Genomic DNA, 576,716 nt, shown 5'->3' on the forward strand with positions numbered 1-576,716 from the left:
TCTGTGCCAACCTGCGCCACTCCCATCAAGCATCAGTGCGGCCACATACTGGCCACTCCCTCAATGTCAACCAAACTAGGTGAACAAAACCTCATGGATCTAAATTGAATACTCTGTTGATCTGTTGACTAAGCATGTACTTGGATATGGATTCATGGAATATCAAACAATTAGTCCGTCCATTTTTACGACTTTGCCAACCTTAATAGTTGGATGGTTAGCCTCCCCAGAAACCTTCTCCAGGCCTTCTGGGTGGATACCTTGGTTCCTCGTCACACTTGGTTAGGCCCAAGAAATCTTACCAGGGCATATGATTCTGATGGTTGAACCATCTTAGCTAACCACTTCTCATCTAATGGGTTACGTAGTGAATGGAGAATGTATTGTGTTTGAGAATGTGTTTAGAATGTGTTTGAGGAAGAGAATATGACATGAAAATGAGAAGGAACTGGAGAAAAGGTTGTGATGGTTGATCGGGTCATTCAGGGGATTCGCAAAGTAGAAATGGTGCTCTGTACAGGATGGATAAGTTTCTTCAGATAACATCCCTGATAAAGTCAAGAGATATTAAGAGAGAACATATTGATGAGTGGAGTAGAATCAAGTAGGCATCAAGTTGCATGTCATGAAAGAGTGAGGAAGAGCTGTAAAGATATAAAAAAATAGAAGTTATAGGAAACTGTACTGACATTAGGAAAATACTGGGGCAGTGAGACGGGACTGAGGTTTGCTGCAGAAGTGACAGATGTATTCAAGGTGAGTTTAGTATTGGATCAAGGAGCTCTCAGTCCCTTCCCCTTTACCATGGTGAGAGACAGTCGCACAGGTGAGGTTCGGGAACAGTCTCCATGGACTATGGTGTACGTTGATTACTAGCAGTGGAGGACAAGTTGAAGAGGGCAGGATAGAAGCTGGGGTGAAGAGGAATGAAAGGCAGGACAGAATGCATGGGGTGAATGACAGGGAGACAGCAGATGCAGTTAAATATGCAGGCAATAGAGGTTGTCAAAAACACATAACAGCTAGAGACGAATGACAGAGAACCAGTGAAAGAAGAACTAGGACTAGGTTAGAGCGTGGAGATGTGACTCGAGTTTTATGAATGAGGAGATGGTTTGAAGATGTGCATTTTGCCGACGACGTCCATGACGCTGAGTGACAGAGAGGGGTTGAAGGAGAGAGTGAGATGGTAAGATTGTGAAAAGTCTTTGTGTAAATATGTATCATAAAAGTGCAAATGTAAAAGTGAAAATGTAATAAATATGATGCAATCAAATGTCCTTCTTTGGTGGTGCATGTGCTAGTAAACCAGACAAAAGATCCAAATAAAACAAGCAAATTCTTCACTCAGCTACTTGGTCAAATATTTCCTTTGTGTATAAAAAACTAAAGTATCAGCTAAGAAGCCTTTTTTCCATAAAAAAAAAAATCCAATATAGTTATTATTGATGAACAAGTGATGATGAAGCACTGAAGGGCACTCCATTGTGAGAGCAGAAATGGTGTGGTGTCTGACAAAAGAAACAAACCGCAGTTCAATGTCACAGATGAAGATGCAGATGTTTTTATTTTAACAGTGACTTCAGAATGCTCAGTGGGATTAAGGAGGATGAGATTAGCTTTATGTAGTGAGAGAAACAGAATGAAATGTGATACTCAACATCAATAATATTCTGGTTTTGTAATTTTAGTAAGATGTGCATGAAGCTATATAACAAGCAAGCCATTTCATTGGTCCAGTCACAATGTGTGTCAGCTTTGAGATAGTCTACAGATTAATTGTTGAATATAGCATCACACATTCCTGCCATGGATTTAAGACAAAGGAAGCAAGCCACACATGGGGACATCTATCAAGCCTCCTACAGTTACGGGGAGCAATCGGAGCCAGCGGGGCAGAGTAAAGATGGACCATTTACTGACTGACTATAATACATACAGAAATGGGCGGTGAAATTAGGCGTTTACCTCAGTGGGAGGGGACCACTGAGAATATGAGCAATGTTTCCAACACATGCTTGAATTTACAAATACACATCTCTACATCGTTATGCTGCTTCCCATGTGTCCACGCAGTGTCTTCGCTGATATGCGTTCAGCATACACACACGCACACACACACACACACACACCATCCAGCAGTCTGTTTGCATGCACGCCCTTAGCTGAGAGTTGGGGGTTAAGTTGATGCCGAGGCTCCTGTAATGAGTAAGCATTGGGTGGCCGGGGCTAAGATAAATGGTGGGGCCCCGCCACGACTGCAGCAGTCAGCAGGATGCTCCACGGCTGCAGGCCTGTTTGTGCCAAATGGAGCTCGCAAAATATCAAAGGCCAGCCATCCAGAAGACACAAGCGTCTGACAAATTTTAAATTAGCCAGAAAGAGAGGAGGTGGGGAGGTTACCGGGTGAGAGAGTGGGGGATGGGGAGGGGTGCTGGGGCCATACAATGTGGGAAAGGAGGCAGAGAAATGGACGACTGAGGTGAAGGAGAGAATAAGCAATCTCTCCCATTCAAGGATATTCACACTGATTCCAGGTTCTCTTGTGCTGCAGTAATCGCTGGCACCATTATCTTCATCAGATGGCCGGACGCCTGCAGCAGCCACATTGTGAGATGACTCACATGTCAAACACAAACAGGACACAGTTGTTCATCGTTTGGCAGAGACCTTCCAGCAATCCTGTTGAAGTCCGAATTGCACATGTGAAGAGTCTCTTGTTTGAGTCTAAAATTGTGGCCGCCATGCTGCTCAGCTTTGTCAGTGTTGTGACTTTTAGTCTTATATCACAAGTTACTATGATTATTATTATTATAATTATAGCAAATTGATAAACACATGAAAGAAACAAGAAATTAGACGCTGAGAGTTGGCCTTGTCCCTCAAATAAACCAATTCGAAAATGACTGTTCAAACTAAGGGATGCCTATGGGATGAATGAGAGACTTAATGAGCAATAAATCTTTATCTGAAGCTTTATCTGGACTGCAGTTGCCTGGACTGATCAACATAAACACTGGTGAAAGACAAGAAGGACAAATCACCAGGAGATGAACAGTAGCACAATCTGAAAACCGTCATGAAGGTTGACGTTCTGGTGCCAGCAGAACAGATTTGGTTGACAACAGGACCTACCTGTCTGAGTAGGAAGAGTCACGACAAAATGAAAGCTGTAAGCAGATCATGACAAAATAGACACGATGACAGATAGATAGATAGATACATAGATACATAGATAGATAGATAGATAGATAGATAGATAGATAGACATTTCTTTGGATTCAGAATAAATGTTTTGTTCAAGTACCTTAAACCGCAGAGTCAACTAAAAAATACACATTTCATCGCAATATTGATTCATGAAGACATGTTGTAGGAAAGTGTCTTTCATGAAGTGTTTGAGCTGCTCTGAAATCACACCGTGCAAGACCAGCTGCTTTAATGCTTCTCTGATTATTCATAGAACGTGTGGACCAGCACACCAGCCGTGGAAGAAGCAGGTGGGAGTAGATATCCAGAGGGAAGTAATGGGACTGAGGTGGAGGTGTTTATGCGTTGGGAGGGTGAGGTGGGACTGTGCTATAAACAAACGCACAAATAAATATATAATCAACATTCACACATCCCTCAGTGAACACACTACCAGGAACCAATTGGCACCTTGGACCAGCGCTCTTGAAATTGTGTGTAATGAGTAGGAAAAGATTAGAGAGTGCCCTTGCTCAGCTGTAAATTGACTTTTGTGGGGAAAAACAGTTTCACTGAGCTGTCCTTCACTCTCATTAAGACAAAAACGAAGTACCGAAGAGAGAAAGGCTGGTTCTGAAATTTTAATTAAACATTGAGCCATCAGAACATGAAACACAACACACATAAGTTGATGGACACAATTCTTCAAGGTCAAGTTTGTGGAAGTCTCAAATTCTTCACTAAATTGTGCTTTTCGGGTTTCATTGGTATTCAATTCTCATGCACAGCAGTCACGGAGCGACTTTGCGAGAGAAAAAAGAAAGTTTGTATTTTCAAGGTTATACGTCATTACAGACCTGATCAAAATCTGAAGACCTGTTGACAAATAGAGAGAATTCACCTTTCGCACATTTGGATCTTAATGAGGTTTTAAGCAGAGCTACAGCGTGCAAAAGAAAGCAGGGTGTGAAGTGTGACAAAAAGCACTTTGAAAAAGTAATTTATTGAAAGCAACAAGTAAACTGAAATCTGCTGTTTATCTGCTTATCAAAAGTTAAAGACCATAGCTCAAAAAAATGACAAAAAAACTCTCCAAACCAAAACAAAAAATGGACTCAGTTATGACTCAGTAATAAGTAGATCCAACGTTCTTGTTAATCACTTCAAAAATTCACTTGGGCATGCTTGATGTGAGTGTTTCCAGGAGGCTATTGGGAACATTATTCCAAGTGGTGAAGAGGGCTTCGTGAAGGCCATCAACTGTCTGGAACTGATGGCCATTTTTATTTACTTCCCTTGCCATCCATCACCAAATGTTCTCTATGGGATTTAAATCAGGGGAACTTGCAGGATGGTCCAAAAGAGCAATGTTATTCTCCCTGGACAAGTCCTTGGTCAAGCAAACATTGTGAACTGCATCGTTGTCCTGTTGAAAAACCAGCTGTTACCACACAGACAAAGGCGCTCAGTCATGAGGGATGCCCGCTGCAACATCTGCACATAACCGGCCGTCGTTTGATAACCACTCACCACCTGAAGCTCCAGTGTTCCACTGAATGAAAAAGCACCCCAGATCATGATGGACCTCCCTCCACTGTGCCGGCTAGAAAACATCTCAGGTGGGATCCCCTTGTCATGCTAGTAACATTGGAAGCCATCCTGACCGTCAAGGTTACATTTTTTTTCTCATCAGTGAATGAAACTTTTTTCCACCTTTCAATGTTCCATGTTCAATGCTCCCTGGCAAACTGGCAGTTTTGTGGCATTGAAAGAGACAAGGTCTTTGAATCTGTTTTTGTTTTTTGAAACCCTTTTCCCGCAGATGCCATCTGATGGTTATTGCGCTGCAGTCTGCACCAGTAAGTGCTTTAATTTGGGTCAAGGACCACCCAGTGTCGCGACGGACAGCCGATCAGATCCTTTTTTTTTTTTTTGGGGTCTACCTCTTAACTTTGTTCCATAATGTTTCGGATCTTTAAAAAAAATTAAATGACAGTCTTGCTGCGTCCAACCTCAGCAGCAATGGCAAGCTCCAAGAGGTCTTGTTCGATAGTCCGAACATGTTGAAGAAGAGAAAGCTTCTTAGCTTTAGCCATCAGGAGGGCATGACCGTGTGAGTGCCAGACAGAAAATGACAATATTTAATATATTTAGCCTGTGGGCTTAAACTTTTGATCAGGTGATAAACAATCTAGATTATTGATTTTTAAGTTTCAAATGTTTTTTTGTCTCACTCCCCCTTCTTGCTTTAGCATATTGTAGTTCTACTTAAAACTTTATTAAAGTCCAAATGAGGAAAATGCATATTCTACCTAAATGTAACTTGCATAATGTCCAACTCACTTGAAACACACAAAATTTTACATTGAAAGCGGCACAACAATTCCAAAAATGGCTCATGCTCCGGGTATGTGACTATGTTCCGGTTTCACCTGATGAAAAAATTCACTCACAGAGGCATTTATAGCATCTTAGATAAGCCTGTTGTAGCTTTTCACGTTGCTTCCAGGAAAGTGTGACGTTGCGGTTGCAACTATATCCGTAATTTTAACCAATTCCCACATCCAATCTCCAGGTCTTTCACGCAAACCTGATCAATCACTTTGGTCTTCCTTCTCCCACCCCTCTACATGAGTTTATTAATATATTCAGTGTGGGTGGCACAGAGGTACAATGGTTAACACTCCCGCCTCTTAGCAAGAAGGTTCCGGGTTCTAATCCAGCATTGGACCTTTCTGGGTAGAGTTTGCATGTACTCCCTGTACCTGCATGGGTTTTCTCTGGGAACTCCCACCTTTCCTCCCACAGCCCAAAGACATGTTAATTGGACCCTCTAAAATTGAGTGTGTGAATGGTGTGTGTGTGCCCTGCGATGGACTGCCGACCTGTCCAGGGTGTATTCCTGCCTCTTGCCAAATAACCGCTGGGATAGGCTCCAGCACTCCTGAACAGGACTAAGCACTGGTTACCGGAAGATGGGTGTATGTATGTATTTGTATGTGTTCTTTGCACTTGCTCAATGCTCATTGTTTTTAATAATATGCAAATATGCATTTATTTTTTTTTTATCTTTGAAGCCTGGAGCTTTTTTTCCAGGCTAAACACTAACTCTACTTTTTTTACATGCTAGTTTACAAAGGTCAGTATGTCCCATCATGCTGTTCAAGAAACAATAAATTATTGCACTTTCACAGCATTTTTTTTAAGTTGGCACCACCTGGCAAAACATCATTGTTTCTTACACTGTGTCACATTACTAAAATTCATGATCTTATGGTGTGCGCAGCGAGCCGTCAATGAATAGTAAATATAACTTGAAATTATTTTGTCAACATAAGAAAACATGACTAAATGAAAAGGATTAGAAGGAGACAGTCTTTTCTCATCTCAGGATAAATTGCCCTCACAATACAAAAACTGCATCTGTGGTTACAGAAATGTTGCACTTCACTCCCCTGGGTATAATTTGTACATTATTGAGGAAGAAAAGGTGGCTAAACGAACTTCATAACAATACTAATTTTGACAAAATTTGTGAAACAACTGCAAATCTGTGATTATTATGAAATGCTGATTTCAACAGATTAAGATTTTATTATTAAATCAAGCGGTGAACAGCGAGCGCCCTCGGTCTTAGGAGTATTGGGACAAACTACACATGAACGCACAAAATCAAGTGTTAGCGTCAAAAACGAGTGAAACGGGACACAGGCTTGCTTTCATGGGATTTCCAGCATGGATGTGTGACACTCTCATTCTTGTAATTTCCGATTTACTCAACTGACATACCACTCTTTGTATGTCCTGTATCCAAACAGCCGCGCTCTGGCTGCAGATTTGCATCATCACAGCATCCAGTTTCAACCATGTTGTTTGAGTGGTAGAAACTTTTGGGCTGTTTTCAGCAACCGAATATTTGGTGCATTCCTCCTTAATATGATAACTGGTCTGATCCCTGCCTGGTAGCGTGCGAGAGGTACCCTGTGGTCCGTGTCTATAATTGCACGAGACAAATGAAATTAATTAAAGTGCCATCAACTCTGACATGGGACTGTCACCTGGTGCGGAGGTAGAAACTCCTCAGGAATCGATGGAAAACACACTGTGGAGAATTGCCTCATCATGTATGCATCCATATAATTGTATATGTTTAATGAAAATAGACAGACAATATGGGCGGGTTGCTGCAGATTCCCAAAGACTGCATGTTTTTAAATACCGCCCGTCTGTTAAACTGAGAATAAAGTCATAATTAAATCTGATCATGCACTGGGATGAGGTCCGGAGCGTGCACACACACACACACACACGCTGCGTGCTGCTCCCATGGTACAATATGATCACCGTCAGTGCTTCATTGCTCACTTAATCTACTCTTCATTACCCTCAGCGAAGTCTTTGTCACTCTTGCGGAACTAATATTATACCATATCTCTGGTCTCAATCACGTTTCTACCATCATCTCAGCGTCACCACTGTTGCCAAACATCCACAATGGAGCAGGAACTGACGGGAAGATGGAGGGACAGTTGAAGCAAGACGACAAGCTGACTTGGTATCAGTGATGAGATTACTTCTGCCAAGGTGCAAGGAGTTGTGGGTAATTGCCGTGTTTTTCATTAGCAGTTAGATGACGGACTGAGGATGAGGCAGGAAATAGCCTTATCATCAATGCTTCGGCTGTGTGCACGTGCGTGCCTGCGTCCGTGTGTCTGACTGTCATTTGCAGATCATGCTGTTGATCACAACTGTGTGCTCACAGCAAAGATGACAAATTGTTCCCTGCTCTTGCAGACCCACAATCCTCCACCATTACCTTCGAACATGGAAGGAAACAAGACACCGTAAATGAGGAGGCTAAAGACTGCGGGAGGAGAAAATCGAAATAGATGAGGTAGTTGGTTAGTGGTAAGTTTGTCAGGCTGAAAATAGGGCTGGAGATGAGAAATGAAAAGGAAAGTCCAGTTTTGTTTTTGCTTGGTTGGATTTGTTGAATTACAAAGGGCATTAAAAATAAATGCCATATTGAACAGTATAGTGATCTTGAAGTCAGAACCATGCTTACATGCACAGAATGACCCAATAACCTCAGTTAGCAATTTGCATGCATAAAGAGGTAGGTTTAGAATTTGGTCACCACGTATACATAACAATCTTCTGAAGAATGACGGTGAGCATGGAGCAGTCCAAGTCAAAGGAGCAGTGAGGCACACACATCACAAAAAAGCAACAAAAAAAAAACAACAACAGAAAAACTGACAGATGATGATCTTCAGTCTTCTGACTGGAAACTGATGATGCAGATGCACCCATCCATGTTTCATGATATGCCAATGTGGTGAAACCATCACCAGTCCAACCACACCACAAATTTTGGAGGAGATTTGTAGATTTGGGAAACAAAATGCTATTTGTCCTGAGAAAGGAAATGGAAAAAGGCCATTGTAATGCTTATCGATTGATACAAGTGGAGCAATATGAGATATGATAAAACTTGTGATTTGGACAATTGTCAGAATTGTATGTGATCAGAAACAGACAGATGCTAATGCTTCTAAATCAGTGACCTGTTTGTTGTCATTCTTAATCTGCCGCTTTGAGTGGACCTCAGACTATTTACAAATGTTTATTTTGTTTCTTATATTTTGTCTTTTTTCATTTTAATTTTCCCGGGTCCTCAGCACTTAACCTCCAACTCTGATGGATCTGTCAAATGTTTGATGCACAACTGTGGACGCTGTTCTGGGGTCTTTGTATTTGATCACATTTTTGCTTCATTTGTTTGTGTTTGTGCCACTGATTTTCTCAATGAATTAACTTTGCAAATATAGGATTAATACACTTAATTTCCATTCAGAAGTGTTATTTTTGTGTTCCCTTTAATTAATTCATTAATTTATTTATTTGAGCAGCGTATATTGCAACTCAAGGATGGAACATTTTTGCCATTACGTCTATACCGGGTAGTAATAGCAACACTGCCCCCATGGTTTCCATTGGTATTGCTCCGTTCGACCCTTATCCGTAAGCTTTGTGGAAACATATGGCAATATGGTCAAAATGAGCGCAGAGCACAGACCGAAGGCTCTGTCTCTATCCAGTTCCATTTCCATGGTAATTTTGAGGTTATTTTATATCTAAGATTAAAAACTGTTTACCCAGCCATGTTAGGGGCCAAGACAAAGAACAGAAGATGAACAACAAATCTGAGAATGAAATGTAAAGAGAGTCACAAATTTGTACCTTTTTAGCAGTTAGAATGCAAATAAAGTCTGATCATTTCAGAAACATACACACATTTACAAAAAGTGAGGTGAGATATATATATATATATATATATATATATATATATATATATATATCTCACCTCAGTTTTTGTAAATGTGTGTGTGTGTATATATATATATATATATATATATATCACTTATATATATTACATATTATATATTTATATATGTGCGTGTATATTTGTGTGTGTGTGTGTGTTTTATGGAAAAATGCAGGAAGTGTTTTGGAAGTGTTGTTTTAAAGTCTTAAAACATGTCTGAACTTTCAACGCATCCGTGGACCCTGTAGGGTTAATACAGTCAATTGTAGCAGACACCAATTCAAAGCAGTGGCTGTACATTTTTAGAAATGCATGTCTCTCTCTACTCAGTCCATTGTTGTTTACACCTAGTCACTGGCTGCCTGCCACGTGAACTGTGCACATGCTGAAAATATGATGGACGTGTCCCACACATGACCTCATGCATCAAGACGCAGAGCACAAAACCAAATATAAATATCTTGCTTCCAGAAAATACAATAAAGTAACACAGTGACTTGGATGAGTAACTTGAAAGTGCTTACTGGTTTTGAAATAGTAAGGCATCAGATTACTGGTTACTAAAAAAAGTGGTTGTATAAGAGTAACGTTTTCACTGCCTTCAACATCACCATGCAGCATTTCCATGAGTGTGGTGGTGCTTTTCCCAAACTGCCAATGCCAATAGATCAGGAAATATCTACATGGTAAAAAGCAATAACCACTTCACCATTTCAAGATGTACTTCACAGGCATGTATATAGGGGCAATACATACACTATTATGAGTGATACCACTTTTGTGTGTTACGCATGTGAAACAGTGTAAGAGCTTGGTGGATATGGCAGCCAACAGCTGAACACAAAAGGCCTTATCAGCACTCCTCTCTTTTTCCTCACCCCTCTCCCCCTTCATCTCCATGTCTCTGTGCAGTGCTTGCACAACAGCTCCAGAGGTTACCACTCAATTAAGCCTGACTGTACATTTACCGCAGTGACCAAGACCAGAGGCTTCCTTCATTCGCTCTCCCTCCTCTTCAACCAAACTTGTAATTACAGTGTTGAACAGAGTGATCCACACTGACCCACGGTAAAATATTACCATCAATTTGGCCTTTATCCCTTCATCAGCGTACCTCCAGATCCAATAGGGCCGCTTGGCGCATTTCACCCCCAGCACTATATCCGCCGCAGCAGGCCACTTCACCCTCCCCTTTTCTTCACCTTTAGCAGACGTGACGGCCGAAAGCGTCAAGATGAGAAATATCATCAAGCACTATCTCATGTAATGAATTACTTTCACTTTTAACCCGGGACAGATATCCACTTGAACCTACCACAGCAAATCATCTCTTTTTTATTCTTTCCCAGCCCCCACACCCACTGACCATCACACTTTAAACCACATCTACTAAATTAAAATATGAAGTCAGTCCATTTAGAAGTTGCTGCTGCAAGCATTTGTGAGACGGCTGATGACTAGGGAGTGGACGAGGTGTGTGTGTGTGTGTGTGTTTGTGCATTTGTGATGCCTTAAGCAGCAGTCACTTATATAATGATGCTGACCACGAAACTTGTCATATTTCAATTCAACTCTCAGACTGTACTCGTTCTTCACGCACTGTATTTAGCAGATGCGTGTCTGGCAGTAGCTATAGAACAACCTCAGCAAAAGAAGCGAAACCCAATCATGTTTATACAATCACGTTTTTATGGTCCATTATTTGTCTGCATTTGATGTAAACTTCATATTGACCGTTCACACTGCCATTCAAAATGGCGACTTCATCAAGGACCTTGTACATACAACAATTCATTGTGATCCTTCCCACAGCAGACGGGAGGAAGATATGCATTTATTGCCGGGGAATTCATGTGGTGTTAGAGCGTTCACCTGCCAGATGACTATTAATAAATTACATAATTTCAACATAGAAAATTAGAAGATTTGGGATTTTTTTTAATTAAATAATGCATTTTTACATTCCTTTGCTGTTTTGAAGGTCACCTCTTCACATGCTCCTAGTGATTTAGCAATGCATTGGCATCCTGACAAATTATGTAATGTGTCGGTGAAATGTGAACCTAGTGTCAATAATGTTTTGAAATTATTTAATAGTCAAGTAGACTGCAGTTAATATTCTTCTGTTTATAGACCAACTTTACAGAATAAAAGATGGGACTCACTACAACACAACAAGTCATTACACCTGGAACTAACTGCTTTTGTTTGTCATTCAAATCTCTGCAATAATACAAATGAACAATACACATACAGGAAGTCATGTCACTGACAGGAATAACTGTTAACAATTTAAATCAATTTAAATCAATTTAAATCAGTTCAAGAAGGTTAGCTATTCTGGGCAAGGCCTCTGGCCACATGAAGTAGATTTCAGTTTTTTCCTGAGCACTGTGTTTCTAACCAATGTGTTGTATCTGCTTGCACGTGTACAATACATGAGGTGCCAAACCCAGGACACACCTGGCTGGCAATCTTGCGAAGCAGCTGTGAGAACCCTCTGTGTTCAGAACTTAAAGTACTCTGAACTCTTCAGATTTTTAGGAGACTACCCAAGTAAAGGCAGAGTTGGGAGGGTGTGAGACACAGCATGTGCCTGGTCAAGTGCAGATTCTTTATGGTTGGCTAATCAATCACCACGGACTCCTGTGTTGCAGTGGTCATCCAAGCTCCACAGGGCACAGTGGACCATCCGGGGTACCGGGCCAATATTCCCCGTCTCAGCTAATCAGAGGTCAGAGCACGAAGGAACAAAAGGTAAGAGTGACTTTGAAGCAGAGCGGATTCAGGGGCGCAGTCGAGCAGGGGTATAATACATCAGCTATATAAAAGTGCATTCAAACTCCTCAGATACAATATGCGTTGATAAACAATCCCCTCAGCATTATCCTTCTTATATGAATATATTTAATGTATAGCCCTGCCCATGTTCAGGGGTGTTAGTTTTTCGTCATGCAAGGTGCTGTGGTTCAGCAGAAAGACAAATATGCCTTAAAATGCATTTTCTGGATGAGAAATTATAGACAAAATACTGTTCGATTATAAATAACAAAACACTGCTGGACATGGATGTTTGTGGGCATTTGCATTGGTTGTCTGTGCGCAATGACAGCCATGATTCTGTTCACATGGATGATTATCCAGCTGCCACTCCTCCCAACATTCTCTCCATTTGGCCTGTGAGGTGAAATAGCCCTGCTAATCTGCCAATAATAGCAACAGGACTGTGGACAGGTCACCAGAGACCACAGCAATCCCCCTCAGTCCCCCCAAATCAATACCTTATGCTCCTTAGGGGACCCAGCTACCCAAAGGGATGTCAATACTGTCGATTGGGTATTAAAGAACATTTCATCACTGTGTGTGACAGCAAAAGAGAGAGGATGAGAGAGGCGGTGTACTAAGGGTCATGGAGGGCACTGGTGGATGTTCATGGAGGTGTGTGTATGTATCGAATCCCGCAGGGATGTTCTAAATTGTTGTGCTGTGCCCCCGACTATCGACAGCAACGTGACAAACTAAGTAACTCTCACTGCAGTGTTGTGATTGCTTTTGCACCAGTAGAGTGTAGAAACAAGTAAGTCTGTTCACTGATACAGAAGAGCTATCCATAGGTTTCTATATACTTTGAATTATATATATATATATATACACAACCATACATGCATGCATTCCAACCACCGTGTGTGCATTTTCATAAGATTTACCTCTATTTTGTCTCTAATGAGTGCGTCAACCATAACCTGTGTTGTAACAATGCCTTTCTTGTTGAATTTTATTTCCCTCCCAATTAAAGGCAGCAACAGTGAAGTAGTGAAGTAAGCACTTTTATTGTGACAGAAATAGTGCCGGTTGTAGTTGTAGTAAATAAGAACAAGGAGAAGAATAAAAAGAAGATAATGAAGAAGAAGAAAAGAAAGGGGGGAAAAGAATAGCAAAACTTCGCCATCAGGATTTTTCTCTTTCCAGCCAAGGCTGTGGTTCAAACAGTGAACAATGCCCTCCCTCACTGTTGCCACCATCTGTTCCCTGGCACATATTCCAGGTGGGGCAGATCCTCATTGCTGACACCTCACACCACACTGTGTATGTGCTTGACGGTGTGTGCGTGTGAACAGAAAACACTGTTTAATGCACCCAACTCTTGAAATGTTTGGACTAGCATCACGATGTGATGCCTTCACATATAAATAATTGTGTGTGTATCAAATTACATATAGTCATTTACAAAATAATAATAACAAGTAAATAAATAAAAATGAAAAGAGGAAAACACCACACCATTGCAGGTGTAGTCAAACCTAGAGCCTAGACCTCTCTACTTCTGCACTCTAATCCACCAAAAGACTAGTGTTAGAAGCTACAGTATGCTCAAGGGGTAGCTGAGCAAGAGCCAGTTCCAAATTACCACAGCTGTACAGTCAGTTAGCTGTCAGTGAACATACACATTAAACAAAAAGTCTTCATTTAAATTAGATTTCAAATTGAGAAGGTATGTCGACTAAGTGTATCACTGACAATAAATAGATAAAATGTTTTCTCTGCTGGGCCTCCTGTCACAGGACTGTAGTCCTCATTTGGTCCCCGAAACTAAAAGTGTTTGAATATACTGCAACTCTGTATATTTAGAAATATGTAAACTAATCTAATCTAAAAATTCAACATAAGCCTGGCCCATCATAAACACATTGTTTCCTGCGCAGTTCAACCTTGTTCCCCCTAGGCACCAGAACTCTGCTGTGACTGGAGACACACATAATCAACGTCGGATCAAGAGCGAGGGAGGGGACAGCAGGGTTCATGTTCTCTGCATCCCTGAAATCTGTCTCCAAACTAGATTAAAATTGCCATCAATACTGAGACATTGCTGTGGCTGGCTCTTTAGTGCAGGTCTGTGAAATCACCTCATCTGTTAGCAGAAATTTCCATTTCACCTGCGTAAGACACTATGGACACAACACGTTTATGGAGATCATAATGTGAAATACTGAACTAACTCAGCAGTCTAGTGCGAGGTAGATAAATACTTGATCATCAAAACTAAGAATTAAAGGCAAAGCATGCAGCATTGTTTGGTGTTCATCAAACTTGGGTTTACTCAAGCTGTGGTTTTATGAGTACAACGTACACAGGAACAGGAGCAGCGATGTGCTCAGCTGGGGGTTGTGTAGAACGCAAGTCAGGCTCTGCTGTCGTGCGGCATGACAGTTGGAATCAAGTGGACCAGCAGCACACAACAGGAGATAGATGTGAAAAGCAGAGGAAATATTCCCAGATGTTTGCTTTGAGCAAATGACTGCGGCTGGAATGTGACTCTGAATCCAAATCAGGAATGCTGGAATGGCCATCTTCAGATGAGGGGAATACAAAAAGACGTGAAAAAGGTTGTTGAATATGAAATAAGAGGGATTTGTCTACACGGTAGACATGAGAGTCACGGTGCGGGTCTGAAGGCGAAAGTCGTTCCATGAGGGACAACATCTCCGGAGATGAACTCATTTTCCCCCGCTTTAACCTTTTACCTTTGACCTGCAGGATCAGAGTCCTCCCCTCCATCAAGCCCACCACCTCCCACCTCTCATCTTTTGTTTTAACCTCTTAAGCCATCCATTCTATCAAGGAGGCCAGGCGGACGGTGTGTCGCTGGTTTATGGGCCTGGTGGGAGGAGGAGGTGGGACCACAAATCTCTGACTCGCACCTAAACCTGTCAGTGGTGCCCTGGGGGACTTCGGGCCTCAGCCAACACGGTCACCTTGGATTGGTGCAAGTATGAGACACACAAAACACACGTGCTCACACGTGCAGATGCCGCCATGAGATGACAAAGAGGGACACACACACACACATCGACAGGTGAGCAAATACTCAATACACTCAACAGGCACTCTCGGATTCTCGGAGAGGTGGGAGTGTGCTGTATGTTTAAGCTTATTATTGCACACTTCCATGTCTGCTTCTGCCGGCCGTGTTGAAGGGGTTTCTCTCTCTCACTCCCCCTCCCTGGACTGATACCCATGCCACTTACTGCTGTCATGCTCTTTTCAATGACAGACGTGTCTTCACATTTTCTCGTCCTCACAGGTGTCAAGCTGACCTCCCTATGTTTCACTCCGGCACCACCACTACCATCAACGCCATCATCATCACGCAACAGCAAAATGTCCTGTTGAGGTGACGGTCAAGAGGGCGGGCTGGGTGACTTGTGTGGGTGGAATGATGTGTGGCAGTGAGGGGGGCGCACGATGACCTTCACCGTCTGGGGTCACCCAGCGCCTCCACTCGGTGGCAGCTGTGTAGAGAACGCTGGTTCACAACTCAACGGGAGGTCATTTTGTATGTGTTTGCATGTGTGTGTGTCAAGTACACACACCTCATACATGGTGCCCGATACGTGAACACAAACAAGAAAAAAATACTTAGGGAACAAAATGTAAAGTCTAAATCAGTTTGAATATTGTCTTTTGGTATTGACAAAACCTTAGCACAGTAAGCTGATCTTTCAGAAGGGACAGAGGTCAGGTGACATTTTTGAACACCCTGAGACCCTTTCCTCATCTCACGAAGATGTAACAAGTCTGTCTGACTGCCTGCATCTACATGCTCAGAAAGGCTAGACTATAGCATTGGCCCCAATTCATACAGTATAGAGCACAGACATTTGTCCAAATCTATATAAAGTGTAACATAAAGTGTAAACTTTATGTTTTCAAAAGAGGGTGAACAGTTATTTCAGTCAACCCTGGGTCAAACAATGTAAAAAGCCAATGGCTCATAGACATGTTTGAACATTGCAACACCTGAAACAATGCTCCTCCAACTTCTCCACACTGGAGATGGAAGCATTAATGACTGTATATATTGAAAGTAAACTCAGTCAGAAGATTGCTGACCGAGTCAATATGCAAATTGTAATTACAGAGAGAGAAAAAAAAGTTTCATCAGAAGTGTTGAATGCCCCCAACCTAAAAATCTTTCTTTCTATAACTAAAGACAGACAACAGAATAACTGAATGACCAATATGTAAACTGCATCAACAAACAAAAAACGGAAACAAAAGTCATGAATCTAAAGTGAGAAGGTGATCAACCAATGAGCCTATTCTTGATCCTGCCTCCATTTCCCTTTATGCAATGTAAGTGAAATGCACATGAGGTGGTAGGTCACAGATTGTCTCAGGTTTCAGACTGGGGCACCAGCAGTCCTTCCATTTGCACCAAGCAGTCCAGGTAGGTTCACCATTGCATTGACTTTTGCCTTGGCTATGCCACATATTAGACCGTGATATAATTTCAATAGTAGTATGATGTGACAGCACACAACGGGAAAACTTTATCTTAAGACCATGAGGAGTGGACAGATAGGAGTTGATATTAGTATTATTATTAAAATAATGAAGCATGTGCTGTTTGAACCAGAAGCAAAAGTAAGATTCTATATGCACAGAGCCCACAAATGAAAGGGATTAGCATAAAAATAATGTCATAAAAGTGATATACTACAAAAGTGCACCACCTACTCCAGCCACGTTTAGTTCCATGTACTCAATCCCGTGTGCAAAAGCAGCAATGGGCTTAGCCTTGCAAAACAGTACACATTTGAATAAATTAAATGTTTAAGTTTTCCACAGGGACAGAGATACTGGGGGACGGACAGAAGGGCAGATAAACCATGATATTGTAATAGCGTCGCAGAGACTACTGCAATGCTCAGGTGTTTATTAATGTTACAGTGTGTCATATGTATAAATTTCCTCTTGCTCCTCACATGTTGTTGAATAATGTCGAACCTGTGTATTATAGTTTCAGTAAATCTATTGAGGAAAGCACACCTTACTCGCACTAAATTGGAAATGAGTTATAAAAGTACCGCTACACTGAATTACATGGTTTCATAGAACAGTGTGCTTTGGTTTTGTAATAACTGGAAAAGTCAGACTGCTGTATAAACTCTTCTTCCAGGTGATCATGGTTTTTGTTTTGCCATAATGTGTGTGAATACTGGCAGTTTCTCTTGTAGTTATTCAGCAAGGCCATGAGGAGAGCATAGAAACTAAACTAAAGTGACGCAAAAATGTGTTCTATTTTTATGTGCACTGCAGTCTGACGTGCTGCCATCCATCGAGAGTGTCTTCTGTGCTTTTCTGCAATGTTTGACAATACGCCAGGACCGCTGACGTTCTTTTGCAGCACGCTGCTGCAATACTGATGTGTCATCTCATTTTCAAATCGAACTTATGCTCCAGACAGAGCGAGAGAGACGGAGAGAGGGACAGCGACAGGCAAGATTACAGGACAGTATAAAAAGGTACGTAGGAAGAATGAAAATTGGGGCGAGGTGGGGAGGAATAAAGGGATTGTGAAGGGGAAGAAAATCTCTGTCTCAGCAAAAGTTTTCATTACAATTTTTTGAGACAAATGATCTCTGTGTCCTTCTCCTGACGCTGCCTGGGGCCTCATGCTATTTCTATGCAAATAACAACCTCACGCCTTTGCTCCTATTATTTCTACTAGAGCTGCTGCAACATGACCCAAGAGAGGGGGGAGGGTGGATGACGGGAGGCGGGTGTAGCGGGAAAGGCTGATATGAAGTGAGAAAGAGAAATAAGAAGGAAAATGTGGTGGAGAAAAAGAAGAGGGACCAACAGGGAGGAGGAAGGTGGCGAACAGAGGAAACAGTCCAACACACAGGTGTGTGCGTATGTGTGTGTATGTTCACTGAGGTGTGAAAATACTGTATATAACACAGGAGGGAGGGAGAGATGGAGATGGAGGGCGAAGAACAACACAAAGACAGAGCCATAATTTGTTTGGAGCTGACTTTCTGGTAAAATACGACAACCTCAGCATGGGTGCGTCTCCTGCCAGCAATGTTGTTTAACTGTGTAGCACTTACCACACTATCAGGACCGGTCTGTCTCTTTGCAAACATACCACAGGATTTACCTACTGAGCCACCAGGCCGCAAGAGCACGCAAGAAATATAACAGAAAGTGTGAAATGGGAAAAGGCAAATACATGAATACATCACCCTGTAACCTGTGCTGTGCAGGAACTTTGCTTATTTATACAGCTGTCATCAACCCACATGACTTTTATAATGCATGCCATCCATGGGAACAGTCTGGTTTTTTTTTCAGAAAGCAATCAAATATGTTTTCAAGAACAGCTACTCCCAAAAAAAAAATGTCAATAGTGTGTTGAAAAATCTTATGTATTGCACATAAGCATCAAATCATTAATTAAGCTGTGTTATTGTTACGATTTGTCATCCATTATGAAGTGACTTGCTCATTTGGTTACACTCCATATGTTTCTTTTTTTTTTTTTTTATGCCAATGTCGCCGAGCGAGTATTTTAGAGCTGCAAATCACCATCACTTTCCTCTGTGTGTATGTTGTTGAACATGATCCTATAGACGTGAAACACCTTGTCTGTGGTGTGGGTGAATCTGCATGTACATGCCACGAGCAGTGGCATATGGTTCAGTTCTTGCCTTCTCTCCTAGTTTGTCCTCCATTCTTTGGCTCCTTTTTTCTTTTCCTTTTATTGTGTATGAATATATTTTACTTTGAATTTTGTCTTTCAAGTCACTCACACTTGACCACTGCTCTCACATAGACCTTGACAGACGCGTTGGTACTGGTCTCTAAATGTCAATAATTTCGTCAATGTCAGTGAACGAAAACCAGCAGATGTACGTTTGGAAAGAAATGCAGTATATGCAGTTGCAAAAGGATTACTGGATTATTCTTGGCAAAATCCGATTTTTCCACATAGCTCTTTGTTCTAAATATATATTACAGAGTTATAAAAAAAGAGACCATGAATGATTGACACAATTATGAGACACACACACGCTCAAACGTGCACACGCATTACAGGAGGGCTAAATGTGCTGGATGTATTTTTAAATGGTGGAAATTGTTTTAAACTGGTGTGAGTGTGTGTGTTACTGACTGGCACAGGTGCCCCCTGCAAAGTGCCTCACCTGCTGCCCTGTGGGGGGGAGCAGCTAGTGCGGCAGCTAACCCACTCAGTTAGTGAACTGTGAAACAACTGCAGTCAAAACATTGAGCCAATTAGATGCTAATTACATCTGGTGCCATATGGCGCTAACTAACCTGTGGACAACCAAAACATCACACCGTGTGCTTGTTGGTAGGAAAGACACACTCGTGCTGCCTCTACACTTCAGTGCTGGGTTATTAGTTGAAACAAATTGAATCCATTATATTGAACCTTTCTGCAGTCGTAGTCAAATGCACGCAGTGGGCATACACACATGCTGCTTTCTGTCAACGCAGCACGCGAATCATAACAAATGAACATCCATTAATGATAGGGTTGCCAGCTTCCACACAGAAATAACCCCTTGCCATGGTGGCCCCTCCAATTAGGCAAACTAAGCATCTGCTTGGGGATCACGATACCACACATTCGTGAGACCAGTTGCAGTGAAGCTTGTGATCAGTCATAATTCAACGTGTGATGGGACTGTGTGAGATGGAAGCAGATCTGAATGTATATATGTTTGTTTTCTGATGTTTCTGAGTGTTTCTGCAATTACAAAAAAACACTTATCATAAATAAAAATAGTATAGAAGCATGGGACAACCATGAGGTTGACGGATTTACTAAATCAGAACGTGAGGAAAACATGCGTGATGAGGGAGGGTGAGAAGGAAACATGGATGTGGCAACCCTGCAATGGGAAACATAAGGCAAAACAGGATACATAATGCCACTATTTTAAGAAAACATAACTTTGGCATTGATTTTTCATTGGGCCAAAAAGGTCAGCTCAGAGCGACGCTACAGTTAAATGAGTGCTGTTTGGAAGTTCTTGTTTCCTTTTAATAGTAATTCTATCGGCCTGTCCCCAGAACAGCTAGTGGAGCCAAACAAAGTCCTCAGCGCTTAGGACGACAAAAATGATGCTTCGATCAAAGACCCACAGCAGGCTCGCATTGGCTGCAGTATATACGAAGTCACTGATATGAGTCACGAAATGTGCACTACTTGTGAAACATGAAACTGCGAGAGCACTCTAGAGAAGAGATTTCAAAGATTAAAAGTGTCTCAACACACAAAAGATGATAACAACATATCCTTAACAGGCTCATCAGCTTTGGCAGGTAAGTCTCTTTTGTTTTTGAACTTGTCCATTGGCTTCCCTGGATGAGCTTTGCGTGAGAGACTGCGGTATGAATAATTGCTTGGCCACTGACATCTGGATTGTTTCCCATTTTCATTTCCCAGCATGCACAATGATCCATTGCTGTGTGGTAAAGCACATAACATTGTTCAGTGGTTGATTTTTTCGCCTTGCTTCCCAAAGTCTTCACATTCCTCTCACCACTACCATTCCTCCCCAAGGTTCCCAAGGTGCGCGGTAACTTACACAATTGTCAGTTTTACACAGTCCGAATATGGTCACTGGAAATGGTTCCCTACCGTGCGTTGATGTTCTTCTCTGAAGTGCTCTTCATCAAGTCAGACAAATCTGATCAGGTTAATGATGCACAGTGGCTCTTCTCTGCCGTACCTCACCAGTTCTCTCAGCATGTCGGTGTTGCAGTATATTGAAGCACTGGGCTTCCATGTGGGCTGACCGGATTCGATTCCTGTGTCTCCCACTGTTCCCTGCGTTTGTGCCTACAGTAAACTAACCTGCAATTTCTGAGATTTCTTGCGGTACAAATAGTGAATAAACATTCAAGACTAGCACGTACCATTTAATTGAGAAGTCTCCCAGAGTCTCTAACACATGCTTTTGAAAACAGCAAACGTGAAAACACCTTGTTCTTATTTACGTTTGGTCATAGCACTCTATCACATTCAGGTTAGAGTTACTCTACATGAGTGGATGGAGTATGCATGCGAACACCTTGCTTCATGCCAAAAAAGAGCAACACAGATGCTGTGTTTGCTTTGAGGATGTTCATGGAGAAGTGCAGAGAAGGTCAGAAGGAAACATTGGCACTGAGGAAAAGACAGGAAGTAGAACTGGAGGTAGCAGAGATGAAGATGCTGAGGTTCTCTCTGGGAGTGAGCAGGATGGATAGGATCAGGAAGCAGTATATCAGAGGGACAGCACATGTCAGGTGTTTAGGAGACAAAGTCAGAGAGACTAGATTGAGACGGTTTGGATATGTACAGAGGAGAGATAGCCAGTACTTTGGTTGGAAGATGTTGAGGTTGGAACTGCCAGGCAGAAGGTGAAGAGGAAGGCCAAAGAGGAGATTTATGGAGGTGGTGAAGGAGGACATGAGGTTTGTAGGATTTGAGAAAAGAAGAAGCAAAGGACAGGGTGAGATGGAGGAGGATGATCCGCTGTGGCGACCCCTGAAGGGAGAAGCCGAAAAAAAAGAAGAAGTTACAGAAGAACCAGAACTCCTGTTGAAGATCAGGTTCTGGCTCTGGCTCTGGTTCTTGTTCTTATATAAGCTAACTGCCTCTTGTGTTATCTAGTGATGGATCTGTCACGACTGAAACCGTTTCTGAAGCTCTTTAAAATGAACAAAACCGACCCTCGATCCCCTGAGACGTAATTCACTTGCATGGTTAGGTGTGCTTTGCACACACTGAGTCACAGGGCAGGTGTATACCACACACTCACGGGTTGAACTGGGCAGCCACCCAGAGCAGCGTTTTGTCATGTCACCAGCTGAGAGGCTCTGCGGCGGAAGTCTGGAGGACTTTTGTTGATATTATTATTTCTATTCGTATTTCTAAAGCATAACACGCTCAGTAATTATATTATATTAGTATGTTAGTGGTGACAGAGGATAGAGTAGTGTTGGAATTATCCGTTGTCAGACTTTTAGGTCATCATTAGATCAACAATCAACAAAATTTAAAGTCTGTTCATTCAGTGTTTCACATTGTCATGACCGAAACCAGTGATTCTATGGGCCCCGCAAACTTTTCAGAGACTGGACAGTGACTCTGGTTCACCAGCATCACCTGCTGCTGCGCACCTTAGTCTTCTGAGAAGTAGTTTTTGAATGATGTTGACCACCCAGACAGTGATCAGAAACATTTGCTGCTCTGCATTTATCATGTTTGTGTGGAGTCGCACTGTACACCTAGTTTCTGGTATCTAGCTCAGCCCTTGCGGAGAGCTTCCCAGGACAGCGTGAAGCTCTCCAGGTAGGATCAAGTCTGCTGCCAAAACCTGGTTAGCTTGACTTCACGTTGGACTTTGTGAGTCAGAGTCTGGAAATATGAATTGAGCCTGGATCTACTGATGTTTGGTGTTTAAGTGTAGATTAAATATGGTTATTGAATACAAATGAAATCAAGAGTAACATTATGAATTCAGTTGTATTACTTTTATGGGCTCTGGGCCAATCTGTACAACAAAATGGTTGATGCACCTAAACTCAAGTTATCTCATTGATCACAGGAAAGTCATTGTCGCCTCGTCTCCCACAGATACTGACACTCTCAGATATTAATTCCAGTGGCTAGTTAACTCTTTCTTCTGTTCCTGCCACAGAGGTTATACCACAGCGAAGCCCCCTCAGAGGCTTCGGCCACTTGAGAATTATGTTAGGTTACGTAATCTTACATTCCATCTTCCTTTATTGCTGCTGTCACTCCACCGAACATGGTTTAACCACGTACTGAAACACCTTTTGAATATGAATGAATAAAAGTGAGAAGTGGGAGACATAGGAGGACAAACATATGAACTGAGGTAGGAAAAGAACATCACACATAAACAGTGACAGCACTCCTCAAATCACTATCTCACTCAGGGCTGTGACATTATGTGGTTTCATAATTGTTTGTTGGCGACAGGAGTCACAGCCATGGCTATAATTATTGTCACTCTTTCAAAGTTATACGGAGCATTTAGCGTGAGGGAGTCATTTTTGTTAAATATATCTGTGTAAAAGCACCTCATGATATTTTCATTTCCAAGATCAAAAACATGTCTCATGCATACAACCTCCTCTGCAGTAGTTATTCGTATCAAGTTTGTGTGATGAATCCATCTATTCACACGGCTCTGATACACACCTTCAGTGACCACATTGTTATTGGAGATTAATATCGTCATGATATTTTGTTGAAATTTGGGTTAAAAATGTAGAGAAAGATCTCCCTCTATCACTCTCTTTGAATGCATGCTGGAAGTGTGGCGTGTGAGAGAGCCAAGCTCAGGATAGGATCTTTTGTTTCATAACACATATTGCTTGACAACAGGTTACATTTCGCAGATCACATTTTATTGTTTTATTTGGTGTTCTTCTTAGTGGAGTTTCATCTGTTGATTGTTATTGCTGCGTTTTCCTGGCCTTGACGCCCACATCATGGCTGAAGTAAATTTCAGATGTTTCACCTGCAAATACCTTATTGCAAATATCCAGATTTTCTGCAAATATGTGGATTAAAATCACAGCCACTCTCACCTGCAACATTGGAGGGACTGTCGTCCGCTTGTATTAATACTGTATGTTGTTTTTAAAAGTACTTCTGAAACTTAAGAGACGATATCACAGGCTTGACCTCAAAACACTTGAGAGACTATGAGAATACAGGAAGAGTTTGTGTGATAAAAACACCCAATCAAGCTTCAAACCGTCTCCATGCCTCAAAGCAACAGCCAATCCACAAAAAGTAAATGCAGGACTGAAAAAGAATACACACGTTCACATATTGCATTTCTTCTTCTTCCTTCTCTTTCCATCTGCTCCACGTTTGCATTTCATAGCCGCCAGCATTTTTTTGAAGTGGCAATACTTTGATGCAGACTGAGGCATACATTATCATTATTTCAATTTCCATGCTAAGGTGTTTTGTGTGTATGCATGTGTGAAAGAGAGACTCAGATAGGAAGACACAGGGAGTATGGACTGTGCTGACGCTACCCTGTGAAATAAGACTTTCAGGAGAGATGGGGGAGGAAGAAGAGAAGAGGCTGAGCGATAGAGAGGAGCACTAGAATGCAGATGGAAGGGAGGCAGAGAGAGCAGGAGAGAACAGAGATAGGAGAGGAATTGGCATGAGAGTGATAAAGGCAACACAGAGCGTGTTGCATTTTGACATGGTCTTCTCGGGCATAAGCCTCTCCTGCAGCACCATTCTTTGTGCCAAGCTTCTTGAACTTCTATCTTCTTTTTAACTACTTCCCCTTACTTCTATTGAAACCATTTTATGTTTGACACTGACTTCATATATGGACTTCTTCGTTAATTCAAGGTTGTGGTGCTTGCCCAGTACATCTTCAATGTTTGGGTTGCTTTGATCTGACTGTGGACATCAACATGTGGATATAGAAGTGTCACTTCCTTAGGAAGAGCACACATACACAGTGAGAGCATTGGACAAGAAAAAAAAAGGGACATGGATGCTGTGGCAAACCTGTGTGTGTGTGTGTGTGTGTGTGTGTGTGTGTGTGTGTGTGTGTGTGTGTGTGTGTGTGTGTGTGTGTGTGTGTGCGCGTGTATGTGTGTTTGCGTGCATTTGCTGTGTAACTACAGAGGTAGTTAAACTGACAGATGATAAATGATTTAGCACAAGTAGGGAATACAGCAATGGCTTATTCAGTGCAGCACAAATAACTCAGCACCTCCTTTGATGATCGTTCTTGAAATTTGATATGACGGAAAACAAAGGACATCAGTTTCAGCAGTTGCTTAACCTGAATCAGTTCAGAAAAGGCCTCATCTATTTGATCCGGAGGCCTTTCACAGCTGTGCACTGTTTTGACTGATCAAGGATGATGATGGCATTAAATCATCACTCTGATGCTTTATTCTAGATCGACTGATCTAAACAAATCTTTCATCGAACACCATTCAGCACTTTCGTTAAGTCCCAAGAGAAATAGATGTCCCTGAAGTCTGTCTGTCTCTCATCACTGATACTTTATTCGTGCTCTGTGCTTCTTCCTGCTTTACCCAGAGGCCTTGTTCCCTGCCTGGACATGAGATTTCTCCAACACAAAGAACGCCAAGAAGAAATCACATTTTGATGGAAGGGTTTCTGAAACGAACTAGCAGTAATCCAAGAACAATTTACCCACCGTCATAATCAGACCCCCACATTTGTCCCACATTTTTTTTGTTGTTGATCAATCAAATAATGATTGATTTTGAAAGAAAGGTAAACCTTGTCTTGGTCAGCAAAAACCTATGCAAATAGAATACTGGCCTGCTGTTGGCCGGCTTGCAGTCATGGATTTTACCGCGTTGTTCCACACTCAGGGCTGCAGTTAAATGAAGGATGATCATTTTCTATCATTCTATGGAGTCTGGTTCGATAAATCTTGGTTGGGTGCATACTCTTTCATCTAGTCTACTGCTTGGAATTTGTCCTTTATGAAAATCATATTTTATTTAGTTCAGTGAATACATCTCACGTCAAAATTAAGTTTTTACCGATAATCATTAAGCATCATTATTTCAGGTTACGATCGCAGCTGGCAAGGCATTACTGTCATTGTCATGATACATTTAGAATTTGTTTTATACTTAATATTTCGGTCTTGTTTTCAGACATGGGTTACATAAATTGCTTTGTATCAATCTCACTCAATGAGATGTTGTTGTGTATAATATGCATGTTATATATCATCATATATATAATCAGTCATATTGTGTCAAGAGTTTCAGCCACATTTGAGTTTTGCATGCAAATTAAATATTGTAATATTGTAATATTGTCAGACTGTTATGCAGAATGGTTAGTCTACATTTCTAAACATACGTTCATTCAATCGTTTTTTGTTGTTGTTGTTTTTCCATGCTGGACCGGATTGTCTTGCAGCAAGTTGGAGCGAGAAGCATGCAACATAAAGCACACACAACACAGATAACCAACCTCCAATCAGAAGTTAACCGACAGTCAGGAGTTTCAGATTCAAATCCTGAGTGCCAAGAGAAAGGGAGACTATACAAACTCCCTGCAGAAAGGATGCATGTTCACACCCAACTAAGTGTTGCCTCAAGAACAAAAAAATCATCCTTTTTGCCTTGAGGCCGCAGGACAAACAGCTATGCTGGCTTGATCATAAACAGGGAGAAGAGTCAGTCAGGGAAAATTTGTTTGCTTCCGTGGTGAACAATCACATTCATATTGCAAGCAAATCACACACACGTTCATTTGAATTGTGTCCTTCACTTGTGTACAGTAATAGACACAACCACAAATGCTGACAGTCATGCACAACTCTTCAGACCACCACATAATTAACTGAACTTTGACCAAATAATGTCTTTCATGCACCCTCACATCATATTTCATTGTATTTCAGCAATTCCTTTATGCCATTAGGTTGGACTTATTCCTTTTTTAAGATTTTAAAAATGTTTATTTAAGATCGAAAGGTACACGTTTGACTGACCTCACAGTTGCGACACCTAAATGAATGAAATCGTAATGTCATGGCGTATTGATGTACCCTTAATGTGACAATTTGTAACTCTCACACACACACATATGTATAAATACACTCAACAATGCGTAGGTAGCAGACAACAGGTATCGAGGTTTCCCTAAATGACTTCTGTAGACTTCTGTAGAAGAAGAGAGACATCTATAGGTGGTGTTTCAGTACTACAGATGATAGAAGTAGATGGGATCAGCGCCTCAGCCCAAAATTTCACTCAAGGAGAAACAACAAATGCCACCTGGAACTTAGGGTAGTTTTAAATGCACTTTATATATATGTATATATATATATATATATATATATATATATATATATATATATATATATATATATATATATAGGTGTGAGTGTGTATGCGTGTGTGTATGTATCAGTTTAAGGTTATTGTTTGCATGTGAATAGCAATGCAACATTATTTGCATCAGGCATGGTGAGTTTATCTCGGGCTCCACTGTCTTTTCTTGTTTGTACAACAATTCTAAATCTGTTTCCGTGCACGCTGTGAGTAAAACAGATATGTGCCAGAGAGCAGATTTACAGATTTGATTCCCGCCTAACTGATTGTTATTAACTCTGTTTTGTGGGGAAAAAATCGGCCATGGCAGCAGCTTAGATTAGCTCTCTTAGCTGGGCGATCGGTGACCCTTCAGAGACAGAGAATACGAACCATCCAAGTCCTGTCCAAAGTGGTTTGATGGCTTACAAAGATGTCATCTTGCTTCCCTTTCTGTGCATGATATCCTGGAGCAAAATCAGGGGAATTGAGAGAAGAAAATGAACCACCTTTTGGAGCGTTGTGGAACTGTGTTGATCTGACAGTTGAAGGTGGATGTGACCCAGGGATATGCTGCCATATTTCATATACACATATATATACCCAACCAAAAACCTGACATTTAAATATTGCTGGTGAACAAAGTTTGTGGATGCAATTTCCTGAGAATAAGCCATTAAATAACGTCAGTCATAAAATGAAGATTAAACACTGCAGTCAGTGAAACAGGATCACAAAATCATGTGTCGTAAACACAACATTTGAGTAACATTGAATAAGTAACCACTAGCTTGCTCACTCACTTAATTTGAGCGATTGTCGTGGATCAGTTGTTCTAGTATGGTGTACTAAAAATGACAGGATTCCTACTGGCAAATATGAATCATAAAGATCATTAAATGCAAAAAGTTTAATGGGAAATTACGTTATCAACAATCGATTCAGATGCGAGATGTGAAGGTGTCCAAGCTGTTTTTTTTGTCCTTCCGTTGTTTTCGCAACAGTATACTTATGACAAACAAGTAAAGTTAATTGTTAAGCATTTTGGTGTGATTTTCCTAGAGGGAGAACGACTGGAGGGGAGAAGTGGCTGTGGCCAGGGAGAGAGTGCGCTGCAGTGATATGGCCTGCTCCTTTCTGGACTCCATCCGCATGCAAGTCCTTAATAGAGGGCAGGATTGTGTAGATCTTTGAAATCCTGACAGTCCATTTTTCTTGGTGGTCAAGCTACACCCGACAAGGACAGGGGTACAGAGACCAGACTGGATGATGGACATATAGAATTGAACAAGCAGCTTTGACAGCAGATTGCATTATCTCAACACCCATTCTCTGCTGGCCTCTAAAAAAAAAAAAAAAAAAAAAAAAAAAAAAAAACGGAATCTATCATCAACACATCAGCTTTCTTAAAAAAATCGTATGTGTGCATCCTAATTTTCTATTTTCTTTTAAACCAATGTGATAATGTAAAAATATCATAATACTTCATTACCAAATACATACTTCTGGAGATACACAGAACACATTTCAATTATACAACTATACGTTTCATAGCTGTTGTTTCATTATTACTAGACTTCAGCCACTGTAATGGTTCATATTTCAATCCTTGGTTTCTCATTGCCATGCTTTCCTCAGCCTCACACCCTAAACCTAACCATCCAATACAAATGACTAACCTTAACTGGGACATAAACCAAATTTAAATTCCATTATAATAACCCAGTTATGTTGAAGTTTCAGTCCACCTTGTAAGGACCAGCAAAAGGTCCCCATAAGGTGTGTTTCCAAGAATTGGTCCCCACAGGTATATGAAATAAGTTCGCACATACGCACGTTTTCATTTATTTGCACTACAAGAAGTGTATGGACAACATTGCCAGTGAGAACGATGGTCCTTTTGTGCGTGTTTACTGGTTTATTTCAGAATGAATCAAATGTGGCTGTACAGAGAGGACAAAGGAGCTGCCTGTCCATATGTTCCTGCATGATAGCAAACAATGTAGTTCTTTGTCAAGCACACGCGCACTCACACATGCTCACATCAGAGGTGAATTCTTTGTCCAGTGCCGTGCAGCGCACAGTTCTGACTTGCCCAATTCCTGACTGCATTCTAAGTGTTAATTAATCCTGGCCAAACACAATACATCCACAAATGGCTGCTTGGTGTAAATACTCTGCCAAGTGGATGCAGGATAAAATTCTCCTCTTGCATCTTCATTTGCTGCAGCGGATGAGTAAGTCAGCGGGAATGTGAAACCATTTTATAGAGATGGTGGAGGTGCGCGTTGTTGATTTGCTACAGTTTTAGTGCCCACATTTCAAGTTCGTCAGGATGCCATGCTGACTACAATCCACTGCTGCTGGTGTGTGGAAAGTCTTCTCTGGTTAAAGCAAAATGGTACAAGAGTTTTGAGTCTTTTGTTAGCAAGAACCTGCCATCTTGGTCCACTGAGCACCTTTATACAGCGTGGAAAATATATGAAAAATTCCACTACTTGAGTATTTGAATCAAAAGTAAAAAGAAGAGCATTGTATAGTAAATAACTTGACTTACTAAATATAGTAAGTCAAGGACATACAGCAAATACATAAGAGGAGGTGACTATTCACCTTTCCATGTAGACAACAAAGAGTGCTATCATATGACAGATATTGTCAATTCAATGTCGATGTCAAACCCACCCTCAATGCCAGAAATCATTTCTGAGTGGGACAACTATTACCTCATTTGAAGGACTCCAAAGTTCAATGCCCATAACAATGCTGAAATCTAGTAATAGACAGAGGGCTGCAAGTAATAACAGATTTGTATTACAGCCACAGATCAAACCAATGGACACAATCATCCTGCTCATCATCGAAATCATATAAAATACAGATTCTTCAATTTTTTTTAAACTGACTTCGTTGTGCATCCAAAGCACACACAATATTTAGAGTGCCATCTTTTACACTTTTAAACAGTTTTACTGTGTCGTTGCATAAAAATAAACGGTGACAGAGTGAATGTGGCTAAACAAATGAACAAACTAAAATAAATAATATTGAAATATGTCATGTACATCAGATATGTGTATGTGTGTGGGGTGAGGGTGTGTTGGAGTCCTGGTTAAGGTTATGCATTTGTTTTGGATGGTTAAGTTAAGAGTGAGAGGCTTGGCAAAGCACTATGTCAATGAGAGAACCTCTCAAAAACAAGAAAACAAGCATGCGTGTGTGTGTGTGTGTGTGTGTGTGTGTGTGTGTGTGTGTGTGTGTGTGTGTGTGTGTGTGTGTGTGTGTGTGTGTGTGTGTGTGCATGTGTATGTGTGCTTCTACAAACCTGTAGCGAATGCGGATGACACGCTTGTTATGCTCCTAATCAACATGTCATTTGTAAAATTGTAAAATCTTGGCAGATTTTTTGAAGAATCCCTACAATTTCTACAGACCTGTGGCAAGAAAGACGACCAAAACTTCCCACCTTTGAGACAAGATAAGGCCAGAATCGATGTTGATTGACTTTGTGCTAGTTTCTTAAAATTGCTTAATTGATGTTTTTTGTTTTGTTACCCAAACTCACTGTTCAAAATCAAATGATCTCAACTATCGCTGTGATGCAGCCTGTGCTCTGGAAATTCCTGAATCAGCTATATTACTATTATCGTTTTAATTCTGAATGTGATTAGAATCTATCATCATAACGTGTCAGGCACGTTGGAGGACAGTGTTGTGCAGCTGATCTAATGCTCCATAATCAGGTGCAAACAAGGCGGCTCATGTTCCTTTCATCTTTCATTTGATGTGACAATAGATAAATTGCACAATCAATTAAAATGACTATTAAAAGGAAAATTGCCAGCCTTGTTATTATTTTAACAGCAGGGAGGCTAATTGCTGTATGATGAAATGGTTACAGACGGATGACTTTGGATTGTTGCGCTGGCTTTTCATCTACAGTCATATTAATATGAGGCTGGTGAGGAGAATGTCTCATGCTAACATTTGAATTTATCCAGACAATGTTGTGCTAGAACTGGTGTAGTAGCAACCACAATGAGCAGTGTGGGTCGCAGCCTCACTGGATGGTGTTTAAATGTGGACTCAGTCAAGCGCAGCAGAACAAAAGGCATGCAATACAATGATCAAACAAACAAGACAAAACACACGTTATCTTTATGACCACGTGCCAAGTGTGTTTGTGAAATTGAAGATTTTATGAATATTACAAACTGTGGGATTCAATCCAAGAAATCGTCAGTATAAAATGTAAACAATAAAGTAAGGCAAAGCTTTTCACAGTTTTTAACTATACTGTAGTCCGCATCAGCAATTCCCTGCCAACGTAGGCGGGAATGCCATCACCAGGGACAGTCCCACCATTCTTGGCCTGATAGATCCCTTCACAGTTATCAAAAAAGTATGTGCACTCATTTTTGATGCGCATAGGTCCATCTCCACAGAGGTGTAAGTAAATCTCTGTTCGTAAAACAAGTTTTCAAATATGTGTCATTGTTGTGTGGTCATTGTAAGAATCGGAATTTGAACCAGGGACTCTGTACTCAATACTATGTATTTGCCCTCTCACACAGCTGACAGCTGACAGACAACTGTACTACACGACACTTCCTTTGCCACCATGCGTATGCACCCATTCATCATATGTCAACACTGCTGACATAGCGAGGCACAGGGAAGACGCTCGGCAGCTCTCTTCACTGTAAGACACAGGATGTCAGTTGCTATATATAACCCCTTATATGGCTGTCCTCCCTCCTGATGCTGACTGTGGAAGTCACCAGTCATTGTTACCATGACTAAAACACACAGCTGTTTGAGGGGCTTTAAACAGCAATTGACACATGTAAAGGAGCGCCATTGCTTTGCTTGCCAAACCCCAAACTTTACATGATTTGATGCACACTTAGTCAGGATATACCGCCAAAGGTGAAACAAGTGTTTCAATTGAAAGCCTATTGTGTCAACATCTAAGTATCAGTACAGGATGTAGAAATCTGCTTTCCGATGTTAATGTATTATAACGTGTGAATGTGTTGGCGGGCCAAACATTAAAATAGGATTGTGAAACTGGATTCCAAAAGGGCCATTTGGGTGCAGGCTTTTGTTCCGACCCTGCAAGCACATATAGGTTAAGCAATCAGGTGTCAGCTGAAACAAACAGCACCAGACTGACAATGAACTGATGACAGCCTTCAGACACCATATTGTTTGCTTATGGGATGTGGTTTTGTTAAAGAGGGGGTCCTGAATTGGGCTGGATGCCCAGTCTCATTTCTGCTGAGAAGGAAGCATTTATAGGAGACTGTGAAGGGTATGATTGCATCCTTCACACTGCCGATTACCAGCAGGATGATAAGAGATAGTGCGAGACTTGGAAACACATTTCAGTCCACAGATGTAGCGAGAACCCTGAAAACCCATGCCTTGGTCTAAGGCCTGCTCTCTGGCTTTGTCAGACCACTCACTTAAGAGTGGGAGGCTGCTGACTCTCTGTGGTGACGGCGACAGTGTATTATGTATAGGGGGGCCTTTACCTTTTCCAGACGATTTTTGGAGGACTCCGGCAAAATGAAATCAATTGGCAAGATTTCATTTGGCCACACCTGAACATTTGGCTACCTGGCAACAATTAATATTTGCCACCAACTGTTAGACATGGTTGGCCACCCATAGCACACCAGTTCACCGGTGCGTTGGTCTCTCATCAGGTCCTCTCATAGCCGCACCAGAACTTGAGGTTGGCACAAGCCCCATCAAGATCTGAAAAGGAAGAGTAGGCACAACAGACTGGGGGATCCTACACCCAACAACAGGGCACAGAGCATGCTGAATGGTAGCGCCAGATTAATGTTGAGACTCAAGAGACTCAAAATCATGAAGAAAACTTTCTGGAGAGTGCATCAGCATTTTTATTGCTCTGAGCTCAACACAGAAGATGATGAATCACAGAAGGCCTTTAATGTGAGCAGCGCCATATGACATTGAAGGTCAAAGGTCAAACAAAATCCCAAACAAATTTCCTGTTGACAGGTAGTTCAACTATTGCAGACTGGACTTGGCCGGGCCAAGGTTGGAGCCTTTCTTCCTGACCAGGATCCGTATAATGTCGATATATACGGCACTGTACAGGTTGGGTGCACGTACAGACTGCTCACATTTTTTTTCTTGCAACTGATGTTTTTTTTTGTCTGAATTTAATACTTAAAATGTTATGGAGCTTTTATTCCATTGTTCCATGGTTTCCACTGCACTTGAACCGACAATGCCAGAGCAGTCGGTAATGCCAGTCAACTATTGTTTCAGAAATGTTGTCAGCAGAACAAAGAAAGAATGAGCTTATTACTGGTTAGTGCCCTGTGTTAGGTAAATGATATAAAAGCCAAACTCAGCTTTTAAATGGCCTCCCTCCTTCTTGGAATGGGTGGAAGTAATTATACATGTAATTACTGAGATGAAATAGTCAGCACTACAAAGCCTGCCATCAATAATGTGGTGCAGAGCCAGAAACAGCTGTTGATCATGTCATTGGACCTGGGACATACTTTTGATAATGTCCTCTCAATGATATTTGATGATGAACCAGTAATGGAACGTTTTCATATATTTCAACCAAATTATTTCAGTTAGAGGACAATAGAGAATATGATCTTTGTGAGAACATTATACAGGCATTGATGAAAGAAAAACGTTCATTTTGGACTTTTCCCAAAATTTCAATTTACAGTTCTCTTGCCTGTTCTTTTCTTTGTTTCCATCCTCATCAGCGCCATGTCTATATGTGTCTAGAAATGAGGTGCCTGTATGGTGTTGCCTATTTCAGCTTAAACCTCCTTGGTTGTAGTGTGTGTGAACAAAAATCTGCACCACCTTGGCTCTTAGAGGAAAGGATTGTCCAGGTCTGGTCAAGAACAATTCATGTTGAATGACTTTCACTTGTCTTCACAGAAGTTCATTGTGTTCTGTTGAGTACCACACTGCCTTTTTTTTTTTTTTTTTTTTTTGTAAGTCTATGGCATACAGAAGCGCCACCTATTTGTGGCGATCTTGCCTGGTGCCTTGTGGTTTTCCCATCAGTAAAACAGTACCAATGCGCAAGACCCAATAGAGAGCGCATTTCATCTGCTGGAGGAGTTGCTCGCACAGTTCTACACATCCATCTTCGCTATGTGGTTTAACTTGGAAATGAAGCTGGGCAATACCAGACTGCATTCATGCATGGAAAGTATCATATTAAGTGCAGGCAGCATCACCGCAGAGCAATCTAACCAGGCACACCGTCTCCCTTATCCCCTCTGGTCAGTACCACTAAGCACCAAAATCTATAGCTGCAATAAATTATTATTAGCAGCATCATACCAAGGGCTCTACCGATCGCATACACAACTGCTATAAATGCCCATGTACTTTGTCTCTTCATCTTGTGTGGCCACTTTACATTTACATTGTATTTTTTTTTTTTTTGTATAAAGTTGTTTAGCAATTAATTCATTTTGATAGTTAATATAACGTTTGGAAGACTAAAATCCAGAAGGGCTCCAGCAAATTCATTTACAAAAGTACGTTGGCTGCAACACAACAGAGAAGCATCTTAACTTTTAGAAGTTGGTTGTTTTCCTACTTTGCCGGTTCTTTAAGGACAGCATCTTCTTGGTAAAAGATAACAAGTTTACAATAAACACTCAGATGCATCATTACCCTTCAATCTCATTACATCTAATGAACTCAATTCAGACTTTAAACCACATTTGCTCAGGCTGAGGCTGGAAAACTCATCTCATCTGGATAAATGAAATAGTTAATACAGGTCTAATATAAAGAGCTTAATTCAGTGGCAAACGAACACTGAGGCACATCGGAATTAACAAAATAAGTTCCGTAACTGGAGGTGTAACTTGCAACACTAAAAGTTGTTGCCTCAGGGACTGATTACACAAGTTTTCAAGCAATTTTGAATACCTTCTACCTCTGTGAGAGACTGACTGAGATGGTTTTCCTCCTGAGAACAGAGTGACGTTTCTGTGTCCCAGCAAGGAGGTAATCATCCCTACGGCCTTTGCTTAGGTTATAAACCATTAGTGAAGAGGGGGCCACTTGTTTGAAATAGAAATAGCAGTTACCTGGATGTAACTTTATGAGTAGATGTGGCGCCCTCTAACTGTTTGTCCAGCCGGATCTTCTCTCCGTCACAACATTTTTTTATCGGGGCCTGACCCTTTCACTCAGTTGGGCCGCGATTTTATGAATTCTTTTCAGCTGCGGAAATGATGCCTCAAAGGGATAAACCATCAGTGAAACCTCTGTGAGGACTCGGCATGTACTCATCTAAGTATTCTGCTCACAACTGACATACTCTGAGAACATAATGTAATAAAGTCTACACAGAAGAAAAGCCACATCTTCATCTTAGTTCCTGTTCTATGTTGAATGTTGAATTTAACTTCTGTCAATAAATCAGAATCAGAATGAGAAAAACTTTATTAATCCCAAGGGATATTAAACACATTTACCTCTATTGCACAGTTGTTGATGATATATAAATTGTTGATATTAAATTATAAGAACTGTTCTTCCCGCTGCTCCTTTTCTATCTATGAAAAGTGTACGAATAAATAGTGATCCTGTGTTCTCTTGTGTGTCTTCTGATTCTTATTTGCTCTCCCAGATTTATTCATCGGTTCTGTTTGTGTTTGCTCCTGGGTTGGTGATGCCCTCGGTTCTTTCATCTTTCTATTTCATTGTGTTTTTGGGTGTTTTAATAAATTGATATATCTTATTCTCATGGTCATGTCTCTGTGCTGAAGGTCAACACTTGCACTTGGGTTCCGTGCACACGCGGTCCCTGACAAAATAGATGGCCTTTATTACTCCTACAGTGGGGAAATGACGACTAAGACACAGTCCTCCTGTCGTCAACCTCCTCCACCAAGTCTAGAGAGCCCAGTATTGAGCTCGGCCTCTTCACCAGCCTGTCCAGCCTCTTTCTGTCTCTGTCCTTAATGCTGCCCACCTGGCAGATGACTCCATCCGTCCTTAATGAGACAGACGATCGCAGAGTCATCAGAGAACTTCTGTAGGTGGGATGGGGTGTTGTGGACTAAGTAAGCGGTGAAGAGGAAAGGAGCGCCACAAAGCTGTGTCTGACTCATATGCCCCAGTCCTCACATACTGGGGTCTATTGGACAGGTAGTCCAGTGTCCAGCTTGTGAGGTGGAGGTCCACACCAGCATGACTCAGCTTGTCCCCCAGCAAAGTGGGCTGGTTGGTGTTGAAAGCACTGGAGAAATCAAAGAACATAGTCCTCACAGTGTTAACAGTCATCACCAGGTGAGAGAGGGATGTATGTAGGAGGGACACACACCGATGCCAGGCTGGTAGGCAAACTGCAGCGGGTTGATCGAGGAGCACACCAGTGGGCACAGGTGGGCGAGGATGAGTCTCTCCGGAGTCTGCATCAGATGAGAAGTCCACCGCCTGTAGTGGTTTAGCTCCTTTGGGTGTGGGATCTTTGGCACTGGAACCAAGCAGGATGTCTTCCACAGCTGCAGGACAATGCCCAGTCTCAAGCTCAGGTTGAACATGTACTGGACAATTCCACACAGCCTTGATCTTGAACATCAAGATGGCACAGATGATAGCTGGCCTGGAATGATCGTGCGTGTTATTTGCTTATTTTGATGTTTTGATGGTGCATCCGCATGTTCTTACACGTGGGGTGAGTTGATAAATAGTGCTACCACTCCGTCTGACTTATTACTTGTATTTTTGGTGTCAGTTTCGCAGTTAGTCCATCTATTGGCAGGGCGGAAGAGACTTAGGAGGAGAGGGAAACGTGCCGGTGCGCTCGGTCACCTGCGCCAAAGAGGATCGCGCACTCCGCTTCCCAGGATAATCCTCTCCAACGCCCGCTCGCTCAGCAATAAGATGGATGAACTGGTGCTGATGTTGAGCAGGAACAGGGACTTTCTCACCCTGGACACTGCGCTTCATCTAGGGGGATTCCAGCTTCACCATGCGGACCGGTTTCCAGACCTCATCGGCAAAAGCAAAGGTGGAGGACTATGTTTCTACATCAATGATTGCTGGTATACGGACGTGCCGGTGATTTCTATGACGTCTATGTGACGTCTATGAGGCTCAGTGTGTGCTCATATGTGGAGCGAACTTTTCCGGACTGCCCTGTTATTGTGCTCGGTGACCTCAATAAGGCAAATCTGACCGAGGAGCTTCCCAGGTACAAGCAGGTGGTAAAATGCCCCACCAGAGAGCAGAGCATGCTGGGTCACTGCTACACATCGCTGCACTACGCTTATAACGCCCTCCTTCAAGCAACACTGGGATTCTCTTACCACTTTGTTCATCTTGCTCCCACATACAAGCAGAAGCTGAAGCTGGCAAAGCCTGATGTGAGGAGCATGAAGACGAGTGATGCTGCAGACTTGTATAGAGACCTCAGACTGGGAGGTGTTTAGGGCTGCTACCAATAATCTGGATGAGTATACAGACACTGTGACTTCATGGATCAGCTACTGTGACGAGTGCATTGTTCCAACGCGCACCAAGGTGAGTTAATGCAAATGACAAACCTTGGTTCACAGCTAAACAAAGCAGTTACAAAGTTACAAACAGCTGAAGTATCAGTTTCAGTGGGAGCTGAAGAAAGCTAAGGCCATATACTCAAACTTATACAGCAGTTCTCAGCCAAGTGGAGAGGGCTCAAGGTGGTCAGAAACTACTACTGCCCTCTCATATTTTATTTTATTTTATTTTATTGTTCATGATAGCAGGTCATTCCTAAGCGCTTTCCTAGTTGGTGGGATGCCCACTGACCATGGCAATAAAGGTGATTCTGACTCTGATTCTGATCTTCCTGAGCTCCCTCCAGGATGAGAGTCAGGAGCACGCTGGAACAGGGGGAAGCAATGTTGGACGGTGCAGCATGGTGGGGTTGGTCAGTTAAAGAAGAGGTTCAAGTCATTTGCCTCGCATCCCCCCCAATCTGAGTCTTGGTCTGAATAAAGTCTGAGATGGTCGTCAGGCCCTCCAGACTCCTCTGGCGTCATTCTGCTGCTGGTCCATCTTCTCTCTGTACACTTTCTTCCCCTCACGAATCTTCCCCCTCAGCTGTCTCTGCACCTCCTTCAGCTCCTCTCGGTCTCTAGAAATCAAAATCCTCTTCTTCTCCTTCAGGAGAGCTTTCATCTCCGCTGTAATCCAGGGTTTGTTGCAAAACACAGGGCGGTCCTTGTGGGTACAGTGTTCTCCACACAGAAATTGATAGAATCTGTAATGGCATCAGTGAGAATGTCAATATTCTCTCCTTGAGCATCACTGAAGACCCACACAGTAGAGTCAAAAGAGTCCTGTAGAGCTTCCTCAGCCTTTGCAGACCATCTCTTCATTGTGAGGGTCACAGCTGGCTGCCTCTTTACCAATGTTACACTGGCTTGAGGAGGACCAAGCTGTGATCCGATTTGCTCAGTGGAGGGAGAGGAGATGATAAATATGCCTCCAGGTCCAGGGTTTTATTGTCACTGGATTTGCAGGTAACATACTTGGTGAATGAAGGCAGAACCGATGAGGGTGCAGCATGGTAAAAGTCTCTAAAGACAAGAAGAAGGGCATCAGGGTGTTGTGTCTGGAGCCTGCTCACAGCTGACAGCAGAACCTCATGAGCTGCTTCACCATGAGCAGGGGGAGGGATGTAAACAACCACTGCGACAACATGAGAAAACTCCCTCTGGATGTAATATGGCCTCCTTTCTCCAAAGCTGTTCCTTGACAGTGATGTGCCCTCCTCTTACCGCTCTTCACCGTCCTGTCCGCAAGCAGGAGTTAAAATCCGTCCAACACGACTGCTGTGTCGGGTGCTAGCAATGTTAGCCGCTTCACCATGATGTGCAGCATGCCACACTGCTGGTACTCCCTCTGATGCCAGGTTAAAACGCTGCTAGTTCATCCACAGTTTTCGAAAGCGACCGGACATTTCCCATGACAATGGACAGTACAGTGGGTCTGTGACTAATCGTGCGACGCTAAGCACCGCTGCAACATTCTTGTGTTCTTCTGCTTAGCTCCAATGGAACATCAGGTCGGTTCACCAGTACTAAGTTTGCACAGAATGCTAACAGCTCATCCCGCGTGGACACAATGATACCACAGCAGTGAACAGGGTCTCCTGACTCGAACGTCTTGTGGTCCATAGTTAGGTCTGGTATGAAAAAAAACAAACAAATAAAAAGAGAATACGAGCAAAAGAAAACAATAGAGCACAGAAAACTCAAAGAAACATGGTGCCACACATTACATTTATATAAATGTTGTATAACTTGTCATATTTGTTATGATCAATAGCAAATTATAATAATATAACTTTTAATTTTTATTTTGGCTGTTTCAAGATTGGTTGCTAAGGGTGTTGAATCACAATCAATGTGTTTGTAAAAACTGCAAAAGTCAAATTAGTTTACAGAAATTGTTTGGAGACCAGGGAGCCCACTGACAGTCCTCACTTCCTGCCACTGGCAATTTAAGCATTTCTGAAGAAAACAACCATTTTGGAAATCCATTTCCTTTGTTTTTGCAATTCACCTGGTAGGACGCAAGCCAATTTCCTCTCACACCTAAATTACATATACTTAGTTAACTTGACAGTCTGAGTCATGATTGAAATCCAAATGTGTTTTGTTTTTGTTTTTTCTCACTATTGTCTTGTCGCACAAGGACCAGCAGGAAAAGGGTTTGTTGTTTGTGACATATTCATTATTTCAAAGGTCTTTTTCCACTTCAAGTATCCACTTCCATTAACAGAGATCATACCTTTATGCAACTCTTAATTTATTGTATTTAATGAAAATAAAAATGCATTTAAAGAATTAGCTGAATATGCTGAAAAAAAATGCCAGAAATTCAAATCATCACACGGTGCAACAGCAGTATAAATTTTGGTGGTATTGATATTTCATCAAAAACAAGGAGGTTATGTTGTGCTCTCAACAGCCAGCGATGCAACTTTATACACTGCAACTTGAAGACCCTATCCTTTCTCAGTGCCCTGTATTGCCGAATACATAGAGCAAGAATGTATAGCAGCAGTTTACCATTGCCAAAGAAAATAATACAGCTGTGATTCCAATCCTACAAGTATGATTTCCTACAGGGCCCTGCTTTTTGGGGGGCATTTTTGGCGCATTGGAAGAGTTCAGGCACAGAATTTCATGGGAACCAAGCCAGAATGTTTACATGAAACACCTTCTGAGTACGAGAGCTGTGATGCCGAAATTATTGAGATCAGTTATAAGAATGTTGCAGCTTTGATCTAACAAAGGACTCAATGCATGTGAATAATATCATTGTCATGGTTCATAATATAAACCGTGGCAAAATTGCAATATTACAGTTGGTGAATGTAGAAGACATGTTTATGTGCATGTTCTTGGTTATGCAGACTTCACCTTAAAGCTTAGTGTTTGACAAGAAGGCATGCTTTTATCAACTTAAGAAGGTAGCCGTAGAACTGCCAGACAGTTAGCATGAGGGTGAGACTGCAGCAGTCTCGTAGTTTAGTACACACAGCCGCTGTCGAACACACACACACGGCCTTGGGAAATGGTAGGGTTCCAAACTGTAAGAGGATTAGTGACTTGAAAAAAGGTAGCCGTCATTTAATTGAAGGCTTACCAGCAGCCAGAAAAAAAGCCAGCAGTCAAAGTGAAGGTATAACCCGGCCCAGAACATCCTGTTGAGAGCACATTTGCCAAAGACCATGTTTCCCTCCGCCTCCCTTGCCCGCCTTCTTCTCAACCTCAGAGGCACGCGTCACGTTTTATCACCGAGCCTCAGCGTCTTAAGGACGTTTACATGTTCTGCAATTTTTTATAATCTCTTTGGCTCACCAAGAAAGGTGCCTTCAACTCATATTATTCAAATGCTGTGATCTTTGGAACTGCCACAGCCCAAAATCGCTCTTTTTTTTTCCCAGGGAGAATCCGTGGGCCATGTTGAGAGTTATGATACATAAGAAGCTGTATCTGTCTGTGTTACTCTTTTTTCTGGATTGTCATTATTCAAACACAAAAGTACACAGCTTCTTAAATCGGTTGTCATTCAGTGCTCATTCATTCAAAATGAATCTGGGTTGGATCATCAACTTTTACCATGCTTGATTTAGGCAGACGGATCACCACTACAGGGGCATAGGAATGGGTTCTGCATTGGGCCAAACACATCGGCAAACAGCCATCAATACATGCACTATTAATGAAAAATAAACTGTATACTGTAACAATAAAATGAAAAAATGAGTTTATACTGTGAAAAAAATGGCTGCTCGGTGTCCAAAACTTTACGTGTCGTAAAGTAGATTCTTTTATTATGATATTATTATGATGCAGGATCCCAGGATATGTTTTGTGTGGCCTTTAAAAAAGTTTCAATTGTGTAAGTTTACCATTCCTGCTTTGCTTTCGCTACCATACCTTCCAGCTTGACTGCAGCATCACAGTATTTAGCAAAACCCTAACTTTGCCATCTCTCCAGTAATGAAAATGACAGTGTAGCTGTCACATCTGTGGTTCTACTGCGTAACGACACACTTGGGATTCAGCTTGTGGAATCGGAAGAGCTTGTTGAATGCAAGCTGGCTCTGTCTCCTAACCTGTGATTATGATCATGAAACCAGAGTTGTTTGCCATCTGTATTGATCACTTGCACGTGATTACTCTGTTGGCGAAGATGTGAGCAATAGAAATGAATGCGGGCCTCTGAACTTTAACATCACAATGTGACCTTCCATTACTCATTTCTTGGACAAGTAGCTGATGTTTTATTCATTCCCAGTTTGTGCGGAATGATTGAGCCGAGCAGAAAAAAAGAGGTGTCATTTGCTGCCATTAACTCTTAAACACAGACAATCTTGTGGGAGTTTGTAGAGGGTCGTGTTTACAGGCAAGAAGATGACATAATTGCAGAAAGATGTCATGTGAAAATCAGCCTGTGCCGCATGCTTTGGGTTCAAATGACTTATAAAAAAGAGGAATATCACATCATTCCCTGCAGCATCATAGAAATATAGTGCGCCCGTGTGTTGCCATTATACAGTAGCCTCCGAACATGAACGTAAATGATTTTGATCGTCTTATCAGTTGACTTCCCTGCACATTACATTTCCACATTATATTTGTGTTCATCAACCTACAAAAGAGGTTGCTCTAGTTTTAGAACTAATAAAGCCTTTGTTTATTTATGTAGGATTTAGGCATCAAGAGGTATTCGAAAAATTTGAAATATTGTTCCTAAATACTATGGGTATATGTAAACATTGACAAAGTAGTGTCTTTTATTTTAAAGCAAAATACAGAGTGTAGTTTATTTTGTGGTAAATTCTGAATGAGCTACTTTGCAGTATATTCTTGTACTAGTGAATACATTCATGCTAAAGTAGGAGTCGAGGATGTGGTGTCATTGGTCAATGGAGTCCTATATGATATGTGCTCCCTGAAGGTTTTTTGTTTATTTATTTATTTTGGAAAGACAAATAGGAAGGAACTGTAGTTGTCAAGTTGAGATGGTACAGTAAGAACTATGGAGCCGATATGGCACTAGGTCATTAGTGAGTGAAGGATGGCAAGGATAACTCCAGACCGCGAACGAGAAGTTGCTGAGGTCAGTCGTACTCTGGTAGCCACACCCAGGGTTTGTGGGTGAGGGTGCTCTCTACAGAACATCTGATCTTCCTCTGTGACTAAAAAACTGTGCTAACTGGTGTAACTGTGAAATAACTACTTGGATACTAGTATAGCGCATGAAAAGTTTCCTATGTTATTGTTGTTTTTTTTATAAATATAAATGGATTGTGGATACAAACAAGTCAACAATTAATGGAAAATGTGCTCACATTTTATTTGGAAAAAAAAAAGTGCAACCATCACCTGAGATTGAATTGACTGCAAGTTAATACTTACAATATTCTGATACGGAAAAAAAAAGTCTAACCACAGTGAATGTACACAAATTCAAAATGAAGAAATGATTGAACCTTTGTAATTTAGCCATACTGTTATATGTCTAGATTGAACAACAAAAACTGAAGTACAGCCTTTAGCCTCTTCTTCAGTTTTTGGTTTTCCACAGTACAGATACAATGCAAGTAAAAATAAAATGTAACATTTTTTCATGCTATCTGAGCAGTGATACTATTCTCATTTTAGTGATCAGATGATGGAGTTCTCATATTTGGATGGTGGCTCACAGTGCTGGAGGTGCCCTGATGGTCATGACCAATTTAGAACATCACAAGGCCAAAATGCTTCCAAACACTGCACCACAATGATGGCTTTATAATTTCTTGTCATGACATTGTGACAATGTTACTGGCACAGAACCTCCATCGTGTGAGGATTTAAACTCTTATCATTATAAAAGTGCAAACTGATAGATTATATTTTAAGATGATTCCAGCACGATATATGTTGTTCAGAAGTGGAACCAGCGGGGCACAGATCAATCTAGTTGGATTGTAGGGATATTAATTGATAGATTAGTCTACTAGATGAATTGCGAAAAACCTAGAAATTGGTGATGGAACTCCCGGGAAAATGAGAATGCATTCAGGAAGTTGCAGTCATTGACCTTCTCTGCAGTGCCTGCTCTGTAAAGAGGTAGAAAGAATAGCAGGCGCCCCAAGTACAGAGTGCTGGGTACTCCAGTAGTGACTGGACATGGGTGACTTGAACGGAAAATAAATACATAAAAAATAGTCACTGAGGGGACCTACAGGGATTCTAAGGTAGGGTTTATTGTCTTTAAAAACAGTTTTTGCTTTATTTGGTTGATTTGCATGAATTGATAGTATAATAATGGAAATCCTACTCTTCAGGGAGTAATAAATACTGTTAGCATTGTTGTGAAAAATTCTACAGTTCTTCTCGTCCAACCGTTGAATCTGACTCGGTGCTACAATAGCAAATTAGCTGTGGAGGGTTGTGAGCTCCCTTAAGTACTCTTCAAAGGAGATAAAGTGAGTATAAAGCAAGTGATTAGCTGGAGCCTTGGTGTCATTGCCTGCTAATATAACAGTCAGCAGGGGGCTCATCAGACTAATTCCAGTGTATTATCACAATTGTTTTCGCTACACTGATCAGATAGTAGTTCAGGAAGAGACAGAATAGAACTTTCAGGAGTTTTTGTTTTGCTTGTTTCACAAAGAAACTAACAAAGTAAACCCCAGTCCTGCAGATTGCAGTCAGTGAGAGAAGACAGAAATGTGACTTGGTAATAACATCATTTGTCCAGGAGATATCTTCCACGCTGACCTATGGAAGTTGAGCTAACATTCAGTAATCCAATGTCTTTACGCAGTCGCACTTGGTCGATAGACACGAAGGTTCTTACTCCCAGTTACAAGCTGACATTGGCTGGTGAGAATAATAGCAAACTTCCGGCTGGTTTACCCATTCTTATTGTAGACTCCTTCTGCTTCCTAGGAACCACCATCACTGAGGACCTCAAATGCGAGCCAACCATCAGGTCCCTCATCAGGAAGGCCCAGCAGAGAATGTTCTTCCTGAGGCAGCTACGAAAACTACGACGAAGTTGCTGGTGGAGTTCTACACAGCCATCATCCAGTCCATCCTCACCTCCTCTATCACTGTCTGGTACAACAGCGCCACCTCCAGGGACAAGAGCAGACTGCAGCGCATCGTACGTTCTGCTGAGAAGGTAATCGGTTGCAACCTACCACCTCTTCAGGACCTGTTTGCCTCCAGGACCCAGAGATGTGCAGGTCGGATCAGAGCCGACCCTTCTCATCCTGGACATGGACTGTTTGTTCCTCTTCCCTCTGGCAGGAGGCTACGGTCCATCCAGACCAGAACCTCCGGTCACAGGGACAGCTTCTTCCCCTCGGCCGCCAGACTGTTGAATTTGTGAACACCCTTGTTGTTATTCTATTTATTTATTAATTTATTTTTATTTTATTTATTTATTTTTTGGCAGCACTTTATTACAAAACACTTTCCTAGTTGGTGGGCTCCCCACTGACCATGGCAATACATTGAATTCTGATTCTGATTCTGAAATTGAATTCTGATTCTGATTCTAATTCATTTATCTTTTAGACAATTTAGAAGAAGTTGGGCTGGCAACTGATGCAACAGAAAGTGAGGCAGAGAGAGACAACACTTCAGAATTACATGTTGGTCAGATGTCAGAGATGTTTAGGGATGGGCACCACTGGTGACAGTGTTCTTGTTTGAATTGTATGTGAATTGTGTTTTTTCTCTATATGCAATGTGTTTCACCCTCACTGTGTGTTGGGTGATCTCAAGAGAGGTGCTTGAATCAGATGGCAGCAGACCTGATTCATACTCGCAACAAATAGGTTCCGTCTTCTCCTAGTCCCATGTGATGCACATGGGTGCAGAAACCACTTGTGAGGCAAAGCAGAGAAATGTACGCAGACATACAAAACTGTGACACCAGAGAAATCAAATGATGCAGGTGACACTATTTTTTTTGTATCGTTCATAGTCTCTGTCACTGTCAAGCCTTTTTGTTTCACAATTTGTAATTCAGCAGTTAAGGATATGTTTATTTTGTCATTGTACATGTGCAATAATAGTTTATGTTAATGTATTTTGTTATTATTATTATTATTATTATTACATGTGGTACAGCGATGGAGCTCAACTCTGAAGTGTCTTAGTACCTTATTAAAAACATAGATCTCATTCCGATGTACAGACAACTATAGAGAGAGGTTTTGTTAAATGAAGGAAATGCAGCACAACAGTAATGAAGCATTGTGTAACATGTCCATCTGTCTGTCAGAGACAGCAGTATGCCTAAAACAAAAGTGCGCTAAAACTACGTGCTTGGGTAATATTAGGTAATTGTTATTATTTACATGAAGCTTCTCAGGCACCTGCACATTTTGGGGGTTTTGTACTAAAGCTAGAAAAAAGCTAGCTAAAAAGATGCATTTGAATTCAATTTTATTTTAATATTTTTGTTGTTGGGTGGGTTCATATGAATCTCCAAACATTCAAAGATTTGACTTTATACTGCACATTATACAGCACAAAATAGACCCATGTCAGTGAAATAATCAACTTTCTCATGTGTCTACTCTGACAAAAATATGTTGTCCATATCTATTTCGCATTACTTGTTCTCCAAGCTAATGGACCATTGCGTAGCAAGACTACATCTAAATACATGTAGACATATGAGGCCTCAAACTGTATCGACAATGTTTATTTATTTTTTTACTTTGATGTTGCAAAATCTCCATTAATCGTCCTTAACTGAGGAGGGGACCTTGAGCACAATCTTTGTGTTCTGTATAATTCACCCCACACATCTCCTTTTGCTCGCAGCGTTGCTTTGTACGAGCTGCCCTCAGATCTTCTTTGCTGTCTTTCTGCTGTCTCCTTCACAGTGCTGCTTTGCATGCTCGGCGACATTCGATCAATAACACACCCTCTGTGTCTGGTGAGGCAGCCGCCAGAGCTGAAATAACAACCCCGTGGCCTGTTTGTATAGACCAGTCTCTCAATATGTCCAAGGTACTCAGGAAACTCAATGCAAAACAATCATTTACAACAACCCTGCTGCCAGAGAGCACCAAGGTGCCGGCACCGATCCCTGCAAGAAAGCAGACAAGAGGCTTCTGAAGAACAAAACTGGCTCAGATATGGGCTGAAAAATTGCTCTTTAACCTTAAATGTCACATCTGCTATTCAAAACCTACATGTACAACACAATACACTATTTAACACATTTGGAATTATAAATGCGATGAGATCCGACATCATTGACCTCAATTAAATTTTCTAAACAAATGCGAATGTTACATTTAATTTAAGCATTTCTACATTTCTTACATTTAGTAACACTATAGTATCGAGTCAGGGGAGGAATAGTCAGAAAAAAATGGACAGCATGGTGAATAAGAAAACAAACTGCAACTGTAATAGGAAAATTGTATATTTACCAGGAAAAGTGAAAAAAAAGCAATCCTCAAATATTTTGAGATTTTTTTGTGACAATATTAAATATTAATAATTTTGCCCAGAATGGATTGTTTTACCTGACATAATGGCAGCGGCAAGATGCAACCTCATATCCATTGCCTGGTGAACAGCCGAGCTCAAGCACATCTCCTGCTCAACAAAGCAGCCAGTTTAACACATGTGGCAGACTTTCATTTTCCTACTATTTTCATATGTATACCAAAGACTCGTTGCTGGATTCAGCCAACTGTCACCCCACATTGACTGCATTCATAATACATATACATATTAAGTCACTTGGCTAGAAAGTCAGGAGAAATGGGTAGAGGGGAATGACAAATCCTCTTTTGTAACAGTTTTACGCTGGTTTCAAGATTGGTGGCAACCCTAACATGCTAGTGCTGTCTGCTAACTGCTGCTCAGTATAGCTCTGGAGGATTGTAGATACTGGAATAACACCATCTATGCGATGGATGGTCGTCTTGGGCTGTAAAACTGTGGGGAAAGTAGTTGGATATTGGTTATTTATCCAGCTCCCACGGAGTCTATATGCTGCTGCATCTGCACTTTGGTCTATGATGAATGAAACAATTTAGCCCCCAAAATATTACAGTCAGAACTGCTTTTTGTGTTTATAAAAAATTAATAATACTAATATAAAGACACAAATACAACCACTACTTTTAAAAAATGTCTGTGTGAAAATGTGATGTTCGTTTCTATTGCGATTTATTTTTAAATTAACAAATCACAATCACTTATCAAATCAAATAAATAAATGTGACAAGGAATCGCAATATAAACCAGAATCAGAACACAAATTGAATCCAAGTATCAGGAAAATATCCCATTGTGCCAAATGGGTATCATCCCAGCCCTAATATTTACCATCTGTATCTCCACATATTGAAGATAGCATTTGTGCATCATGGATCAGCGAGGGTGAGTTTGAAATACATACATACAAACATCTTCAGTTGTCCAGTGTTTAGTCCTGTTCAAGGTTGCTTGAGCAGTATCCCAGTGGTCAATGGGCGGGAGGCGGAATACACCCTGGACAGGCTGCCAGTTCATCAAAGGGCACACACACATGCACACCCACGGGCAATTGAAGAGTGTCAAGTTAACCTAGTGAGCATGTCTTTGGACTGTGGGAGGAAACTCCATGCAGAAATGTCACTAGTCCAAACCAGGAATGGAACCTGCAACATCCTTGCTGCAAGGCCAGAGTGCTAACCAGTAGGCCGCCGTGTGGCCTGAGTTTGAAATGTTAAGTATAATGACCACAAAAGAAAAAAAACATTACTTAAAGGAAGATATCGGGTGGAATTAAACTCCAGTGGGACACCTTCAGTTTTCCAGTACTTCATGACAGCATTCCTCTGATAAGGCACCCCAGATGAGCTCAAACGCAGGTGCTTAGCATGCGAGTGATAATTGCTGTTAATTGGTGTAGCGACACATGAAAGCAGTCAAGGTCCGTGTGTGTTGTGGTGAGAACACAGAGAATTGCAGAGTGTTTCACTGTGTGATTGTCCTCCAGCTTCTCTTTTCCGTGAGAAAAGACAAAGTAACTTCGGGTTTGAGCCTTCCTCAGTTAATCTATGGCACACAATACCTGCGTGGTCTTTGATATCTGATCCCAGTGCTGTACTGATGACTGATGTGTGTCATCAAAACATTAGGTCATCTCTTCTCCTGGCAAGAGACTTGAGCAATATGAGTTGCATAGTTGGTCAAGTGCAAGAGTCAGCATATGTGCCCAAAAGTGATGGAGGCTGCGATGAGATCTATGAACAGAGAGGAGCTATCCACTCCTGGAAGTGATCAGATGAGTGTTTTGAGATTAGAAGTCACAACTCAGAAGAACCGTGGGCATGAAATTTGCCACAGCACTATGGATCCCTGCCGTAAATGGAGTGGTCATAATCTTAAAAATTTTGTGCATAGGTTCTGTTCTACATTCTCAGTTCTGCAATTGTTCACGAGAATCACCATTATAGAAACACTCCCAATGATTCTAGGTCTAGTCTCAGAGCGCGAGTCTGGACCTTCTCGAGCACACACTGCTTTCAAGATGTTGGACAAGGCAATGAATAAGAGAAGCGAGGGGGGAAGATGTGGAGGAGGAGGGTGGCGGAGATGAAAGAAACAGCTGTACACAAATGATCACCTCCACCAGCCGCCATCCTCCGACTACTCCCCCTCCTCACTACCTAATGGTGATGTTGGCCGGTGCGGTCACCGAGCGGCTTCAAAGCGACATGGAGGCATAGCAAATGGCAGAATCCTCAAAGCGTCCACGTCCTCCCTTGCTTTCACCTCAGTCTGTGACGTGATGAAGAAAAGACAAAATTAACCATCGAAAACAAACCTATTAAAACAGTTATGAAATGTGAGTGTGACGTTGAGAGAGAAAAAAAGACCACTTGTCTTTTGGTTGAATATCTCGCTTGAAGCACAAATAAAAGGAAGTCTAGTGATGCAATAGATATGACTTTACAGGGATCAAAAGTAAGTAAAGTAAATTGGGGAAAATATTCAGAAGATGTTGTTCATCACTGCATATTTTTGTGATGATGTCACGCAATAAAAACATTTAAAGCATCTACATGTTGTATGCACACAAATGATGTAGCTACACTGTAATATAAGACGCTTGGACATATAAAAGCTTTTACATGGTTTGACTTAATCTCAAATAAAATCTGACAGAACACATTATTCACAAGCTACAAGCTCAAGTCAATCCATTTGACAACAGCTTGCTCATTTCAACTGTGCAGACAGATATTTCACAAAATGGACTTTTGGGATTCAATTTGTCAAAACACAGATGTGATTCCCCAGATGCTGAAAATACTTTAAGTAATGATCATTTTGTATTTTGCTGTCTTGCGATTTGAGTTAAAGCAAAAACCAGCCAGGAGATTGTTCGCACCTGGAAAAGTTCAGAAGACCACGATGTGCTATGTCCTGTACTTTTGGTTACTATCAAGAGACAGTGAGCTGGAAACAACCATGCACTTAAACGTTACATTGAGTTACAGTACCTATTAGTTCATAAATTACCCATCAATAGCAACACAAATGCAACAAATAGATATTGGACATGACAAAATGGCTGATATGGTTAGCTAACTCACTAGTTTGAAACAATGAATTCAGTGAATGTGTTGAGATAAAAACAATCATTTGAACACAAGATCAGCTACTGGCCGCCCTCCTCAATTAGTCATGGCAAAAAAACAGTAACGTACAGTACTAGCAATTTAGAAACTAGTTGCACACAGTGGAATTTTGCAATTAGTAGAATGTCTGCCTTCAACTTTTTAATGAACCGTTGTGGCTCACTTTCAAACTTCATCTACCTGTACACGAATGGAGTCGACAGTGCCAGCCTCTCCCTTTGTGTATGACAGACAGAGACTGATGGAGAACAAATGTCAATTTGTCTGTGAAGCAGCCCAATCTGAGCCTCTCCTCCCGCTCCTGATCAGAAATGACAGTGTTTGGGTTCTGGTCAAGGCGGACGCAGCCAAGACACACGATGACAGGCAGACATGACTCTTCTGAAAGACTGGCTGGGGAATCAATGAAAGTGTGCTGGTGTTTTTTCCTCCATTTATCCTCATGCTTTGTGTTGAGATGCCATGGCTTCAGATTTTTTTGCACATGATCCTCCTCCGTAAGGATGATAAAGGGCTGGGCGATGTCATCATCAGAGTCCACCACCAGCGAATACCGCAGACCTGTATGCACACAGCTACTGTATGTACATATCTGGGCAAGCAGCAGCACCTCTCTTAGATCGGTGCGACCATTTATTGGCCCGGGCTGGTAAATAACGCTGGGAGTGTGAGAATCTCATTACGGCAAAACAAAGCAGAATTTCCTCTGAGGATTGTTGGTGTTTGAGTGAGAAGGAGGAAAAGTGGAGTATGCAAAAGTATGTGTGTGTGTGCGTGCGCGTGCGTGCGTGCATGTGTGTGTGTTAGGGAAGCTCAATCAGCAGCAGGCTGATGGAGTGGGAGAGTGAGGCAGCTGGGGCCTCATGCCCAGGTCTTCAATTTCCCTCCCAGTCCAGCCACTGGAGTGTGTAATTACTAAGGGGCCAGCCTGGGGGCTGGCATGGATGTGCAAACACCCCTCCCACCCACACACACACACACACACACACACGCACGCCTGCACACACGCACAAATACGGACAGTCTCACATACACAGTCGCTGGACATCCTCTCAACTCACACCACTAACACCACCCGAGTCACACACTTCCCATTAATAGCTCCACACACCATGATCTCCATGCACACACACACACACCTACAGACACAGTTAAGAAACAGGTCAGCATCCTTCCTCTAGTCTGTAGTTCATCCTGATGGCCCATGTTGCCCGAGGTTGCTGAGCATCTATGATCCGCGACGGGGAGCACACTATGAAATCCCTCTCAGCTCTTGGTTCCCACACATGCTGGAGAGTACATTCACATTCAACACAACTCAGTATAAATTTCATATTTATCAGCTCCAAATGTTCTCCTCCTTGTGGTTCTGATGGTTGTCTTTAGCAGATCTGAAAATGACACGCTTTTATATAGCATAATAAAAATTTAAAAAAATTTAAAAGTGAAACTACTTAAGAAATATTTTTATTAGTTTATGTAAAAGACTCTTTTATTGTTGAATGAGTTGGAAAGTAACACATCATAAATGCTCATGGTAAAAGCAGTAGAGTAGCTTTGACACTGCAACGGCTCAACGGATGCCTTACTGTATGTGAGGTGGACTATCTGACCCATGAAAAAGTAACTGCCCCATAAAGTGCATCCCAGACTTTTTAAGTACAAGTATGCCTATATTCTGTCCAACTTCCTGATGGTTTGTGTATCTTCCCTGACAGCTACCACTTTTCACATCTGTTTGTACCTACACGGATAACTAAATGAATTCCAATACACCGGAAACACCAAGCTTGTCATTTTGTAATGTTCCACTCAATATTGTTGCCTTACATGTATTTCAGTCACATAGAATTTGTGTCAGAATGGTCGCTCACTGCAATGAGTTAAATCAGACAGCAGTTGGCAGTAGCGTTACAGAGCTCCTACTGCACACACAGTTTCTTCCACAGTAATGAGTATGAAAACCTTCAAAACATTCGAAGAACAGAAAATCAGATCACTTCTAAGTTAGCCCATTTCTAACCAGTCTCTGTTCAATATCAGAAACAACAAAACCATAATCTATGCCGGTCACTTTGATTCAATGCATAGCAATTCAAAGGATAGTGAGATTCTCAACATTGACAAACCAATCATAACACATGTTCTGTAATCATACAAACAGGACATGCATTAATTTCACTTTTCAAAACCTTTTTTCTGGTGACAGTGAACATTTAGAGGCAGTGCATGTCAGTGTCATGATCAGTGCCATGAAAGGACCAATATGCATCAGTGGCAAATGTCTCTTGCTGTTTAATATTGTTTAATGTTCAATATTTAATGGTGTTTAGATGATTGTATCTTAATTGTTTTATTCAAGGTCAACCATTTTTAAATTACAAATGCAATATTTAACAAAACCAAACCTACAAAGTATATTTATAGCAATGTGTGGGTAATCTACTATTGCTAAAATGTCAGAATGGGGGACAGTCATTGCAGAACACAAATATCCCTTACATTTACCAAGACAGATAGACAGATGTGTGTGTGTGTGTGTGTGTGTGTGTGTGTGTGTGTGTGTGTGTGTGTGTGTGTGTGTGTGTGTGTGTGTGTGTGTGTGTGTGTGTGTGTGTGTGTGTGTGTGTTTATTTTATTTATTTATTTATTTTTCATTTCTTGGTCTGTTCATATGTGGACCAGCTGAGAAGTGTGTTAGATGGATTGATGAACACACAGACAGATAAATAAATCTATAGATATTATAGATATATAAATAGATATTCCATCTATTATGTCCTGTTGCAAGTTGTTGTTGATGCTTCAGTTGTAATGTTGCATTATGGATGTAGTTTCTTGGAATCTCACTTTGCTGCAGAGTCCAACTTTTGTGAAGAATTAAATGACTTGATTTGCAAAAGGCTGACCAGTGAGAGAAGGCGATTTCAAGTAGCACCCTGTTGAAACAGGAATGTTTCTTGAATAAAGAGCCTCCCACAAATTAATTCACATACATAAAATAAGCTTGCAAATTCAAGAGCTCAAACGTTCACTTTTATGTGCATTTTTATTTACCGGTACCCTACTGATATATTATAATTGAATATGAGAGCGTTTGGTTTTACATTTCAGAGTGAAATGACATTGTGAATGTCTTGTGATGGCCATAGCCATCTGTTTCAGGGATTGACATGTTGTGCATTCCGAGACCGTGTTCTTGGCTGTAATGAGTGGTTATTTGAGTTACTGTTGCCTTCTATCATCTCAAGCCACCCATTCTCCAAGGCAAGGCAAAAATGCCCACACTACTCCCTGGAAATGTCCTACGACCGTAAATGCTCAACATGGCTGATGGCTGGATCAGTGGTGTGCCACATCTCCAACAGATGTAAATGCACAAATGTAGTGACCCAAGCAATTAGACTAGCTTCCCAGATCAAAGTTATCGACTGTAGGCATCATAAAATATGTAGAGAGGACCTTTTTTTAACTAAACAACACAAAGGACATACACCTGAATTATACTTTTGTGCGCCTAAGTCCTCATGGTCCGACTTCTTAATAATCTCTATCCCGCTGTCTTGATGCATGAAGTGTGAGTCTGTCCCTCAGAGCATGTCAGTTGGAGGTGTTGCTGTTCTCGCTTCTCCTGCTACCTCCAGCAGCAGATCTACCGCCCCCCGCAGGCCAGCTGAGGTTACCCCATGCTGACCTGTTTAATTGTCTGCCTGTCCCGGGGCCCACCAGTGTCGGTTGCTGCTGCTTGCAGGACGACCAGCAAATCCATGTGGCTGCACAGACACACAGGAGTTGTGGGAGCGTCTAAGTATGAACAAAACTGAGCACAGTCAGATGCTGTCAGGTGGCCGAACGTAAGTGTGTGTCCGATTAACATGTGTTCACAACAAGAAGGGAGGCTGGAGCGGCATGTTGTTTTGGACAGGAGCCCATCTTCCCCAACTGTGCATCAGAACACTAAAGATAGAATAATCATTCTCAGTACTGTACTTTGCTGCAACGTTTTATTTTGATTGTGACAAGACAGTTAATATACATGGAAGGCTAATATGAGCTTGAGAGCAAGGGATTTGAAAATATGAGCGTCAAAGAGATGAGCATCAGCAAGAAACATGCACGGAAGACAGAAAGGTGCTCTCTGGGTTATTTGGCATTTGCGTTGAGCATAATGGAAAAGGGAAAGAAAGTTAAAATGCCTTTCATATTATCTTTTAAAAAAAACACTGATCTTGTTTCTTTTATTTTAATTCGCCTCTTGGTCTGTCTACATTAACAGCAACAGAGAAGTCGGTCATGTTCAGTCAATACAAGTAGCTGTTGACGTTTCAGTTATGTTGGATCATGGATGTAGTTTCATGAAATTTCACTTTGCAGCAGATTCCAATCTTTTGTGTATCATTAAATGACCTCAATCAATGGGTATCAATGGTACGATCTTGTTCATTGACTTGACATTTGCCACCAACACAGTGATCTCACTACTTCTTATATATATATATATATATATATATATATATATATATATATATATATATATATATATATATATATATATATATATATATATATATATATATATATATATATATATATATATATATATATGGTGTGTTTGTGCAAGTTTTTGTTCTCTTAACATATTGACTGAGTTTAACTCGACATTGAATTCTGTGTTTCATATTTTGTACACTGCAAGGATGCTCAAACAATTAAAATGAAAACAGGTGCTTTATGATGCTGAAAAAAGCTACAGCATCGTGATTGAAGCCTCTCTGTGTTTTTCTGCTAACTGATTGCCTCGGCAATGCTATTCTTGTTTGGAATTGCAGCTGAGGTGGAATTACCTCAATTTTCTACAAAATAGTCAATTAAATTAACTGTGAAAGGCTATTTATTTTAACCCGCAGATACATTTTTTTCCTCAATTTTTCCCCTCCTCTTATAGTTGTTTGGTGGAAAAACAGAGAAGAGAGGAGGAGGAGAAGGAATTGGCAGCAGAACAAAGAGAGCCAACAGACAGTTCCCGGTGAGCTGGAGTCACACTGCCATCAGCTGGACATTAAGAGACATTGCTTTCAAGGCCTTTCGCGTGCTTGAACCCAAAGCTTTGCTGACGGTAAGACAATTTATGATTGTTTGTCCCAGGGAGGGACCGAGATATAACTGAATGTATTAAAATAACTTTTTTTTTCCAGTTAAAAAGTGGTTAATACAACCCTCGAAAACGTTGTACCTCCCAAAGAGATTAAAAACGGGCAGTAGTTCAAACAGCAGACAAACGCATCTTTAAAACCGAAAAAAAACAACCCTCTCATATTGCTTCAAATGTAAACACTTCACGACATAGGGACATAACACGATTGAACATTATTAGCTGTATTGCAATGAACATTTAAGCCTGCACTTATTTTTGACTTGTTCAACAAGACAAATACATTATTCAATATCATAAAATAGTGTGTCGCAGGCAAGAACAAGATAAACACACTGTGCAACTGTTTCCACCTTGGAGATATTGAATGCAGCATCAAAAGTAAACCAAATTGTCTGTATTTTCTCACCCCTGCATACAAATGTAAACCACAATATCACACTTGTTCATTGGGGGGCCTCCATCACGCAACTCTTTTTGAGCATGTTCTTTAGCTTATGTTTCAATACAGAGCTTAAGACAATCATCTCCTGCATGTTCAAAAAATGCTTTTTGTTGATCAGTCACCTGACTTCCCCATTATTGGAAGCTTTTCTTCAAATGAACTAATTTTCCCTGACTTTGTTCACAAGGACACACAAAGCCATTGTTTTCTTAATCTAGATTTTCCCACACTTTTTAGGGGCCTCAAAACGTTTCCAAAGCAGACTGGCGATGCCAGCAGTACCCAGATTCCCTGGAAGAGTAATGAGCTCCTCACATCTTTCTTATCTGCAATTAAACTCACCCAAGTACAATACCATAATCTACATTAACTTCTCACCTTTAGGAGTGAAACTGAATCACTTTGCTTCAAGCACTCCCTCTATGTGTTGTGTTGTTAAGTCTCATCAGAATGAGCACAAAGAAATGGTAAACACCACAAAAGGCAAAGGGAAAACAAAGCTTCATGAAGCTTTATTATATAATATTTATGAGCCATTTAATTACATATATATATATATATATATATATATATATATATACATATATATATATATAGTATACATATATACTGCTAGACATCTCAGCTCAAATGGAGGACTTTTTTTTCTCACAGATGCCAACACCAGCCGACATCCAAATGAAAACAAATGATGAAAACATAGTGTGAAGTCCTGCAAATGTGAGGGATGGTGTACAAACGGACGCACCCGGCACAGCTCCGGTTAAATGAGCCATGTGATACACTGTAGTGGGATGTGAATGACAGTAAGACAGAGGGAATAATTGTGAGAGTGAGACAGAGCAAATGATGTGCTGGAGGGAAGTAAACAGTGCCAGTTCCCGTGATCGACACCATAGCACTTTCCATCTCATTGACTGTGAATAATTCTGCACATCAGAAGAGAAGTAATTACATCACAACAACTCATGTTGAATGGTTTTCTCACAACAATTCTGTGTGTGTGTGTGTGTGTGTGTGCGTGCGTGCATGCATGCAGGCGTGTGTGTGGTCCATGTACAGCTACTTTTGGGGACACATTCATGGAAACACACCTACCTATGGGACACCTATTTGTGGGGAACTTTTGCCGATCCCCACAAATGTCAGCCTTAATTTGAGGATTAAACTTCCAAATAACTTTTGTTTGTCATTTATTTCAGGTCATTCATTCAATGAAATGTCGCCGCAAAAAAGACTGTGTGTTTGCGTATTAATAATCTTGTATGTCTTGTATGTGGTTTAGAGTCCTGGTTAGGGTTAGTCATTTGTTTTGGATGGTTAAGGGTGAGAGACTGGGGCAAACAGTATGGCAATGAGAGATCCTCACAAAGATATCAATGTGTGTGCATGTGGAATGGTTTATCTATTCTTGTCAGGACTAATTCTAGGGAAAACACACCTGCTTGTGAGGACATTTGGCTTATTAGTTATGCCCGTCTTGCCAGTCCTAAACTCAATTTGTGGATGAATACTTCACAAAAACAAAGTTGTTGCAATTGGGTTTAAGTTTGGTTAAGAGTCCTGGTTAGTCGTTTTAGGTTTAGGGTGACTGACTGGGTAAAGTTCTTCAGCAATGAGTAACCTCCAAAAGTCCTAACAAGGATAGAAATATGAACTTCTACCTGGATGTGAGTCATGGTATCTTTGCATGTTGCACTGGTACCACCTAGTGGGAAACACAAAATGAGGAATCAGTTCCCATTAGAATTTGCTGCTGTGGTAGTTCTGTTGTTGTCAAGAGAAGATGAAGCATGACCATCAAACTGATCCTCAAATGAGCTACAGTGGGTGCAGGCACCCAGGTAGGGATCCCACCAACTAGGAAAGTGCTTTGGATTAAAGTGCTGTCATGAATAAATTAAAATAAAATCAACAGAAACGATTAACAAATAAATAAATAACCCACAAACAACAAGAAGCCCCATTGGTGTTTGGGTATCCTCCTGATTAGTTAGGAAGAAAAATATGCTCCCAATGTGTTTTTTTGTGGATCAGTTTGAGATCCCAGATAGATATCAAAGAAACCACACATCATATCTGAAGAAAAAGCCAGAATGCATCTTTTTCCGATTATGACAGTTGTCTCTGTTGGTCTCGACTGGTCTTGCATAGAAATGCTGAGTCCGCCCAGTCCGAGGCCGAGACAAGAGTGAGAGTAAAAATGAGCAAAAAGAGTAAAAATGACCAAGACGAGACTGAGAGCTTAAAAAAGAGGTCTTGAGACCAATCTCGAGACCAAGACCAATTTCGAGCCAACACTATGTGATACCAAAATATTCAACAGTCATAAAACACTGTGTTAAAAAAAAACATGAAGACAATCAGAAGCACAATTGTTGTTGTTTTTTATCAATAATGGTCCTTTTTTGTGTGGAAAGCAATAGTGGAACTGAGGCATCATTCTCTGCAACCAGAAAATCGGATTGGTTTTTCACCGGGATGGACACAGCCAGTACCTCAGTGGTCTGCATCAGCATCAACACTGAACATACAAGACATTACTACATGGAGGGTTAGATGTGCTCATTACAATAGTGATGCGTTTGACACACATCCTTAAACAATATTCTTCTGTACTCTGCCTTGAACATCATGAACATATATACCTGTATATACAATATACTATACGTTATATTTCATATGTTATATTTCAATTCCATCACTGCCGTCCAAAACACATTATAAGTCAGCAGAAATGTTTTCCAGATGTGGCACGACAGCTCCATGCAGTGGACAAGAATACTCTCCACTTGCTGGTGAAGATCCCGGCACAGAGGATTATTGGAGCAGTCTCCCTACTACTGACATCTACAGAAGGACGACCAAGAGGATCACACTTCAATTACTTCGAATGCATCACTTTCAGATGGAAGATTGCCTTTCACAACTCAGGGCATCCCCATACCCCATAAACATTGTGCCACTTCACCACAATATCCATAACTTTGTATCACTGTTTGTGTATGAACGTTAAACCTATTTCACTTCTTTTGAAAAGCCATGTTTCCAGTAGTAAAACAGTAATCTTATTCACCCTCACCAATTAATTAATATAGTTTTTTAAATACTGAAGATACAAATCACAATTTTGGTCAGTACAATGAAATATTGGTTTCTTATGAATTAAGTGTATTTTAATCTGCTCTTTAAGTTTTTTATTGACTTGATTTATTTGACTTACATGGCAGCAAACCCCGAACCCGGTGGTGGACACCGAAAGTAAGGGATGCCGTCAGGCTGAAGAAGGAGTCCGAACGGGTCTTGTTGGCATGTGGGACTCCTGAGGAATCTGACGTGTACCGGCAGGCCAAGCGTGCCGCTTCCCGTGCAGTCGTGGAGGCAAAAACTCGAGTCTGGGAGGAGTACGGAGAGGCCATGGAGGAAGACTATTGGTCAGCCTCGTAGAAATTCTGGCAAACCGTCTGTCGCCTCAGAAGGGGGAAGTAGTGCTTCACCAGCACTGTTTACAGTGCAGGGGGGAGACTCCTGACCTCGCCTGATGATGTTGTGGGATGGTGGAAGGAATACTTTGAGGGTCTCCTCAATCCCGCCGTCACGTCTTCCATTGAGGAAGCGGGGGCTGAGGACTCGGACGACTCTTTCATCACCTGGGCTGAAGTTGTTCGCAAGCTCCTCGGTGGTAAGGCCCCGGGGGTGGATGAGATCCATCCGAAGTATCTGAAATCCCTGGATGTTGTAGGGCTGTCGTGGCTGACACATTTCTGCAACATAGCGTGGCAGTCGGGGACAGTGCCTCTGGATTTGCAGACCGGGGTGGTGGTCCCCCTGTTTAAGAAGGGGGACCGGAGGGTGTGTTCCAACTACAGGCGGATCACACTTCTCAGCCTCCCAGGAAAGGTCTATTCCAGGGTACTAGAGAGGAGACTTCGGCCAATAGTCAAACCTCAGGAGGAACAGTGTGGTTTTCGGCCCGGTCGTGGAACCAGCTCTATACCCTCCATCGGGTGCTTGAGGGTTCATGGGAGTTCGCCCAACCAGTCCACATGTGCTTTGTGGATTTGGAGAAGGCATTCGACCGTGTCCCTTGTGGTGTCCTGTGGGGGCTGCTCCGGGAATATGGGGTACGGGGCCCTCTGCTCGGGGCTGTCCGGTCCCTATATGACCAGAGCAGGAGCATGGTTCGCATTGCCGGCAGTAAATCAGACCTGTTTCCGGTGCATGTTGGCCTCCGCCAGGGCTGCCCTTTGTCACCGGTTCTGTTCATTACTTTTATGGACAGAATTTCTAGGCGCAGCCAGGTGTCGGAAGGGATCCAGTTCAGGAAACACATCTCTGCTACTTGCGGACAATGTTGTTCTGCTGGCCTCATCGGACCGGGACCTTCAGCATGCACAGGGGCCCCTCCAAGTCTGAGGCCAGGGTTCTCGACCAGAATAAGGTGGTTTGCTCTACGTTCCCACCCTGACCTATGGTCATGAGCTTTGGGTAATGACCGAAAGGATGAGATCACGGATACAAGCAGCTGAGATGAGTTTCCTCCACAGGGTGGTTGAGCGCACTCTTAGAGATAGGGTGAGGACTTCGGTCATCGGGGAGGAGTTCAGGGTGGAGCTGTTGCTCCTCCACATCGAGAGGAACCAGCTGAGGTGGCTCGGGCATCTGATTCGGATGCCCCCTGGACACCTCCCTGGGGAGGTGTTCCGGGCATTTCCTACCGGGAGGAGACCCCGGGGAAGACCCAGGACTCGCTGGAGAGATTATGTCTCCGGTCTGGCCTGGGAACGCCTCGGGATCCCCCGGGATGAGCTGGAGGAGGTTTGTGCAGATCGGGAAGTTTGGGCTTCCTTGCTCCGAATGCTGCCTCCGTGACCCGACCCCGGATAAGCGGAAGAAGAAGGTGAAGGTGAAGGTGATCAAGCTCTGAAATAGTAATCAGAAATAAGTACATTAGGCAGCCCAAAAGGCTTTACAAGCCAGTCTTCTAGTCACCCTCCATCGCGAATTTGGACCAGATGGTATGCCTCAAGGTCGAGTCGGATAATGACGACCACTGATGATAACGTTGCATTATATGACAAGTGGCAATGTAAATGATGGTGAAGGATGTGACGAATAGTGATATTTTATTCTATATTTATATCTTTTTAAGATCATGTACGTACATATATACTGTCACATATACAAATCCTAAATTGACGTCATCTCCAGTGGTTGTCCCCAAGACTGTCTGACAGCCATATGGATGTGGTAACAGCTAATACATGAAACATGAGAATGAAATATTTCAATACCTGTCAAATCATTGTCATACAGTATAACCTCATCTGGACCTTTAATTTGCAGCGCTGCTTCCAGTTGGCTGCAATCTCTCTTCTGTCTGATTGGATACCGCATTCTGCTCTTCCCCGCCATCATCCTCCAACATGTGGAAGCAATTGATGACCATAATCCAAGTTAGATCTCATTAACAGAAATGCCCGTCATAATAATGCTACTTTGTTGACGCATACAAAAAACGACTGATCAATAATCCAAACTACATTTTCATTTTCTTCTTCTTGACTGCTACTGCACCAGCCAAGATGTCCTCACTTTGCAAAAATGTCCTCACTCTGTTGCCTAAAAAGTTATACAGGTTCTCACAAAGATAGAAGTACAAGAACACACACATGCACACAGACACACACAAAAGGAAGAAAATCCAGAGAAAGCTAAATGTGAGTAAACAAACACTTAGATCACAACAGATCAGAAGAACAAACTAAGAAAGCAGCAGAAAACTTAACATGCACAGGTATTATTATGCTTACAATAAACTAGATATTTGCATTGCCATCAACTTAACATGAGTGACACACTTTTTGCTGTTTTATTAGTGTAGGTATTAGTGATCAGCACCCACAGAACCAAGCAATTTTTGCCTTTATTTAACTTTATAAAACACAAGTTTAGTTTAGATCATGGCAGTGTGGAAGGCTGAACTAACAAAATTGAAACTGGTGTTGGGTAGATGTAGGCTGTGTCCCATTTCTCACCCTAACACTTGTCTTTTGCCGTAACACTCAATTTTGTGTTCGTTCACGTGTAAGTGTAGTGTGCCCCAATACTCCTAAGACTGAGTGCACTCGGCGTTCACCACTTGAAATGATCCCTTCAAACCGAGGGAGCTCCAGAGCTGACTTGAAACGAAGTGGGAATATGAAGTGTGGATAGATTTCCAGGATACCATAGTACTTTATTTTTAAAACAATGTTGGACAGGATGACAGGGACATTTCAGTAAGGAGGATTATTCTTCCGTTTGTTTACTTTCTCTCGTATCACACGTTAGCCACCCAAATGGTCTACCATGTCCGACAACATGAACAACACAACATGTATGTACAACAGTATGCTTTAATTTCTTCTGAACAAACAACAGCCGGCTAGCATGCAGGCTAACCTTAACATTGTCATACATCTAACAGATCTATCACCGCAACATAGTGGCAAAGCCGGCTTCAGCTCAGACCATTTCCTCTCCATTGGTTCACCAAACCAAGTGAGATTATCACTAGCAAGACCTTGCAAAAATGTTGGAGCTAATATTTCCAAAATGTCTCCTACACTCAATATACAGGAAACAAAACACAGCACGGCAGGAAATGATGCATTGTCTTTACGCGTGACATCATCAAGTGTTGTCCCAATTCTTTGGGACGACAATCACTTTTTTTGTCGTCGGAGGGCACTTCATATTGGAGGTGAAGTGTTAGTGTTAAGCCGCGGTTCATTCACATGCTATGACGCCGTACTGCTGCAATTTACTTGAGCTTCTCCGACCCCTGTTACAACATTACAGCCACACAAGTCACTAATTTCACCAGTTTGTCATGAGCTGCTTTTATTTTGTCCCTTGATTCCCGTTTTGTTTCTCCCTCCTTCCTTCCTGTTTTGTGGCACACGGCTGGAGCCAACCAACCCCTGATCACCTGTGTATATGAGCACCTGGATTCCAGCAACGTGTGCCAGATGGACTCCTCTAGTTCCTGTGGTATATTGGCTCTCCTTGTTTGTTCTTTCTTTGTGTGCTTGTTGTCTTTTTTGATTTGATTTCTCTTTCTGAAACCCTGGTGCCTAAGTTAGTGTTTTGTTCCTTCCTCTTTTTCCATGTGTTTCCTGGTTTGTTTTGTGATTTACTGTTTCTGTTCATGCTGTTTACAGATTTAAGTTCATTTGATTCTCCTGGTTCAGTGTGAGAACGCCCTTGCGTGTTATAACAGAAGGCGGTTTTGCTCAGTCAAACTGCTTTCCAAACAAGTCATCCATTTGCTTGGGAGTAGATGCATGGTTTAGTAAATATTACACAGTACTCTTTTATCATGGACAATGCAAACCCACCACTACACATAACTGTGTAAAACAGGCATTAACCAAGACCCTGTTAAATGTCCAATGTGGATAATTCTTCCCTCTTGTGTCGTCTGGGGCCTCTCCTTTGCCCATTTGTTGGTGATCATCAGGTTTCTTACAAGCTTTGTTGAATTTTTTTCATTTCTGATGGTGTAGACATCTGTTGCTTTCCATTTCTTTACATAAAGCCACCCTCTTTTTGTGGTAGAAACCAAGGTGGCTACGTGTGAGGTCCAACAGCAGACAGGTGGCTTCATGTGTGAACTCTGTAACATTAATATTCTTCAGAATTACAGAGTGTCTATAACTCTGATTCAAACAGTAGCTCTACCTTTCTGTTGCTCCAACTCCAGCTTCATTGCAGAATTCTGCTTTGATGAGGTGGTAGTGGAGGGGACCTGGGTGAGGTCAAGAGGACATTTTGGCTCCATGCCACTGGGACCAGCACTACGGAGAAGGTGCATTTTGTCATCCGAAGCACACTATACACTCACATTGTCCACAATTGAAGGTACTTTACCTAAATGGTGACCTGCAGCTGTGATTTGTGCCAAAACTCCTGAGTTCTCCATCCTTGCTTTATGAGAGATTCTAAATCTTTGTAACGATTGTATATTCTCTGGAATGCACGTCAACCATTTTATGACCAAATGTAACGTATGTTACATGTGTGGAATTACGTGTTGCACATTTATGCACCTCCACACAGTAAATGTGCAACATCCTGTTCCATAGTAAACTTCCATGCTTTACTCTCCCATCTTCATTCTTTCAGCTCTCTCCCTGCTGACCTGCATTTGGACAGCTACCTTGGAATTGCTTAAGAAAATAGTGACATCCTCCATCATGTGCATTCAAAATAACCCAGCTTTGGTGAGTTATAGCAGTTCAATAGAAAGCTGCACACTTGCCTTGTGTAAAACTAACGTGCTATGGAAAACCTCAAACAAATGACGCTCAGTATAGTAATTGTTTTTCTAACCAATGGTTCTAATTGCTGATTCCTATGATACAATTATCCAAACAAACAACATCTTCAGGCTGCAGTGCAACTCGAAATGTCACACATCTTTTGTATGTTTCGAAGCAAATGGCGGTGGTCAAAGTAATTGTCCAAACATTGCATGCTTCTCCTTAGCCTTGACAGTCACCATGAATTATGTATTGCAACAATAATAAAAATAAATTGTAATATAAACACAGTGGGTGGTATTTTATGATGTTTTTGTCTATATATTGAAGTGCTCCAGTATAACTGGTGAGCTTACGAACTAATGTTTTTGAATATTGCGTTTTTGATAGCATACGTTTATATGATATGAAAAGTAGTGCTCACAACTTCAAATTATCATTTTATTGTTAAGCTAGAACTCAATCTTAGATTTCACTTACATTTTGCAATTGCTTTCCAATGCTCTGATTACAATGATCATATTTGCCATCATATCTGTTTTTGTATCGTATTTGTTTATATTCAATAACTTTGACTGAAGGTAAGGTAAGGTAAGGTAACTTTATTGTCAAATATGCTACAGTACGAGACATATAGCCTGGATGAAATATCTGTTCTCACAGACCTGGACACAACATACAATCACAGACGAACATAAAGATCACAGACAGCAGGATACATGCAACAAAATCGTCACATCAGTCCATCAACCACCGGGAGGAGCACCTAGCTCATGGCAGCATGGCAACATCCTCTGCCCCTGTGGATGGAGCTGAAGAACATGAAACATCAGATTGTTGTCCACTCCATCCCAGCATGCCCTGGGAGCCAGGCGGAAGTGGTGATGACATTGGAGCCGAACAGATTCTGGACACCCCAACTTCCCACAATGCCTTGCGCACGGATCATCTCACTGTCCATGACAGGCTCGAATCAAATATGCCCTTAAAAGTCTCCAAAGTCCTACTTGTGGGCGAAACTCATCATCCTTGCATATAGAAGTTGAAAACGTAAACGTAAATCAACAGAGTAAATACGGTGACATCACAAATTATGTGACCCAAGGAGACCTAGCGTGCATCAGTTATAGAAAGGTGCTTCAACTAGACCATGTATAAATATAAACACACAATAACGCACATATATGTTAGTCTTTCTATCTTAGTGAGGACATAACACTTTCCCCAGCCTCCAATCCTTTACTTAACCATCCAAAACAAATGTTAATCTTAATCTTGATAAAATCATATTATAATAACCTAGTTCTTTTAAAGTTATTTCCCTTCCAAATGAGGGTTGAAGAAGTGAGGACCGGCCTTAACAAAAAAAAACGTAAATGCAAAGTTCGACAATCATACTGGAGCAATAAAATAATTTCTATTAACATCAGGGCCGCACATCTTACCTGTCCAGAAGTAGGTCCACTGGTCTGTGCTTGGAGCACAGTAGTCGATGACGAAGCCTGTTTAAAAATGAGTTGACTGTGCATGCTTTCGTGGTTTCAATGACTTACATACATACGTCTTCAGTTAACCACCGCTTAGTCCAGTTCAGGGTTGCGGGGAGTCCAAGAGCCTATTCCAGCGGTCATAGTTGCTTAAATCCAAATATTGGGTAATCGAGGAGATTTTCTTCTGGTCTCTGAAAATCAGGAAAATCAATACTGTGTCCTGAAACCTCATCTACCCATCATTACTTGCAACACTGGCAGTCAGAACTCATGAGCGGATAAGTACTGCAAAAAACCCAAGCAACAGAAAACGGAACAAAAGGGAACAGAACACAGGTGACTTGTGAAATGCCTTTTGTTATGTTCTCCTTATTTCACAAGAAGTCTGAAATGGTGATATACCTTTTTGATAGCTCTGCTGCTAGTCCAGGTCATCACAAACAGGACGTTGTCATGGACCTCTGATTTCACCTGCACAAATGCACTTGCCTCAGCTGATGCATTCTGGCTGACCTTGCCTTATTAGAGTCATCACAATGTTTCACTCTATGTATACCAACTAGTTTCTCCAATTTGGAGCATTCTTATCGCCCACTTGGTTGCGCATGACTCCATGTCCTCACAAAACACCCCCCCTCTCTTGCAGGTCTGTGGGAGGCGGCAACACATTTCCTGGATTAAATTGAATGCTGTAGTTGTCAATCAAGTGTCAATCAAGACGTTTCTGTTCTTGAGCTTTCTCTTAGTTTAGTTTTATAACGACTCAATTCCTGGTTTGGAGTGCCCCAAAACCAGGTTTTCCCTAATGAAGCCCTCAATACTCGCCAGTCCTTGAAGAGTCTCTATCATCTTTCTCTGAAAGATCTCTTAGGTGCTTGTTTTTCCAAAGAATAGCAGTTTAAAATGGTAGCGAAGTAGTGAGTTTTCAGCTTTCTGGGTGGAGTGAAATCTGCAGCATGTAGTAATGAAATGACAGTAGCTATGCTAAAACTTGCTAAACTTGGCTGTGGTCTTGTCCATTGTGGGCAGCATGCATGTCTCTCCATTCGCCATGTAATTCAGCCTCTTCTACGCACATACTGTACAGTATATGTGCTTTTCCTGAAGCTATCTTTAGCACAGCAACCACCAGTCAGTCGGGTGTGTCACCGTCTCTATTATTGGTTTTGCTGGAATTTGCGACTGTTCATCCTGGCTTGGGCTTTGTGCAACCAATACACTAGAAGGACTAAGGAGGGATCATTTGAACCCTATACCTTTGGTGACTACTGTTACTGCAGTAGCCAGCCGAGGTTTCTTTTTCAGGGAAGGGGGAACATCGTCCTTTGCAAATTGAACAAATTTATATAGCTAGCAAAGAGATATGTACCAATGTAGACATGAGTCTAATTATATCATAATTCTTTCCATTGTTCTGTTTGTCTTTATTCTAAACTCTGTCAGTATTGTGGTCCTCGGTTCAGAAGATCACATTTTTCTGGATGCTTCTTTAAAAACATTGTCGACCTCTAATCTAGACATTTTCTAAAAAAAAGAAAATTGAGTTGAGTGACTTGAGTTTTTTTGCAGCCCCCAGATAAAACACACAATTACTTCATATTTCATTAAAAAAAATCTTGAAGTGAAAAAGTTATTCCCAAAAAGAAAAACATAATTTAAATTAAATATGAAGTATTCTAAAGCGGAAATGTGTTGTTTGAGAAACCTTACCTGAAGACTGCTCTGAGTCTGATCCTGTCTGAAGGGCTAGGTCTTCTCCATCTGAGTCAAAAGGGTTTGACTCAGCCAGAAGAACTTGTAGAGCCTGCTCAGTGGTGAATCTTCTCTGCATCTTTGGAGAGTTCTTGAAGCAAATGATGATCTGGTAGGTTGTCCACTTGAATTTTATACTGCTCAGCTACTGAATCTCATCAAGTACTTACAATCCCATCCCTATGCAACCATTATGAGTCAGTAATTTGAGATCATTCAAGTGGATCAACCATGATGAGTCTCACTTACATTACACACTGTACCCAGCGAGTGGCTGTCTGCCATTAGTGGCACATTAGAATAACAACAGGGACTGCTCAGCCACCGCATTCCAGGGCAGGGGATCAAATGATCCCACTTCAGTTCTTAAAGGAGTACCCAAAAACTCCAGTCTTGCTAGTGTTAAGCCTGAATGCTCATGTTTTGGATTTGTGGAACCCAGCCCAGTCATCCTGGATCCTGGATGTCTCAACCCTACCTTCATGACAAACTCCTCTGGTCTGGAGCAGGCAGGCTTGATAGTAAATGTTATGTCTTACCATGGTGATTTACGATCCTGCAATCAGATCACAGGTAAGTTGAGCCAAGATAACGAAAACATCACATTATTATTATTGCTATTATTACAATTATTTGCTTTATTACTCATTCTTGGAACACATTTACAATATTTGAAACAAATTAACAAACATCTGTGGCAAACCTTTTTCCCCATGAGTTTGTAAAAATGTTTCAGAATTTGAAAATTTGTTTCCGGCACTATTTTAATTTCTCAGGACTTGATAATGCCATTATCAAGCAAGCAGTCTGTGATTTCATCAGGTGCACAGCTGTCAACTTGATCAGAAAAAAATATAAATATGTCATTCGGCTTGTACATGCATCCTGCTCATTGAACATGTGTCCTATGGAAGGTTTATCAGCACATTATTCTACTATTGATTTTCTAGTGAGACACCCAATTTAACAAGAACAAAGGAAGGCTCTTTAAGGTAACACAACGCCTTGATATCAGTGTATGAAATCACACAGGTTTATAAATGAAGTCACAAATCATGAATGCGCTGTGATTCGCTCCTTTGTGTCACGCATAAGCTTGTTTAACTGCAGTCGGCACGTGGTTCGAAGCCCGGACGATGATGCGACGTGATTGGCTTGACGTCATCACGCCGAGTTCGTGATTGGCCAGCACTTGCACAACACAGTTCCGCACATATCGTCTGTTTGTGTTTTCGTGGTGAGCTCTCCACATCAACAAACGGTCTGACAACATTCAGCATTGTGGTTTGTAATTCTAAAATCCCTTAAGCGATACTAGATAAGGGCACCTTTTTCTGTGTGTGTGTCATGTTTATATTGTCGTCGCTGTTATCACAGCACTGGAGTTTTATCAGCTTGTGCTAGCTAGCTGTCTTAGCTTGTCGTGTTTTGGAAATCTATACATCAATATTATGTGCTCTTCAATCTTTCTTAGTGTCTGTATGAGCTTGACCTGAAGTGTTGTTATCCGGCTGCTTGTTATGTTGGCAGTTTAGGTCAAAGTTATGGTTTTCCCGTTTATATTGATGTGTTTTTGCACTTCAATCTTTTACCCATGTATATATATGTGTGTGTGGGGGGCTTGTTTATACTGCCTCATGGGGACCACTTCTTGACATAACACTATGCTCGTGGGGACCTTATGTCTTCGTGCGGACTTTTTGCCGGTCCCCACAGGTCCAAACCTCAATTTGAGGAAGAGGTCTTCAAAAATAGCGAGGTTATTATAATTGGGGTTCACTTTGGTTCAGAGTCCTGGTTAAGTTAATAGTGAGAGTGTCCCCATTGGCATAACAATACAATGTGTGAGTGCGTCTATGTGTTACACGGCAATAAGACAGATGAACTTATTGCAGAAAATAGTCAAGCTTTCGATTGCTGTAGCCTGGTGCCAAAATTAAATAGTATGCTGAAGCTGTCTCTTTCAATGTTGATTTTAAGATGTATTGCTATATTATATTATAACAATCGTTTCATATTGCAACTTGCCATACAAACTGTGTTTGATGTTTTACAGAATAAAGTGTTTGACAGAATAAAGAAGTACCTGGAGACAAAAATGGCATCAGACTCTCCACGCAGACCAAGCCGCTGTGCTGGAGGGGTGTTGGTGCGAGCCCAAGCTGCCACGTAAGGACATCGTACTGCTATGTGTGTGCGATAAGAAAAAAAATCTTCTGTCATGATATGCACTTTTTTATATCACAATAATCAGATACCGCAATGTAGTTTTTTGTTGAATAACTTGAGAATGTGCTATACAGACTAGACAAGATTTTTTTTTTTTAATAGCTGGGGTAGAGATATGAGATGCGATGCGTCTCTTGTAGAACGCTGTTGCGTTCATCACGTCTGACTGGTCTACGAGTTTTATTTTTGGTTAATATTGTGGCTATGTGAGACGATATTGTGTTATTGTGATATTGTCTTGCAATATCCAGTAAGATTAACTTTGTTGCTGTTGTTGTGATGCGACATGGCAGAATGTAATCAAGACGAGGAGCACTTTTTGCAGAAGGTGCAGCGCTGCTTGCCCCCTAGCATATGTTGTTTCCTGATATTATGGACGGCTAGATCTAACACAACCAGCCCTTACTCAGAGTCTCTGGATCTACAAGCGTCATTATTGAGTGTTTCCTGTCCATGTACAGTTGTGAAACTCTTGAAGACTGTAGTTGGCAGTCACAGTGCCACTATGGACTCATCCTGTCCTGGTACCATTGACATTGTTCAATCGGACATATGATATATATCATCATAGCACCCATCACTAGATCCTGTTTTTGTTCATTTAGTTATCACTGCGTGACAGGAGAGTACTTGGGCCTCATCTATCAACTGTGCCACTATTTGATTCAAAACAGATTTTTCCAATTTTATTTAGATTTTATTCATAATGATTTGTCATCATAATCCGTCTATATTTCTTGTTTTGGTATAATTAAACAAAAAAAAGTTGTCAGAATAAATTCAATATACGGAAGAAATAGTCACACCTGTTGTTATTGCAAGTGCACATGTAGTGAGTATGAAATATGTAGGAATCTAGTTGATATAGATAGATACAAGTAACATCCGACTTACGACCGGTTTCTACCAACCGTTTGTAAGTCAGATTGAATGTAAGTCAAATGCCATTTAAAATAGCCGATAGATGCTAGGATAGTGTGCTGCCGTAACTGTTGTACGCGATGCCGGTTGGCTGCCATAATTCTCGTACGCGTTGCCGATGTGCTACATGCTGCAGTGCCAGACATTGAATTAAAAAAAGCATCTGAAGAACAATTATTAAGAATGATGTAGAACTTTTTTTCCCAATTTTCCCATAAATTGTGAAATAAATTTAGTTTTGTTTCTGCGTTATGATGTGTCTATAATGCACACCGTCTTATCTTTTGGGACACACTCATGTCAGGTCCAGTCAATAAAAAAAACTGTTCTTGGGTGATTAAGTATGAATCATTTTGACCTTGATTTCGTAAGACATTCATGAATTAAATCTTACAGGGAGCAGTCATACATGGAGAGTGTGGTGACCTTCCTCCAGGATGTTGTGCCTCAGGTAAGTGACCCAGGTTTTCTTCCTGTAACAATTGCCATAATATAGTGTCAGTAAATCACACATTTTCTGCCATTTCACATTCATGTTCCTCACATACAGTATGTGCAGTTTATAAAGGGAATCAAATGGCAAGCAGTGGTATGAAGTGATACAGCCCAGGGTCGGGCTATGTTCTATGCTCTTGCACGTTCGACCATGTTCCAATAGCTGGATGACCGCGGTATCATTCACTTACTGAAATTAACCCCAAACTTTACTTACAAAAGCAGTGGTTAGTTTTAAATTTTGACTCAATAACACATTATTGTTGAAATCACCCACACACTTTTGGGACCTATACCCACGTTTTGCACAATTCAAAGTAAAATATTTGACACCACAATGAGTCATGTTCACGTATTCGTCAATCCTTATGTATCATATGCTGATAAGTCGACTAGTTGTTAGGATAGCCGGTGTATAGAGGCAGCATGTTGCTGTGAGCAGGCTGCTATGTGTTAAAGACTGTGCACTCATCATTTCCTTATTTCTGTTTTATAGGCATACACTGGGGCGCAACTAACTGAAGAGAAGGAAAAAGTCATTTGGGTTCGATTTGAGAAAGCTGATATCAATGGTAAACATGAATTTAATTTTGTTTAATTTACCAACCATTTATCATTCTGATATTATTATGTTTGTCTTTATTCATCTAAAACTTATTTGAAATATTATATATGATGTCATGTGCTGTATGAATATGGAAATGCTCAACATTGCATTTCATTGTTTTTTCGAGTGAAGTGATGAAGTATTACAAAGCGCCCTTTTGATTTTTCTTCTGGTGAATACAGTTGGGGCAGACTGTACTTGTGCCTCATTTTGCAGGGTCGATGGCATTGAGATGGATTCTACTTTTTTGGAACAACTGTGTTTTATCTCATGTTGACGATGAAATAGAGCAGAATAAGCTGCATATTTGATCTTTAAAATTTTTTTTTTTTGCTTTATGTGCTTCGGATAATACCAGGTTGAATCTAAATATCAGATCGTAGGTGAAGTAAAAATGTTTATTTGTAATTCAATATTTTCCTTTACTTCCCATCAAAAAGAAACAGCAGAGTGGTACTCAAATAATGCCAGCTTGCCCTATATTCTGTATAAATACACACTCCAGCTATTGTTTTGGATAATATTGGGTCATTGTATTGCGTAGATGTGACTATCTTTGTGGAATTTGGTGATAGATAATATAACTAGGCTTCAGCTGACCAGTTGGTAATCTCCCTTTTTCAATTTCTACTGCTACGACCACCATCTTGCCATTTTATCAGATTGATTTGTTTGGCTTGCATGCGGAGGTGCAGTCTATATGAAATGCTGATATATGCTGTATGCCCTCTAGGAAAGGTCAATGACTTCCATACACTGTCTTTAACCAAGATATCTCAACTCTGTGTTAACACTGTGCGGGAGACTAGATTTAGTGAAGATAATGCTTTATTCGTCCCATTATTCAAGTAATTTCAAAAGCTAAAGAGTGACTTCTTTGCTAAAGAAATGATTGTTGAACTTGAAGAAAGAGTAGATCCTAAACTAGTTTTACAGATTTTTGTTTCAGTTATTTTTGAAGGAGATTAAAGTGTTGTTAATGTGGTGTATCATAGAGAAAAAAGATGTGCTGTTTGTTGCCTCACCTCAATAAATGTGATTTCTATTTTTTTTTGTTGTAGAACATCTCATTGAACTTCTAGTAGAAGTTCTAGATGGATAATGAGTACATGGTCAAAGTTGAACAACAGTAAAGTTTTTTGTTGCTTATACTGTTACTTATAACCCACATCAGTCTTGATTATTTCATTTTTCATATTGGTGTCACCAAAATGTTTTTTTTTGCTTTTCATGCTGTTGGCTGTCTTGCTTGTAATAATAATAATGTTGATAACTTGTTGATAACACAACGCCATTATTTACCAATGCCATCAAGATGGATTCCTAAGTGTGATGGTGCTCATGAGGTGTTTCTCTCAACACTGGGATCTGCGAAAACAAGTATGGCAGTGTCCCACTACGAGACACGGGGCTACACCATGTGTCCCCCTAATTTATATCAGTGTCTTAAGTACAACTACACTTTATTTATGCTTTCATGGCAAGTGACTGAAGTTTAAATTAGCGTGTTCACTTGCTGTTCTGGGTTGGTAAGACTGAGTTTGAACCTTTTTTGGGAGTTCAACCGGTGGAGCTGTGGCTTGGTCTAGTGTATGAGGCTCATTTTGTGCTAACATCTCTACATCACTGATGGCATATTCTGTTGGCCTTGATAACTTGTTCTTCATGTGTTTTTAAATTTTGGTCAAAGCTCATTTGTTTTCTTTGCTTGTTACCTCAGACACGGCTCGTAATCCTGAGTTTATGGAGATGCACAGCAGCACTACTGAGCCTCCTCTCTGCCTCATGATCGGATACACTGATGGGATGCAGATCTGGAATGTTTCTGTGAGTGTGAGAATGTTTCCTTTGAGGTTGTTTTGATACTACAGATACAATTTTTTGTAAGTACAAATACATGCCTTTTTTTTTACCCATATTTAACTATTCTCTGAGAAATACGCTGCTCAAAAATAAAGGGAACACTAAAGTAACACGTAGGTTAGAATGAATTAAATAGTTTTTATTAAATACTTTTTTCTTTCCTTGGTTGAATGTGCTGACAACAAAATCACACAAAAATTATCAGTTAAAATCAAATTTACACACATTTAGTTGAGTAACTTTAATATCACTCTCTTCAGAATCTGAGTCAGTGCTCTCATGAACTCTGTAACGCTCCATGACCTCCCTCATTTCCACGACCAGAGAATGATTTTTAAACTCTAATGTTTGAATAGAGTCGCCCACGTGTTGATCAGATTTAAATTTCAGATGTCCTCCATCTGCTATGGTAAAGTGCTAACTACAACCAGCTTCATATTTTCACCTGGGGTGGTGGTTTGAATGCCGCTCCGTTGTCTGTAATGGTCTGTAAAGGCAAAGGTGCTGGTAGAATGCATCCCCTGCCAATTCTGTCCTAATGTCTGTTGACATTTTTTTTCAAACATGTCTGATCATCCTGTAGTTGCTGATGTTTTGCTGCCAAAATTATACCCTCACCTATTTCTGTCCAGATGCCGTTAGTCATGTCTTTTGTCATTTGTCTTTCTGGCATCTAGTAATGCATTTTGCTTTTAAAGTTTCTGTGTATTTTCTCTGCATGACTAGGTACTTATACTCAACTGTTAAATATTTGCAATTTTCATCCGTTTATGTTATAAGCCAGTGATTCTTGGTTGGGCTGCGAGCGCCACCTAGAGGGCCGCTAAAAGTTTTACACCTTCAGGGCAGCAAGACACTCATTTTTAATGCATTAGCCACGTATGGTGGCTGTTGTGTGTCACTGAATTTACTTGACAGCTGCAAATTTGTGACAGTTAACAACTATGGAACAGTAAAAACTGTTCATGTAAGCACCTATTGAAGCAGTTAAGAAAATTTGATGGCGATATTGTCATTTACACTTTACTTCTTTATCTTCTTTGGAGTTTAAATAAGATATTTAGACACGGTTTTATGATATTTATATGAGTTGCACCTGGTTCTGCTGCTGGTTGGACTTTTCTCTGACCGATATATTTGCAATGATCACATGGTTTCATGTCATTTCACAAGGTTTTGGTTTGTTTACACGTATGGTTATTGAACACAAATGAAATCAGTAATTCAGAAATCAGTAATCACAGTATTGAATCAGTTCTTTTCCTTGATTGGGCCCTGGACCCATTTATACTGGAAGAGGTGGGCCCCGAGATCAGAAAGGTTAAGAACCCCTGTTTTAAGCAACCCATTTGCTACAACAATAACACTAACAGCGAGTCAGTCCCACTTCTCCTGCAGTCCTCATTGTGTAGGGAGATGGCTTTGACACAGGTGGGTGAAAGTGCAAATTATAGGTCAAATCATGTGCACAATTTTGACAGCAACTTGCCACATTTTTGACATTTATGTCTATTTGATGTTCACGTTCTGTTTGTTTATTATATTTTTTCGTATGCTGATGCCACTTGCTGCTCATTTGAATTTGTCCAGTGAGGATACTAATTTACAGCCAAAAACAATCTGCATGACAAGAGTATTTCAGAAATTTCGATACACATCCGTGTGCCTCGTAATCGCAGCATTGAACTTGCATTTTACTCCCCCAATTCCGATTCATGGATGGCTCAGACAGTGATGGAACACCCTTTACGTTGCGATGCTATTTTTAACCACTAGATGTCAGTGTTGACCACACTATCGCCTGTTCGCTCAACTGCACCCCCCACCCGCCTCCCCACCAAAAAGCGCACTTGGGTTGTTTCCATTTGAAATATACTGAACTGAGATCGAAACAGGTCAGAGTCAGGTCAGATGATTACCAATTAAATAATGACCTCTTTGTCAAGTGCATCTTTATTGAATGTGAAAATCCCTGATTATTATTGCTTAAATATGAGTGCTGGAATTCTTGTTTGCAAAGCACTTGAATCCTATATCCCAAAGTTTTATGCTTTGATTATTCAAAGTACAAACAGAATATTTGTTTGTTGCAAATGCATTTCATAATATTACATGGTATTCTCACTACGTGAAATTCTTCAGACGCTCCGCCAGGAAACCTTCTGTTTCAAGAAGGCTGAATTGTAGTCAGAGCATATCTCGTCATGAAGAGAACCAGTGTTAAAATTGACATCCAAGTGCACTTTCATAACTAAATCTACCATTTGAAATTAAACGAACCATTCCTTGTCTCAAACACCTAAATGAACTCTAGATGAAGGCAATATTTTGCCTCGTCTGTGGAGACTATCCTCCAGTGGTGCCTTTATGGCTGCGTTCAGCATGCTGGATGCGTGTACATTTTTCTATTTTCTGACTGTTTATTATCCACTTCTGCCTGTTGTTGCCTCTTGCTTTCTTAGCTTTCCTGACTTTTTTTCACATAACTTCTCAGGAGGTTACTAAGCAGTAGTGCAGTCTACATCGCAGAAAGGGCAGTGATTTTCATTTACCAGTTTAAAAGTGAGGCTATTTGATGTCACTTCTGACAAGTTCCGAAAACGGGGTCCAGCATTGAGACTGGTGATGTGAACAAAATCTGGCTATATAATGACGCTCGTCACGTGAGACCAATGCAATTATATGTGTTTTTTGTTGGCATTTCAGTGCACAAATGCCCTGTTTTCTCCACAGTCAATTCTCCACTCAGACTGGAGCTTCCCCTGCAGCTGAGCCAATCTGTGGCTGATCTTGTAATGTGATCGCTTTTGAATGCATTCCTTTGGAATGGACATGGCCAAAGTGTGGCCCTTTGCCTATATTTGTGTGGCCCTCCAAAGGTGTGAGCAACAAACAGTATGAAAATATATTTTAAAACACCATGTATATTGTAAAATATCTTGTAATTAGTTGCTTTTATGTCATATTCATAAAATGTGCTTCCAGTGTATTGGGGTGAGGAAATTTCATGACTTTGCCCAAAAATATATATATTACACATTTGTTGCACAGTTAGCATCCTATGACAGTTCCACGCTGGAATTCACTGAGCTCCTGACAGTAGCCCATTCTTTCACAAATGTTTGTCAACACAGTCTGCGGGCCTAGGCGCTGGGTTTTATACAGCTGTGCCCAGGCCAAGTGATCAGGACACTTGATTCTGATCATTTGGATGGGTGAACAAATGCTTTTGGTAATATAGTTTATTGGGGGGAAGATGTGAGGTCTCTTGGAAACCACATGATCTAACTTTTTAGTTCTGGCTAACTCCCAACTAATCTTTTAATCTTGTCGACAGAACTATTGTGAATGAGAACATATGGTCATATATGTTTACATATTACTTACAAAGAAATGTCCCTACCCCCGGACATTGAACTAGTGATGGCAATCGTTCCGTGTTGTGTGCAGAGTTGCAAAGTTCTCTTTGATCCTAGTGGTGTTTACATCTCCCCTGCTGGTGCGGTGGCTTGTGACGTCATTAAAGCAATTCTTGAACTATAAAAAGAGTATCTTCTGGTCTGGAGAGCATCCTGAATGATGCCTGGGAGTTGTGCAGCATATGCAAGGGCAATCTTTGTTGGTGGAAGATGGACGCACAGCCCGGGACCTGAAATATGGGCCACAACTTTTCTGCCCAAAAAGCACTGTCTCTGTTGTGGTGGTCAATGGTGTTGGAGCCCTTCAGGGGGATTGTGTGATAACCTTACCTATTCAATCTTGTACACTACCGTTTGCAGAGGAACACATAGTCTTGCTGCTTGCACAAAGAGGACTATGAATCACATCTGTAAAAATACATCATAGAGAAGAAGAAAAAGTCACATTTTCTGGAGACTTTGTGTTACCGTTGCATGAAGCAGTACCACCATTGCTGCCAACTTGAACTGTGACGTGGGACAGAACGTCGCCAAGAAGTGAGCTGAATTTTGGACATTTACTGCATCAATGACAGTACACATAATAATGTGTTTAATTATGAGATGTAAATAAATATTATTCATCTGCATGCGCTGTCTCCGTGTGAGTGCCCATGCTGAACTAATGCTCAACACCTGAAGGGTTCTGCGAGCCGCAGTAGCATTTCAGTCATTTTGTTATCGTGATGTTTCTCACTGGATTTTTCATTTAAAGTGACAGACAGCCATCTTAATTGTGTCCTCTTCTATGATATGTATTATGTTGTGATACTACTAGTCACATATGATTTCTTGCATGGACTGGGCCAGAATCATGCTTATGAGGACACATCACGGATATGCTGTATTGTTTACTCATTGGTCACGTCGATCGGTGTGAAATAACATTTAAGCACATGCGAAATTATATATTTTAATACAAAAAAGTCACACTTACGTATACAACATGGGACTGGTCAAGCATGGAAAAAGCTGTAACTTCTAGACTGGAAAATACGGTCAGGTGAGGGAAATGACTGAACTGAACCTTGACATGAATTCAACAAAAATGACTGCATCAGTGATTGTCTTACAAAAGAAGACAGAAAGAAGAAGGGACCTTCACAGTCAGTATTGAGGTGGAAAACTATAAATATTGATCGTTGACAAGCTTGACGGGGTATCTTGTACAGAGGGTGTGTCCAGATGTAAGGGGGCTCTACATCTTGAGGAAGCTCAAATTCATCTGTCTTTGCAATACAATTCTGACCAGTCTGTTGTTTTAACTCTCATTTTCTTTGTTGAGTTCCTTGTTTAAGAAAACTACCACTGTGGTGGATGAGTTGCTGGAGGCATTTAAGTCAGTTTTTTTATTCCGAAGAATATTATAACGTTTATAAAGTAAGGCTAATCTGTGATTCAAAGGAAATCACCCCATCTTGCATTTGTCTACACCCCTCCATTTTCATATACTGGAATTAACCAGTAGATTCGGGAAACATTTACTTCTACAAGTGACCTTGAGAGGCATATGCATTACACTGCATCAACACAGATTTTAGCCCACATTACCAGATACTCCTGACACCTGATTGACAAAACTTTACTTAATACAGATGAATGATCGTTAATTCTTGTTATCATTTTCTAATGATGAATTTGTTTGCATTTAATGCATTTTTTTATTGTAGCTGGTGGTTAAGTGTATACATTAAAGTGTATGTAATATAATTAAGGTTAACGTATGTAAGGTTAATCTGCCACACATAAAATACAAATTGATTTTATTTTAATTATATCTTATTTATTATTTTTATGTATGTTTTTATTGATACAAATGAAAAAGCAGAACACATCACACCACATTGCAATGGCAGTAGTTTCTTTTTTTCAATTATGTGGCAGGAGTAAGACATCCAGATGATTACTGGTGCATTTCTTGGAAATTGTTTGGAAATCCATATATGTCTGTATGGGAACACCAGTAAGTTCCAGTAATAACGTCCAAAAAGAAATAATAGAAAACAATATGTGAGACCAATCTGATGGAGCGGTGTGAGATTAAGATACATTTTTTTAATAATGGACCCTGGAATTTAAAGTGTTTGAGCAACAACCGTTCACAGGTAGGACTGGTATGGATTGTTTTAAGAGCCACTCAGCAGCCATTGTCTTCAACGTCATAGAAAGTTTTCTCTCCCTGGGTGCTTTGGCATTGACCTCTGGAAATTAATTATTTTTTATTTGGTTTGTACATCAACAATTCTTCCCACATCTACTCAGGTGGTGAATGGTAGAAATAATATTTTAGTACCATTCCTTATTCAAAATTATCAAAAGAGATGAGAGAAATATTCAGAAGTCTTTGTATTATTACAACTTACGATTATTACAACTTACGATAAATCTTTGAAATGTTCATTGCCTTTTTCATGCTGCTATAAGAAAGATGTACTGTGGTTCTACACATGATACATGGAAAATCATTATTGCATAGAGAATGACATTTGTCAGGAAACACTACAAGCATTACCAGGACTCATAAGGGGGACCTTCACTTATTCATGATTGTGATGATATTTACAAACCTCACTTACATCCTGTGAGAGCTATACACAGGTTTGGCATTCCCTTTCTTTATATACATCCACTGCTGAATGTGACTGGAGGACACCTAGCCTTATACTCGGGCGAATGCTCACACTGATGTCATAGAGACATACGCTGCTGAATGAGGCTCCTCAACCTTCCATGTGAGCGTAAGTGCAACAGATCTGATGGTATTTATTATTGTTCTTCATCTTCAGTTTTTTTTCCATTTTGAAAAGTTACAAGATGTTCCCGTCTGCTTTTTGTGCTGTTTAAGTAAGCACTGGTGGTGCCTAGCTTTTTGACTCTCCTGGGCTTGTGTAGTGTTTGTGACAGTCACTAATCCAACACCCTTGCTAATGGTCCAAAAGAGCTTGGGTGCTCGCTTGTACACACGTTTTCACACACTCATGGGCTTGTACCACTGAGTGACTGTGTGGCTGCTGACAGGTGGCATGGATTACTGTCGCTTCTCTGGGAAGGTGTTAACCAGTGTCGCCTGATAAGAGGCAGATGGTCACGCACTAATTGTCTGGCAACTCAAGTGTTAAAATGAATGTCCGTGATAACGAGACACAGAGTTGAAGCTACAGTGCAGGAATTTTCCGAATATACAATGCATTTTCTTTCCAGGTTCTAGAACACAGTGCTTTTGTTGTTGTTCCAACTTGCTAAGTCAGATGTTTATACCTCTCACTCTTATCTGAGCTTGGTCTGTGGGACGACAGTCTAGGCTAGCAGACCTAGAATTCCCGATGATTTTAAGCTATTGTAGAAAAAAAGGATGACGGATGAGAATTTCTCCAAGTCAAGAACTCCAGAGGGCAATGCTGTTTTTTTTCAGCCACTTTGTCAGCTATTTAAAACTCGTACTTCCATGAGAACTCAGATGAGATTTTTTTTTTAATTGTGTCCTAAAGTGTATTTAATATGGTCATACAGTTGTTTTGGGAACAGGCTTAATATCTTGGCTGAGGATGTATTGGAAACAAGAGGGTAATAGATGCCTGTTGAGAGCAGCAACTTACCACAGAAATATTTCATTCATGATATTATTTGATTGGTCAACTCTGACCTTTTGAAGATGAAATCTCAAATCAATCAATCATACAAATTGTTAATTTACTCCACTGAATTGCAATCCATCGAATCTTCACAATTATCTTATAAGTTATATTTTTGAAAGGTGGAATGAAAATAGTACAATCTTTAATATTCAAATGGCTCAGCTCCAGTGAGAAAAAGATTAAAAATTGTCGGGGCTTCCTTTTCACCCATCCATTACCTCCCTCATTGCACGTGATACTTATGATTCACTGCTTTTCTGCGAAAAAATAGAAAGCATGAAAATACTCTCACAGTGGAAATAATGAATATCTCTATTTGTGGGGAAAACTGCTCTCAAAAGCAATTTGGCATATTGTGTTCTGTGGGCTGCTAATGTAATGGTGGGAAACGTTGTTGGCAGTGGATGTCACTCTGAGCCATGTAAGGCGAGGATGAGCGGCAGGGTAATGCACAATAACCCACAGCATTAACCTTCCGCCCTCCCCTATTCTCTTTTTAATCCACCAAATTCCATTATTCCTCACCACTAGTCCATTTGTCTGTGTTGGAATCCCACCATGCTGCCAACTTCCTCTTATGCCCACCATCAGAATTAATCCAACCTGCTTGTGTCCGGTGTTAATCTACCACCGATGCAGCACAAGCACTTTGAATAAAACATGGCTCTAAATCCGCCACTTTGCAATGGCTACTAATTGCACAAAAGAGCGATCATCCCCTCAGATGGGTTTAAAGACTTAAAACAAACAGATTAAAGCTCTTGTAAAGTGATAAGGCAGGTTTCACTGTAATTTAATGCATAAAAGAATAACAAAAGTGGGGCATTCTGCACTTAACAACTGGCTATTCCACACGACAGACACTGACAATAGCCACACAAGCCAGTGACCTAATAGTGCTGTTACATATGCACACATGAAGCCTGAAGCGTCTGCCCTCGCAGACACTCGACATGGTCGTAGGTGTTTTTTCATCATGGGTGTATTTCTTCTTCCGCACGTGGTACACACCAAATCCCTTGTGCCTAACCCTTTGTGCGAATCTCAAAATGTGTAATAAAGCTTGTCTGCAAATGTGATGCTCTTATGATGAGCCATTGTGTGAGTGCGTGCATGTGTAATGGGGATGTAGTAAAAGTAGTGAATACTGCTTACTCCCGTCAGAACACTTGCCATGGCTAACATCACCTGGTGAATACAAGACAGCACTGATTAGAATGCTGATGTTTTCATTCATATCAGTTGGTCGCCAAGCTTTTTTAACCAGGGATCTACTTTTCATGTGTCTATTGTGTAGATATCGACCAGTTCAACTTTTTATCCAATGTGCTTGCAAAATGACTTTCAATGATGTATAGTATATGTAACACACACACACACGAAAGTGATACAGCCACGTGTAATTAAAATAGTATATTATTTAGTTAGATGCTGAAATATGACGACTAATGTGTTTGTTGCATTGGTTCAGTCAAGTTTATATATATATATATATATATATATATATATATATATATATATATATATATATATATATATATATATATACACGTTTTAGGAAGTTTCTTCATCAAAGCTCAACATTCAGATTTTTATCTGGACATAAGACCCTGTAATAAAATCTTTGTTAATTTTCATTTTAGGAGCGCATTTATTTGAAACAGCAATTTGTTTAATGCCAACTATCAAACAATGAGGTGCACGTTGATACGGTATGATTGTAAATCTAACATCATGTTAGCTCAGCAAGGCAGATATTCATTGAGGCGCGGTTTGAACAAGCAGCTGTGAAGAGGAAAGCGTGTAGCCAAGTTAGAGGAGTCTCAGCCTTCATAACTCTCGGTTTATTTATTTTGTTAATTTGTGGTCTTTTCTCTTGAAGAATATCTAATTAATCCAACAGAGGGGATTTTAGAGAAGAAACAAACTATTGCTGCGTTTCTTGTATAGGAACCATTTACTTCTTAGAACTTTCCTTCCCACAAATATTCACACGGACGAGACAGGGAGGCTTGTGATGTCACAGCTGCATCGCAGGCTCGACACCCAAGCTGTAACAGTGAACGATGGCAGTAGTCAATAAAGAATGACTGTGAGTTTAAATACTTGCAAAGAAACCTTGTGATTGGCTGCCACAATTATTTTCTTTGTCAACTGGTCACTGATCAATATTTATGATTAGTCCACTAATATGTTCACACGTAAATCGCAGGTTATTGCACCTGGATGCAGTTGCTCTTATGAGCCATAATAAGCTTCCACCTTGAAAGCTTGATGTAAAGGTTATGTGCTGAATAAAAAACTAACACAATAAAGACAATGATTTGCTTGTAGCAGCATTTAAAACAAACGACAAAAGAAACAAAAAACTAAACTGTGCACTATGTATCGTAGCACTATGAATACTATACATTACTAAAATTACAAACTATCAATAAAAAGAAAATGTAGTTTAAATCAGCCTGATTTATTTCTAGTCTGTCCAGCCTTGTCACCCACAACTGTGCCTCATTCAGGATTTTTTTTTCCATTGTGAGGTGTCAGTAAAATAAGTAAAACACAATGCTGACAAACGTTAAAATGGCAGCAGAAACATTGGCACAAAACACAGATACTGCTGAATGATCTTAGCTGTACAAGCTTTTAGCCTCTAGAAGTTAAGTGAGCTGATCCTGGGCTTTCTTGCATGTAAACGAAAGGTTGTGCTCAGAATAAATCAATATTTCAAAACAAGTTTCCACAGTTCAACAGAGGCTCACGTTTGTTTTTTTTATGTTCATCCTCAGGTTCATTGTGGTTTAATAATTTCCCAATACCAATGCCAGCACTGATACTTGGCATATTATACTGGCCTATTTTCCTGTGGGCTTACTCGTCTCACAGCACCCAATACCTACTACAGTGTTCTCTTGCTGTATTGCGTTGTTTCAGTGTGTTGCGGGTTTTTACAGAGCTGTCAAGTCTCAAGCAAATGAGGGTGGTCATAGGTATGTATAGCAGGCTAGTAGGTACTATTTTTTATAGAGCTCCCTGTCACCAAGAATTATTCAGACAGGAAATCAACCCGTGAAAACTGACTTGAAGCTCCCATCTCTCCGTCCTAAATTGGCGAAACAAGACTGTGTTGGGACTTTGTTTGGGTTGTCTTGTCAAAAATGAACACCAGCCTTTGTGCTCGTGTGTCCTATTTTGCTGCCATGCCACAGAATGATTTAAGGTCAACTCTACTGGGATGATGCAAATAGACAACAATGCGACATCAGTATGTTGCGGAAGTCTGACATGACCCAATGTCAGTGCTTGTGACAGAAAAATGTCTATAACTCAGTGACACATACCAATTCACCCTCAATCCAGCATAACATTGCCAATAAATAGCAAAAGTTGTTTTGCCAGTCGAAAGATCAGACTAAACAGATAAATATCAGTTGTGAAATAAATGACAGTCGTTTCTCCTTCTTTAACAGACACACTCGTCTGTTATGTCACTCAATCTGTCAATGACTGAATCTGTCTCATAGTTTAGGAAGTTTTGTCAATATTGAATTGAATATGATGAAGTAAAGAAAGATGTTTTGTCTTAATACGTTCATTCCGGAAGTTTCAAAAGTCCCCCTAGTCTCACTTCACAAGTTTGTATTGTAATGTCTTGTTTCTTTTGTTATGGTGACTTACATGTGTACAGAAGGTGGAAGACAGAAATTATTTGAACGTTGTTATTTGAAATGTTCAAATCTAATGAGTCATCAGTGGATCCAATTCTATCATAAAATAGTTACATTAAAGGATGCACTGAATTGAAAATTTGTGGCCGAAGCCAAATATAATTTAAAAGGCTTCGCTGAATACAGAATAATACCATATGCTGAATATCTAATGGTTATGTTTTTTACACTTTTTTTAAAAATATTGAATAAATTATTGAGAACACTTTTACACTTTGGCTAAAGCATTGCCATGACGATGGTCACAATCATCCACGCTTAATACTGGACAGCAAAGAAAGGATCAAATGAAGAGGAAATGTGATGCGTAGGTCAGAAAGTCAATGTCATTTCCACTTCTGTTGAACCGTTCCTGTTCGGTCACCAGCCGACCAAAGGAGTAAGCCGGGGAGTCGGTGCTGTCACCACTGAAAGTGGAGGATTGTGTTGCCAGATTTTTAGGCACACCGACAATGTTGGAGTGAGTTGCCAGAATTTTGTCAGCGGTCTTGCAGAGCTCGTTCCACCTCTGCAGCACATTTTTTGTATTGAAAAAACACATTCTATTACATTGTGTTGTTGATTTGAAGTGAAACTCATTTACCAGGCTGCTCTGTATGGTGTACGGTGAACGCATGACACGCCAGTATTCGGTTTTGGTGACTCTTCTCCAGCCAAACTATTCAGCTGAATACTGTATATTCGGCCACCGAATGTTCGGAGCATCCCTAGTTAAATTGAATAATTCTGGTTGACACCAGTTAACACCATGTGACATTTATGAAGTTTGTGTTTGTTGACTACTGTAGGTCAGAAAAACCTACAGTACTCAACAAACAAGTTTTCCATGATATGGAATTTTTCACATATTTTAATACTGTGTCGTGTGTACTTTCAGTTGGCAGGAGAAGCCCAGGAGCTTTTTTCTGTACGTCACGGACCAGTGAGGGCTGCCAGAATTCTGCCTGCACCTCATATAAGTGAGTATCATCAATTTATTCAAATTTATTTGTGAAATGTATAGTATGTAGTGTCAGTTTGAAAACGCATTTGTTACTCCACAAAGGATTGGGAATAGTGTAGCCTAACACTTTTGAGCAAGTGGAGAATGGCAATGTTCCATCTACAGAATATTTGACTCACATATTTCCACCCCACATGTACAACATTAGGATCTTTTTCATTCAGTAATTTGTTGTTTTGATCATTTTCTTCATGTGAGGTCCTGGGGCTGCAGGTACCATGTTTGTCACCAATGTGATGGTATGATTATTATTTTGTTGCAACTTTTTGGGTGGTGAATGTGACAGCATCATTATTGGTTTGTGGTGATTTGATGAGGTCATGTAATTCCATCTTAAGTGCAATGATCTAGAGTCTCAGCACAAGTTTAGTCAGTCAACATGTGTAATCAATTGTGTGGGTGGATCAGGCCTCTAATTCATGTACATAAATACATTCTTTGTGGTGGCTATTTAGCTGTCAATTCACCAACAAGAAACTTCAGCCTCTATTTTGTGGCCACATAAGACAATGTAATCCTATATGTTTCCATATGACTGAAATGTATATTTTTGTTTTCTTTTATTTTTTTGTTTGTTTTATTAGATCAAGTTGTACATTTGTCCAAAGGGGATATCAGATGTGCCTCAATGACAAACTGGTAATTGAAAGTATACAAGCATTGGTTGTTTGATGTATCCACCCCCATGTCTCTCACCCTCCACCAGTCATTGTCAGATTGTCACTGAAGTAGATTTTTATGCAGCTTTCTGAATTACGTTCTGTGATAGTTGATCGTTGGAGATGTTTATGAATTAAATGATTGAAAAGTGGAACATAGTGAAATAGTAATATGTTCTAAAGGTGCTTGACTTAGATAATCAGGTTCAATAACCACACATTGTAGTGTGAACTTTTCTGTGCAATGTAATTTGCATTTTCCATTTCATTTTTCAAAAAAAGTTATTGATTGTTTTGGTGCACTTCAATCCTGTTAAAATGACATGTTGCTGAAAGCAGTATAGTATTGTCTTCACTGATATTGAGTGACATGTTGTTCGATGGAAAGAGTGATCTTGAGTGTTTGCCTTATGTTATATTTAGGTTCTTTGCAAAAATCTTTCTCCTGGATTGTTTTTTTCCCCCCCTTTATGACCTTTTCACGTACAGAAATGGTTTGATTGCACTGAGCAGAAACTGGCAAATTATTCTCAAAACTACACGTAAAATCCAAATAAAATTTAAATTATAATTTCATGACACGTTTTTTCTTTTTCCAAATAAGCGATTTAAGCCTGTTACACAGGGTTATATGCTGATGAAATCCAGACGTCTGCACTCCGATCACTGACACTCATGATCAGGGGCTCCTTGTCACGGTTCAGGACACGAGGAGGGACCCAAATGCAGTGATGAAAGTCACAGGGGGCTGGATTGAGTCACATACAACTCACAACAATATAACCAAAACATACAGCGTCACCGAACCGGGAGAAAACCGAGCAAAGCTAGAATGTTCGAAATCAAATCATCAAACTGGGAGATGTCCGTAAACGAGAATAAGAGTCCAACAGAACCGGGAGAATCAAACGAACTTAAATCTTTTAAGCAGAGACAAAAAAAAAGAGAGTCAATCACAGAGCAAACGAGGAAACAGAGGAAGGAAACTGAACACTAACTCAGGCACCAGGGTTTCAGAAAAGTAATCACAATAAGATAACAAGCGCACAGAAAGAGAACGAGGAGAGCCAATTTACCACTGGAACAAAGGAGTCGATCTGGAACATGTTGCTGGAGTCCTGGTGTTCTTATACATATAGGTGATTGGCTCCAGCCGTGTGCCACAGGAACAGGAAGGAAGCAGAGAGAAAGCAAAACGGGACTCAAGGGACCAAAATATAAGCGGAATCATGACACACCTGACAATGTGAGCTGTGATTTCACAAAAAGTCTCTCCTTTGGTTATAAGATGTCAGCAGTCGTTCTGCAGCCTCCTGGAGGCAAATTTGCAAATCCCAGGACTGTAAAGGAAGGTAAGGCCCTCCTCCCTCTCTATTTGGCAAAAATGGGTTTCCTCTGATTGGCTCTTGATTTCGTTTGACCACGAAAACGTCATCTCACTTTCAGAGCAGGCCAAACATCCGAGGTAAATAGCTCAGCCCTCATCTCACCTGGAGCTGGACAAATTAGTTACCTTCCTCTACCATCCTGTGAGTGCCAAACATGCTCCCCGCAGCTTGGAGCAGGTGTTGCAACACACATGGAGTGCTTCAAACATCCAGCACCTTGAAATATTGAGTGTATTCTTGTGTACTTATTCACTGTCAAATAAATATTGTTTTTTTCTGCTGTTGTGACTCGGAACTCTGTATGAGCCTCTGTTCCTGAAGACTCCTGATGCTGAAAACTGCAGTTGGTGATGGCCGCGGCGGGACTTAGGGGTGGATAATGAAAGCCACCACCTCATGTAAACAGAGCTCTCTTGCATACAAGAGAGCTGCTCACAGCCGCTTCACGCTATGCTTACATTTTTAAATGTGTAGCGGCCTTATTGTGCCTTCCAGAGTGACTTCCCTTTGCAATGTTCCAGAAACACGTCTCTCTTATTGGCCACATCATGGCAAAGTGTATGTGTGTGTACGCACAACTTGGGACATTTTGTCAGATGTGTGTCCCCAATTAGTTAAGCTGTTATTATGTGTGTTTGACTATAAAAACACTGCGAACTCAACAAAGCATTTAATTTCTCTACATAACATGGTGATACATCCCCTAGTACCTCATGATCATGATCATTTACCCACCCTCAGGTATGAAAATATTGTAGAAACATGGACTTGGTCCGGTAAAAACAGCAGAATTTTGTGTTGTTGTGTGTTAGCGACAATGTCATAAATAAACCAAACGTAAAAGCAAATGTGTGATGAAAATGCCCTTTTGTCAGGTGAAATGTGTTTTAGTGAAATGTGTTTCCTCCAATGAATATATCCATCATATATCACACATAGTCAAGCAACATCTAGATGTTTTAAGTTGTTTACTCAGTTACAAAATAAGTTGTAATTTATCTTAATTGCTTCCATGGCAACGGTACTAATGTAATCAGCACATTTCCTGCCACTGTAATGACCTGTCTGTTGAACGGGGACAGCAGAACCAGAGAGCTCACATGTTTGTACAGAGAATGTCCCTCTTTCTAGGACTGAACGTGATTCTGTTTCTCATGTGACTCATTCTCTCCATCCGTCCCCATCTCCTCTATAGCTCCTCTGAAGACTGACACATTTTCTGACAAGAGGCCGCTGCTGGGGGTTTGCAAAAGCACAGGTTCATCAGGGTAAGTTCTGCATCAGATCTGTGGTCATTCCCTCTTGATCTTTCTGTGCCATGGCTTAACCACAAACTAGCCTGTAGTCATTCAGGCATTCCTTTTATCCTGACAAAATGACACTGATACCATAGACAATAACTCCATAAAATGAGGACTTTGTGGTGTCCATGTGTATGTTACATTATATAGAATATAAGATAAAAAAAATAAAGAATGTTCATCTGCGTATTAAGGATGCGTGATGACAAAAAAAAAAACTGATCATTTCAGCGATAACTATAATTATCACGATAAGTGCATTTTCATTCTATTCCATGTGTTGTACACACGACAGTCTCTCAGTCTCAACTGTTTTATGATGAAACTTGGACTTTGTCTCCAACGTTATAATGGTTAACTAAGTGTAGAGATGAGAAATTCACTGTTTCACGTCTCTCGTAGAACCTGGTCATGTCTGACAGACTGCTCTGTCAATTCTATTTGGGGATTAAATTGAGCTGTCTGTCTGCTGTATCTCATGTCTCTTAGCAGTTTACTTAAACTATGGACTTGTCTGGACACATTTACTGGATGCTATTGAAGAAATGATAGAAATAATGTGAATAAATCAGCATTTAGTCATATCCTATTCTCTAAATCCTTGTACAAACTGCCAGTCCTTTGTTTAGTGTGATGAAAAGCCTTCTCACGATTCTCTCTCCAATAATGGTTGTTTTTCATTGCCTTATTGTAGATTTCATTAATACTTTGACGGTTTTAGAATTTGTTGATGGTCCCCAAACCGATAGCAGGTTGTATCATTAGTGCTGCCTGTGTGAGTGTGTCCGCAATCAGGAATGCTGATGTCGCTAGTGTCAATACCAGCATGGATGTCCGTCGAATAAAACTATTTTCACCACGGTGTTTTGCTAAGCCGCCAAATATGTGGAAGACCTGCATTTGTTGATATGAACCAACGCATAGCCTGCGTCAGGAAACCTATGAGGACCAATTCAGGGACTCAGAGTCGACCAATGTCAATATCAAAAGTTTCCTGTAATAAAAAGGACATTAGAACTATGATCGTGAACCAAAGTCCATCAAACTCTCCACAACTGTCACGCACCGCAGAGCTGGAGAGTGCGTCGCGCAGTCGCGGTCTCTTTGTATTCATGTATGCAGGTCCAATGCATCGAGTGTGCTGCTGCTTAGAGGAAGCCTGTGAGTTTGCTTCGTAGTGCCGCAAAGGGCTTGAGGTACAATAGCAACAATAGTGGACCCACAGTTGAAATGAAACATTACATAGATTGTCTTTGAACAATGTTGTGAGGTTTGAATAAAAATGAATAAAAAAATGGTATTCCTGTAACTTCCGTATAATCAGGTTTCTCCTGAAAAGGGACCCATGGGCTAGATTTTGAGCCACTACACTGTGACGATCCTAGCATTTTCTGCAGTTTTTGTTAACATTGAGTGGATTGTGACTCTCTATGTCAGTGATTCCTCTCCATTATTGGATATCGACCCGATCTAGCCTCTTAAAGTGGGATCGGGCATTGGTGAAAAATTACAGATTTGGCAGCTCTTGGTGACGTCACATGTGGCGCCCATTATAATGATAACATGGCAGCAGCTAACTGTAGATACAGTGTCCCTGCAGCAGAGATTTCAATTTCCAACTGAAAGTGGAGCAGTCGGAGCAGCAGTTCTCAACTTCAGTCACGCGAGCACGGCTAGACTGCGAGATACTTGATGCATTTATAGAGCCCAGTAATCGGGGATGAGATTGCTCAGCAATCAGAGATCAGGTAACCCACATATATTTGGGCTCACAATTCAATCGTGGTTTGCTATTTGTCACAGACTTGAATGAATGAATGGATGTCAGCAGCAGCTGTGAGCGCACATGTTGAGGGAAGTGATTTGCCGAGCGATGGATTACCAATAACAAAAAAACACACGGCCCAAGATTTACTGTTTGTTTGTTCCTCTCCATTCCAACTTGAAGTGGTGCCGCCCTTAGCTCTACTAGAAATAGAATCCTTGCAGATTTGAAGCGGTTCAGTAGCGTGCAGTAGTGCAGGCAATATTTGGTAAATGCTCAGTTTAAATAATAAGAGGTTTGTAATTCCATATGAAGTAATTTTTCCCTTATACTCAAGGCAAGACCAGTGTTATCCCACTGCATGGATTGAAGGTTTGTTACTTAGTAAACTTTTAACAACGATAACAAATCGGTAGCGCTATCGGTCGATAACCAAAGCCCAGGTATCGGTATCAGGGCCATCAAACTTAAATCTGTACATGCCTAAAAACAAGTGCATTTTTATATTATGTTACTTTATTCAAACTGTTATATATAATAAAGATGGCCCTCACCTATGTGTTCCATGCATTAGAACGTATTAGTTTCTCTCTGTGGAATACACTATATTTGTTTTTTGATAAAAAACACCCACGAGTCAAAATACTTATAACAATGTTATAATTAAACAACGTGAAAGAAGGGTCTATAATTAAATACATCTATTAAATACAGCTTAATATCTATTAAATACAGCTAGATGGCATTGATGAACCTGTTAATATTTTTGATGCTATCATTTATTTTATTATTATTTATTTTCCAAATTTACATCATAGATATCATCATAATGCGCTTTCCACATTCTTTAACATGTGCATCAAACAAGACCTACCTAAAATCAATCATAATAAGGAAATCAATCCTGACCGTCATCTTTTGACTTCCAAAGCTTGCCACTTTTTCTGTGTCACTGACATGGAGACAAGCAGCATTTAATGGTTTGGCAGTACACTGAGGTATTGCTCCACACTAATGATGAAAACATGCACTGTGTTGAAAAGCTGAAATGCTTACCTCTGGCTAAATGGCAACATTCTGGTTCTTCCCCTACTGAAACGCTTAGTAAATAACAATCTGGTCAAAGACAAGAAGGAAAAAGGCTTCCGGGTATGGCACTGTTCTTTCCATTGGGTTTGTTCATAAGCTCACTAAGGTCCTCACACAATTTTTAGCATATAATCTTTTTGAAATAACAGCTTTTGTTAACCACCAAAAAGGATGCCGTCTTGACACTTAAATGGAAAACAGATTGAAGCCTTGGCCACTACAGCAGTGCTGGTTTAGAAGTTGGTTCAGTCAGCTCCAGGCTTAGATTACAAGATTTGCAAATTAAAGGCAAACCAAAGAAGGGAAAAGCATGTGTGCAGAAGCCCTTTACTTGTGGATTTCTAGTCAGGCACACTCAACATTAGTTTATCAATGGAAGAGATTACATGTGAAGTCCAAACAATGTGGAGATACAATGACTGCCGCGCTGGCCAGACTGGTGTATGTATGAGATTTGTAAATTTGGAAAGAATGTTGTTGCCATAGCAGACTTTGATACGTCTACTTCTCGCCCTCAAAGGGATTTGTATTTTTGGTCTTTGATCTCTTGAAGAATGCACATTATATGTGTACGATATTTACAGTTAAATGTTGGTGGGGGTTTGAGCACACACTTACTGAGTTCAGTGCTTTATTATGGAGGGTTCAAGAATTGTCAGTGACTTTTCCTCCACCTCACTTCATCTCCAGATGCTCCGAGGATGTGGTTCTTTTTTTTTCTCTCTTCTGACCATAGCATTGCCTTTACAAAGTGTAGACTCTATTTTGAGTGTCTGGCTAATACACATACATATTATATGTAGATATGCTGTGGTCATGGATACGCTCATATAAAATGACTGTCTCTGCTGTTGCTATTGGCATTTTTTTATTTGACAGAGATGAAGCCTTTATAGTTTAAAAATAAAAAGGGCACGAGCTGCGGTCTGAATATAATTCATTCTTGTCTAAAGCAGGGGTGGGAATATTTAAGTACCTCACAATTCGATTCAATTAGATTATCTTTTTTTTTTCCTTGTGATTTCTGATCTGATTTCTGATCATGATCTACTCGCATCTCCTTTGCAAGACAATGACAATTGTACACAATATAGTTTGTCTTGTGCATTTATTATGTTTTAAACATGTATCCATGCTTGGATGAAATTGTTGCAGCTGTTAAGCTAAAACCAATATCGCATACTGCTTGAGTAAGCCTTCTTTTTTATTCAAAATTAATTCTGAAGAAAGGGCCTTTAGTGGCCAACGGCCTTTTTGCCTCTTGGTAAAGCTGTGGCACATCTATCTCAATGAAGAACTTATGGGCTCCATAGTCTGCTGCTGACTGCTCTGTATCTGTGGTTATGGTAATGCCCTGCTTGTGTGCGTTCTTGTGTTCGAATTCTATTCCTTTTGTGTATTTTCAAAGTTATTCAGTGTGGCGGTGCAAATGACCACTTCCTCCTAACTCAGCTATTCAGCATCCGGTTGAATTCCCCAGACAAGTTTTCATTTGTGGATGGAATACATCTGCCGGCTAAAGTATATTGAATGGAAATTATCAGCCATTTGTGTAAACGCCGCCACCAGATTAAAGGGCTTTTGAGAAGTGATGCTTTTTATCCAACATGAGGTTATGGTGGTCGTCACTGTCACAATCTGACCACCCATGAGAACACAGACAAACACTCCTGTTTTAAGATAAACTGTTTCTGCCGGATGAACCGTAGATACATGGAATGAAGGAGATTAGAATCTGTTTGTGCAGCAGATTGCTTCAGTCCCTTTTCTATAGTCATTGTCATTATCAGTATTAAGAAAGTTGTTTTGTAGTGATTCCCAGGGGAAACGATTCAGAGCTCTTCCACCACTGCTGCGACAAATTAGGGATTCTCATCTCAGGATCATTATGTTTTCTATTTTGTCCAAAATGTTTGTTCTTTTTCTGCTAAATTTATTTGAAGGAATACAAGAGACTGAATGTTTATTCAAACTTGTCTGTTCAGGGAGATACCTTCATACTTGTGCTGTGTCCCATTTCTAACACTAGCAGTTGGTTTTGAGTGCCCACTCATGAATACATGAAATCCACTGAAATGCAAGAGACTCATTGAGGGTCTTTCAATGGAATGTGTTTTCAGTGAAATAAGAAACAATCAGCCAACATTTTTTGCACATTTTTTATAAGGTATTTCATAATTACGCATAACACCCACACAATGCGCCTTACCTTTGACATCCTCTGATGTCACGGTTGGGGGACAGAGATGTCTATGTCCGCACAGCCCAGCTAGACTACTTACACCTTAGGTTTTAGGTAACATCCAAACGTCGCCACACATTTTCCTGCGTGATCATGCTTGCTTCAAAAAAGTGTTGGCCTCTCAAATCCACCAAAATTGATTGAAAACTTGCTAGTTCTGTAGAGGCACTGTAATGTTCTAACAACAAATTAAGGAGATGCAACGACTGTGTGCTATATTACTGTAATGTTACCATATGAATGTAATACATTGATAAAAATAAAAATGACTCACATTTAGGTTGCATTCCAGTTGTCCTTGTAACCGGGAAATTCCCACCGCTGCCCCCCAATAACGTCACTGATGTTGGATTTCCCAAAACCCCCAAAAATAGTAATAATAATTAAACAAAATGCCCTTTCCATATATTTCTTTTTATTAAAACTGTTAAGGATTACAGATGCAGACATATAGAAAACTGAATGGAGGACAGTGAGCTTGTGATTGACCATGTTTTTTATTATCCCACATTAATCATTATCCCCACCAATTCAGAAACACATAGAGGAGTTGTAGGTTTGTATTTATAATAACACATATGAGTGACTGGGTAATCCGAAGTGTCATTTTGCACTATATGGAGGATCCCCATCCGTCTCCTTCCTTCTATCTCCCCCAATTATGTCACCCCATGCAGCTGCCCGTTTCCCCTGTACCTAAAACCGTTATTATATATATATATATATATATATATATATATATATATATATATATATATAGCTATATATATATATATATATATATATATAGCTATAGCAAGAAACAGCCTTGCAGAGTAGTAAGTTTAAATGTTAAGTACTAAATGGTAAAACCCTAAGTCCAGTATATTTCACATTCAGCTTCTGATTGGGCATTATTTCCATTAAACAATAATCAATAGTATGTTGAAATTATCATTCTCATGAGGAGTATGCTCAGTTAAACTTAGCTACTGCTTCAATTGCATGCATATTTAATATTAAAACATGACCACTAATGAGGAGGCATATTACTTAGATGTTGAGTGGTCTCAACGTTGCATTTCAGTGAGTAGCTAAAGTCTTCAGGCTTATGTTTGTTTAGTGTTTTCATGGCGTGTAATTGGCGTTTCTTATAAGCAGCTTGTAAAACCTTGGCTTAGTCAGAAATGTGGTGCTGTCCCTCTTCTTGTGAATGAATTATTTTCCCTTCTCCGGCCTCCATTGATGATTTCCACAGCCACTTGAGATCCTGTGGTTTTATCCCCTCCTTCAGTTGTGAAGATGTGAGCAGAGTTTCTTTGCCAGAATGAAAGCACTCATGGAATAAGCTCAGTATTGAAGTGAAAATTTTAATAACAGATGTTGGCGTGTTTCGCTGGGGAGGAAGTAAGCTGACTAGATTGATGGTAATTGTGCAATAATGAGGAACACTTCCAGTATAAGAAACCCTTCATGGCCTTTTGTCAGTAGCGTCATGTCTTAAATTAAAGCCTGGTTGTGAAAGTGTTATTTTTAGTGTTGTTAAAAAGTACTTCCAAGTCTGTACGAAGCTATGAACTAGGACGGCAACTGAACGAAAACACCAGAGTATACTACAGGCCAGGGCAAAGCAAAAATGATTCAACAGGTGCCTGCAACAACTCTGATGAACACATTTTACCTTTTTTGAAAACTTTGGACCAAGCCAATCCGTCTAATACACTCAATTTTCAGGAGTGTATAATCAAGCTTCTAATTTTAAGCAGGGATAGATTGATGCTACATCCAATAATATGAAAATAGAGAGCTTCATGCAAATGCCTGAACAATCCCACACCCTTGTCTCCCGAATTCCCTGCCAGTCCAATTTATTTTGACAATGACTAAAAAAGTTCATGAAATAATTACCACAATTACAAAGATGCTTACGATTTGTATACTTGTTTAGTTGGGTGGGTTGATATGGGTAGCTCACAATTTTAATACTGTGGCGGTGTTTTGGCCTCGATAACAATAATATCTCAATATCTGCTATAGCTGATTTATTGAAAAAAAATTATGAACAATATGTCACATTGTATGTGACTGAAACAGAAAAAAATACCCTTATAAATGAAAACATCATGTAAAAATGCATTTATTCAATGTATAATGTACAAAACAAAATTGAGCTCAAAGGAAGCATTTGCCTTGCACCTCACTGTCTCCACTCTTGTAAATATAAGCATTGTACAGCAGGACAAGTTAAAGTGCATGAACATTAATAACATGACAAAAGTGAGTAGCAGTGGTTCTCCCATTTAGTGTTGAGTGCATATTGCAATTAAGTCTTGTGTGCCATGCACTTCAAAGACCGTATAACTACTATGATAGTCTTCACATTTCCAGAAGCCAAGATGCCATCTGCGTAATTTTACCCAGATAGCAAATAGGCCAACTGCAAGATCTGTTGACAGCACTGCTCTTTTCATTGTCCTTCATGTTTCCTTCTCAAACTTGCCGGCGGGTCTGGTGTAGCAACGATAGCCATTAGCAGTGCTGGTGACAGCAGAAAGTGTGAAAGGTGGAGCAGTTTCATGTCCCTCACCGGGCAATGTATTTCAAGATGGAGCGACGAGCGATGGAGTGACTATGAAGCATCTATTTGTATTTGTTTAAAAATGTCTCCAGACAGAGGTGGGAAATTTAACAAAAAAATAGGATTTATTATTTTATCTCTTTTAAATAACTTTTGATTTCATCACAATCTGTTGTGGTGATTTTATTGTAGTTTGTGGAATTTCCAGACAAAACTAAATTTTGACATGTTTAAACATTCATTCATTCAAACAAAATATCAAGGCCTGCTTCTTGATTAAATAAATAGAACCATGTGAATTTTGATCCCTGTTTAACTATTTTGCATGTATTTGGCAAGCGCAGTGTGCCATGCAGCGAACTGCACCTCTCCCCAGCACAGCTTGCTGCATGGCACTAAGGAACGGGAGGAGTGGGGGTAGCATGCTCCGTGCCAAAAGAAATGCCAAAATACTCCTCCGATTAAAAAGCTATGTGTTAGTTTGGTAAACGATTGTTTAAAGTTTGGAACTTCTGCGGTTTCCTCCCATCGGCAGCGTCACACAACCTATCCCACAGCGCTTCCATGCCGCTAGTGAGGCGACTCGCGAGATGTGGATAACTGCGAGATTCTACCGGTAAACAAATATGGCGGTCAAGCTACGGCTGCAAAACGGTTGAGAAACTGAGAATTTAGATCATTTTTTTGCGAAATTACCGGCCAGAAACACCTTTTTATGGATACCATTGTGATGACACTACGAGCAGGGCATTATACAGGCACTGACAATCGGACATTCAGGGCGCCCTGCTGAGAAAAAGTAGGCATTCATTTTTCATGTTTTGCAGTTCTCAGGATGCCCAGATGCCCTCATAGCTAAATACCTGTTATATATGCCTTTTTACTATTTTTTTTATACATTTAACTTACTAATTTATAAAACATAAAAAAACAAACTTGAATTCACTCAGAAATGAATAGAAAACAAAAGAAACGCAGAAAAATATCTGTTGTCTTGTGTTGTCCCATACCCAAGGGCCAGTTTGAGTAATAGTAATTGACACATTGATCTAATAGGGCCGTCATAATAGGGCTGTTACTGAGCTGGGGTATGGTGCGTTGTGTCACCTTAACATGTGCAGCGATTGACGTCCTGCCTTGATCCTTAATGATAATTGTGATTTAGCCTTGCTTTCAACCTACACCCAATGTCCTCGGCATTAGAAAATCTTATTAGGCCTGACCTCTTGTTGGCTCCATTAGAACTGGGTCATTTGTTAAAATACTGCAAAAGCAAACCAATTGAACCATGTGCCATTTTGATACTATGACAGCAGGTTATCATTGTCCTCTTGAATCAATTGCAGAGGCCCATTATTCTAGGTGGAGCTTAGAATTCAATTGAACATAGTCTGATAATGCTGAAATCGATCATGCAGCCGCCTGAAAGTAAATTATTGTCCTGGGACAGAAATTTTCCATTCATCTTGATGTCTGTGCTCTTCATTGTAAATGTAGAGGGGTTCCCTAGTCTGTCCCATGCTGTGCGGTCAAACACTTGACTTGTCTTTTAAGGTTACTCATATGTGTTTGCCCTGTGGTCTATGTTTTTTTTTTGTTTTTTTTTTACCACATTGATGAAAAATGCCACATTTTCTCTTAATCACATGTATAAACCTTGAGTGACAGCACTAACTATGTGCTATTAATACAAATAAAACTCTCCTTCAGATAAGGGCAATAGCAATAGTCTGCCTACTAGCTATTACTGTAGTTGACATTCACCTTAACCTACTCACAGTGTATACTTTCCGCCATTGGTGGCGTGGCTGGTCAGTGTTTCTATCTTACTGTCTGTCTGTCTAGGACAGGTCAGTTTTTGTTACGATTGTAGTTTCCTATGATAATGAAAACATGATCATCGACACCGCACCACAGCCCACATGAATTTGGGGAAAGTGGTACTGAGGGAAGCTACTCTGGAACGCATTGTGACTGTGCAGTCCTGAGTAATAAAGCTCAATCCAGATTTATACGTTGTTGGTGACACTAATATCAGTTGAGTGTCAATGTGGTCAACACACATCTTCAGAACCTTGCAAGATTAAATGCTCATGCGGTGTTCTGAGTCACAAAACAGTCAGTGATCAATGATAGCTATTCTGTTCTTTGTGATGTTCTGAAAACCAACGATGATTTGCAAATGAATAAGTGCATAACGGTATTTAATCCAAGTACTCCTCCTGTGATTGAATGGAATAACAGCAGAAAGGCCGCTGAAATATACAGGTTTTATAATCAAAGCAGTGACTTCTCAGGAAAAATGACTTAAAAGTGTTCGAAAATGTGAAATTGCACATTGTTTGAATAATTGTGATTATGATATGAACAAATGTCTTCCACAGATTGATTGTTGTGGCACGAAGTCTGAATCTTAGGGTTTATTTGTAGTTATCAATCACCCCTCATATGTTTCAATGTTATTATTATTATTTTTTTCAAATTTTATGCTGATGAAATAAAAATATTGCACTATCAAGCTTTTCTGTGTGTTGATCAAGCAAATTGAATCAGCAAGTATTATTTGTTTTCAGTTTAAATGGAATGGCCCCAAAATAAATTGTCTAAAGGCAGTTTTTTTATGGTTCCCCTCAACCTCATTTGCCACCTTACCATCCAAAAAAAATAAGTTACACTAATGTTCATGCCTTGTTTTCCTGTCTTTTCAGGGCCAGTCCTCCTTATTCATGTGCCGATCTCTACTCTCTACGGACTGGGGAAATGGTCAAATCCATACAGTTCAAGACACCGATTTATGATCTCCACTGCAACAAGCAGTATGCTATTCTGTTCGACCTAGAAAATGCTTAAAACACTGCAGAATTGGATCCAAATTTATTTTTGTTTGTTGCAGTATTCTTGCTGTCAGTTTTCAAGAAAAGATTGCAGCGTTCGACAGCTACACTTTCACAAAGAAATTCTTCGTCACAAGTAAGTGAGCAAATTTGTCATTTACCTTCCTGCAGTCTTTGGGTCACTTTGACCCGGGTCCATCGTAAATGGCAGGACCTCAAAAGAGTTAACTAATTTTACATTCAGAATGTTGTACTGCAGAGCCAAGATACATGTACTTGCCTTGCCTTGCCTTGCCTTGCCTTGCCGTGCGTGTGTGTGTGTGTGTGTGTGTGTGTGTGTGTGTGTGTGTGTGTGTGTGTGTGTGTGTGTGTGTGTGTGTGTGTGTGTGTGTGTGTGTGTGTGTGTGTGTGTGTGTGTGTGTGTGTGTGTGTGTGTGTGTGTGTGTGTGTGTGTGTGTGTGTGTGTGTCAAACACTATTTATTTACAATTATTTTCTGTGTAGAAAATGTATTTCAACACAATTACATTAATGTGTTCAGTTTCATGTGAGTGCCTTCCCAAATATTGCTGTCAGATATCTCTTGTTAAGTTCTTGAGCAAAGAAAAACCAAGAGGTCTCACTCAGGCGGTCATTGTTAAAACAAAATGTCTGAACAGCATTTAACACTGCACAATTTGAGTTCTTCCATTTGAGAATGTTATGACACAAGTTTGCGTCTTCATTGCTGTACCTGTCATGTTTATGCAGGAAGACTGTCCATGAAGTCCAGACTGCACATTGAGGCTGTCACTCTCTACTTAAGCCATTTGCTGAAGTAAACTGACCTTACTAGCTTCTTTAATGTGCCTCCTTGTTGTCTGTTGGCCTTCTCTATCAGTGTCTGGCTCACAGGAAACCAAACATGTTCAATGGTTATTAATTGTCTCTTTATGGGTCCCCCCCCCTCAGAACCCTGTGTTTTCCTATGAGGAGGGAAACGGTGAACAAATGGTTCTGTAATCTGTGGTGGACTGCTTTCGATGACCAGTGTGTCATATGTTCAGTGTACAGTTGAGAAAATCGTTTACCATGAGTCTGTTTCTGGTCACACTGTGATTTACCCAAGAGACCACAGTCTTTTCAGATATTGCACTCTTCACTTGCATGGGCAAAATAACATTCTGGCCGCTGCATTTTCTTTTTCTTACATCGAGAAATGTCACTGTCTTATGTATATTGAGCAGCATTAAATGAAACATTAAATAGAGAAGAGGAGTAGAAAGTGTTGCTTGCCTTATACTGTATGGAAGCATGTGCACTGTGTGCTTAAGCATTGCACCTTTTCCTACAGTGCTTATTTGGCAAAATTTGCAAGGCGAAGGCACCATTGTTGCAAGACTCACCTCAGAGTCGGGTGATGTTGTGATCACTATGTCGGTCGTTGAGTGGCAGTGTGTTTTTAAGGGACTCAGGGACAAAAAAAAACAAAACAAAACAGCCCATTGTACATATGTCGACAACGCCAGTGTCCTCGAATAAACAATGCATGTGGACAGGACGATCGTTTGGTCTGACGAGCAAAATCTCTCACTTTTACTGTGAGAGATTTTGTTTTTCTAGTGTGTTGTCACAAGGACCTTAACTGTGCAGTGACAAGTTCCAGCTCTGGCTCTGTCACTGTCATCTACTGACTCTCTGACTCTCTTGTTATTCTACTGAAAGACATGGTTTTAAATGTTTTATGAAACCTGAGAACGAATGAAATAGAGCCCTCTAGCAAAGGTGGAGTATCAACACCCTGTTTTACAGTTCTTTGTTCAGAGCTTTATCAATTATTGCTCAAGAATATGCTGCGCAACCACAGAAGGCTCACTGCCTAGTTGATTGAGCGTTTCCAGTGGCACGTTCACATGGTGACAAATTTGGTGTCGTTGACGAAAGTTTCCACCGTGAACAGGGTTTTCAAAAGTAGTCGGATTCATAAGGAAACGACACCGTCGCTGTGTCAATGAGCACTGAATCTGCCACCAAATGGTGACGGATTCAATCGTTTCTATCTCTGTGCAAACGGCACCAAAATTAAATCAGTGTCGTGTCAGCAGCATTCGTCTCTTGTGTCGCATGTGTGCACACACTCATACACGTGCACTAAAGCCGGAGAGATTAGAGACAAGCGGTGGTGACCTTTCCACGGCGTTTGTACACTGACTTAAACTCAAAATCCATCTTTCTGTATCCGCTGGAGACAGAAAGAAAAGAAACTTCCGTTCTGCTAACTCATGAAAACCTATGGCCACATATCCATTAGGTCACTGAAGAGCTTTGTGTAGGTCTGAATTTAAAGCCATGTGTTAGATGTTAGATCGAACTTCAATCCAAGACTCCATGTGTTCTTATTGTGTTTTTTATCTTTTAAGTTGTCAAGTTTTGCCTGTGCCTTTTTTCTGGACGAAGTTGGGCATCTTGTGGCTAGCCTCCGAATGTTGCTACCTTTAAAACTTGGACAGCACATTAAATTACTATTTTCATCCACCTCATCTGCTCCCGAATCACTAAACTATGAGACGTTTTAAAGATGCTTTCCCATGTATTTTGCTGGATTTATTGTGTGATCATTTGTGATATTGACACAATCCCTAAATGTGTTTAGAACAGAAGGAGAACCCATCGAAAATAACTGTTACATTTTTGACTTGTGCGTAAATGTAGAATGTAAGGATGCACCAAAAAAATCCCCTGTAGAACATTTTGAGCCATCAATGGCTCAAAAGTCCAAAGGACTTCAGGCACTGAAACAATAATAAATGGACAGCTGTAGCTTCAGTGTGCTGTGAGACAGAAAGCGTTGATGCTTCTGCACATAGTGACAGCCCGTCCATCCGCGGTAATGGTCTACAATGGTGTGTTGGAGGAACAAAACACTGCTTATTGGGAATGTGAAAAGTCCAGCTGTAAAAAACAGTGATGATGCCTAGCCATCATCATTGTTGCTTAAGCAATCAGGAAGAGTCACAAGCTACTTGCAAAAGTTACGTTTTTCACCACGCTGCCCCGATGTGACATCTTAATATGCAAAATCGAAAGTGAATTAACCTCATGCCAAATTTGTTCTCATTTATCGTTGAACCATGTTCATGCTACAGCCTTGGCAATATTGATATCAAACCTAAATATTTAATTGAAAAAAACTCGCCTAAAGGCTTGAAAGAGATCATTCCCCATCTTCTTGCCTCCTTCTTACTCAAGAGACAAGCTCCTCTGATGCATCTGTAGCAATGTGTTTCCATTAATTGCTGCACTGTCAACATGTTTTCTCTGAAAATTGTTGTCTGCAATTCATTGTGATTTGACCCGCCTTATAATGCTGGTATCACAAGTGTTGTTATTTGCATGTTTTAGTAAAGCTGACCGCATCGATGGAAGAAATGGTGACCCGAATGTAGCTTAATTTCTTTGAACAAGTCTCAAGCACTTTGATGAGTGCTTATTTTCATTTTGTCATTGATTTATGCTTTGGACCATGAATACAACTTAATTTAATTACAATGCCTTGATTGTTGTGAGGCAAACACACAGTCGTTGTCATAAATTCCCAATGGAACTAATAATTTGTATAATAGTGCTTTCTGTGTTTTGGTTTTTGGCGAATTATTTCTATTTCATTGCATCCTTAGTTTTTGCAATTATTCAACAAAAGATAATTTTATTCAGGTCAGATGCCATTTTTACTTTCACATGAATGTTATCTGTGGTTTATTTAGCATAAACGTAACAGATTATAACCAGATTATAATGTTCAGGCTATTTATGAGATATGCCAGTGAAGAGTGTGTTTCTTCTCATTACATGACTGTGCTTCTTCCAAGTCATATATGTGTTTGGTTTCAGGCTGCTTCCCATGTCCTGGCCCCAACCTCAATCCCATAGCTCTGGGAAGCCGCTGGCTGGCGTACGCTGAAAACAAGGTATGTGCACACATTTACACACATATTTATGTTACAGAAACGCGTCATGTATTGCAGAAGTGCATTATCCGACCATTGACTTACTTACAATCCTTTCAAAAAAGGGTGTTTTATCAGTTTCCCCCTGCTTTAATCTGCCTGGATAAACAACCCATTCCAAGATGAGTCCACTTGAGATGATAACATTTTAGATAAAAGGGTGATGTTTGGAAGTTTTCTTATTTAGTTCTACTTACGGGATTGATGAGTATTTACAAAATGTAACGCACAATAATACACTTAATGAAAAAGAATGTTTGCTACAAGCCCACTCAAGTAATTGACCTGGCGCATTTGGGCAACAGTCTCATGGTTTCCAAAAAAGACGTTTAAGTGAAATCTGGATGCAGACCACCAGTTTAAGCTTATTGAAATGAAACCTGTGTAAATTGTTAGTCCCTAAAAATAAAGTTGTCTTTATACTCCACTAGTCAAACCTCCTTTTAAGTTAATTTCCTGGGCATTAATTATAGAAGTACTGATTATAGAATTCAAGTTTACAATCTCTCTGGGAAGAGAGAGTACTGTGAAAAGGGTCTGCAATGACACAATTGTATCTTCATTCTTCATTGATTCAATCATAAAACACAAAAATAATTTTATTTGCACAGCACTTCTGGTTACTAATCTATAAGTGATGTCGTTTTCGTTTTTTTTTTTTTTAATCTTGGTTTCTTCTTTTAGTTGATCCGATGTCACCAGTCTCATGGAGGAGCTTGTGGAGACAATTCTCAGTCGTACACTGCAACTGTGATCAATGCCGCCAAAGTAGGTGCCGAAGCTCATCATATAATGTTACTGTTGATGCACTCGCTCCTTTTGTTTTGTTTGACAAATTCTGGTATTGCAGTGCTGGATTGTGTTATTAAAAGATTTTGGTATGACATTTTAACATTTTATAATATAATATAATATAACATTTTAAAAGAAATGTTATACCTGTGACATCAGTGAAAAGATTCCTCTGGGGTAAATCAGTGATTGTTTCATTTACATATATTTCAGGTTATGGAAGGCTGGGATAGAATTATGGTTCAGTATTTATGCACATATTATGAAGTAGTTTCAATGTCTTAGAGGTAATGAGAGTTAAATCATTGCTGAGCTAATGTCTTGCTGTGTGTGTGCACGTGTGAGTTTGTGTCAGGGCTAAACAACTTGGGAAAATAATTTATTTTGAGATTCAATTTGACAGTATTGCGATTTAGCAGGCGTCTTTGTTCTCTAAATACAAGCAATAAATTATTCTATTGTACAAACAGCTGGTGATCTGATAAAATCAACATGAAAACAATTCTTCCTCGTAAGAAAGGCCCATGTTGTTATGAAATTATGTACATTGATACAATGGTACATTGATGTGGATGACATGTCTTTGTTTAGCGATTCAAGTTGGAAAATCACTGCAGAATGTTGACTTCATGCCTTGTAATCATGTAGTTCTGTTTATCATTTACTTAAATAAAATCAAACAAAACCACAAAGGACTGAAGCACATAAAAATATATATACAGGATTTATAAACCCAACCCTGTAGTCTTCTGCACCCTCTCCCCCAAAACTCCAACCCATGGGGTTTCTATGTCTCAGCGTGTTAGACCGGGTTCTGTGTTAATCTATAATACAATAGATCGTGGTGACAGGGAGTCATTTGATAGAAAGCAAAGTAGATATGGTAAATTTTCGTTCAACACTGTATACAAACATTGAATCACACCTCACACTGGAAAATGGATGAGGAAATAAAGAGCCATCATACATGTATGAGACACAGGTTGAACAGTTCAAATTATCTTTGGCTGGTATTGAACCGCTCCTCTTTCGTCATCACCAGTCTGCGCGGTGAACCTGGGAGACGGCACTGTCGCTACTGTAGTCACAGTGTGGCTATTGTGTTTTGTTTTGTTTTTTTTTCATAAAAATAATCATTTATCCCTTATGCAGTTATGATGCCTCGATTTTAGTGAGGCAAGCACACAGTCATTGCTATAAATGCAGTGGAACTAATATCTGGTATTTAAGTGCTTTTAGTGTTTTCATTTTCTGTTTTGAAGAATTTTCATTTCGTTGCACCCTTATTTTTTGTAATTATTATTATTCGACCTTTTCATTCTGGTCCTCTGGGACATCACTAGGTCAAGAATATATGAAATACTACATTTCATTAATACATGCACACTCATACACACGTCTCCACACTCTTAGTTGCACTTTGTTTGCACTGTCATTGTTAATGCAACCCTTGTGTTTTTTTTGTTGTTCGTGTTGTTTTTGTTATTTATGTTGTATTTTATACATAGTTCAGTGGCCTATACAGTATGTCACTCCACGGGCTGCTGAGTAATGATATTTGAATCCTCTATATGCAATGCATATGGCAGAATTGGCAATAAAATCCACTATGCCATACCTTACTGTGACTAGTCTTGATATACAGGTATGCACAAAAAAGACAAATTGAAAATATTGAATCTCTAATTTTTTATTCATCTATTTATTTGTTTATTGAGCAGTAATCAGGAACAGACTTTACAATGTCTGGCTCGTAGTGTGGACAGTGGGTGTTGGAACAGCAGAGTGTTCTGTGCACTGGTGGGCTCGTGTGGTAATGGCCTCACCATGGTTAAGGGGGTTATTGATATGCAGACAGGCAGTCTGCTCCCTGGCCCTTCCTCATTTAGGTCCATATATCTCAATATGGATGACACGGTATCTCCTGGCTTGTGGCGCGACAGACTGGCTCTTAGTGCTGTTGTCCTCAGACGGAAAAGACCATTGGGTGGTGGTGGTGGTGTGGTGCCTGGGGGGGATGGACATTAAAGTGTCATGACAATTCTTGTGTCGATGCTCATAATGAGTAACCTTTTAGTACAAAAATAAGACCTCCCTAACAATTGATGCTAACATTTGATTTTAGTTTATTTATTTTGTCTGCTGTGAGATGTTGGTCGGTCAGTAGCTGCTGTTTGTATTATCCATTAAAACCTCCACAACTACAGTGATTAGAAAACACATTAGTGTTGATCAATTAGGAGGCAAACGCCTCGCTTAATATTTAATGTTTCTTCTGGCAATTTACACACTCGACAGCACATTCACAACATCTCTCTCCCTCTCTCACTCACTCTCCCTCGCCAGACACCGTTACTGAGGTTGACCAATTGGCAACAAGAGACAGTGGTTGATCTTCAGACCCAACAATTGTGAGGCGCCACACTGTATTGACAGGGCTGCCTAGTCTGAATGCCTGATTACACTCTCAGGGGCCCCTTTGCCTTTTACATACACAAAGACACACCAGTCACACACATTGGACTCCATTAGGTGAAAACACTGTAGTAGGCGGAATAGACTCCACTTAAGCAGTGCTATCCATTTCCCTTAATCGAGCCACAGAGGTGTGTTTGAGCCAGACACCCTGGCTAGTCCTTAAACGGCCACAGAGGAGCCTCACACACATGCACGTGTACACACAGTGTTGCAACTTGTCACTGTTATAAATTATCAATGGACATGGAATCAACATATGCATCCTGGTACGTACTTAGTACGTATCACTTAGACGTTGTCGCTGTTGTTGCTGCCGAAACCACAGAAGCACGCTCTGTATGCACGCTATTGTGTTGCCAAATATAGTATTCATCTCTCTTTTGTTTCATCCCACAGACATTAAAGACTGGCCTCACCATGGTTGGAAAAGTGGTTACTCAGTTAGCAGGTAATCTGCCAGCAGCCACCCCAGATGAGGATGGGGCTCCGCATAGCACCAGCCGTCGGAACCCCAACAACCCTGGCATCGTCACCATCATCGACACTCACAGTGTTGGAGAAGGACAGGTAAGTGTTGACTGTTGCAACGTTGTAAAAAAACCAAAAAGCTCTTGCCTAAAACATGACCAAAATATCCCCCAACAATATATAGTAGGAGGTAAGGGGTGCTCTCCTACTTCATGTGATTGAACCAGTATATGGCCAAGTGAATTGGTGAGTGACACGGTTTGGGGATGATACCTGCTGCTATATTGCCTACAGTCAGCAGTTCCCGTCCCAACAGAAAAACATGCGATTGAATTTACTAGTGTTTTCCCTACTTTCCCAGTTGTGGGAAGAATAAAGGCAGTCTTAAGTTCAAGCTTGCTGAAGATGCTCATCAACACAATCACTGTCTGGTGGATTAGTTTTTATCTGCTACTGATTGATTAAACTCTTGATAGTAATTTCAATATCTTCCTTTAGCGCGTCTGCACGCTCTCTTACTCCCTGCCCTCCCTGATTCCTTTTTCCTTCCCCTTCTACAGGGTTGCTGCCCCTGTGTGTTGTTTTACAAGCTAGACTAAGCCCTCAGAAGCTGCCTGCACTCTGTCACCAGAAGACATGTTGTAACTGAACACTAGCTATAAACGCTAGGCAGGGAGTCAGGATAAGGGGATTTTTTTTTATGCGAATGGGCAGAGGACTGGAATATGAGAGAGGCGAGTTCCTCTGTGGCTTATTCCCATCTTTTTAACATTCCTTATTTGGAACGTCAGGCTCATATCACCCAGGCATCCTCCCCAGTATGCCAGGCCTGGTTTTCTGGAGGGCACTCTAGTTTCAAAGAGCTCCAGCAGGATTCCCTCACACATCAACATTGTCTGTGTGCAATGTCATAAATGTGATCTGCTTCCTGTCATGACGCCTCTTCCCGTTCAACCTCTTCTGACTTTTATTTCCCCTACATTCGATCTTCCAAGTCATAAGAAACACTTTAATTTCTTACTCACTTTTGCTATCGCACACTTGGGAATCTTCTCCTGCTTCTGGTCTGATATAGCTGCCCTCCAGGATTTTGAAACGACTATTGAAACCGATTTCACACTACCTGCATTGTGATCTGTAATTGGGCATTTATATTGACATATTTTGTGTGCTTGCTCTAGGTTCTGGTGAGCGACGACTCCGATGGTGATGGAGTTGTGGCCCACTTTCCTGCTCATGATAAACCCATTTCCTGCATGCAATTCAATCACAGTGGTAAGTCCCACTTTTTCTGTTTAAAGTAGCTATCATACATTGATTTAAAGTTTTTCTTTAGTTTTCGTTTTTATGTAGTTATCACTTTCAAATTCAGTCAGTTTTATTAGTTTATTCAGTTGGTTGGCTGGTTTTAATTAGTTTCAGTTTTTGTAAAATGCTTAGTTTTATTAGATTTGGTGTTAGTTTTCGTTACTTGTTTTTTGTTTTTCGTGTAATATGGGATATTGCAACAAGATTTGTGATTGACATAGGTCACAAAAATAGTGGGTAATAAAAAGTCAACCAACGACACCATGTAACAAAAATGTCTTAAGTTTGGAAGGATGAAGCTTTAACCCAACTACCACCATTGCACTTGTCTTCAGCGTGGTCAGGTCGTCAACACAGGTGACATCACGGACTTGACATCTAGCACCTGGCCAACAGCTGTTGTAAAACCAGCCAAGCCAAAAGAAATACATTCCAAATCATCTCAAATTGCTTCTTCATGCAATAAAGACAAAAGTGATGGACCATTTCGCTATAATTTTAGTTCATTTTGATTAGTTTTGTAAACAGACAAATTGTTTTCATTTTATGAATCATTATTTTTATTTCAGTGTATGAAAATGGTTTACAATTCTAGTTTTCATTTTTTTCCGTTAGTTACTTAATTTTCATCAACTATAATAACTTTGCTCTGAATTTATCAAAACAGAGAAGTGTATTTGTCTGGAAATGAACATGGTGTCTCACCGACTAGTGCATTTTATGCATTTCCACTTTTGCCCCACTTCTGTTGTGCTGGCCAGTTCATTTCTTTTTTCTTTTTTTAGTCAACTTCTCGGCTGAAGCGTGTTATTGGTCACTTAATAAAGGGAGCTGTTGACAGATAACTTTCACCTTGTGACCTTGCTGCCAAAATAATCCGTCACTTCCCCTCAATTAAGTTCTCTGAAGTTTTGTCTGAGGAAATAGTTTTTGATACAGTTTGTGATTGCACACTGCAGACAGCACTTTCTATAGTGTGTCTTTATCTTGTGATCTATTTTTAACTACTTTTCCTTTCCCACATAATTAATCCGAATTTGATCTGATCAGTGATCAAATATTCATCTAATTATTCCTCAGTGTATCATCGACAAGTGAATATTTTCAAGTTTTTGGGTCAGTTATAAAAATCAGTTACCAACCACAAAGTACAATAAATACTGTACAGTTAGTACCATGTTGTGGTTTACAGTAAATATCAGGTGATGAAGATACAATACCATGAGTGGAAGAACACACTATGTCGCCTCCTCTCTAGTATTCCACTGTTTTAATCATTAACCTCTTTTTTTTTCGAACTGTTCTGCAAAATTCGGCCTTATTTTATATAGCTCCCAATCCTACAATTCAGTTTTATTGATGGCTCTGTGGACTCAGAGGTGTTTGGGGTAGTGGCTGCTCTCTGCTATTTTTTAGGCCAACTTGTAGATGCCTTTCAATGAACGAGCTTGACACAGTCAAAGCGCAAATTACAGGATCTTCATAGAACAATGAGCATGCACGGCCAGAACCGCTCATAGGTTTTGGCAGGGCAGACTTATGTAAGTAACCCCTGTGGCTTGTGTATGTTGGAAGCAGTGCAGAGGAAGGACTGGTGGCTGCCGGCTCTTCGTCTGTCGGGCTGGCACTTTTGTGGTCCTTCACTGGATCCATGGATCTATTTCTAGAAGTGTAATTAGAGGGACGCAGATAAAGTGCAGTAGCAAAACGCTCTCTTTAACAGCTGTGATGTGTGTGTGCTTGTTTTCTTTCACGTCTCGTCCTCCTCAGTCATCTTTAACAATCCTTGACTTGATTATTAGGTATCATGCCAAGGTCAAAATACACTTGTTTTTTATTGCAGGGATGCTGCCCAACAACTTGTGCATGTCTTTGACAGTGACTAGCGCTAGATGGAGTGATTCAGCATATGTTGATGCACCCACTTTTGTCTACATTACTGGATTCACAGGAAAGTGAATTCACTGCATAGTTAACTACTAGTTAGTTAGTTACTACAGGTAAGAGAACAGCGGAGCTTATCTCCACATTTCACAACATTCATTGTTAATATTAATCCATACAATACACAGAGTCAGTGAAATCCTTACGGTACTTGCTGTCAGCTTGAAAACTAAGGTAGGACCTCAACGAGGACCATAAAGGATGTACAATGCTCCCTCAGTTCAGAGACTCCCCCTTTGCTGAGAAGAATCCAGAATCCAGGAGTGGTTAAAAAATTACCAAAACAGATCACTGTGAGAGCGGTCAAAACGTGTGAGCTGTACAATCCAGTTTAAGAACCGATCACATGGTACGACCATTTGCAAGGCTTCAAATGTCAACAGCAACGTCACCAGAGCATGCCTCGGTGCGTGCTTCACAATATCTTGAAGTCCTCACTGGGATCTTCCAGTTTGAGTCGTGTGGGAACACATATTTGGTTTTGCATGAACTCAGATTGGTCTTCATACTAGTACCATTACACCCCTCAATTTGTGCCTTTTGTGCTCTGTTTTCTTCCCTAAACAGAATTGTTAGGTTCTCATTTGAAGGACATCATGCTTAGGATAAATATGTTATAGAGTAAATGTGTCCAGAATTATACTCCCTGTTCTGAAACGGTCTAATAAACAATTTTGGTGGTCAGGAAGCAGCAGGCACCATGAATAGCTGGGCCTGGTGAGCCTGACCAGTGGAGCAGCTGTGCCGTCAAAGCAGCTCTTTGTGGTGTAATAACTTTCCTCATCTAACTGATGTGCAAAGGAAAACCAGACCAATGGAGAAAAACCATGGACCCACACGCATATGTTTTACATAGGGGGATTCCCGCACCCCTGGTTGACCACAAAATCACCAAGACACCAGTTCAGCAGGAATTGAGTCATATGCTCACACCAAGATAGTAATTTGCACTCACGCCTCAACTCTATTCAACCTTGCGCTGCAGACTGCTTTCCTAAATAGCTACCTTTCTTTTATTGCGTTTGCTCCCTGGAGTTGACCTCCATTCACAAGAAGGGTGGTGATGATATGACCCTCAAAGTAATATTTCACATGCAAGCAATAATGGTTACTAATATTATAAATATGTTAATGCCTGTTGAATTTAAAAAATGTGCTCATAAAGATGGAGCCATTTCTGCCATCCACACAGATAAGCTGATTCGATCTCAGCCGTCCCTTGTCGATCAAATAATACAACATTGGTGCTACATCTTTCATAACATCGATCAGTGTTTGTCGTCCTTCAATGTGCCGTTGAAGTTCTCTCAGAGCAGCAAGCGTTGTCACGCCACAGATACGACAACATTCGTTTCAGTGTGGACGGGTTCTAAAACACGTGCCATCTGTTAAATTCATCCTTGCTAATGAGTTTGGGCTGTCATTCGCCCATCTGATTCTCTAATTTATTTAATGTCAATAGTTATTTACATCAACATGTCACAGTGATTCAACACAAATAGAGAATTCAAAATTTCAAAAGGGCCCCAGTTTTGCAATTTGTTTGGTCGTGCATTAAACTGGAATAACTAAACAAGAACTTTGTTTTTGGCTGTGAAACAGGTAAACATGTACATTTGCTTCTCATGTTGATGGTCTTAACCCAGCCACGAAGAATCTATGTTTTTTTGTTTGTGAAGGCGGCACAGCTGGAGACCCCATATGAAGCACAGCGGTCTATGATGCAAACTTTTCACTTTTCACAGTTTGAATGACATGACTCGCTACATACATTACTGGTTTTTGGAGAAATCACTCATCCTCGAGTCAAGGAGCCCTTTCAAAGACTCATACTGGATCTGAAAGTTGATGTCTTACAGACTATGAGAGTTCTTCATTGGAGCTTGTGTCTTCAGTGAATTCACTGTTTTTCGCACTCCGAAAAACTCCTTTGGAATGGATAAAATTGTGAACTTAAAGTTGAAGAATATCAAGCATATGGACTGTGGGAGGAAGATAAAATCTCTTCACGTAAACAGTGACATACGCTCTTCACATCAACATTTGGGGAGTTTTATATGATGTCATGTAGTTTCGTTGTTCCACTAACTGACATTTTGAAATACAGTAATTGATTTTGTTTTGTCTGTTTTGTTTTTAATCAACAAACATGTTCTGTTTAAGCAGCTTGCAATGCTTCTGCGACACATATTTTGAGTCATTGGCATGGTGTAATGCCCATATTTAGACTTTCTAGACACATTCACTGTAAATGGCAGCCATTCAGTAAACTTTAAAAATACAAACCTTCATATTTTTATTTTGACATGTTGATTCTAGTTCATGTTGGATTAGTGAAGAACGAACAGCACCTGTAAAGAACTTGACTAAAAGAACTTGACAATCTACTATGTCATACGTGTCAATATTTTTTATATTGTGAATCAATACTTTGGAACAGAAGGCTGAATATTAGTAGCGATTGAAGGTTACAGATACTAGGTTCAACTCTTGAGGTCAAAATTGAGTGGTACTTTGATTTGGTATCTCAGTTCGGAAAAGCGTTGTTTGATATTGTTGCAGTATTGAATGTAAATATTAGTCATAGCATACAAGCTAATTGAGTGCCATCACCGTTAGCTCATTCAGTTATCCTGTTCAAATGTGTTTTGTAGTTTCTTTGTGATGATGAGAATATAATTTCCTAGCGGGAATAAGCCACTTCTTTATATCTCGTTCCAACTTTCCAGAGCGCATGACTCATCCAGCTTTTGACACTTTCTTCCCTCATTACACGCCCAACAGTTCTCCGATTTGTTCTGTTCTTCAAAGCCGTGAGACATGTGCTGAGGTTGAAGTGTTTTGGGAAAAGATTTTATTATCCAGTGTGAATTGAAATTCAAAATGGGGCTTGTCAGTGTCTGCATGCAAAGAATGAGGATTATAGGTCAACAAGCTTTTGACTTTGTGCGGAAGACATCATATCAAGACACAATGCATTTGCCTTTCTAAAGGTTCTATGTGAACTATGCAGATTATATGGGGGAAATAAGTTTGTGTGTTTTTGAAGATAAGTAATAGCTGTTTTTCATTAAAGAATAATTGTTGCTCATGTGTAACTGTGAAAACTAATGGTTTAGCAAAAAAAAGCCACATTCGGTGGAAGGAGTAAAAAGCAAGGCCGAATATTGTGTGATGCAATGACTGATAATTATTTATATTCAAATGACTGAAATGCACCATGTAGCTTGCTTATTTATGTATTTTCTTTCTTTCTTTATTTTTTTGAGGCTGCAGTAGAAAATCTGGCAACCCGCTCCACAATTCATGGAGGCCCCATCTTAGAAGACCTGGCAACCCACTTCAGCTGTCACTGACCAAGCAGTAGCAGTGCAACACCAGTCAGATGATTTGGGCTGTCCGACCAATGCCTCATATTTTTGCTCTTTATTTGATCACTTTCCTTTTTGTCCTTGCTGTGAAGTATCAAGTGCGGCCGGTGCCGAAGTCTGTACCGTACTTATAGAAATAGATTGGATCACATTTCCTGTTGTCCATACTGTAGAATGATTTACTGCTTGTGTTCAGATAATGCAGAAAACAAATTAGTTGGACTGCAATCGCAATGATAACAGAACCTTTGGGTTGAGTCTTGTATACATAAAATTATCACTTATATGTTTTAAGAGCTCACATCAGACTCGCCGATAGGAATAGCCCCAGCTATTTTTTTTTTCACTTTGAAATATACGACTTGTATTATGTTAGATTATAAAACACATATTTACACTATTAGAGCATATAGCATGAATATTGACTGCTTCGTGCTGGCATTTTGAGTTGAGGGGCCACATCGTTCAAGATATTTAGATTTATCTATACCACAGCTACACTATGGCTGCTTTTCATCGACAGTGCATACCTTCATCAAAAAGCATATTTCAAATTGCTTTACAAAGAGTAGTTTTTGAGCACACAGTACCCCTGAGGTTATTCTAAAGAATATTCTTCAGGTATCTATTGTGTTGGGTTGTTGTAAATAAGCATGTTTGCACGAGGAAAGCCCTACTGGCCACTCTTGTGTTGATCCCCAGTTAAGTTACATTTACAACAGATACAAAGAGTGTGTTATTGTTTTGGAAGATGTAGGTGAGATGTTAAAACACCTTTTGGTATGTAGAATACAAAAAAATTTAAAACAATTGCATCATATCCCTCGTGGTCTGTGTGTAATTGCTGATATTGCAAATTAGGGGTCATCCCTTCCATTTAAGTTCATGTTTTATCGTGTCTGCCAGCATCAAATTTTACACTGTAACCATTGGAATATTGCGTTATAACTAGGACGTGTCAGACCCAACCCTAGACTGCCTTTCGTTTCTTCAAAAACCTTTTCTTTCCACTCGCCGAGCGGCTCGGCTGCTTTTTAATTTGGCCTTCCCGCGGGTTAACCAACTGACGCCTCTGGGCAAAGGCCCCTGTATTTCAACAAGGCCACAAGAGCTCCAGTCTTGTGGCTATCGCGCTCCAGAAGTGCCCCAGTCGTTCAGAGTTGTTACTTTCTCAAGCCAAGACTGAACATATGAGAATGTTGCCTCCAGAGATCAAGTCCAACTGCCAAGTTTGATTTGACAGAAACCTAGTGCCCAGACATTTCAGCCACTCAGTGAGAAGGACCTGGTGAAAACACAAATAAGACGGAAGAAAGACTGAAAGATATCAGGGAGCAAGGGGGGAAAGAGCATTCATGAGTGAGAGGAAGCTCTTAGATAAACAGACCGCAGTGCCTCAACTCTAATCACCCTGTGTTTCCGCTTCCAGACTCTATAATTAGAAGGGCCCTATCCCTTTTTTCCCTTCTATTCCCAGTTCAAGCAAATGCTTCTTGTGGCTTGGCACCTTGTTTGGGGCGTGGGTTTCAAGAGTTTACAGGCCCAGGGTCAGACATGGCTGACTTGCTTGTGGCTCAGGTCCGTGTGGATAGAAATCCACTGTACCATGATGCTGTGTGTGTCTTCTACACCTCAGATTAATACTAATCATAATGTGTTTCCATCAATAGCTTTTTCAAACAACTTTCAATTTTGGGTCAAAAATAAATAATAATAAATTTACAAAAAAAGTACTTTTGTGTGGTTCAGCTAGTGTTGGCGACAGTCAACTTAACAGGTTATATAAGTACACTTTCCATGAAATTAAGTTTTCTTCGGAAAACTTCACAAATTGTATATTGTTTTTTTCTCTCAAAGAGGGTATTCCTCTGCATCAATTCCAATCAATGAAGAAATAGCACAAAAGGAAGAGCGCAAAGAATAAAGAATCCTTTCAATAATTCCTCGATCCAGTCTGTGATCCGGATCAATCCCAAAAGTGAATAATTTTTTCTTTGTCCCAATTCACATATTTCCTGAACATTTCAACCAAATCCATCCATAACTTTTCAAGTTATTTCGACAATTTCACAGTTGAAAACAAGCTCCTTGCTAGAGGTAATAAAAAAATGAAGGTCCTGATTGCCATCTCAAACAATGGACAGCATGTGGGATTATTGTAGGTGTGGCAAGCATTGTTCGAGGTGTCCAAGGCATGGGGATAGTAACATGCAAAAGGAGGACTAGAAAGAGAAGACTGTTTACTACTGACCTGGTACAGCCTGGACTGGGAAGGTGTCATGGCTGTCACGTCTCAAGCTGACAAGTAGTGACGTCCTGGAAGGTAGTCGAGAGCTTGACTGTTTGGCCAATGGAGGCAGGGAAATGTGACTTTGTCATTATGTTCTCATGAATACACAAACATTTATTGCCCTCTGTTACCTCTGTCAAATGCGTTAACTGAACTGTTTTAAGGAGCACGCTGTGTTATTTTTCTCTCTTTGTAGAATCAATATATTTTTCTGCATTAGAGTTGTTAGCAACATTTTTGTAATGGCCTTTAAACTAGTTTTAGTTTAATTTACTAGAATATCTCCTTACATCAGAACACTCCTAGAGGAAAGGGACCGCTCCATTCAAGTTCTTCTTCATTTTGGTCTTTATTGGGGATTTCTGCTTCATGACTGAGGCCATAGGAGATTTTTAAGACAAGATAGCTTAAGCAGGTACCTGACTAAAAGGCGTCATGGTGTTATCTTTGTGTTTTTACTCGCAGGTATGCTTTTGGTGACTGCTGACACTCTGGGTCACGACTTCCACGTCTTCCAGATCCTCACACATCCATGGACCTCGTCCCAGTGCGCTGTCCACCATCTGTACACACTGCACCGTGGGGAGACTGAGGCCAAGGTAGAAGAAACTTTAATTGTTGAGATGTAGGTCTTTTCACATGGCCGAATACTCATCGAATGTAAGGCTGCTTTTTGACATGACATACTTGTCTTTTGACATTACGGTTATTTGTTAGTTCATATATTGCACACATGATCACGTCAGCAATGTCAGGGGAGAGCGACACAGGCTGAGAGTTGAGCCGTTTGGGGGTGATGTGAAAAACTATAGATAAGTACACACGCACACACATGCACACACACACACACACACACACACACACACACGTTTGTCCCCCTATCTTAGTGAGGACTGCCATTGACATACATTGACATAACCCTTTCCCAGCATCTCACCCTAAACCTAACCTTCTAAAACAGATGGCTAAACTTAACCTTCACTCTTAACCAAACTAAAACCCAATTATAATAATCCAGCTATTTTGTAGTTTTAACCCTCAAACTGAGGCTTGACAAAGTGAAGACTGGCCAAAATGTCCTCACTCTGTTGATTAAAAACTCATACAGGTTCTCACAAAGATAGAAGTACACACACACACACACACACACACACACACACACACACACACACACACACACACACACACACACACACACACAATACAAATCAGACGCCCAGCAGTATGCTCTTGTAGATGTTTAACCAAACGGCAGGTCCGCTGACCGTCTGCACACAGAGACTACTTTGATCGTGTTGGTTGTAAACACAGAGCGTCAGCCTCGTCTGTTGCCTGTGCCAGGGGTTATCACCTCACACTGACACGCATACTCAGACACACTAAAAAGTGATAAGGTCTCCAGTTAGCTGGGTGGTGAGATGTCTTATCTGTGTCCAAACATGCAGCTAGCTGTCAGTGACCTAGAGCCAGGTAAACAGACTCACTGGTGATAAGAGTTGCATGGGCTGGTCCAAAGGGCAAGAATGCAGAAGAACATGGACCCTTCGGGCACATCGGAGAACTCTCGTCACGCTGCTGTCCAATCAGCCGTGATTTCAGCACTGAGATGGCGGTCCTATCTGTGTTTGCCTACACTTACGCAACCTGTCAGCTTTCTACAGTTACAGAAATTCTTTTTGCGAGATCTTAGATTCAGTTTCAATGAGTTTCACTTCCTGTCAAAATGAGAAGTTCACATCTGGAAGTTAAGGTTTTGTATTTATGCTATGGATGTCTTTAAAAAAAATGGTATGCATTGAATATTTCAAACTTTAAATCATTAGACAATTATTGAATTCACATAAATCGTAATACAATTGAGTTGGCAGAAAATAAAAGTAATAAAAATAATATTAAATACACTTGCAAGATGCAAAAACAAAGTGAGGCTCATGACTGACCTACTATTTACTCAGAGCTGCTTATTGTGGGATTGTGCTGCAGTTATTGTTATGTGTGTATCTGTGTGTACCTGCCATATTGATCAACATCAATATTCATACTCACTTGTCGTGGTTGCTCATTTGAATGTTCTTTAATTCTGGCACCCAGAATATTATCTGATAAATATTTTTCCGTTTGACATCCTTTTGTTATGCTGTTGCTTGAGACTGATGGGTGAGCAGAGTTGGAGAGGTAAAGTTGGGGAGCGTTTGTGCGTCTGTGACCAGATTTGTTAAGCGGCTCATTCGTACAGCAAATTCAAACTGTAAGTGATGATATGTTCCGAAGGGCTGGGATGTAGAATGTCAAAAATAGAGAGAGATTCTCGGTCAGCCATGTTTTTGCAGTGCATCCAACTCGTACTACGATAACTCCTTCACGTATTTCTACCAGTAACATTGAAATATACATTTGACACATGGCTATTATGAATAATAGTCATCTCAACTCATCAGCCCCTGCAGGGGCCAAGCCTTCGCTTTCATTCATCAAGGACACTCACTGTCTGGTATGTCTTGGATACACGAATACCTGTCATTGCTGCCGACAATTACCTTATTTCACCTGGCAAGAGATTAGAAAATCTTGCTGGCTCACAGCTGACGTGTTTTGACACAAGATGAGGACATTGTTCTCATTCGCTTTCCCCTTCTCGGGACCATGCACTTCCAAGTTCCACAACTTGTTACTTTTAGAATAAGGAAAGAAGCCTCTATAACCTCGCCTCCACCACCCAATCAGCCCCCTAGCTATCCCTTTTGTCTGTTGTCTTTTGTGCTTGCATTGTGTCTCACAGCTAATCTGTTTGGTTTCCTGCATGTCTGACATGCTCACAGAGATCCTATCTCCCCAAGTGGCTGCTTTCCAAGTCTGCAAGTGTTTCAGGAGGAGAAGTAACAAAATCCTCCATCAACCGCTTTGTTTTTTTTTTTCCCAGTCACCTATTTTTACCTTTCAACTTATTATCTCATCATCACCTTTGACAATCATTTTATCAGCTTCACACGTGAGTTTGTTGTCAAGCAACATCACTTACATTCCATGGTTTTATTTATAGAAACATTTGCATCCATGTTTTTCAGTTTTCACAACGTACTGCCACATATGCTGTTGGCAGTGCATTAAAGTGATTAAAATTTGATATAAAATCACATTTAATTGTTGTGTTTACATTTCCAGTAATTGTATGCATTAAAGGAGGAATAAAATTCCAACAAATAATTAAGTTAAATCACATTGTGGCAGCTCTATATACATATGACTGTACTGTAACTGGTAACTTCTATCTGTCTTTAACAATACATTATTTTGATTGCTGTTTTTTTGATTGTCTGTTTCCTGTCTTCCCCATCTCCTTAGGTCCAGGACATGTGTTTCAGTCAGGACAGTCGCTGGGTAGCTATCAGCACCCTCCGTGGCACCACACATGTATTCCCCATCAACTCGTATGGAGGTGCACCCTGTGCTCGGACACACATGTCCCCCCGTGTTGTCAATCGGATGTCCCGATTCCAAAAAAGTGCTGGCCTGGAAGAGATCGAACAAGAGCTGAACAGGGCTGCCGCTTTTGGAGGGCCAACTGCTGTGGGTGGAGGTGTGGTCGGGGGAAGTAGCTGTATCCTTGGCAGCGGAGGAGCCCTCGGAGGACGCAGCAGCCCTATTGCGGGTCTTTCAAGTAGCCCGTCTGGGTCGCCCCTACATGGTGAGGAGCTGGGAGGGTGACTTAAGGTCTTGTGATTTATAAATTTTCTCACGATGTAGTGTGAATTTGTGTTTCATTAAATGGTTCTCTCGCAAGTGGCATCTTTGAGGTCTGCTGCAGTCGGGATTGGGCACGAGTTAAGAGTGAAGACCTTTGTGGTCTGAGCCCCAGATTCTCAAACTGGCTCTTGGGCATGCATCATCAACTCTGTGAGCCGCAAAGAATGTGAGTTGTTATGAGGCCTAGTATCATAGTATTAGTAGGAACAAGTATTATTGGACTCGCCTCAATGCAAAGTTCAGGGTGTTGTACCGACATCTTCCAATTACATTGGCTGAGAGGCAACAAGCCTGAGACGTAGAAGATGTTTCAGAGTTTGAGGGCTGGGGAGAGAAGTCCTGCTCAACAGACAGGTGCACTGACAATGTGAGTCACACTTTGCTTAATATTGATAAATGCAGCTGAAAAGGCTGGGATTCTACCTGTTGAAGGGGCTTAACTGTAGACCTTTTAATGCCTGAAAGATGGAGCATGTGACCGACAGAGAGATCCATGTAACGTCCTCAGGATATGGACTTCTTATTGATTTGTCATTTGGTGGCACTATTTTCCTTTAGAATCCATTAGTCAAATTTTCTCTCTTACTCTTTCCTACCACGTAATACAGTCTCCCTCATCTCCTCGACCAATGGGTGGTTCTCAAACTATGCCCTCCAACATTGCGATAGAAACACAGCAACACATTTCAGGTGTTATCTGTGTCTGCCATCTGCATGTGTTCAGTAGTTACCACATCAGGCTTCATATTTGCAGATGGACTTGTTTAAATGTTAGTTAATGTTAAAGGTCAGGAGTGAATTCATCCTGATAATTGGTAATGATAATTGTCCTAGAGCCCAGTGCTGCCAACTTGAGTGGAAAGTAGATAATCGAGAGTGATCCGACAGAGAAACCAGGAAGCAAAGGGATGAGTTGTGATATTTATTGAATTACTCTGTTCAGCAGCTGAAAGCCAATGTGTGTACATGTGTGTCTGTGTTTGTGAGCTTGTTGATCCTACTTTGTGGGGACCAATTCTTGAGAAAACACTATCCTTGTGAGGACCATATGACTTTATGGGGGCATTTTGCTGGACCCCACGAGGTTAAACTTCAAGTTGAGGATGACGACTTCAAAATAATTGGGTCTTTATAATGGGGTTAAGATTAAGGTTAGCCATTTGTTTTGGATGGTTAGGTTTAGGTTGACAGGCTGGAGAAAGCATTGTGGCAATGAGAAGCCTCACAATGTCCTCACAAGGATAGAAATACAAACATTGTGTGTGTGTGTGTGTGTGTGTGTGTGTGTGTGTGTGTGTGTGTGTGTGTGTGTGTGTGTGTGTGTGTGCGTGTGCGTGTGTGTGTGTGTGAGAGTCTGAGTGTGTTTCCAGAATTTGGTTATGCAGTAGTGTCTTTCTTGGGAGTCTGCTCTTTGGGCTACTGCCTTGTCTCCCTTGTTTGTCAAATACAAGCGCCGCTGCTTGCACTTTCTCCTGCTTGCACTTTCTCCCCCTTTGCACATTGATATACACCTTGTTCGACAAAACACTGCATGACCGCTCGTATGTTGCGGGGTTACTATCCTTTGTAGAAAAGAGAGGTTTGTGGAATATTTTCATTTTTCTTTCTTTTGTTCATTTGTTTAACTTAAGATAATAATAATAGTTCACTCTTATTTTAAAAGCTACAAGAACCTTCTCGTGTACAATGCCTTTCAGATTCACACATTTGTGAACCTTCACTCTTGTTTTTTAACCTCTGTACCTTTCTCTTTTACCTAGCACATAAAGTAAAACCTGGACGTGTTTAGTCAAATAATTAAAAATAACAAAAAAGTCAATTTATTCTGGGCCATTTTCCGCTGCAAGTCAATTACTGGTAACAGCATACAGTGATGATGAAAAACTTGTCTTGTGAGCGATATCTTACAGTTCTTTCTTATTTACTTGAATTGCTGCTGATCAGTGAGAGCTAGGTTCTTCTATAGCAGGACCCTCACCGAGACTGGAGAAATAACCAAAAGCAAAATGACGTATAGTATATTAAAAGAAATATCTTGTCCTGGGAAGAGGACGCTGAGGTTGAATGTTCTCTACCACTCAACCCTGTCGAAGTATGGTACAGTAAATGGACAGTGCACACTATTCACAGTGGAAGCTGTTCAACAAGTATATGTCATTTCGGCAATGTAAATGAATTGATCCAAGTCTCAATGACTTATTACTATTATTATTATTGCAAATACTACTACTACTACTACTACAACTGCTACTACTATTATTAGTAATAATAATAATTAGTGTTGAGTAGCATGATAGCGTGATTTTCTTGCCTCTTTTGCAGCCAGTGTTCTGTGTGACATTGGATGAATCCCCTACAAATGGTTTTGGAAACTATTGTTGTTGGTTGTAAACCGGCTAATTTAGAAGTAATTGATTCTTGTGATCTTCTACAGGTTTTTTTTTAATTATTACTAGCGTTCAATAATTCACACATTTCATTGACTTCCAATGATTTGACCAGATCTTATAAAAAAAAACAAAACAATGTGTAATGTACTGCCCGTCTGACGTTGGAATACTTGCTGAACTGTCTGATGTGTGTCATGTTGAGCAGAAATGAGAAATGATAGCTATTATTATTATTATTATTACAATGATGAATGCTGTCATTGATTCTTCACAGTTATTCGATGATGCTGCAGTTAGTCAAATAATGTTATTATTTCTTGGCTAACTATTAAAAGCTAACTAAACTATTTTGTAATGCGAATACCCATTGACTGGTTGTAGACAAAGTTCTGTTGTGCTGTACGATCTGGGCTCTCACACACATTCCTGAGTCTGACCTAAGAATGTGGGGGAAAATGACCCATCAAACATTAAAAGCAGGTTTGAGTGAGGAGATCCATTGCTACCACAGTGATGAGAGACAGACAGAGAAAAACTTGAAAGTGGGCCGCTAGGTGAAAGTGAGCAAAGATAATGAGGTGCAATTGAAGAAAAAAGAGGGAGTGGTCAAAAACTGTGTATCATAGACAGGTAAGAGACAGAGTCATAGAGCCAGTCGTAGTGTTGAAAGCTGCATCTCCAAGTAGACTGTTAATCCACTGAGGGGCATTAGGTCAACCACAGTCTTCTGGTGATTTAGCATTTTTGATGCAGCTAACATGCTTCTAAATGACACTACCAAGAGTTGTTTATTTATATATTTATTTTTTCCCCAAATTGCATCAAACGCTGCGAGCTCACGGACAGCTGCTCACCCTTGCTCAAACGTTGTGCTGCAGTGAAGTCTGAAGTTCTATGTCATATGTATAATTGTTATATTGCGCTATCTTGAGAAGAGAAAATAACTTCCATTTCCACTAGTGCTGGGCGATGTAACAATGTAATCATAATACCGATATTTAGGACCTACAGGCATATGAACCGATGGAATATCATCCTATGGCTATAGGTTTGTGTTGAACCACCACAATTTTGCTCTCTGTTTTAAATGAAAGGCAACAAGTCAGCTCATCACACAAATCAAAATGAGTGAGAAAAGAGGGCGGACACGACATACAACAGTGAGCCTGTTCAGGAGAAAACAACAACAATGGATCTCTTTGCTGGCGATTTTTCAAATTTACATTTAAATATTCGAAACTACACATAACGTGCAATAACTTCTGTCAATCACGAGCACGGCAAGTTGTCCCGAATTTCTACTGTGGCACCGCTCTGCTGAAAATCCCTGGAATGAACTATAGTGAAAGAATTGCTGCCGGCAGTTACCATGTTAATAATGTACTGTACTTGATATATATGTGTGTGTGTGTGTGTGTGTGTGTGTGTGTGTGTGTGTGTGTGTGTGTGTGTGTGTGTGTGTGTGTGTGTGTGTGTGTGTGTGTGTGTGTGTGTGTGTGTGTGTGTGTGTGTGTGTGTGTGTGTGTGTGTGTAGACATTTAATTGAAAGCACTTTTTACATTGTTGCAGCAGGGTTCAATATTTATATGCCAGAAAGCATTTGTCAATAACTGCAAGATTTGTACCTTGACTTCCAATCAGCATTGTCACTTGAGATCCTCTGTTAAAGTACTCAGTCCCCTATCTAAAGTGTTTTTTTTTCCCCCTGAAAGATTGACTGAGTACATGTTTTAAGTAATAAGTACAATAAAACCACACGAAGCTGTTGTCTCTAATCAGATCCATGGTGAGAACTCTGCCCAGTAGGGTCATAGAGAGTTCCATGTGATGACGACTGGGAAGATAAATTGGCTGTGTGATATCGTCTGAGGCTAAAGATAGAAACCACCACGGTTGCTGCCACCGGCGTTGATACGAACTATCATTTCTGACATCTTCAGTTGCCACAAACACATTGTTTCTGATTTCCGGCTGTTTTTGCTCGCAGTGAGAATATAGAGCAGTGAAGGAGACTGTCTTTGGCTGGCGGCGAGGCCAGTCGGAATGGGCCACGTAGCCACAACAGCTGCATTCTGATTGTCGTCGGCCCAGGACAGCGTTGATTTTTGGGAAGGAACTGTTAAAAAAAGAGACGTGCACATCCTTATTCACAGCTCTCTCAGCCCAGGCTTCCACCACCAGCTAATTTTAGCAATGTGGTCTTGTCACTGTAGAAATCGGGAAGATCTATGAGTGTGTACAGCACAGTTTTGTTCTGCCTTCCTCTGTTTGATCAATGTATTGTTGCATGAGGTGAGCGGCTGTGAAGCGGTTTGTCTGCGGCCCAGAATACACAAGTCAAGATTAGTATGTGCAGTACCCAAGCACAGGCCAGAGGTTACTAAAGCTATAAGTGGCATGTTGCAATGACTGTACAGTTTTATAGAGCCACCAATGTTAACGTGCAGAACATCGAAGCACTGCTCCCTGTAAACGTAGTGAATATGCCAGGAGCGACTGTGGGCTAATTTAGGATTATAATTTTGGATTTGTTTATGCACTGAACGTGTTCTTTTTCATCCCCAGCAAATCTGCAAGTGATAACAGGTTCTTTAAAGACACAAATCCACTTCTGCAGTTATAGCTGAAGACCAGTGCTGGACTGGGACAAAAAAAACACAGTGGCATTTTAAGGCTTTGGCATCCCACCATGATTTTGACGTGACTGCAGGCCAGACATGTGCAGATTGTTATTATTATTGATCTCTGTTTAAATGGCTTTTAGATGTAGCCTATATTAACAAATATTGCCACTGAGCAGGATGAGGACAGTACAGACAGCTACAGCCTGCACTCCCTTGTCAGTTTCAACCTCTTCAACCTTCAAGAGTCTGAAAGGGGAGAGACATGTGGTGTTTCCACTCAAAGCTATTAAAGTTAGAATTAATGGTTTTGAAAAATGAAATACATGACTCGCTACTGGCGTGTGGGGGCCTGTCATTTATTGATTTAAGTTTTTATTTATCAAGGTTGCCTGCATTGATTTAACATGTTGAAGATAGCAGGTCTAACAGCTGACCCCACAGCTTTCCATCCCACCTCAAGACAGTTTGAACATCAGTTGTAGGATTCAAACATGTTTCATTCACAATCGCTGTGTCTGACTTCCAGCTGCATACACAAGTTCCAAGTTGAAAATGAGGCAATGTGATTGATGCCTCTTCCTCAGTCTGACCCTTTGCCTCTTATTAGGGATGCACCCGATCCACATTTTTGATCCAATCCTGATACTTGAATTTGGATATCTGCCGATTCCGATATTCCCCCGATCCAATACCAGAGCTCAGTTTGCTGTTTTTTCACCATTATTGGTGGCTGTGCATTAATTAGAGAAGGCAAGCAGAGGTCAATGTTAGACCACAGAGGGAAGTCAGGAAAGCATGAAATGGTGACAACAGTAAAAACCGTATCCTGAAAACAAATTTGCTACTCTGAAGGTTTCACATAGGCATTTGATATTTATTAAATCCAAGACAGACATACGTAGAAATGGAAGGGATACAAGACGCTGCTTCATTTGATCAGCAAAGGGTCATACACTACCTCTTGTAGGATAAATAAATCGATTTTCCGACTGGTAAATGGCGTAGGACAGACATCTGTAGTCCAACATCTCAGATATTTGACTTATTTAAGGACACACACTGTGTTTGCAAATAGTAAACCTCCGACATGATGCTTCACTACGCTGTTCGTTCACATGCTGCAAAGCTTCGCTGAACTGTTTCCTGGTCTCACGCTCATGTTGTATTTTGTCTGTGACCACGGCCACTTTATATATGTGATAGGGAACTTGTGGAAACTGCATGGTCTCACCTATGGGAAGCTACTGTATGTGTGTGTGTCCTTCTCCGCTATGTGCTATTAGATTGCTTTGGACCTGCATGATGTCAATCAAACATCAATGAGGGCTGCTTGAATGAACTAATGAATTGGACTCCATTGGCCCCAAATATCTGACGGCCCATCAGGCATTGCCCAGTATGCCCAGTTACCTGCCCTGTCCTGCTGAAAACACATTTATCTGTTCTAAATGAGCTCCTGCTTAAGCACTGCTGTCTCTTGTTGAACAGTGTTTGTCTCAGTTTGAGTGAACGTTTGTGGGTTTGTCTTCTTTGACAGCCTGTACTTGGCCACTTCAGGGCCTGTTAGTCTTTTTACTTGAGCAATAGAAATACTTGAGTTTGAGATTTACCAATCGATTCTAGTCATGGAAAATGCACCAAAAATATGCCAAATAATTGATAACAATAAGTTTGAAAAACAAACAATTGAAGAGTGGCAATAACATTTTGTTATTAGAGGCTGATGAGGTTTGGACTTTTGTTTCATTTCACCTCCTGCTTCCACTCTGCCTCCTCCACCCCCTTGTCAGTCGCCATGCTGTGGTGAAGGAAAAACACACACTCCTCAGAGGAAACATTACCTCATAACTGCTGTTGTGCTACACGCATGTACATGGCCTCCAAGTGACCCCCATTTTCACTGTGAGCTTGCTGTGAATGACGAAGTTCAGACACACTTGAGTTTTGATGCGTGAGAACAGGTTTATCCACACTTTCCTGGCTTGCAAGCTACTTTAAAAACAATTGTGCTACACTGATCTAGCCGCTCTTTAAAATAGTGATGGAACATGCCTTTTTAATCAGTGGAGTTCTTCTGATTCTAGGAGCCTGTGTGGATGTGTGTGCGCGTGTGTCTCACACACACACTTCAATCTCAGTGTGGGTGTTATGAAGGGACATGAATCCATTTGCTGTTGCTATTGTAGTCCATAGCAATACAGTAGTAGCAGCACTGTCTGTTGGTTTATCTATCGAATATCATGTGAAATCCTTTTCTGCATATGTTGCATCCTGCTGCCACGCTTTCACGTACAGTAATTCCCCTGAATGTCACTTTGCTCTGCTCTGCTGAGAACTGTCCACTTTGTATCAGATCTGTGAAGTGATCAGCTCTGATGTCATTCTAATCCCTCGCACAATAGCAATATCTGGATTAGAGTGTACTGTGGCTTATCTCCACACCGTCCTTCCATGTTCTGGGGCAGATTTATTTCCCCCTTGTTTTTGAATATGGATGTCTTAAATACACACTGTACTTACTGTCCAAATGATACACATAGTCTAGAAGTACTAGCACTTGTCTTTTTTATGGCAGCATATCTTATATTTTCCCTACATGAATTAGGAAACAAAAAAATAAAAAATTCAGACTTCTTAAATAAATGTTTGTAAAAATGTAAAAACAATATAGATATGGATAATTGGAAAATGAATTAAACAAAATTAATACATTAACAAATCTGTTGGTTATTTTCTTTTTTTTTTTTTGTTTTTACGAAAATAACCAGACATTGATTTTTAAAAAGTGTTTGTCAGAGGATGATCAACAAATACAAATACCATCAAATCAGCTCAGTACGAGCAGTATTTTATTTAAATAAATACTGCCGGTTTCCCTGAAGTTCTTTCAGTGGTATGCAGGCACATACAATTTCAATATTTGTGTAAGTGATATTTAAGACTGCTTATATAGTAAAACTTAAAAGCGACTGAATTTCATGAACATTCATTTCATTGACAGAAAAGAAGAGGGCGGGCAGGGGTTGAACTAAATGGAGTTCATTTTACGCGTCTCTAATTTCAGTTCCGGTGTTGGCCTCTGTGTGGCGCTCCGTGGTCAGACTTTCAAGGCAGTGAGCGTGCGGCGGAGGTGTGCACCCTGTGACTTCTCGCGTGCACCGAGCCTCATAGAGAGTTTTGCTTGGATACAAATCTTGACTAGTAAGAAAGGGATGCCTCACTTCCTCCCAGTTCCGATTTGACTTTGTTTGAGCAGCACCTCTTTGCTTTTTATTACTGTATTGACACCATTCAGAACTTTGCTGCCCTCTTCGGTTCTTCTGAATCCACCAGATCTCCACAAGGTTCTCATTTTTTGACAGAAATGTCAAAGGGAGGTGGACTTCTATTTTTTATGACTGTTTACTTAATTTAGTTTGCAGGTAAAGATGATCCATTCAGATTTCAAAAACACACTGTTTTTAAACTCAAATATGTGGGAATTTAAAGAGTAAAAGGTTTAAATGGGCAATTTTTTATGTTCTATGTGTGGGTTTTGTTTTTTTTTTTTCAATTTCACTTTTCTTCAAAACTATGCTTAAAGTGGAGCTCATTCTTTATCATTTGTTTAGTCTCTTGTTGATTACAAGCAAAACCACACATTTTCATGACATACAATGATTTAGAATTGTTGTTCTTATTATTATTCACCATTAACACATGACTTTGTCCGTATGGATATAGATCTTGCTGATGCTTATGGGTGTGTTTCTCTGGTTTGCTCAGAGAAGAGGATTACGCCTGTGCGTTCTTGCTCACTCTATTTGATTTACCCATTAAATGTAGGCTTGCATTAGCAGTGTTTGCTTGCCCCATCCTACCACCAAAACAAATGCTGCTTGTTTCCTCGGTGTTTACCCTGAAAATAAGGCTCTCCTCTAGTTTTAGAGCTTTCAACTGCAGCATAGTGCAGTATACGCACATGCACTGTAGCTCTGCCAGGTCTCGCTGTCATTTTTACATGTACCTCAATAGCTCAATCTGCACAACCACTAAACCCTCTTATCACCGGATGGCTGCTGCGGCAGTCGTCATTATTCTTAACTGAAACATTTGTAGGATGACCGAAAGAAACAAAGAACGTTCCGCTGTCATGCAGCCACACGTGTGGCTTTCAACACTCTCAGTGTTAGGAAAATGCATGAGCTCCAACTGCTGGAGGTTGATCAACCCACCCTTTTTCAAAGAAATGATGTTTTGGTTTTCAATCACATAATCATGGCCATATTTAAGACCAAATGTTTTTTTTTTAATTAAAATTTCGGACATCATATGAAAGGAAAGCAGTTTATTTATTTATTTTGTTGAAATGCAATTTCTTATTACTATCATCTTATATTTTAACATAAGTAGTGACAAATATATTTTGCCTATGGTGGTACTTTTCAGTAGACTATGAATGACTTCATCTCCCATCGAGACAACAAACAGAATCAGAGTCAGACAAACTTTATTAATCCAGAGGGAAATTATGTTCGCAACAAGTACAACACATAATATAAAAATGCAAAATAAACACCAAAGTATTGTTTTAAAAGACAGTCTAGGAGAGTAAGGGGAGCTGGAAAAATACAATGTGCAAAAATAAAGCATCTTTCAAAACGATTAAGTGCAAAAAGAAAGCCAAAAATCAGTGCAAAAATAGGACACGCCAATGGAGTTGCTGGGCAACGGAAATGACGAGAGTCACGAAAACATGAAAAGCACGACCAAACCTCCACCCGCGTCTTAGGAGAGGCCACATGACATGCAAGTAAAGTCCAGAAAAATAGAGGGAAAAGCTGTTGTTTCCATAGTTCTGGGGCTGCATGGACTATCATGTAATAAAATAGATTTTAGATTTTTATAGATTCTATTATAGAATTGTCTTGAGACTAACATTGTTGTATTTTGTAAAAAATAAAATAAGTAAAAACAAAATTGATATATTTGTTTAATTTATCAATGCATCATTATTATTTGAAGGTGGTTTATCAAATTATCAGAAAAAAGGATAACATTAGATGCATAAAGTAGTCTGTGGAAATGAAAGTGCCCTTGGGTTAAGCTTTGTCATTTTGTATTTTGCTACAACTAAAAAATAATACATTCAACTATAGTAGTGTAATTAATGCTTGGTTAATGTTTTGTTTTACCATCTATATGTATCCATGATATATTCAACACATTATAAAATAGATATATAAATATCAGCTAATTGTCAAATGCATTTTTTTTCTTTTCCAAAAAATAAATAAAAAATGAAATAAAATAAAATCAACAATACAATAATAAATAAACAATTTTGGTCTTGTTTTCTAAATATCTAGTCTATTGTAATGGCTGAGAGAGTAGAAGATGAGTCTTTTTTTTTTTTTTTTTTTTTTCAACTTGAATGTCAATTTCATGTCAGGGGAAAGTATCTCGCTTCCTGACTTTTCTACTTTTTTCGTTGTGTCTGGTGTTGTGTCTAAGTGTTTTTGGCACCACATTTATTTATCGTCAGGCGCTGTCAAACCTCTGCCAGACTGATGTGGATCAATGTGGGTGTTACCAGCCAGCCACACAATTGTGATGTCCATCCATCACTGCTGGAGCTGGTTTTATGTTCGTGTCTGTGTGAATGTGTGCGTGTTATCCTAATGGCTTATTTCTTGTTTTTATTATTTTTATTTGCTTTTACTGATGAAGCTGTCATGACAATGAAAAATTTGTTTTATATATCAGTGGACCAGGAACACCTTTACTTACAAAGGTTCTGTGTTGTCTGGAGAGCAAACTGGTCAGTTAAATTAAATTATATAAAAATGATTAAATGTGATTAAAATTAATAGTACCACCACTAATACACACACACACACACACACACACACACACAGATACATATATATGTGCACATGCATATATACACATATATATGTGCCATGTAAGCCAGATCACTCGTCCGTACAGTTTCTTGCTTCTGTGCACTTCAGTTGCCCCCTCTTCATATCCCAAAATCCATTTTTACACTGTGGCGCATACTTTTTTGAGTTATGTTTGGGTCTCACTTCTTGACCTAAATAATACACTAATACTCATACTCACTCACTAAAAGTTGTTAGAGTGTGTGTGTGTGTGTGTGTGTGTGTGTGTGTGTGTGTGTGTGTGTGTGTGTGTGTGTGTGTGTGTGTGTGTGTGTGTGTGTGTGTGTGTGTGTGTGTGTGTGTGTCTGTGTGTGTGTGTGTGTGTGTGTCTGTGTGTGTGTGTGTGTGTGTCTGTGTGTGTGTGTGTCATCTGATCCAGTGAAGTTGTCTGACCCCCTCCCTGCACATCTCTTTTTTCCCCGCTTGCTCTGCTCCAAAGATGAATTCTCTTGTAAATGCAAACATGCTGTGAACCTAGAGTCTGCATGTCTGTCTGCGATGAGTGTGTGTTTGTGCGTGTTACTGTATACTGTTAACTGTGTTTGTGCCTGTTGACTTAGCTCAGTATTTTTGCATGTGGACTCCCGTTTTGTGTGCGTGGACATGATCGCACTTGTTTGTCCTGCGAAATGCGTTTGTCAGTATGCTTCAGTACGAGTCTGCTGGCTAATGTGTGCATGCGTGTGTCTTCAGCTATTGTCTTAAATTCAGGAGGGAAAAAAGTGAGTTGATAGAATGCTCTGACATCTCTGTACAGTTTACCTGAAAAGCAGGATGTAGAGGGGAGCAGCCTCGTGGGTGAGCCATGCATGTTTGTTTCTTTGCAGCATCTGTGTTTTATAAAGGGTCTTTTAATTTGTTTTTACTCCATCCAGTAGGGTATCCTTCCTCCTCCCATTATTTCCACCGTCTATTTGAGCCCTCTGTCTCTCCCATGCCCCACCTCTCTCTCTCTCTCTCTGTCTCTCTCTCCACAATTTTAGAGTGAGTTATTTTTTTCTTTTTTCCCCCTTTTATTTTGTTTGTGATGATCAAATGACATCAGTGTGGCAGAGCATACATCCTAGTTCAATGCAAATTTCACTTCTCTTTTCCTGGTTGTAAGTCTGAAATTATAACTGTAAACCTTTTCAGTATGTTGCCCTGGTTTTCTGTGGCTGATCTGTTGCTACTGCCAGTTTTTCACTGTTTTGTTGTAGTAGAACAATTCAAATAAGACCTGTGCGTGTGTGTGTGTGGATAGTCTAGGAGCTTGTACTTTCCTGCTCTGCTCCTCACAGAAAGCTGCCTGCTTGTATTGGATGCAAATATTTGATATTAAATGCGAGGAGAGAAACATGCGATAGCGTGACACGGGCCATCTGAGCCCAGAGTCGGCGCCAAGGAACATGAGAGTGGCTCCATGCAAATGCTGTTGGGGCACGGATTGATGGATGGATGGATCAAGAGTGAGAATAGGACTGGGGATCCAGGTGATTTTTTTTTTTTTTTCTCGCCTGTTTTTGGCAGCACAAGGGTGTTTCTAAGAATGATGTTGACGTAGCTGGATTTGCATTGATAGATCTTCTTTCATGTCTCTTGCTGGTAACTCCCCCCTCATTAATCAAATCATGACCTCTGTCTGGCTCTATCTGTCCAGCTTCTTGTCAGGCTGTGGAACCAATGTGCTCGATAGGGGTTGGACTCTCTTTCCCAGGGTGAAAGCTGATGACCTGGTGTGGGCTTGCGCATCGGCCATGTCTGCCTTATAGTCACAGACAACGCGGCATGATACCATCACTCTCTTTTGCATGCACAAGCGTTGCACCTCCAAAACATCCAGTGTATGGAAACATTGAGGATATACACATCAAACATTTAATTATTACATACATTTAATAATTTAGATTGATGCATGATTTGGAAACATTCCTGTCCTAGAATGGCATGGATGCATGCATGAACATTTGAAGCAGATTCCTACGGTCCTCGGTGAGATATCGAGTAAACTATTATTCTAACTAAAGTTCACCAGCTAAACTCATGTCACTCAACCATTGACTTCCAGGAGTCTTCAAAAGATTCTGGACTCTGGCCAAAACTGTGAACAGTCGAGAGAGTAACTAGAGAAAATTGATGGATGGAAGGGATGCTTTGTGTTTCCCCTCCTCAATTCCACAGGCAGGCTCAGCTATCAGCAGGGCTTTGAGTGCTGTGGGCCAGTGAAAAAAAAAAAATGTTTTGAGTCACCTCGATTGTTGCAGGCCTGTCATTCTTTTGCAACATTGTTTGTCTCTCCTCAACAATAGCAGAGACGCATTTTGAGATGAGAGCTGCAAGGACAGTTAAAAGGCCCAATTTGCTCTCGAGGCCCAGAGATGTTAGAAAGTTACAACAGATCGATATTTATTTCATGCAGAAGCTATAGTACTTATTGTAATAAGTTGGACCTATGAGTTATTGTCACAGCAAATGGGCCCGTCTGAGCTCCACTGCCTATGGAAAAACAGCAAAGTAAACAATAACAAATCCAACCAACCAAGGTAATTTGCTCTCTTTGTTTTCTGATGCCGTTCTCTGACAAATCAGAGTCTGATAATCCTGTTTTAGTAGATCAGATTTAATCTTGAAAATGCAGCACTTGACCATGATATGAATTTAAGTTCAGGAAATCACTGACAGAAGAGAACATAGTGACTTTGTCACCAATAGCAGAAGTTAATAATTATTTTTTTGTATAATCGCTTTGTCAGCATGGGAAATTACTTAATGTGGCCTGGATGAAAGTGAGATCTTGGATAATGTGTGTGTGATTTGTGCGACCCGTTTCACAACAACTCCTCTGTACTTGACCCATCCTGTCTTAAATCCACTGAAACGTTTATGGGGGTATGTTAGTTAATAGTTTATTTCATTAGCCCCACCTCCTGTTCTCCACCGGCCTCTAAGATGAGGAAACACTCTGGCTGCTGATTTTATGTGTTTCTTTTTTCTCCTCCGCTCCACATCATCTCGACACAAAAGGTGGTGCTCGGGTTCTCGGGGTCCAGCACTTCTGAAATATGAAGGAGCTTTCAGACCTGCAGACCTGTGTTAGTTCAAATCACTGCACAAGTGGGGCCAAATGAAGGACAGGTTTGTTGGCCCCCCTTCTGCTGAAGGTCACATTGCATTGTTGGCTCTATAAGAGAGACCTTTCGAGAACCACAAAGCAGAGGTTTGGCAGGACTAATGAAACTCAGAGCTACTCGTTAATGATCTAAAAGACTGGGGCAAAACACTCAGCCTTCCCTTTCCGCTAGTATTCAGCTGCCTCTTGATCGCTCCTTCCAAATAATGACAAGGCACTCTGTCCGTCCACCTTTCTTCTAACCTTTGATGTCTCTTTGTCCCACTGTCCCCCTTCCCGCTTTTCATTGCTTTATGTTTCGCAGCTGTCACTCATCTATTAAGGCAACAAATGGAACCAGGCAAACAGTGAGGAGGGGGTGGTGGGGGTTATTGTGGTGTAGCCACAGTTTTGCTCTTTATTTCTGTTGAAAGCTCTTGAAGTTGGAATTTTCTTTGGGCTGCCTATTCAGTCAGCAGGATACACTTTTTTCTCCTTCTCGGCCAGCTATTGTCACTGGATTAAAAACAAATATTGGTTTAGGAATCCGCATCCTCATCCCCATGGAAGCTTTCCATTGCAGATTTCAGTCGCAACCGTTTCCATGTACATGCTGTCCAAATGACCAGCCACTTCCAGACGGGGCATTATTATTATTATTATTAGTAGTAGTAGTAGTAGTAGTATTACTAGTATTATTAGTATTATATTAGTATTATTTATTTGTTTATTATTTGGTTAATTCCAATGGAATTGTCAGTTAAAGATTACGATTTCACACTATGGAATAGCATTTTGCATTCACAGGTATGGAAGGAGCCAAACAGAAGTGAAACATAGAGAAGAGCTGCTGATCCAAGACAGCCATCTGACATGACTTGATTATGTTTGGCTGGAGCTGCTTGGATAAGTGAGATGATTTCCTCCAGATCATCTAGCTACAATTGTGTGAGCGTAATCACCGTGTGGTTCACGGTGATGGGTCTTGATGAACAGACCTGCTGGCCCTGGGAGCGAGGCTGCAATCTTTGTTGCTCAGTATGTTGAACTTCATTCCGTGAGATGAGTGTGTGTTTTGGGGAATCATAGTCACTATGGTCATGCATGCACACCTTGTATTCCCTCCCAGAAATGTGGAGGGCTAAACCTGGTCGACTCGTCCGCCCACCTGCTGTTAATTTGATGTGAAGTACAGAAGATGCAGTACCATCAAGAATTAGCATCATTTAAGATCTCTGAGCTGCAAAATTGAATCAGTGAACATTGAAAATGAATCACGCATCAGAGATTGTACCAGTGGTCTCAATGTTTTTTTCATCTGATGTTTACTCTAACAAGGAACTGAAAACCTCCTTTTTTGTTCACTTTTCTTTTGTGTGACTTATATGTCGACAAGCGCATAGTCAAGTAAATAATCCTCGACATACTACTGGGCATCATAGAACAAATCTAATTATTGACCCTATTGCAATTTAAATGGCCTTTAAAGCTATGTAAGGATGTCAGGGTGGATGGTAGCACAAAGCTTTAGACAACTCTGGGTTTGGGACCCGAGTTGTTTCCTTTCTGTCCCTGTGCGTGACAGGGTTTCCATATTGCACCTATGTTCAAAAACATATTTTTGATAAGCATATGTGTATATGGTTGTCTATTTATACATATGGGCATTGCAATGGACTACTTCTCACCCCATGTAGCCGGAGAAAGGCTTCAGAGAAAGAAACTTATCTAAATGATTTGTGGCATATTCAAGAAATATACTGCACTGGCTGTATATTTTAATATGTTTTTCTCCTATGTTTTTTTCCAGCCAAGCTCAGCAATCAGGATTCCTACAACAACTTTGGCAACAACACCATGGGAAACCCCCGTCTGTCTCCTCTGCCCAGTCTGACAATAGTATTGCCACTGGCTCAAATCAAGCAGCCCATGACGCTGGGAACCATCACCAAACGTACTGGGTAAGTTCCACAGAGCACTAATCCGTGTTGTCTGTATTTCATTTTTGCCTTATTGCCAATCAAGAGAAATACTTACAGTATGTTTCATGAGAACCCTTCATTCCGATTATATTTCTCACTTTAAGAGATTTGGCTCTACAGCATACATCACAGCACCATACTGAGACAACAAATTCAGTGTGTTTTAGTGTGTCGATACTTAAGATCGTTGTTCGGTTTTAGGGCTTGTATCAAAACTCTCCATTTGCCCTGAGATACACTTGAATTCCTTTGGTACACAGCCCTTCATTGAAATCATGTAGTTTTAAGACATTGGTATCTACTCAGCCATTTCCATACTGAACAGGTGGCTCCACAAATAAGTGGAGTGGATTTTAATATTTAAATCCAAATGTCATTTTCATGCTCAGTTTGAAAGGGAAATGCTTGAACGATTCACAGATGCGCAGGCTCGGATTTATCGTGATATTTGATAAGTTAACTTTGAGACGGAACACCAAGTTGATCCTGAAAACAACATCATGACTTTTGTCACATCAATTAATGATTTGCACTGTTCATTTGCTTTGTAAAGCAGATCCAGCAGCACAAGGGTCTTGCATTCTCAGGGCTCATGTCACACTTAACAGCCAAAGTGCTCTGCACTTCATTTTCTCCGAGTGCTCCACAGGTACATGTTGGTGTTAAGGCAGCAGGGTTTAGATATATAAATATATATATATATATATATATATATATATATATATATATATATATATATATATATATATACACAACCCGTCGTAAGTCAGATTGGATGTAAGTTGAATGCCATTCATAATAGCCGACACCTTGGTTATAGGTACTACTGTAGTGGTAGATCGCTGTGTGAGAGTGTCATGCTGGGATACTGTGCTGCTGTAAGTGTGGTACGCGATGCTGGGCTGCTATGTGCTGCGGTCCAGACATTGAATAAAAAAAAAAAAGCATCTGCTGGCCGTGGTCGTAAGTACGGGTGCAGCAGCTTGGATGTTACTTGTATTAACGTTCTTGCCATACTGTGGGATAACAATGATCATGCTTTGAGTAAAAGGCAAAAATAATAATAATAATAATAATAATAATAATAATAATAATAATAATAATAATAATAATAATATGGAATTCATAACTTGATATTTATTTAAACGGAGTGCAGCAGAAAATCACAGCATGGGCTGCAGCTCCACGCTGTACGAAATCAAAGAATGTTCGAGTGTGGATGACTGTAGTTTATGATCATGGTTTTAATTGTACTTCTGACACAGGAGACTCTCATCAGTTGAGACTGCAGACATGCAAGACTGCAGACATGGCCATCTGAGTAGCTGATTTATGACCAGCTCCATCTCTGCTGCGAGAGAAACACAGACCCAGACAAGGCAGCATCAGGAGATTTTAAGATTATGATTGTCGAACGTGTAATTTAAGAAAATGTTTAACAATGACGTCCGTTGAGAGATACAGAGTCGATGATGACTTTATTTCATGATCCGCAGATCTAAGTTGGATAGTGCATTGACACGTGATCGAAGTTCATTGGTTCAACATTTCACATGATTATATTACTATATGCTATATAACTTGTGTTGCGCATTTTCTAACATTCAAATCGATCGCTCAACGAAGCGCTTCCCTCAACACGCATGCAGCTGCTGCAGACATCCATCCATTCATTCATTCAAGGCCGTGACAAGTAGTGATCCAGTTGTATGGTGAGCCCAAATGTATGTGGGTTAACTGACCTCTGATTGCTGAGCGATCTCATCCTCCATTACTGGTCTCATTAAATGCATCAAGTATGCTATGATGCATCCTTAATCCTGAGCTGGTTTGACCATGAAGGTGAAGGTGCCTGGTAGCTTCTCTGGTGGAGAAGTGCTTTGTATAAAGTTTGTATGTGAATCCCTCACTTGACCTTTTGGGCTTCTTAAACACCCCTATCCACCCATGGTTTGTAGCCCCCAAAGGTTAATGCATCAGGACGTACAGCTGTGCAGCCTGATCCTCCATCGCTGCTGCAATACCAAACACATACACACACATTTGTAAAGGTAGCAGGTTTATCCCCCAGAGTTTGGGGTGATATCATATGTTTTCACGCTATTCCTTCAGTGTTGTACCAAAGCACCATCTGTCGGTCTCTGTGTTCTTTTTTTTTCCCTTTTGTGTCTGTGCGCGTACATGCGTGTATGCATATGTGTGTGCATGCATGCGTGATATTGTGTGTGGATGTGTGTGCGTACGTGGGTGTGTGTCTGTGCATGCATGTGTGTGAAAAAGACAAAGAGAGAGTGCAACGTCCAGCAGCTGTATTTACACCTGTATGAGCAGATCCCTGTTGGCAGGGCGGCTGTGGAACACACCAGCTGCTTAACCTACATTCACCACCAGCCTCCGTTTGTGTGAATCGTGCCATCACACACACAAGCATGCCTGTAATCACCTCATCTCATCCAGAATTTGGGTGTTTACCCCAGGTCTGAGCAGGGAGGTATGTGGCTGTGTGATAACATCCTGGCCAGGCCACATCACGGAGCAGTGAATCGCAGCCAAGCCACTGCTCGTCCTCTAAATCTCTCTGGAGTCCTGAAGAGGCAGAGGAGTGTCAACTCTGACCTATCTCCTTGTTTTCTGTCAGCAAACTTTGCAGGAATCAAAGCCGGATGAAATAACCCCAAAGTATGTAAAATCAGTAAAAGGTAAATCCAAAGGGGCTGTCTTGATGGACAAAACTGACCAGACGTAATCTTTGACAAACATTATGAGAAATGACGGCCAGCTCCCGGGACAGTTGACTTGTTCCTGTTGCGGCCAAGGTTCAATGAGGACAGCTTTAACATGTCAAAATGCCTGTCAGTGTCAAATTGGGGATTTAGCTAGCAGACAAGCATTTGTGCACTTATCCCATCTACACACTGGGTGACTTTAACACAGACAAATGGGAATCCGAATGCAAAGACTTGTCGCACACAAACACAACACCAGCACAGAATAAATTCCACTGATGACATTTCGGGGCAGATGCAGGGAGAGTGTAGGGGATGCAATGAGAGACTACGGAGAGAGGATGAATAAGACCCTGTGACCTAACACAGATGTGGCCTCAGATTACTGTAATACGTATGTAAGAGGGAAAGCCATTGTCTTACAGAGCGAGGCTTGGAAAGGGGCTTTAAGGATGCCTATGTCACATGGAAAAAAAAAAACAAAAAACTTTTGCACAAATAGCCTCGCTTTTTCTGAGGTCAACGACTCAGTTAGAACTGCAATAAAGGCCATTGGGCTAAGTGATGAATGTGTGAATGATTGTTCACCATGACCAGGGTCATCACCTTTACCGATTGATGTGTGTTCGCTCTCTTCTTCTCCCTGCTCCCTGTTTGTTCAAGTCATTCTTGTGGCCAATCTGGCACTCGCTCAAAACACAAGTTCAAACTCATTTTCATTCTAGGAGACTTACCTCAATATATCTGATTATGTCCCATATATAAATAGCCGGAAATGCAAACAAGTAACGTGATATGGGATGCTGGGTGGGACAACTTGCGGTGGCATGAGCAACTTGATAAAGTCAGAAGTTGGTTAGAAGGTTAGATGGTTACCTTAGTGCATGCTGCCTTTGACATCTCCCCCACTTGTTTTATATAATTTCACCAGTGTTGGGCTTAGTATTCTATAACTCTCTGAAAGCCAACAGCTTTTAAAGAGCCAATCCAGCATCTTGAAAAATCAGAATGATTTTAGTTCTTGTAAACATCTGTTGTGTTGTTTTGCACCTTTTCCCAAGTTTGCTCCCGATTCTCTCTCGCATACCAGAGTTCCAATCAATAAACTGGTGTCACATTGTTAATGTTTTAGCAACTCACAAAGAGAGTTCACCCCAGTGGCCCATCACCCACCGCTGGTGACCATCCATTTACACAGCTGGGGGTGCACTGGGGGCCTCTAGAGGTTCAGTTGGCGCAGCAGGTCCCCTGTGACGTTCTAATGAGTGGGGTTCAGTGTTTTTTTTTGTTTTGTTTTTTTTTTCCCCTTTCCTCTCACCATAGCACTGACCACAAAGATAATTTGTCAACTTGTGTTCCACAAGTATGATGTCCATGGGCCAATTGTAGCTCCCCATCTCCTGGTGGAGCATTTCTGCACGCAGCCATGTACCGAGACTAATTGAAGACAACATGCTGTCATTGGGAGAGCTCAGGCGGATGCAGGGAAAACGATAGAGGGAATAAGTGCTTTCCTTGGCCAGTGATTGTGTTTTCCCTATCTAGGAGGGTTACTGGGCCAGAGTACATTCTCATTGGACCTTTATTGTTGGAAGAAAATGCCTTATTTATTGTGAGCTGTTTATGGAGCTGTGTCTGGACATGCAGAGTAAACACAGGAACACTCCCTCTTATAAACACCCGAAACAATTGGAAACTGTAGTTTGAACCACACCATGAGACCCACACGATATCAGTGTTGCTGTAACCTGAGAGACTCAACATCATTATTGAACGTATTTTGTGTGTATTACAATTCAGTTGAATAGAAAACAGGACTTATTTAAAGATTTTTGTCATTTTTTTATTCAAGAATATTATATCAAATTACTTAAAAGCCTTTGTTCAACAAACTCCTGTGTTTTTTTTTTTTTGTTTTTTTTTTTATCCATCTGTCCCTTCAAAAAATGGAGTGACATGACAAATGTCTACAAGGCGAGAAAAGAATGTTAGGACCCGCTGCGTCTGCCAAATATATGAAGTCACACTTTGCTTAGCAGCTTGAACTGATGAATCAAGGAGCCGTCCAGCAGGTTTTCTAATCCATCTCAGCGCAGACATTCTGTTTCCTGCAGAATGTGTGTTGTACACTGAAGCAGACACATCAAAAAGCATGTAATGTGCCGTGTGTTTGCTGAAGTGTGTTACTTCAATAATGTTTTTTCCGTCTATCTCTGTACCTCCCCCCTCCTCTAACTGTCATGCCGACTGCCCTTCCTCATGAAGACCTTACATCTTTGGGGCGGGATGTTTTGCCATTAAAACTCCATGGTGAGTTTTCTTCTCCCGGCAGCATGCAATTGTGTCGTCCCCCACCCCACCCCACCCCTCTGTCTCATGCTTGCTGAACAAAGTGTGTCTCTTAATGCCAATGCGTACAGGATTATTCCTATTTGCTCACTAATTCTGTCCTTTTTTTCACTTCTGATGTGACAATCTGCTTGTCAACGGTGTCCTGTGAAATTAGATGCTCACTGGCAGACTAATTATAGCATCGCCGATCATGACAATATTGAGCAAGTGACTAAAGTGAACGTTCCCTTTCTGTTCTCTGACCTCCCCAATCCACTCCGTTCACAAATGAATCTCATGTGGAGCCTTCCCTAGGTCTCCTGTTTCCTCTTTTTTTCTGGCCAGTCACTCATAGTTTTTAATTGAATCTCCACTCTGTCTGCATTCATCCTAGCCTTTCAAAACGTATGCCTTTCAAAGATGCATGTCATTAGCATTAGACTGCCTCACAGTAACTACCTTCTGCTCCAATTTGACATAGTTAAAGCCATATATATTTTTTTTCTGTCAGGACCAAATCTGTGAGCCGTAGTGGCCCATTTCCGCCGAGAAGAAGCAGCTCAACCATTTGTGTAGTGGGCTAGCACTAATCCAGAAGACCCCGTTTTTATGTGTTTGCTTTTGAACTTTATTGTCTTTGGCAGTATAAACTTGTTTTATCACACCATCATATCCATTTTTCAAAGATGTAGGATGGTTAATTAATTATTATGAATATTGGATGTGCAGTATTTTTTTAAATAGTTATAAACATATGTTTCGCGTCAATAAAATGGAAGTATATGCAACAGGTCATGAAAATATATTGCATTTTTTTTTGTCCTTTGTGCAACACAAATATTGCTTCTCAGTGGTCGTAATAGAAAGTGTGATACCGAAGGATTTGCTCTCCCTATTCACATTACTTTCCATTGTTACTCTATAAATGCTAAATCCCTCTGATCTTAAATGAAGAAGAGAAAGAATAATCTTGCTGACTGGCGGGACCCTGAAGACTAAATGGATAAGCAGCTGGACTTCCACCCCTCCACCCCTTCAGAGGACGCCTCACGTTAGCTTTGGATGCAGTAATGCAAGGGGACTTTGATGGTTGATGTCGCAGATTGAATTATGCCCTTGAGGAAAAGCTATTAGCTATGTCAGAAGTCTTCATTTGGTAAATTAAAAGTGGAAATGACATGTCAGTCGTCTATTTAAGGAATTAAAGTTTTAAACAAAACGCATTCCTCTCCCTGTTCCAAGGGAAGTGGGCCTTGGTTGAACATGACTCGAGTGCCTTTTCCTTTCTCTACCATGGGCCATTGTTGGCAGGTGCTGGCTCCTGGAGTCCAGGTGGCCAAACCTTTGTGGCCAAATTTGTGTGCTTGCATATGTGCGTCCACAGACTGGTGGCATGTGTGAGATGGTGTTCAAATAAAAGGCTACTCTCAGCATATCCTTAGAAGAAAAACTCTTGAGTTATTCACTTAATGTATTCTGACATTTACATGATTTTGAAGTCCTGTTTCACTCTTTGGTTCAGCATGGATGGCATATATAGAGTTTTGGGTGTCTTCTATTATATATATATATATTAGAATTGCTATTTAGTGCAAGGTCATACGATTCTGTGGTCAAGTCTGGGTTAAGTGACCCTCTGGGAGAATGTGACACGATGTGGCTCAGAGCCGTCCTCTTTCCTGAGCTGCCATGAACACTACATAATGTCCAGGTTGGTTGCAAGTTTGGACATAAATCCTAGATATAGCTACTTTTCTCTGATCAGTTCCATATGCTACGGTTTTGCTGCAGCTGTTTCTTTGTCCATATCCTCTCGAATACAACTGACGTGCTGGATAATACAGTAATTCTATCCTTAATAACTCCTTTTGTGTGACAGAATCAACCAACAGTGATCATGTCGCTTATGCTGACCAATTTAAAGCTACATAGGAGATACGATCAAAACACATAGTTCACTAGTTTTTTGATAATCACATTCACTGACATGTTTTGCATTTGCAGTCATCTACCAAAATTTGGGGGTAGAATAGTTATTGAGTGACATAATTAATTACCGGTTATCAAATATATTTTTTCCAACTTAACAAATACAATTGAAAGCTACATATTTTTCTCTTCTTTTGTTTTTTAGCAAAACGAAGCCCCCTCCTCAGATTTCCCCAAGTAAGTCAAGCGGAGGAGAGTTCTGTGTTGCGGCCATCTTTGCAGTGTCTCGCTCCTGGTTCATCACAAACCCCAACTTGAAAAGAGACAAAGGTGAGTGTGAAAACAGGCACATTATTGACTTCCACACATCTCTAGCAATTAAACAAAATGCTAGCAATTTCTGTAATTTCCGATGGTGGTGAAAAATAATCCATGATCGATTAGTCGTGATTATGTTATGGACAAGTATGGGTCTATTATTGCATGTAATGAAATCTATATATTTGTAATGCTGTGTCTGCATAGACCTAAGTGAGTGACCGGGTGTATGTATACACTCTCATAGCTGGACTGTGACACATCAGCAACATTGCATTTAAAACTCTGCTCATAGCTGCAATAGGAGCAATTTGAGAGCTCACTTTGCCATTGCCATTCAGAAGACACAATGCAGTTAAACTGCATCATAGTTCTCTCCACAAGGTGAGAAGACTATCATAGGGCTCGGAGGTGCAGCCCAAGTACAAGTGCTGCTGGAGCAAGAGAGGTTACTTTACAAATGCTGACAATTAAATTCTTCAGTAAAGATCATCACAATATTACAGACGTTTCAAGTTACTTTGTAGTCAAAGAACTGGATTCTATCTCAAAAACAAGATGTTGAGTTTTTTTTCAAACATAACAACAGTGATCAACTTATAAAGCATTATGAAAAGTGTTAAAGTATAGAGCAAACCACTACCACTGCGCTGCTGCCAGAAGATCTCAGTGGTGGACTTTTTAAAGCCTCCCAAAACTCAAGGCTATTGGGCAACAAGTGGACAGTGAGACTAACACTGACATTCACATCTATGATTATTAATTTAGTTATAATCAACCTCAGTATGTGTTTAGACTGCAGTAATGAACTTTAATGTAATGGATTGTTTTCCCAAATTCAGTAGTATGTGCCTCTGCCTGTCTAGTCATTTTTGGTAGCGATTATATTTAGCTGGTAGTTTTGAATGAAGGAATTTTTTTTTAGGATTGAGGCTGCAGTCTGGCATCTCTGACGATGCTATCAAGGGGTTTCCAAATGTTTAGTTTGGTCACGTTTTTAACTAACAATTTATTGACTGTTAATTTTGTAAATATTTCAATAGTACCATAATTGCTGATCGACTAATCCGGTTTTCCATTTATGAGCACATTTCCTCCAACAAGCTACTGTACTTGTGGGTTTTATTCCCAGGCAACTAGTTCTCTGCTAAAACATGTCCTTTCTCAAAACTGAGATTGTTTTTGCGCCTCAATTCTTCTGTTCTATGTTGTATATATTACACATGGTGTCTGGAATTTTGTGTTTATTTATTTGTTGTGCGGTGACTGAGTGACTCTACTATTTACCATGGATCCATTCAAACCTTTATAACCACATTTTCTCTGACCTTGTAGATCAGTCCAGACACACAGTGGTGGACTCCCTCTACATCCTAAGCTGTTATGGTAACTTGGTAGAGCATGTTCTGGAGCCTCGACCCCTGAGCACAGCTCAAAAAATCAGTGATGACACACCATTGGAGCTCAGCACCTCTCCACGGGCCTGCTGGATGCTGGCTAGGTAATATTGAATCATCATACTCACTGCTGTCATCCAGAAAAAAAAAAAATGGGCATTGTTTTTTTTTTTATCATAGAACTCCTCAGTGGAATGAGCTGCAGCCACCCTTCAATTCCAATCACCCCTTGATCCAGGCCTCGGACCTGGTGCAGTACTGTCAGTGTCTCCAAGCAGGTAGGCGTAACTCATCAACATCTCGTGAGGGATAACCAGCTCCTACTGTTGTTTGGTTTGTGCATATACAGTGGAAGAAAAAAGGTTTTGGATGCCCCATTGTACTCAGTGCTCATGGCAGAACTACTAGAGTAAATATTAATTTGATGATGTGATGGCTTATTTATTTTTGGTTCTGTAATTTGTTGACTTTGATACTGACAGTGTTGAAACTATCATGTATTTAGTTTTGTTGTTTTGTTTTGTTGTTTTATTTTTTTTTTCCACAAATATTTCATGATATCATTTAAGATTGTGTCAGGCTGTCTGAATTTTCTTTTTTTTTCCCAACACTGTATAGTCATCATTGTCGACTTTAAAATGTGGCTTTAAGGATCATTGTGGATAAAGTCAGACCTGGACATTATAATAGTGACTCCATGGCATTCTGACGTGGATAGTTATTTTTGACTGGTGTTTCCCAAAAGACTTTCAGCAATGCAAGTACAATTGTAATTTGTGCATCTCACTGATAACCATCAATACATTTTTGAGTTAGATACACATTTATGAAAGATCCCCATGGAGAAGTTAATTTGTTGAGATTTCATCACACAATGAAACATTTAAATAGTGGCACCAAACTACCCCCAATTTCATTGTGAAATCATCATGATCAGCTCAACATGAAGGAAAAAATCCATTTTAAAGTTTATTTTCCAACGCTCAATGTAACAAATGCATTAGTGTCATCTTCATGTGCGGCCACTCGTACATTTAAATATTAAAGCTTTGTCTGATTTGGGACTCGTAGCCGACCCAGGATGAATGTCAGCCTCACATACCTACCTACAATTCTGCATGTGTATATTCGGCTTGACAAGCACATGTATGTAGTGTATGCATCATTTGTCACAGGGTTAAGCCTTATTCCCTGATGATTTTGTTCAAAGCTGCTCTGTGGCCTCTTATTAGTGCCACATGCAGCGACTGTTCCAGTCAAGGCAGCAACAAGATCTGTCTGTTGTCTCTCCCACATCCCGCTCGGTTCTAAACAAAGTGTGGTCTTTCCCTTCCGTGTTTTTGTCAGCCCTGTGCTGTTAGTGCCAAACTAAGATTCCATACTGTGGCCAATTAGCCTACACCCTTAAGTATCTCTGATTTAATAACTACAGAGCACTGAGTAATTTAGGTTTCATCTAAAAGGCCAATTCAGAACTGTAGAGTGCACATGGATGGCCACACGCCGAATCTATCCACCCCCTGGAACAGTCTCTTTAATTATAAACACAGAAAATCTGTAATTAGCTGGAGCAGGTGCTGCAGGGCAAGTCGTAGCTGTGTTTACCCTGATCTTTTTACTTGTCTTCAATGACTTCTGCAGTGCTCCAGGTCTAACTGGTAGGATATTTTCTCAAATTAGTGCTAATGGTCTCTCAAGTGTCAGAACAATGAGGACGCGTTGGAGTGACGGGCACAGGCGTCAGCTTCCTCTGTGATTCTCTCTGCCAGAGTTGGCAGTGGAACTGGCTGCATAATGAGAGATTCATTGCATTAACATTTACATCCAATTAGCGATAACCAGATAATACACCCATGACTCTTTATCCTCCGATCCAACCAAGTGTGAAGCAAGACAAGGTCAAAACACAATAATCATAATTGTTGAGCTCTCAAATCAACTTTCTCCACTCCACCCCTGCGGCTGCTGTCCCGTGCACCACCCTTGCTCACTGAGTTGCCCTCAGAGTGCCACCTTCCATGTCTGCGCCTCTCTGCCTAAGTGCAAGCTCCCAACATGCAGTTTCTCAGCATGCGTCTTCTTGCCAGCCCACTCCTCCATTAGGACCCGCAGGGCTTGGCAGTTCAACAGAAAAATGATCCAGGAGAAAGAGTCGATTTGACCTTAGGATGAATTACAGCACAGCCATATGCCCAGTGTCCAGCCCCCATGTGCTGTGCATAAAGATTAGCCCACTGCAAAGCAAACTGAAACTGAAGTGACACAGTTTCACATGCAAAACATTCCACATGGTGCCTTGTTGATTTGCAGTTCACTGTTACAAGAGTGATCAGATAAAGTGGAGACCAGACTTCAGGTGAACAATGGTGAGATTCAAAATGAAAATTGTGAACGCTTAAAATTTAAGTTCAGCAAAGCGAAGCAACTTCCTATTCAATGTGTGTGTGCAGTATGTATGTGTTGGACAGATTTTAAGTGTTTAGTTTAGCGATTTAAGAGATTACTATGTGAACATTTATTTTGATGTTGCGTCAGTTGGTACCCAAAATGCAGCGGCATACTCGTCTGTTTGTGTGTCAGGTTGTGATCCTGACACACAACACACAACATCTTTATAGTAATTTAACAACCATCCTTTTTGTTTTAACAACAGCCAGGGAGGGTGTTGTGCTCTGCTGCGTGGGGAATCTCATGACCACATAAGTATCCATAATCAATATGGTCCCTCATCTCGATGTTAATACATGTGGTCATGCTGTTGTATTTCAATCACAAAGCACATTTTAAAGCCACATGCAAAAGATTTGTCATGTCCTCTTGTCTCCACCCTGTTGTGATGCTGCACTCTTCTTTTTCTGCAGCAGGCTTCCAGATCACATGAAAATAGGTCACTAGTACATGCAACCTTTATCCAGTCAAGGCTACCTTAATGTGTGTGTTCTCTTGCACTGCTTTTACTCACGTATTTAACATGTGCTTACAGGTATGTATCTAAAAGGAAATGAACATATCCAAGTGACCTAGGTTAAATGAATTTATAATGCAGTGATGAGTTGTAACTCAATATTTAAGCTTTCCTACCAACCAAACTGTGTCCGTCTGAGTTTGGGCCGATGCAAGGAGTTGGCAGCTCTTGACTGACAGGCCATGCTCTCCGATCTCATGGCTCTATATTGGGTGACCCAGTCTGATTAAATATGCAAAGAATGGAATAGTGAAGGCCAGGGTCAGGCCAGACCGGAGCCTCGAGGAGAGGATGATAAAAGGTAGTGGTGGCGCCACTTCATGGTCGCTATCTCCACCTGTCCATCTTTGGCAGCTGCTGGCAGAGCTCAGGTCGACAGAGAGCCACTGAGTTGTGAGATAAGGGAATAGAGACCTGGTTCATTGTGTCCCGCTCAGAGCCACTAAGCACTGTGCTGTTTCAGAAATACTGAGGGAGGCAGAAGTGTTGGGGGAATCCTGAGCATCTTTACTGTATGTGTTTTTCTTACAGGTTGATAATGACTACCAGTGTTACTGTAATATTGGTTTCAAAATCCATCCATCACTGGACTAAACAAATAAGTCTCATCTGTGTTCTGCAGTGGAGCCACCCTTAAAGCATGCCAACTGTCAAGGAGGATTTATATATAATGTGAGGTTGGTGTCTACCTAGGTCTTACAACGATGTCTGTGGATTGCTGACAGAATGTCACTATGGAGTCATGGTGACAGGACTACAAGAGGGGAACAGGTCACTCCAATATGTTAATCAGATTTAACTTCCTCTTCTGTGCAAATCATGGTAATTATATGTGCTATGAAATCAAGGCACTCTCCTGAAAGTTTCTGAAAGCAGGAACTTGTACAGTGTAATTTTGTGGGCAATGGTGCATACTGTTCATGAGGACACTTCTACTGCTGTCCTTGCTTTAAAGACTAGAGAGCCTATCTGATGTTATATAGCTTGATGCTTATGCTTAACATGAAACCCCAATAAGTCCAACTATGGGTGTTTAGCTAAAAAAAAAAAGAAACATCAATGGTCTCAAATCCCTTCTCTGTGAGACTGACTGGTGAGTAGACTCAGTTTGTTGAGAATATTGAAATGTTGTCTTGAACAGGTGTTGTGTTTTTGATGATTGTTGATGACCTGACAACGTGGGGATTAAAACCATAACAACCAAATGAGTATCATTGCTCCTGTATTGAAATTAATTGGTGACACCTGTTTTACATTTTTCAAGCTGTCCCTCTCCCTTGCCATAAAGATGCTGAAAAGCAAACAAGCCAGTATTTTCCGCTAGGATTTTGTGTCTTTTAGGTCACATTATTTTTCCAGGAACAGCGGTTGTTTTTTTGTCTATGTTCCTTCCTTGCTACCTGTCATATAATGTTATAATAAAAACTGTGGAGACTGACTGACTGACTGACTGGCTGGCTCGGCATCTCTTTCAGGAATTTGAGGCCCATGACAAACCAGCCACAGTTGCTTTGTCAATAGATCTAATTGCTTTGAGAGAGGGGCCGCGTTATAGGCTTGTGAGCATCAGGCGTTGGTAAAGAGAAACCATGGCGCCATGACTGGGTCACTAATCAAAGGGAGGCAGAGAATGGAATGGGGGTAAGTGTAGCATTGGCTCAGTGAAGGAACTGCCAGTCAAATTCCGCATGAAGGATATCATGACTTAAGTTATCACAAGCTGTCAGGTTGCCAGCACCTATCTGCCAAAGATGAGAATGCGAAGAAGAAGAGAAAGTGAAAAGCGGGAGCGGAGGTATCCTAAGTCAGATGTCAGGTCTTCGAAAAGGCACAAGAAAGTAATAAAGCTGAACATAGCTGACGGCTGAGACAAGATGGCTGTCTTCTGTTCAACGAGCAGCCAGCCAGACCTTCAGATCTTTGAGATAGTTCTTCCCTTATCTACCCCTGAGATCGGCCCTGTCCGGCTGCTGGCCCCAGGAGGTCGGCCTGCATCAATACCTAGGCAGCCTTTGTTCTGGTTCTGACTCCCTGCCTCACTGCCCAGCTTAATAGGTTGCTGGCTACCCTCATCAGCGAAGCAATGTTGCTGTTCAGAGGAGACGGTAACAACGAACACACTGAGGAAAGCCACATCTTATCTTATTTCGCTTCCTACTCCATTGTGATTTCTACATCACTGGGATGGTGTGTATCAGATGCAAATAAATACTGACTGCTCTGTTTGTCTCCAGTGCTCTCATTTCATTGTTTTAACAAAGTCCTCCTTGCTATTGGTCCAGTCCTTTTTGTTTTTAACTTCTTTCTGTAACCATGACCCCACTTTACATCAGTCAATAGCACATCACTGCCGGTGTGTATGTTGCCAAAGAGGCGCACTCTTTTCTTAAGTGTGTTGCAATAAGTTAGCACTTAGAAATGATCTTGTCGTCTGTAAACATTGATGTTCTATCTCCTAAGAGCCCGTAATGAGCATTTTAAAAGCAGGAAGGTGAGTGGGCGGCTAGCCGACACTCAGATGAGCTGATATGAGTGAGGTCAGTCTGGCTCCTGACGCACACACTGACACCCACTCACACTGTGCGACTTTTTCCCTTGTCTGACCCACACGGGCGACCACTAGTCTCCCACTCTGGAGCCTAACTCAAGCCACTGAAAGTTCCCCACCTCCCCTCACCCTTGAACATACAGAGGAAATCCGATCAAGCCGGTCCAGCAACTGCTTCAGAACATCCATAATTAATTAGGGACCAGCTATTGGCCCCAAGGGTCAAAGAGCATGGATTGAGGGAAAGAGACACACTGGCAAGAGGAGTGTGGAATAAAGACAGAGAGAGGGTGTGTAGGTAGTCGTGAAGTAGCACCACACAGGCTTTGTTGCCACACTTGTTAAGCACTCTCTCACCATCGGAGCTGTGTCCCCCTCAACAGCTGCACTTCAGCTAGTTAAAGTGGTAGATCTAATAATTTCACTTGTTTCATCTTAATTTCACTTCATCTGTCTTGAACTGAACAGGGCCATCTTCTTATAAACAGTCAAATCACTCTCAAAATCAAATTGAAGTGGGGAGAAAAACATGTTAAGTTGTACTTTATTCATTAATGTTTGAAATTATTGGTGGTTACAACTTGTGTAATGTAGATTTATTTTTTGTTCTGTAAAAAATATTTGATAATTCATTTTCTACTGTCTTTTTATTGAGTTAATTTCCATCATTTATACATTTTAAATGTTTCATTACTTCTTAAATAAACCTAAATAAAGCATACATATCCAGATTGGAAAACCTTATAATGAGTCATTCAGTTGTTATTAAATGATTGATACAAACATGATTCTCTACACACGATGTAATGCAAGTGAAGCCTCATGACTGACACTGACACTGGCAGATCTCACATGCCACTGCCTGCTGATTTATGTCTATACTTAATGCCCAGTGAGTCATCTTGAAGTGACTGATTTGTTCACCATTACAAGGAAACAATGGTGATAGTGTGGTTGATGTTCTTTTGTCTGTCTCTTCATTTATGTTTTAACAGTGTATTTGTGTGTCCCAGGAATGCCCCCAGGAAGCCCAAGCCAAATCACACGTCACGAGTCGTTAGACAGCCTGGCGTCTGATCACAGTGGACAAGAGGACCAGGAGTGGCTCTCACAGGTCAGCACCTTATCCTACATCGCAGTTGTATTGTGTTGAAGTAGCTTACCTACCGACTAGCTGGGCCCCGCTCCTCCTTGCTTAGTCACTGCCTGTTATGTGTCTCATTTACACAGCACTGCACAAAAATCGAATCATGGATTTTGTTGTTGGAGATCTTATAGTAGAGTGTTCTAGAGACGAAACAACCACTGCTTTCTGTTCTCTCTGTAAGCTGCTGAGCAGATGGAGACCTAGGAGAGACGAGGTGGACCACTGAGGGATTGATCTCATGATGGGGATGGTTATAGATAGCCATACACTGAAACTATGGAACGGAAAGAAATATCAAGGAGTGTTAGTCATTCAGAGTAGTTCCTTTGAACAATGAAAGAGATGGGAGCCGTATCGTGGGGCACTTCAAAAAGTGGTCATTAAACCAGAGTTGGCTCGTACTTCAACAGGTATCGAATGAGATGAGACATGCCAACTCTGAAGACCGTGGCTGGCATGACCACACTACAGAGACACACCCTTTGGGTGTGAGGAAGACTAAAGGGAAATTTAGATTTGGAAACCAGCTTCTTCTTGTGATGCCATCTTTGTACTCATCCCTCATAGATAACTAATACTAATACTCTTGTTTCCCCCGAGACACTCTGGCTAATATATAGAACCCAAGGGGACATTTTGATGTTGATAAGTTCACTTGATGAAGAACTAGGCGTCAGTGGGGTGGAGGAGGAAGTATTTCTCACAAGGAGACCAAACCGAGGCCGGAATCCGAGGAGCAGGGGTCTTAAGAGGGGTGTTTTTGTTGCAACTAATCAAGGCCACAAAAGTCAGCTGAAACAGGCTGCCCCAGACTGGCTATCAACTGATGAGGATTCTGACTCTGGTTTGACTTTGTGCACTTGATTTGTAGGAGAAAAAGAAAAAAAAAAAAACACCATTCCAGCCCTTCGAGGATCGGGTTGAATGGCCCTACATCAGAGTGAGGCTGCTGGTCAACAAAAAGACTAAGCAGTCACTGCATGGCCCAATTTCATTTTTGTAAAATTCAGGAGAGGGACGAGTTGGAGTGTGGTTTGAAGGTGGGAGTATGCTCAGATAGTTGGTCTCAGGAAGGAGCTGGTGTCTGAAGAGAATTGGGCTGATGAGGACAAGTGATGACTTGCTGCACTGCTGCGGCTTCTCCAAATTGGAGATTGTGGTTCCTGTATTCTTTCCCCTGTAGTGGGGCTTTTTTGGCCAGAATGCAGCTTGACGACCAGAGCAGATAGATAGCCAGGAGACAGAAGTTTAAGGATTTACAGATGACCCCAGAAGACAAGAAAGAAAACGTGTTGGAGAAAAATGTGGATTACAGAAACCAAGTCCATGAAGTATTCCTACTGAACAAGTGGGGCCTTGGTAGGGTCTACTTTTAATGGGAATTGAGAACCGTTTGTTTAAAATATTGTTTTCTATTAAGTTATTATAGTTCATGATCCAATTTTATTCACAATTTCTGCATGCTTTTTATTTTTCCACAAATTAAAGCATTTCCTCGATATTTTTTTCTTTTTCTCTTTGAAACCGAAAATCTTTTCAAAGCTACACTTTGCAGGTCCTTGCAGTCCTTCATGTGGCTTTTGAGATTTTATACTATATTCCTGCCAAAGGATGAATCAAAAACTCAACAAAAATACAGAAAATAAATATCATGTTTGCACGTAGAAATTCACTTATCTCAGCAATTCTAGTAGCGTGTCCAGTCTCAAGAATTGAGCTCCAGCTACTTTAGCTTCCCTTTGTAGGTCTTCAAGTGATACTCATACAACAGCTTGGTATTTGCTGGCTTTGGTACACTAGGTTTTGAAGGGTTCCAAAATCTTGCAAGGGTTTCGTAGTTGTGCAATACACAAGTCATGATGTTTTAAGGCTGGTTAACCCCCACAGCACTCATCTCTGATGTTGGCAGGTAAGCCACGACATTTTTACCATCAATAATTCTACGGCATCCATAATTGATCGGCTTAAATGCACACCACTTAGCCTGCTGGATCTGTGGCTTAGATGTACTGTGATAGCTTTGCCAAGAGCAAATCCTTCCTTGGCGTTGATTTTATGATTTTTGTTTCATTATTTTTACTCTTCATGTCCAGTAATTGAAGGTGTTTTAAAGGTCATTTTGGTTTCTGATTGCATTCTGATTTCTGATTTTGGCAGTCTGAAGAGACAAATACTCAAACATAAATCAATTATGGCAAACTTGTATAAGTTAGCTTTGAGATAATAGGTAATCTTGGATTCTAGTAGCCGGGACTTTCCTTTGCCAAAGGGCCTTCAGGTGGATTTCTACTTGTTTTTCTCTCCTAGACGAGGAGAAACAGGAATTCTTGAGGTGCCATGAAAGAGTGGTTTATTTGAGGCCATCATTTCAGCCCTGTATTCAATTCAAGCAATCTTACAGTATAGCAAATATACATCCTGGTACCTTCATCCATCTTCTATTCCGCATTCTCATCTAGAGCAGTGATCCTTAATCATATGGCAGAGGACCATAGTTGGGCCGCGAGCGCCCCCTAGAGGGCTGCTAGAAGTTTTTTGTTTTACACCTTTGGGCCGTGAGACGCTCGGTTTGAAAACACTTGCCACATATGGTGGCAGTATTGTCATTGACTTGACTTGACAGCTGCAAATTTCTGATAGTTACCAACTATGAAGAAGTTCTTCAAAATGATAAAGTGATGGCGCCCCAACAGGAGAAACTGTTCACCTGTTGGAGCATCTTTTAAAATTAATTAGAATATTTTATGGCGAAACTTTTATTTACTCTTTACTCATCTTCTTATCTTATTTATGTATGAAAGAGAATTTTTTTATGCTACTTAGACATTGTTTAATTATATTTATTTTTTCAGAATTTTATTCATGATGTATATTTTTCCAATTTCCTCAACAGAAAATGACTTGCACCTGGTTCTGCCGCTTGTTTGACTTTTCAAAGACAAATATCTTTGCGCTGATCACATGGTTTCATGTCATTGCACAAGGCTTTGGTTTGTTCACATGTATGGTTATTGAACACAGTAATGTATGGTGTTTTCTAATATCAGAAATCTGTAATCACAGTAATGAGTCAGTTCTATTCCTTGAACTATTCCTTGAATGGGTCCATTTGTTCTGGAAGACGAGATCAACAAGGTTAGGAACCGCTGATGGAAGGTCTTTGGGAGCTTTGCCAATCTCAGCATGAACAGGCAATAGGCGGGGAACACCCTGGACAAGTCGCGTGGAGTCTGTTTGGCCAATACAGCTCACTTTTATTTGAAGCTGGAAATGATTCAACTTCAATGTTGGCTGGTAGGGTTTGTGTAGTATGTTGCTCTGGCTTTGCTACTGAAATGGAGCATTGGGTTTTTGTGGCATTTGGTCCTCCTTGTGCCAACAGTGATAAAACTGTGAAACACTGGGAGATGAGTAAAATAATGCAGTAAACTGGAAAGTCAGTGTTGGTGTGGGGGAGCAGAAATCAGTGGAGGTCCAGGGCAGAGTCAGAAATCAAGCAAGTGTGGAAGTAGTAATAGCTCCATGTTTATGAGTCACAAAATCCAGAGTTGGGCCGTGTCTTCCTTTCAGCCAGCATTAGTGCCACTTTGCTCATGCACTGACAGAGTTCCTGCCACACCAGTGACAGCTTCTTCTCCCTTCAGGCCTCACATCAAGCACGCCGCCATGTCGCGGTTGGTGTCACACTTTTATTAACCCTGCAGGAAGTCTTTACATCAGCCTGCCAGGACTCCGAACTCGCATTACTCTGACAGGTTCTGACATTAGGCTTTGAGTGTTGCAGTCGTGCCGTGAAGCTTTAAGTGCAGTGTATTAGCACATGCATAGATGCAAAAGAACCGATGTGGAGTCTCTTCAGACGCTTTAGACAAATGAAGTAGTTTATTTTATCTTGCCAGTGGAGTGAGAAAGTCAATCCAAACTTTCTTTCTCAGTGTCAGAGTTTTTGCTGCCTCGGCCTCATCATCTTTGTCCACTAGAAAAATGTCAAAACCATTATCAGTACGTGGTACAAATTGTTTTTATTTTTTATTTGTATTTATTTTTTTAAATGTGCTGCACCGTTCTATTTAGTGTCCAAGATACTGTTTGTGGTGCACATTAGTTTGTTCTTCTTGCACAACTATCCCATCTCTTTACTTACGTTATTAGTAGGTATTTACTGAGTACTGACAGTTGAGTACTCGCCAATATCAATCACCAACACCAGAACAGGACCATAAGAACCTCCTTCACTATTGGTTAATCCACCTTGAGGCACTGGCCTTGAAGGCTGTTAAAGGGCTATGCACTTATTCATAGAATTGTTGTTACATTAGGTAACCAGTATTTATTGCAGGTTTGCACAGATGATCAGTTGAAATCAGAGTCTCTGTAACTATTATCATTATGGAGTTGGATGGAAACTTAACTAATTGAGTGTTTTCACCTATCCGAGACGTCTCTCCTACAGTGGAGATGGAGCAGGTCATAAATCAACTGATCGAAGTCTGCAGTCTTATTGGGGCAGACGCACGGTGGATCTCTTTGACAGTAAAATGGGAATAGCATCCTACTGACATCACTTTTCACTGGCTGATTTCTTGTCTGAAGGACTGTTGGTCGCACTGTGCGCAGTACAAGATAGAACCGTCTCGATCTGCCACTGTGCCACGCATCAGGGAGTATATTTGTAAAATGAGAAAGGAAGTGTGTGGCACATCGACAAAATTGACTGTGAAAATGTTTTCTGTCAGGTTTGGTGAGAATGATTTCATTCATGATTTTTTTATACATCATAAATCCAGTTTATAATGAGAAAGGCAATAGCATATTGAGTTAATGCATGCTAGACTTGCGCCTGTTCAAATGTATTGTGGGTAGGTAAATGGGTGGGTAAATGTATCTAGGTTGTGTTTGCTAGTTTCCCATGCATTCGCGTACGATGTATGTGAGCCATTGGGGCCAATGCTGTGCTCTACCAAGTTCGACTAGTTTGGAAGCTCCAGACATATGACACATGTACACCTATCTGCCTGCCCGAGTTAACACAAATTGTTTTCACAACCTGCCGCACACCAATGCTCAACCATTGGGCCACCACAAGAAAGCATAGTCTTCAGATGACCTGGATGACAATTGTTTTTTATTTGACTTGATTTGAAAGAGACTGCCTGGGCAACACTCTCTCTATTAACACTTTTCTTCCTCAGGTTGAAATTGTTACCTATACTGGACCACATCGCCGTCTGTGGATGGGACCCCAGTTTCAGTTTAAGACCATTCACCCCTCTGGTCAAACAACAGTTATCTCCTCATCATCTTCAGTGCTCCAGTCTCAAGGGCCATCTGATGTCCAGCAGCCCCTCTTGGACTTTGACACAGATGACCTAGACTTGCACAGCCTTGGGTAAGAATTTGGATCATCAGTAACATTTTCATTAGTGACCAGTTATGGCTTTATATGAGAAATGAAAAAGAGGAAAGGTTCTGAAAAGTTTCACATTGGAGTTGAGATTTGATCAACTCAATTTAGTTGAATATATATATATATATATATATATATATATATATATATATATATATATATATATATATATATATATATATATATATATGTATATGTATATGTATAAACACACACACAACAAGTCTTTCAACCCACCATTTATTTTACTGCAAAAGTGTATCTGACAATGTTGCTACTTCAACTAGTTTGATGTTGCCAAGAGATTCTTCAAGTGCCGAAACCAGACTAATGACAAATTATTTGTGTAGGATCCAACCGATGCGTTCTGAACCAGTCAGCATGCCTGGGTCCTCACGGCTGGTGGCAGAGCAACGAGGACATTCAAATTTAATGGATGCAGGATCAGGTAGGAACTGCTGTAGTTTTTTGACCTTTTTTCACTATCCATTCGTCCCATCTTAAACCATCCTTATTCCAAGCAGTTTCCACCCATTGTGCTGTCTTAAGTTTTCATTTGTTCCACTCTTGTTGGACTGATGCTTTGTTGTGATTTGGACACTCAAGCTCTGGAGAAAATGTTAAAGGGGAAGTGATAGCGAGAAATATCTGAGGACTAAAGCTCCTGTTGCATGACTTAAATATTAGTTTTCTGCTATCTGATAAAAATCCAGCTATTTACTATGCTATAGTAAATGTACTTATCTGGGAATTGACTTTTGAATGCATGTCGCCTGTGTTTACAGATATATTTTAATTGATATCCAAACCAATCTTGCACATTCATTTGGTAACTGAGTGTAAAGGGAGTCAAAAGTGTTTCAGGCAGAATCCTCAGCCTGCCACAGATCAGACATACTGTACAGTACTTGATGGTATCGCTTTCACAGTTTTGATGACTGAAGAAACCAGTGTCACAATATGATGATGAGTCCAGAGGGTTCAGACGTTTTTATCTAGCTATTCAGGCTTCGCTTTCACTTGAATTAATTAATGGCTGGCTTCTGAGTCACTAAAAGTTGTGGTTTTGAACCACTTCTGACTGGTTTCCTGCGATCAGAAACACCCCTTTGAGTATGTTGCATATTCCATCAACTATGTTGATAGGCTAGAGATCAGAGAAAAATATATAAAGTGGAGGAAACATAAATATTAAGACCAAAATATTGTAAAAATGAAGGAACACTCATTGGTCATGAGGCATTTTCATTTTAATGTAGCTTTTTTTAATGATTCCACTTCCTTAAAGCACAACTACATGTCCCTATTTGTACTCCTCTTGAACTATCATGCTGTCGTGTGTGTGTGTGTCCGTGCGCGTGTGTCTGTTTGTGTTCCCGTGTGTCGTCTAAATGGTGCCAGAGCGTGTGAGAGAATCTTCACTTATTGCGTGACATTGTATCTTGTTGTCTGTGGCGATAAACGCGATAGAGAAGTGACGGTGGCGTCTCTGGTATTATCTGCTGTGTCTTGTGACAGAGAAGTCACTCATCTGATGTGGCCTGTGTCTGCCACTTTGCCACTCCCATCCCCTTTCTGCTGGTGTCAAAAGATATCTGCAGCCTGTGTCGCAAATAGTCATTGCTGATTGTTAAGTGATTTTTGTTTTTTTTTTGTGCCCAACACCAGTTCTTTTTAAATGAACACCTTTGTTCTCTCTTACCTATCAAGGTTAATTGTAACAAAATGTGGGACTGGGAGTCATCCTTTTAGAATGAACACAATTATATAAGGTATTATACCATTTCATTCCATCTTCAATAGGCAGCTGTTATCGCCCAATAACTGGAAATCTCACAGGAGAATAATAGAATCTGAAGTACACCATTCTCTTTTACTTTATTTTCTCCTTTAATGTTAAACTTTTCATGACTGAAATATAGGATTTCCAAATTGTATTTTTCAAAACCCCACTATGTGTCTTTTGTATTCTGTACACAAGGGTGTAATAGTCAATTGGCTGATGATCCATGTTGTATTATTATCCTGGCTGTTGTCCTCAATTTCAGCAGAGGGAATAGATTAATGACTCAAAATCAAATCTTAATCATTCCTTCTGAGACATTACTCCTGTCATCAATTTCAGTGGAAATGTTTTCAACCATCTCCATTGTTGACTGCAATCATTGCACTTTTTTATTGGTATTATCCAAGCACTGTAACTGGCAGCCTTGTACGCTGCAAAAAATAAATAAATAAATAAAGGGAACAGTGAAGTAACACGTTGTAGATCTGAATGTTGAATGTGGTGACAATAAAATCACAATGAGTGAGACATGATGTCCCAGATGTGCTCAGTTGGATTCAGGTCTGGGGAATGGGCAGGCCAGTCCATAACATCAATGCTTTCATGTTGCAGGAACTGCTGGAGACAGGCCAGAACTGATGTACTGGCCTGTCTCCTGGTAGTGCCTCCATGCTCTGGACACTACGCTGACAGACACAGTAAACCTTCTTGCCACAGCTCGCATTGTTGTGCCCTGCTGGATGAGCTGCACTACTGGATGAGCCACTTGTGTGGGTTGTAGACTCTGTCTCATGCTACCACTAGAGTGAAAGCACCACCAGCATTCAAAATTGCCCGCATTGCCTATAATTTCCACCAGTTGTCTATTCCATTTGCCAACGGCGTATGAAATTTGTCATTTGTCAGTCAATGTTGCTTCCTGAGTGGACAGTTCGATTTCACAGAAGTGTGGTTGACTTGGAGCTAGAATGTGTTGTTTAAGTGTTCCCTTTATTTTTTCTGAGCAGTGTATATTTAAATTTTATGTATTTATTTATTTTTTGTGATCAGGATGGCCTCTTCAACCTTCAACAAAAGACAGTGGAAATTGTTTCACCCTCTTTGTGTCTTTTGCTGAGTACATTTTTTGTTAGTGTTTTTCCTGTGTTGTCTACGTCTTTACTATGAGCAAATCCAGAGCTCAGGGATGTACATGATGCTTATCAGTCTCCAGTGTTTTGTCCCACTGCTGCATGGCGCCGCCTCTTATCACGCCAGCATCACTTCTGTGGCACTCGTAAGATCATAACCACGTGTTGTACAGCAAGCTGATACCAAAAGTGCAATAAAAAGTCAGAACGTGTCAGATGTGCCACCGGGGGATTGAATGGAACCCAAGGATAATCTGCGATAAGATAATGTTTGATAAAGTTGTAGCCAGTCACAACTCTCTTTCAGAAAGACCTGAACTGAATGAGCCAGTGGAGTTCTATCCTGTTGCTCATGAGCTTTCTCATTGCTTTTAGATCTGTTAAGAGTTTGTAAACAGTGATGACGTATGAATAAGTGTGTGCACATTCTGTCAATGGAGGGATGGTGGAGTACAGTTGTTTGTCAAGCTTCGTGCGTGTGCTACCTACACAGAATTGCAGGTTTTACCCGCAAAAACTCATACTGACGGATGAAAAACGACACACCAGATCCATACAACATCAGTGAGTGTTCTACCAAAACCACTTCTGACTGATCTTGCAACAACCACACACATTTTGCGGGGAAAACCTTTGTTTTGTTGAGGACAGTATGTAGTCATACTGTACAATTCAACTGAAATTTGCTCGTTCTGGTAACAAACATTAAAATGTCCTGATACTGATACCAGTATCAGAAAGTGGCCTATTTTGCTGTTCTTGTACTTGTCAAATACTCGCTCATGACAGCACCCAACATCCACTACTGTAGTTCCCTGGCTATATTCTGCAGATTTTAGTGCATGGAGGGTTTTTAAGGGGCTGTCAACTCTCACACAAATGAGGGTGGTCGCTGGCTCTCATGCCACACTTGAAATATGTGGCAGTGATGTCATGTTTGTTCAGGGAACATGTGCTGAAAATAGCATCATTTATAATGGTTGTTATGGTATTATTAAGTACTCGTACAAATTCGTGCCAAAAAGTGGTGTTTCTGACATCCCTAATTATATTATATACTATTAGAATTAATTAGATCATTTTTAGATGGAGTCCCACCGTTACGTACATGTCTACATGTCTAGGTAGATGCAGCAAGGAGCTGCTTCTGTTGCCAAAATTTTCAGCCATATTTATTTCATGTCCGCTGTAAATGGGTTTATACTGTATATTATTAATCTTAAATCCTTATGAAGTCAAACCAGTCAGTGGTCACTCACACCATTTTTTTTTATTTAAAAAGCACAGGTAAGAAAAGTAGTATAATTCAACTACAGTCCATGAACAGTATGGGACAGAATAAATTAGTCCTCAGATGATTAGCACACAGCTCTGAAGTTCTGCCTCATCAGGGTGCGTCGCCGTAGGATCATACATCCTGTCCCATCATTCTGTATGTAGTACCTTCGTGTGCGTTTCTTCTACTCCCGTCCAGTGCAAAACTGAAAAATGCTTAAAATGCTTCTTTGAATGTTTGCAGACATTTTGCTTAGCATACAAGTCCATGTCTAACAAGATTATTAGAAGGAGAGTGTTTTCCTGCAGAGTCCTGAGGCTCAGAGAGGCCATAAAGTTTCTCCCCACTCTGACTCATTTACAGTCAGTCAGTCTCCCCTGTGTCTGCTCCCATCTTATCTCAGCACATACTCTCTCCTTATCTCTGTCTTCCCTGAGGTGATGGGGCGCCATCTGCAGTCACACACACAAACACACACACACACTCGTGCACACACACAGTTGTATGTGGTACAGTGTTTCCAGTTGTGCCAACTTGACTCAGCATATCTGTCCATGGAAGAGACAGAGACCATCGCTGCCGACCGTCTCACTTTCAATCAGCTGTAATATACACAATCAATGTGCTATTATCAGTGTCCCTATCTACACCCAAGAGGACATGCGCACATGAGTGCGTCCTGCTACAGTCCTCGGTCAGCTATTCAAGACTCTCGGTGTCCCACGAGGTCACATTAAGTAAGAAGTTGAACGAGATAAACCATTGACCGATAAGACTCTGGACTGGTTGGTGTTTTTGACTATTGGCTTGACGGCGCAAACACGCATTGTAGCCTCAGCCATTGTGTTGTTTTCCGTCATCTCTTGCCTTTGTCCCTACATCTTCGACTCAGCTCAATGTACGTCCTCACTTATGCTTGAACTGCGCGTGCAGGCAGACATGAGCGTATACTTCCCTGTATATACTTTCAACTAGAGCTGTCGGACGATTAAAATAATTGTGTGATTAATTAAATATGGTGTATTCAATTAATCTCATTAATCTCACATTTAATCTCATATAGGAAGTGCTGAGAAAAGTTATGGTATTTTCACTTGAATTCATTTTACTATTGTGGCAGATTGGTCGGAGGTCTTTCTGAACTGCAGAAGTTTAGACACAGTAAAGCAGTAATAACACATTTCTTAGCAAAGACAATACGGAACTCTGTTACTGAACCTCTTGCTTGTTGTTTCAGATAATTAAATTTAATTGATCCATCAATCTATTGCAGGTCTTCATTGACCACATTGATCTGAGATGTGGCTAGTCAGGTTTTTTCGCACGAGCAGAGCTCAACTTGCCCTGCTCTGTCGACAGCTTCAGTTTTGATAATCAAACGTACAGATCCTGCAGTTCAGTCATCTCCTGTGTTCTATGACAGAACTAAAGTATTTCATTCATTCATTTTTCTTTTCAAAATCATATTTTGTATGTGTTTTGGTGTCCTGCTGCGGTTATTTTATTTTTTTTTTTATTTTTAGTTTATATATATTATTGGTATCAATTTGCAATATGTGGGGACTGTTTGGGACAACAGGCATGATGGTCAATGATAATGGTCAATACTAATAGGAAACTAGATGCATGGTTGTTGCTTAGTTGCTGACTCAGGACACACCGAATCAAGTAAAAATACTGCCCACTCAAAATCTATTGCAGGGTGTGACCTGTAGAAGCAGACTCTTAAAAAGCTAGTCATTCTTTTTATTGTCATGCAACTTACCTGTCTTCAACAGACAATTTGGATTTCACCTAGGCTGCATCCACTGTGTTCTGCTTACTGCAGGATCTCTACAGTACCAGTTTAACAGGTTTCATCTGTTTGCCAACTATCCTCAGAGGTATGATGAACATGTTGGTTGCTTCATCAGGGGCTGGCGGTTGTCTTGGCGGATCACGTAATGGATCTCATCATTGAGAGTGAACTGTGAACGGCGGACATGAACAACCTTGGTCAACACCTCACTCTAAGCACCATTAAATAGCATGACTGAGGGCAGGTGTTCACTTGTGGCTGCAGACTGACACAGAGGTCCATTGTCCACCACTGGCCAGTATCACCATGGGGCGAGAAGGTCCTTTTCCAGTGGTTATTGTCCAGACTGGGGATTAGGTTGGCTTGTGCTCTTTTCCCGACATACTTCATCTGCCACATCCTCTTCTTTAACAAAACAGGCACCTGTGCTGTGCTATTCTGTCTCCTGCCCAGTAATCTATACCCCTAAATTACCCCCTATCCTCATAAAGGGTCCTTCTGTTTTTTAATACCATAGTTGTAAAACTCATGAGTGACAGAGTAGGCCAAAAAAATGCCTTGCCACCCGATCTCTTCCTTTAAGAGAAATGCTCTCATTTCCTGCGACTACCCTTCAAATGCATTCTCCGAACATTCTATTTTCATCAATAGGCACCTTTGTCACCTCGCTGCCACTCGTCCCCTCTACCTCCTATCGCCCCCGCCCAGTGCCTCAAGCTTTGTGACCTGTTTGGTGACAAAGCTAAATCCGTCCATATCTATGGTCATCACTCCTTCCGTCTTTGTCATCACCAGCAATCTATTAAGCAAGCTATTAAGCGTCAGGAAGTGGAATTTGATCCCTAAAATGGATCCTCAGACACAGTTTGATTTTAACAAAAGATTTCTTAAGCCAAGACTGTTGCTGGGGAGCTCGGTTATTCTGTATTCACATATGAACAGTAAAAATAAAAAGAAAATATCTATATAAATGCATATATTCTTTTCCCATTTTCCCATTGTGGGATTAATGAAGCTCATTCTTCCGTGTCTTGTAAAAAAAAGAGAAAATGCTCAATTCAATCATTCACATTCATTTTTCTTCACATTCGAAAGGAGTACTAATATTATCTTAATGGGAGCTGGCCACAGACAACTCCACTTAAATATTTGCCTGACATATCCTGTCCATGTGGAAATGAATTCTATCAAGGAAAAGTTGAGGACGTGCTCTTTTTCTCACTTACTAGTCTGTGGAATTATGCTCAGGCTTTGGGGACATCATGACAGCAATGGTTTAGCCACATGTGTGGATTTATGGCGAGTACATTCATGACGGCAACAGCAACGCATCAGAACACAGGGATGAATACTGTATGGCCCAGTTCTTGCTGGGATTTTTTGGTGCAGGTTTTTTATCTGTTTCTGTTTTTGTATTTATGTTATCTATAAGAGATGCACCACATAGTTACTATTATTTTAAGTGTCTGCGTACGTGTGTGTGTCTGTGTCTGCGTGTTGCTGGGGGGCAAAGAAGGCAGAGCAGCTGCTCTTTATAGTGACTGAACAGACACCACAGTGTCAGGCATCTGCCATGCGTTCACCCCATCACCTACTCAATGAAGTGTATGTGTATAAGTCTCTGTGTGTAGTGATATGGCTGTTTTTCTTGTCGGCCTTAAATGCAAGAAATATGATTTACAATTTTAATGTGTTTCTGTGGCATACTACGTTTTGTCTGCATGTAAGAGTCCAGACCCATGTGTACCAGCTGCTGGAACACTGTTGTATTTCTTGTGTGAAGATACATCCCGTACATACACACAGTCCAGTGTGCAGAGTGTATCAGAGCAGCGTGTTGTGCCCTACCCAAACGATTGAGTTGGATGTCTTCATAGGCATGGTGAGGGAAAAAGGGGAGGAGCGGTAATATTTGTGCCACCCATCCATTCTCATGACCTCAATCTGAGGCGGGCATCCTGCCAGGCTAGCCAGGCCTCCGTCTGTCAGTACCGTCACTCCTTCCTGGATGTGAAGGGGGACGTATTGAAGCAACACTGACTCATACACCCTCCTGCTCTCAAGTTGGGTGTTTAGACCATTTTCTGGGAGCATAAGTCACCTTGTCTCAACATAAATAAAGGTGAATCAATTTTTAACATACAATGATGCAGTGTCAATGCTGGCTAGTGGCCCATCTAAATCCTCCAACATCTCACTAATGTTCTCATAATTCATGTACAAAGTGCATCTAAAGCATAGAAGCTCATTAAGATATTCAGGGTTTTGTAGTGCCCTCAACAAAGCAAATGGTGGCTTCTCTTGTAAAATATGAAACATGTTTAGTGTTATTTCACTTTCTCTTCTTTGCTTCAGAATTCCATATATCCTGCTTCATATATTTGATGTTTTCAGTATGTGTCGACGTTGCAGAAAGTAGTGAAAATGAAGACAAAACACTGAATCAGAAGCCGTGTGCTGTGATGGCTCACCTCATACGTACTGTAAACCTTGCGATTCTATAGAAGCTGTCACCACAGTTGGATCCTTTTTGTGGGCGCACAGAACTCCAAGGAGGAATCCCCTGCATGCACAGCACTAAACCCATGACACGGGTTGATTCGGCATGCCTGGTGAAGTGACAGCTTCAGTGTCATGACATATATCTTATACAGTATATATCACTTTTTTCAAATACATCTTGGCTTCCAGAACATGGAAGAACATGAATGCCTCGCCTCCATCAGAACCTGGATTTTGGTGACCTTGTGTATTTCCCAGTACTACTCTGCCCATCATAAGTTGTAATCAAGTCTAACTAAAAACACATGTGTGACTGAGCCAGACCTTAACGGCGAGCAGGAAATGCAACAAATGATTGGTGTGGAACTCCAAAAGCTCCACTCGTCCATTTCTCCCTGCAAACAGTTGAACTGCTGCTTCATCTGGACTTCTACTTATCTTTTTTTCTTTTTTTCCCCTCTGCTCATACAATCACTTGGGACAGGCACACATTGTCATCAGGAGTGACACATTTTTTTTTTTATCTTGTCATCCTACTTGTTTTAACTCTCTCCATCTGTTCCATGTTCTCTTTTCTTTTTTCCGTTCTCTCCCTCTACATTCTTCCTCACTCTGACATTAACCATCTCTGACAGTGTCTCCATACCGTCGCACACTAATCCACCTCTGAGAGGTGTTAAAGCGTTTCCACCCCCCACCACCACTACACACACACACACACACACACACACTGCTCGAATCCTTTAAAGAATCGATCTGCAATCCTTCTCGCCCTAATGGGATTTTTCACACCCAAACCCTGTTTTCTTCACATGATTGGGACACATAGACAAACCAAAAACACTAACAGATAACTGCAGAACAAGATGGAGCTTTGCTTGCAAATGTAAGAAACAAAAACCGTGCAGGAGAGGGAATTGCGCTCGATAGCATATGCATCTGCTCCCAGCCTCTGACTCATATCACAGATGTTCACACCCATGCACACATGTGTACTGACACACACACACACACACACACACACACACACACACACACACACACTAATGCATTTTGACAATATTCAAAATCAACTATGTTCTGCATCTCTCAACTCAACACTCTTTTCGTCCCACCACTCATGACTTATCTCTTAAACACCATGAGATGGACTAGTTACTACGGACCGGACAAAAGTGCTCTACTTAGAAAACCATCCAGCAAAATGAAATTGTCAATAAGACAAAGACACTCCTGTTACTAGTGATTGCTTTTGGTGGCGTGAACTGATAGGACACCAATAGAAATGCTGGTCGAAAATGACTGAACAGGGAGAAGAGGAACGTTTAGGAGAGAAGAATGCTGGATGCAGAAACCATGACAGAAAAAGGTCAAGAGGTAGCTAATGTAAACCCAAGTGGGAGAGAATTCAGACCAAAATGATTTCAAGCTCTTTAACCGTAGTATAGACAAGTGGAGAAATGGTGTCTGAATCTTTTTGAAGGAGAGAGAGGCAAACTATAAAGTGTGTAGTAGAAGTGAAGACAGAACCAGATAGGATCATGTACTTAGATGCTATAGATGTCGATGTCCTCAGTGACGATAGGAAGTCATCAGGAGGGGAAAGGGGAACTAGATGAGGTAGCACAGGGCATTCCCCACTGGTGAGGTGTGCAGGAGGTTGAAAGACCTGTATCAAGAAAGAGGAGATGGGGGATTCCCAGTAGTCATTTCCATGCTGCTTCTGTGACAATCCTGTGGGTATTGTTCAGAGTGAAACACTCCCAATATTCTCACAGAAGAAAACGTTTCAATTTGAACAAATGACAAAGCAGACTTTCCACACATGCTTTTCATGACCGCTGCCTCTTTGCTACAGTTTGTCTTTCCTTCATGACCTCAGGGTTGGACCAGTCTGAGACTCATTTCCTACCCAGGTGTGTGTTTTGTGTCTCTCGTAATTGTTGTGTGGAAGGCAGTGTGTGTGAGAGGAGTCATTCAGCAAGATCAGCTCACCTGCTCTCAACTCATAGTAGGCACCATTGTTTATTGATGCCTGCTAAAGTCTGACTCCTCCAGGTGAGAACAGGTGCTAGTGTCCGTGCATCAGTGCTTGAGTGTTGAGTGGAGGGATAATAACAACTGGGATATTGTTTGGGCCTGGTCCCAAAGGAGAAAAGGTTGGGGTTGGGGGGGAAAGGGGAAAAGGTTGCAGTCTTTCTGTCCTCACCTTGAAATCATGTCTCTCGCCATTTTGCCCGAGTGTGTTTCCAATCACTGCAGGAACGTGAGAAATGTACTCTTTGAATTCCTGTTCAGCTATCTTTCATACTGTCGGGGTGTGAGCACTTATGGCAGCACATGGATATAATGCTAGAGAGTTGAGCGTATTGTTTATCAATAATCATTCATCAATTCATGTTTAATTGTGAAACATTACTTTGATTACGGGTGACCATTCAATCTGCAGTAGTGGAAGGTGTGGGGCGATCACATGACATTTAACAGACATCAGCCAGTCATTCATCTTCACTAACCAACTTCGTACGTCTCTTTTGATGCTACTTTTAAAACAAACAAAGCTATAGTAAGCCATACCTTATAGAACTGTTGAACTTGGAGCAACTGCTAACAGCAACAGCTGCCATTAGCAAATGGACCGTCGGTGTAAAAGAACATTCAAGACCAATCTCTGTAATTCACTTCTGCAGTATCTGTGACATGTAGTGACAATGAACAAAGAAGGAATTTTGGGCTTGAGTGATGCAGTTATACTTCATGTATGAACAGCAAAAACAGTTGTGGTGTGGAAATCTTTGCAAGGTCTGTAAATCCAAACAAAGCTCCTGATCACCATCAAAATCAATTCACTTCCACTGTACATTTCCTACAAACACAGCGTTTCATTATTAAAACATTATCAAAATTATTCTGTTTACAAATCTAAAATGTACTTATTTATTTATTAATAATAAGAAATGGGCATCTAATATACTCCCGAATTGCTAAAGGGAAAAGCGAGGGGGTGGGGGCTGGGGAGTCATTGGGAGCTGGAAATATATATAATATTTTTAATATAATGCTTTGTTCCTCTGCAGAACTGCACCGCTACTCAGCGGAGTTCTCTGCACAGCAATGGGGACCATATGGAGCAGGCTTCATGCAAAAAAAATAAAAAACGCTGATCATATCTGGGCGGAATCACCATGGGTAAATTATATTTTGCCAAGATGGGGTGTGACCAGCTAAGTTTTTTGGACATCTGTGTTCTATAGGGGTCAGTGTTGGATCTGCAATTCTGCATCATTTTTACATTAATTTCTCGTAGGATGTAAAACATCACTGGGTTCCATATAGTGTAACAATGACACAAACGTGTTAGGCGCGGGTGAGAATGTTTGGACAATATCAATATGGATTTCATCACTATAAAGCACTGCTATTCCAAAGATAAACCACCAAAACAGAACAAGACAAAACTCATGATATTCAGCAGTTGTTAGACAAATCATATAACATGGTGGTATTGTAAAGAGAGATCTGAATGAAAATTGATTGGAGTCACAGTGCAACCAACAATAAAGAAGTTGTTCATTTATCATACTGTGAAAAAATACCCCAAAGCAACCTAGCCACTTTCCAAAGATCGCTACCCACACTGTACTCTTCACTGTCCTCTGGTTATTGCATCGGGCTGTAGGGCACTATATTTTAATGTGCTTCTGTCATCCCATTTCCCTCTGCATTTGTTGTTGAAATGTTTTCTTTGAATCACTTAGTGAAGATGTAGGAGAAAAGAAAAATGCAGACATGGGAAAGGGACCTCCGAAAAAGAAGAGCATGTCAAGCAAAACAAAAGTACATCTGCAGAGTGTGCTGAGACAGAGATCGTGATATGCACCGATTGGAACACACACCTCTGTCTGTCTAACAAACAGGAACATGGAAACTACGGGTCACTGATGTCTAGCAATGGTGGCATCAACTGGCCCACGTTAGCATCTTTGTGCTGCAGAACCTTGCATCTTTTCACTTTTAAAATGAGATGAAGTGGCAGCTTCTAAAGATGGAGCTGTCCTTTCATTGTCGCCACTTTGTCATGTCTGCCTCATTTGTCTGCTCTGCAAAATTGTTTCTGACACATTCCACACATTCATTCTTTCTTTCTGTCTGAAGTGGATCTGCTTGATAATAAAATTGTTGATCATCGTATATTACAGCCGCGTGACTGGCCGATAATAACAAACTTTCGAGAAACCAGGGTAAGAAAATGTCAAGAATGATTTCCAATAACTCCTTTGTCAGAGTAGCAGCATCATATTGATGAACTGGAGGTATTTTCTGTGTCACAAACTGCTCCATGCAGCTCAGCCTGTATGGAGAAGACTATTTACAAAAATTTTCAAAACAATGTCAAATCTACATTGTGACGTCATAGTCAGATGAAAGTTGATTTATTTCGTTGGTTAGGTGATCCTTTACATTCATAAATCTAAACTAACCTACCGTACTAAACAAAATGAAATCGCCTCTGTTAGACCTTCTCCAACTATCCCTGTTATTATATTCACAAACAAACTAATAAACACAAGAACAGAACCCTAATGCGTTACCTCTGCCGCTCCATGATTGGCACAACATTCTCATAGTTTATCTCCTTCTCTGGTTGCACCTGGATGCACATCACCACACAAGTGAGCGCCGACTCCGAAGGTTCTTGAGCTGACCCCATACCCTCCTGCATACTCTGCCCTTCTAAGTCTCGCCAATGCTGTTGTCTGCCACACAGGAAGCTGTTGCTTCAATTTTGCTACAATTTAAATTCATCTGATGACAGGGAGAAGATGTCCAGATGTGAGCGTCCATCTGTCCTTATCCTCTGGTGTTAGCTTCTTTTGAAATTTATTTTGTTTTCATTAGGGTTCTTTACACTGTCTAGCACCATAGTTTGAACCAATTTCTGGCACCAGTGTAGGTCTGTTATTAAAGATAGGATCTGGCCCTGTCTTCTTGATTGATTCTGTTGCTGCTGTGGTGTTATGGTTTCCGTGCAACGTGCATCCACTGGGCTAAAATGCTTTTATGGTGATTAGTGTGAAATTTGCAGTGGAGCATGATGGAACACTGTGCCTATTGTGCGCACACATACTCACTGGTCCCTTCTTCAACCATGGCAGCCCATATCTGCAATTTTCTGCAGTACAACTTGACTTTGTGTCTTTGTGAACACATTTCTCTCCATGTGTCTGCAATGTCTTGTTGTTTTGTTTGTTTGAAGGCACAAATGTAGGAGGAGCACATGACATATATGCCTCCACTTGTATATGCGAATGCATTGGTCAGCCACACAGCACAGTCCGTGCATGTGCATGCCAATGTTAGTGTGATCCCCTTGATCTACTTGGATACCCCACTATCAGAAATATCAGTAGGCAGGTTGTGATTCATGAATCATTAATGGAAAACAACAAAAAATGTTAAGTAATAAAGACTTCTAGATTTCCAGTCTATTGTTGCATGAATCTTATTTTATTGTTCAATAATCTTATAGTATCAGATGAAGACTGACTTTTTTATTCCTTCTTTTCCTCTCTGAACATTTATTTTCTCTTTTTTCCATTTCACTGGATACGGTCATGCTCGTTTCACAGTTCACATAATATCCACTGGAGCCGGTGTAAGTACCAAATGTTTCTGCCTCTGGAATGTGTACACGCTTCCCCCTAAAATGTTGATGTCACATCCTGCGATTGCCATCGTAATTTTAAAAACTTTCGTGAGTGATTGAAATGTCAAACATTTTCCACCACGCAAGGAACATTTATATCAACACTCTGTTGTGGTCTATTCATAGGTGCCCTCAGATGCCCTTAGACCAGGAAGTGGAATGAACAGAAGCCTTGATGCTGATGACTGACAAAAATGATAATTGTCATCAATATGCGGCAGCACAGACATGTTCCCCTAACAGACACATGTTGTACCCACACCAGTAAGGTCTGTTCTGCGGTGTAATGTCATTAAATCAGCAAGAGAAATAGTGGATCGTGGTCCATTCCAGTCTGTACTATAGAGCAGGGATTCTTAACTTTTTTGATCTCGGGCCCATTCAAGTATTACAACTGATTCATTACTCTCGATTTAATTTGTGCTCAATAACCATATTTAATGTACTTACACGTAAACGAACCAAAACCTTGTGAAATGACATGAAACCATGTGATCATTGCAAAGATTTATTTGTCATCGAAACAACCAGCAGCAGAACCAGGTGCAAGTCATATTGACCAGATTTACTGAAGAAAAAAAGAAAAACAAAATACGCTTGATTACTATTGGACTATTGAGAAAATTGATAAAACAGTACCTCATGAATACAATTCTGAATAAAATAAATATTTTAAAAAATGTCAAAATATCATGAAATAAAATTCCATTTTCAAAATAAACTCTAAAGAAGATATAAGTAAAGTGTAAATGGAAGTATGATGATCAAATTTTCAAATAAATTTTAAGTTGCTTTCATGAACACTTTTTACTGTTGTGGGGATGACATCATTTTCTTTCTAATTTTTTTTTTTCAAGAACTTCTCCATAGTTGGTAACTAACACAAATTTGGACCTCGACCCTATCGTTGAGAATCACTGCTATAGAGGACACATCAGCGAGTATAGTGGGTAGAATCAGAATCAGAATCAGAATCAGAATCAAATTTATTGCCATGGTCAGTGGGGAGCCCACTGACTAGGAAAGTGCCTTGGAATAAAGTGCAACAAAAAACAAATAAAATAAAATAAAATAAATAACATAACATAACAACAAGGCTGTTCACGAATTTAACAGTCTGACGGCCGAGGGGAATAGATCATGTTGGTTGCTTCAGGTCTTGAGTATTCCTGGCTAAAGCATTGTTTGTGTCATTGTTCACTCATTCGGGTCTAGAAGACAGTGCTTGAAGAGTGTCCCCCCTTCTTAGGCCGTCACTACTGTGCCACGTGACCTTGGTGATCACACTTGAGCTGGCCCCTGATGTGTGAGGTCTTAATACGTAGATTCTGCAATTCCAGTCTTTGGTGTGTGTTTCTACTGTCAGGTATTTTAATGGTGGTTTCTCTGGCTCTATGAGATTCTATGCAAAGTTTCTGACCCTCTAACCAAAGTCAGCAGCTAACATCAAGCACTGAAGTTGACATGTGCAAAAGGATATAGATTCAGACTCATCGTCCTTTCATGTTCTGGATTGACTGTTTACCTCAAGGTTTGGTCCAGATTTGCTACATGCATGGGATCAGATCTGATCCATGTCCTCCCAAGTGAAGTTGCTGGTGGGTTAATATGTGTGTTTGTGTGTCTGCATGAACTAGCTGGTGGCCTCAAACACACACTTAGTACAATTAGGCTTGAGAGGAGACGTGCAGGGGAAATGATCAGCACCTCTGATGGTTTGAGGTCTGGTGTCTCTGTGTCACAGGGGTGACGGCTGTGGCATTTCCATGCCCAGCTCCCACTGAAGCCTCCTCCAATGCCTCCCCCGATGCCTGTCTTGCCTCCCCACCTAATTGGGACTTTCCCTGATAATTAGTTCAGCCCTCGTCCCTTCCACGAGTAGCCTCCTAGCATGGCACCTCAACCATGGTAACAAGGCCAGTTTTTACCCCCACAGCACCACCACTTACCCTCAAGGAGCAATGTGACCGAGCTTAGCTTTAGCATGGCAGCTAACTAGGCAGTGGAGCCTCAGAGCAGACCCTGGCGCCAGCCAGCTTTATCCCCACTGGTCAGTCTTGCACTAATCCAATAAATGAGCTGTGCGGGAGGGCAAGTGTCACACACTCTACACAAATATACACACACATACGCAGTGTCTCCATACATACACAATTAGAGGACCAAAGTTGTGACAAGCTGCTGCTAATTGTGTTGTGTCTGTCTGTGTCTCCTCCTCCTGAAGGTCTGGAGAAATTCCGAAACCGGTGGGTCAAATCAAAACAAGTGTGTTTGTGCATGACGCACTCTATTGTCCCAACATTTATTGCTTTAATGAATGAACAAAATAAATGATGATTATGAAATGCAATGTCCTTGTAGATAGTTTTCCTAAAATTTCCCTTTTTCATCTGAATGGAAAATGCGACTATCAAATGTGAAACGTGTCACATTGTCTTTCACAATTTGTCTTTCATTATGAATCGCTTTCCTTTCAAAATAAATTTGTCAGGGTCATTTGAAATTTGGCGTGATTGTTTTAAGAGTGGATTTTACGCATGGAAATTGAAAGGTTGCATCCTTCAAAATGAACAGTAAGTGCATCTCACGGGATATATGATCATGCATTTACTTATTTTAGCAGTGCAATGATAATTGCAGTTCAGCCTGTCTTCACGATGGTGCAGTAGCTCAAAATTGTATTCAAATTCAGACTGAACTTCCATGACCCACTGACACGGTGTACATACAAACATTATCAATTTCCAGGTCTGCAGGTTGCAATTAAACGTCATAAAACGGTTTAGTTGTTTGCCATTACTCTCAGACCCTAGATATGTTGCAGCAGCTGTTTTCGTCCACTTTATTTTTTTCTCTCGTTCTTTTGCTACTCCGCAAATATGATCTAATGAAGCAGGGAGCAGTTCACAGATTTCTCTTCAAATCAGGAACACGTGCGACACAAACATACACACAAGCAGACGCCATTCCCTGGCCTCTTACTGGAGTGTGCTGCCGCAGCTGAGTGGGCGAACCAGCGCCTGCGGTCCTGGAAGCTTCACACTCTTCCGTCATGCTTGTTTTCTCTGTTATTAGTATATAAGTTCCTGTGTCTTATCTAACAGCGAGCCATTTCTAATTTGGGCCATTCTTCGATATCGTATCGTCAACGTCAGCCTCACTGCTGCCATGCTCAGAACACGCTCCCACCCATAGCTGCCTACCCACATAAGACATGACTGAATCTCACCACAGGAAAAGCCGTGGGCCAGAACAGGCAGGAAAACTCTGGAAAACCAGGATACAATTTGGCACTTATGAAGCCTAAACAATTTCCTCATGGGCGTTGGGCTCTGTCCTAGTGGGAAAAGCCAAAAAGACCGGCTGAGAAAATTACATCCGGGAAAATGTTTATGTAGCACACTCGACTCATTCACTGTTTGCCCTCTTAAATGAGTGATTATTTGTCTTCTCTCAAAGCCCTCTCGAATAGAGGATGTGGAGAGGGCACAGTTCGCCTGCCACAATGTCAGCTTCCTATTGGCAGGGTGAACAGTATTTTAAGTAGCTATTGACAAAATGTTGGACCATTGGCTTTACACCAGGCTTCCTTTCACCCTGTCAAGTAGTTCAGTGCTTTGCCCTTCAAGTTCAACATACTTTTGGACGCTCAAATTGTGGCCCTACCAGAGCGGCTCCCTGACCATTTTTATGATCATGAAATAATTCCTATATGATCCTATACTGTATGTGATGGTAGGGTGCTGAAAACTGGTTCATCTCACTGGTGTTTATAGTGTTAAATCCAAATGTACTGGAATGTCATGAATACTAATCAACTGATGTGTGTGCCTAAAACTGAGTAGCAATCCTTTCCGGTAAACCAGTGCGGTAATGTTGTAGTGCTATGTTCCCTAAGTGTTGGTGTGTGTATAGCCTCCTACAAAAAGTGTTATGTCCTCCAGATTCTGTACCTGTGTTTTACAAATAATGCGCTTAAAATTTTCAGTCAGACAACACTGGGAACGCCGCAGACCACATTTGATCATCACTGTTTAGATGCAGTGGATTCATATTTCTCTTTGCTTGTCCCTCAAAGTCATTGGTGCTGGGTCACAGAAGATGGCAGGTGTAATGTCAATGATGGATGACACACGGAAGGACGTAGGCAAGAAAGGTTGGGTGTGAGCCGTGGGAACTGGCAGAAGTGAAGCTGCTTTTGTTTTCTTTAACAGCTCGTTCGCACATCAAGTCTTTAAACGTAGGCAGAGGCAATTTGTTCTCTCTCTCTTCCCTCCACTGTCCTCCCCTTGGATCATTCTCCAGCTGGGCTCAGTTTCGCTCATGTTGTGTGACGGTGTCTGCTTGCATGGTTATGTCTATCTCTGGTGTATAAACACGGAGACAACACGCACCCTCCAGCCGCAGGACCATGACCAAGTAGAAAGCGCGGCGTCTCTCCCCGTCAGGACATCTGGAAGCCGGCATTCTGGAGTCGGCCAGTGCATCACTTTAACATGATTAAAACAGCGGGCTGATGTGCGTGTGATGATTTGTTGTGTGTGCAACAAACAGAAATCACAGCTGTTGAGTCACGTACAATTGGTAAAGGGACATTTCCAGTATCTGATATTAGAAGTTATCTGCCCTGTACACTTCACATACACAGGGATGTGAAGGAATAATGACAGACTGCATGGTCATCGCATGGTTTATTGAAATAAGACATGAGATTTACAAGACATAATTCATTTTTATTTTTTATTTGGATCATTCGGCCTCAAGTTGTGTGAGGTAGAGTGAGACGTTGAAGCAGAGTTAATGAATAATTACCATAGTAATTACAGCAATTACCTGTGGATATTAGTAATAAAATATAGTGCACTTTAATGCATTGAACTGGGTGAAGTGAAGACATTTATTTAACAAGTTGTCTCTCAATAAATATTGTTTTGCTAGTTTGTTCAGAATCAGATCATCAAGACAAGTGTCAATCCCATTGTGACATTTTGCGTCAGATGAAACCGTAGTGGAGTTATGGGCATTTCTGTAGTCTCTGTCACTCTTTCAATGTAAAACAGGTTTTGATGGAGGCGGCTGCCTGGTAAACTTTAAGATAAAACACAAAATTTAAACATACAAACATTTATGTATATATATATATATATATATATATATATATATATATATATATATATATATATATATATATATATATATATATATATATGGTGGGTGTGTGTGTGTGTGTGTATATATTGATGCAAAAGTACTCTATATATATGTGAGTTTTCCTGAATAAAGAAAATTGTGCCCCCTTCAATTGGACATGTACACAGGACTATAATTATACAACCAATGAATGTGGAAGTGATTAATGCACTCAAGATGTGTGCGTCTACGTGCGTGCGTGAGTGCATGCGTGTGTGTGTGTAAAGGTCAAGTGGTGATTGCTGATATTGTCTGCTTAAAACACATGCTCAGCCAGGGCCCACGCAAACGTTTGGCAACCATTAGGCGACTTCCTCACTGTCTTCCGGAGTCAAATCCGCTCACTGTTTGTGTGTGTGTGTGTGTAAAGGATCAGCAGGTGTGCAACCAAATAACTGTGTTAATATATATATATATAAATATATATATATATATATATATATATATATATATATATATATATATATATATATATATATATATATATATATATATATATATATATATATATATATATATATATATATATATCCACATACAGTTGGTTGGTTGCACACCTGCTTTTTTTTTCCCCCGGTGAGGCTTAATATCCCAACATCTTTCTCAGAGCTTTATTTTGCTTGGGGATCAACACAACTGTCAACTTAGCATTCAGCCAGAGAACTTTGAGCGGCATAAACACACACTTGTACCCCCGCACAGACACCTCGGGGTCTCGGCTGGTCATCAGGAAATGAAAGGATCATTTAGCTTAGAGGAAGATGAGAGGATTGACGAAGGGAGGAGATGAAATAGAAGGAGGGGTGTCTGATATATTACTTCGCAGCAACATTGGGATAAAATGTATGTATGCGCTGTATTTGTTTCATTACCTTCTTGGAAGCGGGAAGGTAGTTGTTTGACTTAAGCCTTTGCCTGTCCCTCCTAACAAAAATGATCGTATCGTCCTTGGTCTTATCAGAAAATGCTTGTTGTTTTTAGTGTATAGGTGACTTGGTATAGATAGATTGGTGTAGAAAGATAGAAGTGGCTGTCCCACAACTTTGCAGAAAATAAAGTGATGATCACTACTGTAGATTAATTGTTCTATTGACCTCTTATTTGGTATTTTTCCAACTATCTTTCTAAATAATAACAGTTCACTAAATTATACATTTCATGTACAGGAAATCGATACACTAAACATTGTGTAGTCCCACACCTTTCTTTGTACACATTAATTACACATTAATGTTGCTTTGTTTACTGGTTTTCCCTGTGTCTTCACGGACAACATGTTCGATCCTCCAGTTATTTCGGTGAACACTTGGCTTTCTTATTCTGTAATGGTCAAGGATCTCTTCAAAACCTGGCAAAAATGGCATTCATTATGCACCTTGTCCATCTCGCCATGACAGACACACATACACTAATATGGGTGAAGACGTATTTTACCAGTCCAGTGATGGACTGTGGTCTGTGGCTACTACAATTTTATGATGATGTCAGAGTTCATCTGGGACTAAAATTTGATGGTTTGAATGAAGTATGTCCATGTACCACTTTTTTGCTGAAAAGTACGAGTACTGACAATTGACTACTTGCCGATACAGAGTTCTGATTTGAGTTCTTGATAATACCATGACTAACATTTAAATTTTTTTTTTTTTTTTTTTTTTCAGCACATGTTCACTGAACAAACATGACCGGACTTCCACAGGTTTCACATTGAACATTTAGCCTTGGCAATCTAGATAAATGATGATATGTAGTATTTAAGATCCTGGTTCTGCATGTTTGTTTACATATACATTAGCGTAGTAGTTACATTCCAGGACCACACACATTAGTTGTAGCACCATGATGGAAGGAAGTAGCAGCACCATTATGTAACCCTGGGTTAGCTCGGGGTAGTGCAGATCATCAGATAAAATCTGAATCTCTGGAACTTCTAATCTAGTCATCTACTCATCAGATGCAAACCTAGATTATTGAGCGTTTTCTTGAATTGAATTAATTGTTCACATATCTGAGTCCTTTGAAATCAGCTGATCAAAGGTCAAAGTCTGCAGTCTGATTGGGGCAGACGCTGGAGTGGGTATCTTACACAGTAAAATGCGAATAACATCTGATTCAGGTCACTTTTCACAGGCTGTCAGCCTGTCAGAAGGACACTCGGTGACGTGCAATGCTCTGTAAAAAAAAAATAGAATCGCTTATTAGAAGCAGAGCAAGGTCCTAAACCAGGTGCTGTCATGAGCGAGTATCTGATGAGTACGAGTACAGCCAAATAGGCCAGTATCAGAGTGAGTACTGACACTGGTATAAGTGTCGGTATCAGGACATTTGTCATTTGAATAGTTTGAAGACATCTGCAAGTGAAGGATCGCAAATTGGCTTTTGATCTCACAATTAGACCGATGATAATATACCTAATAAAATTAAGATTAAAAAGCAGCCTCGATGGACGCACACTGAGTGTGAACGCATGTGTCAGGTCACAGTAGTGTGATTTGGCAAAGGGCAAAGAGAGGACATGGACGGATCCCACCGGGCGTCAGAGCCACATGTGTCTCTGCAAACACTGGCCTTACACACCTGGTGTCGTGTGTGTGCGCGCGTGCATGTGCATGTGCATGCATTTTTCTTCATGCCCTATTTAGCTAATTTCTGTGTGAAACAGCGCCAAGTGTTGGCAAGTCCATTTGTCCCACTAGCAGTGGTCTGGTATGAAATAAAGGAAATGTGTGTATGTGTTGTCCATTTAGTTTGACTCCTGCGAACGAGCTTACATGTTTGTCTCCACACATAGGTCAGACCTTCTGTGCCACTTCAGCCTTTCTCTTGTTTGTGTGTTCGCACTTGCGGTCTGAGTGACATGTTTGATTCACTACTGTAGTGTATGTGTGTTTGCAATTCAGTGGATGTGTGAAAAGTGTGTGTTTGTGTGCATGGCTGAGCCCTAGGTGTGTCAGTCTAGCAGCTCCACATTAGCTCTATAACCAAGCTAGTTTGACACCTTCACATCCAGACTAGATATCAGCTGCTGGCTCTGGTGCATCCAGAACCAGCTAGTGCCTGTGTTAACGCTCTGTTGCTTCCATTCATGCTCACTTAGGTGTGTGTCACAGAGTAGGTGTTGTGTCTTTGTGTGTGCACGTTTCAAAGCCTTTTCCGTGCAATTTATTTGATTCCTGTTGTCTTTGTTCACCCCCACCCTCTCTTTAAAGAAAGAGGATGTGTTTGTGTGTGTTGACTATCACTCGTGCTTCACCTTTGTGCGCATCAACTGGGAAATATACTAGATGTTATTTTGCATGCAAGCAAAGCTTCAGACACACATGTATGATTGTGTGTGTCACCTCCAATCCTGGGTGCTGCAAACAGTGTTGGCAGGTCGATGTGATGCTGTGTCACCTCCGCAGACACTAACTGAGCTGGGCCGGCTAATCTGCCACTACAGCGTTGTGTATACTGTATGTGTTTGTGGCACAAGTGTCACTATCAAGACTCTATGTGCTTGTGTGTGTGTGTGTGTATATGTTTGTGTCTGTCTCGTGGCCTATATTTGCCATCGGAACATTTGATGTTAAACATGAGTCGGACCCGCACTGAACACACACTCACAAATGTATGACCCAACTGTGGCCCTGCGCTTCCATTTGATTAAACGTCCTTTGTCAAGACACACAAACACACACACACACTGCTGGCAATCATTAGAGTATATAGAGTGCCTGCAGGCCGTGAGGGCCTTTTAGTTGAAACCATCTCTCTCTTTCTGTTGCTGTCTTGGGGGCTTGGACTGAGGTGCCACTTAGCCTGCACTGTCACATACTGTAGAGAGGCTTGGTCACTTCCTGATTTAGAGAAGATCAGAATCAGAAAATGTTTATGTGTCAGAAATATGTTTCGCAGATCCAGCAATGAGTTTTATGTGTCTGTATGTGAAGGATTGCTTGTGCTTTTTTGCCAGAAATCAGCTGTTTATGACTCATTTGCTGACAAAAGAAGTTTGTGAAAGCTGCCTCAAAGTTTTAGAATCACTGGATTAGTAGTCACTAGAATGCCTGACAATATTACAGTTCATCGATGCAAAAACAATAATACAATTAATGTTTTCTTTTTCATTTATAGTGGACATCAACAAATCACACAAAGTTCCAAAATTAAAATCAAATCCTCCAATAGAAAAAAAACAGACAGACAACAAAGCTGCACACCGGTGTTTACAATAGGCATTTACATAACTAAATCCTACCACCAAAATGCTTTTGGTCATCTTTTCATCATCGACTCGTTTTGAGGTGGAAAAATCCAAAATATATATACAATACAATACAAATACAAGATGCCTTAATAATTAGTTGTGCCTTCATTACCAACAACGGTGAGCACGTTCGCCTTGTAGAAATTCATTGGAGAGGTACTGTATGATTTAAAAGTGAAGTACTGTTCCCAAAGTTTATCTGTAGAATAAGGCAGGTTCTGCCTTTCGGAGTCAGAGAAAGTAGCTCAGAGCTCCTGAACTGCTGTTGTAGGCACCAAAGAAAACAAGTTCGAGCTAGAAAAGGCTAAGCTGAAACAGCAGACAACCTACAACAGATCAGGATGCTGTAAGAGAATTATGGTCAGAATAATAATTAGCCACTGCCAAAAGACCTTTATAGAAACTATGAATATATTTTGAAAAATTTGTAGTTTAATTATTTGGAAAAAATGTCATTTAAAGAGTGTGATTGTGTTAATACATTACCTTAGTGAAAAATAATAATAATAATAAGGCAATCTACAATAGTGACATTTATCAGCAATAAGTTGGGGGACAATTGATCAGGTGACAGCCTTATGTTGATTAAATGACTGATGTAAAAATATGGGATTCAGGTTGTTTCATTATGTTGTTGTTCGCACCTCAACAATCACTATGATCTTAGGTCACTGTAGACCGAGCACACAACATTGCAGGAGACACAAGTCTAGGTATCGAAGCCCCGCCTCCAAAGTAACATTTGGCTCAGTGTGTCCTGATGGTGTTTTGGACGAATTGAGCAGCTCTCTATGGTCAAGCTCTCACAAAGCAGCCTGACCTCTTTAGGGTTCAACCATATTGTTCATCTGACAGTCTCTTGTGTGAATAGACACTCTATTAGCCATGTCTGACTTTCGCAACCCACCACCCTCTCTTCTATTCTTATGTGAGCGTGTCAGTCATATTTTATCGGCATAAAGAGCCAGTTGCTGAGGTCAGTCGGTCGCTGCACCTCACACCCCACTCGAGACATTGAGTCTGACACATCATGCTCAGATAGACGTCACTCTTTCACAATCTCTCCCTAAGAGGCATATGGAGCATGACTAATGGCTTCATAAAGACGCACATACACACACTGTACATACATTATTTCGCAGGGCAGCCACCATTGTGTTTATGGTGTTTGTGCTCAAAAGATACTTTGTTCCTGCAGATGTGCCTCCAGATCCGCATGTGACCCAAATGTCAGACACAGAAATGCAGACTAACTGGTCGTTGCACTTGTGATATGATTTTCTTGTGAATACCAAACGATAAAATTTGGTTTGAAATACTTCCCTTTGGGACAGTTCAACTCTTCCTGAAAATGTTTTTAAAAAAACAGTGACACCTAGGTTGCCATTGGCAGTAATGAACAGCTTGACTTTTTCTTGTTACTACTAAGTTTTATATTCCTTGACTTCCTTGTACAGATCTCACGTATAAGAGCTTCAGAGAGAGGGAAAAAAAAAAACATAATTTGGGAAGTTTAAAAAATGAAGATACACTTCTGTGGCAATGAAATGATCTATGTCGTGCAACTAGTCATGCCCAAGTTGGATTTTTCATCTTCATTTTTATTGTCACTCTGCATTATCAGCATCACCTTTGTTCCATTGCCCCTAATTTCTCATTTGGTTTCTCATTTTAGTTTTCCACCTGATGCCACCACTTCTAACTCTGCCCATCCCCTGTCTTGTAACAAATACTCTCAGATAAATATCCGCGGCTCTTTGGTTCCTGCAACAATTCCACTGGCTTTATTGGAGATGTGAAGATGGAGTCGTCGCTGATTAGTCTGCTGAATTCTTGTCTGGTTCTGTCAGAAGCCTGTGACTTCATAAACAGATTTGCTTGAATCCTGCTTGAATCGTGTGCATCCTGGGATAAGTATCTCTGAGTGAGACAGCACTTGATTTAGTGCCCCCTGTATCTTCTGGTGAACCCTGACACTGGTCTTGACAGTTGCCTGGACTTCTTCAGTAGTTTAGCTGATGAATGGTTTTGATCTGTGTTGCCTATATGTCTGACTCTCTTCTCTAAGAGAATTTTTTTTTTTTCATATTTCCCAGAAGCAAGATTTAAAACAGTCCCTCACAGAACAAAGTAACTTCTAGGTCTAGGCTTTCACCTACAGGTATGTGACTTAATCCAACCGATGTAGCACTAGTTGATTGTTGACAGAATCATACTGAGCGTATCAACTGTTGAAAGAGCTCAACTCAGTATGTTAAAAGCACTCAGAAAGACACTGTGACATATAGGCACTCACCATACTCTCTCTACAAAGGAAAAAAGTTAATTCATGTTTCCTAATTGTCCTTAATTGACATTGTAACACACAAGCTGCTTAACCATTCAGAAGGTGCTGTTCTTTGATCTGGGAGTAAGAAAGTTGAGTTAGTCTTTTCCTGTTTCCTGTTATGGACACGTTGTATAGCTAAGTATTAAAAACTGAGGTTTCATGTGCCAGTGTTTTGTGGAATGGACCATCAGTGTTTTATTTGTATCTCATCCATACATGACTGAATCTATTGGTCGCCGACCCCTGGTTCGATGTTGGCTTGTTTTCATTGTTATACATGCTGTGATTCATGTGGACATCACACAATGGAAGACACGTCCGCAGGTCTTGTGTCTGTTTGTCCAAGTGTGCGCATGGCGCCACCAGGCCAATGGGGGAACCAGTTCAGGAGCCTGGCGTCCAGTCTCTTGTCATCCCACATCACTGTCAGAGAGCTGTTAATTAGGGGCACATTTGCTGCTACATTAGGGGAAATGTCATTAGACAGACACACAAATATACAGAAATGCATACACAAAGTAGTGCTTGCGTAAGTTGTTGTCATGTGTTTCAATACTGAGAAGACCTTTTGTTCACCCATTGAATCTGTGGACATTGTAGCATGTGCATAGATGAACATTTATGCTTCTGTGTTTGCAATAAGTGGAAGAATTGGCTGGAAGGACAGAAGGACAGTGTCAATGTGAAGATGTCACTTTGAATGGCAAGCTTCCTGAGTTTCCGTTTGTCTTTTTGAGTATTTTGAAGTTGAAGTACACCAAAATGTTGTGAGTGTTGCCTTAGTGCGTCATCACGTCACTCTAGGCATCTCAGGATCTGTGTGTGTCTGTCTGTGTGCATGCATGTGTTACTCATTGACTGGTCAGAGCCTACGGTATTTTGCCCTGACATTTGTCTCTTCCTCGCTTTTTGCAAGATTTGCATATCTTCATAGTAGCTCCACTGTTTGTCTCATGTCCTGGGAAACATTCTGAAACCCAATCCAGGAAGAATCGAACCATCATTTGTCGTTTTTTTTTTTTTTTTTTGCTTGCTTGTCGGGATGGAGGGATTTCATGAAGTCATGAGACAATTTTGGTCAGTGAACTCTTTCGATTTCATTTGGTGTATTTCTACGAGCAGTCTCCTCCCACCTGTAGTTTCTTTGCATAGCTCACTGGACTGCTTTGCTCACCCTCATTTAATAAATCATAGGTTTGTCACTCTCCTGTTAATATGACAGTTTACATTTGATAACACAGTGACTACTAAGTAACAGTGTGTCTCTCTCTTCTGGCTTGAGTAAAGTTAACTATTGCTGTTAGATACTGAGAAACTGTACAGTGTCTATTTTGTTGCCCATTTTTAGCCTCATCCATTATTTTAGCCATTAATATTTGGAGTATTTATAATGACATTCTTTAGTCACTCGCACTCTCAATTTTCATTTATTTCTGCCGCTCACACTCAACTGTTCATAAAGTATCCAAACTTTTCTAAAGCTATGTTGCCACAAGTAATGCAAGTAGTCTCCACTTCTTGTTGGAGAGGTCATTCCCTCGCTTGCTGACAGCCACTGTGGCCGACGTTGTAGAAATAACCAAGTTGGCCTGCTTCTTCCGCAAAGAAATTGTTGCAATGAGTATTTTCCAAGGTGAGGATAAAACAATAATTGCATTTTGGCCTTTTCTGAAACCTGTCAACACAGGTGCTTGATTAACTGAGGCAACTCTACAATAATCACAGCTGAATGCATTTTGACTGTTGAGTCCTGGTTTCTCTTGTGTGGAGATGCATGGTGATGTGGGAAAACTCCATAGTTGGAGAGAACTAGCTCAGTGGGTGAGCTGTATGTCCTCGTACAAGACTTGTAACCCTTACTGACAGGGGTTGCTACTCCTCCTTCCATCTAGAGGATAGTGTCTAATTAGAAGCAGATGGAGTAGGAACACGGGTAGTCAACTTGTTATTTTAGTCCACTGCGCAGCCACTTTAAGGCTCTGTTATTCTCCTCCCAGGCCTTTCTTCCTCATTCACTCGCTTCTTTTTCACCTTTATTCAACATGACAGCCGTAATATTAGAAAATGTCCTGGCGATTGCAACAAGTAAAGATAACTGTCCTTTTCACAACACACTACAGGGAACATTATTGGCACCAGGATGTTTTGATGTTATGACGTCATAGAAACTAAGCATATCATTGAAACACATATTTATTATATGTATGTGTTTCTATTTATGTACTCAGCACATACATGGGGGGACACTCAGAAATGTTCTTGGTTAGAAACTTTGCTTCAGTTGTAGTTGCACTCATGACTGGAGTGGGAAACTCTTATGATGAATCATTATTTATTCTGGTGTTTGTTTGTTTGTTACCCACTCTGGTTTGCTGCAGTTTGCGACCAATTAGGTGAATTGCAGATGCACTGTATGTGACTATTGAATTTGTGAACAGCCCTTGTTGTTTTGGTTTATTATTGTACCAATTGTTGTCCCAAAGCACTTTGGTAGGATCCTCACTGACCTTGACAGTAAAGCTGATTCTGATTCAGATTATGTCCCCTCTGTCTTTTTTGACTTTATTCAGTTAAGTGAATTCAAAAAACTTACACTGATTTCAGCTTTTTGTTCTTAAAGTACTGTTTTGAAATGAGCTTAAATAAAAACAAAAGACCCTCCTGAGGTCATAACAGGATAGCACATGTCGTGCTTCTTGCTAGAGGCATAGTGTAGCACAGTCCGGTCCTGTTCTGAGGAACAGATCATCAAGTATGGTGATAGTCAGGCTACAAGAAAAATGATGCAGTTCAATCTGCTCCCATTACTTGTGCATATGTGTGTGTATACATCTCCACCCTCAGTACTTCCAGATCATCTCCTTTTACAAAGAGAGGCCATTATATAATTACCTACCGTCATTGAGATGACATCCTGCGCAGCACTGCCGGCTGAGGCCATGTTAATTAATAATCAGTCCCCTGAGCTTTCTCTTCTTTCTCTGTAGTGAAGAATCACAGAGAATGCAATTCTGGCCTCCTGTGAGATGAACAGAAGAAAGGCTTGGGAGAAGAAAGGAAAAGCATTGCATTAGACCAGTTCTTCATCAAACTCCTGCCTTTTGGAAACAATGTTTATAACTGTTAAGATCCACATTTTACATTTTACGAGAAGTGATTTACTCCCTTTTTTCCTTGCTGATGTCTAACCCCACTTTGTCTGGCTTGCAAATTAATTCAAATCCTTAATAACAATACATGAAACTAATCAAAATGCTTAAGAGGTGTGCAACTATTCTTTGTAGATGATTGCTTATTGTGTTACGTTCATGTTCTTGTAGCAGCAGAGCCAAGCTCGCTCGGTCAGATCAGCAGAGGATTCTTTTTTTGTGTTTCAGTGTGGCAGCTCTGTCCTCCTTCAGACAGAGAGTCCAGCTGCTTATTGAGCGGGGTTAAAAATTGTCTGTCAATTTCACCTTATTTTTAGAGTTTTCTGTTTAGTTCTTCGAGGGGAAGTCAACACTTGATCAGTATTATGCTGACCTCACCTTGTGTCATGGATGTGCACACAGTGCTACATGTACTTCTGATCGATTTTCCCCCGGTGCGTGTTGTCATAATGTTTGAGAGCAATGATCAAAGCAGGTAGGCCACCCTCGCACATGCACAGGGTTGACAAACATTCCTCCAAACGATGGTTACATGCCAGAGTCAAATTATGCTTTGGCATTTTTAAGTGGCGCAAAAGGTTCAAATTAGAGGCAGGACTTTGAAGCTTCAGAGAGTGCGGTCATAGTGTGGAGCCTCTCCTGATTTCAACCTTCATATCACTGCCTCCCTGCAGAACATGTTCACATCAAAGTTAAACAGGGACCTCTGGACTGTTTCCTGTCACCAGCATAGTCCTGATTTCCAAACGGCTCGAATTGCTGCAGAATGGTTTGTGGTCCAAGTTGTGGAATGCAATTATGTTGTGTAACCTGTGGGTCCTAAAGTGACACTAAACTTCATGCTGACCAAGTTTAAAGCTTCATTGACATCATTTACATTTGGGATTGTGTCAACAGAGTATGATTAATACAAGGTATACTGATAAACGTATTTGAAATCAGAATCAACACTATTTTTGGTTCAACACCAACCTCTTAAGATGTACGTTAGATCATTTGAATTGCTTTTATTTATCTGTTTATTATATTGAAAATCCGATGTTTTCTGTGGTATGGTGCATAATAATGTGCTGTCCATTCCATATTAATAAATTCAGGAAATTCAGCTCTCAGCATGAAATGATCGCATGGCAGGTGAAATGCATCTCCCATCCATATTGTGTTTTACAATTGATGTTAACACAAATAAGAGCAATTTAACTAAAAGTAGTAATAATAATTCATAATAATAATAAAATCAATGAAAAACAATTATGCTGCATATATTAAAACACACACACACTAAATCACAAAATGGGTATTAATGTCATTGGCACAGACGCACTGCTCCACATCTTGGCCTGACATCTCCGTAACCTATTCCACTGGTGTGTGCTTGAGTTTGGTTTCTGTGTTTGTGAGATGGTGTTATCTTCATCTTCACCTTTCTTGACACTTGTTTCGGTCATCACTGACTATATGAAGTGACAGGCCACATCCTGAGGCAGCTGGCTGGAGCCGGCACACTCTAAAAGAGCAGCACAACTCTATGAAAACACAGACAAATGTGTGCGCACACACACACTTACACGCGCACACCCCGGGCCATTCCTCCGTCTTAAATCCTAAACGTATTTGCTCCAGTTCCTGCTGGAGTGCTGCAGGGAAGACTGTTGGGTCTAGAGGAGGGGCGCGACGCATGGAGGACTAACTGTTCACACACTGTTACCCCTGAGACACACTCACATACTCTGGGTATACTGGCTTAAGAGCTGGAGCTAAAACAGACTGGTCTGCCCGCTGCAGTTAAGTTTAATGGAGGTGTGAGCCCCACATTCGTGAAGACTCCATTATTGCGTCACAAAGCCCCAAAACACGATGCGCAGTTGAGGCGGGCGAAGAAGTTAAATATAGTTCCGCCATTATTTGACGAGATGGTCCTTTATTCACTCTATTTTGATTCATTACATATGTTTCATATTGTATATTATTGTTATACTGCAGCACTCAGGGAAGGCATACAAGTCCATCCGATTACCAGTTGAGCCAATTCAGCGTGTTCATTGTTCTGTCATCTGATGGGCCAGTTTTGTCATCATGTTTGTGATGCTAGTGGTGCCTTCTGAGGGCAATTTGGCATAGTTGTTAATACTCTGAAATAGTTTGCAATTGGAAAAGAGTAATCCATAGTCCCCAAGTGAATGAAATGGATGACAAAATGGAGTATCAGACTTTGTTGATAGAACTGTGGGATTCTCTCTTGCTTGCTCACCAGATGTTTCAGATGTTGCAGCTTCAGACTGGGGCACTGGACCAATTTGCCATCAGGTGATGATTGATAAAAGCAGCTCAAAGCCATCGATGTGTGTGAAACACATATGGAACTCACTAGACGCTGAAGAGGTGCACAACGTTTTATGCCTCCTCTGACGCAAATAGTGACCATATTTTCTCACATGATTGCATTTCACACTTGTAAGTGCTTATAACTTAATTGAACCTTCTAGATTAGTCCTCAAATGTCACACTGAATTTGCAGAAAGGTGCTACTTCTCTGCTGATGCCCTAAGCTTGGCCTTGTGGGAATCCAAAAGGAATGGATGGTCCGGCGTCTGAAGATGAAAGTGTGCAGGGATCACAGCAAAATCAAAAACAAATCTCACAGAGCGTCAGGGTTAACCCCTTCACTCGGCCAGGGCTTTGAAGTGCCCAGTGATACAGTTAATTGTCAGACTTTCCATTAGAGAAACGTGGTAACAATTTAACCCGGAGTGCTGTGGCTTAGGCGACTATCGTGTGTTTGCAGATGTTGTGTGTGAGTAATTCCTGGACATGTGAAGACTCTCAACTAAGCCCTAATGCTTTGTTTGCTCAAGCCCCCGACTGAATGGAATTGGTTAAAAAAGGGAACAGAAGCAAGCCATTTGAACAGCTGGGAAACTCGCGTTTATTTTGATAGTTCTGCCTCAAATACCTCCCTTTACTTTATCTGAATGAGAAGGAAACGAAAGATTGAAGAGGTTCAAGCAGTCTTATGTCAAGAGAAATGGATCTGATTCAGAATGTACACTCTAAGGTTCTTGCAGCATTGAAACACTTGTGACAGCCCTGAATGCAAAATTATAAACGTGGACGTTTGCAGGTTCATGAGCATTTCATTTGAATTTCTCATCCATCTTTTTAATAATCACGTAACTGGTACAACATGCTGAAGCATCATTATTTATCATTGTTACATTTATTTCTATTTAACATTCATTGTGGTTAATCTTAATTGCTCTGAATGATTTTCATCACACGGATGCTGGAATTTTTGCCTTTAGTAAAAATGATTTACCTCAAATGTGAACTTGTAGATTGCATTGTATGTACAGTTTATAATAATATAACATGACAGTACTGGAATTAAGTGGTGAATTTAGACCAGCTAAAGGCCCAGGAACAAAGTGCAGGCCTGTCGCTAGTGTTATCCCCTCACAAGTGTCAGGCTCATACAGTGATTTTCTGCTCTTTCTCTGCTGCTGATTCGTCTTTCAGCTGTCACCTCAGCTTCACATCACTTTACTTCAGGTGCTGCATTTCTTCCATGAGCTGAGCCTGCATTTCCAGACCTCAACACAACTGTACATCTTCTCTGTGTCCCACCTGTCTGTTGATGCAGTTTTGCTGCTGGTTTTGTCTCTGGACTGTGTGATGATTATTTAAAGTCACTTTCACCTTAATGTTCTACCTTTCTCTGGTTAAAGTAAAATTCCATAGTGCCACGTCATGTTATTTTGTCACCTCATTGTTCACCTGGCATCTACATCTTCACCATGCTCCTGCCCACGTCATCCCCTCCTTGCCTTCTCCAAAACCTGTTCCTCTGGAACACTCATTTCTAATATTGTCCTTCTGAGTCTCTTCTAAACCTGCTGCTGTGGTTCCCATTTATTCTTCCGGTTATATCAGTAACAAGAATTAGTCTTCTAGCTCCATGAAATCTTTTCTCTGGATGTGAAACCAGTAATCCTGAGCTAAAAACTAGAAAACAAAACGTGTCACTTTTCCACTGACATGAGAGATCAATTCACAGCTGCTGAAGGGAACCTCAATAAATATATCACTATCTTGGCCAGTCAATTCACCCTTTGGCACCATTCACAAAAGAAGCAGGTTTTATGAAAGGGAAATTGAAAAAAAAAAAGCCCCCCCTGCAGAGAATCAGTGGGACGCAGTAAGAGCTTGCAGGACAGAAAGCACATATTTGACCCCAGATAGCTATTCCAATTTGACCTCCTGGAGAACTCTATTGGGAAAAATGAGAAAGTTTTCGACCTGTTGACAAATGATCAGTACTGAGAGACGATGAGCCACTGAGAAAAAGGTTCAGGAGGAGCCTTCAGCTAATGTAAACCAGACAGAGACAGAGCAATGACGGAGGCGCGGCGAGAGGAAGGAAGAGCCAGAGCAGCTGCTGAAGGCCTAGAAGTGAAGACGATGCCGAGCTGCTGAGGAAGCATTCAGGGAGCTGGGTGACGAGAAACACTGTTCGTTTGTGGCCACAGATAATACTTTCCATTCTGGCTCGATCTATGTGGGGGTCGAGTGTGTGTGTGTGTGTGTACATTAGGTGTGTGTGTGCGCGTCCGTGTGTATTGCCGGCTCTGTTCGAGCTGCTGATTCCCCTGATTGCATGCTGGCGCCCTGCTGGCGAGCCCCCGCACTCTGAAATTAAATCCATTCTTCTCCGTTATAAATTATAATGCTTTACAAACATCACCCCACCAGGGGACCCTGGAGGAGGAGAGCAAGAGAGAGTAAGAAAATAAGATGAGAAAGGGATGAGATTGAACGAAACAGAAAAGTGTAGATCAGAACACAAGTGTGCAATAGTGGGACAAAGCTACTACTACAAAGATACAGCCGTCTTACTAAACGCTGGTTATTGGCGGTGAGGACTGACTGTGAAGACTGACAGTCCTTATTCCAGTGTTAAGATCAAACTGAGTTCCTCTTTGCTTGTTCTGTTCTTCACTTTCATTTTCCCGTACTACGCCACAGCAGGAAATGCTGTATGTGAACTAGAACTTGCCCAGAATTCTGGTTGCTGGCACTACTGGTGACAAGGACTCCTTGGAGTGGCTCGGTTGCTCTCACACTACTACACGTTTGTGATCTTCACATTTGCAATTTATAATGACTGTAATACACTTATGTGGCAATGCTACTGAGCACGCAGTTACCCCCCGTCACGCGGCACCAGTGAAGACAGCTGACAGCCGTGCAATACTATCTTGCATGTCATCAATGAGCAGAGGAATCATATACATTGCAAGATGCTGAGATGCTTATTTTCATCTAGAATAATCCACCTCTTGCACATTGATACAAGGATAAAACAAAGCCCACAAATTCAGCATCAGTCTCTTTAAGATGGCCGTGTTCATTTTTTTTTTCTTTTTCAAATGAAGCTGTCGTTTTCTGTGGCTTTTCATATATTTTGGGGATTTTAACAAAGATATCCTCAAGTAAGTCCCTGCAAGTTGCACCAAAGTGGAGATTGAAATCTAGGGGCCCGGGAGACCCGGAATTCAACAAGCTCCTTGTTTATTGATGTCCATGGGTATACACTGGGTTCTTCACATGTTATTATTTTATTTTATTATTATTGTTATGATCACGAGCAGTAGTATTGTTTGCAACAGTGGTATTCATTGATTTATTTAACATTAACTTCTCTCACGCATCTTGTGGGGCATGACAGTTCGAGTTGGTAATGTGTTAATTCCATGAGGAGGTACAATATGTGATGTGGGCTTTTCACTTAACAGACAGACAGCCCAGCAGGGGGCCGGGTCACATGCAGACATCAGCATTGTCTGCAAATCAGACCTGAGACTTGGATGCCTTATTAACAAAAGTCCCGTCAACGCCTATAACACTTGTTTATTTCTTTATTTAAGGCACAGCTGTCTTAACCACCAAGTCACACACGTATGCAGGCTTTTAGCTAGGAGGGCGTCTAGGCGTCGGCGAAGCCCTGAACTGCACAACACGAAAAAATGGTCACCACCCTGTAACCACAGCAGGACACCCTAAATGTCCGATTACTAGTGCCTGTATGATGCCCTACTCTTCGTGTCATTACGCTAGCTTCCATGAAAATAATGATTGGCAGTTTTGCCAAACATGATTGAAATTTGCAGTTTTTCTACACTTTTGCAGTCGTAGCTTAGCCATTCGCGGCATGGAAGCTGCACGGCACACACTGTTTGCCGTATGCGAAAATAGCTAAGCAGGGATAAAAATTCATGTTGTTCTATTTATTGAAGCAACAAGCTTTTATATCTTTTTTGTTTGAATGAATGAATGTTTAAATGTGTGATGTTTAGAAAGCAGTTTTTATTAATCAGGGTCAGCTGAGTAAAACAGCTATCCAGGAGACTCCTGCATATTGAGTTCATCTCTGTTTCTTATTTGACTCCGATGCTTGTTTTTATAAAAAGTTATTTTTGTTCAAATAGATGTTTACAGCTTGTTTTTTTACAAAGCAAGATGTAAAGTCCGTCGTTGACATGACGTGTCTGGAGGGAATGGGCTGGGTGCCGGGCTTTGGACGGCCGGTCTCAAAATCCTAGCTAAAAGCCTGCATGTACGCACACAGACACACATGTTAAGAATACAAGTGGGACTATAATTCTACAGTAAGTGCAGGTTTGTGTTAGCAGGACATCTGAGAGGGGAATATTCTACCATGTTTGGAAAGTGACCAGTAATTTGACCATTATATTAGTGCAGCACATGTGTTTGTTTGTAAAGCATAGTGTAATGAAGCAATAGCAAGAATGTCAGAAAATAATGTTAACAGTAACTGTGTAACTCGTGTTAGCACACGTACTAGTCAGGTTTTAATTAGAGACAAAAAGTGAATGTTGTGTTACACATACATTTCATGCATTATAAGTAGCAAATCTCACTTCAACACATATTTGTTTTGACAAAGGTTGTGGTGAGCACACTACTATTATATTTTACCACATATATGGATGATGAGCACTTTTGCACAATTGTACAATATCCTTCAAACCTTTGCGGCGCTGGACAGATTCTGACTTTCTGGTAGAAAAAGACTTTTTCTCCCGATGGACATAAACCCAATAACCTTATTTGCCTCGCAAGCGGTGTGTGTGTGTGTCTGAGACATTATTGCCTATAGAGTAGTAGTTGTTCCATTTAAGTGTTACCGAGCCCCTTTAGGTTTCAACCTCCATTGCCAGATCTGTATTGCAACTGTTCATGAACTTGGAACTGTCACTCATTTTGGCTTCTATCTCTACTGCTAAGAGCACATGCAGAGACAGAATCCTATAAATCTGCTGTGAATAAAATTCATTCCTCACTTTTGGAAGAATCTCATGGGCAGTGGCAATTGATTGGAGCTTACATGTGATGCAGCTGAAAGATCAAACACAATCTTGATGAATATGTGTGCGTTTGTGTACAACAAGGTTGGTGGCGTCAGACTAAGATCAAGGTTGTGGAGGTTTCACTTCATTAAACAGAAAAACATCTTCTGACTCACTCATAGTTGCATTCTTTTGGGCACGTTGCTGAGAACTCCAGCCAGCACAACTTCAACAAGAACATGCTGGTATTAACAGTTTGTTTCAGGTTTTGTTTTCCCCACTTTGGAATTTTCACTTTGATGGCTTGTGTTGCTTACGGGGCCTCACACCTTTACCTGTTGTTGCACATTGTTTTATATCAACATCACACTCAAATATCAGTAGTCGGCCAACAGTCATGATCATTAAAAGGTGTGTGATGCCGATCCCACACGAGCGTGACGGTCAGAACACTCTGCTTTACCCCAAAACAACAATTATTTAGATGGGCAGCCTTTCTCTCTGAGGAAGGCAGAGGCTTGCACCATGTAACATGCATCAAATAATCAACTTTAATGTGTCCATATCTATCAACAATATTTGGTGACAACGTGGAGGTGCTGCCATGACATTGTGCCGCTTCATTCACTGTTTAAATGCTGATTTGTGAATAATTTTTACAACCTAGAACAGTATGATGTAGTATGAGACAGAATGACTCCAGAACAATGGAAAACTGCCTTGTGCTCTGATCATGTAAATGTGTGCAAAACAAGTCACCAATGAAGGAGACATATGTTTGACTGACTTAGTGACATTGATGCTGTGTTTGAGGAGCTGAAACTTGCCGCTGTGATGTCTGCCTTACTCTCTTTTCTCTGTCTTGCCTGTGTCAGTACCTCAACACTCCTTAAACACTCCCCATTCATGCATTTTGGTGTCCAGCAGACTCACAAGACACCAGAAGTTTTTATTTTATAACAGATGTATAATATTTCTTTGAGAGTTGTCTGTCCGCATTAAGCTCCTGGCATGCACACACGCACACACACACGCACACACACACACTCCACTGCTGGATCTAAAGTTACTGAGGTCAAGCATGGCTGAGCTCATGAAATAAACTCTTCAATATAATGTCCGTTGGGTACAAAGAACACTTGCAGTTCTTCCAGATTTTCATTTTTCCCCATCAGTGAGTTTGCTCATTTTAGTTACCAACTTTGGATGCTGAGATTTTTCTCACTCATTCCCATCCATTCAGTGGAGTGGGGGTATGTCACCAGCAGCGGTGCCCTTTTTGATTACCGTAAAATGTTGCTGGTGGTGTTGGTGTTCCCGAACCATACCAAACCGCACCTATCATTGGAAACTGGTATTTAATCTTGCAGATTCACATTTTGCATTTTTTTTTCAGCAAAATTTTAATAAAAATAAATAAATAAATTCAAAATATCAAACTAAGTCAGATGGCCACTTATGTTTTCTGACAACCTAATAATATATTGGACGATACAAAAATATAATAAAACGTATCACACACGGTGTTCACATGTCTGATGCTGATGTTGCGGGCTGGAAGAAGCAGGTCCCATTATCACAAGAACTTATAAATAAAGGCCCTGTCACACATGATAATACACTTGGACTGGATTAATGTGATGCAAACTCTGAAGCATGAGGACTCGGATTTGTATAGACTACACCTGTTGTAAATTGTCCCCACATCCTTCATGCGGCACCACAATCTGTAGTTCGCCACCCGTGCTTTATACTGCACATGCACTAGATTCCTCAGTTTTCTTCATTTGACACAGAGGTGAAGTGTATCATCTCAGGTCTGCTACATTGTGGTTCCATTCTCTTTCTGAAGTACTTGGGCCTTATATTTTTAGATAACAAGATATGTATTGCTGTAAAAACAGCCTCGTGAAATGCTCATTAAGTCAGCATTGATTTATGTTTCCTGCCATCACAACATCAAAGTGCATTGCAAATATTGAAACATATTGCTGACACTAGTTTGCAATGCCAGTGTGTCAATGTAACTCTTGAGTCTTGATGGAAGAGCATCCCTCTAGTAATGGTCGTATCATCCTGCTTCATTTTACCCTGTTCCCACTTCCCCTCTGCCATTGTTGACAATGCTGATACCACAGGCCCTGCCTTTCTTTGCCATTGACAGCTCGATGCTATTTCTAAAAAACTTGACCCACTTTTTCCTGAGTGTGCAATGAGTGCACTGTCAACAGATACTGGAGGCTGATGCACTTTTAGCATCCAGGACAGTGAGTCAATGCTTTTGCCGAGTGTAAGATGGATGCTGAATTTGCTAAAATGCCTTTCACAGGCTTTTCTGTCCCCTACAAATCCACTTCACACATGCGGTGGTGTGTTGATTTTGGATGAAGTAAAAAAGGATGCTCGATCCTCTAGGTACCAAATCATCAGCCCTTGTTGATGTTAAAGTCAATAGGCATAACAACAGATTCCAACCTGTTTCCTATTGTGTTGTTCTCACACATTCCGGTGCAATTTTATGAAAAGATTGTGAGCAGGAGGCCAGAATCGGTTCAACAAGAATGTATTTCTGTGCCATTCTCCATGAGCACCAGCAATTTAAATGGCCCTCTGTGACTGATTGAACCCTTTGTGTGTGTTTATTCCTGTTCACCTTTTTTTTGGTGCACCCACACACACACATACACAGCCACACATGCACACACGGACACGAGTTCGCCTCTGTTTGCAGTCTGTTTCACCATAATTGCTAACACCCCACTGCCCTCTGTTCACTTCACACATGACGTGGCCCACCTTTTCATCCATCTGTCGGAGCTATTGTGTGTGTGTGAGCTGTCATGTGAGGCTGGAGCCGTGTTGATCAGTGTGCCAGGCAGATGGAATATGCCCATGTCCCGAGGTCCTCTGGCATGTAGGAATACAGATAGCAAACGTAGCGGACCAGGGCTTGAGCACATGGCCTTATGAGTCCTGACATGCCAACGTTGCATATGCAACTCACCAAGAAGGTTCAGGAGCACAAATTTGTCTCATTATTGTCCTCGATGGTGCCCACACGCTGTCATCACCAGCGCCAACACCACTTCTGTGACTTCACTGTAGTGCGCATGCAGTTCCATGCAAAATACATGACAGCCTGCAGACATAAACTACCAAAAATATAAATCGTCAAGCAAACTGCTCACGCTTGGTTTCTATTTTTTTGTGTTTATTATGTCCACCTCAGGAATTTTTGTGTTAATTACTTAAGCAAACTAAACATGGTGGAGGTGTGCGTAATATGTAAGGTATTAAAAGGAAATAAATCTAAAGCTTTTGAAAGAAAAGAAAATTAAAATACATAGAATGACTCACTGCTATTGGTATTTTAATGTAGACGCTTGGCTCAGTTAAACTGGATGTGTGTCGGCTGTTATATACTCCATCATTTTTGTACAGCATTTATTCAAACTATTTAAATGAAAAGAAAAAAAATAGAAATGATGGGCCTCAAAAAAACATTTTGAAGACATTACAACAAAACAAGCATTTGGCTTTTTGACGCAGAACCACACTCTGCTTGGCATCTGTTTGATCTACTCCCTGACAATTATTCATTTTATTTGTGAAACGATTATTTGAAATGATAGAGATGTACAGAATGGAGTTTGCGAGACAAAAACAGTAGGATCTATAAATAACATGAACAGGGATTGCATTGTGATGCAGCTTCCTTCTATAACTGTTGTCGCCTCAGAATAGGACGGACACACGCTCAGAGCCATTGTTTTGCACGCGGCAAGACAAAGAGTCGATTGCCAGTTGTAGAACATTATCGGCTGGTGTGTGTGGATGTGTGTCTGCAGACATGCTCTCAGCTGAAGAAGCTGGTTCACAGGCCGGTCAGAACCTCCTTATTCCCTTTTAATTGACTTAAGATGGGCACACGGTACCCATTACAGTCGCACATAAGGAACACGCAACAATGAAACTCACACTAATGAAGCAAAAATACACACACGCACACACACTGTGTGCTCCTGCGTGTTTTAGATACTTTACAGTTCTATCAGACTAAATGAGGGGCTTTTGTTTGGCCTGCCTGCAGCTCTGCCAGAACACATTGACGATTAGTCATGTTAGAAGCACCTTGCTGCACCTTGGTGTTGTCACGTGTGCAGCACAGTGTATGATCTGACTGCTTTAGTTACTGCATGCTAAGAAAGCTCCCTTTCACACATGCAGGAGGGAGGGGGGGACAACTTCAACCCTGTTCACACAGAGTAGGTTTCAACATTTTTACTTGAAGATTTTTACCCTTTTTTTCTTCAATTTATGAGCACAAAAAAAAACATGGCACAGGCCAGGACAGAATCATAGCAAATGTCCTTGTATTTTGACTGGTCATCGACTGTTGCATCAACCAGCCCTTTGCTCCATCCTTTTGTCTGATATTTGGGCCATGTTACAATGAAAATGTTTTACTGTTATCATTATAATCTTGTTGAATTTCTGGTGACTCACATGTCAACATAACTGTGTAAAATTACATGTGTGTGCATCTGTATGTGTTTCCCTAGATTAGCTATACTGGTGAGGACCAATTCTTGGAAACACACCTACGTGTGAGGACATTTGTCCTGCAAGCCCTGCGAGGTGTGTGCTCAACCCTTTGCCCCTCACCTTTAACTTCAACCTACAGCAACAACCACATCAGAATTGTGGACCACACTCTCCCTCTGACCACAGACGGTGGTGCTTTTGAAAAAGTGAGCAGCACCAATTTTCTGGGGGTGTACATCATGTTTTATACACCTCTTAGAGGAGAAAAACATACAGAAACCTTGCTGAATGCAGCAACTATTCTGTAAATAGGACAACTGAAAAACTACGCAGTTTGGCAAAGTTCTGGCTGAATTGGCTATGTCCGTGAAATATTTACACACTGGCCGCTTGTAGCTGGACTCTGAGACAGGGAGAGAGAGAAAGTTAGAGTGAGCGCTCGCACTCCATCACTGCATTTATGAAAGTTCCCACTCTAAACGTTTTCAAGTTTCAGATTCTGGTGGCAAACGAAAGCATCATCTGAAACAAAAGGGCAGCAGTTTCGGTCAGTTTCGTTGCTGCGTAAACACCTGAGAAAGGCCGATCATCTAGTTTGGTGAAATTAAGAATTCTTTTTTTGGGCAATTTGCTTAGCGTTCCGAACGTCACGCTTGGACAGGCGGGTGTAGCTAAGCGCTAGGCGCGGTAATAGCCTGCTGCTGAGGATCCAGCGGTGTCACTTTCATGTTCTGCCACGAGACCTGAAAACTCTCCATGCTCTGTCAAGTGCTGGTGCTTTAAATTACGTATTTGTGGCGTTAAAGCCTTTTAACATGCTTCCAGGCTGAGCATTTCCCATGCATGTGCTGCAGGATACAAACTTAACATGACAGACTGAAAAACCTCCACAGCAGAATCGGCTGCTGCTGAGTGAGCAGCGAGTAGGGAGGGAGGGCAGCACGGACACATCACAACCTACAGGCCCTCACCAGAGTTCCGGCTGTCTAAAATGAATGTTAATGGCTTGATTTAGCCTGCATGCAATGCTTCAGCCTGGTTATGATCAGGACGGGTGATCTGCACCTGCGTGAAATGGTAGATCTGATTGTAGTTAAAATAGTTGATCAGCACAATCACTGTGTACGCCAATAACCCAGAGGGTTAACATACTTAGAATCATATTATATATTGGAAATATGGGAGGAGTGATTGCTGAAGTTTGCAGCATGAGGAGTGGGAGGGGCCATGGTGCAGGCTTGTGAGCTCTGCAGTGCTGGTCAAGCATTCACCCTCAGACAAGGTCAAATAAATGCCCCGCCAGATATCAAAATACATTCGGGCAGAACTGATGGCGAAGGAACTATTTTCTCAAGAATTGGAGAGTGAAGAGAAATGGGGGGAACTGTGCTCTGGCATTCTGGTGCTCTAGAGGTCCCTTTGTTTGAGTCTGGTGGCCCTGATGACCATCTCCTCCCTTGGCCCGGGTTTCACTCGGAGTGATCAATGTAAGCTCAGACGCCATCATCTCAGTCCAAAGTGCTTCAGCCATTGTGTTTTTGTTTTTTCATGTGACTCACTCATCTTTTATTTCATGCATGTGCATGCCAGAGCTCAGGCATGATGCTTACAACAGTGGCAAATTGAAACCCAAATTTATTATCTTCCATATCTCCTGTTTGTCTCCTACAGGTTATTCCCTAAAGTGACGCTCGACACATGTCCAATTCCCATTTCTTTCCTTATGTTATTTCCTGTGATTATTTCACTCACAAGCGTGCTTCAATTTAAACATCACCCCTCCTCCTCCATCCACCCTTCTTTTCGTCCTCCCCTTCCTCTCTCCCTCCCTCCATCCTTCACTACCCCAATCATTGTTTTTCTCACGTTGTGAAAGAGAGAGAGAGAAGAGGACAGGAGAAGAGGAAGATGCCCCCTTTTCTGCTTTTTGTTGTTTGTGTGTATGATGAGCTTCTGGCAGGAGTCAGTTTGTAAGCAAAGGTGTTTCAGAGAGACTTTTTTCCACCGTGGAGTCCTCTGTGGTTCACACTCCAGGTCACTGCGCTCAGAGCCCTGCCCTCAGGAGTTGTACTCACACGTATTAGCATTTTATTCTTCTTTTTATTATGGTTATACTCCACCCTTAACTCATGTTTTACATTGCTCAATGTCACAACTTTATTGAATATGATTACTTATTTGTTGATGTAAATGCAAAGGTTGCAATTTAAAAAATAAACTAAATAACTATAATATGTATTGGTGTTTCTAACACTGAACATATACTGGAATTACTGTTTCACTTGTAGTGGATAGTCATCATGGATTTAACTGAGTTCATGTGATCATGTGTCTCTCGTCACAGGGGGGTTTGTGACACGTGAGGAAGCTGCTGAAAACCTGTGCATATTCCATCCCACCAAATCAAATCCTTTAGTCATTTTCACTGATGTGTGCAGTTGAGTTTCATTAAAATAGGTGTGAACGCTGGCATTTTTTTATGTTAATCACCTTGTATGACATGGAACTGAGCTTCTGTGTGTCCTGAGTGGAGAAGCGTGTGAATGCTGTGTGTCAGATTCCTTGGACTTAATGCAACTGTGTGCGCAGTCAGCGCTGTGGTCATGTCTGAAATACTTACAGAATGTTCATTTTATTATTATCATCACACGTGGTGTATAGGGCAGACGGGGGAAAACATAGCCCGGGGTCCCCATGCAGCCCGTTCACTGTATTTAGAGAGTAGAGTCACAATGGACAGATGTGAATTGTTTTGTGACAGTTTCTCTTTTCATATTAAACAGTCTTCCTGTTGATTATTTCTCATGTGCTGTTGTTATTTTTATTGTTTTGTTGTTCCCTTGTATTTATTGATTTATGATGGAAATGAATGTGTATCTTCTTCATAATATTGTTCTTCCACCTGATGCAGCTGTAACCCAGAGGCTTCCACCACTGTGTAGGCACGTCTATGTTCTGTCTTCCAGTCGGACTAAAGTTTACTGCTTAACCTGGAAAAGTCACGTGTATTTTAAAGCAAAGGGAAATGGTTCTTGTTGCTTTTTAATGCATTTTAAAGACAGTACTTTCTATGTCAATTTCTGACCCACAAGAAAGTTGCAAAAAGACTGTCAGATTTTATTTTTCTGCCATTTTTCAGCCACAAAAATGATTTTGATGATCATATGTAACCCGAACAGTAAACGTAGAAAAGATCAATTTGGTAGATTTTTGTTCCGTGTGCTTCACTAGTCATACTTTGAGTAAAAAGCAAAAATGTCTTCATGTGGAATTACAAACTTGGTATATATTTAAATGTTGACCAAATGTTGTCTGCGCTACTGCCTCGCTGCTGCACCATTTCAAATGAAATCCATTCACTCACCCAGGTTCGTGACAAACAATGAACCATGATTGTAAGGTGGGCCCAAATATATGCGGGTTATGTGATCTCTGACTTACTGAGCAATGTCATCCTCGATTACTCAATCTGATCTGTTCTGATGCATCAACATGCCATCAGATATCAACAGTATTTTTTTCTCTTTTCTCTATTTGTTTGAAACCAAAACCACTCATGGTTTCAGAAGTGATGTGCCATTATTAGTTTTCCCTCATATGTATTGACTTATTTGGCCATATTTGAATAAACAATTTAACATATAAATGTTTCTTATTTTCACACCGTCACAAAACCTCATACTGTTATATTTATTTATTTATTTTTGACGCAGGATAAAATAAAGCCTAACAGGAAGTTAGGCCTCAGTCAGAGCAGACCATGTGTAAGAAACAGTGCAAATTATGTGTGAATTTACAGCGTCAATAAATATGCCTCTTCAGAAATTTTGACCCTTAAGCCATGGTCTTTCCAGACAAACACAGCTGTCTTCTTTTTTTGTTGGAAAAATGACTGCTCTTTCTCTGCATGTCACAAATGATCTTGTCAGGGACTCTTTTATCTCTGTACATCTATATTCTTGTACGAGTGAAATCTGGTCTTGCCCAGAAAATAATTCCATTTCAATTCTTAGGATAATTGTCTATGTGAGTTTGTGCATCCCACCTCAAGGACCAAACATGCTGGGCGTTTTATAGGCCGTCCATGTGCTGCAGGAGCAGACTGAAGTAGCTATTTCTCAACTCACTATACCTTATAAATCCATGTGGAATGGACTGAATTTTATCAGACTGGATCATTCTCCATTGTTCTAGAGCCACCATTGGGCTCCCAAAGGTCACCGTCTATTTAAATGCTCTACCCTGCAAACACTCTGTCCCTAACTTCACATCTTGCTGTGTACTTGTTGGCATCACACCCGTCTCCCAATTTGAACCATTATGCTCCACTTTGTAATCAACTCCAACAATTATAACCTTGCAATGTGCCTGTGATTATTGTCCGTGAGTATTTTGGCCTGGTCTGGAAAGGATATTGGTCCCAGCAGAATTTCTGGGTCGCGCACATTTACAGTAAGCCTCAGTGTGAGTGTGTGTATGCGTGTGTGTGAGTGCATGCTTGTGTGTGAGTGTGTGGGTTGCTGTTCGTTTGAAGTACTCATTGGCCCCAAATTACAGTGCTGCCATAATGAAGTATTACCATGTGATTCAGAGTCAGACCAAAGACTCCGCATCTGCCTCTGTGTGAGACTGTGTGTTTGCTAAACACTTGAGGTGAAAGTTCAAGCATGGCTGAGTAGAGAGCGTCTTCCCAGCCAATCGTGTGTCGGCTTCTCTGTGCGCTCGCATGCACAAGTTGAAATTCTGAGCTTGTGTTTGGTGCCTGCCCACTGTGCAGAGGCGACTGTTTGTCTGTGCAGCAATGATTAAGAGTGAGGTGATTTGCGTGAGCGGTTTCCCTGAGTGTGGTTCCAAACGTGTGGAGCCTTCTACCAGCTGTGACGGCGCTCACACACTCACACACACTTTTAGGTGCAGCGGTCTTCGGGCTTCGGGTCTTACCTCCGGCCTCCCTGGTCGCCGCATACATTGTAGATGAGCGTCGACATGCCATCAGATATCAACATACAGAACTGGCTCCTGAGCTGGCTTCACTAGCGAGCAGATGATCTATTTTTCATTAGCACATGCAGTGGGAGCAGTGTTTGAGGACAGAGAGTTGGTGGGCAGAACATTTATGCGCTTGTCTTTCTGGAGCATTCGAAGGCAGGTGATTTTTTTAAATTTTTAATAAATGGTAATGAGGATGTGATGATTTTCACAATTCAAATAAATATTAACATAAATTATTTTCAAATTATTATTTTGTTTATTTTTTATTTATTTCTTTTACTTAATTTAGAGAGATTAAGTATTCTTCTCTATGCTTTAAGTGGGGCACACACCCGTGTCAATATATGCTAATATGCTAAAGAACAAACCATTATGGACATTATTTATTGACATATGGACAAGACAAAATATAGAAGGTTTTCTGAGTAGTAGTGACGATGCATAGACTTTTTTTTTTTTTTTTTTTTTTGGATAACTTCTTTTCCCTCCATGAGTTGAACGAAAGTGTGAATGCAGCACAGTGTTGACAGGAAGAAGAGGAGCAGCACATAAAAGTTTTGCTGGGCAGAAGTGACACAGTGTAGGTTATGAGATGAAGAACGGCTTGGGATGAGGCAGAAGCCAAACAAATGAGGGCAATAAAACTGCGTTATTGCAGTGCATTCTATTGCATCGTGTTGATTTTAGCGGAGGAACGTTTAGAATGACAGGCAAAAATAATGAACCGATGCAACAGATTGATCATGTATTGAATATGTGACTCAGGGAACATTCTTGGCTGCATTAGATTTAAGTCAATAAAACAGGATAGGAGTCCAAAAAAAATGTTTGCTCAGTTGCGAGGTGCATATTTATGTCATTGATCTATTTCAGAACCACACACACAGTACTGTAGAACAAGACTGTGCACAGGTGACTTTTGTTTATTTATTTATTTTTTCTTTTTTGGTGGGACTTTTGGGGGTTCAAGCACATGATGCATTTGTTGCTGTGTCTGCAACCAGCTGTGTGTTTCTGCTTCTTTGAACATCGGGCTCCTCAGTCCTCTGCTGTCTTCCGGCAGAGAATACTCACAAAATAAGGCTTTTTATTTTGTGTGGACAGGAGCTCAGGGTCAAACAGCTCGTCCAGGATATGGCAATTGTTTAAAGAGGAGAAAAAAAAAACACGTTCCCTGACTCCCCAAAAACACACTCTTGGGGGAGAACTTGCGCCCTCTACACACTAACAGCTGGGAAGGGTTGGATGTAGCCTGAAGGCTGGCAACACTCCTCTCCACTCCCACCATCAGCTCAAGTCCAGATGGGGGAGGTTAGACTGAGGATAGCCCCCTCTCTGTCTCCCCTCTGCTTTCCAAACTTCCCCTTCCCATTAAGAAGAAGCTGAAGATTGTCGAGGAAAGGAAAGGAGGAAGAAAAGCAAAAGAGCATGACCGTTCCATGTTCCATCCCCTCCTTCACCCCCGCCCCCGTCCTCGGCCTAATCAAATAAAGCAGGAAGCTTCCGAGACGGAAGACTGATGTTTATTGATATTTGCGTGAGCTCCTTCACCCCCTGTCCTGTCTCTGCTGTTTGTTTTCAGGCCACCTCTTCCCAAATGTTATTGTCAGCGTGTTCATGTAGAGCAACAGAAGAGCCAGCATGTTGAGCTGTGTCTCATACGATCAACAATGTCTGTGCAAACATGACATTCAGTTTCTGATGGTAAGAGTGTGTCACAACACGATGTAGTGAGATAATGTACTCTAATGATCTCCAACTCTAAACTTTGGAATCATGATTGATCATCATTGAATGTGGAGTGATATTCAAGCCTGGCTTTATTCAGTGGTGTTAAAAAATCAAATTCATCTGTGCTGTTGTGGTAATACCTTTTAATAAATTACCTGTGGCCATGGCTAGTATTTGGTCATGTAAAATCTCCAACACATTTCACAATGTAGCAATTCAGAAGTTAGACAACCGACAACAGAGCATCTTGCAAAAATCATTTCATATCGGAATTAAATACATAGTGAAGGTAGATGTCCAGGTCATGGCTTGCTTGAATGTTAGCACCTTAGCACTGAAGTGGAGTTAAAAAAAGAAAAATTCCATGGGAACACAAATGAAGACCATCACTTGCTGCTTGAGTAGCTTGGTCATCTCCCAGTCTACCTCAAAAAAATAACATGGGTGCAGTTGGCCATACTTTCTGTTCTCTGTGAGTCCATGATCCAGGATTGGAGTACGACCATCCTGATGTGTTTGTAAAGATCTAATTTCCATCTGGGTTTGTACATATGTTTTCAGCAACAGATATTTCAACTAATTACTGAGGAATAGTTACATTTAATGAACCATTTTTCCATATTGCCCCCTAAAAATTCTCACCCCTCTGGCATTTTATGATTTACACTCATCATAAGCAATTGAATTAGACTACCATTTGACTTGTGTTCCACATTGTGTTCCTGCATGTGAAGTTATTACTGTCATCCTTCGGTGCCTTTACTCTGAAATGGAAATGTTTTTAGTGAAACTCAACTCATCACAAAGACACAGTTGTTGCCCCAGGAGTTAGACATCTAATCTTGATGAACAATTGAAATTCCGAGACAAGGCCGCTGACTAATTCCCCTAATAATCTGTTCGTCACTGTTGTGATAGGATGTGCTGAAAGAAGATTGGGTGTTAGTTTTCAGATGGTCAGCTCTTTGTCAAAGCTGAGAAGCTGCTGAGAGTAACAAAGAGACATTTTTTGTTGAGCGGTCACTCTGAGAGCCTGTCTTGTTATTTTCAATGCTTCTTTTGTGAGAGGCCACTGAGAGGCGACAGCTTGATTCGCCCTAAAGCCGTCAGTCTGTGTGTGTCAGTAGACAGTAATCCAAGCTTCTCTGCGACCCCTTGGGCTCACTGCAGATGCCTGGCTTTGAGGTTGTGACCTGGGCAGTCCGTAGTTGATCAGCAGCCATTTGGTCCTGATGTAGTTTTTTTTTTTTTTTTTTTGCTACCAGACAAGTGCAAGTGTCACTCTCCTGGAACCCCAAAGTGATTACATGGTTAGGTCTGATAACTTGGGTTATCTCAAAACCAGGATTGTTAATTTGTCACTTGCTCAGAAAAGCATGCAGCACTATGGAAGGCTTTTTATTATTATTATTATTATTATTATTATTATTATTATTATTATTATTATTATTATTATTATTATTAAACAGTAGTAATGAAGATGAGAGGAAGGAAAAGTTGAAGTAATAGAGATGTAACAAGGCAGTAACCCCATCATTTCTCGTCCCCCACTTGTTCAGAGTTCTAGCTTGGCTCTAAATCAACTCCCTCTTAAAACCATTTATTAGCTGTAATTGCAGGGTAATGGAGGTTTGGTCTGAGTGGGGTGAAAGGTCAAAGATCAGGATCATGTTGTTTGCGAGGTCTCAGTGTGGATCATGTCGTTTGCCAGGTCTCAGTGTCAAAATACACACACACACACAACACACAACACATTAGTACAGCCTGACTTTTACCTCAACTCTCACCGTGCTTTAACCTCAAACCAAGTCTCCATTCTAATTCACAGTTATCTCTTTCACGAGAACACACACACACGCAATTGAGTCTTCTGGTGTGTCTGAGTTCTGGACAGTGACAATGTCTCCGCTTCGACTGGCTTGATACAAAACTGGTCTTCAACTTTCTCTCACAGATGCTCATGTCAAGTTGACTCTATGGAGACCCTTTTTTCTTATTTTAGCATATGATGAAACATACATTGATGTAAACATGTGACCTACCGTCAAATTTTTGTGGTCTTTCCATCACTCTTGAAATGGCTTCTATAACGCTGGGTTTTGGGCTCATAACTGTGTTATTTTGGATGTTATTGTTAATAGAAAGGGACTAGCGTTCTGTAGCTAGAGACCCCTCAACACCCCTCCTCACAGCTGGTCAGAGGTAGGACTGGCTTACAATGGGATTGGTCACTTTTGAAAGTCATTCCCAAGAAATACAGACTACCATTTACCAGACTACACACAATACCTGCCAGCCTACATAACTTGAACGACATTTTTTTTTTTAAATATGAGCTGGAGCTTTCACATCAGGCATGCTGGCTCAGACTTCAGTTGGACTTCCAGTACTGGTGTGTACTGAGGTTAGACGTTGTGAATCATTCTCACAGTGAGGCAGATTCACATAGCTCTTGCACGGAACAAATCATTAAGGATCAACGGTAATTGAGTCTGGAATCATGAGTTTAGAGAATGACTTGAACCGTACAGGACATTCATAGTTGGTGTTGATTTTCACTTGGTATCTTGTCCACATCCTCTCGGAAATGCTATTAAAAATGAGGTAAAAAAAAAACAGCACAGTCAGAGAGTGTCTTTCATGTGAATGCGAGTCACCCCTCCTAACTTTGTTACTCACTAGTTTAAACAGCATTAGGATGTCGAGCTGTCTTTAATGTGTCTACCTACTGGACGCCGCAGGATGAGTTGGAGTACACTCTTTTTTGTGTTGGAGCGTTTTTATTGCTATTTTTTTGTTTTTTATTTTACATCTTTTTCTTAATATGCATTTAACATGTTGCTCATGCAACAAATATGGCATCTTTCTAATGTTTTATTTCTTTTTTTCTTACTTTTTTTGTCTGAGGAAACAAAAGTATTTTCTAGTTATACGCATGACACTGTTGTAGAGCAGTTCTGATTCATGTGAAAAATCAATTAAAGTTCAGATGGACCTGTTTATGGTTGGATGAACTGCATTATTCAACCTTGTGAGTGTTTGATTGTTAACTGTCTCCCTTGTTCCTTGTTGTTGAAGTACTCAATGTTCTTGGTAATACCAAGTTTATTTTCATCATACCCATGGTCATTTACTTTGTAAGTAAATTGATTCTATGGTGGGATTGTGAAGGAGTCTTTTTTTTCTAATGAAGCATTTCTAATTCATATCCTGAATACACCACAGGGTTGAGGTCCAATTTTCAAGGTCCAACACATTGTTAATGTTGTTAATGTTGAGTTCCACATATCTAACGTCAACATGGAATCTGTGTAACACTGGTGTGAACCATTCTGGTCGGCTCAATGTGTTCACCAAAATTAACAGTTCAAATTTCATGGAATTTTAATTCTACTTCCTTCCATTTTTTATTTTAATTTCAAACTTCTATTCGACTTCAGGACTTGGATTTTGGCTGACACTCTCGATGTCTGGCTCTGTACATGATTTCATCAGGTGGTTGGCAGGACGCCTGGATGGGACCAACAGGTCTTTTGTGTGTGCACTATACTCACTTTATGTATTACAGCCGTTTTCTGTAGAAGCAACTTTGTGTCCTCAGATAAGTTATTACTGTACTTGTACACCATGGAGCTCTACAGTAATATGAGTGTGCGAGAGTGCTTTTGGTGCCCTTTCATTTTATTTCTATATCCCTCACCATGATTATTTGTTTGCATTCCATTGTGTGTTTTGAATGAGTTTTTCGTTGTGATGGCTGGGACCGTCTTGTTGGATGTCAAAATCAGTGGTTCAGAAAAAAAAAAAATTAAAGACAAGACAGCAACAGTATGAGTCAGGGCTGCTCTGAGTGTGTTTAACTTCTGTCACTGTCACTTGGTGACACCAAATAGTGACCATATGTTATACACTTGATCACAAAAATAAAACTATAATTGATGTAATAGAGTGTGTTTAGTCCACACTTAGCAATAAAGTTGTGTTAAATCACTATTCAGAAAATGTGACAGGCAGAATACTGAAATGGAAACACTTTGTACAATAGATTCACCTCTCAATCTTAACGTCTCCAGAAGGGCAGACTGAGTTGACAACGCTGTTTGGACGATTCTCAAGTGTTTTCCTGGTCCAACATCCAGCCAGACTCCATGGTGTCTTTCAAGGGTGAAACAAAAACATCAGTAAGTGTTCTGCTCACAGCGAGAACACATCTCTTCTTTGTTATCACGTACAGTCTGGGCCCGGTTTATATTCTCCTGGACTTGTCCACTGGCCTTCTCATCCGGATGTGTGTCCTCTGCGCCCCCTCCTGAGTCACATCCATGGAGCAGTACAACCTGCTGAGTTTTTGTCTTTGAAAAATAAACAGAGCAAATTGTTGATGTTGAGAGATGGGGGGTGGGATGTCACCGGAGCAGCAGTAAACATGGCAGCGTCTGTCTCCTGTGTGAGAGGCCTGGCTGTACGAGTGGCTTGTCAAGTATGTGTTTGTGTGAAAGAGTTTGTTGGTACGGAGCTGCACAGTCCATTTGTGTTTGAGCTGTTGTGTGTGGGTCATTGCTTCTTCTCTCTTCCTGAGCTGTGCTTGAGCCAAGTGCCCAGCTGCTCATAGGTGTCTGTTTACAAGCTGATTACACACACTCACACACGCCACATTTTGTTTGCCTTAACTTGCAAACTAACTGCATTTGCTTGCTGGCGTCCGCTGCCGCAGCATAATTACTGGATAATTCTATCACCTGAAACAATTACCTCCCTGACGGACTAAACGGCTGTGACTTCCCTGTGTTTCCGCAGAACATGTGCTTCTGACTCTCTCCATGCTCGGTTGTTTCACATAATCTCACAAAATATGTCATTGTTTCTTATTTACAAACAGCAATTCTACAATTCCACCAGTCTCAAATGTTTGTCAAAGATTCAACATTTGAGTTATGTCACTTTCCAATTCAATTTCTAACTTAAAGCCCTACTTTGCTGTTCCCATGAGCACTGTAGCTAATGTAGACCATACTAGGCGAGTAATTTTCCCTGCAACGCAACAATAAAGCTGTGTCTTATATGGTATTTATAAACTGGCTTGTTGTCGGCACATCGCCTGTTTCTTTTTGAGGGTTTCGGTATTGGTCCTACTCCAGTCTGATTGAACTCTGAGAGTTATTTGTAATTAACTAGCTCTCTAGACAGAATTTCTTTCGGTAGTGTCTATTCATACATCTTTAAATTCCTTTATGCTGTTCTTTTTGGGTGAACCTCACTTCTTGCCACAAACATTTGAACTAAAAGTTTGGTCGCTAGTGCGTGATGATGCCTCATTTCCCTGCTCTCTCTCTCTCTGTCCTTGACACCCCAGATAGCTCCTCCTTGTCCTGTGCGGTGCACCCTCTCAACACTCAAGACATTTTCATTTCAAACATTTTTGGCTTTTATTTTGTTGAATGCCAAGAGTGGAGATCACAAAGAGGCCACATTTGCTCTGTGGCATCTCTATGAACCTTGCAACACACGCTCCCTCCCCTCCCTTTTCTTTTGTGTGAATCAGCACTCTCATAGTGTTGGGTCGGTGAAGGGAGGAGGGGTACTGAGGCGGTATGTCGCTCCAGGCCCAGGCTGAACTTCCTGCGAAGGTGTAAGGGATAAACAATGAGAGGGATGCTCGGAAAGGGCGAGGCCATGTGAGGAGATGAGAGTCTGAGCCCGGCTTAGGCATCCTTCTTTCAGAGGCTCCTGACATCCCTACTGGCTATAATATTCTTCATGGCCTTAGCACACAATTCTCCCTCTCACATAGACATACTATTTCCTTGCTCTTTTATTTCCCATGTCCCCTAACCCTGACCTCTGAGCACTACTTTTACACAAGGCAGAAACACTTAGTTCTGTCAGTGCATTTGTGAAAGCTTCCATCCCTTTCACTGTAGTGAGTCAAAAGCAAACACTAAATAACATCACTGCGGGGCCTCTGAGTTTGGTAGTTTGCAGCATTGTGTTTGAGCATGCTGTCTGAGAAGACTTTGGGACATGATGTTGACAGAGACTGATCTTATGAGATTGCTAACTGCACAAACATTCTTTCAATAGTGTCCACACATGGCAGCACAACAACAACGTCTGCCATTCAGGCTGTGAAAGCAGCAAGGTTACACTAACGAAAGACAAGTTGCAGGGTACAATATTGCCACTGGGGCAATATGGTCAACAGGGGCAACATCAGAGTGAGCTCTTTAAGTGTCACTCTATTGCATCTGTTCAAACCAGTTTAGCCGTTTCTCCATGTGTCAGACTGTCAGAGTTAAGAAGAATTGTCAGAATGTTAAGATGAATAATAATGCATGGGATTGGTGCTGTGAGTAGTGATGAGGATGAAATTCAAGATAAAGCTCTGCATTTACTCACCCACTCCTTTGGTCACTAGCTGGGGTTATGTGACTAGAAACAGAACCAGAATGGTACAGTAGGCATTTCCTTTACTCTGCTTGGTTTGCGGGTTCTCCCTGTCATGTAAAAACTCATTCATCCAAGAGGAGCTCAGAGTAGAACTGCCAGCAAGGGTAGGTTCCCTCCGGACCCCTCTGTAGTGGTGTGTTCATGGCCATCGAAGTTCCTGGAATAAGGAGTGTTTGCCCCCTGCAGGGTGGATGAAAATGAAATGTGTTCGAGACGCTCACGTGTAAATGTCTGGTTTCCTATGCTGTAAACTATGCATGATTTGTTAGTCAACACTTGCTTTGAACACTGACTAGTCGGAGAGGCGAAAACATGGAGGAAACGTCTCCTTATGGCAGCAACATAACAAGCCTTTTACAGATGAATTAATAATGACTCAGAGTGTTTAGTGGTTCACTTTCAATCCTCGACTGTCACACTGAAAATGTATCATTTTCATGAAGTCATATGTTTGACTTTTTTTTCTCCCATTTTTCCATGTGCTGCTGGTCGTTCTTCTGTGGCGAAACAGGTGAGTCCTGAGTTCTTCTCGCTTCATTGGCACCAAACACACACTCCTTTTTTTCTCTCTACTCAGCTTGCACACACTCCAGCCCCTCCTCAGTTTCGGTGTCAGGCCCTCAACACTCCCACGCCATGCACCCTGTCATTATTTTAATCAAATGCAATTACGACCCCTCTGACAACAATTGAGTTTTGTGTGCTGGCCTTTTCTGTTACCCTTTACCCCACCATGGCCTGCCGTCCCCCCTTCACTGTCCACCACAACACATACATGAAGTCATGGCAGGGTGTGGGTGGCAGATAGTGGGTGGGCAAGCAACACAAAATGTACTGTTGTTGAATCAGCAGCCTCATCGTGAGCTTCATGAGTCTGTAAAGTCTGTGTGTTAGGTCGGAGTCCAGTTAGGAATTAAAATCTGATCTTTGTCAAACATGCAGGTGACTCCAGATTCAGACTTGAAAAACCATTGGGTAGTAAGTTACTAGCCTATGACCAAAAGAAAATGCGTCAGGAGGGAGTTTCCAAAATATCTTCTCAATTTCCTGGTGTGAGATTAGGACCACGCTGTCATGTTGCAGGAATTTTTAATATGTTCAGAAATCTGGAAAAAACTAGTCTCCCAAATAAGACACGGAGCTGAGGGTGTCTGGAGCCTCCTGAAGTGTGAGACAGTTGCAGCAGTTTGGCGACCAACAGAACATGGTTACGACCGGAGATGAATGGACAGTGTGACATTTGGGAAATGATGAATAACCACAAAGCTAATGTGTACGTCTCATTTTCTGTCTTTTCTGCGCTCTTTCAGTCATCTGGTGTTTGTTTCTTTCTTCCCACCTCTGTATTATGGAGAAGTGTACGTGCTCTTGCTAGCACACTGCTCATAACAACGGACATCAATCTGAAAAAGTTTTCGCTCAAATGTCTAAATAGTAGGAAGTGCAGCCAGAAATGCTAAATAGATGAAGAGCACACTGACATTGAACCAGTGTGTCTCATGGAGGGGAAAAGATTTCTGTTTCTGAAGATCTTACAGGTGTAAGCTGTGTGGCATCTGTGACACATTTTAAAGACCAACGAAAGTAATACACCTCTTTGCTTTTACTTTTTATACTTCAAAATGCAGGTAGTCTTAAGCCGCTATGTAGTTAAGGAGCGCAGACAAACGGAAACCCAAATCCAGATACAGTATGATGAGTAACTTGGATTTTCATTTTGGACTGCAGGACAAAAATGGAAGTCCATCTTGTGAACACCCAATGCAGACCTTAGTAAAATTGCAATACAAACCAGAAAAACAAAGCAATTGTCTTCCTCGAGGTTTTCTTGTTGTCCTCCTGTTTTATGTCCGGACAAAGATCTCAGATGATCATTGACGAGCAGAGCTAATACGATGAGCAACTTCAATGTGTGTGCGTGATTGTGTGTGTGGACGTGGAGGTAAAGGGGGGGTCAATTACTGAATAAGCCTCCTGTCTGGTAATCAGCAGGCTGAGACCCCCAGGACGGGGGAAGAACAGCAGGATAAAGACTGTAAGTGTTCTGAAGACGTAACCGCCACACCACTGCTTCTTTTGCCTTGTGGGCACAGGAGAAGAATCCACAGATCTGTCATCTGCCAGACATTACCCCGACACCCCCGGTCCAGAGCTTCTTCCTTTCCCTTCTTCTTCACATGCACACATTTTTCCCCCAGCCATCTATTTTGTATTCCTTCCTGTAACTTTCATTGACCCTCACCTCGGACCAGACACGCAATAATCTGGTGGATCCCTCAGAGGCCCCCGTCTGGTGTGAGAGGTCCTCGTCGGCATGTCAGGAGCTCACCACTTGCTCTCAGCTTTACAGAGGCTGGTGTCAGGGAAGATGCTCAGGAGTTGTCTTCATAAGAATAGCTGCTAGCCAAACATCAAACAATCTGATCAAGTTGCTCTGGTTTGTTGTGATTCATGTGAACCGTTCAAGCAACATCATTACAGTTAGGCAAGCGACAGTCATGTAGTTTCAAGTTGTAAATGCTGAGAAGCTGGCTATCTCTGAACACATGAGTTGCTGTGTGAGGGAGGGAAAATAAGCAGTGAGCAGGAAAGCATCCTCGGGAACTGAAACTGAACCTCACTGAGTATTCAGACCTTTTAAGCTTTATCAGACTATAAATTGCTTGCAATCTATTAATATTTGAGAAAACTTTCTGAAGTTTGCCTGCAATGAGAATGATGAAAACTTTGATCACACATCTCATCTGTCTATCCGGCGGTCGAGGTAAAACAAATATATTTCACCACACACACTAGAATCCACTTTGTTCAAGGTGTTGTCTTTGTTAATGAATCTTCTTGTTTACTTTCAATAATAATTGGCACTTTTGAGAAGTCAAACTCAGCCTGGTGTGATTGGAACTTCCAAGAGGGCTGCCTCCATTTCACATTCCCCTCCGTTCGAATCTGTGTTACAAAGTGTGTCTGTTGACTCAAAATATTGAGCATTAACATTTCACCAGCACCTTCCTCTCTGCCAGAGTCTTGTTCTTCTTCTTTTGACGTGGCGTTGGAGTTCCCCAGAGCTGTAAGCACACTCACTGCGTGGAGTGCGGGAGGGGAGGACGTGTGGGGGGGAGTAGATGGAGCAAACTGAGTCGAGGAGAGAGTGTCTGAGGGATGGAGAATGTGCAGCCTCCATTTGGGAGAAAGGCCTCGGGCAGCCGGCTTTAAGCTCAAGCACTCACCTCTGTGACAGATTTTGAGCATACTCTTTCTTCACGCTCAGTCCCCCCTTTTCACACATCTCTTTTACTGATCCCTACTCTACCATGAGAAGTGCATCACATCAAAATGGACGTTACCTCAAATGAACTTGTAGCAGTTTAATGAGATCACAAAAACATGTTTTTAAATGTGTTGATGACTTCAGACATCCAAAGGCTCATGTCTAGATGTTAAAAATGGTTCCACCAGTCAACGAGGGAACGTTATTTATCACTTAGTTGATACACACACTGGGGTCAATTGAGTTTTGTACACAGATGTTCACTCTGGCGTGTGCTGTGGGCTTCTCACCCCTGGCTAGAGTCCAAAAGTGGTCGTCGTTATATGGAGCCATTTGAGTTTTGTATATGTCTCTAGATCACTGAGATCCTGTCAAGAGGAATCCTGTGATGACATGATTTTTTTTTTTTTTGTATTTATATAACAATTTATGTGGCATTTGAGTTGCCTGAGTCACGCTTCCCTTTTTGTTGTGAATTATCTTTGTCTAATGCTTGTGTAGGTGTTCAAGCTTACAAGATTAATTGTCTGATTTTATTTAATTTTTTAAACTTTTTTTTAATTTAATTTTTTCTTTTTCCTTAACTTCTGCTGCTGCGTTATAAGAGAAAGAGAGAACCACTGGCAGCACCGCTGAATGTTGTTATAACCAGAAATCATCGGGTTCAGTTTGCCGGTGTTACTCTTGTTGTATTTCACTGGGTTACCTTTTATAAGATTTGAGTTATTTTAAGATAGAAATAGGGAACACTCGACCCAACCCTGACCATTGGCTCTGTTTACTCTGAGCATGACATTAACACCCAGCATACATATGTTAAGAGCCCTCTCAGTAAGTACAGCGTGCGGTCGAAGTGAGGGATTTGTTCAAATTAGGCTCTTAAAGATCGTGTAACATAAGTGGAAACAAATGTGGATCCTTCCACTGTGTTATTCTTCCGACGCTCAGCCAAAGTTCCAGGCTTCAGGACAGCTCATGTCTCCGCTAGTGAAAGAAATGAAAGGTTCGAAAATAGACAAAACTTTGGCTTTATTTTTTCAAGCTCGGTGTCACACACTAAGTTCCTTTTATGAGACATCTCGGAGTGTTTGCGGAAGCCTGACCCTCTATAATACACCCTCTGAGACCATGTAGGAGGCCCAGTTATGCCGAATGTGCAATGACCATTGAGTTGTCTGTTATAAATGGTAATGAATGGCGGTCCGAGAAACAGTGTCCTGTATCAAAGAGGTGAACAAACATGCCGTTCTCACGGAGTTGGAGAAGTGGCCCTTTGTCACGGCGGACGCCTGCTATCAACTCCCAGCATCTCACAAAATATGCCCTATTGTCAGGGAAGGCCAACTCCGTCTACAACTGTAAGCTGAAGGCATTCCTGAAGTCAGCGACACCAGCTGCCCCTCCTCTGTATCCCATAGATGACAACATTGCCTTTTTTTCCACCCGGCACTGTTACCCAGTGAAGTAAACATGGATCTAAATTTTGGTCTTCCTCTGAACTAAATATCCCTTTTGTCAGGACAGATTTTGTGAAGGCAAATTTGCATGAGCTAATGCTTAGTGATTATTTCATTTTCAGGACAAGATCAAAAACAGCTTGTAAAAATGTTATGGATTCAATGCATTGCTAAAAATATTTCAAAAAATAACATTGTTAATGAAAAACAATCAAAAAAAGTGGCAAATTCCATTTGAATCGTAAGTATTGCAGTCAGAGACGTGTGCAATAACACAAGATTTCTGTGCTGCATAAATAACTGTTTGACTCAATGAAAAAATTATATATGCAGATCTGAGACTGACTATCCTTTGTGTGACATGAAGTCATTTTTTGTCCTTATGTCTGTAATTTATTTCAAACAAAAATAGTTTTTTATCCATATTTCTATCCTTTTCTGTTCAGTTTTTAAGCCTTCCATTGTCAGTTAAAAAACAAGGCAAGGACATGTGCAACAATTTGTGCTCAAAGAGTTAACTTGTGTCCATCTGCAACTGAGCACACCAAACCCTTTGAGAGTGCCGAGGACTGTCTCTATGAAAAAGCAGTGAAAATGGTGTTTGGGGAAGACAGGCGCTTGAGTTCATTTTAAAAGCCCATACTGCTGGCACCACACTTGCTGTCTGCTCCCTTCTCACTTTGCCGGTTGAAGATAGTGAGGTGGAGAAGTAAAACACAGGAAAGCATTTATTTATAGTTATTTGAGAGCTGCCTGGCCCTGAAACTTTGAAATTGCAAAAAGCTCAGTATAGCTTTTTCCCTTGCTCTCTCTCTCTCGCTCTGTTTCTCTCCCTTGTGGCGTAGCGCCCAATTGTAGACCATCAAATGCATGTTTCTACCTCAGCCTTCACCAACATTTAGTCCAAACACTGTGTTCTCAAAAGCTTTTCAGGTAACCTACTGTATGACAGGTTACACAGAGTAAACCCACAGCCGTCTGACAAATGTCAGGACAGAACAGGTTTCTACCGCAAACATCGACTGCTTTTACGGCTGCATAGGAAAATACCCCCGATCTGTGTAGTGACTACACTGGAGTGCAGAAACTGCTTGTCCCGGGTCAGAGTCTGTCACAGAATATCATCCGAATAGGATCACTGCGGCTGGCGCTAACAACTCAGATGATGAAGTCAGCACCTCTCAACATCTCGCCCCTTAATGGAGTCTTCACTGCCTTTGTCCTTAACCATCCATTTCCATTAATTATTCAGGAGAAGAAAGGAAAACCGTTTGAGTGGGTAACACTGATCCAGTGTACTCAACCAATCTATGCAGTGTAAGTAATAAAATACCACACACTCAGACGACACAATAAAAGAGATGGAGACAGAGGAGACGCTTGTTAAAAAATGTAAGTAGACGGAAGAGAGGGAGGAGGAGGAGGCAGTGGATCGGGAATCAGAAGACACAGTAACGACATCTTAGTGTCTGGGTTAATCAACGAAACAGGCTCGTAGCAGTTGGTGCTTCACTGTACCCACCCGGTCCATAGAGGGTGCCTGTCTGAGTGGAGACTGAGTGGATGTGACGCCTCCTCTCTGCAGCCGAGTGATGCTAATTGGAATTAGCGCCCATTGCGCTAAAGAGACACAAGCATTCCAGGACCTGCTTTTTGAGACTTCCGGTCGGCGCCGTATGCTTTCGACTTGGCCCCCAAGGCAGGACGAGCAGGGGTACCAAAAAAGTAACTTGTGATTAAGGAGAAAGTGTTGGGATCATGGTAGCTGCAAGAGATTGGAAGAAGGTCATGATGCACTTTTGAACTTCCACTTTCAGTAAGAATAGCTCTGGTGGAAATCCATAAGATACCCCGCAAAGACTTATCCCTGTGACCCAGCAGGAAACTCAGCTTTGCTTGACATGAGGGACTCACTGCGCCGTCGCTCAGCTGGCTGGTGTGAAGCGAAGAGGCTGGAGTGATGATCTTTTCTTCTTTAGATTTTGGAGGAGTGACTTTTCTGAGATATTAGATCCATGAACTGGGAGTGCTGTATTGAATATTTTATTGACTGTCTGCTTGCCCCGTGCTGACCTGCCTGACATGCTAAGTTCCCGGCTCGCTGGAGACGCCACGTCGCTTTGCATCAGCCCAGCCACCCGTGAGGCTCCCCTGCATTTCCTGTGAATAAACTTGCACACAGTGGGGGAGGAAGAGAGGCCGGGGCACAGGGGCACTGGGGCTGAGATGAGGAGAGCGCGCACACACACACACACACACACACACACACACACTCTCTCAGTCCTGTGAAAAACACTGCACAACCTTGGCTACAGTATGAACTCCCATGGTCAAAGCCGATGAATCCTCTGAAAGGAGCCAGTGAATTGAATCGACCTAAAACCTCAATTTTAATTACAGCTCCACTGTCCATGACGATTGTACGCCCAGCAGGGCGATCCCACTCGTCCCTAACAAGATCTTGATAGCTAATCCAACGAGTCATTATATCTTATTCGGAGCTGGACACCGCACTGTACAGAGGCCGCATTCCGCCGTTTGATGACTGAAACATAATTGCATCTTCAAACTGTTTTTCTCACTATTGGATCGTGGAGAAACACCATCTAGTACTTCAGACTGTCCTTTCCCTTTGCACTCCAGCAAACCCACTGTTTTACTGAGCCAGATGAGAGATGCACTCTCCCCACCTGGTCCCATCACTGTCTAACAGAAATGTTCAGAACAGAAAACAGGCCGAGTGAGTTAGTGCCTCATCGTGACATGATTTGGAAAGTGACACAGTTTTGGAGACTCCCGTGCTCTGATGATGTAAGCGCACTCACACACCCCCTCCCTCACCCGCTGTCTCATTACTGGCATTGGGGGTTCCTAATGTGTTAAAACTCAGTGGGGCGGAAACGTCAGCCAACGGACTTTGGTTCCCCAACAGTTTTTACTTATTCATGCCAACGCTGGCCTCTCCCCAGGACAGGCTAGCACTGACCCAGGAGGACAGGACAGGGCCCAGGAAAAAAGGGTCACTCAGCATTTTGGGCCAATGAGTCAATCTCATCGCTCAAGCACTGCTCAATGCTGCTGATGACGTGGCACACCTTGGCTGGCCGTTTTCTCTCTCAACCTCTTTCTCCTTTGATCATCTGTTTCTCCCAATATTGAATAGTAAAAGAGGACAGCTTCACAGGGGCCGGCGCCTTGACTAAAGTTCTTGTTCTGTGACTTCTAATGTTTTCATCACTGAATGATTGATCCACTGCACAGCTCAAACATTAACATTGTCACTCACAAGTGTTTCTCGCAGATGAGAGCAGATATGGAAGCTTTTCCACTTGAACTACAGATGCAAAAAATGGATCCCAGTGCAGAATCTTTTTGCTTGCATCGACGGTTTCTCCTTGTGAAACACAGAGGTAGAATCATGTTGATCAGCAATTTACATCCTTATTAGTGCTGGCCATATTTGCTAACGTTTGCTGAGGACCTGAAATCAAATTGTGCTGAATCTGCAATTTCCTCATATCTGCCTTCATCAATAACCTAAACTAACGGATGAAATATCAACAACTTCCCAATCGGTGAATAGAAACGTACGACAGAGAGAATGATAGTATATCATTCATTACTATTTCTTGACTATAAGTTTTCCTCCATGGTCCCACACATTTTCACTTGAATGCCATTGTACAAGTACTTGAGTTGCTAGGTCCATACTAATAACTAATAACTCTGCTAATAACTAACTAGTAATAACTGTGATCAGTGATTTCATCTATCGAAAAACTTAAGGCTGCTGTTCATGAAGTTGTTTCGTACACCATTGTATATGGAATCGCTGACCACTTCCCAGCCCCAGCGCAGTACTTCTGAGGTATATCCACCTCCATCTGGCCTTCCATTCTTTTCAGCTCAGCTTTCCCAGCCTACATAGACACATACCTTTTCCACTGCTTTCTTACAGTCACACTTCTTCACTGTCACCACGGTATCCCCGCCCCTCTGCATGTCCTTCACAACCACATTGTCTTGATGGTTCACCAGCTATACCCTCCACTCATAACCAAGATGCAGTTGGCTGTCAAGGTTTTCCCACACATTCAGAACCACAGAGAATGTGAATCAGTGCGCAGGGTGTTGTTCCTCTTGCAGACGGCTGTTTCAGACAGTGTTGTGGCAAGCATGCTGATTTATGTTGGGGGAAGTCGGGGGAAGCTTGTAGGGTTGACTCAAACACTTGTTTGACAAGAGAATTCATGAATGAACGACCTCACTGATTTGGAGTCAACAAAGTGACCTCCAACAGCTTTTTCCACCATTCGCCATTTGTGTTGCTGCCGGTGTCCTCAGATTACTGTAGAAGTGTTCGACTGCTAAGTTTAGATTTGAAAGATGGATGCATGGGAGTTTCAAATTTTCACCACTTCTACTGGTCTGCTAATATTCACTGTCGATCCTTTTGGGCCCAGTATTCCATGTGTCTAGATGGTCCTAACTGGGTTTCTCCTGAAGTGAATATTTCCCTTCCAGCCCTTCTAGGGTCATCACTGAAAGATTCTCCGACTAGACCTACTGGCAACCAGGTTGTATGTCACACACTCTAAATATGGATTTTTTCATTCTCAGGAAATGTCCATCTTATTGAAGTCCTATAGCTCACTAACCTTTTTGTTTTAATTTGTCTTTCAAGATTGGAATAAGACGGGAATTAAACAATTGCGAGATTTGTTCTGGGACGAGTTGTTCATATTATATTTATCTGAGAGTTACACTATATTGTACATCCAAATGATCAGAATCAGGTGTCCTAATGACTTGGCCTTGCCACATGTATATAAAATCCAGCACATAGTTCTGCAGACTGTTTTGACAAACATTTGTGAAAGAATGAGACGCTCTCAGGAGCTCAGTGAATTCCAGCGTGAAACTGTCATAGGATGCTGCCACAGTGTGCCACAGTCAACTGTGAGCTTTTTTTCTATAAGAAAATGGAAGAGTTTGGGAACAACAGCAACTCAGCCACAAAGTGGTCGGCCATGTAAACTGACAGAGAGGGGTCAGCAGATGCTGAGGCGCATAGTGCAAAGAGGTCGCCGACTTTCTGCACAGTCAATTGCTCCAGAGCTCCAAACATGTGACCATCAGATTAGCCCAAGTAAAGTACGCAGAGAGCTTCATGGAATGGGTTTCCATGGCCGAGCAGCTGCATCCGAGCCATACATCGCCGAGTGCAATGCAAAGCACCGGATGCAGTGGTGTAAAGCAGGCCGCCACTGGACTATAGAGCAGAGGAGATGCCTGCTCTGGAGTGATGAATCACACTTTTCCATCTGGCAATCTGATGGACCAGTCTGGAATTGGAGGTTGTCTGGAGAACGGTACATTTGGGACCGCACTGTGCCAAGTGTGAAATTTGGTGGAGGAGGAATTATGGTGTGGGGTCGTTCAGGATACCGTAACTTTTTTGGACAATTCCATGCTCCCAACCATGATGGAAGAGTTTGGAGTGGTGCCCTCCTCTTCCAACGTGACTGTGCACCAGTGCACAGAGCAAGGTCCATAAAGAAATGGATGACATAATCTGGTGTGGATGAGCATAACTGGCCTTACCTGAACCCAATAGAACACCTTCGGGATGAATGAGAGCGGAGACTGAGAGCCAGGCCTTCTCCACCAACATCAGTGACCTCACCAATGCGCTATTGGAAGAATGATGAAAAATGGAGCGACATCATGTTGAAGACTATGGGTTAGGAATGGATGGCACTTGAGTTCATATGTGAGTCAAGGCAGGTGAGCAAATACTTTAGGTAATGTAGTGTATGTCTTCCCGAAAAACAATTTTTTTTATATCTACAAACCATGCATATGAACCTGACACAAACCCGAGAGATGCTATTCTTTAATGTAAACCACCTGACAAAGGTTTACTTACAATATTGTGCCAAAACTTTGCAGTTAAGCTCTCACTTAATATAGTTAAACTTGCTAGTTTTTCCGAAGACTAGTGGAGCTCCTTTTTAGCTTCAATTCACATATCCTCAATGTGTGCCTCATTTTATTTTGCAATTCAAAATAATTCACTGTAGGAGAAAGATCGAGACTTCATATTGTCAGAAATGTAAAAGGAGACGGGACTCTAAAGCACTCTGACTGATCATGCCCCAGTCTACGATGATTTTGGTCTGATTGCTTAAAAAAACAAAGACACTTCTCACTCTCAAACGTTTAACAAAATGTATTGACCGTGGACAGTGGTAGACATTTTGCGGCCCTCTGATTTTCTATGTTGCTGCATTGTCAACTGTAAAATTCTCTGTTCAGACTGCAACTACATTCTGACTCTTCTATTGTGTGGCTCTGTCGGTCCTAAAATGTATATACTTCTATACTTGGCCTTTAGCACCCTGTGACAGTTGCGAGTAGCGGGGGCCATTTCCTGCTCATTGCGAAGGCTTTTAAAGTGATATTGAACTCCTGTGGAGACTCATTAGCTCCTTTTCAATAAATTACGCTTTACAATTGGCACGACCTGCTCTCTGCTTAAACAGTGGCTTACATGAACTTCATCAATAAACTGACCATAAACCATCAGCTGGCTGCTTTTCTGGAGGCTGCAGCAGATCAGTAGAAGTAGGTTTGCCTGGTAGTAGGTTTGCCTGCTTTATTCAAAAACAGAATTGGAAAGCTTTGTTGCTGTGCTGCCCCAGTGCAATGATCTTTACCAATTTTCTGTTATGTATTCTTCATTATCACACAGTAAATGGCAACTCTTTCAATACCATCCCAGTCAGACAGCTGTGAAGCACTATTGTGCAGTCGGTGTTTCTTCTGAAGAAGCAGAAGAAGAAGGCGTCCAGTATTACGCTGTTTATTGTCAGAATACACAGCCCTCTCAGTGTACCCAGACTCTCCAATACTCTCTTGTCAAACACAAAATTGAGCTCTGGAATAATACAATCTGAATCATCATAACGTCATTTGGAGCATCTTAAATGTTTCAAGTCAGGAAAGTTGGACATCCACACATTATATGTGAAATGTCTAAAGGCTGACCACATCTGGAGTCAAACAGCTGAAACACTAACTCCATGAAGCGCTGACAAAAAAAAAGGATATCTGTCACATTCTGTTTGTCAGAACTGCCAAAGTGTCAGATGACAAAACCATCATGAGGCAGCAGGCTGGTATGAATAGTGGATGAGGGCCACTGGCACTGACTGACAGTGGAATCTGATGAACCGTAGCAACAATGGAATAGGCTTGCAGGTGTTTTATGTGAACATAAATAATAGATTCACCTACTTAACCTCAGCTCTTTTTTTCTGTGTATTATCACTTTTCAGCATGTTAGTGGTGTATGGGTGCGGTGAGATTAATGTTCCTCATTGGTTATTTAAGTTACTGTATTTTTGATGCTGCATTTTAAGGAGATTGGGTGATGGCTGGCTTTGTTAATAGATGGGTGAAAGGAAAGACCGTCAGATCGCAGTCCATTTAAGGTTACTTTTTTGTTGTGCTGTGCAGAGTTGAGCACGGAAAAACTGCCTTTCCATGACCACTTTTCTCAGTTGCAGAAGCATTTTTTCCATGCACCAAAGTTGTTTTAAAAGCAGTGACAAATCAGATTAATGTCCTTGAATGACTACAATTTCTGAACAAACCGTCATTATCTCTGCTTCATAGTGACATTATAACCAGTGATGAGCTTGAGCCAACTGGCAGCATTATGACCATCACGATAAGATCTTAGCTTGCACGCATGACCACAACACTTTTCTCTACACTCAAGCAGCCCAGCAACATGGTTCCACAAACACCACTCGCCACTTAGGAAGTGTACCCTCCGAGCCGATGCAGTACCATCAGCATCCCAGTGTGTCAGAAAGCCATTAAAAGCAAGGCTCTTAAAAATGGTTTCTCAGCTCACCCATGTTGCTTCTTCTCTTAGGCTATATTTAATAAATAAAGCTGGCGGCACTCTGTTCGCCTGGGCGAGAGATCCGCTGAAAAGTGTGAGGGACAGTGCGAGTGTGAGAGGGTCACTATTATTTCCCGCTAAAAGGCTCCAAATGTAATTCAGCCACAGGTCATGACTCAAAAAGGGCTGCCCTGCTACGTGTGTGTTTGCTCCTACTGTTTGTGTGCAAGAGTGTGTAAAAAGTAGTCGGTTTTTAAAGGGTTTTAAAAGGCTCGGAGGAGTGAAGGTCAGGTGATGGGGAAAGCGTTAACAGAAAACCTCTCTCCTCTCTTGCCACTTCCCTCCGCCGGCTCTTCCCCTCCGCTGCCCATGAAAGTTTGATGCTGGAATTAGGTTGTTGACTCATCTCGCACCTCTGTGCTCATAGTATTGACAGGCTGCCAGCAGACTGCCGGGCGGTCTAGGATCGCCACTGAGCTGTACACCGTCTCTCGCGCTCACTCACTGTCTCACTTCCCCTCTCTTTTTCCAGCTTTTGCATCAGCTTGAGAAGTGTTTTAACAGAGCTTTAATGGCCTCGGCCGCAAACCTCACCTCCAGCGTTTGCACACGTGCACATACATGTGCGCACACATACACAGTGGGTTAGAAATAGCTTTCTAGTGCTGGTAGGAAAGTGTTGAACAGGAAAAAGAAAGTCTGCGATTGTGCTGATGGAGGATGACATGCTCTTCTTCTCTCACCCCACCCCAGTTTGCACCTTCCATTCTTTCCACTGGCAGAATAGCCTCTTAGATTCATCACTTCTAGGTTTTGTGTCATCTGTTCCATCGATGCCTACGCCGATTGGTTGTTGCTCTAAATGTTTGAAGAGTAACATTAATTTTTTGACTGATTAAAACATGGTTGGTGTGTGTCGGTGCAGAATCTGTGTAACTTGAATTCTCAAGTCTCAGATATTGTCCACCTTCTATGAGGCTTAACTGCTGCATCTGGTGTCAGAAGAATAGTGGGTCTCCGCCTGGTGACTGACCTCTTTCCCCTGACTATAGGTGTGGTGTTTGCGTTTCATCCGTCCGTTCAGCTCATGGTCATAAACATAGTTTCCAAAATTGAAGAGAAACCTGACATAGTACTGTTAGCTGTTACTGTTTACTAAATATTGACCGTGCCAAATGTTTGTGCCTTGATGAAACAAGTGAAGATAAGATGCTTTTGTTCCACCATTTTTAAATGTGTCTGGATTATGCTTTGGAATTGGATTTTTCTCGCTCCAACTGCAACTGATGTGCTGTGAACACTGTCAAGTTTTTTTCATGAAGAACTGCAAACATGCCCCCTGTGCTTTGTTTTGATTGAAGTGTAATGTCATTAGTGGACAGTGAAGTCTGTGGCTGTATGTCAAACAAAAAATACCACCAAACGTGGATCGTGACACACATTCAGGCAATTGTCAGCTCATTAGTAAAAACAGTGAATGGAATTTTTGCCCTTAATATAGTGATATTTCCCCCCTCTCCCCACTCCACTCAGTTTTTGGCTTAAGTGTGTGTGTGTGTGTGTGTGTTTTGTGTGAGTGAAGGCTCAGCCAGAGGCAACGCTCATTAGCAGAGTTTAGCCACACAGGCACTGAATGGGACAGCTTGTTGACACACACAATGGGATCACCCCCCACACTCACACCATGCACACAGACACACGCACAACCAAGTCGTGGCTCCAGCTTGACGCGTCATGCCCCCCTCTCCTAGCCTCTTAAGCTTGTGTGTTTGTGTGCTTGTGCAAAAATGTCTGTCACACCAACTTCTGTGAACTGTTGTGCTCGCGCTTTTTACACAAACTGAAAGAATATCAACGCTTTTGGAAACTGCACATTGACACAGTTAGCCGAACAACAATACATCTTTTGTCTGGCCACAGCAGCAACTACAGATTTTTGGAGTGAAGCTGTCTGCAGAGGGTTTCATCATCCCCGGACACCCACCTACACATTTACATGCACACGTGTTTGATAATGGAATCAGCAGCAGTAATGCACAGTAAACTAAGTAGTTAGCACAAATAAGTTGTTTCACTCTGGCCTGATTTGGTGGTCACATGGCAGAAGCACAAGGCCCTGTCTTATAGCCCCATCCAGACTGCCGGATGGGACATATCAGCTCCAATTTGGCCCTTCTCTGCCTTTAAGAAAATTCATCAGGCCCTTGTTAGGAATGAAAGCCGTCTGTGTGCTAGCAGCAGGGGCAGATGGGACATTAGTTCAGGCTCCCACGGACAGTGAGCATTGATGGAGAGGAACTGTGATAGTGTCATTTGAACAGAGAGGGAGCATAAGGACACATGGAATCTGTGTGCTTTTAAAGTTACGAAATGGGAGATACTTGTCTTACATGTCTCTTTATCTAGCGCAGGTCAGGTCTGACTAGAATGGTTGAGGATTATTTTTGTCACAATGTTCCTCCACATGCATAAGTAGCGTCCTTGAGCTACACTCTCGCACTGTCCCTCAGTATCTACCATGCCAGAACTCCATTCTGCTTTTCAGTTGTCTGTTGGGAAGTGTTGAAATTGCTTCGTGTGACCTCTTGTGTAAGAAACCACAGATTTGCACAGAAAAGCTGAAATGTCATTCCTAAAAAGGTGGAAAAATAAGATTGTGGGTCAAAACCTTATGTACACTTGGCACTTGGAAATGATGATACATAATTCATAATATGTGCATGATAGATAATACGCGATGAATGTCATTGTTTGAAACCTCACATTTAAAATTGATCTGTTCTGATCTTTGAATGGTATTTTTATATCATAAAAAGTTACTAGTCAACAAGAAGTATGTATGTATATATATATATATATATATATATATATATATATATATAGTGAGGAATTTGTTAAAGTTCTCTAGGAGAAGGTGACTGATATTTCCGCTTTGTCTTAAAACTTAAACCTATGGTAATATAAAGGCAACTTCATATCCAGTATTTCAGATGAAACATTAACTTGGTTTTTGGTTTGGTTTGATCATATTTTAGACACCCGAAATTAAATATCAAGAAATAAATTCCAAATAAACTCATGACTGCTGCTCAAAATATTGTCACATCAATTTGATAGAAATGTGACATGTTTCTCTCATGGTGCTGACGTCAGAAATTCAATACCAAGCCAGAGCAGAAATGGCCAATGTGCCAGCCAAAAGTTCAGCGTACCAGACTGCAGTGTAATCAGGCGCTTTTCTTTTTTTTTCAGACCACAGTTATTTTTTTTTTCCTCAGTGTTTTTGATCAAGTGGGTGTCTGATTTCCTTTGAGTTGGTCAGCCTTGTTAACAGAAGTGCATTCTCATGTGAGACAGATATGGTCTTCTCAGATGTTAAGCCTTCAACCCAAAGTATAATGTTGTTTCACATATGATATTTTTGGAAAATATGTGGTCAAACAGTCGGATTGCTCTGGAGTGCATACATATTCCTGGATCAGGTTTGGTTAGATCATTTACTTGAACAACTTATCAGGGTTGGACATCACCCATGTCCCTCTGGCCAATCCGAATCAGAAACACCGTGATTGGCTGATATGCACGCAGGGGAACTGCATCATCGTATGAGGAAACAAAACCGAAAGAAATTTCCTCATCTCACGCGGTAGCTGTGAGTGAGTCCGCTTCACTCACTCACATCACTCACTGGACCCATCTCCAGGCATGTTTGGAACACGGAGAAATGGACAGAGTGAACCCTCCTGTCTGTCATCTCAGAGTCATCTTAGCAACCAAAGCACATTTTGGACTCCACAAGTTCGCAGACTTGTGTGGAGTGACACAACATAGCATTGTAGAAACACAGGAAGGGAAAAAGAGATGATCACAAAGCCAAATGCCTGTGCAATGAATTAATGTTTTTTGTTTGTTTTAGTTATTTTTTATTTATTTATTTTAATTTACATTGGTTAAAAAATACTAATAAGAAGAATAACTATAGGTACAGTAGTTAATTTGGTTTCAACTTAATTTTACAATAATATCGGCAATAATTTGTGAGACAATTTATCAACTAGCAAAATGTGCTATTGTGACAGACCTAGAAGGAGCTTGGAGGAAACACATAACCAAATACCATTGTGATTTCCTCTCACTGTCTCACGGAATGAGTACATTGCAGCAGCGCTACCTGTTTTGTCCATTTTTGACACTTGACAAATCCCAAAATTTAATTTAGCGACGTAACATCGACAGCTCACATGTCAGAACGTGTCAGAAGTCAGATGAATACAATGTGGTTGCTGTTTCCCATGATTCAGTCCCACAATGAGGATGTCAAAGAGAATTCTAGAACCGCAATAAAATGGGAAAATGTCTCTCACTTCGCAAACAGAACCAGTGCTTAAGTGTTCGAACCACGTGAGCAGAATCCTGGGAATTAAATAATTATTATTTATTTGAATGATTTATTGATCAGTACTTTCGATTCTGATTACTTTCGCGTGGCCCTCTCCTTATCCACATCTCCTCAAAGTCATTGGTAATCCTCAAACCCTCTTTTCTGTCTGCTTGAACCACAACTTCCACTTATCAAATAAGTTGTTTCTCTCACATTCAGAGTAGTTGTAGTTAGATGCTTTCCTGGATAAAAATAACCAATCATGAAATCTGCCACTCTGCAGTGTATTGTGATGCACTGCTATTGGTACAAACACCAAGCAGGTTGTCTAGTTGAGTGTGACTCTCTCTGTCTCCTTATCTCTGCTCCGTCTATCACATTCCTGGCTTTGATCAATGCTCCTGGCATGTGTAGACTGAGCCAGCCTGTTCGGGAGCGTGCAACTGAGATTATGAACATTATCATGTGTGCTCAGTGTAAGTGCGCCAGCCGTGCATGTGTTTGTGTGCGCCCAGTAGATTGTCCAAGCTTTGATCATCCATGCAGTGTCTTTGAACTGAAGAGCGGACTGTGATGCAGAGTGAAGTAGTAACAGCCTTCACTGATAACACATCCGTCCCTTCCGGCAGTACAGTCGACTGTGGTCGGTTCGCTGACCCAAACAGACAGACTGACAACTCGTGCTGGCCGTCATGGTCTGTAAATAAACCAATTTTATTTTATTTTATTTTTCAGAAAAAAAATACGAGAACAATAAATACAAATGAGACATAACTCAGAATATGTCTTGCTTTTATTTGAATTTAATTAAAAACCAAACAAATGTAAATGGGAGTTATCCCATTTCCCTCAGGGAATTTAAGTACAAGCTCTTTCCATCTCATGTTATGAAGAGCTCTCTCTCCTCCAGCTCACTGCTGATTATCTCACGAATCCTGCCGTACAAATGGGACAAGACAACTTCAAATACTTGAGGCTCAACTAGCACATACCTGGGATCCACAGCTTATAATAAGTGGATAAACCCAGTCTTCTCCTCTGTGTAAATGCGTACAATATTTCAGAAAGTGCAAAGCGACCGCTTCTCATCGTGCTTTTTGGCAGGAGTGTTTTTTTTTTCCCTGCTTAAGGAGTGACATTTCTCCCACCAAGCTGGGTGACTCTGTTTAAGCTGCTGGAGTAAGGTAGTGGCACTATTACCTGTCGTCGTTACGGGCTACAAACAAACCTTGCAGCGTGCAATCACTTGCTCCACATCTATCACTGCAAAACCAAACCAGTTCCAGATTACAGAGGAGACTGCACTTTTCTTAGGAACAAACTTGTCACCCACTAGTTGGCGCTAGCCGTATTTGTCACTGGGGGTGTTCAAACACCGCCTGCATGATTGGCGAGAGCTTGCAAGACCAGACGGACAATATGCGGGGCGGTGCCGAGGTGATACAGATGCAGGCAGACGCTCTTGAAGCACTCGCGCGGTGCTTCTCTGGAGGGTCTATTTGATGTTAATAAAACAGAGAGATTTTAGAGTCGCGTGAGACTGACAATAAGAAACGATGATTCTGACGCTAACAGAAACAAGTTTAATAGATACCAGACCTCAACCACTTTGACTGTCAATTCTAATTATATGGTGTTTCCCCCCAAACATGAGTCTTGATGATCATTGTAATCGTAGTTACAAACACTGGCTGATAATGGCTGTTATGAAAACTACAAAACTACACATATATCACATATTACTTTTTGTCTCCTAAATCTTTTCTATATTGACTAACAAAGCTGTTGACCAACTTCAGAGCCACTTGGGTCTCTGTGCCAGCTCACCCTGGCAGCCAGGTTGGGAAAGTGGGTTAGAAGCAAATGCATGCGCCTGGCTCCTGCTCTCTGGGCTTTCTTGAGATTTTCTGGACTCCCCGACTTACCACAATGCATTGCTCACTGATCGGTGCCAGTCAGATTGGCTCCCGCCTGGGTAACCTTGAACGCACCCAATATCATTTTTGTGAAGTTGTTGTTACTCAGACAGGTGTTTTTTTTTTTACAAACAGGTTAAGACTCTTTCTTTTCATACATTGAGGTGATCAAGGGCAAAAGGTGTCAATCATCGTGGATTACATTGACAGTCAAACGTGTCCATGTAGATCTGCTATTAATCTAATATTCAAAACTGCATTTACAGTGAGTCAAAGCTGAGAGCTGGTATATATGTGTGTTGACTGCCCCATCCCCATCCAGCTGCCCCAACCTGCAGCTTGTATATGGTCATTTCTGCTGGTAGCTAATGGACTTAGCAACAACATTAGCAGGGAGTGGAGCCAATGTGAAAGAGAGGAGGAAGTGACCTTGATAAATCCCTTCACTAGCTTTTGAAACTTCCATCAAATCTTTTCATCAATATTAAGCTGTCTGTTCCGCTGTTCAATATCAGAGAATTGAGGTCCCGTCTATTTGGACTTGATGTAAGTGATAACATTCTCTTAGCCTTGAATGTTAGTCTGGTGTTGGTTGCCTTAGTCAGGTCCCTGGAATCCCAGAGTGCTACTTCATGTCTGTGGGTAGAGAAGTGACACACATGCACTTAGCTCAATGTGATGTCTGCCTTCTTCCCTCTCACCCATTACCCATGTGGCGAAGCACTGGAGCAGGAGGTGTGATCACAGTCTCTGCAGGGATGCTGGACCTCTCGATGACCGTATACCGCAGATCTCGCCATGATTGGCCCTTGTAAGGTCAATTTTACTTCTCATGCAGTTCCTGAAATCCCAGTTTCCATGTCATACCACCGTACACAAATTGTAGCAGGTACAGTAAGTGTTAAAGATGAGATGAGAGACCACTTTCTTGATCGTCTTGCTAGGAAAGACAGTTTGACTACTTTGCATAAATGACAGTAAAAATGATCAGCATTCAAAGATACATTCCGAAAGGTATTGCACATATAAAGTTTACATACTTACCCAATAAGCAAAATTTGTGAGTCATAAAAAAAAACGTGTGCGCACCTTCATGGTAGCTTTGACCCTGCCTTACCCTCAACATCTGGTGAAATGGGAAACAGCACCCTCAACAGCAGGAGGATGAAATAAAAATAAAAACGTCAAAGTGATACATGCGAGGTGAGTAATAAAATCTGTACTGATACTGTTAAGGGGACATGGTTGTGTGAAATTCCTTCATGTACAGCAGACACTTCGTGTTCCAAAAATTTGATGTGCTGCACAATGTGGCCCGAACGGGATGCTTACCCCCAATGTCTGACTTTGGTGACGTAACTGACGTCGATCGCATCCACTCATGTTGCTCCAAATGTTGCTGCTGTGTGCCGTGTTCACCAAACTCTTGCATGACTTGAACTCGCATATTAACAACTTTACATCACATGACTTCCTCTTTTTTGGCTCTCTGTCTTGCTCCAACCCGGCTGTATATTTGAATGTTCATTGAGGTTGCTCTCCTGAGCATATGGAGGGATCTTGTCGGCAGGCCACGAGCAACAACAGTGGGATTGATAGTGATTTATAAATGGAAAGAGCGGTGAATGCAGGACAAAGTTTTTTTTTTCTCTGCATACTCTTCCTGTGTTTCCTGAGTGCATGATTCTAGTGAATGTTCCTATGCACAGTTTTAAGTATACTAAGTAATAAGTGTGCATCACCCCTATTGGTGGGTGGTGGGACTCTCACGGAAAGTGACACCTTAGCTATCATAGAAATATGTTGACATGCTCTTGTCCTCTGCCATGCTTTCAGCCGATTTGTAAACAGTGATGGGCAGAAGGTGTTAGAAGGAGTTGATCTCGTTGTGACCATCATCTGGGTAGATGATCGTCCATTTTCCTCCATGTGCCACTATGGGACCATAGTCATTGTTGTTGAGCACTGGTGTGGTTGTTCTTGCCAAAGATACATCTGCCTCCATCAAGACTTGATGTGTACTCAAACTGTATTTACAAGACAAAAGTACAGCTACGATAGCAGATCTTGAGTTCACAGATTTTTATCATGCACTTCTGTGATCTTGAAAACAGTCAAAGTCTACTGTTACAACTTGGATGAGTTAAGTCAGGGTCACTCTAAATAGTATGGCGACCATCACCCTACAGGTTAACTGGAAAGCAGCGACTGTAAAAGCTTGCATGTTAAACAGTGTATGGTACAGTTGTGGAGTGATTTTGTTCAACAGTTTGAGATAATGGCTTTCACAGAAGGACTCACTCTGGTAGCATGTTTTCTCCATTAAGCCCAGCCTGATGTGCTCGTGGCAAAGACTGCATCTTTTCTTTCCCTTCTGCTGATTTCACACCTCTTCAGACACCCAAGCGTGACTCCATCGGTCTGGTCGAATCATTTATTTTGAAGAACCAAGTTCACAAAGAAGCATTGTGTAAGTTGCTTCATTTTTTCCAGGGTTTGCTGTTTCTGCCTGTGATCTCTGATCATGCTTTCTCCTGCTATATGCCGCAATGGTTTGAATTCAGATCCAGTGGTCATTGTCTTCCAATCCGTTGGTCTCTCTATGTGAAGGTTCATCGGTTGCATATTCACTGCATCGCTTGGAATGAATCTTAGTACGAAGCCTCTGGAATGAGTATCACAAACATGATTGAATACAGGTACAAGTCTCTAGTGGAGCTGTCTGGTCCCATGTATTGTGGTGGTGAGCAGTAGGACGCACTGATCATGATCTTTAAACAGAACGTTTGCTTAATTTCTTTGTGAGGAGTGTAGTTGTTTTGACAGAGTGGTGGGAGAACACATTTATGGATATCAGGGAATAGAAAAAAATCTCCTGAGTTGGACTGGTATCGAGCAGCCAACCATTAATGTAAAGCAATTTTTGTTTTATTTACTTTTTTTGTTTCTGTATGATGGAAAGCGAAGCCATTTTTGAATGTTTACTTCATGTAACTACAAAGAGCTATTTTCAGACCTTCAGGTCTTCACTTGAGTGTCTGCTCCTCACAGTGAAAACACGTCATGGCCTCTTAGTTGTTCCAAAAAGTTCTCTCCGCTGGGAAACACTCGAGTACACTCGCCTCCTTGATGTAACATTTGGTCATGTGTCAAGATATGTGTTTCTGTGTGTACAAACCCTCGCAATAGACCCTCCTAAGAAGCACCGCACGAGAGGTGCTGGGACTCCAGTACAGAAGTGTGGTCATGGTTAAGGTATGACTGCAGGAAATTAATGTCGGTCAATTAAATGTCATCTGAAGTGATGGAAACAGGGCAGTGTGTGTCTGCGTGTGTATGTAAGGCTCTGCGTATCCATATATAAGGAGGCTGATGGGCAAGACAGCTTTGATCCTAAGGCCTTGTCATGTTTATAGGGGTGTTGAGAAGGGTAAGCCAGGCCGAAGAAACAGGTCACAGGCAGTTTATCCATGTTCAGTTAATGATTCTGAGCTTGCGTGTGTACACTCACCCTGTCTGGCTTTATTATTATGTGTGGGTGTGCATTTGATTTTCACCAATGTTTTCACAAAAATCATGGAAAAATATCAGTGTACAGTTGTTGCAGCTTGATGACTGGGGTTGTGTCCAACAAGTTTGAGGGGAATAGAAAAAATTGAAAAAAAAAAAAAAAGATTACATTTATATTTTGCTCCGCAGGCAAAACGGAGGAGTAGTCTTTCATCTCCATGTCCAGGAAAAACGTTGCACCACGTCTGCAGTTAAAGAATAGTAGACACATTGATCTAAGCATGTTATATGTTATATGTTGTTGTCATTCTAATTTAATGTTTGTTGATAACATTTTATACCCAAATGTGATTACTTTTGTGTGTCAAAGAGGAAGAATTTTCTGAAAACAATACAGATTTTTGCTGCAAATTACTTAAGATATATCAGATTTTCTCTGAATAATAGCTCTTAACAATTCAAGAAAGAGTGATATGGCGTGATAAGGTTTGAGGTGTATTTATTTATTCCACTGTATGGGAAGTGTTTTGTTCAGCCTCTTGAGTTGTGTTTAATGTTTAGTACATGTTTGCAAATCTGACATTGCAAGACTTGCAAGTTCCCACCTCGGTAAAAGTGCCTCCACTTCACCTTGGCTCAAGTCGCTGGTCTTGCCTTAGTTTGACTTCGTTTGCCCTTTAGACACAGCACTTGCTCAGTGAAACCTCCTGTCTCCGCTTTGGCCACGTACTCGATATGACACCTTCGGTGAGGGAGTCTTGGAGCAGAAAGCAGCAGTGCAGAGTTTTGCCTGTGTCCAGAGGAGATAATGAGCTTCAGGTCCAAAGCTCAAGCAAAAAGCAATTATGCCGCTTCCTGACTGAAAGCAAGAAATGCTGGATAGAGGCAGTCTGAGGCAGGAGGTGTCCAGATAAGTTGTGATGTCATTGTGGAATCCCATGTCATAAGTTATTGTTATGTATTGATTTATGTTTAAGTCCTTCTCACTGTCTTCACGTGTACACATTCCTGGTGCAGATGCTTATAGGAGACCCCCTTCTCATGTGTGCGTGTTTGTGCACACTGTGAGTGGAGTGACTAAAGTTGCCCTCTCGCCCTGGGCAGTCTCTCTTCTTATTGTCACTCTTGAGTGGCCACTCTATGAGGCTTGATCCTCTCAGGAGCAGCGGCAAAGACAAAAGCTTGAGCGCTCACACAGTTGTCTGTTGTCACAGTTGTCTAAATAAATCACCGAAAAAATGCTGAGACAAGTGCGTGTTGTATTTACAGAAGCAAGAGTAGGATCATACACTGCAATCCTCAGCCACACCAAAAACACATTAATAATTCACTTATAGTGTGAGTGTCCATCATGAATTCTGACTTCGGATGGAGTTTCTTCATTTGTATGGATTATTATTATTATAAGTAAATAATTATAGGCATATTTGACCGATTGCATGGTCCAAATCAATTCATGAAGAGGAATGGGTTTATCAAGTATACCCTGCCCAGAGGGATACACCTGGAGCCAGGCCCATGGCCGTGCGCCAAACGTTTTGTGGGCAACTTCTCTGCTGTGCGGCAAAGCACAGATGATGTTCCTTTGTGGCTTAAAGGATCACAGTGGTCACATTGATTCAATCAATCACCAATACATAGTTAGGAAGAATAAATGCTGTGTTTTCCTTCTGTGTACACAAAAGAAATCTATAGAACTTTATTTACATGTAAGGCCATATTAATTACTTTGTGATTCTGGTACGACGGAATCACATCAAAGTGGGTCAACCGCCGCATCTGACCTAACAGCATGTACCGAATGTAAACCAGCTGCAATGATGCTGAGACGGTAATATCAGCAAAGATTTGAGCGATTTGTCTTAGGTTTTTAAAAAGGAAAAGCATGTCCTCTCTGCTGTTTTGATAGGTTGGTATCATCGCTCCCTGTTTGTGTACGTTCCAAAACTGTGAGCGTTTACTGTCTGTTTCAAAAAACTTCCAGGCCTTTACATCCCTGCAGACCAACAAAATGGCCAACTTACGATGCTCATGGTTTCTTTAAATTCGCTTCACCTATTTCTTATGACACCCTTTTGGTTAGAATCAGTTGCTTGTTATGAAAAAAAAAATCTTTTTGGATTGTTAATTTAACAGAACTGTGAGGCGTGTCAGTTACTCTGAAAGTTTTGTGTTGGAAAATCTAATCCTAGTTAATATAAATCAATTTTGATCTAACAAATACTCTCTTTTAACTCTAGTGTCTGTCTCTTCGGGGAGCTGCTGTCATGTGATGACATCATATCAACAGACCAGAGGGTCTAATGTCCAGCCTGTCTCCATCTGCTCAACACACATTCACACACACACGCACACACATCTTTGTCGGTCAACTTTGCTAACGTGTGAATATTTTTGACAGAATCAGTCTGCTCTGCGGAGCCACATGACACAAACCTGCATGCACAAATGAACTTATAAATCTGGACATGCAGAGTAACTTTGTCCACAGATATCCATCCTAGAACTATTGGAGACTGTGTAATAAAAACATTATCAATAGTTTCTGAGTACCGGATGGTTCAGAGGAAGATGAGTGTCCCACTATCTGTGTTGGCTTTTCATTGGCTGATGAGCTTCTAAACGAAATGTGATCCAAAGAGTGAAACATCAAACAGCGAGCAGCTGCGTGGCTGTTAGGTCACCGTCCGGTCAGAGGATGGTCCACTGTCTCTTGTCTGTCTTGGTTTGTGTGGCATTGCAAATAGCAGCAAAACATGTGTTTGTCTTTAGTCAATGGATCTTCACCAGCAATATTTCTACATTTGAATGTTATTGCAACCCTGACCAGCAGTATAGCCTACATGTGCGCAAAGGCCAGAGGCAGTGAAATGTAGTTTAGCAAGTGGAGGAAAGGAGGGTGGGGGTCTGGCCTGGGTATCATGGGGGCATTTGTCTTGTTTTTTGGCATGTGGAATGAGTCAGACAAGCTGAGTGGCTGTCGTGGCGCGACCAAAGCAGATGGTAAACCGGGTCACCAGGGGGTCACCCTTGCGTTATCCGTGCCACATGTATGTGACGTTTTGACAGCCAAGACAAATCTAAAGGTGTTCATCTTCTCAAGGCAGCAGCAAGAACAAGTCTTTATTTTCATCTGTGGAAAACTAGCCGTCTTAAATTCTTTTACAGGTCAGACCCGAATGTGCAAGCGAGGTCATCAAGTGCACCGATTGCGTGGTTGCTTTGATCTATAATTGAAGGCAGCCATTCAAAACCTTTCTTTCATTAATTAAGCCAAAACTATTGAACATACTGGAAAGACACTACCTTGATACATTTCTAAAGAAAGAGCTCAGTCCATTAAAAATTAAATGACCGACAAGCAGAACACAGGTTGCCGTTTATATAACAGCGACCCAGCTGAAGGAAAGAGGGCCGGACTTCTCACTGCTCAGAAACCTCCTAACTTCCTTCTTTGGGTGAAAACCAGGGCATTTCCACTACTCATGTCTCCAATCGGTCGGGGGTTGCACAAGACGTCTTCTCTAGAATTCAGATGACAGTGCTCCTCACCTGGTCTCAGAAGGAGAATACAGCTATCGTCCTGAAAAGTAAAAATGAGGAATCTAGACTGCTTTGATCAATGAATTTGGGGTGAATTCCAATTCTGTCGTTCCTTCAATTGTCAATCTCAGTCCTCAACCTTAAAAAATTTGCACTTCTGCAAAGTTAAATTGAGGATTGAAGATTGAAAAAAAATAGCTTCTTCAATGTGGAGATGAGCTGGCTCCTACTTTAGGATTGACAAATACCCAGAGTATCCAGTAGGGATGCAATGGATATTTAGTGGCCGAATATATTCTGCCAAAGTGCTTCGGTGGCAAAGAGTGATGTGAGAGAATGTGAAACAACTTGCCTGAACAATGATTTTCACTTTGAATCAACAACACAATGTAATGGCATGTGTTTTTTTCTAAAAAAAAAAATGTGCTTGAAACAAGCTCTGCACTACAGGATACTTGAAATCCTCCAACTCTGAAAGGATCTCGTACTACTTTGACATGGCATTCCTTCCACATACTCTCCAAAAAGGCCACCAAACGCCCTCTACACACTCACTATGCCCTGATATTCTGTCCATGAAAATAGACAACAAAGTGCAACTCTCACTGAAAATGAATACGACTCACTACCTTCTGACCTGAGGGGGACCTGTGATAACATAACCATTAACTTTCCCATAAAGAGCATGTTAAGTGTGAAGGGCAGGCCCTCTGCTCTATTACCAAGGTGAAAACCATGCAGTTACTCCTGAATCTGAAGCTCAACAATCAGAAGGATCTTCCTTGGCTCTATCTCTGGTTAGGCCTTCCCTCACCTGTTACACCCCAGTCTGCCAGGCCTGAGGCACCTCCCCAGATTTCTCCTTGATGTTGTAAGCATTGCCCGCCATGATAATCCCACAACATTCTGAGCTTTTAGGTTGTTATTTTGAACACAGACAACCAGACAAACCAGTGCCATTGAGGAGGTAGATCCAATTCATTTTTTGTCTTGGCAGGCATTTATCAAATCAACATTGGGATGTAGGAGATTCATGAATTGTGCAGGATGCAATTTGAAAAACAAAAGTTTGCCACAAATCTGAAGCAAACTTTGTGACTGGCAACTGGCGACTCCACCAGAAACCTGGCAACCTGCTCCTCCAGTCACAAAGGCGCCACACCGTGACTTCAGTGGTGACAGCACTGCCTGATGACCAAGCAGGAGTGGTTCACCAGCAGTCAAACATTATCTGGGCTGCCCGACCCATGTCACACTGAACACTATCACCATTGTCTGGGGTGTCAAATATGAAGCGTGGCCCGCACGTTCGTCATGGAAGCAGAAAAAATAGAAGCCCCTTAACACTTTGACCAGTTCTTTTTTTTTTTCATGTTCACCATTGCTTTCTCTGTTTCTCTATTTTTATTTCATTTAATGATAATTGTACTGCATGCTTACAGGGCTCGAAGTCAATATTCAACAGGTTTTTCTTTTTAGTTCTTCATAATATGCAGGCCTGGATTACAGGGGAAATGTCTTTATATTATTATAGATTTTGTGTTTGCCGAGCTATAAAATGATTAATTCCTTGTTTTTAGTGAACAATGTATAAAACCAATTATGAACTTTCACAAAAACAGCAGTGGCAGTGATTCAGTAGCAACCTCTCAAATCAGAATTTAAGTCCTTGCGTCCACTCACTGATGTTGTGTTTCACTTCATTTTTGGTGGTGGGTAATCTGTTGGCCCGGGGTAATAATCTGCCTCACAGTCGCAGATGAAACAATCATATAGGAGCAAGTGAAATGAGGCCGAAACTGATTATGAAAACATCTGGGCCCTCAGCCGTATGTCAACCTTGGAAAGTGGGTCTGTGAAAAGCATTACCAAAACCCTGGGAGACACCGGGCTGATACATAAAGGACACTGTCTGCTCATCTTCTCTCCTCCTCAGCCTCCTTCCTTCCTCCACAATCCTTTTCTTCAGACTTTTAATTTTCCTCTTGAGGATCGCCACTTCCTCTTTTCGTGTCTGCTGTCTGTTTCTTCGTTCACCCTTTTTGTTTTCCCTACTTTTTTAGCTGTTCCCTTTAAGTTGAGCCAGTGTAGTTATATCAGTGAAAACTGCGGTGTTGACGCTGACAGCTGAATTTCCCATCCCATCATTTTAGAGCAGGTGAATGTCATCCATGGAAGCTAGACATGTTGTTTTGTTAATGTCAAGAGTGTTACAATGCATAAAATGTTTATTGTCGGCATCCGAGCCTGGAAGTGTCATTAAAGATCCTTCCCACTGGAGGACAAGGAAGGTGAAGGACAGATGATGCTGACGAAATTGATCGGCAATACAGTTCAAATATTTCACCAGCGGCCATCAGGAGGCCGACAAAGTCAGCTTGCAGCAAGTGGCACCTGTTGCAAGCTGGAGACACTGGGCTGTTAATCTGTGAGAGTTCAACCGTCTGTAAATTAAGGCAAACACAAAGCTAATTCTAGATTAGACTTTTAGAAGGATTTCAGGAAATTCATCCTCATTGCTTTCAAGGCATGTGATTCAGAACTAAATAAATCTTGGTTAAAAACAGTCAAACCTCTCAACCAATCCAGTAAAAATTGTGTTTGGGATTGGAGTTTGTTTAATGGGTGATTTGGGATATTCTTGATGTTGCTTTACATTCTTCTGTATCCTTGTGACATTAAGTTGTGTGCAACTTTCACTGGTGCTTTAGTCCAAAGCAACTTTCATAAGCGTACAACTTTAAGGACTTTGCCCAAGGAGATTTTGAGATCAGCATCCACAAATCCTCTTCCTCGCCGCAGTCATCGTCACGACCGCGTGAGCTGAACATTCATTCCCATGAAATGCCTAAATAGATCAAATCAAATCAATTTCTGTAAAAACAAATGCTATGTTTATTTCAAATAGTGTTTAGTGCTGAGCTAATACTGAATTTGTTTGCTGTAGAATATGTGTGGCTGAATCGTTATTGTCAACTACACTGAGATACAGGACTACCGTCTTCATAGTGTTGCAGAAAAAAAGAAAAAACGCCCCACCAGATTGATTGGGAAATGAAACAGGCTATTGAGGATTTGCTCAGATATGCAGCTTCATCTCATCCAGACACTTTTTTTTATTTAAAACATGTCTCAATGGTGGGCATCCAACTTTGAAGTCAACAGCATTCCTTTCTCAGATGAGTCCTCAGTCGTTCACAGCCTCCTTTAGACACTTGCCCCCTTAGACAAACTTTAATTAACTCATGTGTGCAAGTCTGAATCTCCCAGCTTAACCTTTGACTTGCTGTTTTACCTGAACACCGCCTCTACAAGTGGCCCCCACTCCTGGACAAAGGCTGCTGAAAGACAAGATTAGCGGCTTGCCATTGTCTTCTGCTTGTCCCATAAAAGGGAGGCCGCAGAACGCCATTCATTCGGCCCGAATCAAGCACTTCAGCTCTCGGGACTGAGGCCAACAGCCAGCTGGTAGTTAGCAGTGACACACAGATTTTGGACCTAACCTTGTAAAAGCTTTCATGGTGAATAGAAGTGGAATTATCCTGAACAAATCCCTCAGTTTGAGTTGAGTGTTGCCCGGGTGTCTGCGTAAGTGTGAGTGTGTCTGAGGGTGTGTATTTGTGTGTGTCTGGCTCCACCGTGGCTGCCTGAAAGAGGTTTGGACACTTGGATAATTGCTTGGACCCGATGCCTGACCATACAACCGTCTCCTCCTTACAAAACCATATCCGCTACATCAGCTTTGTGTGAGACGTGTGTGTGTGTAAATGTGTGTGTGTGAGCGTGTGAGTTTATTGTCGGGGAAAACTAAAGAGGAGACTCGTAAACCCTTGAAAGAAAGTCTCTTTGTGCGTGTCTTTCCAAACTTCTTCTGACCTCGCTGCGGATCCGCTTAGCTGACCGCATTTGGAGTGTGTGTGTGCGTGTTCGTGAATGTGTGTGTGTGTGTCTGACAGAGTGGGTGGAAGTGGCTTGAGGGAAGCAGCTTTACAACTGACACTGACAAGTCGTTTGGCATTTCAAACCTTCCAGTCTCACCACCATCCTTGAAACTGTATCAACACGACAGGATATGTGTCTGTCTGTGTGTCCATTTGCTTTGCATTATCCTTGATATCTCATCTTCCGTCTGCGTCTCGCTGATTTTTCTCGCGATATGGTCTGAAGTTATTGTCCATCAACTAAAAGCAAAACGTAACCCAGTTGGCATTTCTCACAAGTGAGCTTTGAGAGGCATTACCAGTGTCCATGCCATAGCCAACAGGCTTCCGCCTACATTCTGGCCCAACATCTTTGCCTGGCTCCTGGCCTGAACACAACTTCTGCTGAAGTTTTGCTCCTGCTGCCACACTTCAGTTCAGTCAGGATAACTGAGGCATCAGATATTAACTATGTGCTCATGGTCCAAACTAATTGTCTGACATATAGAAATACACACAAGGCACGTAATTACTGTCAAATTCTGCTTTTGTTTAATTTTGCAGTGGGTCACTCCTCCTGCAGTTTTAGGGAAAAGCAAGAAGGCTGCATATCCTGTTTAGCTTCATTTGTCTTTGTCACCAAAAAGCCGTGTTGGAAAATCATCTGTCTTGATTGTTTATTTCAATGGATGCTGCCACTTTGATCCACCTAGCCTTTGGTGAATTCTGAGAACGACTGAATTGTCAAACAATATTTGTAATGTGGCTTTTTTTTTTTGGAAGAAATGATTCTTTCCTTGAGAGGTTTTCCCCTTTGTCATGACTCGCATCCATGTTGTCTGCAGGCAGACAGTGAATAGGTATTAACCATGTTACATTTCCCATAACACATTTAAATGTCTGTCACACTGTGATGTTTTATAAGAGGAAGGGGGTGAGGCTTTTCAAGGTCCGTTTTTTTTTTTAACGAAATCATTTTATGTACATCATCCATTCGTCACATACGTTCTACTGTATATGGGGAAGTGGTGACAGTCTGCACAATATTTCGTTAATGCTCAATCGCAGTGAAATAGTTTGCAAAAAGTTTCTCACAAAAATATTGGTATTTACTTAAATAGCATGCAACCCCTTCAGTCTCAGTTTTATCTTGTCAAAGATTTGTTGAGATTTTACTTTTATCTTCTTTCTTTTGATCAGTTAGATGACTCGAAGTGAGGTCAGCATGACTCGGACTTTACATGTAAATCAATGTAGGTCTTTTGAAGTGTTGGAGACGACTGTGTGTGGGGCTGCGCACGTGTGTGGGTGTTTGCCTCTGTGTGCATGTGGAAGAGAGATACTAACTCTATAAAACCCGACCGCTCTTTTCCAGGCACTTATAGATAATACCCACAATTAGCCAGGAAGGCGGAGCAGCACTTTGATCACAGCCGGCCAATGTGGCTCTCGTCAAAGATGTCCTCCTCCTCCGTTACTATTTATCTCTTCCATGAGTTCCACTTTAACACGCCGATACTCCACTACTGCTTCGAACATCATCTGTTTTTTCTCTGTGTGTTTTTGTGTAGCAGGAAGGAAACGTGGCTCTTTTCGGTGTCAAGCAGTTTGGGGTTTGTGATTACAGCATGTTAGCGAGTTTGTTTATGGCTTGAGTTACTGTTGAGAGGCGACGCTGGGCCACACAGATATTTGGGCGGGCTCAGAGGAAGGAAATGGTTTGGGGATGAAAGAAATGGAGAAGAATGAAGTCAGTGCTACTAAGTAAATCAAAAAAAAAATGTGGAACGTCATATTTAAACAAATCATTTGTAGTGTTGAGTTGATAAATGATCCGATGCCTATGATGTCCTCCTTATATTTACTGCCCCACTTCCACTTAGTTTATCATACTGAAGAAAGAGAGGAGATCGAACGTAAGGGGAATATGAATGGCCTCCTCTTGAAGACAAATATAAATTATGACAACAAGGAACGACTCGATGAATTCATTCCATACACCCACATTCACACCACAATGATGCAGACATGAAGCCAGTCTTATAATTTAGTGATGACCCGACAACATCTCTTTCCTCTCTTACACTCGACCCGTCTTTTTCTCAGCCCTCCTCACTGGCCGTTCACATAACCCTCCAGGACTCCTGAGGGGAAGCGAACCAGTGGATTTGAATAGAGGGGAGGGATGAGAAATTGCAAACAGTGGGTGTGATAGGGCAAATTTTGTGTATGTGTTAGTGCAGAAATAGCTCTGGGTAAACACAAGCTAGCATGGGAACCTCGCCATGTTCGCACTTTGCCCCAGCATCCCGACTGTACACTATCATGCTTATCTCTATGATAGTGATGGTAGGGCTCCATTAGGAGAAGTCACTATATGGTGTCCGAATTTCTTGTTTTTGCAGCAAAGTTTCAGAACTTGGATCTGATCCCGACATCTGATCCAGCGTGGCCTACGCCACTTAGTGTAGTAATCATGTGACTTTGTTTTGGTGCTTCTGAAATGTGTCTTCTTTCAGTTTCCTGTGGCAAGTCATTGCTTTGTTTTAGTAAAACACCCTTTTGCCTATTTCCCTTTATTGGTTCCCAACTTTTGCCGCATCGTGAACATGAAATCCAGATTTGTTCACAGTCACACTTTGAGGGCCCAAGCTCCTCACTGTTGCCCCTTTGACCGACTGCTTTACCAAAGTGGGGCGAATATAACACTTAGACAAGTAACACATGAAATTCTGAAGCTGTTTCCATAACTTAGGAAGCCATGGAGTCCACCACCTTTCAGTGTCACATGCAGAGTTTGTCCACACAATGACAGCATCGTCACCACCCAAGTCCAGCTAGTCATGAAAACAGGGCCTCGAGTGGTAACTTAGCTGATGTAGGCAACCTTGAGTCACTCATCGCAATTTCAATTTCTCTAGATTCTTTTGATGAGTATCATTTTGGGGAGGACAGTGTCCCCTTTACAGATTGCTTTATTTATTTACTGCTATTTGAGTGATGGTACTCTTCATGAGACCATTAAAAAATGTGGTAAGGCTTTGTGGGTCTTGACAACACAGCTCAGATGTATTGTTGTGGTATAATTGTGCACTAGTGAACTAAATGGCTTGACAGTCATCGATAATAGTTATTTAAATGCCAGTTTAGTTTTGATGAGACTAAGAAAATGCATGCTTTACTGTTTTCTTTCGATCCTTTGTCACAGTTTTGCTTAGTTATCGGTTCTCCTGTGCTGTGGAGTTGAATGTGAAAAGTTTCAGGTGAAAATGTTGCCACAGCTCGATGCCTCATTGGCCAATCCAGTCCTCCTTTGTATGTGTTTTATTTAAGATTAAGATCAAATTTGGTTGCTTATTCCACATGTAGCTTCATGTGTTTTTGGTATTTGATATGTATCCCATCTCAAGCTTAAAATGATCATGTGTGATTACGTCTACTAAATTCAGAAAATTAATTCACATAATAATTAACAGTCCAGCTTGAAAGTGAAATAGTGAGTTAAAGCTGCTTTAGACATACTTGGATATTTGTGCTAAGCATGCACGTAAATATGTAAGTGCACTTAGCAGCTTTCTATGTGGCTCATGTCAGTGAGAGAGGTCATCATCATGTTGATCTTTTGGAGGAGCTGGACATCCGACGACACAGAGGGTGACAGACGGATACGGAGGACATGGATAGAGTACCAAAGCCCTGGGAAAGGACAGATAGTGGAAGCAAGTTTGTGAACCCCGGGTCATTTGGCAGAGAGCACGGGAGAGAGCGAACTGGGCATAGCCTTGAGAAAAAAGTGGAAATCCCCTGGAGGAAGGCAGAGATGACCTGGTGGGGAGAAGACTTCTTGAGTCCAAGCAGGAGTGCTGGTGGGAACTAAGCACCCAATGTCCTAATAGGTGCTGCTTTCTCCCTCAAACCCCCCTCTGGGTTCACTTGTTCACACACTTCAGCATTTGCCCTGCTTCAGGTTCCAGACTTCCGGGAACCTTCCCACTCACAAGTTCTCTCGTGCTCCGAGCAAAAGGGTGGGAGTGAGAGATGCGGAGCCATGGAGGTTATAATTAGACAGTGGCTGAATTTTGGCTGACACTCTTTGTCCCCCATCTTTTGGACTTTCCATCCATCTATCCTAATTGTCATGTGAAGTTTGGGAATTGGAAGGAAATGTTTCAGTCTTAACAACAATTAAATTGCAGACTGTAACACCAGTTTAGCAGGTACATGACTCATTCATATTGCCCTGTTATTTTATTCCCTGCTGCATTTCATGTGTGACTTGGTCAGACTATGGACCCAAGTGGTAGATGGGGCATCCGAAAGACAGTCGATCAGATGCTAATCTGCCTGTTGCATCTGTCTCATACCGGTCACATTGTCCGGGTCTCAGAATGTTTCCCGGTCATCAGAATCACATTTTCGTTGTACTGGTTAATGCAATGAATTTGATGTTATATACCCATGCCCTGTGGGCAGGTCGCCACATTCTCTCAACTAAGGTTGCAAGACTGAACACTCTATTATATAAACAGTGCAGTAAAGCAACTGCAGGACCGCCCCTGCTGCGCCGATTCACCGACCAATCATCAACTCCCTTACCCCCCCCCACTTGTGAACAAGACCCCAACAGACTTAAACTTCTTCACTTGAGGTAGGAACTCATTAGTCACTAGGAGAGAGCAATCCTAAGCCTTAGAGGTGCTGGTCCTCATCAGAGTCGCATCACACTCATGCAAACCAATTCAGCAAGGTCGCACTGTGATGTAGCCATGAGAACCAAATCATCTGCAAATAGCAGTGACTGGATCCTCAGGACACCAAACTGCAAACCCTCCCTACAGGTTGTCTTGCATTGATCGGGTATTTTTGTACGAGTCTACATTGATACTGTCTTCCATTTACAAGTAGAAATAAAATATTATAAAATAATTATTATTATTTAAATTATTATGATAAAATTATCCACTGCAATGGACTTGTGGTACCGGAACAGACTCTTGTGCTGCTCTCTATTGGCTCCAGGACGTCAGACTACCCCTGTGACCAGTTTGACTCAAGTGCACTTGGCTGGGAATACATACTCTTGATTCCCTGGGAAGGGAGCTCTATAAAGCTAAGGCACTCATAGAGAGAGAACATGAGGATCCTCACCATATACCCTGTACCAACTGACTTAATATATTGACCTAACTTGGTCTTCTTACCTGCCTTAAGTACACACCTGGACATTCTGACCCTAGATACAGTAGTTTCTGCATCTGGCATTGAAGTTCGAGTAGCTAGCTAAAATATTCCAGAAATCTGAACTAGACTTTCTCACATCTCATGCACTTTCCCATTGCTGTGTCCCATTCCATGTGTTTACTGCCATTGAGCTTGAACTGTGGATAAACCTCCTGTTTTCATGGTGTCACCTGTTTTCATTAAAATACAGCTCCCCCCTCATCTGATTTCAAAATTAAAAGCAAGTGGTAGACTGGTGGTACCAGCTCTTGTACTGGACCAGACAGTGACCTGCCTGGGGGTTACCACAATGTTGACTCAACCACCAGCGTACCACTTGGGGAGACGCTCAAACTATATATCCTATTTTCAAAGGCTGGTGGGAATTCTTTCTTAATGAATTGTACGTGGGACAGAGTGGCCTTTGAGTACAAAGGATTCAGATTATGAAAAGGTCATGATTTTTAATTGAATGTTGCTGCCTCTGCTTTTGGCTTTTGCAATAACTTTAATTGTGAGTTTGCAAAACAAAACTGAAATAATAGTTCTGTATAACCTATCAGATACTTTAAAAAATGAGTTTGGAAAATGTACTTTATAAATCCTCATTTTTAATGTGACTTTTTTCCTGTAGATGAAGGATTATTTCTCTGCAGTACTGAAGATGAAAACTTAGGCAGTATATATATATATATATATATATATATATATATATATATGTATATTTTTTTTCTTTCCTGTCATGAGGACAGTGTGATTCAAATTTAAGATTTTTGTCCAGAACTTCATGTATGTTCCAAGTGACATCAAAGAAATACATTACTAAAAGAAATGTTTTAGTTGAGTCTGCCATGTTTTGGTGTTGGATTACTACAAAAGCCCCTTTACACCCCGAAAAGGTCCATTATGTGCTTGCGCTGTGGCCTTGAGTAAAGTGTTTTGCCTTTCGCATGTGCGACTTCCTGTCTCTGGGTGTGTATGTTTAGGCCGCTCTGAGTAGATAATGGCTCCAAAGGACTGAGCACTGCTGGAGTAATGGAGACAGATAACCCAGCCTCACTGTAAACACTTGTCCATAGAGCTTGATTCATAATGTAGACATGTAGATGATGACACAAGAGTCTGCTCTGCTTTTGAGCCTAGTGTCTGACTCACACTCCTCCGCACTCCGTGTGTAAATGACATACATGGTTATACTGCTACATAGGAGCCAGGCCCTAAGCTTGGTCTTCTTTATGTATCCATTAAACCACCATGCGAGAGAAAGGATAAAGGATAAATACCCATCCAATTTTTTGTTTCACTATTTATTTATTACAAAAAATGATGACAAAAATATTTCCTACTTGATCAATTTCTATTTATGCACAAGATGAATTTTCGTCTAATGAGTTCAAAATAGTGGAGGGCGATTATGGCAAAAATATCAGAAAAACTTTATTAATCCCAAGGGAAATTGTGTTTGTAACATGCTCTGTATACAACATATCACAATAAATTAAAAAGAAATAATATTATAAAGTGCAAAAAAAAAAGTGGTACAAAAGATCTTAGAAAATAGTGTGCAACAAAGTAAATGTGCCAAAAAACCTTTCATTGTATTTTTTTCAGGCACGAATTGTATGTTTTTATTGCCACTGGGAGAAAGGACCTCCTGTGGCGCTCGGTCTTTGAGTTGGGTAGTGCTTTTGTCTTGGACCAGGAGCTGATGGAGGGGGTGGGTGATGTTGTCCATCACAACATCTCTCTATAACCGTCTACAAGGAGTCCACAATTATCATGATCGTTATTATCGTATCACAATTATTATTTTTTATTATTATTATTAGATCTTGATATTGAAATGTGTCCTCATTTTACATATATATTTGAAAACATTTCTGAATGTGAAACATTCCCAGAAGGAAAATCAGACAATTTCAGCCAAAGAGCAGATTTTTGCCTGCAAAAGTCAACAGGAAGGTAAACAACACTCTGATAAAGAGCACTCTTGCAACATAAAGAGTTGCCTGAAATGAACATGAAACTTAACTTTAATTTGTAGCAGTGAAGATATGACTGTTTTCTCTCTGCAACACTGACATTTTAGCAACATTTAAGTGCTCCAAGGCACTACATGGCCTTTTTTGAAAAGGGTTAAATAAACGTGCAAGCAATTTTGAAGAAAAAAGATCAACCTGCACAGTTTGCTTATTACAACTGATTGTTAAAAACCAGGCAGCGTTTGACCATACAGTATTTCTATTCAGACATCTTCTTAGAGTTGTCATCTCTTCAGATTCCTATCACAGATTGTTAGCCCAGAAAACCGTTTTGTCAAATTTTTGTTCCTAATTTACCATTTTTATTTTAGTTTAAGCAAGTTTCCCAACAAGTTATGACCTCAGATAGCTTCACAAATGTAATTATTCTTTTTGTGTTTACATTTTAGAGCACATTTATTTGGTCCTGCGTTTAGTTGAAGCTGTTTGCTCAGTTAGCCTTGTGGTGCAGACAGTCTGAGGCGTCAAGTCAGACTAGACTCGCACTCCGTCATTCTGTCATGAAGGTTTGTGGTCAAGTCAAAGGTGCATCAGGTTAAAAAAATGACTTGAACTTGTGCTTTTGACCAGCTTGTTCATTCAGACTGTGAGTGTGTGTGGGGCGACTTGCAGTGAGACTTCAAGTGAGAGTCCGTCCGTCAGCATAGAACTATAGTGTGTAGATAGTACAAACCATCTTGGTTTGTACTATCTACTCACCGTGGCAGATTGTCAACACATTCCAGTTGTTCCACCAGGATTTTTTACCCCCCGAAAAAAACAGAACAGAACGGAACGCAGCCAATCAAGAAGCGATAGAAGAACAGAAGGGGATGTTTTGTCATTTACTGAATTGGTGACAGGCAATTCTAGTTTTCAGTCATCAGAAGTAGTTCTGATCCCAATCCAAGCCGTCCTCACAAAGTCCGTCTTTTCATATGTCGGGTCGGAATGTGCGTCTTGAGTCTGTGAACAACAGACTTCAGTCATTGTTTTATTGTGTCATTGTGTCTTTAGGAATTTTTCCGTGAGTAGCACGGCGAAAACCCTCTTGTTCATGTCCACCTCCATGATGTGTTTTGTGTTATCAGTTTGTTACAAAGTTTCCGTTTCGCCTAAATATGTCTGATCACATGAGATTTCATCATTAAAAAGAGAGCACTTTTTCTGATGGTGTGGCGGCTCTCATTTAAGCGGTGGCGGTGTTTCATCATCATATCACTCACCACTAGCTCAAAGAGATCCAATTTTCTTCAGTCGTAAAAGGTTATGGGTTACATTAATCAGAATCAGGTTTGTCCTAGCATGAACATGTGTACATGGAATTCTGTGCTGGCAGATGTTGTCTCTAGTCAATATACTATAAGAATATAAGGCATGTAGAGAGAAACATTTATTGGTACTGAGCAAAGTGTTACTGACAATGGAGGTCTACTTCTGAAAGTTGCAGGTATTTTAGGTCTGGATGTGTATCGTAGGATTTCAGATCTAACAAGTAGATTTTTTTTTAGTCTGACACATCATTCATCATTGATTTCATTATTCATATATAAAACCATTTGTCATAATACTAACCAGTTTCACTGCCGCAAGTTTTTCCATATAAGTATCTCAGCCTTTGATCCGTGACTGGATCTTTTAATGAATCCATTTTTCATCATTGACATTCGGCATGATTATTTATGTTTTTTTGTTTTGTTTTCTATGTTCTGTGGGAAGCTCAAATGACCCATCCACGTAATCCGCCTCCAGAACCTTCCTGTGCAAAATAACGGCTTCAGTGTTTTTCTTTCCTATTTTTGGGCAAGAAAATCCAGTAGCCATTCATGTTCTCCCTCGTCTGTTTCACCATAGTTCAGTATTTAATTGTGTTTTCCATGGTTTGCCCAATTATAGACTCTGGCCGGGCGAGTAATGACAGTTGTTAATGGAGTGAAAAATGGATGTGCATCTCTGACTGAAACCATAAGTCAGTCCTTTCAAAGGACCTGTGGTGGCCAAGGAAAGCACGGTCAGGCATGGCCTCACTTCTAAAGACCCTTATATTTAGACAACGTTGCTCCCAGCATCTCTTTCTGGACACTAGCTATTGCGCCAGGCAGTGGTAAATCATCACCTTTTGCGGTCATGCCGATAACTGCGGGAGTTTCTTCACCCGCAGGCACATTTAGAACTATCTGACACATTTCCTCAGCAGCCACCTTTCTTTGGCTTCAAATTTTGTTGAATTCCCCTCAAAGTGATCCAGCGAAAATGAATGCTCTTTTACTTGAGGTGAGGTGTGTGTAAATGGCAGAAACCATGGCAAAAGGGGAGTTGATCCAGTGGGTGTTTGAAGAGATGTGCCACCAGTGGCTGAAAGACGTGGGAAGACTAACTTCGGTTCGCTATAGCACGTCCTATTATTATCCCCAGGACTGTGCGACACTGCTGACCAGAAGGGACCCTAAACACACACCCGCACTCACACAGAGTTCTCCCCTCTCTCATACACACAGGCCAGGCCTTTCCCAAGTTTTATTTCTCCTAGACATTATGGGAACACTTAAATTTAGCCCTGGCAGGCAGTGGAGGCATAATAATCAAAACTCTTGTCATCATGCTCCCAGTGCTAGGTGGTCTGGCAGCAAACAAGAGGAACTCACACAGTTTCTCCCTGGTATTCGACTCTAGTTTTCACTGACATTTTTAAAACATTTTATGTGCAGATCTGAAGTCCCTCACTCTCCCTTGTAGTCGGATCTGTTATCAGTGGCAGGAGAAAATACAATGGAATAAAATCTGTCAAAAAAAAAAAATCAAAACTTGACTCAATTTAGCAAAACAGTTGTAGTTCCAATCCAGAACAATACTCTCAGTGTTGTATCTGAATTTGACTAGGCTTGTATCACTGCTGCCCAATCTGTGTATTGCTTGAAATTAGATGTTTACTATTTACTTAAAGTCACTCATTTTTTGTAGTTTGTTAGAATGGAGGCCCCACTGTGGGAGACACCCAATTGTATGATTTATGCCTGTCCCTGTGCAGGAGTGCTTGCATCTTTGCTTTTTCAACACAGAAGCTCAGGGTCCGTTGACACACATCAAACCTGCAACATGTGTCAATGCAACCTCATAGTGCCTCACAGTGGGAAAGCTAAGGAGGTCAAAAGTGACAAGGTGCTAAAGAGGCCATAGTCACTTGACAAACACACAGTGGCTGGTCCAACACCCTACTGCGTCCCACTGTCACCACTCAAAGGGAAGACTAATTATCTGAAGATTTGTGTTCAGCTCAGCCTGTGCCTCTTTGATTCACTGAACTAAACTATGCTGGCGTTCCTCTAACCACAATTTTTCTTTTTGTGTCTTACATGTCAATCATCCGGTCACCGACGCCACAGGTCAGTGTTCACTTTACTTCATCTCCCATGACTCTGAGAAAAGCCTGCTTATAGCTTACGAGTGTTTCCTCAACAGCAGATGAATCATTGCACCAACAAATAAAAAGAATCTGCTCTTGTGCTTTAAAACATCACAGTTTAGTACATAACATGTGGTGTCGTTCTTTTCAGTAGTGGTAGTGTGGAGTTGCGAGTACTGTGGAGTTGAGAGAAGCTAGATATTATGTGGGAGAGATTGCTATCTATTTTCGAACTATAATGAGTGGTGGCTAGAAATCCATTTGTGTCTTTAGAGAAATATAATGGTAGCCAACCTCTTCTCCCCAAGCATCCTTTTTTGTTAGGGTACTGTACTGCAGTGAAGAATCTTCTTTGGATGCATGTATCTTGAGTCAGGAATAGCACATGTAGGAACAACTTTTTTGGAACCTAAAAATAATACAGATGGGCAAGCTGCACTCTACATAACGGCATATGTCCTTTCTCTTTAGACTGCAGGGTTTTTTTTCAGAGTAATGATACACCATTAACTTCTACTTAACATTCGTGTTTAAGTATTTGAGTTTTATGCTCCTGTGTATCACACTGGTGAGAAAGTTAAACTAGTGAAAAGACCCTGCACTGGAAGCGGGAGTGAGGGGCTTTTCACACTGCGCACTCTGTTTCGGGACAAAGTGAGTTTGGCTCAAAAGTCCACACAAAAGTGAACACAAGCGAACCAGGCCGCGGACTTGATACCGCCTGGAGAGCTCCACTTTGTCTGGGGAAGCTCTCCGCAGGGGGTGAGCTTCTCGCCTTAGACGACTCTGTGCTAGATGCTGAAAACTAAGTGTACAGCACGACTCCCCACTAACATGATAAATGCTGGGCAGTAAAGGGTCTGATCGGTGCCTGGGTGGACATTGTCGTTCAAAAACAAGTTTGCAAACTCCCTAAACACTGAGGTGTGCAGCCGTAGCTGCAGGAGACTGGTGCTGGGGAACAGGAGTCACTGAACAGCGCAGCAGTCCAGGTGTTTGATAATGTGTTTTCGCCTTTATTAGACTGATAAACATCTGATTTTATTGACAGACAAATTTACTTAAATTGAATAATGTTAGGATCTAACTGTTGCTGTGTTGTTGCAGTGAGGAGGAAACTTTTTCTGAAGTTGCTGAAGATTACCAGACTATTAAAAATTTTGTCAGTAATCTCTCTTACTTTGCTCAACTTGTGCGAGTGCTGTGGATAACTCAAGACGGTCCTTATTACGCAACTTGTTTGCGCTATTTTTTGCAAAATAAACATGACACTCTTTCATGTTTACTTTTGGATGTGAACCGCCACATTCTGTTACAGCCGTGGCGGAGGTCTTCAGTAAATACCTGAGTTGACAATGACTGTAGTCTTAAGACGTGACTGAGAAGTAAGGTGGTCGAGCTGATGCTGATATATAGGTTTGGGCTTGCGACCCTAGTGCCAAGCGACTGATGACAACTTCCTTAAGAGGAGCTTCGTTGTGGGTCACAAACCAGTTATTTTGCGCAGAGCGCCACCAGCTGAGAAGTAAAAGGACGTTGCCTGTGGCACCGAGGTGCGAGGCTACACATCAGGGGGCGAGTCAGACTGAGGCCACCCCACACAAAATCCGCAGCGTGAATAGCCTCTAACACAGTTCCTGAAACCATTGGCAAATACATACTGGAAGCACACAGAACTGGAAAGGTTGATACAGTGTGAATGCAGCTCATGTCGAGTGTGTGAGAGATCGTTGATGTAGCGTGATTGTTGTGCCTGTGGGAGCGTTGGTTGTGATTCAGCGGGCAATTTTGTTTGTCTCATACAAATCTTCAATAAGTTAATCTGGCATCACTCATGTCAGGTAGACCAGGTGTAACATTTTAAGTCCTTGTCTTGATAAAAAGTAAAAAATCTAATTCAAGCGTATGTTTTAATAATCAAATTCTCTAGAACAAAACTGCCTGGAGTAAGTGAATGTGGGGTCACGATTATTATTCAAATGAACAAACTTACAATGCCTCTTACGTAATTGTTTGTGTGTGAGAACCTCGCTCTCCCGTACACCTTGAAATACTTGAAGCTTAATAGACGCTGGGTCCTGTGGGTTTTAGTCTCCCTGGTAGCACACTCACCTCCTGCAAGAGTTCATGTCTAGGTCACAGCCAAATCTGCTGGTAAAACAGCAGCAGTAGAAAGGTTGTAATAAAATTAAGTAGGGGTTTCAGCTTTGACATGCACAAAGCAATCACGCATTGAATGATAGTCATCGCGTTTCTGAAAACGTATCTGTGGTTTTGTTCATGCGACAGTCAGTGGGATTCTGTTGAATACATCGTTTTATAATCGATTGTTTTATGAGTGATGATGCTCGAAGGAAGCAGTGACACTGGACTGGTGAGGGGCCGTGCCATATCTTCAAGCATGTTTTGTTGTTGTTGAAACAAGATAATAATTCATGACCTTGACACTGGTACCGGTTAGCAACTTGTCACTTCAGATGCAGTGGAGCGGAGTGTCTATCAAAATTTGTTGTTAAGTTACTCTGTAATGCTGAGCGACTGACAGACTTGGTGCACCTGAATATAGTCACTATGTGAGTCCTTGAAGTGAGAATGGGTTGTCTTGTTTGGGAAAGTTCTCCAATCCTGAAGGGAAGAAAACATAGGGGGATCACATTAATCTGTTGATCTTCCCATGCTGCACAATAAAGCGCCTTTTTAATGAAAAATGTGAAGAGGCCATTAAGTATAGCAGAGATTAGTCTTCTAAACGCAGCGACAAGACTTTTTAACTGACTGAAAATTCTGACTGTTTATGTGATTAGTATGTCAGTGTTTTTTGCTTGGCTTTTCTTCAGTTCTTTCTTCTGTACCTCTTCCTTCTTTGCTGTCAATTGTGTGTATAAAAGCAATGGATTCTCCAGCACATGCACCAGAAAAGTTGCTCCCTAAAAGTCCTTGAAAAGGAGCTGCAGTAAAAGTTATTGCTCTCCAAAAAAGAGATCACTTAGCTGTCTGTCTGATCTTCCTCATGAAATATGCTGTCCGGCAGCGTTTCGTGGAATTCTGCGCTTAGCGTGGCTGACGGTGGACGTTATGACAGCAGTAAATAACAAAATGGCCAGCTTGCACTGAGAAGGGGGAATAGTGAAGGGAAGGTTGACAAAAAAAAAACCACTTTGGTAACCCAGCATTATTCCAGTCCAAGTCCCTGTGGGATCACACTAGAGGAAGGATTTGGGGGAGTAATGACTACAAGTGGTGAACACTCAGGGGTGGCATGACTCAAATGTGTGTTTGTAGTCTCTGAGGAATCATCACCGCTTCGCTCAGCTTTAAATAATGGAAAATTGTTGACCTTGATTGTTGATGTGGTGATGCTCACACTGCAACTGAATAAGTACATTACACAACAGACTACATCTTTAAGGATATTAAGAAAGATAAATGTTCCAGAGAACCGGTTTTGTCTCAAGATGAATTTTAACCATATTAACAAGTCTAGTTTGCTGCTGATTTGAAACCTGTTTATGACAGTTACAGTGGTCAGAACAGAAGAAGACTGTATGATCAGTTGTGTTACCTGTCTCTATTAAATGATGTACCCATTTTAGAGGTCTCTGCTGTGGCAACACTTACTGTAAGGTCGTGTCAAAATCTGTCTACTCAAACTCTTTATCGAGTGTTCTGTAGATTTTCAACCCAAAGAGTTACTTTATTTGAGACAGAGACAGTGTGACAAATCCCCTTAACAACTGTCCTGAGAGGGTGAGAAGTGATAATGGAAAAAATATAGATTGCAAACATGAAAGTCAAGATACAAGATACATGAAAGACAAGATACATTTTGATGTAGAATAATCAGTCTGACTTTTTGAAATGATTATCATTTTATATCAGATAACATGAAGAGAGTTTTGGCACATCATGGTGGCCGTCACTTCACACACAGTAGTACAGGTAGCATTCATGTCCGTTCACAAGTCTCACCAACATGTGCTGTGTGTGTTTTACTTGTTTCTTTTGCTAACCTGCCTGCATGTCTCTGGTTTGATGTTTCACATGCTGAGAGAGAAGAAGCAGAGCTGGTGTCTGCTTTCCATCACTGCCAAGGTCCTGAAAACACTCCACCTCTCTCTCTTTCTCTCTCTCTCCCTCTATTGACGGAGGTCTGTGCTCTCTGAGTGTTTTCTTTTTCTGATGTTATAATAATTCTTTTCCTATCTCTTCAACATTGTTGTAGTCTTACGCAATGGCACTGGTGTCTCAATTTCTGAGAAGAACTGCACAATCCAAACTAAGAAGTAAAAAAAGGAAAAAAAAAATCATTAAACATGATCTGAGCGACATACACTCCGAAACAGTTAAGTTTTTATTTACTTCATAACCCGTTCCATCCCTAAAAGCCATGTACGACTATCACGTCAATGACAGCAACAGGGCAGTTCCTGCAGTTTGTGCAATTTGACTGATGTCAGAATAGTGTTGGAGTTGTGCTAGCTCTGTCGGAACGACATGATACACATCTCCATCATGACTGCCTGCTCATAAATCAGAGGGGCGGTTGTATCAGGCCCTAACCACCCCAGGCCGATTAGCATGTGCAGTCTCTCATTTGCAAACCCTGATCGCATAATGAGCAGTTTCCCAGGCCACATGTGTGAGCATCACACACGCTCAGTTCAAAGACGCGCTCGGATCGATGCAATTGTGGTTGCCGTCTAGTTGTTTGCTCATCCGACTCCTAGTTATAGAGTGAATTAAAACCAGCTTGTACTCATGGCCACTGCAATCAGTGACCTCAATGGGGATTCTTACTTTGCTGGGCCAATTTTTTTTTCCTGGGACATCGCCATGTCGGGAAAACATGAGAGTGAGACACTGAACGCTGAGGAGATTTGAATATCAGTATGAATGTGTTTACACTGGTTTGCAGACGATTGCGATAAATCGCCGGACTCTTCACCTTTATGTGCCATAAATCCCATTAATAGCTCACTGATCCACACAAGCTGTTCAGCCCTCATGTAGCCAGACATCAGAATTGTTACAAGCATCTAGTGCCCATGTTGTCTGAGGCATTTTGGAGTACCCACTTATCATTACATTATTCTATTTATCGATTTGGTGGTTGTACAAAATAAGTATAAGATGTGAAGAATGAGGGAAGGAAAGATTTTTTTTATTGACATTTTCAGAGCTGCAAGCCAAAATACTGTGCTTATGTGCTGCAGGTTCTGGTGGAAAATAAATGCAGTTCATAAGCCATTAGAAGACCATGTTAAGTAAATGGATAGAGGAAAGGCATCCTACTAGTGAACTCCAGAATATGCCCCCATGATAATACAATAATCCAGTGGAGGGTGATGGTCACACATTGCCAAATAATGTGAGCAACAACAACCAGATGTGCTGGTTTTACATATGTAGCTCCATGAGTGACCAGGACAAGTCTGCTCCCCATGCTCTAACCAAGTGATCAGGACAGCTCGCCTGAAAAGCTGTGCTGAAGCAGGAAGCTGAGGGTCCCAGAGGAGGGCCGTGCAGTGCTCATCTGCCCAGCTTAGGGGGGCAGGGATTGGGTTTATGCGACAGGTGCCAGAGGGACACCACAGTCCCTTTGCAACGACACAGAAATGCATACACACTGAGTATGGCCGAGCCTTAATCCCCAAGCCAGCTGTTGCAGTTGCTAGTCCAATCAGTCTAAAGTGTCGAGAGCCACTGAAGCTTGTCACCGAGTGTGTTTGTGTGCGTTAGTGTGGAAGGAGAAGAAGCCTATCTGGGGTCAGGTAGCTTCTGTACGTGGCGATTGGCCTTGCCCTCCAGACGTCTCTTGGAACTCCACTCCTGTTCTGTCCGATGATGACCCCTGCTCGCTCCATGATGAATTCATAACACATGTTTCTTTGACATACTGCACACACACACACACACACACACACACACACACACACACACAGCACCCTCATGCATTACCGACCCGCTGACTCTGATAGGCTCAATCCTATCACAGTTCACCCCAAATGCCAGCAGAGGTGAAATGAGGCCAGGCACTCCCCTGTCTTTTCATCCCATATTTGCCTTTGAGCTGGACCCTCACTCACTGACCCTGCAGACCTGGGCTAATCCATCAGGGGCAACGGCCAGGGATGTTTTGGTGTAGGGTTATCGATGCTGTTGCGTCTGGTGGCGTGGGTATCTCTGCCGCTATGTGACTAATGCCTACGAATGGATTTCTCTCACGTGCATTTCTTTAATGTGTTAAATATGAGGTGTTAGGTTTCCTTAAAGGGGACAAAGGACTGAAAGGTCCCTCACTATGCTCATTTTTATTCAGTTAATATTAGAGGCCAGTGAAGCCCCACAGCAGACCACCTCTGGAAACAAGGAAATAATGGCATACTGGTGACATTTAAAGTACTTTTGTAGGAGTGACATTGAAAACATGGTTGCCATTCATCGTTTCCCAAAGGCAAAGCTTCTGCAATGAACAATTTGAAAATTGTAAATCCTCAAGCTTCTTTCTTTCACTTTTCCATGAAATGAAATCTTTGTGCCAAAGCTGTTACTCTGTGGCACTTCATAATCACAAGCTATTCCTCTGAAGCAAAGCAAATGTGTTTGTAATCTAATTTATCATTTATTGCCTATTGTATGAGGGTCAGTTGACAAAAAACAAATGCTGAAATGAAATAAAAAGACTAAACAAAGATGAAATTAAAGTACTTCGGAAAGACGACTTATCAAGTCTCCATTATTTCATTACTGCATGGTGAGGTGGAGGCCAGGCAAGTCAGCAGTGACTCGGCTCCACAACAAACTAAGTGTGATGTGAGTTGTTCTGGGATATTTTTCGACAACAGTCAGCGTCAGCGTCAATCTGTGCGGGTGTCACTGAAAAGCAAATGCAAGTCTTATGAAAATGATTCCAATAACACGATAACTCCATTAGAGCATTATTCTATTAGCTGATCACAAGACTCAGCGATGAGCTTCATAGGCTTTCATATGAAGCTCTTCCACACATCACGGTGCAAATGAATATGATATCACTGCGAAGCCACATCAATAAAATGTCTTAATATGATCCAGTCCGCAGTCACAAGTCTATGCATTAACCCGACTCTTTGTGTTTCCTCATCAATAACAGCCAGTGATTCTCCCCTGATGCTGTTTGCTGTGAAAGAACTTGTCAATATTAGGAGAATATTGTTCAAAGAAGCTTGAATCAACTTGTTCAAATTTCACATTGACTTTGTTGCTGATGCTGCCAGGGGAGCTACTGACCTGGTGGAGCAAGTAGATCCAGTGTCAGAGCTTTTAGTCCATATGCCGTGATTTGGCTGAATCAATGCCGTTTGGCAGTAGCAGGTAATTAGCGCTGGAATATTTAGAACCATGCGGATAGTATTTATTTCTTTTGCAGTAGGAATTACACAAATAAGAAAACTACAGTCTGAGGTGTTTGCAACGTACTTATCTACCACCGTGTTTGACAGTGGAGGGAGTGTTCACATCATTGTGGCCCAAAAGTTTTCATCCTTTCTTCTGGCGATATCATAGAAGACCGGAAGTTTCTTGTCAAGATGAGCATTTGCAAAGGCCAAGCATGCACGTCCGTGCTTATCAGCTGAAGTGGCGTCCTCTGTGACCTGTGTCTGTGTAGTGTCCGTTGAGCTAGTTTGAGGCTATTGCCCCGGCAGATTCACCTGGATGTCTTGGTGGTGATCGTTGGAGTATCTTTCACCCTTCTGTCCTCATGGCCAGTGGTGTCACTTCAGTGACTGTTGACATCCTCTAAGATTTTTTGCGAAGCATTGATTTGTGTTATATAGTTATTTATTTTTGCATAAATCAAGCTGCATAGGAAACTGAATAGCAAACCAGGAGGGAAAGAAAAGAGAGCAAGCAGGCAAGGATCCTGGCTATGGTGATCATGAACGAGAAGTATACTTTGTTATGTGAAGAAAATTGTGTGTGTGGTTCATCCATAGTTCAGGAGATTAGCTAGGTAGAAGTTAAAGCAGCTTCATAGAAGATGAAGGTGAATAAAGAGGAAGTGGTAGTCTTTTCCACCAGACTGATTCAATATTGAAGCTGTTGAAGTTGTTGAAACTAGACAAGGAAGCGCAGTCAACATCAGTGAGCTGCAGTTTCATTTGGAGAAAGAGCAGGGACATTGATAGTGAAGTACTGAGGTCAAAGGTAGCTGGATCTTGTCTGTGTTGATTTAGAGAAAGCCTATGGCAGACTTCTTGGAGAGGACATGAGGTGCCACATGAGGAAGTCAGGGGCAAGATCAGAAATGAGGTTATCATGGGAAAAGCTCAAGTGGAGAAGGTGGGCGACAGGATTAGGGAGACCAGAGGGCATGTTGGTGAAGAGGATAAGTGTGACTATGGAGGATGTGTATAATAGGTTGTGGTGGAGGAGACTGACTTGCTGTGGCAAAGCCTTTCAGGAAATGCAGAAATAAGGCAACGTAATAGTCAGCAAAGCACTTCTGGGTTTCCCACTGTGGGATTCAGGCTTGTAGTGTTGGCTCAAGTGTCAAGATCATTTGAGAAAATTCTACAGTGTATGTTGAATTATTCATAATTAGTCATTCATCATGGCCACCAGTGGCAAAACAGACAAGATGCACACATCTTCCTAGACAGACAGACAGTCAGACAGATAGGTAAGAAAAAACTATTGTTTCCCTACGTTTTCCTCATACGTCACTGACTGTGGTTACGTGACAACATGCAATGACTGTGGTTCACTCTGATGTTTAATCTGCAGTTATTGGAATGTACAGACTTACCGTGTGTATATATGACGCCGTGTGTATGTGTGTATGACTGGAGAGCCCCTGAGTGCTCTTTGTGCTAATAAAACACAAGCTCTATGGGACACTGGACACCCCAGATCAAACTCCATCACATTACTGAAATATTACACCTCCCCAAGCAAACAGCCAGCACTCCGCCAACATGTATTTGTTTCATGTACTCGTGTGTGTGTGTGTGTGTGTATGTGTGTGTGTGTGTGTGTGTGTGTGTGTGTGTGTACATGTACATGTACATGCACATGCACATGCACATGCACATGCACATGCACATGCACATGCACATGCACATGCACATGCACATAGACAGACGGGCAGACAGAATGGCTACCCATCCATCTATCCATTCAATCCAAAACCTTCATTTCTCTCTTCAAGTGCTCCATTTCTTAACCAACAACACTGGTCTACTGTGTTGTGTGGAACACTTTACTAATGACCGCTTCTAGCAGGTTTGTGTGAGGATCACAGAGGCCTGACGTTTATGGGAAGTGTGATGATTTAGAGGTCGGCAGGCGGCACACTCTCTCAAGGTCAGGACCCCACTCTTTCATCTCTCATTAGGGGACACGGAAAATACAAGTCACACGCAGGAGTCTCTATTACCAATATGAAGTGAGAGCGCCGACTGTCTGAAACTCAAGTGTGGTGAGAGCAGAAACAAAGAAGGATCTTGAGCCACATAGGAACCACTCCTGTTGAAGGTTCTAAAACTATGTAGCAGTCTAAAGTTTTTTCCCTCTCCTCACCCCTCTTCCTTTGAAGTCTCCTCACTGCTCTTGAAAGTTTTGAAGTGGTATGACATGAACATAGGTTGATCACCCTACTGCTAAGTTGCCAATCAGAGTTCTCTGTGAAGAAAAAGGAAAAGACTTTTGTGCCCAAATCTCTAGAACAAATTATAACTGATTAAAAAAAAGGAAAAAAAAAACCAACAATCATATCACCATTAGCAACAGTCACAGGACGGTTGTATGTTTCTTGTGAATGCAATGAGGTTTGTGGAGGAGGAGAAATTCCATCATGTTAGCCCAAAACCACTCAATGATGTTGAGATCAGATCTCTGTGGAAGCCATGACACCCACTTCCAGGACAGCTGTGCTCACTCCTGTCATGTAATTGTCATCCAAAACTTCACTTTGCTCACAGAGTTTGGCTGCTCCTTGCCCAGTTTTTAGCCTCTTGCAGAGCTGTTTGTGCTTTAGTTAATCTCTGCTTCACCCTTCGTGTGACATTGATGATCAGATAGCACCTGTTGGGTATTATCGGTTGGCCTACTGTCCTATAATAATTGATGGTTTGAAGGCAATGGGTAGTGACACCAAATACTGATGTGATTGAGAATATTTTGCCATCATGTTAATATGGAAAGTGGACTCAAGAGGATACAATTTGTAGGAAGTCAAGTTAACCAATGCATCAACCGCCATTTTCATGTAAACAAAAAACAGAAAAACAACCTCAGATATCTGCCACTTCATTCCGAACAAATATTGGTCTCTGCCTCTGTTTGCTAAGCCTCTATCCATCCATGTGGGCAGGGAGCAAAAAACAGCATCAGTTTCAAGCCAGAAATAAAGATTATCACTCCTTAGCAGAGGGGCGAGGACAGCCAGCAGTTGTTGGGAATCAATAATGATCCAGATTTGTATCTTAATCCCACCCAGGACTGATGAGTCCACCACCACAACACATGGGACACAAGCAGCGCTACAGAAAATTACACTTATCCTGTGACAGGTACTTAGCATAAGATGGGATTAGACGAAACTTTAATGAATCTCACAGTGAAATCAGTGCAGCCAAATAGGATTCCAGGGCCACAGAAATTCAAGCAACATATTTGAATAATAAACAAAACAAGTGTTTTCTTTGTTTTGTTTTTGAGTAGTGGAATGGGCTCCTCCTGGCTATTTACAGTCGATTAATCATATTAAACTCTGACAAAAAAGTTTTTGTTTGTTTTCACCTGCAATACAATCAACAATGACGGTGCATACATTGGCCTTTCATAGTGGCTGTTCTGAGACGCGCCTGCAATAATCATTCTTCATTTTTTCAAGTCCTGCACTGCCATGCTAACAGTAATGACCCCCAGCTCGCCCTTCAGCATGACACACATTTTGATGTAGGCCACATGCCTAATATCAGGCCACGTTCATGTCTGAAGAGATGCTAATAAATGATCTCCACCTTGGAGATCCAATCATATATTATACCGTGAGTTTATGTATCATGTTGTTTGGACAATGCTGTGGTGTATTTCCTTGTGAATGTTTACAGTCATCTACATATTTAAATAAAGAGGTCAATGTCAACTAATGACATTTCATGGCACTTTCAATTTCAACTATTTATGAAGTCAGTTGAGTCCACCAATATAGAAATGTAACATGTCAGAGTTCCAGTTGAGTGTACATACTGTTTTCTCAAGAGGTGAGTAGGATTGCCAAAAAAAAATAAGTATACGTTCAATCATCAAATATAGGAACCAGTTCAAATAACTCTGTTTCTCATAAAGACAGTACTCTGACTTGAGGACATCTCATTGTTGACTGCTGACATGCAGGATGACTGAAGCACAGCTGCTGCTTAAGTAAAAAAGAAGTATGAAAGTGACCAACTGACCCAACTATGTGGTACCAGAGTGAACTACACTAATTGACTAGTGAACTCCTCATCTCACAGTGAAAAAAACATGCTCTTTGTGAAACGTGTTGGTGGTCTCTCTAATCTAGCTGCACCAGTTATGAAGCACAGTAAGCATTATAATCCTCAAACTACTAACTTCATTTGTGTTCATTGCAGAGCATTATTAGCTGTGTCAGAAACCACAGCACAGCAGGTGTTGGAGACTCGTGAGACAAGTCGAAATGTGATCGATTATGTGTTGCATATATGTGTGGGTGTTGTTGCGTCACCATTCAGGGACATTTTGGATGGCCGGTGGCGCCAAGAGAGGTTAGCCGGGTTAAGAATCTTAGCGAGCCTGCTAAACCCTTTTGGAGCTGGTCCTTATTAATCTCTCCCACACCCCCACCAAGATATTAGTACCAGGTTTAGGCCGATTTACCTCGCCTGATAACACCCCAGCGAGATCTGTCAAATCAAACACAAGCATCCAACAAACACACACACCCTCCTAAAAAAAAAAAAAATCATCTTTTCATCTGAAAACAGATACTAGGGGGCCTGGGTTATCAACAGCTGCTTTCAATTTCTCAGTTTTATTCTGTGGTCTATGACATTACCATCAGCTCTCTACATGTTTTTCCTTTTCAAAAGGGCACAGAGAAAGCTTTGTGTCTTTTGAAGATGTGTACACGCCAGGACATTTGCTGCCATGAATATGCAATCTGGGGTGTTTACATTCAATATGGAGTAATGTGGGAGAAAAAGTAAAAAATGTAATTACCCTCTGCTTTCACAGTGTAAAACATGTGAGCAATCTAGCATGTGCCATTCTTTAGCCTCTGTCAAATACAGGTGCAACCAGCATGTTTGAAGAAGAAGTCGCCCAGATTTATGGGTTCATTGAACTTATATGTTAAAATTGATTTGTGTGTTCTTAATACGCCTATTAATCATTACCTGTATGTGTCATAGGGATCTTAATTCCATGTCTGGAGACGCATTTGAGTTCCCTCAACTTGGGAGTCATTCCGTCTTTCTCAGAAACTGCACTCTAGATCACCATAACTAATGTATATCGTGGGTGCAAATGATGATGATTCAGTCATGTTTGCCGTGGGTCATAATGTCCAGTACTGTCATCGTACAGTGACACCTTATGGGCCGGGCTGAGTTCAGACCCGTCAGCTATGCCTTCAGTCCCATAAGAGTCGTAACCATTGGTCGAGCGCTGCAGGACAATCACCTGTATCCTTATCAAGACACACACATATGAAGTGAAGTGATGCACAGAAAATTCTGATATCCAAAATGAATATTTCTGTTGCCGCTAATAACCGATATTTACCTGTGCCGTTTTTTGCTTTGTTTTGTTTTGTTTTGTTTTTTAATGTGTCCTGGAACCAGTGAGGCTGATGATGCTGAAAGTCTGATTGACACAGATAATAAAACTCTGTTTATAAAGTACCATCAAAGCGCAATTTGTTTTACTGACAAAAGATAATGTAAACATATAATAATGACCAAGCCAAAGGTGAAGCTTCTCTTCTGTCTAAACTTTCCAACATCATGAACCCAGTGTTTTTATATCAGGAGCCCACAAACAGCCGTCAGAGTGGTCAGCAAAATGTCTACACTTGAATTGTATTTTTAGCTGACATTGGAGACAGACTTCAGAGCAAGAAACTCGTCTTCTTCAAGAAGTAACAGAACGACTGCCAGGTATGATGATATGGTCTTGACGCTGGTCGGTTCTGTGGTCCTGCATGACGCTGCAGTGAGACAGCTGTGATAGAATGTGTTACACTTGTGCAAATCAACCCTGTGTTCACAAAAGTCCCAGCTCTTGGTCAGTCGCTTCTCTTGGATCGAACACACTAACCTGTCCACACCTTTGTGTAATTGTCACAAGCCTTAACAAATACAGTGTGGCTCCCGACGCAAATAGAGATGCAGTTTCCAGATTGAGATTGATTAAGACAGGACTCAGTCTTGGCAGCATGAAGCTAGTTTGCCTGTCAATATCCATATTTGGCAGTCAACAACTGAGATTGGTTGACTAAGCTGGACAACATCATGGGAAGCCACCTTTTATTGTTGAGAGTAGTGTGTATGCTACTGCTCTCTCGTATGATCATATGCTGGTGCAGTGAAACTGGCAGGTGACTATGACTTGGTTCAATCCAAATAAATGATAAATGCTGACTTCCCATTAGATCAGCCAAGTTCACGATGAATACATTTTATTCTTGATGAACATGATATTTTTCCAGTTTGTTTCCATGTTTGAGGTCAATGGGGCCATTCTTTTGTCATTGTTTTCCAAAGCATATGTGGACCAAAGTGAAACATTTCTTGTGCTGCTGCTGTAGATAAATGAGAGAGGTTGATGTCTGCTTGGTCCTGGTCAAAATCATGTTTATTGGCTTAGAGAAGCTGGAAACCTGTCTGGAGGATGAAGCAATGTTGGGCACAATAACAAGAGCAATTCAAAGATATGTTTCACCAAAGGATAAACTTGCTGAAAGAGAAACAGCTGAGACAATAGGAGCAATCAGGAGTGAGAGAACGTGTCTGTGAGAACAAGAGGCTACTGTCTGGCTTTGACCTTGAAGACAAGTGAGTACATCACACAAACGTTTGATCTTGAAAGGTCCACGCGAGCTTCTGGAGCAACAAGTTAAGAGGTGATACTATGCAGATTGTTGCTGACATCAATGGCTTTGTTGTTTCCCCACTTTCAATGCAGAAGCTATCAATGATCTCCGGGTTCATGCCATCAAAATTCAGCAGAAAGGGTTGAGAAATATAGCTTGTCATCTGCGCTGAAAAGAACTGGACCTCTGGTTGAGCTGTCCTGCACCCTGTATTGAGCATACTGAGTCACGCGTTAAATGATCATCTAATGTAACATTTGTATTTTGAAAAAAAACTCTAAAATGTGAGTGCCAATTGCAGTTTCAATCGCAGCGTTGTTTGTTCATTTTGTGACCCTTGTGAACACAGCCCCTTTGCTGTGACTGAAACGTACCTCCCTCTAAACTGAAAGATGTTCGGTGACTGATCAGATTATGATTGTGCAAACAAGTTTTGTGTTTTATGGGCATGACCACGCGGGGCGTTTATCCCTCCTCACAATTCCAGCGGTTTAACTTCTGGCTCTGCTTCTGGGTCATGCAACATGGCTTTTTATTGTTTGTGATGTTATTCTGATGAGCGGAGAAATGGGAATTAATTTCCCGCTGTCTCCGTGGGAAGTTGTTCATCTTCATTTGGAAAATACAGTCAGCAAAGTCACTTGGGAGTGTTGATTATTCGAGGTCCTACTGTGCTTTTACTTTGCGTAACTCTCCCTCTGGTGGATTTGTGGCGTGTGTGTGTGCGTGTTTGGGTTGACACAGGACTGATGAGAGAGGCGGGGTAGGTGCTGCGTTTGGATGGTGCTCTATTGAAGCTGCTGCTATAAAGCTCTATGGCCGTGAAATGCAGTTTATTGTTGCTTAATCCTCAGACTGTGGCAAAGCTTTATTTGTGTGTGTGCGTGTGTGTGTGTGCCTGTGTGTGTCGACTTTGCTCGCAGCTCACACTCCCTGGGGGCCGTGTCTAATTGGACAAATTTGCACAGCAGGGGTAAAGGCACAGGCTGGATTGGAGACTTTATTTATGGGCACGGATGATGGTCTCTAGAATAGATGACAAATGGACATATGCCTGTCTTCAAGAATTGCAGTTTCACTAAAGAAATAGTGGCCACAGAGGCCCAGGTTCTTTTTATTGCCAGAGAATTACCAACTCAACAGCGCTAAAATGAGTGGTTATGGAACGGTTAAGGAGTTTCTGTTGTATTTTTTACACAACAAAAGTGAAGGGGAGCTTCCAAAATGAAATCACAGTGTAGACATCCACATAGAAATCCACACAGACACACCTGATTGTAAGGAGCATGGTGGAGGAAGCACTGTCATGAAACAGCTCATGCTGACTCATAGAGCCATCTGTCGAGGGTCAAGAGCCCCGACATCGGGGTACCAAAAGTGCACAGGTTGCTGTTAAACACTCGGCCAAACTCGTGCAGCACAGCGAGGGGCCTACATCCACTTGGCCTGGTTCAGAACGGCTCTATGAAAAACAATTGTTAAATCTGCTTTGGAGTTACCAGTGACATACAGTAGCATAGCATTTTAATGCTGCTTAAGATCAAGTGAACCAACAAGTACTATTTACGACACGTAATGCAGTGTTTTGGCATCTTTTTGATTGTTTAAATTCAAAGAAACAAAGACATTAAAAATGCCAGAAGATGTCAACGTTTATTAAAACACTACATTGTATTGACATAAAGGTTTGTATTTGTTAAAAGTAGTGCAAGTTGATTACGATTCATCAATTACAACAATATTACAATTAATTAATTGCAACAAAAATATTTTAATTTAATTTAACTGAACAGTTTTCTCTCCAGACAACACAGAACCTTTGTAAGTGCAGGGCTTCCTGGTCCACTGATCACACTGATGCACAAGACACGTGGCAGCTAGGATGATAACAACAACAACAGCAAACACGGAGGAATCCCTGAACCAAAGCAAACACAAGCATCTGTTTGCTTTTGTTCAGGGAGGTTTTTCACTATACATGGCCAGGGTTTCCACTACTCTGAATATATTTGAAATTCTTATAAAATTGAAATTCTTATACACATATTTTTTGAAGACATTGAAAGAGCTTTAGTTTAAATAATGTGATATAAAAACTTGAATGACGCCACCATCGTGATTTATTGTGCTATTGTCAAACTGATGCAAAATAAACAATAGTTTGTTGTTTAAATGTATGTATGGCTCCATCATTTGATTCAGTAATGTACCACATTCATTCAATTTGAAAAATGTGGCTTCTTGTGGCAAATATTCTTATAAAAAACTGCAATTAAATGAGATTCATTAATCACAAATTCTCTAATTAACCACATTATTTTTTTAATCGATTCCCACCCCGACTTAAAAGTCACTGTTCACCATCTTCTTCTTCAAAGTATTAGATTTTGCATGATATGTACAGTATGAACACAGGTGAATATCATGATGGTGCTTTCAGTGTTACACATTTAGTTTCATATCTTCAAAGCATTTGTGGACTCTTTTTCTTTATAATTTCATTTTTCAATATTTTTCATCACTTTACAGGAAGAAATGGCCTCTAACTAGTTTACAATGCAGCTTTTCAAGTTTAGAGCAGCACATAGTTTACTTTCTCATGGCTACATCTTCCCAGAGAAACTGCCCTTGGCAAGGTAATTTATGAGAGTAAAACTCAATTTACTGACACCAAACACTGACCGTGCACAGAAATCAGCTGTTTCTGATTATCATTTTTGATCCCCAGCGACTCATGAGTGCTGTTTATCTATTGAGTATCAACTTGTAAGATAGTTTTCTGTTGGTTTCACAACAGAATCCTTGCACCATTACTGGGAAGTTTTGGGTGACGTGTTTTATTCTTGTAAATATGACTCAGCTCATGAGGGAGTCCCTGGTGAATTGAAGCGTGGGCTTGAGAATACTTGAAGTGTAAATTTGTTCTCCATAGTGGGAACTACAGTCATTCGCAATTCGCATATGAAATGACCACAAGCTGGCGCTTCAGTTGGGTCGTAGATACCTATGTTTAACATCAACTCTCTCTCCCCAGTTTGCTGCTTCGTTTGGCAAATCTGGATTTCTTTATAAGCAGCTGCCAACCACAACTGTAAAATAAAAGAATCAGTCAAAAAAAACAAGCAACAGAGCGCTGTCATGGCTCGTAATGTGCAAGGAAGATGCTGCATATTAACACTATGAAAGGACATGGCAAACGTTGTGAAGTGAAGCTTTGGCGTTTGTCTCACCTCTCATTCTGCTGGTAGCACCCTGGACTTTATTAGTCCACAAAAACAAATAGCCTAATTTCCACGTTACAAGATTCTCATGTAGAGATAAACCACAAACTCAGAGGACCCCCGGGGCTGCGAACCGCGCTGACGTTTCTTCTTTTGATTCTGGACTGGTGTGAGCACCGTTGTTGACTGGTTTTTCTCCGCTCTCTCATTACTCTGCTTTGATGCTTCTCCTGACACTCTGGTCAGAGTTTCCAACAACAGCGGCATGTTGTTTAAGGACAAAAGCAGCGCCAAAGTGTTTGTCTTCATCAACCGCCAGCATCTGGGCTCAATCTGTACAGTCCTGGTGTCACGGTGAACACAGACTCTTGAAAATCAGTGCTACATTTAGCTTGGCTGCGTTCCATCCCTGCTCTCTCATTGACTATATGAGTTGTTGTGTCGATGTGCATGTGCATACGTGTAGCTGTACTTGTGAGTGGGTGTTTGACATTGTGTCTGTTGTGTTGTTGGATGTTTGTGAGTGTCACTGAAGAGTGAGTCAGGAAATCGTGTGTGTGTGTGTGTGTGTGTGTGTGTGTGTCTGTGTGTGTGTGTTTAAAAAAGAGACTGTTGTTTGTCTCCTTAAACCACTGTGGTGTTGGAACAAAGCTGGCCACACACACACTTTGATGTGTGAGTGTTGCGTGCGTGAGATTGGCTTGATGTTGCGGCCACAGTGGATGACAAGATGCCCTGCTCTTTCTCAGCTGGATCTTTCCTGCAGCTGCCTTTACTCTCACACACACACACACACACACAGAGTCCTGTTACACATGCTTAGCGTGTCCCTTTGGCCATTTTGGTCTCATCTTGTCTCACTATTATAAAAATATTTAGTGAACTGTAAGAAGGCACTGGGACAGTGCATTCCTCCACCAAGCCAGTCACTTTGATGTTATTGCCCCAAATGTGTTATATTAAAAAATATATGTGTTCCACATTTTTCAATCTCGTACACACATTTTGCCATTAATTAGAATTAAGAAATTAACACGTTTGTTTTAAACTTAAAGGAAGGTTTTATCAACACCCGAGTAGCCAATACTGCTATCCTCATGCCGACATTTGCTTACTGCAACCCAACATTGTCAAGAACATTCTTTAAAAAAACACTTGTTGATACCGTCTTCCTTTAAGTTACATTTGGAATAGATGCAAAATGTGTTAGTAATTTGCCATTAATCAGGAGTCAGCTCAGCTTTGTTATGATTGAGATTACAAATTTTAATCTACATACAGCACGACATTTCACAAATATTAGCCTCTTGCATGGACAATGACACAAGTAAATTATTTCTGCTAGTCAGCGTGTTGTTCCTGCAGGTTTCTTTTTTATATTGGGGTGAATAGATGTTTTTGAAGAGAACTTTTATCAGGGATGTGATTCAAGCAATCCCAGCGATTCATTACAAGTCTTCAATCTTTGCTATTTTCCATACGTTTCATGAGCATCCACGCTTGGTGATGGGAGAGCCACTTGTCAAACAAAGCATGCATCACGGCAGGTCTCATGAAATCCCAGTAAATCCCTTGTGCCGACAGTCTCCTGCCACCTTCTCCTCCCATTCCACCCTGCCTGCACTCTCTTGGTGTGGTCTGGTCCAGTGTTTTTTTTATGGCTGCTTTCATCAATGAACATGGTGACTGTGATATTTTTGGTCTCTCAAGCAACTTTCTCGATCTACCCCTCACAGATATCATTTGTGTAACAGTGTGGCGTGTCTTGTTGGCTCTTTATAGATCAATTAACTTTAGAAGTACACCATCCCAATCTCACTGAAGTGGGCTGCACTTACAAATTTGTTTTCTGTTTTTCTCTGTTAAATCGCCATCAACACACTTCTAACTAGAAAAATACTCAGAGAGTGCAATGGTTAAGAGTCATGAAAATACATTTCTGGATCCAGACAGCGATCCAGATCTCTCCCAAAATTGAATCATTTCTTCCTTTTCCCATTTCACACATTTCCTGAAACTTCCATCCAAATCCGAAACGATTTTAACACAGACAGACAGACAAACCAATGCTGTCAAAAATATAGCCTCCTTGGCTGTTCTCACAAACGATCATCAAAACACACGTGAGTCCGTCTCTAGCTGATGCATGGTGGCTGAAGCCAGGCAAAATGAAGGGGTGTGATGGCTGAATCTCTCTCACCCTCAGTGACCCAGACGCACAATCAAGTTTAGAATGAGGGGAAAGTTCAGGTCAAACTCTGGCGAAGTGTCCGAGAACATTTATTTATTTATTTATTTTAGAGAATGAGCCTTTTGATGTAGGCTGATACCCCGCTAGTAAATACTTCCTGGAATGCATTTATTGTCCACCTCTTTTTACAAACTGCATGTGTTTTTCTTTTTCCTCCCCGCTGGTTCTTTTACCAGGTCTGTGGCTACTCGACCTCATACTCATCAGAGAAGCACTGAATGTTCCTGTACCTTGTTATCAGGAACAGAATGTTATTTAATTCTTTTTTTGAAATGCTTTTATAGCTCCAGTGCCGCTCTTCTCTCTCTCTCTCTCTCTCTCTCACTCTCTCACTCTCACTCATTCTCTCTCTCTCCATGCATTGTGCCTCAGTCGCACATAACAATTCATTCTTTTTCCTAAAGTTGATCATTTGTTATGAGGTGAATAGGAATATGAGAAAGTCAATGCAAGACAGTGTCAAGACAAGTCAGTGGTCAAAAATTTGATTCCATAAAATGGAATTCAGCAGAATGAGAGTGTTACAAATCAAACTAAACCAATTGTTCTACTGGGCCTGGGTCAGTAAATCAGATCATGATGAAGACTTATTCCACCTGTCCTTGTTCAGTCAGTGGGTTGTATTCTGTGTTTCCTTTTTCCTTTTGACCAGCTTCAAAAACTTACAACATTATACTCAGTGGGAGTACAATCTTAGTTATCAAAATAGCTTGATCAGTGCTTGGGGCCACCCAAACTCTTCTATTGACCTGGCTACAATATGACAAAGAAATAATCCAGATAAATGATACAGTGTGTGTGTCTGTGTGTGCGCGCAATGCTTCGGCACAGCTCATTGCTTTTCTCAATGGAGGCTGTCTCCTGCACTTGGCAGTTGTGTGTTGCATAGCTGTGTGTGTGTGCATGTGTGCGCGCTATGAAAACAACCTGTTGGTGGGTCACATTATACCTTGCCTTTCAACTCACTGCAGTTTCTTATCAACTCAATCTATCTGCTTTCCAGATCGAAACACACACACATGAGCAAACATACTCTTACCTGGGGGAGCGGATGTTTTAGTGTGTAACCCTGTCAGGAGAGATTTTGGCGTCATCTGCTCGTCGAAATAAATGGGTGACGTGTCAGCCTTGCCTTCTCTTCCATTGTCAGGTGGTCAGCCTTTTCCATTTGTGCTCTTTTTCTGTCGTCATGTCCAGGAAGAGCTAACTTTGGAAATGCGTCATTGGAAGGCAAGTTGTATTTTAACATTCACTGACCAGCTTTGATCGCCACGTGTCATAAACCACCATTTGTAAGGCGATACGACGCACTCAGACAAACCAGTAGCTGGGCCCTCTTAACTTAACCCTCTATTTTGGTATAACACTATTTCAACGTTAAATAATGTCCTTCCCTTTGTGTCTGGGATTGTTTGTGTTGGCCGTGGCCAGAGGAGATCGATGGTCTGTAAAGTGGATTTCTTATTGGCCTGCTTGTTTTGGCAACTTATGAAAGAAGCCCACTGATTACTCTCCCAGATGTGTTGCATTCACACGAGCACACGCACGCACCCTCACTCTCTCTCACACGCATGGACACACTGTGCATGTTTAAAAGACCGGGGCAGATAAAATGCTTCCCACTCGGTAACCTTTTGGTTTTTCACTCGTTGCACAGACATGTGTGATGCTAGTGGTTGGCTGTGAGGTCACACTTTCTCAGCAAATGTTCAGCAAATTTTGATAGACGGACAGTTGTCATGTGATAGAAAAGGCATGTCAATAATGCTTTTACTCTTTCAGTGTTATTGCAGAAGTTACACCATTAAATCTCCCCACTGTGGGCGAGACCCAGATGTACAGGAACTCTTCCCTTGGAGCAGCAACTCAAGCCTAACTGAAAGTGGGAATTCCAAACAATTTAGCATGAAAAATGATCTCTAACTCGAAAAAGCTGGTTAACACTAGTTCAAGATTGCTGCTGTTCTTCATTGTGAAAAATTGACCTCAACTTTGCTGTCTCTCTGAAGCTACCTTTACTCATGTACTCATACAACTCATACTTTATTTAAACTTGTTGCCAAACATTATATATTTGAGGAATGAGAAAGGTGTTATTCAATAGTGTGTTATTTATCAGTGTTGGCAATTGTACCATTGATCCTAAAATCAATAGCAATATTAGTAAATAGTAAGTAAATACAGAACAATATTTAAGTGAAATGATTCATCGACATTAGCACCCTTGTGGTGGATGATTTATGAATCTGTCTTAGGATGTGAAAAAAAAAATGTAACTCCCTGATTTTGTTTTCTTCTTCCTTTTCTATATGAGCCTCTTTATGGACTGGACTCATTGCTTCTTGTTTTTGTCATGACTGAATTTGGATTGAATGGGTGACACTCTAGGAGTAAATGTAATGTTAGTGGTTCTGACTGAACTGACCACTTGGTAAAATGACACAGAATTAAATATAATAGTTCAAGTCTGCCAGGTTTCATGTATCCATTAGTGAGTCATTAGCCATGCGGCTGTGTATTCAGTGGCCTCTTAGCGAGGAGGTTGTCTTTGCATACATCTGTGTGTGGCCTAATAAAAGCTGAGCTCCTGACATTTTTACGGCAGGTGAGTAGATGCTGGATTTACAGTGCTTGTGTAGAGACCTGAGGAGGTTTATGGGCAAGTCGAACACAAATGAACTAATTCACACATGGTTTTAAAAGTCCGTGCTGACTTTTCCAGCTACAGTAAATTCACCGTCATGGCTTTGGACAAATTAATAAACCCAAATAACGCACATGTCTGACATATGCATGAAATGCACATGCTGCTTTTTGGCAGTCAGTTTGAACCATTTCTTTACCGTGCAGCCATAATAATAATAAAAAAGAAGAAGAAGAAGAAGGTCACATGAACAACCTCTGGTTGAGGTTGACCTATTCAGATATGCATATGTAGAGGTGATGTTCTATCATGATCACTCTTGGAAGAGCATCGTCTGGCCATTTTAAGCAGAAACAAAACATTAGATCAAGGTTGCCGTCACCTTGGTTGTAGACTGAAAACACCACTGGGGTGATCTTTGGGTGAGGAAACATTGTCAAACCAGCCAAGATGACTTGTTGAGATGAGACAGAGTTTGCCAGCCTTGTGGTCAGAATCATCGTTAAAGTGTGAGTGTACATTAGTTAGTTCCGCCTCTCACATTGATCTGATCTAGATCCATCTTGTGTTTTCTGAAAAAGACTAATTGATCTCATTTGGAGGAATGAATCGAGATGGATGGATGGAGCGACAGGCGAATAGCAAGTGGATGCTGAACAGATTGTATGAGTCAACAGTGAACTTTATGGTGGCTGTTCAATGATCCACCGCTCCAGATGTTTTGTCATTGGAAGTGATTTATATAATTAGAATGGTCACCGTTTAATTAAATTAGGAATGGATGCCTGTGTATGTCTGGCAGTAAAACAGACATGCGTTGTAAAACGCCAGCACTGGTGATACAGCATTTGGAATGGCGGAATTAAATGGGTGCTGAATTGACTTCCTAATCTAAACACAAACGTGCCAGGGATGAGCTGTGCAGACGAACGGCTTTCACGAGGAATGACAGAAGATGATAGGCAAGAGCAGATGAGGTCATTCCCAGGTGGCTGCTTGGCTTCCAATACAATTTCTCCCCAAACTTCACGAGGAAATGAAATGGGCTCCCCCTCCCCTTCTTCCAAACGATTAATTCCCGCTTAGACGCCGGCTTTCAGACCCCAGAGAGAGCAGCGAAGAGACAATAATGAAGGATTTATTCGCTCATAATGAAGATGCTCATGGCTGGTTCATCAAGCTGTTCTGTTCACCTGATTTTGCTCTTTGTTTTCTCTCCCTTACTGTAACTGCTTCCCTCTTTCCCTCCCTTCTCGTCATCTGCGGTCTTTTAGCAGCATCAAGTGTGATATATGAGCTCATGGTGTGAGCGGTCTCAGTAGAAGTCTACTCCAACCTGATAGCAAGTGTACATCTTTGCATCAATCCCCTCTGGTGCTCTCTGTGGTGTGATAAGGCCAGCTTAGGGACACATTAGGCGCTGTAGGGCGTTAAGATCAAATGAGATTGTGGCGGATTTCCGGGAATACGTGAGTGTGGCTTTGGTGCTGGGAATCCTCTCCATTTTACCCCCGGAGAGGAAGCCTGGCACGGTACAAGATTCATCCTCAGTGTGCAGCACGCTACGTCTTTTCTGTTCAGAGAGCAACTCGGTTTCTCTCTTTTACTTTTGTGTACACACCCACACGAACGCTCACACACACACCCTGTTGCGAACAATCTAATGATGATTTAAACACACAAAAAAGAAGGTTGTGCAATAAGAGAGTGGTTCATCCAAAGTTTTTTTTTCTTTTTCTTTTTTATAACTGATACATATCAGTGCTACTAATGCTTATAGTTAGCAACTAGGTTCAGGCAACAGATCAGAATGAACTCTTATATTAATGGAAATGTGGATTTAATGAAGAAAAACACTTTTATTATGTAACCTAATTTGTGACAGTGATTCCACCCTTGTAATTGGTCAGTGACTGTCTCAGTCCATTAACCCCACATGGTGGTGTTTTGTACTGTTGCAATTCCAATAGGAATCTATCTCCATCGTTCCGCAAATTTACAGTTTTTCTTCATAATGTAATTTGTTTTTGGTGTGTAGCAGTTCCAGTAAACACCGGAAAGCAGCAGTTTAGATGATGTCTCCAGGAGAGACGCATCGTAGGAGGAGGAGTGGGGATTAAATCAAATGGGACACATGGGGTGTGAGGGGAAGTGGGCAAATTTCAGCAAGATTAATAAAGGGTCTTGACACACACAGGCGAGGAAGCAACACCTAAACTGGTTCTCACACACGAACAGGAAAACACTGAAGCTCTGTAATTGAATATGGTGCGGAAAGCAAACATACTCCTGTAAACATATCATCTGTCACCTCACGAGTTTTATGCACATTCTTTTATGCCAAACAGAGCTCGCACACAGACACACACAGACACACTCCTGCAGGCTGTCAAACAAACGAATGAGGCCGAGACCCTGTGAGAGTCATCACCATGACCACTGCAGCTTCATCATCGTGTACGCCTGCTCCATTACACAGCAACACGATCCAGCCTGAAATCAATTAGCAAACCCTGCTAGTAAAGTGCAGTGTTTACTCTCTGTTCTTTGCTTTGGTTTTGTCGGGAAACCAAGTCGCTTGCTTGGACAACAAGAATCCCTTCGTCTCTCAGCCGAAAGAAGCTTGTTAGTCACTTGTGTGTGAGTTGTATTCTTTAAATCTAGCAAAGTCAGTATCAAGCAAAAGTGATGACACCACTCAACTTATAACATTTCCTTCAATCACACGATGAAGGTATGATGCTTTGATGCAATCTAAACGTCTGGGAAATTCATGAAGTGTGTGTATGTGTTTCAAAGTTGATTCTTATGCCTTTATGCCTCTCTAATATCTAGTGGTTGGTGATGTGCCATTAGATTACATTCAAATACGTATTTGTCATTTTCTCCAGCCAGGCCTGCTGGTTTGGCAACTCAGAAGTTTCCAGATCAGTGAGCAACTCATGATTTATAGTTAGTTGGCTTAGCCTGCTTCCATAACTGGGGTTCAAACCACCATGGCCTTTGACTGTCACTCAATTCCCCTCTTAGCCCATCGAACCCTTACATCCACCTAAGAACATTCATGTCATTCATTCTATGAAATCATATGCTCCATTTGGGTCCAGTCAGGCCCCACTGTTGGCAGAGGTAAACACATCTTCAGTCAGCTGTTGTCGTAAAGGGAGAGCTGAGCCTGAATGCAAGGCTCATGATTTACCTGTCTCTCTATGCTCCAACCCTCGGCTATGGTCACTAGCTTTGTGCAATGTCAGAAAGGACAGAAGCGCGGATGCAAGCAGCTGGAATGAGCTTCCTCTGCATGGTGTCTAGGCTCAAGCATGTGTTTTAGTCAGAAGCGCAGACAAAGTTGAACCGCTGATCCTCCGTACTGGGTGGAGCCAGATGTGATGGTTTGGGCATATGGTAAAGATGCCTCCCGGACATCTCACTGAAGGGGTGTTTTGGGCATTTGGGACAAACCCAGGACATCCTGGAGAGATTATATCTCTTACCTGGCCTGGGACTGCCTCGGAATCCTTCCACAGGAGCTGAAGTTGCCGGGAAGCGGAGTGTCATCATTTCGGATGGCTGGATTAGTCTGTAATCTGACCTAAATAAAACCTGCATCATATGCTGTACACCAATCAACACTTTTAAATCATGTAGTTCACTAGACCATGAGGCATGGTCGGACTGTACCTAACCTAGGGGAATAAACCTGTTCAAAAGATATCTGAAGATGAACACAATTCAAAAAAGAAATGTATGATAGTGCCTTCAGGTTCTATAATTCAAAACCAGAATCAGAAATTGAAAATATAGTCCTCTTAAGAGAAAAAAAAAGACCAAACTGGATATTTCATTCTTTTATTGATGCCGATTTTTGGTATTGAGTTTGGTTTTAAAAAGAAAATCATATCCCCCACCGTAGAATGTCTCCACTGTATAACATACTTTTGAAATGTTCTAAAATGCTGGCCTTTTTCCCCCAAATAAAACTGACTTGACTTGTTCAGTGGCCAATGTAGTTCTGGCTTGAACCTGAGGTCATTGTGCCGACACACACACACATCACAAAGGTTTGCCGTGCACCACACTTGGGCAAATATAGTTCAGAATGCCCTGCTTGTCAGAGTTTCTGTTCATTTGTCAGCCAACACCATTTGTGGCGTCTGTTTCGCGTTAAATATACGAGCGCCATCTAATCAGTGTCCCCTCTCGCTGGTTATTAATGCCCTCTGGAAACCAACAACAGGGAGAGTTCTTTTCCAGTTCCAGATTTTTTATTCTCGCGCCCTCCTTTCCCGTGCCTTTCATTAGTTTCTGCCGAAAGCATGGGAGGCTCGCAGTGAAATGTTTCACCTGAAGCAGTGTGACAGCAGGCGCACTTATCCGGGGCGTAAACTCACTTCACTACTGGAAGTAGAATTCAAGCATGTATGACACAGGTAAACCAAAGCTAGGACGGCGACACAATTTAGCTGCATACGATATGGTCAACCTGATGAAGAGGGAATGCATTGGTTGTTTTTCAACATTTCTCCTTGCTACTGTATTTCAGAGCACAGTGATTTCACTTGTATAATGGTCCAATTTCACTGAGGCTCCACTCCTCTGGAAGAGGAGTCACACTCAAATGTTCTGCCTGAATATGCTTTTATTTTTCTGCTCTTGCATAAAACGACTTTAAACAGACAAAGACAGGACACCGCCTCCTGGCCCGGTTCTAAAGCTCGCTTCACTGGCTGGTGCTGTTTTTGTTTGAGAGGATATTACTGCCAGATTGTCAAATGTTTGTTTTAAATTCTCTCCTCAGCAAGTGTTAACTTTATATTTGACATTTCAACAGGTTGGTGTCCTGGACGGGTTTTAGAAGATGTGGGTGTTGGGTTGAACAAGTGGTTGTGAACGATGTCTCAGTTGGCTGTGGTAGGAGTGATCAGGTGGAAGATCTATTCAATGATGAAAATGTATGATTGACTCCTGGACATAACTGAATAAGAAATGCAGCACTTGTAATAGTGGTCCTGATCTGGGTCTATTTGTGCCTCTGAATCAGGATTTTAGCTTGGAGGGCGTCTGGGCATCCTGAGAATGCACTAAACTGCAAAACATGAAAACATGGACGCCCTCCTGCATCCACAGCAGGACGCCCTAAATGTCAGATTATCAGTGCCTGTGTAATGCCCTACTCAAAGTGTCATCACACTGGTTTCCATGAAAAGTGTTTCCACCCATTAATTTCGCTGAATATGACAGAAATTCGCAGATTCTCGATTCTCTTTTGCTGCCAAAACTTGGCCATCGTGGTCACCACATTTGTTTACGCCGTAACCTTGCGGTTATCGGCATGGAAGCGTGCAGTGATGTATCGGATGACGCTGGTGACAGGTGGAAACCACCGATAAGTTCCAAACTTGAAGCAGTCGTTCACAAGACTAACTTAATCTGAGGACTTTTTTGGTGTTTGGGTTGGCGCGATGCCCGCTGCCCCCGCTGCTTCCGATCCCCACTGCCGTGCCGCAAACTTCACTGGCAAGTGAATGATCTCACAGCGCTTGTCAAATGTGAGCAAAATAGCTTCACAGCTATCAAAATTCACGTCTTTATATTTGTTTAATCATGCGGCAAGCCTTCATATATATATTTAGATACTGTTTGAGTGAATGAATGTATAAAAGGTGTGAAAGTTTTAGAAAGCCCTCACAGACACAAAGCTAATACAACTGTGTGCTTACCTTGCATAAATATATAAAAGAAATGAACAAAACTGAAGACATTTTGCTTGTAGTAAGGGAAAAAAGCATGATAAAAATGTTTTTTTATGAATCAGGGTCAGTCTGGTAAAACAACTGTCCAGAAGACGCCTGCATCTGAAAGTGTTATTGTGGCACCAGCTGCTGAGTTCATCTCAGTTAACGATTATTCACGATTATTTGACACAGATGTTTGTTTTTATAAAAAGTTATTTCTTTTCAAATAGGTGTTTACAGTTTTTTGTCAGTCAATGACCTGGCTGGGGGCGGGGTTATGGGCTGGAGCCAGGGCTTTGGGCGCCCTGTTTCAAAATCCTGTCCTCACTGTCGAGTTTTCTAAACAAATCATTTTTCTGAGCCTTTTCTGTTGCTGACATTATTGATTATGTACTACTGACGTACTCAGCCCTTGAATTCCATATGTGACTGATGTACATGCAGAAATAAAAATGTGTATTGCAAGCTGTCGATCACACACCACAATTCACGTTGACAGGTGTCATCTGAAGTTACGACTCGCTGAAAGGTATATGCTTTCACATTCAGTAAAATGTCCTATGTATTCTGGTACTGTGTTTCACGACCATGTATATGTGGCTAACTTCTGGAGCGCTTCATCACAGTGCATATCATGTTGATTTCAAAAGTTTTGTGGATTCAACGGCTGCATGCTGACTGTAAAGACATCCATGGAAACCTCATCTTGCTCTATGGCTCCCTTGACGCATGGCTTTGAAATACATTTTGTAACATCTGATTCACTAAACCATGTGTATTCATGTCCAGCTGTAACTTGTCTCGACTGACCACTGTGAAATTCGATATGTGTCCCATCCTTCTGTGTCTGGCTCCTGATGATGCAGAAAGAATGTTTGTGTGTTTAGAATAAATGTAGAGCTGCTGCAGAGAGATCATCTCTGACTCTCACCCTCATATCAGACGGGTAGGTGTGTGAAAATATTGGGGTCATTTGTGAACTGGCGCACAATAACACTAGTCACCAGTGAGTGTGTGTGCATCAGTGTGCGCTCATGCTTTCCTAAGGAACAGTGAAGAATCGACAGCGGGGTTGGCTGTGAGTTGTGAAGCGGTGAGTGGAAGGAGTGTTTACATCTAATATACATGGATTCCGTTGCCACTGCATTGTTTTAAGGCCAACTTTTAACCGGTTGCTCTGTAGTTCTGGGACCACTTCATGGAATAGGTGGGTAGGTTAATCAAGTTAACAAAGGGCTGGATTTCATTATTGTTTCATGAAATAATGAGATCATCTGGACCACAAGTCAGGACAGTTGAAATCTCTATGTATGTTTTTTGGACAGTGAATGTGTGCTGATGTTGTTAAACACCAGGTGGATTTTAAGGGGAGCGCTCCTTTAAATTATTGACCTTAGACTGTTCACCAGCTCATATCTGGGTGTCTGGACTCATTTACATTTGACTGTTATCAGGCTAATGCATCTTCATATCTGCTAAGAGTTTTGGTGTCTTGATGAGTGTGCACGCATGTGTGGGAGCGTGTGTGTGTGTGAGTGGTGAGTAAAGTGCCTTGAGGCAGACCCGGGTATTGATGGGGATTACTAACACTTAGCCAACACCACGGAGACTGCAAAGGGACTAAATGATTTAGACCCATCGGCCTTAATGTAATGAAAGAAAGACAGAGGTGCGCGCGCATACAGACACACACACACACCTACCACTGGGTGCTAATCCTCTGAGCTTACATCTCCATTAACACTAGCCCGGCACCACAAACCAGTGTGCTAGCTAGCACTGTTAGTGCTTCCCCGCGGATATCAGAGACACTCTCCCTGTCTCTGGCTGACACACTCAAGCAGACGCACAGAGCCTGGAGGGACATCAAAATGGGTTCACAGCGCAGTCATGTGAACATCTATTAAAAGTGTGTTTTTGTCAAGTTACCTATACAACATGTGAATAGTACCGTCGTACTTGAAGATGACTTAATGGATGTACCCTGACATTAACACCTTTGTGGCAAGTGCATTTGACCGGCGATGTGACACTGACCTTTCAATGTCAGCATCCTGATATCATGAGGCCACTTCTGTGCCACACAGCTGAAGAATGTCAGCGAAAGGCACATTTCGAGGGAGGATAGAGTAGATTCATACAGTTGTTACCGCTGCCAAAACATTATGACCATTTGCCTCAAATTATTTTGTTCCCCTTTCTTAGCCCAAAGTGACATATGTCTTATGGTAGAGGTGTTGAAGTAAGCAGTGGACATCCAGACAGAAAGGTCTTGGTCCAATTGGAGAACATATGCCCTCACTTGAGCCCAGATACAAAATGTTGCATGTGATGCTCTGTGTGTTGTTCGATACAATCGCTTCAAGCTTAATATGGGCTATTTGGCAGGATGAGTATCCATTTTAACATATTAATGTGATCACTGACCAATAGCTTGTATGTTAGAATATTAGATTGTAATAATGCAGTTCTTTGTGTTACAAAGTGGATTATAAAAAGAACAACATCACGAGTGTCAGAGACATGAGGGTGGCGTGGTTTATCTAATGTATTGAAGACTCCACACCAACTCATTCTGACTTATAATAAAACAATAAAGCCCCATTTGTTTCTCAGCACTAAAGCCTAAATTGAATTTAACTAATCAAGCACAGGCAGTAAAACATACAGGTAACCAGGGAACTGAGGAATTGGGTCACGGAAATTTACTGCCAAGGGTTTTTTTCTGTTAACATTTGTGCAATTGGAAAGTAAAGAGTGACTTGGATTTGGAGAAGAAACATACCAGAGTTGCAAATCGCATGCCTTATTTTCCTCATAATACTGTTGTAGGTTACACGGTAACCAGTCAGTTTTTTCCCCAAACAGGCCTCAGTTAGGAACTTGGATGTAAACACCTGTCATTTGTTAGCCTGACTACCAAAACTTGAGGGTTAATCCTTTAAAAAGTAGTCTTCAGTGAGTCACTCTTGAACCCATACTGGTTTGAATGGTTGACAGTAGCAAACTTAACCGCTCGTGCTGCAGGAAGGAGCCACTTTTTCACTGTTTCCTGCCCAGTACTGTCAGGTTGTACAACAGTGAAGAGGGATGGGGTGATTGCTGATCACTGTTTTTTTAAGGATTGTTTTATTTAATGTATTATTTATGTAATTTATTACCAATGTCCTTATACTACCTAGTATCTTGTTAGTTTCTTGAAGAAATGGACGCCTCCAGTTTCATAGCTCTCAAAGCAAAGTGATTTTAGTGTGTAGAATTCAGTGCTGCTGAGCCCAGAACTTCCATCAGCCTCATTTGGTCATGTGGCATTGTGAGACAGTTTTTATTACCTTGAGAGTTGGTTATAGTTCATTTCATTATGCTGTCAAATTCACCCCATAGAAACTTAAAACTGGCTCAACACAGCTAATGCTCCATAATGAAGCACAGAGCCAAGTTAATTTCATTACGGTTACTTCATTCTAGACTTTTAATTGTGTTAGACTCGATGGAAATGGATCCTTCCTGTTGGTGCGTTTCTGTGCAGACAAGGACAAGGGAGATTTTTCCTTCCACTACCACCTGCTGTTGCATTTCTGAGCTTTGCATTTCTAAGCTCTTCTACACCATCGTTTCAAATGATTTCTACTTTTAATTTCACTGGCAAATGTAAAGTTCATTTTGTCACTGGCAATCATGTGTCTATTTATCCTTAGCATTCACTTTAAAACCATTTGAACCCCACAGTGTATATCTATATATCTATATATCTATATATATATATATATATATATATATATATATATATATATATATAGATAGATAGATAGATAGATAGATAGATAGATAGATAGATAGATAGATAGATGTATAGATAGATATAGATATTGATATTGACCTGCAGCTGGGAGTCATTATAAGCTAAATAATATTTATTCTTCAATGCAGCAATATGACAAGTTAATTTGGGTCTGTGTGTGCTGGTATGTCTTTTAAGGAAAGTAGCACTGGCTCTGTGGATAAGTAGGGTCAGTATGCAGGGGCTAACAGCTGGGAAGTGGCTTTTAATCCCACTGGGTTTTAAACTGATGGAGGGACAAACAACAATCCAGGGCATGTGATTGGAATCCTTTTCCTCCTCCTGCTGTTGCCGCCAACAACACATTCTCACTTCACCAAAGAGTCAAACTTGGGAATGACAGGACAACTTCACACACTGACACGGGCACTTCATTGTACTGTATGGATCACTCTGTTTCAGTTTAAAAATGTCCTTAAAAATTACTCTCTTTACCATTTTTCTGTCAGGCAACTATCAAAACCTTGACTCACAGACAGATTTCTAGATGTGCCGTGTTGATGTGAATGTGTTTTAGAAAATATGATGTGTATGACTGCACTTTTGTTCCACTTTCACTTCACAAAACAGAGTCATTCGATGGTCACCATCTCATTTGACTGGTCAGCACCGGTTGTGCCTCCAGCACAAGTTGCAGTGTTTATTCAAGAGGCGCACATGGACGAAATGAAATAAATATTTATCTATTTTAAATGTGTTGAGTGTCAATAAAGTCCCAATACATGTGCGCAAAGTCAGAGTCAGTGTTAGCTGCCTATTCTCTCCGGCCTGATAACCAACCTGCTCTTCCGAAACTTCTGCCAAGTTCTTATCAGTAAGAGAAGTCACCGCAGCCCGACCGTTTGATGTGTCTGTCTCTCTGGTTATCAGAGAACAGACTACTGTGCGTTTCTGTGTTTGTGCTCGTGTGTGCCGACGTTCGCCTGGAAAATCTCAGTCCTGCTGCAGGCCAGTGACAGGTGCTAATGCCAAAGCGAGAGGCTGCACGGGCCTCCATTCTCCCGAGTCTGATAACGCTGACCGACCTCCAAATCCACACAAACACAATTTGCCCCTAACACACGCGTTTGCTGAGCTTACTGATAACTTGGTTGCACTTCAGAGGAAGAAAGCCTATGTTTGTGGCCATGTTATCTCTCTGAGCTCAGGGACTTTCGTTCGGGGACAAAAGTCATCATCGTGTGTTTAGGTTTAGGTAAGGTTAAGGTGCATAAACATCAATGCAAAATAAAGAAAATGTGTGTGTGTGGGTGTGTGCATGTGTGTTTGTGTGTCGGGGAGTACAGTATGTGTGTGTATGAGCGCGTTCATGTGTATTTGTAATGCCTGAATTAAATTTTGAAGCTGCAAAGGCCCATCTGGACGGGACAGCTTAGTGTGTAGTTGTGGAGTGGCTTGTCGCCTACGATAAAAATGGTACATCCCACTAAAACCTCCAGCTGACCATTTGGCAGAGGTTTAACATGGTCACATATTTTACAATGCCATTAAATCAACCTTTCTAAGCTCCTGGTATAATTCTCAGCCCGTTCGCACACTTGGATTGTCAGATTTAGGATTTATTGCAATAAAAAAAAAGTCATTTATTTTGGTAACAAAATGACACATGACTTTTGCTGAAATTCAGCTGGAGATATTAACACATTCATATTGTCACATGACTCGTCTGAGGTGGCGGAATCAGCTCCGTCGCTGAGTCTGGTCAGAAGATTCACTTAATGACGCTCTATCCTGCAGTTCCAGCTTTGATGTTTAAAATGTTGACCTCCTATTCAACATGATGTGCAAGTTCCATGTCAAGCTATCACTCTTATCATGGATCTGAGGCCCCAAACTGTTGGGAATGTGATTTAGGAGTTTACAAGTATGCTTTCCAGTAATCCTGCTCAGGTGTGAGTAGCAGCTTTGATCACATGTATGGATTCATATGTAGAGTGCTTGATCAGATTTAGAAATCCATTGCACTTATAACATGCAGATTGATGATGGACAACAACACTATACATACCATTTCAACATGCATACAGACTGACAGCCAGACATTTGCACTTTGTACCAAAGGTCACCAACACTGTGCCCATGTGCATCAGGTAGCCAGCAGAGACCATGTTATTATGTTTGACTTATCTTTTTACACCATTGGTAACTATTGAGATGAATCAATGATGTGATATTGCATTAGAGGAATATCATTTATCATCCATATTACCATGTATGTGACCCCGGATTTATACATTGCTTTAATCACTGCAGCCTTTTTCAATATACTTGCTTTTGTTAACAAAAAGGAGCATAAGACATGCATATATGGTTTAAAAATAAGCAGTGACATTACTTTACATGTCGTCCAACGATCTTCACAGACATGCTGACTGTGGCATGTTCTTGTGGTCCTGCCTAGAAAAAAGGGAGGTCTCTGTTGTCATCTTTATGGTTTTTCTTTTATGTCATCCTGTCTTCTCTGATAGCTCCAGAGGGGCATTCTTTCACTTGTCTGACAGACAAAGAAAAACAAAGTCTGGTAGAAAGGAAGAATCTCAAAGAAGACTACTATTACATCCCTTATACCACACAAATCAAAATGTACCATTTGCATTCCCTTCTTACCTAAATTGATCCATCCAGAATGAAAGAGTACTAGTAGGTGAAGAACCTCATTTATCATTTATGTTTGTTTGAATGAAACAGAGGTCATAGGTTTAGAAGGAAGTCCAATGGGAGGGCATGTGCTTCTTTTTTGCCCTCCCCACTACTAGAGACCCCCTAAATGATGCCTAGTCAAGATTTTGAGGGGTGAGACCAAGTCAGGACCGAGGCCAAACTGAACACAGACGACAGAAGAATTTGTCTGTTTTCCATCATGAAAAATAAATCTCAGCGATAATAAAATTGCACCATGTTTTAAATGACGAATGGATAGTGAAGCACTTGCACTCTTGGAATCTTGGAAAAATTGAGAGCTGAATTGTTGTTAGTAAGTGTGATAAAATGTTCACGAACAGGCACGCTCATGTTATGTTTTTATGTTTTGTGGGGACATTGATTTCCCCAGCCTGTCACCCTAAACCTAACCATCCAAAACAAATGTCTGTCCTTAACCATGAGTCTGAACCATATTTAAATTGAATTATAATGTCCCTGTTATTTTGAAGTTTTAATCTTCCAATTGAGGCTTAACTTCATCGGCAAAAGGTCCCCGCAAGAAAGTGTGTTTCCAAGAATTGGTCCACACACACACACACCCAGAAATGACGATCACAGACAGAAACCTCCTTTTCCCCTCTTATCTAGGACATAAATAAGATGTAAGGGTGAGCAGGCTGTATAAATGGGGAATGTAGGTCACAATCAGGGTGGCAGTTTTTCTCAATAAAAGACTTGATTGGTTCAATTTAGGCCCAGTCTTGACAAAAACACATCCTGAGTCCGGCTTGACCGAGACAAGACTGTGCATAAATGCTATCGAGTTCCGAGACCTGCCCAAGCCCTGGTAAATGGTTGTACGTTTGTCCAGCCTGGAATAATTCAATGCCGCTGAGCTCCTAAGCTGTGAGGTGCCGATTAACTTTGCTTGCTATTTCCTCGTGCTATGTAAGTTGGCAGTTGTTGGAATGCATGCCCAGCTTTAAGCGACTGAAGCTGCTGTCCCATGGTGGAGCAACACTCAGTACGACGGTGTCTAACAATTGTCAAAGCCCAGGCCTAATGGACATTGACTGCAGCCTATTCAAAGGGTACGGCATCTTGTTTAATCTTCACCACTGACCGGAGCGAGTGTTGGTCGTGTCTGACACTGGATCTATGTACTCTGTATGAATGGCTGATGCAGGAATCTGCACACTTGTTGCATCGTTCACAGGCAGCAGACACAGGAGCTGCCATCTTGGCTGAATCAGCCCTTATCACTTCTCTGTGCTGACAAGAATCATGGCCTAGTCAAATGAACACACTAACAGAATAAACCAGTTGTTTGAGTGTGCAGTGAATGGAGCCTCCTTGGGATCTCACGCACACACACACACACATTGAGAAGCAGGTTGCAGACTCTCTGGCTCCAAAGCACAAGATCTCTCTGATTGCAGAAATTACAGCAGACAGAAGGCGAAAAGATTACGTCCGAGTGTCGCTCTGGGTGAATTTGATTTGACAGGCATGCAGATTGGGTTCTGCCTATGTACTTGAGACTAGAAGGAAGCTAGTGGATGCAGCAGTTACCCTCTGAGCATTTGTGAACTTGCCTTGAGTACGTTTAGCAGCTATATGTTTACTTCTGGTCACAACTTTAAGGTGGTACAATATTCATTGGGATAAGGTTTAAGCAAATCATCTGGCTTCAAATGTGTGTCTTAATACTATGTATACATGTCTATCAATAGTGTTTCAGCCAATGCTTTTTGCCAAAGCCCTAGAACTTGAATCATCCAGTTACTCTGATGCAAGGCCCAGTGGAACCTTTCATTCTAAACCTCTCTACATTGTTGATGCATGACAACTGACATTTCACCTTTGGTCATTCCCAAAGGTCTGCATTATTTCCTCAAAATAGAGTTTGGTTTGTAACCATTCGTCTCCATCTTGTTTGTCAGGAACATACGACGCTCGTGGTGTCACCATGCTGGAGGTCTGTGGTAGCTGGCCAGAGAGTTTTGGGGTGCCAAAACATATCGTTGGATCAGCAGACATCACAGATGAAGGACTGCGGGAGAGACTGGCGGACGCCATGTCTGAGTCGCCATCCAGAGACATCGTGGGTTCAGCCACTGGTAAGTGTCAGCCACTGTGCCTGATGGGCTTTTAAGCGAACATTGTAGGGATTTTAATGACATGCCAATATAAGTCACAATGATATTGAAGCTATGGTCACCACCCTGTTTGTTTTGATTTAAATAGGCGCCAGTTGAGGTGAGCATATATCGCGTGATCTTGCTTTGTGAAGGCCTTTCAACTCTTGATACCTTGCAAGTTCATGCTAAAATAGTCGCCTTTTCAACCAGTGTGCCAGCGTCCCACGAGTCCCATCATCACCCCTCTGTGTCAGAGTAGGGGAGTCAGCATGAAATATCCTGGCACAGCACAATGTTTTCATCAATGATGCGTCTCTTTTGCTCATTTTCCTCTCTGGTAGAGTTGTGGACTGACAGAGAGTTTCCAGGTAACGTCCGTGAAGGCCACTTGTTTTATGCTTCGAATGTTGGCTTTAATTTCTCATTTGTTTAATCTGAGATTTGATCCGTGGTGGGCGACCACATACTAATATCCCATCAATGTACGAGTCTATTGAGCAAGAGGAATATTGCCCTTTTGAAGTGTCTTCTCTTGCTTGACACAATTTGGAAGGATGGCTGTTTCTGTGTGTACAATGACTGGCTCTACCCTTTCTGTACTTAAACAGTTTGTCTGTACGAATGACAATACTAAATTGGTGATGTGGCATATCTACTCACACACCATGGTGTACTCGGTTTGTGAACGTGGTCGTGTGTGTTTCCGTGCGTCACACACATGCCGTTGGCCCTGACATCCAAATGGTTAACTCGTTTAGGAAGCAGCAGTGCACTCTCTTTCTCTTCACCCCCTCCTTAAGTGAACAAGAGTTCCTTTGATGTGGGTGCATGGAGCAGGGGGTCACAAGGCCCTAATGGGTTTAGCATCGACTATCACCCCCCTCAACTATCCGCATCCATATACAGTCCCTTCCGCCTTCTCTCTCCCTGTACCAGGACTTAACCTCATTTATAGCAGCTCTATTCCTTTCGCTTTGTTCTTCCTCATCATTCTTTTTTACTGCCCCCACCATTACTCTCCCCCTTAACTCTTTCTGTCTCTTTTTCTGTGTCCCTTCATTAGATTAGCAGTCAGACACTCCCGGACTCAAGTAGTCAGTCTCCTCTTGTTCTTCTGCTCCCTCCATTGCATTGCGTCGTGACCCCCTCCGCCCCTTAAATGCAACACAAAATTCATTACTGATCACATTACGCCTAAATCCTGCTTCACACACACCCTCTGCCATTTCTGCTGCGTCCTCTGAAGACATCATCCTGAGGGAATGTGATGGACTTGTTGGTTGCTTCATCCATCCGCACAGACAGAGAGACTTCAGCCTCTGCAGGGTAATCTAATAGCAAAGAAATAAATAAAAATGTCCCTGCAGAAGAGCGGTCAGCAGAGTAGACCTGCCTGCGTGTGTGTATGTGTGTGCGCTTGGGTGTCTGTGGGTGTGACTGTGTTGTACCTTGTATAGCTATACGTGTGGGGACCCATTTTTGGAAACACACCTACTCCTGAGGAGATTTTGCTTTGTGGGGATCGCCGTCAATTTGAGGATTAAAACTTCAGAATAACTAGGTCATTATAATAGTAGTTAAAGCAAGAGTCCTGGTGAAGGATAACCTTTAGTTTGGGATGGGTAGGTTTCGGGTTGGAGCCTAGGGAAAGCGACATGTCAATGAGCGGTCCCACAAAAAGGAAGACAAGTGTGCATAGATAGACAGATAGATAGCTCTGACTATCTGACTCTGTTCTCTTTTATAAGATTTTACAGTCAATTGTTTTCATCATGTTATCATATGACATTACATTTGTAGAGGTTAGCCGGCAGCAAGTGATCCCTCATACTTAAGCACACACTTGGAGGACCCAGAACTTGGGATGCCTGCTGAAGAAACAAATCCCAGTTTATATGACATCTTCTCTCAGCGCAAACACACAAACAAACACTCAGACACACTCTTCTCCAGCAGACTCGCAGGGAAAACAAAGCCTCCAGTCTTGTGTAATGGAACTCTCACGCTAATGCTGAGACCCAGTGTCGCCAGCATGGAGGGCAGGTGACACTCACATTGCGAGATGGACGTGAGGCTGGGTGAACAGCTCTTGAGAATATGGGATGAAGAAAAGGGGGGGGGGGAGGTGGGTGGGGCTTTGTGACGACTGAAACACACTGGGGCAGAAATTGGATTTGGCTGCAATGATATAATGTTGCTAACTAGATTTGGCTTATTGGTGCCTGTCTAACACAAATTCCATTGAAGCCATATGGAGAGTGCAGTACTCCAGAGGCCCTAGCAACAATGACACTGTTTGTTTTTCTGTTCTATGCACTTATATGCTCTGTGCTCTGACAGCCTTTTTTTCTCTGCCCTAATTCAGTGCTGAGGGTTAGTTATTAGTTTTCTCTTTCCCAGAGTAATATTTCTATTAAACCGTGCAGCAGTTCAAAAAGGAGCCTCTTTTTTCCTAACTATTTCACATGTTGTACTCTTACTATATGAAAGACATTTTAAAGGCTTTTACCCTCGCATTTGTGTTCTTATTGTGTTCTATGAATTAGTTTGAATGATAAATTAGCCCAGTGATACGTATCTCACTGGGTTTTCAAGGATGCATTCTGTCAACTAAAAGTACGGAGAAACAAAATAAAAGATGTTGTGTTACTTCATGTTTGAGTCAGTTTTTAGTTTTGCTGATTAGAGATGAAAGGGTTCCTGGAAGTGGGCGACCACCCACCTGTTCCTGGGGCCCTGTGTTAGTTGGAGTCCAGCTGAAAGGGTCCTCTAATATTAATGGTAATAGAGGTAATCGTAAGAGTGAAAAGCATTGAAGTCTCTCAGCACGAACTCGACACAAGCCTTATCAGCTCCAAAAGGCTGAGAGCATTTCCTGCCCTGTGTGCGTCTGCTCCTGCTGTTACAGTTCATTCCAGCAATTTGGGTTGATATACAAGCACATGTGTGTGTTTGTGTCATTTATATTCACACACGCTGGCAGCGGTGCATGTTTTGAAACTCATGTCTCTCTTATGAACTCAGTTGTCAGCACTTGTGGATGGATTTTGTCAACCTCTAATTTAGACATCTATGAAATGCGCGTTTTGTATATCTTGTCCTACACCATGCATGCCAGCAGTCAAACAGCCCCAGCATCTATTCCATATGAATGCATTTATTGTGTCTGATTATAAACAGAGCCTTTTATACCTCTGGGAAATGTAGCATACACAAGGTATGGGGTGTGGTTGAGAGGCCTCTCAGTATGTCACATGTGCCGTCCTGTCTTCAACTACTACCGACCACTTGCAATCCATGTAACAAGAAGAAGCTATTCCAGCATTGGCTACAACAGTGCGTACGGCAAAGCAGCCAAAGCAGAAGATCATTGAAGAATAGAAATTATTTAATCAGCAACAATACATAACATGAACAATAAACTTCAACATTTTAACTACAAAGCCAATCAAACTAAATATATATCATGATTTAAAAACAATCTTGATGAAGCCGGAACTGACGTCATGCCGCGTTGGTGCCAGTCAGCTTGGCGGCGAATGCAATAAACAGCCTCAATGATCCTCAGCAAAAGTTTCCTACAGAACCAACTAGCAACTGGTCCTATAGATTAGTTGAATGAATGCACTCAATTTGAGTATCAGCCATTCAATGACAGATCACTCGAACACGGCAACCTCGCGTGGTCAAGTAGGAGAGGTGCATCCAAGTAGCCTGTGAGACTGTGTGTAATGGAGAAACGGTGATGGCCAATAATGAAATTCATCCAGAAAATTTCCATGGTTATTAATTGAGGTTATCAACCCTAGTTAATTGGTTTCAGTTTTTTGTCATCATGGAGCAGTAATTCCATAATATTCTCTAATTATGCAGTACATCACTTGAGCTCACAAAAATAGACCTCTGCTTTCGAGCTTCAAAAAATCTCAACTTTGGAGACTGACCAATCACGTGCCTGCTCCGAGGCTGGCAGAACATGCAGGGTACTTTCATTGAGAGAGAACCTCTTTTCCAGTCTTACTTACCAGCTGCACCTTGTGTGCCTCACCTGCTGCTAGCTCCGAATGGAAAGTCAATAGTAAGAGTGACACAGTGACCTCATGCAAGCACTGTGGCTTGTACAGAGTGAACCCTGCAGAAGCAGGATTGATACTAGATACACAGTCAGCCTCAGTTGTAAGGGTTGTATAAAAAGACACAAAACAAGTGTCAGATTGCAGCTTCTGTTTCACTGCAGTTTCTGTGTACGGTCTGAACCCTAGAGGCGCACATGTATATTATTTTTAAAGATAAATGAGAGCCCCTTTATGACATGCTATTACATAAATCATTGGACATATCAATTGCACAATTAAGAGATTAAGGAAACAGCTCTGACAGCTGAGTAACAGAGACTCCACTCTTGATTTTGTGTTTAAATTGGCGAGCATCTTCATTCGCACTGAGCCAGACCATTACACCACAAATGTCGTTGTACGCTCAGTTTCCAAGATCAACTTGCTGATTCTCGTCTGAGGAACAAGGGTTGAACCCTTTCAACCGTTCCACACAAGTTCTGGTGGCCTGGATATTTGGCCAAGTAGAAGGCTAGCAGTAACTTTATACTTCTAAATTAAAGTTGTGCGGTCTCTAGTTAATGGTCAGAAGTGTTAAAGTGCTTCTATTTATATAGACAAAGGGCCTTCTTCTTAACCTCCCATACCAGGAGTGTTACAGAACAGGTTATTGTTACTGTTTATTCAGGACAAGAACCAAACAAGTAAAGACCACATTTTTTCATTCTTTTCAAAATGTTTTCTGCCATGATCACCATTAATATAGCATTGAAATACTGTTGTCCTGCTGTGCTCTGTCAAGGAAAATGTGCTGCTCTGATTTAGCCCGCATCATTCTGTGGTGGCAACATCTCGTGCCAAAATTCCAATATCAAATCAGAAACACTTGTTTTCCTATCATGGTCAGTACTATAAGATTATGTAGATTACTGTGGCATGTGGAGTGAGATTGCTTTTTGTTTGTCAAAAAAAAACACCCCAGGGCCCCAGAGAACAAATAACACAACAGCTTATTTAGCAATCACAATGGTGTAATAGCTATGTATGTGCGGTATATTCATACATATATGTATAGTTAGAGTTTTTTTTGTCTTTTTTTCCCATAATAATCCTGCTAAGCCAGTGGTGCAGAGTTTTGTGTTAAGCCGACGCCAGTTAATATTGTCCAAGTGGAGGGACAGACTGGAGCTCGACACATTCAATGAGTTGCTGTGTTTTATCAGCATAATCCCTCTGTTGTGCGAGAGTCACCTAACCTTGTAAATTCATGGTCCTTGGGCCATGAGAAGGGAAACTGGACTGCCCAGAGGAATCCACGCCGACTTGTGTGGCAATATTATTGATAATCATTTGCATTAACTTAAAAAACAAGTCAATGATTACAGGTGCTCTTTCATGTGAAATAGCCAGTGTAATTGGCGTAAACATTAACCAGCAACTTTCTCGCTCTCGACTATAGTAAGTAATACAAATGTGACTATGATCTCCATAGCTCAACAGAGTCCTCATCCATTGGACATACACAGGTCTGCAAAAGTACACACACACACACACACCACTTGACTAACTTAAAACTATTAGTTAATCATTTTGTGACATGCCCACAGGGCCGCGTTGTCCCCTTGCTTTAACCAGAGAGCGGGAAGAAAGCGAGAGAGAGGGAGCAAATGAGTGCACTCTCTCCCTGAAAGCTACTCAACGCTGTCGTGACGGACAGAATGAACAAAAACACAGAGAGGAGGAAGAGAGGGAGGCCAAGGGGGGAGGCGACTGGGACGGAGTAGAAGAACAGAGAGGGGATGTGAGAGTCAGTCGAGGCTGGAGAGTATGGTGCTAGAGAAGATTCGGCGAGTGTGAAAGCAGAGTGTGGTCATTAGAACAGTCCTTCTGCAGCCCTCTCCACCCCCACCCCTTTTCTCACTTGCTCTCCCCCTGTCTCTGCCATGCAAGAGTTTGACCCTAATGTGGTGCGACATAGTGAGACAATGAAGAATAATTCTTGTATTCAGAGCTGGCACCGCTCACCCCACCCCCTCCCGCTCTTCATCCTCCTTATCCTCTCCCTCAACTTTACGGACGAGTCGGGCCTGGATATCATTGTATCGTTTCTCCAAGCTTCCCTTCTGCCACTCTTCCCCATTTTGCCAGAGGGGAGTGTGAAAAGTGTGCATGAGTGTGTCTACATGCGTAAAGGCGCCGTTGTGTTTGTGTACTGAGTGAGGAATGTAACTGTGTGTATTTGTGTCTTCATGTGTTAGTATCACTCTGCGCTGTGTCTATGTATGTGTCTTGAGATAACTGCAAATGGGTTTTCGTGGAGGTTTTTGGAGACCGCACTTTGTGGCTCGCTCAAGGGAGACGCTTACAAACACATAGAGCTGGAGGCTTCGCAGGAAAGGAGGGCAGGCAGGAGAAGAGTGGGAGGAATTAGGGTGAGATGGAGAAATGGAGAGGTGGAAGCCACTCTTGGGTCTTTCACATGACATTTGGGTTTGAGGTGCTCTGTGTTGGACATCAAAATGGATACGTGGTGGTGGGTGTTTTTTCCACATGCTTCCCTTCATTTAAAACTTTTTTAAAAATCTTCAAACTTTTTCCATTTCAATGGGGTGCTGTAGAATTTGTCACAGTAGTTTTTATGTTTTTGTCAAAACGGAGAAATGAAGTGGTAATAAGTATGGAATTAGTAAAGAGAACGTTTGCATGTTCGTAAACATCACAGCTAATGTGTTTGCCGGGCTAGATCGATACTATGCTTTAGTCAATGCAATAAAGTGACTAGCGGACATAGATGTGTTTACAAAAATACCTTCCTCACCTTTGATAATGCAGCAAAGAGCAGCACTGCTGACTGGCATATACTATGCAATTTAATAGGAAACCATTCATCATAGCAAAAAATCCATCTGATTTTTAAGATGCAGAAACAACTTATTTAGTACTGTAATGAAAATGTCAGTGTTTTTCATTCTCTCCCAACTGATCTCATTTGTGATATCCTTCTTCCTGGTCAGGTAGAAGTTTCTACTCGAGTAATGGGCTGCTATGTTCTTGCCATTCTCTCATCAGAGAGGACATTGATTGTAGGCTTGGTGCACACAAACACAAATCAGCATTGGCACCTTCTCAACTCACACATTCCCAGAGAATGGAAAAGCTGCCACGTCGTTGTACATCATCACATCTATCACATCCCAAATGGATTGTGCTTCCTGTAACATGTATGCTAATAGATTGTACTCAAGTAACACGCCCTCCCTCTTCTGAGTGTTTGCATTCGCACGGGCCACTCAGTCACACTTGAGACAGACGAGGTGTTTCTTCGAGTGTATACACACATTCTGCTCGCACCCTGCCTCCCAGAGTCTCATGTATACACATATATAACACACACAGCATCTCTCCTAACATGACCCTGCTTATGTGTGTGGTGTATATCAATAAAACATGGTGACATGAATTAGTGATAGGATACATAATGGAGAGGCAGCTGAGCTGAGCCAATCCAGCTTTCTCAACACAGGAACATCCTGTCAACAGCCTCTGCTTGTGTGTGGGAGTGTGTTTCATTGCATCTTGAAGAGTGCACGTCATCCTGTAAGACAAACCAAAAGTCAGTTCCGCAAAAATGTGGAGAGCAGATATAAGTTAATTTGCCACGGCCTAGACGCCTTTGGAGCTGAAGAAGACGGAGGTCAATTCATGTGAGACAAAAAGGGTCGTAGGTTCAAGGACTGGTGTATCACAAAACATGGTGTGTCCTTTTATTCACTCTTGTCTGTGTGCTTCTGGCTAATAGGTGACTTTAGGGAGCAGCCTGGATGTTCCATGATGTTTTCTGATGACATAGTGATTTCATAGTGAAGGTGGACAGGTGGAGTCATGAGCTGAACAGAGGAGGAAGAAAAGTCAATTGAAGCAAGACAGAATGCATGTGTGTGAATGAGATGGAGGAAGGAGGGCCGCTGTAAACAGATGAGCTCAAGTATTTGGGGTCAAGCTATAAACCAAGCTGTATAGGACAGTAGTGACACCTGCCATGAAGTACTGTATGGTCTAGAGGCGGTAGCTCTGACCCAAAGACGAGACGTAGGTTTTTCTTTTTTTGTTGAGCATCTCAGCCTAGTATTTTAATTTAAAAAACTCTTGGTGCTCTTGAATAGCGTACAGAAGTACAGATAAGAGCATACACATTTTTGTTTGTCTCACCATGTTTGACTAGTAATCAGACAAGACTCCAGATGATGTTCACAGCAAAGGTAGAGTTATGGTGAGGAGGTTTGGTATAAATGGACGTATTGCCTTTTTGTCTGTCACACCACAGCTTGTCCCATTGAGTTTCTGTGAGATTAATATGGTTTCCATAAATATGACGTGATCGCGGTGATATTCGCAGCCTGTACAGTTGGACACTGCTGAGCGGCTCTTTTCCAAAGGGACTGCCCACCATTGACTTACATTGTAGTGTAATATCTGAACAACTGAACATCTACCACACACACTTTTGCTTGTGTTTCTGACTAGCTAAACATAAAAGGGGCCTTAACTTAAAATGCTGACCCGCTGCCCTCTTGTACCACATGTGACCTCTTTGAAGAAAGTGCAGCTCGACACAAAGGACATTATATGGTTCAAATTCATGTTTCTTACTCACAGCATACTTCCTCTCTATTTACGTCCACAACTGGTAGATAAAGATAAAGAAAAAAAAAACTCTTCTTAATGTATGGCAGAAATATATTGCCTCTGCCGCCACTGCAAAAGGAAGATGTTCCTTCATGGATGCAACTTGAACCTTTGCCTTTTTGACCTTTGCTCTTCACTTTGTTGATGCCTTATGCATGGATGTGTGCACATATATTACCTCTATCTTTCTTTCTGAGATGCCGCTCAAGCAGACACTCATAGATCATAGATGTGTGCTGCAATTCATAGAAGGGTTGTCCTCACACTCATTGAGAAGTGCATTGGATGGAAGTGTGTAGTAGAAACTGTTTTGTACCAGACAGCATCACCACAAACAGTTGGACCTCGTCTATGCAACCAATAAAGTAAACATAAAATTTTCAACATTTTTCAACATTATATTTTTTTATGAATATTTTTTGGAGGGACTGTGGGAAGGACTGAGGTATAAGGAGAGGCAAGAGTGCCTCCAAAAAAGCAAAGAACAAGGCCATATCACCATGAAGGATTAAATGTTTCCCCCTACCTCATGGGAAATATTTATAGGTAATTTGCCACACCTCCTGTCCCCTGAATTTAAATGACCACAGTCATCTAAATTATGTATTCAAAGTTATGCCGTCTTTTGCATTTGGAGTATTATCAAGGGGTCGTAATCATGCTATTTATCAATGCTATTAAAACTGCCACGCAGTAACAGTGTGAAGTACAGCCAACAAACTATATTCCAATGCTGTAATACGTTCTCTCAGTATCTGACTGTGGCAGGAGTTTCATTAACCCGTGCGACAAGCATGATTGTAATAATGTAGGATGTTATTATTGTCTTGGTTCAGTTCAGCACAGTGAAGAAACGTCATATGGGTGCAAGTGAGCAGCTGCAGGTTGACTTGCCTTACCTTGGCATAGTTGCCTGCTTGTTCTCCAGCTTGACGTGATGGTGGACGACAGCCTCCTGACACTGTGCTGTCCATCACTTTCCCCAGAGAGGTAACAACACCAGCAACCTCTTTCAGCTTAGACCAGCCCTGCTGTCCAAACCCATTGACAAGACTCTCCCAATGTGTCTGTCAAAGAACATCAGACCCAAATGCATGTTTGTTCATCATTGTATGCATTTTGGGACTTCACTCGTACATATTTTTATTTGTTTATAAGGCTAACCACCTCTGTTAACCACAGCGGACAGTTGGCTGTGGTGAACTGCTTACACTGGAAGGATTTGAATGTGCTTACTTTTTTTTTATAATGCTGTCTTCGGGAAACACTCAACTGTGCCTTCAGCAATATTTGACACTGGCTGTGATAAATCAAAGTTTTTAGATTTAATTCCTAAGCAATAATGCTTTGCCACTCAAAAAAACAAGTGACTCAAAAGAAAAAAAAATGTGGTCAGACCAGCCAGCAGCCTGATAATTTCTCATTTTACTGAGAACAAATGTGTGGATTTAATTCTAGAATTCATCTGGAGTTAAACAGTAGGAACATCATTTCCATGATCTTATTTTAATGCAAGAGTGATGTGTTGTATTTCCTTTGCTAAGCAGGGAACAAAATGAGATTTTATTGGTTAAATAACATTACTTAACCACGGGAAGTGTTTTATGACATGACTCAAGTCGTGTTCAACGCAATAACTCGGAAATTCTAACATAAAGTCAGTTGTGCATTTTCCAAGCATGTGTCAAGAGTGTGACACCCTCAGCCACATTGATGGTCAATCATTGCTGTGGTAGTGGGGAACCTCTCCATTCCTCCATGTTAGAAAAGAAATTTCCCACACAGCCCAGGAAGAAAAGCAACAGGTCCATACGGCACTCTCAGTTCCAGGCTCTTTGGACCAGCTGTTTGGAATTGTCCAGCACATGTTCAACCTGCGCTTGAGGCTGGACATCCTCACACCCGAAGGAACTAAATTACTACAGGCCAGTGGCACTGACATTTCATCTGATGAAGACTTTGGAGAGACTCACCCTCGTCCACTGTGGAGCTCCTCAATGGACCCGCTGCAGTTTGCCTACCAGCCTGGCAGCGGTGTGGAAGACACCATCATCTACCTCATCCACTCATCCCTCTCCACCTCATCTGTCTTAAATGGCTTCCTCTCTCGCTGCTGTGATATATACAATCTAATCTAAGCAAAACACCAAACTTCAATAAAGTGTATATGTACCATACTTTAATTTGTTGTTATGCCTGTATAGATGTTAAGAATAAAGACCAAATGCCATCAGCTGTGTTTTCTACAAATGTGAAATGACATACTTCGATAAGCAGGATTCCAGTTATGTTTCCTTCAACCTTCGGAGCAGCAGACGCCTAGTGTCAGGAGTGTCGCCAGCAGTTGTTGCTACCCTTTATAACCCCCTCTAATGAGCTGCCACTGGGGAAAGTTGTGGTCAGCTTTGTATATGCAGCAAGTGAAACTTCGAATATACAGACGCAGAGAATTCTCCTTCAGGAGACTTTCACCAGGCAGCATGATGGCCATGAATCACTTTTTCATTTGTTCCTTAATCACCTAACTTGTTGAGTGTCCTGATTGATGGCTGTAGCTGCACCCCCTGGTTAACCCTGTGAAGTTCAGCCATGAGGCTGCCTCCCGTTCCACCAGTTTGGGGCCTTTTCAGTGTTTGCGTGGAGGTTGTAGGCTGGAATTAATGAAGTGAGAGTTCTGAGGAGTGAAGGGCTTTTTTTTCCCAGGTGTCAAGATTGGATCAAGATTGGGTCTTGAGCGGTGCACCCACTTCATTACTGACCTTTACTGATCTTTTTTTTTACAAGTGCTTCCCTCTATAACTGTATCAAGATCAAGACCATGCACATTATCTATAGTGGTGTTCGCAGTTGTCAGTGTTCAAGGGTCCTCCTTTAAAAGGATAACTTGAGTATTGTGACTGGCCAGAACCAATGAATATGTCCTCCTATCAGTTCAGGTGTTCAGGGTTGACTGTTAATGTGCAAAGAAACATAGCACTTGGTCGTAAAACAAACTAAAAAATGAGGGAAGGGAAAAAAGATGCCAAGTGGATGAAAGTTTGGTTGGAGAGGAGGACCAGGCTGTGATGGTTACGAACTATAAAATTCTGGCTCTGCCTTGAACAATGGAGCAGCAGCTTTGCTGCCTACACAACTGAGGCAGGAAATTGGGAAAACAAATATGTACAGACAGCTTTTTGTGATTGGCTTAGTCCATTTTCATTTAGGCTTTCCATATTCTTATTTCTCAACTTCAACTTCCAAGATGTGGGACCGTTGTCTCCCCAACTGGATGATTTCATCTTTTAAACTGTGAAGACCAGGAACACCTGCCAAAAAATCCAATTGTGCGCCATCCTCAATTGAAGCCCAAACCACAGCTACTGTCCATTTTCTGGGAGTTGCTTCCATCAGAACTCCCAATCCTATTTGAAGGTCACCTAGAACTTCCAATCCAAAAGGTCATACATACTGAAAAGTTAGATTTAATCTAGTTTCTCACCTGTTAATATGTCACTCCTGATCCGACCATCCCCCTGAGCCTGCACATGACCGTCCTCTGATTTTAAAGCGAAAAGCACAGTTGTTGGGTGTACAATAAATGTGGCGGTTTTTCAGGATTGAAATGCCCCAGTGCTTAAACAGAAGAACAGCAGATGCATTTCAAAGTAATTCAAAATAAATTTCATTTTTTTGGAAAACTCATTTCTCATTGCTCAGATTCAGCTCAGATTCAGTCAAAGATTTTGCATTGTAGCTCTTTCATATCCACAATGTTCCTGCTTTCTGTGGTTGTCATGAGCGTGAATATGGATCTATTCATGCATACGTTTATTGGTCTGCACTTTGACCATCCTTCGTCTCCATCCTCGGTTAAGGTTTAGGGGCTTCTCCGTTGTACACTGCGCGTGTGTGCCCTGCGCTGATGTGTCTTTCACAGGAGGGTGTGTTAAGCCTGGCTTTTCACAGTCTATCAGGATCATCTGTGGTAGATTTTAATGAGCTTTCCTACTAATGTGAGCTCAGTCGTCCAATTGGACAGCTTTCTAAGGATTTTGATGGGCGGGGGTCAGCCGTGGCTGCTTCCAATATGATTAACCTCAGTGCTTTTATTTTTCCTCTATTTCACTTATCTGCATGTGATGAGCACGGAATAGTAAAGTTCATGGAACGATAGTTCACTGTACTTGACCCTTATCAACTGTACCACTTACCAGCGCATGGATGAATCTGCTGGACCTTTTGAGGCACCATGAATGGTCAGTGCTCCTGAATGAGACCCACAGAAATCCAGGTCATCAATACCTTGATCAGTAGTGGCTGTTGGAAACTTACTTACTCACATCTCTTTTATTTCCTTCCAATTCTACGTGTTATTCGACAGATTGTATTGAGAAATAACATCTGTCTATGAGTCACCCTTGGTAGAGGAATACGTTCAGAGTCCAAATGTCCGTCCTGATGTTGCTGTTGTTCCTTCCGCAGCATTAATCATTAGTTCCTGTTGAGGTGGGCACTCATCGGGACAATATGTCTTTGCTTTTTACATCTGGTTGAATAAACAACCATTGGGTGTAGTTTTGTGCGTGTGATTGCGCAAGTGTCACACTGACATGGACACCAAATGATTTCCACACTTTGATTTAAGTCCAGTAAATGTGCCTTGAACCAAAACCAGAATGCCAGGATCAACTGTTTATGCCTTTTGAGAACTCAATTTATAAATACTTAGCTGAGAAGTCAAGACTGGTTCTTTACATCAAGTCCAGGTGGATGCTGCTGTTTCCTCTGTGTTTTTGGGGTGTGAATAAGGTCCCCTGTGCCAGTGCAGCCAAGTCCCTCACTTTATTTGGATATTTCCCTTGAAATTATACAACGCAAGCATTTTTACTTGACATTATTATTATTGTTTTGTTTTGTACATTTGTCAATATCTGTCATAATGTTTTACTCTTTGCCTCTAACCGGCCCCTAGAAAACATATAATCTAATTGTGAGTTTAATTATTTAATATTGTGCCAACTCTGAATACATTACACCGTAATGATTCCCCTGTTCATTCATTCACCATGTCATTTCATTATTACAATTTCATTTTCGCTTTCTCTCTCTTCTCATAAACCGTATTTTGTGGTGAATAAATCAGGTGACATCACTGGGAAAGATATTGGTGTCACAAACAAGGTATTTTACTCACAATTGTTGGATAAAGTAGTTAACAAAATGAACAAGAATCCAAGGGAATTCACTTTTTTCCTCTAAGTGGATTGCCATTTGGAGACATTTTCCTTTTTCTCATGTACATATCACTAACTCATATCAGATGACTAGTTACCATCCTCACCATTTCCATCTTTGGCGACAGGAGGAGCCAGTCAGCTGCTGTGGTGGTGCAAAATCTGGAATTTAAAAATATTTCTGTCTTATGTGTTGAGGGAGAACTATCAGAGGGAAGTCAAACAAAATCCTGCTGTGATCTGCGATATTCCCTCTGTGAATATTATTGCATTTTGTCCTAAGAATAATTCTAGATTTTAACGGCGATCCTTCGTCACATTTGCCTTTCATCTGACAAAAGTCTTCGCTCACTCATCCGGTTTTCAAAATTGTGCTTGTTAAACTCTGGAAGTGAGTCATTTTTCACACAGGCATGTTTGCGTGTGTATGTTGTGTGTGCGTTGCCTGGAGAGCGTGTGAAAGCGTCGGGATTGGTGTGTGACGTGAGAGCAATAATCAGAGGCAGCTGGACCTGATGGTGAGAATTAAGTTAAAACACAAAACAATCAGCTGGGATAAGTATACGATGCTGCGGTCGGTGCCCCCGTCTCACCCTCGGCGAGGAAAGGTGGGGCTGAAAGGGGGACAGAGATGGATTGAAGGATTGTAACTCGACTCGGCCCGGCTGGCACAGACGTCTGATTAAGAGCTCTTTTGTGTTCCTTTTGATCCGTTTGTCTCTCCACCAGGGTGGTGTGGTTGTTTCTCACCACAGCATCAACATGACATACTGTGTCCCAGCAGCCAGAGGAAGTGCTCGACATGTGTAGCTGTGTGTTTGAGTTTTGTTCACTTCCTTCATGACTGTACGCGTGTGTGTGCGTGTGTGTGTGTGTGTGTGCGATCAAGAGGGGTTCTGGTCGTGGAAACCTTCCCGAAACATTTGTGATGGATCTTTTCTTTCAGCTCCTGGCTTAAATATCGGTCAGTGATGTAACTCCACAGAAGATTTAGAATCCCCAAAGCCACAGGCTCTGAATTAGGATGCACAGTAGTGAGAGTGATGACCCACTAGTCCATGTTAGGACACATGGATTGAGTTTTTAGAGAAGAAAGCACAAATCTGCTTCCACACATGGAGGGAGACTAAAAGGAAAAAGAGAGAGAGAGAGAGAGAGACAGGAAGGAAGGAGGCAGACAGACAGACTGAGTTTTGGAAATGTTTTCACAGTATAGCAGCTTCAGTGGGACATGAAAGGACATTGTTGTGTGGCTGTTCAAAAATACTGTAAATCTTGTGTCTTGTGACAGATGAAGAATACATTTTTTGCATGAAGATGTTCTCAGCTGTGGTTTCCCCCAAAATGGCGTTTCTTAATCCGATTGTCTTCAGAAGAATTCAAACAGCTGACAGCAGTGTTAGGAAGGCCTGTGTTGCTACAATAAAACTTAAGTCATAGCCAGACCACAAATACAAAAGTCTGAAATTTAATTTACAAAAGCATTTGTTCTTCTCGAGAGATTTATCCCGTGAAATTGTGGATGCTGGATTTTCTTTGTGTTTATTCGAGAATGTAAGAGGATTATGGCCTATTCACAGCCGACTCTGCAGTCTGGACCTTTTCTGCGCTTTTCTTTCCATCCAATTGGCTGATGAGGTCTTAACTTGCTGCTGTGGTCAGATGTGTGCTGTGTCCATTTGGTGTTGTCATCAAACAAACCGTATTTTGCTCTTGGTCATGCTCTGCCAAGTCTCCACTCTGCTCACGTCCGGTGTGGAAACAGTTCTCACTTTATCTGCTCTGGCCGTTTTGCTGATAGCTTTTTCAACCCGCTATCTTGTGCTCACTTGCACTTTCTTTTGAAGTCTGACTGCTGGTGTCGTCCAGAACACAGCTCTGATCCTAACGGCTGTGCAGTCAACAGCAGCCGCAAAGATAAGACTTCACATGCGCTTAGATACGGAGACAAAGATTCTTTAGTGGAGAGCATATGGAAGGACCCTGAGTCACATGTCAGAGCCAGAGCTTGGGGCTCAATTGAAGCAGCCCATGGAGTAAGTCCTGTCATGTAAATGTACAAGTTTATCTTTTGTGTTTTTATTCATCACGTGAGGGACAATCCACTAATTTTCTGAGTGGTGTTCATATATGGAGTTGTCTGAGCTCAGTCTTGATCTTAAATTGTTCTGGAGACTTCCATAATTCAGCCTTTTCCTGCACAGTCTTTTTTGTTCAGATAATGTGCATAGACATTTGCTGACTTATTCGTTCATTCATATAGTACCGCTTGTTCCCTTATAGTGATGTGGGGGAGTGGAGGGAGGGGATGCCCTGAACTGGTCGCCAGCCTTTCACAGGGCATAAAGAGACAAACAACCATTCACACGACAATTCATACCTATGGACAATTTAGAATGCTCACTCACTCGCTATAGAATAAGTGTATCAATTGAAACACTGGTGGATCTATTTGTGCATCAATGGTTGCACGGATGGGTCATTGGATTGGCACATAGATGGATAGATTCTTTAGCTAATAACACAAGTAAGGATCATTGTGCTGCCTGAGAAGCTTTGCCAGAAAGGATCTTAGATGTCACTTCTTATTTCTAACTTTTGGTGTGTAATTATTGTTTTATGACGCACTTTTGTTGGACTGTTTATTGGCTTGATGTGGTTGGTTGATCTGTCCGAACTCACCATGTTCCAAACCATGAAATCAAATGTCTGTTCCAAGCAGACGTGTCTCCAGTCCCTTCGCACCTTTAAACCCTCAATTTGCCTGTTGTTCTTGAATAACAGTCAATGACTACCACTAAATCTAAATGCTAGATCTTTGTGGATTCCTGGTGAACCAATAAAGTCTGTTAGTATTCAAGTGGATTTGGGTTTCTTATTAGGCCACTTCTCACATTGTTATTGTCAACTTGTCACTTTGCACAAAAGCAGCAAGTAAATGAACATATTGGTTTAGTGAGCAACATCCTCCTCAGAGGAAAAGATTATCAACAATAGAGACGCGTGGGGGGGTTTTGTTGAGGGTGTGAGGTTAAGACTTGTTGAATTGCTTGTAGGCGTCACACAATGATGTGGATTAAGCCTTGCCACAGAAAGGCCTCTGGGGCTTCACCGGGGTGTTCAGCCTCTCATGGTGACTCCACTGACAGAGGTGCTGGTGATCCAGTCCGAGCTGGCAAGTAGCTAAAAGGCTAACGGTGATCCTAAATGACAGTTTGTGAAGAGCGGATAGTCATAGTGGTGGCAGTTTGGCAACTGCCACTGTCTGCTGTTTCGAGACCCATTCAGCACCATCACATACACTGTTCCGCAATCTGAATGCATGCATTCTGATCAGAGGTTAAATCTCCCCTGTTTACGTCTGGAGAATATAGAGGTCTGTGCTCATGCGGCAAGCTTTTAATCTGCACCGAACTACTCAGACATGCACAGTACTGTAGAACCAAGCAATTTCCCCTGAAGACTAGAAGAAGAGACTCTTCCGCTGCACTACTTCCACTGGAACTGACCGCCATCGGTTAAACAGCGAAATGCCGCGACACGCAGCGTCATGTTCCACCAAACAACATTGCATGGTTCCATGTGTCACCAAGACAGACAGCAGCTGAGGTCTCACGTTTGTTAGGAATTTGTTTACTGGTCATGTTACATGCGTGACACAAAAATCAGCCCAGACAGATGAGAGGCTTGGGTGTGCACACAGATGCTGACCCCTGCTGCAATCGACACAGACCACCCCCTGGATCCAGACAATATTATTGGATCCAAATTGTGCCATTTGATTCATAAATATGTGTTTGTATGAAGGATTTTATGTAGATCAGGTCCATGCAAACAGCTAATATCTTGTTTTTCCACTAGAAAATTATGGTTGATATCAGGAGCATGGAGCCCTTTGAAAGTGCACGCTGCTGAAGGTTTTGACTTTTTTTATATATGCATTTTTTGGTATGCATTATACTGTGTTCTACTGGTAGGACAACTCAATATTCATTTGAAGATGTGATGGCTTTTTTTATGTTTTTTTTTTTATGTTTGGAACCCATTCTCTGCTATTTGTTGACTTTCAGACCTTCAATGTTGAGAACTGACATATTGAAGCTGTCAAGAATGTATTTTTCCTGTAAAAAAAAAAAGAAAACTTCTGCTTGAGAACCTCTTAGGTAGCCATCCTTGGTTTCCTGCTCTGCTGCTGTCAGTATTCACATAAGCTGTCATTTAGTGAAAGTTAGCTGTGGCTCCAGTCCAGAAATTCAATGTTTTGTTTTGGTTTAAACACAAAAGGGTGTTAGTACTAAGACATAACAAATGTGCCTATAGCATATGTGAGACTGAAATCTATAACAATGACAAAGAAATTAAAAATAATAACCAATATTCAATATAAATTTGGTTGGCTGCTCCTTCTGGAAAAGTTAAAAACATACGTTTAAATTGTAATGACGGGAATGATGACACAAATGATGAAGCAATATATTCACTTATCAGTATCTTCCAGTTTACCTGAAGTACCACCTTCGTAAGTCCTCACGAGACAACTAGAGATGGGCTTGCACAAGTGCACACTCGTCCTCCACACAGTTGAGAACTCGGAGTCCAACTGAAACAAGTTGTCCTCTGTGGTGATGTCAGCTGACATATTCCTCCTGACTCCTGTCTGGCTACACATTCTGCAATCGACTCTGACAACACAAGACGGCAGATAACTGAAAGTTTTGCTTTTCCAGACATTGCACTGCAAACTCTAATTATGTTTGCAGGTCAAAAATATTGGCTCGTAAAGACCAGCCTGTCTTATTCACTCACTTCACTTCTATTCTGCTCAGTTTTAACAGCAGCAGATTGGAGATTTCCATGAGCCGCAAGTGATTCGCTATACTTTTTGTGCACGCTGTTGAACTTTAACTTTTTCATGGTCAACCATCCCCTTCAGCCAGTGGGGTTAATATATATTGCAGTCATGCTGTTTGGGCCTGGGCCTTCACGTATGTCCAACCTGACTATATACAGTACATATACATCACTTTTATGCAGAGTAGACCAACAACACTGAATATGAATAAATTGAATGAGTTTTGGTAAAGACAACACCAGCGACTTGTATTTCAATCGAAACCCGGCCATAAAAGCAAATAGAAAGACAGATGTATTTATTTATATGTTGCCCTACATAAGAGTTGGCCAAGACAAGTTAGTAGTTGTCATTTCTAGTTTTGTGATTTCTGAAAGATCACAGTCTCACCCTGTGAATTATGAGTCTTGACCAGGACTTGAACTCACCTCACTGCTGTGGTGTGTATTTTCGGGAATGTACCCAGAGGAGGCATAACACATTGCATGTTTGCCGGTGCAATAAACAGTGTGGTTCGTATTATTTTTCCCGGTCAACGCTTGGAAGCGCTGTGGTTTTATGTTGGCACTCTGAGTATGAAGACACTTCAGCTAATAAGCCACATATTAGTGTGTGCTGAGAGCTGAAGCAAGTCAGGTCAGCGGGAGCTGGTCATGTTTAATAGTTTTCTGCTCTGCTTCAGGCTTTGAAGCTTCAGAATACAAGTTAATGACAGTCATTTTCAACTTCTCTCTTGGAGAGAGCAGGACTGTTATTAAAGTGCATGTGTTAATATATTGTATGAAATGTGAAGCACTTCTGAAATAAGATTTCAAGACAAGATTCTCTTCTGAAGCTAAATCATGGACGTCAGAATGTGCTTTTTGAATGATGGTGTGGAATTATGGTGAAAGGATGAGGCCTCAAAGTTGAGCGAGTTCAGGCAGACAGGTAGACATTTCCTTTCTTTTTATATGGGAAGTGTTGGGGTGTTGCTTTGCCATGGTAGCACTAATGTCCAACAAAATTGCCCTCCACACACACTCTAGATGCGCGTTTGATGTATGAGTGTGTACCTAAATGTTCTGCGCCATCATGTCTCCAAATATGAGATACATTTTTTTAATCGTTTGACACACAATGTCACACAATGTGAGTTCATCAGTTGTGCACCTTATTGTTTCCCTCAACAGAGTAAGTTGGCTTTAAAATAAAATCCTAAAACCAATATGTATCTGGGCTTGTGTCTGGCGCACACACACACACACACACACACACACACACACACACACACACACACACACACAAACACACTGGCAGGGTGGGGTCCACTGGTTCCTGATGGATGTCTCACTCCACTCTATGCTTCACATTGTTAAAACTAAGCTACTCCCAGCACACACGCCATGCTGTCCACAAGTGGCTGCATCTGGTTTGCCGTATGTAATAATGTTAATATGTTCCTGATGGCCGTGTCTTGTAAGAGGCGGGACATGTCAGAGAAACACTCAGTCACGCTGACCCTGACATCCTCTGATGATCACATCAATACAGACTTCCTGGCGTTCGACCTGAGGTGGTCTGTAGAATCATTTGTGGTCATGGAAATCATAAATGTAGCTTTTGCTTTACAAGAATCCCGGAGTGTGAACCAGAGTTTTTAACAAGCTCAAACAAAGAGAACACTGACCCTGAAACATACTCAGAGAGTGCAGACCTCTGCCTCTCAGTGCTGCTCTCACTACGCAGAGCGTGATGAAGCCTTTGAAAGATTTGTGGATCCAGATGGTATTCCAGAACACTACCGTCTATTCGCCTGTTCTTGAAATAATAACCATGATATTCCATCCCTCCCTGTTGAGATGAAGTTACGTACGAAACCAAACGTTCACATTTGTCCAGAAATATTGCTGCCAAGGGTTGTGATTCAGAGTCAAATCATAAATGTCCCACGCCCGGTTATTTAAATGTATATTAGATGGAACTAAAACGCAGAACTCACTAGTGCAGCACGCCATCACCCAAACCCTATATGTGTGTAAACAAACATGGCTGACACTCTACATCCTGAACCTGTGTGACCAGTTACTGTTTTTGTTTGTTGTATTAATGAGCCGCTGAACAGCTCCGGTCACACACACTCAGACTTTCCCCATCTTTTTAAACAAAATCAAACATTTATTTTGTGTGTATGCACTTGAAATATTGACTGCTCTTTGCAAATATAGCATATATTGTTAAAATCATTGCAGACAAGGACAGGATTCCACATTGCATGTTGACACATGGGTGATTCAGTGGAGTAAAATGTTTTATTTATTTATTTATTTATTATATATTAATGTATAAGTCCATACTTGTCTGTCCTCCTTATTGCTTGTCAGATTGCCATGTCCGAAACGCACGGCTGTTTCATTTAAATAGCAATTGACACGTTGTCACGGAAGGATTGCCATCCCATGACGTACCTACCCCTAACCTCTGTCTTTACGTGATGCGCTGCCGCAGCATTAAGATATACGGTGCCAGACGGAACCTGTGCTTCATTTGAAACCTAATGTGTCAACATGCAACACGGAAGGTGGACTATCAGCATAGGATGCAAAAGTTGTTTTGTTTTTGTTTGTTGTTTGTTTTAATAACCCAAAATCAGGCATTTTTGGTCGAAACAATCAAAAAAAAGTCTGGCAAAATCCTGGAGGGAAAGTCATCAGTTCTCTGCTGGGATTTTTATTGTTTATTTTCAACTGTTTGGAAACGTACTGTTGTAGATATTTATGAAAGCTTTTTTTTTTTACTGAAAGAATCTTGAGAAACTTTGTATGAATATTTATTCACTCCAAATATAGTAGTGTGACCTCTTATTGCATCAACCTATGTCCATGTGGTTCACTTACTCCAGCAGACCAAAATGTGATTGCTTTCTCCCCAAACAAAAAGCTTTCGCTGTTATTGAAAGAGTAGCCGATGATACAGCGTCGTGTTCTGTGTGTGTTGTTGGCTGTACGTGCTTGTCGTCTGCCCTGATGTTTTGAACAACTTCCTTGTGTGCAGAGCTGCAGAGGGAGGGTAGCATCGAGACCCTCAGCAACAGCTCTGGCTCCACCAGTGGCAGCATCCCACGAAACTTTGAGGGCTACCGCTCGCCACTGCCTACCAACGACAGCCAGCCACTCAGCCTGTTCCCCACCAACTTCTCCTGAAGCCTCTCCCTGCTCTTTGTCTTCTACGTCAGGACCTGCGCGTAGACGAGCGAGAACAGTGTTATTCAAAGCAAACTTCATTGTTCTACATATTCTTTTAGTGACCAAATCGTTCTCGAAAATACAGTCATTTAATACATTCAATGCAACTGCAATCCTGTCAGAGACAAAATATGAAGATGCATGTGTGTGTGTGTGTGCGTGTGTGTGTGTGTGTGTGTGTGTGTGTGTGTGTGTGTGTGTGTGTGTGTGTTCTTGTACTTCTATCTTTGTGAGGACCTGTATGAGTTTTTAATGGACAGAGTGAGGACATATTTTGGAGGGTTAAAAAGTACAAAATGTCTGGGTTATCATACTTGGGTTTTAGTTTGGTTAAGAGTAAAGGTTAAGTTTACCCATTTGTTTTAGATGGTTGGATCATGTCAATGACGCTCCTCACTAAGATAGGAAGACAAACGTTTGTGTGTGTGTGCGCGTCTTTAATTACAGTCAGTTCAATGTAGCAGCCTTTTTTGGTGTGTGTGAGAGAGTTCATCATATCGTGTTTTTAATCTGTTCAGGCCAGGAATTTTCATGACAATTCAGCAATCATGGGAAGGCATGTTCTCTCAACACCTGTAGCTCGCTGCGCAGTGATCAATTGTTGGCCTGTGTTTTGCAATGTTGAGCCGAGCTTTCATGATGTTGATGGATGGAAAGAAAGGCCTGTGTGATCTTTCAGATTCATTGGGATCTCTGAAATGTGTGTGGCTGTGTATGCCCGGATCCTGTGATCCTGTACAAGCTGTGCGGGGTGTGCACTGCTCCAGTGGCCCTGGACTTGCAAGACCTGCTGAAAGTTATTTCAGTGATGAATTCATAACTCTATTTATTTGTTATCGTTGTACGAATGCACGGTTCCTAAATCATTAAGTCAATATGATTTTGTCTGCCCGTTACGTGATGTTACCGAACTGTTCACGTGCTCAGCTCCAAAATAAACAGCTTTTTGTTACTCAGAGTCAATTTATGAAATTTAATGTATATTTTTGTGAAGACATTCTGTACAAACTTGACCAAAATTGTACTGATTTTAAGAACAGAGGTGATTGTAAGATAACTATCAAAGTCATTCAACTCGACTGAATTTAAGTCAGATTTTATCAGTGTGTTCACTCAAGTTAAGTTAAAAGTCCAAACAAAAAAATGTGGCATTGCCTTGTTGTTAATCATCTCTTACCATGTGTCTTAGCTCCTCTGGCATTCCTCTTGGTTTCTTCATTTTTTTAATTCACTTGCCCGACGCCCTTTCTTTCTCACCTCTCTCTGCATGCTTCAGGGTTTTTCATTCGATCCCTTGACAAGCAACGGACGGTGTGTGAGGGTGACTGAAAGGACAACGTTGAAAATCAGATTTTTGTTTTGTTCAACATGAACTGTTGAATCAGAACGCACTATTCTTATGAAGCAGGAGACAGCCTCGCAATAAAACAAAGCAAAATTGTGTCACATTACAAATGCTTGTGATTTAGGCAGAGATTTGATGTGTTAAATTCTGTTTTGTTCATTAAAATAAAAACATAATGAACTGCCGTCTTCCAAAGTGTCCTATCATTTTTCCAATTCCCTGAACAGTTTTTTTTATATACTTGTATATTTCCATACTCATTTTAAATGACTAATGATGATAATAAATTTCACATTCCATGTTCTCACACTTATCTGGAAAAGAAAGACGCGAAAGCTGCTGTGTGAAAACAGTGGAGAAAAAAGATTTTGGATTTAGGCCGTTGTTTCTCAGGTTGTACATGGACTCAGTATTGAAGCAGCTCTCCAGTAAACCGACCAATGTGGACTAATTAATTATTCATTTTATTTATTTTAAAATCGCACACAGAACAACACTGTAACCAATCATGGTAACAAACCATTGTAATGAGGACGGTCCTTTTAAACTCATAGACCAGGCAATGGTGACCCAAGAAACAAGGGGATCTCGCTGGAGGACTCAGAGAAGCTTGTTTCATTGACCAATATTACCATCTTCAGAGTCAGGCTGGGGACGGACAGGGAGCCCTGTCACACCTTGAAGAGCGTTGGTATATCAAGGAGGATGTGTGCAAAATGGATGCATTGTTGTAAAATGAATAATGTCACCTTGGATAAGGCCTCTAAGACTGTAACATTTGAATGTTCACACCTTCCCGCTATTCTATGTTGGATCATGACACAAAAAGATTTGCTGTTAAAGACTGCCACAAAAAAAAAGACTTATATCAAGACTAAATAAAGAAGTTCTCTGATCCGCAGTCCTATGCTGTGAATGTTGTACGCTGTAAACACAAGTGCTGTTTGATTTCTCTTTATCTCCATCATTAGAATTTATGTCCAGTTATTTTAGAATATATGTTCCAACTGACTGAATTATTTCCATTTTTGCAACACTAGCTCCAAAATTAAACAGTAATACATGCATGTAAAACGTCATCTTGAAACTCGGTTTAAGGAGGTGCTACATGTTGGACGTTTCCAGCTTCTTTTTCAAGGAAGTGAAGCGCTCTCTTTTCACATCAGCCTATCAGAGTTTCACCTGCAGTCACATGGCGCGCACTCGTCAACTGCCATGAATGAAGCCGTCGGTTGCGTCTCCTTAACGAAGGTCTTTACAGTTTCTATTTCTTAGATGTTACATTTCTTTGCTCTGTTGATGCTCTGTTTATTTCAAATAAAGAGCGAGAGAGAAAAGGTGAGTGAGGGGGGCGGGTCCCTAAATCCACATTTGCGTTACTCATCCGGAGGATAAGATTTTAAAGTTACCTAACCTAGCTGAAAAAAATATATATATAAAGTAAGTAATTGTTAATAAACTTTTTTTCCCTCTTCTGTCGTTGCTTGTTTGTGTCTTCAGTCAACAAACAGCTCACTGAATTATGGTTGGTCATTCTCCTAACCTCGACAAAACCTCCACGCAACACCCGCGTTGATAACTTTTGATTTTTTTTTTCTTCATTTTGCACCAGTTAAGACTAACGTAATTAGAATCGTGAGTTAAACGAGAGCCCATAACTCGCGGAGGAGCGTCTGCCTGCATCAGAGAGGATGGGACCGTCACCGTTTCCTTGGTGTTGGAGAGCGCCTCCGTCTGGCCTTGCCGCGTCCTGCACGCAAGAACGGACAGACAGTGAGAGACAAGGGAGGGGAGGGTGGACACGGGGGAGAAACAGAGATCAAGAGGAAACATTTCGCTTCACCAACAAGTGAGGAGTGATATTTTTCATTAGCCTGAGCGGAGAGGAAAGTAAGAGGAGAGGAGAAGGAGTGGGGAGAGGGGAGTGGAGGTTGAGGAGGCGAGGAGTAGGAGGACTGGAGCAGGAGGGAGAGGAGGAGGAGGAGGAGGAGGAGAGGGCCGCTGGTCGCCGGGTCTCCATGTGACAGGGGGAAATATGAGGGACTTTGACAGGTCTTAAACGGTCTGGCGCCATGGCCTCCGTCTAGCCGCTAAATATAGTCGAGATGATGCAGGAGATGGGAGGAGAAGATGTGGAGATGAAAGGAAGAGGGGAACAATGTGGAGGAGAGGGAATCGCGATCCGGTGCATTGTGGCGCTAAAACTCTCCCTTTCTGTCGCAATTAGAGCAAACGTAGCTGCGCACAAGGGCACCGATTATTTATCAGGCCCTGAGGGTCGAGACAAGGTCGCCGAGATTGTGTGCGCAGATGCTGATGGCAAGTGCTTAACACGCTCTGGTCCTCAAAGTGGCGGGTTTTACTTTTAAAAATTCAACTCAAGGTAGAAATAACCAACCTTAGTTTGAGTGACCTTCATTTAGTGCTCATTCCGACGGGTATTATTATTATTATTATTATTATTATTATTACTATTATTATTATTATTATTATTATTATTATAAATAATAATAATAATAACTGTAGTTATTATTTTTATGTTCTTGGTGCGCAGTAGCCCCTTGAGAATAATATCGTTCATAGCTTTCCTAAAGCCCCATCTGTGGACGATGAAAACCTTATTACCTTATAGGTAGATCATGGCATTTAATAAAAATAACTTAATTAATGTTGGTCACATTGCTCACATGTAAGCAGTTATGTTTGAATTTAATACACGAGACCTTTACTGTACTCGTTTATTAACTTTCTTTGCGTTTTAAAAAGGTGTTTAAAATGACCGTTTCTCTTGCAGATTAGTGATATTATTATTGATGTTTAGTCGTTTTAAACAGGGTACATTTCTTTGCGTTCTGTTTTCATGTCTGGTGTCACTGCGAGGGTGTGATTATTGTGCTCTTCAACTGTTTAGTAAAATAGTTATTAGAATAATATCAGGTAGAAATGTATTCAGAGCACTGATCAAACCGGAGTGTAAATCAATTTAAGACGGGATTCAATTCATTTCTGAAGAAAAAACAAAAAACAATAGAGCATCAGTTATACCTGAACATCTGTTTATCACCACCGCACATCTGACGCAAGTAGCGGCAGAAGAGATAGTGAGGGGAGGGGGGTCTCACATATGTACGACCCCAGGCTAAATGTGACTAGACAAGGGATTGTTCATGCTGCGGCGCCCAGAGGTTCGTTAACTAACCCGGTCCAGGTTACTATTAAGCGCTTGTGAAGGGGCGGAGAGCCGGTGGGCCTGGGGGAGTAACGTTGACTCCAGGATGCACACATCGTCGTTGTCTGGACACAAACGTGACCTGTGAACCCGGGACGACCAACATCCCCTCGTCACAGTTGGGAACTCTGGAATTCCTATCCTGTGGAGGGAACGTGAACGCAACATTAAGATGATATATCGCATCAAAAGGGGTATAAAGTTGACTTGGTGTGTTGTTGAAAACTCACCGAGTCCCCCTTCATGACTTTTTCTCTGAGCGAAATGAGAAAAATCACTCGCCGGATTTCCTCCGAGCGGCGGCGGGGGCTCTGACCGAGTCTGGCTGCCGGCGAGCTTCGGCGCGCGGGCAGGGAGCCGCGGCTCTCCCCGCCCCGGCTGAGCACTCACCGGAGCACAGCTCCATGAGATTCCGCTGTCAGAAGACAACAGACTGACATGGAATAATCAGTGGTAACAGGGATCTGAAAATAAATCTGTGTCGGCTCCACTGGTGTTTACTCCGTGCAAATGTGAACACTGACTGGGTGAGTTTGCGGAGAGATGACTTGCGAGTTTCAAAACAAACGCAACAGAACGAGGTGATGTCTCCACCGGCCAAGAAGTGAGCGCTGACCCGGTCTTTGGCTTGGAAATGGGGGTGGGATTTAGCGATCTTTCCTGTCATTGGTTAATATTTTATTCTGTTGACATGTTTTCTTACTGCTAATGCTTCCGACACCTTCTTGTCCCCCCTCCTCTCGCCGCGTCTGGCCGGAGCTGTCAGAACCACGCCTATAGGGGGCCACAATTGGTCCAGAAAGCGTAAAATCAGCAATCAAAGGGGCTTGGTTCATTAGTGTCGGGGATGGAGGCAGGAAGGACATGTGAGATAGTCACTGATCTGCACTCAGAGTGGGATGACTGAAGCAGAGGAGCTGCTCTTTTCTCTCACAGGAACACGGAGCAGTCCGGCTCGGCGTGCTCTTAGTACCTTCCACTGAAGCTCCTCGACACGGACCAGGAGCAGAAACACTGAAGCGAGCGGCTTCGGCTTGTCTTTTGTCACCCCGGGAACGCGTCAAGTCTTGAACGGGGCACCGCGCAGCTCGGCGCCGCTTCACCACTAACTCCGTCCCGAAGCACGGACTTACTCGATCGAGGGGGAATATCACTACCAAATCCATTTTTTCCTTTTCGCATTCTGTGGATGCACCGATGAGAGATCCAGTTTTCACAGGGACTGCAATGGCTTACCACCCTTTCCACGCTCACCGGCCGACCGACTTCCCCATGTCCGCTTTTCTCGCGGCCGCTCAGCCCTCCTTCTTCCCGGCTCTCAGCCTCCCGCCTGGTGCGCTCACCAAGCCCATCCCGGAGCACGGCCTGGCCGGGGCGTCGGAGGCTGGACTGCACCCGGCCCTCACCCACCATCAGGCGGCTCACATGCGGAGTATGAAGAGCCTTGAGCCGGAGGAGGAGGTGGACGACGACCCCAAAGTTACACTGGAAGCCAAGGATCTTTGGGACCAGTTTCATAAACTCGGCACGGAGATGGTTATCACCAAGTCCGGAAGGTAAACAACACCATCCTGCGCTGCACAAATCGTCGTCTATTTTTAATGAATATTACTAATATTATAATATCACAGAGTGGCACGTGACGCGCCTAATTTCAACAACTTATATCGAAAGTCTATGTTATCATAAGTATAAAAACCAGTGCCTATAACCTTTAACGAAATGGATGACTTCCTAATATCCTAGGTTGAAATTACACGAGTAAACACAGAATATTATTGGAGGGTTTCGGTTGCACTAGTTAAGAGCAGTTTTCCTAAATGAGCACACTGAATATTTGGAATATTTTTGGAATGAATTATGACCCGATTTTATCTCTCACTGCATTCAACGGAGTCGTAGACACTTCTGGATTTTATAAACGGACTGTCACTTCAAAAAAAAAAAAAAAAAAAGAGAGAGAGAGCGAGATGAAGTGATGTGTCGTAAATATTCTACTCAGCTTTGTAGTGTTGTGTTTGGACGTCAGGAACACACAAGAATATATACACGTCGTCGTATCGTTAGGTACGAGGATGTGGAGCTCTCCTCACAGCGTGTGTTTGTTTTCGCAGGAGAATGTTCCCTCCGTTCAAAGTTCGAATAAATGGCCTGGATAAGAAAGCCAAGTACATCCTGCTGATGGATATCGTGGCGGCGGACGACTGCCGGTACAAGTTCCATAACTCGCGGTGGATGGTGGCGGGCAAGGCCGACCCGGAGATGCCAAAGAGGATGTACATTCACCCCGACAGTCCGGCCACCGGCGAGCAGTGGATGGCCAAGCCTGTTGCTTTCCATAAACTCAAGCTGACCAACAACATCTCCGACAAGCACGGATTTGTGAGTACTGCATGTTTCTGTGTTAATATCGGCGCGAGAGCTGGTTCACAGGGGACGTGAATGGTGCGGGCCTGCAGTTATTAGCGGCAGTCGTGTTGACACTTTGACTCCCCGCTGATGCGCAGCCAGGCTCGGCTGCCTTTCCTCACCACCCCGCTCACCTCATCCGAGAGCTCACGCATCCTCCTCCTCAGACCAGGCTAGAAACCCATATTTGAGACACCACAGACATGACTTGTGTTTGGGATTTAGATTGAGTATTTGTATTTAGGAAAGCATTTCATATAATTAATAAGGTAAGATACTAACAAATCTTGGGGATTTATTTGGGTGAGTCTTATACTAAATGTTATGGTTTTTAAACGACACATCACACATTCAATTCTCTTTACTTATTTGTGAAGCGATACATTCATATAAAAAACGTACAGAAAACATTTATTTTGGTTACACCGGTCCCTAACTGAAAAGATACGTGCCACCACGTCCCAAAATACCAAGTTTATAATCGATTCGAGTAAAGCGAAACTGACTCACTTAAACGTGTTTCACTCTTTCTGTAATATATTTGTTTGTTCGTTAAAAATCACCTCATGGCAAACGCATCTTTTTGTTTTGTTTTCTTCGTTTTTAGTAATAATATGTATATTATTTATAATATTTAGTGATAATATTTATTATCTGCTTGTGATAAAAAGGTGAAACTATGTTAATGATATTGTATCACTATTCCGTCTGTTTTATTGAATTCAATGAAACATTTTTTTCAGATTGTTTTTCAAAGCAATGATATAACAGTATATATATATATATATATATATATATATATATATATATATATATATATATATATATATATATATATATATATATATATATATATATATATATAATTTTTATTTATTTCAACTTCAAATATATTGATTTGTCTGTGGTGCGAATACTTGCAGTGAGCATTCACATGTGCAGTATTTACTGACGTGGCCGCGCCTGTAATCGTATTGGCCGATTAAAACAATATTAAGGAAAAAATGAGAGGATAATAAATGAGTCGAAATGGCGCACTGCGTGTCTGACATCCTAAATGATTAATTGTCCTTCAGTCTGGAACAAATTCAGCGTTTACACGTCAGTCTGGAGGGTATCCTCATGCGTGTGTGCGTTTGTGATCAAAATGTTGATGTTTTAAAGCGAATTTTTGTGTTCGTTGAAATTCGTCCCTCGTTTTCAAAAGTTCTCTCAGTGAGCGAGAAATCCTGCCTTGCAGTGGAAATGGGATTAGATTGACGATCGTTCCGTGCGTGCGCGTGTGTGTATTCATTTTGTTGTGACTGATGTGTCATGTATACAAAGATATTTACGTCCAAGCTGTGTGTTTGTGCGTATTGGTGCAGACCATCCTGAACTCCATGCACAAGTACCAGCCCAGGTTCCACATCGTCCGGGCCAACGACATCCTCAAACTGCCCTACAGCACCTTCCGAACCTACGTCTTCCCGGAGACCGAGTTTGTGGCTGTGACTGCTTATCAGAACGACAAGGTTGGTGAGCTGTTGATGCTGTTGCTGTTTTGACCGCACCGTCATTGCTGTGATACGTGAATTTACATCGAATGACGTTTGCGCCAGCTTTCACGCGGTCCCCTCCCCTGAGTTAATGGGTCCCCATGTCCAAGGAGGTCGAGGGGTTAAGAGGAGTCTTGTAAAAGTTTATGGCAAAGAGTCAACGTGGATTAGAGCTCAATTTAAAGGCCGGTCACCCCGCAGACCCTGTGAACAGATGCTGGTGCAGAGTGCCCAGAGGGGTGCGCTCAGGGCCACTGAGGCCTCCAGGACCGCACCGCCGGGAGGCCCCTCTGACCAGACCTGTTTTGGAATTATTGAATCTTTTCAGGAGTCCCTGGCTGAATATTCCATGGCAGATAATGTCTCTAGGGGCCAATGAGAATAATGATTTTATTAATAATGCAAGTGCAGTTTCTGTCGAACCGTGTGTGTCATAATCCAAACTCATAGTGGGATTTTTTTTAATCATCACAGATTACGCAGTTGAAGATCGACAATAATCCGTTTGCAAAAGGCTTTAGAGACACCGGGAACGGACGAAGAGAGAAAAGGTAATAGTCAGCGCTTCATGTTTCATGTTCAATGTTGTTAAGGCTCAGTGAAGTGATCATTGTCATTCTAACTGTCAGAAAACAGTTGACCATGCCATCATTGCGGATGTACGAGGACCAGTGCAAGGCAGACCGAGACGGCGCGGACTCTGACGCCTCCTCCAGCGAACCTCCCACGGTCAGAGATTCGGTCCACTCGCCCCTTGGCGCTGGAACCAGTCCGCTTCGGTTTAGCAGGCCCAGTCGAGGTAAGCAACGCCCCCTTTGACAAAGCATTATTACATTGAGCATTGTCCTCTATTAATGCACGATGAGTCGAGTTAAAATGCAGTTAGTTAAAAGGAAAAGTATTTCATTCTTAACAAAATAATTATACTGAAATAACTTGGTATAATTTGTATATTCTCCTGTGTAATAACGCGGCTGACAAATGAACGCATCCAAAACTGGTGATGGTCAATTACTAACATGGCAAATTAAAGTCATAACTCACCTTAGGTATCGTTCCCACATGTTTGAGAATGCATAAATTAGTTGTATAATAAATCCCCATTACCTACAGGATGTGGAGAAAATAACATAAACAGTTTTCATTTTTTACTCACTGGGGAAAAATGTATTTAAACCCTTTTTGGGGATTTTTAAGATGCTAATAATAGTCATTGATGCCTGCTCGTGGCAATAATGGACACTGTACGCTTGTTATATTTCCCTCGAAAATCGAGTTTTTCAATCGTCTGAATGGCCAGAGCTATAAGGTCCTGTTTGTCCATCTTTGCGGGCACAGTTTCTCAGAAAGTTGTCTCTTTTGCTTCTTTCAGATGAAAAAACCTGCACCGACAGCGAGCAGGAGTTGGACCACCACGAAGAGCGCTGCACCAGCTCCAACAGCCCTGGACCTGAACCTGTATCCCCCTACAGCTCCAGGTGTGAGGAGCGCGCCAGGGACAGGCTTGGTGCTGAGAAGAAAGATGACTCCATATTCAGTATAAGGAATCTTGAAAAGGACAAAGCGGACAGCCGGCACAGGAAGGACACAGCAGACGTGTTGACAAAAGACTCTGAGAGTGGGGGCATCAGTGCCAGTAAAGAAGCCTTCTCCCCCCTAATGGTTCAGACTGAAAGTCCCTCACACTTCAGTCCAGGCCACTTACAAAGCCTGGCTCTGTCTGGCCTGCACAGTCAGCAGTTTTTTAACCCTCTGAACACCGGATCGCCGCTGTTGTTTCACCCCGGGCAGTTTGCCATGGCCCCTGGAGCCTTTTCTGCAATGGGCATGGGGCATTTGTTGGCTTCCGTATCTGGAGCAAGCGGCTTGGAAAATGGAAGCCTCTCTACTCAGGGCGCAGGAGGTACCCCCAGCCCTTTCCCCTTCCATCTGTCCCAGCACATGCTCGCATCACAGGTCAGACCAACAACCTGTTGTTTTACTTCTTATCCCAAGTAAAAACATAATAATTTCTGCATGAAGATATATCCTTGTGCCTCAGTCTGTGGGACTTGTACAATCATAAAAGTAAACCTCGTAATTGTCAGTCTTTATTTGGTCTGTGTGTTTAGACTTAAATGTGGTTGTAATTTTTTTTTGCCTTTTTCATTCCAGGGAATTCCCATGCCTCCATTTGGCGGCCTTTTCCCCTACCCATACACCTACATGGCTGCGGCGGCAGCTGCAGCTTCGGCGTCCGCTCTGCCAGCCACCAGCACCTCCAGTCCCCTCTCCAGGAACCCCTTCCTGGCCTCGTCCCGGCCCCGGTTGCGTTTCAACCCCTACCAACTTCCCGTGTCTCTGCCCCAGAGCTCCAACTTGCTCACAACCAGCCTGTCGGGCAGCCTGAACGCCGCCTCCGAGTCATCCAAACCTGGCAGCAGGGAAACCAGCCCAGCACCAGAGCACCTCAGCAATCACAAGACTGCAACCTCTGTTCCGAGGGACGGGTCACCGAAAAGCTCCATAAAAGACTCTGTGAACGAACTGCAGAGTATTCAGAGACTGGTGAGCGGCCTGGAGGGTCAAAGGGCACCGTCCCCTTCTGCAGACTCGCCTAAGTGACAATATGTAGTCAGCTAGGGAAGGAGATTTGGCTTTAATTGAGCACACTCAAGAGACTGGGATGGAGGTAAGACTAGCTCTGCCATTTTAGAAAAACTGCAGACTAGCCGAGCATCTCCTCCAGTCTAAGATGAGTTGCTACCTATAAAAGAATCAAGTTACATAAAAATTTGAACAAACTTAATAAATAAATTATGCAGATATTAGCATACATATGGACATTTAGACTGAGGTCATTTTCAAAATAGTATTCACAGTGACCACTAAAGGACTAAAGCAAATCCACTACAGAAGTCAGACTTGATCCACGTGCGCGCACAAGGCCAGTTCTGGTCCATATTCCAGACAGATCCATCAACAGGATGCTTCATCCAGCGACAGTCAGGCATCAAAGCTGTGTCCAAAAACTTTTATTCTCCTGGCTTGATCCTTTTCTGGATGTTGGTCTGCAACGGAGAAAGAAGACTACCATTTCACCATTTTTGTTTCTGAACTATTTATGTGATTGAAGATAAATGAAAAAAAAAAAACAACAACAACAAATCTGTAAATAATGCTAAAATCCAAGAATATGCAATTGGTATTAATTTATTCCATGCTGTATATTTGCGTGTATATATATATATATATTTTAGATTTTTTTGTGGGGCTTTTTTTGTCTTTTCATCTGCCACCATTTTACATAAAGTGTACATTATGAAAAAGCTATTTAGCGCTTGTTGGTTTGGAAAAGAAAACTGTATGAAGTATTGCTGACTTTAATTTTATTTGAGAAGATGTGTGTGTGCCATGTTTTCGTCTGCGTTCACCAACAAATAGAGAGGAAACAGAAAACACCTCAGGTTCTTTCACTCCAGTCAGGAGACGCTTACACAGTCCTTCTTCATATCTGTTCATAAATATATTTAAAAAAGGAAGTATCTCGTTTATGCTGGTTGTCCGGGTATTTCTTTTTCTTTTCTTTTTCTCTTTCTTTTGATTGTCTCACAATTTCAACAATTTCAATAAAAAATGTTGTGCTGAAGGTTCGCCATAATTGTCTATTATTCTTTTATTATTATTAATATTCTTTTATTATTAATATTCTACATTAAGAATAGGCCTTACATACTAATTATCATTGCAATAATAGTTATTATTATGTAATTACACTACGGTGTTATTATGGTCATGTTATACTGAAGCATATTGAAGTGTGTTCCCTTTCATTTTATTTCTTATTGTTTTCATCAAGCTCTTATTGTGGAGTGAAATGATCCGCTGTGCTAAAATAGTGTGTTTATTGATTATTGCTACTGTGACGAAGCATAAAGTAATCAGTTCGTTGCTGTTTATTGTAGTAGAGCAGAACTGAAAGCAGAGGAAAGAATGAGATTTTTGCTGATGATAATGGTCACAGACCCATTATGAATACCCACACTACTTGGAGAATAGTTGGCAATAATCGAACGACTGTCAATAATTTATAGCAAAGGTGATAAACTATCAAATCATGACACAGAAACAAAGGTAGTGGTACAGATTGTCTCAGAACAATAATCGAAAGGTGGCTGTGGAGCAGCAGTGGGTGTCACTTCACACCCGAAACTCAGTTGGATCTCTTGTACAAATGGTTGCGTGGGAGGGCAGGACAGTCAGTAGGAGCTGAATAATCCACGCACAGAAGTGTATCGTAGGCACTGCACAATAGATCAACGACGAAGGGCAGGGTTTTGTTTTAATTACTAGTTTTACAAAGGCAGCAGTAGTTTGTTATTGAACAATGGTGTCGGAGCAGTAGTCGAGTTTTGTGCAGAACAAATGTGATCAGCTGTTTTTGTTTAATTTGACCAGTACGGGTAGAATTGAGGTTTGTCTGTGACTGGTATCCAGGGAAATGGCAGCAGAGAGTAGCTCATATTAGGACTCAGTAGCTTTAGGGCGCTGCTGTGTCATTTTTACTGGCTGAAGAGCGCGCGCGCACACCAGCCGTGGACTGACTAACGCGGACGTGTAACAGGAGTGCCCTCTGCTGGTCACGTGTGGCGGATGGTTTGTCATCTTGGCCTGTTTGGCTCCAGTGTTTCCTCACCAAACGCGCTTAACTAAAGCTATTTGAAGAGGCGATGAGGCCGAAGATTGTAGAAAGTTTCCAGTTACTGATCAGGTGTCGCTGTGCGATATGTCTGATGCTGTATTATTTTCAGTGACAGGGCATTTGTGTTTGCGATTTAAACAGACTGTGTGTGTGTGTGTGTGTGTGTGTGTGTGTGTGTGTGTGTGTGTGTGTGTGTGTGTGTGTGTGTGTGTGTGTGTGTGTGTGTGTGTGAAATGAGGGGAGCATGGGCGGTAGACAGCCTTTTGTCCGGGACCCGGCGCCTGTCGCCTGCCTGCCGGCCACAGCCGTCCTCCGCCCCGCTTCCTCATTAGAGAGCCTCTTCCCCTCCTCTCCTCTCCTCTCCTCTCCTCTCCATCGGCCCCTTCCTCCCTTCTTCGTGTTCTTTCTGCAGCGATAATCACTGAGAGCAACTCCCTTTCTATTCCAGGCTTGTTGCTCCTCTGTTGCCTTCAATTAGCAGCAAGTGAGCGAGAGAGTCACAAGTCTGAGTCTGGACCAACCATTCACTGATCAATAGAGGCCCCCGGGGGCCCCGCGGAGACCCCGCGGATCAGCACTAATCGCAGCTGACGGCGCGGGCTCTAAAGGGGACAAGAGTATTCACAACTTCGCGCTATGAATATCAGCGCTTTTGGTGCCACCAGCGCGGCTCATGCGTCACGCGCTTCTACCAGGTGACGTCATTCAGAGTGATGGCATCTTCGTACATCATGAAACAACTCTGACTGACTTCAAATTATTCTTTTCTTTTTTGAATCTTAGCATTCGCGTTATTATTATATAAACTATCAGCTTCAACAAACCATCAAACACAGACTTAAAGGAAGGATTCTTGAGTTTTCATTGTCGGTTCTAAATTAATGTACCAATATAAGCATTTAAAATAGATTTAAAAACGTCAGAAGGCCAGAAACTATAAATATATGGTGTGAGACGCTTTTCACCCTTTAAGATTAAAGTGGATCACAATGGGTCAAGTATGATTTCACTGCTTAAAGTAAACTGACGATCAGTGAATGAGGTGCCACTGAAATAAATTTAAACCAAAGAAGTACATATCACAAATCTCGAAGCTTCGATATCACAGTTTAAGAAACACGGGATGTTCAACTTTCTCAAAATAAAATACAACATCCCTTTTGAATGTACTTCATGTGTTACCTTACTGGATATTAGGTATAAGGTAGACGATATTTTAAGGTGTACGACCATGACCGTGTCAAGGAGGGAAACATAAGCAAGAGTGGTTTAATCTCACGGCTGAACCATCCAAATCCGAAATGTTCTTTATGAAAACAAAGGTAACATCTGGGATAAGGTTTATAATGTCGTCATTATTAGTAGTGTTGTGCGGCCGTTTCACAGCGTGCAGCTTGAACTGGCATCCGCTGTCTCATTTGCTACTCCTCTCAGGTGTGGCACGCTCATTGGTGCAGTAAGATAGCCAATCAGAAGCGAGCATCAAAACGAGCGGGTTGTTACCGCCAAAAACAAATCGCTTATCTTTTCATCACCTACAATTAGAAAACAGCGCGTCCTCTTCACTTTGGAAGGCATTGTTTGAGCACACGGGAGGGCCCAGTGAATAGGGCTTCTTATATCGACCACTAGGTGGTAGTCTAAGTTACTTTAAATTCACCAAAGACGCCAGGGCGGCGGCATACAACAATAACAACAATAATAATAAAAATAATAGTTGAGTAGCAGCACCAGCAGCAGAGGAATACTAATGATGTTTCTGGAACTGTTTTTTTTTTTTTTTTTAAATAAAAAAAAATATATACTAGCCAAAGGTCAACCCAGTCTGCTGTATGATTTTGTGTGCCTATGTGATGGTTGTCACCAGAACATGTCGGAAATTATACAATTACAACCACAAATATTGATCTTAATAAAAGCATATAATGATATAATTCAATCAAATACAAAACAAAAAGCAATCGATGATGACCATCTGCTTATCAAACAACGCCAATAAAAATGATGATTGATCTCTGGTGATACACAATTCATCATATGTTTTGTGACTGCCAGCCATCTAGGCTGAAAAAGGCATGAGTCGTCATTGAAACTACTGTGTTGCCGTTTCTGGGAGTTGGAAATAAGATCAGTGATTCTCCAGTGTGACTGGGGACCACTCATCTTAGCTGATCCAGGGAATAAAAGAAATGGCCAATGGCATAGGCATTTTTTACACGTGCATTGTATTTATTTCAACTGACAGACAGTGCCCCCTATTTACATTCGTCCTCCACGGCCAAAAAATCACCCCATGACTGCAGCAACTCAGCCAACTACAGCTATTGTCACGTAATCCAGTCAGAGTTACAGAGTCTGAAGACATTGCACTTAGCCATCAAAGTGAATATCTGTGACTGAGTATCTGTGACTGTATTTGTCAATTCAAATCTTGTTTTTATGCAGTGACTTGTTGATCTGTTTGACCGTGTGTGTGGCTGTCCTTGTACAGTTGTACTTGTGAGGACAAATTCTTGAAAACACATCTACTTGTGGGGAACGTATGCATTTGTGGGGACCTTTTAGTGGTCCCCACGAGGTTAAGCCTTGTATTTGAGGATTAAAACTTAAAAATAACTGGGTCATTACAATTGGGTGTAGGTTTGGTTCAGATGCTTGGTTGAGGTTCGAGATTTGTTTTGGATGGTTCTGTTTACGGTGAGAGGCTGTACAAAGCACTATGGCAATGAGAGGTCTTCACAAAGATTCTAATCCATGTATCATGTTTTTAGTCAACCCTAACCCTAAGCCTTAAAAAATAAACCAACAAAAAGTTGTTCTGCTCATTTTTGTTTTCATAGCGAGACAATAAATTCTTGCTTTCTTCTCAAACTCTTTGCTTTCTTTCCACACCGAGGGCTTGCTGGTCTAAATAGATTGCCCTGCGAGCCTCCATGAGGTGGAACAACCGCACTTTGCCAGCAGTTGGGTGACAAAAGTGCTATGGCGGCTTATTGTGTTTGACCTAGTGTAGAGGCCACAAGTGAGAAATTACTCCATCAGGAGTTGAAATCTGAAGCATCAGTTCCCACTGAGGAGAAGAGAGTATAAGTCCAGAATCAGTCCACCTGACTATGCTTTTGAACAGCTGCTGGTCAAAGAGATAGTGATCCCAGCCATCGGCCCCTCGGGGCTCTGGACGACGATCAGAGGTACTGCATCGAGAGGAATCATATCGGGAGCAGCTTCCACAAGCCACAACAGTCATAAGCCGACGTGTTGTGGGACCTGCGATAACCTCTGCATATGCAAAGTCATGAATGACAGGTCACAAGTGTCTTCCCTGGTGTGGAAGGATGCCACATCTGAAGGAGGAAGCGTCTTGGTACACAAAAATACACAATATGTAGAGGACAAACACATTTGTTTGCTGTCCGTTTTGTTTTCAGTTAGATTTCATGTCATTCAAACACCAATATGACTGTTGTATGGGGATACATCCTGATGTTAGGGGTTACATCCATGTACATTTTTGATGCAGTGATGACACCAAATTTATATTAGGCTTATTTGTCATGATCCATCCTTAAGGCAGAGTATTACTTCTCTAAGAAATAAATCATCTCATTGCAAACAACGTGTCACCAAGAGTGAAGAGGCTGAAGAACAGTGGCATGTCCATCTTGTCATTCAGTTCAGCAAACAGAAACAACTTGGAAATGGCTGCTTTTGACTTCCCATATACAGTAACAGACTGGAGCCATTAACCTGAACATCCGCACAGCAAGGGAGTCTGCTGTGAGTCAGGGCTTTTGATCACCAGCTCAGTCCTTGACGCTGTGTTTAAAAGAGACAGTGGGAAAATCAATGTTCCTGTCTGACCCGAGACAAATCATTTTGGCCAGCAGCGGCGGTGGGAGCCTTGGTCATGCAGATGATCAGAAAAGATTACCAAAGACTAACAGAACCTGTCATGATGAGCAAACGTCGGGACAGAGTCAGGAGGCGAAGACTAAACCCCTCAGCTCTTCTAAAAACAGAGAATCCCCCAAACACTTGGAGGCCAGACACATGTAAAATACCCCCACGCTCCCTTAAATAAACTCACGGACATGCAGTGTACTCACACTGGCGCATGAACGATGTGGTCACTCCATCAGCATGTAGCATTTTCAAGTGTTGTGCATAGCTCTGTCACATGGAAGCCCCAGGTGAAGTGAATTGCTAATCGCTGCTGATAATGACAAAAACAGTATGAGGACGTTCTTTAAAGTGCAAACCATTATGACCTCCACCTGGGAAGCCCCGGGATCGCCACCACTGTCGGCCTGAATACATTTTGGTTATGTTCCAGGGTCCCATCTGTATTTAGGAGGCTAAAATAAATAAATCATCACCTGACTGTGGTGATAAAATGTATCAACATTGTCGCTAGATAGGATCGATAGAGTTTTGACCGATGACTCTATACAGTATGAACATGAACAGTTATCATGTGATACTGGAAGGCAGCAACAGAAATGTACATACCTGTACAGGCAGCTTAAACACTTTTTTGTTTCTGTGCAGTGAGCTGTTTCAGCTAGAGGTGCAAGAAACTATTGATACGCACAAATATCGCAGTACTTGACTGCGTGATACTGAGATGAAATTTTTAGTCTGGATCAATATCTATGCAACGTGTTTAATAGAAACGCTTTCTTTTTGTTCACTGGTTACTTTGTTGATTAAGTCTAACTGGACCGACGTCATAACAATAAACTCATTCTCATGGACATAATATTGTACTGCATTATGTGATTATTTGACTGATATTTGACTGAAAATTACGGTTGTTATTATAATATATTGCTGAACTTACAGCAATGTATTGTACTCCTGTATCAGGATATGTATCGCATCGCAAGATATCTGCCAAAACACAGCCCCAGTCTCAGCCCATGTGTTCCCTGCTGTTCCCTGACCCTACGTGTCAAATGTGGACTATTCTCAAGTGGATAAGAGTGACTCAGAAGTCATTCATCTCAACACATTTTCCACCTTTTGCTGTGCATTGGCCACATGACACATAAACCAAAGGTGGTATAGTGATGGCATGGGTGGGGCTCCATTCTCTCTGGATATTCAATTTCAGGTCAGTTGGTATAAATAGCACCTCATATGATCATACAGTACCTCATGTGGCCATGCGCTTCAGTTGCCACACCCAGTGACACTGTGACAGAAGCCTATGGTCACAGTTATATACCTAATAGCGTCTATCATGACAGACCACAACCATTTTCTGGAATGTGATGCTGGAGGAGAAACGTTTCACTTTATTGAAGCGCCTATGCATGAGCTCAGAATGCGGCTGGACAACTTTCCCGAAAACATTGGACGCAAAACTCCACTTGACTCTTCAGGAGACAGAATATTTGCTCAGCGTTAAAGGAAAACTCACATGAACCAATTCTAGGAGCTCAGAGCCGTGGGGATGTCTGTGGAGAACGATGGCAAGCAGGAATTTGGGAGCTTCCATCCAGGGAGGTCCAAGGAGCTACTTCCACTAGCTCAGTCCTGTGAAGTCAGCAGGATAACCCAGTCCCATGTCTGCCTGGTCACATGTTTGCGGATCAGAGTCTTGGGAGTGGCTGCAGTGTCTACGTGAGTGTAACTAAGACGATGGGTTTGACCAGATCTTGAACCGGGCAGCACATGATTCCCACATACCGCCAGCCAAGGCAGCTTTTAAAGTCCAACTCAAATCAGCAATTGACCCTGACACTAATATCATCAAGCTCCACTCGGAATTAAATGGTCACAGTGCAAACAGGGCGCCCACATCAAAGCCTGCGAGAGCTTCCCCCTGAAAAATAAAACCAGCAGTGAGAAGTCGCGGGTCACAAAGGATTCAGACCTGCCGCAGAGAAAGAGATCCCAAACAAACAGGAGCACTGTGATAGAAGCACAAAGGATGTATTTTGACTTAAAGCCGGTTGGGTCCAGGTTTTCACTCAAGATATTTATTCATCGCTCTCATCCTTCAGTGGGGGTGATCAGACGCGCATAGTGGGGCAGCTCTGTCAAAAATCAGAAGGATTTGGACATTGAGAATGGCCAAATTGATTGAATTTTCTGTTTTTCCCCTCAAATGGTGCTTTATTCAATATATATGAATGCAAGTCCAGGGGAGTGTAGAGCATTATTTAATATTTTACCATTATCATTACCTTTTTTGTCAAGCTACTTACCATCCTTACGTTTTAAAATTGTTTACCATTGTCTACTTTATAAGTACTGTGTTTAGTAAAATCTAAAACTGTAAGTAAAGTATAAAAAAAAAAAAACGGATCATCCAGCAAGCTTTTAATGCTCAATGTTCACTACATTGATTCCCATTTCCTGTGCTCTGGATCAACATTGAACTTTCATTAAGTGGATCAACAAACTGTACTGGGATACGTCAGCAAAGAACAATAACTCCACATGCATAAAACATTAGAGTTATTATCATAGGGAAGGATTTACAGTAGTGCTTTTGACCCCAAAGAATTTTTTGGGAGGAAATACAATGCAGACTGTTGCTGGCTAGTTTATGTTTATCATTACAGAGTTATGATGCCACAGTTTATAAAGAGCCAGACTGAAGTTGGCAGGTGAATATACGGACAGAGAAAGATCACTTTTCGTCAGTTTGCTTCCTACCCTAGTAAACTAGTGTGCAGTCCTTGGGGGCCATTATGTGAAGAAAACTGTGCTTCAATTTGGCTTAGGTCGCCACTGGTCGTCCAAGAAGACAATGGCAAACCCATATACCTACACTGTGAGATCTGAGAGGACCAGTGAGAAGCTCAACATCACTGAAAATCTGTGTTGGGCATTGCTACACACTTCAGGGCAGCTGGAACAATTTGTCATGAAAGAAACCATCAGATGTGGAACCCTTGTTAAGTTTATGTGAGCTGCTGCTCGGAACAGGTCCAGCGTTTGGATCATGAGCATCATGAGCACGAGGCAAATAAATTTGCACTGAATGTACCCCAATCAAACTTGGCTAACATCTTTTTCTTTGATATTTGGGTAATAAATTAAAGTAATAAATTGTGGAAAAAAGGACGAAAATGTTACAAAAGTGTTTTTATGGTTTTCGGTCGAAATACTTTTAACTCTGAAACAATATAGTTGATAGGCTCTGTGTGCAAAAAGTCTTGCTGCAGCACAGTAGATCGTAATCGAAACCGTTTGCCACTTTCACGCTGGAGAAACCTTTTTAGTTCTAGGATCAATTTGGAGGAATCATTTCATGGTAAGAAGAAGAAAAACATTCTCCCCTTTGAGTGCATGTTTGCATAGACCATAGATAGAGGACGGGGAGGTGGATGGCGTCACCACTGCATTACAGGACACATGCACACAACTAATGTACAGTATAACTTGTGAGCGATGATGGAGCAGTGTTTATGTTGTTTTCAATATTAGAATGTGCCTAAAATCAAAGTGTTTTTGTTTTTAATGCTGGTTAAATAAAGGCAGAGGCGGCTGCGTTCTATGTGTGTGATCTGAGCATCAGTTAACTTTCCGCTGCGCAGAATTAAAATGATGTCACGGCAATCAAGATTGAGTAATGCACAAAATATATGACACATGCCTAGTTTTGGTCAGAACAATGTGATATATAAATAAATAGCAAATAAATCTGACACTACTCAAAGTCCCATGTATTAAAAATGTGTTCAAAACTGTGTAGTGATGCATAGCAGGGACTCTGTAGACTCAGTTCAGAGAGCGTTTATTCAGATCTCAAAGAAGCTGTGCCTTCTGGGTATTGTGCTCTATATATATTCAGATTCAGAATCAGAATTCAATGTATTGCCATGGTCAGTGGGGAGCCCACCAACTAGGAAAGTGTTTTGGAATAAAGTGCGGCCAAAAAAATAAAAAATAAAAAAAATAAAAATAAATAAATATATATATATATATATATATATATATATATATATATATATATATATATATATATATATATATATATATATATATATATATATATATATATATATATATATATATCCAAATATCAAAGAAACAGATGTTAGCCAAGTTTGATTGGGGTACATTCAGTGCAAATTTATTTGCCTCGTGCTCATGATGCTCATGATCCAAACGCTGAACCTGTTCTGAGCAACACGCATAAACTTAGCAAGAGTTCCACATCTGATGGTTTCTTTCATGACAAATTGCTCCAGCTGCCCTGAAGTGTGTAGCAATGCCCAACACAGATTTTCAGTGATGTTGAGCTTCTCACTGGTCCTCTCAGATCTCACAGTGTAGGTGTATGGGCCACTGTCTTCTATATATATATATATATATATATATATATATATATATATATATATATATATATATATATATATATATATATATATATATATATATATATATATAATAAATAGAATAACAACAAGGCTCTCTCTCTCTCTCTCTCTCTCTCTATATATATATATATATATATATATATATATATATATATATATATGAAATAAATAAATAAATAGAATAACAACAAGGCTGTTCACGAATTCAACAGTCTGACGGCCGAGGGGAAGAAGCTGTTCTAGTATATATATTAAATTATAAATCTAAATTACATATATAATTGTATATATAATTAATTATTATATATAGGATTAAATTATATATATATATATATATATATATATATATATATATATATATATATATATATATAGAGAGAGAGAGAGAGAGAGAGAGAGAGAGAGAGAGAGAGAGAGAGAGAAAATTCCGTAGAAAGGGAAAGGCTGGCGTGAGCCCTGATCAGGTTCACATTAACTGTAAGACACCATACACCATTGGTAATTACTGTGAAAACTCAGCAATGAGAACAGAGGACTATCATTTATCATCCATTGTTTATCGTGATTTCAGAAGTGTGTACTGAACCAAGTAGTCCTTTGGGTCACACAGTGCCCTTGGAGTAGCTTGTGGTTGCTAAAAGCTTGGTGACCCCTGGTCTACATCCTGAGCTTTTGCTTCACACTGGTGCGTGTTCAAGGCTTGTTGTGAATCGAAGGATTTTTCTCCGTTCTCGTGTCTGGTCGCCTACTTTTTCGTTGTTTTTCTTTAAGGAGTCATCTGATGGTTAACCATTTTCAGCAGGGTGCTCACACGCTTCGTTATGTTAGGTGGTTCTTCAAGGTCATCCTCCAGTGGTTGGCTAGTGGTCTTTTTCAGCCTTTGGAGTGGGCATCATTGGAACTACTGACACTGAAGACTGCTCTTTGGTCGATTGTGCCTTGCACCCTTCCATTTATCCTGCTGCCTGTCTTTTGGTAGTGGGGCGGAGTCAGTCAGTTGGTGTTCTAGTCCTTCTTTTTGCGCTGAAGTCGTCACATCATCCTTCAAATTGATGGTGATCTGTTTGAGGGCCTTCCATCCACCGCCTGGACTGTAGAATACGGTTTGCGCTGTCCGGGCATTGGCTCACTACATCAAACGTAAAGGCAGTTTTCAGAGGACCATTAAGTTATTTGTCTGTTATAGGGGTAAGACTGCTGGTTCTAGTGTGTCATCCCAGTTTTTTTGCGCCAATTGGCTTTTGCAGCGCTATTCGCAAATCCTATGAGGGGGTGGGTCAGCCTCCCCCAGAGGGGTTGAGCATACAACTAAGGCATAGCGTCCTCCACAAGTTAATGGCACATGACATCAGCATGGTCATACACTGCTACAAACTACTGTACAACAATACTAGTTACTTAATTTTAAAACATAACTTTAAACTTAGATTTAGAAGTGCTACGATAACTGTTCTTGTTTACAAAGTGAATTTGTTATTTCTCATGTTTGACTTGTCACTAAATACCACTCTATAATAGACTGGAAATCTTAAAATGAGGTAAATAACAATTAAAACGTGACATTTTACATCTCTGGCCCAGTCTTATTTATTTTCAAGATTTTCAAAAAACATATTTTACCTATTCTGGGGCTATTAAAAGTTACAGAAAGAAAAATAATCTTAAAACCAGATATTTTCTGCTTCAGTTTCTCCAACACATGGAGACGGACAGAAAGAATAACCTACTAAACAAAGGACAGTATAGGACATATCACTGTAACATACCACAGCAACCAACCAGCCAAAATCCTGCAGACACATGGAGTTGAGGCCTGGCAGAGGAAACAGAGGAACATCACTTCAGAGCATATGTTGTGTCCAGTTGACGCTCTGTGACTCACTCTATTACAATACTGCTGAAGCAACTAAGGAATCAGAGGTTAGGCGGAGCAGAACATCCTCCAGGAACTTGCAGATACTGCAGCTACTAATGGCTGAAGTGGTAGGACACCATGTCAGCTCATCCAGGAGCCACTAGTGCGACACACACCCAGGTCGGATCTGCCCGCAGCAGGCCAACCTAGTAGCTAAGCCCCATAGTCAGCCTAAGTATTGAGGGATGTTTAACACCTAGTCCCAACTATGCATAATAATAAACACTTTCAAGTCATACAAATGGCCAACGTTACCATGACTCTCAACCAAAGTTACACCCAATTATAATAAAATTGTTAATGGAGAGTCTTAATATATTCCAAAATGTGTGGAGTCTCTGAAAAAGTGTTTCCAACAAGTGACACTTGAACTGTCTTCAGTTGGTCTGATGTTAAACGTCGCAGTGAAGCTTCAGACGAGGAGAACTCCCAAAGTGCCAAGGGAAACACCCAGTCAGCCTTCAAAAGTGTCACAGTGGTTTTTGTGCCTAGATTTGAATTCCTCTGCGGAACCCCAAACCACCAGTTTTCCATTAATTGGCCACGGGGGATTAGGGGGCTTGATCTAATGTGAGTGCACAGCTTAAAGCCTCCACATAATGAAGATGTAGACTGTGACCAACTCTAAACAACAGGACGACATGTCACGTCAAGTTCAGAGCCACACAATAAACAGCTCTGTCTGGTTTGCAGAGCACACTGTTTCTTGGATGTGAAGTTGTTTCCCCTGGAGTGGTCTTCACTTTTTATAATCTTCAGGAAAAGTTCTAACTAGAAGTGACATTCAGACAAGGTCATCATCAATATTTTCCCACTCCTCACTAGCCCATAATGTAGAACCATCCACTTGAAATCAACAGTTAAAGGCTGTGAAATTTGAAACAGTTAACGGTTAAGCATGTCCACACACTCACATCCAGAGAAGACAAAGTGTCAAAGCCCTCTTTGCTTTGGTCAGTATTCTTCATATATCTATTAGTCATGCTTTGGCATGCTGCGAAAAGTCATCTAATGTATATGAACTTTCCACAGTCACTCTCAATTGTTCTATTCACTTTCTAAACCTTTCTTTTTTTTAATTCCGTTCCCAGGCAAGGGAGGAGCGGAGTCCAAGTGCAGCACTAAAAGGTCATAATCCAAGAGAGGAACCCTAAAACTATCTGGCATGAACACTGAATGAATGAATAAATGGATGAATGAATGAACATGAATTTGGCAGCATGTGCATACACACACGTCCATGTTTGTTTCGCTCTTTTTGTGCTTTCCCCAGCCTATCACCCTGAACCTAACTATCCAAAACAAAAGTTTGAACCCTTTTAACCCTAACCTTGTGAGAGAAGGTGTCTTTCCAAGACTTGACCCCCACAGGTATAGCAATACAAGTTCACATACACACACACTCTCGCTCACTCCCTGTCCTCTCTCTCTGTTTCTGTCTGTTTCTCCCCTCTCTCTCTGTTTAACAGATGAAAACAAATCAATGAGTCTGTCACATCTTGGCTAAAAGTGAAATTAATGAAAGTTAAGGAAGATCATTTAAGTTGCATTGGAGTTCCATTAAGACCTTATATTGGAGAATTGAGAACAGTAAAAAAAAAGCTAAATTTCAGCTTAGTTTCTTCAGTAACTTCTGCTTGTTACTGGGAAAGTGACCAGTGGTTGGTCGGAATATCATTATTCAAAACAGCTGTCTGCTGCTGTTGGCAGGAGTTTTAATGAGCTCACTGATCCAACCAAAGCGAGTCAGACTAACTGACGTTGAACTTTAAGATGCTGAAGCAGTCGCAACTGGCTCCTGCAGATAATGCCTTCTCATTAATGAGCAGCTGCTGCAAGTGTGGCGACCAGTAAAGTGATGAGAAGGGAGTAGTCTTCTCTCACTGCAAGTAAAATATCATTTACAAGCTATGTATTAAGATGAACATTAAGAATAGGAGAGTGGTCCATGAGAGTGGTTTCTTCTTCTGAGAGCAGCCACTAGGTCCACAGTAAACACAGAAGCAGCCACTCATGCTCAATGGAGGCTTCATATGTGTGTCCCTCCCATCACAGTCTGCAACATGTATTCAGGTCACCTCAGTCTTTAACCTCCCTGCAGTTAATGGATAAAATGAGGCAGTGTTAGTCGATCATAAAACATATAAAATATATAAATGGTCACCAAAATCTAGATAACCTATGAGCGAATATTGACTGAATTTTAATTTGATCTTGATATAACATTCAGTACATTGCATACAGTCCAGTCAAAATTTCTTCTTATATTAGCAGAGATTGACAAGGAGCAGAATGAAAAACAGTTATTTCCAAACAGAGGTTGTGTGAAACTGTGTGTCAGCCTGTGTCTCTGTGAGGTCCTTTGTGTTATGTTGTGTGTTACTGTCTTCTGACCTGTGAAGTCTCTTCTCCAGAGTAATCTAGCAGTTTCTGTGTCACATCAATTTTCTTGAAAACCATTCTGTTCTTTAGGTTTTTCATTTTCTTTGCCAGTGAGTTCCACCTTTTCACTCCCACCACTGCAGTGTACATTAGTCTCAGTGAGGTTCAAGCTTATGGATGGTAGAGGTTCCCTCATCTTCTCTGCTCCTCCTCTTCAGGAGTTGGTTTCAACAGTGTTTCTAGATGATCCGGTATCACTCATTTCTGGCACTAAACACAGCCATCAGAGTTTGTCTCTCTACCAGCTCAGGTCACTTCAGTACTTTTGCTTTAACTGTTCATTGGTGTTTGCTCTGTAATCTGCCTTATACATTATTCTAATACCCCTGTGGTCTTGTATCACCTCCATAGGTCCTCCCCACACCTCAACTTCGTAGAGTAGGAGTATCAGAGTACCATCACAGAATCATTCTGCCCACCAACCTCCTGAACATCACCACTTAATTCAGTTACTTTTAAGTCTGGTTTATCTTTCAGCTTTAATCAGACACTGGTCATGCAGGGACTGCAAAACTAAGGTTCGGTTCCCCATATTACCAAAGCACCTTCGGCTAAGTTTGAAGTCCTAATGGAGACATTGCAAACAAGATGACTGTACTAGTTGTCTAGACTAGACTGCGAGATGCGATGAGGAGCATATTGATCTGTGAGAGCCTCATAGTAAAAGCGTTCCACCTGATTGGTTAATAAGATGGAGCCCCCGGGCCAGGAAGCCTCCGTGGTCTCTCTCCCTAGTGAGATAGTACAAGCGTGTCGAACAGAGCAGCTGCCCTGGAGCAGATCCGGTACACACTGGAGAGAACGCATCTCACAGTTGGCCTAGGAGCACCTTGGTATTCCTCCAAAAGAATTGGAGGAGGGCTGGAATGTCTGCTGCTTTTCCTGCTGCAACTGAGGCCCGACTTTGTCTTAGCAGGAGAAAATGACAAAAGAATACTTCAAGTATTTCCATCCACTCTTTGTCTTTGGTCTTTTGGGAAATGTTCTGCAGAGTTGTTCATATAGGTTCACTGAACACATGCTTAAAATTAAATTTGAATTCAATTTTAATTCGAACAGGTGCAAATTTTGTTGAAGAACAGGCTTATTTTATTTCATATTTTCGTAAAAAGTCTAACACATTTACAAAATCAATAATCTGGTGGGAAAAAAAAAGTTTTTCTTTCTTTTATTACAGTAATTGCAAACCTATGACGTCCCAAATACTCATGAAGTTCCAGGATGGGAGAAGTGGTGTCAGTCACGGTCATGTATGTAAATGGCGGGTGTGATGCAGAAACACACTCCTCCTGCTCTGACCATGTGACAGCAGATGTGAAGGTTCCATTTCCTTCCAAAACCTCAGCCCAGTTCTTTTGCTCCGAAGCAATAAAAGTACACATTTGATCGAAGCAGACGCCAGAGGAAGAGGCAGTGGAGCTACACAGGTGAAAGGTCAACAGGGCATGAGGTGAGCAGAAAAAACTGACGTCTTTGTGTGTGTGTCTGGTTGAAAGTGTAAAATACCGAAGCATGTGTCAGACAAACACGTATTGCTGCCGCTTAAGGGTTGGCTGCACGTCCACATGCAGCACATCTTGGGGCCAGATTGAGTTTTTTTTTTTTCTTGTATTTGGACATTTATTTGTTTTGTTTTTCATTGCTATTATGGGTTTCTTGGCTTATTAGGGTTGACTTGCTGTCGCAGAGTTGATAATTACAGGAACAAATTCTGAAAGTCCTTTTCTTAATGTGTGCGCCGCATTGTTAATGTAAAACATTCACTGTTCATTGTAGTCTCGAGTTATGAGAGTTGTTGCAACTCCCCGAAAAGTCTTGTATCTGAGAAAGTGTATATCTGAACGTGTGATAGCTGACTGTTTTCACATCCGATACAAAAGTAGCCTGGGATTGAAAGTGCTTTTGAGTTAGAAAAAAAAAAGTTAGGAGCAGATGAAGGAAGATGTGTCAAGACATTGTTGAGACTGGTTTTTGTTTGTTTTACTCAATTTTATCTGATCTCAAATAAGTAGCCTCGAATGGCATAACTTTTACAGAGAACAGAGAATTATTTTCCGTAGAGTCAAAAACGAATTACTGCCGACGTTGTCTTCGTGGCGCTTGTGTTGTTACCGTCTTTCCATTCACACAGTGACGTTAAAGCATTTTGTAAATTATTTAAGAAGTTGAAAAGAAGAAAATCCGCAAAAAAATAAAAAAAAAACACTTAAAAAGACCAATTATTATTATTAGCAGTAGTAGTAGTAGTTGCTGTTGTTGTTGTACAAGCAGTAGTAGTAGTTAGAAGTAGAACACGAGTCAAACACACACACATACGCGCGCGCGCGCACACACGTCATCAACCATATTTGAGTCAAGCTGGCACCTGATTTATGAGTTTCAGTCATTCCATAGCATATTTCATTTGAGTTCTGGTTGTGATTCGAATGGTGCGACACCAAACCTGCTGAAATATTAAAACGAACCTGCTAGATAATAGTGAGTATTACAAATTTAAATATTAAATGAGCAAATAATATTGTGAGTTAACGTTTGACAACCGTCCATTTGCAGTGTTTTCAAGCATTCGCGTAGAAGTTTTGCTGGACGCGTTTTAACGAATTTAACAGGCTCTTTTAAACGTGCGCTCCAATAGACTGGGCTATAACTGACTCATGAAATCACATTAATGCAAAACGCAAATGAGATTTAAAAATATATTTTGTGTTCTCTTATAATCTGATAGTTTTTACGATCGTATCGGAATAGTGAAACGTGTTGATGAAGCGATTACATTAAATTAGATTAGATGGCCGTCATAAAACGCTTTTGTAATATATTTTAAGAACAGAAGGGAAATGCGAGGAGTTTCGTTATTTTAGTTTATTTTAACGCCAATGGCGGAAATGTTAGAAGCAGCTGACCAAAAAAAATCAAAACTTTTAGAGAGGAGTATCTTGAAGAAAATGTCAAGGCGCACATGATCCGCTTTGAGAATCAAAAACAAAACAGTAAACATTCAGTAAAAGCAACTTTGATATATTACTTAATTTTTATACACCACTTAAAATTATGTTAATAGTGTTGGTGCTGCAACAGCGCATTGCCTTTTACTTTTTATGTCGAATATCCAGTTGCATTGTAAATACAGGCCGCTTCTGGAGCACATGGTTGTTGCGTCAGTGCCGAGTGTTTGTGTGTGCACAATGTGTGTGTATGTGCCTTGTAAAGCCATATTGTCGAGGACCAATTCAAGGAAACACAACTCCTCGTGTGGACCGCTATCTTTTGTGGGAATAACGGTTTGTGTGGAGTTGGGCGCACGTTTGGGTCAGAGTCCTGGTTAAGGTGAGCCATTCGTTTTGGATGGTTGCGTCAGGGATGAGAGGCTGGGAAGACAATGTTAATGAGAGGTCTTCCCAAAATAGCGAAACAAACGCGCGTGTGTGTGTGTAAACATGTGGACTCAAACATGTTTGTGTGCGTGAGTGTGTGTTTAAGCATTTCTATCTTAGTGAGGTCCAATTTGGGGGGAAACACCGCCTTGTGGAGCCCACAAGGTGAAGCCTGAGGATGAGGCTTCAAAATAACCAGGTCATTATAACTGGGTTTAAGTTTGCTTCAGAGTCCTGGTTAAGTTTTGCATGGTTAAGGGTGAGATGCTGGGGCAAGCATTAAGGGACTCAGCGGTCCCCACAAAGATTGTGAGACAAACCCGTGTGTGTGTTGAAGTAGTCTCGCCATCACTCCCCCGACCTTCATTAGAGCGCACTGCACAGGCGCAGAAGGCAAGTGAAAGCCGAACCGACAGCCCAGCGGCCACAGCAGACGCACCCAGAGTAGCGGAGCAGCAGACTGCGATTCGTTTAACTTACAAGACGCGGGTCGCTGCAGGGAGGAAGTGTCGTGCTGATGACACCTGGAGACATGGACGTGAGCAGATGATCGCAGTCGGCGTGAGGTGCGTTCTAGTCTATTCAAGTCAGTGGTGATGCGTCCAGCGGTCAGACTGTAAACAGTGCTTGAGAGTGAGATGTTTTACTAGAGAAGTACCAGTGTGGAAACTTGAACTTGAACTCGACTGTTCTACTGGAATGGAACACAGGAATTACTGTGATATTTATTTGCCTAAATGTGCATTCAAATGCCGCTATTGATTGATATTGTAAATGGTGGCGGTGTTTTACATCACAAAACTTTGTAGAATATAAACTCAACAAGTATATTTCGTTGTGTATTTAAACATTCAACCAACAACTTGTATATAATGAAATTATTTCGAATACTATATATTGTACTTATATATTGTTATATATTGTAACAGGTTTGTTTAGAAAAATATTTGCTTAAAAAATAATTTCACGCTTATTGGAATTTTATCTCAACCAATTTCATATTTCAGGCGTTTTTAGAAACACAATTAATTGACGTTAAATTTCACAATTCATTTTATCGATTTGTTTTGCATTTAAACTTATGGTGGAACTATTTCACGGTATACACTTTTTGCTGTTCATAACATGTGAAAGATATCTGGCCTTCCTTAACTGCAGGTAAAATACACATAGCTTTATTTAAAATTCGATTTGAAGTCAAGGACCTGAATAAAAGATAAGTGACAAGTATTTTAAAAAAAATGGGGCAATATTTTTATTTTAAATTCATGGTAGTCAGTCGGTCCAATAGTACTTTGCTCGCATTGAATTGTCAATACTCCTGTTTGGAAATGTTTTCTTTTGTTTGTTTTACTTTGCTTTTTGTTTGGAGGATGATCAACAGTGAATCGTGCGATAAGTGGAGTCGACGATTGTTTGTGTGACGGAAAGGGGGCGGGGCAAATGTGCCCGCAGTTTTGAGCTGCTTGCTGATGTCGACGAATGAGAGTTTAGGAACTATTGTTCAAAACCACTTTTATAAGCCCAAGTGGCTTATAAAAGTGGTTTTGAACAATACTGCGTTCGTAGTTCTATGCGACACCGAAGTGTGTGTTACTCAGGTCACAATATTGGTCTGCCTGGCATGATGCAGCAGTGGCTACTATATATATATATATATATATATATATATATATATATATATATATATATATATATATATATATATATATATATATATATATATATATATATATATATATATATTCTTTGTGATGACTTTGATCTGACTGAAAATATTTGACAGCCTGTGAGAGCAGGTTTTCACAATTTCATACACTTATTACTGCTGATGTTTGGTCATGAAGCTTTATTGCTATTTGCAAGATTCTATTTTATTAAAAACATCTGTGTCTGAGTCATGTCCGTGCCTATTATTATGCCTAGCTATTTAAATTCAGCGTGACTGCAGAGATGTCTTGTTGCCTCAGGATTCTGTCAATCACTCGTCCTTTGAGTCTTCAGTCTATCAGTTTCAAACAAGAAAATGTCCACAGTTGATAGCCCACATTTGTTCATGTGTCACAGCTGAAATCTTCCACGCTCTCTCCTTAAACAAGTTAGAAACTTCAGTCACAGAAAAGACAAAGTGATTAGGGGTGTATTCCAGTTGCTGATAGTGATTACAAAACACACACACACACAGATTGGTAGAGTGTAATTTGTTAATATAGTGGTCATAATGTCTCCCACTCAACATGGTCATCTGCTGTTATTGACAGAATAGCGTGTCATATGTTTGCGTTTGGAGTCTGTGAATCCCTCTGCTGATGGAATAGACGATGCTTTTCTTTGTTTCAGTATTGAAATAGTGGAAAGTCTTGAAACAGTGAAAAACAGTGCAATTATCATCAATCCTTGGTCAGCTCTGAAACATGAAGCTAATAGCTTCACTGTTTAGTGTTTTTTAATTGACTGGAGAGAAACAAATACATTTTACTCATTGTGGTCCATTATGATGGCAATGTTTAAGCAAATTAAATATTAAAAATGGCTGGGGAAATTAATACATTAATCACTTATTCGATTTCACTGGCACACATGAAGCTGTAATCCGCTCATGTTTGAACAAATGAATCCAAGTCCAAGCGTTTGCTACCTCAAATGTGTATCATAGAAATATCTTCCACAGTCCCTTAACTGCTAGGTTTGTCGCCGCATTTTATGACACTTGCGCTTTGTTCCTCGGGTGCAAGAATAAATCATCGCTTATATTTAAGAGTGTAGAGAACAGTGCGAGTAACAGACAGCCATTGTTGTCCTTACTGTGGACTGTAGCAAACAGAACTGATCACATTGATGGAGACAAAAAAGAAAGAGACATTTAGAGTTTGTTGACTCGAGAAAACTGGCTGTAAAAGTAGTCCACACATTTTTATCATCGTAAAATATCTTTGCTTCATCTGAGTTTAGGCCACATTGAGTAACATGACGTGTTAGTCATCAATGAAATTTGGACAAATTTCCTCTTCCGCCTATTATGTATTAAACTAACAGCGTTTGCGGTACAAGTTTAACACACCATGTCAGGCGCTTGTTTTTGTTTGAGGACTGCACTGCTGATGCATTATGTTACATGTTATGTCAAACAGGACATCACTGACCCTGTGTTTCACTGCTTTGTAGCAATGCTGCAGGAGAAAGTTTCATCGGTGCCGCACGAGTGTGTGAGCCAGGTCCAGTCGAGAGAGGAAGCCGTGAATCTCCTCCCCGAGCAGTCCCGCCTAAATCTGTCTACAGCTCCCTCCATCAGCAGCTCCCGCGAGCCAGATCAGGTACAACATTCTTCTTCCCAGCTGCAGGCACTTGCTGATAGTTCATGTATTTATTTGTGAATCTTTTGTTTTTCAGAGCATTGACAACATCAAGGTTGCTCTTCATGAGAGGGAGTTGTGGAGGAAGTTTCATGACACTGGCACTGAAATGATCATTACCAAAGCAGGCAGGTGAGTGAAGCAGCAGAGAAAAAATACACAAATAATTAAGAGACAATATCAATATTCAAACTAATGTTTTTGATCACTCTCTGATGAATTTCTGATAAATTTATTAAGTGGATGCTTTCTATATAAATGACTTTCATGATTGTCTCACATATTCTTCAGTGCCTGGTCCTTTCATTGATATATGAAATACATGCAACATTAGGTCACTTAAGTATTAAATTATGACAAGGAAGATTGGAGAGGTAAGTGTTGTGTATTTTCAAAAGTTTTTAAAAATACAATGTAGCTATATAGACTATTGAGAAGAAATATAAATGCAAATTAGAAAGGATAAGAGTATTGTAAAAAAAAAAATAGGACATGATCAAAAATATTTTTGTCTGCACTTTTTTTTTTTTACAAAAGCTTTTTACAAAAAACTTTTTCCTCTCTGCCTCCTTTTCCTCTTGCATCAGACACATCAAAGTCACACTGTATGAAGTCCAACTACAAGTAAATGATTCTTAGAGCAGTGACTTTCAACCTTTCTTTGGCCCTGGCACACTTATTTGCATTGAAAAAAGACAATCACCAAAAAAACATCACCAATGGCTCCTTGGCAAAAGCACCATTCTGCCACATTTCATTATGTTGGTGATAATTGACTTGTTTAACTTGTTTATTTGACTTGTTTATGCTTCCACGATTAGGCTGAAAAACACTGTCCTGGGTGATTTGCTCACAGCCAATACATATGCCATCTTCGCTGTTAGCTGATAACGTAATGGAAGCAACTTGATGCTCAGTAATAATTCAAAACAAGTTTCCTTTCTCAGCTTGTTATTCATGGATCTTGTAAGACACATTCAAAGAGTCCTGTGGATTCACCTCTCTTTTGGTTTATAACTAAGAATTTCAAATAATCAAATTACATATTTCCTCAAAAGAAAACATTAGGATGTGAACGAGGGGCTTCACAAAAACAGTGACTGAAAATATGCAGCTGCTGTCTCTGTGTAAGAAGCTCCCCTGATGCGTGGTATTGACTTGATGGAGCTTAAGTCTTAGCATCTGGGGCTGTTTCGTCCAGGCCTTTGTATGTCCGTGGACTCTCGATACATTTACTATGTTCTAAGCGTGTAAATATTTGGATGTGGAATTGTAAAATTAGTTGGCAAGCACGGTGTGGTGTTTTGGTGATCACAAAATATTAAACTTTCTCAAAATGCTTCTCAAATGTTCTGAGTGAATGGTTTGAAAACAATTCAGCGTATTTGTGTAAGCGTTGTGCTGCCTCACAGGCTTACACTGAATAATGTGCATCATTCCAGCAGATGAAATATCAATGCTGAATCCCCGTCAATGGAATGTAAACTCGAGCACAGTGCTCAGGGTAAAGTCAGTGGTGTTCTGGTTAAAGGTTGTGCACCAGCAGTGATACTGCTGTGATAGACTGTTTGCACAAAATCAGAATGTGTATGCCATCATCTGCTTCAGCCGTAATGGCTGGAAATAAATCAGCGCTGAACAGCCATAGAGTTCCTGCCACAGCAAGGCAGTAATTGAAAACACCAAGGTCTGCTCAGTTTTGGGGATTTAATGCAACCTGTGGATCAGACGTTGAAGTTTTGGACGTTAACCAGAGAATGAGCACACTCTAAAATCAACCCACTCATTCCTCTTGGGATAATTTTTTTTTTGTTCCAGTGAAAAAATGTAAAAGGTCACCACATATTTCCATAATACCAAGGAGAGGCTTTCCCTTGTCGAGCTGATAAAGTGTGTTTTGAATCCTCCATGGCCTTTGAAGAGACGTGCGGGTTTGAGAGAGGCAGCTGTGCTTAGAACCACCTCCAGGTCACAGAGATTGATCTTAGGGCGACTGCTACGAAAACAACATATGAGGACAATGCAATGCCTACATAAAGATCAGTCTCAGTTGCATCGTAGGACGCATGGAAACTGGAGATGGAATAGAAACCTAAACATGCCTCTGTATTATATACAGTTCTGTGCTATACAGTTAGGGGGTAAAAAAAGAAATGTGAAACCTAAATTGTCAGAAGTTCTTGAATATAGCCCTAGTGTTTATTTTCGCTTCCGAACATCAAGCACGCTAAGGTGAACTCATCAGGTGTCTGCTGAAACACACAGCACCAGACTGACAGTCAACTCACTACAGTCTTCAGCTCTTTTATCTTGCAGCATCTCAAGTATGTTCATGATATTATATGTTTTAGTGATGAATACAGTGTGGAAAACGGTTTTTGGACACCCCAAAAATTCTACTTTGTCTCCAAATGTAGGACTACTAAATCATAATTTGATGATGGGATGGTTTATTTTATTTGTTTATTCATTTGGGTCAATACAGACAATGTTGAATTTACTTTTTTAGCATTTCTTTTAAACAATGCACAAAAAGAAGTGTTACTTTGTGTCGAATACAGCCACACCTTCTGACACTCGAAAGAGAGACTTCCCCTTCCCATTTTATGATATTATTTAACACTTTACGGCTGTCTGAAAAATGTTTCCACTTCTGAAAATATAGAAATCATTCATGCATGGCAACCCATCCACCTGGAATTTTGTGTGCCTTTTCTGTTCTCTTGTAATTTACTATCGTCTTCCATTGAACTTTACACGTGGAAGTAGTATTTTTCCAAATGTGCCTCGACTGGGCGAGACATGTTATTCTGTGGACGTGAGCTGTCCTCTTGCCCTGTCAAAGCTTGCGCTTTTCTCACTCTCCAACTTTGTACACAAGCCGTCAAAGCAGCAGCAGGTTGATAAGAGGAGTCCGGCACTTAGAATTGGCCCGAGTCTGCTAGCTTGTAGCGCTTCATCATCTCCCCACCACCACCCCCACACACTCTTCAGATCTTGCCGCTGTACTGGAGATTCCCAGAGAGTGGATGGATCACCAGAGGGCCCAAACATGTGGGATTGTTAAGGGAAACAGCTGGCTGGGCACACTGACAGTGATATCTTCACTGTCGCACTCGTGAACCTCCATTTCTCATGCTCGCCTTAATTTCACCCTCTTAGTTACACTCTATTGTGCACTTGTGTTTTGAAAGGGTATTGGAGCTATTCACTCATTCGTTTGTAGGTTGCTGTTGTTCGCTAGATTTGGAATAGTTACGTGTTGAAGTACTATGTATGAAATGGAATTTTGGTAGCACAAAGAGGGATGAAACTGAATGATTAAATGCATGTTAATTTTATTATCAACCATCCTGTTTTTAGCATCAACTCTGCAGGGCTCGTATTTCGGCTTTCAGTGATCAAAACAGTGAAAATGCTTCACATCTTATTCCACCCAAAAATCTGTCCCATAACTTTCAAGTCAACGTTCACTGTCACAGAACTGTACATATACATGCCAAGAAAGAGTAAACATCAGAGTCCATATTATCTGTGGTTTATGCTGCATTATAATATCAACTGAGTTTGGGAAAATAAAGTACACGTCACTCCGTGTGACGTATGAGGAGAACGTCATGACTGACTGATGTCGACATAGTGGTGGTGCCTCAGTATCTGGGTGATGGACTGAGAATGTTAATATCTGACATTCATACCTGCAACTTGTGATGTGTCTCTGTAGGACACTTAAACATGGAAGCAAAATTATGGTGTGACACGTGGTGTGGTTCTGGTAAACTGAGGAAAGAGACTCTGGTATTGGCGTCGTCCAGGTTCCATGAAAGCACACTTGTGCTTGCCTGGATCTGAAGGCTCGCTGTCTTTGCATCAGCAGCGAAACCCAGAGCCTTGATTTAGGCGTCTAGCTCAAGACCATGTGTTGACACATGCATCCATCTGCTCGGACTCCTCAGTACCAGCGGAGCCGCAGATGAAGAGGTCTGTTTTGAATGTTCCTGGGAGATTAACCCGTCTTTTACTGAGGATGATAGTGGGACCTCTGATTGGATTTGAAGCCTGGGAGAGAGATTGAAATGACCTGCCTCTCTTACCTTCAAGTATTTACAGTAATATGATCATATGGTATCAGGCACAGCGAGTCTTTGAAGCTGGACATTCGCACTAATCGGGACTGGTACTATGAAGACAGGACTTTGAATGCTCCCAAAGTATGCATGGCTGTCAAGGGTATGTGAGCTTCAGTATTTGAACACATTGTCATGGCAGAGATAAACTGCAGGCCTCTGTCACACTGACTTTGCTATCCTCTTGTGCAACGACGACTCGGATGTCTAAACTGTGGTGCCATTAAAAACCACTTAAGACTTTATGAGGCGGTGTACACTCTCTTGGAAAAACTTTTCTCAGAAGAGATCAGCAACAGTGACTTTGTTTTTATGGCCACGGTGGCTGAATTCAGCTTCATTAACAATGCTTTTGCTACAATTTGGACATTTCTGAACTGTTTTATGATAAACCTTGTCGGCTGCACAACAGTTTAACTCTAAGTAGTGCCGAGGGAATGCATTGTGGGTAGTGAGAGATCCTGGATTAAAAAGGTTCTGGATGTCAAAGAGCTCAGACTCTGATATATTGGCATAACATACCCCCTAATCCCCAGCTAAAATTGTCAGACGGTTTAGTTTGATTTATAAAATTAATAAATACCTGAACTATGATGGCCTCCAGAAGGCATGAGGCAAATTTCAAAACAACTATATATATATTCATGCCAAGTAAAGTGGTGCTTACGCTGCATTGCTCATTGCTTATTGCTCATTTTTTCTTGACTGTTACAGTACGTGTTTTGTGTACGCCATTGTTTTTTGAGTAAAAAAGTTGTTTAGCTGTAGTTTTACAAACCACATTTTCCAGGGACAGATGTGTAGTTGGTTCAAACTGGCTGAACTGCCTGTAGTTTATGGAAGAGGTCACGTTTTCAGCATGTGGGCAGCCCACAGCTTGAGGGCTCATGCACCAGGCAGCCAGCAGCTCAAATCCAACACCAATGGAGGGAGGAGGGAGATGCTCGGGTTCTAGCCAGACATACTGTCACTGGTTTGCATTCCTGTCTTCTCCCTGTAGCACCAACAGTGATTGTAATGTTTGGGAAATACACACTGCTTTTTCATTGAAAAATCTTGTCAGTTGATGACGTGGATATAACTGTTAAAAATTCCTTTCCATCTTTTCCATTTCCAATTACCATAAATTCTGGACTATAACCCGCTGCTTTTTTTCTCACTGTCTGAGCCCTACAGCTCATACAACAGCGCGGCTAATATATGGATTTTTACAGGCTGAAATCAGATTAAATCATAGGGGATGAAATCAATGAAATGAGTGGCTTTTTATTTACCCTTAAAGCACTTAAAGTGCGCTGTTTTCGCCCGCATGTCCACTGTTCCGTCAACAGAGTGGATCTCCTGGAGGTCTGGAATCAAGAAGCAGCCGCTGAGACACCAGCAGTGGTGTCGGAACTTCGAGCACATGGGCGAAGACAGCGCATCTTGAGGGTTTTAATGTGAATAAATGATGTGAGATGCTCGCTCGAGACAAAGTGCGTTCAAGAGGGGCTGTCGTTGGCTGCTACCAAATATAACTAGCAAATTGACTTGTGGTCTAAATGAGTAACTTTTTAAATCAAGTAGTCAGTAATAACAATGACTCACAGGCCACTGATCAGCCAATTCTTTTCCTCACAGTTTCAAGCAGTCGGCCCTGCTGCTGTTTTTGGTGTGACAGCTTCATTTTTTTTTTTAGAAATATACCCATCAATCTTCCAGCAATCTTGATGGGGCGAGCACCTACGCTGGTGCCTATGGTAAGAAGTCAGCAACAGACCTCAGTGGAAGAAACGTCCGGAAGGCCACATCTCAGAATAAATGAAAATAATGAATCTGCAGATTTTCAGTCAATTAAAATGTCTTTCCTGCACTCTCCATTATTATTCTGTTGGACTCCCAAAATGATTCACATTTTCATCTTCATCGTCATTTTTAAGTGAACATCCCAATTGTCTGTCAACACATTATTAATAAAAAAAAAAAGTGATTTTACTCATTAAATGTGGCTTGAATGTCATTTTATTTCTGATTTAAAAATACTGAATGTGTAACTCTGAACTTGAATTTATGGACATTTTCTGCCAAAACATAATTTATCAAAGATCAAAGTAGTATCTGTCACATGACTAAGTTTGAAGATTTTATTTTGATGCAAATTTTTCTGTATAGCAAATCACAACCACAAGGTCATACTGTGCTTATTCTTTTGCAGTCAAATTGTTTTCGATCATATTAATTATTATGGTTTTTATTTATTTATTTTTTTACATGTGTGTTTCATTTCATGAGTATTTTGCATTGTGATTCCTCCTGAACTCATGCTGTGGGTGGTGATGCGTTGTATTTGAGTCATTGATACCATGATCGACACAGATCAGATGTTTCATCTGTTTTGTCGTGTAAAAGAATTACCCTGTATCTGCTCATTGGTAGTTTCATTTATTTAAAGAGCAAATACTTAACTTATATGAGCGTCTTTTAAAATGATATTAAACTTCAATCGAGCGCATCAGTACATGTCTGCACCAAACTCTTGTATTACTTGTTTAACTTTTTATTACAAGATGTGCACAAGCCTCACCCATCAAAATCACTTTCATTCATGGTAGCTGGAATCTCGTTGGTTGTTTAAAGATGAACAAATGCAGAGATCCAGCTTCAGTGGACCAGAGAGGTGGGAAGCAATAGTCTTCACCAGACCGTCTCCAGACTCTAGACAAACTTATAACCATGAGCGAGGGGGAAGACAGCAGCGTTTTGCTGGACCCCGTCTCCAAAATCAGTAAAGAGCGCTTTTGTGTCTAACACTGGAGAAATGACTACACCATGTCTCGGTTCTGTGTCTCTCTGTTTCACCTCCATGCCTGGCAGTGATGACAGACACATCGCTCTGGAGTAACCACAGATCATATCACCTGCATCAGAGTTACCTGTTCATGCACAAACCCAATTCAGAGCGTGTTCACTAAGATCAGGACAACATGAAACTACCTAACTCCTCCTAATCATGGAGAGGAGGACTTCAGCGTTTGAAACATATGCATGAGTCAGGAGAGTTGGATTTGGAGATAAGACTTTATCTATGGCTCTACTTTTGATTCCTCATTGACACTTGACTGCTCTGCCACAATAGACGGATGTTTCCCAGCTACAAGGTGAAGGTGACCGGAATGAACCCCAAAACCAAATACATCCTCCTCATTGATGTTGTTCCAGCTGATGACCACCGCTACAAGTTCTGTGACAACAAATGGTAATGTGGATCTTCCTTCTGATCTTACAAAGATGTTAAACTTTGCACCGCTAACGTTAGTAAAACATGAAAAAATGTTGCTCAATATTTTAGCTAATTGCCTATTTTCTGGATGATCTCTGGCACTTTAGTGATGGCCAAATCTTTCAAAGACTTGCTTGAAGCGGCAATAAGCTTTTCAAGTGCTCATCCTACTGGAAGACCTCGCAAAAGTGCCGTGGAAGAAGCCATGTTTGGCCTGCTGACTTGTAAGCAAGACAAATAGCTGAAGACCTAGTGAGCAAAAGAGCAGTTTTGAAAGAAACTTGGCCAGTTCCAATGGTTCAAGGTGTCTCTGTCAAGCCATCGAGGACCACCTCCAGTTCCCATTGTTTGCAGTCATGACCCGAAGGTGTACAGAGTCTGTGTACTTCCCTCAGTCAGCGTAAAACCAGCGGGTTTCCATAAATAGAGATGGGGTCTGTGTAGTCACTTGTAGTTGCTATGGCCACCAATAAGACATTGAGTCTGCTTTGCTGTTATCCAGACGGTGAAGTAGTGAGTTATCCTGAGAATGGGCTAAACAATTGTATAAAGAGAAAGAAAATGGTCAACCAACTGAAAAGTTTAGATAGTCAGATAGCATTATTACAGGAAAGCCATTTGTCAGACGTTGAACCTGAAAAACTGAAAAACTCTTGGGCAGACAAAATATACCATAGTCCTATCATGCTGGCAAGAGAAGGGGAGTTTGTGTCCATCCATATGTAGATTTTGCACAGACATCTATTCATAAGGACAAAGAGTGGAGATACATTGTTAAATGGATCAATTGATGCTACTCCGGTTTCTTTCCTGAATGTTTATGCACCAAACAAAGATGTACCTGACTTCATTTCCTAAATGTTCTCTGTAATGATGAAGCACAGCAAGACTTCAACTATATTTTGTCCAATATAGACAGACAACTTGCCTCCACAGTAGGGATATCTATTACAGGCATCAGACCAAATCAAATTCTGACTGGCATGGCATGATGGAGGAGTAAATTTCCAAAGAGTAAAGATTTTACTTGAGCAGACGCTCATCTTATTCTATAATGGATTTTTCTTTTCCTAAGAATGTGATGTACAAAGTAGAGGACACACAAATGTTGTGCATCACAATGTCTGATCATGCACCTGTCGCTCTGTCATTGAACATCGGACACAATAGAAATACTTTACCAAAACCCGACTTCCATCACACTGTGGGATTGTGCCAAAGTGTATATTAGAGCTTGCATTATTGCTTTTGCTAGTGGCAAAAAAACTTAGGAAAGAAGCACGGCAATGTGAATTGGAAAACAAAATAGCATCCCTATAGCAACAACACAAGCACACACTCTCTCATGATCATTTAGCAGCCCTCAATGATGCATGGAACGAAGTTATTACAATGATTAGAGAAAAAATAGGAGGAAATTTAAGGTTTAGTGATGAGAGATATTATGAACACAGCCACAGACAGTCATTTTTCTAGCAATAAGGTTCAGAAACCAACAATAGTGTAACATAATCCAAGGAATCCAAATGAAATGAAATGAAATGAAATGAAATGAAATGGCCAAAAAATTACACAAACCAACAGATGAGCAAGAAATACAGCAGGCTATTTCTTCCATAAAAATAATAAACATTTTTATAAAACATTGTTTCTGGATGAATATGCACTACAATCTGGCACTGTGGCACCTTCATGGAATGAGTCATCCATCCAAGTCATCCATCATACCTACCATATCATTATTAAATACTGATATTCAAATACTGCCATCCTCGTAAATCCTTTCCTCAATCCTCAAAAAATCATACATCCAGATCAGACCGGTTTTATGTACGGCAGATTTTACGGTGACTATATAAGGAGGTTACTAAACTTAATGACTCACCCTTAAGTGACAAATGATTTGATCCCTCGGTGTTCAGAAAACATTCGACAGGGTGTCCTGGCAATATTTGTTTCATACGCTAAGAATTTGGCCCAAAATTTACAATGTGGATTGAAAGTCTGGCTTATAACTCTCAAGCTGCTGGCACAGTAAATGGAGCTTTATCAGAACGTGAATGCCGGCAGGGCTGCCCACTCTCATCACTGCTGTTTGATATTTGCATTGAACCACTAGCTGTGCAGGCAAGATCAAGATATAGAGGGGATAAAAATGAACATAAATTATCACTATGCGCCAAAATTTTGTTTTCACCATCCAACATCACCAAGCCAACAGTTAAAAAAAACAACCAATTAATACATTTACAGTTGCTGGTAATACATTTGTTGGTTTTCTGTCAGGATATGAAGTGAATCTACAAAATATGGCAATGGATATGAGTGGACAAATTCCCCAAGACTTTAAAAGTCAAAGGGAGTTAAGCGACGGAAATAAGTGTCTTGGAATCCAAGTTCTATTAAGGTTGGATACACTGTTTGAAACCAACTATAAAAGCACAGTGCAGAAGATCTCTAAAGACACTACTCACCTTATACCTACCTGGCAGAATCGAAAGTGTGCGCATTAATGTACTGCCTAACTCCTGTATATCTACCAGATGCTTCCTATTGATGTGCCAAAGCCAACCTTTGATAAACTAAACAAATTCTTGTCCACATTGATGTAGCAAGGGAGACAGCCACAAATCTGGATTAAAACATTGCAGCTACCAAAAGTAAGAGGGGGTCCGAAAGTACCCCACCTCAAATTTTACTTTTGGGCAGCTCGACTCAGAACCCTTGCGACATGGACTTCCAATGATGTGAACACAAGATGGTTCGATATAGAAAAGGACCAATGTACACTACCGTTAAAGGCCTGACCTTTTATGAATGCAAATTTGAGAGAGACAAAATTTGGGCCGTGGACCAATATTTGGAAACAAGTCAAATCATGCTTTGGAATGGCCAAAACAATATCACCTCTAACAAATTTCATTGACCATTTTAGACCATTGCGAACTGACGCAAACTTTAAAAAGTGGTCTGAATATAGGCTGAGATATGTACACCATTACATAAGGAAGGCACTGGCCATACATACTGTATGAACAATTAAGCAACATTGAAACATTTGATCTCCCCAACATAGATTCTTTTCATTATTTACAACTGCAAAGTTTTATAATAAATCATAAAGAATGGTACAAAATATGAGAACCCAACATGTTGGGGCAATTTATGAAAAGTTTTCAAAAAGGAGACAAAAGAACTTTAGTAATTTGTCAAAAATACAAAATAGTCTTGAGTATATATATATATATATATATATATATATATATTTATCTCCAACAACACTTTAAAATTGAAAGCAAGATGGCAAGTAGAATTGAATTCTGAAATATCAACAGAAATATAGGAACAAATATGCACTGAAGGCCATTATGTCACTAGTGCAAATATATGGAGGGACTGGTCACAAGATTTTGAGTTAGTTGTAGTCACACCCACATATAATGGGCATGCCAAAACTTTCAACATTTAAAGGACTTGAAAACATTTTCAAGTCCTTTAACAAGTGTTTGGGCGTGTCTTTGCCAAAGATTTAAGCAACAATATTGGGTGTCATTCCCGAAGCAGTGGAGGGAAGTGGAAACATCTATTTATGGAATATATTACAAAGAACTGCTATCAAACGTATCTCAAGTGGCAAAAAGCTGAACCACCCACCCAGAAGATGTGGCTTTTTGTCAAGCCACAAAGGAGATCCATCAGATGGAACAAATTACCAACACATGAAGGCTTCAAAAAGACGTTTCCATTAAGAGATGGAGGCACAGACACAGACGAATTTCATTCCCTAACAACACACGACAGCTGACAATCATCTAACAAAGAATGAAATACAGCATATTATTAGGTGTCCTACACCTTTTCTTTTGTTATGTTTGCTGTTTCTTTTACTGGACACTGCAGCTAATCTGGACTGGACTAGGAAATTCATTCATTTTTTCTGTAACTGCCGTTCACACAACTGCATTTATATGGCTAGGAATGTAGCGTTTTATTACCACTGATTATTGGCGACAGGTTTTACTGCGGGTTGGATAAAAATGAAAACATTGTGAGTTTTCCAGACTGACATGAAGCTGGAAGGCATTCATATTTCTACGATTATTCCAGCATCTAAGATAGAGCGCACAATGATATTTACGGGCAAAAGTATGGAGACATGAAGTGAGACAAAGTTATGTCTTTGTAAAAAATACGAAGAAATACTGCAGCTTTGAGAGGATATTATGTTTACAGGATTGTACCGCTCATCTGCTGCGGCTCCTCTTTGTGTCTCTGTTTGCAGGATGGTTGCTGGAAAGGCAGAGCCAGCGATGCCCGGTAGACTGTACGTTCACCCAGATTCTCCCGCCACTGGAGCACACTGGATGAGACAGCTGGTGTCGTTCCAGAAACTAAAGCTCACAAACAATCACCTGGATCCTTTTGGCCATGTAAGTATTATTAACTACTCCTAATTCCTTGTCAGTCCAGACAAGATGATGTGCACGTCCTGTCCAGTCAAGGCCAATGTTACGTCACATTGCACTTCGCTCTCATGACATTATTGTTCGCTGAGATTTCAGACAGGGAAGAGCTTTAAAAAGCAACTTCAAAACAGAACATCAGCATGATGAGGGAGTTACTGGACGTATATATAATATATGCACGAATCAGGAAAGTTGGCTCGACATGTGAAGTCCTCTTTAATGGTGTCACCAGTACCAAACCACACTTTCCCTCTAGCTTTCTTGAGATAAAGACAAAGACACAGTCAAGCCCCTGTTGACAGTCTATGTACTTGCTTAACATTCTCTGAGCAAAATTGGTTCTGTGATTCTCTTTCTTATGATGAATCGAAAACGCTCTATCTTCTATTCCCATCATCCACATGGTCACTGAAGTCTGCTTTTTTTCAACTCCCCACCTAGAATCAGCCCATCATTACCTCAATGTTTGGTCAAGAACTTGTCTTTCTCTTCTTGCTGTCATCCATCCTTTGGGGCTCTGCATTCATGACTCCATCAACAGCTCATGGATCCTCTCTGACTATTTTCGTCACCAGAGTTCTTCTCATGCCCTTTCTGTTTCAAAATGTCAACCACCCAGAGGTCCTTCCCTAGTCTTCTATCCCCTTGTTTTCCTGTACTCTCTCAAATTATTGGCCTCTTTGACAAAATTTTATTGATTGATTGATTGATTCATTCCCTTTCTTTTGTCAGAAAAATAAAAAGGTGGACACCAACATGGAATCAGAGTCTCCATAACTATTATTGTCATTAATATATTGAAGCGAAGACTCCAGTCCTCTCCTCTCTGTGTACAAAGAGCTGGGTGGGGTTTCCACACAGCAGCTGTACATGTACTTTCAGAAGTTCAGAGATCATAAATTCACAAGATCTTGTGATAGTAGAACGTGGCAAGAAAGAACGATGATCTTTCTCCAAAAAATTGTCACAATGACCAATGAGGAACATGTATACAGAAAATGAAGATGTGGCAGCCATATTATTTTGTGCTGAACATCACTGGTGTTTTAAACAAGGTAGCAACGAAGGATGGCAACCACCCGATTATCTTCTTTCCTGTAATAGAATCCTTTCAAATAGACATTTTCATTAAGAGATGGAGGCCCAGACACAGAAAAAGTTCATTCCCTAATGACGTACAACAGCTGACAGTCATCTAACAAAGAATGAAATACAGCATATTGTTGGTTTTCTTACGCCTTTATATTAAGGTATATGAACATTCCCCACCCATGGGCAGCGGAAAATTTAATAATTGTGAATTGTAAAATACTATATTGTGAATTGCTGATGAAAAATCTTAATAAACGAAAAGTTGACAAAAATGACATTGACAAACCACAGTAAACCCTAATAGCCAGATACCTCCCTGCAACTCCCTCCCTCCCTGAACATTGCACCTGGTGGTGGAGCTAAACAGTGTGACCACTGAACTTTTTTTTTTCGATAAATGCCGTTTACCCAACTGCATTTACATGGCCAGGAATGTTTCTTACCACTGCTTATTGGATACAGATTTTACCGCAGGGCAATGGCAGGTTCGATAAAAAAAAAAAAAATAAAAGTGACAGTTTTCCAGATTGACATGAAGCTAGAGGGCATTATATTTCTGTGATTATTCCAACATCTAAAATAGACAGCTCACTGGTGTTTACATATTTATGGACAAAAGTATTGAGATATATATTGAGACAAAGTTATTTCTGGATTATCTTCTTTCCTGTTTCCTGTATCCTTTGGTCTGAGGGGTGTGTTAAGCATTTGTACATTGTATATTTAGCTTGTTCAATATGTTTGTCAAAAGTCTTTGCGTGTGGAAGGTGCTCCCAACTTGAGCTACAACGGTGAAAGGGTGACATTTTGACATTTAGAAATTTGCTAATAATAATAACATTAATTTTTAATCTTGACTTTCATTTACTTCCATCTTCACCTGGTCCATCCCTTCAGGTGTCCATGCACAGCCACTTGTGTTCCAGTCATTTAGTTGTTGGGATTTGTCTTTCAAGCCTTTTCCAAGACCCTCACATGAACCGAGTAAGTCTCTAGACTCTGAATGAAGAAGACGACGCGAGAGACTTGACGACGGCATAGGGGGAGGGGGGTGAGGAGTGTAACTGTGGCCGTGCTGCCCAGGGGGATTGTGGGATAGCTTGTCTGAAGTCATCCCGTCAGTGGGCAGCTTCATTAGGTTCATAACCTCTTAGATCAGTGGTGGGGCCAGCTGTCAGTCTGGGTTGGGTGCCTGGTCAGTGATAAGGGTGAGTAATGAGGACAGAGTAAGTTAAGGCAGGAGCAGGAGCCAGCAAATATGGAAGCACTTCAGAGTTGAGAGACGGAATGCTTCTCCCTGTATCATCATTCAATGAAGGGAAATTTGATGAAGTCATTTCAATAATACTGTGAGTAAACACGTGGCATCTGCGTGGTGTCGGTTCTTGGACCTGTCATGTGGAATAAATCCACAGACACAGATATTCAATCGGTAAATATGTTTTCATATCTATCACTATCTATCACATCTATGCAGTCAGGAGTTGATCTCCCAGTGGCAGTAGCTCATCAGAAGCATGCCCCTGAGCAACACAACCTCTGCCTGGTATCTCCTTCTGCACGCTGGGGATTGCCCAGGAAAAGACGGCTCTTCATTAGAATGTCTGGCAAATAAATAGGAAAGGTGAGGTGGAGGGTCGATGCTAATGTGTTTTGGCACAGCTGAACCACTCACACTGACTCCACCCTGGTGTTGTTAATGCTCCACTGCTCACACTGCAGTGCGCTGGCTGAAGCTGGTGATCCGACCTGCAGCCACCGACCAACATAAACACCTTGCTTTTTAGCACATGCTGAGGGCCGGCCTGACTCACGACATGGTGTGATCACTAATGCATTTTCTATCTATCTGAAGTTCGCCTTTTTTTTCAGCACTGTCCTTTAGTTTTATTTAATGTGTTTATGTTTCTGAACAAACCATCTTGATTTATTGAGCTGTGTGTTAAAGTCTGCTATGACTCACCCAAGTTTCACATCGTAGGCTCCAGAACTCTACATCAGTCTGCCACTACTCTTTTTATTCGGGTCCGGATGTGACTATGTGGAGGAATGGTACGATCGTCTGGCTGGAATTTCACCCTGCCACTACACAGTGACATTTTTCAGTACACCACCCAACCAACAAACAACAATGTAACACACATTTATTACTGATATTTGTCACACAGGGATTAGCATCATGTTGCTGCTGGCTTTGGACTTTAATGGCAAAACTGTGACATTCTAATGTTTCAGTTGCAAAATATCTTGGTACTCCACTGAACACTGAGACGCTTGTTTTTTTTTTTAGTGCAACAAAAGGATCACACGCTTCTGTTACTATAAGTTGAACTTCTGCTATAGTTTATTCATCTTCTCCCGTTTCAGATCATCCTTAACTCCATGCACAAGTACCAGCCCCGAGTACACATTGTGAAAGCAGATGAAAACAATGCTTTTGGGTCCAAGAACACTGCCTACTGCACTCATGTTTTTCATGAGACTGCCTTCATCTCCGTCACCTCTTATCAAAACCACAAGGTATGGAAGACTGCTGATCAGAATGTGAGGCCACTCAGTGCTCTTCCTTATGTAGCTTTTAAAAAGAAATGTCATGTTGTTCTAGATCACACAGTTAAAGATAGAAAACAATCCTTTTGCCAAAGGATTTCGGGGTAATGAGGAGGGCGAGCTGCGCGTCTCAAGACTTCAGGGGTAAGTCCATATGAAATCGAGTCATATTTAGGATTTTTATTGGAGTGGAAAGTCTGCATGCTCCGACACTGGTTGGAGTGATGGCATCTGCTGGCTGTGATGTCACAGTCAGAACCCCCATGTTGTGTGGTGGTATGTAACACTGCAGGACAGAAGAATACCAATAGCAAGTACAATGCCAAGTGTATAAATTTAATAGTGGAATTTTTCTTATTTAAGAAAATATTTGTGTTTTAGAATTATTTTATATATATGGCAACATATTGCCATGGTGATACATTATGTTTCCAAAAGTATTTGCTAACCCATCCATGTGATCAGAATCAGGTGTCCTGATCACTTGGCCTGGCCACAGGTGTATAAAACCCAGCACCTAGTCCTGCAGACTGTGTTGACAAACATTTGTGAAACAATGAGACGCTCTCAGGAGCTCAGTGAATTCCAGCGTGGAACTGTCATAGGATGCTGCCACCTGTACAGCAAATCCAGTTGTGAAATTTCCACAGTCAACTGTGAGCTTTAATATAGGAAAATGGAAGTCTTTGGGAACAACAGCAACTAGCATGTAAACTGCCGGTCAGCAGATGCTGAGGCACATACTGCAAAGAGGTCGGGAACCTTCTGCAGAGTCAATAGCTCCAGAGCTCCCAACTTCATGTGGCCTTCAGATTAGCCCCAGTACAGTACACAGAGAACTTCATGGAATGGGTTTCCATGGCCGAGCAGCTGCATCCGAGCCATACATCGCCAAGTGCCATGCAAAGCACCGGATGCAGAGGTGTAAAACTGCCGCCACTGGACTATAGAGCAGAGGAGACGCCTTCTCTGGAGTGACGAATCACAGACTGCATTGTGCCAAGTGTGAAATTTGGTGGAGGAGGAATTATGGTGGGGGTTGTTTTCATGAGTTGAGCTTGGCCCCTTAGTTACAGTGAAAGGAACTTTGAATGCTTCAGGATACCAAAACATTTTGGACAATTCCATGCCCCCAACCATGTGGAAACAGTTTGGAGCGGTGTCCTCTTCTTCCAACATGATGGTCCACATAGACATGGATGACAGAGTCTGCTGAGGATGAACTTAACCAGCCCGCACTGAGTCCTGACCTGAACCCGATAGAACACCCTTGGGATGAATTACAGCGGAGACTGAGAGCCAGGACTTCTCCACCAACATCAGTGACCTCACCAATGCTCTTTTGGAAGAATGATGAAAAATGCCTATAAACTCACTCCTCAACCTTGTGGACAGCCTTCCCAGAAGAGTAGAAGCTGTAATAGCTGCAAAAGGTGGAGCAACATCATATTGTACCTTAAGGGTTAGGAATGGGATGGCAATTAAGTTCATATGTGAGTCAAGGCAGGTGAGCAAATACCTTTTGGTAATATAGTGTACATCTATATAGGACTTGGAAAAAATGTCCAATGCATGAATGAGCAGTTTGAATGACCCTAAATAACAATGATAGCAACACAACAACAAAACCCTTTTTGAAATGGCATTTATTTAGAGATTAAAGGTGAAACTGAAATTTTGAATCGACAGATGTTCAACTAGTTCAAATGACAAAAAGGCAAAGACATTGTTTTGTAGCAACGATCAACAGAAGTTAACAATAAAATTGAGCTGTGTCTTTCACATTTTCAGACACCTCTAGATGGCACTCTCAACTCTAAAACCTTTGTTTTGCCACCATTTTCATGAAACCTCCCATCATCTTTAAATGATGCTTCATGAAGCTTTATATATGCCCCATTACTGCCAATAGGTGCACAAGTCTCAAAAATCTCTGTGACTCATGCTCAACAGCCTCATTTCTTCTCAACAGGAAAGAATATCCAACCATCTCGAAGAATATCATTCGCCAAAGACTCAATTCTTCGCATCAGTTCCCTCGTCACCTGGCTGGTAAACTGGGTGGTGCGGTCATGGCAGGGCACGCTCAAGTCCTATCCTCCTATCAGTATGAATCTGGGGTGCCCCTGTCCAACTCTGAGCTCCAGGACACCATTTCAGCTCCGTTCCAACAGGGCAGAGACACCAGTCTTTTATACCATTGCTTCAAGCATAGAGGTAAGCGCTGTACTGTGTCAGACTTGCTTTAAAAAGAATCCGAGTCAAACTGAGACTGTGCCTTACAGAAAACCCCAGACACTTGGAGCTTGGATGTAAGCGGCCATATTTGGAGACATCCTCCATTGTATCAGAAAATCATTACTTTCGCCCACCACCCTCTTATGAGTCGCCCATTCTATCTCATCCATACTGCAGTGAGGCCATCAGCTCCAGAGAAGCCTGTATGTATGGAAACACGGAGACAGAGTCTGGACCTGGGGGTGTGGAGGCAGAAGACATGGCCAACTCGCCCTCAGTAAGTTGCAACATGTGGGCAACAGTGCAGTCCTACTCGCGCTACAGCATGGAGAGTATGCCATATCAGCCCTTCGCAGCACACTTGAACAGCCCTCCAGCACCGGTGGTGCCGCACCTCACATCAGCCATGGCATCACGCACTCAGTCAGAAATGGGAGTCTACAACTCTTCTGCCATGCAGCGCAGCATCTCCATGCCTCCGCCTTCATCCACTTGCTCCTCAGCTGCTGTGGGCCCCAGGGATAGATCAAGTCATCCTGCTCAGTACCAAAAAAAGCCAATGTCCTCCATGCGCTCTCAAAGGAACTTTTCTAACTACCCCTCTCAGAGTACACTCTCGATCCGTGACCCGTCCCATCAGTACCAAGTCGGTGTGAGCAGTGTGGGGACTCAGTGGACTGAAAGTTAGAGCAAACCAGTGGACAGAGAAAGTCAGTCCTCCAAGTGTGTAGACTGTTGGTGACCTTTGACTATTGAATGATCAAAGTATGCTCCCGGCAAGCGTAGCATCCGTTCTCTTAACGGACAACTTGTTTACAACTTCCACAGGGATAGCCGGATGTATGCAATGTGATTTTTATCATTGTTCAGTAGTACCACATGCAGCGTAACCAAAGGATTTATGCTCACACAGTACAGTGTGATGTTTCTTACCATGACCTGAGTGAAATAAAACAGATACAACCCTACAACCTTGTATGGTGTTTCAGGAAAAACGGTGTATGCTGGTCCTTTATCTAGCTTTGAATGCATCTACTGTAAAAATAAGAATTTGAAGTCAAGGAAGTAACTCTTGTTTGCGTACTATCCCAGTGGCAACATTTCACTAACACTAACTAACTCTATTATACGCATTCAGCGATGAGTGACCATATCGCAAGACACACAGATTTGGCTCAATTAAAAAATAGCATTGTCCTGTCCTGTTACAACTTGAACCGAAAATTGAGCGGCGGACGACCAGCTCAAGGTCCTGCCTTTAAGACATGCAATAAAAAACAAGGAGACTTTTAGACTGTCATTAAATAGGTGTGCTTATCTCAAGCCTTTTATTTCTTTAAGTAAAAGGCGTGAAATTGTCTTAGAATTATCTTCATTGGTCAACACATGGAGGGTTATGAGTCATAAGCATATTCTGCATCTGCCACGTTGTTCCAAATGTCCATAGAAGAGCTAGTGAGCCTTGAGCCCATAAAGGTTGGACCAGCAAAGCAGCTCTACGGTCTATGTCTGGTTTTGTGTTGAGCTACATATACTACAGTAGTTCCTGTCTAGGTGCTTATCAAATCTGTTTTCAAAATCTGCTTAGCCTTCTAGATTGTCACAATTTTGGTGCAGTGCCTGTATGTCTATGGTGTTGTCAAATACTATATAGTACTGCAGTTGTCATCATTAAGGTATCTTTCTCAACCCTTTCTTCTTCAATAAAAAATAGTTTCACCATATGACATTTTTCTATAGATGCAAGCGACCTATTTTTGACTCATTGAAGAGTATTACACACATTCACTGTATACTCAGTGCAGCTATTTCAGAACAATGTCCACAGCATGTCCAAGTTAATCTTGATTTTGAATTTGTCACTCTGTTTGAAATGTTTTTAATGTTCTCAACACCTGAGTGGCCATCAATGCATTCTTCAGTCACACACTTTCCTATCTTGGAAATTTGTGTCAAATGTGATTCTGCAGTTGGAACGCAGAGTTAGTTGAAGCAAACCTGCCAGAGTTTTCCTCTCTTCCAGAAAAACTAATCCAGTGTTTTCTTCCTTTCCCTTCCTTCTTTTTTACTCTGCCATAAATGAACAGCAACATGTTTTTTTTTGTAGTTGTCTGAAAACAACTCCTGATATACTCAAGTTCTCCGGCTGTTAATACACAACAGGATCAGTTACAGAACACGTCAGCCATCGCTCCCAGTGCAGCGAAGAAGTCGGACAGAACCAGATGTGATCTTAAGGAACCATTGTTAAGCCAAAAAGAGCTGCGCACAAATCCCTCTCACAAATGATTTACTTGGACAAAAATCCTTATAAAGCAGCCGGGTCAGAGGAGCTGGACCAACACGCTCTCTTTCATGTGCCAATGAGCTACAAGAGATTTGTGTTCTTTGTAAAAACATCAAACATTAGAACTATCTGCATTTTCTTTTCCTTATTAACATTTTTCATGTTTGCACACTATTGCTTAATGTAGTATTTGCACGTTTTCACTGTCATAATTACAACAAAGATACCTCTGTAAACGTTTCATTAATCTTTGACTCCTTTTACAACCACCAAAACATTTTCCCCTCAGGTACTGTAGCCTGTACGGCGCCAGGTGTGTTTCCATATCATGCAAATTGTTTTCTCATTTTATAAGCTTCATCGATTGATCTCGACAGGTGAGAATAGTTACGTGACTCAATAGGAACTCAATGCTGTAACGCTCAAAGTGTGTACCTCTTCTTTGTTTTCAATTGTTTACTTCAGTGTCTAAGTCAAAGCTTAATTCTGCAAGATCATACGGACCTGTTTCTTTTTTAATGTATTCTAGGAAAAGATTTAGCCTCAGTAGAGCGACTCCTGCTGTTCTACCAAATATAATGTGTAATTTGTTTTCCGAAATTCGCAGTCACATTTCTTGTCTACTATTTTCAAGTGGACTTTTGCGTCTGATGTTGACGCAGGAGTCAAATGTTTCCCCTTCTGCGTGAAGTTGTACAAGAAGGGGATAAGGTTAGGATGCACATCTTTCTTTGACGTAACTCGCTGCCCACAGCAGAGGCACAGAAGGCCGACTTCAGCGTCACACGAAGGGGCACATGCAATTGGCATTTGGTGCCTAGCAGTGACAATATGTTGTCGTAGTTAGCCAAAGGTCTATATTTGCATCTCATGTACCTTCTGAAGTTTGTTTTTTATTTTGTTTTCTTGTTCATTGTTATGATGAAAGAGCCATTACACACGGACACGGGAGGGACGATTCTCTCACTGATCTCAAAGTCAGGACAGCCCTAGCGCTAGGTTCGAAACGTGTGGCGGAACAGAGGCGACTCACAGATCATTGGATCTCAAGGACCAAGGAAACGAAAACAAAGAGAATGGACTGAGAAGCGCAAACAACTGACAACTCAATGTTGTTTACATCGCTCTTCCAATGCAAAATACGAAATAAAATTTCTTATTTACATCATGAACTCCAGACAGAGAGAGGAAGTTCATCGTAAGCATCCAGACTTCTCTTTAAATAGTCACTTTGTACTGGACCATTTTTCTGTGTGTAGATCTATGACTCCTGCTTCTCAAGAGTGGGATTCATGGACTATTAATAAATCCAGTACATTTCTTTCTTTTTTTCTCTCAGCAAATCCGGGACTTTCCCTTCATTTTGTGACACACAGCCCCCACTCTACTTGGCTTCCCTCAAGTGTATCTTCTCGCATGTGAAAAGTGGCCATTGGAAAAGTAGTCTACAGGCCAGGTAAAGAGAAGTTGTTTGTTGGGAATGTTTTACAGTTCTGAAGAGTCCTGTTTTTTCTCATCCTGAGTTCTTATTAAATCATGAGTTATGCTGATGGCCCAGTCCTGCTTCATGTCAGTATGTCTTCCTCAGCAGCCCTTCATAAAGCTCCATAATAAAAAACCAACATATCATAAAGAACATATGAGCATAAGCGGCCTGATAACGCCTTCCATAACTTCAGACAAAAAGATCCAAAATCACAAACCCACCTGATGGTGCTAAATTACTTTTTTTTCTATAGAGAAATCCTACAGAAAAAAAAAAAGACGGGGACATTTTGAAGAGAAACAAAAAACTGAATTGGTTACATGGGAACTATCTGCTCCGCCGCTGGCCTCCAGGACATAGATTTGAAATTGGGCTCAGCCAGCTCTGTCACGTCCAACTTTCATCCATCCTCTTACTGGTTGGTCAAGACTTCGACATCAAAGAGCCAAATACTTTCCAATCCATCCACGCACATTGTGTGTTTTATGTCCACAATGGCTGACAGTGGACCAGGAACTGACCCAGACATGCTTGGAAACCAGTATTCAAGGCCAAACACAACTTGCTTGCCTCAGCTGGCATGGCTGTGGAAGAGAAGTTCACATGCATAAAACTTCACAAAGAGAGAAGATACATTTTCACCATCTCTGGTGTGAAGTGTTTTCTTCAGAACTTGCATTCATTATCACTAATGTTTTTAAATATTTATACTACGGTGCCAATAAGCAAATGTTGGCTGTTTCCTGCTTGGTTTAAAAGTCTCTACTTCCCCCTTCAGACATCCTACCATGAGGGCTGCTTTAACGCCGCGGTCATGAGCGTCTCAGAACCATTTGCTGACACAACATGGTCAATGTACTTCTCCTATCAGCGAGCCTTGGCATCAACACACCACTTTTTCCACAAACTGGCAAAAAAGTCAAGTTCTGTTCCAACATCTTCGGTTAAATAGTGCTCAGTCCTCAACAGGGCTGTGGGGAGGAATACACCCTGGACAGGTCGCCCGTCCATCGGAGGGCACACACCTAGGGGCAAGTGAGCATGTCTTTGGGCGGAAACTGGAGTACCCAGAGAAAACACAGACAGACACAGGTGCCACCCAGCAATCGAATCAGCAACCTTGTTGCTTCAAGGCCAAAGGTGCTAGCAACAAGGCCACCACCTGGCCCAAGTCCTGTTTCCTTCTTGTAAAAATGATGTCCAAAATCAAACCCATGCCCTCACATTCCAACTTGGAAAAAAGTGATTACGTGTTCTCCCACCTGGACTACTGTGTGTGTACTCACACAGATCCACAAAGGAGGTGCCGTAAGCGGAGGCACACATGGGTTAACCAATCAGGTGTCAGCTGAAACAAGCAGCACCCGTCAGACATTCAACAGTCTTCAGAAGCCACATTGGTGTTTGGGTATCCTCCAAAAACTTGCTACCACTGTGGCCCTTTTGTAGTGTGTTTGAGACCCCAGACAAATATCTAAGGAAAAAAAAACACAACAAAATTTAACAAAAAGCCAGAATCCTTATTTAACCAATTATGAGTTTAATAGAAATGTCTGTAAAGTACTGTTCTTCATAATCATCCTGTTCAAATCACATGTAGGTCAATGAATACATTAATTGTTAGGGGAAAAAATAGTTGAAAATACACACAAAAACCAAACCATCTTATAATAAAATACTAGTAAATGCCAACGGACAGGACAAGCCTCCTTCAGGATGCTTCACAGAGAAATTTGGTTTTACTATCAGTGGACTTGGATGGTTGACATTAAAAAAAAACAAAAAAAAACATAAAAGTAACCTGTGCTGAAATTGACTTGACATTGTTCTGTTGATGCATATTTTTAATGGATCTTCTTTTGTGTCACACCAGTCCTCCTCATGTCAAGTCTGGCCTCCCTAACTTTGCATCCAAACTTGTCTGATGTACTTATACATATTTTAATTATCTTTTCATTCATGTGTCACAGTACATAAGGACCCAAGGTTCACAACCAACCTTCTTGCTGTTCTAATTTTTCTGTCCCAAAATATTCAACTCAACGTGTCGCACTAACTCTTCATGAAATTCTGAATATGAATGAAACATGCTGTAATAAAAGAAGCACCAAACCAGAGTCTTAGCAGCTAAAATCATTATCGAGAGAATAGTATTCAATGCATATATTTAAAATGCAATTCACTTGATCGAGTTGAGTAGGACTATCTGTTTTTGGTATGTAATAAATTCTAACTAACTCAACTCAGGAGACAAGGATGTCCTCTTGCACCTTTTTTATTTGCATGTGCAATCGAGCCACTACCAACTTGCTTAAGATCTTTTCCTGCTTACGCAGGTATATCACGATTTGAGGTAGAAGCTTTCTTTGACTGCAGATGATCTCATCTTTTATGTCTCTGATCCAAAAACATTCATTCCTGCTATTATAAATCTCTTGCAAATATTTGGATCAGTCTCAGGCAACAAAGTTAGAACATCTAAAAGTGAGTGTTACCCAGTGAACTCATAGCTTTACGACGTCTGACGTCGCTTTCAGATTGAGTCCTGCTGGTTTGAAGTATTTGGGGGGATCAGCATAATTCCGAGCTTTAGCTCTTTTTTTGTTTTGTTTCTCCTTATCCTTAATTGGCAAAATAAGCACAATAAAACAAAACGTTTTATCAAAGACATTGACCAAATTCTTTCCTCATTTCTATGGGTTGGAAAACAACCTGGGCTGCACACATCCATCAAATATCTTGTTGGTCCAGTTTTGAATCTGCTGTTTTCTGGAATCATCTTTCACTGCTCACACCGTACAACCCATCTTCTTTCACAGAAAATACCACATCAATATCAACCTTACATATGTTTTATTCATATTATTTTTTCATATTATTTTAGATGATATTTCAAATCGACCAAGATGTCAGTTTCAGCTCCTTTTCATAGATGTCACCTTTTCGGACATGCACTTACTGACTCCAGGTTCTTGGTAAGGAAGGATAGAGCTGCGAGTTCTTTCAAAGATTTATTTAAAGATGGCTTATTTTGTTCCTGCAATGAGCATGTCCATCCAGTTGAGACCTAGTTTTCCTTCTTAACTGCCAGAACTCAAAATCTCAGAATCAGAATTTCAATAGTTTACAACAGAATTCTGTCCCTTGATTTCAAGCTTGAGACCAGGTCAAGAGAGACCTGGGAGGACAAATTCAGCAGCAAGTTTGAAGATGAATCCAGTTCATCAGACAGTCTGTCTGAAGACCATCACTGTGTCACCTCTGGGAAAATTGCATTCAAACAATCTATAACATATTCTTCGTGACACTATATTTCACTTCAAGTAACAGAATTTGGTCTTCCCGAACAACGCCAGCCTCTTCTTCACAGAAGGCCGACCAAGCCACCATCTACTTCTCAATGGCTCACAGACACCATGTCTTTCTTGAAGTTAGAGAAAAATAGGAAAGGATACAATTAAGGACAGCACTGGAAAGTCTTTCAGATCTTTCCCACGTGAGATTAACTTGGCTGATGTTTCATCTTGCAAATATGGGAGCTAACTCTTAAGACTTGGAAAAGTTAATGTTGTCAGGCTTGGATACCATACACTGATGCAAACGGTTGTTTTTCTAAATCCAAGTCAGAGCAAGAACACCTCTGTCTCTGTTCATTTGGTCTCATGAGGACAAAGTCCAGTCGGACCCACCATGCTGGGCGTGGGTCTTCAACCAAAGAACCAGGGTCTGTGTCCATCTGGAAGTCATTGAGGGAGATCTGGCCATTCCGCTCTCCCCTGCGTCCCACTGCCCGTCCCTACTGTCGTCCCATAATCCCATCTAACAGCCGACCAGCCTGCCTGGCCCATTCCACCACACTGATGGCTTAACTTCGCCGCTTGTAAAAAAGAAAAAGGCAGGGTTTTTCGGCAAGCCGCTCCAAAAAGACACTTTAAATATCTAAGGGAGATTTAATATCAAGTCCATTAGGGCTTTTCTCGAGCCCTGTAAATAGTCAATTAGTGGATTAGTCTGATTTGATCCACATGCAGAAGAAAACCTGCCGTGAGTGGGGATGAGGCCAGTCTGGGGACTTTTTCCATACGAACGATCGGCGAGCCACAAGCAGAATTTGGACTGCAAACGCAGCACTTTTTTTTGAACAAGTCACTATTTATACATTGAAGGAATCGTTTTTGTGTCCTGAGGTAGCAACACGGGACAAGCAGCAGGATGGTTCTGGTCCCAGTCTGAGAGAGAGAGCAGTGCTTTGATGCAGGGACGTTAACATGTCCCTTGATCAAACGTACAGCTGGTTGGCAGCAGCCGAAAAAACGGTAAATCTGCCGCATAAAACGGGATTCTTGACTTTCACAACTAAAAAAACATAAATTATGGGATTAGACAAAGAGGGGGAAAATGGTTGAACTACTTTTTTTTTTTTTTTTACAGTGGAAAGCCTCAGTCTTGGGAAGTGACATACAAGAAGAGCTGAAGTGAATTAAATGTTGGAGTCTCCTTGTCCCTGTGAAGACCTAGATGTAGGACCGCCACCATTTTAACTTGCATTACGTGAATGTGATGTAATTCACATCTGTAACTGAGAAACAACATCATTTGGAAATAATAATAATAATAATCACCAAATAGAAAGCGCTCAAATGTGTTGGAGGAAAATAAGATGCCACATCCTAAAAAATGATTTGCACTGGACTCTGCATCCTGTCTTTGTCTTATGTGCAAAACTGTCCTCCAGCTTTTTGAACTTGGTATTTTGTGAATGATGCTTTTTAATTTGAACTCATCCAGGATGGAGATGGACCTGGTCAGTGGTGAAATGAGTCATGACTTGAAGAACTCAATGCCAAAAGGCAGTGGACACTGGAGTACACCTGTCTCTTCCACTATCATCACCCTGAGCAGCAGCATTCTGCACACTGCAGCTGGCAGACTGGAGACACCAGGAACGAGATCTACTTGCTTCTGAACGCTTGGAGCCCAAAAGACATCCTGCATCAATTTAAGAAAACCTCCTCACTCAGGAAATGCTAAACACCCAAAGTAAATTTCTTGCAATGACATATTCATGGCAGAAAACCTTGATTCTGTGATTATATCTGCCCATTAAAACACCTGGGCCTCAGGAGTAACGTGTGTTTGTAGTGTAGAGCCAGACCTAAACAGAAGTGACGTGCAGCAAATGGTGGTGTTGCCTCCTTGCCTTGGACACATACGTTTCTTTTTCATACTTGTTAGAGCCAATATACCAAGAAATAGGAGAAGAGCAGAAGGGAGCTCTGAACTATTGAATGGTCTCTGAGACAGTCGCATCTGAAGATATAAATCTAATTCGCATTGCGTATGCCCTCCAATAAGGGTCACTAAGACTTTTATCTGGACAGACATGTGAACAGTTCATGACAAGGGCCCGTGTTGGTCTTTGACGTTGGTTTTAATCTTACTGGAAAAACTTGATAGTTTTAGCACCTCTCATCAGCTGACACAAAGCTGGAAACTGGCAGGTGAGACCTGTCACTCCAGGGCAGTAATTCATGGAACCATTCTAGGTGATGTAAGCTTGAAAGCAGGGGCCAGGAGGGTGGATGCTGATGGTAGAGTGCGCATTGTAATGTCGGCTGGAGTGACTGGATTATTGATGCTTAACTCATCGGCTACTTTCCAGTAATGAAAGACTGAAAATCCTGACTAAATTCTGTCGGGCGGTGAAGATACTGTGCTGGGCAAAGCATCTGAGTTTCATGCTGATCATGACACCATTCAACATGCCTGTGCTGCTTGGTAGAGAGATGGAAGATAGAGAGTTGAAACCCAAGATGACTCCCCTTTAGCATTAAGGTCCATGATGTCATGTGGCACCTTGCAGCCAACTCTCACGCTCTCTCAGTTGCCGATGAGAAACAGCTTGATTTGCTAAACAGAGAAGTTCATGGCAACTTCACACAACAATCCGGACAGTTGACACTGACAATGCCAGGAGATTGTCGAGATACTGAAGAATTATGGGCTTTCAGTCAACAAAAAACCACTTCACTACAGATCAGATCGCACATAGCCCTTGGACAAAAAGGTTCAGAGTATTACCCCTGTTCCAATTCACAGGATGTGGCCACATACCATTCTTTTGTGGCATATACGGAAGAAATACGAGCTAGTGACAGCAGCCGTCTGCGCTTTGGGAGACACCGCAGACTCAGCTCAGTCTGCCTGCGCTGACTGCGCCAAGTGAGGAGGAGCGGCTCTGCACTCCTGCCTTCACAGGCACCATGTGAAGAGAGATGCTTACCAAGGTGGCGACTGCTGGCTGCAGGTCACGTCTTCCTACCAAGAAGAATAGAATAGAATAGAATAGCCTTTATTGTCCTTGTACAGTGTACAACAAAATTTGAGGGCTACTCCCTTGGTGCAAACAGTGTAAAAAAGAACATATCAAAAACAATCAAGCATGCAGAGAACAACTCAGTAGGTACTAATAAATAATATATACACAAGTAGCAGCAGTAGAAGAAAATGGCACTTATCCGGTTGTAAATTTGAGTGATTTGTTATTGCACATAGTTATTTCTTTATTGCACTGTGATCAATGTGGTCGGTAATAATGAATTTTGTAGACTGTTTTATCTGGTTTTGTTGTTTTTGTTCAATACTGAGATAGCTTTCGGGAAGAAGCTATCTCTGAGTCTATTTGTCCTGGTTTTGTGTGACCTGTGACCTGCTACCGTCTGCCTGATGGTAGCAGGTCGAATCGAGAGTTACTGGGGTGGGTCGAGTCCTTGATGATGTTGCCGGCTCTGCTAAGGTAGCGGGAGTTGGCGATGTCCTCCAGGCTGGGCAGAGAGCAGCCAGTGATCTTCTGGGCTGTGTTGATGACTCTCTGCAGAGCTTTCCTGTTCGCAGCTGAGCACCCTGCGTACCACGCTGTGATGCAGTATGTTAGGACGCTCTCTATGGCGGCTCTGTAGAAGGTGACCAGCAGCCTCTCCTCCAGGTTGTTTCCTTCTTCACCACCGCTGTGGTGTTTGCAGACCAGGAGAGATCATCAGAGACCTGCACGCCCAGGAACCTCATATAGTGGACTCTCTCCACACAGTCACCGTGGATGTGGAGAGGGGCCGGGTCCGCTCTGCCCTTTCTGAAGTCCAGGATGAGTTCTTTTGTTTTTGTGGTGTTCAGCTGAAGGTTGTTTACTGAACACCGTGTAGTCAGTCTGTTGACCTCATCTCTGTAATGAGACTCATCGCCCCCTGAGATGAGTCCAACCACGGTGATGTCATCCGCAAACTTAATGATGGTGTTTGAGAGATGGGTCGGGGAGCAGTCGGATGTGTAGAGCGTGAACAGGAGCACCTATCTTCAGCAGGCTAGGGGTGAGGTAAGGACTCAACTGCAGGTATGTGTAATGTGAGATGGCCAACCTTGGCAGGAGCTACTGCAAGGAAATGCATTAGAACCAGTGTTATCGAAATCTGGAAAATAGCTGGCATTCGAGTCACAGGTCACTTTTAACATGGCTGTGCCTCCAATTATCTGCTGTAAGGCATTTGCTAACTGAGAGTTCCATGCTTTTACTACCAAATGTGCGACAGTTTTCTGCTGTCATGTCTAGTTCTGTTTCAGACCTGTATATATAAATAAACTAATATTAATAGAATATGGGCTTTAATGGTTTATGATTGGTTATTTATCTTTTCATTTTCCTTTACATAGTCTTTTATGAGGGTTAAATAAAGTTTTGTTTTTCAGTTGTGTGAGGATATTACACCACGAACACTTGTACATAGTTAAAAGCTAATGTAGATCAAAGTTGCCTTGTTTCATTCAGTATCTTACGTGAACGTCAGCTTACCAGAAATGATGTGCACACACGCACATTCGTGGCTAAATCTTTGTTAGGACTTCTCACCTAAACTTGTTAGAGGCACACCAACAAAAGCCCCACGTTTGTTTCAAGCTTGTTGGTAGGGACAATCACTCCTCGGGTTCTTTTCTGACACATTCGCTCTAAATGTCATTCACTTTTCAAAAACGGCTCAACAAAAAAAATGGAACACGTGTCATCTTTTCCCCGCCCCGTTCAGCAGCCAGCATGAGAGACCTGGAGAGACGGAGGAAGTGAACACAGCCGCAGCTCCTGGAGCGCGTCCTCCACCTACTGGCTGCTTGCTGCAATATGTTCCCAGCGTCGAGTCGGCGAGCAGGAAGCTGCTCTGTAAACACGAGTGAGTTATGTGAAATGGTCTGAACCGGAAATATGATGGATCGAAGAAACTTTTTGATGAAATTTGAAATTGAACTAAGCATATACAAAGGTGCGCATTAGAGTAAACATAATATTGTGAAATGGGCCAAAGAAAAACAGCCAGCCATATACAGGGGCACCGACACAGTGTATTCACAAAAGACAGTTCACAAAAATGAATTTTAAATTGTACATTCTGTACACAGTGAAAGAGAAACAGAGAAGCAAAGTTTGATCAGCACACAGTGACAAAATGAGACATAAACAAACTGGCTGCTGTTGTGTACGTGTGAACTTCACACTCCAAAAGTTCCCTTGTTCATCAAAAAAAGTGCATGTTTCTGACTCAGTTGAGTTGAACTCCGTTGAATCTTTGTCGCGTTCGGACGAGCAGCTCCGGAGGTGACCCAACCTCCCTGCTGTTCCTCCTGCTGAGAAGATCCACAAATCTAGTTTGGCATTAATTCATGTGGACCTCATGAAGGTGGGATTTACGGTTCGGATGGTCACATATATCCCACTAAGATGTTTGTCCTCCATTAAGTCTGTAATCACAACACACTGAGCCCAGTCTTTAGCTCCTGTCCTTGACTGGATCAAGTATTTAATTTGATAAGTCGGCCTTAGCAGAGATCACACTCTGCTGACTGGCATGTTAGGCAAGGGAGGAACAATCCTGCTGCAGGTGATTAAGTAGCTAAAGAAAGGCTGGCTGACAGCACGTGACAGCTCAGGTCGTCATTTCGGACACTCACGCAGGTAGAGCGGATGATTGGATCAGACGTGACAGGACCATGGTTGGTGTGTTGGGTTTGCTCTCGTGTCACCGGTATAACCATTCAGCAGAAATATCCCGTCAGTCCGAGCAAATCTACGGCGTGTAGAGTTTCACGGTATCGTTTTTGTTTATGTGGATATGCAGAGACAGTGAATACAGATGGAGTCAGAGAAACACGACTGATCTTTTTTTTCTGATGCTCAAAACATAAACATTAACAAAAGTTCACTCTTGCTTGATGCAAACAGGTTGTTGTAGGAAAGATGGGATGGCCACCACCCTCTGTGTCCCCCGTAAGGGGAATAAGCAATAGAGGATGAATGAATGTCTCACATCGGAGGTTTCCTTCTTTATTTCTAAACTAGCTGTACTCTCATGTGAATGACAACAGTCTTTGGTGAGGCAGCCAACATGCAGAGGTTAGCTGAAGATGTGAGTGGTTGTCTGGTAATATGTGCCGTGTGATGGACTAACTGCCTCATGGTTGTCTCTCACCCCAGGTCTCTGGGATTGACCCCTCTTACCCCTTCTAGGGAGTCATGAGAGGACAAATGACACATGCCTGGTCTGCAGGTCTCTCTTCACTGTGTGTCTGGGCTTGAAAAAAATGGTATTCACCCTCAGCATACAGTACAAAACAGTCATACCACGCCATGTTATATGCTTATTACTGTCTCGCACTGATGGGTGTGATGTATGCAGTTACAATGAAGAGGTTCAAATGCACTGACAGGACATAAGAGGATGAAAGAATTTTGAACAACGCCCACAGATATTGCTGTGATGACGTCCATCTGCAATCCAACATCACGTCGAGCATTTTGAGCTAAAGGGATCGACCTGGCAAGACAACTCAATCAGGAAGTGAATTGAGGTCATTGCCTCATCTTAAGTAGTGAGGTAAGAGACAAAGGTGGAGGAGTTTGTCATGTTTTCGTTCTCACCGGTGACACACGGTGGCATGTCTTTATTGTTTCATCAGGAGTGTGGAGGCCAAACGGAGCAGAAAGGGACTGGTCGTCTGAACGAGGGAGCGGTGTACTGTTGTTGTCCAGCGAAGGCTTGTTGTCCTGCTTTCTTGCATCTTAGTGACTGAGAGGAAATCTGCCTTTAACCTTCCACAAATAAATAAGGGGCAATCAAACAGGCCTTGACCTTGCTTGGGAATCTCAGCAAATCCGGACACCAGGTGTTCTTCCAGCAGGTGTTAGATTACCCAGTGGCCCTTTCAGAACACAAGCCTCTTGTCCCGCGAAGTGGGCACACCGTAAGAGGACTAAGCACAGGTAAGGAAGGTAAACTTGGGGATTAAGCTCCTCAGCTCTGCCTCCAAAGACTATTATCAGGTGCTTTGAGGAAAATCCCCTTAGGCTTTAGGCTGTGACGATCTGACAAAGCCTCAGCATCAAATCAGGTGTCTACTTAACGCAGCACGGCCAAGATGATCGAAGGAAAGCCTAAAGAACAGGTTGCGCATCCTGTTAACGTAGCTGTTTGAAAGGGTATTTAAAGGGTGATCCCATTAGGTTGGATTGGAAACTCCAGGAAGGATTTTGACAACAGCTAGTGACAAGGAGTCTTCACATTTCTCCCAAACTTCACATGTTGATGTCAATGTGACCTTTGAGGTGTTTTTCCGGTGTGCCCCTTATTCTTTTCCAAATTCTCAACCGTGTATTGGACAAGTCTGAAACAGAACACTGTAAATCAGTATATTCTTGGATGGCAGGCAGTTTCTATGAAGAAATATATGATGAAATGCAACACTTCCTTAAATTACAGATCCCAGGACATCTCACACCTCCTCTCAACTCCTTTTTTTTTGTGTCAAGTAGCGACTATTTTTAAGTGAACTTTTGGGAACAAGGTGGTGAGAAACCCTCCATGTTACATGTTAACGTATAAGTGTTTCAATGGAGTCAGATGTTTCCCCTCCCACGTGACAGAGACAGAGAGGGGTTAGGTCTTCAGATGACATACACTGCAGCACCATATGTGGCTATGTGTTTAACACAAACAAAGCAGACCATGAGAGTGAAAGGCACATTAGCTCATTTGATGTTCTATTATACAGTATACTAAGTGAAGCATCAACTTGCAATGCAGATGAATGATTTCTGCATCACGCTTGGAAGCAGAAGTCCACTAGGGGTGATAATGTCTTGGTTCAGACACCTCACAATCTGGTGGTGTCCTGCTGTAGGACAGGATTTACTTGAACTATATATTACTGCTGTATAATCTGGCAAGATCTGAACAAACTAGTCTCGACTCCTGGTTTTTAACAACAGGCAATACAGCTGTTACAGTAACCTGATGTTTAGTATTTGTATAATGCTTCATGTTTTACAACGATAACAAGTCACCTTTTTTCTCAAAACTTCACACACTTTTACACTGCTTGGCTCAGAGGAGGAGTGTGGTTTGTTTTCCATCACAGCTGGTGCGCCACCTCAACCTGGGTCAAGGTCACGTCATTTGAGTGTGCACTGAGCCATTGACTTTTGTTTCAGGGTCGCAGTGACGCTGCTACTGGAACAGACAGGCTTTGAAACAGTGCATACAGGTCCTGAAAGAACAAGTCATAACACACAGTATCACAGTATCTTATTTTTGTGGTCGTGTGGTCACAGACTAGTCAATAGAACCTGGTGTCTGCCGTCAACTGCCAAAAGCGCGACTGGTCACATGACACAAAAGCCGGCTCGTGATTGGCCTGCTGTGATATGTTCTCATCCGGTGACTTCCTCAGGGAGGACCTCTGTGACTCCTTCAGGAGCTGTTGATGTTTTATCATGGCTCTACAGTGGGGTTGTGTGATTACCATCACCAGGCCAGGAAGGGTGGGCAGAGGCTCAGGCAGGGACACTTATCAGGACTATCTCGCAGTGTATTGTGCCTGAAACCGTTCGCCTCCTCGTCCCACAGCCTCATGTCTGATGTGAGATATTTACACCTCCCCTTCCTCTGTCTTCCCACAGCAGCCTGATCAGGCTAAACCAAACAAGCCCAATTACACTTAATTGGCCTAATGATATTTCCAAAAACATCCGCAACTTCTGGCTCCTCAGGGTGTCTCTGCACGATGACCTGACCATCTCTGCAAACAAACAAGTCCTCGGCGTTCACGGGGAGGCAAGTGGATGGCTGTGATAGTGAAGACGTCAGTGTGTCTGCGCCGCTATCTCTGATGGCTCAGATAGCACGGGCTCCTCGGCCTGACGGGATCCAACTGGCACTAGCCACACACTCAGCCCAAACAATGAGGAGCAAACACAAACAGCATTACAGTCAGGAAATTAACTGGACAGTGTTTGAGTCAGTAGGCGCCTGGATGCTACACCAGATTTGGAAGAGGAACTGTGAGGAGGAGGAGGAGGAGGAGGAAGGGAGCTTCCAGTCGCTGTGTTAAACACGAGTTGCATCACAGTCTTCGGCCGTGGGTTTTGCTGACCATGAATTCAATTCCTAATTCCAGACATACACTTATGAAGCTTGTTTAATAGTTATTATCAGTTGAAGAATGGTGCGATGTTTAGTTGTTTTAAAACACGTGTGGCATTAAAACGTTTATTCAAGATTTTAAGAAAACAATTGAATCATCATAAATGATATAAAATATAATCAAATGAAGTAAATGACTGAAGTAAGTACACTGAAGTGCAGAAGCAACCCTCATTTAAAGTGCCAGTCACGACGCAATATAGGTCACAATTTGATTCTGCAGAAGGGAAGTGGCAGCGTGAACTGGGAAGACAAATAAATCAGCAGTCTGACCTATTGCTAACCCAGAATCAGACACGAGAGAGAGTCACTGGCTACTCATGTCTAGCTTGTTTGGGTTGGAATTCACCCCTTCTTAAATTCCTAAATTGTTTGTTTATTGTTTATTGCTCTGTATCTTTAGCTGGTCAAGGATCCCATCCATCTCATCACAACACAGTGATGGCGGAGTCTTTTTGCTTCACGTATTAAAGTATTAGGACTACAGACCAGGTTGCAAACGCTCACTGACATCCTCTCACATCTTGTCTCTTCCCTCCATCAGTGGCGAAACTGCTGAAAGACTGCTACCAAGCTGGGCTTTAGCTGAGAGGCAGCTGTCAAACCCGCGAGAGTAAACACTCTTCCCCAAACCTACGGCAAACACGATTCCACCGACGGGCCGGCAAACATGTGAGTGCAAACACAACTGACTGGCTCACTCTCACACACATATGAGAAGCTGCTGCCCAAGAATTTCTGTGCTTTTCAAAGCTCCACTCCTTTATTTGCACTCCAGCTTATTCTGTATGTGTTTGTCTCCTTATGCGTGTGGAGGTGTGTGTGTGTGTGTGTTTAGTAGGTGAGAGTGTGGAAGAGTGCTTAGACTCAGATTAGCCATCATTGTATTTCTGTGTGATCGGAGGTCACACCCTCAAACACTTTGTTTTTATATAACATGCATTCACAGGAAAATTTATGGGAATTAAATACTAAAACATGCAACTGTCAGTTATAGAGGGAGGGATTGTAAAATTGCTCTTTACAGGACATGATGCTTATTTACCATGACTAATGAAGCAGATAAAAATCAGCTCACTCCAGCAGCTATAGTCGACAGAACTAGGGTTGTCAGTAGTTATTTCAATTCTCAAGCTGAGTTAACTCACAATTAATCAGAAATTAATAACACATTTAGCATCTGCTTTAAATGCAAGGTTGGCCATGAATGCTTTCTTCATGTGTTTGTTTACTCCAGTAACCCAACGTAACACATCCTGTCAAGAACATTCTTGATATAACCTCAGAGGCTGTGAAGAGGTTCGAAAGCATGCATAACTTTGTAAACATTACTGGCCACTCTTGTGTTCATGAAATGGTCCTTTAAATTCATTTGCCATTAATAACCAGTTAGATCAGCTTAAGTATGATTCATTGGGATTAAAAAAAAAACTGCACAAGAAGCAAAGCACACTGTATGAGCTTCAATTGTTGGGGTACGCACATGATTTGGATCAGGCCGATCCAAAGGGCAGCCCATGCGCCACCTTGGAGTGATCAGAAGAAGTCAAGCAAGTGGACAATTGTCAGCTTCACAAAGCACTGGGTGAAGCGGAGTACATGGAGTGCAGCTATTGAAACATCTGCGAATGAAAAGTCTTTTTTGACTAGGAGACTTATTGTCTCCTCGGGGTTAACAAGTTTTATTTTAAATGCAGCACTTTTGCAGTACTGATACTAGGCCAAATTTAATAAAACTGTCTTCATATTGTTTGTCATGGCGATAGAGAGGAAGAAAAGGTGACATGGTGGATCAGGTGGGTGAGGAAACTAGCTAGGTTTATTGGTGACACAGCAGTTGGCCCAGACAACATTTGTCCAAGTGATGTGAATGAGGAAAAGAGTGGTTGAGGCCAATGGAGTTCCCAGAGAGGAAGTGTGGCACTGTATGAGGAATCAGGGCATCAGAGAAGTGTGTGAAGGTTGTGCACAACAGGTATGAGGACTGTGAGACAGTGGAGAGGTGTCATGTAGGAGTGTCACCAGAAGACTGACACGCGGGAGGAGTCTCCATGATGTTTGCTGATAATATATGGAGATGATCTATGGAGAGAGTAAGGATATGAGCTGGGGAGAAGAGCAATGATGCTCAGTAGAAGCAAGACAGAATACATGTGTACATGTATGTATGCATGTGTGAGAATGAGTTCAAGTATTTGAAGTATTTGGTATCTGACATACAGGGTGATGGTCCAACATTAAAAGAGGTTAAGAGAAGAGGCAAGGAGAAATGAGTAGAGCTTACTGTCAGGTGGGATCTGTGACAGGCGAGTCGCAGCCACAGTGAAAGTGACACTCTATAGGACAGTGGTGAGACCTACAATGCCGTGTGGGTTAGAGACAGTAGCTGTGACCAGGAAGGTCTGGAAGCAGTGTTGAAGACCCTCAGGTATTCACTCAGAGTGACTAGGATGGACAAGATTAGAAACCAGTGCATCAGAGGGACATGCAGTTAAAGTTTGGGAGGCCAGACTCAGGTTGTTCAGACACATGGAGAGGAGAGACAGGGAGATGCTGGAGATGGAAGTACTGGGCAAAAGACGACCATTGAGATTCATGGACGTGACAAAAGAGGATATGAAGAGGACTAGTGTGAATGAGGAGAACATGCAAGTTAAGGTGGAGGAAACAGATTTGCTGTAGCAACCTTTAACAGGAAATGCAGAAAGACAAAGATTGCTTTGTTTCATTCCCTTACATTGGAGGCTCTTCATATACAACCACGTCTTGTGATTTCTCACATGCTCACATGCAAACGTTACTGTACACAAACACAGTCACATTCCACTTTGTATGAAAAAAAAAATCATCATGCCTTAACCAGCAAGACACACTCCATTTGAGACGTCATGCGTACATTAATTTCAAAGCATTGTTCCTGTCCTAAGAACGTCCTCATTTTGGCGGTAGAAACATAGACAACTCCATGTTCTCCTGACACTTCATATCATCATGGGGTGGTTCATTCCCCGTGTTATTGACAAGACAGCAAGTATACAGCCCAGTTTTGAATTCCCCTCACAGCACAGGGAAATAAAATTCATGTTTTCAGCAATATATCTGAGCTTATTAACCACAAACAGCAAATCAGTCTCATCAAAATGTGTTGAGAAATAGAAAGACTCCTGCGAGAAGTGATCTGGCTGGCTGTCACTTAAAGAAATGTTGTGTGATAGTCAGAAAATCTAAGAGCTACTGGATGTAAAACTGCATTTGTTCCACTTAGGTATGGTGAACCAAGTGTAAGGGACGAGAGGGTGACTGTGAGATCTCTGTCTGGAGCAGGCCGGATAAGAGGCAGCGGGAGTCGAGTGCAAAAGTAGAGGAACAGCGCCTCGTTGCGTCCACCCGGAGAAAGACACGTGCGCCCGCTCTGCTGGGGCGTGTGTCACGGGCAATGAGGCCTGAAGAGTGGAGCAGGAGGTGGTCAAGGGGAAAGACAGCATGTCTGCAACACCTTCATGTCACAGAAAAAGGATTACTGGGCCGCCTCATTATCAGCACACACACAAATATACATGCCGCTTTATTAGACCGAGGTATTATACGCACACCAGGGGTGCAGGAGCCTTTGTCTCCCCAGAAACTGGGTCATGATTTAGAATTAGGCGAGGACAGGGAAACACGCATGTTGGTGGGGGTTGAGCAGTGGCTGTCTACCACACTGTCACCTGCCCCCTCCCCACACCTCCCCGCCAACCTTTTGACTTCCATTTCACACGGACGAGACGAGACTCCCTTAAACCTTCTTTTATGTTCCTGTCAATATTCATGTTTGCACTCTGTGATCCTGAGGGTGTAGCTACATAGCCACACCTCTCTCTCACACACACATGCACACACACAGAGAACAGAAATTCAACAAATGAATGAGCTGTGCTGATACTGCCGCATCAAAGACGTGTCTAGATTTAGACAACTTCTGACTTCATGAGGCACAGTGACTCTCAAGAAGAGGATGCAAACAAAGTATGACAGTGGCTTTCAGAGTCTGATGGCTGCTTCTTTAATACTTGCCGTGTCTTCTGACTGACAGAAGGCTGCATGGAGTGTCAAGTCTTTGTCTGAGAGACAGACGTCCCACAAGTCACCCACACTGCTCCCTTTCTGACACTCCGCTTCATTTTCTCCTCCTATCTTGAGCTCCTCATGGAAGAGAGACACATTTAGGTGTCGATGTGAAGAGTAGCCAAACACCAAAATGCCTGTTTACAATTTCACTTTGGCAGAAGAAACAGAATCTGCCTCTTTTATCTAAACCTGCTCTTGTTCATGAGGAATGGCGTGATGTCATCTGCTGTCTGTGGTGTGACTGAAAGACATAGTGTCTTTGTGTATCTGGTATATAAAGCTGCAGACTAGACATAACAAATTACACTTGGGAAAAAAAAGAGCAACACCCAGACCAGATTAGCAGAACACATACAAGCAAACATTCATGCACACACTCTATTTACCACTGCATGTTAAAGGAAAACCCAAGTACTCAGGTTCACACCAACCCATGAGTTCTGCTGAGGGACGATTTGTTTCTCTCAATGAACAATGTTGCCATAAGGCCAAAGCAGAACTGCTGGTGAGGTATATTATATTATATTATATTATATTATATTATATTATATTATATTATATTATATTATATTATATTATATTATATTATATTGGCCTCAATAGCAACAAACATTAATAATAATAATAATAATAATAATAATAATAATAACAAAGACAAAAAAAAGTATTATAATGTGCAGAATGGCCGAGATGCACAACAATGACAGCAGGTCCAAAAGACGTTTACAATCCAGGATCAGTCATCATTGTAGTGGTTCAGCCACAGTATGCATTTTTGAAAAGATAATGATAAAGGCATCTAAAAAATCAATCAATAAATAAATGACCATACATTTATTTTTTAAATGTATTTATGTCATGTGTTTTTTATGTTCTTATGGCTTGTGTTTCAAGATGTAAATATGAATCCACACACCTGTTCCTTCAGGCTTTACTCAGTGAATAATGTTTATTGATGATATACCACGCGATGGATGCTCATGGCTGGTAACACAACATTAGGTTGTGTTCTTTATCAGGTGAATTTAGATGATTCGAAAAGGATTCTTCTCAGGAGTTTGACTGCACGGCAGAGATTACACAAGTCCTGCGACCGTTAACAAGATCTAATGGTTACATGACATAAACCTGACCTTGCAGTCACCCGGGTCAGGAAAGGGTCAACTTGTGGGTTAGGGGGATAACGCTGTGGGTTCAAATAGGATTTGTTATGTTGGCGTGGGGTGTGTTGACTTCTGGAGCGCTTCTCGGCACTGGTGCTCACTGTAAAAACAGGATCCTGCGGTCTCATCTTGTCTTAAAAATGAAATGAGATTTTGCCAAATATATTTCCACGCATGATCTCCGGGTGAAGGGTGCAGAGATGGGTCTGTTAGGTCTCAAAGAAACCAACATCAGAGCAGTCGCAGGAAACAAAAACTTGCTAAGCCTTGCTTTGAATGCTGCACACAACAGTCAAAGCCTGTCAGGAACACCATATAAAAGTCAGTCAACATAAAAAGAGATGGGCTGTGGAATCGAGGAGACAATGAGTGAGAAGGGAAACCTCAATCGGCACCTGCTGCGGAGTTGGTGGCGGGGACAAAAGCAGCGGACTATACATCTGTTCCAAAGAGCCCTGCGTTTGCTTTGGAGGTGTTGTCCCATGCTCTGTGTGACAACCAAACCTGCAGGCCTTTGTTTTCTGACACGAACATGGAGCACTGAGAGGAGACCAGGATCCTCTGGCTCCTATGGCACTGTGTGACCTGTGTCAATATGTAGGACCCGTCCTGATGCCACCTCTTATGATCACATTCCGTGTCACAGGTGCCATAGTGTCTGGAATCATTGGGCAGCATGACATCTCAGGATCATTGTCTATCTTACAAAACACAGACTAGCTTCAACCCACCTTTAGAGACTAAAGAAGTCACACTTCTAGAGAAGCCAGCTGATGCATGAAAAATGTGTCAGAACACAGAACTTCCATAGTCAGTGACCTGCAACCTGGCCAAACAGTGAGTGGTAAAAAAGGTTCTGCTTCCTGAGGCGGGGTTATGACACATTATCAGTGCGGAATAAAGTTAAGATCAGTGCTTTGCCTGCAAGCCTGGGGATTGCTGAGCTCAGCAGCCTGTTTGATCACTTGATGTTTTCTCTCCATGGAGGAGTTTTAAAGCACAGTTCAAACGAAGGCAAAGGTGTGTTCATGCGCACTCTCGTGACTTTTCCTCACACCGCGCTAACCCTCTTTTGAAGTTGCGGATCATTCAGCCAGCCGTCTATTATAAATTTGGAAGGCGGAGAGAAAGTGGAATTAACTGGTTGAGCTCGAAGGTTTTGAGAAGTGTCATTCCCACTCCCAGGAGTGCCAGTCCGCTTTGAAAGGGAGATGAGTCGGGACAAGTTGCCACAGAATGAAACACTTAGTGGGTCATGTTTGATTTGCAGATCTCAGAGTCTTAAATAGTCATGTCTGTCAGCAGCTTCAGATTTGGCCAAGAGGCTGGAACAAAGAAGTCTTCCTGTCATCCATCTACTGGGGTTTTCCTCCATGCCTTGAGCGATCATGAGTGCTAAGGCGAGGTGTCCGCTAATTGGAACGCTGAGGACAAACGTCTTAGAGAACCTGCGCTCCATCTTGTCATTTGTCTTCTGGACTTACAGGAGCACTTGATCTGGGCTTTCAGGTGAATGCTTCCCAGAGCGGGTGTTTTGACACTGCGCCTTCACAATATTTACACACATTCAGACCACCAACAGCCCTGCACCAGCACTCCTCCCAGTACTCCACTCCTCAGCACACCTTCTGACAGCTGTTAATGCCTTGTTTTTTCATCCACACTTTGTCAAAAGAGAGGTGATCCATCATTTGGAGGGCAGACAAGTGGAACATTTAACCAGAGATGAGTGAGAAGTTACATGTTTGATCTGCTAAAAATATTTGCAGTAGAGCTCCCGAATGCAGGAGTGTTTCATTGTATGTGAGGGAGTTCCCCCGCTCTGGAGCCTGCACTCCACCCTGGATCATAACTGTCTGACAAATATCGATTTGATCTGACCTTGTGCGATAATCTGCCCTCACTCACTTCTCTTTCGGACAATAATTCATTAATCATATAGCCATCAGAACAACTAATCCAGGCGGCATGTTCGGGACATGTGTTCGTTCAGTCTACACACACACACACACACACACACACACACACATATATATATATATATATATATATATACACACACACACATACATTAGAATACAATATAATATAATCTACTCAGTTCATTGATCCTGTATGACATGGTCAGTATCTCAACGCGTATTTAATATATATATGTATATATATATATATATATATATATATATATATATATATATATATATATATATATATATATATATATATATATATATATATATATATATAGTGTACACATATATATATATATATGTGTACACTGTGGCAGAAAACACATTTTTCGGCCAGCCTTAAAGTCTGGCACAATCTATGAATAAAGGTGTTTCCATTATCATATGTATGTGTGTGTGTGTGTGTGTGTGTGTGCTCACACATATATATATTCAGGATCCATTTACTTGGAAAGTGTGGATATAAAGTTCCAAAATGAAAAGCCACTTTGTCTCAACTACTGTGATCAGGGTATAGATCAACAGTCAACAGTTCTCTACATGTACAATTAAACTAACAATAAAAAATAAATTGAAAATAATACCGCTGTCCATATTATTACCAAGCCAATAACCACGTGAACACGTGCCGGGTTCTAAATCTTAACTTTGACTCCCAGTGTCAAAAGTCGCTCAATCAATGATATTGACTGGTTTCCACGGCAGCATTAGACTTCTAATTACATTTCCGATAAATTTACTTTGGCTGTATTGATTGTTGGCTCATAACACCACATCCTGGACTAAAAAAAAAATCAATATAGAAGGAAACGAAAGTAGCCGGACATTTATTCAATATTGGTATGTTTCGGATAGAACGCAGACGAGAGAGGAGTCAGCCGGGCGATTTTGTTATAAATAAAATTTAACAATAGCTTTTTTTTTTGTACGCACACTCCCACCTGTGTGTACACTGTGGTGGAAGAAGTATTTTTAGGGCAGCCTAAAGTCTGACACAATCTATAAATAAAGCTGCCTCCTTAATCATCACAAACATAGTCACATATCCACTCCAGTCGCATTTGTCTAAGAGCAACATTAGACAATAGTGTACAACACAAGGGCAATCTAACATTCATGAATTGTGCCATAAACACAAGTCTTCAATCCAATATCAACACATATTTTCAACTGCACTGTTGAACAGAAATCAAGCAAAAGTCTTGCAGAGTTTAAGGTCGCACAGTCAGAGATGCCTACAGGCAGCATGTTGCTGACCCCCAGTCTGGAATAACAACAGAATGTCGGAGGGTCTGAGGTAATTGCTTGTTATCTGTGGTGGCGTGCAGCAGGCGTGGGCTGCGTAGATGGCTAGCAGCCAGTACTTAGAGCTCTCCTGCTGAGCGGCCACGACAATAACCACAACTGAAAAGGCATCATGCTATGCTGACAAATGGTTGCCACAATTACACTTATAGAATTAACCAGCTTATGCGGAAAGATGAGCCCAAACAAGGGATGTCTATACCAAGATTAGTCAAGTTTTAAAACCACATAGGCAGATTAGGTGTCTAATTCCACTGACCCTCTGAAATAAATCTGGGTTTATTATCCCAGGAGCTCCAAAACTCCAACTCAAGCCAAGTTCTAACAGCTGCTCCTGAAGACAGACCACTAAAGACCCTCAGATGATCCAGCCAAGAAATCCTTATCAGCCTCTATACGCTTACAGAAATCAATTTCATTAGCGAGATTCTCCCGCAGACCACCAAATACCTTGCACCAGCATTCGTGCTGGTATAGTTGACCGTCGACTCACATTTGAGGGTGTGCTAATAATGTGAGTATTGTCATGAGTATTCGTGATGTTTTTCCAAGATGTAAAATACAAAGGACTGCACAGCTTGTATAGTACAACTGTACAACTTGTTTGGTACATGACAGTATATCAGTTCTTCTATTCACCTGGGGATTGAGGGAAGAGTCAGTATTTCTCACAAGATCAAACATGATGTCGCATTTCAAAACATTGAAGAAATTAAAGATTTGTTACATCGAACAGTGACATAAAGGAACTAAACCGAATGATGAATCTGATACTAGTCACAAAAATACTCATGAGGTAGCAGTCTCTGAAGCTTTTCTGTGTTGTGTCCATGAGAAAGAATTTTATTCAGGCATTCCTGGTATATTTCCTTTTCAGGATACTTTCATCCTCATAGCAAAACATGAAAGAAAGAATGTCATGCAAATAATGAGGCAGAATTCAATATACACTGCAAGAATGGGTACTTCAAAATATACATTTCACAGTGTGTTTCCTTTGGTTTGCTTGATGGAGAATTGGAAAGGAGAAACTGAAGCTGAATTTAAAAAAAGAATTACATTTTATTTTAAAAAAAATCATAGTCATATTTTGTAAGTATTTCTGTGAAAAGTCTAAAATAAATGAAAATGATAATTCTTACATGTTCATCTCACGTGTGTACCCGTGACTGAGGATGCAGTAATATATGATCACAGTTCAGAAAAGAGGTAGTAAGGGGGAATAAGTGTAAGAACTGATCTTCCCCATGCTCCTTCTCAAGCTTTAAAAAAATGTTAGAAGACTGCGCTTTATGTCATGTATTGGGCACAAAGTTGTATAATGCAGAGTTAATCTAGAATGTATTATACTGTATAAGCAGTCATTCATGCCCAGCACTGCATTATCGTCGCTGGATTGCATGTGCTCGAGCTGGTTTATTCAAAAATGTCAGTGGATGTCCCAGTGAGCAGCACAGTAAATATGTGTTTTTATTCTAAAGGGATGAAAGACAAGCCTTTATCCAGCTAACATCGATTCAGCTCCCTACACTTCAAAATCAGGCTCCACTTTAACAATGCTAATGAGATATTTTGCAGACGATGGTCGCAAATAAAGCAGTCAGATGAAGATAATTATCAGGAGGGTCCGCTGTGCCATGAAGATTGGCTTTTATTAAAGGTCATTAAGAGCAGCGCCACACACACTCACATACACATCATGCTTCTGAAGGTAATTGCAGGATGGAGATGGAGGCTCAGGTGATTTATTTGTCAAGGTGCTGGATTCTGGCAGCACTTTGGCTGTCTGGTCACAGCAGACTGCAAAGCTGCACCCGCAATATGGTGTCTGTCAGGTTCACCAGAAGAACAGCAGGAAGTTGAAGAGAGCGGTGTGAGCATCCCAGGGGCAGTGAAGAGCATCCCGACGTGCATGTGTGCAAAACCCTGGCAGCACAGGGGGGCACAGACGTGTGTTGGCCTGGAAAGCTTAGTGAAATACTCAGTGAGGATCCAGATGGTCCCAATTGAAGGAGCTAATTCACAAACAAGTCCATTATCTAAAGTGAGTGATGGTGCAGGAGGAGTCCTTCGATGCCCCTTTAATAGAACATTCCTCCCTGCTAGTTATAACTAAAGGAAGAGTTGCCCCGGATAAAGTGAAAATTTGCTTGAAGATAGTACGGTCCAGATCAGTGATTCTTAACAATAGGTCCGAGGCCCATGGTCGGGCCGCGAGCGCCCCCTAGAGGGCCGCTGAAAGCGTTTTTGTTTTACGCTTCTGGGCCGTGAGATGCTCGGTTTTAATAGACTTGCCACATGTGGTGGCACTACTGAATCGACTTGAAGGCTGCAAATCTGTGAGAGTTACCAACTATGGAGAAGTTCTTGAAAAGAAAAAAATTATGCCGCCCCCAACAGTAAAAACTGTCTTAATTAGAACATTTTATGGCTTTCATTTACACTTCACTTATCTTCTTTAGAGTTTATTTTGGAAAAAGAAAATATTTTAAGATATTCAGACGTAATTTATTTATTTTTTTTTCAGAATTTTACGCATGACCTACAGCTTTTCCAATTTTCTCGACAGTGCATAAAGGATATTTTTTTCTTCTTTTTTTTCTTTACTAAATTTGATGAACATGACTCGCACCTGCTTCTGCTGGTTGGACATTTCAATGACATAAATGAAATCAGTAATTCTCAAATCAGAAATCACAGTAATGACTCTATTCCTTGAATGGGCCCCGGACCCATCTGTTCTGGAAAAGGTGGCCCCCAAGATCAGAAAGGTTAACCCCAGGTCTATACTGTATGGAAGGAAAATCCTCAATGGAAACAGAGACAATCTCACATGGAAACCTCAAATATACAGTAGCAAACTAACTGAGCAGTGCTGCAAGTTCAATGATGCACGTTCATTATTGCTTGTGCTGTCACCCTTCCTTGAAATACTCAGGTCTTGGGAACATAAGAAATGTCAGTAATAGTCACATAAGTCAGTTTTTGTGACCAGATCTGAGTTAAAAAAATAAGTAAAGAGAAGTCACCAGGGTAGTGTCTGTGTGACACATAACACAAGCTATTGGCCATTGGCCTGAACAGCAACATGCTTCACAATAGCGTCTTAAACTAGAGTGCAAACCTAAAAAGCAGGTCTGGGGGCATCATTTCTTGTCACACATCTCTCAGAAGACTGGGTGAGGGAGTAAACACAGGCCTGTGGAGACGACCCACATCAGTCTCATTTTGTCCCTACATTTTTCAGAACATACTTCATTGTCATGAGTGATGGAGTTTACTGGAGTTTAAATGTTTTAAAAGGGATCCAAAGAACATAGTTGCACCCTGACACAAAAGTCCATTAGAGATTTAAAAGCAGAAAAAAAAAAAAAGTTTGGAAAGTTTGTCCTGAGACAACCGGTCAACTGCGGTTAATCTTCTTAATCTGACACAGTGCTATGATAATCTCAGCCAGGGCTGATGGGGCCACTGACAGGGCCCCAACTAATAGCTACTGTATTAACATACACCTCTTAGGCCTTGTGTAGTATCACACTGAAGATTTAACCAAGAAGATTTAACCAATGTGCTAAGGAAACAAGACTATGCAGACGCAGTCTCATGCAATCCAGGTCACTTAAACTACTTAAATCAGCTCAAAATGTATATAATATAAAGATAGATAAACTCCGCCTGGTAACTGAGAGAGAACTTGTTTGTCTCTGACTGAATACATACAATCAGAAGCTACAGCTCAAAGTAGAAGAGTCATTGTGGAGGACAGCTATGTGTGTTGTGTGTCTGGAATGTTTGATCAGGAGACGTGAGTCCCTCCTGCAGTAGCTTGGGTCACATAATCAATATTTAATTACAAATGTTTTCGGACACCAATGAAAAACATGCCTTCCATAGATAAATGATAGCGAGGCGTGCCCAGCCTTTAAAATCAATGTGATGAAAGCAGCTTAAGGACTTATCAATCAATGAGACTCTCAAATGGACTGTGATAGTTTGTTCAATGTCAGTTTGGTCACCAGTGTAAATCAGATTACCAGCTACTGGGCACATATTGATTGAAGCCAGCCCCATGCTAAAACATGTGTTCAACAAGTCGAGGAGGAAGAAGAAGTGGCAAACAACACCTGGTCCAGCTTGACACAAGTCACCCAGGATTTCTTATCCTGGGTTGTTGACTCAGTAAAAGTGCTGTTTTTCATGTGAATGTAAATATTTCGCCAGAAGTCATATGATAGGAGTAGAAGTACGGTATGGGCCGGTTCTGTTTCTGTTGGTCTGGGTCTGGTTTGCTCTCTCAAGCTCCAGAGGAGGGAGGGGCGCTCCAACTTGAACAATCCGCGAGCTGACCTCAGATACGTGTCGCTCCTTTCAGCAATTTTCATTTCACTACAGAAGAATTTGAGTCTTTTTCACAGTTTAATGAGATCATACTTGAGGTGAAGCAGCTCTGCTGTCTTTATGAATGCTACCAACAATATTCCAACAAATTTATAAACACTGATTGTCTGACATAGCAAAAGGCCCACATTCCTCTTACAGAGACATGACGACCGCATCCACCGTAGCGGAAAGACAACTGTGAGGCGCTCCAGCTTTGAGGGGTGGTGGCATAGGAGGCTAAAGATCTGAGAACACATAGCAATAGTGGCCAGATAGAGGCTGAAAACAATTTACCAAATCAGCTCAAAAGCAATCCAGACTCTCAGATCAGATGGAGCTGCTCTGTGTCCTTGTGAGCAAGTGTGGTACTACATGAAGTCAGGAGCATCAGAGAAGTATGTGAGGGTTGAGCAGGACATGTATGTGAACAGTGAGATGTGCTCTAGGAGTGATGGAGGTGAGATGAGGAGTCCGTCAGTCCGTTCTTATTCACTATTGCTGTGGCCAGACTGACAGATGAGGTTAGGGAGGGGTCTCCATGGATGACTATAAACTGGAGAGATGCATATAAATGAGGGTAAGAGTGAAGATAAGGGAGCTAGTAGTTTTTATGTGGCCCTCAAGGTCAGAACAAACAAGAGAAATGACACTCTCATAATATGGTTTCTTCTCTACATTATATCTGCCTGTGTTCCTTCCACCACAGCTAGTAATAGTTGCATTGAGAGAAAAATAAAAGAATGAAATTGAACAGCATATCTTGTCCTTCAAAATAATGACATCTAACTCAGAAAAGATGTTCCAATAGTTATTTAGGAGTCATATTGAGAAATGTAAAATGCAACGATACATGATCAAACAACAAATTTTCGACGTTTTCTTCAGGCAAGTCACTATATGTAATGTAGAGGTGTATATATATATATATATACAACTTGCCCAGCACATGAAAGTTACAGTTTAAAAGCCCATGACCTTTAAAAAGTGTATGATTAAAGGGTCATTTCCTCTTCATGAACAAATATGTCATAAATGCTAAGGACATGTATTGCTTAAATACCACCGATACCTTCATCCAAAATAGAGAAAAGCAATGAATGTCCGCACTAATTTTTGTGACCGCTTTGATTTGCCCCTCACCTCCACGTCCAGAAGAACGTGCGTTTACCACGCTGCCATTAAAATGTCATATTTGCATAAATGTCACCGTGGACCACGTGAATCTGTGCAACAAAGGGCACAGTTGGAAAATTCTTGTAATTAAAGAAAAGAGGGGGGGAAAAAACAGGCTATTGGTTCAAGCTCAGACATCAGTGGTGGAAAAGTAAAATATTGCCTTAATGATGGCAAAGGGGGCAGTGGGCGAGTGGGAATGAAGCTAATGGGTGACTCACAGCCATTACGCAGTCTCTCTGCAGTGAGGGCTCCCTATTAAGAGCTTTTAACACACATTGGTGGCCTCTCCACGCGCCGTGCTCTGATGACGCTAACAAGTGGTGGTCCACCATTACATGGACAAGGGTCTTGGAAAGGCAGCTGATGAGCGAAGGAAGGCCCTAATGGAACACTTGTCCGCTCAAATCACACATTGGTGAAGTTCGTGCTCTAATCATGGAAGAGTAATCACGTTTAATCTGGTTCTTAATCCCTTTAGCTTCGTCTGCCTGGGAATTCTGAATGAAGCATGGCTGAAATAAATTGATCTAATGATCAGATACGGCATGTTTTTGCTTGGGTCTTTCAGACACTGATATACGTGATGTCCAGTGTGATTCAACAATGAAAATGAACATGCAAATCGGATACAAACGATACTGGTGTTGATCTATTAACAGCCCAAAATGGGGATTTGTCATCTACATTGTTGCATAGATGTGCAACTGGGTGTAAACTGAGATAAAAATAAATCGTTTCAAACAAAAGGGAGGCAGTAAAAAGTAGGGGAGCTTCAGGGTTTCACTGAAGAATCTCACCTACAGAGAACTCAGGGACCACTTGTCCTTCACGATTAAACATAAATCACTGCCAGCGTCGGTTGGTGTGTGGACAACAAGGAAATTTAATTCGAGCATGATGCTCGCAAGCAGACTGGTGCAACTGTAGGTGTCCAACATAAGCTGCTTACAGAGGGCACCAAGATGAAAAAGGTATTTGCATCATCATGGGCGAGTAAATAAAGCGGTCGGCTCAGGTGAAGAGGATCCTGGAAAAAGCCTGTAAGTAGGGCTGTTCGACCTGAGACATGTACTCAGGATGTGACCTGAATGTAGACATTCATGCAGCAACATCTCTGTACAAATTCACAGTAGTTGCCTACGTGCACCTTTGGGTGAAACAAAGTGTCCTTAGGCTACATGTGGGAGCAGTGATTTCCTCCCAACACTAAACACCACCAGGATCTAACAGTACAGTTGCCACATGGTTCAGGCTTGTGATCATGTTAAATAAAGGGGAGTACAAAATATGAGACATAGATCATGAGCTCCAGGTTCCTATGTGATTTATCAAACAACGCATCTGAAGATGGGCCCATTCAGGTCAATCTGAAAGGTTAAGTAGCATGGATTGTGCCTTCTGCCTTTTCCTAGTCATTCAGGGCCTTAAAATACAAGGCAGCTTCATATTTTGGGGAGCTGCTGGTCAAGCCAGAAAAAAAAATTATCGTTGTTTATAGATCCATCATGTGTCTTTGCGTTCATTTAGCGTGTCAACAACCAACACTCAAAAAGACCCTAATAAAACAAATCAATACACTGGACGAAGTGGATCATTCAAACACTGTGTTTGTCTGTCTGGTCGTGTGGGTATCGAAGAGCGGCTGCTTGTCTGCGGCACTGCTGGCCATGAGGAGTAGGAAGGGCCTCGGTGACTGCCTGTGAGCACCGCAGCACTGGTCAAAAATCACCCTCACATGAGCTCAAATACATGTCCAGTCAGATACCAAAATACATTTGGGCAGAACTGAAGAGAGGGCAACTGTTTTCGAAGAATAAAGAAAAAAAAGAGTGGGATTTTCTCTTGCAGGGAAAAGGGGATGCACACGGGTGATTAGAGTTCATTTCCAAGCTTTAATGTGTCTTTGTATGTGTCAACTCGACACGACAAGCAGAGACTGACCATGTATAACAATTGTACAAAATTAAAATGTGCTCAACCAGGCATGCATGCAGTTCTCTCCCACGATCAATGAACGCATCATCAAATTGAGTGAACGCAGGACACCTCCATATAAACAAATGATTTTTATTTTAATGATTATTTTGTTTGCGTGTCTAATCACAGCTAAGTGCATTAGTGTGCTTTTTCATGACCTTAATGAGAGGTGCTGTCACATGATATAAGTGAGATGGCTTCATCAGTTCTGTGTGGGTGTGCGGTGTCACTTATCTGCGAGCTTATAGCAGCACATCTCTGAATGAAGACGTTACTTTCTAGTCATCTGTGGGGGCTTTCTGTCTGCACCTGGACAGCCTACGGTTACGGTTGCACGTCTTCCTGCTCAGAGTGACCTCAGGAGTCATTTCATCTTCCACTGCTTCTGTGGAAGTGCTCAGTTCCTCTGAGAGAGGTCTGACAGTTGGCTGCTGGATTTGGTTTTCTGACTTATTTTCTGAGCAGCCCTCTGTCTGTGGACAGCAATCGTCATCTTCAAACAATTCTGGGGTGTAGAAAATTGTTTCATCCTCATCTTCATTGTCAGAACGGTCTGCTGGAGGTTCTTCACTTTTGCTTGCATCGCTGGGAAGGCCACGTGCTGCACTTTGTTCTTGCTCTGTGAATTCAACATTTTCTGGCTCCAGCTTCTGCTCAACACCATTTTCAGGGAGCTCCGGTAGAGATAGAGGCTTCTCAGGTTCTTTGTTTCTTTTGAAGGAGGCGACTGGGCTGGAGGTGAAAATGTGAAACAGCCGAGGTTCTGCCGGCCCACTGGGCTTGCTCCAATCTACAATAAAACATCAAGGACACAACATTGAGCACTTTAGTGATCTTTTATGAGCTGATTTATCAATTTTCCTGTACAAAAAAACTTGTTTTTAAACATCCCAATGACTGAGACTGGTACACAGAGTACACAGGCTGCCAAGGCTATTTTACGAAGAGCGTATAAACGTGGGCTTACGCTCAATATAACCCAAACAAAGGTCAAGAGGATTTAATTAAAAGCAACAGTCCAACATCTGCTCATCAACTCGCTCCAGCGCCATTCAGGCACGCAAAAGACCTTGAAGTAATAAGGCAAGCCACTCAACTGATCCCACGTCCCCGCCCCCATCCGAGGGGTGTGTGTGTGTGTGTGTGTGTGTGTGTGTGTGTGTGTGTGTGTGTTTGCCACAGCCATGCCATTTTACCACATTGATTTCAACAGGGGAAAAAGCTCAATTATACCGCAATGACAGTGAGCACGTGAATAATAACCTCACACTGTATCAGTTGTGGAAGGAGTTTGAAAAGCCTTCCTTCACCTGATTTCAAACACGCTTGCCCTGATCATTGGGATTTACCACTTACCAAGTCAACATTTGATCTGAGGTGATGCAGTCAGATGTAGTACAACAGAAACATTGGCACAATGCCATAACTGAACTGCCTTCTTAAATAACGGTGAACGACACACGTCATCATATGTCTTCTTCTCTGTGCGAGCCATCAGGGCAATGCCCCCCACCCACTGCTTTGTCTCCAGTGGTGCACCATCCACCATCCAGTAAGTTTCTTTCAATAAAATGTAGCATAATGCATAACTACTTACAGCCCAAACCTTTTACCTTGAGCAGTGAACGCGGATTTGGATAGCTAACCTCCACCCATGCCTACACTGATGGTCAGGTTTTGGTGAGTCTTGAGGGAAATAATGCCACGAGGTGGTTTGTCGAAGGGAGCTAGTGACTTGCTTGAAACAGGCAGCACAAATTTGCCTGATCTAAATGATGACTTTATTAGCAATATGATCAAAGTTTGAGCAAAAGCACAACTGTCCACTCAATTGAGGCCATTTTTCCAAGATTTTGAGGTTATAGTCCATTGGTCAAACACCTATGAAGTCTGATATTATTACTAGACCACCCAGATAATGGGATAATCATCCAATATACATGCACATATCCTTGTTATTAAAAAGAAACAATGCTAACATAATAATGGCTGAGGAAGTCTGGAGACATATTCAAGTGCCACAGATGACATCATCAAACAGGGCGGCGGTGTCCAGACTTTCAGTCAGCTCTGTGTGTCATGCCATTATCAGCCTCAGAGTAGCACACTAGTCCACAACGCCATCATGACTAACCCAGGATCATTTTCAATTCTATGGCTCTCTGAATGAGTGAAACAACCAAAATAATATTCATAATTCACCTGTTTTTTCGATCTGTTCCACTTCTGTTTGCTTAACTGCAGAACACTTGTCCAGCTCTTCTGATGAAGGAATGTGGGACTGTGGAGAAGTAGGAGCTACAGAGCACGGGGAGCAGACAACTGAGGTGTGTTTCTCTGCTGGGTGAAGCTGATGCTGCACCTGAGAGAACGCTGCCAGGGATGACATGGCGTTGTTAAACGTGTCATGATGCTGGACGAGCTGGCGGACCCACTTGGACAGACCTGCATCGTGGACAGGAGAAACGCAACATTCTGAAAATAGAAATCTATTGCCATCTAGTGATCAAACTGAGAAAAGGAACCCACCTGTAATATACCTGTTGGGGTTATTTCTGTAGCGGTCATCTACTAGAATTAAGGCCCCCCAGTCTTTTCTGTGACGTATACACCTGAAAACATTTCACAGTTTATGTCCAATATCATTCATTATTTAGGTTCCCGTGAATGCTTTCACAGCAAATACATTCTTTTTACTATACCTTTCAACTGTGACAAACATACATAGCGGATGAAGGAAAAAAAACTTATGCACTACAGGACCCAATTTCTCCCTGAACTGCTTTAATATCCATACTTGGTCCAATAAATGTCTGTTTAAAAATAGATATTCTTAACTGTAAATTGGCAAAAAATAATAGACATTAAAATAATTACAGAGAATACTATAATTGTCATAATAATACATAATAAATATGCGCATGATATAACTCAGTTATACAACGATCAGCGGTATGGTTTAGTTTAAGTGCTATACAGTTTGAAAATGGTCCAGCTTTGGCTGCATCACAACACAGGACAAATTGCATATAATTTTACAAAAGGGTATGGCATAATTTCCACTTAGTGTATTGTTTACAGTGGAAAACAAAGTGGTCATTCGATCCGAGATGATGCTGGTTAATAGGCATAATCTAACCAAGAGTTGAGCCCAAATCTGACCCTGGATGTAACCTGGATGTTAAAACCTGGTCAGCAAAAACCGTAACCCCCATTTGTGTGCACAGTTAGATGATATCGTACAGTTCGGAACCAGACACTGACCGCACACTCATCTTGAATGATAATTGTTTGTTTCAATCCCTTCTATGCATTGTAGTTATAATTGTATAACTCCTTATATATTACAGTACTTTTACATACGTGGCTTCTACTAATGCAGTCGTAAGGTTTTGGGCGTGTGAGCTACAAAAGTGTGCTAGCTTGTTACCCCACTTCAACTGCTGTAGTCAGACAAATGTACCGTCACAGCACAGAGAAGTGAGACCAGAGCTGAACATGTTCTATCTCTTGTTTTAACTTTGATACAATATATAGGCATTAGGTCAATTTGGACTATGTGACCATGTGTGTTTGTCTGCGGGTCGGGTATATACTGTCTGCCCAGGAGGAGAGAGAGAAATGACACGCTGATAGTAGCTGATAAGCAGCTATAGGGAGTGCTTTAATTGTATTAGTAATAAACATAAAAATAAGAAATCCAGGAACAAAACCAAGATTATTTTTGCATCAATTGAAGCCAGTATCAAGTTGTGACAGAAAGGTTGAAGTAAAATTGTGACAACTATAGAGACCATAGACATGGCACACACCAACCCATAAACTCACATCCAAAACAACTGATTCATTATAAGACTGGAAGACTGACCTGCCCAGGGCCTGGTTCAGAGCCCTGTAGGCCTGGATCTCATACCAACGGTTGCCGGGGAGAAGACCTCTGGTCTTGCAGTGTTGGTCATTATACTTCATTTTCAGCTCCACCTGCACGGATAATCAGACATGTTTGCTTGTTTGTTCATTTCCGGACTAAATGTTTATACCGACATCACACAGGAATCACAAAAATATTAACACCCTGTTGGGTCTACGTCTGTGTGTGTCCGCACCATCAAAGAAATTATTGACTTAACATTAGTATCCTTACTTTTCGTACCATGTCATCCATATGACACAACCGCGTTCACATTTTCCCATCAAATAGGGTTCTTACTGTAATTGATTGACATCATTTGGGAAATAGACAGAACCCTATTACGCCGATAAAAACACGGGCTATTATTTTGAAAAGCTCTCGACACCAAGACATAAAAGGGTAAACAACAGGCCACGGCATAAAGGGTAAAGCAGGTACTCTGAGCAACAAAAATCCAAGCACAAAGATGCCAAGAAAGCATCCATCCAACTGCATCTCTTGTTGCTGATTTTGGCACTAACCTTTCCAAATTGACAAGTGAAAAGTTCAGCTGGTGTCTGATGGGTTGTCATGCTGGGCAGGTTGCTAAACAGGGCTCTAACTGCTTCTGACAGGTACCATGTGTTCGCCCAGAGCCACCAAACACAAGGCCATGGCAGGTACAGCCTGTTCCGTGACTGCGGCCGGCCCCTGCCCATGTGTGTAAATAAACAAGTGTAGTCACAGGAAATCAAAAATGCCGTCCCTTAGTTGAACTATGACTAATCACACCCCACCTTTGAAGTATCCAAGCAAGCGTGCAACACCTGTCACATAAATAAACAAAATGGCAAGGACAAAAAGTTTCTGAATTGGGTCATGTGGGTTGGGGCGAGCAGAAACGTTCCAAATGACATTTTGATCTGAAAATGAAGAAAAACAGGGGTAACCTTCCTGTACCACTTTCACATGAAGTCTAACAAATGCTGCTGGTATCATGATGAGGTATTTGACAATATACAGTCTCAGACAGCAGGGGAGTTAAAGAATCCACTTTGGAAGCTGGAGCTCCAGCACAAAGGCCAGTAGCCCGGAGCTGCCTCTGTCATATAAATCTAATCACAGACGACTTCAGCGTTGGGGCCACAATGTCCCTCGTCTGCACCATGTCATTCTTCAATCTAACATGACAGGTTGCATATGTGAAAAAGCCAATTCTGGCTGCTAGCGAATATTTCAAATGTGCAAGAATCTACAAGCTAGAAGGGATTATTTAAAATGTCAGGAGATCGCTCATTTGCTTTGGCCTTGTCCTCTACAGCTACCTGTTCACTCTGTATAACATATATTTGACCAGTAGGCATGATTCACATCGGCGCGCATCTGTTCGAGCTACATTTTACCAGGGTGACTGTGTGTGGGGAAGAGGAGGGGGGTCAGTGCCAGTGTGCACGCCCCTGGCAGTGCAGGACATCTTGTGCCTGTCACTGAGATTGTGGAGCGGCTCATCTGTCACATGTGGATGAGCTCACAGCTGAATGGCTCGTCTTTAAGTCAGACATGTCTCTGCAAGTGCACACACTCACAGGGGCATGGGACAGGCAGATGTTCCAACTTCTGTGTCGGCTGGTGAAGGAAAAATGCCATTTTCATCTTTAATACCACTGTCCAAGGCAAAGCTTGAATTACTTTTTACTGCTGTACTACCACCCTCAACAAAACAAACTGCTCAGGATAAAACCCAATAGAATAAGACAATAGAAACAAAAAAAAATCCAAAATACAACAGGAAAAGACTTCTGAAAACCAAACAGTCAAATATGAAACACTAGTCAAAATCGGCACAACCTAACCTAACAAAGGACAAAACAACCACAACACCTGTGTTGACAATTTCAAAAGAAGTTTTTCCAACAAGGAAGCAGGAAGAGATTGAGGCAAGCGGAGGTGACCAAGTTACTTTAAAAAGTAATTATTTGCTCTAGAAATCATCTTTACCACCATGTTAAGGAGATCTTTCTCATCTTCAGCCAAGTGTTGATATAAAGCATTTTCCATTCATGTCTCCAAGATGTACTGCTAAAGTGGGTGTGTTTGACTAACAGCAACGTAACCCTCTCAAATGCAATCTCCTGGCTGCTCTGCAAAAACCACGAGATTCCTCCTTTGACTGAAGGATTTTGTCGCCTCTTCTTTTTCAGATTGAACTGACAGAATTTGCTGGTTTGAATTGCACCGTGGGAAAGTTGAGGTATTCACCACTGCCTGTTAGTACTTTCCTGGCCCAATTCTAACAATCATTTGTCTGACACTGACAAACATAACTGCAAAGGCTGCTATAAATAGGGTGGCTTAAATTGAATTATCACTATGGCTTGCTGAAGTTAGTGCCAACCAAACTTGGCTCCCTTGGAAAGTCAGCAAACATAAATCATTAAGGATGGGCTACTATATGCAGATTGAAAGGTTGAATCTGAGATTTTGAGACAGAGTCAGAGTGAGACAGAGCAGTGTGCATTTTCCATGCAATCTAATTGGGCACGATTGAACTTGACCCTAGAAGTGTCCCAAAAGTGTCCTTCACTGCTTTTGTTCTTCCTTTTGTGTCGGAACATATAGACCTAGGAAGCAGAGGGGGGAAAGTGAGAGGGGTGTAGCTAATATAAGTGCATGAATGGTACCACGGACCATAATTGAAAAGGGTAGAGGTCTGGCTGATATGTTGTGGTGAAGAAAGGCAGGCATATTAGGTGTGGAGGATGACAAGGGGCTGGGAGTTAGGCAATGAAGGAATTGAAGAAATTGGAAATGGATTTGAGATATTTAACCATGGTGTATCCAGGAAGGCCTAATCTTGAATGAAGAGTATGTGAAGAGTATGGGACAGGGGAGTCAGACAGAATCATAAGGAAGCTGGACAATGATCAAGTCATGCTGAACACAGTCAGTGGAAATGCCCCAAAGGTGGTATGTCAGCAGGAGGAGAAAGAGCAATTCAGGAGCATCTAGATGAGGTAAGAGAGTGCATAGCCCAGATGGAGAGAATAGTGATAGTTCACCACCTCAATTGGGTAGACATTTATGGCCACATACTGTAGGTGAAGGAAACAGGAAAGATGATGAAGTTTTTAGGAGCTTTTGTGAAGAGGAAGACAATGGTGTGGGCTGACAGTGTTACTTGACAAAATAGGCCTACAACACCAGGTGATCTGTAGAATGCAGTTAGTGACTAGGTAGAGAAAGACAGTGAAGACAACCTTCAACATTATATGGTGGAAGTTGAGACAGGAAAAATGAGTTTAACGAGACATGAACAGTAGCATCGGATGGTCCGCAAGAACTACCAAACTGGTGAGGGAAACTGAAAGGAAAGATGAAGGTTTATTCGAAGAATAAAATGAAACAGAAGAAAAGAGTGACAAGGTTCAGCAGAGGACCTGGAAAAAAAGGAAGCAAAGAAATGATCAGTTAGACAGGAAGATGAGGAGACCAGTTAGGAGCACATAGACTGTAGGCGTTGGCGAGAGAGAGGTTGCTAAGGCTAGGGCGGTGCATGGCAAGTTGTATGAGAGACTGGATAGCTAGGAGAGAAGGATGCTTTTAGGAAAGATAGGCAGAGGGAGATAGAGAGAGAGAAATGGTGTGCAATCTAACAGGTTTAGTTGATCAAGAGCCTGGATGGGAATATGTTATTAACTGAAGAGAGTGTGATGTGTGATGAAAGGAGTACTTCAGAGAGCTAACGAATGGAGAGAATGAGCAAGAGGACAGGTGAAAGTCAGTTAATGGATCAGGTAGTTGAGGAAATTATTATATGTGGAAGTGATGGCAGTTCTTAATAAGATGAAGATTGGGAAGGCAGTGGACCATCAAGTGTTTAGGACAGCGAGCAGTGATCTTTCTGTGCAGTTCCTAGAGAGGTGTGCTAGTGTATGAGGAAGACAGAAACATCTGAGGCCAGGGAGACAGTGGTGAGCTGTGGTGTCGGAGATAGTAGAAATATAACATGGATCAGCTCTTTGTTATGGACAGACTGACGGATGAGGTTAGGGACCATGGACCATGATGTTTGCTGACCATATAGTGACCGGTAGACAGAGTAAAGAAGAGGTGCTCCAAGCTGCTGTCAGCTGCCCCAAGCTTCCCAATGGAGCTAGTCTGGCAGCTAGCCATTAGGCAAGTTTATAGTCTCACACTATCAGAGTCAGATACTCACTGAACCTACACACCTGACAGATTGTGCATAGCCACAGATTAGTTTGATTTCTTCTTGGAAAATGGAAGTCAGCAGTTTCTCATCCACTGACTTTAAACCTGTTGTGTCATTACTTTTTCAGTATATAATTTATAGGTGGGAACATGCCTACAGTAAGGTTGGAACAAGGGCAAAGAGGGCACTGTTAAGCAGTGCTTTTATAGTGCTGACAGGGACATTAAGCATGTGGGGATCTGACATTCGGGAGCATTCCTCCAGTGGCTGATGATAAAACCATATGTACGGTAGTGTCTTGCGTGTGCATGGAGCATCTATCATCTCCTCCTGTTGATGATTTCCATGAACTCTTCAACATTCCTACCAAAATCCCCTTCATCCACATTTTTTACATGCTCAGAGGCCACAGAATTAAAACAATCCTTGCATGTCTTCAAAAAGGCCAACAGCAAGGGGTTAGCTGAGCCCTTCATTAAAATCTGAGCGATGCTTTATCAGTCGTAAGTGTCTTTTTATAGCTTATAAAAAGCGCTTATTGTTTGACTCACTCACGCAGCACACAACTGTTCACTGTAAAACACGCCATTGGAAAAAGTCAGCGTAACTGTAAAACCACATTTGGCAGGGCTTTCTGTGCTGTGACTATCCAAGTTCAACCTTTGATCTTGATGACAATAACACAACAGGCCAGTAAAATGCCCTGCTCTGTGCTTAGTCTGAACCGTCTGCAAGAGTTATGCCTGTCTGGGAATGCAGGCTGCACAGGCATGTCGAGAGCTTCAGAGCTTTATATTGAAAGAAGCCATGTTTGCACCTCTTTACAGCAGTGGGGTGCTGTCGTGTGAGTGTGGGGCCGAATAAAGGAGTTCATACGTCTTGGTCCAAGAAAATGTGTGGATGTTTGCACAAGTTCAGCAAAGTGTCCCTGTTAAAAGATGTAAGAGCACAGTGTGTGAATTTATTTATGACATATGGTGCGAATGTGACAAATAATTTCTGATGAGGTCAAAAACAATGCACACATTATCAGTTAAAGACTACGCAATGTGATATATTGAGGGTTTTCACACACATACGTTTCTATCTTTCTCAGGATCACTCACGCCAAATCTAACCGGCCAAAACATGTGGCTAACTTAAGCCAGCACTCTGAACCAAACTTATATCTAATTTTAATCACCCAGTTATTCTGACATCTTTATCCACAAATTGAGGCATGGACTTGTGGGGTCCAGCCGAATGGTCCCAACAAAGGTCCTCAAAAGGAGGTTTTTTATTTGGCCCCACTTGAAAAGATAAAGCACGTATACGCATGCACGATATTTTAAAAAGCAAAATAGCATTTGTTTGACATATTAGACAGTAAGTGCCGCATAAAACATTTTTTAAAGCTTTGATAGAGGAAGGCATCGAACAAAGATTACATTAGACATAATAGCCACACACCTTCATTCATCAGTCAAGAAACTGTTGAGGCCAGAATCAGTGACAGGTATCAAATTTCCTCAGATTTTTCACAATCATTGTGAATAAAAATTGGTCAATCAAGGTATTATTATCACAAAACTGGCAAAATAATTAATAATAATGGCACAATTACTCATGTTTAAACTTCATTGTATTGTGTGTTTTCTCTCGAGTCACCAAAGGAAATTAAACACTATAGTCTCCAACTCTTCCATAACTGAAATCAATGACTGTAACAATTATTATTCTCTCGGCTGTCGCAAAATCTTCAGGGTGATGAATGTGAAAGAGGCTGGTTCCTGGTATTACCACCTTCCACAGATACTCAAGATCAGCATTTTTTGCAAACTGGTGTCATTAAACCTGTCCGCTCACTAAAGCAGAACACAGTGCACTCGCTAGGTCACCATTTTCTCGTGTGGGATTTGTGTAAACTTTTAAATCTACAACACACCATCATTCTGCATCACGCTATTACTTGTTTATTACACGCAGCATTCAGTAAACTTACTACCACCACTCCTCATCAGATCCTCTCCCCTGTGCCTCATGGCACTCTGTGAGGTAACTGTTGTTTAAACTGGTGCTGTACTCTGGACCAGAGCCAACTTTGGAGCGAGGTGCAGTCTATTTCAACAGACTTTCCACCGAAGAGTCAAACACTGTCAAAGTCAGCCATAGCCAAGCCCATAAGCCCATAACCCTAAGCCCATAGCCAAGTCTCACCATTGGTGGCCATTCTCAAAAGTTGGCGGTTTCAGTTGGACTCAATGTCAGCAATGACTAAACGAGTGCTGCATCCCTAATGACAAGAAAAAGAACATGTTTAACACAATATATATATGAAAAATAGATACTTTAATATCACGATTATCATCAATACCGGTGTACTGCCGCACTTCTATTTGAATTGATAATTTTGTGTGAAAATTAACCGCTCATTGCGCTGTTTGACTGTGTGTTAGACCGGCTGTGAAAGCAGCTTGTGCACACGCACATGAAATACAGAGTATTTCTGATGCTTAGGATCACCGTCCGCCAATGACACTGCGAAATACAAAATGGAACAAACAGCAAGTAAAACAGTCAGCTACTGGAAGTGAACTATGAGTTTAAGAGCTGATTTCTCTGAAAGTCGGTCGTGGTTGGTCAAAATGTGCATATTCACTGAGCCAATGGGGAGGAATGACACACACACAGCAGAGTTCTGCTCAGGAGGGAGGAAAATGCGAGACGATCGTCGCAGTGTAGGTATCAGAGCCTACATGTTAGTCAGGAGAACAAATTAACAGAAGTCATTGAAAGAAATCTATTCCTCTTTCATTTTAGCTTGATCCTCACAGGCTCACTGTTGCATGACGAGTAGTTACAGAATATGGTTGCCTTCGTGTATATATATATATATATATATATATATATATATATATATATATATATATATACTGATCACATGGATTGACAATTTGTAATCAAAATGATAAGACCTCCTGTGCAAGAGAAAAAATTAACCACTAAATCATTTTAATTCAGACAGGTTTTAATATACCTCTTCAAGGAAGGTGAAGATAGAAAAACCTTGCACAATGCAGCAACTATTCCGTCAAAAGGACAACTGAAAAACATTTATTCCGATGTGAGATGTCGTTGTTTGGTTGAATCTCTTGAGACTTTGCTATGTCAGAGAAATATTGTAGCGGGACTTGTAGCATTTGCCCATGCCTGTGCTGGAGGATGCAAACTTTACATGAGAGATTGAAAGAACCTCCACAGTAGACATGCTGCTGCCAAGTGAGCTGAGAGTAGGAAGAAGCAGATGCATCACAACCAGCGGGGCTTCATCAGAGGGCCAGCTGTCACACGTGATCGGTTGTGATCGGCATTCACTGACCACGCTGACATTGTCCGACCGTGATGAACACACACATACATGTTATCATTAAGTTGAACGAATAAGTGATAATCTACAAGACAATTGAAAGTCTTTAATTTTCTACCTTTTATATTAATGTTAAGTTTTGCACATTTTCCATTCCTCAGTGTGAATTGAATGCGAATAGAACATCATGAAGGTGCACATGATAAATGCATAAACGTCACAAAATGACAGGTATATGTTGCTCGCCAAACTCAAGTCCTGCATCTGGCCAAATATATGAGGAGACGAACCGGGTGAGGACAGCTGCAGTTTGGAGTAAGACTTACTTCTCTTGATTAAAATGTAGCATTTTTATTGTCACCAAATTAAATAACATAAATGTCAGTAGAATGACAAAATAATATAATAAAACAACTAAAATAACAAAATCACACCATGTTGGGCATGTGGTTTGTAAATGGGCTTTTTCAGCCCACTTGACAGGTAAAATATTGGAAGAGACATGTTTGCTTATGTATTTCATACCATTCACGTGTCTGTCGTGTTCCAAAATGACACAGATTATTATAAAAGATGAGTACAATGAAATAATGGCATGAAAACTGACAGAGGTGAAAGTGACAGTTCTGGCTCAGGTGGAAGGTTCTGTGAGGCTTCAATCAACCATTTGTCTTGCCAAACTGACAGATCAGGTTAGTGAATGCTTCGTCATGCTTTGACAGGAAGATGTGGAGGAGTCGGAGGGGATGAGAGGGAGGAGGAGGAGGGGAGTCAAACTTAAAGGTCAACTTTATCTGCTAACGACAGGGCAGACACAGAAACATCGCTTTGGGATTTTTGTTTACGGATCACCAAAAGGGAACGCTCCTGTTTTGTGCTGCGTGCACTGTGTGTGCATGTCTGTCTCTGAGAACAGGGTGTAGAAAAGTTTTAGAACAAAAAAGTGAGAGATGGACATGCACACGGACCTCCTAAAATAACTGGTGTACATCTCCAAACCTGCACTACCTCAATATCACACACCTTCTACACACACAACAATTTGAAACACACACATACATATATATATATACATTAGATATGTTCCATGATATGTACCATTAACAAATTCTCAGGACTGCAAAGAAAAAAACTTAAAATCCTACACTCACCTGAAGATCCTTTATGTTGGGGAAGGGAATGCCAATAGTGACTACAGCTCTGGCATTGTCATCTGTGAAGTCTAGACCTTCACTGACTTTCCCCCTGCAGACAGCAATCAGCAGAGCTCCATCTGAAGCAGCGAAAGGTGAGACCAACGTCAGTCTTTGATGACAGATTTTGATTTAATATGCAAAATGATGAAGCTCACCTCTTTTCTCAGAGTGCTTTATGGCATCATAATAAATCTGAAGCAGCTCATCAAAATCTCCCTTACCACCCCCGCGAGGTTCAGTGATCACAGTTTTCTGATCTTCGAGCTTTTCCCAGAGACCAGTGTTCGTCCAGCGATCCCGCAGTTTGTCCAGCATCTGTGCAAGATACCCTGGATCACTCATGCTATTCTGGACAATTATCAGTGTTAGGAGCAGATTCACAGGTCAAGACTGGTCCAAGTGGTTTTGGTGACATGTCTGAATTCCAAAGTAAAAGCTACACGGATTTTTAAAAATTAGAGATAAGGAACAATTTCATGGCATTTGCAATGCAGATAAAAAAAATGAGCAGATATGAACTTTTATTAGATCATTTTGAAGTTTTATTAACAATGGAAAAAAGGTATAGCAGGACATACAGTATGCATCCCTGGAATCTGTCTTGAAAAACGAGGATGAATACTTTCACAGATGAACAGAATCACCCCGTTTTTGAAGTGTAAATGAGGTGTCTAGTAATAAACTTTTACAGTATGTGATTTGTTCCATATTTAGAAGGTGCTAAACATTACACACTGCTGTCTGCCTTGGGACCCATGCTACGAGTGAGGTGGAGGTGGCAAAAAAAAAAAGTTGTACTTCAGGTTATAAACAATCGACATCGTTTTTCTAAATGAATCTATAAGCAGAGTCTGATAGCATAGTCTTCATAAATCTTCATGACTGCACCATAATCAATTGGGTGATGCGTCTTAATGTGTCTAAAAAGATTTGTAGTACAGCCCGTTTATGTCGCCAGAGGCTTGATGTCACTCCAGAGATACACAAACCACTGCCACACAACTGATGTAGAGATGCCTTTTTTCCCCACAATATCTGACCGGCTGGCATCTTCTGTCTTGCTCTCAGCAAGCTGAAAGTCGCAGAAACCGACGTCCTGTGGCATGTTGGAACTGATAGCTTGATGGCTAATGTTAAAATACAATAAAAAAAAAATCATGAACAGTAAATCTTATTCCAGCCTACAGCCATGTCTGGCCAGGACTTTAGTTCCGCGAGCAGCGGAGTGTTGAGAGTTGGTGTTGCTTATGAGTTGAATAAATGTATTCACCTGAATGTGATCTCACTGTATTCACATGCAATATTTTGAAACGCCAAACTTAGTCTCCATTGTCATCTGCAAATTGCTCAGCCCTACTGGAGCAGTGGTCATTGGCCGAGAGGCAAAAACAGTTTAGTTATGATTGGAGCCTTGACTGTATTTCTGTGCTTTGCTGTTGCATTATGTACGCCTCTAATTTTAGTATGCAGTCGACAAGCAACATTTCCCATCGTGGGCTGAATAAAGGCAATTAATCTGTAATGTGAAAGACAATGCTTCAGATAGACAACTGTAAATGGTGGATTCAGCACACAGGCTAATCTGAGTTTGACACCATGGCCTTAATTCTCATCTGGACGGACATGCAGCACAATCTCATTATACCAAATCACAATAAATATAGTGGTGACTGAAATTGTGATTGAGAATCATATTTTGAAGATCTATAATGGTACTTCACTTAGCAGTGAAAAATACAACTTTCAACATTTCTCAAAAATACAAAACAAATGACAGTGCCATTAATACATTTTTATCTCTTGCAATCATAAATTATTATGTAAATCTAGCGACAGGAAATAAACACTGAATGCCATTACCCATTAAACACAGGACAGAAGGACAGAATGGACAGAATCAGCGGTGGAAACTTTCAGACATTAACTCAATTCATGTCAATATTTCTGTCCTTGCCCCACAAAGGGAACACTTCAAAATGCGAAGCGTTAAAGAGTCTCTGAGTTTCAGATAAAGTTGAGACAACACTTAGTGTTCATGTTTACTCTTGAGTCTGAACACCGAAGGTTTCCTTTCCTTACGTGCACTTTTAGGAAAGCTGATGCGTTTAAAACCGCTCAGGAATAAAATCACTGTTGCCATACTATTGTTAGTGCAGAAAGTCAGCAGCTCTCAAGGGAAGACCATTGATCTAAAAGCCCTCATCCTGGCACAACACCACTCATGTCAGTGCTCAGCAGATTATATCCTTGACTAGGCATGGGTTCACAATCAAAAAGCACCTTCACTGACTTGGAAATGTGTTAGAAGGGTCGAGTAGAAGTTCTTTTTGTCATCAACAGAAACTTACCAACAAGCCAAAGGTGTTACAAATCCAGAAGTGGACAGTGAGAAGTCTATCCGCCAGCTCCTGCCACCATCAACCACTCTCACCTGTTCACCAGAATGTAAATAACTCCTTCAAATCACTACAGAATAGAAAAATGTGCTCTACAACACGGAGAGGACGTGCAGAAACCAGAGAAGCCAGTGTGTGAGATTGCCTCACAATGCTTAAATGAAGCATGGAGAAAATTTTATCACGTAGCTGTCTCCTGAAGCTAGGGACGACAACTGCATCAATAAAACATTACACCTTCACTAAATATGCAGTCTTACTGCGTAAAGGAGCCCGCTAACATGCATCTTCTACGCGGCAAACTGTTTGTTCCGCAATTGCTTCCCAGTGCAATCTTGAAGGGGAAATAAATATTTCATGTTATGTACTCTAGGCAGGCTTGCTACTAAACAAAACAGCCATTATCTGCCAGGCTGCACTTGGAAAGGAGATAATTCCACCAGGAGAAGCACAGGGAGGCAAAATTCACGCACTGATGCGACAAGGTCATGGAAGGTAGACTGCTGGATCTCATTCATTTAGCATGACTGTATTTATAGACTGACAATTTGGTTCCACTGCTTTTTGTGAGTTAAATCCACATTAAGCACCAGTTCATACTTCACTGCAACACACCACATCACATGACTGATTTCTTATTTTCACAGACAGATCTCACCCTCAGCCAAACAGTTTTGGTTTATGGTGCAGGATAAGTCCCAGCAGAAAAAGTGAATTATAGAATTCGCTGAGACTGAAATAAATAAATAGTCCTCTATGGCATTTGTGTCTAACCGTTCAAATCACCTACTTTATTCATTTCCCTACCATACTCTATCATACTATCATACATACTATTTTCTTGTAAGCAATAACTTGTTGAATTTGTCCTCTCACTACATTTACCGTCAGCACTTGCCACAGCAAGTCAGCCTCCTCCACCTTATCCTACCTCCACCATCCTCCCTGATCACAGCTGTCCTCTTTTATCACATTCATAACCTTTGACTCTACTCTCACCTGGTACTACTTTTCCAAGATTCTCCGTTCAACACGTTCATGGTCTTTCCTCTGATGTATTTGTTAAAATGATGTCCCCTACACCCAGTTACACTCCAAGACCAACAAATCCTCCAAATACTTAAACTCATCTGTTTGCATAACCTCTACTCCAAGCAACTTTTTGAAGTAGCGTAGTAGTCCTTATTATCACTAGAAATGACAAAATCATCAATAGAGACTGCTCTCCACACGACACACCTCACCACTGTCTCAGTGTCCTCATCAGTATCCTGTACAACCCTAACATTGTACTCTGATGTCCCCACTTTGGTAGTCCAGAGGCGCTCTGCATCCAGGGGGCTGGCCACAGCCTAGTTGTCAACCAATGAGCCAGCCGAGGAGGAGGCAGCCGGCTATTACTAGATCTGTTCAGAAGTGGTCTGAGGAGGCCTACCTGACACTGCAGGGCTGCTTCAAGGTTACTGACAGGGACGTACTCTGTGAATCTATGGAGATGACATCGACGGTCTGATGGGGTGTATTAGCGACTACATAAATTTCTGTCTCAACAAGGACTGTGAAATGTTACCCTAACAACAAACCCTGGGTCACAAAGGACATCAAAAACATCTTAAATAACAAAAAGAGGGCTTTCAGAGAAGGCGATATGGATGAGCTGAGGGTTATTCAGCGTGAGCTAAAAGTGAAGATCAGGGAGGCCAAGGAAAGCTACAGGAGGAAGCTGGAATGCAAACCCCAGACAAATAATATGTGGGAGGTCTGGAGTGGCATGAAACCATCACCGGCCACAGACCTAAGAGCACAAAGGTCGTCGAGGGAGACAAAAACAGGGCCAACATCTACAACAACAATCCCCACTGCGGTCTGTGCCCTATCAGTGCCCTCGGATCTACTGACGCCTCCCCACCCCCCGGATCCTCTCCCATTGTCCTGTGAAAGTACTGGACCCCCAGCTCACACCTTCATCCATCCACACATCACCCACCTCACACCTCAACCTAAGGACTCCACCTCCCTTCCTCCGCACCAGGGCTACCGCTTTGTCTGACAGTGGATCAAGTCAGGAATCAGCTGAGAGTCCTCCACTAAGGCAAGGCAGCAGGCCTGGATGGTGTCAGGCCAGGGGTGCTCAAAGCCAGCTATGTGGAGTTTTACATCGACTCTTCACCCTGAGTCTCAGCCTCCAGAGGGTCCCAGTAATGTGAAAGACATCATGCCTGCTCCCAGTTCCGAAGACGCCCCATCCCGGGGGAAATAAGGACTATAGACCGGTGGCTTTGACATCACAAGTCATGAAGACCCTGGAGCGCCTGATTCTAAATCAGCTCCGGCCCATGGTCACAGCATCTCTGGTCCCCCTCCAGTTCGACTACCGGTCCGACATCATCTACCTGCTGAACCGGGTCTACATTCACCTGGACCAGCCTGCCAGCTAAGTGAGAATCATGTTCTTTGTTTTGTCCAGCGGCTTTGATACCATCAGGCCAGCTCTGCTGGGAGTGACACTGACGGAGATGCTGGTGGATGCCTTGCCCTTGTGTCCTGGATTATGCACTACCTGACGGGTAGACCAAAGTATGTGCGACTGCGGGGCAGTGTGTCGGACACAGTAGTTAGTCATACCGGGGCACCACAGGGAGCTGTTCTCTCTCCATTCCTCTTCACCATTTGCACTACGGACTTCAACTATCGGTCGGAGACTTGCCACCTTCAGAAGTTCTCTGACAACTCTGCCATAGTTGGATACATCACCAAGGGTGAGGAGACTGAGTACAGGTCTGTGGTGGAGGACTTGGTGCTTGGTGTGAGCTGAACCATCTGCAGCTCAATGTAGCAAAGTCCAAGGGACTGGTGGTGGACCTAAGGAGGACCAAGTCTCCTGTGACCCCCGTTGCCATCTGGGGGGGGTTCAATGTGGATATAGTCGAGGACTATAAATATGTTGGGGTCCTCATAGACAATAAACTGGACTATAGCATTGCATTGGGAAATACATTGCCCAGTGAGGGACATGAAACTGCTCGGCCTTTCGCCTTTTCTGCAGTCACATGATAAACACCAGCACTGCTAATGGCTAGACCCGGCAAGTTTGAGAAGGAAAGAAGAATGATAAAGAAAAGAGCAGTAGATGGGGATTAAATTAAGAACACAGACTGATAGAAATTGATGAAACCAAGCCATGAACTTGAGATGTTAAAAAACATTCAATAAACTCAAAATTAAGACGTCAGCCTGTCTGTTGCCTTCATATCCACAAGCTATCCCGAGTGCCGCTACGACGTGACACTTGTGAAGCAGCGCAACACACAGTTTGATTGACGATTTGGTTAAAGCATGTTATGAACGCGAAATGTCAAACAAAAAATCAATACTTGATGAGTATAGAAATATCGGCTACTTTGACGTTCGCTTTGCTAAAGCGAGGGGAATTACTTGTGTAACCGCAACACAAGTGCTAAGATTCAGACCTGGTTTATTCAAACTTTCCAGTCAAAACTGCCGCAAACACACCAACATGTCCAGTGATTGAGTCGAGGCGATGTTTGGAAGTCTCACTGCTGCTATGGAGGCTACATGGTACATCACCTCTTCCTCCATGAATGAAACGGTAACAATTGCAAACCAATGTTTTTCCAAAGCGGTCAGGGGAAGAAGTGTGGCAGGGACCTCAACAAACAGGGCACAGAGCTGCCGACGGCGTCGTAAAAAAAATATTCTGTTTCACCTACAATGCATTGCGCTTTTTCCACTGTGACATCACCCTTTCAAGCCCTACTGCTATGTGGGTAAAATTACGCTGATGGCATCTTGGCTTCTGGAAACATGAAGACTATCTTGCTGTGACAAGTTCTCAGAACTGCGTGGCACACAAGAGTTGATAGCACCACATGCACTCCACACTCGACGGGAGAACCATTGCTACTCACTTTTGTCTTGTTATTAATGTTCATACACTAAGTTTCTTTGAGCTCAATTTTCTTTGTACATTGAATGAATGCAGCATTGCATGACATTTTCCTTTTCAAGGCTATTTTTTCATTTTCAGTCACATATATTGTAATATAACGTGGATAGTTTTTTTTTTGCAATATATCAAATAGCACAGGTATCGTGTATCATGATATAACCATTATCGGGGCCTAAATGTCGCCACAGGATCAGATTGTGAGCAACCCATATCATCCCACCCCTAATCTTCATCCAAATAACCATTCTTTTTGAGCGGCACTCATAGGTCCACTTGACTTGGCTGAGGAGTGAGAAAGTGTTAGTACAGAGGCCGTAATTTTACAGTATATGGCAGTGCATTTTGCAGGGAAATAATGTCGCTAGCCTTCAGTTGTACATTACTTTGACAAATGGCACAAATGTAGGTGTGAAGCAAAGTGTGTGACAGTGCAGGCTGACGGACCTCCAGCACCTCCAGCAGAGGCTCTAAACCATGCCTGTGTGAAGACGCCTGATTCAGGAATGACACACACACAAAATATACATGAGCATCTTCATGAATAATTTAAAGACAACATCTGACATCAACCCGCTGTGTGGTGTGAGTTATAGAACGTCACGCTGGACACAGTTTCAGACGAAGACTTGAAGCTAAACAGCTCATAGATTAGTTTCTTCTTCTTTATTTTAACAATTGTAACAGGGGTCAATCATTGTCCTAGCTTTTATTAATAATCAATAAAAGGTAGCAAATAAAGCCATCTTTATAATAGATTATGTTATCAGTTAAAAGTGAATATTTTCATACTGAGTGATTTGAAGGAAACAAAGAAAATCTAATTTGCAATGCAAAGCCACACAAGTGGAAGTGAGTAGCATTTAGCACGTAGGAGGCCACAACAACACGTCAAATATTTATGAAACTACGATCCCCAGCAGGTGCTGTCCTTGCTTTGTGATGCACTAAAGTGGGCCAATTGCCAATTGGGACAGAGAAGAGAACAAGCTGATAGAAGCAGTGAACTGTGGTCTTTCTCGCACTTTTACACTTCCACTTTTCTAGCACTCTCTCACCTCCTCTGCATCTGGCCTCCATCTCATTTTCTGTGTCCCTGGTGTCAGTGAGCTGTGTGGCGACACATCGCCGCCTCTCCAGTGCCTGCTGAATTATGGACAGGGTGTGGAGGCGATGGCATTAATGAAACATGCAACCAGGAGCCACATTTCATCGTGGTGAGGGGAGACATGTTGCTGCCGTGTAAATTATTTAGCCTGAAAATATCACAGCAACCATCACGCCAAGACAAGTGGCAAGAAGCCACCTGCCACCTCTGGCCTGCAACTCTTCCCCCGTCGTCTGCTCTACATATCCTCGCCACACTGCCTTTGAAAACGCACCACTCCAAAAACACTGCCAGCTGACTAGGATCAACACTCACTTCTAAGGCAATGTCACCTCCTGAAGTGAAAAATAATACTTTAAATTGACATGTTATGGCACTAACTATCTACCCTCAAGTGGGTTTCCAAGTCAGTTAAGTTTTAATCACGATGCACGTCAATTTAGGCTTGGAAGATGAGATAACTTTTTTTAGTCAAACCTGAAAAAAGGCACAAGGCAGGACTTAAACTGAATTTTGTGTTTTAATCTTGCATTTTATACAAAACACTAATATTTCTGTTGAACCACAGGATAAGTACGCTACACAAGTCAGGATGGCTTAGACGTTACATTGACCTACGACATTAACCGGAAAATGTATCTCATGAAACAGGGATACGGTCTACACCACATACAGGCAATTAAATTGCCAAAAGGGCCACATTTTAACCGTGACTCTCATGAGGGACCACCATGCCAAAAGAAAGATGGTAATGGCTACGAATATGACGAAAAAAAATACCAATAATCTTAAGTAACTAGGACAAAATAGACCTAAAAAATGAACACAAAATAAGACTATTAAGAAGTGAAAATATGCCATGAAACCGATAAAAATATTTCATTTTATGTACATTTTATTTTAAAAGAAATAAATATAAATCAAAATCAAACTATCCACTGACATCTAAGAAAGACGCTAAGGCAATGCAATCAATTTCAAAATACAATACATGTAAAATTTAATTTCCCTTTTTTTATTTTTTTTGTCTTAGTGTACATGTAAATTGTGAATGCAATGGTTAAAAATGAAACAGGATCAACAAATGAAAACAATAATGATACGAATTAGTCAAAAACATTACTACATTTCAATTCTACAGTTTTAGTGTGACCTGACTTGGGCTGCAAAAATACAGGCAAAGGGCAACATATGGGCTCAGGGCTGCACTTTGACCAGGTCTGCTCTACACTGAACCCAGAGGTGCTGAAAATTACTTTTCTGTCATTCTCTCTCCATAATGAGAGGATAACTCAATGACCACCTAATATTCTACTTTTGGCATTAATGCATTACACTAAACAGAAATGTTGAAAGAATGGATCAAATGTACTGTAACTGCACCAGTGTCGAGTGTAGCCTTGTTTACGGTACAGGTCAAGTCCTAAACAATGTGATGAGTTGATCCTATCCCAAGATTTGATCCTGCTTTAATGATGAAAATGAATGTGAAACAATAATAGTTTGACGGTATCTAAAGCTTTTCAGAATCATTTATCATGTATTAATGTGACAGGCTTAGTTATTGTTGGACAATTCTAAAAAGGAATAAAAAAAACCTTTAAGTTAGAGCTTTGGGCATTCATCCTGCAGCTCAGGCTCAGGCTTGACCCAAAAGAGTGCGAGTGTCAGCACTGGGTGCGTCCACCTCGAGAGGCGACATCATCTAATGGGCCAGATCTCAATCTTCTTTGAAAGCATCTTGTTTTCTGTGGCATCTTTTCACCCCAGCAATCCTCTCATCTTTTTTTAAAAATCACCATCAGACCCAGTTACTGTAGAGCACCAGTTCTTTCCTCTGGCAGCTGGGACAGAACAGGCCTCACAGGGGTTTTAATGGGCCTAAACTGGGCCTGAGTGCATGTCCACTTATGAACAGGCTAGCTGACGTATGGTTCTGGGGTTTTTACTGACTAGACGGCCTATCAGTCTACCCTCTTGTTTGTTCATAAATGCATACATTTAAGGAGTTACAATTTAAGTGAATGCCACATCAAACCAGCCATTGAACTGTCAGTGCTTAGCTCCTCACAGATTTTTTTCAAGAGGCCACTTTTCAACCAAGCCTCTAATGAAAGCTTAATGGATAGAATTAGTCTCGATCAACTTCTTGATCCTTGGTGACAAGAAGCCAATCGTCTCAGTCAGGCTAGCCAGAGTTTTCACACATCACAGAATCCCAGCAGTGGCTGTTCATGACCCCGCTACAAGTTCACAACTGTTCCTTCCACTGGAATGCTTTTGATAACTGCAGGGTATTGAGAACTGAGGACAACCCCTTAGCGCAAAGAGCCATTTGCTGGTCAGTTACTTGAACGAAGAGCAACAGTGAGAGAGGGTGTGTGTTTTTGTGAAAAGCAAATTTCGCGATTAGCAGTGACTCCTTCACTCTGGCCTTATTGCAGAGCGAGCAGCAGTAAACTGACATAACCCGAACACTGAGGGATCTCAGCTGAGGACACAGACTCGTACTTGCAGGGGAGTGGGGACTGAGCTGCACCAATGACGCCTCAATGAGTTCCAATTAATACCTAAACCTTTCATAAGCCTTCATCTTCATAAGCCGTTTGCTGATTAAATATTTACCCAGAGAGAAAGAAAGATGACTCATTCATTATTCACAGAAACTTAAAAAGGCTTAAAGCCCAAAAATCGAAATGTTCTTCACACATTTCACATAAAGGTGAGAGAACGGATTTCTATTCACATTAGAATCTGGTTTATTTGGCCATGCTTTTGGGAAAAGTTCCATCAGGGTCATTGCAGAACACAATTATAGTCTAACTTGGAGACGATTATCGGTCAAATAAATAAAATCAACTGTCTGTTATTCTTTGTTTATGATATGAACCACAGCGCAAACAAATGAGCACACGCCAGTAACATATGTGGTTCTCAAAAAGCGCATGGCACACGTTTCTGTCAGATTGCACACATAAAGGCAAAACTAACACAGCAGCATCGGTTTTGTTATGATTCTCTGTAGGATTTGACACCGCGTCATATGCGCTTGTTGTTACAGTGCAGTGCGGTGTTACAAGCAGGTCACAAGGGTGGAGGCTGAACAGCATATGGAAGAGTAGAGTCTAAGAGGTGAAGGTCGAGAGAGATTGTGTATGGATGACTTAAAACAGTGACTGGCAATATAGCATGAGAGTGTATGTGTGAGTGTTGGGATGCACGTTGGGACCTACCAAAACGTCTCTCATATAATCTACACGATTCATGTAGATCACCTGTTTTGACTTGAAAAACTGCAAATTTCACCTGAAATCTCATAGGTTAAGGTTAAGGTAACTTTTATTGTCAATACTGCCATACGCATTACATACTGAGAATTGAAATGTCATTACTTAGCGGCCCCGCCCATATACAACATTGAACCATTTATAAAATACAACATAAGCAACACGTATGACTGTCACTTGCATGATGAGATAATAAAAAAAATCTTGCCTGAAATAAAACTGCTTACAGTCTACAGTCAATGGTCAACCTTAATACACAGCGTTTTTTTTTTTTTTTTTTTTTTGCGTCTTTTGAGTATAAAGTTCTCCAGAGTAAGAGTATTGCTTCAAACAAAATAAGGAAGAAACATGGACAAGGACATGTGGCGTCCTCTTGGATCAAATCTGCCTCATTAAATGAGTCCAGTTTGGATGTGGGAGTCGACACAGAAGGAGTTACCAACAATAACATGAATGGAAAAGGGTTTATCGGCAGCCAGTAGTAGCTGTAGAGCTGTGTAGAGCTAATAGGGCGCACAATGAGAACACTTTAAAATGTTCTAAATTGTAAAAATGGTACAGTGAGGTTAAAAGATAAAATGAACAACGAATAATAGTTTCAATATAATTCATGATAACATTATAATAATATATGATAATTACAATTTTTGATTAAGATGAAAAACAACACAAATGGTGCGTAGAATTACTTGTTTAACATTTCCAGATAACACTATAATATCAGACGTCTCATCCTATGTGTCGTGGTTTGAGTTAACTTCCAGCATGGCACTCGTTCTTTGATAAGTAGCACAATTGGTTGTGAGAGAGAGAGTTGTCAGAGCACACAAGAGCTTTTTCGATTTGATTTGCAAAACTAAAATTACTATTATGTTATAGTTGAGCAAATAGTGAACTCAATAGGAGACCAACCATTAGCAACATAGACTCTGTGAAATAGATTCGATTGTAGGTACATTCATCTCATTAGATAATATTGCCTTTCTTCCCAATTCATGAAAATATTGATCACTCTTATGAATCAATTTTCATTCATATACTGTATATGTCACTCAGCATAAGACACAGGGAGCGATGAAGTAAGTGGCACAGTGGGTCGGAAGGCTGACATCAATGGAGTCATAGCGCACTCTGCTGGACATGATCTTGGATTTCCATGTTCTGCCACTTAAGTTGTTGGATAATTTCACTTTCATTTTGAAAGTGGAGAAACAACGCCAGATATTTCTTCAGAAGACATTTGTCATCACCATTTGATCAGACCATTAAATTATTTTACTTTTTTGTTTTCAATATTTTATGAAAACCCTGTAACTAATCTAGTCTAATGTAATCTAGCATGCAACATCCATTTCATGTCACAAAATATAATTTACTGTAATCTGACTTGGTTTATAATGCCACAAAGGAAACACCTACAACCTTCCATGTCAGCAAATTTAAATTCAAACATTTCTACAAATCGCTTTTTTTCCTGAATGACTGAATTTCTCTTGGTAATTCATGTTTCTATAGAAAGACATTTGATTTGCAACTGTTTTACTCACCACTGCTCATCTTGGTTCCAGAGTTAAGTAATCCAGTTGAAATTAAATTTGTGACATGTATTGGTAATGAATCAATGTCTTTCAAACACAAAGTAAGTAAAACATATTCTTGTACAGGCTGCGTCAGAAAACATCGACTGGAACAGTTTTTTTTAATGATTGAATTCTATATTAATGATCTTATCAAAGTGATGCCGCCTTATTAATAGCCTGATTACAATCAAAAGTCAGCCAAGATTTGGATATCAAACAAGGAAATGAAACCTTTTTTAAGAGTGTAACCACCAGCGAGAATTTCACCTCCGTAAGTTGAGGTGTCCTGTGAAATCTTAATGGTATGGTACAGGTTTAGCCATCGACGGCCTTCCAGATTTCAGTGGCTACACTGTGGTATTCTCGGAAAATTAAATGCAAATGTGGAGAAATACCTATGCACATTTGCGATTTGAAGCGGATAAATATGAATGTGGACACACCTGTTCCTTGGTGAACTGATGCTACAACTGAGCAAGAGTGGACATGAAACATTGATGAGCAGGAGTCATAACAAACAAAGGGAAGCTAAGAGGTGTCTAAGTGCACTCTCATGAGCAGCCTTATTACCTGAAAGATGATCCAGGTCTGAGAGGACCTGCATATATCATAAGTCCCCAACAAGTCCCTCTATTGAATGTCAGTGATCCACTGTAACATGGCTCCAGCTGCAGTAGGAACCCGTTGAGTCTTTCTCAAGCTATAGCTCACTGGAGGCAACGAAGCTGCGGTCAACGCATGCGGTCAAGTTGCTATCCAACTGGTGCAAAGGAATATGGATTTGAGCCCAAGTGAATTCAAGATTTTACTTCGACAGCATCATATAACCACCACTTTATTGAAAACAAACAATTCTAACCAACAATTCAGAGCCTTAAAATTAATCTCCAGCCGTATCAAAACCTTGAAACCTTGCTATCAAACTAATAATAACTACGTATATAGAGCCAATGCTGTCACACGATATACACAATTATCCATAACTTTTCTTTGTCTCATGGAACTCTAGGGTAAATAATTCAAATTTTAGCTTGGATGCTGAAAAGCCATTCGATTTAGTCAGTTGGGAATATCAGTATTACAACACTGTGGTTTCTATGCAATTACTGAAAATGCCTCAACAGCAAGAATGAAAGTTAACGGCAGTTTATCCAACCCAGTGTCACAGGTACAAGGCCATGCTCAGGGTTTGCCCTCTAAGCCTTGCCTTGTTTGAACGGTTTATTGAGAAATATCTGCAAGATAAATGAGAGGAAATTACATTTCCTCTTGGATCAAATCTGCCTCATTAAATGAGTCCAGTTTGGATGTGGGAGTCGACACAGAAGGAGTTACCAACAATAACATGAATGGAAAAGGGTTTATCGGCAGCCAGTAGTAGCTGTAGAGCTGTGTAGAGCTAATAGGGCGCACAATGAGAACACTTTAAAATGTTCTAAATTGTAAAAATGGTACAGTGAGGTTAAAAGATAAAATGAACAACGAATAATAGTTTCAATATAATTCATGATAACATTATAATAATATATGATAATTACAATTTTTGATTAAGATGAAAAACAACACAAATGGTGCGTAGAATTACTTGTTTAACATTTCCAGATAACACTATAATATCAGACGTCTCATCCTATGTGTCGTGGTTTGAGTTAACTTCCAGCATGGCACTCGTTCTTTGATAAGTAGCACAATTGGTTGTGAGAGAGAGAGTTGTCAGAGCACACAAGAGCTTTTTCGATTTGATTTGCAAAACTAAAATTACTATTATGTTATAGTTGAGCAAATAGTGAACTCAATAGGAGACCAACCATTAGCAACATAGACTCTGTGAAATAGATTCGATTGTAGGTACATTCATCTCATTAGATAATATTGCCTTTCTTCCCAATTCATGAAAATATTGATCACTCTTATGAATCAATTTTCATTCATATACTGTATATGTCACTCAGCATAAGACACAGGGAGCGATGAAGTAAGTGGCACAGTGGGTCGGAAGGCTGACATCAATGGAGTCATAGCGCACTCTGCTGGACATGATCTTGGATTTCCATGTTCTGCCACTTAAGTTGTTGGATAATTTCACTTTCATTTTGAAAGTGGAGAAACAACGCCAGATATTTCTTCAGAAGACATTTGTCATCACCATTTGATCAGACCATTAAATTATTTTACTTTTTTGTTTTCAATATTTTATGAAAACCCTGTAACTAATCTAGTCTAATGTAATCTAGCATGCAACATCCATTTCATGTCACAAAATATAATTTACTGTAATCTGACTTGGTTTATAATGCCACAAAGGAAACACCTACAACCTTCCATGTCAGCAAATTTAAATTCAAACATTTCTACAAATCGCTTTTTTTCCTGAATGACTGAATTTCTCTTGGTAATTCATGTTTCTATAGAAAGACATTTGATTTGCAACTGTTTTACTCACCACTGCTCATCTTGGTTCCAGAGTTAAGTAATCCAGTTGAAATTAAATTTGTGACATGTATTGGTAATGAATCAATGTCTTTCAAACACAAAGTAAGTAAAACATATTCTTGTACAGGCTGCGTCAGAAAACATCGACTGGAACAGTTTTTTTTAATGATTGAATTCTATATTAATGATCTTATCAAAGTGATGCCGCCTTATTAATAGCCTGATTACAATCAAAAGTCAGCCAAGATTTGGATATCAAACAAGGAAATGAAACCTTTTTTAAGAGTGTAACCACCAGCGAGAATTTCACCTCCGTAAGTTGAGGTGTCCTGTGAAATCTTAATGGTATGGTACAGGTTTAGCCATCGACGGCCTTCCAGATTTCAGTGGCTACACTGTGGTATTCTCGGAAAATTAAATGCAAATGTGGAGAAATACCTATGCACATTTGCGATTTGAAGCGGATAAATATGAATGTGGACACACCTGAAATCTAGTTCCTTGGTGAACTGATGCTACAACTGAGCAAGAGTGGACATGAAACATTGATGAGCAGGAGTCATAACAAACAAAGGGAAGCTAAGAGGTGTCTAAGTGCACTCTCATGAGCAGCCTTATTACCTGAAAGATGATCCAGGTCTGAGAGGACCTGCATATATCATAAGTCCCCAACAAGTCCCTCTATTGAATGTCAGTGATCCACTGTAACATGGCTCCAGCTGCAGTAGGAACCCGTTGAGTCTTTCTCAAGCTATAGCTCACTGGAGGCAACGAAGCTGCGGTCAACGCATGCGGTCAAGTTGCTATCCAACTGGTGCAAAGGAATATGGATTTGAGCCCAAGTGAATTCAAGATTTTACTTCGACAGCATCATATAACCACCACTTTATTGAAAACAAACAATTCTAACCAACAATTCAGAGCCTTAAAATTAATCTCCAGCCGTATCAAAACCTTGAAACCTTGCTATCAAACTAATAATAACTACGTATATAGAGCCAATGCTGTCACACGATATACACAATTATCCATAACTTTTCTTTGTCTCATGGAACTCTAGGGTAAATAATTCAAATTTTAGCTTGGATGCTGAAAAGCCATTCGATTTAGTCAGTTGGGAATATCAGTATTACAACACTGTGGTTTCTATGCAATTACTGAAAATGCCTCAACAGCAAGAATGAAAGTTAACGGCAGTTTATCCAACCCAGTGTCACAGGTACAAGGCCATGCTCAGGGTTTGCCCTCTAAGCCTTGCCTTGTTTGAACGGTTTATTGAGAAATATCTGCAAGATAAATGAGAGGAAATTACAAGAATTCAGATGAAGAGCTTAAGTGCTGTCTCAATACAGATGATGGTACTACTGACCGTTAAAAAAGGTACAAGAAAATGAATGTCTTGTTTCAATACATTTGGTTACTACTCATTTGGTTAAACTGAACCTACACAAAACATGGGTCATTGATGTAACTGCACTCCAGAAAGATATATGATAGACAGATGCAAATAAAAATGGGCTAATGATTAGATCTAATACTTGGGCATCAAAATCACATCAGACCAAATACATCTGTTAAAGAAAGTATGTGTCAATAACAAAATACATAAAATCAGATAATAAGTGGGTCTTGGTGCAGATAGATCCATACAACAGAAGAGGCATAATTTAAATGAATATTCTGCCACACCTGAAATTTTTGTTTCGGTTAATACTCATTGGAATTCCACCCAAACAATTTGCTGAATGGATCAGAATGCCTTCATCATTTATGTGGAAAGGTCAAAAACCAAATGCCTATTATAATTATATGCTAAAAGAAAAAATGATGCTTAGCTTTAGCAAAGTTTTTATATGGTTTGAGGAATGTCATACGACATTTAGGAGAAAGAAGCAAACATAATATCAATTGAAGACTGGAACAACATCGGCCACAGGCAAATGAAAACTTTAAGTTTTACATGGAACAGATTCTATAGAACACCAAAAATCACCAGACAGGCAAACCAGGAGAGGTTGAGTGCAGGAGGAAGTATGGTGAACTACAGGTGGGTCATCAACATATTCCCCAGGAATGTCCTGTCATAAGAAGCTAGTGGTTGGAGATGGTTAAAGATAACAATAAAAGACAATAAAATAATTGGCCTAAAATTGAAACAATTCATTTGGGCAACTTTCGGATGATAATTATTCCTAGTGATAAATATTTAATTTGAATCTAAATAATCAAAAGGGAAGTTGAGTCAGATGAACTGTGGTCACATTTACCTTGTACGACGGCAGGAAGCAGAGCACACCTTTGGACATGACTTGGCAGATGTGGAGCAGCAGAGCACCAACCTCATCCTGGAAAGTGAATGTTTCTGTGTGTTGGAAGGTGGCACAGAGCTTTCTTCCTTGGGGGCCTGTGCCGACAGTTCCCACCCAAACCTAAGAGGGATCATTCCATTTTAGTAGTTGTGTGTGGGTTAGGGCACCACTCAGTCATGTAAATTGAGACTGGATTACACAGAGCTGGATAATCAATTATCAGAGTGAAAGAGGTGAAGTTAACCATTTTACAAATAAAAACAAAACCCATGACAAAACAAAAAGCACTAATGAGAGTTATAATGGCGTCTACTTTAAATTCCACCCACAGTCCTGAAACACGCAAATGAAAGTCCATCTTAATGGAAGTTAAACATTTTACTGACAGCTTACATGACTATCTATATGCTCCCAGTAGAGATCTAAAACAAGATGGTCTTTCAGTATTGCCCATCAGTGGTTTCCACAGCAAAGTCCTCCCTAGTCACACCTTTCCTCCGCATGCCCTCATTTATCAGTCAATAATTGACCTCCCAATCTTCTCTCTCTGTGCCTCTATTTCTAACATTCTAACATTCAACATGTTTCCTGTCTCTCCACTCCTTGTCTCCAAAACCTTCTACGTTCCCTCTGATATACTCCTCTCCTTTCTAGTCACTCCCAATGAAAATCTGACCATCTCCACCTCTTCTTGTCTTTGTGTCAGAGCGACTGTCTCCAAACCACACATGGCAGGTCGCACTACTGTCCTATCGAGCTTCCATAGTTGCCACTCATCTTCCAACCTGCCTCGACTCTGCTCATCACCTCTTAAGATTTGGTCGCTTCTCCACTAAAATTAAATAGAGATCACTCTAAATACAAGGTACCTTGGTATAATGACACACTGACCTGTGACTTGTTGATGACGTGGTTGGCTTCAAGTTGGATAGTAAATTTCACTCCAAGTTCAGAAGAAAAGGAACCCATTGGTGAGAGAGTCCCTGATGTCAGCACAATGCTTCGCACTGTACCATTAAAATCTGAAAAGGTCTAAAACACACTAATTTCATTACATTGTTTGCTTAAATCCCACCATTCACATGTCTCACCACAGCAGGGTTGAGGCACCAGAAGCTTAGTGTTAGAACTTCTGCTTTGATCCTGATGCTCTGGCGCTGCCTTTGACGTGGACGGACAAAGAAGCCCTGAGCATCAGGAACATCAGGTGGTGCTTTATTGGTCCACGCATAACTCTTCTGAAGCGCCACTCTGTAGTCTTCAGAAAACCTAAAGTGAGACAGGGAATGTTTTTCTATCAGACACACTAAGAAATCCAGCAACACTGTTCTAAAAGAAAGATTGACTTGTATTGTAAAACTAATGTGTATTGAGGCACCTGCTGTAATGAAGAAGAGCTGCTGAAATGGGTAACAAACGTGTTGGCGCTAATCTAGTGACGAATGCAATCCTTTTCTCAAAATAGCAATGAATGGTGACAGTGGTTTACCTGCAATTGTCTCTGAAGAGGAAGTCCAGCACCATGAACAAGCCTTTGAGCACCATGGATGTTGCAGAGTGGACAGTTGGGACACTCACTACACCCTCCCTCCCATTCACGTAACCACCATGCTCTTCTTTTTCCAATACAGCTGCCAGGTCTGCCTGCCATACGGGAGAAACCGCATTCTATTAGCAAAGAGTAGCAGTAACAGTCTCAATGAGTGATGTATTTGAAAATAAATAATCCAATAGAAACTGGAGGTATCTTAAGACTCGATTCAATTGTACTGTCCTTTAAGAAAGCTATACAATTACCATAATAAATAAATAAATAACTCATATGCTAACCATAATATTTATACATGCCATGCTATTTATGGCAATTACGACATATTCAAGTGTTTTGAAAGTTCCTCCGCATGTTTGGGCAAGACATACACAATCCTCCACAAAAAGTGCAGGATTAGAGTGGAGGATTAGAAGTGCTTGAATTGGTATTATACTTTTAGTCAAAAGATGAAATACTAAATAAAATACTGAATAAATTATGTGTATTATATTATCTTGAGAATATTACTGAGCACACTAGTTTACCTTTAGTAAGTTAAATGTATCAACAGTGATCCCCATGGTGTGGAAAATTTCCACTATGTCCTTCCCAGTCCAGACTTTACTGGAATTTTCAAATCCTCGTTCAGACATCAGACTCTGACTCTCCTGGATCCAGCTGTTCCCAGATGAGACACAAAATATTTCACAAAAGTGACAGCTGACCACAGAACCAAAGAACTGAAGAATGAAAACATGCAAAATGTACTGATAATGGCACTGACTTGATCACAGCACAGCAAAAGTCTCTGAGGGGAATGTGTCGTGGGACACGGATCTTGTTGTGAATCATACTGTCAAGATCGTCTTTGGACTGGAGCAGACTATTGAGGTCCACTGTGAAGCTGGCACTCTCTCTTGCACAGTCCTCAATATTATGGGCTTCATCCAGAACCACAATCTGGCCAACGAGGTCAATCTCCATCTTTAAGAAATGAAAGTCAGCGGATCACAATATTGCCTTGAGAGTTCACTCCAGCTACGGTTTTTAAATGTATGGGGGAGGAGGTGTACAAAAGTTGGATTCATGAGGGGAAGCTACCTGCGCAAGAGTACACGTGACACGTGGAGTGTCATGTTAAATCAAGAAAGAGAGAGACAAAAATTTGGAGTGGAGAAAATGGATCTTACACAGAAACTGATTAGATTAGATTACTCTGGAGAAGATCAAATGTAACAGAAGTTTCGCGGCAAAAAAGGACTAAAACAAGCATATAAAAAAACAACAACAATACACACGTATACAAACATAAAACTGACTTTAACACACAAACATCACAACATACATTCGTCCACACATAAATGACCTCACACAGACACAAGTTTACACACAACCACAGTTCTGAAAAACAGGGTAAGCGGCAAATGATAAAAAGAAATACTGACTGAACTGTATGCAATGTAACAATTAAAAAGCCATGTGATAGTTATACAAATGTCATATAACTTGTCACGCAACACATTTAGAATGTTTGAGAAGAGATTGAAATAAGCATTCACTCATTCATTCATTGAACAGTAGTCACAAGAGAATTCTATAATTAAACGCTGTCTCAACCGCAGCTAGGCCTGTCCCTCACTAATAAATATAAACCCAAGATAAATCGTTCTTGGCTTGAGCATGTTCAACTTACGCTCTCTCGAATCATTGGGTCCAGCAAATAGTTGTAAGGGCAGAAAATTATGTGGGCTCCTTGCATCAGTTCTCGTGCAGCATAGTAAGCACAGGAGCGAAGGCGCCTGCCCAACGCTGCCAGATCCTCAATGTCCCAGGCTTGGTGAAGACCATGGACTTGCTGTAGTGTACTCTGGTCCCTCATTCGGTTGACCCCATGATAGAAGCTACAAGAGTTTCCCTGCAACATTAAGACATAGATAAATACTTATTTATATTCCAACATCTCTTTAAAACTTATTAACTATACATTCCTGTTCTTGAATATATCTGGCCTTTGGTCACGCACAGTCCGTCCCATCAAATTTTACCATCACAAAAGGGATTTATATGTTACAACAGCAGGTGTGCTGGGTGTGTGAAGATGGAATATCTCATGTACCAGACCCCAATTACTGTCAGAGGAGAGGCCCGCTTTAGATGCCCCAGCTTTACCTGTGGCTTTTCAAGTGCTTCAGGTCACACTGTCACACAAGTACTATCCATTGTTGCAAGTAACCTCATAACATAATCTCCAAGTGAGGTATTTGGGAAACGTTCACACCAGACCATTCTGGTAAATTACCAGTAAAGGATAGGAAGGGTAAGTAGTTTGACAGCACAGTATGGACATTGAAGTCATGTCAGTCCAACAATGGAAGGGTGTTAAGTGATGGCAGTATGAAGCATGTAACTTTGTATGAATCACTGTTACAGCAAAGAAATCGGACACTGACCAAGACCCTTAGGGGACTGGTCGCAGAACATTTGTGATCTCCACCATAGTTAGGGGTGAGGAATGGGCCAACCATCAAGGGACAAAGCTGGATGGCTGCTAAAGGAAGCAAACGCCTCACAGGACAACATAATTGGCCTCATTACAGTAGGCGCCTGAACTTTAGGGCAGCATAAAGGTTACAAGTGTCATGTCTCTTTTTCAATGAATCTTTACATTTCAGTGTATGGAAAAGAGTCTGGCCAACCAATTGTGGATATTGTTGCAGTATAATTGCTGCTCCGAGGGATGAAGTTAAACACTATCTCCAGTGCTGCTACCTGTCGGGTGCCACTGATTTTTTTTTTTTTTTTTTAACTGCAAGATAGGTTAAAGAGACATGATGTAAGGTGTTAATAATGTACTGGCTATCAGTCAAAATTATGCAACAAAGGCCTTTCCACGAATAAAGTTCAACATATCATAAGTAAAACTGCTATTGCATTGAAGAAAGAGATACAATTGGTGTGTGAATGGATGCTGTGAAGGGTGGGTGCGCTTGCAAGATGTATCTTAGAAACATTAGAGGGACAAACAAATTAGATGGGCTGGCCAGGATTAAGAAACTGCTTTTGCCCATTTTCATCTTTTCCCTTTGCTGCATAGCCATAGTTAAGGTTTTTCTTCGCATCACTGCCTCGAAAAAAGCCTAGCATCCCAGAATCACCAGTCCATGGAGGACATCATGACTATACACAGTTGTGAAAGGTAGACAGTTGTGACCACACACTCATTTCAGTTTGTCTAGGGTGTGTGCAAAATATGTTTATGTACAGTTGTTAGTAATGTTCTCAGGCCCAGGTGGTTATCCAATAAATAGTCCAGATTCACTTAGGTAGTGAATGGATGACGGCTTCTGTAAAGTATGTCGGGTATTCATGATAAAGAAAAGCGCTATACAACATAATGGAAGCCATTATTAAACTGGGTCCCTCATGATTTACTATCCATACTCACGTCTTTGGCCTCCAGCAGCTCCTTGCAGCGTTCATTGCGGTTGGAGTGAGGTGCCACCCTGGGGTTAACACAAGTGTGATCCCGACTAGATAAGATGGTCATTGGAACGGTGGAGTATACAGTGCGCTTCAGCTCGTGGGTAATCTGAGTGATCTGCTTGTGTGTTCGTGTGCCAAAGAAAATCTTTGGAATCTTCTGTTTGTCAGAGCTCTCTTTCGGGATAGTCCTGGCTGAGGCACATGGACACTGGGTACATGGATCCATGGTCTAAAATGGAATAAAAAAGAAGGAGGAAAACAATGTGATGAATTCTGATTAAAATATTCCATTGTATAATTTTGAATGCCTCTTGCTAGAACCCGTTTATGCCACAATGCCGGGTCTTAGTTGAGGACAGACATATTGTCCGTTTACACGAGAATATTTCATGATGTGTCAAATAGACAAATGTCTTCATAATGCAGAAGTGTAATCAGCCGTGTGATTATTGTATGCAGGTACATGAGGTCACGATCACATCGCTACTATTCACAGCCAGGTCGTCTTACAATTTAAAAATACATCCAGCGCAGTCTAAAGAAGTTGGATCTGTAAAGGGGGGCATCTTGTCTCTCATCACTGGCTGACCTTTTCGAAGTCTGAAAGATGATCGGCCACTATTGTATCAACTGAGAAAATATAGCAGCTTCATTATGGGCCATTCAGTGACATGCCGGCTTCTACTTTTCCACTCACAGGTAAAGTGCAGTCGGCATTGCTTATGAAATCGATCCTGTTCAAGTGTCAAGCTCTTAATCGCTCAGCGCTGTAGGCATTCTCATCAGAACCATAACTGGCTCATTTCAGCACTGACATTACGGAAGAAGAGCATAAGCTGCATATGTCACTGTTAACATGCGTCACTGACTTGGTTGTAAATGATGGGTTTTATTATAATTCAAGTTTCCACTCTGTGGTTTTCCTATCAATGTATTATTTATCCTATATTAACGAAGTCTTCCTCTAATGTCACATGCAATAATCACATGCTTTTTGCTTCTTCCTACTCAGATAACTTGATTTATGTGATGAAGGTATTTGTTGACAGTTGAATATGTATGTATGTAGTACTATGTTCTGCAAATTAAACCATTTAATGGGAAAGACATTTTTGCACCTGAGGAAAAAAGACACCATAAGTTTGACAGAAACCTTTTGCTTAAATTACAGGCTAGTTAGCCACAAATAACAAACACCGTGGGGTATTACATATTAACTGCACTTATTCCAGAAGCACTACTTCTAATGATGAACAACAAACTAGCTTAACAGCGAGCCTTGCAAAACGCGCTGAACAATGAAATAATACAGTGTACAATGGAGTAAGGGCCCAGGGAACCCTCTACTGGAGTTAAGTGGGAAAACGAACTTGGATTCATTGTGAAAAACAAACAGAGGCGCAGCATGGCCCCAACACCAGCTTGAGTTTCCGTTCTCCCCTGGAACAGTTACACTCCACAGCCTAGGCCCAGGCCTTATCAACTTACCTGCTGCTGCCACATTAAACAGAGCCATCCAAATATCCTGCCTCAAGATGGCCAATAATTACTTATTCATTGGCAAGTGGGGGAAGAGGGGTTGGGTCAGGCGGTGTAGACGAGCTTGCTGATGAATAGAGGCCCTTGTCAAAATCTGCAGCAGGAAACAGCTGACACATGAGGATCTCCTTACATGACTAACTTGTGAGACGCCAAGACAACAGGGTTTCCAGGCAGGCCCCACCACCCGACGCAGAGACACCCCAGAGATTGAAATGAACGAAAGTGTCAAGAGGGACAAAAAAGGCAGAAACGCCATACAAGACAGAAAAAGTATGAAACTTACGCTCTGTTCTTCATCTATAAATAATAGCACCAGTTTGGAACTGTACGAACCTAGTGAGTAACAATATCGTGTTGAAATATAGCACATTCCAGAAGACAGTGTAGCCAATTGTGCAGGAATATAGAAATGCCTGCGGAAATATTTTTGAAAAGCAGTAAGGCAGGCACAGGGCAGGGAGATTTAAAAGGGATTCTTAGAGTAGGGGCAAACTTATATAAACTCATACAGCATATTCAAGTTGACCAAGACCATACAGAACTTGTCTGTAAAAGATAGAGAGGCCGATCATGACCCAAGCCCTAGCAAACAAAGAAGTCTGCTGTCAAAAGAGTTTCATCATGACATGGTAATTAAAATACAAAAAGTAAAAGAATAATTACAACAATAATAATGCATATTTTGATTTTTGACTTTTGAATGAAGGAAATTTTGTGCTACACAATTAGTGACATCATCAAGGCATGCAATAACTGCGGCAACACCATGAGAAAGGAAAACAGTGCGTCATCCACAAAGCAGTAAAAGGATACATTGTAACATTGGATGACTTGACCAAGAGGTCGCATGTAGATGAAAAAGAAGACGGGACCTACAATAGCACCTTGCATCACACCACAGATAAATGTGAGTGGGAATGAGAAGAAAAGTTCACTGTGGTGAAAAGAAATTCAGGAAGATAGATATGACTGGCACCCACTCTAACAGCAGTGTCTTTAATTCCTGCCCAGGAAAATAATTGAAATGGAGTTTTTCAGCTGCTAAGAGGAGGTTGTAGGCTACTTTCCGTGCCATATCCTGATCTAAAACCAGATAGGAATTCAGATGCAAAAAAAAAAAAAAACATTTTCAGAAACCTTAGCTAAGAATGCGAGTTTTGAGATTGGTCAAAAATTACGACCATGATCATCATTACGATGTCAAGACCAGGCGTCTTCAAGACGGGCTGGATCGCTGCATGTTTAAAAGCTGATGAGAAAGTACCTTAAACAATAAGTCTTCATGAGTGCATCAAGCATAAAAAAATTACTGCTTCTCCCACATATGGATGTCCCATACAAAAGATTTTGAAAGGAGAAATAAACTTTTTAGCCTTGCATTTTCTGTCTCTCTGTCTCCTCACCTCAGAATTGGTCATAAAAGGTGAGATTATTACTCTGTACATTAAAACTCTGCAGCAGCTACTGTTATTGTAGATACACAATGGTCCAACAACAGAGGGGGATGAAATGATCAGCCGTCAGGAATAGATGGACACAGCAGGGGGGAGTGGTGACAGAGAACACCTCACAATGTTCACAGGTAGGCTTCTGTTGCTTTACTCTCTCTAACACCTGAGAGATGGAAATCTCACACTCCAGGGGGCCAGTAAGAGGGCACTGAGGGGCCGCAGGGAGTAGATATACTTGGGTATCCATTGCACCGCTCACTGGACGCCAATTTGCTCTTCATTCCACAGCTTTCGAAGGCTGGAATTCACTCCAATAAGGGAAGGTTTCACTAGACCGTACCTAGGTAGATGTGACACCAAACACTCTCTCATTCTGATAGGAGCACGCTGTCCAGGTAGAGGCCCTGTCCAATATCTGCTCTCCAAAGCACCTGTTTATCCCGCAGGCGCAGTAACCAGCGGGTGAACCCCATTCAATATTTATCCCTGTGGCTTTCACAGATCACCAGCCCAGGCGAGGTAAACCCTCTTAATTAAAACTGGAGCTTGCTTCAAAGGGCCCCATTCAGGCCGTCAGTCACCACCGGTGGGACAAAGGAGCCCGGGTCATGTAGCTGCAGGGAAACTAGAGACCAATGTGCTTTTTCGACTTCACTTTCTCTCCTCCTCTTTTTCCACAATCCAACAGACACACACAGACACAGACACACACACACAGACACACACACACACAGACACACACACACAGACACACACACACACACACACACACACACACACACACACACACACACACACACACACACACACACACACACACACACACACACACACACACACACACACACACACACACACACACACACACACACACACACACACACACACACACACACACACACCTGCAGCAATTTGGGGCGCACTTGTGAAGTGGCACTTTGTGGCTTTGTGGGAGCAATAATTATAGATGACCTGTCTGCCCCAAAAATAACTTCAGCGCTTCCGATCAACTGTCTATCCATATTACGGCTATACTGTAATGTCAAGATCTATATTATTCAGCATTTCCACGACTGAAAGATCACCAACATGCTCATCAAATTTTATATTTTTTCTCTCAAAAAAAATGACAGCACAATTATTCACTGACCAACTGCTTTCATTGCTTTTCAACTCCTGGTCATCATCTCACTGATAAATGATCTGCCCAAGACAGATAAATAGCAATTGATAAGATGAACAGATGAAGAGTTGGGGTTCAGTTTTAGCACATCACCATGAGATAACATGTTTTTTTGTTTATGAGTTGTAAACCTGATGTCTCGTAGCAGCGGTGGTCCCACATTGAATTACTCCCTGAATGAGACACCTTCCAACTGCCTCCCCAGTCCCATCTTCTTTTTTGTTGTGCCCAGCCATTGCCCCTCACAGTATAATATAAGTTCTCAGAACTTAGAGAAATAGAAGGCAATCACTTTTTTAATCATACAAATGGAAGCATAAGCATCAATGGCTGGGACAATGGGAAGCTGCATATCAAAAAGGACATAAACTAGAAGAGAGGATTGACAAACTCACAAAACGACATGCATCGCTAGGGTTTGAAACTGATTCCATTTTTTTTCTTTATGAAATTGGTTTTGTGTTAATTTTTTTTATTGTTTAGTTTTTTTTCATGAAGGATTGTTCTTACACACAAATTCCTCCGACAGAATAAATACTGCAACTGGCTTCAAACTAAGAAGCACATTTATGAGCATAAGAGCTGAATCACATTGATATAAAAGTCATCTACACCAACTGTGCAGACACATATTTTCACCAAGTTTGCTCTAAATTAAACATTGTAAACAGTAACCATTTCTTAAGTGATGAATACCAATAACATTACAAACCTAATGCCTAATAAATCACATGCTTAATAAATACACATGTTGTTATCTTTGCCTGAGCTTTCAAAACCAACATGATTTACAATTTTTTGGTCTCTGTTGTTTGACGGACCCTTCAGACTTCATCAGGAATGTTCGTGAACATGGTGGCTACTATGAGTGGTCTAAAATATAAAGATATTTAGAGTTATATTTTTTTCTTTGCTCCATAATTCCTTATACTCTGCTTCATATGTCTGATCTCTTCAGCTTTTATCTTTGATGCAGAAAGTAGTAATGGTGTGCCGACACGTTTGACCTATACTGTATTGCAATTTTGTACACACACTTGAAATCAAATTACATTTGCAAAGCCATCTCATATCTTGCAAGGATCCCAGTTGTCCCAGTGGGGAGAGACTGAAAGTGTAGTGAGGAGGCTGATGGATAATGGCAGAAAATGTAACCACTGACGCTGACATTTTTTTTTTACATGGCTGTCCCTTGCACAAAGACTGCTCTGCCGGAAAACTATCGTCGGCACAGTCAACAAGATCCACCAGGAAATTTCTATCAGCTAGATAGAACGACTATACAGATGGTGCGGGAGGGCAGCATGTGTGCAGGAACACGGAGATGGCCAGACGCCTTGTTCTACAACATGATCAACATGGCGGCGGCGCTGAATGCTCATTTTGTTCAGAAGGCATGCAGCGGGGTCCTGGAAAGACAGGTGGACTTCCTGGTTGAGCTTGCGAGAAAGTTAGATAACTCTCATACAATTCAGCAGAAGGCATACAAAGAGACAGTGCTCCAGCAGCAACCTCCACATCTAGCCCTGGGAAAACTGTGAAGTATCAGGTTAAGCACTGATGCATGAAGAACTGTGCAACTCTGAGATGTATTGTCTGCTACAAATACAAATGCAGAATGGAGGTACCATGGTAGTGCTAAGTATGTTTTGCCAGTGCAAACAGACATGCCAATGTTGTCTAGTGAAAATATGTGTGGAATGTGTTGAGGGGGGATATATCATAAATATTTTGCACATTTAATATGAGAATTAAATAAAATTAATTTATTCACAACCTGCACCATGTCCAATGCACCAAAGAAAGCCAAAACAAACGTCACTTCAAGATCTTAGTGTCTCCCCTTCAGCATGTGCCAGTCATGGTCTTGTTTACAAAACAAAAGCAGCTGTTCGCAGCTGAAGACAGGATGTTAGCTAAAGTCCTTCCAATCGACCCATCTCTTGGTTTTAACAATGTGTTTAACACTGTATGTTTCCCTTCTCTTCTCTGTCTCTCTAAAACTCTGCCTGATGCAAACTGTACAATATGAAGCATAGAGTTTGACTTTTATTACCTGTTGTGTTAATTTTTGTTTTCTTTTACAACAGGAAAACCTACACGGTTGTGAATAAACCAAAGGAATATTAGTTTTAAAAATCTGATGCTGTTTGCTGCTTGAGGTGCATGGGTCCTAGAACAGCACCTGCCAGCTCCCTGGAATCATTAAAAATTACAGTAAACCAGAAAGAAGATAAGGACCTATTCACAGAAAGTGCACGAAACCTACGTTTTCCAATAACAGCAAGTCATCTGATGTAGAAGAGGAAAAGCATGACGCTCGTCCTTGAGTATTATTGGTAATTCGCCGTATTGTGATGTATTGAACTATATGGTGCCAACGTCAAAAGCGAATATGTGAGCAAATGGTGGGCAACACTGCCACCCAGCGGATATTGCTGTAATTGACATTGACAATTTCACATTGCGCTGTTAATTTAACCCCATAATTATACCCTTTCGCTAAACAGAAAAAAAGAAGACAAACAGAGCAACTTTGTACTCACAGAACATGAGGAAAGTGATGGTCCTGTCTGGCTCTTTACCTCCATAGACCAGCTGGGATGCTTCTCATTCCCCATTTCAGATTCGTCCTCGATGAATATCACTCCACGCTCCACTCGGGGTCTCTTACGACTCTAGAAAACACACCAGAAACTTTCCCATTCTTCTGAAGTAACTGCTAGCATGTATTCACTTACTTTCATCTTCTTTTTTTAACAATAATGGAAATTATTTATCTTCATTGATACATTTAACACTCTATGTTTTCAATTTAGAATGCATGAATTGCCTGAATTGATGTTAATATATGATCATGATCCACAATAGTGACACCTTTTTCTCGATGTTAGAGCTCCGTGGGTCATCTGCATGTGCACAGGAAGATGCTCCAGAAATGAGCCAACCCTGTGCACAGAAGTTTTTTTTAACTAAAATTTTCTGTCCATAGGCACAGTCTCATCTAGATTCCTCCATCATAGGTGTTTTGGTTATGACATCACACTGTATAATTTGGTGCACCTGGGATTGCTGACAATTAAAATAATCTCTTAAAGTTCCAGCCCTAGTAAAAAGTAGACAATCATTTATCTGTAGCTTCTAATATGTTTTAATTTAAGTGTCTATGTGCTCCCCTCTGTAGTATATGCACCTGTGTATGTAATAAGAAAATATAATTGCATGAAGTTCTAACATCTTGAAATCGGGTCGCGTTTTATGCCAAGTAAAGCCGCGTTCTAAGACCAGAGTCCAGGCATTGACCAGTAAAATTACATTTTCAAAAGATGAAAACCACTTCTACTACTACAGCAACATCAGATGGAGCAATGAAAAGTAATATCTGAGACAGCTAGAGATCTGTAAACAAAAACTGTGATAAATGATAAATTAAAGGGAAAAAGCAATGTTTGTACTGTGAATGTACCATTATCACAAAGCAGCCACCCAGACATACCACTTTTGGCACACGTGACACCTACACCGTTTCTCCTCAAGGATCATAACTGATTATTAGAAATTGCTGTCTTTTTGCAACAGAAAGCCACAAAAAAAGTTTTGTTCCACAAAATATCTTATTCAAGTACAGACATGGACAATCCAAAACACCACTTCAGTAGAGATTGAAGATATTTCAGGTACTTCATTATAATCCAGTGTCGCAGATAAGATGGCAACATACAAACAATACACAGCAAACACAAATGACATTAAGAGTGTTCGAGTCAAACACACCTTAGTTTCAACAGTGCGTATGCGTTTCCTGTCCTGCTGGAAGTCATCTTCTTGATCCTGACTGCAGTTGAGGGAAGACTGTAACTTTGCACTCAGGGAAGAAGCCAAAGACTGTCTCCTGGGAGTAAATTCTGTCAACATTAAACATAAATTATTTTATTAGAATACTGCTTTTGCAGTCATACAAAAATCTGTAATTCAGAATTATCAATAAGGTTAAGAGTCTGTTGTTGAAACATGCTTGACAAGCCCACATGCGGCTCCTCCTCTTGATTCAGAGATTCCAATATATACCACTAAAATATGAGAGAATGATGGTTCTTTAATTTAATTTTAAAGATGAGATGTCCATTATCTGTCCCACACTGGGGAAATTCAACAATTTGACCTTGTTTATTTACTGTGTAATTCACCGCCCTAAGAGGAGAAATGGCTGAGGCTCTGGGACCACAGCGACCCAAAACACTGGTCGTATGGAACCATTCACAATGGACACATGAAAGGACATTACCTTCAAAAATGAAATATGAAGTTTCAAAACGGTCTTCACAACATTTCTCATGCTGTCAAACTATATTGTATTCTCCAAGAAAACCTCTGACTGGCTGTCACAATGGAGTCAAATGATCACATATATAGGTATAACAATTTGACATTCACAAAATGGAACAAATAACTGCTTCTGTCAATCACAATATTGAGAAGTTGAAATCACATTGGACCAAATGGATTAATTATGTCATTTTATTTTCCAAATTTAAGGACCAATGACAAAGAAATTTTTTTACATATCATTCCAAAAGGTTTAGCATTCTTCGCTGTCTGTTTTGTTTTGTTAGTTTGTCTTCATGTTTGTTTGTTTTTAAATTCATTTTTTTTATTTTATGTTTCTTATTCTAGAAATGGCAAGACTCTATTTACAAGGACAGAATCCGAATCTGTCAAGACCTCTGCTGTCCTGTTATGTTAAACTGATTTTAAAATGAATTGGGTTCAAGTTCTGGAATGCAACAGTAGCAACAAGGTCAACAAAAAGACTAGAGGAAGCCCAACTAAATTTTCCACATCAGTTTCCTCAGTGAATGAAGTGATTAAACTCACCTGTGTTGGGTTGTGATACTTCTTTGCAGGGTGACACAGTGAGGTCCAAAGCAGGAGTGGGCTGTTGCGACTTGCTGTGGCAGTGACACTTGCAATTTCCATCTGCAGTCTTCTCCCAGTTCTGTTTTTCAGACTGACTGCCATCTTCTGTCATCTTTCCTGCTTTAGGCATTTTTTCTACGATTACAAAATAGTTATCCAGATGTGTGCATATTTCGTCATTGATGAAAATTCAATAGAACTTTGAGAGAAATGAAATTGAAATAATAATCCAGAAGAAACAAAATTCAACGTTTCTTTCCTTCACATCATATGATATAAAAATACACAAATTAGATGACGCCAAACTTCAGGCCATGCTGAATAGTTTATCATACATCTTTATCTGTAACCAATTTCTCAGCCTCTTGAAAGAGTGATATCAAAGTGGAAATTAACATGCATGTGGAAGTAACACGCATTTGCCATGCTACTGCACACAGCTTGACTGAAATATTAAGAGAAGTAAAAGTTGCATTATCTTCAGATACAAGGCTATAAAAATGTGAAAACTTAAGCTCACAATTCAGAATGACTGACCCAATTATACATTCAAATGATATATTATTTTTCATTATGAGGGGTCAGCAAATGTTGATGAATACAGTGATTCTTAAGCACAGGCACTCGGCCCATAGTGGGACCGCGAGCGCCCCCTAGAGGAAGTTTTTTGTTTTCCACCTCTGGGCTGTGATATTTTCAGATCTAATACATTTGCCAAAAATGGTGGCAGTAGTGTGTCATCGACTTGAGGTGACAGCTGCAATTTTGTGATAGTTCATTTACACTTCACTTATCTTCTTTATACATATACATTTTAGAGAAAAAAACAATCTTTTATGATATTTAGACGTTTTGTTATTATTTATTTACTATTATTCATGCTCAACAGTTTTTCCAGTTTGCATCAAGGTTTGTACCTGGTTCTGCTGCTGGTTAGACATTAGACATTTCTCTGACAAATATCTTTGCAATTATCACATAGTTTGGTTTGTTTACATGTATGGTTATTGAATACAAATGAAATCAGTAGTAGTCAGAAATCAGTAATCACAGTACTGACTCAGTTCTATTCCTTGAATGGGCCTCGGACCTATTTGTTCTGGAAAAGGTGGGCCCAGAGATCAAAAAGGTTAAGAACCCCTGGATTAATATCAACATCAAAACACATTTTCTCTGTGACATGTAACTTTTTGTGTGTTTTTTGCCAGTCAATGCCAATATATTGCAAACACAATGAAGGCCATCTTGTAGTCACTGTGTTGCAAAACGTCTTAGAGAGAAAACATGAACTCTAAACAAGAATAGTAGGCAATATGTGGGAATGCTCATCTAGACATGGACAAACAAGCTCACAGTTTGAGCTCAGGTTGATGTACTGCTCTGCTATTATTTCTGGCAGGAGAAAATAGCATTTACAGCAAAAACCAAAAACAACACTTCAGAAAAGGGTGTCCCCTAATGTTATGGACTAAAATCAAATCATGAAATGTTAATCTAATCTAAAGGCTGTCTGGCTGGCTCCTGAATGGAAATGCAGAACCTCCAATGAGCCAGACGGGACACTAGGGTCCTTGCTGGTTGCTCATAAGTTGAGACCTAAAGCATCTCCACTTTAAAAATGCTTATGTGATGGCTTAGCTTTCTTATTTAGTAAGTTTGCATCCATACTAGGGAGCTAAGTCCACAGTTTATGTCATCGAGCCTCATTTTGATGTACAACTTGCATCAAATGCAACCTTACCCATGAGTGCTTTCTGCCAAGCCAACGCAGAACACAGCAGAGCGAGGCTTTTCCCACTTCCAGTAGGACTTTCTAGCAAACAGTGCTGTCCAGTGTTTAATCCACGCAAGATCTGCAGACACCGTGATCAAATTGTTCATGAATCACACGACCCAAATGTAGGCTGTTACATGGATTGATCATCTTAGCAAACTGGAGACAATAACAGGGCTGCAACGACTAGTACAACAGAACATCAACGACTGGGTTCAAGCAACAAGTCATGACGTCATTGCTGTCCATAGCGTGCACATGCGACTTGGCACACTCGGCAATAAGACAAGAAAAGGCTGGAGTTCCGGAACCACACGACCTGAACCATCCTAAGTATAACACTGGACATCAAGACTGAAGTGCAATGCAACATTTGCCAAACATACCTTTCAAACCACCTTGGCACCACCCAATCAAAATGTGTCACGACGCAAGCGTTCAAAACTTGTTTTGACAGTTTTTTTTATCTACTGTTTAGAACAATACTACTTACTGAATTCATCATAGCTAGCTGGGATGGGTATGCCTTGCAGGGGAACTGGACTTTCACCCCACCTATGGTGTAGTCTGTTGATGTTGCCATTCTTCAAACACAATTTGGGAGAAACACAACAGTTAAGACAATCACATCGTGTGGTTATAGAAAATTACTAACTGCACATTTAACCATGCATTACTTGCTGTATAACGAAAATAATTCTAATAATTATTGTTTGGGAAAACTCGCTCTTACTGTAATTGTTTACTTGACTTACATGAGGTGTGTGGATGCCAGAACTGCAGCGACAACGCTAAGCGCTTCCCGCTCTGATTTACCCAAGCAGGACTAACGTCATTTCATACAAACAGTTCTTCCAGTTGGTTTCATTTTAAAACCTTAAAATGTAGTTCATTGGAATAGGGATTCTAGATGGATCAAGTTGACCTTGAAACTACACCAAAAAAGGAAAAAAAAAAGACTAAAGACTAAATTTGGAAGAATATGTAACTACTTCAAAAGTAAACTAAAATTGTGCTTTTATTTTGAAAGCATTTGATGTGTGTTTGTGACTAAGCTTGACAGCCACGAAGCTAACCAGAAGTGACGTTAGTAAAACATCCTGCTGAGCAGTTCTGATTGGGCGCGTGTTTCATCCCACTGCGGAAGTGCTCGACATAGTTAATAACAAATAATGCATCTTTGCGTTCTTAAATTCTTCTTCTCGAGAATGGTGAAGATTTTGTAAAAGATTTTTTTTGCGTATTCCGCCCAATTTCTCCTGAAAATAATGAGACACATCTAATTCCTGAAAGTTACCCCGTGAATTCATTAATTAATATGTTAATATAAATATTTGAGGTGGGTAAATGCAAATTATGACGATTTTTTTCTAATTACTTGAAGACATTTTCTAGGCAAGGCAGTCATAACTGGATATCTTTGAAACGTGTTTATTATGATTATTATATTATTATTATTATTATGTAAATTATTATTTAGGCAACATTCAAACAACATCTCTATCTTGACTCTTCGTTCTCTTGTGAAAAGGCCACAAATGCTGCTGTATAACTAGAGTGTTAATGCTCCTCCATTTAAATATTAACTTAAATGCAACTTTTAACTACCTATATAAATAAAAATCATTTTTTTTTTTATTGTATGTTACATGAAATAATTTTGATAAATCCTTGCTTTTGCAGAGTAATTTCTGAGAAACCTGCATTTCAGATAAAAGGCCTACTTCCTGCATGTGTGGGTGTGAGATAGAATTGCTGGATTTTAGTGAGAAATATCTCTATTCACATCATGCCCAGGGTCACACTGTCCCTCCTGTTTTCAGCATCTAAAAAAGGTGATTTGTCGGCAAACTGCAATAACTGTTGACACCTACAGAATGTTGCATCATCTCCCTACATTTACTTCAATTCTAGCATTAGGTTTTCCACAACAGGACAGCATCAAATCACATTTCCACCTCAAGACATGGCATCACAAAGATGTTCCAATGAGAGTGAGTGCCTACCTGTTCTGCATTGGGCCTGATTCTTTGAAGTAACAGACACTTTCCAAGCAAGCGCTCGCTGCTGACAAACAATCACAGGGGGAAAAAAGACCTGCAGCACAATATACATGCGTTAGTTTTGGATTCAACATCCAGTGTTTACTCACTAACAAATGAAGTAACTTCATCATAAACAGAAGTAGGAGGACGATACTGAAGAGCAAATAATTGAATGAAGAGACACAAGAGTAAATAAAATGTTTCAAGATAAGAGTAAAACAGCAGTGAAAAATTACTACAACAAATACAGGATTCCATACAGTTACATATATTCACTGCCAAGGAAATTATAAGAACTTATTCAGTCGGCAGCTCTCTCCAATCTCTCTATAATGCATGACATAATGTTGCACATAATAAATGCAGTTCTAATTACAAATACTAATAAGACCGTTAAGAACTGATAATATAAACATTTGTTTCATCACACAGGACGCCATGGCCAAGACTTGAAAATCAATTGAAACATGAACCTTTTTTTCTGTCCTTAGGAGGACTGGAAAGGAGAGCATTGCAGTAACTACTCTCCACTGACTACTTGAAGTTGTCAAGTCTCAAACCAAGCAATACGATCAAAACGTGAGGTGAACTCTTCATTGAGAATGAAACCCGAAGTCCTGTGTTTTCCTTTTTGTGAATAATTTATTCCATAAACAATACTTCAAAAGAAAGGCATGTAGGAAGAGAACATTTACCATAAGCAGTGAACTATACAAGGACCAATCCTCAGGAAGGGTGCAGTAAGACAAAAACTTAAAAACAGTACCAGAGTGGCTGTAGAGCCTGTTTAGAAGAATCTGATCAGCCATAACAAAAGCTGTGCTACAATCTCATAAACCCTGGCCAAACAGTTTCCTCTCGCCCATGCGTAGTCTTAAAAATCATACACATTTTGATTCAAGCTCCCTTTGTGCACTGATTCACTCTAAAACCAGAGTGACATGGTTCAAAGTATTAAAAAAACAGCCTTGTGATCGCTAGAGCTGAAGTCTTTTCAGATGAAGGACAGATGTCACAGTATGTTGTCCAGGAGCTGAGTGGCATCAAAAGACCGGTACACAAGTGTCAAACTCAAGCTCCTGCAGTCAAGTCATTTTCAGTGGCCCACAAGCACTTTAATTATGTAGCTGGCTGAATTTGTACAGATTTATAGACCAAAACCAGATCACCTCCACTGTATGTTCATGTTGGGTGTCAATAAGATGACAATGTTCAATACTTAGGAAAGAGCCGCTCAAAAATACTGCATATAATAGTCCAATATAACAGTAGATCTGGAGACATCTCAAAAGGAAAAAAATGCTGTAGATTGAAGGGAAATCACATGGATGAATTAGATTTGCTCCTCTAGTGTTGTCTGTTGTGACAGGAGACAAGTTGTGTTTCAACTGTCCACAAAGATGCTCAACTTCTGTTTGACCAGCAACTTGGCCTGTGTCTAAAATGTACATCTGGCCCATCGAGTGATTGGGTTTGACACCTCTGCACAAAAGGAACATCTTCAATTGACCACCACCGTGCTTAATCGTGGTCACATGACCACAGAGGAAGGCTGTTGAGAGGTAATCTTGTACAGATTGGATAACTAGATGATTTTCTAGGATTTTGGTCACACTGAACTTTAAGCATCCATTGACAATGCATTGCTACAACATTCATCAGACATCACAATGCATGAATAAGGCTTTATATACATTACATTATGACCTTTCATTCATTTCAATTTCAATTCACTTCCAATCATTATTATTACGATTATTAACCCTTACCTAAGACTCACGGTATAATGTAATAACACAATTCACTCCAATACCGCACCTTATAATACTAAGTCCCCATAAGTTAGCATACATGATTATAAACATTCACAATATGATCAGTAAAGCCTTATAAATACACTATGATGGCTTATGAATGTATTACTAATGCATTACAGATGATACCTTTACATGAAGTGTAACCAACATTTTTACTGGACTGAGTCCAGTAATATACTCTAAAACAAAGTATTTCACAATTATTGCATTTGTGCACACAACATAGCTTAGTGGTTTGGGGGATTTAGCAGCACCTTGAGTTCATACACATCTCCAACTGTTAAATAATACATTAAAAATACATCAAAAAGCGAAGTATGTGAAGGTATTCTAAAAAGTGTCTTATCGTCCAACAATTGAAGGGTACAAAAATAGACATTTGTTCAAGCTGCTTCGCACTGGGACATAAAAATGATCATTTTAAATGAGTGTTTGCCAGGAAGCTTGACGTAGGAAACACACAACCAATGTGTTGAACAACTGGTGAGGTCAAGTTTCAGTAGACACAAACTGGACTCTTGTTATGTTGCTGTAGAATGGGTGAGACGGAACTGGTCTCTGGTTTCTTCTCCGTGTTGTGTTGAATGAGCGGCTGCCTGTTGGCATTCCTGCGCCGTGTCCTCTTTGCCGACTTGCCAGGCAATGGCCTGGAAGGTGTTCTTTTGCTGCAGGAGGTCTTGCTGTCAACCATGCTTTCGCTAGGACTTGTGTGGCTTTGAAGCTCAGCGGTGTCATCAGGAAACATTGGTTCAAGAGCAAACGGGTCAGAGGCAGGCAAGTGGAACCGGTTACTGCCAGACAGTCCATCATGTCGTTCCAGAACAGGCAGAAGGCCACAAACAGCTGCAGGAGTGCTTTCCTCTTGAGTGCACTGCAGAAAACAGAAGTCACATTGACTCTAACGGCTTACATGGAGATGAAGTTAGGGAGGACAGACTCAGATGAGGAGGCTGACATTTGATATGGTGATATTAGGAAGGATAAGAGGACTGCCACTCAAGTCGATGGACGTGATAAAGGAGGATATGATGAGGGAAGGTGTGACCAGGAAGGATGTGCACGGTATGTTCAACTGGAGCAGACCGACATACTGCACAACCCTTGATACATGTCCCAAAAGAAAAAGCAGGTTTAATTTATTATTAGTATTATTGTTATTTTATGCTGATATTTATGACTAATGCACTGATCTGACTTTTGCACCGACCTCACTTTCATGGTCCTGATACCAAGACCTGGGCTTTGGGTATCGACTGATATCGATCCGATACCATTGTTAAAGTATTAACTTTCTCTCCATGCTGTGGGATAACACTGGTCATGCTTTGAGTAAAAGGCAAAAATTACTTCATATGGAATTACAAACCTGTTATTTATTTAAACAGTGTTCACCAAATGTTGCTTGTGCTAGTGAACCACTGCTGCACCGTTTCAACACCACTCCGAGTTCAATTTGAGAGGAAGGTACAGACAGGAAATCAACTTGTGAAAAATGAGGTGAATCCGGGAAAATTTCATAGTAAAACATTATGAGTTGACATTATTGGCATTTTACTGTCAGAGCAGAAGGGAAGTGCCAGCATGGGCTGCAGCCAGGCTTTTAGCGAGTGGGCGTCTGTGGACGCCCTCAAACCAGTTTTTCTCAGCAGGACGCCCTAAATGTCAGATTATTAGTGGCTGTATAATTCACTACTTGCAGCGTCATCAGACTAGTTTCCATGAAAAGGGCGTAACCTCACGGTAATTTTGCTGAATATGATTGAAATTCACAGATTCTCAACCCTTTTGCTGCCGAAGCTTGGCCATTGAGGTCGCAATGGGGTAATCTTGTGGTCATCCACATCTCGCGACAGTATGCTGTTATTGATGGGATATCTGACGCTGATAACAGTAGGAAATGCGGATAAGTTCCACGCATGAGACAACTGTTCAAAAAACTAACTCATAGCCTTTTAATCTGAGGTATATTTGGGTGTTTCTTTAGGCACAAAGCCCACTCCTCCTGCAGGATCAGACAGCACTTGTCAAATGCAAGCAAACTAGGGATCAAAATTCATGTGGTTCTGAGTTTAGAAAACCATCACAGATTCACAGCTGATACAACTTTATGATTAACTTGCATAAATATATAAAAGAAGAAACTGTAGACACGGTAGCTTGTTGTAATGGAAAGAAATGTATTGTTGTTTTTTTTAATTAATCAAGGTCAGCCAAGAAAAACAACCGCCCAGGAGGCCCCTGCATCGGAAAGTGTTATTGTGGCAGCTACTACTGCGTTCATCTCTGTTAAAGTTCGTTATTTGACTCAGATGTTTATTTGTTGTTTATTAAGTCATTTTTGTACAAATAGATGTTTACAGCTTCTCTTTTACAAAGCAAGTTGTTGAGTCAGTCTTTGTTATTGCTTATCAGAAGGGGAACGGTTTCAAACGGCCAGTTTCAAAATCCTAGCTATAAGCCATGGATGCAACTCGCCGTTGTATGGAACCGAAGCTCTGCTGCGAGAGAAACACACACACACACACTCAGACAAAGCAGCATGAGGAGATTCAGCGAGATTTTAAGTTTATGATCGCTGATTTAAGCACGTTTAATTCAAATAACTGTATTCAAAACGTTTAACAATGACATCTATAGTCACAGAGACTCTGTGATGATTTTGATCTGAGTTGGATACCACCTTAACATTGTTTTATTCAGAATTGATTGCTCGATGTAGTACTTCCCTCACAACGCTAGCACAGCTGCTGCAGACATCCATTCATTCATGTGTGCATTAATAAGTGAACCACAATTGCTAGTATCGGCTTCCTGGATATGCAATATTTCACAGATGCCCGATTCAACTTTAAGAGGCTGGATCGGGTCGACAGTGGGACCGGTGCATCCATAATGACTACTATCAGAAAACATGACGTGTGGTTCAAGCAGAAATGGCAGGAAGGCCGCTCAATTTCAAAATATTTCTTAACATTTCCACACTAGTGATGTCTCCAAATATACTGTAATTATAAAATCTAATATAATGCAACGTACTATGTAATGAAACAAAATAAAAGTCCACAACATATGGAGATGCTAAAGGTCAACTGCAATACGGCAAACAAGTATGCAGATGGCAACTTACATGAAGGAGAGGAGTGTTGGCCCGGGAGTGGGAAGTGGGCAGGCAATTGGTCACCTTGGTGAGATCCAGCAACACCTCATCATTCAGCAAGGTGTCCAAGGAAGTGCCAGGTTCATGCAGGGCAATTACAATGGCACTTGTGTTGTCAGCACGCAACATCCGCTGACGCCACCTCACCAGAGCATAGTTGACCAGCTGCTGGGCACTTGGCATCCCACAAGGTACCTAAAACAGAGGAGGTCAAAGTGAAACAACCATGGGGAATTTCATGATGCAAGCAGTGCCCAATACATAGGCGTGAAACATGAAAATACAGGCAGTTTGGACATCTAACCCCCGACTCAAGAGTGACTGGTTTGTTACAGGTATGTAGCTAGAGATGTATGTTTGCTTCGAAGGATAACAGCAAAGCCCATGCCCCAGGTGTATGCGCTGGCTCATCCAGTGCAGCCGCAGGGGCTGCTTAATGCGTTTCCCCCGCTCAGGTTGATGCTGTGATGCTTTTTCTGCAGCATATCAGGGAGCAGAAACTCCTGGTTGGCACGGTGGTGCCGGACACTACAGGCACGAGATGGTTTCCAGATCTGGTCAGGCTAGCAGTGGGACCCCCATGGTCAATCCCAGGCATCCCTGGCCCTCTGCCACTATGTGGTGCATCTTTTTGAACTGGTGTGGGTCTTCATGCTGGTTAGTCCTCTTTCTGGTGTTCTTTCCTATCGCCAGGAGCTGCTGGCTAAAGGACGGGCAGCTTCTGCACTGAACGTGTTTGCGTCCACCATTCCAGCGGGACACCAGGGTCTGGGTTGCTTGTCGGTGAGGAGTCATCTGATCATTAAAAGGTTCCTGTTTGTTGGCAGACGGATCAGGCCTCTTGTTAGGAGTCTGGTTCCCGAGGTGCAGTCTACAGGTGGTTCTGGAGGGGGTGTGTACTTCCACGTTTAAACCCTTGGCAGAGTATTCACTGGAGGATCTGACTCTTAAAAGGGTGTTGCTTCTTTGACGGCGAAGCAGGTGAGTTACCTGACGGCTTTGTCAGTCAGCTCCAGCTGCTTTTGGAGATGAAGGGGACTTGGTGACTCCTTACCCCAACCCTGCTTTCAGGCCGAAGATGATTACGTCAGCCTACCGGTTGCAGGTGGCCATCTTGAGGTCTTTTTTATCCTCCTCATCAGAATGAGCAAGAGGTAAGACTGCACATGTTGTAACAGTTCTGTTGTGACCGACAACAGAACTGGAGGTCTCAGACTGATAGATAGACTGTTCCGCCATAGTGGGAGTCTCAGAAGGAGACCGGTTTCTTCTCAGCGGCTGCCCCACTGGGTGTGCTTAACCATTATGAAGGCGTATGTGGCTGCGGGTGCTGAGGTCTGTCATAGATGTCCGCACGCACGCACATGTTGAGGGAAGTGCTTCGTTGAGCGATCGATTATGAATAATGATAATTTTGATTTTAGTTAAGATTTTAGTTAGTCCTTTTGATTTTAGTTAAGTCTAGCCAACTGAAATCTGCGGATGATCAAATAAAATCATCTTCTCTGTAACTACAGGTGTCATTGTTAAACGTTTTCTTGAATTAAATATCATTAAAAAGTACGCCAGTATGTTCCTCTCCACTCCAACTTGAAGCAGTGTTGCAATAAGTAGAATCTTCACCAACATGCAGTTGCTGCGATTGCATTAAGGAAGGGAGACACTTTGGCGTGCAAAAATGTCCTTTTTTAAAATTTTATTTATGAAGCTAATTTGTACCCAGGAACATATGTATATGCAGTCAAACTTGTGAAGGAAATCAGAAAATGGACTTGATAATGTTTGGTTAGTGCTGTCATCCAGATTTCTTACCTCATTGTCATTATTCTGACACATAGAGATGGCCTCTTGCGGTGGCACCATATTCCATAAACCATCACTGGCCAGGATAATATAGCGTTGTTTTTTGGGGTCCAACGTTAACACAGTGGTGTCCGGCTCAGGAGAAACCACAAACTCTCCACTGTAGAAGTCGTAGCTCCACAGGTCTCCTGTGTGGAAAAGAAGAGAGATTGATATAAATAATACTGACCAGAGCCTGATTCACCAACGCAATATTATATAAGTTCATGTAAGCTCTTTGTAATTACTGTAGGTTTGTTCATGGCCAATGTATTGCCTGCCAAAAAAACAAAAAAGACAGAAGTCCGAAAAAATAACTCACATTTTTGTCTTTTTTGCTCACTCAGAAAATGGTGCATCATGGACAGAAAAGTCCCCCCACAATATGCACAACCCTCACAAACATGGCAAATTCCAGCACTCTGACCAGTTGACGCTAAAGTAATATGAATACATAGATACACGACACGCACACCAACAGGGTTGGACTGGGACAAAAAAAAAAAAAGCTTATTGAGCTCAGTTTAAATGGCTTTCAAATGTAGCCTATATTCACAAATATTGCCACTGAGCAGGATCAGGAGAGTACAGAAAAGTACAGCCTGCACTCCCTTGTCAGTTTCAACCTCTTCAGCCTTCAACAGTCTGAAATGGGAGAGACAGGGTTGTGATGTTTCCACTCAAAGTTATTAAAGTCAGGATTAATGGCTCTTAAAAATGACATACAAGACTCGCTACTTGCGTAAGGCGGCGTGATCCCCAAGGGGCAAATGTTGAAAAATAAAATACTACATAAGGTGAAACATGCATCCATCCATCTTGTGTATTATTTGTCAGATACAGCACTTTCTTGTGTGCTGCATTCTATTTGTCCTTCACACTGATTTAACATGGTGAATATACCAGGAAGAACAGTTGGCCTCACACCTTTCCACTTGAAAACGGTTTCAACACTAATTGCAGGATTCGATATATCGATATCATACATGTTTCATTCACAAACTCTGTGTCTGACTCCAAGCCACATACACTGTGACAATGTGATTGACACCTCTTCCTCAGTCCTCAGTGACAAGGCAATCAAACCGTTGATCGGATTAAATTCAGCATTGTTTCAATTAAATTGAGAGTTTTGAACAGAAAAAAATAGGATTACATTTAAGAACACATTTTCATCTTTGTATTCCCAAACCGAGAATCAAGGTGTGCAGGCTGAAGCCAACCCAGCTACGCAGGGAAAGAGACAGGGGACCAATGTAGGACTGAAGTCGTTGCTTGCTATGAAAAGCTTTTCAATTTTTTTACACCTCTTCATGCTTTTACTTTCCTCCCATGTTTCGGATACATGGTTCCAGGATAATGGTGGCAGCGATTGCTCCCATACATACAAAGCAAAAATAGGTCAGCAGACGCACCAGTCACAGATGTGAACACGTCATGAGAAGTCATTTAAAGATTGTGACACCCACCCAGGGATCGAGCCACGGCTAAGAAAGGAATCTGGTCGATGACTGTGCTGCGACGAACTGGTCCATTGTGGGTCAGCCTTGGTCTCTTCCAGACGACCCGGTTTACTCCTGACTTCTTGATTACACTAGGCAGACAGATTGAGACCAGTGAGAAGTAAAGAGTGTTGACAACACAGCCACTACTGAATTCAAAGGAACATAACATTATAACAGTGGCTAAACATAGTTAGTCATGATAACTTTCCTTACTGCTGTCATTAGCGTGAACAGGAATAGAGGAATGGTGGATTCATAACTATGAGGTCACTATTCATGTTTTTGAAAGAAAATCAATTCCTTAGTATTTTGTAACTGGACAATTCCCAATATTGAGTTGAAGCATCTTGCACGATAAGCAGTCTACGTTTACACAATGGCTGCAAGCTCTAAAAGCTCTAAATGAATTTTGAGGCACATGAATGAGGCTTGCAGACAACAAAACAACATCTGTCCACCGAAAAGTTTTAGACGCTTTGTCAGACTTGAATCTGATTCAGTGATGATCACATGATTTAATGCTGAGTATGATGATAAATAAAAAGTAGTAAATTAGGTTGATAATCAATAACAGTTAAGTCATTCAATTCACTGAAGACTCTCTCTTACACGTCAGTTTATATCTTACTATGTATAGACAAGGGATTCAATTCATACAGTGATATATGGCTAGACAGAACAATTCTTGTATTGGAACATGGAACAGGCTTGGTTGCGAAGGTGAAGCAATACTGCCAGCCTCATATGTTGAATATTGTTGAATGTATAATGAGTCACAACTGTTTTGTTTGTTGATTACCTAATTTTCATTGTGACATTCATTTGGAATGTTCCCAATGCATTTAAAGGCATCATCTGCACTCATAACAGTTCAGACATGAACTATGTTTCACTGTTTTGTATGGACAATTCTGAGAGAGCAGAACAATAACAATAAGAATACAGTGTCAGTGACATTTCTTTATTTTAACCCTTAGCCTTTCTTTCAGGAAAGGCTGTAAAAGTCTACAATAGAATATGCTGTGACACAATTGCCTTTGTATATTTACTGTGTTAAAAATATTGTATTACTTCATCTCAGCTTCATCTCTGCAGCCATTCAGCCAAAATATGATGGGATATTCATTCAAGATCATACCATCCAGCCCTACTGTGATTAGCATTCTTGGCCATAATGCTCAGCCATAAGGGACACTGTCATCTTGACCAAGAGTGATACGAACAATGGATCAGTCTGTTGTCAGTCAGATTTCAAAAGCAAAAATGTAATGCACAGTTTCCATTTTTGCAGTTGGTTTTTACTTACCTCCCTCCTAGACCTTCAATTCTCTCCTTCTCTTTCGGCAGCTCTGGTTTGTGATCTTGCGTGACCTCCACTGCTCTGATGAAGGGGTCGGCAGGATCATCCTGGACACCTAAGACCACTGCAGAATCCCCCACATGGGCCACGTACATGCGGTTTCCTCTGATGACAACAACGCTGGCTGTGGTACCAGACGTGCTCGGGAGACCAGTGAGCGTCTTTGGCCATTCAGCTGAAAATTTTAAAGAAAACATAAATTACACTTAGGTCACATGATCTACAGCTATGCACAGATATTTACCACGTAATCTCACCATGACAAGCAAGCACTATGTAGTTAGATTGCTTATCAGGTGTGCAACTGCAGACAAAGCCCCTCGTCGCTGAGTGGCTGTGTGCTTGACAATAAGCTACTATCAATCATGAAGGTCAGACCATGAGCCTCGGTTGGAATCAAGCCGATGTTACAGAAGATGTGGTTCACAAAACCCACTGATAACCATTAATGTATTGGTAAACAAAGCAAGTGGAAAACAGGAAGAATCAGCTACCTAAAAGTCACTGACATTAGTAAAATAGTTTCTGTCAGTCTTAAGAGGGCAAAGATCATGTCTAAAACCGCTCTACTGTAGATTTCATATCACAGTAAAAGTCATCCGCCTAACATCAATGGAATATAACATTTATTCTCACCCTAAACATCCACACACTGCGCCTATCTCGAGATATTAAACCAGTCTGTGCTGGCTGATGCAAATGACGTCTTGCCACAAAAGGGAAAGCCCTATTACTTTTGTTTGAAACAAGTCAAACTTTCTGTAACTTACGGAGCTTCTTCCACATCGCGTGGTGACAAGCTATAAAACCTTTGCTGATGGCGGCACAGACCTCCCGGTCGCAATCTGACCAGAAACCCCGCTGCTTCTTCAGCAGGTCCCATAGATAGTCCCGTGCAAACTGCGCCGCTTCCCGTCCTCCGTGGCCATCGAAGACCGCAAAGAAAGCCACGGAGCGGCGGGAAGCGACAGACGGTGATCGAGGCGGACTTAATGATCCAGGAAAAACAGAATCATCCGATGCCCCGTGTAAGGTCCGAGGAGGTACACGGGACGATCCTTTAACTTCTTCCGGCCTTTCTGAACGGGAGTTTGGACAAGAGTTCATCACGATGTCCTCCTCGGTTTCAAGCGATGCCCGTTCATCCTCGCCCGGCACCGGTTCAACTATGACCTCGGTCACGTCTTCCATATATTTCCTTCCACCTTGGTCAGTAAATACGCTCACTCGCAACGACAATGCACCTTCCATGATTCCTGGAGCGAGTGAAACTTTTAATTTAGAGTGTTGTCGGCACAGTACCGACCAATATCCCACAGTGTATTGAAGACCCAACTCCAGTCTTTGTTTATGTCCGGACAAAATAGGCATGCTCCAACGCGCTGACGTCACTCTCTCATTTCTTCTACGGTTCAGAAAACTACAGCTAGTGCCGCCCTGAGGACATACGGAAAAAATCATTGGCTCGTTATCGTCCTGTGCCTTTTTCGACTTTTTTTCAATTATAAAAAATACGTTAAGAAACCTATTCAGTATTTACATTTGTAAATATTTGTTTGCTTAACATGCTCAATGACCTTTCATTAGATTTGTTTCTCCATCAAGGAACGAGAAAATTATGTGGTGATAATAAAATCTTTTGTGTTATACTATATTTATTTAAAAAAAACCCTTCCCAGCCACCGTATTATAAGCATGTACTGACAGAAAGGACAATTTAGGAAACACCAGAATCAACACTGGTGTCAACAAAAAAAAAAGAGAAAAGAAAAGAAAAGAAAAAGAAAAGAAAAGAATCCAGCTGGGCACAAACTCAGATGAGAACTAAAATACTGCAGGTTCAAGATTAGAGATCAACATTACAGGTTTATGACATAAATCATCTTAAAACTCTCCATATGACCAAGTACAGTGCAGTTTCTTGACCTTATGATTTGTCGAAGTAAACAATTTTGTTTACTAAACCGGATGCACCAAAAGTGTCACAGTAAATCTACATTTAGACACAAAACCAGTCACATCTTCATGATTTCTGTTCATTAAGGTTCTTTCTTGGATCCTTGTGATTTCTTATCACTAGTACTAGTAGTTTACTGAGTTCATAATATTTCTATTACTGTATTTTGGGAATATAGTGGGTTATCTGTTTCCAATGTCAGATTCAGAAAGATATATGCTGTACACAGTATGCAGTACATATCTCTTGTGACATTATTTTGGGTTTGAACGTCAACAGTCAGATTCATATAATAATAAAAGCCATGTCAAAGGACTGATAAGCATTGGCAAAATTGAATGTTAAAGCACATAGCCCCAGATGCGTGGATCGCTTCTGAGTACCCTTAATACGACGATGGGTGATAAAACATCATTGTGACATGTGATTGAATAAAATATTGGAGACATATTTGAATGTTTGTACATTTGTACACAGCTTACAGAAGTTCATGCATTTCAGGAAGTAGGGCCAAATGCTAAATGTAATAACTTTTTTTATGAAATAACGTTTTAAATCGCCGAATGGTTACGTCATCACGTTGTCGTTTAAGAATGCGTCAGTACGCGGACAATGCTGTAGACGCGACGTACGTTGGAGGATGAAGGAGAAAGATGTGAAGAATGGTTGACAGAGCGATCTGATGTGCTCTTCTATTTTTGGTGTAGTCGTAGTTACTAGCACCCTAGTGTCTGTTATATGAGGGCTCCGGGCGAAGGTGCAGCTCTAGCATTTAGGTAGCGAATGTAGGGACAGCTGGGGAGGAGAGGGGAAAACAACATGGCTGCGGTGGAGCTCGAATGGATCCCAGAAACACTGTACAACACTGCAATTTCGGCTGTGGTGGACAACTACAGTCGATCAAGAAGGGACATACGATCGCTCCCTGAAAACATACAGTTCGACGTGTATTATAAGGTAAGTGTCGACCGTGAATACACAACTGAATGTGTTTGTGTACATAGCAGGCTAAATATCCATAACGCTACTTCAAGCTAACTAGCCTGCAGCCACAGCGCTCCTCACGATGACCATGGGTTCAGTTATGGACTCGACATATTCACATGTGTTTACTGGGAGGGTGTCTGCCGTTGTTTTGTTGTATTTTAGGGCTAAATGTAGATTTCCTCTGAAGGAGGCACATATGCAGTGTTCGCGTGGAACCAAGTCACCAGGACATCATGTGTTTTGTACTTAAAGCCACCATTTGGGAAGTTTCTTATGACATTTATGCTAAGAAGGTCTTTGTCCGGTTGAGATTTGTGCCGTGTCGTATTTGTCGGATATTCCCACTATCTTAGTTGTCTGTTTCTTCGGACTATGCATCCAATCAAGTTCAGTCCTCTGTTTCTTTTCCTCAGCAATATGGGGAAACTGTTCACAAACAGCCATACCATTTTAATAGAGCATTCTGTCACGCTGTCTGCTGAGAAAGAGCGTATCCTCATTTCCACTGTGGCAAAAAAGTCTTAACTAAAAGGTTCTTTGACACAGAACGTCTCCCTTTAACTTGGTCAATGTCTTAATTCATCTGCCATATTTACAGAAAGTCTGTTGCTGACTGCTAGAGAGCACAATATTCATTATCATCTTTAGGTTTTACTATGTATAGTTAAAAAATGTTCCAGTTCTGTCAGTGAAATGACCTTCCATTGTGAACGGTATAGTTTTGTAGCTGGTTTTACAGCAAGTCATTGAGGTTTATTCACCTGTCACCCAAGAAGAAGTGGCCTGACTCTGCAGTTGGTGTTTTTTTTTTCTCAAGTATATTTTGTCCTTTTTATACTGACAACTGCCACTTATGTTAACTTGTGCTTGTTTGTGTGTCCTTAAATTAGTGAAATATCTCCGATGTTGGACTTCAGACGTCTGTCCTATGTCACTTGTCAGTCTGAAAATGGATTTGTTTATGTCCCAAGAGCCAGTGTATGATGTTTCACTGATCCAAATCCCAGGTATTCTGATTGGATTGGAAGTCAAAAACGTGGATCAGTGCATCCCAACAGGTATTGCTTAAATTTTGACGACAAATCTTGAGCCACTTTCACAGAAAGGAGGAACAAACATAAATTGGGTCCTAAATGTTAGCCAGCTCCAATAATTACAATCATAGAATTACTATTATTATTGTAATTTTCTATAACAATTATAATACTAGGAGTGACAGACTAATGATAAAGATCCAAATACATTTTTTCCCAACGATTGGATAACATAAGCATTCTAGCATTCGGACTAATGGAAACGGAAAGGTCCCCCATTGTTAAACATGTGAAGTGATGAGACTCGGTGAGTCTTATTTTTTCAGCTGTATGACAGATGTCATCCCAATCAACTGATGGAAAAGTGGTAAGGAAGGTGACCTCCATTCCATCAGGGTGCATTTTTGGAATCGGTTGCTTCTTCTGTCGATGCATTTTAGTCCGAGGGGAACTGTAGAGTTTGTTTGTTTGGGTCATTGTAGAATAGCCCATCCTGCAACTTCCTGTGTAGTTATCTTATGTGCTTATCGTGAAAGTCCCATAATTTCCTCCAACAGTAGCTGGGAGCAGGGCAACACCAAAGGCGTGGACTGTCTATCGACTAGTACTTGCCGTACATAGTTGAAACGGTGGATGACCTTAAAATGGATGCGCTGATGTCTGCTGCTGATGGAGACAAAAGCTATGATGTCAGTGAATTAACCAGCATCGGCTAACAAACTTATTGTGATTGGAAAATCAATGTGAGTGGCTGTCGCGTGTTTATTTTCACGTCAACCCGTGTCCTTTTCTCCTGTGTCTCCAGGGCTCACACAATTGAAAATTCTTGCCGATTCCATGTTTCTGTATTCATTTCCCATATGCTGATATGTAATATCTATGATCCTGGTACTGCCTACTGGTTTACATATATAGTGACTGCAGTTGCACGGCTCAGAAAAACAGATTATTGCGCTAATCTAATATTATCTAGTCCGGCTAAATTCTGTCTTTTAAAATACATGTTAACATCTTAGTCCGACTAATGTAGAGAATTGGAATTTCTTTTAGTCCACCTACACGACCTGGATAATGTAGTTAATAGCTTGCCGAGTAGTTTGACTATGACGGGTCTGGGTAATGTGCGGCTGCCTGAGCATTGCAGTCAGCTATGCAGTGGAAGTAAACAGACTGGTAGAATAATCCATTTTTTTATCATTAGTTGCCACAAAAAGATTAGAAGGCATGATTTTTTTTTGTTTTAGGAGACGATATTACCTCCATGTTAGCGACCCTTAACGTGGTTGCTGGAGTTCAAAAGCTTGACTCTGTACTTTAGATACTCCACATCAATCATTCTTGGAATGCATAGACAACACAATCTCAGGATTATTTAATTTTATTCAGAGACTTGCGAGTGCATTCCCAAAACCTGCTGAAGGAAGCGTGTTGACGATGGTGACAGCTTTGTGACGGCGACGGCGTTGAACCATTGCTCCGACGCGCAGATTCTGGACCATTGAAGTTAAACCTGTTAATTATCACAACAATACAACGATCAGATCATTTGATAAAATCAGAGTCTCTGTAACTACTAATGTCACTATTGAGCATTTGCTTGAATTAAACACATTTAAAATTACCGTCATGAAAAAAATCCTCCTGTATCTTAGTGGTTTCTCTCGCAGCAGCTGGAGTGAGTCATAAATCTGACCTATTCACATCAAGAGTGTGAAATCCTCTGTGGCGTGGAACTCTAAAAAATAGAACAGTTGCTGATTTGCAGCAAGGTCCGCCACCGTGCCCTAATCTGGGAGTACCTACCTGCCTGCCATACAAACCTGCGACCACCTTCATTTGTGTGAGAATGGACGGCCCTGTAAAAACCTGTAACACTGAATCTGTGGAATATTGCAAGGGAACACTGTGGTAGGCATTGGGCGCTGTCATGAGCTATTATTGGATGAGTATTGCGAAATTGGCCAGTATCAATGGCGGTACCCATACTGGCATCGGTATCAGGACATCCTTAATCGATATATTGCCCAGGTCTAGTTGCAAAAAATATGCTCCATGTTACATTTTTGAAACCCTTGTTTCTTTGTCAACATCACTGACAATTTGTTTGTAGTCTCATGTCATAAAACAATTATTTCTCTTTGGTTTCATTTCGATGGACTTTTGTGGTTTAAAAAGCTTTTTTCTGAGATGTGCGTCTCTATGCCATTTTATCTGTCAATTGGAGCCATCACTGTTCGTTTTTGTGAGGGTGACTGTTGAAACAGTGAGTCCAACATAAAGTCAGATGACACTAGATAGGTTCTTAGCCCAGTTGGTTTCTGCTAAGCTCTCTTGTCATCACTCTTTGCGCTGGTGGTTTGTCAGCTTTCCACCTGAAAGCACCCAAGATATTTCTGGGATCATGCATTGATCTGATTTTTTTTTTTCATTCAACAGCCAACATATGCGTTAAGCACCTTAAATGCTCTTTCTTAACCCATTAACATATATTTTTCCCGTTTTGATAACCGTGTCTGTGGTTGCAATAGTAAATCCACTCAGTTTCATATAGAGCGGGGAAAAATACCTTAAGCTGTATTTATACTGTAGTATTTTTTTCTGTCTACTGTTTCTAAGTTTGCTTTCCTTGAAGTGAAAGCATTTTGCCATTGATAAATGTCTTCTTTTCCCCTCCCTCTCTCAGCTTTATCAACAGGGCCGTCTCTGCCAGCTTGGAGGAGAGTTCTGTGAGCTGGAGGTCTTTGCTAAAGTGCTGCGCGCTTCAGACAAAAGGTGAGCTGACGATGCAGCTGAACTGTGCCTGGCACCTCACACCATGTGGATAAAGATGTCAAACAAAATAGTCATAATCTGTCTATTTTTCTTGCTGTTTAGGATTAAGACAGAGCCTTGGGCAGGTGTAGGCAATAATATTTCACAAGACGCCACATTATATTCAGTCACTATTGTGAGAAGGCAAGTCTTAAGCTAGCTATCATTTTGGTAAAAAGAAAAAAAATACAAAACAAATCTAATTATCCCATGACATCGTATGCTTAAAATGTTACTTGATTAAATATTACTTTACTTTATATTGTCTGATTTTTATTTATTTATTTTTTATTTATTTCTTTTACTGCTTGGTTACACAACTTTGGGTATGACATGTAAATATTATTTAAAGGCACTCTATTACGAGGTGTTCTTTAAGTGTTTTCAAATATTTATATGGGTGGTCAAGAAGTACTGTAAAAATGGCCATGACTTATTAAAAGCAATATAATTTAAGGCTACAATATAATATAACCATTAGGGATGGTCCGAACAAGAGTTTTGCTACCGATCATGATAAGAAGTGGCGAACATCTGGTTTGTGTCCCATGACAAAGAACGTCTCAAGGAAATCGTCATCTGCGGGGCGACATGAGCCCAAACCTATTTACATCTATCGGCTTGATCACCTTATTTCTCTGTCACTTCTTAACAATACAAGTCATCGTCACCTCAGATATTAACTGATGACGAAACTCTGCCGCAGCTGTAACAGAATGTGGCGTTTCTTAGCCAGAAGTAAACAGCAAAGAGTGTTATCATCTTTATTTTACAAAATAATAATAATAAAATAGAAACAACCTGCATAATATCTTGATTTATGCACACTGCTTATACAACACATTTAACACAGTGAAAGATATTACTGACAATCGAGAAGATTTTGATCAGTAAAGTATATATCCAGACGTCAAAAATCATCAATGAATAGTCTGGTAATCTTCTGTAACTCTGGAAAAATCAGCGTCTTTCATCTTTACTGTCCTCATGCAGATAGCTGTGCTGCTGTGAGATCATAGCTGTGAAAACAGTTACTGTAGAGTGAAGCATTAATTAATTAAGTAAAGCTGTCTGTCAATAAAATCAGATGTTTATTAGCCTAATAAATCAAAGCATGTGAGTTGTCAAACACCTGCTCACATAGCGAGTCCCAGATCGCTCCACTGCGCTCCTCCCGAGCACCATTCTCCTGTAGTGGTGGGTGCACACCTGAGAGTTCTGGGGAGTTTGTGAAGTTGTTTTTGAACAATGTTGTCCGCCCAGACTGTGATCAGACCTTTTTACAGCTCCACGTTGATCATGTTTGCGTGGAGTTGCGCTGCACATGTAGTTCTATGTGATGCATGCTCCTCCCTCTAATGGTGTTCGCAATTGGTTAATCCACTCGGAAGCTTTGCCTCATGATTAACAATTGATTTGCTTCACTCTCCGCCCAGGATGGCTCCACCTCTCCCAATAAACTCGCCTGCTCCTCACTGCTCGTCTCCCTTTGTCACTTAGCCTGTGTGTTGGATTTGGATTTCTTCATCACCCTCTGGTGCTTATTATATGGATCGATTTTGCTTTGTGTGAGGCGGTGTAGACACCCATGACAAGTACTGCAGATGCTTGGGATTCAGGCATCTGCTGGAGCTGAACTCCTGCGCTGCGTGCCTCAACCTTCCTGCGGGAGAGCGACTCATTAGGGATGCCATCCTTCCACAGGCGGGAGACTTGGTTAGTCAGACCAGTTGGCCCAAACTCGGTCTGTCTGTGTTACTGTGGTCACTCTGCTGGGAGGGCAGTGACCAGGTGTGTCCATGGCGGAAATTTGTGAAGCTGCATCCTGGTCTTCAGCTTCTGCCTTCGCTCGAGCTAAACTTAGGGTTATGATGTTTGGGTCTGTGGTTCATTTGGTCCTACAGAAAGTTTTGAGACCACCCTGAGATGGATCAGGCTGGTTATTATGTGGAGTGGTTCTTTGATTTGGCTGGTTCTCTTGGTGAGGGTCATGCTTTCCGGTGTCTAGTCTGAGGCGAGAGAGCTTCCTGAGACAAGGTGCAGCTCTCCAGGTAGTATCAAGTCCACTGCAACCCGACTCGCTTGTGTTCACGTCGGACCTTTGAGCCAGATACACTTTGTCTCAAGACAAATGCGCAGTGTGAAAACCCTCTGAGATGCCGTATTTGGAGCTTCAGTTCAGTGTTCAGATTTTTCAGATTGTAGTCACAGCGCCCGCCTAGACAAAAAAGCTCAGTGGGAAAGCCTGTTATTCTTTTCAGTGGTGTTTTAAATACACATGCAGTTCACTCACATCTCCATATCCTGTCTCCCTGTAGACACCTCTTGCACCACTGCTTCCAGGCTCTAATGGATCATGGTGTTAAAGTGGCTTCTGTCTTGGCCAACTCCTTCAGCCGTCGCTGCTCCTACATCGCAGAGTCCGATGCCCACGTCAAAGAGAAGGCCATCCAGTTTGGCTTTGTGCTAGGTAAGGTCATTGACTGACTTTCCATTGAGCCGCTAAGAAGAGCTACACAATACAAAGATGTTCTCATTGCAGGTGGCTTTCTTTCTGATGCGGGCTGGTATGGAGATGCTGAGAAAGTATTCCTGTCGTGCCTGCAGCTCTGCACGCTCCACAGCGAGGTCCTGCACTGTTTCAGGGCTGTGGAATGTTGTGTCAGGTAAATCTTAATTCGCTCTCTTGTCAAAAAGACAACACACATGCACAACATCTTCTGAGTGCTTATACAGTGACTGTTCTTACTCGAGCACGTCTGCACGTAGGACCAGCGAAACTCAGAGCAGGTTCACTGGCGCCAGCACAATCTGTTATGCGTGGTGCTTTTTAAGAAGTTCAGACCGTTTGTCAAAGGATAAAATGAAAGCTTTCTAACTACGCATGGGTGTGTAGTGTATGCATATTTACGATAAAATGATTGCGCACAGCCACAGCAATTCGCAGCTTGTACTTTCCTTTTTTTAAACTGCTCTCAGTCTAGAAATGCCAAATCTGCTCTGCTGTGCTGCTGTAGAATGTGTAATCAGATTTTACAATTCACACCTTCTACAGGGCTCTTGTTCAGGGTCTTTTTGATATGTGCCATTTTCCTCCATTATTCCATCCATCTGACAATTTCCTTCTCTATGTGAGTGCTTTCGTAATCGCCATTCACTCCAAAAAAGTACTTTAGATGTCTTATGAATAACCACTCACGAAAGTGGTTTTAAGAATATCCATGTTTCAGATGTGTCCAGGAATTGCGTGCCATGAAGGCAGACGTGCAAATTGTGAAATGGTCTCTTTTCTAGGAGACTGGCATCAAAACCAAGCAGTGTAGTGCAGTGCAGTAGTAGCACACGTTCATCATGTTTTGATCCATGGGCAAGACTTGCTTTAAGTATCTAAATATTTTCTTTATGGATAATAAATTAATAATTAAATAATTGAAAGCAAAAAAAAGTGAGTGGGGGGGCACTGTAGAATGGGTCATCATTTCACTGAAATACTCTGTGATATTGGTGAGGTGCTGCTGTTTTCGCTGAAAATGGTGTCACTCATAGTTGAAGAAGTTGACATTAACATTCTGCCGTGCCTCTACATGTATTAATTAAAAATCTGATCTCATCTCTGCAGGCTGCTTCATGTCCGCAACGGAAACTGTAGGTATCACCTGGGAGAAGAAACCTTCAAGCTCGCTCAGTCGTATATGGACAAACTAGCCAAACATGGCCACCTGGCCAACAAGGCAGCACTGTACGGTGAGCTCTGTGCCTTGCTCTTCGCCAAAAGCCACTATGATGAGGTACGTGTGACCCCTTACTCCGCATCCCAACGTCTGACAACAAGTATTAAGTGAGGATTTGCTACTCCACAGGCGTACAGGTGGTGTATAGAGGCCATGAAGGAAATCAATTCAGGACTGCCTGTTAAAGTGGTGGTGGATGTTCTTCGGCAAGCGTCCAAGGTTGGTTACGAGGGAGAGTGAACTTGAGAGAATGCGTGTTACCGCACAGTCGCATATTTCCGTGGCTAAGAGGATGCACTGCTTTAGTGTAGTCATGGTGTTTGACATTTTGTTTCTCTGCTGCAGGCCTGTGTAGTAAAAAGAGAGTTCAGGAAAGCAGAGCAGCTGATCAAACATGCAGTGTTTCTAGCTAGGTAAACTCATACAAGCCCACAACTATGAACACCATTTGTCATGCCTATGTTAATAGATGTATTTTGAATTTTTCAGGGAACACTTTGGACACAAGCATCCCAAGTACTCGGACACACTGTTAGATTATGGATTTTACTTATTAAATGTAGACAACATATGCCAATCAGTTGCTATTTACCAAGTAAGTTGGTTGATCTTCAAGTATCTCATTGATGAGTGCTCGTCATTTAAGATCCTTGTCTTTGTACTAATCCTAGACAGCACTGGACATCCGACAGTCTGTGTTTGGGGGAAAGAACATCCACGTTGCCACAGCCCATGAGGATCTGGCCTACTCATCATACGTGCACCAGTACAGCTCTGGGAAATTCGACAACGCACTGTGAGTGCCCTTCATATGAGAAGGCATTTTTGTCTAAGATACATGGCATTATTAATGGGAATTATAAAGCAGAGAGGCTAAATGGTAGAAGTGTGAGCGATGGGGTAGCCAGTGAAAAAAGAGGAAAACCAATGTGGTTCATGGATGGATGACTGTATTAAGAAGATAGATGTGACTTGTAGGGAAAACAATATAATCAACTATGAAGTTTGTCGCAGATGGGTTCATTATTCGACTAGTTGTGACACCCGTATCATCAGTCATCGCAACCCAAAACGTCTAAAGGGAGCACAGTGACACATTAAAGGACACCTACCTTTCACCCCACATTTTGAGCAACAGATATTTGTTTATGTGAGTTCTATTTACAACATATTTACACTTCATGTCAGCTAATACACGTTGCATGCTGACTAGTCGATTAATCATTAAGGTAGTCATTGACTAGTTGACCATCAAAATCATGTTAGTCAGTGAGTCAGCATTTTTGGCAGTGTATGAGGTTTTCTTTTTAGACTGCAATAAGTACTGTTTCCTTCAAGGGATTTGGTTTTCACATCGATGTAATTTAAATCCATTCCTCAGAGCTTGATTTGTTTGTGTCAGTCCATTTATTTTTAACTGCAAGACTATTTTACAGTTTTAGAATATTTTATGTGCAAAAGGTTAATGGTAATATACTTGTAGGTCCTTCATCAGTCCTTGAGATGGAACTTGTCATCCTTCACTCATGCTGCTGCGTTTCTTTCAAAGATTTCACGCAGAACGTGCCATAGACATCATAACACACATTCTGCCTGAAGACCATCTGCTGTTGGCGTCTTCCAAAAGAGTCAAAGGTACTTTTCCTCTGTGATCATGATGTGACAGAATACATTGATTTCAGTGTGTTTAAGTTAATTTATTTACAAACTGCTCATGTCTGGCTTATTTTATTATTCTAACAGATGTCTTCCTTCAGCCAAAATAGCCATGTTCTGTTTTACTAACTTATTTGGCATTTATTTGAACATCATAATGTGGAAAAAAAAGTGCAAAGTAATACATGTACCCATACTTTTGTTACACAGCTCTGATCTTAGAGGAAATTGCCATTGATTGCCACAACAAGGAGACAGAGGAGCGCCTCCTGCAGGAGGCTCACGATCTGCACCTCTCCTCTCTGCAGCTGGCAAAGAAGGCCTTTGGAGAGTTCAACGTTCAGACAGCCAAACACTACGGCAACCTTGGGAGACTCTACCAGTCCATGAGGAAGTTTAAGGTGAGCTTCTGTGCTGATTAGAGCGATGGTACAGTTTCAGTTAAAACTGGTTCGTTTTTATTTATTTATTTATTTATTTATTTTTTTGGTGATTTACTTTTTTCGTCCATCAAGTTTTAGAAATCGGTGGGTAAAGTGAATGTACTGCCAAATATTATACATGGTACGAGACTGCCAGCGAAACCTACAGATGGATCAGAATCATGATCATTAATTTACGAAAACGGAATGTAGCTAATCGAGGACAAGAAACAAGAACCTCACTCCATTCTGCAGCTGTCCTCATTCGGTCGGATCCTTCAAGTGTCTGGGCAGGATGTGTGCGCTCTTATGATGCTTATTTCAGGACTGACACGCCTGAACCACAATGATCATGTCTACTTCCTTGTTGTGTGTTGTGTTTTCCACTTGTTGGGATGTTTGTGTGAGATTATTGGGGCGCACCATAGACATAACGTTCAACGCCAGGTTTTATGTGTCACTGTGCCACACCACTCTCGAGTGAAGTACATCCGGACAAGCAGTTGAGAGTCCAGTATGTTTTCTAATGAAATGATTTGCTGAGCATTGTCACATATCCCGAATACAATTTAATGTTCTTATCATGATCCATAAATGGGTGCAGATATGGATTTTAATCTTTCATAAAATCTGCATTTGTGAAATCTAAAAAAAAAAGGCCGTAAGTCTGAATGAATTCTGTATAGGTATGGCGGCATTTATATTTCTGTGTAGCTCCACGATTCCATGTATCGGAAACCCTTAAACCATGGAAAAGATCATCTGCATGAATTGTGTTTTGAGAAGCTCACTGTTGCATTTTAAAGAAGTTATTAAATCAGATGGATTATATTTGTTTTTCTCGGGTCCAGGAGGCGGAGGAGATGCACATTAAAGCTATCCAGATTAAGGAGCAGCTTCTGGGCCATGAAGACTATGAAGTCGCCCTGTCTGTGGGCCATCTAGCGTCACTCTACAACTACGACATGAACCAGTATGACGACGCCGAGAGACTCTACCTGCGTTCCATTGCTATTGGTCAGTTGTTTTCAAATGTTCAGTGTCTGTCCTGGTTTTACACCTTAGTTAGTCAGATCTTTGTGAGTACATTGGAATAAATGCAAATTACGGTGGTAGACATTATAAAAATGAATATGAAATTTTAATGATCCATTCCTTGCCTTTACCACAGTAGGTTTTCCTCTTGCTTCCCTCTTGATGGAAATATACCATTGAGATTAAGTTAGAGGGTCTTTGGTTTGTTCCTCAGGAAAATCCGACTGGCGTTTTCACTCTCTTCATCTGTGATGCTCCACTGTGTGTGTGTGTGTGTGTGTGTGTGCGTGTGTGCGTGTGTGCGTGTGTGCGCGTGTGCGTGTGCGTGTGCGCGTGCGCGTGTGTGTGAAACATGAGAGAGAGCGAGAGATAAACACAAGAGAGCCATATCCCATCGATGTCATGATTTGATCCTCATATAGACTATTAAATCATGATGAAATACAATTGCTAATAGTTGTACAATACACAGCACAAGTTTAGTTCAGGTCTGATTAAGCATAGTGAAAGCATCAGCAGTCAGTTGTTCATCTTCTATAAATGATAGTCATTTTATCTACTGATGTAGCTCAATGCCTGACCAACAGCATCAAAGTTGGGTTGGTGAGGTCTTGAGGACATGTATTCAGCAATGGCTGTACCGCACTATTGTGTGTTAGAGAGAGCTGAGCCTAAAGACAAAGTTCTCCATTTGCTGATCAATCTTTATCCTGACGGTCATAAGCTTTGGGGATTTCCCAGTCAGAGCTGGTGGATGTCCAAGAGAAGGACGTTTGGCGCTCCCTTTTGAAGCCACTGCCCCCCACGACTCAGCAACGAATAATCGGGAGAGCAAGGATGGATGGATAATTTAGGATTTACGGAGTATCACGGAAAGACTAGTTCAGTGCTCCACTGGGGTCCAACATCAATTTCAAAAGCCCTAAAGTGTGCTGGATAGTGCTGCTTTAACAATACTTTGATGATCTGTCTGCAGGGAAGAAGCTGTTCGGCGAGGGCTATAGTGGTCTGGAGTACGATTACAGAGGCCTGATCAAACTTTACAACTCAGTGGGAAACTACGAGAAGGTCTTTGAATACCACAATGTGCTGTCCAACTGGAATAGGCTGAGGGACCGACAATTTGCAGTAGCGGACGCCCTGGAAGACGTAAACAACACGCCACAGCAGACCCAGGAAGTGGTTCAAGCTTTCCTATTGGCTCAGAGCATGGGACCTACCCGACCGTGTTTGGGCTGATTTTTAATCGTATTATTTTAAGAGGGAACAGAGTGGAAACACAGTGGACACGTGGCTTTATGAGTCCAAAATGTGACACCTCACAATGAACTAGTTATTCAAACATCATCGCCAGGTGTCACTGCAGCTGTTGGTACTTGGCCCCAAAATTTGGAATTCACCAAAAGGAGAAACCACCTGAAGAACTGATCCCGGAGCACGCACTCGACCGCAGACGTCCAGCAAGGATGACTAACAACCTCTCATTGTGTTGCCTTTTCTTTTCACTAAGGATTTATGAACTTTTGAGTTTCTGTTTAAACCATTGTAGCCAGAAGGATTGCAGCAAATCATATCCACCAGCACATCTATCAACTCTCCAAATATCCGGCGTGGCGAACGCTGTTTCCCTGCCAGTATGCTGAATTTTATTTGAAGGCTTTTTGGTGTTTTCATTTAGCCTTTGTGTTGGGGACTAACAACAGAATGTGCTGAAGCCGTTCCTGCTTCTTGTTTTTGACAAGTGGACCTGCCCAAGGAGAGGACATGGCAAAATGTGTTAGTTCAATGATCAAGTTGTGAGACCATGACTGCTGCATGTACAGGAGTGTGTGTCATTTCTACTGATGCTTGAGTGCTCCTCAGAAAGCTACCAGCCTTAGAACAGCTGGCACTCCTCTGTCAGCTGACCGACTGAAACTTGAAGTGCTGATTACCCCTCAAGAAGCACTTGCTCATCAGCATTAGTTTCGTGTGTTTGTGTGTGTGATGTCACATGGCAGTTCCTTTCTGTACATGCAGTGGATGGTTTGGATCAGAACTCTTGAGATCTGGTGCATATTTAATTGTATGAAGCCCCCCTGAAGGCAGAATGTTCAGGATCAGTTATCACCGATTCTGTTGCAAACATCCAGTCAAATGAAGCTTTACATTCCAAACTAACGAAGCAAATTTCTTCCAAAGGGTCGGTCAGTTTTTTTTCCCCCACCTGTCCTCTACTTCCTAACTTGGTACATGACCACAGTCAAAATACGTCAAACATTTGCTTGCAGGGAGGAGAGGTAATCAGCAATAATATGGCAAAAGGTTTTTCTCAGTGAATTACTATGTAATACAGTTTGTCTCTGTGTAACATGGAATTTTGATTTCAGTTTGGCTAATGTGAAGGCAGGTAAACTTGCTTTTAACAAATGGTTTGTCTTTTTTTGTCCAATTCAAATTTTGAATCAAATTAATTTAATGATTTGATTTTTAAAAGCCAAGTGCAACAATGTTACTTCTCCTAAAACTCTAGGGTGCACCCTCCACAAGTTGAGCGATATGTTCTCATCTCTCCCTGTGGTCGCCTGCTTAAATGTCTTGACAAAAAAAAACAGCAGATATAGCTTGTGATCTTAATCTTTCATCACCTTACACTTTCTAACACAAAGTTATTGCCATGACTCATCTAGACAATCGACAGCACCACCTGCAGGGGAACAAATGGATGTCCAAAAACAGATGTCTGAAACCTGATTGGAACCTAGAGCTTGGGGACCTTTCAGCTCCACATCTGACATGACAATAAATGTGGTTGATAACATTAGAGGCTTTTGGTTCTCTCACAGCTGACAAGGTCCAGCCTTACTCCCCTTCTACACGACAATTTGCTACACTGAGAGAATGTTTGCCTCAGTATGAAGGACAGTCTTTGAAGTCACACTTAAATGTGCAGGTGCTACACTCGATTCTAATGTTTTAGGAGATGCAGTAAGTGTTCTCAAACTGAATGTCCCTGCAATGCATGAATGCAATCTGGTGGAGGAAGGCTTTTATTTTATGGAGAATTACAAGAAACCCCTCCCACCGCCCCACACACATACACACAGTATTATGTCCTTATCGAGCAACAATGTCTTATTCTCTATTGGTGGGCCGTTCAGCTCCACAGAGCCTCTGGACTGTCGGGAAGTGATGGAATGTAATGGTTAATGTTTATCATCGGTGAGCTGCTTGGGTGTTTTCTGAAGCTGTGATCTCTCTCTTCAGTAGCAGCTGTTTAACCAGATGAGTGACGACCAAAATGTGATGTTTCATTGTTACTGCTTCACTGTTAGCCACAGAAACATTAAAAACATATATCACCGACTCCTGAGTGTCACAGTTTTTTTTAATAGCCACAGGAAGACCTGTGTAACCGAAGTAAGGTCGACATATATTTGACAAAAACAAGACTCCATGGATGTGATTACAAATCTCCACCCAAATTAGTTATTTTTTTCATGTATTTATTTATTTTACAAAGCTTCTATTTGAGTCAATGCCCATTGCCCAGGAATGCTGACACTTACCGAAAATGGACAACCTCTGCAATCAAAAATCATTAAGCTAATGAAGTGAAACTGACCCTTATTACATTGGTTGTTGCATAGCATACATATAACCCTAAAACATTAAGTGTACATGGCAAAAAAGTCAACTCGATATCGTGAAGTGGACTGGAAAAACTTTCGACGTTTTCCCACAATTGACATCATCCTTTGATGATGCACTTGTTTACTCTTCATATGGTCGCACAGTCAACTGGATTCCTACTCCATCTTGAGCGTGAGAGGAACACATCCAAAAAAAGTAGAGCACTAGACTGCTGTGCTGAGTACATGAGGGAGTTAATGTATATGGGAGAGACAATTGTTTTCAATGTACAGGTGTCCATTAAGTAGTGATGGCTGATCAGGCTAATTTACAACATACTTTGCAACACAAATTTCCTTACTGATAAGTGGTGCCACAATTTTGAAACAATCCAGGACAAAAGATTGTGGAGTCACAGCAGCAAAGTGAGTATGAAGCCTAGTGTTTATAAAAGGCAGGCCCCCCACCTGCAAGCAGAGTTTACACTGTCAATCGCACCTCTCTTCTTCAATCGTCTTTCTCCACACCACTGCTCAGGTGGTGAATGTGCATCCAGACACACCATATCTGTAAGGCAACAGCTTGTTAAGTTGTGAAAATATGACAAAGCCATACTGTACAACAGTGAGGTACTAACCTCCACTCTCAGGGCGAGGACCCGTCCAGCAGCCAGCAGCACCGTGCCCAAAACCTGAGCCCAATGAGGCATCAGCAGCCAGCTGGACAGCAGACCTTTTTGGCCTCCGTACAGCCACAGTGGGAGGCAGTGCAGCCCACCTGCCACCCACAACCCCAGAGGAGTCCGAAGTCCTAATGTGAAGACAGTTACTGTTACCAGACGTCTTAACCTCTTCAGACCCGAGCGTTTTGCTTTTTGTAATTTGGGATAGGAATTCCCTAGAAGGAATGATAACTGAACTGTCATGTAATGTATATGTTTTTTCCAAAGAAGAATGTCCCTGTTTGTGGTCAATTATTATTAACAATGCTGCTATTAATAATCACACTACCATTACTAAAATAATTTAGATTACCATGTCAGATGAAGCTGGAGACATGACTATACATATTCCATGTGAACTGGTATCATTCTCAAAATATGCATGGAATTTTCTATCACCCTCAGTTTTCTTTTAGGAGTCTTGTGTGATTGTGTGCACTGGATGGAGTTCCATATTTTTTTCCACTGAAATGGCAGTAATCTAATTTGGCAATCAAGATGAGGTGGGCAGCATGTCTGAATGTGGCTGGTAGATCAACATTTTCCAACACAAAGTATCATGGTACTGACAGGCAAAATGTAATCTCCACATAAGTGGACAGGAGACCTAAGAGGTTAAAAGGATTTCTCAAAGGTAGTCACCATTGGCCATGATGGCTCTGATGATGGGAGGGCTACTGTTGAAGCTGTTCTTCCATTGCTCCCCTTTGGCTGCGTGGTTGCACACAAACACACACCACTCCATGGCTGACACCAGCCACCCCAACTGTAACACAGCGACAGTTCATCACTGATCTAAAGCGCTTAGCTATACCAGGACAGAATCATATCAAAGAATATCGTGTGGCTTTCTAGCGTAATACTGCGACCACACCACAGTGTTGATAACTGCATTCTTAATCTTCATGCAACTATGGGCAAGGACACGGATGGGTTTGGACACTAATTAAAGCAGATACAGGACTGCAGAGACTGGAAAATTTAACAGAATAGCAAGTCAATAACAGTTGGAGATGTGGTCACAATGTGTTGAGACAACTCAATCTTGCAGTCAGTTTCATGCTTAACATCAGCAGGACACACTTAGTTTGGATTAGGGCTTAGCTTGGGTCTTGCAGTCCTCAGTTTTAGACCTTTAATAGCGATCAATGCGCCTTTCAAAGAAGCATCAGCTACATGATACATAATGTAACAAGAATGGAGAAGCTGCTCCATACCTGCCACACTTGGCTCCATAACATGCCTCTGCCCAGGTTGTCCACCACTACGTCCAGCCACGCACCAAACCTCGAGGTCTGTCCAAGCCTCCTGGCCAGCCAACCGTCCACTCCTAGGGAAGTGACATCATCATGACAGAGCCAGCAGAGCTGGCAGTTCCACGCTGTGATAAACACATGATATCAGCCGAAGGTCCCGTATCGTTCTAATTTAAACGGCTTTTACATCATTTTCAGCAAAATAACAGTGCAGTGCAGCCTTGCCTAAATTAGTTCAGACAGATAATCTAACACAGAATTTACATCACGGGAAGATTGGTCAGAATTACTGATGGATTAAGCATTTAACTTACCATCAAGTCCAATAAAGAGGGAGTAAAGAGGAACAAACACAGCAGGGTTTGGGTGAGAAATCCAGGAAATAAATACTAGGAGAATCCTCAGATATCCTGAAACGCAAACACATCGTGACGTCACCAGATCGTCCATTCATTGTCGGTTACTAGGCCGATCCGTTCCACCTGTACTGTCATAATAGTGACGTCTAAATAAATACTGAAAGTGGTTCTCACCGATTATGTTGGGCCAGTAGAGCAAAACATGACGTTTCATCGTGCGCGTCTTTCAAATGATTATCCAGATGACGGCGTAATTCGCCACGCCATCAAATAGTTTAACCACGTCACATTTCTCCCTCCGCTGTGTCGCATCGGCTGTGTAGTAGTAAAATAGTAGTAAAAACTGCCGGGGTCGCAAACGCCTCACGTGTCACGTGTCAAGTACATCGTCAAAAACAAACCGCGAAATATGATTTCTAACTGAACAACGACAACAAAGTAAAAAATGTCAGAGACACGGTGCTAGCAAGCTTAGCTTTGCAGTCAAAATAACGCACGTTCGTGGTGCGTTCACGTAACGAGTTGCTGCCTCGTAAATAACACAGTCGTTGGGAGCGCTTTATCAGTTTCACCTTCTGATTATTCCATAACAGTTAATCTTGACTTTTTGTTTATACAGGTTATTTAAAAATGCGTATAAAGAAAATGTAGCGTCCAATGCAATTATAAAGTTAGATATTTAGATAGGAATGCTTTTTTTTTTCTTGAAGCCGGAGTCCAATTAGATGACACTTTATCCTACACACGGGTTCTTCCTTTTTTGTTCTGTATACTTTGAGAATTTGAAACGACTGATAAGTAAATTGAATAAATAATTCTGTCCTAAAATAAGCATACATTCATATCTACTCCAATATTTTTTCAATCTCATTGAAAATAGCTCCATTTCCATCTTCCGCACGTTTTTTTAAATTAATCTCTGTGATGTGCGTGTACTTATATTAAGATATATTTCATGTGTTTTCTTCAGTTAGTCCAGTAATAATTATTGAGACCTCAGGTTTATTACCAGATGAAACGTCAAAAAGATTATCCACAAGATGGCGCCATTTGCGGTTCATGTTCTAAAGCAATAACAAATCACAAAATCTGAGAATTGTTGGGGAGTTTGCTAAGCTTTTTTTGTCGTCCAACAAAAAGTCAGGTGCACACTATTTCAGGAAACAACACATGCCACGACACACGAATACGTTGTTAGTTGCGTTTACGAGCGCTGTGATCAACTGACCTGTAGAGCCCGATCATGTGACAGAATGGAGGCGTCGCTATTCAGTACACACAGACACACACGCACTAACACTCACCGTACACGACCAGGAACCCATTTCACAACATTCAGCTACGTCTTAAACGAATGTAGGGAATAGAGCCCTCGACGTTCATATCAAATCATCACAATGAAATGAGGGGATCATGGGGGCCAAAGAGTCGAGGATCGGATTCCTGTCGTACGACGAGGCGGTCAAGAGAGGTAAGCCGAGAAGCAACGGTCTCGGAGCTCCAGTGGCGCTAGCTTAGCCAACGGTCTTAGGAGAACCGGAGCCAGTAAACTAGTGTATTAAAGAGTTCGGCGAGAATGGTACCGTTCAGTCCGACCCGCTCTTTTCAGACAGTGGCAGCTAGGTTAGCAGCTAAGCTACCGTGTCTTCGCGTCATTTCAGCAACTATTAGTTGCGTAGGTTGAATACCGAATGGAACAGTTATGTCTCAGCACACTCATATGTAGGAATTTGTTGTAGTGTTAGTCTATTTATGCCTGTACGGACCATTGTCTTAAACTGACCGGATTGACTCGAGAGCGTGGTTTGTTGTTGACTGCGACTAGCAGGGTGTTTGGGTCCGTCAGGGAGGACTGACATGGCATTCTGACCGTCAACAATCGTTCATGTATGAACTCCAGTGCTTCGCCAGCAGTGTCTCACTCAGATTATGTTGCGTTGGACCCGCTGGCTCGCAGGTCTTGTAGCTAGCTGTCTTCAGCACTGGACGGTTCATGTTGTGGATTGTGTTTAGCGGTATATGCTAGCTGTTTTGGCAAAACATCTACCGTGTTTAGGGCGTTTTGGTCGTAAATCCGCTGTTATTTTTTTGTTGAATCTCCGTTGACATGTGTGTTTACTTCATACTCAGTCACTTGTGCACGATTAAAGCTAGAGCATTTTGTACAATTTGGAGAAACAGCCATCAGAGTCATCAGTGCGGTGACAGCTGCGTGTGACACCGCGCATGGGGATGTACCTGTGAAGATGACAGACGATTGGAAACCACATCACAGAGGTTGTGCTTTAGTCGCCTAAGGAAGCAAAAACAAAAACTAACATTCTCAAGTATAGAACACACAATGGCTATAATGTCTATGATGCCAGTGGCGTCAGAGAAAGTGAGGATGGACTCCAACAACTAGTTATTCTTCAGATTTATTAATGGATCAAACCATACTTCAATGTAATATCAGGCAATTAACCCAGTGATAATTCACAACATTATGATACATATACCTATACCTATATATATAGATAGATAGATAGATAGGTAGATAGATAGATACTCCGAAGAGAAATTCCCATTTCCAGCAGCATGACCGGTATATATATATATATATATATATATATATATATATATATATATATATATATATATAGATGCTGTAATTCTACAATTTTGAATGAATTATCCCTACATTTGGAGACTTAAAGGGAAGTGGAGCTGTGACACAAAGAAGTGTGATCATGTCAAAGTCCTTGATTTCCCATAAAATGTGTCAACACCCGTGGTTTATCATTAACCTGAATGAACCGGAAGCATAATTATTTGATATGCAAACAAAATGAAAAGATAATGGTCTACTAAATGCATTATTGCTTAGTTATTGTTGGGATATGAGTTTGTTGCTGGCTGTTGGTGTTGCTTCCTCTATAAGCTGGAGAAGACATGTAAAAGATAATCAAGAGTTCTCCCTTGCCCTGGACTGAGCAGTAGTTAACTAACAATGTATGTATTTTTCTATGTATGCGTGCTTCTGGTCCACGATTTGCCTCCAAAGCTCCTGTAGATCTCCTTCACAGGAGTGACAGCAACAACATTGCTAGACAAGAAGACTAACAAGAGTGAAAACCTACACAAACTGAGCCTCCTTCTTTTAAAATAAAAATGAAAATAAGAGTGGCTAATGTTTGTATTATCCACCGCTCAGTGTGGACATGGTCCTCTGCGCAACACCAGCATTGTTACCAGCCTCAGAACCTTACAGAGATGCTGCTCATGCAACGTTCACAGCAGCATTGGTTTGGAGGTTTATCAGTGCATCCCTAATATTTACTGGTACAATGCTGTGAACCTCACCTCCGTCTCCATCACTCGCCTTTCCCTGTGACTGCAGCGCTCCGTGAACACATATGTGATGTTTCTCTTGATTCAACAACATACAGGTATATTTCACTTATTTAACAACAAAAATGCCAGGTTTGATGTGCTCAACTTGCCTCTGCATCCATCCAGTAGGAAAGACTGCACTGCATGGAATTTTAGGTTCAGTGCATTTGCTTTGTAGTTTTGGCTCCAACTGAATTGCACGACTGAAACATTTCGATATGTATTCACAAAATATAATTCTGGATTTTTTAAGTATCTCCTTGATAAGCACTGTTTTGCAGTTATTCAAAAAGGAAGTGGTAATACTAACTGTCGGTAACTGTTACATCCCTGGTTCAAGATTCAAGATGTATATTGTGATACAATGCTTGTTTTACAATTGCTTTGTTGGATGACCACCTCATTTCATGTTGGTTATTGGTATTCAGCCGTACTTTATTGGGAATGCAGTTAAGACCCTAGTTTCCAGCCCTAAGTTCTGAGTGCTTTCGTCTTAAAAATAGTGCAAAATAGTTCAACAGTGGCGGTGATTAACTTAGTAAAGTTGAATTTCATTCTTCTTTCAATGTTAAACATTAAATGATGGACGCATTGTGATATTGATTTTTTTCTTCTTCTTCATGACTTATCAATAGTGTGATCAGTTGTTGTCTTTCAAATTCTTTTAAATAGTTTAAAAAGTTTTTTTGTTCAGTTTAAATTGCGACAATATTTGTTAATATGAATATTTCCTGTCTCTTTGTTAAAATGACAGCTTGTTTTGCGGGTAGACGTCAATCATAGTTGAGTTATCTAAACATCTATTTATGACATGTGGGTGGAAGTAATGTGTGTTTGCTTTGCACATGAGGAGAAGAAAGAAGACTGCAGTTGTCCACTGCAGCGTGATTGATGTCAGTGTAGTTGTGATAATTCCAGTAGAATAATGTGAAGAGCCAATACTAGTGGTGGTCTCTTTCCCTCCTCTCGACCTCAGCAATGCATCCTGGGCGAGCTTATGGGTCACATCCTGGCAATTATAGTCCAATCTTTCACAATGACAGCAGAAATGATGGGCTTTAATTTGTCAACCTGCCTCTTGAGGAGAGATCACAAATTCTCAATTGGATTAATGCCTGTGCAGTTTCTTTACCACAGACTCTTGATTTTGACTTGTGGCTATTCAGCTCCTGTAAGATCGGTCTGCCTGTATTTGGTGCCCTTCTGGACACAGTTATTCAAGTTTTTTTTAAATAAATCTGTTTATCCCTAAAGCGGATGCCTCTTTGAATTGCAAGTGATGCTTTCTAAGCATGTTCCCCCCTATGTTTGTGCCTGCATGCCAGCTGTTGGCTCTAGACTGGCACTCACACTGTCACTTCTTCTTCGTTTCATTCCACTTAAGACGATATTTTGGAGCTTTTCAGGTACTGAAATCGGAAAGTTGGCTATTTTTGTGTGACCTGTCTACCCCAGCAATCAGTCTGTTGGCTCGAGTGTGTTTTGGAATTGCCAACCAAATCTAAATACAGCTTCACAGCCTTTCCACTCAAATATAAATAATGCAGCCCAAATTTGTTTATGTACTTTTAGCTAGCATTTTGAAACAGGGTCCAAAGTCACGCCTCCAGCCCAATGGCTTACAGACGCGACATGTCAACGACTGACTTTACAACTTGCTTTTTTAAAATCAAGCTTTAGTCGTCTATTTGTACAAAAATAACCCTTTATAAAAACAGATGTCTGAGCCAAATGAGAAACCGAGATGAACTCAGTAGCTGTTGCCACAGTAACACTTTCAGATGCAGGGGGCTCGTGGACAGCTGACCCTGATTGATAAAAAAAAAACAAACAAACATATTTTTATGATTCTTTTCCTTACAACAAGCTAAATGTCTACAGTTTTGTTCATTTTCTTATTTATATTTATGCTACATCAACATACTGTTGTATCAACTGGGTATCTGCTTTCTAAACTTTCACACATTTCATTCAACATTCATTCAAACAACATATATATGAAGGCTTGCCGCTTGATGAAATAAATAAAACCACGTGAATTTTGATCCCTGTTAGGCTATTTTGCTTGCATTCTGCAAGCGCTGTGTACCGAGCAGCAAACTGCAATGCACCACAGCGCAGCTCGCTGCACGGCACTAGGGAGCAATCTTTGGGCCAAAAAAAAAAAAAAAAATCAAAAATACTCCTCCGATTAAAAAAAGCTATGAGTTACTTTTGGAAACGATGATTTAAAGTTTGGAACTTATCTGTCCTGTCCTACTCTCATCAGCGTCAGACATCCCATCAGCTTCAGACATCTCATCAATCACAGCGCTTCCATGCTGCTAAACAAATATGGCGCCTGCGATGGCTATGGCTGCAAAACTGTTGAGAAACGTCCAATTTTTATCATATTTTGCAAAATTACTGGGCGGAAACACTCTTTTCATGGAAACTACCATGATGACAATATGAGTAGGGCATTATACAGGCACTAATAATCAGACATTTAGGGCATCCTGCTGTGGATGCAGGAGGACATCCATTTTTTTTTCACGTTTTGTAGTTCAGGAGATGCCCTCCAAGCTGAAAGCCTGCCAGTCAGTAGAGGGCAATGTGGTCAGCATGGCCTTAACTTGACCATGTGTGGCTGGTTGGAATAACTGAAAGACAAAGTAGAAGCAGATTCTAGAACAAAGCCACAGGCTTCCCCCATGCTCACTGGAATCTCTATTAATATTTAGTTGTCAGCTTGGTTTTTCTTAGGAATAAAATTGACCGTTTAAGTTTGCCTTCTATGAATGTTTTGTCCATTTGTCTCACTATAATATAAGTGGGCCTATTGTGAGCATCCCTACAAAACAGCAGAATGTTGCTGTCACAGCAGCACTCAAACGGCAGTCACTGGGAGACATTTTCTCCCCCTATTTAGACATTTTAATCACATTGTTTTGCATCTGTTGGTACCCCGCATGTGTTGGTATGAACCAAGGCCAACAACCGCGCCAGAAAACCGATCAGGACCACTTGATCTAATAAAACAAACCGATCCAGAGATTCGGAGTTGAACAATGTCAATATCATGGTCTCGTCATATTCATGTGTGCAAGCCCAATGCAGCAAATGTGCCATTGAACGATAGCTTATTGCCCATCCCTAATGTTTCGCATAGTTCACTGCAAAGAAAGAACAGTTGAGTGTCCAAGAATCCACCCATTATAGCACAACTTTACAATAGAAGCAGTGTTCTGGACAGTGTGGAGTGATTGTCACAATGTCTTTATTATACCACAGCTGCACGCAGGATAAGTCCTGTATCTCATTATTCCTAAACTAGAATGATTTGGAAAATGTGTCTCGTGCTATTTTAAAATGATTTCTAATCCTCTTAAGTGCCAATGTTACCTTTTTGGGGTTTTGAGTTTGCTGTGACACTTGTGACACTGTGACACTGACTACATCCTGAGTTGTGACTTAAAAGAACCATTATTATTTTTGTTTTTCTGTCATCTGTTGAAGACGTATCTGCCTTAAACGTCATATGCAAGCTTCCACCCAGACAGCTTCGCAATTTTGAAATTGTTCCTGTGCCCTTTATTTCTCTTTTGAAAGGGCATTTTTCTTGCTTGGCCTGACATATGATGTGTTTGGATTGGATGTCGGCATAATAAGACATTCTCTGTGTGAACATGGGCAATGGTTTGAAATTTGACAGGAAAATTAGTCAATTTACTCTCTTCTCAGCTTGTTTGGTTGATGTGTGTCCTTGGATTATGCAGTCTATTCTTGATACTGCATGATTCCCGGAATGATTGGTGCTACAATTTTTTTTGTGAGACTGAGACGGTGTTCTCGAACATGTAAGCCATGCTGATCACATTCAAACTCACAATGTTAGATGATCAGATCATTAAAAGTCCATGTTTGAAGAGGATGTTTTAGCCCTGAACAACAGTACTGGCATCTGAAAGTTTATTGTGAGGCTCAGGTACGTAAATGTAGGCCATGTGTACTATATTGCCTTCTGCTGACCGGATGTCATACTAACCGCCTACTGAAGACTTACCACACAGTGCTTTCCTCAGCTGCTGTTGTTGGTGTCTGCAATTACATATTTGAAAAAGTGACTGTTGTCTAACTTTTCAAGTTTTTCTTTATGATGAAAGTGCAAACAGCGAATTGTGTGTGCTGATGTGTATTTGCTGCAAACTTACTCCCTGCTAATTTATTTGTCGTTTATCTTTCTTATTCTCGCTTTCTTACTTTTCATGCTACATCTAGACTATTAACTCTCTACTTCATTAAGTATTATGTTGCACCTGCCACTCCAATTTTATCAAGATTTATCTTGAAAAATGTGAACATGGAAAGAATAATTATTGTTATTAAGCATGCTGAGAAAATGAATGTCAAATATTTGTCTGGAAATTCTCCTAACTAAATGCTGGAAAAGAAGTTAAATTAAGCGCTGGATGCTAACCTTACATGCTAACCCTAACACAGTACAAGCCAGATCAAGTTGAAAAAAAGTTTCTTTTGGCTAACAATCTGCCACAGGAATCAGTCAGGATGTCTGTGTTATAGTAGGAGATGAAAACTCTAAGGAAGATACCTGTACAGTAATCATCTTCAGGGTCCGATAATCTGACATTGCTGTTTGATCTTTTTTGTATTATTTTCTGCAAATACCGTACCAACACAGCTACAATTCTCCATGAATGACATTGTAGGTTTTCTACAATTTGGACACAGCACAAATACATTTTGGCCACCGTTCCACTGGTGGTGTACCGTGCCTTAAACAAGGTTGAAAAACACCCCATGAGGTTTCTGAAATTTCTGAACTCCTGCATTGCTGTTTTGGGAAAGATAAATATCTTCTTAAGCCTTGCAACTCATAGGCTGTTTATTAATTAATTACAGCAAAGACCAAACTTTGTAATGTCCCCCGATGTGTTTCAGGTATTTCATTGCAGCTGATGTCGCATTTCATGTAACTAACAGTTCTAATTTCTCACATCTCTCTGTGCGCAGTTACGGATATTGAGCTGAAGAGGTTGAAGGATGCCTTCAAAAGAACCAGTGGACTCTCATTTTACATGACCCAGCAATGCTTCTTCAAGGAAGTCCTGGGAGATGGAGTTCCTCCTAAAGTGTCTGAGGTGAGTTATTTTCCCATTGTGATAGCTTCCCCAATCAACCACCATCTGTCTGCATTGCATTTGTGTCTTTATTTTGTTGAACAAACCTTTTCATTTTGCCAGTATCCCTGTGTTTGAATTTGTGTATTTCCACGGTGGTCTTGTGTTGTTGTAAAAATGTTTGTATCCATTTACCATTAAACAAGGTGTCCATATAAAGGACAGAGGCCCCTGTACATGTGGTACATGTGGCCAGTTCAGCAGCTACTGCTTTTTCTGAGATTGTTCTGTTTTGTGTTTAGTCTACTGTTGTATGTTTGTCTTATTGATTTGTGGATATGTTGGACCTCACACAGACAGTGATACCTTTGCATCTGGAGACTCCTTGTCATTGTGCTGTTGTTCCCCGCTCCGGATCAAAATTAGCATTACAGGCTAGTTCCATGCTGGTAAAGCAGCTGACCGAGAGTTCCCCCGGTTCTGACCTGGGTAGCGACTGACTGCTCTTTATGGGCTCTCTCCTCAGCAACGTCAGCGAGGACAGTGGCTTGATGGACAAGCTAACGCCATCTGGGGACAGTGAAGCACAGTACTAGACACAAAACAATAACAGATGCTTCTCTCTCAGCTTGGTGGTATGTCTTTGCCACCCTCACTGAATGAGGGAGCATGACAACCTGAAGTTCTCTGTTGTGGGAAGAATAAAGGAAGTCCAATGCAATCTAATCATCAACATAATGTATCACAAATTTCCAAAACTAATATAAAACAAGATACATTTCTTTTTCTTCTCTTGTATCAACTCCTTGCGCCTGACAACTTGCAACTAAACTTTGGTTTCATGACATAAATGTAATGAAATTCATTACTTAGGCCTGATAAACAACCAGCTCAAGCATCAAACAACACAGTTACCGTAAGTGACCAGTTCTTCAGCCTTATCCTCCTTTCCCGTGCTCAAACAAAGAGGTTACATGTCTTCATTAGCTGTGACAACATTCTTTCTTTTCTCCAATTTTTCTATTTCTCATGTCTCCATGGAACCCATTACCATGACAACAGAGGTCCAGATGTTAACGACTCTAATCTAATAAAGAATTGGTGCCTAGAAGTTATGATGATATTTTATACATTGAAAATATCTTAAAGTCCTTTGTATGTTGCAATGCCTGCCTTATGTTTTCAATTTACTTTTTTACTACCTATAAAAATATGTTTTCATGATTCATACATTTATGCTGTATTGAGTCAAGTGAGTTTATGTAATACTGTAATCTACTGTGTGTGTGATCGGCCGATTTCAGCGTGACCAGTGAATACCAATCGCTACCTGTCATTGCCGATCACACGTGTGACACCCGGCGCTCTGATGAAGCCTCGCTGGTTGTGACGCGTCTGCTCCTCCCTACTCCCTGCTCACTCTGCAGCAGCCGTGAAGCAGCAGTCTGCCAGGAAGCTTCTTTTAATCTGTCATTTAGAGTTTGCAGTTGCAGCACATGCATGGGAAACTGTTGTGCATCGAAGTGCATTAAAATTAAATATGCCATTTGAAGTTGCAGCACTTGATGGAGCGCTGAGTTTTCCAGGCTCATGAAAGTGGGTCTGAGCGTGACATTTGGAATGCTTAAGAAATAATCATTAATTTCACCAAGCTAGAAGAGCAGCCTTTCACAGGTGTCGTTTATGTGGAGAAAGTGAATGCAAAGTGAATGCGGTGCTCTCTGTCTTGGTGTCCCGCTACAAGCGGCCAGTATGTAAATATTTCACAGACATAGCAAAGTCTCAAGAGACTCACCAAACTGCGATTTCTCACATCAAATTGAATATTTTTCAGTTGTCCTTTTGACAGAATAGATCCGTGGTGATCAGCATGCGGTATCTGTGATCGACAGCAAAAACCATGGTGTGTGTGTGTGCGCGCGCCACACTTTAGGCAATGATGGCACGTCAGTAATTAAGGGTCAATTACAATTGTGGGGATTATGTTTTTTCTGCAGTTATTAACTATTTGTTAAATATGTTGCCCCTGAACTGTGAGTTGAGTTGAACACCTGCTCGAGCACTAGATGACATGGAGTCAATGTGATGTATGACCTGCTCTTTGTTCTGTGATAGGTGATCTACAACTCATTTGGGGGAACATCTAAAGGGCTGCACTTCAATAATCTAATTGTCGGTCTGGTGCTGCTGACTCGAGGACGCATCGAGGAGAAGGCCAAATGTAAGTCATGTTTATACTGCTCATTGAGCCTCTAATGCAATGGAGCTTAACTGTAATGAGTTTCATGTCTTAAGCATGGAGAAAACGCGTCATCCTTTGTTTTGATACTCAAGTTACATGCTATTTGGGAGGGGATCAATGAAAATGAAAATAAGCATCTCTATAGCCACCACATTTGGAGCTGCTCGACAGCAGCAGTCACCACAGCATTTAAGCGTTCCTTTGCGGTCGAATTTAACCGGACAAAAGCTATCACAAAAATCGATTGGTAAGCAGGGTTGCCTTCTCCCGCACAGTCGGCATGAGACTCACTGAAATGAGGTTTATCTCTTGCACTCACACGTTTCGAGCAAGTTAATTTCTGAATACTCATGATGGGCGAAATGGGACTGTGTTAAGCGACAGCAGCAGGTCCATCTAAATCTTTCAGCGTAGCACGTTGACTACCAATGCCGAAGTGTTGGTGTAAGTTGGGAGCTCAGTGTTCTTTTCTGCAGACACAGTGACATCCTCTGTTGTGCTGAACAAGGGATTCAGATTTATGCCTATGCTGTGCTAAAGGCACTTTATGAAGTCCTGTCGCGCACCCACATCCGTGAGACTATCGTGTGATCAATTCAGGTCTGATCCAAGTCAACTGACCCCGTGGGAACACCAAATCGCACAGTCAGCATATGTGTAAATGAAATTTTCAAAAGCTTTCTCAACTTCCCTTCACACTCTGATCCTGTCCAACAAATAGTAAAGCACCCAATACTAATTTCAAATGCTGACTTGATGAGTTTCAGCCAAACTTTGCTGTGTATCTGGACGTGCGAGCTTTAGGGTAAAGGAGGTTTCTGATCCTGGAGCTTCTGTCACTCATGCTGCTGTTTCCTGGTTGAGATAGTTCTTCCTGTGATAGTGCTGAATCACTTGTGAACATGTATGTGTTTACTTTGGTAGACCTCTTCAGCCTGTTTGCCAGCGATCTTGGCGGATATGCTGCCAGGGAAGATATTGAAGCTGTCCTGCAGATCCTCGATGGTGAAGTCCCAGCCTCCCTCAGGAAGTGCTTCAATGAGGTCAGTATGTACCACAGAGTGGACTGCAGCATCTCCATCAGGAAATTTGTGTCAAAACACGTGTCAGCTTTATTGTTTCGGAACAGGACATTCAACAGTCCCAACAGCAGGACACACTTGCATTCTTATACATATGTGAGGTATCCATTTGCCACCACATCAGTGCTATATATCTATATATATATATATATATATATATATATATATATTAACAGGCGTCTCGAACGTGCCTCTCAACTGACAATATTGATGTATGATAGATTCATATTGTCATGTTTTTTTTTTTTACCTGTATAATGATAGACAGTGTACTTGTCTCTCTCTCGTTCTCTCTAACCTGTCTGTGACATCAGTGGACGGATAATACAGGTCATACTCAACAGTTAACACAATATTCTGATTAAAGTTTGATGGAACTCATGTGGCTCGCACTTATAAACCCAATACTGAATCAGAGTTTCTCAGTAACTCGTTGTATCCTTGTTGAGACTATTATATGCTAATGAACCCGAGGTCGTCTTATTCACTTCTAGCTGCTTTGTTTTGGTTTTGACTTCCATCAGCTTCATAGATGAGACTTGATACACCTGACAAATTGTGTTAAAGTATACAATATCAATGGGATGTACTTTTTCAGATATGAAAATATATGTTCGAAGGTGCCATTACACACGTCTTTTCTTGCAGTGCACACTCACAAACTCACACACAGCTAACTGAATATCCAACAAACCTATGTTGTTTGTGTTTTTCTTCAAGGGCGATAAGGTGAACTACGAGCGCTTCAGGGCCTGGGTGCTACAGAACAAAGAGGCCTTCACTTTTTCCAGATGGCTCCTGTCTGCTGGAGTATGTGTCACTCTAACCGATGACAGTGACACCCCCACCTTCTACCAGACGCTAGCTGGAGTCACACACTGTGAGTTCAGCCCTGTTTCAGTCTCCTGCTCATGCTTTCCTTATTAGAGGTTAAATTATTTGTGAGATTATTTCATTTTGCATACCAGTGATTCAATGCTGCTCGTCACAAGTTGTTGCAGAGGACAGTTATGTTTGATGGTAATGGATTTTTAAGAGTCTCGATCAGTTACACAAGTGAGTCCACTTTTAATGATGATGTTGACTTTTAATTTCATGTATTAGTAGAATTGATTACATTGTCTGTTGATTCACAGTTCCAAAATTAATTTGATTCAGTCACGTAGGACCTGATTTATTTTGAATTGATGTAATGCCATAAATAGAAACCGCCAACTTGATGCATTACTATACTTTTTTACATGTATGTGTGCAGTCCATTCTACACACAATAGAAAAGAGTAGTTGATCGTGGGATTTCATTGATCCATATCGGGCCATTTTAGACCAACTGTAGTTCATCAGTAGACGCCTTATATGTTTTCAAGCTGTCACACTTTGATGTTTATTTTGGCCGTCTCGTGTCCTGGTCTCATATTATTGCAGTTGATAAGTTAACAGACGGAAGTGAGTCTTTGAAGGTCAGTTAAGAAGTTTCACTGTTTGTTGTCCAAATTTCTAGACTTGGAAAACGCCCGGACCTGTGTATCTTGAGTTGCTGATTAGGTTAGCTTAATGGATGTTTGTTCCATTGATACAAATCAAATACACTTCAGCTTTTGGCTAACAGCATTCTTGATGCTAGAGAGGAATATCGTGGAAAGCGGTGTGCGCGATCCTCTTCAGCGAAGGCGAACAAGCGCACCGGCATGCTTCCCTCTCCTCCTCAGCCGAAAGGTGGACTAACTCCGAAACTGACAAAAATATACAAGTAATAAGTCGGACGGAGTGGTAGCACTGGTATTCATCCACTCACCTCGTGCTGAAGAACACGTGGATGCACCATCAAAACATAAAAACAAGCCAAATAACATGCACGATAATTCCAGACCAGCCTTTGTCGGCATCATTTTGAACATTCACTCATGTTACAAACTGTATGAAATATCCTTCAAGGACCTGCCCCCCCAAGACCATCACTGACCTACCGCCGGTTTGGCCATACTTGAGGGGATTTGGGGGCAGCAGAGCGTTCTCTACGTGATGAACAGGCTCTTATCTCTGAAAAGCAGGGGGCACCAATGGACAATGTGCTTATTCTGATGTGCCTTGGCAATTCCAATCAGGCTGAGTGGTTCTCTGCTTTGATCAAAAGCCCGACTTGTGGGCATCAACATGTTAATTCTGATTGCTGAAACATTTACATTAGTAGTCCTTTGGAGATCGTTTTGTGGCTGTGCCACCGCTGAATGTGATGTCTTTAAAAAAAAAAAAAAAAAAAAAAAGCCAAAGGTGATGATGAGAGGGAAGTGCTCTGTGGCCAGCATCTCAAAGCCTCCTTTATAGGGGTTGCGTTTCTCATTGTTATGTGGCACATCAGCAGGTGGAATTGATCCCCAGTGTGGCTGACTGATATCCTGGAATTCTTGATTGCACTGTATATATGGATACTTGTCTCATGTGTTCAGTCTTTGAAAGATTCTGCTAGTGGAACATAATTATACAGAAAGCTGAGCTCCTGTGGTAGTCAGCGTATGTATGTATGGTACCTGGGTATTTAGTGTGCACCTACCCAACCTTCTCACCACCACCATTAAGTCGTGAATATAGACACCAGAAATTTACACCACAAGGCAATACAGCAAGGCATGGTATTGTTGAAGAGAGACATATGCTTGTTGACTATAAATATTTTTGTAGGTAAAGCAGCGTGGTTAATTTTCATCCTCCAGAATGCAGGTTTTCCGCCATATAAACTAGCGTCACACCGCCACAGCGCAAATGACAGCTGCCACGCTATCAGAAAATTCACCTCTTCTTAAAGATGAAATCTCACGTGATCAAGCATATTAAGATGAAGTAACAAATGTTGAAACAAACAGATAACACATCATGCTGGTAGGCATAAACGTGACAGTTATTTGAGAAAAAATCCCTAAAGAAACATCATAATGACTGAAGTCTGTTGCTCCTAGAACTCAGGTTTCGCATTCTGGCTAGATATATGAAAATACGCAAGGAGGGCTCGGATTGGGGGCTGATTTACTTCTCATGATTAAAAAATGTTTTTACTCGTCTGGAGGGTGGGTGCAATGTCTCTGCCACAGTTTCAAAACATCCTGGCGGAAACCCTGCAATTTGTATTCTGAAGTAGGGCTAATATCCACGTGACACGATTTCCCTGGCCTATGTGCCTATATCGATTTTTTTATCTGTGATTGCAGTCAAATAACAAACCTGCTCTGTGTGGGACTAAAATATATATATATATATATATATATATATATATATATATATTTTTTTTTTTTTTTTTACGGTCCATCTAATTTCTCCTGGTGTTCTACTAGCTATAGTGAGCAGAAAACTGTAACTCAGTCATCCAATAGCTTAGCTCAAATTTAGTTGAGGATGGAAAAAAGTGTTTTTACTGTGGCCTGACTGATTGGTTGGTTCTGTGAGGTGAATCTGAAAAGTACGTAGACTTGTCTACTCCTGAATTAGATGGGCGGGGCGTATTAGGTTGGCGTGGTTGCTCATGGAGGCTTCAATCTGATTGGATAGAAAACAAAGACAAACCCACCACATGAAGAGAATGGAGAAGAGAAACTATTGGGAAGAAAATGGTGGTTCTAGACATTTTGTTAATGTGTTTGTCTACTAGGCCTGGTCATTAAAACGATAAGGATAATTATCGCTATATAATTTTTGTCAACGAAAATAAAAATGTTAATAAACGTTAATAGATTTAAAGTGTAATTACGCTTCAGAACACGGGGAAAAGTCGGGCGCTAATGTGACATGAACACCAGTTCCCGGCCAACATTCAAGAGAAGAAGAAGGTGGCAAAGACCAGCCAGCCAATCATATCGCAAGGATAGTAGTAAGGCTCACACAGAAAATTCAAGCAAAAGGATTATAACACAGCCAATTGACTGATAATGCGCCGGAGGATAACAGAAGGGAGAAGAATTGTAGGCAAGAGAGTATTTTGCCTTATAAGTCTGATTTAAAAAAAAAAAAAAAGCGGTGTGCAGTGCAAACTCTGCCGACGTGCCAAGCAAAATGGACAACAACGACAAACTTATTCTGCCATTTATAACAGTATCACCCTCGAGAACATGCAGAAGGAAAAATAAAACTTTCCCAAATGAGTGTTAGCAGCACTCAACAAGCCCCGGGCCAGAGCCAGTGAGTGTTCAGCCCAAGCAGCAACAAACTCTCATAACAGCTTTTTCAAAAAAAAAAAAAAACGAAGACAAAAGACATTACAAATGTGGTTGTGTTTTTCATCGCAAAAGAAGAAGATGCTACCTATTATCACTGTTGAAAATCAGGGATTCAAGAATCTTATCGAACTCCTTCACCCTAGATACAAGCTCCCTGGCCGAAAACATTTTTCGCTGACGGAACTTCCCTTGATGTACACTGGGTGTAGGGAGGTTCTTGCGGCAGCTGTGTAGTCTCATCCTTTGCTACTACAGTGTGACATATGTGTCATATCTTCCAGTCCTATTGTTAACAAATATTATTGACACATAAAAAGACCTTCATTTACACAACATGCATAAATCCGGGATGTACTGAAATGATTTTTTTTGCCCAAAGCCGAATAAATTAATTCATTTATATTAGTCCTTCAAACAAAACATGTATTCCCAAAAGTATATAAACCCACAACAAATGAATGATTGTCCTTTTAGCACATGCTGCTTAGCTGCTGTGAAAAGGCTAACAATGTAAATAGAAAACTCTTGTTGGAAACTGCAATTCAAGTTTTGCTCTCCAAAATATGGATACTATTATGAAATAATTTGATAAGTGTCTTGAAATAATGTGATACTGGTCCAACAATATTTTTTTCCCTGCTGGCAGCCCTGAACTTCTGCATGTTACTTCACCTTGTTGTTTGAAATGAAAATCATCGTTCAGGCATGCTCAGCACGTTTGACTGCATCACGGCTTTATATATTTGGCCACCGAATATTCAGTGCATCCTGATAAAAAAGCTAATTGTGTCCATACCAATTGCTGTTAATGAATGACAGAAAATGTTGCATGGGTGACTCATCTGTTACAGTCAGAGCTTGCAGTGCTAATGCTGACACATACACCGTATCTCTGAGTTTCTTACAAAGTGGTGCAAAAAAAAAAACACGCAACATCTCTTCCTGAACTCAAGATGACTACAAGAAGAGACACAACGTACTGTAGAGCAATAGATCTTGTTGTACAGTACAAATGGATTGACCATGGCCACAGGAGGGGTGAGGGATTTCTTGTCATGTAGAACCGTCACTGAAAGTATTCATCCACTTTTTGCGTAAATGTTGGTCTTAGTGCCTTTTATTGTGTTCTAGACAGAAGTGATGGTGTTGCAATCCCTGACACAAGACCATCGAACAATACAATACAATACTATGAGAAAGACGAGACGCCAAGTAAAATTAGCCACTGCTTTATTTCCCAATTAGGGAATGAACCTTGGTCTTCAGGGAACCTGAATGCTAATCTGCCTGCTTCTGGTTTATCCTCTTATGTGTGTGTCCGCTGGAGAGAGTGACTGACACAGTCTTCATGACTCTTGCTAGAACCTAAGTGTTGACTAATGGTCACGACCGACTAACGTGAGAGTAGAATACCGCCCTGACAATATTAGGAAGAACCTGACGTAGCTTGTGTTCCGAGTCTGCGGAGGAACACGCTGGAAGCGCTTCTTTAAGGATGTTACCTGGATAATGGTATGGTATCTCTGCTGCCATTCGGAGAAAATCGCACCTCTCGGTAGGTAGCTACTACTGATGTGTGTTTTGTTGATTTTATACGCAGTATACCCCTTTTAGATGGTTTATTATTCCTGTTACTCTACTGATATTTATAAAAAAAAATCTTGTGTTTTTTGTTAACCAGCTCAAAGACGTTCTGCAAATTCTTTGATTTATTTTTCAACTGTAGACAGTGCTTTAAATGAATAGTGGCATAATCCGAAAACATATAGTAGTATTGACTATCCAAATAAATTGACCTTTCACCTTCCTGGCTCATGATATGTCACCTCTAACCACTGCTCAGTGGAGGCAGAGCATGACAAATATGGTAAGCCCCAGTTATGGGTTATTATCAGTTCTTTTAGAAAATGCGCCTTTCAGTTTATGAATTTGCAAGGTAAAAATAGTATTTCATGATATATATTTTTTCAGTTATTTTATGTCAATTTGCATCATGAATTCTGAAAGATGTTTAAAAGATGTTCAGAATCTAAAATTAAACGTGTACTAGCAACATGATGTTAACCACAACAAATTTGATTTTTAAATAAAGAAGCGCTGCATGCATCCTGCCCTTTAGACCCGATGCCCACACCGTTCAGATTTTTACATGTTTAAAATAGCAGAAGTCAGAGAAGTCACCTTCAAATTTTGAGGAATGCATGCTTGTTTCTAAGCTCCCTTTCTTTAGCAAGATTTTAGTGGAACAAGTTTAGTGTTTCTATGATTAGAAGATTTCATTTCAATTTCACTTCTATTACTTGAGTACGGCTATCAAAGAGTTTAATCCAACTTAACAGACTCCACAACCTTGTTGGCCTGTCAACTGTTTTTAACTGGTCTAAATCCTGTCTGTCTCGAAGGCAATTGTGTATCTCCAGATATCATTTTTATCTCTATGCCTTCAGCTTGATTATGGAGTGCAGCATGATTCGCAGACCTATTCTTTTTAACTTGTACCTGTATCCCCTACCACTTGGGGATGTCTTTAGAAGGCATGGATGATCACAGTTATGCTAACACCCAGCTCTGTGTTTGGGCGTGCCTGCCTGCGTGCACATTGTATCTGGGAATTTGCTGTTGGTTGCAGACAAATTGTATACAATGTGTAACAAAAATATAGTTTGATTGTACAGAAGAATGTGAAATACCAAATTTCTGTGCTGAAGGTTTTTGCAAAAATAATGCAGCTGTAGCCACCTGTATAAAAGTACCATGACAGACACAGAGGAAGAGCAGAGCTAGTTTTACCAAGTACAACAGTTTATCTTGAAAGTATAATAGTATAAAAGTATAAAAAAAACATGATTTTCGTCTGAGTTTTCTCAAAGGTCTTGTGTTGATGAGGAGAAAGACTAACCATTGCACAAAGCCTTCTTCAGGAGATCTTAGATTCTCAGTGGGGGGGGATCTCTTACAACATTGACTGAATCCTAACCTTCTTTTTCGGCATCTTGGAAGACGCTTTTACTGTCAGGGAAGATAAAACAAAAAAACTGTCATTGCCAATCACAGCAACTGATCACATGTGACAGCCGGTGCTCTGATGAAGCCCCCACTGTGTGTGATGTATCCACTCCCCCTCCTTTTTCACATCGTGCATACAGAAGGTCTCATCATTTTGATTATAAATTCATTGTCAATCCATGTGATCGGCTCTAATGGGAGCAACCCTAAACCCAAACATCTGTATTTCCAATGCTTCAGAAAGCTGGGGGTCGTATTTTGGTGACTAGTTTGTCAGCGTGCTAAACACTAGTCGTAACATTCATTGAGTAGAAGGCTAAGCACAGCTTGCTCTGACTTCAGTAACACACAGGCTGCAGCTAATAACAATAACCAACACCAGCTGGATTAACGTCAGTAGTCAGTTGAATAATGTGAGGTCAATAATGAGCAGAAGTTTTACTGACCTGTGCACACCGTAATCTGGATAGAATTACTGCATCAATAATATGGTGTTGATACACTATAGCCATAGGTCATCTAATTTTCCTAAGGCTGCAGGCTTCTAATACATCTAGTGTAAAACTTTCCAAGGGGAGTAATATGTCTGATTGTCCACAGGGGCGAAGCCATCCATTTCTGTATTTCTGATCAGTGAGTTCAGGTTGTGACACCTGTCAGATGTGTTTGTCCCATGATGAGCACTTGGTGAGCAACCGTGGAATCCTATTACTGAAAGCTGCGGATTATCATGTTGAGTCGGATAGGCTGGTTCATTCACCCAAGCCCAGATATCAGGTGCTATATTGGTCTAATCTCTATCACTTTTTACAAGTCGAACCTAAACTTCTCACTGGCCATCACACCAGTCCTGCTGCGGATCACGATGATATAATGTTGATCCTGTCTCTCGTGTCTGGCAAGAAAGCTTAGTCACTGTATTTTCTCAATGCTTTGTCCTTTGGACCATATTGTATATCATGGTCATAGGTCCTGCATATAGATGTTGAAATCAGAATCAGCTGACGCTGTGTTGATGGGGCATTTTATCGCCTGCTGGTACCTGGGAAGTCCTTGCTCAGATTCGCCTTGTTGAAGTCACCAACCACAACACATGGAGGATCTGGTCCGCTATAAAGCCTCATAAACGTCCACAGTCGGCGGAATGTATACGGCACTCAGAATGAATGAAGCGAACTCACACGGGGAGTAAAATGGCTTACAGTAGACGAGAAGACATTCCACAGAGGGAGAGCAGTGCTGAAAAGTCACCGTCACGTCCATACACTAGCAGTCGTTGATGTAGAAACACACTCCTCTACCTTTGATTTTGCCAGTGAGCTCTGGAACCCAACTATACCCCCACTATAAAGCTGGAATCCCTCCAGATGACACGCATTGTCTGGTATGAGTTTGCTCAAACACGTCTCCATGAAACAAAAAACTCAAGAGGAAGAAAAGTCCCTGTTCCTTCTCAGCATCAGGGCCAGTTCAGCCATCTTAATGCTGACCAAGCGGATATTGGAGATAAATATCCCGGGAATGGGAGTGCACGATCCTCTTCTGCGAAGGCGGACGTGGGAACCAACACGTTTCCCTCTCCTCCTCAATCTCTTTCATCCAACCGTCCAAGGTGTCGTCCAAATGATGGCACCACCGCCCAGCAGCAGCATGGGCACGCCAATTTTGGTCATATCTCATATTTGCTTTGCCTTCTGCTCACCACGCTTTGACTCCACATCATCACTAGAAGGTACTCTGAGTTGTCAAATATTACAGGATTGTCCTCCACCGTGACCAAGAAATCATCAATGATGATGCTTATTACAATTACTTTACAAATTCAAAGCTCTTGGCACATGCTGTGAAGGCCCTAGTGGCTACTGTGCATGGAAGAACCTTCTGTAGAATCGATCTTATCTGGGTGTCCCAGATGGTCGACATCCCTGTGGCTAGCTATCAATATTGGTCAGTTGAAAAAAAATCTATTTATCTAGATCTATTTTTACACAAATTGCAATTCATAACGCTTAGCATTCCTGCTCAGATAATTAATCTTGATATTATAACTTCCACCTTGTAGTTTGAGCTCATTTCATTGCCATTGTAACTGGGTTCACAACTGAGCAATTATGACAAGAAGCAGAATGTATTTGTTGAACCCTGAAACCCAGTGGTCCTGTTTTTGTTTTACTTGATTTTACTGTTATTACTTGAAGTATAAGAAACTTGATGAACTAATTAGATGTACTCATTTTAATTTCAACACAGCATTCACATCTAATGACAATTTTCTCTTCTTGCAGTGGAGGAATCTGACATCATCGACTTAGAAAAGCGCTACTGGCTGCTGAAAGCTCAGTCCAGAACTGGACGGTTTGACTTGGAAACCTTTGTCCCGCTGGTGTCTCCACCCATCCATGCCACATTGAGTGAAGGTCTGGCACCATTATCAGTGTTAAAATTCTTGTTTGTAAATATTTGTTGCTTTGTGTTCAACACACCAAACAAATGTGTGCATTTATTAGGGTTATTTCATGCCTTTGATGAGAATCGGGACAATCACATTGACTTCAAGGAGATCTCCTGTGGACTGTCTGCATGCTGCAGGGGGCCAGTTGCTGAAAGGCAGAAATGTAAGATACGATCTTGTGCTTCTGTGAAGATGAATGAACTCACTGATTATGAACGATGCAAATTAAGTAAAATGATGAAGTATGTTTTGAGTGTTGTTTTTTTTTCTAATTGCTCTTTTTCTCTACTTTCACAACAGTTTGCTTCAAAGTGTTTGATGTTGACCGCGATGGAGTTCTTTCTCGTACTGAATTGCATGAAATGGTTGTGGCCTTGCTGGAGGTGTGGAAGGACAATCGCATCGACACTTTACCTGTGAGCCTGCAACCTTACAACTTGTGATAAACACATTTTTCTGTAGTTCTAAGAATTCCTTTCTAAGCAACACTGCTGCTCCCATACTATGCCTGGCTGCAAAGACATTTCATTGCTGTTTACCTTGAGCACATCGAGCTAAAGGGGTGTTTTGATTGTCGGTTAAATGTATTAACATATACAAAAACATTTCTTCACAAACCAGTAAGCGTCACGCTAATTGAATTCACTGCAGCAGTGATGCTAGTGGAAGAAGTACAGCGACTAAATGTCTTATGTACTGCACAGCTTCATAATCTGTGATGTCAAACAATCATCATCTTTGTACTAATTTGTTAGAAACTAAAAACAATTGCTTCTCATATGAAACTGAATGAAGTACAATTTGTAATCATTGTGTGCTCTGCAGGAGCACCGCAATAGTGTGTCTGATATAGTGGAGGACATCCTGAAGATGCATGACACCACCAAGGTGAGACTGTTAAAATCTTGGTGAATTTCTTCAGCTACTTTTGCCTTAAACTAGAGCTGAGCTTTAAATCACATTGACTGTATTATAAGTGCTGCACTTATTGGGGGATTTCACCTTCTTGTTTTCTTAGCCACCAGTGTGCGAGTGACCTTAGACCACACAAGGCCCAAGTTCACAATTTCAGTGCTGGTGTTGGTACACTGGGATGAGTCACTTTGAGAAGTCTGAGATGATTTGTGTGAATTTTGCACAATGTTGCCCTTGAACAGGGAACAAGGTGGCAAGAAGAAGTACGATGTGTTAGTGTTTTGTGCCATTTTTTTATGTTGTAGCTTAAAAAAAAATCTCATTTCTCAACCTATGCAGACTGACTCTGAGACAGGCTTGGCGCCTCATTTATAGACGCTGCATACGCCACCTAGTAGTACGCATGTTGACAGCAGAACGAAGAAATAAAAGAATGCACATTAAATCAATAATTTGATATCACACATGAAATACCAGTTTTTATTTGAAAAAATGAATTCATTTATATCATTGCCCCATGCTATGCCACATGTATGTCCATTATTATGAAACTAGTATGAAATTCCTTCGTTTCCCCAAAATGTGCTGCGCTACACAACACGTCATCTTTCCTGCCACGCTTCTCTACAACCTGACTTAGATGATGTTTGCACCATGGTCAAACACATACCAACTGCTATGGCTGTTACAAAAGCCAGTTGTCAAAAAAGATCGACTGGAAACAATCTCACACAGACTGTTCAGATTTCTGAGCTGTAGCTAAAAAACGGATCTTTGATTTCTGTTGAAACAGCAGTTCTTGTTGTCCCTATTGTTTTTCTTTTTGCTGTATTTTTTAATACTAATAATTCTAATTCTGAAGTGTGTCTTTTCCTCTGATCCCCAGAATGGTCACCTGACTTTGGAAGACTACCAGATATGGAGTGTCAAAAGTTCTTTGGCCAATGAATTCCTCAACCTGCTTTTCCAAGTGGGTGCAGGAATCTTGATAAAGTTCAGGTTCTTATAAATGGACATTTGATACAACTGTTTCTCTTACAATTGAAGGTATGTCACATAGTTTTGGGGCTTCGACCAGCAACCCCAGAGGAGGAGGGTCAAATCATCAGGTTTGTCTTCTTCATAATTAATGACTAATCTATTAACATGGCAGATGTGATCCTATGTCTGTTTCTTGTCAATGTCCAGGGGCTGGCTTGAAAGGGAGAGCAGACATGGGCTGCAGCAAGGCCAGAGCTGGTTCCTTATTTCTATGCTTTGGTGGCAGCAGTGGAAGGACTACGTCCAATATGTGAGTTCTACTGGAGCAAGATCATTTATGACAATAATTTATATGATTAACAATGAGCTTGTCAGAGAATTTTTTTAAGATATTGTGGGATTTACCTGGGTCTTAATTCAGATTTTTATTGTGTGTGGTGCAGAATATGGGTGATTTATTTGGATTGTTGGGGCAAATTAAAACAGATGCACATTTTGGAGACATGGCAATTCATCTTAGAATCACTCTGATGTTTTAGTTTAGATGTATCCTAGACAGCCCAGATAGAACATACAGATGCTGTGAAATAGAAGTCTTATTACTGGTAGTTCAATTGGAGAATTGTGAATAAGGGACGTAGCAACATTTTGTGGTGCGAAATAAATATTGACAAAATAAAATTCTTGAATGTGATTATGTAAATTAGTCCTGGATTATACTGTAGGTGTTAAAATTGTGTGGATGCATCTGAAATGTGTAAGGGATGTCCATTTTGTCATTTATTTTAAGCATGTCTGAATTTGAGTTTTCACGACATTTATGATCAAGAAATATTTAAAAAATTACCAATGAGATTGGTTTCATTCTTTCTTTATTTCCATAGCAAAACACAACCACAAGGCCAGTCAAATGACACCTTCCTTATACACATAGCTTCCCAATGTTACGAAAACTTCCCACCTTATAACATTGCATTCATGCCCTTTGGGTCATCCTTAAAACATGATTGGGAAATCCCAGCTGAAGTCATAAACCACTCACTTGGAGTTTTGCTACTGTCTTTTCGTTACTCTAGTTTCAAAGTGGCTAGCCTTTTTGTCCTTATTCATGCCAAAATGTCTGATGTGTGCTTGCTTTGTCTGTTTGAGTATAATTTGCAAGTGTTAAGACTGTGGTATTTATATAACAGAGTCCACCTTGCCATGCTGTTGATGAACCTGTGATACCACTTTGACCAATAACAGGGCCCTGTCTGCTCTTGTGTCCCTGTCCAGGAGCACAAGGGTATTGTGGTGGAACAGCCGTCCATCATGAGCTTGCTGCAGAACTCTCTTGCCTCTGCCAGTGGTGATCCAGCGCCACTGGACCAGCTGGGAAGAGTGGGGAGCTTTGACAGCCCAACCAAAGAGACGTCCTTTGATGCTGTGTCTAGTGCTTCTGAGGCGACAGAGTCAGGTCTGTAGTCATAATATGCTAAACATGGATACTTTATTTGCTCTCTTAAAGAGTATTGATCCACATGCTTGAACAACATTGTAATGTTGTCATCCTTGATGAAGTACTGATTGTGAATGAACTTCCTCCATCTTTTCCTCCATGTCCCTGCAGCCTTGAGTCTTCCTTCTGCGACAGAAAGCTGCTTTGCTCGTCCACATGCCACGGCGGAAAATAATAATCAATGCTTTTCTGCACCGAACGGACACCTTCCCTCCCAGCAGATTGCACAGAGACCTGGCGCCATTGACAACCAGACCCTGGTCACCACTGACCCTGTGAAAGTATGCGCATTGAAGAGTGTGCTGTGTGTGTATGCATTTGTGGAGGGAACAGGAACAGGAAACTTTCCTGGTTTCTTTCTGTGGGGAGCCTAATCCCTGTGCTTGCAATTCAGTTTCTGTCAGTTTATACACTTATTTCTATTTTTTAATCAATATTTGCCCCCTGCCTCTTGTCGCTGGGCATGAGGGCAGTAAGCAGAGGCAGAGTAGATGACTGGCAGCTGAACAGTGTATGTGTCTTTTCTCTGCAGGCGCCAACGTTAACCATGGAGGGAGGACGGCTGAAGCATAGTTTGCAACTTGTGCCTGGTAGAGACTTTGAGGTGGTGCCAGAGCCAGTGTGGCGGGCCCTGTATCATTGGTATGGCGCCAACCTCAGTTTGCCACGACCGGTGAGTCTCATACAAAGTTCATGGGAAACTTCCTTGTATGTATGTAGAAATATATGTTTCTGGTGCATCAACATTTACTACCGTATTTTCCGGACTACAGAGCGCACCAGTATATTAGCCACACCCAGCAAATCTAAGAAGGAAAATGGATTTTTTTCATGCAAAAGTCGCACCAGTCTATAAGCCGCGGATGCACCGTTGCTGTCTGCGCCACAGAAAATGCATGAGAATCACTTCTAGCGATCCTCTAGTACTAGTTTTGAAAACGGGGTCCAGTCTCGAGACTGACTCATGAAACAATCTTGCCAATGTTCTGAACTCCAGTCATGAACTCCTCACATCTTATTTACATTTAAAGTGTATAGAAAACGCTGTTTCCTCCAGTAGATCGTCTCTGTTAGCAGAGCTGCGGACACACGGGCGAAAACAGCGCAATTTGAGCGCTTTCAAGGTAAATAAAACGCCCGTGATGTCATCGGTTTGATGTGACGAAGCTCAATATTTTTGCCAGCAAAGAGCATGCTCATTAGACTCTAAAAACTAGGGATGCTCCGAGAGACAGGGAGAGCACTCAGCTGAAGCAGCTGGCTTCAACCTCTTTCATGAAAGTTCTCACTCTGGACGGTTGCAAACGTTTCAGATTCAGGTGGTGGACCGCGAACGCTGCATCTAACACACACAAGACTGCAGCGGATTCGGCCGCGGTTGATTCCATCTTAAAACGACACCTGAGAAAGGCTGCTCATCTGGTCGCGGTGAAATTAATGATTATTTCTCGGCAAGTGTCGCGAGTGACCGCTGGTTCTTGCAGTTTCACTTTCATGAGCAGCAGAAAACTCTCTGTGCTCCGTCAAGTGCTGGTGTTTTAAATATCGTATTGAATTCGTGGCGTTGATGCCTTTTAACATGCATGTGCTGCAGGATGCAAACTTGACACGACAGACTGAAAAAAGCTTCCGCATTAGACACGCCGTTGCCAAGCGAGTGGCGAGTCGGGAGGGAGGAGCGGACGCATCACAAACCGCGGGCGGTGCCTCATCAGAACGGCTGCTGTCACATGTGCTCGGATTTTGTGACCGGCAATGACAGGCAGTGGTCGGCATTCACAGATCACAAGGAGTTCAGCCTTTCATAATCGGTGGCCGATTGATTGGAATATCCCTGTAAAAATCAATATATTAGCCGCATCGTTTTATAAGCCGTGGGGTTCAGACCGCGAGAAAAAAGTAGCGGCTTATAGTCCGGAAAATATGGTATTACTAATTGAATGCATCAAACATCTGACAATGCAAATGTGCGTAATAGAAAATACATAGATTATAAAATGAATCTTTTTGAGTTTTTTTTTTTTTTATGAGCAACACTTAACTGTCCTCAGTGCCTTTGTTGTGAGGTGGATTGAGAAATATTGACAGTAGTAACAAAGTAATGCCTCACTGGTACTAACATAACGGCTGGTAGTAAAGTTAAGTCAAGCCAACTCCAAACCTCTTAAGTGAAGCTGCGCCATGAGCATCCTCTGGAGCAGCTCACACCAATATTTATCTAATAACTTGACAAACATCATAGAAGTGCAGCATGAAAACAAAGGAGGGACCAGCACTCTTATTCTTTTTCACAGTAATCTAATTACTAAAAAACTTAAGGGAAGTCTCTATTTGTGATTTGTTGTTATTTATGGTTACTTTTCGTGCATCTGGATGTGCTCTGGAGAGACCAGACTTGAGTATCCAGCTCGTAAAGTGAAACCTAGTTCATGATCTGTGAAGTACATTATTTATGTACAATTAAAATTAGGTGTTAGATTGTATCTTTGATGAAGACACAGCCTTGTGAGACGGATGTAATATTTGAAACATTAAAAGCCCATTGCAACTATAGTTTAGGTTATGACACACCTGATTTTGAAGGTCATAGCAGATTGCAGAAACTGTTGGAAATAAATTGTTTCATTTTCCTGAAACAAATGTTTGAGAGCAAGTGCAAAATGTAGGTCAATGCATTGGACTGAGTGTTTCGACCGGTAGAAGGCCCAAATATTGATATACTGTATATAGTTGACTATATACAGTTGCATATATTCTTGCTGACATGTTCATGGAAGTTACCCATAATTGTATGTGGTGCAATAGAGTTTTCTTCCACTATGGCCATGACCAGCTGACACCGTGATCTTCTCAGCTCTAAGAAAAGATAGTGAACATAAAAGCTGTGAGGGAAACCACGTTGGAATGGATCATAATAAGATCTTTGTTCTTTAGGTAATCCTGGAGAGTAAGACCAAGCGACCTGAACTGGAGCTCTTCCCCCGTTACCTCCTCTTCCTCCGCCAGCAGCCTGCCACTCGAACCCCCCAATCCAACATCTGGGTCAATATGGGTATGACCAGCCTGAGAATGCTTCCACCACACTTACCACCGCTCAGAGGTAAAGTAAGCCTGCAGCATGAGCTGAGAAAGCCACCAACCAAAGCTTCACCAGGCACTCCTGCTTTCCTTTTTGTTAACACTGCCTGAGTGGAGTGGGTCCTGATTTCAGCCACAGAATTAATCACGAGTTGAAGAATGGAATAAATACTGATCACTTTGAATCCTCCCAAGTCAAGTTTATCTTCATCAGTCTTGCTTTTCAAATGGTGAATGCACAACAGTCAACAAGATGCCCGACTCCTCTTTGCCCATTACCTGCAATTATATCTGGCTTTAAATACTAACCCTTTGGACGTTTATTTCCATAAAAAATATCCACTTAAATATATTTAAAATTGTGTAGTTTGAAAGAGAGAGAGAGAGAAGAACCGTCATTGTTACCCAAGGTTTGGGATGGAGGTAAATTCACTCATCTTATTAGTATATTATGACATCACCTGGCAGCAGCTATGCTGTATTACAGAACTTGTAGATGTTTGTCCGATGAACTGGAGTTGTTCTTCCTCATCTCTGAAGCTAGGATGATGATCATCACTGTCATTTATGGTGGGACCGTGAACATAGACCATGCAGCCTCCGCTACTCTGAGTAAATACTGTGTATTTTCTCCCATGCCTTTGACCTCACTTGCTGCCATACCAGGAATGAGGCGACAGTTATATGAATAGATAAGATGAGAAGGATGAATGTGATTGTGGAGGATGCCAAGTATGAAGAGACAGTTGTCATGGTCACGCTGAATGGGCTTCTCTCATGGATGGTTGCCAACGAACACTATTTCTGAGGCATTGGCTCTTGAGGCAATGTGACCTGAGGTCACTGCTTACCGCATGTTCCACTGTAGCAGAGCACACGAGTCTGATAAGTACTGTAAGTCACTAGTCTGCAATATTGAGACCCAATAATTGTCTTTGGTTTACGAAACTCTTGCTGAATAACCAGCCTGCAGTGCCTAACATGAATGCAGAATGTTGTAGTGATCAGAAGGAGAAGAGGCTGAAAAATAAAGATACATTGTTAGTATGGAAGGGACTAGTTCGGCCATGAGGCTGCACACTTGCCAAGCAAGTATCTTTTCCCTGGTGAGCGTTCAGATGCAGCTACCTGCTGTGATCTTGGTTCTGCAGGCACTCAGCTGGTTCAACCGAACTCCAGCTCACTGTATAATGAATCTCCAAATTGAATCGCAAGACTGTATGGAGGTAAATTATTAAAATGAAAAGCCCTGCCCTGCAAACCAGTCAATCCTGTAACAGGATTAATCAAAGGCATGGAATCTAATCTGAGTCTAATTGAGACGAACTACTTTGATTGAAAAATCTCCCCATCTCAACGGCTTGCTGCTTCCTTACAACAATCCTCACTCAAACATAAGCGAACTGCACAGTTGTGAGGTTTTTTTTCTATTTGTTCTTATCTACTAAACCTTTGACATAGCATCAATGATTTGTTGTTGGCAGCTTAGCTTCTGTCTAAACTGTGTTTGTGCGTCTGCTGCCTCAGCAGGTAACGTGCCATCTCCTAACGCTCCCCTGAAGCGAGTGTTGGCCTACACCGGCTCGTTCAGTCGCATGGGCACTATCAAAGACATCCATCTCTACCTGTCCCAGCGGCTTCGTATCAAAGAGGAGGACATGAGGCTGTGGCTGTACAACAGTGAGGTCTGGAGACGATTGGCACACTTGGCCTTAAACACACACAAGCAATGCATACTGTACTGAGACGACTTTGGCTTGAGTACAAAGTAGCAATCTCAACATGCTCGATAAAAATGCTTTCAGAAATGTGAAATATTATGAGCTGTTGAAGTTAGAATCACGTTAATACTGAGCTACTGCTCATCTCAGGTTTGTCTGCAGTAATATGCTTTTACATTCTTGATCCCCTGTTTCCTCTGGGGGACGGACAATGTGTGGGATTTGTGAAAATGAAATTCATCCTGTGGAATATGTGGTACGTGGAGCCAGCGCAGTAAATATAAAAACCCAGCATAACATAGCATTCAGCATTTCCCTCGTAGTGGCATTGACGAGATAAAGCATGAAAATAGTTACAAATCTTACATAACTGTGTTAAAAACAGTTCTTTGCTAAGTTTCACTTTTGTGCTGTAGTTTTTTCTTGGAGGAATCATTTGCTGTCTTTTTTGTTGTAGACGTTTGCTCACCGTACATTTGTCACACAGTTACATTTTCACTTTACTCAAGCAAGATCCCCACTGAGGTGTGGAAGTAGACATGCAGTGATCCATGATCAGCTAAGTCAGTTTTCAGTGCAGTATTGATTTTATTAGCGAATGCGAAATCTGAAAAAAATATCCTCATTGGTCTTCATTCCCCTGGAATGATTTACGTCTGTTTTTCTGGGGACATTCGCAAGTGTACTGTGCAGACTACACTGCTTCTACAGGAAAATTCACGAGTCGAGTGGAGTCCTACTCAAGCATTGATTTGTTGCTTTATTTATTAAAATAAATTAAATAAATATTTTTGTGTTTGGTGTATTCACAATTTGCATATAATATTTGTAAATTATATTTCAATGTGTGTGTGTGTGTGTGTGTGTGTGTGTGCGCGCAGAATTACCTCACTCTCTTGGACGATGAGGATCACACTCTGGAAAGTCTGAAAATTTATGACGAGCAGCAGTTGGTCATTGAGGGTAATGCACACAAGCCTTCAAGTGCATTAGAAACTCTAAGGTTAATATTATTATCTGTCTCTTCCACAGTCCGTAACAAAGACATGAGCTGGCCTGAAGAAATGTCCTTCATTGCCAACAGTAGCAAAATGGATCGACACAAAGGTGAGGCAGTTAACTTGAGCACAGGCTTCTAATATTGTGCTCCTCTGTTTCCTTACACCTTTAATATCGTGAGTCATATCTGAGTTTGTTTGTTTCCATAGTAATGATAAACTCAACAGTCTTTAGCTGAATGCTTTTTAATCGCTCAAATGTCCAATGTGAGCTCTGTTGGCACCAGTTTTCCTGGCATTAAAGCTCAACAGCCTCAGCTTTTTACCTTCCACTCACTGCTACTCCCATGGTTTTGCCTTTTGTTCAATATTATACATTGAAGTCCTAGATTGAACTCAGCATCTATTTCTCTGTCATTCTCATCACATACTGTACATGAAATATTATAGGAAGCATGTGTAATGACAATGAGTTTTTTAACCTGCTGCAGTGAGCAGGTAGTAAAGACAATACTATGTTTGATGCCTTATACTTCAAAAGAAATGGACCATGAATGGTCACATAACCCATCATGGTGTGGAGCTCTTTATGACCTGCCAAGTGTTTGATTGTGTTGACTTTTCGGGCCGCAGATTTCAAACGTACGAATGTAAAGGCCCAAAATGTCTGACTAACAACCTTCCATCTGTTTTACCCTCAGTGCTCACACCAAGCCTTGGTTACATCAGAATGTCAACTACTATTTTGTTCTATCTTGCTCAGTTCCCACAGAGAAGGGGGCCACGGGCCTCAGCAACCTGGGGAATACCTGTTTCATGAACTCCAGCATTCAGTGTGTGAGCAACACTAAACCTCTGACAGACTACTTCATCTCAGGAAGACACCTCTATGAGCTTAACAGGTGCTGCCTCTGGGTGCAAACATGTTGATTTCTCTGTGTCACTATGTTCCTCTGACATTAAATGGGCAAATGTGGTTTTGTTGACAGAACTAACCCCATCGGAATGCGAGGTCACATGGCCAAGTGTTATGGCGACCTGGTGATGGAGCTGTGGAGTGGGACACAGAAGAACGTGGCTCCTCTCAAACTTAGAGTGAGAATGATGAGCTACTATGGGATTTAATTTTGGCGCAATCATGATTTACCAGAGACCCACACCATTTAACCATTATACATAATGATCTATGTGGGACCTGTCAATGGAGAGCTGTGAGAAGCGCAAGGCTAGACCTGATAAAAGGTTTTCGAACACCTAGTGCTGGGGGCTCACAGTATCCTCTCTGCCTCTAAAGAGTTGTATTACAATGCCGTGGCTAGTGCTGATGGGGAAGCCAAAACCTAGGGGCTCTTTGCATCCCTGCTTCATTCACTTATTTGTTTTCAGATGGCACGTTGCACATAATATCTGGCTTATATAATAAAGTCATAAAACTCTAAGAGCTTTTAATTCCTTGGTTTCAATTGGTTCATCTGCGACAAGGCACTTGGCTTCAGTTTTCCGGTCTTGATGTTAAGATGTGACTGACCATCTAAAATAACGCTTACCCAAGACTTCATTCCAAGAGCTTTTATTCTTCCTTTATTCCATTGTGCAGTAAGGGAAACAAACCGTTTCATCCCTTCAGGTGATGTTCTTTGTTTAGCGTGCCTTAGTATTAATAATAAAGAACTATGGGCATGTCTGGAGTTTGTATCAATAATTATACTGGCAAGATGATCTTGTTGTGTAGTTGTGGTTTTCACCTTTAACTTCTGTCTTCAGTGGACCATAGCAAAGTATGCCCCACGTTTCAATGGCTTCCAACAACAAGACTCCCAGGAACTACTTGCCTTTCTGCTGGATGGACTGCATGAGGACCTGAACCGAGTCCATGAGAAACCCTATGTAGAACTGAAGGACAGCGATGGTCGGCCCGACTGGGAAGTGGCTTCTGAGGTCAGGCCTTCATACCCTGCGTGTGTTGAAATATGCTGCAGTGTTTACGCTGTCGTCAAAAAAAGTGTGGAATGATAATTCATGGCTTTTGGGAAATATTCTTTAGACGGGCCTAATCTGATCCTAATCCCACCTATTTGGCATTTAATATCGCTTAATGATCAGATAAGTTATCTGAAAAATTGACCCAAGCCATACGTATCTAGAAAAGATTTTACTTAGATCAGTTTCAGCAGAAACCTGATCATATTTAAGCAGAAAGCGGTCATAACGAAAAGAAGCTGAAATAGCCTTGAAATGGCAGAACTGCTTTCACCAACTACCAAGCAGTGAATTCCACCTCCAGTTCTACTGTTCAACTCAGCATTGTCATTTTCTCATCATATGCGTGAAACCATTGAAGGGAACTTGGCAAACCAAGACAAGACTCCCTATTTAATGATTTAATCAGTTCAAGCGGACTGGAGGTATACGGTGTGCACATGTTCACTACTTTGAATGAAATGATGAAACTGTGGTTGTCTCAAGTCAATTAAAGGCCAAGTACTCACTCCCATGGTTAAGTCTTCTTCTGAACTCTGTGTTGTTGCGTCCAATAGGCATGGGAGAACCATCTGCGTAGGAACCGCTCTATCGTGGTAGACCTGTTCCACGGTCAGCTGAAATCCCAGGTGAAGTGCAAGACCTGTGGTCACATCAGCGCTCGCTTTGACCCCTTCAACTTCCTTTCACTGCCTCTACCTATGGACAGCTCCATGCATCTGGAGATCACTGGTGGGTTGCTAGCTTTGTGTTTCTCAGTGGTTCACAAGCAGCTGACATGTTGTGTGTGCAGTCATTAAACTGGATGGCACCACTCCAGTGCGGTTCGGGCTGAGGCTGAACATGGACGAGAAGTACACAGGGCTGAAAAAGCAGCTGAGTGAACTGTGCAGCCTGAAGCCTGAGCAGATTTTGCTGGCTGAGGTCCACACCTCCAACATCAAGGTAGTGACGATTAGGGACCAGTCAATACGATATGCAAGTGCAGACGTGACATGGACGTTCTTGACATAGACTTACAAGTGGCTTACAACGGATGTGTTTGAGTGCAGTTATAGGACATTCAAAACATTTTCTTGATAAAGTTCTGTGTATGTGCAGTATATTATTCACAACAAACATTTTTGGATAGTGAAAACCACTTGAATAAACCTGCCAATCTGTTTTGAAGTCTGATATTATGTTGCCATTTGCCTACCATTGTGTCATCTAAACAATATCCGTCTTCTTCTGTGTTCAGAATTTTCCACTGGATAACCAGAAGGTCCGTCTGTCTGTTAACGGATTCCTGTGTGCTTTTGAGATCCCAGTGCCAGGTTCTCCAACATCCCTCTGTTCTCCCAATCTGAGAGGTGAGCTCAGCCACTGGTCCCAGGTGGTTCCCCTTCTGTACAAATTGAGACTTTTATCCTCCTCAGATGTTACTCCGATGGCCAACAGTTCAGTTTCCAATGACCAAATGGATTCTAGTCCTACACTTATTCCCAATGGTGGACCCTCTCTAGCAGCCTGCAGTCCAGAGACGCCCCTGGCCAATGGTGTTGCCAATGGTCACGTCACACCGGTGCAAGAAAGCCCCTTCATTGGCTACATTATTGCCATGCACAGGAAGATGGTAAACTTTTCTTGTGAACATGAGCTGTCATGTCTTATTGTTGTCTTACAGTGGCATTGTCTTTCAGATGCGCACAGAGTTGTACTTCCTGTCATCGCAAAAAAACAGACCCAGCTTGTTTGGCATGCCGCTCATAGTCCCATGCACCGTCCACACTAGCAAGAAGGACTTGTATGATGCTGTTTGGATTCAAGTGTCTCGACTGGCCAGTCCACTGCCTCCTCAGGAGGCCAGTAACCATGCTCAGGACTGGTGAGTGTTCACAAGCCTTAAGTTGAACAACATGCAGCCACATACACAGATAAGTTCCAGCATGCCAGTCCTCTTTGAAAACATCATCATTAGCTGTCACTTATACCTTGAGCTGATATATTCCTCTCATTGGGTCACATCAGTGCTGTGTTCTGCCAGGTTTATTAAGGGATGCTGGAGAAAAACAGGATGATGTTTTTTTGCTAAATGGTTTCAAGGTTTCATTGCTACACAAAGTTACCTCACTGTGTTCCACATGACGTGCCAGCTGGTGGTTATTGTTTATGCTCAATATCATTTCAAAGAGGGACACTTCACAAGACCAGATGGGGCAAAAAGTTAACTGATAAGTTGGATGTAGTTCAGTTTAAAGAAAGGGGCTGTGTCTAAATGTTTTTTTTGTTATTCGTTCTGTTGCAGTGATGACAGCATGGGCTACCAGTATCCATTTACGTTACGGGTAGTGGGAAAAGATGGCAACTCCTGTGCCTGGTGCCCATGGTATAGGTAAGACAAGTGAACACAGTTTGCTGCACAAGTTAACCACTGTTTCTGTTGCTGCATATGTACTAATGAAGCCTGACAGGTCTCCGATTAATCGCTGGGTTCATGGTTGATATTCTAACTTTGTCTTTGTGTGGTCCAGATTCTGTCGTGGCTGCACAGTGGACTGTACAGAAGAGCGGGCCTCCGTGGGAAATGCCTACATTGCTGTTGACTGGGATCCCACTGCCCTACATCTTCGATATCAAACCTCCCAGGAGAGGGTGAGGCACTCTTCTTGTCGTTTATTTTTGTTTGTTTGTTTGTTTATTTGAATGTGGTAGGAAAGGAGTTTCGGTTATTTGACATCAAGTGTGTTGAGAGTTTGACCTTGGACATGACATTGTGCTTCCAGATTGTGGAGGAGCACTGCAGTGTGGAGCAGTCCCGGCGGGCCCAGGCAGAGCCCATCAGCCTGGACAGCTGTCTCAAGGCCTTCACCAGTGAGGAAGAGCTTGGAGAGGACGAGCTCTACTATTGCTCCAAATGTAAGACTCACCGGTTAGCCACCAAGAAGCTGGACCTCTGGCGGCTGCCCCCCATCCTGGTGCGTGCAACTTCTCTTGAACCTTGCTCTCCTAAAGATCGTCTCTGACCTCTGAGCTCTTTTGGCTGCAGATTGTTCACCTGAAGCGCTTCCAGTTTGTAAACGGCCGCTGGATAAAGTCTCAGAAGATAGTGAAATTTCCTCGAGAGAATTTTGACCCCAGCGCCTTCCTGGCCCCCAGAGAGCTGGAGCCATCCTGCCTGCACTCTCGCAGTCAGAGTGAAGACCTTCTGAGGGTCGGTGAAGACAACCTGTCATCCATCTCTGCCCCGGCTGGATTCTGCAACCTGTACAAAGGTAGCAGTCACTTTTCCATTATTATTGCTTCAACCTTCTTGACCCCATGCACCTGAGCTCTTTCATACACAAAAACTGAGTTGCATTTTTATGTTCGTGACTTTCTTATCCTGTCAGCTCTTTGTTATCTGATCAGCTGAGTGAGCAGCTACTCCTTTACATTGCACCTGAAGTGGCAGAACATCTCATTAGCATGATACTAGGTTTCCTTCTTTTGCCACTATGCATGATGATTCTTTGTTTTCTCTCAGCCTCACCAGCCTCCAGCAGGAAGTCTGCCCAGTCGTTGAGCCGCGGCAGCAGCCCCTCCAGCAGTCCCAAAGCTGGCGGTGGAAGCCGCAGACCAGGGCGCTTACGTCTGCCCCAGCTCGGCAGCAGACACAGACTCTCCAGTAGCAAGGAGAACCTCGACAGTGCCTCAGTTATAGATGCAGAGCAGCGAGAGGACACGCCTCAAGCAGAAGGAGGATCCGGATCGGCCGAGTCGTCTTTCAGCACAGAGGCGTCTAGCAGCCACTGTGACGTGGTTCTAATGAACGGTGACAGCAACGGCCTGTACTCGGACTGCAGCATGGACAGTCGCTCAGATCTGGACTGCTCCCTGCTCCTGCACAGAAACCAGTGTCTGGATGCCATGTACAGTCTTTATGCAATATCGGTGAGTGTGTAACGGCACTGTGGTGCTGCAGCAGGTTGGCTTGATTTTTTCAGACCCAAGCTGTTCTAATGTTAAGCTTTATCTTGCTGCTGCTAACCTTTTTTTTCATCTGAATCATCTCCCTCTCTTGTAAATAAGAAATGCAAGTCAGGCAGTAAGAAGCTATTTGGAGTGGAAAGCTTTTGAGTTTGATATTTGAGAAATATTACATCATATTAGTGACATTGTACCAGAGAACGTTTCTTTTGAAAATTCTGTTTTTCATGTGTCTGATGTGATGTCTGCTTTGAAGTGAAGCGACGTGCTGTGATTCCATCTTGTCTTTCACCTCAGTGTCATTCGGGAATCATGGGAGGAGGCCACTATGTAACGTACGCCAAAAACCCCAACGACAAGTGGTACTGTTACAACGACAGCAGCTGCAAGGTAAAACCACTTTTCTAATTCTTGATCTTGAGTGGGATCTTGAGTCATTATGTTTGTTCATTCATTCAACTTTTTTTTTCATTAATATTGACTCAGTGCTAGGAAGAGAATTTGCTCTCCAGGTAATGAGATGTTGGGATTCCAAGGTGGGCCCTTACTTAAGTATGGATTTGATGGATTCGCAACATAACCTGCTTTCTGCTTAGACTCCCACTAGGATAATGCCAACTCGAACAAAGTTGATGTTTTGCATTTTAGAATTTGAATAAGATGGGAAGAATCTTAAGAGCATTCGAGCTGTGAAAACAAGAAGAAACTGAAAAGCAATACGTCTATGCCAGTCTATGCTGGAGAACGATCATTGAGTCACTTCTGAACTGGTTTTCAAAACAGATGAATGAAAATGATTTATTTATAAAATACCTCTACTATGTGATCTGGCGCCAAATATCAATGTTAAAACATCAATAAACTCACAAAAGGAAGCTTGAAGCCTCCACATGGAAGAGCCACTTTGCATGTCCAGTAGGTGCTGCGGAGTTCTATTTGAAAAGAAAGTAATCAAAAAAAAAAAAAAACGACAAATCGTGGATCATAATTGCATCTCAGCATACAGAGCCTGATACTATAGCTGTCTCACAGTGTCCTCCTGATGCCTGTCAGCATATGGGTTCTTATTCTACTGAGCGTTCAGTGGAACCAACAGGACCAGAAGAGCTCATAGCACCATCTCTCGTCATAGAGGTGATATTACTGAATAATTCAGCTCCGCAACTTATAAACCAGGACAACCTGCTGCGATCAGACTCGGAGCGCGAATCAACTTATTGCCTCGGTCGGGCTCCTCTCTGCATGAAAATGTGGTCTGTGTGTGTAAGCCCCTGCGAATATAGATTTTGTTTTACTTGGTTGCCATGCATGTGAAATTGGATGACATTTCTTACACTATATTAATAATTGCAAAATCCCTGTATCGTGACAGGATCATTATCATCGGCAAAAATATTGTGCTAGTATTGTATAGCGTATCGTAATCAATATTTTTTTTTCTGGGAGCTTCAGTTTAAGATCCTTCAGGGGTCAAGTTTAGGACCATCATTAACACATACTGTGCATATGGATCCTATTTGGGTTGTTGCTGGGAGTCAGATGCTGATGACCTCAGAGTATCTATTTGTCTATCGTGTGCGTGCTGTTTGTTGTGCACAAACTGGGAGTTTGCTGAAGATGTCCTGACTCAACAGGTTGTGCTATAAATGCGCTGACTAGCCGCACTGTACAGAGCTTAAAGACATATTCCTGATAACTTGTGTTCGATTGTTATTTCCTCAGAAATGATGCAGTGACCATGTGTTGGTGTGTTTCACAGGAAGTTCACTCACAGGAGATCGACACAGACTCGGCCTACATCCTGTTCTACGAGCAGCAGGGTGTCAACTACTCCCAGTTCCTGCCGAGGATCGATGGCAAGAAGATGGCCGACACCAGTAGCATGGACGAGGACTTTGAGTCAGACTACAGGAAGTACTGCATCCTGCAGTGACTGCAGCTCGCCTCCCTGAAACCCAACGATCCGATGACCTCTGGTGAAAGCACTAAAAACACGCTCCTCCTCTGCGCTTGCCATGAACTCATTACATCTCTGAATGTGGCCAATTCTCTTTACTTGTGACTGAACCATTGAGCCCCATGAAGAAAAACCACAAGAGACCTAGGCTGAAAGTGTTAAGGCCAAACCCTTTTCAAGGTTCAACTTTTCAACAGATGCTGTGAGATTTTAACGCAAACTTTGATCAGTGAGTCCAGACAAACGTTAGTCCCTCACTACCTCATCAGATCTTCAGCCCGCCATTAACACCCAAGTCAGTATTAAGACACACATTTCAGGTAGCACACTCGAGTTCCTGAAGAGACACTGGGCTCCGATTTCGCCAAAAGCTTCCACTGATGAAAAGAGATTTGTGCAATGTTGACTTGTAAAGCATCTCATATGCCAAGAGATGAAGGGAGAGGGAAATATTGTTGATTTCTGATAATTTTATATAGATTTTTATTATTTTTTGTGTTGATGCTTTTTATGAAAGAAAGTCATCCTTGTAGTAAGGAATGAAACCCACATGACGTGTGGATCTTTCACCGTTTGCACCTTGTTTTTGTTTCTTTTCTCAGCTGTTTGATCGGTGGCTGTTCCTCAGAACATGCCTGCATGATACCAACATCAATACCATAGATCCAGGAATTATCTCACTCTTGTAGTCATAATGAAAAAAAGGATGCTGCTGATGAGTTTGCTGCTATTCTACTTTTATTTAAAACCAAATTCATAAATGTAGCAAGTTAAAGCCATTAAAGTGATTCAGCTGTGTTACCACTCCAATTATTATTATTTTCTTACAGATCTAAGGTCAATTTCCCGTGTATTCAATGGCATTTTCTGGTATTGGGTACCACATCAGTTGTGTACTCAAGACGTCTTTCCACCATCACCACATTAACATTGAACACGTTTGGTTTTTTTTAATGACAATTTGTCAATTAAAATTCTGTGAATTGATGTGTCATCAGATTCGCCCTCACAAACCTGTAGAGTAGTGAAACTTGATTTACCTTTCTTCATTAAGAAGTGTTATCTTCAGTCCCAGGTTGAGTTTCCATTGATGCTTGCCAACATGATGGAGGAGAAAGGTGATTCCTCCTGCCGTTTAAGCCGCACAATTTCCTTCTGCTGTTCTCTCTGCGTTTGTTTCCATAAATCCATTTCAAGTCCGAAAATATTCAGCCCTGTGCTGGTCCCTCCAGCGTGCCAGACAAGCAAGAGTGAAAAGTGTTTTGAGACCTTGTATGCGATGTGAATTCACCCCAGAAGAGAGATGTGAATAACTTCAGTTGCCTGTGGAACCCCGATGAGGAGATGTTCTGCTTTTGATAACGTGCCTCAGCTGAGGGAACAATCAACCGCTCATTTCTTCTCGGCTTTAATGAACTGTTGGTCACTGTGATCACACCTCAGCTGTCGATTTGGAGCAGGATTTTCCTTTGACTGTAATTACTGTTGTTGCTGTGAGTCTGTGGCGCTTGTTTTTCTTCCTCAAAGGGACGCTGATGTTTTCTTGGTTTACTTAAGGTGCAATATCTGTCGGGGTCTCTATGGTTCTGAATGTTCCTGGTATCAACTGATGACTAGGGCAAGTGTTGAAGCAAAAAAAAAAAAAAAAAAAAAAGTCTTGTCAACCACAGGTCCAGCTAGTTTCACCCCCTCGGCTGAGCAGACGTGCGTCTGTGGGCAGTGGGTCCTACTACTGAGCTGTCTGTCAGAGTCTGTAGCCCCTATTTAAACCTGATTTATGTCAAATCAGAACAAGGTGTTTAATTTAATGAATTCTTTTTGTAAAAGGTGTTGTTTTTTTTTTTTTGAAAGAAAGTGACATTGCACTGACGTGTACATATGAAAGTGTGTTTTGTAAATAAGTCGATGGAAAAAAAAAACGATGTATTTGAATATGAACTGTACAAACTACTGTACTTGTAGTTGTATCTGGAGTGATCCTGTTCTTTAACTAATACCCAAGCAACTAATTAAACTGCAGACCGAGACCAATAGGTGGTGTGGTTTTTTTTCTTATTAGTGTGCTGGAATTTAACAATGAGCAAAACCTCTCTAATCTCTATGTCTACACAGTGTGGGCTGGGAACATTTTTTTTAAGGAGCCCGATTATTCTTTTCCATGTGACCAAGAGATTTCTCCAGGCGATGTATAGAATATGTAAGATATATAGAAGTGCGAAAAGCGTTTCATTTCCCATCTGCCTCTTCTGGTATTATTCATTCATTGTTGTTTGTGTCATAAACTAGGATCGGCCAAGGTTCCCAACCTTCAGGTCCTAACTTAACCGGGTGACATTTTGTTTTTGTCACCCATCAACACAATTCTCCATTGTGGAGGTCATTTTATTGACAATCAAAGTCAATACATTTATTTATTTATTTTTTTATTAATTCAGCTGAAACTTGCTCCTCGGCGCTGGTCAGCTGCAGAGCTTTTCTAAGTACTTATATTTCACCTGTTACAAAAGACATTTCAGTCATTTGATGGCTGTTCATATTGACGCACATCTGAGGCTGATGTCTCTCAAAGTGATGCATATAATAATGTGTGACAATTATTTGGATTAATAAATTACTGACGAAAAGAAATGATCAATCCAAATAAAACAGATTAATCATGTAGGACAGCGATCTTCAAACCAGTCCTCAGAGGAGGGTGCTGCTGCTATTGTCACATCTAGCACGCACGGTTTGACCAATCGGGCGTCGGCTAAAACAAGCAGCACCACTCTTCAGACACCTGATAGGTGAAACAGTGTGTGATTGTTGGCTTGGAAGATAAACGTGTTTCATGCACCACTGCTAGGTTTGCCTTGTTATAAATTATGATGGTGCCCAGATAAGATAGGACTTATTGGAAAATTCTGCTCACTCATCACTTGAGCACTTACACCCTGATGCTGAAGCCCATGTGTACGGATCAAAGTAGATAATTCTGGCATCAGAAAACTTTATTAGCCATTATTAATAATTAATAATAAAATATGTAATTCATCTGATCAATTCTTTTGGCCGCAGTCCCAGTTTAAACACACAGAAAATGCCTCCAAACACATCCATTTAGCCGTGTCACTTTATTGGAATAAAAACACAGTGAAACAATATCAACATGACACAATACTGTAGTGTACTTTGCAACAATCACAGGTGTTTAGTTTTGTTTTCAAACGCCGAAATGAAATGAAAAGATTCTTCACATGTAGGAGCTAGAAATAAATATTGACTCCCAGTCTCACGTCATCTTCGTCAGAAACGGTTGTTGAAAGACTAGCTCATGATGATGTGACGATCAAACAAATTCTGGTATTGGTTGTGTGTTTCATCATTCGCCTGTTGGCTCTCCAGCAGACTGAGACTCAACACTGACCTGTGCAAGAACCAAAGACATGCAGTCGAACAGAAGACATCTCTCATTCACAACAGTGAAAACAGTCCACACCGCGCATCGCTTATGCATATCTGGGGCTGCCTATGCGGTGGAGTTGAATGTGCCATGGAACCCGTATGGGATGTTGACGGGCACAGCAGCCCGGCCCAGCTCTTCAAATGTGGAGGCGTCTAAAAGGAGGAACGAGGAACGTGCTCTTGTCCTTGAGGAGAAAGAAAGTGCGCTTAAGCTGACCAAAGTTCAGGTCAATCAGAGATGTAGCCAACTATATTCAAACAAACTACCTTCTTATTTAATGCAGGATAAAAGAAAAAAAAAAAACATCAGGGTAATGAATCCACACAGTGGTCGACCCACCTTTTCTGGAGTGATAACCACTGAGAGTATGACGCCATCATCCTCCGCTGTGGCATCGGGGGCAGGCACAAAGACTGGTTCAGACGGATAGAGACCCGGATGATCCCACACCTTCAAGATGAGGAAGAATATGTGACTTTTGGTTTACGTACTGATACATTGACTTATGAGACAAGAAGAACTGGTTGTGCTGCTTCACCTTCATCTGCTTCCCCTGAAGATCCATCTTGATCAGCGTGTCGCCCACCAAATGCCTGAAGCCACAGCCATAAAAGTAGCGGTAGTGTTGTACTTGCTATAGTTGATCTGCGGGAACTCAAGACCCACATACAGGCGAAGCTGCTCTCCGTAGAGGTCCTCTGGGCTGCAGATGACATGCGTTTCGAAGAAACAAAACTTGCAGACTTATGTTTTTATGTCATACAAGGGGGCACTTCTGGTCACAATAAAACTGAAAGTAGAAAGGATAGACATAGTAATGCACCTTATGGTTACCACTGACAAATAACAAATCTTAAATAATTTGTCTCTTGAAACTAAACAAAACATATTTTATTGGATCTGCACAATCTGCAGCAATGTTTTTCAGTTTCAAAGGCAACATAAAATTGTGTGCAAAGCAAAAGTTCTTGTTTATTTATTTATCTTGTAGGTATTTCAAAAAGAAAAACAATAATACTGGAGACAGTTTCTCTTGACCTCCTTTTCTCCAGCATTTTCATTTATACACTTTGGCTTCCACAGTTGACACACTTTTTCTTTTGCCAAGATCAAAGTGACTGATGCTGCGGTCAGGGAAGGTTGTTGGTGCTGCTTCACAGCTGTATTTACCTGTGACTGACCTTATTTTTGCTGATCCTTATACACGAGGCAGTGCTGTTGTGCCGGGTGTTCAGGTTGCGGCCATAAGGTGTTGCGCCATCGACATCGAGGGGAAGCACAAAACGGCGAGGAAAGTTTCTACACAAGGTGTTGTACACCTACGAGGAGCAGCACAGTTGAGACAACAGATCTGGTGTGACAACTCACTCACAGCTCTGCGGCTTACTTCATCAAGCGCTTCCCCAGACTTGCGTAGGTTCTGGATGTTGTAGTTAGTGAAGGCCTTGCCATCGTCAGACTCGCACATGTCCACGACCAGCAGACCGTCCTGCTCGAAGGCGTTGATCTGGTGGAAGGTTGCCAGCGGCTTGGCAAGATACTTGACACTGCTCACCTGAAGTCATGAAATGAGTCATCATCAGTTCTGCCACCGGGGCAGGATGGAAAAAGCCAACCATTACCTCTCCTGTGTGTTTGTTGATCAAATGGAAAATGGTGTCGCTTTTTGGCTCCCAGTAGATTCCATCACTGATGCTCCTCCCCCTCAGCTTTCCTGTCACAATCTTCAAGAGGTCCATCTTCATAGGTTGCTCGATAAAAACCATGTAGTTTTCTGACATGGCTGAGAGGGATCCAAAAAAAGCTAATAAAGCTACTATTCGAAGGTTCAGACCGAACAGGGAATAGAGATACACTATATATATATATATATATTACCAAAAGTATTTGCTCACCCATCCAAATGATCAGAATCAGGTGTCCTGATCACTTGGCCTGGCCACAGGTGTATAAAACCCAGCACCAAGTCCTGCAGACTGTGTTGACAAACATTTGTGAAACAATGAGACGCTATCAGGAGCTCGGTGAATTCCAGCGTGGAACTGTCATAGGATGCTGCCACCTGTACAGCAAATCCAGTCGTGAAATTTCCACAGTCAACTGTGAGCTTTTATATAAGCAAAACAACAGGGGACAGGGAACAACAGCAACTCAGCCACAAAGTGGTCAGCCATGTAAACTGACAGAGAGGGGTCAGCAGATGCTGAGGCGCATCGTGCAAAGAGGTCGGCAACTTTCTGCACAGTCAATTGCTCCAGAGCTCCAAACTTCATGTGGCCTTCAGATTAGCCCAAGTACAGTACACAGAAAGCTTCATGGAATGGGTTTCCATGGCCGAGCAGCTGCATCCAAGCCATACATTACCTAGTGCAATGCAAAGCGCCGGATGCGGTGGTGTGAAGCAGGCCGCCACTAGACTATAAAGCAAGAGGAGACACCTTCTCTGGAGTGATGAATCACATCGGGCAATCTGATGGACCTCATTGTGCCAAGTGTGATATTTGGTGGAGGAGGAATTATGGTGTGGGGTTGTTTTTCAGGAGATGGGTTTGGCCCCTTAGTTTCAGTGAAAGAAACTTTGAAGATACCAAAACATTATGGACAATTCCATGCTCCCAACCTTGTGGGAACAGTCTCTTCTTCCAACATGACTGTGCACTAGTGCACAAAGCAAGGTCCATAAAGACATGGATGATAGAGTCCGGTTAGGATGAACTTGACCAGCCTGCACTGAGTCCTGAACTGAACCCGATAGAACACCTTTGGGATGAATTACAGCAGAGACTTAGAGTGAATGGCACTTAAGTTCATGTGAGTCAAGGCAGGTGAGCAAATACCTTTTGTAATATTGTGTACAAGGTGTAAAGAAGCTCAGTGAGAAAAAAAAACATGCTGCTAAAACAACGATAATAATATAGATATAATAGTTAGTAGATAGCAACCTGCCGTTGATAAATGATTTCCTAATAATGTGTTGTGAGGGTCAAATCGGCAGGTATACTGCAAGACGTAACACTGTGTTTCCAAACATGCTTGGATGAACAGTGGCCTGCTCACCAAAGCTGTGGTAGTATGAGACCTTGCTCTTGTTCTCTGATGGGATAGAGCAGAGGATCGTGGCTCCCTCCAGAGTCTCATCTTCTGAGGTCTTAGTGCCAGGCACACAGATGATGTTGTAGTACGAACCTTCGAACACAGTAAACAACGATGAGTGTGCCTCTGGATCTATGGCTCACCTGCTGAGATGAATGGTACCTTTCAGGGAGTAGGAGTTCCCCATGTTGTAGGTGGTCCCGTCAGGCTCGGTGTGAGGATGCGCCGTGGCTCCATTCACTGCAACAAACTTGGTCCAGTCCACCTGAGGGACACCACCAGTGGTTATGAATGCGTGCAAAGCTTAGCCCTTATTCCACAGCATCACCACACCCTTTCTCTGGTCTCCAGGGTCTCTGGGTCCACCCTCCGCATGCAGCTTGTTTCAGTGCTGACATAATAATCACCCTTGTAGGTCACAAAGCTCACGTTGGCGTTGTCAGTGGGACCTGAAGTGAAGGCAGTTGGACCCGTTAAAATAGATACTTTATTTGGTATATAAACACAAGCTATACAATATGCCACTAAATTGACCAAGATTTCATTTGGAAGTAATGCAAACTATCTTTGGCATCCTGCCCTATGATCTACTACAGACCTGGGCAAAGTGCGGCCCGGGGGCCAAATGCGGCCCTTTGACTGTATTTATGTGGCCCTCCTGGAGTCAGAGCAAAACTATAAAACTGACATTGTTGTTGTCTCTGACATTTTGTCTTATGGATTGTTTTTTGTTTATTATGATGTAACTGAAACATAACCTTCTTGTTTAATTATTTTTTCTAAATCGTCTCTCGTGGCTATTTTAGGAGCATTTCTTGTCCCTTAAGTAAATTTTGAAATGTATGAGCCACATTGACAATCTTTAAATGGAATGTGGTTTAAATAAAATAAAACACAACAAAGCAACAGTTTCTATGCATTTTTACAGTGTAAATTCATAATCACACATGATTTTTATTTTCAATTTTCTCTTGTCCTCCTCTCTTTGTGTTTGACGGCCCTTCTCAACGGTCACAATATATAACCCGGCCCCTTGGGAAATTTAATTGCCCACCTCTGATCTACTATGTACTACACTATTCTATACTGCACACTGCTTTATACTCTATTGTACTTTGATGCAATGGGTTGGAAGAAGTAGAAGTCACCTACTGATAAAAATATATATGAAAAAAAGTAAACCATTTTTGAATTAATTGTGATGTGCTATACTGCACTCTGCTGTACAGTATTCTACAGTATTGCAACTTCACCATTCTGCTGGTGTGCTTTATGATGTAGTATTGCACTAAAATATGCAGTGCTGTATGTATCTCTACTGTACTGATTCAGTAGTGTTTTTACCTTTTGATTTTTACAACACTCATGCTTAGGGCTGTCAATAGATCACAGTTACATTACAAAAATCTAAAGTTAACTCAAGATTAACATCAAATTAATGACACATTTTCTATCTGTTCCAAATGCAACTTAAAGACAGATGTTATCAACACCAGAGTGTCCAACAACCTAATTTAACTGCCAGGAACATTCTCTTGACCTGACCTCAGGGGCTCAACAACTTGCTGAAAGCACAACATTGTAAACATTACTGGCCACTCTTCCTTTAAGTTACATTTAGAACTGATACAAAATATGTGACTAATTTGCCATTAATCTCAAGTTAACTCAGCTATTTTTTAATCATATGACAGTCCAACTAAACTCAGCGTTTTGAAGTTTTCTTGCTGCACTTAAACTTCAGATATGAAACACATATTGTTTCCCCCACTGTCTGAGCCCCTCGCCACTCCTCCAGTCACTCACGTGGGAGCTCAAACTTTGAAAGAAAGCGCTGGAAGAGGTTTTTACACGGGTCTGGCATGGTAACGGTTCCGAACTCTGACACAGCAATGCGGTTGTTCTCCTGGTTGGCCTGGTAGCTGTCGCTGGACAGGAAGCGGCTCTTGTACGTCACCTGACCGTTGGATATTTTGAACTGGTGCAGGAGAGCCATGCCATCAAACCAGTGGTTGAACCTGCCACAGGGAGAGGCAGGAGGTGTCAGTTGAGGGGTAAGGTAGCACATGGCCACATGGACATGAACCACGCTGAACTTAGGAAAGGTGTGACTCCCTCATTCTTGACTATGGAGTCCACACTAGCTGTGGTCGGTGAGTTGAATCTCATGTTAATGTCTGTAACACCTGTGTTAGTGTTAGGCCTGAGATGGACGTAACTGAATGAAATTCCCTCCCTTCTGTCCTTCTTCTTCTACTTATGGCTTCTCCCTTCAGCGGTGGCCACAGCGGATCATCCTCCTCCATCTCACCCTGTCCTCTGCCTCCTCTTCTCTCAAACCCTACAAACCTCATGTCCTCCTTCATCACGTCCATAAATCTCCTCTTTGGCCTTCCACTCCACCTTCTGCCTGGCAGTTCCAACCTCAACATCTTCCAACCAATGTACTGGCTATCTCTCCTCTGTACATGTCCAAACCATCTCAGTCTAGCCTCTCTGACTTTGTCTCCTAAACACCTGACATCCATCCTGCTCACTCCCAGAGAGAGCCTCAGCATCTTCATCTCTGCTACCTCTAGCTGTGCCTCCTGTCTTTTCCTCAGTGCTACTGTTTCCAAACCATACAACATTGCTGACCACAGTTGTGTACACGTCCCTTTCATCCTTGCCGTCACCCTTTTGTCACACATCACACCTGACACTTTTCTCCAATGATTCCATCCTGCCTGCACCCGCTTCTTCACCTCTTTCTCACACTCTCCATCGCTTCCTGGACAGTTGAGCCTCAGTACTTTAAACCCCCCGCCTACTTTATCTCTTCATCCTGTAACTTCACCTGTCCACTGGCAGCCTGCTCTCACCACAGATCACAGTGTCATCTGCAAACATCTCCCTCCCTTCTGTCCGCAACTTCAAATTGTTTGGAAACTTTTGATCTTGATTAATATCATTAATGTATTACTGATAAGACATGAAAAAGAAGAAGGAGGAAAAAGAACAATTGGGAAAATGTTTTCCAAAACAGGTTTGTAAAAACAAACCAAGACAACAACAATAACGATCACTGACAGTCATAACGCATGTCAAATCACTAAAACACAGTCGGACAGGGCGAGACAGTCGCGCTCACTTCTGACTTCCAATCTCGAACTTGCCCGGCCCGTTTCTTAAGAAGCTGCCGCTGATCCATTCTGGGATCCTGCCGGTGATGTTGGTGCTGATGGCGGCTCGGGGGTTTCTTCCACGGAGCAAACCAGCTTCTCAATGCTCGGGAGGCCGTGCACATCTGTGAAGCGCTGCATCTCCGTCGGTGACTTCGCGACTGTCGGAAGACAAACTGTCAATATGAGGATAGATGAGACCCACCATGAAAGTCTGCCTTACCTGTAGTGTTCCTGAGCTGATGCCTGGCGTGATCCACCTGTTTGGGCCCGGATTGGGGAGCAGACCGTGTGCCTTCCTCCGACTGATGCAGAGCTATATATGGTCCCTCTGGATGCTACGCCCCCGCTGATAAGTTGACAGAGCCAGAGAGCAACTACATGCTTATGTGCACAAATACGGAGGCGCTTCGTAGTCCCAATATAAAACAGGAGGTCAGCTATTCGCAAAGATAAAGGTTTTGTCTCGCTGACAAATATTTGATCATATTGCACTCGTCGATGCCCCGCGTGCCCGCACCATACATGAAAATGAAGCCATATTTCCTGGATCATTGTCTGTGCCCTGTTGTCAGCAAAAATAAATAAATAAATAAATAATAACCTGGAAAAAAGATTTACAAGTGAATGCCTGAAAATGATGGGCAATTCATCTTATAGTAGGCCAAATCCGACACAATTATTATTTCTCATCAGTAAATAGGACTTGAATAAAATATACTATAACAATCAAAATGTGACAACTTATCTTTCTCAGACAGCAGGAGAAATGAGAATGTGTTTTGATAATACTGACCATAATGGAGGTGAGGATTGATTAGACAACAGATTAAACAGGCTTTATGACATTTTTTTTTTTTACATCACACAATGCATATTTTATAAATCTGATCTCTTTATAAGACAAGTGGTCTGTTTGCCCTCTCAGTGACCAAAAGGCAGGACCCCTTGTTGGAGCTGTAAGTCTGAATTATCTTCACTTATCTGGTTGCTGTACATGAACATTGTGTGAACTATACAGGAGTTGAAACAGAGGGCACCGTCGCATTGGTGGAGTCAATAAAGCACACAGATATAACCAACCAAGTCCTTACCACTGTGTCTTTGTAGATCTAGAGAAAACCTGTGACAGTATTCTCAGAGATGTGTGAGAAGTGTTTTAGTGTATGATAAAGCCATGGGCATCAGAGAAGTGTGTGAGGCTTGTACCGGACATGTATGACGACAGTGAGACAGTGGTGAGGTGCATTGAGGGAGAGACGCAGGGTTTCTGGGATCAGATTTCATTTCATTCTCGTTTGCTAATGTTATGGACAGACTGACAGATGAGGTTAGGGAAACTCAGCTCAGGAAAACAGACCATTTGTCCTGAGTGATGAAGAAAGAGGTGAAGTGAGTGCGGGCAGGGTGAGTTCAGGGCGGGTGGTACAGGTGCAATTGACTGTGATGGAGAGAAAAGTATCCCATTCACCACATGGTCATCCATAGCTGGAGCACAGATCTAAATTGGTGTGCAGGTAGTAACTCATGTTGCACTTGATTTTGTTTTGTAAAAATGTACATGCACAGACTGTGTTGTTTTTGAAGGACCAATAAAAGCGATGAGAAATAAAATTCAGCCTGTCTGGCCTGAGGCAGACAAAAATGATGAATCATCATTGAACAACTGATCTAACTGAAGGTGATGGAATTTCTGTACCACACTTGAATAAGAACTAATGGTTGGACTGTGCAGTGGACTATTCCTGTTTTGTTTCAATTTGCACAGACTGCAGATGAACTATGAGGCCTGGCGGTGAAATGGTTCCAAATGGTTCTGGTTCCAAAGTTAAACTACCTTTGAGACTTCAGGCTATACTGAAACCTCTGCATTATTGCGTATGGACCCATGGATGTTGGATACGATCACCCTGCACCAGTGGCTTTTTTTTTACGTGATTCTGATGAAAATACAAAACAAACCAAAAACATCAATGAAGTTCACCAGCCAGTCATACAGCCTCATCTGAAGTGAAAGAGCTCATGTGTCACAAAATGAATTGCCTTGACAGCTGTGTAAGACATTAACTATTGAACTTCCAACCTGAGAACGAAGACTTCCTGCTGACCGGGTTTATGAGCAGCTACCACTGTGATCACTTCACAGATTAAGCCACATTTCACAACAGAGCAAAGTCTTCCAAATACGGACGAGAAAAACTTAGCCACTACATTTTTCAAGCTATTAAAATGAATGAAATCTTAGTTTGTTAGTAATTTGAATATATTCATTAGACCCTTTGCTCTACATTCATTACTTCATAATTTGATATCTTTTAAAAAACATTAACAACGAGTGAGTGTTCCGACAGAACGTATTTATTGTGTGCGTGGGCATTTAGAGGGAGCTGCCTCTAAACATTTGCTAGTCAAGAGAACCATACAGGATCAGCCTCAGACAAGGTCTGTCTGTTGTTGGTGGTCAACAATGGAAATTGGACCACCATTGGCCGAAGAAGGCAGAACAAAAGTGGGTGTAGACGACAGAGGAAGAAGACGATGAGCACAATCGCTAGTGAGAGCATCGGAATGTTAAATATAACGGTGGAGCTACAGTTAACTCCTGAGATCAATGGAAAGGAAGAGAGTAAACAGAAGCAACACCTTCTTAAGAGTCAGATCCACCAGTGAAGACTCTACGAAAGGTTCAAACAGGGAATTACACAGACCCTCCAGAACCACTTGAAGACACCACCTCGGAATCAGACTCCTCAGGTGACTGCTCACCGAGAAGCGACCCAGACCCTGGCGTCCCACCGTGTAGTGTTTTGGGTGCAAGAATAATACACGGAGCAGGAGTCGAAGTTTCGTATCTCTTTTACTTGGAACGCTTTTCCCACTCAGTGGTCCATACGGGTACCGTGCTCACGTTGATAGCTGCAAACATTATGTAACAATAATAACTAACTACTACACACTGGATGCCAGGATTCCATGTCCTCCATGGAAGCACTGGCGAAGACATGTGCACCATCTTGGGGAAGGTCCTTGGAGCCAACGAATACCCAAAACGGAAGTCGATTGAATTGAAAGTGATCACCCCCGACCGGAAAATTTCAGATAACATCAGATAATGTGGTGCGGGAAGATGGGCACATGAAAATATGCATGTGTCAGGTCCACCAACGTCAACCAGTCCCATGGCCTGACACACTGGAGTATAAAGGAGTATAAACCTTTGAAGAACCAGGATGGGTCTCATCTTTCCTGATCTCATCGGGACGAGGAAATACACAGATTAAAACCCTGCTCTGCACCCCTCTTGATAACCAACGCTCCCTGCTTCTACTGACTTGATGGAAATCATAATAAAATAAATGTGATTGAAGGAACATATATCACCATGCTAGTCGTCTCCATATTGCGATAATAGCTCCATGTATTTCTAAAAGTTATATATTTCTGTTAGTAGCTAAACTACCTTTAAGTTACTGTACACTGTAGTAAGTTGCACATAGTTTTTAGTCTCCCCATCATTGTGTATTGGATGCTTGTGTCTGTAAATGTGGCACAGCCGCCTTATGAGAAGCAGAGGACGTCAACACTTCGAAGTGCCACAATACACTTGTGAGTTCAGTGATTTTGAGGAGCACTGCAGACAAAAACACATTTAAGATGAATTCTTCATTGCTCATAATGACTGGCAGGGAAAAGCAAGGAGATTCTGTCTTGGACCCACCTTTATTCACTCACTCCCTCATTCATTTACTTTATTATTCCTTTAGCATGTCCGTGTGCGTTTGTTTACAATAGTGCACGATGACTATTCTTGCTTTGGGGAAAGTTGTATCATCAAACCACCTCACTCTCTGTGACATCAGCAGTGTAGCAGTGTAGTATTGCATTCTTTCGTCATACAGATGGTCTTGAAAGCGTGATGTGACAGTGAGGTATTTAGAGGTGGACCAAGCCAGGATGGTCTTCATTGAACGCTCAGGTTCCTGCAGCCACTAACATCACTCACAGAAACATTTTCTGGCTGACATTTTCAAATAGATAAATAATCTTGTAACCTGTATCGAAAAAATGTTCACATCATTTATGGGAAAACGTCTGCTTTAATTAAACGAGTGACCGTTCGCCAATAGAGGGCGCCAAACCCCGTCCGAAGGTGGAGGATGAGCGACAACTGGCGACAATAATTTCTCTATCAAACCAGGCGTCTGCTCTCGTACTTGAAAGTTACAACTGAGAAAAAGTAGAGGCATGAGGCCATGTTTTAGTTGCATAAAACATTCAGTTTACCTCCATAACACATGTTTTCTGCCTCGCTGTGTGCCACTTGCCTTAATGGTGTGAATCGACGATACTCTGTAACACCCTATAACAACGATGCACAGATATGGAAAAACATCAAGACTTCCACAAACAACTGATCATGAAGTACAGAAGACAAACCAATGAAGTTTATTTGTATACCAAAATGAGAGGATGGGTTGAGGAGGCTGACTTTCAGTGACAAGCCTGGACGGGAAATGCCAAGAGTAGTGCGGTGTTAACGGATATGAAATAAATATTTAGCCCCTGCATGTCGAGTCTGAGCATTTGAGGCCGACACCTTCTCTGCAAATCAGAGATTAGAGGACTAGCTGCACTTGTGACTTGGATTTGAGTCCAGCCGTCGCTGTGCCGTTTAATCTGTGACCCAACTGATGGAAGAGCACATCTCTTTGACTCTAATCTCAGTAAAGTTGTGACACCATGCTGAACTGATGGCGACTGACAGCAACGAGACGACTGACCAGAGGCATGAAGTCCATGGTTGAAACTGCTGATTCATTCGTGCCTGTTGGCGCATGAACACTTCACACTGATGAACCATACTGCTGCACATACTGCTGTTATAAAAGCTCAGTCTCATTATAATGTTTTACCTTGACCAAGGAGGTCATGTTTTCAACAGCGTCGGTTTGTCTGTGTCCTGAGATAAAAGTTATGGACAAATATGGATAGAAGTTTCAGGAAATATGTGGCATGGAGATGGGACCAGGAATGATTTAATTTTGGGAGTGATCATTATCTGGATCCAGGATTTTTCTTTAACATTAGAAGACCTAGATTTTTTTTTTTGGTGCAATAGAATCAACACACATAGGGATGGTTGTTTTGGCCACAGCTCGTGCCACTCACAATAGCACACTGCCAACTGAACATTGTGCAATGGCATCCCCAGACCTGATATAGTGCACAGCGGAACATGGTGTAAAACGTCCTTGAGGAACATCACAATACGTAGTTTTCAATAGGAATCATTTTCATGTGATCAAAGTGCGGATCAAAGGTGCATAAACACAAAAAACACAGACCTCTGACCATGTGCTTCATCGCATGCTTGCTTCTACAGGTTGCAGGTTGTACTAATATTAATCCCAGCATTGTGTTACACTTTTCTAGATTTGATTAACGTTATTGACTTGCTTGTCTTGCCCTCATGACTAGTTGCCTTTTCCTGGTTAAACTGTCATGCTCTCATTGTTGCGCTTTTATTCTGTCACACTCCTCTGTGTTTACTGTTCCAGTGTTGTCTGTCGCCCCTTTGTGGCACGCAACTGGGTCCAAGTCCTCAGTGACCCAGTAGCGTTTAGAGTTTGGATCACACCATGTGAGCCACCATGACATAAACTACAGCTTTAGATTGCTCCAACAAACTCAAGGTCATCTTTAAGTTGCTTTTATCCCAGCTTGCTACTTCCAGTTGGAGTTTTTAGATTGTGAACGAGAGTGGCATCTCTGGTGCATGGCTTATTTATATGTGATTTGCATATCTAAATGCAGGTTTGGAAAGGGAGGGGTTGGATCTCAGGTCCAACGTGGATTGGGATGTGCAAGTAAATGTGTGTGGGTTAATGCATGCGCACAGATTTGAGCATCTGAACTCATTTGTTCGTACACCATGTTTCAGTAGGAAATCTAAATCTTTGTGCATGAGGCCACAGACGTTTTGATGAGGGATGCTCAGATCAGGATTTTTGCTGCCGATCACCATGGATTGACTGTGAATTTGTAATGAAAATGATCAGACCTTCTACACTACAGTTCATTTGAATTTCATTCCATCTTCAGCTAGAAAATATCCCAGCAGCTGATGCATCACTGATGCTGACTGCTTGTGTGTGAGAGGTGTTGGTGCATTCACCGAGCATGTCATGTCCGAAGGTTCGCAATATGGACATTTAATTTTCAATAAGATTTACAGCACTGGCTCTGATAGAACACAATGGTGGACTATACATTCATTTTTTGTAGCTGTACCAACAGCAACTGAATTGCATTAGTGGCCAGCGGTTTAACAGGTCTGGTCCCATTCAGAGCAGGTCTTGCCATGGTTGTCCAAAGAAGCCAAGCACACATTTTCAGCATCAAATCTGGAGATTGTTTAATGAAAAGACATGTAGTAGGGCTGTCAGCATCATTGCAGATGTAAAGCCTCTCAGTGATCACACCACACAGCTCACACCGCGTGGCTGTCGTCCTTGAAGGAAGTCCCTCACAAATACCTTTTTGCTAGAGAAGCCGACTGACAGGACATGGATTGCATGTACCACGTCCTGTGATCTGAGGAGACAATCAAAGAGACTTATTTGTTTGCAATTGCTCAAAGTGTGTGGTATCACTAGGAGAGGAGTAGAGAGACACATCAAATAACTTTCTTTCCAAGAGAAATGCTCTCTGTTTTAAGAACTAGAACTGAACTATCACATACTGACATGACTAAAATGGGACAAAAGCTAATGAGCATTTTGGTTGAAAACAGATGCCAAAAACAACAGTGGTTGCCATAGAAGTGATACAGGGAGAAGAATTAGTAAAACCTTAAATCATACAACATTCTAAGCTAAATAAGCACAACCATTTTAAATTAACTACTACATTCAAGACAGACAGTAAAGAACCTTTTTCCACAAATTGTGAAGTCACAAGAAACAATTGTTAAAGTGTGAGACTGTTGATATTTCTTGCCGCCCGAAGAGCAGATTTCATGGATGTTTCTATCCATCCATGGGGTATAGCTGTGTGCTCTCCTGCAAAATGCACTCGTCCCTCGCTCTGGAAAAGTTCTTGGGCATAAAGAGACTGGTAGGGTGTGAACAAGGCAAAGGCACCAAGAGTATATGGGTCTGAGCCCCATTTCTTCACTACTCCCCCAGTCCACAGCCGCTTCACAAACTCCCCGTGGATCCTGGCCAAGTCCTCTAAGACAACACCCATTAGCTCCTCATCGCTCAGACCATCGAAGAGATCGGCGTCATCCGAGCAGGTGTAAGACGCCAGCAGTGCACCGGCGTCTGTGCCAGGAAAGCTATGGCTTGGGTAGTAGATGTAGCGTGATGGTCTGTCAGTCACGCTCTTCCCACCGTTAATGCCTTCTTTTTCCCAAAAACGCTCCTTGAAACTCAGAATGACTTTGGTGGCGCTGGTGTAATGGACCGCACGCATGGCCTCCATTTTGTTCGCAGAAAGGGGCGGCTCAAATTCAATGAAGACTGATGCCTTGGCCGTGGCCGTGACAAGGACGTAGTCCACGGTGAGGCTGGCCAGAGAAGCGGGGTGCTCCTTGTCCTGATATGTTACCTTAACATTATCGCCTCCTGATTGGTCGATGAGTTTAACCTTGGAGTTGAACAGGATGCTTGCGTTTAATGACTTAGTGAGAGCCCGTGGAATTTGGTCAAAACCGTTTGTCACCTCCAAGTATCTGAAACAGGAAACAAAGGGAGGTCATTTCTAAAATACGACTGTGGGGCCTTGACAAATAAAACGTTGCCATGCTTGAATCAGAACACTTGAAGGACATATTTTAAAATGGCTTTTTTCTTGCTTAACTGTTCCTTAATTGTTCCTGAGTCGTCTCCATCTATTGTGTGAAAAACGAAGAGATTTGGCCCTCAAACCTTCTGTTGAATGGTCCTTTGTTTTCTGCAGTGGCAGGCAACCACCTCACAACATTTAACTAAAAAGCATGTGTTCAGAATAGCAGACTTTTTGTTGCATAACAGTTCTGTCTTTAGCTGTTTTTCACTCGCAGCTCAACTTTCTTCATTGTTTTTTGCTGCCAAGCTCTCTGACACCTGCCCTCTATAATGCTTCATCTGTCTTTTACATAATCACGTGCAACATGTTTTATTGTTTTCAGACTACGTTTAAAGGCCAATTTTATGCCTCCATGCTCCTCTGACTGACTGGCTTTGTTCCTCAGGTGAACTGTGGTCTTAAACTTGAGCACAGCTAGTTCTTGAAAGGGCAGCCAAGCACATTTGTTTTAAATGAAGCATTTGTTAACACATCAGCCGTTCATTCTCACAGACACTTCTGACCAATAAGAGCTGAAAAGAGCCCATGACAAACCAACTCTTTGTTTAGTTATCTGTGGTTTCACGGCGCTACTCTCCTCAGGGTCTTGATTCATGCAAATTCATGTTTGTTCGTCTTAGAACTCGCTTGCTTTACTATGGTTTCATCCTGGGAAGTGTGTTTTATGGCTGTCACGATTTTCTCCTCATGATTATTGTAGGCAAAAATGCATCTTTTACTTTATGCTGTGGGTTTTCGTCCAAGTCACTATAAGGTAAAATTCCATCATAACTGAATTTTAAAAAATCAATGAAGACCTGACTGCAGCAGTTTCTTTCCTTACTGTTGTCACTCAGTCTCTCGGCTGATGGATTTGAAGCAGGCAGCTATTTAAGCTCAGCATTTTTTGCAATGCTATCCATCACTACATGCTGATCCTCTTCCTTGTGCCTCATTCCACTCCATGAGACTGTTCACTGGAAATTTGGTTAAAACAGAGCTGTAGTCTGCCTCACTCTAACACTGGCTTGGGTCCAGAGTCAGCACTGCTGTCTGTGACTCAGGATCCTAACTTATTGCAGAAGACGCACAGTGTATAAATGTTTCGAAGATGTGGAGGATACAGCACTAATAAATAATGTGGTAGAGGATATTAGTGCGGCAAACCTGGCTTTCAGTCATTCATAACAGTATTCAGTCACAGATCTGTACCATGTCGACGACAAGGGGTGTTCAGAACCTAAGCATGAATGAGGAATAAAGGGGCTCATGATAGGAGAGACATGTATAAACTCATGAGCGCCAGCACTAGCGCTTGTTCTCCTCTATTCATATTCATTTGGGAGAGAGGACGGTTTCTGCACATAATATAAAACGAAGATTTGGGATTTACTGAAGGTATTTACTGATTTTTGTGGGAAAGGAAGAACTTGAAATGAAACATCTGATAGCAAACGTTTTCTTACTCAGTGCTGTCACTGATGTCTGCTTGGATGTACAGCGTTTCCACCAGCGATGTGTAGAAAAGGCTGTTTTCATTCAAGATGTCTCCGATCATCCTGACAGCTCCTCGACTCAGGTTTCCCTCTTTGATCAGATACCCCTGCAAAAGGCATGGATTACCGTCTTCCTTAAACATACTGATGAAATAACCAACAGCCTTTACCTTCACTGTGTACGAGTCATATTTGTCTAATATTTCACTGCAGCTGCTGGCCTGGAGATCTTTTCTAACCTGTGGAAATATCACGTTGTCACGTGTGTGCTGCAGCATTCTCAAGAAGTCTTGATACAAACCTTCCACAGGGTCTCAGTGAGGAGCTGAGCAGCTGACTTCCCGCTCTCGTTCTCACTCAGAGTGTATTTCAGCAGGTCGGGATTGAGCTTCACATCTTTGGTCTTCTGGAGAACTCCATTAATGAGATAGTAGGTGTTGTCAATTTCTTGAATGAAGGGATTCACGGGTAATTGGAATTTGGAGAGAAGGCTGAGCAGAATCCTGCAAAACATTAAATAATGCTATTAGAATTGAGCAAATAACAAATGGTGATCAACACATTGTCCATTGTTTTCTTTGGATGAAGAAAGTTCCATCCATCCTCATCCGCTTATCGGTTGCTGGGTCACTCTCCCAGGCAACATCCACCAGCTCTAACTGGAGGATCCTGAAACGCTCCCAGGCCAGTGAAGAGATATAATCCCTCCATCTGGTCCTGGGTCGACCACTCGGTGTCCTCCCAGCTGGCCGTGCCTGAAACACCTCTAAAGGAAGATGTCCAGGGGGCATCCTCATGTGATGCCTGAACCACCTCAACTCATTCCTCTCAACATGATGAAACAGCGTGTCTACTCTGAGTCTCTCCCGAGTGACAGAACTTCTCATCCTATTGCTAAGGGAGAAGCCCGTCACTCTTGTATCTGGGATCTCATTCTTTCGGTCATGACCTACAGCTCATGACCATAGGTGAGGGTCGGGATGAAGATTGATCGGTAAATGGAGAGCTCGCAAACAAGACCCCAAGATACTTAAAGTTCTCCACTTGAGGCAGGGACTCATTCCTTACCCAGAGAGAGCAATCCACCCTTTTCCAGTTGTGAACCATGGCCTCGGACTTAGAGGTGCTGATCCTCATTCATTCACTCATTTGGACCATGCATACTCTGACCTCTCATCAGGGAGCTGTTTGCCATGAGTGACCCTACAAGGAGATTGTCATTTGACCTTTGATTTGCTGGTAGAGTTCTACACAGCCATCATCCAGTCCATCCGCACCTCCTCCATCACTGTCTGGTACAACAGCGCCACCTCCAGGGACAAGAGCAGACTGCAGCGCATCGTGCATTCTGCTGAGAAGGTGATCGGTTGTAACCTGCCACCTCTTCAGGACCTGTATGCCTCTAGGACCCAGAGACGTGCAGGTCAGTTCAGAGCCGATCCTTCTCATCCTGGACATGGACTGTTTGTTCCAATTCCCTCTGGCAGGAGGCTACGGTCCATCCAGACCAGAACCTCCCGTCACTGGAACAGATTTTATTTTAATTTAATTTTTGTCAGCACTTTATTCCAAAGCACTTTCCTAGTTGGTGGGATCCCCACTGACCATGGCAATAAAGCTGATTCTGATTCTGATTGTTTGAATTTTAAATCATTTGCTTCACTCACTTGTGAAAGTTGGGGATCCTCATTGCACCAAGTTCTGCATACCAGCCATCTTGTATGTTCCTAAAGGTCTCCACTCGTCCTCCAGTCCGGTTACTTGCTTCGATTATGGTCACCTAGACAGTGACTTATTAATGTTAAGCATACAATTTATATTGACACGAAGAGCTCTACCTTGTGTCCTGCATCTTCCAAAAATTTGGCTGCGGTCAGCCCAGCCATGCCTCCCCCAATGATGGCAACATGTGAAGGTTTCTTTGTGACAGGAAGTCCAGACTCTACAATGCTTAGGAGCTCGCTGTAGTCAGAGTCGCGCAGACACTCGTGCAGGTCTTCACCAGTGATGCCACTCACTGCAAATGCCACGGCTCCCAGTAGAACTAAAGGAACTGATGCAGGAATGGAGTGAGGAGAGATGAAACATTGAGACCAATCTCAAATATCATCTTGGAAAAAATGTTTTTGTGTTTAAAAGGGTGTGGCTGGATTATTCAAACAAAGCCAAACAACATTTTTCTTTCACAGGCAATACTAACTAAAGTACATGTAAATATGTCAGTTCTCACATTTTCTGTATCAAAGTAAACAAATAACAGAAAATGGGTTGAAAACTGAACAAAAGTCAATAAACCATCTCATCATGAAATTAATATTTAGTGGTCCTGCCATTAGCTCAAAATAGAATGCATCCACCACAGTAGTTTGACTCAAAGAGTTTTGTCTTCAGTGGTCTGAAAATTAAAAAAAGACACAGGGCTTATCAGGTAGTTACCAGGAAATGAGAGTGGTAATTTGTGGATGAAAAAGCCGTAAGCAAGATTTGTGCTCATGTCAACAACTCTTAAAATACATTTCCATTTTTTATTTGTACATGCAGGATATGTTCCACATCAAATAAAATTTTCACAAAAATGCTAATTTTTGGATGGTCAAATAAAAAATTTGACTCAGAAACATATGGAACATGGTGGTTTTTAGTGTGTTTTGAAAAAATGGAAAAATCCCCAAAGAAACATCATGACTGAACTCTGTTACTTGCGGAACTGAAGTCGCAAATCCAATTTGACAAATGAAGAGACAGACCGGGTAAAGACGGCTCCAAACTATGGCCACTTTGGGGCACAAATCAAGCCAGAGCTCCCTCTGGATATAGAGAGAAGCACGAGTTATGTCTTGTGGCTCTGGTGCTTCATCGTACGTCAAGATACACTGTATTTCTATTTGCATATGATGCATAGTTCTTCTTCAACTTCATTTGAGATTTTATACATGGGATTGTGAAGGCCATTAGACTTGAAACCTGAGAAGGATATGTTGAAACAAATGAACACGTCATATGAATTATCTTTGTCAGGACACAGAAACAGGATTATCAAGCTATTTTAAGACGTTCAAGAATTGGAAAAAAGAAGAGAAAGTCTCATGCAAATCTGCTGTACTCGTCTTTGCTGTTGTCAGGACCCCGGTGAAACATTCTGGATTGAAATTAAGTTTCTACACACTGACTTGCTTGGTTTATGACTGGAATTTGGTCCTCGCTTCAAATCAAGCTGAGTAGGAAATATTCATAATAAGATGCATTGAATCACCCTCCGGATCAGACCAGAACATTTTAAACAAGAAGGAATATACTCACTTAATTTGCAGAGAGCCATTGGAGAGACCCTCTTGTTAAATGAAGCCCACGGAGCAGGTTTTTTCCTCCTGCTGACAATCCTCAAGCTGTCACTCGAAACCTGTCGACAAGAGCAGCACATGCAACCACTTGCACCTTCAACATGTAAAGCACAAGATCCTCAACCAAACCTCGAGCAACGGTAACGCCTCATCATTTGTCGCCCTGTCCATGACAGACGAGTGTCCTTTTTAAAACCTCCAAAGTGACAGCTCTCCATATGTGGAGAGGACCAGAGGAATCGGACCTTTGTCGGAACCACCAGCTGCTTAAATATGGGACTGCCTCATTACGTCCTTCACAAGTATTTTCCCACACTGGCTCAAGAGTCAACCACACTGAACAAATTAGATTAGGGAGGTTAAATGAGACGGCTCCACTGTTTCTGCGTTTAGTGACCTCAAAGTGACCAACGGGACGTCCACTAATGCTCGAGGTGCAAATCAAATCGAGAGGTGGATTTAGTGGACCTTTGTTGGGAGTAAAGAATACTTATTTATTTCAATTTTCTGTTATTGTGTTTTCTCAAATCTTTCACCTGTGTTTCATCTGCCCATCTGAGAGCACACTCTGAGTGTGTGACTTTTGTTAACCATCTTTTTAAAGCCACCATTCCTTATTTCATGAGACAGCACATTACCAAAGACATGCGGACAGGTTGTTGACCTTGTTGATAGGCCGATAAAGCTAACCGTGCTTCGGATTTAAGCATCTGTATTAATGGAATGTAATTATAACAAATGGGTCACTATGCGCTGCTTACAATATAGCTGGCGCATAAATCTGCCCTGCTGGTTATGAGTTATGTTTAATCTGTACCAAACAACATCAATGAATGGCTTCATTCAGGCGCTATGAATGTGCCATTAATACTTCAGGACTGGCCAGCGAGTTTGCTCGCTGTGGGGCTTTAGATTTCATATACCTTACAAGATCTGTTTTTTTCTGTTCATTTTTTTGTGTGTTTCTTGGAGAAATTCCACCTTCTCCTCATGATACGGTTGTGAAGTGTGTTCTATTGCAGTGTCTGAAATTTGAATTTTTTGTGGCACCTTCTTGGTCAATTTATACTTCGAATGATTTTTTTCTCCCCACAACCCTTTTAGCATTATCAGTTTATCTCTATGCGAAAGAATCTCATACATGATTAGTAATTGTTTCGAGTTTCACTCACCTGATGTCTTCTATTGGTTCTGTTGAGGAAAAGAAGAAATTTGTTTAAAAACACAGACAAAAAAAATACTTACTGTCTGCATGCAGGACAAAGAAAGAAGAGAAAAGAAGGAAAACCTTTGTGTCTTCTCAGCAGGCCTCAGTTCCCCAGAATTAGCTCCATCCAAGGAGATAAAATGGACAGCTTATCATAAAAATGATTGTATTATATTACAAGAATAATTAAAATAATCTTTATACATGTATTTGAGAATTATTGGGCGCTGAAAGAGAGGACCTCAGCAGAGACGTTTTCAGCATTATATAGGCGATTAAGAGCTGAAGAAAGCAAAATGCCAGGTCAAGGGTTGCATCCACATGTCGTGCTTTGGGATCAGAGAAGTCACTGAACTAATGAGGGGCTTACACAGCAGTCTGTTAATGTGTAATGTCAGCTTTTAGCAGTTGTTTATGAGTTCTTGAGAACAACAAAAAGTGGGAGTTCAAACGCTGGACCATGGCATGATCTTGGTCAGCAATTCTGCCTCCATTGAAGGTCTTTGCTTTGGAAGAAATAGAGTGCTGCATTTAAGCTGTTTTTCCATTTCGTTGTGAAATAATTTTTACTGTCATCTGACTCATATGTGAGAAGACACTAACTGCACGTCACATCAACACACCAGGTGGGAGTGCTCCTGCTGTTTGGCCAGTTCTTCACCTTGGGCTGAAGGAAAGCAAAACCTACGGCCACATTTTGGACAGGGACTGTGCATATGGAGGCCAGCTTTGACTCAAAATTTGTCTTTTCTGGTGGGTTTTCTCGATGACATGGCTGAAGACAAGACCCAGCTTGGACCAGCATTTCTCCACATGACCCAGGCCTCTGTGGGGGTTGGTGCCCATCATTCGATGAGAGACCACGATGAGAAGGTGTCTCTGTCAGGCTTGTCGGTGAAGAAACCTGAGTCATCAATGCCTTGGGTATGTGAATGTCAGCCATTTTTTATTTGATGCCATTGTCCTCAAGGGCCAGAGGACGTTTGACTGGCTGGATCTTGGTCAGCAGCCTCTAGTTTCCAAGGGCTTACCTCACAGGCTCTCGTATCAGGCAGTGGTTCAAAATGTTTCTGGACCAAGTATGTACTGGTCGTGAGGGATTTGTTCTATATTGATGAAGAAATAGTACTTAACTTCAGTTGAAAAGAAGGTTTATTAGGAGGGCGGAGCCTGCATGGGCAGCAAGCCAATGGAATCAATTCTATTTTTCACTCACACCTTTGTTTCCAAGTTTCAGGTTTTAAAGATGTTCACTTTGTTGTGCTTGTCATTGGCACTCAAGTGTTTCAAGATCAACAGAGTTCCCTGCAGCTTCGCTGATGAGATCCTGTTTATCTTGAGCTTCCTATTAAAGGCTTTTAAAAACAGTTTGCTTCTCATGTAATAACCTGATGAAATTCATGACCGCTCCTTGAAATAAATAAAAAATATCTCAGACAAAATGGAAACAGCTGAAGTCCAAGGTGGGTACCATTCAAAAGAGAACAAAAGACACCAGCAACAACACCAGAGCACAAGCACAACAATACCAGGTACAAACAAAAGGCTGACTTGGAAAAGACAAGTGCTAAATGGCGGAGCATCAGTTAAAGCCTGTCCTCGGCTTTGTTGCACCAGAGGAAATGCCACTGTCCATCCGTGTGTGGAGTTGAGCAGGAGAAATCTTCCTTAATTTTTCCATTCACATTTGAGAAACAATGAAATCGTGCCTGCACTGGAAGCAAGAAGGCCACTGCTGATCCTAATATTTCCCAACAGCTCTCACATAAAATTCATGGGAGGCTTACTGTTACCTGCATAACAATCGCTGGATATAGATTGTGAATAGAATAAAACATGGTTGAAAATAAGTGGCTTCTATATACATTTCTCAAGCCAGCAGTTTGACAACTTCATACGCCATGTCATAAAGCAGTCCCACCAAAGCTAGAGACACCAGCGGACACCAACACACTGGGAAACTGGGAAAACACAGTCCGCTGTCCCAACCGAGTCAGTTCTTTTACTGACCAGTTGATGGCAGCTATTAAACGTGTCTGAAACCGACGAAGAAGAAACTGAAGTTCTTCATAATGTCCTTTAGGGGTCTCTACTGTGCCGATTACAGTATAAATATTTCGAAGAAGAGTGTTTGGGGAGGAAGTAAACATCTGCTCACGAGACCTAAAAGGAATCGAACCGACAGCCTATCGCCGTTTTATGACTAATGTTTTGATTTACGTCTTGTTTTGCTGCACACGCTTCTTGTGACATGCAGGTGAAGAACACGCAGTTGGTGAAGACAAACATCTGTCCTCCACATCAGACACCACAGATGTCCAACCGATAATCGAAGGTGTGTGTCACTCGATAAGCTATTATGTTTAAGACTATTTGTATCATTTTTTTCCACTCCACACTATATAAATAAATTATGTCCTGTGTGCCTGCTGCTAAGCGTATATCAACTGATAGATGGATATCGTCATAAATGTCTTTGAATATACTCTTTCTCCGGTCGTGCACGTCTGTATGATTCTTTGTTTTATCTATGCTAAATATGGCACTTATCATCTCGTGGAATGTTATCCGAATGTCTCATAACATCAGATTGTAATGGTTTTATATCATCAAATCAATGTATAATTGAGCTATGTGGATTCATGGTTGAGCCAATGAATTAGAATGATATCAACGTCAAAGTTTAGATTCCCATTTCCCTCATTTTTCTGAACTGTTGCTGTCTGAGACGCAGTTTTGTTGGGAGACAGGAATTGGATATGTAGAGAGAGGGTAGATGGAACATGTTAGATGAAGAATGTAAGGCAGAGAAAAGAGAAGACAACCGTTACGTTCATGGATGAGGTAACGGAGGCTGCTGTCTAGATAAGCTGCTGGTGGCTGACCCCCTGAGGGGAGATGCCAGAAGACCAGAGAGGTTTCTGTCTATTACAGGTTGAAACAAATTTCACTTATTTGATAATGGGAGGACTATTTCCCTCATTGTTCAATTGTATTACCTTAATTGTGTGTTCTGAGAGAGAATTTTAACTGGTCTATGTAAAAAAACAAACAAAAAAAATTCAGCACAAAATTAGAAAAAAACAAGAATATATTGAATACCTGCTTTAGGAGTTGAAATATAAAATGTAATTGTATTCAGTGTTTAAACCTCAACTGTTGCACTGATGATATGAGTTGTGATGTTTCAGTTTATTAACATGAAGCGTAGCAAATGACTAAAATCAACAGTGATAAATGGAGCGTTGCTCTGAATGTTGGTGAATGGTCAACAGTGTCTCATCATATCTTTGCGTGTACTTACAGATGAAGCGATTCAAAAGTTTCCCGCTTTCCTTCGTGGCTCCATGAAAGGTCTGTGACTGGTTCATGACCGCTCCTTTCATATACCCCTGCAACTCCCCAGCAGTAATTACGATGTCAGCGGGGAACACGCCTAAACAGCCTGAGCTGCAGTGCCTTCATTATCCACGGGGAGGTGCTTGGATGAATTTCAATCATCAAACTGTACCGTTCTGCATCGCTTACCAAACAAAATAACACATGACTGTATGCGTATGGATTTGGCAACCCGGCTCCTCGATGCACGGAGCGTGCGCGCCAAGCCTGCTTGGCACAAACACAAAATTAGAGAGCTTGTTGTGACTGACAACAACAATGAACCCCCAATAAAGTAGCGCCCCCTGACCCCTTCCTCCCTTCACAGACCCAACAGCACAACTTTGAGTCAGCATTTTACAGTTGCCATCTCTCTGCGCACTTTGCCTTTTTACTTGCCCATTTCTTAAATAAATAAATTGTATAAAACCAAAAGTTAATTTTGCTACAGAGTACAGTTTAGCATGCTGACCAGGGTGTTTGCCTGGTTCACCCGTGGCTAGAACCGCCCAGTGTTGGTCAATTTTACATAAAAAAGTAGTTAGTTAAAGTTACAAATTACATCTCTCTCCATTCACCCTGCACAGAAACACTGTTCCTCACAATCCTAAAATCTCATCAACATCATTCAACAACCAGCATGTGAATTGTGAGCTTGTTGGGACAGACACCAGTGAAAGGCTCAGAACAAAAGCGCTCCCCAATCCCCGCTTCACACCTGAAAGAAAGACCAACCAAAACTTTTAACATTACACTGTGTGACAAACTTAATCCTTAGAATTAAAGGGAGTTTGGGCATTTTTTTCACTTAAAGCACTAAATGATTAAGGAGCATGCTGCGACGTACATAAGACAACATTTTTGATCAGACCATCGCTTTGTCCGGGACAATGGTCCAAAACACACTGCTGCTGGAGCATGCATACCATCTGAAGGGATCAGCTTGGTCAAAGCTCCACCAGAGTCACCAGACTTGAATGAGCGGATCTATTAAAATAAAATAAAATAAAAAATAACAGCACATTGAGCTTTTAAATTCAAATTAAAAGCTACAGATACAACGCCAAACCAGCATTTATAAGATTTAAGATTGGGAATAGCATGAACAAGTCGTCTCATGAACCCAAGCTTGTCCCATGTCACATGTGACATTTCATTTATTCCTGTGACATAGGACTCTTTAATGAGTGGAGGGATGACGTGTGGAGCCCTCATCACACTGGAGTTGTCTCATACAACCAAAGTTGGTGTGAGCCCAGCTTTCACTAGTCACTCTGGGCTTTGTGTATGAGGAGAAAGCGCCACCTTCAGTTCACACCTCGTAGCGCAATGAGTAGGTGGGGTTTACATTATTCAAAGACACTCCCACAAGAAGAGGGGGGGTCACTCCAGAGGTTGGAACTGTGCTGGGAGGGGAATATTGAACTGCTCCCACTGTAAATACTTGAATGGCTAATCTTATAATGCATTCTGTGTTCTGTTTGGCTTACAGATTTCACTGATTTTGTCTTGCTGTAGCATGTAGAGAGTGGCACGTCTCTCCCTGAGCTTCTTGATCCAACATGACGGACGTACTTGGCCAAAGGAGTTTGTTGGGCTTGGGTGTGTTGGTTGCATGGCTGGTGCTGTTCCATTTGCTTGTGAACATCTGGTTGCTGTGTGTGTTCACAAGCCTTCTGGTTGTTCTTGGCGGCTGGCTGGGGTCACAAGCTGTTCTGGAGTCCAACAGCGTGGTTCACCTCGAAAGGTTTATCACACTGGAGCAGGTATGAACTCAATCCCATCAAGTGACCTTTGTTTACTGTGTGTTCTTTCTTTCTGACTTATATTAACTCAGTTATCTTTAAATTCTTAGATTAAACCATCTGATGATGATGAGCTGCTGTTGGACCAAGAGATTCACAAAACAGTCAGCAAAATTGTGAGGGACTTTGTGTCCTCATGGTACTCCTCTGTGTCTTCGGAGAGAAGGTTTGAAATGGAAGTTCACGAGGCAATGATTTCCATGGGTATGGAGTTGAAGATGCGTGCAAGAAAAGTGGATCGAAAGGTGGGATCTTTACACATACTTGCTGTGTCAACTACAGTGTTCATGTTGGAAATACACTGCGCTCATTGAAGTCAGTGTTTTAATCGCACAATACTGCAGGTGAAACCTTTAACCTTTTATATGATGTTCACATTTATGTCTGTTTTAAATCCCTCAATAAAAGTCAGCATGTCTTGAGCTGGAATATTAAAGTTAATACTAGCTGTTCATATGAAGACAGAATGTGTTAAATCATTGCAGGCTCTGACGCAGAGGATCCTGCACCTGATTGGCTCCCACTTGCAAGATTACCTACGTGCCAAGGAACAAGTGACCATGCTCAGAAATCCTCCCGCGGCGAAGAGCAGTGAGGACAAGCAGATGTGGAGGGCATACTCCAGTATGACCACACCTCACCCTGCCATGGAGAGTGAGCTGGTGCACATCAACTACACACGAGCGCTGGTGGATATGTTGCTGCACGTGTTGGTTCCGTCGCCTCACCTGGAAACACACACAGGACGTTTAGTTGTTGGAGAACTCATCACTTGCAATGTCCTGCTTCCGTTTATGGCCAAACTCTCGGATCCAGACTGGCTAAACCTTCTGCTGATTGAAATCTTTGGAGGCTCTTCTTACGATGTAGACAAAGTGTCACCAGATGCACCTATTGCTTCTACACAACAAGTGCAGTCTCCTGTGCAATTGGAGGGGCCCTTAAATGAAGACTCAACATCTCAGAAGACTACAGAGGCACCATTCCCACAGGCAGAAGCTGCTCTGGCTCAAAATGGTGACTGCGTCAAGACTGAAAGTTCTGCCTGTGACTTTGTCGATGCTGATGATTTGGAAAGTCAGCAGAGCATTGCTGAAGAAGATCACGCACAGCCCTTTTTGAGGCAGTACATGAGAGGAGCCAAGTCCAACCCCTTCTACCAGGAAAATGATTCTGATCTGGACTCTCCATTAGCTGACTATAAGCGAAGCTCAATCGACTCCTTGCTGATGATGGGCCAAGAAGATGGCCTGTATGGCAGACAAAAAGAATATGGAACTTCTGTTGAGAGCAACAGTGGCAATGACTCGGAGGATGTCTGTCCTAGTCCAGTCAATGGCCACTGTCCTAAAGTTCTGGTGAATTCAGTGGATCAGTTAGACAGTAGTGTCTGTTCTCCAGTTCGGCAGGTGACGGGCCCCTCTTTTGGAAGCCTCCTCAGTGATGAAAGAGAAGGAAGTTCTCCCTCCACAACTGCCACAAGAGAGCTTGTCCTTGGCGTAGAGATTGGAAGACTGGGGAGCAGCAATGAGCTGACTGTTGCCACACCACTGTCAGGCACTTCCCCATTGGGTGCCTTCAGTTTTGAGGCCCTAAGTAGTCCTGATGGACCAATCATCATACAGAATCTTCGAATCACTGGGACCATCACGGCCAAGGAACATCGCGGCACAGGGTCGCACCCTTACACACTCTACACCATTAAAGTAAGAATATTTACAAGTGACATCCGACTTACGTCCTGCTCGACTTACCACCACTTGTACTCACGACCACAGCCAGCAGATGATTTATTTTTTATTCAATGTCTCGCACCACAGCACGTAGCAGTTACGACAGCACAGTATCCTAGCATCTCACTCTCACACAGCGATCTACCACTACAGTAGTACCTATAACCCTCCCGTCAGCTATTTTGAATGGCATTTGACTTGCGTCCAATCTGACTTGGGACCGGTTGGAAAAAAAATGTTCAAGTGGCAATACAGATGGAAGCGCTGAAGTGCAAACTTAACAAATGCAACATAATTTAAATACTAAGAAATATGCACTACAGAATTTTAGCTTCAAACTACTTTAATACAGTTTAAGTCAAATTATATTCCCCTACATTTAATTGTCTAAAATTCCCTTCATTACAACAGTGTTTGTCACAAGACAGAAAAAAATGATTTAAAAATGTATTTAATGAAATTGTCTCAACATTTAAAAATGGCTAAGTTATCTAAATTAATATTAATGCATGTTAGTCCAATAAATACTGCTTTTTTTTAAACACAACCCTATTACATGCATGAAGTAATGAGAACTGCTGTAGTACATTCTGATTTTTCTTTATCATCGCAGACTTGCAATGTGATTAAATGTTGGCGTACAGTTGCACTGTAATAATTTTCTACATGATACATTGACATTATGGACAGCATGTGTGTGTGTTTATATCTAAACCTTGACATGTGTATTCTTTCATCCGCATAACAGTTTGTGGTTTTGTCTTTACTCAAGTATGAGACTGCCATGGGCTGTGAGAACCCAGCGAGTGTCCAGTCCGTCTATGAAGAGCCAGACACTTTGCAAACTGCTTTTGAGAGTTCTCCATCTATCCAGCCTGTGGCCTATCACATGGTCAACCGGCGGTATAGCGAGTTTTTGAACCTTCAAACACGGCTGGAGGAAAGAGGAGAACTGAAGAAGCTCATTAAAGGTGTGATTATTGGACTCTCTCGCTCTCAGTTTGAGATTTGATTTTCATGTTTGTTTTCTATGAGTGAAGGTGTCAAGGGTCCCAAGAAAATATTTCCAGAAATGCCCTTCGGAAACATGGACAGTGAGAAAATTGAAGCCAGGCGAGGGATGCTCGAGACCTATGTTAAGGTTAGCTGATCTCATGTTACTGCAGCATTTCCTCCCACACCCACCATGCTAACATGTGGCGCATATTGTGGTCTGTTTCAGCATCTCTGTGCTGTTCCTGAAATAGCCAACAGTGAGGAGATGCAGGAGTTCTTAGCTCTCAATACTGATGCCAGAATTGCCTTTGTGAAGAAGCCTTTCATCGTATCCCGCATTGACAAGGTGACATTTGGTTCCTGAATTCATCATTTACAGCCATGCGCACATCGCGCAAACCTGTGATTTAGAGTCACAGTGCAACCCAATGCTTCACAGTTTGCAGTAGATATACATTTGGCAAAGTGTGTAGTTTTAATTTTTTTAGATAAGTCAGAAAAAAGACTTTTAATTTGGTTTTCAGCTTTTAAAGCTTTTGATGGACTCTGTCCTGTGATGTGAAGTAATGAGTTATTTATAAAACAGGGTGTTCCGCTTCCACACTCTAGATGATCCGTAAAGGTGAAGTTGTGAAATCCTGTTTCTTTGTGCCTTAGATTGTGGTGAATGCTATTGTCGACACCTTGAAGACAGCGTTCCCTCGTTCAGAACCTCAGAGCCCAACAGAGGATAGCGAAGAGATGGATGGCGGCAGGATTAGCGGTGACAAAAAGAACAAGTATGGATAAATATGAAAAGACGTGTGAAGTTTCATGATTAATCTTTAGATACCCATTTTACAACAGACTACATCATAGAGCTTTTGAGCTTAATACTTAAGTGTGTGATCTGACATTTTGTCCGATACAATGAACTCCGCTGAGTTTGTGCCTCTGAAAATCTGAAATTTTTTTAAAATAATCCACTTGACTTTGGTCTCCTTGTGGATCTGAAACAGTAGTTGCTTTATCACTGTAGCCACCTTTTAAGTTAGTTGTGTTATTGCCAGGAATGTGTTGAGACCAGAACATACAGAGACTGAGTCCAAACTGAATACATAATAATGAGTCCATGGGTCATACAGACACATTTGTTTCTTGCTACAAAAGAAACTAGAATCATTTTTTCAAAGTAAACCGAGAACTGAAATGCTGTCATAAGAACTTGGTCTTGGTCTTGCCCCATTTGAATTATTCTTGGCCTATGCATGATTTGGTCTAAATTCAGTCTTGAACACTACTTCTTTCAGCTGTTTTTCAGGAAAACGGTAATCTAAGCTCAGCATCGTGTCTCTGTGTTGTCTTCCTTTGAACTCAAATGACTTGAAGGCAGTTCTTACTGACTAATATGCAGATAAAAATGCTTGACACAGATCAAGTTAAGGTCATATCATGAAGTGAAAGACAAAGATAATTTATTCTCAATTGTGTTGATTCCCCATCTGATCCAAGTCAGATGCCTTCTCTAAACACTACACACCTCAGTCTAGTAAATCCTGACTCAGAGTCTCTGTAACTGCTAACATCAGTGTCTGCATGAAGGAAAATCCAGACTCCATGCTTTGTTCTACTGTTGGCATTCACAGGTCAGGGAGGTGAGATGGTGGTTACTCTCTGAACTATTCATTGAGGAGACTTAGGAGACTTAAATAGGTTCATAGAATACTTGACCTGGTTTCCGCTGCATGAAAATGTTGAGTGGTTTGTGTCTGAAGAGCTTGCATTGTTCCAGGTCTCGGCTGAAATTCTCCAGTAAGAGCATCTCCTTGATGAACGGTTCTGATGTCAGACAACCAGTTTTGTTCAGTTCAGAACAAACTTGCACTGTAAGTGATGATGCCACATTTGTCCTAGAAATATCATATCATTGAACACCTTTTGCTTTGCTTCATCAGATGTTCAGCGGGATGTCTTTGGAGAGTTTGAAAGCCTTTATTAGTGGACAAGAAAATCTGGCTGCTTATCAAGAGCAGGACAGTCCAACACTTCGAGAATTTGGATTCTTCATGCAAGACAAATCAAGTGGGAAGCAGAGTCACAGTGATGGTGAGTGTTACAGTAAAAGACTCAAGCAACTTCTGTGATGCTGTGAACAAAGGCTCAGATTCTGTGCATGCTGACATCCAACTACAATCACATTCTTGTTAGCTGACATCCGCCTCTATAGGATGGGATTGTCAGAGTCGTGAAACGGTCCCATACTAAATGTCAAAATGTACCTGGAGAGTCGTAATATAAATCCAATCGGCCCTACTATTAACACACTGAAGGGAATTCACATGAATATTTCACTAGATAAGTAGATGTAGCAACATGGAACTCCCTCAGAAGTATAAGGGAGTTGAATGTCTGTAGGCATGTGTAAAATTCAAATTGCTAAAGCCACTAATTCAATTTGAGGTTAGAATGAAGTCTCGTTGCTAATCTGTTCACGTCAGTCTGTTTACGGGAAAATGTCGCCAGCGTCGGTTTATTTTCAGTGGAGACAGTACAATACGGTTATAGCTGCACTCAGATTTGTCACTTCACGAGTCATATTTTGAATGATGTCATCAGCGTTACATGGAAGTGATCTGCTTGACATTCCTGATGAGATGAAACATTAGGTTTTTAATTGAAACCATATTCTGTCTGACACATCTGGTCACAGGCCCCTCTAGTGAGTGACCCTTTTATCCTGTCAGGATGAATGATGGATAAATGAAGTGTCTTTTTCAGGCTGGACACTGAAGCCTTCTGGTTTCCAGATGTCAAATATGAAACTCACTTGGCAGATGGCTGTGTTTGAACCATATCTTGCTGACAGCACAAGACATCGTTTAATTGATGTATTACTCAATATTCATTTTGGCTATGTATTTTGCAAGTTGCTCAAAAATGTACTTTCATTAACGTGATTGAAATGTACATCAGACATTACAGTTGTACTGTATGCATCCACCAGTTTTGCTACACACCACACACTTAAGCAGAATTTAGTTCACTTTCAGGAATGAGTTTTTCTTTCTTTGTTAACCCAAATGTTGAAGCTATTCTCAAGTAGTCACATGCGTTGTCCTAAAAGAGGCTGGATTATGTCACTTACTTAAAACAGGATCTATTGACTCAATATCACAGTTTAACCTGCCTCGATGGACACTGAACACCTGTTCTTCCCACGTTTTCGTTGGACAGTCTGCCTTTGTAAAATCTTTAATACCCATTCATGACACAATAATAAAAGAAATCATGACCCAGAGCAGGTCCGGGTTCAGAATCTTACTCACAGAAAAAGTGCAAAATCTGTGAGGGTTCACAGTGAGGGTCAGCGGTGAGTGAGGCTGCCGCATGGTGGTGGTTCTCCACCCAGACCTGGATCAGGTCACCTGTCTTGTGCCAGACTGGTGCAATGTGGTGGTGGATTGGACGGTACATGATGTCCTACAGGCAGTGATGGGCTGATGAGGCTTCATGACAGATCAAAAGTGGTGTGAGGGTTCATTGATATAGTTGTTCATATCCAAAGATTTTTCATAAGAGAGCACCATCTACATGATTGCTGCTTCATGAAGCGTCACCAACCCATCACTGCCCTCAGATGCTTGATTGGATCGAGGTCTGGACCGGCATGCCAGTCCATCCTACCCATACTTTCAGCACGCAGGAACTGCTGACACAATCCAACCACATGACGCCGATCTCTGTCATGCTTTGCAGGGAACCCAGTGCATCAGCATGTGGTCTTTGGGGTCGCATCCTAGGACTCTCATTTCAAATCCTCAAGTTGAAATGGAGTAATTCCTATCTGATACTGTGAGACTGGAAAACATTTGTTATGTAATTTGCCATCTTACTGTATGATTTTGATAATGTGTTTTCCATGTACCGTTTTTTCTTGTTTTCTAAAGTATGTGCCCATAATATTACGATTATGTCACTTGACAGTGCCGCACTGTGACCACACGAGGGCAATGTTAGCAAACATATGTGCGAACCCGGTCGGCTGTCAAATTGTTCATGTTTAAGAAAAACCAAAAAGATAGAAACATACAGAAATATGGCTATAATATTATCATGTTTTTTGTATGCTGCAGAATCTGAAACAGCATTGGCTGAAGTGGCCCTGAACATCATGTGCCTACTGATGAAGGAGCAGTGGAGCTGGCTTTGCACTGAGAACATCCAGAGGACCATCCGGTTGTTGTTTGGAACCCTGATCAACAGGTGACACCACTCTTGCCAAACAGAAGCAAAAACTTCAATTACGAATATGACATATGTAGTCTGTTTTTCAAGCTTTTCAAGCAAGTGCATTTGGGGTAGTTGATGCTTCCAGCATCATCCATGTACCACTGTCACTCTCACGTTTATCAGTCCAGAATAATGTCAACACAACATCTCCAATGTACTATCTTTGTGCGTGGTAGACTGCGTACATAGCAGAGCGCATGGATATATTTTTAGGACATCCTATTTATATGGACCTTTGCTGCTTATCTCGATCTGGACCTGCATGATTGTAAACGCTGAGGCCTTTATCAAATGCCATCATCTAAACTTTTTCCAGTGAGCTGACCAACACAAACTTAATACTTTCTAGGTTTTCCTTCCTGAGCTCCCTCTGAGGCCCATCTTTGGGACTTTCTCTCTAGTAAAAAGTCGATGGAAAGTTTGTTGAAGAGTGGAGCAGGATCAGATGTAAGGCCATGTGTTCCTCAGCAGAGATTCCTGAGACTGGTCTGTTCAGGATTCCATAAAGCTGACCCTGACTAAACACAGGCGTTTTTGGAGTACTCACAAACAAAGGATTCAATTTTTCTTTTAGTATACCAGAACCATAAACACTGGTGCTTATTAGAGGGGCTCGTGATCTTTGGATCAATAGCAGGAATAGTTTCCACTGCCGCAAGTGTTGACGGTGTATGCATTACGGCACCATCTATCTGGCTTGGCAGGGAATGCATGTCGTCAACTCCCCAAACATTTGTCGCGGACAGGTATAGCCCCCGCTGCCAGTAAACTGGATATGTAGACAGTGTTCTCTGGTTCTTATCTTTGTGCTGTTAGCTCCGTGACCTCATGGTCCCAGGGGTGTCGGCACCAAAATAGTCCTGCTCCCTAATGAAACAGTTACCTATTTTAGATGTACCAGCAGTCAAGTGCGAGAAAGCCTGTGCTTTTGTTTAGTCCTTACTATATCTAGTTGCAGTCTGTCAGTGTTGCAGAGATGACTTGTGACTTGAGACCCACATAAAGACAGATTTATTGCTGCAACTAATACACTGTATTGTGTGCGTGTGTGAAAGAATAAAATTCTAAATTTGCACAAGTGATGGATAAAACACTGCATCTGTATTGCAGCTGCAGTTGGTTTGTGAGCAGAACTGGGCTCACTCAGCTGCAGTTGTTGTGTTGTGGAGGAGATGTGGTCGAGGCCACATATTTCACCTTACCTGGATGTGGAAACAATAGTTAAAACTTGTCAATTATCCTTGAGAAGAAAGATTTCCGAGCTTTGCTGATATGGAAGCTACATTTAAAACGTCCATGCTGTGTTGATCAACCCACCAAATATTTAATTCTTTCATTGATACCAACAGTAGGAGCATTCATTACCCACCATCCCAAGAAGCTATACCAAAGTGTTCTATAAATTATAAGTGTAAATCTGGTGCTGTGTGCCTGTGTGTGCCACACCTCAGCGGTACTGCACTGCTAATTCTCCAGAGTCATAGTCACTTCCAATCGACTATTACTGCACAGGTTGCTGAAGGTAATTAACAAGTAATACTCAGTTTAAAATACACAAATATGAGCAAGTGATCTCTCTAATTTTATTTGATGAATGCAATCTCCTTCGTATTATAACAACAATGTAGGACATTTTCTGTATTCGGTGTTGATCTGCCCCCCAGATACACATAAACCCACCTGTCAGCTAGCTGACTCATAAGCAGATTTATTGTCCTTGCTGTAAAAGTATCAGTTATGTGTATATCTATCTATCTATCTATCTATCTATCTATCTATCTATCTATCTATCTATCTATCTATCTATCTATCTATCTATCTATCTATCTATCTATCTATCTATCTATCTATCTATCTATCTATCTATCTATCTATCTATCTATCTATCTATCTATCTATCTATCTATCTATCTATCTATATATATATGCTTTATACTCTTGTAGATGATGAAAAGATTTGTGAAGCACTTTACTCTAGCAGCTGTTTGGTCACAATTGAGAATTGTCTGTGTTTGCTGGATAAAAATAGGACACAACCGTCTCAATCTGGTAACCATTAGTGTGTGACACTTTTAGCTTGAAAAGTGTGTTCTAGTCCTGCTGCAGCCAAACCATTTCAGTGCTTGGCAGTCAATCGAGATAATGGTACAAAGTGATTGCTATGAATTAAACCTCAAACGTGGTTACAATTATCTCAGCCATAATACACAAAAGATAGAAGACCAAGTCCAAGGTCACATCAAAGCTTCTTCCATTCCTTTCGGCTTCTCCCTTCAGGGGTGGCCACAGCGGATCATCCTCCTCCATCTCACCCTGTCCTCTGCTTCCTCTTCTCTCAAACCCTACAAACCTCATGTCCTCCTTCACCACCTCCATCAATCTCCTCTTTGGCCTTCCACTCCACCTTCTGCCTGGCAGTTCCAACCTCAACATCTTCCTACCAATGTACTGGCTATCTCTCTTCTGTGCATGTACAAACCGTCTCAGTCTAGCCTCTCTGACTTTGTCTCCTAAACACCGGACATGTGCTGTCCCTCTGATCTACTGCTTCCTGATTCTATCCATCCTGCTCACTCCCAGAGAGAACCTCAGCATCTTCATCTCTGCTACCTCCAGCTCTGCCTCCTGTCTCTTCCTCAGTGTCACTGTTTCCAAACCATACAACATTGATGACCTGACCACAGTTTGGTACACCTTCCCTTTCCTCCTTGTCGACACCCTTTTGTCACACATCACACCTGACACTTTTCTCCAATGATTCCATCCTGTCTGCATCCGCTTCTTCAACTCTCTGGACAGTTGAGCCTAAGTACTTGAAATCCTTTTTTATCTCTCCATCCTGTAACTTCACCTGTCCACTTGGGTCCCTATCATTCACACACGTATTCTGTCTTAAAACTGCATTCAACAAATCTATTCATCCCTTGAAATATAGTGCAAGTATGGAGTGTCAAGCCACTTAATCCGAATGCAGACAAAGACATTAGTGTGTTGTTGTTTGTCTGCATTAATGCTAATAAAGGATGAGCAGGACACGGACATAGCGATTGCTCTAGTCTAGAGATTCACCAAACTGCGGTGTCTCACATCAAGTTAAATGTTTTTCTATTGTCCTTTTGACAGAATAGTTGCTGCATTCTGCAAGGTTCTATTTTTTTCGCTCTTCTTGAAGAGGTATATCAAAATGTGTCTGAATTAAAATGATTTAATGGTTCATTTTTTCACGTCATACACACAGAAGGTGTCATCATTTTGATCACAAATTCATGGTCAATCCATGTGATCGGTGGTGATCGGCACTCTGGCTGATCGGTATTGGCGATCGGAGCATCCCTAATAAATCATGGTATATTTTGGTATATTGCCCATACCCTTTGTAGACGTTTTTCAACAAATACATTTTCTGCAATTTGTTTCTGCAAATAGCATGCCAAAACAGAAGAGTGTCTCAAGTTTACATGAATTAAAAGTGATTTTCTACAAAACATTAGACAAAGCGCCATTGCGCTTTGGCTGAGGTTCCTTTGGTGGTTTGTCTCGGCTTAGAAAAAAACGTTGAAAAACACTAGTCAATTGGGTAGGTTTGGATTTTGTTTACTCCTAATGACTTTTTTTGGTCGGCCCAATAATATGCCAATACACAATGTAGATGGCACCCCAAGGCCTTGATGACAGCTGAGTCATGGAAGCTGAGATAAACATGGGTACAGAGGATTCATTACTTGTCAGCAGTCGTCAAAAGCAAGGCTCTCACTATCTCAATCTTTGTGCTTTCCTGTCTCTTATGTTGCCACACAGTTAATAAAAACCAAGGCATCCTCGTCTGACATCCAGTGGCGTGCTTGGGTTTCACTTGTGGTGAACAAGAAGCCGTCTGGCCGCACTGAAGCACTCTCTGTCTGCTGCTGAATTCACTTAGTCACCACAATGTGGCTTTGGGACAGAAACAAGATGTGGCCAAAGCTGATACGTAGCTTTGGCTTTTCTTAAGTGTTGTATTTGTGTCGTTGCTTGCTCTAGACTTGTTGCAGGACGATTGCCTGACATCCTGAGTTATTTTGTTTGTCATCTATTTTGCCCTATTGCAAAAATAGTCCGGAAAATAAAGTAAAAATCTGTAATTACGTTTTCAAGCTGTTGAAAAAAGACATGTGGATGGCTTTGTCTGGATATAATTGCATAAATTATGCTGCAGTTATGTCTGCCTTTATTATGATCTGGGTACATCAGCTGCTGAAGTCAGCCTACCCTTCTTGTATCATGTTCCAACATTTTGAAGCAGAATCCAATAATTATTTTGTCAATCCTCAACAGAAAATCCTCATTGAAATGTCATTCGGTTGTGTCTATAGTTTGGAGGTTGCATAGGCCACGCTGTGTACTGTACGGTTTCTATTCTTTTTCGGCTCATGCTGGATTGTTGTCTACTTTAGAAATTGAGACGATTCCTCTCAGATGTTCTGTGCAGTTATCCCTGGTAGAATGTATTGGTGATCAGAGCAATGTGTGACAAATTTGTTCTGAATTGAAGCAGTCAAGACCTGGAAGACATTGTGCTTCTTATCAGGCTTGTTTGAGGGGGCCATTGTTGCAGCTGCTCACTTATCACAAACCTCCAGTGATTGAATCACGTCTCATTTCTCAATCCCTTTAAAGAGCAACCAAATCAGACTTTCCTGACTCTTGCATATGTTTCTAGTGTTGAAGTCCTCCTCTCCATGATGGAGGAATAAAGCTCTGCCTCCAGCGCAGCCCTGACCCTGCTGACCTCCTTATTAGATCGAGCTGAGGCAGAGTCTATCTGCTTTGTGACAGATCAGAGATGTAAAGTGTGATTCAAATAAGTTAGTTACTACTACTAGCAGTTCACAAGCGGAAGTGAGAGAGAAACAGAACCGAGTCGCCGTCATTTAACCTGTTACACATAACCATTCTTTACTGATAATAGAGAAAATGTCCTGCATAAACACTTCTGCTTCCTCCCTTGCTCATGGTTATATGTTTGTTGGAGTCAGTAGATGCACCAATTACGTAATATGGCCACCTGCTGTTCGGTCCACTAAAGAAGGATATCTGTGTATGTACACCTCTAAACAGCGAAGCATGTACACAGGGCAGTGCACGTTTGATCTGAAGAGGAAGTGGGACTTTGGCTGCGAGGGATTTTAACTTACTTACAGCTGTGAACAGAGGTGGGCTGAAGGCTTCCTCCTGACCAATCACAGAGGAGTGGATGTGGTTGGGGAGAAGAAGATTTCAGCTCCAAAAATGTCCAAAAATGTTCTTACTAAAAACGCTATCCTCAGTCACAGGCTAGGTATGGCTGACAGTTGCCTTTCTATTTCAACAGATCCCTGTAATCATCTCAGGGGGACGCGCAGGTCAAATACCGAGACATTTTTGGTGATGCTTATGAAAGACGCGTAACTCCAGACCCCCAGCAACAGCAATTATCCATTGTCGGTGTTCATCATCAGTAATGAGACGAAAGAAGATATGGCTTGTAATCGTCTATGCTCCTGATACAGTCAAAAGTAGCTCCCAAAATTAACAACCAAAGTGCTAAACACTGTCTAGAATAACTGTAGCAGTGGGATGAAGCCATGCCACGCCACAAGCCTTCGATCTCATCACGTCCTGTGTGTCTGCTTTCATCCATCACCTGAGCTGGAGCCTTAGATGGGTCTCCTGAGCACCACTTCATCCTCAGCCTCCAGAGACATACTTGTGCAGTGACATCTCATCTGACTTATTTTAGAAAATGGGACCTAGTTATGTTTGCATGTGTGACCTCCTAAAATGGCAACTGAAGTAAATCCCAAAGGTGATGGTTATTCAGCCCTGTGTTTTCAAGAACACACCTGTGTTCACTGGCATTAATGCGACCTTGTGAGACCTCCATTATTGCTTCTTTTTAAACTTCTTTTTAAAGGGTAAGTGCAGCCTTCAACGTCATCTATTGCCATCACCGATGGGTTTTCACCAAGTGCCTATGGTGATTCAATGTATTCAATAAGAAGATGTGTTGCTCATAAAAACATGCAGACTAACCTGCTATATAGTTGTATTTGCTGCAGCTGGATGCAGAATTATCCCAGCTCCAGCAGTCTGGCGTTTATGGCAGAATAAAGCACAAGTGGTTGAATCAATGAGATGTGAGATTTTTTGGAAACCACTGCAATGGTTTGCTGGTCTGATGATTGATAGCCAATCTCCGTGCAAAGCCTCCAAAAACAAGTGGTCGTATAAAAATAAATAATCTCAGTGAAGCACTGACATGCCACAAAACCAGCACAAATTGGAAAAACATTGTGATATAACCTTCTGCTGCTACTGCCTGGCTACAGCTGTAATGAAACAGATGTGCACTCACAGCTGTATCTGTTGCACCGCTTGCAAATTGTGGAGTAGATCCTGAAAACCATAGCACTGGGATCTACTGGCATATCCGTGGCACATCATTTTATTCCATGCTTTTTCGTCTCTTTTGGAAACTTAACCATAGCCTAAAGGGATTTTCCCTTTCAGGATGTCACCTGCACTGTATCTTTCCTGGCAGACTAAACAGAACACTTGAAGTAATTGCCCCTAAAATCTAGCGGTTTACATTCGTCTGGGAGTCTGTTTCTGACTGTGTTTGTCTTTGTTGTTTTTCTGTGGGAGTCTGCTAATTCAGGGAAGAGAGGCACGTGTTTCAAGATTCCTGACAAAAGCTTAGAAGCTATGCATTTGCTACTTTATTTTATCAAATAAAAACCCAAGGATTGATGACATTATATTATATTGGTTAGATTAGATACTATACATAGTATTCGATTAGGTAGTCTACTTTCTATCAAGTTGATATGTCTGTCTCAAAAGGTGAACTGAAATCCTGAAAGTTTCAAGGGACAGATATCAATAATAATAATAATAATAATAGATTTCTTCATTCATTAAGCTTTAGCATCAAGCTTAAACATCAGGGTGGAAAGCACAGAACATCTCTCGGTGGTCTATCCTGAAGTTTTGTAAATGTAAACATCCCATCGATTGGCGATCTTGTGTACTGTCCTTCATCATGGGTGTTTTGCTTATGACATCACATTACAAGATGCAGTACACATGGAATTGGTACACAGAAAAGGGTTCACAGCGAAAGGTTTATAAGCGATTAATCTACATTATTTGGATTTCCAAATTTTTGTGTCTAACTAAATGAAATGAGTAGCTCTAAAACCTCTGTTTCAAACATGGCTATATTGCAATATAACAAAAATGGAACTTTGCACTGGGCAGTGTGCTGTAATCTATGAAACACAGAAGTTAAATGCTTCAAACATGTAGAGACTGACTGCTGGATAAGTCATATTAGTGGTAAACAGAAAGTAGTGCACTTGTTTTTTTGCTTTTACCAGATGAAGAGGAGCTGTATATTTTCACTGCGCAAAAAGAGTCGGTCAAATGAGGAGAGGCCTGTGTTATGAATCCATACCATCAGGCGGGCCTGCCAGAAAAGAGGTTTCACGTTGTGTTCTTTAGGTGGTCGACGGAACTGAGCGCTTTAAAAAGTATCATTTGCAAATTCCGCATAAATGGTTGACAATTAGAGTGCCATATGTACTGTCAGTTTTCCCAGAAATGTTTAGATTATACATCATGGGCCCTGGGAAAAAAAGGAAAATATTATTTGACTTCTTCTCCTCCCATTAAAGCAGCTCAAAAGATAAAATCTTTTTGAGGGAATAGAGCTGGAAAAGGCCTCTAGTGGTTTTTATGGCATCAGTGTGTGTGTGTGTTCTAAGCGGTAATCCCACCACGATGTCAGTGGTGGTGGAGTGGTATTTGGGAACACAAATCTGTTGACACAGTGTGACTGAAATGACTTCTCTTTCCATTGACAACATTGCAACCTGAGCTCTCAGTTTTTGAACTTAAGGTTGTATGAGGACGAGTTGAAGGAGCCATGTTGACATGTAATCGTTTTTTACTACAAACCTTATTTGATGGGTAATGGTACTTATAGACCAAGGTATCGCGAAAGGCTTTCCGAGAAACTTTTGAGGTGTTGCTTTAGGCAGCTCTAAAGGTTGTGGTTTGACTTCTTAGCAGACAGAACTCTCCACTGTCTTGTAGTCTCTTCTTTCTTTGTGTGAGGATTTGCCAGTGTAAGTGGTCCTCGTCTGTTTTAGGGGCCCTTGCAGATTGGTCCTTTACTTCATCTGTCAGTGGCCCAGCCATGTTAAGATTACTTTGACACAATCCTATGATAGGGAAAGGATTTAGGATCAGATAAGTTTAGGATTTCCAACTATTCAGACATTGTTGGTGGAAGTGAGGACATACCATCTGGAAGACAGTGGAAATGCAATCCATGTGAATACCTTCTGTCTCACTGCTGACGTCACCTGTCTGCGTTTTGATCAGGTGTGTGGAACGAGGCGCCGTCCCTGTCCCAATAAAACCTCTCACACACTCAAACATGCAGGCAATAACCCAGCTGACCTCACTGAGACAATGCAGACGGCTGTGAAACAGCAGCGTGGCCTACATGGAGGGATGATGTGATCCTGAGCCAGACGGCTGGTGTGTCTGCTTCACTGGCTACATCTTGTTGAATGACTGTGATTCTCATGCTTGTTTCAGTTCAGTACTGACCCAGAACATGATGGTGTACAGCACAACGTTCTTTTTTTTTTTACCAGACTCAGATTCATTTTTCAGAAATAATCAAGCTTGGCTGTGCCAAAATGTAGCATTCCAGTCGATCCCTGTGCTATAACATGCAAGTGTTGCAGAGTACTAATCTTTTGTAGCTGAAGTACCTTGTGCTTTTTAGCTAAAATCTGTTTCCTTTGGGTGAAGGACTTTAATTGTCACTGAGATCCTGCACGTACTGTAGATATTGAGGACGTCTTTTGTATGCCAGGTGATTGCAAAGCCCCATGAGGAGGCGCTGTACACCGTCTTACTGTACTTTTTTTCGCTTAGTTTTCTGTGCTTTTATTTTAGTGATGTCAACATGTGAGCAACTTATTTCCTCAAATAACTCCGGATTGTCTCATCAGAAAAATGCTAGGGAAAATAAGGCAGGAAACTTGTGTGAACTGCCTAATGGCCTGTCAGTAAAATGGCTGGAGAGGCAAACATGGACGAATGAAATTTCTGTCAAAATATGCACTCTGGCAGAAATGGTGAGGATCAGTGGGATGGTTACAGTCTGGCTGGTTGCGACTCTCTTGATGAAGCTCCGTGGCTGTTATGCTTCCACAGGTGTATTTTGATCTCGTGATCGATGACTGGACATTGGTAACCCTTTCCCCATCTTTTTTTCACCTGGTATTATTGTGATCACATGGCACTGTCCATGGTAATGACTTGAATATTTGTTACCTTCTCTTTTAGATGGGTTTGAATTGTGCTAGTTTGCTGAGAATGTTGTGGCTGTCATTGCTGTCTGACTTGAGAATTGTTGTGGTTCTGAAGCTCTGTCATTGCATATGCTGATTTTGGCCTGTGGCGAGGTCATTTATTGGCGGTGATGTGTCATACTCACCGATCACTAGTGCGTCAACAGCAATCGGGCAGAACCCCAAAATGTAGTTTTATAAAAAAAGTAGGGATGAGATTCGATTAAAGGTGTAAGGAAAAGATTGTTTGCTTTTTTGTTGTTATATCACTTAGACTTTTACTGAACCATTCATCTGATAATTTGCTCATTCGTGTTCTATTGTTAACTTGATTTTCCTTGTTTTGCGAGTTTTACCTGCATAACCCCAAAATTTTGTTTTATAAAAAAAGCAGGGGTGAGATTCGATTAAAAAATTATCTAGTTAATTAGAGAATTTATGATGAATTCATCTCTATTAATCGCAGTTAATGGTAGAAGAATGTTTGCCACAAGAAGCCACATTTTTCAATGTGAATGAATGTGGTATATTACTGAATCAAATGATGGACCCACACATACATTTAAACAACAAACTATTGTTTATTTTGCATCAGTTTGACAACAGCACAATAAATCATGGTGGTGGCTATATTCAAGTTTTTATATCACCTTATTTAAACTAACACTCTTTTAATGTCTTGAAAATATTTGTATAAGAATTTCAATGTTATAAGAATTTCAAGTACATTCAGAGTAGTGGAAACCCTGGCCATGTATAGTGAAAAACCTCCCTGAACAAAAGCAAACAGATGCTTTTGTTTGCTTTTGTTCAGGGATTCCTCCATGTTTGTTGTTGTTGTTATCATCCTAGCTGCAACGTGTCTTGTGCATCAGTGTGATCAGTGGAGCAGGAACTCCTGCACCTACAAAGGTTCCCTGTTGTCTGGAGAGAAAACTGTTCAATTAAATTAAATTAAATTACATTTTTGTTGTAATTAATTAATCATAATAATCGTAATTACTTCCTTACTTATTTAAAAACAAACACCTACTCCCTTTCATCACCTGACTTGTGGTGTCCATGATGTTATTATGTTTTTCTAGTGTAATCTGGGGCTTTCTTCTTGATGTTGCTGGGGATACTGAACTGTATCCATGCAGTAATTGGTGGGTTTCTGCAACATTAACATAATAAACTGTTTAGTCATTTGTGTTTGGGGACAAAATACTATATTCATTTCATTAACATATTTTACATTCAACCTCTCAATTTGATCATCTGTCAGCACAAATCACTGTTCCTGGAACTTACAATTAGGTTCTAATGGACCAACCTGTGGTTTGGCTTTTTTCAACATGCGACTCTATTTTCCGCAACTCTGTGTGGACTCAAAAACTTGAAATGATGATTGAGACCAGTTTTTGGCCTCTCCTGAACACTTATGAAATCCTGGGCCATAACAACAGAGCACTAGTGGAAACCCAAGTTGTAGTTGGCATAGGAATTGATTCATTTGCTTCTCTGGATGATGCTCTGCATTGTGGTGACCAGAACAAACTCATGATATAACTTCATTAGAGGCAGCAGAGGAGCAGGAAAAATAAGTGTATTGTTGAGGCCAGGGAGACTTTTTTAGACTGCCTTTGAAATCGTGTTGCGTAACAGCCTGTGAAGTGTTCAGTGAAGGAAATGATCTCCATTTCAGAAAATACGATGAGAAAGAAAAAAAACAAAGGAAAATTGTCGATGTTTGCTCTGAAGTTTTCCATCGTTGGAGCTTGATGAATCACCACAATGGAAGTTGTGGGTTCTGAAAGACGCTTGGCTCTCTGTCCTCTGCCACTGTTGTTTGTCCTCCGTTTTAGGTGTAAGGAAAAGATTGTTTGCTTTTTTGTTGTTGTATCGCTTAGACTTTTACTTAACCGTTCATCTGATAATTTGCTCATTCGTGTTCTATTGTTAACTTGATTTTCCTTGTTTTGCGAGTTTGACCTGCACATGGATATTGAAGTATTTTGGGCCTTACCTTGTGCTTTAAATAACCTACATACGCAGCAGCCTGGTTGGCCGCTCGCTGTGTTTCCAGCCATCAGCCAGTAAATCTTAAAAATGTTGAGTCACAATGAAAGGGTCAAGCCCTCGCTCCCTCAGCTCACTCTTCCCTTCAGCAACAGACACCCCATAGAATTTGCTCATCATGAGACATTAAGTCCAGAAGTTATGCAAAGGGGCCTCATGGAAACAAGCTCGCTCTCTTCACCTGTGTGGCCGGATTACTCTGGCACACTTTCAGCTCTAATCCTGGTGGGAATTCACAAAATGTCTAGTATGTCCTCGAATCATTTAATCTGGGTTTCAATGTGAGAAGAGAGGGGTCTGGCCAGCGGAGCGCAGCAAATATTTGTATTTTTTCCCAAGTAATTGCTAATGTAGGCATACTCCATCCCACTTAACCAACCACAATGATGCCATCGTGCTTTGGCAGGCTCGGCTTTTTGAGCAGCACATCAGTAACTTTGAACCAAAGTGTGAAAATGCGTTTTAGAACTGAGCTACTTTTTTTTTTTTTTATACAACCTTTTCAGTCAGTTTGTCTCCTACACTTTCTCTCATCAAGATTTATCTACGCCATTGACATTTTACTGATGAGCTCATGAACCTTTTTATTTCCAAAGCTCAGATGGTGCACTCTGAGGTTAGAAGTGTCAAAGAGAGATTTGATCAAAGTAGATCAAAGACTGCTGGATAGAGATGAGAATAACTCTTTTAGCTAAATCCCTCCACCCCTCAACCCAAATAGAACACGTTTCATGTTTCTGTACCTGCTCAGCACAAAAACAAAGAAAGGTCATTATGAAAACACATTGAAGTTAAAACGTAGCATGAAGTTGAATCAAAATAATAATAACTTTAATGTTGTTGTCCAAGTTTTGGACTAATCTTCAGTGGTAGCACAGTGACTCAAGCACTTCGCTGTAGGACTTAACATTACAGCTTTGCATCTGTGAATATTTTGTATTCAGTGCATTTTACCATGAGTTCATTCTAAATACAGTATATAAGTATTAAGTAAGTAAATACGTTTACTTTGTGTGCTTTGTGAGAATCAAATAATATATCGGACAGTCCACAAATATCTCTGTGTGGCATGAGGTGGAGTGTGAGGGGCCACGGCGAGGTGGCTTGAGGAACAGTTCTCACCAGAACTAAATGTTCTGCTACCCACCAAAATACATTTGGTGGGTGGACAGAAGAAAAAAGGCCTCCAGAAGGGTACTTTTCTCATGCAGAAGAGACAGGCTGGTGCTTGAGCTGGGGTCTGTCTGTGCACGTCCTTGAAGTAATAAGTCACATTTTGTCATGATTCTGTCATTTGAATTCAAACCTCACACAGGTTTGTTCACACGTAAGAGAACAGTGTGCTTTTTTAATTGTTTACCCATAAAAGATAAACTCCTCTTGTGTGTTTTCAAAGAGTAATTGTTCTTCATGAACCGTGCTGCATTTACACAAATATACTGACCAACTTCATAAAATAGTTGAACTCTTTGGTTTGAAGACACTGTTCTGTGAGCGCGACCCTGGTATAGCTACATCAGACGTCATAATAAACATGAGCTTGATCGCAAAAGCACAATCAAACGAGACACTATATGAGAAACATTGGGCTTTACAGCTGAGTCTTGTGGCAGTTCTTGAAGGATTTGTGGCAAATACAGTGCGTGCAACACGGCTGCTGTCCTCGTCCGACTCCGAAAATTGGTTGACAAATGGCGGCAGTTCACTCACTTGGAGAGACACGGCGGTGGCAGCACTGATCACTCAGGGCGCCTCCAAATACAGTATTAGTTCTATAAAGACGCCTCATTTTCACATCAAACACGGGATGGTTCCATATTACAAGGGGCTGGTGCCAACCCTCAGTAGTGGTTCACAAACGCGGCCTTCCTCTTTATCCTCATGAGCTCAAGTGTATTTGTGTGTTCACAGGTGGCTGGATGTGAGTGTTGCGAACCTGACGTGCGCTGGCTACTGGGTGACGTACCTGCAGGTGATCCAGGAGGCTGTGTGGCCTGGCGGGGTTCTTCCTACTTTGCCTCCAGTTGAACGAAGCCTGGAGCACAAGGAGAGAACAAAGCAGCAGGCCTTGCATGTTCTGATGGGACTTCTGCCAGGTGCCTGAAACATTTTCAAAGCACTGTGTGTGTTTTCACTGTTTATTTACAATAATTACAAATCATTTTGAACTTTGTCCTTGTTTGATGTTTTGTCTTCCCAGACCTGATCTCAGATCTGCTTGGTTCAGAGAAGTACAAAATCAGCTGGCAGATTGTACTGGACTCTCTCCAGGACCCCTTCATAAACAAGTGAGCTGTTCCACAGCACAGGCTACTCCTGCTACTCTGTCAGTTTGAGCAGTTCCAGAGGTCGCCAAAACAAAGACCTGACACCTTCAGTATTTACCTGCTCTTGTCAGGACTGCTGGTGTTGCACACAGATTGTCTTCAGATCATTGCAGTTGGGCTGACTGATGATGGTGTTTTCATTTATTTATTGAATCGCACAAAAGTCAACTGGAGTGTAGTGTTGATTTAGAAAAATACAAATATAACAAGTTTGCAGGTTTGTGCACAGCCGCTGCTTTTCCAGTGATGTCACTGAAGAGACAGAATCTTCTTCCAAAACTAACAAGGCAGAGCGCCAGGCAGCAGAAGAATATTGATGCTTCCAGAAACATGCATGAACAAAGGCAGAAGCGATCGCATTTATTTTCATGATGAAGTTTAAATCCTCATTTTGGGTCTAGTTGAACCTGTCAGCCCACTAACCCTTCTTTTAAATGTGTATTGTTAGCAAATAATCAGAGAGGAAGTTTGTAAAATGAAGCTATCCAACCACCAATGCACACTTCTCCTATATTGAAGCATTTTCATTGCATGTCTGTAGTGACACCAGTGGGAAAGCTGCACTGCGCAACAAACTTGCAAATGTCTTACCTGTGTTTTTCTTGTTGTCTAATCATATGAACTTTACTCCAGACTCTGACACCAGCTGAGACCATGAAGATCTGCTATTTTTGAGGTTACATTTATAGGAAGGACCCTAAGAGAATCCGAAACTCAGGACAATCGGTTGCTTGCGCAGTAGTTCACCATAATTTCAAAAGCAAAATGCCATTTTCCCCTTGCTGCCAATTAAGGTGACATTATGATATGCAAGATGAAACGTTATTGATCCCTCTTTAAAAATTCTTGAGATTGAAAAAACACACTAGCATTAGGTACATTTATGGAGCGCTGCCAATCTTTAAGACATTGAAGACTGCAAAAATATTGTTGATGCACCTCCCGGGCTGAGAAAGTCTCTTGTCCCCCAGTGCCAAAAATAAGAATGGAAGGAGGAAGAGCCACATCCATCTCAGGTTGCAGGCCCCACTTTAGTTTAGTCACAGTTTACATGCCTTTTGACCTGCATCCATCAACAACAAATATGTGATGTCTAAAAATCACTGACCTGCTCCTTCACATGCTACATAGCAGGACGGGCGCCGGTGCAGTGTCTCTGTGCCGCAGCTCGAATGTCAAGCAGGTGTCCTGAAGCAGAGTGTACGTGCTGACTTGCACGCTCATACTCAGTAGTTCAAACAGGCCAGTGCTGCTACCTGGACCTCAGTGAGGATCCAACTGGCTCAGTCATGTTGCAGTCAATACTGTAGAGAATGTAACCGGAGAAGATGTGGAAAAACAGACAGAAGTGTTGAGACTTCATTTCATTTTTACTAAGTCTTAAAAGCAGTTTAACCTGATGTGGAAGTATTGTGTCAGCAAAGGATGGAAATGATTCATTCAAGCGATTTGAAACCATGGTCTGTTTTTCTAACAACCAAGAAGCATACTCGGGTTTTTCCGTCATCCTGAGGGTGTTCAGGAGAGACTGGTTTTCCTTGCCCGCATTTGAGCTGCTCAATAGTCAAGAGTCGTCCACACAGAAACACACATGCTGACGGGAGTACATTCAAAACTAGTCAATAATCAATAAAGTTGGGTCTCGGGTTTGTACCATAATTGTTCACAGTGAGGTTTCTCATGTTAGACAAAGTTTATATTAGGGGCTCTGTCTTCATAACACAACGTCTCTCTATGAACGGGTAGACTTCAGTGGTCTTGGTGTGTCCCTTGAGTCAGGTGGTCCATTCTATAGCCGTAGATCACCAAGGCTTCTGGCACTTTCCTGGGTTCAGACAAACAAGGGATGTCCCGATACCACTTTTTTGCTGATGGGCACTGACATTTAGGTGTAGAAAGTACTGATGCGAGCAATGAATAATACCACAACAGCCATGTAAAACTTTTTTTTTTTTTTCTTACAGCGCATGTTTCCTCTCTCTTCATATGTCACAGCTCAACTGACAGATATATTGTGTTATATTGAAATCAGGACTCACTGTCTGCACTCTGCGGGCACAGTTAATAATCACCATCATCATCAGTTTGTTCCGATGTAACTGTGATTTATATTTCAAGCTATTCAGCCATTTTCTGTGAGAATCTTTCAAGAAGTCACAGCTTTGATTATAAAACATCTATACTTCAGCGCTCTTACCACAGCCTCTCTGGAGTTTCATTTCAGCGTTGAATTAAAACAGCGCCTGGTTTGTTCGCCACCACATCCAAAGGTTGTGTGTGAGACGTATCCACTTGCAGACAATCACTGGTTTTCAGAATATCAGTGACTCTGAATGCAGCGTGAGGTTCTGAAGCTGAAAACCATGTTGTCCAATTTTGCAATGATGATTGTGGAAATCACAGATAGGACATGAGTCATTTAGATATCATGTGAGTATTTGACAAATACACTAAAATAGGGCAGTATCAGTGCACAAACTCCATCTTGAAAACTGAGTAGACCAACTCAGTCTGTCCTCCTCCATCAGAAATTCAAGGCGTAAAATTGTGAAATTCAAGTGTGACCCACAACAGGGAGGGAAGATGACATCACAGTGGTTCAGGTTAAAGAAATGGTGCGAGCAGGATTAAACTAGAGGGAATAGTGTACATCCAGCTACTACACTAGTTTGATGGTTAAAATGGATTTTGTTGCAATTGTTTTTCCCCTAATGTGTTACGTGAAGGCCAAACACTTAAATCATGTCCAATAACTGACTGACTTCACTGAATACCAGTGTTCGAACCTGTGACCTAAACTTTCACTGTAGTTGTTATCAGTTACAACTCAAATGATTACTACTTTTACGTCTCCTGGCCGTCATGGTCCACAGTGTTCAGCGGGTTACAATGTCAGTGTGAAATCACATGCATGATTGTCAGTGCACTCACTCTCCTACCAGCTGACTGAGCTGAGTTTTACAAATATTATGTGTGATGATGTTCCTTTTTTCTTTCAGGCACCTGCTTCACTGCATATTTGATCTGCTGCTGGAGTCTCTGATTCCTGAATTACCAGAGCAGGACTTCCAGAGGAACCTGCTGCAGAGCCTTTCCAAGAACCCAGAGAAGCTCTTAGCATGAGGAACAAGCTCCAGCGACACCCTGCTGGATCTTGACCCCGTGCTGACTGGCAGCCTGTGGGTTTGATAGGAGGACGGGTCGAGAGAGAGCGGAGAAGAGTGGCCGCGGTCAGACCAAATCTCTATCTCTATTTAGACTCACACGCCAGCCCCTAATGAAGTGTTGCTATATTGATATGAAGGCCTGAAACACAGTATCCTGTTTATACACACACGCTGACACGATATCACAAGCAGCTTTGACTACACAAGAGTGCCTTTATGTTTTGGCTCACACGTGTGGCCAAACCTTCCCCAATCTGCTGTCCCATTTTCTCCCTGTGGTCTGCCCATCCCTGCTCAGAGGAGAGACAGCGCACACCTGTTGTTCTCATTCGGTCAGGCAGGATTTGCCTTCTTTCTCCAGCTCAATCCTTCAACACTCAGCGGGGATTTAGCATCACTCTTCTCTCTCTGCAGCGCCCCAAGGTGTGACTCTCACATAAATCTTCATCTTCCAGCAGGTTCACACGTGTGGGCTGTTACTGACCTGCTCTGGGTCCAGTTGTGGCTCCAAATATGCACATGGAGACCTAATAATGACACATTTATGGGCGGAACAGCCGTGTATCATCCTAGTTCTCCCAACATAGTTAATGTTAACTATAAATACAAAGATGACATTTTTGCAACTGAGAATAAAAGTCAATTCCAGAAGCAGCGTTGAGTCATCTGCCAAAGGAAATGAACCGTGATATGAAAATATAAAACAGATTGCGGCCACTTTTCACAAACAATTTAAATATTTTCTTTTGCCGCGCCACTTTCATGAGTGGAAGCATGCGTCACTGATGCTGCAACACGTGCCGTCTTGAGATAGTTCTGCTGTTTTCCTTGTCGAAACTCGCCGCTCATGGCTCTCACCTGAAAACATGCCACGTGCCGGCAGATGCACTTTTGAAATGTAACCGCACCTTGGTTGATCTTCTTTGTGGTTAGGAGCTTTTTCCTGATAGAGATGAAGTTACTTGAGTCTCACAACGCTGATGATCTCATTCCACGTGTTTGCTTCTCTGTCATTCCTAACACCTTTGTTTTTCACTGGACTGTTACTGCTGTTTAACTCTTCATTATGCCAGCAACCCAGGTGTTATCTTTGTACTGAGTCATTCCCTCAGCTGAAGCAAGGACCAATCTATCCAATCCAATCGCTCGTCTTAGATGATGAAATCTGGAGCTGCGGGCACTTTAACTTTCTCCTGTCTGACTGAATTCACTTATTTTACTTTCAAAACAAACATCTACATCGTATCACAAGCTATAATGATTCAGTCTGAAGTTACTGTCGTGACCTTTATCATTCCCTGGAACACATTTCTCCTGATGTCATTAAGTTATTATTGCTGTGACTCCGTGTGTGAAGTATCGATGTTACACTGCACTATGATGCTGACAAATGTAGGTGTCACTGAAGTTACATATTAACTCTATAAAGTCACTTAATGAAGCAGGATTCTGCACTTTGAAAGAAAGCAAACTGCCTTTTACTTATACAAGCCTTTGTGGTAGGAATAGTCTTGTGGCTTCTGTCTGTGTTGAACTATGGTTTTGTAAATGTGCTGAAGAGAAAGGACTAAGGTGAGGAGAATCATTGGTGTTCCCTTGCATTCGGCCTTACAGGAAGGAAGTGTTTGTGTTGTTTTCTACTGTGTTGAAACTGTTACTTGTCTTGTGAAATAAAGCACTCATACATAAATTGTTCAGTGTTCAGACGCAGCTGTTGCTATTGGTGTGTTAGTGAATAATGTTTTATGTTAGTTTAGCTGATGATCGATACGAGATCATTTGCAATATTAGTTCAAAATGAAACGTTCAAAAAAGTGTTGGTCACTGAGGTGGATTTGGGTGCCGTCCTCTCACTGGCCTGTCATCTTTCTCTAGGGTCAAACCTTTTCAGCTGAACGGAGAAATACATTTCTTTGTGCCATTAGCTGGGTGCTATTTAACTTGGAAGACTAGTGAAGATTAAAAAATGTACATCCTGCTAATGGCTTTTTGATGAATGCATATTTTGAAAGATCCTGTCCAAGGTTCCATTTGAACCAGTAAATATCTGACAGTTGTTAAAACCTCCAGTCTCGCTCGCTTCATTTTGTGATTAAAATTCAGGCACTGTTGTTTCACATCAGCGTCTGCAACCATTTACACGGAAACCACATGTTCTTCATCCTCGGCTGGTTACGCAACCTGGACTCTCTTTGCTTCCCTGCACACACACAGACGCAGACTGACAGTGGAGGCACCTTTGCTCTGTCTCGCGCTTGTTTTCTTTCAGTCTTACATAATAAAATGCAGAGAGACTCCGAAGGCATACATGCTGGAGCTCTTGGCCTTATAAGGACAAAACCCAGCCAGAAGCCTACAAACTCATTTTTTTTCAAGAATGATTCAATTTGCACTCAGTTCTCTGAAATATACTCGTGGGACACGGGTCAGAAATATCTTGTGTCACTGCAACCTGCCAGAGACTGATCCGGACGTGTGGGCGGCTCCGTCTGTGGTTACAACAACAGGTCGGAACCATGCTCGCATTAGAAAACTGTTAAGAAGAAGATCAACTGAGGACACAAACTTTGGGCCGCTTGGATCCATGATCTTCTCCTGCCGTGAATGACTCACCAGAGTGGACAGACGGGACAACGACTCCTTGGAAAACAAAAGTTTGCCTGCCTTGTGGAGGTTCCCATCATGTCAGACACAGGCAACAATTAAAGGCAGTGGCATTCAGTCAACCGCCTTTATGGAAATATGAATTCACAATTTAATAGGTATTTATTTTTGTGTTGATGAATCCATTTCAAGTGGGTAACTCTCTTCCTCTTCTCCTGTTGCCCAGCACTTCCATGTCTAACATTCTTCATCCTGCATGTTTCCTGTCTCGCCTCTTCACGTGTCCAAACCATCTGAGTCTGGCCTCCCTAACTTTGTCTCCATGAGCTCTCCCTCTGATATTCTAGAGCCTCAACATGTTCTTCCTAGTCACTCTCAATGAGAACCACAGCATATTTGACTCTGACTCGTCTAAGTCTGCTCCCTGTCTTTGTGTCAGCGCTACTGTCTCTGGCAGGTCTCACCACAGTCCTGTAGAACTTCCATTTCACTCTGCTACTCTTCTTTCCCAGTTCACACCTGACATTGGTCTCCATCATCCCACCCTGCCTGTGCTCGTTCACTCTGTCCATAACAACAGCCAACAAGAAGGGCCTGAGAGCTGATGCCTGATGGACTCTTGAAGCCCTCTGTTACACTTAGTTCGAAAGATAACAAGTGGATGTTGCTAATGTTATGGTCACTATACATAATGTAGGGAACTTAAAAACTCCACACAGAGAGGACAGAGGTCCTGCTTCACTGGCCACTGCACGCCACTGTGAGACACCCGCAGTAATTATGCTGACTGGAGTTTGTACAGTTTGCACTGCTCCGTCTCCAGTTTATGTTGTTATATTTGAACTTTTCTTTTGTTTTGGCCAACACTGTGTTTTGGTCAGGACATCCAATATTGTGTTGTCATCTAACAGAACAAAACAAAAGCAAACAAACAAACAAAAAAGAACAACAACAACAATAAAATGAAGGAAAAAAAATACAATTCATGATGTTTAACATAAAGTCCGACTTGATTTGTGTGTTAACTACAAAAGCCCACACAGATGACAATTGCTGTTATGAATTATTATTATTATTATGTTTGTCCATTATTGCGCGTTATTCCAAAGCACTTTCCTAGTTGGTGTGATCCTCTCTGACCTTTGCAATAGAGCTGATTCTGATTCCGAGTCTGATGAGGGTAATTTTGACCTGCAGATGGCGACATCGCCTCGTAAGTAAATAAATGCTCATTCCAGTCTTGGACACCAGGGGGCGCTGCATTAAAACAAAAGCGCAGCGCCAGTCGAGATGACCTGCAACTCCTGTTGAACATGTTGGGCAGGACATCTGTGAAGGCCCTGGTGGTGCCTGAACCGCAGCTCTGTGACTGGTCCATCCCAGATAAACCTCCACCACTGCTGGGGACCAAAACTTCTCCTCCAGCTAGTTCATGTCCCACCTGTGTGACTAGATTGGCTTTCCGTTTGTGACGCTTCCCTCACAGGGTGAGATCAGTCAGGACCACGCCAAACACCCGACTGTAGGAGCTGCTCATCTGCTGGACCAAAAACATGACAAGACATTGATGAGACCTGGATCAAAGTGAAGTGGTCCACCTGTGTGGGTGTAAGGAGATGTGGCGGTGAAACCTTTGTCATGTCTATCTGCTCTTACATCACAAACGTCCAGATCAGTCAGAGCCTCAATCCGCACAGAAGCATCACAACAAACACGTCTCTTCTGGACAGTGACCAATTTCATTCATTCTTCCTGGTATTTACAGGGGAAACTAAGAGTGATCTGACAGACAGATTCAGGAGAGGTGTGGTCTACATCCTGGTCTGTGATGTTAGTAACACGCAGTACTTTCTGTAGTTACTTAGAGAAGTGTGACTCCTGATCAAAGGCCTTACTATTTCCAGACAGGCTATTTAGCTTGGCCATCGTGGGCGCCATATTGGTGTACCGGCAAAACCTTGCCGTTATCCACATCTCACTGGAGATGAGGCTTTAGACGGCCTGTTTCAAAATCCTAGCTTGAAGTCGTAGTTTCCAGACCAATAGTCACATTAGAGTTGCTGTGTATTACTGTGTATTACCACTTTTGTCATTTTCCCTGAGTAAAAATTGGTATTTGCTTTCTTCTGTTGTGGCTTGAGGAGTGGAGTTACGTATGGGACAAGTGGTGTTGTCAGCAGTGCCCGGCCAATTGTACGGCTGTAATCTGTGACTCAAGTCCCATGAGCAACGGACGTCCACCGTTATGAGGTTTCTTTCAGTATTTTTCCGTTAAAAACACGCCAAAAAAACACCATAATCATGTCCACCTCTATGATGCGTGACATGTTGTCCACTTGTTTTGACTTTGTTCAGTGGAAGTATGTTTTATGTTTAGTGGTTTAAACGCTGCTGGAGATGTTAAAATTGAAATGCACTTGGTGAGGTGTCTGTCGTGAGGGAAGCATCAGATCAACCACCTGTGGCTAGTTGTGGCTAGCAAGCTTTCTGCTGTGTTACTTAGAATTTTGTGCAAAGTTGAAGCATATTTTCAACTTGTGATGATTCAGGGCACTTGTCGTGCATGGGGTTGGCATAGCACACATCACAGCTCATAATCCCTCCCCAAACTGGGCAGGAAAGTTTTCAAATTCAACCTGAAGTCAAAAAGCAATGATGACATTCGTGTGTAGCTGAATCAGAAAATACTGACACACAAAGTTACATTACACAGCTTCTGATCTGCAAACGCCTGCTCTTCCTCTCAGCAGTGACCAACAGGTTGACTTCCTCCTCATAAAACGATGTGACGTTCAGTCACTGATCAATGACTTGACTCGTCGAGCTGTTCAGTAGATGGCGCTCTTCGCTTCACAACAGTGACTGGTTGTGAAAGATCCCAACAAACAAGTCATGTTTCTGAATTCTTGACTTGAATGTGCTCACTGACTGTGTGTGTGTTCCTGAAGTTCTGTCAGGTGACTGAACACTCATGGTCAGAGAAAGCTGGTCTTGGTCAGGATTCCATTTCGTCATGTTCTCACAGAGCGAACATGTTGGTGATGTGTTTATGCACTAAAACTCAAGCAAAGGTGTTGACCTTGAGGCCCACTGGTGAAATATATGCTCCCAAGGTAAATGCACTCCACAAGCGAGCGCAGCACTATGTGATAGACAGTGTGCTGTCATAACATGCCTCCAAAGTCACTGGAGGGAGTCACGTGCAGGTCGGCTGACAGAAAGCAGGCGGTAGTTTTCCAGCTTGGGATCAATGAGGTAAAGTCATTGCTCTATCCACGACTGGCGATGTCATCACCTTAGCTAAAATAAGATAAGGAAGTTCGTATAACCACTCTCCTCCAGCCACCAACTGGATCTGTGATAGCGCACTAGTCTGGCCAACCAATTTTTGAAAAGTAAGTCAAATAAAATATACTGTATTGTCAAGGGGCTGCGTTCCTGGAACCCAAGTGTGAATCGTAACCAGCAGCAAGGAGACTTGACGACGAGAATATAATTCAACAATTTATTCCTTCAGACAGGAATGAAAGGAATAGGCGGATGGAAGAAAACCTGGTTACCTAATGTAACCGTAGTTCTATGAATATGTACAGAGCCCTCTAACGGCCTTCGCTATTGGTTATAGGCCTCGGCCTGAGACTTCGATGGATTGGCTCTCCGCCCAGGACGGCACTCTCACTGTTTATATCACTCCTTGTCTTCCACTGCTCTGTCCCTTTTGGAACTCAGCTGCCCGAAGACAGGCCTGCTGGGCAGCCAGTTAGAGGGCTCCACACATATTCATAGAACTGCGGTTACATTAAGTAACCAGGATTTCTGTGTCAAATGTGCTTCGCTCTCTAACGGCCTTCGCTATTGGTTAAAAACCACGGTGAAGGCAGAAGTGATTAGTTCCCTCCCAGCATGGCCTAAGAAAGAAACAAGACCATACCTTAAGAACCAGGTGATTGATGTCCTACCAGCTTGGCTAAGGATGAAGATGCACCTTTGGAAAAAACAGTATGGGCAATTGAGGTGTCCACCATGTCCTTCAAGTAGGCTCGAGCAAAGGTCAATGCAGATGACCAGGACGCTGCCTGGCAGATGTCCTCCATGGAAGCTCTGCATACGCCTTGATGGCTGAGCGAACCCAGTGTGCCAGCCGCTGGGAAGAAAGCGTTCTCCCTTTCAGACTCCCACCACAACAAACGAACAGACCACAGTCCCAGTTATGTCAATGTAATGCACGAACTGGACACAAAAGATTCAGTTTCGCCTCCTGCTCATTTTGACAAGTGGGAGGATGGAGAGACCACAAGATGATCACCTGTGACCGGTACACCGAGGTGATCACCTTCTGTCTGAAAGCAGGGTTAGCGTGAAGGGTTACTGAATGTCTTCCACCACCAAATGAGTGGTAGGGTTGAGTGATTGTTACGAGTTAAGGGTCAGGTCCTCCAGAGAAGACATTCGAATGGAGATTCACACGGGCCTTCTAGGACTACTTGCAGATTCCATCTCTGAGTGAGGCTCCTTACAGGAGGCCAGAGAAATGACCCAGGCCCTGGTGTGCCACAGAGATGGGGGCTGCCCGCCCTTTATCCAGCAACTCCTGGAGAAAGGAAAAACACACCATGGATGGTGTGAGACCTTCAGATACACACCAATTTGAGAAGACGCGGCACCTAGTGTTGTAGGCCTCGTTGGTGGCCGGTGCCCTGGCACTCTGCGCTGTTGAAATAACTGCGTCTGACAATACCATGTTAAGCAAGTTCAACCTTTCAACGTCCAAACCTTGAGAGGGCGTCGTATCACCTGATGTACATTTATGACAGCGATCTGCTCCAGCAGGACCATCTCACGCTCATCCGAGAGGCGTGCCGTCATCAGGTGAGAATCGAGGAAGATCCCCATATACTGCGCACAGCATGTGGGGTACAGCGCACTCTTCTGGTAACTGATGGGGAGACCTAAGCATTGGATGTGCTTCAGTGCCAATGCCCTGTGTTTGAGCGCCTCCTCCCTGGATGCCGCCAGAATGAGCCGTACAAGTAGGTCAGAATTTTCAACCCTGACTCTTTGAGAGGCTCCAACGCCGTGTCCACTACTTTGGACACGACCAACCGTTTGAACTGGAACTGAAAGTGGTCTCCCCCTACCACGAACCTCAGGTAGTGTCTGTGATACGGGAGGATGAGGATGTGGACATAGGCACACTTGTTCCTGATGAGATCGGGCTGTTGTGCTGTGCATAGTGTCGAATGTGGTGGACGGCGGTAGAACTGAAGCGTGTATCCTACACGTAGTGTCCTGCCCATTCAAAGGGAGAGCGGACCGCACAGGTCTCTCCATATTGGATGGCAGTCTATAAGAGCTGGAGGGCGGGTCCCTCCGCTTCCTCGAAAGGGCTGTTGGCCTTCCGACCTGCGGGAGGAAGTGGTTGTAAATTTACTGCCGTCAACAGGTGTCACGTGATGACTTGTAGTCGGCTTCTTCTGTGATGCATGCGCAGTGACCCCAAACGGAGCGCATCTGGAGTCCAACCATAGCGCCAGGGTGTGCGCGTAACAAGTTGGCCGCTCCGGGCGCGCATGGTTGCTCCATCAGGAGCACCTGGCGCGGGTGGGGACACATGTCTAAGTGTTAGCCTAGCTTTCCCTTTATTTATCAAGGGAAAACGTGCTGAGACCCCTCGCAGAGCTCTGGGGTTATTGCATAACAAGATGGCTGCACGATGAGCACATGGTTGTTTCATCAGGAGCCCGCTGCCTGGCCTGGAGGGGTTGGTTCAGTCACGCTGAAGCTTTTAGCTTAATGTTCGGAGGACGCGGCTTTGGTCCTGCCACTGTCGTGCATGGACCCTCTGGACCTATTTCCACTGGTGCTGCCTCACTGGCGCCATCTTCCAAAACGGAGCGCATGGTCTCCTCGTCATTGACGGGAGGACGCAGAAACCTACCTCTGTCTTGTAGAAGCAGCGTCCGTCCTTTTCGGTTGCGCCAGTCGAAACCAGCCCTCTCAGAGGCGACGCAGAAGGACGGGACTCGGCAGTCCTGGGGAAGACGTTGAGAGCTACCCCCGTCTTGTAGAAGACATGGAGACATGCAGAGATGGAGATGTGCTGAGCCCAGACACGTTCACAGACGTCGTGTTGGTCTACAGCCTCCAAAAGAAACTTATGGACGGGATATCTCCCGCACCGTAACACGATGGTAGTGACAAGTCGCAGCCTGAGTGGAAAAAGAGAGCAGCGGAAGACGAGGGGTGTTACACACAGTGAGGAGTGCCTTCCTGTGTGGAGAGCCAACCAATCGGAGTCTCAGGCCGAGGCCAATGCCTCGATGTGGATTAACCGATAGTGAAGGCCCTTAGAGCGCGAAGCACATATGACATAGAACCAATAGCAAGGCAGAAGAGAACTAACTCACAGATTTAACTGTTCAACCTCAAGGATCAAGATCAGTACTGTATGGAAAGAGAAAACACACCAAGAATAACCAATGAAGTCACCTGCAAGGAGGCGACGTCCATCTGGCACACAACACTGGAGCAGCAGCGTAAAAGAGCAGGTGTTGTTGACTGCAGAATCACTTCCTGGTCTGTGCCATTAGCAGGTCGAGCTCACGACATACATGGGGCGAACACAGGAAATGTACAGATGAAACAAAAACAAAATAAAAGTGGGCCATGATAAACTCAATTCCAATGTGTGGAACAAGTTCATGATTTCCTCCTTGTGTCCGGAGCCTGTACATTCATTGCTGTTAATTCGAGGGTGTCGAGAAGACATTACAGAACTGAACCCTGCGCGATGTTATCCCTTGACAAGCTCTTGTGAGGACGTCATTCCTCATTTCTGAAACAAGAGACAGACAAAGGAGCAGCTGTACACAGCTGCCGCAAATGATTTGTGAAGTTTTGTACAAAAATATTCCTCCATCCCTGGTCAGTATCATTATTTTTTAGAATCGAGTTGGCCCCTCAAAATGCTGCCCCTGTTTCAACGTCTTTGACAAAAAGAATTAGCCGCCACCAGTTGAAGCAGTTCACCGACAATTTCAGCGCAGAAATTCAACATGATCAGATGGAGAGTGAGCTACTGTCTGTGAGCTTAGTGACAATGAGATTCACTTGAGGTTCTGTTTCTGTCATGGCCAACTCTGACTTCAGCAGCTGTTTTGCTACTCATTATGTGAGAGAAATAGTAAATGTGTGGTTGTCGGTCATGAGGACACTGAGAGCGATGCTTTACGCAGCGCAGAAAACAATGGTGCAGTGAAAACACATGCAGCGCTAACACACATTCTGCATGCTGACTCACACCCAGACGGCAACCACCGGGGTTGAGTTTGAGAAGCTGCTGTGGATTTGACAAGTTGTCTGGAAGTTGTAGGTGAGCCAGAGGGCTTGTACCACTTCCTAAATCAGGTCAGTTGCCCCACCTAAGGCTGAAGTCAAAAACCACTCCATCGGAGAGCCATAAAACATCACAAGATACACAGCGTCTCACATAACATGATTCTCCACACAGAAAATGCAGCACCTGAAAAAAAAATATATAGGTAGTAATGGTGTTTGGATCTATTTCTCTACATACAGTATTTAATGTGAACTAAGATTACTGAAAATAATGGAGTTCAGACAAAGTGGATTAAATGAGGACTTTATTATGAAACTCCTTGCATGAAAACAACAAAAGTGATGTACATTACTTGAAGGAGATGAATTGTGTTCTGAAATGATACCAGTCGACACAAAGCACTTCTCAGTTTTCAATATTGCACTGGATGACTGGCTCCTTTCACTCAGTTAACTTTACAACATTACATTTTTATAACGTGGATTGGCAGCATGTATCATTCTGGATATAACAACCGTGATGTCATTGTGTGGATAACCTTTTCCTTGATAAAGCAAACATGAATGCAATGTATGAACATAAAAGTGGAGCCACGAAGTGGAAAGAGAAGGAGAAGAGGGAGCAAGGAAAAAAACAAAACTGGATAAATCGGATGCATATTTTGTTAGTTGCAGTGATTTGTGCCCTGCAACTGACGGCGCAATGTGGGCGCCAGTTTAACAGGGACAATCACTACACAATTATTTACTGCAAAACAACCATTCCACTGATGCAGTTGAGTGAGACACACAGAAATGAGTGACTGCCACATTCATTTCACCAACGTAGCACTGAAGCGTTATCAGATTTTGGAGATGGACTCCAGTAATGCAGAGAGCACGAACACTGCATGGGCTAACCTAGTTACCCTGCAAGTTTAGGAGTTTGCAATGGCATTGAGCTATGAAAGAGAGGTTTGAGGCACTAGCATCAACAACTCTAGCATCTAGTCTTTCTAGACTCCTGGACATTTTGCAGGAGATGCTTGATGGACGTAACTTTTAAAAAAGATGTGAGCTGATGTGCTTATCATCAAGAGAGAAACCAGTTTTATAATCCTAATACTAATACAAAAACTAATACTAATACTAATGTCAAGTGTTGTTACCAAAGGAATCTCCATTACTCTCTATTACTCTCATTTTATCCTTGTCTGAGTTGCAGTAGATGATGGATAATAACTTTTTGATCGGATTATGAGTAAAAACAAAAAATAAGTAATAAAAACGACAATAATTTCATAAAGTTGACTCCAATACAACAACAAAAGTATTTTTCTTTACATTCCACAGTTTCTCAACAATTGTCCATAGGTGACCAGTCCCCTGGAATGGACCCCCAGCTACGCTGGGGAGACCTCTCACAGACCACAAAGAGAGCTCTGCCTCCTCTCTGGAATGGGCTGATGCATGTCTTACACCTTTGTGGAGAACATTCTCTTCCACAGCAATGAAGCTAGATGGCATGTGTCTCACATAAAATACATTTGGCTTTGTAGAGTCAATATTGTTTCATTTTTGAATGAGCTCCCCCTCGTTGAAACACCAACAGCCACCACTGGTCTCGTGCCATCATTGCGCCGTGGGAGTCACAGCTGAACAAACGCAGCTGCATGTATCTATTGTACTGAAAGACTGTCATGACTCCGCATGAGTCAGTCGCGTAGATATGTACTGTAGTGCCCACACAGAAAACCCAAGGCGTCCTGGTCACATTGAAATGGAAAACACCAGCGGAACACTGTTGTGGTCGAGGTGTCCAACTCAATGATTCAAGAATTCCAGAGGAAGGAGAATTTTTTCTGATGTTCATTGCAGTTTTAAATACAGATCAATGTTTTACTCATACCAATAAGAGTTGCTTGTCGAGTGCCGTTCAATCTGAGTCTGAAACTATGTGCAAAGTCTGATCTTATCAGTTGCTCACTGTGTTGTTATCTAACATGGTACACCAGATTTAAAACCTTGAGTGTGTATCTGAACATGGTCCCAGCATTGTTGGAGTAAACATCAGCATTAACAAGCATTATTATTGTTAGGATGTACATGAATGCCACCACAGTCAGGTCCAGACATGGTTAGTTAAAAACCGACAAGAGAGATGTCGATTTCAAGGAGCATATTTCTAGCGTCCAACAATCTTTTAAAACAATTCTGGTTATTCTGCAGGCTTCCAATATATATACCTTTGCAAATATGTTGGTGGGATGCAGTCTTGTTTGCCAATTCTAGATAATAAACTGGTTGAGTTTAACCAAAGTTGTACAACTTAAAAGTTTTTTTTTCTTTTTTTAAAGACAAGATGTTTATCATTATGGAATATGAGTGCATCATCATAAGCCAGAGGTGACACCACTGGGTAGGATGCCACACTCAGCTGGGTGCCACGCATGTTGTTTTTACCTCTGTAAACCTTGCCTGCACCGATAACAACACATCCTTTACTTTCTTATTATATATTCTTATATCTATTCTTTATAATGTAATCTAAAATTCAATCGACGCATTTAACGTGAACATCATAAGGCATACTCGACCTATAATAATGATTTATAAAGGATACAGATTTCAGTTTTCTGTCGATTACCACAGTAAATGTCACTCTTGATTTCCATGCTGATATATGTACATTTCATTGTGATTTTTATAGTCAAAAAATGTTCTTCTAATTTAAACTGCTGTAATCTCTGTAATAGTCTGATTTCTACGGTGGGGTGATTTCAGTCACAGACTTTATCTGACAACCTGTGATGGAAAACCTGTGGGCAAGTTTTGCCTCCGCCTCCTTTCTCTAACTTGCACATGCCAAAGCTGACACATTGCTACCAGAGTTGAACTGTGATGCTTCCGCTCCCTGACCTCTTCCGTACGTTTTCGGGCGGGCTAATTTGTAAATGGCCAGTGTAAAGCCATTCTGTCTGCGGAGATTAGATCAGCTGGAGCACTATTGGGCCATTAAAAGCAACTCAGACTGAGGTCAGGAGGACATGCGCACCATTTACGATCCTCCAGGGTAGTAACTCACTGAAGTCGACCAGGACCTTACTGGAAACATGAATGGCCGATTCTTGCTTCTTCATTAGCTGTGTGCATACAGCTGCGTATTTACTGGTCAATTATACTTCATGGAGACAGTTCATAACTCAAGCTAATGGCTAGTACACAGTTCTCGTGCCATCCATACTCAGTCTAGCCAAGGACAGGCTCGCCTCAGGGAGCAGAAAACAGCCCGGGATCACGGGTCGTACCTGTAGAACAAGTGCTTATTCCTGCAGTATAGAAATGTGCAGTAAAATGGATGGAATATTTTGATTAGAAATGCAAAGTAGAAGTCACAATGCGTCCTGTACTGTATGGAGATGATCTCAATGACTTGTGCCAACAAAGGTTTGCAGAGGGGGTATGCTCATCAGCAGCACCACTTAGATGAACTCAAAGACTGCATTGAACACGTATTGGACCTGGAGGGCTCAGCAGTCACAGAAGGACATTTAGACTCAGCAAAGAGCGTAAAGAGATCACACACACGAAAAGACACGTTGGGATGGGTCGAATCAACAGAAGGGATTTGACCTCTCAGCAAATAGTATCATGGCATTGCAAGCGTGTGTGTGGAGGGGACGGGACAGAGGGCTGTTTTGCCATACTTTTGAGTCATGACAAGCCAAGTTCTTATGAAGTCATTCTGCTTTGAGAGGACATTTTGGCTTGTGCTCAGAACGTGTAGAGGGTTAAAACATTAGTAAAAGTAGTTTATTATCATTAGGTTTCAGTTTGGTTCCGAGTTCTGGTTTAAGGTGAGCCATGTGTTTTGGATGGTTAGGTTTAGGGGCAGAGGCTGGGGAAAGCATTATGGCATAGAGAGGTCTCCACAAAGTTAGAGACACAAACACGTTTGTATGTGTGTGAGAGTGGATAATGGACAATGTTATTTCGTCTGTTTTCATTTTATCTTCCTTTTTGTTCCTTCTCAATGTTGAATCCTTTACTTGTTAACCAAAATTCCTCCTTTACACATTAGATAACGTCCTTCTGTCTTCATTTAATGGCAGGAATGTGCAAGAGAAGCAAGCAGGACAAAATGTCTGTGCTGAAGACATCGACGTCGGCTTTACGACCAAACATTTTCGTCACATGAGGCTGCTCATCCATAAAACTTTATGTGTGTAAACATGCATTTTAGAGCTCCGGGATGTTCCATCACTCACTTGAGCATTTTTGGGTTAGTTCTTAGAAATGTTGAGAAAACTACAGCAGCCAGCATTTGAACCACTTCCTCATGCTGGGCAGATACTGAGGACAGACAAAGAACTTTGCACTGGTTTACCTTTATGTGGCTCATAGTGTCAGCTCAAAAACATTTTTCATTCCTTTCCTACGAAAGTCGCCAACCATTATTTTTTCTTTCAGTCACTGATGAACCCATAATTCTTTACTGATGTTGGTCCATGATTCAATCAGTCAGTTTCCTGTTACTCTTTTTTTTTTCCTACCTCTCTAATCAATCCGTGTATTTACAAGCCATTCACTACCTTGACTTGTCCAAACTGAAAAGGGTTTTTTTGGGCTTATGTTTGGATGCATTGGATCATGGATCCAAATAATTTTGTATATTCTAAATATGTTTCCACCATTCACACGACTCACACTGCCGATGAAGGTGGTAACAAACGGTGGTGCAGGAGTGAAGGCTCTGAGATGCTTCCTCTCCACCTCAGACTTAAGCAAGATAGTGGAGCAGTTTTGCTCTTTAAGAGAACATGTGACGGAGGAACAGGAAGCCAGATCCAATATACGAGCTGAGTGACATCTGTGAGACGTCCATGTGAGAAGGTCTACACTTCTAATCAGTGCAGATTTCTGTTTTCTTTGCTGCAAGAGAATATTGTGCAGACCGTCTCTGGTTTTATCAGAAGAACATGTCTCAGTGCCACATGGGAGAGCTGAAGCAACAGCTGGTTTCAGCTAATGATTTCAGCGCCGGTGGTAAGGGAAGGCTAACTGGAGGCAGGTGGAAGGTGACGAAAAAGAAGCCTTCTGACAGTGGAGGTGAAGAAGGAAAAGACAGGAACTCTCCTCCTCCCATAGTCCTTGTAATAACACACTTGTAGCGTCATTTCTATTTATTCAGTCTCCCTGTGCATGTTCCCAGACTCCAGCTTATCAGCATGGTCTCTCCTTCCGCTCCACGCTGACGCAGGAATCTCAGGAAATCCAGAATTTATGGGATCATTGTTGGAAGAGGCCCCATCTCTAGCTCTGAAGTCATGTCCCCCTCATGACTGACAAACACAAATGACCATAAAGCACGTCGAAGACTCTCCTTGTGTAATGAAACAGTGGCCTTCATCCAACCTTCTTCACAACCACTTCTTTCCTTCTTTCATCTGTGGGATTCCCACATCAGTCATCTAAGAAATCACTTCAGTCAATCCTTCAACTCCAGTATTTCAGCACTGTTTATATTTCATACCCACCCAAGTTACAGAGCCATCTACCCAGAGGCGGGCAACTAGCTTCAGAGCAATGAAGCCACAGATGTTTGGTGACGTTCCAGCGTGTATCACACTGTTCTCCCCCGGCATCTACACCGGCGAGATAACCAGGTGGAGAAAGTTCGCCACTTCCGATCAACCGGCCACCGCAGGCTTAGTGCTTGGTGAGTGCAAACGTTTGAGACATTTATTTTGTTCACATTTAACATGTTAATAATGGGGTGCACTGGCGCAGCAGTGTGATTCTACACTGACATGTCTCTTGTGCCGCTGTCGGCTATATATATATATATATCTATATATATATATATATATGGGGGGACGTACTTGACTGAGTCCTATGTGTAAAATGCACAACCCGCCACTGCATCCACCTTATTTACAGCCAACCTGCGGTCTGTACTTCACAGTTGTAGTTCCACCCTTCCAGTCTAACTTATGGCAATCACCGAAGCCATGACCTACATTGTGCCTTGCTTCTGTCTGTTAGCATTTGATTCTTTGACTAACTGAATT

The 576,716-nt window shown here is 41.6% G+C and overlaps 10 protein-coding genes and 1 pseudogene across 27 annotated transcripts; 6 read left to right on the forward strand and 5 right to left on the reverse strand.

Moving 5' to 3' along the window:
* The first annotated feature begins 68,730 nt into the window (after positions 1-68,730).
* Positions 68,731-311,384, forward strand: bcas3 (BCAS3 microtubule associated cell migration factor). Of its 6 annotated transcripts, none has more exons than XM_053872609.1 (24): positions 68,731-68,828; positions 69,601-69,713; positions 71,091-71,145; positions 71,686-71,761; positions 73,517-73,623; positions 85,355-85,436; positions 88,723-88,795; positions 99,190-99,297; positions 99,375-99,451; positions 103,185-103,261; positions 103,985-104,068; positions 106,967-107,137; positions 108,220-108,313; positions 116,417-116,550; positions 119,294-119,636; positions 135,532-135,682; positions 142,895-143,019; positions 144,343-144,508; positions 144,585-144,682; positions 150,931-151,031; positions 156,257-156,453; positions 156,822-156,919; positions 287,603-287,779; positions 309,643-311,384. In XM_053872609.1, the coding sequence occupies exons 2-24, from the start codon at positions 69,643-69,645 to the stop codon at positions 309,789-309,791; spliced, it is 2,814 nt and encodes a 937-aa protein (XP_053728584.1). In that variant the 5' UTR covers positions 68,731-68,828; positions 69,601-69,642; the 3' UTR covers positions 309,792-311,384. The 6 variants fall into 6 exon arrangements, with proteins under 6 accessions (XP_053728584.1, XP_053728586.1, XP_053728585.1 ...); XM_053872611.1 differs by lacking the exons at positions 287,603-287,779; positions 309,643-311,384 and adding exons at positions 170,594-170,619; positions 251,204-261,871; XM_053872610.1 differs by lacking the exons at positions 287,603-287,779; positions 309,643-311,384 and adding an exon at positions 251,204-261,871.
* Positions 311,385-314,854: 3,470 nt separating this feature from the next.
* On the forward strand, positions 314,855-321,982 carry tbx2b (T-box transcription factor 2b). Of its 2 annotated transcripts, none has more exons than XM_053873623.1 (7): positions 314,855-315,963; positions 316,522-316,789; positions 318,178-318,330; positions 318,829-318,905; positions 318,984-319,153; positions 319,727-320,310; positions 320,509-321,982. In XM_053873623.1, exons 1-7 carry the CDS (start codon positions 315,605-315,607, stop codon positions 320,956-320,958), a joined length of 2,061 nt encoding a protein of 686 aa, XP_053729598.1. In that variant the 5' UTR covers positions 314,855-315,604; the 3' UTR covers positions 320,959-321,982. The 2 variants fall into 2 exon arrangements, with proteins under 2 accessions (XP_053729598.1, XP_053729599.1); XM_053873624.1 differs by having other exon boundaries at positions 314,867-315,963; positions 318,184-318,330.
* Positions 321,983-339,526: 17,544 nt separating this feature from the next.
* Positions 339,527-361,020, forward strand: tbx4 (T-box transcription factor 4). Of its 2 annotated transcripts, none has more exons than XM_053873185.1 (9): positions 339,527-339,668; positions 342,268-342,416; positions 342,493-342,587; positions 349,698-349,817; positions 354,124-354,271; positions 357,767-357,919; positions 358,005-358,093; positions 359,922-360,166; positions 360,235-361,020. In XM_053873185.1, the coding sequence occupies exons 2-9, from the start codon at positions 342,270-342,272 to the stop codon at positions 360,873-360,875; spliced, it is 1,638 nt and encodes a 545-aa protein (XP_053729160.1). In that variant the 5' UTR covers positions 339,527-339,668; positions 342,268-342,269; the 3' UTR covers positions 360,876-361,020. The 2 variants fall into 2 exon arrangements, with proteins under 2 accessions (XP_053729160.1, XP_053729161.1); XM_053873186.1 differs by having other exon boundaries at positions 360,365-360,605.
* A 31,346-nt stretch (positions 361,021-392,366) lies between these two features.
* Positions 392,367-438,975, reverse strand: brip1 (BRCA1 interacting helicase 1). 6 transcript variants are annotated; one of them, XM_053873419.1, is made up of 20 exons: positions 438,920-438,975; positions 438,658-438,748; positions 438,132-438,243; positions 436,349-436,525; positions 435,248-435,378; positions 434,020-434,151; positions 427,260-427,526; positions 425,508-425,729; positions 424,599-424,798; positions 424,360-424,492; positions 423,773-423,927; positions 423,375-423,552; positions 423,175-423,315; positions 422,242-422,403; positions 405,425-405,518; positions 405,159-405,280; positions 396,428-396,540; positions 395,089-395,171; positions 394,762-395,004; positions 392,367-393,349 (listed from the first exon to the last, which is right to left on the reverse strand). In XM_053873419.1, exons 2-20 carry the CDS (start codon positions 438,745-438,747, stop codon positions 392,838-392,840), a joined length of 3,267 nt encoding a protein of 1,088 aa, XP_053729394.1. In that variant the 5' UTR covers position 438,748; positions 438,920-438,975; the 3' UTR covers positions 392,367-392,837. The 6 variants fall into 6 exon arrangements, with proteins under 6 accessions (XP_053729394.1, XP_053729392.1, XP_053729393.1 ...); XM_053873417.1 differs by having other exon boundaries at positions 405,359-405,518; XM_053873418.1 differs by having other exon boundaries at positions 405,359-405,518; positions 438,898-438,929.
* A 1,887-nt stretch (positions 438,976-440,862) lies between these two features.
* On the reverse strand, positions 440,863-451,264 carry ppm1da (protein phosphatase, Mg2+/Mn2+ dependent, 1Da). Its single transcript, XM_053872911.1, has 6 exons — positions 450,661-451,264; positions 449,837-450,065; positions 448,495-448,619; positions 446,996-447,174; positions 445,154-445,378; positions 440,863-442,897 (listed from the first exon to the last, which is right to left on the reverse strand). The coding sequence occupies exons 1-6, from the start codon at positions 451,259-451,261 to the stop codon at positions 442,523-442,525; spliced, it is 1,734 nt and encodes a 577-aa protein (XP_053728886.1). The 5' UTR covers positions 451,262-451,264; the 3' UTR covers positions 440,863-442,522.
* A 1,179-nt stretch (positions 451,265-452,443) lies between these two features.
* appbp2 (amyloid beta precursor protein (cytoplasmic tail) binding protein 2) lies at positions 452,444-466,886 on the forward strand. The gene is made up of 13 exons (XM_053872090.1): positions 452,444-452,804; positions 456,552-456,640; positions 458,998-459,149; positions 459,222-459,345; positions 460,299-460,467; positions 460,540-460,629; positions 460,756-460,823; positions 460,900-461,005; positions 461,082-461,206; positions 461,960-462,045; positions 462,277-462,467; positions 463,340-463,505; positions 464,500-466,886. The coding sequence occupies exons 1-13, from the start codon at positions 452,667-452,669 to the stop codon at positions 464,760-464,762; spliced, it is 1,767 nt and encodes a 588-aa protein (XP_053728065.1). The 5' UTR covers positions 452,444-452,666; the 3' UTR covers positions 464,763-466,886.
* si:ch1073-145m9.1 (uncharacterized) lies at positions 463,741-471,523 on the reverse strand. Of its 2 annotated transcripts, none has more exons than XM_053872091.1 (6): positions 471,394-471,523; positions 469,427-469,522; positions 469,074-469,186; positions 468,499-468,622; positions 467,773-467,945; positions 463,741-467,702 (listed from the first exon to the last, which is right to left on the reverse strand). In XM_053872091.1, the coding sequence occupies exons 1-6, from the start codon at positions 471,464-471,466 to the stop codon at positions 467,643-467,645; spliced, it is 639 nt and encodes a 212-aa protein (XP_053728066.1). In that variant the 5' UTR covers positions 471,467-471,523; the 3' UTR covers positions 463,741-467,642. The 2 variants fall into 2 exon arrangements, with proteins under 2 accessions (XP_053728066.1, XP_053728068.1); XM_053872093.1 differs by lacking the exon at positions 471,394-471,523 and adding an exon at positions 469,646-470,067 and having other exon boundaries at positions 463,742-467,702.
* Positions 470,688-510,053, forward strand: usp32 (ubiquitin specific peptidase 32). 4 transcript variants are annotated; one of them, XM_053872086.1, is made up of 34 exons: positions 470,688-470,942; positions 477,857-477,984; positions 480,079-480,184; positions 481,130-481,248; positions 482,008-482,167; positions 490,784-490,915; positions 491,006-491,113; positions 491,251-491,366; positions 491,776-491,838; positions 492,752-492,835; positions 492,913-492,974; positions 493,054-493,156; positions 494,122-494,302; positions 494,456-494,625; positions 494,877-495,017; positions 497,279-497,444; positions 498,950-499,107; positions 500,025-500,106; positions 500,176-500,250; positions 500,905-501,043; positions 501,131-501,236; positions 501,906-502,079; positions 502,679-502,853; positions 502,915-503,066; positions 503,362-503,473; positions 503,540-503,736; positions 503,804-503,988; positions 504,409-504,495; positions 504,635-504,755; positions 504,887-505,078; positions 505,150-505,375; positions 505,627-506,033; positions 506,367-506,459; positions 507,829-510,053. In XM_053872086.1, the coding sequence occupies exons 1-34, from the start codon at positions 470,885-470,887 to the stop codon at positions 508,000-508,002; spliced, it is 4,752 nt and encodes a 1,583-aa protein (XP_053728061.1). In that variant the 5' UTR covers positions 470,688-470,884; the 3' UTR covers positions 508,003-510,053. The 4 variants fall into 4 exon arrangements, with proteins under 4 accessions (XP_053728061.1, XP_053728062.1, XP_053728064.1 ...); XM_053872087.1 differs by having other exon boundaries at positions 498,953-499,107; XM_053872089.1 differs by having other exon boundaries at positions 470,689-470,942; positions 497,279-497,396; positions 498,953-499,107.
* A 1,481-nt stretch (positions 510,054-511,534) lies between these two features.
* LOC128764091 (carotenoid-cleaving dioxygenase, mitochondrial-like) lies at positions 511,535-517,866 on the reverse strand (annotated as a pseudogene).
* Positions 517,867-524,617: 6,751 nt separating this feature from the next.
* il4i1 (interleukin 4 induced 1) lies at positions 524,618-530,611 on the reverse strand. Its single transcript, XM_053873169.1, has 8 exons — positions 530,522-530,611; positions 530,352-530,451; positions 528,890-529,104; positions 528,719-528,831; positions 527,353-527,554; positions 527,222-527,290; positions 527,022-527,158; positions 524,618-525,460 (listed from the first exon to the last, which is right to left on the reverse strand). Exons 1-8 carry the CDS (start codon positions 530,561-530,563, stop codon positions 524,695-524,697), a joined length of 1,644 nt encoding a protein of 547 aa, XP_053729144.1. The 5' UTR covers positions 530,564-530,611; the 3' UTR covers positions 524,618-524,694.
* A 3,088-nt stretch (positions 530,612-533,699) lies between these two features.
* On the forward strand, positions 533,700-562,712 carry snx19b (sorting nexin 19b). 2 transcript variants are annotated; one of them, XM_053873298.1, is made up of 15 exons: positions 533,700-533,934; positions 534,906-534,953; positions 536,470-536,743; positions 536,833-537,027; positions 537,268-538,488; positions 539,288-539,486; positions 539,556-539,656; positions 539,738-539,857; positions 540,169-540,290; positions 541,283-541,376; positions 541,446-541,596; positions 543,624-543,753; positions 557,142-557,326; positions 557,431-557,518; positions 560,557-562,712. In XM_053873298.1, the coding sequence occupies exons 3-15, from the start codon at positions 536,540-536,542 to the stop codon at positions 560,678-560,680; spliced, it is 2,934 nt and encodes a 977-aa protein (XP_053729273.1). In that variant the 5' UTR covers positions 533,700-533,934; positions 534,906-534,953; positions 536,470-536,539; the 3' UTR covers positions 560,681-562,712. The 2 variants fall into 2 exon arrangements, with proteins under 2 accessions (XP_053729273.1, XP_053729274.1); XM_053873299.1 differs by having other exon boundaries at positions 536,496-536,743.
* The last annotated feature ends 14,004 nt before the right edge of the window (positions 562,713-576,716 follow it).

The sequence above is a fragment of the Synchiropus splendidus genome, chromosome 8, assembly GCF_027744825.2.
Source record: "Synchiropus splendidus isolate RoL2022-P1 chromosome 8, RoL_Sspl_1.0, whole genome shotgun sequence".
NCBI lineage: Eukaryota > Metazoa > Chordata > Actinopteri > Syngnathiformes > Callionymidae > Synchiropus > Synchiropus splendidus.

What these genes read in the sequence shown, in the direction of transcription:
- snx19b (XM_053873298.1), top strand. Translation starts at nt 536,540, where the DNA reads ATGACGGACGTACTTGGCCAAAGGAGTTTGTTGGGCTTGGGTGTGTTG. An exon ending in TGCTCGAGACCTATGTTAAG is followed by an intron (nt 539,657 to 539,737) that starts GTTAGCTGATCT and finishes GGTCTGTTTCAG; the next exon opens with CATCTCTGTGCTGTTCCTGA. An exon ending in GTTCAGAACAAACTTGCACT is followed by an intron (nt 541,377 to 541,445) that starts GTAAGTGATGAT and finishes TTGCTTCATCAG; the next exon opens with ATGTTCAGCGGGATGTCTTT.
- brip1 (XM_053873417.1), bottom strand. Translation starts at nt 438,747, where the DNA reads ATGGCAACATCAACAGACTACACCATAGGTGGGGTGAAAGTCCAGTTC. An exon ending in TACGCACTGTTGAAACTAAG is followed by an intron (nt 434,152 to 435,247) that starts GTGTGTTTGACT and finishes TGTGTTTTCTAG; the next exon opens with AGTCGTAAGAGACCCCGAGT. An exon ending in ATACATTTAACTTACTAAAG is followed by an intron (nt 423,928 to 424,359) that starts GTAAACTAGTGT and finishes CCCGTATGGCAG; the next exon opens with GCAGACCTGGCAGCTGTATT.
- appbp2 (XM_053872090.1), top strand. Translation starts at nt 452,667, where the DNA reads ATGGCTGCGGTGGAGCTCGAATGGATCCCAGAAACACTGTACAACACT. An exon ending in CCAGTTTGGCTTTGTGCTAG is followed by an intron (nt 459,150 to 459,221) that starts GTAAGGTCATTG and finishes TTCTCATTGCAG; the next exon opens with GTGGCTTTCTTTCTGATGCG. An exon ending in CCTGCGTTCCATTGCTATTG is followed by an intron (nt 463,506 to 464,499) that starts GTCAGTTGTTTT and finishes ATCTGTCTGCAG; the next exon opens with GGAAGAAGCTGTTCGGCGAG.
- usp32 (XM_053872086.1), top strand. Translation starts at nt 470,885, where the DNA reads ATGGGGGCCAAAGAGTCGAGGATCGGATTCCTGTCGTACGACGAGGCG. An exon ending in CATGCATCTGGAGATCACTG is followed by an intron (nt 502,854 to 502,914) that starts GTGGGTTGCTAG and finishes TTGTGTGTGCAG; the next exon opens with TCATTAAACTGGATGGCACC. An exon ending in ACAACGACAGCAGCTGCAAG is followed by an intron (nt 506,460 to 507,828) that starts GTAAAACCACTT and finishes TGTGTTTCACAG; the next exon opens with GAAGTTCACTCACAGGAGAT.
- bcas3 (XM_053872609.1), top strand. Translation starts at nt 69,643, where the DNA reads ATGGCATCAGACTCTCCACGCAGACCAAGCCGCTGTGCTGGAGGGGTG. An exon ending in ACCATCACCAAACGTACTGG is followed by an intron (nt 135,683 to 142,894) that starts GTAAGTTCCACA and finishes TTTGTTTTTTAG; the next exon opens with CAAAACGAAGCCCCCTCCTC. An exon ending in CATCGTGGGTTCAGCCACTG is followed by an intron (nt 287,780 to 309,642) that starts GTAAGTGTCAGC and finishes CCTTGTGTGCAG; the next exon opens with AGCTGCAGAGGGAGGGTAGC.
- tbx2b (XM_053873623.1), top strand. Translation starts at nt 315,605, where the DNA reads ATGAGAGATCCAGTTTTCACAGGGACTGCAATGGCTTACCACCCTTTC. An exon ending in GTTATCACCAAGTCCGGAAG is followed by an intron (nt 315,964 to 316,521) that starts GTAAACAACACC and finishes TTGTTTTCGCAG; the next exon opens with GAGAATGTTCCCTCCGTTCA. An exon ending in GTTTAGCAGGCCCAGTCGAG is followed by an intron (nt 319,154 to 319,726) that starts GTAAGCAACGCC and finishes TGCTTCTTTCAG; the next exon opens with ATGAAAAAACCTGCACCGAC.
- si:ch1073-145m9.1 (XM_053872091.1), bottom strand. Translation starts at nt 471,466, where the DNA reads ATGAACCGTCCAGTGCTGAAGACAGCTAGCTACAAGACCTGCGAGCCA. An exon ending in CAGAGCCATCATGGCCAATG is followed by an intron (nt 467,946 to 468,498) that starts GTGACTACCTTT and finishes TCTTCACATTAG; the next exon opens with GACTTCGGACTCCTCTGGGG. An exon ending in TCCTCGCCCTGAGAGTGGAG is followed by an intron (nt 467,703 to 467,772) that starts GTTAGTACCTCA and finishes GTTGCCTTACAG; the next exon opens with ATATGGTGTGTCTGGATGCA.
- ppm1da (XM_053872911.1), bottom strand. Translation starts at nt 451,261, where the DNA reads ATGCCTATTTTGTCCGGACATAAACAAAGACTGGAGTTGGGTCTTCAA. An exon ending in CGCGATGTGGAAGAAGCTCC is followed by an intron (nt 450,066 to 450,660) that starts GTAAGTTACAGA and finishes TAAAATTTTCAG; the next exon opens with CTGAATGGCCAAAGACGCTC. An exon ending in AGCCGTGGCTCGATCCCTGG is followed by an intron (nt 447,175 to 448,494) that starts GTGGGTGTCACA and finishes TTTTCCACACAG; the next exon opens with GAGACCTGTGGAGCTACGAC.
- tbx4 (XM_053873185.1), top strand. Translation starts at nt 342,270, where the DNA reads ATGCTGCAGGAGAAAGTTTCATCGGTGCCGCACGAGTGTGTGAGCCAG. An exon ending in ATCATTACCAAAGCAGGCAG is followed by an intron (nt 342,588 to 349,697) that starts GTGAGTGAAGCA and finishes CTGCCACAATAG; the next exon opens with ACGGATGTTTCCCAGCTACA. An exon ending in AAGTTCTGTGACAACAAATG is followed by an intron (nt 349,818 to 354,123) that starts GTAATGTGGATC and finishes CTCTGTTTGCAG; the next exon opens with GATGGTTGCTGGAAAGGCAG.
- il4i1 (XM_053873169.1), bottom strand. Translation starts at nt 530,563, where the DNA reads ATGGACAGGGCGACAAATGATGAGGCGTTACCGTTGCTCGAG. An exon ending in ATGACTCGTACACAGTGAAG is followed by an intron (nt 527,159 to 527,221) that starts GTAAAGGCTGTT and finishes TGCCTTTTGCAG; the next exon opens with GGGTATCTGATCAAAGAGGG. An exon ending in GACATCAGTGACAGCACTGA is followed by an intron (nt 525,461 to 527,021) that starts GTAAGAAAACGT and finishes TTCCTGTTTCAG; the next exon opens with ATACTTGGAGGTGACAAACG.